This window comes from Alligator mississippiensis, chromosome 2 (genome assembly GCF_030867095.1).
Source record: "Alligator mississippiensis isolate rAllMis1 chromosome 2, rAllMis1, whole genome shotgun sequence".
Lineage (NCBI taxonomy): Eukaryota > Metazoa > Chordata > Crocodylia > Alligatoridae > Alligator > Alligator mississippiensis.
The window spans coordinates 162342388-162911917 of record NC_081825.1 but is presented as its reverse complement, the minus strand read 5'-3'; the positions used below and the strand labels follow the sequence as shown (position 1 = coordinate 162911917).

At 44.5% G+C, this 569530-nt stretch overlaps 1 protein-coding gene and 2 long non-coding RNA genes across 6 annotated transcripts; 2 read left to right on the top strand and 1 right to left on the bottom strand.

Moving 5' to 3' along the window:
• Positions 1-87824: 87824 nt before the first annotated feature.
• BANK1 (B cell scaffold protein with ankyrin repeats 1) lies at positions 87825-460796 on the bottom strand. Of its 4 annotated transcripts, none has more exons than XR_009459945.1 (17): positions 460213-460410; positions 413811-414209; positions 402310-402375; positions 356612-356757; positions 354043-354181; positions 351241-351383; positions 335595-335715; positions 290578-290774; positions 142366-142456; positions 137906-138253; positions 131540-131830; positions 111390-111458; positions 108156-108334; positions 105349-105407; positions 104410-104439; positions 97981-98030; positions 87825-90448 (listed from the first exon to the last, which is right to left on the bottom strand). XR_009459945.1 is itself a non-coding variant. In XM_019488054.2 (17 exons), the coding sequence occupies exons 1-16, from the start codon at positions 460494-460496 to the stop codon at positions 98020-98022; spliced, it is 2310 nt and encodes a 769-aa protein (XP_019343599.1). In that variant the 5' UTR covers positions 460497-460796; the 3' UTR covers positions 87825-90448; positions 97981-98019. The 4 variants fall into 4 exon arrangements, 3 of the variants coding, with proteins under 3 accessions (XP_019343599.1, XP_059578327.1, XP_059578328.1); XM_019488054.2 differs by lacking the exon at positions 460213-460410 and adding an exon at positions 460481-460796 and having other exon boundaries at positions 105344-105407; XM_059722344.1 differs by having other exon boundaries at positions 105344-105407; positions 460213-460408.
• On the top strand, positions 186651-194446 carry LOC132248633 (uncharacterized). Its single transcript, XR_009459946.1, has 3 exons — positions 186651-187269; positions 188568-188723; positions 194043-194446. It is a non-coding gene; the product is annotated as an uncharacterized LOC132248633 (long non-coding RNA).
• A 9563-nt stretch (positions 460797-470359) lies between the features above and the next one.
• LOC102576530 (uncharacterized) lies at positions 470360-472333 on the top strand. The gene is made up of 3 exons (XR_002090463.2): positions 470360-470413; positions 471583-471766; positions 472233-472333. It is a non-coding gene; the product is annotated as an uncharacterized LOC102576530 (long non-coding RNA).
• Positions 472334-569530: the final 97197 nt, after the last annotated feature.

Below are 569530 nucleotides of genomic sequence, written 5' to 3'. Positions count from 1 at the left end.
ACCCATGTTACCACAGCTTTGTGATACAGCAGTGCCCTAGCCAGGATCGTTGTGCTAGACCCTGCTGACACTCTTGGCATGGGGCTGAATGGCAGCACCAGTCAGGGCAGAATTTGCTTGGTCTGAGCCCCAGCTTCACTTCCTTATCATGCATTGTGAGTACATTTCCTTGTTGCTTTGGCTGCATCTTAGAGACCCTTATGTTTGCAGGCCACCTCCTTTCCATGGATCCACACCTTTCATTCCCTTGGTGATATGACAGCAAAGTGCTCAAACTCAAATAACCTGGCGATCAGGACTGAGAGCTGGATCCAGACCTTGTGCCTGGATTTTCTTCACACCTGCCGTGGTGTTTATGCTGGCAGACCTCTACTGACACAGAGGCAGCTGGGGGTTAGACATGAGATAGGAGGCATGAACTGTTGTGTGTTAGTCCTGGTTCTGCCACAAACTCTCTGTGATGTTAAGCCAGTCAAAAACCTCCTCTGAGCCTCAGTTTCCTCATCTGTAAAATGGGTTTACTGCTATTCGACCACCATACAGGGATTTATTTAGGTCAAATTGTTCCAAAGCACTCACCAATTCTGAGGGCCTGACAATTTAAAAGCCTAATTTTTTCACACATGCAGAGAGTCCCCAATGCAGCTGAACTTGAGGGGTGAGGGAGGAGGGTTGGGAAGAAGCTCTGGGTGATCAACCGGCCTGAAAACCAGGGGCACACTGAATGTCCAGAACTGAGACACCTGGGATTACTGGCTGCTTTTGAAAATGTTGCCTTGCTAAGACTGGCTTTCAGCTCTATTCCAACTCTAAAAACAACCCCCCATATTTAGGAATGGTCCAGCATATATTCTGGCTAATTCTGTATAGACGGAAGGGAAAGGGATTAAAATGGTATTGGGAATATAAAAGAAAAACAGCGATCTGATCCAGAATTCAGGGAAAACTTCTCCATCCCAAATGCTCTCATTTCTTTTTATGAGGTCTATAACAGACCAGTTAAAAAAAAGTACAAGACTAAGTTTTCAAAAATGAGTATGGATTTTTGGGTGCCCAGCTTGAGAGGTTTTAAAGAAGCCTGATTTTCAGCATGTGCTGAATATGTGCCCTCTGAAAATTAGGTCTCTCTAAAGTGTCCCAGGTTTTGGGACCCAAAATCACCAACTACTTTTGAAAATATAGGCCACTGCATCTAGAAGACCAGTGGAGGCATAGTGTGTAAGTAATGCATCTCTGAGGAAGACAGACAAACACAGGGGCCAAGATCAGCAAAACTGACTGCACTCCAAAATCTTAGGCAGAGCAAATAAGCCGAGGGACAACTTTGCATTGTGTGTTTGCATGAGGGTAACCACAAGACGGGAGCCAAAAGGCATGGAAACATTTGTCTCTGAGTACTGTTCAGAGACAAATGTTCAGCTTAGAGGCTCGTGCCAGTGTTATTCTTGGTTGATGTGTGGAGTCAGAACCAACTTTTCTGAGCATGTTCACAAGGGATAACTGCCTTTCATGGCTGCAAAGCCTAGGCTGGAGAAATCTCGGAGCCCAGGGAAGTCACCAGAATACACATGGGTGGGGAATTATCTGCCTTCATGCAGACACTCCCAGGCCAGAGTCTATTTTCAGGCTGTTCAGTGATTTCTCTGAGTAACACTCCCTATATAATCTTCCTGTGTTCATCATTATAGGCATGCTTCTGTCAGCAAGAGAAGTTCATTGGCCTCAGCCCTGGCCTAATGCCAATCCAGAGCCAAACCCCTGATCCTCAGTTCATCTCCAGTTAGTTGCCTGTAAGCAAGAACATCTCTAGTCCTTGCTCATTAACCCACTGATACATACCGCATCCCTGCCTGTGACAGCCTTTGACACCTGTGTCAAAGCTGGAAGCCCCTGGGTTGTGGCATGGAGCCTGGATTTTAGTAATAGCTCCTTTGTTCCCCTAAGCTGTCTGACTGCAGAGAGCTCACCACTTCTCCTTCTCAAAAAGGCAGAGTTTTTTTCTACAAACTTGGAGAACATCCTGAAGCGGGAAACTGAAGGCGAGATACCTCCAGACATAGTGTACAATGTCCAGTATAAACAGTACGTAGGGTTTGTGTCTTCCTTGGTGACTTGTTTGAATAGGTTGTGAGACCAATGCTTCCTGAGAAAAAAGGGCTGAGCTAGAAAAGCAGGCTTGGCTGCTAATTGCTGCTTGCTTTACTGCCACCAAAATGGCTGTTTGGAAAAGGACCGAAGCAAAAGAACAGGGTCTTGGAGTTCATCTCAGCTGGAAGGTGACCTTATGTTAAGAAAAGTCATTAAGCTGCTCTGGAGACAAAAGTATGGCCCACCTGACATGGGCAATGGGCTGGGAGCTAGCAGCCTGGGGTTTCAGTCCCAGTCCCAGTCCCTGTTCTGCCACTTGCCCTTCTCTCTGTATCTCAGTTACCTTATTGGTAAAATGCAAATAATACTAGTGACCTGCCTTTAACAAGTGATTTGAGCTACAGAGATGAGGAATGGACTGTAACAAGTAAAACATTGTTTCAGGAGGGGAGACAGCTGGAAAACCTGGGCAAAAACATGATTTCAGCAATATCTAGAAACTTCGCTTCATGAAATTGTGTAGTCCCTTTTCAGCCAATCCTAATGGGCACATATCATCTGCCTGTCAAACCCCAGAAGGGTTTAACAATGTACTCAGGAGGGATGTTTGAGAGCTGGATTTGAACCAGGGCAAATGATTCTACACCAGCTGCATACACAGGGACTTTGCATTATTGTCAGAGTTTTTCTGCAAGCCTGCTTTTTGCTCCCAGAGGACAGCTCATGTTTCTGCCCGCCCTGGAACTGGATATGCCATCCCTTCTTCAGCCCAGAAAGGGAGACTCCCTTGGCCTAACAGAGCTAGCAAAGAACTCCAGGGAAAGTGGTTCTTTGATAAGAAAACTCCTTCAAGGGTCATCTGTTGCTTTCCATAAGCCATGAGAGTCCCAAGGATTCACAGGACCCAAGTATAAAGTATTTCCTTTGCTTGAAATGCATTTTCTCAAGTTAGCTGCCTAGGGCCTTTCCTTGGTGCTGCTGAACATCCTGGGTTGCAGAAATCAGACCCAGGATGGATCCTGCCATTGGCTGAGAGACTCTATTCATTGCTTTATGTCCTGGGTAGGCAGATTGGATCAGAAGCCCAGTAGGAATCCTCTCCAGTGGCTTTTGTGTATCTTGCACAAATGGCAACAACAAATTTCAACATGACAATTTGGGGCAAAATTAGAAACAGGGCATAGGAATCCTGGCTCTTTAGGAAATCTTAGGATTTTAGGATGTTGGCCTGGTGGGATTATAGAGAGACCCCAGGAGGGTGTTGGTTTCTGCTATAAAGCTGTCCTTTCCTGTAAGTGCTCCAAAACAATCTCCTGCCTGCCCATGTTTTGGGATGAGAATCACACACTGCTCCTTTGCTAATGTCATTGCCCCATATGCAGAAAAGCAGCAACCCCTGGGCTCTGAGAACTTGGGTTACATTTCAGGTCTGCCATCCCAAAAGCAGAGGCATACGGAGTTATGAGAGACCTAAAAGCTAGAGACAAATATTCAAAAAGCCTGAGCCTGAATTGATTCAATCTTTGCAGGTTAGTCTAACCTGACTAGGCTGAATTTGTTTGTAATTGCACAGACATCCCCCCTGGACTGAGAAAGTGCAGGCACATGCCTGCAGTGGCTCAGGCTAGAAGCTGGAGGGTGCTAGGGCAGCCCCCCTTCCCTTCCAAAGTGCTGAGCTGAGGGATGTGGCCAGGCCAAGGCAGGATGCTCTGTTTAGGGATGGGTGTCCCAGCTGTGTCCTGGAAAGGTTGCAACCATCCAGTGAGACCTGTGCTTAAGGTCATTGCACGGCTAAAGGAACAATGAGGGTTTTCTGTTTTCTTTTGTTTCAAAAGCACAGACGGTTCAAAAAATGAAATTTATTTGCAGATCAGTCTGAAACAGTTTTTTTTTTTTGGTTTGACTCACTGAAGTGAAAACCGAGAAAATATTTTTTGGTGCAGATGAAAGAATCTCTTTTTCAGGCATTTTAAAAAAGAGAGCTAAAAATTAAATTTGCTAAAATGAATCTGGAAATATTGTACATGAAATGCCAAATTACTTCATTTAAAAATGTGGAAGCAACCTGTTTCTAAAAAGCACTTTACTTGCTGCAAACATTTATTTTCTTTTTTTTTTTTAAACTCTTGGCTTAAGTCAGGACCAATAGCAAAGAGTTTCAGTGTAATGCAACTGCAATTTCTGGTGAATGAAGTATTCAGTTTGAAAAACACTGCCTAGTTCAATACCTTTGCCTCAACAGAGTATGTGAGATACCTATATTTACTGTTGCCTTTGTGTTATTGATGATTTGTAAAGGCAAAAGGCACCACTGTAGGTAGAAGATATAAGCAAAGTTACTGGCTCTCATCAGAATCTGAAAAAAGGACTTTTAAAAGACCCAGAAATTATGTACCAAATGTGCATACTGATTCATTCATAGATGGTTAAAAACCACTTTGAGTCTGGAATCTGGGTCCTGGATTGGCTACTGACTTTGAGGTGAGTCATTTCCTTTCTGTGCCTCAGTTTCTCCATCTGTATAACGGCAGAGGTAGAAATGACACTTCACAGGCACACTGTGAAGCAGAGTGCACTCATGATTATAAAACTCAGTTCTTAAATATTTAGGAACTATATATGGTGGATTGAAAGTATCTGGCGGATTGAAAGCATTCACTGTGTCTTCTCTAGGGTATGTAGAAAAAAAATGGCTTAACAAAACCGAGTGCCAGAACATCTCACAGCCCTTTTGTAACCTCACACGTGAGACAGAAAACTTCATTGAGTAATACTACACCAGAGTGCGGGCCGTGGCGCTGAATGGCTACTCCTTGAACTGGGTCTGCTCCCAGAGATTTAAACCCGAACAGCATAGTAAGTGGCTCTGTGGAATCCATTGACACTTGCAGGCTCTGTCCTGCTGCCATTTGCAGTGATATCAGTGTTGCAAGCTCAGATTTGTCTACAGGAACAAGGCTGCCAGCTTTTCAACCCTGAAGGAGACTGCTGCTGGAGGTGGGGAGAAGGAGGGGCCTGGGAGTATGAGAAGATGCTGGGGCCTGCCCTGAAGTTTCTGGCCAGAGTGATGCTGGAGAAAGGACATTTGTGGCCTGCTCTGAAGGCATAGAGCAGTGGTTCCCAAACTAGAGATCACAGTCCCAAATGAGTCCTGAAATGCTATTGGAAAAATCAGGTTTGTACCACATGGCATGGCTGTAAACCTAGGATTGGGGTTGCATACCCAGAAATTTTGGGAACAAGTGGGAGAGGGGCAATATGAGGGACAACAAAGAAGGGCTTGATTGGAAGCCTACCAGCAGCCAGTGATTGGTCACTGGAGTCTGTGAGATAGCAGAGCTCTTGGTGGTTAGGATCAACAGCCAGACTTATGCTACATGCTTCATGTGCCAAACCCCAGAATGCATCTCTGTCACTATGTGCAGTTTAACCTCGGGCAAGTGCCTCAGTGTCTCCATGTCTCAATTCTCCTTTTCATAAAACTAGGAGAATAATGACTATGTCAAGTTCATGGAGGCATTTGAACACAATGCTTGTGAAGAATACTGAGAGCCTTCCACAAACACACTATAAAAGAGCCACATGATAGCCTTTATTATTAAAATATTCCTTTCACTGAAGCACAACACAGATTAATTTATACTATATCTCAAGGCCATTCACTTGACTTTTGAAGGCTTGCGGTATCAAAGAGCTAATGGAGGCTGCTTTCAAATTATATGGTCATGGGCTGAATGCAACCTCACTGTAACTGGTGGGTGTAATAGCTGCACTTCATTAACCAGAAACATAAAATGCAGTCAACCTCCTTTGTGGGACAGAGCCACAGGCAAGGCTGGTTTAAGAGTTAACTACATGGGCCAAAGTGTGAAAGCCACACTGAGATCTCAAGTCCGTCTGGGATATTTAGATGGTACAACATTTTAGCCAAAAATAGTGATACTCACCAAATAGATGTGCCAGTAACTCATCACCTTCAATCTCATTAAATTACTTTTCCTGCTTTATCGTTTCCAGCTAATATTGGGGCACCAGAGGTGAAGTATATTCCTAATGTTTGATCCATAAAGTTTCTCATTCAGCCTCCCTACACATCACTCAACGATGAAGATGACCACCAGCTAACTGTCCAGGACATCTATAGCCTTGTAAATTCAAACAAGCACTGAACCTCACTAAACTCATCACCAGAAGCCAACTTTCTACAGCCCAAAACACACTGAATGGATCCAGGCCATGCTATGACAAGACACGCAAAACCTGCCAACAATATCTCCAGTATGGAGATATCTTCACAATACAATACATAGTTCCATCAGGGCACTTGGTGCCCTGATGGAAAATATGTGGAGACACCAAGCAATAATTGCACACCAGAATAAGCGCACACGGAAAATCTATCAAAGACAAGAACAGAACACCACCTGTCTCCAATCTCTCAGGCCTGATCCTCAAAGGGAATTTACAAACCATTTTTCATAGACAAGCCTATGAAGTGCACTTCATTAACCTCCTAGGTACAGAAATTCGTGGACTCAATATAGACATTGGAATGCTGACACACTACAACCTGCCAGACATCTGACTCCCCAGGTACCTCTGCACTTTTACCTGTGCTGCTGCATCCCCCCCCTCCCCCCAGCCTGTCTCTCACTCCCATTTTCATTTTCACTGACTGGCTTTTTTGCCTGCATTGCATGCCAGCCTCTGGCTTCTTTACTATTCCTTCCATCCAGGACCAACTGCAGGTGCTTCCTCAGCCTGACAAAGGGTTTCTCAACCCAGAAGCTGGCATCCCAGGCAGCTAAGCTAAACTCATCTGGAGCCTCACAACTCCATTGCAACCAGCAAGCCTCAGGCCTGTCAAAGACGTGACAGGCCTGGGCTTTCCCTAGCCAAGACTGTGTGCGTGTGTGTGGTGGCTGAAGGTTATGGCACCTCCTACCTGCCTTTCACCAGGGGGATCCTCGGTCCTGGCATTTCCAGGGGCTGCCACACTGCCAGCAGTCCCACCAGGCCTCCCAACCTTGGCAGAGTGCAGTTTTAGTGGTCATGCCCAGGACCTGGGGCCTCCTCCTTCCCCATAACCCAGCCCATACCTCCAAGTTTGTCCTGGCACAGAAACTCAGCAGGGACATGTTCTTCCCCTGCTTGCTGGTGATGCAGTGAGTGCCCTCTCCAGCTCTGAGAGTGGGACTTTAAATGGTTTTTGAAAAATGAAAAAAGGAAATAGACTCCGTCTGCACCTGGAGCTTGTGGAACCCCAGCAATGGGAGGTTCACCTTCAGGAACACCAGCTGCTCCATCAAACCAGGATCCAAGCAGGTGTCACTACATCCACAGCAATGCTGAACACCCTCTCATGCAGAATACTGGTTGGTGGACAGGACAGGATCCAGTCACATCTGGCTGCGGCTTGCCCAGTAGGCTAAGGGGTGACACAGCAGCAGCTCCACATCCTCGGCGAGCTAGGCAGCCACAAAGGTGCTACCTGCCTGAAGGTGGAGTCTGGTGCCTCTGGACCTCACCATAGAAGCCATGCCCTTGGCCCACATTGGCAGCACCTGTGGTGGAGGAGGAGACTGGCTGGTGGATGGTGCGCTAGCATGGGACAGTGGATCCCCCTCTTCCATGTCCCCCCGCCTTCACTGTTCTGCTTCCCTGACTCTCTTCACCACTACCTCTGTTCACTGATTCAGACTTTGGCGACTGCATACACTGCCCTTCACCCTTGGATCACACATGGTGGCCAGCACATGGACTGTACTGGACCACAGGGGATCAAGCCATTTCCTGATGCCCTCCTTCAGCTGCCTCACCAGTGCTTGGACATTGGGTGACAGTGGCTTGCCCCAGCCAGGAACATTGATCCCCTGGAAGCTCTCCATTTGACTCTGAAGTTCCCTTACTATAGGGATCACCTGGCTAAGGAAGGCATCGGCAGTGCTGAGGGTCTCGGTGGTCTCGAGCAAGGGCTTGAGGACCACCAAGATCTGGGACATGGCATCCCACTCATCTCTGTTAAGGGGGCCGCTGATCCCAATTTTCCCAAGCAAGGCCATCTCATGGATGGCCTTCTGTTGCTCCACCAGCCTCTCGAGCATCAGGTTTGTGAAGTTCCACCAAGTCTCCACATCCAGCATGATTTTGTGTTGCAGGATATTCAGCTCTGCTTGTTTGTCCTGCAGCACCTTTCCTCCCTTGATGCTCCAGTGGAAGTAGCCTGCCACCTTCCTGCATTTGGAAATGATCTTGCTGGTGGTTCTGGAACCATCACCACCAGCCCTGTCCCCCTCCAAGGTGTCTCTGACAATGAGGTGGAACTTGTGTACCACACAGCAGATGCCAACAAATTCAGCATCACGGATTGCCTTGACCATATTGGCCCCATTGTCGGTGACCATAAACCTATGGGTAAGCTCACCTTGCCCAATGAGTTACCCCTGCACCAAGCAGTTCATGGTCCCCATGATCTCTGTTGCCATGTGGGACTCATTCATCACCTCTGCTTGAAGGAGAGCCCACCAACAGCCTGACTGGTCGCACTAGTGCCCTGTAAGGGAGAGGTAGGCGTGATCTCCACCCCAGCTGCTCCAGATACCCAAGGTGAAATGTAAGGCCACCTGCAGACCTGCCTTGCACAGCTCCTCACTCAAGTACTCCCTGCATGCCTCATACAGGGAGGGCACCATCATCCTGCTGAAGGTGGTGGACGCATAATATGTTGTGAGTTCAGCAACAACACTCTGGACACTCCTGTGTTGAAGTAACAGTTATTTATTATTATAATTCCCTGGAATCAGATCCAGGGTGGATCTTAACAATTGCCCTCAGTGGATGTATGCAGAACTTGTATTTCCTCTGCCTCTGACTTGACCCAGGCTGGTCCTGTGGAGAGAGAGGAAACAAGAATGCCTCTGGCTCCTCAGTGCTGCAAAACTGCCACAAGGTAAACAGAACCCTGCAGTGCTGAACATGAGGGCTTTGGCCTTAAAGGGACAGTACAAGGAAAACACAATAAGACACAACACTGCAGGAACTTGGTATGATGGGGCCAAGAGCACCATGAGCCACTTGAACCCTGTCCGCTCAACTAAGGAGAAGGGCTGTCCTTCCACAGCAAGCATCTCCCCAATGCTCTGGGTGACCTCGCTTGCCCTTGCAACGGACCCCTCTTTCTGTCCACCTTTCCCCCACTGTTCCAGGGTGGCCTGCCTCTGCTTCAGGGGGATTGGGGCTTTGGAACGAGAGGGGGACTTCCCTTTGGGCACACTTCCACTGGTGCCAGACTGAGAAGGAGTGAGGGCAAGGGCGTGGTGCCTGTGGAGATGCGTCAGCATCCCCGTGGTGCTCATGTGTTTTGTTCCCTTGCCTCATCTGGTTTGGGCTCAGCAGTGCAGGCAGATAGCATGTGCGTGATCATCTGCCAGCTCAAAATGATCCCAGATCACACTACCCATTCACTTCTGGTGTGTAGGTGCATGTGCGGATGCTGCAATTTCTTCCTTCTCAGCAGGCAGAGGCACAGCAACAGGAGAAGCAGACTCAACTCAGCTGCTTGCCTCCACACCCTCTACCTCAACCTTCTCCAAAGTGCCTTCTGGGGAGGGAGACCTGGCTGTAGGGAAAACTGGAGGGCTTGGAGCACAAACTCAGATGATTCCCCCTTCTTCCCCAGAATTTCTCTTGCTGTGGCACTTAGATCCAGATCCAGCTCCAGCTCTTCCTCTGGCACTGGAATGCTCAGCATGGGAAATGAAATGGGAGTGGAGGAGACTGTCATGCTGGTGCTGCTACTTGTTGTCATGGTGGTGGTGGGGAGGGGCTATGGCTGGTGCTCTTGGAGGGGATGCAGACTCAGGCACAGGCAGTGGCACTGGCACTGCTCCCCCTTCCTTGCTGTCTGTAGAACTAATAGAAGCCTCATGCCTGCTTGTTGTAGCAAAAATGCTACATCTCTTCCACCCCTCCCTGAAGGCTTGCCAGCTGCCTTTCCAGCATGCTTCATGGTGTGTTTCATAGTGTCTTGTTTTTATAAAAATATATAAATATATATGTTCTTTCCTATATAAACTCTATATTATAATATGCAAAATATAAATGTATAAAATATATAAATGTATGTGCCTTCCTATATAAATTCTATATTATAACATGCAAGAAAGAAAGCAAAAGGTATTGTGGAATCCCACTTGCTAGGCTAGCAAGCAGGAAATCAAATCAATGGTAGTAGTAGTCTTTGTTGTCTAATGCTCCTGAGCTTCTGGAAGATAGTTTGTAGCAGGTAGATCATGCCTGACTAATCTAGTCTCTTTTTATGACCAGGTTACAAAACACCTGGAGGCAGGCATAGGGGTTGACGTCGTTTACTTAGACTTCAGGAAGGCCTTCGATACGGTATCCCACACCATACTGGTGAACAAGTTAAGAGGCTGTGACTTGGATGACTACACAGTCTGGTGGGTGGTGAATTGGCTAGAGGGTTGTACCCAGAGAGTCGTAGTGGATGGGTCGGTATTGACCTGGAAGGGTGTGGGCAGTGGTGTCCCGCAGGGCTCAGTCCTTGGACCGATACTCTTCAATGTCTTCATCAGCGACTTGGACGAGGGAGTGAAGTGTACTCTGTCCAAGTTTGCAGATGACACAAAACTGTGGGGAGAAGTGGACACACCGGAGGGCAGGGAACAACTACAAGCAGACCTGGACAGGTTGGACATATGGGTGGAAAACAACAGAATGCAATTCAACAAGGAGAAATGCAAAGTGCTGCACCTAGGGAGGAAAAATGTCCAGCATACCTACTGCCTAGGAAATGACCTGCTTGGGGGCACGGAAGCAGAAAGGGATCTTGGAGACCTAGTGGACTCCAAGATGAACATGAGTCGGCAGTGTGACAAAGTCATCAGAAAAGCTAACGGCATTTTATCGTGCATCAGCAGATGCATGACGAACAGAACCAAGCAGGTGATACTTCCCCTCTATCGGGCACTGGTCAGACCGCAGTTGGAATACTATGTGCAGTTTTGGGCACCGCACTTCAAGAGGGATGTGGATGACCTGGAGAGGGTCCAGAGAAGGGCCACTCGTATGGTTAAGGGCTTGCAGGCCAAGACCTATGAGGAGAGACTGGGGCACCTGGACCTCTTCAACCTCCACAAGAGAAGGTTGAGAGGCGACCTTGTGGCTGCCTATAAGTTCATCACGGGGGCACAGAAGGGAATTGGTGAGTATTTATTCACCAAGGTGCCCCTGGGGGTTACAAGAAATAATGGCCACAAGCTAGCAGAGAGCAGATTTAGATTGGACATTAGGAAGAACTTCTTCACAGTTAGAGTGGCCAAGGTCTGGAACGGGCTCCCAAGGGAGGTGGTGCTCTCCCCTACCCTGGGGGTCTTCAGGAGGAGGTTAGATAGGCATCCAGCTGGGGTCATCTAAACCCAGCACTCTTTCTTGCCTATGCAGGGGGTCGGACTCGATCTATTGAGGTCCCTTCTGACCCTAACGTCTATGAATCTATGAACTGTTTCTAAGGCAGAAAGCAGGACAGTTCAAATAATGCTGCCTTTTATGATGTTTTTCCTCCCCTAGAGCACTGGGATTGGAAGCGTCCTCAGGAAGGATCACAGTCACTGGCCAGCTACACCTCCAATGTCAGAGCAGTCCTTCCCCCCTCTTCCCCCTCCCTCTTTACTTTCTGTTTCCCTGCAGGCAAACCCAGCTTCAGCTTTGAAACTCGAAACGTTTCAAAACTTTTGAAATGTTTTGACTGCCCTCATTTCATTTCAAGGCTGTTTTGAAGCTCTTTGTTTCATTTCAATGTCATTGTTTCAAGCTCAAAATGAATTGAAACAGCATTGAAACAAAACAGCCGGCAAAATTTTGCACAGCCCTAGTTGGTACCTGCTTATTTAGGCTCAGGAGTCAAAGGTGGCCACATAAAATTCTAGTCATAACCATTTGTTGGATGCTGCTCACTATAGAAACAGAGAAGCAAGCAGTTTCTTCAAAGTGAGGGATATAGATTTTTCAAGACAGCTGCTGGAAGGAAGCAAAGATAAAAACTGTGCCGGATGTGCAGCTGATGGAAACACCTGTCTGCAACTTGTTCTTCTTGTGCTAATAGCACTTTCTGTATATTAAAATGCAGATAACTGTGTTCCTTGAGCTACTTGAAGTGCAGGAATCAAGTCATTTTTTATCTTTCTAGAACAGAAGAAAAGAGCTACAAGGAGAAAGGATGATGCAAATCAGCAATACATATCAACCATTCCAACAAACCAGTAGCTGGGCACAAAATTCAGTTTCCTAACTTCCCTTCCTTTAGACCATTTCTGAAGTTTGGAAGACAGTCCAAGAAAGACCCTTCTCCATTTCTGGAACCAGGGGATTTATTCACTTAAAACATTTATTCCCTTTGAGATATGGCAATCTTCAGCAATAGGATACAGTCCAGTCTACCCAGCCTGTAGTCTTTCTACCCATGCAACTGCCAACAATGTCAAAGGGAACTACACATATATGAATTCTGGTCACTTTAAAAGAGCTAAAGGTACTCTTCTTCAGGGACAAAATGCAGTTTTTCCTTCTATATACAGGAAGGCATTTCCTGAGAAGTAGCTCTTGTCATCAGACACACACTACGTTCTGACTCTGCGATGTTCCTTACTGGCCAGTGCTGAGGATGAGGCACTGCTAGCATTGCAAAGGAAGCTAGAAGAATACTGCCAGCCATACAGTGCCATGGGAATAATAATCTTTACCTCATTTTATAGAACTGGCTCTGGTAAGAGTTATTTCCCACAAATTCATAAAAAAGGTTAGTATTTATTACACTGTTTTGCTTCATTGAACAGGTAGATGGGGGCATGGTGACAGACATAAGGAACAGACAGAAGAACAGTTTCCTGTTGGAACCATAGCATTTTGCAGGAAGTACTATGAGTTGCAACAATCCTCTGAACTCAAAAGTAGTTTGCTGTTGGGTCCAGGAGTTGGGGATTCCAGCTGCTTGCTGCAAGCCTGCAGCCCAGTTTCTGGAGCAACACCACTCCCTCCTCCCAGCTTCTGGCTGTTTTCAGAATGGGAGTGGGGAAAGGGAGCAGGGGGAGCTCATTTTTGGGGTTTCCTAGCTGGCGCTGGAGGGTTGAGGGGGAGGATTGGAGGGAGGGCTCCAATTCACCTGCCAGTGCTGTTCAGTGCTGATGGGGGGGGGGGGGGGGGAGGGGCATTGTCCAGTGCTAATGGGGTAGAAAAAAACCAAACCCAAACCAAACTTCCTCTGCTACCTTCCCCTGCCTCTCATTCTGACAACAGTGATGGGCCGGGAGCTCTGCAGACGCAGGTTACAGAATGTGCTGTGGTTCAGAGTTTGTTCATCTGAATCCTCATGCCACGAGGGTTCAGATTTTTGTGGGATCGGGCCCTTTTAAAGAGGTCTGCAGCTGTGAACTTCTGTTTGGTCATGACTGTAGACTGTTTTCTGGTGCCAGATCAGGCAAAAATTGTCACTACAGAACAGTATTATTATAGCTAGCCAATCTATTGAGGCAAAGGCATCATCAGCCACCTCCAAAAGGACTTGTTCTGTGGTGAAAAATATGCATCAGTAGAGTATGACCACTGACGAAGGGCAAGACAAAATATCCAGTTATAAGATCCAGTGGGAGATTTTATATGAATCAAGTACATTTAATATAGGGAAGTTCCAAAACAGCTTTTATGTAATCACTGAAAAGGCTACAGAAACTGCTGTAAAACCCACTCTTATTTGAATGTATTGGTTAAATGCTGTGCAGTTTCCACTTTCCATCAAGTGTAACAGCCACAAATACAGGAAAGACAAATTTATTCCATATCCAGGTTATTTTATTAAATAAACTCTGTTTAAAAAGGCTGGGTTGGCACAGTGACTTGCATATTTTTATTCTCACTATAACTATAAGATGGATTTCTGTTTCTTGTCATTAAAGCTACCTTTTAAAATATTCTGTTGTTTTTTAGATTAACATGTTTGCACAAGATGCCTAAATATAGCCAATATACTAGAGCAAGGTTGCTCAACTACAGGCCCCCAGCACCACGTCATCTGGTCTGTGGGGCCACAGATTTACAGAAGTTTAGGGCTGGAAGGGGCCTCGTGAGATCATTGGGTCCAGCCCCACTGCTTTGGGCAGGAATAACTGCTGGGGTCAATTAATCCCAGCAAGGTGTGCATCCAGTCTCCTTTTGAAGATCTCTAGGGTATGTGCCTGCACCATCCCAGCTGGGAGTCTATTCCAGAGTCTGCTCACACAAGCCATGAAGAAGCTTTTCCTTATGCAGTCTGAAACCTTCTAGGAATTTATGACCATTGCTCCTGGTTTTCGCTTGAGGTGCTTTGGTGAATATTTGTTCGCCTAGCCCCTGATACTCTCCCCTGATATATTTGTAAGCTACCACCAAATCCCCCCAAAGTCTTCTCTTTTCTAGGCTGAACAGTTCCATATCTGTTAGCCTTTCCTCATATGGCTTACACTTCAGTCCTCTAATCATACGAGTGGCTCTTCTCTGGATTCTCTCAAGCTTTTCTACATTCTTCTTGAAGTGTGGCACCCAGAACTGGATGCAGTACTCCAGCTGTGGCCTCACCAATGCTGAGTAGAGCTGGAGAATAACTTCCTTAGTTTTGCTTGAGATGCATCAGTTAATGCATGCCAGCATATTGTTTGCTCTGCTAACTGTAGCATCACACTGGTTGCTCATATTCATTTTCTGGTCAATTATGACACCCAGGTCCCTTTCAGATGTGGTGCTAGATAGTGTAGCACCACCAAGCCTGTAAGTTTGTTGTGGATTTTTCCTCCCCAGATGGAGCATTTTATACTTCTCAGTGTTGAACAGCATCTGGTTCTGGTTCACTCACCTAACTAATCTGTCTAGGTCCGCCTGGATTGTCAGCCTACCTTGATGCGTGGCTGCCCTTCCCCAAAGTTTAGTGCCATCGGCGAACTTTGCCAGTGTGCTTTTCACCTCCTTATCCAGGTCATTGATGAAGATGTTGAAAAGCACTGGTCCAAGTACTGAACCCTGGAGAAGCCCACTGGCTACCTTCTGCCAGGTTGACATAGATCCATCTAGTCATACTCTCTGGGTCTGACCCTGCAGCTAGTTTCCCACTCATCTGACTGTTGAGATGTTGAGCCCATAGTCCCCTAGTTTTACCTTGAGAGCCTCATGGTACACCAAGTCAAAGGCCTTCCTAAAGTCCAAGTAAATGATGTCGCCCTCTTCTCCCTTATCCAGGTGGTGAGTAACCTGGTTGTAGGAGATGAGGTTAGTCAGACATGACCTACCCATGACAAAAGCATGCTGGCTGTTGTTCAGAATGTTGCTTTCTACTAGCTTATCACATATGGACGGCACTGCGCGGGGGGCTCTGCCATGAGTGCCTAGAGGCCCCAGTTGCCACTGCTGCAGCTGGTGAATGTGGGGCTTTTTTTTTTTTTGTTAAGTGGCTGGAGCTGAGCAGGGCCAGACAAGGCAGCCATGGGGGCTCTCCCGTGGCTCCCCCCAACCTGGGAAGAGGCAGGCACAGCTGGAGGAGCTGCAGGAGAACCTGCAGCTGCCCATCTGTGCCTGCCTCTCCCTAGCCGATCCGAATCACTGAATCCGAATCAACGCCAAATCTTCCGAAGCTGATTTGTCTGAATCGATTCAGGACAGTGATCCAAATCTCTGAATCAAATCACTGTCCTCCAAATCAGCCAAATCTGAATCGAATACTTCTTTATTTGTACAGGGCTACTTACTTGCTTTTGCCTACAGCCACAGCCTGGATCCTTCTGCTGAGGATAAGCATCTACAACTTTTCTTTTAAAGAACTGGGCAGGCCTCACTCTTCTTTCAAAACCTGGCTGGTTATTGAGGCCAATAACTTGTATTTGAAAAAAGCATGACATATGTTTGGCTAGCACATATCTTCTGGAAAAGAATCCAGGCTTGATCTGAAGACATCAAAAGGTAGAAAATGTAGCATTTCCATTGGTGTTTATTCCAATGGTTAATCACCAACAACGTAAAAAAATGGTGCTGTATTTTCAGCCTCAATGTCTATTTGTGGTTTCTAGGTACTGGTTTTTGCTATGCTTCTCTTCACTAACTTAAAGAGGTCCTCTGCACCTATTTTTTCTGCCTGTGAATGTACTTTAGTACTATACCTTGATCACCTTTTTGATAGACTAAACCAACTAATTTCTTTGGATCTCTCCCTGTAAAGCATTTTATCTAGCTCTTGCATCATTGTGACTTTTCTGGATTCTCTTCAGTTCTTAAACACCTTGATAACATGGCATGTATTTCTTGTTCGTAACTTTGACTCGAATGATATTAAAACTTTTTTTTTTTTGAGTAAGCCCATGGTACCAAACAACCCATTTACCTCATCCTTATCATTATTCATCACACTGCCAGTCCTCGTGTCATCTGCAAATTTAACCAGCAGTGGCTTTATATTTGCTTCCAAATTACTGATGAAAATGACTGTGTTGTATCTGAGTTTGTGATGGTACTGTTCTTTGCTATAAAATTATAGCTGATAAGGGCAGACATTTACTGTTCACTGAAAAAACTTGAAGGATTGTGCCTGGGAAATTGGTTTTTATGGTAACTCTGAATTCTGAAATCAAAAGGCCAGCGATGATTATCTATATTTTGGTTTATATTATTATCAGGTTACAGAACATAGTCAATAGTTTCAAGCTTTTTTTCTCCGTTCAAAAGAAAATGGAGAAAAATTACCTGGCATATAATGGGTAAATCTGCCTTTGAACCAATGTTTAGACAGAATAACTTAATATACTTAATTGCACAATGGGCTGCAGGACCATTTTATTAACCCTGTATTAGGAATACCACTGAAAATCAACAAGTCAAGTATTATTGCAACACACTAGCACCACTTTTAAATGTACATGCATGTTAACAGTTGATATTAAATTATTTAAATGAAATGCATTAAACACATAAAAATGAATGCAAGATTTTGTATATACAAAAAGATCCTTTTAGAATAACAATTCTATGGCAACACCCTAAACAACTGTCCTATAAAATGTAATCCCAACAGGAAGTACTGACTTCATCAATTCATCTACTGAAATGGAATTGCTAGGGCTGATTTCTCCAGGTCTAGTGGAAAAGATTCCTTGAATGGCAGGTACAGTTGCTGTCCCATGTTTATCCAGTTCTGGCTGATACATAGAACAGGATTTACCCAGGATTAATTCTGATTCTGTCCAGAATACAAAATAAACCTTTGCATTCGGTTTTTAAATATTTCCAGATAAGATTCCTCTAACCTGGTCCTTGCTGCAACTGCATAAGGGGCTGGTTTTCAAAGTTACCCAGCACTTTCAAAACCAGCTGGACTTAGCAGCACTACTGAGAATCAGAAGCCTTTACTTGTTATCAGGATGCTGTGATAGGGTTTAGGTGCCTGAACAAGTTTGTTAAGCCCACAGTATTGTAGATCAAATGACACAGTTGGAGCTTGTATTTCCAGAGGGAGTTAAAAAAAAAAGACAAAAAGCATTCTTGAGGATGGAGAAGTGGAAGGATATAGTTTGCTTACTGTAGAAATCATAGTGAAATGTTAGAAATTATTTATTTTCCTTTAAAACAAACCAGATGATTTAGCATCACTGGCACCTCCTGCTGAGGGAAGGCCCACCTTCAGCTACATGTCAGTGACATGCTCTGACAAAATCGTTTGAGTCATATGTCTGTCCTACCTGGTAGCTGGCTTAGACCAGTGCAAAGTATCTTTTTACTTTCATATTCATTACATTATTTCATTAAAAATTAAATAGTTATATGATTTGTACTGAATAGATTTAAAAATATATATTATTCTTTTCTTCAGGAAGTTACAAAAATCAATTCCTTTTATTGGAGTAAAAAATCCAAGTGTGATCCAACTAGCTTCTGGTCTCTAATTTCCCCATAATTTTCTATATCCATCTCATAATTCAATGAAATGGGTTTTCTGGGCCATTGTAATGAACTATTGTAGGATAATGCAAATCCTGAGCCTTTTGGTTGTAATATGCAGTACTACTCACAATAAATAAGCATTAATTAAAACTAAATTACAGTGTAATTTGTCTGAAACTCCTATTACATGCACCAGACCAGATGCAAAGAAAGAATCCATCGTGATTAATGTTCTTATACTAAATAAATATCATAATCTGTACCAAAAGAGAAATTGCCCTTCATTCACCAGAGTTTTTGTAATTTTTTACTTCACTTGCACATTAATGAAATCAAAGCTACAGCTGCTATTGAATAGGCAAGTAATTAAATGAGGTGCATTGTATTCCCAGGACACTTGTTTTGTTTTGTTTTATTTTGTTTTAAAGTTAATCCATAAAAAGTGTGCGTCTCTAAAGATATTCTTATTTGTAATCCCTTTGGGACACTGTTATTACTCTTTCAGTGGCTGCATCTCCATGAGATGCTGGCTGTGTAGTAGACCGAGACTTGTGTTGTGTGGCAGAAACTATGATGCGACACTACTGCACAGTAGTCTCAGGCTACTGTACAGTCAGCATCATAAAAAAGCCATTTGTCAGTGCTACTGTGCAGTAACATGGGTTATTGCACAGGCATTTAGTACTTGTTTATACAAGTGCAACAGTACTTATATAAATAAGTACTAAATGACTGCACAGTAATGACTGTGTAGTCAGTATCTCATGTAGATGTGGCCAGTGATAATTAAATCCCTACTTATTTATCACACCATGTTTTTATAATCATTTGGCAGCCCATATATATAGGAAGAAAATAACTTTTTCCATATACTGCCATCATGAAAGGGCCTAAGTTCACCAAAGTACTCAACAGACTCCATCCTTGTGGGCTGCCTCTGCTGGGAGCCTGGAGGCTCCCAGATGAGCAGCTCTTGGGCACTGGACCTAGGTGAACTGTGTGGACAGGGAACCTGAAAGTTCTGAGTTTCCAGCTCTGGGGTAATGAACCCTGGAAATCTGGAGTCCCTGGCCCTAGGGCAGTCTGCTTGGTGGGACTTCAGAGCCACAGCTTTGGGGTAGGGAGCTTAAGAGCCCTGTGCACTTCAGTGGAGTTAGGGCTTTCTGAACTTCCAGGGTCTCTGCTGAGTATCCAAGGCCCAGAGCCTGCAAGTCCTAAGATAGGCACATGTGATCTGTGGCTCCAGGACGGTCTGCATTGCAAGGCTACTGGGAACCACAGATCCTGGGGTCAGTCTTCTACAGTTGCCAGGGTATTGACATAGGAACACTGAGAGAATAGGGCCAGGCACAGATATTACACTTTTACTGTGTAAGTGATTGGAAACAGGTCTATACTCGCAACAGACCAGAATTTTTTTTGGAATTTCTATTTTGTAAGAAATCATGAGCATGTTTGGTCTCAGTCTGATTTAGAACAAAAACAAACTTAGAAAAAACAAAATTTCCCATGAAACAGAAAGCCCTATTTGGGCAGTTCTACCCCCCAAAAATTAGCTTCCTGAACAACAGTTCCAGAGTGTATAACAGATTTACCCTGTTACACATTTGGTTTGATATTCTCAGCAGATCTAAAAGGACAGTTTTGCCCTTATCAGTTGCCATTAGATGTGAAACACTCAGTGAGTGTGTGTGTGTGTGTGTGTGTGTGTGTGTGTGTGTGTGTGAGTAAGGGTTTTGCTTAAAACTGAAGTGACTGAACTTTCTTTTTCTCCCCATCTCTGAAAGAAAACATACAAGGAAACAGACAATATCAGAAATGAAAATCAGGGCAATTTGTTATTTGACAGGGCACACTTAGTAATGTGATTGCACCATGGTAAAAGTAATTATTGTAATTACTTTTATTTACATAAATTTAATTCTGCACTAAATGCTGTAATTAATGTTATGGACACATTGTGATTTGTAGCTTGTGAAACGAGAGATGATTCAAGCAGAGCTTTCCCTTAGCCCTATGAATAGTGACTCTCTTCCTATTGAAGATGAGGAATTTTGTAGTTGTACACTTGAAGCAGCAGTGCTGAAGTTCTTTGTGCTGCAAGACTAAGGACAGATGTACAGCCAGAACATGCTTCTGGAGATATCAGAAATACTATCATGACCTTAATCAGGCAGGTCTTCTGCCCCTCCCCTAACATAATTTATTATTTTTGGGTGCCCAAAAAGTGCCAAATTCTAAGTATAGAGTTGTCTGAGTTCCACTTGTATAACTCAATATATCTGTACAACTCCAATGAGTGTGACCAGGAACCTTTTCAAGGAACATTTGGCAGAGGGAAGGGAAGAAGGAGGTAATCTGCACATGGGTGGCTAGAAAACTTCATACGATAGTGCTGGTAGAGACCTCACAAGGTCATCTACTCCAGCCCCCTGCTCAAGGCAGCTTCAGCTCAACTAAGGGCACTTACACAAGTGACACTGTCGCATGAGTGGGCCCCTGAGAGTACTCTACAGCCACGACATAACACATGTACATGGCTGCAGATCACTTAAAATGGCCGATCTTGTGAAAAATTAACCCTCCTCAAATGAGGTATTAGATAAAAGTGCTCTGAAGCAGAGTGCCTTGGGGAACTTGTGTTCCCTCCAATTTTAACTTTTCACACTTTGTGGAGCTGGTGCTGGTGAGCACCAGTTCAGCCCTGTCCCTGGGGCTGTCAGTGGGGAAAGGAAGTGGGGGAGCATCATAGAGCTGCTGGCTTGGCTTGGCCTGGCAAGAGCTGGAGGTGGGGGGGGGGGGACGGGTCAGGGTGAAATGGAGCCTCTAGACTCACAGGTCACCCCCAGCTACCCCAACTGGGGTGCTGGGGGGAGCCAGGCCAAGCCTGCGAGGTCAGTGGGCTCTTCTCAAGAGGCACAGACAGGGGGTGTGGGAAGAAAGGCTGCCCTTGCCTCATAGGCCTGGTCCAGCTCCCCCCTACACCCCAGCCAGGGTAGCCTGGGGGGTGGGCTGTGAGGTGAGGGGGCTCCCTTCCCCTACACCTTCCCTGCGCTTTTTGATAGTGGCAGCTGCTGGGCTGGCTTCACTTGGCAGGACTTGAGGAGTTGGGGCTGGAATGGAGCCCCCTCATCTCACAGGACCAGCCTGGATCCCCCCAATCCATCCCTGAGGCTGTCAGTGGGGAAAGGAAGTGGGGGAGCATCATGGAGCTGCTGGCTTGGCTTGGCCTGGACAGAGCTGGGGGTGGGGGGGGGGAGGACAGGACAGGGTGAAATGGGGTACTGGGGGGAGCCAGGCCAGGCCTGTGAGGTGAGTGGGCTCCTCTCTGTGTTCCCCTGCTGACAACACTAAGATGTGGGGGGATGTGGGCACGCTAGAAGGGAGGAATAGGCTGCGGTCGGACCTAGACAGGTTACAAGGGTGGGCAGATGAGAACAGGATGGGTTTCAACACTGACAAGTGCAAGGTGCTGCACCTGGGGAGGAAGAACCAGCAGCATACCTACAGGCTGGGGAACTCCCTTCTTGTCAGTGCAGAGGCAGAAAAGGATCTTGGAGTCATTATTGATGCCAAAATGAACGTGGGCCGACAGTGTGGGGACGCGGTCAGGAAACAATACCCCAGCTGGGGTAGCTGGGGGAGGGCCATGAGGCAAGGGGGCTCCAATCCACCCTGCCTCCCCCAAGAGCTCTGGCCAAGCCAAGCTGGCAGCTCCATGCCACTCCCTTCCCCTCCCTCTGTCTCCCCCTCTGACAGCCCCAGACCTGGGGTAGTAGGGGTGGGCAGAGGGGTGGGGAGAGGGGCAATTCGGCAGCCTCTTTAGAGGCTGCTGGAGCACTCCTACTTACTGGCCAGGCAGGTTCAACCCCCCTGACCCAACAGGAGAACATCTGTTGGGTTGGGAAGGAAGGGGGTGGGCTGTAACTCATGACACCATGCGTTAAAGCAGGGCCCCTAAATGTCTGTAGACCCCTAAACCATCCCAGCCAAGTGTCTGTCCAACCTGCTCTTGCACATTTCCAGGAATGGAGATTTCTTAACTTCTCTGGAAAGCCTGCTCCAATGCTTGGTTACTTTCATAGTCAGAAAGTTCCTCCTAATATCTAGCCTAAATTTCACTACTGTAGCTTGACTCCTTTCCTCCTAGTCCTATCCCTTACAGTCACAGAGAAAAGTTCTTCTTCCATCCAGTCTCTAACCACCTTTCAGTTCTTTGAACATTATTATCAAATCCCCCCTCATTCTTATCTTCTCCAGACTAAATAATCCTAGTTTTTCCAGCCTTTCCTCCTAAATCTTGTTTCCCAGGCCTCTAACCATTTTTATTGCTCTCCACTGGACTCTTCCCAATCTGTCCACATTCTTTTTGAAGCATGGTGCCCCACAATGGACAAAGTACCCCAGGTGAGGCTTCAGTACTGAATAGAGAGGAAGAATCAATTATCTTGATTTGTAAATTACACTCCTGTTAATACAACCCATGATGCTGTTGAGTTTGTTTTTGTCAACATGAGCACACTGACTCTTGTGGTCTACTGTAACCCCCAGGCCTTTCTCTGTAGTACTCCAAACAACTTGGCATCATCCTCAAATTTGCTAAGTGTGCACTCAATCCCATTGTCCAAATCATTCATGAAAATGTTGAACAATACTGGACCCAGGACAGAGACCTTGGGAACCACAGTTGATACCTCCTCCAAAGTAGACATTGAGCCATTGATGATTAACCATTGGATTCAAGTTATGGATCCACCTTACAGTACAGATAGTTTTCTCCTTGAAGCATGGAGGGGATCAAAGGAGTAATCACAATTATTTTGCATGGAACTAGGGAAGTCAGGGGGTGGGTTTTGGCAGAGCAAGTAGAGAACTGGATTGAAGGAAACATAGGCCATTCATGAGGGGCAAGGTTGTTGTTGGGAAAAGAAAATCTGGAAGAGGCATTTCTGAGAGAAAGAGAAGAGCTGGAGAGTTTTGGCAACAGCCTGAGAGGCCTTTGGTAGGTATGTTCAAACTAGTATAGATTGAATTGTTGGTGTATATATGACAGACCTGAACTTGTTCCTTTTATACCTCATCTGCTCCTTTCATACCTTATCTGCTCCTTTTCTGCTTATGTCTCTCACTCTGTCCCCTTCACTGGTTCCCTCCCAGACTTATGTGATCTGTGCCTGCCTACTGTCTACCATCCACCTGAACACTACTGATGCTTCTTCCCTAAATGGTCCAGGAAACCCTTTTGTCAGCAAACAGAAAAAGAGAAGCAGGAGGCAGAAAGGCTGCCTAAAACCTGGAGACCAATGGTGCCTGGAAATCAGCACAAGAACTGCAGGTAATATCCATATCTAGCTGGATGTGTGAGGATCCATGGGGCTGTGGGAATCAGTGAAGGGACTGCTAAGTGACTGAATGTCATATAAGATATATGATACTTGGCAACTGCAATAAAAACATGGCAGAGAATAGAAAGGAAGCTGTTTTTAGAACTCAAAGGTTACCCAGCTCTTGGTTGAAGAGCGGAATGATATTTTGCCCCATTGTAACTACTGTGTGAAGCTCTGACATTTTCTCTAGGTGCTTGATAATGGGAATCATTACCCAGTACTTGTAACAGGGTAGCCTTATTCTTTAAGAGACAGGAGGCTTGGGACTAGTTTGTTCAATCAGGCCTACCGGCTACATCTGTTCTTAAGTGGGAGAAAGGATTGCACCTGGAAGAAGAGAAAGACTGCTTCTGTGGGAAGCAAGAAGTTTGAACAAGGCTAGAAAATACCTGCAACCTTCTTGAAACCTGTAGTAGGAAGGGTGTCTTTGGCTGCTTTGAACTTAGGACCCTGTAATGAGGCAGAAAGAAAAGCTGTTGGGATCGGGGTTGAAGTCTGACATTTTGGTTTTGTATGCGGAGCTGCCAGACTGGCTCCCCCATATACAAATCATACTGTCCGTGGTGTGTATGCTAAGTACAATGTGTAGACTACAGTTACTTAAGACTACAGATAAAGAAGAGAGGATTGTATGGATAGAAGAGAGTGTTTGTGTGGGCTGTATTGTGGGGGGGGGAGTACATGTAGTGTGATATTAGAGGGTGTGTGCAGAGGGATGGTAGGGGGTGTGGTGTGAGTATAGGTGGTGGATTGTTGGAGGCAGTGGTTGCTTGCAGAAATGTGGGGTGTGCAGGAAGATATGATGTTCAGTATTAGCATAAGTAAGGGGGCAGCAGTCCAGGGTACCTACTTAGTGGGGGAGGAGCACAAATATAGCAGATATGGGACGGCTGCACTGCCAGCAGCCTACACTGCTGCTGCCTCACGTGCTGCGCTACCCAGAGCACAGAGCTCTCCTGTTATGCCTCTGACAAAGATGTGGGAAGATATCTGTCTTGGAGGATCAGTCTATCCTAGAAACATCTTGAGTGTGGTGCTAGGGAGTGCCCCTCATCCCTACATGGTCTCTTAGCCTGCAGCCTCTTATATGGCTCCCCCCTCAGCTCACATTCACTCAACTTTTTACAAATGTCTTGCTAAGCAGGGAAAGTTGGGTAGGTGCTCCCAGGGTGTTAGGGGCTCAACCCTGTATGGCTATTCCTGGGGTCTGCAGGACCGGGCTCCTCAAACCATGGAAGAATACATTACCCATTGTCCCACAGCATCAACAGGCAGCACAACAGATGATGTGTGTTTTGCCCAATAAAGTGGATCTGTTGTGCTGAGCACATCCTGGCACAGCTGATACACTTCATTTGGCAATGTCAGTTTCTCCCCTGAATGTTGGAATTGTTCTTTCGCACCCTATTTCAGGATGCTTGTGATAGTGGCTGTACAGGCTCAAATAAACAGTGACAAAGTTGGTATACTCAAGGCAGGGCAAATTCAATGAACATGGGGCCTGAGTTCAGCCCAGTGAGTAGTGTTGCCATATGTATAGTAATGGTCATGCTTACACAGTGAGTTCAATCCTTGTGTGATAGATAACAGTGAAAGTAAAGAAAACATACTCAAATCTAAGATAACCCTGAATTTCAGATGACCCCCAACAATTAGATTCTGTACATGGAAAATTTATAAATTTGTTATAATTTTCCAAGTATAGAATCTAATTATTGGAGAATCATCTTTAATTCATGCTCCCCGTTGCTACAAGGGGACAGAAAGTTGTGGGGGGGCAGGTACTGTGGGAAAGTTAAGCAGCTTCCCCCTGCTTGTGGATGCCACCTGCCACCTCTGCCCCATGCCTGCCCCAACCCTGCAGCCATGGGCCCCCTTTCTCCCCTCTGCCTTTACTCCCCTTCATCATAGAGTTGAATAAATACAGTAGCCAAAATGCCTGATAATACAGAAAGGTATCAAGAGTGCTTGCTTTTTGAAGGAAAGTATTCAAATTCAATTTTTTTTTCCATCTTCAGATGACCTTACATTGTCTTTATTTAATTTTCTCATGTATGCAGACTTGCTTGGAGGCATGTTGCATATGTGAGTTTGAATGAGATCTTAAACTTTTAAGAGGTGACAATGGGTGACATGCACATCAGTGTCAGTTTGCTTAATGATCCATCTGTCATTTATGGCAATGTGATCACTTATTAAGGAAGGAGACAGACACCTTTACATTTCCATATAAAATTTTTGCACAATAATTCTGAGGCTCTACTATAACATTTCTGTCCTTTCCCCCTTCCTTAAATCTCTCAACATCACTGATGTGGCTGGAGGTTTCTCTTTCTTTCTCTCATGGTTTTTCTGGACTTGTAGTTAATTGACCCTTCACCAAGAATGCAAGTGAACCAATCTGGGGACCAAAGACACAACCTGGACTATAGAAGTCTTGAGGAAGAGTTTGGGGATGATCAGCTTGCAATGTTGAAAGAGGAAGAGAACATGCTTCAGAATGGTAACTCAGATGCAAGGCATTTCTAATGGAATCCCACAGAAATCTGTACTGTTCTTGTCCAGAGGCTGTTCAGTATCTTGTGTAATGATCCAAAAGACAATATGCAGTCACCAAGGTGGAGCTTGGGGATGAGATAAGTGATGGAGTGGTAAAAAATTGGACTTTGTCACTTCCATGGAGTGATCTAGGTTGCATGATGAACTGGGTTCACTTGATCAACATGCATTTTAATCCAGGGAGAAGTCTGGTATATCCTACATCTAGGAGCCAAAAACACAGGTCATGCTCATATGATGGGGAACTGCTTTTGGGAAAAGAGAGATTCAGGAAATGACTTTGGGATCCTGGCAAGTAACCATTCTGTCTATCATGATATGGTAGATATTTATTCTAGCATTATATTAAAGAACACTTCTAATTAATTACCTCATTCATTGAACATTGGATATATAAGCAGGGGACTATCCAGTAGTAGTAGGTGGTACTACTATTGCATTTGCCATTTGTGAGACCGTTTAGGAAATATTATATCTAGTTATTATGTTGACTAAGACCTACAACAATGAGTTGAGGTGTGGAAAACTTGCCTTGCAGAGAGAGAAAATACATTATTGTCTCTAACAGAATGGCAAGAACTGACTTGTTCCTGGTCTATGTGTATTTATTCAGAGAGAATTTTGGGTAGCAGATGTTTCTTCAATTTATCAAAGGTATAGTACATGGAAACAAGCTACACAAATTATTGAGACTAAAATGGAACATGTAAACATTGAGGATATATGCTTTCTTGTTGGAACAATGTGCCAAGAGACAAGGTTGACTTCCTCAGTGTCTACACCAAGAATAGGCATAGTTTCATAGTTTCATAGAAGCTAGGGTCAGGAGGGACCTGAACAGATCATCTAGCCTGACCCCCTGCCACAGGCAGGAATGAATGCTGGGTTCACAAGACCCCAGACAGGTGATCATCCAACCTCCTCTTGAATTTGCCCAAGGTAGGGGCTAGGACCATTTCCCTGGGAAGTTGGTTCCAGATTTTGGTTACCCTAACTGTAAAATATTCATTACCAGTTTGCCCCTCTACTTTGAGTAGAGTAGAGCAGGCATTTCTTGAGCCTGTACACAAGAGGTTAGGCTAGATAGCAATATCTAGTAATCTCCTTTTGGAGTTTTGCCATGCAACCGTAATGGTTATGTATGGGTTGTGGGGGAGGAGGGGATTGGGGTAATTTGACTGTTTTTAGATATTCTCTTATTAAAATAACAAGAGTTGGCAACACTGCTAGGCTTAGATGAGATGATAGGTAGGACTGTATAATAATGGTGCAGGGGTGGCATCCACACAGGTGTGCATTGGGGTGGGAGAGCAGGGAGGGGGAAGCACCCCCACAGGTGTGTGTGGGGGAGTGCCTGCCCAGCTGTCCAATGCAGAGGCAGAGGAAGGAGTATCCATGCACTGCAGTGGTGTGAGGGGGAACAGTAAGGAACACAGCATCTGGCCCAGAGGCCTGTGGCTTTTCCTAATGTGGCCCATGGGGCATACAGCCTCTACTGATATGGCCTGATCGGTGTGCAGCCCTTGCTTACAAGTTGGATAACCCTGCCTTAAATGATTAGACTTTGTTTCTTTTTAAAGTGTTATTAGTTTGCATGTCTGTAATAAGTCTTAAAGAAATCAGAAATAACTTTCAATATTTGCTGTACGGAGGGGGATGAAATATGTAAATCTTAAAGGGAGAGAAAAGCAAGGGGAAAAGGGGAATGAGAAAACTGGGTTCAATTTGCAGTTCTGTCGGAAGCTTTGACTGGCCCTAAGCAAGCTCATTTCTCTCTTTGCTTCAAGTTCCCTACTAGGAAAATGAAGAAAGATTTCCTACTTCACAGAAATAGCGTGAAGCTAAATTGATAAACATTCAGATGCTAGAATGATGGCTTCTGTAGAGTAGCTCATAAATAATTCTTTAGAATAAATATTCTTAAACCCTTAAAATGTACTTTCTAAGGTTTCCTGGGCAACATCAGGAAAATTAGATATTACCCTTGGTGTGATGCTTAAAAGTGTCTCAACACTGAATTAGAGAGAGGCATACCTTAGTGGACTGAGCCTGGCACTAGGCATTAGGCACAACAGAATTTCCAGCTTGGGCCTGACTGCTGCTGTCATTTTGAGTGGTTCTTTTTCTTTTCAACAAAATGGGAATAACATCTTTCTAACATCTTACTCCACAGAGTGTAGTAAAAGTGGACTGATATTTGTGAAGCACTTTGAAAATGAAAAGCAGTATTAAACAAATGAGAACTGCCATGCCCTTCTTTCTAGGGCAAGTAAAATGCACATCAGTGTCAGTTTGCTTAAACATCCATCTGTGACCCCAGGCCTGACAAAAATGAGATCCATATCGAAGAGGCATTTTTTGACCCAAATGTGTTGTGATCCTGATCAGGAGGCCCTTCATGGGTGTTTGATCGCAAGTTGATGACATTGGTTTAGCACATAACAGGGAAGACCGCCTAAATGATAACTACAGAACTATTTGCTGCCTCTTCTCCAACAATATGAATCAAAGAAAGAAAGTGGTTGGACTTCAGAGTCAAATTCAGAGGTATAACAGGGCAACTCTGTGCCCTGGGAAGTTTCGGTACGTCGGGCAGAGCCAGCTGCTGTGCTGCCAGCAGTGGGGGTGAAGCCTCTCCTCTGCCCCTCTGCCCCCATTCCCACTTCTGCTACTCATCAAACTGCCACATATCATAGCACCCACTTTCATATTCCTTCTGCAGGCAAATCTATGGGAGGCTTGCCAGCATAAGGAGTATGACAAGAAGGAACCAGAATTGTGGATTTGCTTTGGAGGAGACATTCTCAAAAGCATAAATTGGAGGCTGTGGTAATTTGACATAACCAGAGTTATGACTAGTTGCTAAGAAGTTATATAGTTACTATGCTAATAGCTGTGCCAATTAAATCAGCTTCACTAGCTGAAGATCTTGTCCAATGTTTGTGTCCTTTTCATAATCTTTTACTCAAATTAACCTAAAAATGTTGTGCCAACTAAGATGACTTTTAAAATATGCGCATCATATTTCATGGTGTACAAGTTGAGGTTTGAACTCCAAAAATTTACCCTTAAATATGCACCTTGACTTATACACTGTATCTAGGCTCTGGGGAAGGTGGATCGGGCCCCTGGGAGCCTGGGCAGCACCCAGCCTGGGCCCGGGGGGCGGGATGGGGGGGTGCTGCCACCTCAGAGGGAAGGACTGGGCCCCCCGGCATCTCAGGGGCTGCCCGGTCTGCTGGCAGTTTGCCCTCCAGCTGTGGCAGGGACAGACAGACTCTGCCGAAAGCAGGATTGGGTCCCTCACCGCTTCTGCCTTCAGCAGGCTCCTGTGGGTGGCAGGATGTCTGGCGCTGCCCAGGGAAAGGCTGCCTCACCCCATGGGATGTCAGACAGTGGTGGGGGATGGGAAGGCTGGCCCTGCCCAACTCCCGTCCCTGCCTGACACCCCTAGCCTCCCTCCCTGTGCTGCCCATGGGGTGAAGCAGCCCCTTCCTGGGTGGCACCAAGCATCCTGGCAGCTGCAGGAGTCTCCTGAAGGCAGAAGTAGTGAGGGGCCTCATCCTGCTTTTGGCGGAGCCTGCCCACCCACCCCGTGCCCGGGGGGCTATCTGGTGGTGGGCAGGGCAGCCCCTGAGTTGCAGAGGAGCGTGGTCCTTGCCTCTGTGGCAGCGGCACTCCACTGGCCCAGCCGGGAAGGATGCCAGCAGGCCCAGTGCTGCCCAAGCTATCAGGGGCCCAATCCAACTTCCCCAGAGCCTGCCAGCATGTGAGGGCCCGCTCCTTTTTTCGTTTTGATAAAGATCGTTTTATACAGCAGATATATGAAAGACCTAACCTTTTTGATAAAAAAAAATTAGGGTTCATTTATACACTGTATCAACGTAAACACCATGAAATATGTTATGTAAAATTGCAGATGCAAAAACCCCCTCACATTTGGTCTCAATTCACTCCTTAATATCTTGAATTCTGACTGCCATCTTATATGTGCATTTAATATCCCAAACCAATACCATCCTAACGATCCTAGTTGATTCTCTAATGCTTCACAATAACATAACTTTTTCTTTCTCTCTATCCTAAGTAAAGAGAAAAATCAAATGTCATAACCTTACATCTCAAACTTTGCAAGTATAAAAATCAGAACTAAAGATTTTCAACTCTCTAGATCTGTCTCTAGTTTAGTCTTGGAATTAATACTTTTAACCTGGAATCAAATCTTAGTTGCATAGCTTTAATAGTGGTTCTGACCACATGTGAGAAATGGTTTTGACCAACTATGAGAAGATGCATTTGCTTGTCAAGAATTCCCACACAGTTACAATAGAGCATGTAGGAGAAATGGGTGGCTCTTAGGAAAGAATTTCCATGGCTATTCATGGCCCTGGCCTTTGCAAAGGTTTTAATGGCTTATTTTGGAGCCCCTGTGGCAAAATGGAGTTAAACCAGCTCATCAAACAATAACCCTCTTGGAAAGAACCAAAGTTATTTTGCCTTACTTTCCTGAACCAGGGCTGATATCAGTTTAGGACCATAGCAGTAGAGTTGTGACAACAGTTTCTAGTAATATTATTGCACTGAGAGCTTCCTTTTACTTCTGGGGAGGACAGGATCTGGGGGTTGGGGGTGGTGGGAAGCTGCTTCTGGAAAACAGCCCAGTTACATGTGGCACCTTTCACTGGATCTGCTGTTCTGTGAGGCTGCAGTAATTGGGAAGTAGTTTCTGCTACGAAGAGGAAGTGTTGGTGTTTACTTTCTAGCTTCAGCCAAGTGATCAGCTGTTCATCTCCTGTGGTTGAAGCTCCTTCTGATTGTTCAAATGAAAGCCACCTGGCCCTGATGACTTGTGACTTGAATTTTTAGCTAGGCCTGTTTGATACTTCTATTTCTCATGTTCACTATCAGTGGCTGTGTCTACACAAGATGCTGACTGCAGTTGTTACTGTGCAGTAATCTAGTACTTTCACATCCAAGTACTAGCTGACTGTGCAATAACTGGCATTATTGTGCAGTAGCATCTCTGCATGGTTTTGTGATGATGCTGACTGCGCAGTAGCTCATTACTACTGCACAGTAGCTTTGCTTCACGGGTTCATGCCCTGTGATGCTACTGCACAGTAGTAAAGAGCTACTGCACAATGAGCATCTTGTGTAGACAAGGCCAGTAAAGAGCAATTCTTTATAAACATTTTTTCTACCACTAGTATTTCCTCTTTTCCTTCTGCATTTCCTAGCATTTTTACTGTATAGTTTCTGTGTTCTAAGCAGAAAACCCTATGGGAGAGCCTATTTCTAACATGCTTTCTCAGGGAACTTCTTTGCAGATGTTAGTGGCAGCGTACTCTGGCATCAGGCTTTAGGACAACATCATCATTCTGAAATGGCCTATTTATCTTTGAATAGTTTGGGTTTTCTGATACAAAATTTTGCACTATTTTCTTTGCCATCATGTAAGCCATGTCTTAGGAAGGAGGGAGCCAGACCCTCAGCATAATGTAAGTCAGCATAATGTTGTCAGGTTCTATGGAGCTATTTTGATTCAGAGGAACTATGTTGATTTACATTAGCTGAGGATCTGTCCATGGGTGTTGAATGACCCATGTTTTTTTGCGGGGGGCACTAATCTCCAAAAGTGGTAACATGCCAATTGCTAGACACACACACATACACACACACACACAAATGGATTTCCTAAACTCAGGCTTGGAGCTCTGACCAGTTCATGCTGGTACAATCTACTATCCTCTACTAGCTACTGTCATCTCTCTGCCCCCAGCTCAGATGGCTGTCTCCTGGGGACCACAGCCTGACACAGTGGTTAGTCTTCCTTTCCTCACTGGCAAATTTATGAGTATTTGTCTTTTCCTGTCTTCTGAGAGACATTACATAAAGAGAGAAGAATTTCATCTTGTTCAGACCCCACTAGGGAATGAACTTGGGAGGATAATCCATTTTTAGAGATCTCTCTAATTTGCACTGGTTTATGAAATGAAAATCATAACTAACTCTTAAGGGTGGGGAGGGGGAGGATCACTCTGGATTTAGAACATTACCAGTATTCAGCATTGACACCAAATAAATAGGAGGACTTTCATAGCTGGGGTCCTCACAGCTTTCCTGCGTGGAAGAACTCAAGATTAAAGAGAGACACTAATTAGAAGACAGAAAGGTGCTTTCCAAGGCAAAAATAAGGCACTAAATTGTCATACATTTGCTAATGACAGCCAAGTTGTCTCCCGTCCCAGCACAGCTTTACAGCTGAAGCAGAGTCCCAGCTTGTTTATAGCTGAACACAATAAAAATGAAACCTAAGATTAATGTACCACACAATAATAACCAACCAATTTCCTCCAAATGGAGGTTGGGGAAAAAAGAACACCACTTGCCAACCAATACCAATGACACTTGTATTTCAAGGCACTAATAAACCTCTATATTATCAGAGATATAAAGCATAGTCCTCCCAGTTCACTGTACTGCTTCAGAGAGACTGGAGGAAGAACACAGCTGTAAATATGGTCATCTTGTTTGGACTACATTCTCCTAATGTGGCATGTGATACTATTGGCAGCATTCACTTGCAGATGCAGATTGTCCAGACAGATGTGAATGGAGTAAGTGTGTCATGTGAATAAGTGTATAGTTATACGTTAAAATTAGCACGTGCTTAAGTCTAGGGAATGTTAGGTGGTATTAAAGTTAGTACATCCTGTGAGCAGTCATACATTAAGGGTTAACATCCTCTCTAACACATAAAGCTCAGACCTGCTGTTGAGGGCTGGTGAGCAGGGGCATGCTTAGGAGCTGCCAAGTCTATTCCATGCCTACCTGGTTGGCTGGCTCTCTAGTGGCAGCATGGGCTTCAGAACTGGACCCATACCAGCCCCTGTTAGCTCAGACTGGGCCCATACCAGCACCCATCATCCTAGATTTGGTCCCAGGTTGGCCCCACCAGTTCAGATAGCGCATACTTGGCCTACACTGGCCCAGATTGGGTCCTTGTCACCCCCCACTGACCTGGATCTGGGTCACATCAGGTTGGTGCTGCCTTTATCAGCTCCCGCTGGCCCAGATCAGGCCTGTGCCAGCTCTAGCCAGCCTGAATTGGGCCCTTGCTTCCCTGCCTGGGCTCTGTAGATGCCCTGCAGCAACCTGTGCACCCAGATATAGCACTCATGTTGCCCCTGTTGGGTCCACAGCTGCCTGGGAGTTTCCCTTCTACTCCATCGTCTTCCCCCTTTTCTTTCTTCCCTGTCCCCTCTGTCTGTCATCCTCCCCTTTTCTGCTGCCCTTCTCCACCCTCTCATACCCCCTTCACTCCTTCCCCCTGCCACTCACCCATGGCTGTTGACAGCTGTCCCTGGCTGTTAGCCCAGGGCAGTAAAGTTATGAATGGTATGTAGTCCATGTTGGGGGGGTGAGAGTAGTGCCTCCTGGGATACTAGAGGGCTGCAGATTGGTGGTATTAGCCTCATGGAGCAGACTGATATTACTGCAATGCCAACTGTGCAATACTGGTGGGAGATTTAAAAAAATATATATATACACCCCTACTTTAACACCCCTGGCATGTGACTGGTTCAGTTCACCTGACAGTCCCTAATGCATATACATTGTTCCACCATTAACTTCCTGTTACAATAACAGCACCCACATGCCCATTGCCATTTCTTTACCCATTACAATCATGCCACTACCAACGGAAAATAATCCTTGCCTGAAAAGGATCGTCTCTGAGATGCTAGGAGTGTATTTAGCTTGTTGTTTCCTGCCTTAATGTATAGACACTCCCATCTTAGGGACATTTAGTATATTGGAAAGGTAAGGTAACAACACTCTAATTGCTTATGAATGTGGATAAGGGGGCACAGTGTAGGCTTAAGAGCTGTCTTCTCTTGTGCAGAATCGTACTAGGGCTTTATGGTTTGAGACCCTGATTTACCACGGTTGGGCTTTTTGCTCACTTAACACTGCACTCATGGACATCGTACATCTAAAAAGAGAGGCGTATAATGGATAGAGGACTGGAAACACTACTAAGGAAGTGTATACTGCACTGGTCCACACCTGCAGGGAGCGAACTAGGAAAGCCAAGGTTGCAACTGAACTCCATCTGGCTACATGAATCAAGGACAATAAAAAGTCCTTCTTCAGATATGTGGGGAGTCAAAAGAAAGACAAGGGCAACATTGGACCCCAGCTGGGGCAGCTGACTATCAACACCCAGGAAAAAGCCAATTTGCTTAATGATTACTTTGCGTCGGTTTTTCACCAGCCCAAAGGGACCACCCTGCCGAACATGATGCAGGATGACCAGGGCAAACATGAATATATGCCCACCATTGGCATGGATCTTGTGAGGGAGCATCTTGAGAGGCTAGACACCAATAAATCAGCTGGTCTGGATAGGTTGCACCCAAGAGTGCTAAAGGAACTGGCAGATATTATAGCACAGCCACTGGTGAGGCTATTCGAGAACTCGTGGCACTTGGGCGAAATACCTGAAGATTGGAAGAGGGCCAGTGTGGTGCCCATCTTCAAGAAAGGGAGGAAAGAAGACCCAGGAAACTACATGTTAGACCCTGGCTCCATGCAGCGCCCAACGACTAGGGAGACGACGGTCCAATCACTCATGGATCCTGTTACTCATTAGCCAGAGCGAGCAGGGAGCAAACGCTACTTGCACACATTGCTCATAACAGCTTTATTCAGAATGGAGACAGCTTCAGGCAAAGGTCCCCAAAACCCAACAAACTGGGGACCTGCCCTGAACAATAGTTTTTCACACTTTTTATACACTTTCGTTTATGCTCATTATCATTTATTCCACCTTTGCTCCTCCCTTGTTCCACCCATTTCTCCTCCCATCTCAAGCTCCACCTCTGTTTACTATTTATTTCATTAGCATGGAATTGCCTATGCATTTCACTCATTTACATGCCTCTTTGCTATGAGCGCATACATAAGACCGTGAACCTGGCTTCTCCCAGTCAATTGCTGGTTCTTTCTGGTTTCTTGCTGACTCCTTCTTCATCTCCAAGGTCTTGCTTTTGTTGTATCTCCTGACAATAGCTGGTGAGCTTCATCTTGCTCTTCTTACACAAGGAATCATGTATCCTGCACACTATCCCATTGTTAGGAAACTGCTTACTTAAGCATTTGCAAACTTAGTTACTTTTAATATATTGTCCTGCCTTGTGACTAGCAGGTTTCGCTGAGACACAGGAAAAAGTCTTTATTCACCTGCAAATCCAACGCTCCCCAAAATCCAAATACTGTCACCCTAACACTACAAGCCAGTCAGTTTGACCTCAATCCCTGGGAATATTTTGGAAAAAATTATCAAGTAAACCATTCTTGACAGGCTAACAGAAGGCAACATTCAGAGGGATAGCCAGCACAGGTTTGTTGGGGGTAGGTCTTGCTTGACCAATCTCATTTCCTTCAATGACCAGGTGACCATTGCTCCTGGTTTTCCCCTGGGGCACTTTGGTGAATAGTTGTTCACCTAGCCCCTCATGATCTCCCAATATATTTGTAAGCTGCCACCAAATCCCCCAAAGTCTTCTCTTTTCTAGGCTGTTAGCCTTTCCCATATCTGTTAGCCTTTCCTTGTATGGCTTGCTCTTCAGGCCTCTAATCATATGAATGGCTGTTCTCTGAACTCGCTCAAGCTTCTCCACATACTTCTTGAAGTGTGGCACCCAGAAATGGATGCAGTACTGCAGCTGTAGCCTCACCAATGCTGAGCAGAGAGGGAGAATAACTTCCTTAGTTTTGCTTGAGATGCATTGGTTGATGCATGCCAGCATAATGTTTGCTCTGCTAACCGTAGCATCACACTGGTTGCTCATATTCATTTTCTGGTCAATTATGACACCCAGGTTGGATGTGGTGCTAGCTAGCATAGCACCACTGAGGCTGTAAACTTGTTGCGGATTTTTCCTCCCCAGACAGGGCATGTTACACTTCTCAGAGTTGAACAGCATCTAGTTCTGGTCTGCCCATCTAATTAATCTGTCTAGATCAGCCTACCCTGATGTGTGGCTGCACTTCCCCAAAGCTTAGTGACATTGGTGAACTTTGCCAGTGTGCTTTTGACCCCCACATCCAGATCATCGATGAAGATGTTGAAAAGCACTGGTCCAAGTACTGAACCCTGGGGAACCCCACTGACTACCTTCCACCAGGTTGACACAGATCCATCTATTAGTACTTTCTGGCTCTGACCCTGCAGCTAGTTTCCCACACATCCGACTGTTGAGCTGTTGAGCCCATAGTCCCCTAGTTTTACCTTGCGAGCCTCATTAGCAAATCAAAAGCCTTCCTGAAGTCCAAGTTGGCCTCTGGGCTTGCTCTGCTTGTTGTCCATCCTCTTCCCCTGGTGATCTTAGTTTAAAGCCCTGTCCACAAGGTTCGTCATCCTGGACAAGAAAAGAGCCTTCCCCTTGGTGTGAAGTTGGATGCTGTCCCTTCCCAGAAGACCTCTGTCTTGGAATTATGTGCTGTGGTCAGGGAAGCTGAAACCCTCTCGGTAGCACCATTGCCAGACCCTCAGATTGAGGCTAAGATGCCGGTTGTGATCTACAGGAAAGGAAATACATAGACACTTCTAATATTGCCTCACAAGAAACTTTCAAAATATATGTTTCCCTCCTGATGATTGAAACTTTTGGTATTACTTTGCATTTTCAAATGTTCTTCTTCACAATTATGAAGGCTGGAGACTTTAAAAATGAAAGTATGCACAATAGCATGCAGCTCATATCTGGGACTTTAAGAAGAAACAAGACATATTGTAACACAACAAAACAGTGGTGGGTGTGCACATGAATTGCAACTAAAGATGGGTCTGAGCCAAATCATTCAGAATTGGATCTGAATTTCCCTTAAGTTTAGTAGGGTTCCTCTCCTTTCTCCCTAACAGTTACAAATGTTGTACTTAATATTAGGCAGACAAGGTTCTTTGTGGGAATCTGATATCAAGTTCCTCCAAAGAACCTTGTCTGCCTACGTCCTTAGACCAACATGTCTACAACCTACACCCCTGTACTTAATATTTTGTGGACTTCTAAGATGACAGCAGTTCCTTGACAGGGGGATGACAGTGAAAACCTGGACAAGACTTAGTAATGCATTTTTCCATTAGCCTGTAATGGCTCTACAGGACTTCTTACCTACTACGTAAATAGTACCCCATTTTAGAAGGGCCTCAAAGCCATCACATTGCAATACTTAAGTGTAACTCCCACTTACAATAATGGAAAATGGTGCCAAATGAGAATAAAATACAATAGTAAGTACACATATTTGGCCATTTAATGTGAGCAACTCAAACTGTTAAATGAATATTAAGATTGCAAGTCAAGCACTCCAACTAGGAAATGTCAGAATTAAGGCTGATGATGCAACTTTTATTCAGCTGTCTTGAATGAGCACATTTATGACCATTCTTTTTGCATTTTGACCCCTGGTCTATTCAGTGCCCAGGACAGATGGTTCTCACTTAACATTTTATTGTCTTTGCTGTTCAGTGTGGTCCTGTGAGTTGTTTACTGCACACCATGATCTGGATTTATGCTTAATATAATGATTAATAATAATTAATGATTTCCTTATGGGCTCTTCAGTTAGGTAAAGTTCTAAGCAACTGAAAACTGTGTGTTATAATTGGACATAGAGCAAATTTTGTTATAAGTCCTGTTACAAGTTCTGCCTATTTATAATTTGGATATAACTGTATAGTTTCTTTTTCATTCTTTATAAATGCCATAAAATAGCAATAACATTTTTACTTTTGGGATTGAATAATAATTTAAGATAAAGTACAGCACATAAATCTTAGAAGATTTTTGGTCAGCAAACTTAATTTGTGCAAAGAACATAACTTGCTGCTTTTATTTTGTTGTGGTACAGATGTAACAAAATTGCAACTGAGCCTGCAGGTTTTTAATTGTTTTCTAATCCTTTGTTGGAACACGGTTAAAAGAAACAGTAATCACAGATTTAATGAGTATAATCTATCATAAAGAACCTACCAAAACAGCACGTACAATATTATCTTCTAAGTTTACGCTTTAAATATTGCAGCTATATTAAAACGAGCTCAGTGACCCCTGAGAATATACTTGTCCAAGGAAAGCAAAATTAATTTCTGGATAGTTATATAACAAAATGTCTAAATGACACACAGGAGAAAATTTAGGGCCAATTTGATTCTTATTAAAGTAAATAGTAGTCTTAATATGGATTGCAATGGAGAGGGAAGCTTGTTGTATCGAAGCTCACTTTAGCTGTACTCCTGAAGCTACTTGCAAGCCAAGCAGCTAGTGTCCTGATAGATGACCAAGCCTGTCACAGGAAGTGACATGGAGTAGGTGGTATTGTTTGAAGGAAAGATTCTGCCACTACACCCATACATAAGAGAAGTTCACAGTCTCAGAAAGCTGTCGAGGCCAAGATCTTTAAATATGCAGTCCTGTTGAATCCTCTATGTGAGTTTATCCCAAGTTATTATAATATTGACAAACTTGGGAAGAAACATTAAACCTTGGCTTCAGGGCTCAATTATTTTTAGTTCTACCTCTGGCCACGGCAATTCTTTTCTTAGTTCCTCAGCCAGTCCCAGCTCTTTCTTTAGAGAATAAACAAAATGCTTGGTTTTGATACAATACAGATAAAAAGTATTTCCTAGAGAACACTACCAGCTTTTCATTCTCTTCTGAATCCAGTTCTGAATTGCCCTTGCTTGCTTAAAAAAGGTCTGAGGCACTCCAGTAAATACTGGGCTATCCTTCTTGTTTCTTTTGGTTCTAATTTAGGCAATCACTTGAACACATGCTTAATGTAAAATACATGTGTTGTCCCATTGATGATTAAATTCTAATTAGTGTTATGGAATGCACCGAAAAACATGATACAAAGAAGTGTGTGGCAGAGGTATGGGACAGACTTTGCAAACCTCTTGTCCTGCAGATGAAAGACCCAATTACTATACCACCCACATGCCACAAGTCTTGTCTACCTATTCTACAGGAGATAATACTTATTTTCCAAGGTAATGCTCATTTTACACAAGATGTTTACTGCAGAGTAGTCTAATTAGCTCTGCAGTAAATATCTCGGTGTCCACACACATAGGGCAATGAGGCTGGAGTAAACTAATACACTTCACAGCAGGGTAGTACTTGTAAATACTACCTACTACCTTGTATTTACAAGTACTACCCTGCTGTGGAGTTGTTTACTCTGAAGCACTGCGTGTGTAGATACTGACGTGGCTGGTTAAGGCACGAGAGTACTTCAGTGCAGGGGCTGCCTGTTAGCCCTGCACTGGAGCACCCTCATGCCTCAGCCAGCCCCTCTGTAGCACGCTGAGCTGGGTCAGAGTAGTCCTGGACTGGCAGGCTGATGTCCTGGGGTCCCTGCCAGCCAGGGCTGCTCCAACTCAGCTCAACATGCTATGGTCCTGGGTTCACATGTAAACGTGGTTCCTGGGAGCAAATAAACTCTGGTGCAATAAAGGCCAGAGTTTATTGCATCACATTAATATGTACATGTAGATGCATCCTGAGAGAAATAAAGTCTCTTTTTTGGCTCTTTTACAGTGCTGTACCACTTTCAGAAGGGTGGTCAGACACCTCACCTATTGGACCAATGATCTTATTAATACAGAAAAAATGTTCATAACAGCCTGAAGTGATATTTATGGGAGGAACTTGCAGCAGAGAGCAAGAGATGGAAGCACAGAAAAAGGAAAGAACCTTGGAATTTCTTCACTCTTAAGAAAAAATACTTACACAAGTGATAGGTTCATTAATTATACAATTTTATATCATGGTTTAGAAAAACCTGAATATCAAATTATCTAGTAATTACTTATTTAATCAGTTGATATGATTTATTAATTTTAAAATTAGCGTTTGAACAAATTTCAAGCATTTTTAAAGCATTGGCAATTAAACAATTGAATAATTGTCAGTTCCTGAAAGAAGCAATATGTGTGCATATTTAACTTCCAGCATGTAAATAGAGTATTGTGTCTATTCTTGTTTGTGGCTTTGTAAAGTCAAATTAGATAGGGCTGACCCTGCACACCAAAATCGGTTTAATTTTTTAGTACAGGCATCCATTCAACAGAAAAGATGAGATGCCAGCATCTGCAAGAAATGTGAAAAGAGGAAGCTGTTTAGGTTTGAAATTTAATTAACAATTGAAGATATTGACAGGTAAATCATGACATTAGATGGTTTTGAAAACTAGGTGCTGGTAGAACCTGAACTCAGCTGCATTTTACAGAGGATGAATTTAGCCTAGCAAGATCAACCAGAACTATGAGTTTTGTATATGCAGCAGCATTTCCATTCACAAAGTTTCCTGGAAACTATCCAATTCTGAGATGTGCTGTTCCATATAATTGAACAGAGAGAGTACACAACTCCAATTCACTATTGTCGCAGGGCACTTAGGTGCCTTCTAGAAGAGCAGAAACTGTCTGGGGAGAGCCCAAAGAGCCAGACGGGAGCCCAGGTGCAGGTTGCCATGGCAGCTAGCTAATGAGGAAATTAGCTTGCACCTGCACCTGGTCAGCTGGCCAGAAGGGGCAGGGCCCTGGGCCCATATAAACCCCAGGATGGGGACTAGGAGGCAGTTCTCTGCCAGCGGCCAAGGGGGAAGGAGCCCTCTTGGCGTAAATGAAGGGAAGAGGCCTAAGTTGTGCTCCTAGTAATGTAAAGGGGCAGAGCATACCTTATGCAGCTTATGTTATGTTATGGCCCAGGGGCTTATGTTTGGTTGTTGTTTTATAACGCCGGTGGTTTGGGTGAGGCTATTTGGGGAAGGAGGAGGCCTCACTGGGGGCCCACAGCAGCGTGGGGACCCCGACGCCAGTGAGGGCGCGGCATTTGGGGTGCACAGACCCCAGCACCAGTGAGGGCGTGACACTAGGGGCACAGAGACAGAGGCAAGAGGCAGGGAGGTGGATATCCCAGCACCAAGGGGCGCAGAGACAGGGGGGCAGTGAGGACAAGGGGCCAAGTCATAGCAAGGCCTGGGAGAGAGAACAGCAATACCATCTGCGAGGCTTGGGGCATGGTAAAGGGGTGGTTGGAGCCACGCATATAGCCCATAAGGCTGGGGACTCACTGGGTCCAGGGAAGTCCATTGGGACCATGTCTGACCAGACGTGAAGGCATCCTCCGTACATTACTTTTACATCAAGACGTGGCGGGCAAGAAAAGAGGGTGCCCATCGGACCAAATTGACACAGTCAAGGGGCCTTAGGAGATCATGGCCATCCTTAGGGACCCCACCCCATGACAACTATCTAGACATCATACTGTTTAAGGAGAGAAGACGCATAATTGATTAAAAAACCTTAAACATCAGTAGTACCATCCATCACAATGTGTTAGAGCAGGGGAGGCAAAGCTTTGGCCAGAGTGCAGAAAAAGCCACAACGTCTACCTTGTAAGATGCCAGAGTGTCTGCATGCCATAAAACAAAACCAGGGTAGAGGGTAAATGGCAGGACGTGCTGCATATTAATATAGCTAATAATAATAAAATTTGTCCTTTTTTACAGTAAATACCAGGTTTTCTAAAAATTCTAAACCTGGTGACAATAAATAAAACTTCATATAATACCTTTGTTGTTGTGTATGCTTTTTTTGTTAAGCATGTTGAGATGGGAGAGAGAGAAAGAAGAGAAAAGGAGGAGGGAGAAAAAGAGAAAGAAAGACAGAAAAAAGAGGAGGGAGAGAAGAGAGAGAACCAGACACATACACATGCACACGCATGCACGCACACACACACACACACACACACACACACCCACATGTTCATAAACACAGAGAACCAGACACACACACAGACACATGCTCACATACACCCAGAACCAGACGTGTGCATACACAGGCACACGGAGGCAGACCAACACACAGAACCAGATGTGCGCATGCACAGAGCCGGGCTGCTGGGCCACTGGACAAAGTTCAACCCAACAATGCCCTGGGCCCACCATCAGCCAGCTGCAGGGGCAGCATTAGGGGGAGCTTTGGGGAAGCTATAGCCACTCCAAAATTCACCTTAGCTCTCCTGTAGCCACCCCTCCCAGCACCGCCACCACCTACCCACCCTGAACAGCTAAGCCCGCAAAGGTGTGGCACTCCTGGCAGGGGCAGTGCCAGCCTCATCGCGGTGAGGGTCTGGGCTGGGGCTGGGCTTGGAGTGGTTGGGAGTTAGGTGGGCTCAGCTGTGCGGGGCGGGTGGGCAGGAGTGGCAGCACTGGGAGGGGTGGGGCCTCCTGGCCCAGCCCCACCACTGGGAGGCAGCTGGTGCTGCCCTTGCTCTGACCCATTGGCTCCATGCCCGCACACCTCAGAGCAGACAGTGGGGGAGGGCCTGAGACAACCCTGGCCTCTCCCCCTCTCTGCTCAGAGGTGCACATGCATTTACTGCTAGCACAGAGCTGATGATGGGGCTCCAGAGCCCAGCCCAGCTGTTGGTAGCTTGCCTGGGCTCTGGGCAGCTGCAGCAGGCAGCGGGCAGGCTGCAAACAGCTGCACCGGTCTCCAGATCCCCAGCATCAGCCCCATGTTGGCGGTGACTGCATGCACACCCCAGAGTGGACAGTGGGGGTGGGTTGCATTGCCACAGGCCCTATCCTCACCGTCCACTCCGAGGTGCATGTGCACCTGCCAGCAGTACAAAGCTGATGCCGGGGTGCTGGAGCCCGGAGCAGCTCTTTGCAGCCTCCCAGCTGCAGCCAACCCAGGCTCTGGGTAGCTGCTGCCAGCCACGGAGCCTGGGCTGTTCCCAGCAGGGTTTGTAGCATCCCAGCCACCTGCTGGGAGCAGCCCAGGCCCTGTGGCTGGCAGCAGCTGCCTAGAGCCTAGGATGGTGGTAGCATGCTGAGAAAAATGGCCTTGCGTGCCTTGTTCAGCATGTATGCCGGGGGTTGCCAACCCCTGTGTTAGAGCAACACAAGACCCCTGACAAACACTAAATTTATTGAGTAATAAACTGGTTAATTGTACAATAAAATGTATATATGCTATATATGCAAAGTAATTACTGCATGATAAAAATGGCCAACCAAACATAAAAAAAATGAAACCAAACACAAAAGATGTTTCTTGAAAAATATAGAATGTTTTTATAGGTATTTTCTATTAAGCTTTAATTTGAATATGTGGCATGTCATATAATGCATAGCAGGCCTTTTCTGGGTCTTTCCATAGCACTCTGTTTCCTCCTTCACCTCACCAATTACCATGCATGTAGATGGGTGGTCCCAAAGCTGTCTCAGGGCCGGCTGACAATTGGCTCCAAAACCACCCAGCTACACACATGGTTTTTAGACATTCTGGGGCCTCAGAACATCTAAACATGGAGTATTCAGCCTGGCTCCATGCATGCCAGCATTTTAAAGCATCTTGCCCTGCAGTCCCTCCCAGGAAACCTTGTGGCCCCTGGCAGCCCATTTTCGACATCAGGACCAGGGCTGTTGCAGTCCTAATGCTTTGGACAGCCCCAGGTTGTCAGACCCAGCACCAGGCAACCTGGGGTCTCAAATCAGCCCCAAAGACTGCTTGGGGACCAACTAGCAGGATCATTAGGCTCAGGGGGTAGTAAGTAATGGCTCAATGTCTAGATGGCAGCCGGTATCCAGCAGAGTGCCCCAGAGGCCAGTCCTGGGGCCAGTTTTGTTCAATATCTTCAGCAGTGACTTGGAAAGTGGGTTGAACTGTTCCCCCAGCAAGTTTGCAGATGACACCAAGCTGGGGGGGAGTAGTAGATATGCTGGAGGGTAGGGCTAGGATTCAAATAGATCTCAACAAATTAGAGGTTTGGACCAAAAGAAATCTCATGAGGTTCAAATAAGGACAAGTGTAAGGTCCTGATTTAGGATGGAATAATCCCATGCACTGGTACAGGCTGGGGACCAACTGGCTAAGCAGCAGCTCTGCAGAAAAGGACCTGTGGATTACAGTGGACAATAAGCTGGATATGAGACAACAGTGTCCTTGTGAAAAAGGCTAATGGCATACTGGGCTGCATTAGTAGAAGCATTGCCAGCAGATCAAGAGAAGTGATTATTTATTCCCCTTCCATCTGCAGTGGTGAGGCCACAAGTGGACTACTGTGTCCAGTTTTGGGTCCCCTCAGTACAGAAAGGATGTGGCCAAATTGGAGAGAATCCAGTGGAGAGCAACAAAAATGGTTCAGGGGCTGGGGAACATGCCTTATAAGAGGCTGAGGGAACTGGGCTTATCTAGTCTGGAGTAGAGAAGACTGTGGGCCCCTTACATACTCCCCCACATGCCCCCACATGGTGCATAGCCTCTGCTGCCATCAACAGCAGCAGCCAGTGGGCCCTTGGGGCACCCATGGCCCAAGGCAGGCAAAGCCTCCTGGCGGCATGTGGCTCTGGTTGAGTCCCAGGGACTGTACATGGTGGCATGGAGTTGGGCTGGCCCGCTAGCATGCACCTTCAAGCCAGACCCAGCTGGCTTCATGCCAACACGTGGGGCTAACAGTACTGCAGGTGGGTGCTGTATGCCATGAGGCTGAGCCAGGCCAGCTTTGTGCTTCCATGTGGGGCTTCCAGCACTCCAGCAGGGACCTGCACGTGGTGGCACAGAAGCTGCCCAGCCCAATGTTGTGCGACTCCTTGAAGTTCCCAGTTCCCATGCTATTGGGCTGGGTGGGCTCTGTGCCGCCCCATGGGGCTCCCGGTACTGCCACCTGGAGCACATGCCATCGGGCCAGGCCAGGCTGAATGCTGGAAGCCTCAGATGGAATCATGGAGCTTGCCAACCTAATGGCATGTGGCTCCCATCTGCAATGCCAGGAGCTCCACATAGCAGCAAGGTGCCAGCCCAGTCTGGTACAAAGGTGCATGCCAGTGGTCCAGGCTGGCTCTGGGCTGCCATGTGCAGCTCCCGAGACTCAGCTGGAGCTGCATGCCACTGAGTGGCTCTGCCTGGCACAGGCCATGAGCACCTGTAGGGTCTGCTGCTGCCGCAAACTGTGGCCATCTGTGCCCCGCTTTTATTTTCTCCAGCAAGCTGGAGCAGCAGAGGGATACAGCAGCCATAGAAACACTCTGGCCAGCTGCCAGAGTATGTTCTCGGGGGACCCAGCCTCCGGTTGCTTCCAGACACGCTCCAAGAATGCGCCCCACCACACTTTTTTCCAGTGAATTTTTTTATACCAGGTTTCCCTATCACATTTAGAGTCCATACTGCAAATATGCAGCATGGGGAACATTTTCTTATGTGCGGGGTACTTTCTGCAGCATCTCAAACTCCTTTGCGATGCTGCAACACACATGTGCACGCTTGTGTGGATGTGGCCTTTGAGGCTAGCATTTTAAAGCTTAATGCTCTTTTGATCTCAGCCATTGACCCCAAGTTTCCTAGTCATTAGCTTACCTATTGTTTCTCTTGAACTGTTGTTTTCCTTGAAGATAAAACACTTGATCTGAGCCTTCAAGAGGCCCAGAAGTGACTACATGGGCAAGTTGTGTGCTTTTTCCCCCAGTTCCCTTTGGCTGTGTCTACACGAGACACTGACTGCGCGCTAGTCCAATACTACTGTGCAGTAGTGTTGAGTGGCAACAACAAATTACATCCTCTCTTCTTCTATTGCACTATTTACTCCTGCCTGAAACAATAAAAAGAACTATTAAAAAAGTCACTCACTTGCAAAGCAAAATTCACCCAGAAAATAACATTTAAACCTCACAGCCATAACCCCAGACAGGCTATTCATGTTTATTTATAAATAACAATCTTCCAGAAACAAATCTTTAATCCAGATTCTGATCTTACTTACACTAGTGCACGCACGGTTAATTTGATCCATTTATGGTTCATACTGACAGCCAACACAACAGATCTATTTTTATCAGCTATCCCAGGTCCATTAATCTGTTCCAGCTGGGATTTTGCTTACCATCAAAAATCCTCTTCTTCTGATCTGTTGCATACTGCTACCAGACTGCACACAAAGTAACTGTAAATTATGTGTGAAGGCCAGTTTGAGCCAATTTTGGAAGAATACTAAGACTGCCAACACTCAGCATATATGGTTTGAAAACTGATCAGGGAGTTAGCTCTCTTAAAATGTAGTAGTTAGAACTACCCTCTCCCATGCACCAGTATGGGCAGGATCAACTGACCCAGGACCCAATGGCTGAACTCATTATAATAGCAAAATCCGAGGAACCTTTATTGTTGCAACTTCACAGCAGGTCCTTGTATGTATAATGGGGATATTTCTTTGCACCTGATTCAGAAAGGAAAGGCTTCTATCTAATAACTTGTTCCCGTTAACAGCATACTAAATACCTTAGAGATCAAAGTGCTTGCAAAGATGATGGTCTATATTGCAAGACGGAAGTTTTCATCAACTGTTGGATGAATAAGAACCATATATCATACCATGCAGAAATTAGAACAATCTCTTTGCCAACCCAGGGTGGAAAACTTCATCAAAACAAAAACTTTAAGCCAAGTGTTTGTAGAAATAGTGGAGCTAAGACAACGTGGTGCCAAAAACTGTTCCAGGAAAAGTGATGGCTTGTCTGTAATTAAATGCATACTAAGCATTTATTGGTAACCAACCATCAAGATAATTGCTGAGATTTCTGAACAATGTATAAAGAGAAGGCCTTGCTAATGGGCCTTGGCTATGCATATATATGCATTATTCAGGTTTACTCTACACAAACTAAAATCAAGACAGTAAAAACTAAGACTTCCAGAACTTACCAAGGATTTGAAATTAATTTGGAAACAAAGTTCACTCCTATATATGGTGCCTTCCTTAGCTTCTGTCACCCTACCCCATTCTAGTTTCTTAGAGGACTCTGCTTCAGCAGTAGGTATAGAAGAAAATTCATTATTTATACCTGACTTTTAGGCTAGGGACAGACATTACACACAAACTGGTTTAAGTGATCAGAAACTAGTTTTAACCTGTAACAGAACATAAGTTTAGTGCACATGAACCAGTTTCAAAATGGCTAAAACTGGTTTAAGATAAACCTGGTTGAATGTAGTATCAGATTTAACTGATTTGGGTTAAACCTGTTTATGTAATGCCTGTCCCAGACCCTTTCCTGGTTTGACTTAAACCAGATTCCCCCAGCATCCCAGATGCTTTGCAGCCCTAGGCTGGGCTGGGCTGTGCTCTCTGCTCCAGAGAACAGGTTGGCCCCACCCCTCTCCTCCGTAGCCAGAGCTCTGGAGGAGATCAAAGGCACAGCAGGTTATGCCTGGCTTCCCTTGCTGCTCACTGCTCAAGCAGGGATTCCCCCCTCCTTCCCTCTGTCCCCCTCCTACAGCATGGACCCCAGCCCCACCAACCCTAGGAATGTGGTACGCTAGCTAATGCTGAGGGGTGTGTGTGTGTGTGTGTGTGTCTCCAATTTCACTGGCACAGGACAAAGGCAGGCAGGACAAAGACTAACAGAACAGTGTTTGCTTAGGGCTTTTTGGAGCTGATCTACAAGTCAGCTGGTAATGTCCTGCCTTGGAAAAACCTGTTTGAGAAGAACTAGAACTAATGACAGAGGTTTTTGTTTTGCTGATGGGCTGCTAAACACTGCTTTTATCAGCCCCCCCTGCTGGTTTACAGCCCTGTCAGGTTTGCAGACATGGAGAGGGAGATCAAAAAGCTCAGTATGATCAACAGATGCATGCACTGCACTGTGTGCTAGCCTGGGGCTGGGGTCACTCTGGTGACACTCCTGCCCCTTGAGCAGTGAGTGGGAGGTGGAAGGGTGGGAAAGCCTGAGATGGCGTAGGCAGGGAGGGAGGGTTAAACCCCTCCCTAATCAGAGCATCCTGCTGGGGCCTGGCCACACCCCCCCTAGCTCAGCACTATAGAAGGGAAGGGAGGGCTGGTCTAGCACCCCCTGGCTTCTAGCTTGAGCCACTGCAGGCATGTGCCTGATTTTATGGAATTAAAAGGTCTGTCCACCTCCAAATCTGTTCAAGCTTTGCAGGCTAGACTAACCTACAAAGATTGATTTAATTCAGGGTCAGGCTTTTTGAATGTCTGTCCCTAGCCTTAATATATTGAAGACCTAATATTCAGGAATGTTTTTACACAGCTCAAATGCTGAAACTGTCTAGACATTGCATTCTGATTCATAGACCTACAGCACAATCCAGACCTCCAAAACACTTGCTTTCTCCAGTGGCTTTAGTTTCTGGCTGGCTAGCCCACATCTTTTGGAGAAAGGGCAACCTCCATGGCTATCTCTGTACTTTAGTAGTAACAGTAGGGGAAAAAGACCTCTACATGTACTGTCTCCTTAACTCCTGATGTAGAGGAATTCCAGAATGCAGTAAGTTAAAACCATTTATACCATCAACTGATAACAGACTATCTACCCCTTCTGTTTCCAGTTGTAAGGAGTCTACAGATCCTAGGGCTGACCTGTGCCTGATAGATAGTCTGCTTACTTTGATGCACCTGCTGTACATTAAATGGTAGAATCACAAATGATTTTCTGCCAAACTCAGTCGTAAGGCTCCTTCCTAATCTGGCTGACATTCCACAGGGAGATGAAGCACAAATGTGGCTCGTTAAGATAATTTACTACAGGGAAACACTGGAAAATGTGCTGGGCGGGGAGAGGGGGATGGGGGGCGAGGGAAAGGGTAAACAGAGCATCATTTACAAGATGTACAAAATAAAGAAGCTGAGCCTTAATAGTTAACAAGAATTATATTACAACTCTCAGCAAAATAGCTTAACTGCAATAATTAGTTACAGTGTGATAACAAATTGATCTGATTTGCCTCTGGGACAAAACCCAAAAAATTAGATAGCAAAGAAATCACAATGTAGACATCTTTCAGTCCATAAAATAGTGAGTGTACTGGGCAAACAGCCCTTCAAATCTGCAATCTACTTGAAATGAGAATTGCCTGAATGCTTCCTCTGAGTCTTTTTTCCCCCCTTAGGCCTCTTATTAGTTGCTTTATCTTATCCAGAGGGTTAGTAGCCAATTTATTCTCTAAAGGACAGGGGTCTTCTCAATGTAAGTATGTGACTGTCTCAGAGCTCCCTGGGCACAACACCCCAACTCTATGTTCTCATGTCTGCAAAAAGCTTTTTGAAAGAGGCAGGTTCCCACCCCTGCCTTTTCATCACAGAGCAGCACCAGAAGTGGGGGAAGGAGGAAGCCTTGTGGTTGCACTGTACAATATAACCTGCCTCCCCCTGCTTTCACATAGTTATTCCTATCATTAAGGCCTAAGAAAGTAGGCCTGCTTTCAAATGGATTGCCAAAGGGTGCCTGAAAGCATCTCTTTACTGCAGAACTGTAGCCAGGTGTTTGGTGCCTGGTGCAGATCATGTGCAGTGCACCCCATATGCACAATTGCATAATATTACTTTCATTTGATTTGGTGATCCCCCACGCAAGGACACCCAGTGCCAGGGCACTGCTGACATCAATTTGGCTACAGTACCAATTTTCTGTCATGCCTTGCATCATTTCTACATTGTGTCCCTACATGTACTGTGTGAATCAAATGACTTTCCCCTTAGTTTTAAGAAATGAAGTGCCTGAGCACTCTGCTAAAATGTGCTTAAACTCAGAATTCCCTGTTCCTAACACATTCTGGGATACGTTGATCCCAAGATACAGTATGGCCAGGGGTCAGGCATCAGTGGAGAGACCAGTGGAGAATATCTATACAATGTGTGGGGGGTATACAAATGCAACACACATGCATATTTAATTACTGAATTCCAGTGTAATCCTTTTATCCCATTCAGTGTCTAACTGAGTTTTGACTATTGTGTTTGCATTACTTTGCAGCAAGGTACTAATCAACTTCAGTTTTTAAGGACAACTTTAACTCATTCAGTAGTCAGCAATCTTTTCAGGCTGTAGGTCAGAATGAAGCAGAGCCAGAAAGGAAGGAGGCTCCTAGGACCTGGTCTCTGCCACCTTTTCTGTCTGCAGCAGTACAGGAGAAGTTCCATGTCTGGAGGCCAGATCTATGGTTCTGCAGGCCAGATCCAGCCTGTGGACATAGGTTGCTGACCCCTGCTTTACTTCACAGCCAATTCTGCTGACTTCAGTGGGAGTATTTGCAGGTTAAGGGGCCACTCATTCTGATTAAGGTGGCAGAATCTGGGCTTCAGCGAAAAATGCAAATTGTTCCAGTAGTGTAAGCAGTGTTAAACAGAACTAACGATAAGGCATGTATTTGCCTTCCTATGGCTTGAAGAAAGATTATGGCAGTTTCCAAAAAGTCTTTTGAATGTCCCTGGCCAAGGTTGTGGCTGAAATACAGAGGCTGGAGGGTAAAGGGTCCTCTGTGTTCAACTGGACCAATCCTTTTTTTGCCCTAAATTGTTTCCAGTTGCTGAGTGACATGATGTGTTCCGCCCTAGAGAATGCTGTGTTTCTGGGTGGATAAGTAGCTATTGCAACCCATTGAGTTCAGTTCTTAGCCAAGAAAGGCACTCCATGAATGTAAGATGTTTTTGAGTAGCAGCAGGGGAAGCAAGTAATTGGGAGGAAAGTGCTTTTTAGATGTGTAAAGATGGTTAAAGAAATGAGGAGGTTTAAAAGCCATTTATTGTAAACCCCACTACTGCCAGTGATTAACACTCTAAAAGCCCTGCCTTGTGTTAATCTCTGGCTTTAGGCAGACAAAAGAACATTGCATTAACCTTCACTGTGTTTACTCATACTTTTAAAACTGAGATTTCATAAGCTACTCCAGAACACAGAAATCTCTGCAGGTGCAACGTAAATGCATTCATTTCTTCAGACGCCCACAATCCAAGAGGAACATGCTTTGAATTAGTACCTTGCTTTAAACCAAGGGGCTTCTCACTGCATCTGCAGCCAAGAATGAATTAAGGCAGCAAATCAGCAGCTGTGCTAGCAAAATATTTTTACAATTAATCTCATTGTCAGAAACCCCCTCCACTTTCCTCCTCCATGTTTGGGCACCAGTTCTGGAGTTTTGCAAGTCTCCGTTGATTTCATCAGAAAATATTTTGTTTTTCAAGGTCACTCTAATAATTTATTTTAAATACAAACTGGGTGCATCTATGTGTGCTATTAGCAATATTAGCATGGAGCAATAACCAGCCCCATTAGTGTCTACATATGCATTACTGCACGCTAAAGAATGCCAGGATAACAGGAGAGTACTTGTATTTACAAGTACTAACCTGTAGCAGAGTTAGTTTCCTGAGGCCTAACAGGGCCACATGTGTAGACATTGAGACTTTACTGTGGAGATAATTAGGAAGTTCTGCAGCAAATGTCTCATGTAGGTGCTCCCACTATGTCCAAATCAAGGAAAACTCAGGCTTACTCTACAGAACAAATGTAGTATTTTTGGTGCAATGTGGGAGCAAAGGAACAGATATGATAATGTAATAGGGGGCTTCATCACTGAGCTATGTAAAGTCCATAAAGTATTCAGTTGCAGAGGAGTAGAGGGGGTTTGGTTCAGTAACATTTTCTGCATGACAAAACCTCTCTTGCTACTTGTCAACATTAGAAGTGAGAGTATAATTGGCAATGAGTATTTTACCTGACAAGTTTTGGCTCTTTCTGTTTAGTAATTTTCCCTGAGCTGAGAGCCATTTTCTTGAATATACTTTTGTTCACAATCATTTGCAAATTGTTTTTGGTGTGTGGAGCTGGCCTCTCCAACCTATGATTATCCTGACACTGTTAAACCTTGCTAACAAGCTCCACCATTGCCTCATCCTGACATTTTCTTAAGGAAGACAAGTCAGCTCTTCCTTGTGTTCAGTTCTTATGATAGTAGCCAAGTCATAATTCCAAGTTTTTATGGATGACAAAAATTTCTTAATTGTGGAAATATAGAGAGGATTCAAGGAATTCCAGAAAGAACTAATGAAAGTAGGTGAGTGGGCAATATGTTGACAGACTGAGCTCCAGTATAGTACCATCCAAGTCAAATCCAATGCACATTGTTCTCTTTGGTTTAGTTAATCGCAGGTTAAACATAATTCCTCAGAAGGAAGTTGTAGCTGTTGCTTTGAATAGTCTGGTGGGCAGTTGTGGTCAAAGCAGCAAACAAAATGATAGGCTATATATTAATGTTAGGCTGACTATGAAATAGTTGTTACCATTGTACACAGAGGATCAAGTTTTCAACCATGACATCCAATTTAGCATTTGCAAGAGTGTGTGAAATCACAACTCTTGGAGGAGGCTGACTTAAGAGGGGCCCAGAGTGTCAGAATGAAAATAATTCCATTATTTCTCCCTTCACCCATTAAATTCAGGGATTAATTCATTGTTAAATTAATAAAAACTTACTTCCCATTGGGAAGCTTACTTCTTTTCTGCTAATTTTAATTTTACAACCTGCTGTGGTGATGTTGGAACACAAAGCTACAATTATGAAGACATCCTGCTTCCCACATTATTGCAGCTAGAGAGGGGCAGAACGGACCCACTGAACTATGGTGAACCAGGGTGGTCAACATCCAAATCCAGGTCGGGGCTTTGCAGATAAGGCCCATCTGAGACTATAGACTACAGAAAGGGAGAACATAGACAAACATGGAGCTCATGGGCAACAGTAAATTAAATAATAAAAAAATGAAAAACGGTTCAAATACTTGAGGTGAAATCTGATCAATTATTTCACAGTAGGGAAGGGCCTAGGAAATTCCAGTGGACCACCTCAGCTTGGGATTAGCCTTTGATTCTGATACACACTCTGGGTGAGTGCTCTACCCATCAGGCTATTGTATAAAAGGAACCCTCCCCCTGCCCTTTTTGCCTGAAAGTAGCTTTTCTGCAGACCTTGGTCCTGGAGCTGTGCTCAGAACATACCTACTAGGTTAGGCCCTCCAGGGGACACTGGTGGGGGAACAGCTTACTTGTGGAACCCATCTACCAAGCTCTCTAGTCCAGTCAAAACTGAGGTGCTGCTAGATGTGCTCAGAAGAACTTTACAGGTGCTTACATACCTTGTTAGCAGACTTTGGGAGTGTATCAAGCTAAGCAGGAGTTTTGCTGCATAAACTCCACTTGAGGTGCCTAAGTGCAGTGCACAACCCCCCCCCCCCTGCAAACCCCCCAAAAACTTGAGTGATTTTTTTTCTAAGGTCACTGTATTCTATGGCTGAGTCAAGAACTGTACCCACCTGCCTGAGCCTCAGTTGGCTGCCTTAACTATCACTACTATCCTTCCTTTCAGCGGTGTTTGGTGTTGCATGAGCTATTGGATGGTCACCACCTTGGAAATCAGTCCACTTATAAGGTGTTTCTTTATGGATTTAGATGTTTGACTTCAGGCACCCTTGCCTTAATTCTTCTGTTTTAATGCTTTGTCACCTGTTACTACTGTGTCCGCTACAGTCATAATTCCATCTCTCTATTAGAGTGGGATCCAATGATCCATGGGAAACATACACCTACTTAAGAAAGAGGATCAATTTAAAATGCCAATTTCATTTGGTAATATCTGTAAGAGCTGATAACAACTAGACAAAAGGATTTACTGTGGGTCTATGAACATTGTCATAGCAGTCAGTTGAGCACATCATTTGACAAGAGATTAAAGGTTTCTTTCTAAAGAAATTCAGAACTGTCAAATAACATAGCTAAAGTAAGAAAATGATGGTATTCCTTCTACTGTATACAATGTCTGTGTCATATGATCTTTCATTCGCTTCTGTATATATAGTAGCTGGACCCAGTTCTGCTTTCTAGAAGTGGGCTGCTGAGAGCCTGAATGCCTGTTTGGCTGACATCTTAACCAGCATACAGCTCATATGACTAATCAAGTCTGCTGGAGCACTCTAACTAGATGCCCCGGTGTGCCTCATCATCACCTGGATTCAGTGTCCTGTGTTTCAAAATGGCAGCAGGGGCGCTTTAACTAAAACTGATCAAAATATACTTCTCACTGCTGACTTATATAGTCACCCTTGTTCCAGGCTGGCTAAAACATCCCATCTCAGTACCCATCCTAGTCCTCATGCAGGAGAAAGCAGGTAGCAAAGGTAAGGAAGGGAATGAATCTATTAGGCAGTGAGGCAAAGGAGTCCTGTGCAGTATAGGGGAGGGCTCATTTGAAAAGGGAGAAGAGAGGATCCTAGTTCTCCCCCAAAGTTTTGATGCTCTCTGACATGGATCGGCAGTTAGGGAATCCAGAACTTCCACTGTGCAAGTATGCATGCTTTGTTCCTTTTTGGCAAGCAGGGAACATCCAGCCTGTGATAGGCCTGTAAGCAGGTGCAGAGTGAGGCACTATCAGCCCAAATGAGTTGGTCTCAACTGAACTGTGCAATTGGGCAGAACACAGAAGCATCCTGGAGGCCATAGCCCCACGCCCCCTTTGACTCCTTGGACAACCCAAATGTTAAGGTTTGGTCACTACTGATAGTGATTTCACACCTGAATTCACAAACATTTGGCTTGGCAACAAGCTTAGCTCTCAGGGGCTGTTTGGAGCTCCCTAAGATGCCTGGCTTGGCATAGAGCTCTGACTCCTGCAATCTCTAAATGTGCAAGCTGAATTTGTGACTGTCCACTTTGGACAACCTTTAACAGTTTTGTCTCCCTCTGTCTTCTGTTTCCCCCCACCTCTGCCCTTCCACTTTTTAATACCAAGTTAAATCACAAAGGCAGTTACTGTATTAGCTAGCACATATGTGCAGCTGGGCTGTCAGCAAGGAATGTGTGTGGGCGACTGATTGAGGGAACATGAATGAATGATTTTGCACAGAAGTAAATGCAGCAAGGGCTGTAGGTGGAAAGAGGAGGCTCACTACTGGCTCACCCACCAGTTTAATCTTCACACTGACACACATAAATGGAGAGAGGATAAGAGGGGCTTTGCTTCCCCTTTTTCTTCATTTGATTCCTCTTGCCTTGAGGATATTTTTCTTGTTCTCTCTCTCTAGAGAAAGTACCCTGGGCATGCATTCATGGAATAGTCTTAGGAGCACACCGGCCTTTCCTGAATAAAGTTCCTGAATAAAATGCATCTTCTGGTGTTGGCTTCTTGCTCTGCTGTGTGTTGCATGGCAAACTGCCAGGTAGGGAGGACTGGTTATGTGAGCCTGGTTGAATAAAATAATGTGTGAATTTCATGACATTCTAAAAATGCAGTATGTAACCAGTATTTTCTGTGTGGCTCCACAGACCCATCCAGTCCATCAGCCTGTTCATCAAATAATTTGCATTGTACGTTGGGACTTTTTAAAGGAAATATTCTATTTCCCACTTTTCAACCACCTCTCCTGGGCCTGGGTTATAAATGGTCTTATGTGGCTAGGAAGGGCAGTAAAGAGACATAAGACTGCACCATGCACATATGTGCCTGGGTGTGACAGCAGTCTCCACTAGATAAGCAAAAAGGAGCAAGGTGTGGGTGAACGTTTTGAAGAAAGAAAGCCAGCATGCTAGACAGGAGAGCTTTTTCTAGCATGGGTTAGGAGGAAGTGAAGAGGTAAGTACAAACCCTTGGCAGAAATAAAGTCAATTAATTGCATGGAGCAGAAGTAGAGGGGAGAAAGAATAGGACTGTCACTGAGTCTTCTCATGGGGTGGCACAACTGCCCTCTCCCTTACACAGGCTTGAGTGTAAATCCTCAGTTGAGCCCTATCTAATCTAATCTTCACACAGCCTTGATTTTCACTTAATCTAACTTGGTATATTGAAGAGAGAAGTAATACATCTCAAATGTGCCCTGTCAACTGCTTTTTTAATATACTCTTGATTTTATTATTGCTTTCTAGGCCTTGAGATGTTATCTTGGAAACCTAAACTGAAACTGTCGTCTTTCCTGATTTTGTCTCCTCCAGCTGGAAAAGCAATTTGTTGTCTTTTGCCATGGTTTCAGTGATGCAGGAGTGACCACGAATTCTTTCATACTTAATTCAATTCACACACCACATCAGAGATGCCAGTAGGTTTCTTAGCAAAATCTTGCCATGAATAACTGGGGAGGGGGAATCCTTTAAACTGGTGTTGGGAGAGGTGGAATCAGCCACCCAGACTGGCTAGACAGCCATCAATCAAACTCTGCTACGCTCTCAGTGATTTGCACATGTCCTAGGTAGCCCAGAGAAGCCATCCCTGTGAGTCAGGGATTCCTTGCTAATAGAAACATTTTGTTTTTAGAAATATAGAACATGGACTATCGTCGCATAAAAATATGGTGTAGTAATGTGATCATGGCTGTACTTTTCCTGGAACTGGGAAGATATGCTACTGTGTGTGTGGGTTCTTCTTAAGGCAGGGGCAGCCAGGCAAGCTATGAAGGCACATCACTGATTTAGATTGGTTGGAAAGCTAGCCAGAAGGGTTGTCATTCTGAAAACTTGGACATGGGTTACCCTCGGCGCCCTCTGTATTAGCACTCATTCTTCCCCACTGAGAGAAAATACGTTTCTACACAGGGAACTTACTATTTAACTTGGTGGGTCCCTCTGTCCATGCTTGGCACAGTTCAGTGGGAGATTTGCTTTGGTAAAACCAACAACATTTGGGCTCTGAAACTATAATAGTTTAATTTCAAGGTTGTTGTTACTTGCAGGGTTATAGATACTGCAGAACAGAAGGAAATGTAGCTTTATTTAAGACTGCATTGAAAAGCCAATACGAGCTCTGGAAAGCTAGTTTCATTAGAATCCTGAGCCTGAACTTGATTATTGTATTTTTCAGACAGAATATGCATCGGAAATGCCTGCAGCATGGAGTTTTATGCCTTTATTTTACTTTCTGTTATTTTAACACATTTTTGTAAGGCTTATGATTGGACGTGAGTTTGACATCAAATGTGCAAAAGAAAAAAGTACTTATGATCAGCAATCCAGTTGGAATACATAATGGTAGAACTGACATTTAGGCAAAAAAGCATTTAAGCAAATTCTGGTTGGCATGTAATTCATACAATGGTGTATGAATTATGGTATTATCATCCACACTACAGTATGCCATCAAGAAAATTCCAAAGAAGCATAAAGCCAGGAAATCTAACTTTAGGAGGGTAAGTCTATCCTGCAGACTTCAGTGTAGCGACTAGATATTTTCGCTATCTTGGGTATCCGAAGCTGGATAACCGTGGGAAGCCACAGCTCAATACAAGATAATTTACCCTGCTTGGAAGTATTCTGAGTTGTATATTGCCATATGTAGCTTGTCTATGTCTAGACAGCAAGTGTTGTTTCTGGTTGCAGTGCCCTCAAGCATCCTGTGCTGATCCAGGTGAGGGCTGGAGTGCAGTGGGAGCTGCCTTGGATCAGCTGTAGCCTTGGTGTAGCCCTAGGCTAGTGGTTCCCAACCTTTTTTTTACCGCGTCCCAGCAGGAGAGAGACAGGGTACATGGAGCCAGCTGTGACCCTGGAAGGCGCTCACCCAGGCAGACAGATGGGGGTCTGAGTGGGGGCTCGTGCCATGACCTGGTGGTTTCATAGTGCTTAGGGTTGGAAGGGACCTAAACAGATCATCAGGTCCAACCCCCTGCCCTGGGCAGGTTGGGAACCTCTGCCCTAGGCCATTTTTGGTGCCCAAGTTAGCTTGTTTTGAAAGCCAGTTTGGGTATCTTTACACTACACAACAGTTTGCAGTGTAGACGCATCCTTTGGCATTTCAGCAGCTTCCATTGTCTCAGTCTTTGTGCTCACAACACTCCTGTGTGGTAGAGAAGTACTATTCTTTTAATCTTGTGGGCAGGGAAATAAAACACAGAAAGGTCATGTGACTTGCCAGAGAGTGCACAGGATGTCTGTGACAGAGTAGGGACTAGGACTTGGGCCTCCCCAAGCCTTTATGATATAAACAATGTTGTAGAAAAATTAAACTGACAAGAACTTTATTGGTGCTCTGCTGCTTTTTTGGTGAATGTCTTCAGTTTCTGCAGTACCTTCAGTAGTTTCCAGAAGGGCTTGGCAAAGCCTATTGCTTCTTCTTAAACACAAAACCTGCTATTTTCTTTATTTCTTTCCCCCACAAATTCATAGGCATATTGTTAACTAAAGCCTTCCAAGAGACAACTAATTAAATCCACCCTGCTGGTTAAAAATTATATGGCATAAAATTGTAGTTCCTTTCATTCTTGATCAGGATACGGATATTTTCATGAGGATGCTGTTAGGTTGTTCACTCTCCTTGTTTTCTTCCTTTTGTTATTTTTCATGATTGAGTTTTTAATACACTGAATTTGAATATACAAGGTCTAGAGGTATCGACTTAGGTAAGGAGATTTCTGATAGTGGACTGCTATTTATCTAGCAGAACAAGGCATTAAAAGACTAAATGGATGGGAGCTGAACTGAACAAATTCAAGTTAGCAATAACGTGTAAAAGATTAATTGTGAAGGATAACTTGTCAAGGGATATGCTAGATTCTCTATTATTTGAAGTCTTTAGACCCTTGTCTTTAAAAAAAATTCTGTACTTCAACTGTAAGCATAAGGCAAGATTGCAAAGGTGAAATTCTGTTATGCAGGAAGTCAGAGAAAAGGAACCTAATGGTCCCTCCAGCCTTAAAATCCATGAATTTGAATAAAGTCCTGACTAAAATGGAACTTTGTTATATTTTATCTTTATTTCCTTGACCTGTTTACAGTCATGAGTATAGTAGGACTCCTTTTTCACAAGTGACTCCTCCTGTCTGTACTTGCATATTACTGTTAGCAATTGCTCACATAGAAATTTGGTCATGGGTTTCTCAGAAAATGAATATTGTGCATTTCATGATGGGCTGTATCTGCAAGTAACTGCTGCTACAAAGAGACTGGGCACTGACTGGCTACCAGTGAGCCAATGAGATAGCCATAGCTAACACTTCCTGTGACAGCAACAGGGTATGTCTAGGTGACGCAAGCCAGTATTGTGCAGGAATATCCTGAGGTTGTGTGGTACACATTGGTTTTGGAACTAAAAGTAGAATAGCCACATTAACATGATGCTAGCATTGCTGAGAAGCAGGACATAGCACCTCACAAGCAGGGTTATAGTAGACTTCATAGGTTTCATAGATTTTGTAGACATTAGGGCTGGAATGGACCTATCAAGATCATTGGGTCCAGCCCCCTACCCAAGGGGCAGGAAGTCAGCTGGGGTCAGATCACCCCACCAAGATAAGCATCCAAGCATTTCTTAAGGTGTTCAGAGTAGGTACTTGCACCACTTCTGGAGGGAGTCTATTCCAGACTCTGGAGACTTAGATGGTAAATAAGTTTTTCCTTATGTCCAGTCTAAAATGGTCTTCCAGCAGTTTGTAACAGTTAGACCTTGTCTTCCCTTGGGGTGCCCTGGTGAACAGACGTTCTCACAGTTCCTGATGCACATCCCTTATATAGTTATAGGCTGCCACCAAGTAACCCCTGAACCTTCGCTTATCCAAGCTGAAGAGTCCTCTACCTCTCAGTCTCTCCTCACAAGGCCTGTTCTCTTGACTTCTAGTCATGTGTGTGGACTCTCTCAAGCTTCTCCACATCCTTCCTAAAGTGTGGAGCCAGACGCAGGTGGTGAACTCAGATTGGTGGGGTGGGTAGAGCATCACACGGGAGGCAGGAGCGGTTTGTAGCCAGCTGGGAGCAGGGTGGGGTTTGCAGCCAGTCGGAGGGTTGGGGAGGGGATGTGTTTTTGCAGCCTGATGGGCACTCCAGCTGGGAGCGGGGAGGCTGCAAACCTCCCCCACTCCCAGCCGGCTGCAACCCCCCATTCCCTGCTCCTGTGTGCCACTCCACCTGCTCCATCAGTCTGAGTTCACCAGCTGCGCCTGTGCGGAGCCCAGAATTGGATGTAGTACTCCAGCTGCAGCCTCACCAAGGCCAAGTAAAGTGGGAGGATGACTTCTTGGGTCTTGCTTGTGATGCATTGGTAGATGCAAGTAGAGTTTTATTTGCATTGCCGGATGTGGCATCGCATTGGTAGTTCATGTTCATTTTGTGGTCAGTCATGACCCCTGAGCGGCGCGAGATGCATGGGTGAAGGCCCATCATGCCCCCACACCCCAGTGACCCCCAGCAGCTGCAGAGCACTCCCGCCGACCCCCAGCACAGCCAGAGGTAAGCAGGGCCCGTGGAGGGAAGGGCTAGCTTAGTTCAGCTGCGGGGAGGCAGCTGAGAGGAGACAAGGAGGATCTCACCCAGCCCTGGCTCCTACTTCGCTCAGCCCCCCAGGGAGCCACGTGACCGGAGTCTCATGTACAGGCCGCATAAACAGGTGCACTTGTCTGCCAGTGCATGAGTTAGTGTGGGAGTTTGCACAGGAGGGTGTGCAACAGTGCCAGTGAGTCCTAGGAAAGCTAGTCACATCAGTAGCTGGCCTACCAGCAGCATAATGCGGATGGGCACATCCCGCTTCCTGAGGGTCCCCTCGGAGTCTGCGGCCTCCCCCTCTGGTACCCCAGAGGGCTCCACCCAGACGGAATGCATGGTTCTGGGCTCCATGCAGATGAAGCCCCTGCTTCTCGGCTGTGGGGGCTGCCTGGCACGTTTCCAGGCTCATGGGACTGGGAGCATGGCCACCTCCCCTTGTGAGGTTTGCTTTACTTTGGAGTCTCTGAGGAGCCACATTGAGGAGCTCTAGGTCGCAGTCCAGAGACTGCGTGCTGTCAGGGATGGCGAGCAGGAGATAGACTCCTACCACTAGGCCCTTCACCCCCTGGAGATGGAGGGTAGACTAAGGTCACCTTCCAGGGCAAGGGAGGACTCAGGGATCTCCCATACTGTCCAGCCAGGGGGTTGGACCAAGGTGGTCAAGGGCCCCAAGGCCTGCCACACTAAGGTCCCCTCCCCTCTGGGGCTTTGCAACAGGTACAAACCTCTTGCAGCCCCAGCAGAGCCTGCAGAGATGCCAGCTCCTGTAGGTAAGGGAGAATCATCCACCTCTACTCTCCCTAAAATGAAATGCAGAGTGGTCATGGGAGACTCCCTCCTGAGGAGGACTGAGGGGGCAATCTACTGCCCTGACCTCCTAGCCCAGGAGGTCTGCTACTTCCTGAGGCCCTCATCCAGGACATAGCTGAAAGGATCCCAAAGATTATCTGGCCCTCCAACCACTATCCTATGCTCCTTATCCATGTTGGCATGAATGACACAGCTTGGAGAAATCCCAGCTCGGTCATGAGAGACTACAGGGCTCTGGGAGTGGGGTTTAGGGAGCTGGGGGTACAGGTAGTCTTTTCCTCACTCCTCCTGGCTGTGGGTCATGGGCTGAGGAGGGAGTAGTCAACCTGAGACTGCTGTGCTGGTGTCATTGTGTAAGCTTCGGCTTCCATGATCACAGCCCGCTCTTTAGCGAGGGAGGCAGTGAGCTGCTGGGAAGAGATGGCCTCCACCTCACTCTGCTGGGGAGGCTGGCTGGCCTGCTTGACTGGGCTTTAAACTGAGCCTGCCGGGAGTTGTGGGGAGTACTGCCACTGCAAGCCCACTGGCCAGCTTTTGTAAACCCAGCAGGCTAAAGCACTCAAGGGAACCCACCGCAGCCCCAGCCCCAGCCCCAGAGTGGTCTGCATGAAAGGCAAGGGCCCCCAGTGAGACACTTACGTGTCTGTACACCAATGCCAGGAGCTTGGGGAACAAACAGGAGGAACTGGTCCTCCTCCTAAACCAAAAGGATTATGATCTCATAGGGATAACAGAGACCTGGTGGGACTCCACCTATGACTGGGCCACAGGTATAGATGGCTATACCCTGTACAGGAGAGATCATGTAGACAAAAGGGGCGGGGGGTAGCTCTCTATGTCAAGGAAAACTATGCGTCCGTGCAAGCTGACTTTGGCACCCGGGGGGATGATTGGAGACTCTCTGGGTCAAAATCCATGGTGAACAAAGCACAGGGGACACAATGGTGGGAGTCTACTACAGACCTCATGGCCAGGATCAAGAGCTTCACCAGGAATTCTCCAGGGAACTAGCTGAGCCTGCAGGCTCCCGGTGCATGGTTGTCATGGGAGATTTGACCCTGACATCTCATGGGAAGAGCACTCGGCCACATCTGAATTGTCGCAAAGCTTCCTCACGTGCGTGGATGAGCTCTATCTGACTCAAGAAGTCTATGGACTGATGTGAGGCAAAGCGCTGCTCGACCTGGTACTGGCAACTGGGGATGTCTTAATCAGCAACATAACAATAGAAGGGAAGCTGGGAGACAGCGACCATGAGCTGATCACTTTCACTATCTGCCGCCATAAAGCAGGCAAGTCAGTTAGCAAAGCAGAAGTCTTTGACTTCAGGAAGGCTGACTTTGACAAGATCAGGAGGCTTGTTAGCGAGGCCCTGAGGGACCACATCCCAAAGGGGAGGGGAGTTCAAGAAGAGTGGTTGCTCCTTAAGGGAGTGATCCTGAAAGCTCAAGCAATATCTATCCTGTCTTGGAGGAAAGGCAGCAAAAGGGCACAGTGGTCCCCTTGGCTCTGCAGGGAGCTAGTGGACCTCCTGCATCTAAAAAGAAAGACCTATAAAGGATGGAAGGCTGGATCCACCCCAAAGGAGGAGTACTCTGCAGTGGTCCAGACCTGTAGGGAACGAACCAGGTAAGCCAAAGCTGTGATTGAACTCCAGCTGGCTACACATATCAAGGACAATAAAAAGTTCTTTTTTAGATATGTGGGTAGCTGGAGGAAAAGCAAGGGTAATCTTGGACCCCTGCTAAACCATATGGGTAAACTGACAACCGACACCCAGGAAAAAGCCAACCTCATGGGCCAGGGGGTCAGGGCAGCAGATTGCTTTCTCTATCCTTCTCAGGAGGGAGTTGCCCACCACGACCACCTGCGTCTCTTCTTAGGGGAGGCAGCTAGCTCATCCAGAGCTGGTGCTTCTGCTGATGTCTCTACTGGTGGTGTGAGAGGTGTGTACCTGTTGCTCAGTTCCAAGGGAGGAGTGACCCTGGTACTGCGTGTCTCGGGACCCAAGACAACCGTCTTCCAAGCATCCCCTGAGTGCAGCTCCTGCTTGATCTTCCTGTTGTCCATCTTCACGTAGTCAGGCATCCATGCTCTTCTCTCTTCACTCTTCAGAAGAAGAGCCTGACTGTAGCAATCAACAATCTCCTGCTCCTGGGTCCTGATGGCATGAAGTCTGCCTACCTGGTCCTGGAGCTCTGTCCCTTGGGACTCCTTACTAAGGAGCATCCACCACAGGTGGGGGTGACCTTGCTCCCATTTCCAGTTGCTGGCAGCCATGCCAGGCAGCCCCCACAGTCTGGAGCCAGGGGCTCTGTCTGGGTGGAGGCAGAAACATGGGTTCCATCTGGGTGGAGGTCTCAGTGGTTCAAGGGAATATTGCTTCTGGTTCTGGAACCCGAACCATTCCAAGGCAGTGCCATAGCAAGAGACACATTTAGCACCTTCCACCTCAGGCTTCCAAAGAACTCTGGAAGTAAATCAATTTGGTGTTAAGTGCTTATGTGGATAGGAACAGGGGGTATGTCTACAGGAGATGCTTTACTGCACGGTAGAGCAAATTACTGCATAGCGGGTGTGTCTACACATAATAAGACATTGCCATAGCAATGCGCTATGGTGATGTAGCATCAGTGGGCAAAAACCATGATGTCACAGCTATGTTAACATAGCAACAAGCTCCCTTGTTATAGTGCATTGCTATGGTGATGTAGCATCTAAAAATAACCATGCACTGCTGGCACAGTGCAGTATGAGCTGCTCCTGCACCACCATTTAGTACTTCCAAAAGGAAGTACTAAATGATAGCTCAGTAACAACAGCGCTGTAGGGGCCCATGTAGACGCACCCAATAAGCAATCACAATCTATATGTGCAGATGCTTACTGTGCAGTAATTTACTTTAATCACGATTTAATTTGCTACCTGTAAATACAAGTAGCAAATTAACTCTGGAGTAGTTACTGCAAAGTAATACATGAGTAGATGCTGACTAGGAGCAAATTTGGTCCCAGTCAGCTCCACCACCAGGGAGCCACCTGCAGCCCAGCCCAGGGCCATGGGGATGGGAGCTTCTTCAGCCCCAGGGCTGGGGTGGTTCTTTGCCTGCCCTAGCCCCAGGCCCTTAAAAGCCTGTGGGGACACTGGAGCCCTGGGCCTCCTGCAGCCAGCCTCTGGACACTGCATGTTGCAGCAGAGGCCCCAGGCCAGCTGCGGGAGCCTACCCGCAACCTGGCACTGGTCCCCCAGAACTGTGTTGTTGTGCAGCTGCCAGGCCCATGCCATCACACTGTGCCTGATGCTTCAGGCACTTGGCAGGCTTGGCTGCATCCTGGACCACCTGCAGCCAGCCACTGTCCACAGGGTCCTGCTCCAGCTGGCTCTAGGCCAGCCACAGCATCCTGCCTGTCCCATGCCATGCCCCTGTGCTGGGCACTGCACGCAGCTGTCCAGGCCCACCAGCACGGGGACTGCCACGCAGAGGCCCAGCGAGCCATTGAGGCAGCCACACTGGCATCTTCCCTGATGACACATGCCACCTCCCAGGGCTACACTGGTCCAAGGAGGAGACTATGGACCTCATGGCACTGTGGTGTCAGGCTAAGGTCCTCAGCCAGTTTGCATGGAGCAGGCATTCCAATGTGCACATGTATGAGGGCCTGTCAGGCTGTATGCTGAAGCATGGGCACAACTGGTCAGCATGCCAGTGCTGCATAAAGGTCAAGGACTTGTGGGCACAGTGGGTCACTTGTCAACAACCACAACTGCTGGCTGGGGGCTGCCTGCAAGTCCATGCCTCTATGCGACAGCTGGATGATATCCTCGTGCCCTGGGACCCTGACCTGAGTCATGCTGTCTACTCCAACACGGGTGGCCTGCATGAACCTCCATTGCAGGCTGGCACCCAAAGCAATCTGTTCTTCAGGCCACCAGGAGCCTGTCCCACCACTCCCTGCCCCTGGCCTGGTCCATCAGCTCCAGGAGCCTAGTCCAGTGCCTGCCCTGCCAGTTCTGGGTGCACATCCCCAGGAAGCTAGGCAGGCCATGGCACCACTGGCCCTCAGAAGCTCCAGATCCTCCCTGAAGCAGGCCTCTGCTCAGGAAGCCAGACGCCATGCCCCTGCACCTCAGGACAACATCAGGAGCTACACATCCTCACTGCCAGTGGAGACCGACTCAGCCCACCAGGCACACCTGCCACATCTGCCTAGTAAGCCTTGCACTAGGGGGAGGGTCCTCCCTGCCCTTGGCCCTGGCCCTGGCCCAGCTCCCTCTCCCTGCCTGGCCCAGCCATGCTTGCCTGGCCCTGGGTTCCACCCACAACAGCATGCAGGGAGGCAGGAGGGGGTGAAAAACTTTGTTGAGCAGCCTGTGCACCCACAGCTAGGTGGGCATGGGCCTCTCACTCATGGAGGGATGCGTTGATGCCAGCGATGATGTCATCCTCAGCTACGAGGGGCCAGGATGTGTAGTGAAGCCACAGGCAGCCCTCCAAGCAGCAGCAGAGGTCTACACTGTCAAAGCTCAGAGTTCTGTGCCAAGTTCACAGATGCACCTGGGGCAGCATGGCAATCATCAGCAGCATGGCGTAGTGGGTCAGGCATCCCTCGGTCTGTGCAAACAACTCCTCACAGTGTACCTGGGACACTCTTAGCAGGGACACGCTTGGGGTGCAGAGCTGGTGTGGGTGGTGCGGGGCTGGCCCCAGGGAGCCTCCCTGGAGAGGCCCCCTGAGGGCAGGGCAGGGGCACTACCAGCACTCTGCCCCATTTGGCCAGAAGCCCCTCACCCCCTGAGCCCAGGTGCCATGGGCTTGGTAGCAGCACAGGAGACAGGCTGGCCTGCAGAAGTGGAGGGAGTGGCTTTGGAGCTGTGACAGCAGGTGCTGCCAGAAGCCAGGCCTGTCCTGGCCTGGGAAGGGGCCAAGGAAGGCAGGCTGTCTGTGGCCAGCACCCAGTGGCCCATCTGTCCCTACAGAGCAAGCAGGGATAGGGGGGCTTGGCCAGTGCCAGGGCTTGCCTGTCTGACTTGCAGTGCCCTGACCCTTGGTATTGAGCATCTGTTCTCAGCAATGTTACAAACTCTCACAAAAAACCTCTTTCTCTTGGCTCTGTAGGACTTGCAGCTGCATGTGGGGGAGAGGCACCAGTTGGCAGTTGCGATGCACCATGAGGGTCACCACCGGTCTCAGCCAGGACCCTGTGTATGTGCTGGCTCTGGCACTGCAGGACCCAGGACTGGGCCTGGTTGCTGGACCAGTTGGTCATGGTGGCTGAGTGGCTGGTGTAGTCATGGGCCTGGCATGTGGAGGACATTACCTGTGAGTGAGAGAGGGACAGGGAGAGGGACTGAGTGGACCAGGAGTTCAGGGACAGGTTGCTGGCTCTGGTGGAGAGGCACCTGGAGGCCCAAGAGCTGTAGGCTGTTTTGGTGGCCAGGGCAGTGGAGGCCATGGGTCCAGCCCATGCACTGTTTGAAGTGTGCCTGGTCAGGGGTCCAGCTGGCCAGTATAGGGCTTCATGAGCCAAGGGAGGCATGGGTGGGCAGGGTCCCCACTGAAGAAGGGTGGGACTGCTACTGTGCCCAGCTCGGGGTCTGACACCCCTGGCATGAAGTGCTTGCTCTTCACCAGGGCTGGCAGGGTGGAGTTGTGGAACAGGCAGGTATTGTGGGCACTACCCACCCAGCCAGCACTCACACTGGTGAAGGCACCACATTGGTCAATGACGGCCTGGAGCACAACGGAGTGGAAGCCTCACCAATTGTAGTTGGGGCAGTTGCCATGGGGCAGGCAGGTGACAGGCATGTGGGTCCCATCCGGGGCCTCGATGCACTGGGGGGGCATGAACCCCACCACCACTGCCAGGGTGTCATCCACCTGGAGCATGGTGTGCCTCAGCACAACCTGGAGGGCACCACACACCTCCAGGATGGTCTCTCTGGCAGTCACCTTGCCTACGCCAAAGAGATGGCCAACATAATGGAGACTGACAGGTGTGGCCAGCTTGAACAGGGTGATGGCCACCTGGATGCTTGCAGGGAGGGGTGGCCACATGGTGGTGTCCTGCCACTGCAGGTGCAGGCAGAGCTGCTTGAGGAGGTCCTGGAAGGTGGCCTTGGTCATCCAGAATAACTCCAGCCAGTGCTCGTCATCTGAGGTGGTCTAGACAACATGCAGCCACTAGTCCTGGCTGGCCAGGTGGGCTCACAGGCGGTGGGGCTGGAACACAAAGCCATCTTTTTTTTCCTTTTTACTCTCTATTAAACTTGTTCTGTCTATCTGTTCTTCTAATATTGCTTATTTATGGGTGGTTTAGAAACTGCAGTTTGTGGACCTGTAACAGCAAGACTACTTAGTACCTCAATTGTCTGAGGTGGGTTGGAAAATTAAGTACTTTGCTTCTTTCCTAGCTTGTTGGTGGCACGCCTGGAGCCTATTTCTAGAACTATTCACTTCAGCTCTACTGAACAGTAACTTTGAAGTTTGTCAAAGTGAATGTTGGTCACAGTAAATTAAGTGGGTGAGCAGTCAGTCTGTGCGATCGTGACTCTCTCCCACTGATTCTGAATGCCCCCTTGAGGACTGTCGGTAAAACTCATCATCTTGCTATTGTTTCCATCCTGGTAGAAATTTTTTATCAAGACTGAAATGCATCTTCAGGAGCACTGACACTTAAACTGGGCTTACAACCTCACTAATAAAAGAAATACAGCACATTAAATAGACAGCATGGGGGGAATGATTCATGGTGGAAACATTCAGCAATGCAGCCCTTAATTTCATAGTATGGACCTCCCACGAGGGTGCTTCATGCCCCAATGAACTGTGAGTTGTATTTGAGGTTGTACAGGCTCTCTAAATGGAAATACTACCTCAGTACTGGCTATGCTGAGAAAGTGATGGTCTTTTCAGATGGTCAAAGGAGCTGCTCAGATAGCCTTACATGTCATGTTTGAGAATTTTAGAATTTTTACATAAGAAACCACATGAGTCAGAGGTACAGAAAGAAGCCATTCCAGCAGAAGAACTGCTCCGGGGTGAGCGTTTCAGCATGACAAGCTTGGGTTATTGATAATGCTATGATACAACCAGATTCTGGTCTGCCAGGCTTTTTTGTTTCTTTTTTTTTTTTCTTTTTCTGGAAAATGCTGTGTTAACTAGTTTATTATTTTGAAGTGATTTTTCCAAACCAGTATTAATCAAGCATATTTTTGGATCTCTAGCTCTACACAGCCAGTCAAGGGGCACCTTTGAGCTCAAACATGCCGATCATGTAGGCCTTAACCGTAGGCAGCGGAAGGCTGGGGCTAACAGGGCGTAGCCCCCACAAACATGGGGCAGCAGTGGCAGTGTAGAGGGCCACAGAGCAGCCCAGGCATGGGCTCTGGGCAGCTGCAGAGAGGCAGGGAGGGGCACAGACAGACAGACATGCAGCTACAGCCTGCAGCAGCCTGGTGGTTTGTAGAGCACTGCCCACCACAGCAAGTCTGTAGTGGGGAAGAGGTGTGTGTGGGGGGGCAAACTGAGGCCCCCACAGTGAGGGAGGGAGTGGGGCAGAGGCAGGGGCAGGGGATGGGGCAGGGACTGGGATGAATGGGGCCCCAGGGCTCGGGTGGGTTGTGGGATGCTTAGAGCCTGGGCAACTTGTCTGGGGCATGGGGAGGCTCCCACCACTGTGTGCACCCCAGCGGAGGCCCAGGGGCAGGTGCTCCCTGGATCTGAGCATGGGGCAGAGGTGGCTGCCATTGCAGGCTGTGGCTTTGCAGCCTGCTGCCACAGCCCTGGGAGTGGCGCAATGCCATGTGCTTACCATGCACTGATTGCGCCATGGCCCCGGCTCACCCAGCAGTTGCACCACTCCCAAAGCAGCAGTAGCAGGGCACACAACCCAGCCTCCAGCAGCAGCCGCCTCCACCCCACACACAAATCTGGAGGGCATGTGCCCCCTGTGCCTCCACTTGTGTGTGTGCAGCAGAGTGAACCCCCTCCACGCCCCTGGATGTCACCTGGGCTTTGAACATCCCACGACCTGCCCTGGCCCTGGGGTCCCATTCACCCAGCCCCTTCCTCTACCCCACTCCCTCCCTCACTGTGGGGGCATCAATCTTCTCCCCCTCCCCTTCTCCACGACAGACTTACCTGTTGTGGGAGGGTGTGCATGCGCACAAGTGCATGCACACTCAGCCCCCTCCCCCCCAAATAATATTTTCTCCCTCTTCCTATGGCCTCAACCCTACAATATGATGCTTCACCAGCACTGTTGGTAATGTCAGCACTGATGCCAGCATTGTTGGTGATGCCATCCCTGCAATGGTCCTAAGAGATTTCTCAGAGCCAGTCTGTGAGTGAAGAGAAACCCAGAGCGGGTTACTTCTGTTTGAAATGGAGGATGGAGGAGTTTCCTTGTAATGTGGCCAATAGCAGAGAGGCTGTGGAAGTCGCTTCTGTGGGGTAGAATCAGCCTTGTTGCAGGGTAGAAATCATGTATGGGGTTCACATAAAAGCTCTGTCTGCCTCAAAAGTTGTCCTCACCTCATGGGACCTTTCTGAGCATGAAAGAAAGATCTTTCCCTCCCCTGCTGGGAGACTGGTCCCAAATCCCTCCTTGCTCACCTAGCAATGAAAAGCATAGCAGATGTGCACATTGGGGGGGGGGTGTTCCTATAGTGCTTTTTTCCATGTTCTCTGTTTGGCTCCACTTTTACCATAGTTACTTATTGGACTGCAAAGCAATTTTCAGATAGGACTGTACAGCCCAAATTCAGCTGGCCAACACATGGGGTCAGAGAAGAGATGGGGTGCATGGGGTTTTTTAGCTAATGACTGTCCAATATAAAAATGCATAAACAGTGCAGGGAGCTAACAAGAGGTAGTGCATGTCTAGCTCAGACACTCTCCTGAAGGGAGCCGGGGGGAGGTGTGGCTTATAATCTCTGCTGCCAGAACTCTCTGTGCATGTTAGAACAATCAATGGGTAAACCGCAGGAATAACCCTTGCAGCAGGAACTAGAATGCAGTGCTTGCAGGGCAGTGTCCTCCTCACTTGGCCAGAGTGTAATACTCCCACTTGCTCTCTTTCCAGCCCTATGGATCTTACATTCTTGGCTGACTAATGGGCCAGCTTCAACAGGAAGGCTAGCATGCCCCCACATAGCTGAGTTCAGTAGTTTAGTGCTTAACATACTCTTTTGGGAAGTGGAAGATGTGGGAGTGGTTCCCCTGAGAGTGAGGGAAGCCTTAGCATTAAGGTGTCGCTCTTCCTGGGCAAATGCTCACACCACTAAGCTACTTAGGCAAAATATAGAATTGGGGACTTTCATTAGAGTTTATGTCTCCCACCACTGATATAGAACACAACAGAGTTTAAGGGAGGGAGTGACATACCTAGGTGACTAATCTGAAGTCCATTTGAACATGTATGATAGATCAAATCTAGATGCTGAATGCATTTGGGCACCTGGAGTGGCTTGATTTGAATCACACTTTGTGATTTAGGTCCTTAAGTAGAACTGAGGTGACATTTAGGCTTCAACATGAATGATGTGGATCTGGCCCTGTTTATTAAGGAATAAGTGTGCCTGATAAAAGATTAGTTGTGTCACACTGACCCACAATTGAGACGAGAAGTGTATCAAAGCATATATGACATTGGCAGGATATGTCATTCTACATTAATGCAACTGGGGGCAGAGGGACTATTAGACAAATCATATCAAATACTTTTTCAACGGGAGTTTTGGGTGAGAAATGTAGGCATGAATTTGCTTTTCATGGTAAGGCAGGAATGCTGCTCTAGACAGGCACAATATTTCTCAGTGGGCTTGTCTGTACTTGATGCTACATCACTATAGCAACTGCGTTATGGTGACGTAGCATCCGTGGGCATCTATACACGACCAGCAGCTACTTCACCGTAGTGACACAGCAAGTATAGCATGCCACTATGGCGAAGAAGTTGCTAACAATAACCTTGCACCGTGAGTATGGAGTAGTATGGGCTGTTACTGCGCCGTGATTTAGTACTTCCAAAAGTACTCCAAAAATAAATCATCCAAAAGTGATTTAATACCCCAAGTACTAAATCATGGCACAGTAACAACATCACCATAGTGACACATGTAGACATGCCCAGCGAGTCACTAAGGTGCCTACAGCTGTTCAGGCCCCTGTGTTAGCTCATGGCATTTTACACAAAGTGCCATGAGTTACAGACCTAATAGAGGTTCAGGAGGGGGATTGAGCCTGCCCGTACTAGCCCTGGCCAGCAGGCAGGGATACTCCAGCAGTCTGTGAGGAGGCTGCTGAACTGCCCCTTTCCCCAGCCCCTCTCCCCCAGCTCTGGGGCTGACAGTGGGGAGGGAGGGGGAAGGGAGCATCATGGAGCTACCAGCTGGGCTTTGCCTGGTCTAAGCTGGGGGGCTGTGAAACAGACCCCCCTCGCCTTGAAGGTCCATGCCAACTACCCCAGCTGGGATATTGGGGGGAGCTAGGCCAGTCCTGTGAGGTGGAGGGGCTCTGTTCCACCACCCCACCCGGTCAGTCTGGGCAAAGCAGCTGGCAGGTGCTGGTGCTCCTCTCAAGAGGCCTGGTCAGAGCTGGTGGGGAGGCAGGGTGGAACGGAGCCCTCTCACCTCACAGGCCTGTCCCGGCTCCCCCCAGTACCCCATCCAGGGTAGCTGGGGGGGGACATGAGGTATGTTCCACCCCCCTTCCCCCACCCCTGAGCTCAGGCCAGGCAAGCCAGCAGCTCTGTGCTGCTCCCTTTCCCCTCCCTCCCTGCTAACAACCCCAGGGGTGGGGCTGGACTGGTGCTTGTAGCAGCCCAACTCTGCCCTGCGTGAAAAAATTAAACCCTTGAGGGACTCCCTAAGATGCTCTACCTGATTTGATGAGAGTTAATTTTTTATGTGATTGCCCATTTAAAAAAATGTTTTGCAGCCGTGCATGTGTGTTACATCACATCAGTAAAGTGCTTTCAGGAGCCAGTTTAGATGAAAAATGTCATTTCTGTCTGCACCCTAAAATGTAAGTGACTCCTCTGGAGAGCAGCGTGCTGTATTTTGTAGGACAATAAAACTGTGGTGACAGTAGGAAAAATATTGGTGTTCCTCTGACAGAAACAAATTAATCAAAACATGTTTTTCCTGTGCCAAATCATCCACAGCAAGACTTATATTTAAAGGTATTTCAATGACAGTTAAATCTCTTTCAAATATTTACTGTTACTTTAGTAATTCTATTGTGTAACTATGAGACACTGTATCTGTTAAACACTTCATGAGTGTTGTATGAAAGCAAGACTCAAAGAATAAGAATTTTGTCGACAAATTGTTAGGTTAGATAACTGGCTTGGCATTTTTTTCGAAAGTTTTACTGGGCAAATTGTGTTATGAATACTCGTAAGTACTGTATTAACTCAAATATAAAACAATCCCCATTAAATTGATTCTATATATGGAAAATATATATATTTATTATAATTTTCCAAGTATAGAATCTCATTATTGGAGGTTTGCCTTGAATATGTTGCCCTCTCACTGCTACAACAGGGAACATAAAGTGGCAGATGTCAGGTAGCCGCCTTGCCCTCTGCCCCCACAACTTCTTCCCCCTGCGGCCCCTCCTCTCACTCACTTACTGTCAGACTCTGGTTTCCCTGAACACATGGAAGGGAGAAACAAATTTAAAAACACTGACCTTAAAATAAACATACTTGTAGTAACTTGCAAATAGGTAAATTACTATGGGTACTTATAAACTTAGCTCATTCAGGGTTGATTAATGTTACTTTTTTGAGACTGCTGCAAGATTTGGCACAGGTACTGGAGAAACAAACGACTATGTTTTTTTTTTTTAATTTACAAAAATATCCTACTTTCATTAGGTCTTTTTTTTCCCTTTCACCTTCCCCTCCCCTTTGAAAAACAGTTAAGTATGTATGAAAGAACAGGTTAGGGACTATTTAGAAAAGCTGGACATGTAGAAGTCCAGGGGGTCAGATGCAATGCATGAGGGAATTGGTTGATATGCTTCAAGAGCTGCTTATTCATAGATGTTAGGGTCGGAAGGGACCTCAATAGATCATCAAGTCCGAGGTCCCTTCCGACCCTAACATCTATGAATAAGCAGCTGCTGTTATCTTTGAAAACTCATTGCACTCAGGGGAGGTCCCAGACAATTGGAAAGGGGCAAATATAGTGCTTATTTTTGAGAAAGGAAAGGAGGAGGATCCAGGGAACTACAGGCCAGTCAGCCTCACCTTAGTCCCCAGAAAAATCATGGAGCAGGTCCTCAAGAAATCCAGTTCTAAGCACTTGGAAGAGAAGAAATATATCAAGAATAGTCACCATGGATTAACCAAGGGCAAGTCATGCCTCACCAACCTCACTGTCTTCTATCATTACATAACTGGCTTTGTGGATGCAGGGAAAGCAGTGGACTTGATATACCTTGACTTTAGCAAGGCTTTCGTTATTGTCTCCACAACATTCTCTCAAGCAAGCTAAGGAAGTGTGGGTTGGATGGACTGGAAAGTGGATGGAAAGCTTGCTTAATGGGTAGTGTTCAATGGCTCAATGTCTAGATGGCAGCTAGTATCAAGTGGAGTGCCCCAGTGATTGGTCCTGGGGCTGGTTTTGTTCAATATCTTAACAATCTGGAAGATGGAATGGATTGCACCCTAAGCAAGTTTGCAGATGACACGAAGCTAGGGGGAGTAGTAGATATGCTGGAGGGTATGACTGGGATTCAGAGTTACCTAGACCAACTGGAGGATTGGGCTAAAAGAAATCTCATGAGGTTCAACAAGGCCAAGTGCAAAGTCCTGCACTTAGGATGAAGAATCCCATGCACTGCCACAGGCTTGGGACAAAATGGCTTAGCAGCAGCTCTGCAAAAAAGGACATGGGAGTTACAGTGGACAATAAGCTGAATATGAGCCAAGTGTATTCCCTCTATTCTGCACTGGTGAGGCCACATCTGGTGTACTGTGTCCAGTTTTGGGCCCCCCCCATTACAATAAGTATGTGGACAAGTTGGAGAGAGTCCAGTGGAGGGCAACAAAAATGGTTCAGGGGCTGGGGCACATGACTTCTGAAGACAGGCTAAGGGAACTGGGCTTATTTAGTTTGGAGAAGAGAAGACTGAGAGGACATTTAATAGCAGCCTTCAGCTACCTGAAAGGGGTTTCAAAAGAGGATGGAGCTAGACTGTTCTCAGTGATTGCAGATGATAGAATGAGGAGCAATGGTCTCAAGTTGCATCAAAGGATATTAGGAAAAAACTCTTTCACCAGGAGGGTGATGAAACACTGGTTTTTAAGGTCCAGCTTGACAAAACCCTGGTTAGAATGATATAGCTGGGGATGGTCCTGCTTTGAGCAGGGGGTTGGACTAGATGACTCCTGAGGACCCTTCTAACCCTCATTTTCTGATTCTATTCTGTTACTGGAAACACAAACTCTTCTCTGACTTACTCTCTTATTTGTTTTAGGTATTCTACATTTTATATCTTACATGAAACCTTTCCCTATCCCTTGTATTTATACAATATCTTTTCCCCTGCAACTTCCCCCCCACTCCTTTTAGTAGGTTCTATCTATGAACATCAGGACACAATTCACTTTCTCCCAGACTTTGTCGGCTTCGTCCTCCCCTCTCTCTTCCTGGTTCCTCCATAAGTACATTTTCACCCTCCATAGGCCTAACTTTAAGCATTGTTTAACAGACCACTCTACCTTTTTGAAGACCAGAAGTTTCTTACAGTCCACAACACATTTCTGAAACTGATTACCACCTTCTTTCCTCAGCACACAATTTTGTTCTGTTTTGGCGTCTTTCTCCACTGTACCACTTCAGCTGTCAGCTATGAATCATAGAAAATTACAGTTGGAAGGGACATCAGGAGGTCATCTAGTCCAACCCCCTGCTCAAGGCAGGGCCATCCCCAACTAAATCTTCCTAGGCAAAACTTTGTCTAGCCAGGTCTTAAAAAGCCTCCAAGGATGGAGCTTCCACAACCTCTCTGAGTAACCTGTTCCAGTGTTTTACTACCCTCCTAGTACAAAAATTCTTCCTAATATCTAACCTAAACTTCCCTTGATGCAACTTCAGACTGTTGCTCCTTGTTCTATCATCTGCCACTACTTGCTATTAGCTGGTATAATTGCTCTACCCTTTGTGCAAAGGCAGATTTCTGTAGCAAATACTCATGCATTTCTTCACTTGTACACATGTCCTTTTGGGCATTTTGTGGCCCAGCAGAGCCATCAGCAATGTTGCAGCTCATGAACTGGTAGTATTCTGTGTGCTAGTATCAGCTTAGCTCCTGGTGCTCTTTTAGAAAGTATTTTCCACACACCTCCTTCCAGATGACGTCTACTTTCTCTGTGCACAGTCTCCTGATGAGAGCTAGCTCATGCATGCATGTTTTGTTGGATCTTACAATGGTCCTTTATTTCCCCTGGTTCTGTCTGCTTCATCTATCTGATTTTAGCTTCTTTCTTTACATGCTTTCCTCTATCTTATCCTCCTCCTGTGCTCCCTCATTAGCTGTTCTCATATTCTTTGCATTCACAAACCCTTCCGTGTTTGAATCTTCTAGGAACTTGTCCACCCACTCCTCCTGACTGGAAAAGATCTCTTCTGGGTGGTCAGGACTTTGTAGTAGGAAGAAAACTGAGGAGGGGAGACTACTGGCAAAGGTGCTTGGCCAGGGCTCCATTCCTTTCCCCATTATCCTTCATCTCCCTCATTTGGTTTCTCCTCCTTCCTTCTTTGTCTTTCTCTTTCTTTTAAATTCTTGCCATTCCATCTCATTTCCCTCCTTCTCTGACCCTCCTCCTTCCTCAGAGTTGCTCTTTTCTCCTTCTTCCTTTTTTGTGGGTGTGGTCCTCCCTTTCTCTGCATTTTGTTTCTCCTCTTTTGGCCTGCCTTTCAGCTCTTTGAGGAGCTGGACTCTCATCCTCCCCTCCCCTTCTGACTCTTCCTAGATCTCATTATCCTCCTCTCCTGATTCTTTTACCTGCTCCTTAGGCTCTGCAGCCTTTTCTGGAGGTGAAAAAGGACTATGGTAGAAGGAAGAAGGCTCCTGGTAAGCATTTGGACCCTCCCTGACTGCTAGATCAGACCTCTGAAGCTGGATGAGATCTGACTGGATTTCAGCCAGCTAGTGTTGCAGAATACTCTGAAGGTAAACCCTAGAGAACTGGTTGGGCTGGCTGCCTTGCCCAAAGGGCTGGACTGGGACTTTGTTTTCTGGGACCACTGGGGCTTTAAGGATTTCTGGGAGATGTACAGGATGAAGGAAGAGGGCCCAGGGCTTCAGTTCGTTGACTCTGCATGTAGTGAGTGTGAAGATGTTTAATTTGGCAATGAAAGAACAAGACATACAGAGCTGACTCATTTGGTGTTGCAAAATGGTGGGCTAGATAAAAACAGTACAGGACCCCAACCAGGGCTTGGCAGGATCTGGACTGGGGCTTGGCAGGCTCACATGCTGCTATGGGGGGGACTCAGAAAACCCCAGGGGAGTGAGACACCTCCCACCAACCCTAGGGGCAAACAGGGAGTTTGTGATTTACTATGGCCAGCTAAAGCTGTGAAGGAAATATGGTGAAGAAGGGCACTTAGCTTTGGTCAGCCCGTGCACCATATACTCAATATGTAGGAAGAAGGGTCACAAGGCAAAGGGTTGTGAGGAGAAGAGGTGCTGCAATCTTGGGGAAGAAGGGCACATGTTTCACTCCTGCTCCCAGTCCTTTGCAAATCATAAAATCATAGAATTGTAGGACCGGAAGGGACCTGCAAGATCATCAAGTCCAGTCCCCTGCCATGGGCAGGAAGTTAATGGGCACAAACAAGCTCAACAAGGTGCTTCTTCAGCCTCATCTTGAACACCTTCTAGGATGGTGACTGCACCACCTCTGCTGGGAGTGTGTTCAGAGCAAGGCAGCAAAGAAAGGAGGAGAAAAATGAGTAGGAGGAAAGGGAATGAGAAGCACCTGTCTCTTCTTTACCCTGTGCAAGTGCTCTGTCGAAGTGATTTGTCTTCACACCATTTACTTCACCTTTTCCAGTCCCTTCCTCTGTCTTTCTGGCCTTGTCCCAGGCAGGTAAAACTGCATTTGATGTTAGCCAAATGGACTATGCATGATACTAATATGAAATATTCTAATATTATAAAAGACTTAGTCTGTCTGTCTTTCTGTAATGCTTTATTCACACTCCGATTGGCTGACTGAAACAACTAATCAGAGTGCTTCAAGAGCACTTGGACAGGAGTCAGCACGGTGGAGTGCCGCTGTGACAATAGGGACACAGGGAATGGAGTGGGGGTGGGGCCAGACATGGAGAGATGTGGGGGGACATGGAGTTGCCGGGCCCTTACAAAAGCCAGAAGGAAGGGGGAGGGAGGGGAGTGGGGGCATGGTGGCAGTGTCCTGTTGCTGCTACTGCTGCTGCACTTGACAACAGCCCCGAAGTGGGGATGGGGGAGCAGGTCCAGCCCCGAAGCAGCAGGGGGCAAGGGTGGGGAGAGCAGGCCCATTTGTCCCCTCCCCTGATCAGATAAGAAGTGGGGACAGGGCCGCGTGTGGGAGTCCATCTCTGCCCACCACAACAGCCAGGAGTGCACTGCTACTGCTGGGCCCTGACAAAAACTGTCAGGGACAGGGAGGGGAGAGGGGAGCAGGATAGGGGGCATGGTGATAGCACCCTGCCACTGCCAGGCCCTGCTAACAGCCTGGAGGGAGGGGAGCGGGAACAGGCCCAGACTCAGGGCGGGTTGGGGGAAGCAGGGCTAGACCCAAAGCACGGGGGTGGGGAGGAGGCACAGACATGGGCCTGTGTGAAGCCAAAAGGCTCATATCAAGCCAAAAGACCCCAGCAAAGACAACAGCATTTCAAGCTACAATGACTCCATAGCTTAGCACTGCTCAGTATTTATATGTAATCCAGATGTCCCCCCACTAAGGTTCCATGTGCTTATTAGCCCCCTACTCATGACTGGAACCAGGTATTCTTGTCACAAGTTCTGGGATCTTTGAAAAATGTATATGCAGATGAGGTGTGGGTCAACCTAGTCCCACTCTACCTCATGCAGGGCAGGGCCTCAGTAATCACAGGCAACAGGTTGAGTTGGGGGGTGACAGAACGATTCTTGGTCAACTGTTTGGGAACTTCTATGATGATGTTTGCCAGACATTTAAGTCTGGTGAAGTAAAGGGATTCACTGGAAATGGGGAAGAAAGGCGTAGCTCAGCTGTGGGAGTGAAGAGGAAGTTGAAATGTGTTCAACATAGTGGCTCACCATGACTTGTAAAAGATTTGGTACTGAGGGGGACTATGCTCAATGAGCATTAACATATATCTCATTCAGCTGGGCTGCACTAAGTTATTATTGTGATAGGCACCCATCCATATTTTTTAAACATTTATTTCAAGGGCCAAATTGGTTCCAAATTCTATTGGGCAAAGCCTAATAGTCAAGTTCCAAATTTTGACTGAGCAGAGTTCAGTTGTTCAGATCTGTGCAGGTCTACTACTGGGCAAGTATTCTCCTTCCTAGACCCATCAGTCTTGGGTTTCAGATACTCTCCAAATCTGTGGCAGGCACCCTATGTGTAAGTCCAGGACCCAGAGACCCTGGGGTGCAGAGTCTCCCTAGTCCACTATGGGCCATACGTTCTACAGTCATGGTCAGTGTTCACTATATTTAATCAGCTTTATAGCTGTTTTTTCTTGCTTTTGGCAGCAGTTTAATGATAGACAATGTGTTTAATGAGGTTCCTTGTATGCACATTTTTAAAGCAAATATGGTAAGTCAACAACAAGAACTGTATCTTGAACACAAGGTTTAGTTGTATTATTACTTCCTTTTCTACTAGATTCCTGAATCAGGGACTGATTGCTTCTTACAACTTGTTCTTATAAGTCCCATCAACTTCAGAAGGAAGCACTTGCACTTTTTCAGAGCTGAATTTGTTCTTTGTGGCTTTGAACTTTTTGGTGCTGCTTTCTTTAGTCACATTTATTATATAACAAACTATTTTTTTTTCCTCTCCAAGAGCTGACTGTAACAAATAAAGATCTAATATTTCTGAATGTATAAATAAAATGAACTGAATTAAAGAGTGGCCTGTTGAAGTCAATAGAAAAGGCCCCATTAAATTGAATAGGGTTTTGATCCAAGTTTTAGTCATGTGGTAAAAGGAGAAAACTAAGACCCTTAGCTGTTGATAGCCTAAAATCTATGTGGTTAAGAGAGGTATCTCCTGTAGCTCCTTAGTTTCCATATGATTAGGAAGCCAAGATACCCTCCCTACTTCATGGCCTCTAACCACTACCCTGCAGGAATAATGTCTTGGGGCTGTGGTGCTTTCTAAGTTAAAGGTACTGTTATGCACCCATGGTAGTAAAGGATCGCTAAAGCATAATCAACTCAGAGTGAACATGGAATACACCTCACACCATCCAACTTAATTAAAAACTAACTATTAACACATTAAATGTACTAATAATTTCTACAGAGAGAGAGAGAACCCCAGACATAGTTCCCCCCACTTAGAGAACCCCCCACTTAGTTCAATGGTTTCACCCAGTCCCAGATGTTACTTAGCTTCACATAAAAGGTGGCCAATCAGTTTCTGAAAGTAGAGGGTGGCCATCTATGGGTAATGGCTGTTTTTCAGTCTAGATGTTGTTGGACGATGACATAAATCCAACTTCCTTGTTCTCACCCTTTTTCTTTAACTTTATTCTTCTGATAACTCTTCATTTCCAGGTACTGTTGATTGGTTTCCCTGTGATCATCATATTGTTCATGTTTTATCCTGTCAGCATATTTGTTTATTCCAACAAAGCCATCACATGCACACATCTTAATTTGGTCTGTCCCTCAACTCTGGAAATTCCAAGGCCTCTTCAGTTGGACACTGTCCAATTGGTCCCCTCTTATCACCTTTCATTAACATATCTAATCATGTCATCCCTCTGATGTAGTTGGTTAGTGCCAACTTCAGTTAATTCGAGCTAGTAACAAGGCTTACATTATACATGCCTATGTTGATAATGCTGGAACATAAGCTCCCTGTGAAAGTGAGCTCAAGGCTAGCTGATAAGGCAGACACAAGCAAAATGAAAAAAGAAAAGTTCAAACAATAATGAGGCTATATAAAAACTTAAGAAATGTTTAAATAAGGCTGACTATAAAAGAAAAGTTTAATGCTATAATTCACCACTCAAGCAGGTGCAACTAAAGCTAAATGTGACAAGCTACCCTAACAGTACTTGGCATTTTTTTTTCTGTGGCACAAATATCTGCTTGGAACAGATGGCATGGTCCTTGGTCTACAACTGCCAGCACATTATTTTGACTGCAGACCAATAGGGTTTTATTTTACTATTTATGCTAGTCTCTTACCATCGGTATTAATCTATGTGCTTGAGTCTTAATTTTTTCAATATCTGGGGCTTATCTATGACCCCCTCCTAACATGATTCCACAGGGGCTCCTCACTTTCCCCCTGGTAACATGGTCAGGGCAAGGTGATTGTGGCCTCCTGTCACTTGTTGATTGACCTTGTTATTAAGAGCCCTTGATCTCCATAGGAAATTTGAGCAAATACTATAGTTGCCATTTATAGAATTTTCACCTTATTTGCAGGTATTGTTCAGTTTTTACTCTGAGATCTTTAAAACAAGTAGCATGTTGTATAGCACTGTATATAGAATCTACACTTAACAAGTTTCATAGATTTCATAGACATTAGGGCTGGAAGGGACCTCGGAAGATCAAGTCCAGTCTCCTGCCCAAAGGGCAGGAAGTCAGCTGGGGTCATAGGATCCCAGCAAGATAAGCATCCAGTTTGCTCTTGAAGGTGTTCAATGTAGGCGCTTGAACCACCTCCAGTGGCAGGCTGTTCCAGACCTTGGGGGCTTGGACAGTAAAGAAATTCTTCCTTATGTCCAGCCTGAAATGGTCTTGTAGTAGTTTATGACCATTCGACCTAGTCATCATCCCTTGGGGCGCTCTGGTGAACAAACATTCCCCCAGATACTGGTGGTCACCCCTGATAAACTTATAGGTGGCCATCAGATCACCCCTGAGCCTGCGCTTTTCCAGGCTAAAGAGCCCTATCATCGTAGGGTCTGCTTCCCTGACCTCTGATCATGCATGTGGCTCTTCTCTGGACTCTCTCAAGCTTCTCCACATCCTTTTTGAATTGTGGAGCCCAAAACTGGATGCAGTACTCCAGCTGCGGCCTCACCAAGGCCGAGTACAAGGGGAGAATGACGTCCCGGGATTTGCTTGAGAAGCATCTATGGATGCAAGCCAGCATTTTGGTCGCTTTACTAGCTGCAGCATCGCACTGCAGGCTCATGTTCATCTTGTGGTCAGTGATGACCCCCAAGTCTCTTTCTACCTTAGTGCTAGCCAACATAGCACTGCCGAGCCTATAAGGATGCTGCGGGTTTTTCTTCCCAAGGTGGAGAACCTTGCATTTATTGGCGTTGAACACCATCAGATTCTCATTCACCCACTTGCTGAGCCTGTCCAGGTCAGCCTGGATCACCCGCCTGTCATCTGGTGTGGATGCTTTGCCCCAAAGTTTGGTGTCATCGGCGAACTTGGCCAGTCCGCTTCTGACTCCAGTGTCCACATCATTAATGAAGATGTTGAACAGTATGGGTCCAAGGACAGAGCCTTGGGGGACCCCACTGGTCACAGGACACCATGATGAGTGACTTCCATCAATTACTACACTCTGGGTCCAACCACAGAGCCAATTTTCCAGCCAGTGGATCGTGGAGGACCCAAGGCGACAATTTGCCAGTTTCTCCAAGAGGTGATCATGGGAAACCAGATCGAAGGCTTTTTTGAAGTCAAGTAATTGTCGGCAAACAGGATACCATATTTCCTGCCATCTGAGCCTGATGCCTGTGTTCATTCTGAAAAACTTAAGCCAGTATTTTCACATCACCTGGCTGATTCTGGTGATATCGTCATTGGTATGGTAGAAGACAAAAAGCTATGTCTTGATGAAAGATGATGGTGCACTGGTTGATGTGCAGGTGGTGGTCATCTGGCATATAGCAGGTGGTGGTATATACCCAATGGAAGGGAGGGGCCTTCACCAGGGAGGATTATACCTCAATTGCTCGAGATTGTAGAGGGGCTGTTAGGAATACTAAGGCAGATATGGAACTGGGACTATTGACCCAGATCAAAGATAACAAGAAGTCCTTTTTTAAAAACATAGGGGGTAAAAAGAAGGTACCGGGTAACGTGGGGCTTCTGCAGGACACGCTTGGAAATCTGGTGGTTGCACCAGATGACAAAGCTAACTTCTTTAACAAATACTTTGCCTCCATTTTTCTGAGCAGTGACCGGGACATCCCCCCTACTGGGATCCCGGACGAACACAGGGGAGGCATAGCCAGGCCCAGGGTCAGTGAGGACCTAGTAAGGGAACTTTTGGTTGTACTAAACATGTTCAAATCAGCAGGTCCTGATGATCTCTACCCCAGAGTGCTGAGGGAATTGGCAGAGGTCTTTGCGGGACCCCTGGCACAGCTTTATGAGCACTCGTGGTGCTCTGGAAAGGTGCCAGAGGACTGGAAAAGGACCAATGTGGCCCCCATTTTCAAAAAAGGGAGGAAGGAGGACCCAGGAAACTATAGGCCCATCAGTCTTACCTCAGTCCTGGGAAAGCTCTTTGAGAAAATTATCCAGGAGCATATCTGCGAGGGACCAGCAGGAGAGATTATGCTTAGGGGCAATCAACATGGGTTCATGAGAGGCAGGTCCTGTCAGACCAACCTGGTTGCCTTTTATGACCAGGTCACAAAAGCCTTGGATGCAGGTGTCGCAGTGGATATAGTCTTTCGGGACTTTAGGAAGGCCTTTGACACTGTCTTTCACCCCATTCTCATTAAAAAATTAGGCAACTGTGGTGTTGACGCCTACACAGTCACATGGGTCAATTGGCTGGAGGGCCACACTCAGAGAGTGGTGATAGACGGGTCATTTTTGACCTGGAGGGATGTGGGCAGTGGGGTTCCCCAGGGCTTGGTCCTCGGGTCTGCACTGTTGAACATCTTCATCAGCGACTTGGACAAGGGGGTGAAAAGCACCTTGTTCAAATTCGCGGATGACACTAAGATGTGGGGAGAAGTGGGCATGCTAGAAGAGAGGGACAGGCTACAACTAGATGTGGACAGGTTACAGGGGTGGGTGGATGAGAATTGGATGGGTTTCAATACTGACAAGTGCAAGGTACTGCACCTGGGAAGGAAGAACCAACAGCATACTAACAGGTTGGGGAACTCCCTTCTCATAAGCATAGTGACAGAAAGGGATCTTGGAGTCATTACTGATTCCAAAATGAACATGGGCCACCAATGTGAGGACGTGGTCAGGAAGGATAACCGTACCTTGTCATGCATCCACAGATGCATCATGAGCAGGGCCAAGGAGGTGATCCTCCCCTTCTATGCAACACTGGTCAGGCCACAGTTGGAATACTATCTGGTTCTGGACACTGCACTTCAGGAGGGATGTAGCCACCATCAAGAGGGTCCAGAGGAGGGCCATGTGCATGTTCTGGGGACAGTAGGGCAGACCCTACGAGGAGAGGCTACGGGACCTGAACCTGTTCAGCCTTCACAAGAGAAGGCTGAGTGGGGGTCTGGTGGCCATCTATAAACTGGCCAAGGGAGACCAGCAGGCAATGGGAGAGTCCCTGTTCCCCCGAGCACTACCGGGGGTAACAAGGAACAACGGCCATAAGTTGACTGAGAGTAGGTTCAGGCTAGACATCAGGAGGCACTACTTCACTGTCAGGGCGGCTAGGATCTGGAACCAACTTCCAAAGGAAGTGGTGCTCGCTCCTACCCTGGGGGTCTTCAAGAGGAGGCTAGATAATCACTTCGCCGGGGTCATTTGACCCCAGCATTCTTTCCTGCCCATGGCAGGGGGTCAGACTTGATGATCTGCCCAGGTCCCTTCCGACCCTACCAACTATGAAACTATGACTCTTGTATCTGCCAGTTAATGTTGCCTCTACTTTCTTCCTAATGTAAGGGGGCACTATGCCAGATACTGTGTATAGGTTGGGAACAGAGGTGGAGTTTAGGCAGCCTGTTATAATTCTATTATCATTGAGGGTGGTGTCAATATGTTTACTGTGACCTGAGTGTCCCCAGGTGGTGTAGGAATATTCAGCCACAAAGAAACAAAGTGTTAAGGATGGATGTGCTCCCCACTTGGAATTTGCAAGCTTACACAAAATGTTGTTTCATGTGTTGACCTTGGCTTTAGTATTTAATATGTGCTTTTTGTAACTAAGTGCATGGTCCAGTGTTACCCCTATGTAGACTGGGTGTTTCTGATGTTTGAGCTTCTGGTCACCCCTGGTGACATTCAGGTGTTAATCCATATCCTGGTTTCTCAGATGGAAAGCACAGATTTGGGTTTTGCTAGGGTTGTCTTTGAGATAATTATATAGGTAATAATCAGACATCTTGTTCAGTGCCTTCTCCAGGATCTTCTTTTGCATTCTCAAAATTCTTCTGCTGTTTGGTAATGCATAGATTGTCGGCATAGATGAAATGCTAACATTCAGCAGGAAGTGGCTAATTGTTAATGTAGATGTTGAATAAAAGTAGGGTGAGCACACTGCCTTGTGGTTCTTTTGGAAGTGCCATCTACTTTTCTGGCCATTCAGTTCTACATAAAAGTTCCTGTTGTCCAAGAGGCTATGAATGGTCTGGCTTAGATCTAATTTGTCAGTCACAAGGTACAGTTTGTGGATCCTGATGCAGTTTTGGACAGTATTGTATGCAGCAGATTGGTCAACAAATGCTGTGAAACTTCTTTTAGAAATCATCTTCAATATGCCATGTGAGGTTTAGTAGTTGGCATGCATAGGATCAACCTGGTATAAGATATACTTGGTCTCATGTAAGTTTAGAATCTACTAAGGGTGAACTTCATTGCAGGATAAGATGTTTGTAGGTGATGCTGAGGAGGGAGATAAGAATATAACTTTGTGGTGATGAAAGGTCTTTCCCTGGTTTGGGCAGAGCTGTGACTACTCATCATGCATGCATTGAATAGATTAAGGAGCCATTTCTTTGGAAGAGGTCCTAGGTGTTATATCATCTCAGTGAGGATATCATCTACTCCTGCTGCTATCCCATATTTCAGTAGGCCTATGCTGACTGTCATTTTTTTCACAGTAAATGGACAGGTTAGATCTTTAGGTGGTTGCTTGTCAGATGGTGTAATGCAGCAATGGTGTTTTCCAGTGTTTCTTCTATGTGAGCACTTCCCATTGTTGAGCAGTTGTTGTGCAACCTGGTTGGCAGTACCACTTGATATAATCAGAGGTATGATGTTGTTGCCTCCTAGTTTTCTTATAATCGCCCAAGCTTTCTTGCTGTTATGTGTCACATTGGTGTCCTCGATCATCTCTTTCCAGGTGTTAAATCTCTCTATTCCTATGTTGTCTATTAGGATTTCTTTCAGTGTAATAGTGGATTCTGAGAAGGGGTCAAGATGGTGTTCTTTCTCATACATACAGGTCAGATGTTGAGCTTGACATGCCTGGGATATATCTTGTGCAGCAGCCCCTTGGGATGGAGCAGCAGGCAATTCTCTTTACAATACTCAGAAAATTGTTATAATTCTCATAGGTAGCTGTAATATCCCTGATTGATTCCTTCATTGCCTCTGTGAAGGCTGCCCAATTGGATTCTCTTCAGGCTAAAACACCTACGAAAGGGAGTGTTTTGCACTGTTACTGGGGACCCTAGCTTGATGCTTATAGAGTGATGCTCAGTGTGAGGTATGGGCTCCAGAACTGCTTTCTTGCACATATGGCTGATTCCACTGCTCATGAAGCTGATGTCTGGGTTATATCTACTTCTCCACTGGCTATTAAATGATTTGGGTTGTTTAGTGTCATGTACTAGATTCAGGTTACTGGTCTCTGCCCATTGTTCAGCTAGGAGCCATTGTTGCTGTTGTTATCTTATCCCCATACTGTATTGTGGAAGTTAAAGTTGCTAATCACAAAGATGTACTTGTGTGTGCTATTGTCAGGTATGTTGTTCCACTGGAAAGTACTAGATGGTGGTTTGTATATAGCTGTTACAGTGATATTGTTAAGGCTAAGTGTGGTGGTTTTGATGTCATTCTCACTTGTGCAAGTAGGAATTTGCTCAATTTGCAGGTCAGGTCTAGCAAAAATCGCACTGCCCTACTGCCTATGTCTTATTTTAACAATGAGTGTTTTCCCCTGGATGGTCAGGCTAAATTTATTAGGTCCTTTGTGTGTCTGTGATTGGTGATTTTAATTCCCATAATACAGCATGGGGATATGATAACAATGATAGTATCCTAGTTGAACATGCACACAATATCATACTCCTCTGATATTACTGCCAGGATATTAGCTTTAGCTTGTGATGCTAACTGAATGTTAATTGAATGTCCTTCAATGTTAATTGAAAGGATTGACAGCACTGGCTCTCATATGAGCCCGTGTTTATGATGCTGGCTGCATGTTTCTTGGGTAGACATGGTTGTTGAAATGTGTTTGGTGTTTGAGCCTGAGTTTAGCGTGAGCTTAGTATGCCACAACCACATAAAATGTGTTGTGTGGTAGTTGTAAAGCTACCCAGCAACTCTCTGAATAACGGTCATTGGATTTGAAAAAGTTTTTCTGCATATTGGTGAAATACACTTGCTTCAATGTGCCTGATTAAGGGCAGACGAAGAAAATAGGGCCATTAAAACCCTGCAGTACAAACTGGGAGTCACATGAGATGTTTACTGTGCAGCTGACGAATTAAAGCCACTGTAAACATCTCAGCATCTACACATGCCTCTCTTAGGGTGCACAAAACTAATAAAGTCCGTATCAGGGTAGTAATAGTATTACCCGTGCCCTGGCCAGCCACTCCACAGCATGTAGAGCTGCACCAGAGCAGCCCTTGTTCAGCTATGTTTGAGCTGCCTAATCAATTGTAGTTTGCTACGGTGGTGTATTACTCTATAATTTGTTCTTGGGTTTGGATATAACTTTTAATGCCAAGTACACATTTCTATTTGGCTCTCTAGTAAACATTCTCTGAGAGCCATTCTGATTTTAGCATTGCTTGCTTTTAAGTCCTTTCAAGGTCTGGGAAGCAAGTTTACAGCCAACTGAGCCAGTTCCAGCCAAACTCTGTAAGATAGCAGTAGTGCAAATTCTCAACTGAAAGTACTAAATTGGCCACAAACAATAAGGGCTTAGTGGAAGAATCTGTCTTCAACAGGGCCAAAATGGAGTGCTTGATTCAGAGCACTTTACTTCCCTCTTTAGGAACTTGTGTCCCTAATCAGCATGAGTCTGCATGAGCACACCTTTTTGAAAAATCTGCAGTACCGACAATGGGAAACAGTGATATACAGGGAAGTAGTAATAGTCAGAGCAGATACGCCAAAAGAGCATGCTCTGTGGTAACTTAAGAATGGCCAGAATTAAAATCTTCAGTCCAAAATAGAAATGACCATTAAATACTGGGTGCCTCCTTCCTCTTCCTCTTTCCCATCTCATTGGATAAAAATTGTTTTCATTGCAACTTCTGTGGAGAAAATTTTGACATGTTTGACCAGAAACAAGGTTTCAGCACCATAGTTCCTGGGCATAACTAATGTTTTCATGGCTCCCTGGAGGGGTCCCACTTAAGTGTTGGTAATCTATTCATCACTGCATGCAGACAGGAATTCTGGGATTCACTCCCTCGAGGCCCTTAGGCTATAGACCTTGTAATTCAGTGTAGTGACTTCTGCAAGTCTGACTTAAACTCAACAGCTGCTACAGTTGTCTCAGGAGCAATTACAGGGTTATCCAATGAACAGACAGCTTTCTTAAAGCAAAATATAATTTATTTAGAACAAGAGCATTTTGCCAAAGTCCTTATATTTAGACAATGAATGATTTCTGTGCTTGCCTAGCTTACCAGCGGGCCACTCATCTTCCATATGGAGACCCTGGCAAATCTAAAATACTTCAGGCCCTCTTACAGAACCTTCTGCTTCTAATTACAGTCTTGTGCCTCTCAGTTTTTCGATGATGTATCTTCAGAGCAGGCAGCTCTTTTATGCAGTTTTAAGTCCTTTCTTTATGCTTTTTGGGTCAAGACTAAATGCTCTGTTGGTGTACTGGTCAGGGAAGATATCCAGAGAATTATCTGCATTTGTCAGCACTGGGGAATTTAATTTAATTGACCTTATAATTACTGTAAGCATCCCATTTAGCGAAGAATGCAATTAGTAAGAAGGGTGTAAAGATATGGAAGTAATTTATAAAATTAATATTATAGTCTTTGATAATTTCCTGATTTTAGAGCACTACTGGCTCTTCAAATTTTTTACAAAAATTAGAATTTTTCCACATAAAACAGAACCGTTTTCATGCAAAATGTTTAATTTAGTTCAAGCAATCCAATTTTTCATTAAAACAACTCTGACAAACTTCTCAGCTAGCCCTTAGCCTCTGAAAAGTATGCACCTGTGTGGGTGGCAGCTTCAGGAGAACAGTTCACAGGACCATGCTGTTGTCAAATTCAAGCCTGAACTCTATTTTAAACCTAACCCAGATCACAAATAGCTGCTAGCTAAAGCTGTGTAAACAGCAGTTTAAAAAAAGCCTAGCATATACTCCTCTGGATTGTGACTTGACTGGACTTGGCATTGGTGTTTTAAGCTGAGTGCTCAGGGAGAAACACCCATGTTTGGATACTTGTGTATCAGTAATAGCATCTGCATGTGAAGTGCTCCAGTTGGAGCTCTCAGTTGGGGATCAGAAACGACATCATGCAAATGCAGAAATCACATTTAGGTGTGATTATTTAATGTGCATTAACACACACGTAGACGCGCCCTGGCACTAAATTTAGTGCCGGGTCTGCCCTACCTGGCAGGGCTGCAGGGTTTTGGGACTAAGTTCAGTGTCAAGTCCCTGCACAGGTAGACATCTACCAAAAATTGCTTAATGTGCTTTAGCTGAATGCACATTACATTTAATCATGCTTAAATGCACGTGTAGACACGCCTTGTGTGACTTAACAGATCAACCACATGGCCTGACTAGTAAATTCAGGATGTTAAACACTCGATAGGAGGCTTGCTATGAACAGTGTGCAAACAACCCACAGGACTAAACCTAGTGATATAGATGATTGATTCTTAAATACTTTAATTTAAAAAATCAAAACCAAAAACAAAACAATGTCCTCCCCATCCCCTCTTAGAATCTCCAAGATTTGAGGAAACTATATTCTCTGAAAATCCAGTAAATTAATTATTGGCAACAGCTAGTTGTAGTATGGTGGAAGAGCTTCTAAGTTAATAGTTAGCTGCACGTTATGATGCAGGCTATCATAAGCATTGCATATACAAAGCTGTGTATTTCTCTGGTGTGGATGAAACAGGTCATTTTAGCAAGTCTTCAGCAATGCTTATTTAAATCTGAATGTATTGCTAAGTGCGTGCATACTTTGTAATATGAGTGAAATTCTGCTTGGTAATGTCTACTACTCCATGGGCACGTCTACACAAGATGCTTAAAGCGCAGTAGTCTAATAACAGTGAGCAGTAGCGCATCACAGCACAGGCAGTGCTAATACACTACTGTGCAGTATTATTAGGCTACTGTGCAGTAGTGTCACTAAGAAAGGTGTTTGCTGGCACTACTGCGCAGTAACTCTAGTTACTGTACATTTAGTTAGTACTTCATTAATCAAGTACTAAATTAAATGTGCAGTAACTACTGTGAATTAATGAATGTGTAGATATGTCCCGTATGCTTTACTGGGGTTGCATCAGTGTAATAGAGGCTAAAGTTTGGTTCTTGGTTATAGTTTACCCTGGGCACCTTATTAAACACACATACACAAACATAAAACTTTCTTGTAAGCATTACTTTTATAATCATGACAATAGCTGGAGATAATTAGTGCTGATTTATATCCAGACTTATATAGGTTGATAGCTGTTAGAAAGTGCCTCTCATTAGAATATCATTATTTTTTTTCCTACGAAAACAGGCAAGTTGCTGTAAACACTGGAAGTACATTTTTATGTAAAAATGGTTTTAAATGGAAAATAAAACCTGAATCATCAGTTTTATAACTTCACATTCAGCTCTGTTAACATTACATCTCTAGCAGTTATGTAGAATATTTAAACTAATGGTAAAGTCTTAAACAAAACAAGGTATGCTGCATCTTTATTTTTTCTTAATCACTCATTTAGAAGATCAACTGAGATAAAAAGCAAGGAGAAGAGCATAAAATCTAGCACTGACTTGATGAGAAACTTTATTAATGCTAGCTTTAGGGATACTGGACTTTATCAGGATGAAGATGTCAAAACTGTGGTCATGACAGCATAGCTGCTTTCTTAGATGCGTGCTGTGTATCAACCTGCAGTCGGGATGTAGACTGGAGATGTGGAATGTCCTTAGGCAAGCAAATGAAGAACTGAGCTGCAGGAAATAATGGAAAATGCATAGTATTGAATAAACGGTGTTTTAGTGGGTTGGTATATAATCAAAAGCAGTATTTCTCAATATTTAGATAAAATATCAAGAGCAAAATTCTACTCCCTGCCTCACATGCTGACTCTCTTCTCTGCTAGTGTTTTTGCCTACATGCAGATGGATATGGAGGAATGACCACCGCATGTAGGAAGAGCTGAAGATAGCTGCTGGAGACAAACTCTTCCTTGCTTTTGAAGATTTATTTTTGAACACAGCTTCACTCACTAGCATTTTGTTCATCCATATATTATGAGTCACACTCACTCTGCTACCTCTCAGGAAAAGTGCAACAAGAGAAAGTCAGTATAAAATAATAATAATGATGATCACACACCAAACTTGCAAAACAAACTGGCAGGAAAGGGCTAGTTTCTCAGCATGTGTAAATGGGAACATATCCATTAAGTTCATGGAGCTACATATATATCTCAGTTGAGGTTCTGGCCATAGACTTAGAGTGAAATGCTAGGGAGAATAGAATCATTTATCTGCGTTTTAGGTGTGAGCAGCCATGTTTTGCTCCTCTTGACTTGTCTGTGTTTTCCCTGGGTAAATGCTATATTTATCAGTATGTTCAAGGAAGGATAATTTCTTCTTCATTCTTCGATCATTTCTTCTTCTGCCTTTCAAAAACAAGATATGTATCTTATTTGGGAGAGTGTTGTACATAAGAAAATATGGTATTAAGCTGGTTACATTAATACACTGATTTGCCAAAGTTAAAATACTGTTTAGGATTCTTCTCTTTGTGACCAATAGTGTATTTCGACATATTACTTGCATGCAGGACATGCATAGAAGATTTGAGACATGAGACATGAAACACTGATTGTGCAGTTGTTACTGCGTAGTCATTTAGTACTTGTGTATACAAGTACTGGAGTCACTGTGCAGTAGCATCACTGAACAGCTTTTAGGTAATGCTGACCGTGCAGTAGCTTGCTACTGCTGCACAGTAGTGTTGCGTCATGTTTTGTGCCACATGACGCTACTGCTTAGTAGTAATGAGCTACTGCGCAGTCAGTGTCTCATGTAGACTCAGCCAGTAAAAACTTATCCTTTGCAACTCTTCTGTCACTTCTGTTTTAAGGTCACAAACATAGGCTACTACATGCCAAAATCGCATGGAATTATCCTTGTTTCCTACTTTTTACTGCAGAATGTTTTTAGCTTTGCCCTTTGACTGTCTGCAAATAGTTGTTAAAGAAATACTAATGTTCTAGCAACTATAAAGCAAATGAATTTTAATATTAATGCTACAGGCCAGGCTCCTGTAGCATTAATATTAAATAGCTTCCAGTAACCTTCTATGAGCTGGGAACAAAAGGAGGTAAGAGAGCAGTTTACTACATTGCAAGTGAGCTCAGGCACTAGATGACATAGTCCTTTAAGTACTTGGGCCAGGTGGTGACTTGCCTTAATTCAGGAGATAGAATCATGTCACTGGAGATGGCATCAAGTTGTTTCAGTTCTTGACTTGATGGACTTAGGACAGTGATTCTCACCCAGGGTTCAGTGGCACCCTGGGGTGCCTTGAGAGCCTTTTGAAGATACCACAAGTTGCTGCACAATGTTAGCATTGCTAGGTGTGCAAACATGGTTTTCAAGATAAACCCAGAAATTTCAAATAGGAATCCATAGTGTTAAAAACATTTCTCCCCTGTTGTGGTCTTTCTGAGTTCTTTGCAACAGGAGAATTGCTCTATTATTTTTCTGTAGTCAAAAAGAGTGAAAATTAAGTGGGGTACATTACTTTAATGAGGAGTGCCTTGAGTTTAAAAAGGTTGAGAACCACAGGTCTAGGACAACATGTGTTGGATTTGTAAGCACTTGTCTTGCTGGCAGTACAATATCTTCTGGATCTGTACAGGATATATCACCTGGATCATGACCTTGCATCTGCTTGACATGTCTGCAAAGCATCTTGTCATCTGGAGTCTTAGCCTTGTATGACACTGGTCTTGAAGCCTCAAGGACAGTTGCAGGCACCCACTGCACCTGACTGCATAGTTTCAGATGTACGCGGGATTGTTTTGTTTAAATGTCTACATGATGGAGTCCTAGGTATGGGTGAAGCCAATACAAACAAGTCTTCAACAAGAGATTCATCACTAGTTCTTCAGGGCTATGGATGCACGTGGAGTTACATGCTGTTGTAGTAAATATAGATATAGCTATATATATGGTTTTTTATATGCCAAGCCTTTCTTAAAAAACTGCTGTATTTCTTTAGGACATCTTGAATGGTGTCTGTTGCAATGCTGTGCACTCCTGTTAACTTGAATCCTGTGCTATCTCATAGGTCAGGAAAGGGCAGGGAGTCCTCTTGCTCTCAAAAGGGCTTTATTGCAACTCCTAACACACATACAAAGATGGACGATGACTTCTTGTTGATGTCATCATGTCAGTCCTCAGGAGGGGAGTTAACTACTACAATGCCCACTGGCTTAACCCATTCTTTACCTAGCAAGCCTGCTCACTGTCCTCTGGCAATTATGAGGCAAGGGCCCACTTGATCCTTCTCATAATGGATGCTGACATTTTCCCTTCAAGGCAACTGTTTACTGCAGTTGGCAAATCTTGCTTCACATGGAACAACAGGACGACAATTTCAAGGCCATAGCAATTTGTATGTCTTTTCTGAAATTAAGGCAGACTCAGATCTTGAGTCCACTTCATGACACACTGTAATGCAGATCATCTTTTCCTGTAGGGGGTGGTATTTCCACATTGTTAGTGGAACGGTAGCATAGTCATCTGTGGGTTCCACAAGATGAATTTCCATTTAGATCGTCAACAGCTCTTGTGGCCAGAGCTGTACCCTGCCTCTTTCCAGATCATTTGAACTTCTGATGTTAGCTTATATTTTACATGTTTCCCTTTTGGGCAAAACTGTATGGAGGGGAACGAACTAACACAAACTATGGTACTTTGCAGTGTGGAACCGTGAGGCGTGGGAGGAGGTCTGAATGTGTAGGAGGAAAGCCAATGCACCATAGAAAAATGCTCCAAGCTCACAGATTTCAGTCAGCTTCATGAAACCAAAGTCCCCTTTGCATTATCTCTGGCCTCCTGACACATCAGCAATGGCAGCACTACACTGGCTAGTCAGCTCATGGTTGCATTCTGATTTTTCGCAAGTGAGTTCACAGAGCAAGAAGCTTCAAACACTGCTTCAAACAACATTAACTATCAGCAACCTTAAGCATGTAAGATACTTGGATGCATCCTAACAATGCAGATCTCTAATCTTATCCTGTGCCTTCCACACTGAAAAAATGCTAAGAACTTGGTAGACTTATGTTTGGGTCTTGTAGTGATAGAAGTTATATAATGATTTAGAGATGTTCCCTAGAAGGAGAATGAGGGAGTTGGGAATTAGGAGATTACCCCTCAGAGAACTTCTAGCTACCTAGTTAGAGCCAGACCAAGTGTCTGTAGGTTTACCTATTGCTCCACAATAAAGTTCATTTTTTAGTTCTTCTCATTCACATATGCTTGTGTTCACTGAAACCAGTGATCACTACAGGTCTGTCTTAGTAGCCTAGAAAATTAGGGCTTTTAACCTATATGCACCCAGGAGCTGCATGCCATTAGAATTAGAGATGTTATTCTTGTCAGGGGAGAGGCAGTAGTAACACCATCACGGAATAGAAAAGATCTCAGTGTGATAAAGAAATCTTGTCTCAGTAGGAAGATCCACATTCTGGTAATGTCACTCTCCTGTCCCACCTCTGTTCTACCTGCATCTCTCTCCTACTGGTATTCTGTTCCCTCTGCAAATGGTCCGTCTCTCTTTTTCCTTTCCCTGTTCCTTTCCACATTTATATTCCTGCTTTATGTGGCCTAGTGGCAATAGTGGCAGTGCCAGTGAAACTGACTGACAGCCCAACCTTAGATATGCTTGAGTATTGTGCTTCAGTGAGCAGGATATCAGCCAGTGTCCTTCATGTTAATGGGAACCAAGACAAGATCAGCATGGTATTGAGAAAGAGAGCTCTTAATTTACTCTCTCCTTCACTGAAGTGAAGGGGACTTGAATGCCCTGGTGAAGATTATTCTTGTACACTTAAACTAGTTAGTGTCACAATTTAGCATATAGTGGTACTGGTACTCTACACCCCACCATTCCTGTAAACTTAGAAAAGTTTACTCTCTTACCACTGCTAGCCACCTGTTGACTAAAACTGCGTTTAGAGCTACTTCTCCTGAGACAAGACCCAATATTAGTTTCATTGGCAGTGAAAATCATAATGCATATTGCAGAATTCTCCAATGACTGAAAAGTTTACTGATAATAACTGAAAGATCAAATCTCAATGCCCCTGCCATGTAGTTTAGTTAAAAACTGAGTAAATAGAGGGCTACATTTTTCTGCTTCTGAACACACACAGGTACCACTGAAGCCTACAGGAGTTTCGGATGCTCGGCCCTCATAGAAATTGGGCTACAAATACATTGTTAAGGGCTGCACAGAAAGGCTTCTGCATTTCAGGGGAAGATGGTAGATTTCTTGACTCTCAGCCCTGTTCTTTGATGTCAAGACTATCCTTCTTTGCATAAAGCTATATAATGCCGTTGACATGCTTAGGGGAATTATTTCTTTATGGGACTGGCAATAGGATGTAGCAACTTTCACATCTAGATAATTGGTTCAAATGCACCATGTGTCTGAGAGTCTGAAATTAATTGGTGCTTTCGCTTCAGTTCTTGGTGGTTTCTATCTAGCTGTCTTGGTTGCAGCCTCAACTGAAGGGGCAAGGACTGAATTGACATGAAAACAATGAATACAATAAAATGTAATTAAAATAAAGCCCTTTGGGCACAATATGCAACAGACTGGGACTTCATCAGTGCCCAAAGAAAGGAGGTTTGCCATTAGACAAAAACATTGGCAAACTTTGCTGTACCTGGAAGAATCATTAGCAACTACATATAATCAATCCTCTTGCAACTTAAATGACAAATTGCCAAATGACTGTCAGTCTGACAGTGTTTCCTTTTAAACAGCCTCCTGGTACGTACACTTTACATTTTATCACAATGATCTCTGTATTAACCAGTTATTATGCTGGATGTCAAATTAAGTGGTTTTGAATGAAAAAAGAAAGCAAATAATCTCAGTTGATAACTTTCCAGTGACCTCTTCAATCTCTTGTTGCCCAAGAATGTGGAGCCACATGTTAAAATAATGCTGTCTAAATGCATATTGTCTTATGGAAGGGGAATGCTAAGCTTAAGTCTTTAGGTAAGTCCAACAAATCCCAAATAGTCTGGCTCTTTTAGGGACCATTGTCTCAGTCTCAGGTACAGGATACTTTTAGGGATCACTGTCTCAGTCTCAGGTACTTTTAATAATTTTCCCAGTTTTTTGTTCTAACTCTCCTTGTCCCCATCTAAAGTTGGGAGTGGTTGTATACCTCTCACCTCTCAGACACAAGCAAAACAACAGTAGGTCTTGAAATCTGGGCTATCTACAATCATTGTCTGCTTTGCTGTAAATGTGCAATATTACACAGGCCTAAATTAACCCTTTTGTACTATACATAGATATAAAGGAGCTATAGTAAAAGTACAGAGATCTTCCACTGAGATTCACACATTCATAGATTCACAGATGTTCTTTATAGTGCCTGTAAAGGACTTTTGGTTTGGATTGTTCCTTGGGTTTCAGCATCTTTTGATGGCAAATGCAGACTGTGAGCACCTACAACAGGATACAGAGGTACAAGAATCTGATATTACTGTTTTCCCACTAGCAGTACAAACACCTCCTGTACGTGTGCAGAGCTAGTTAAAGGTGGGATGAGTCCAAAACATCTGAAAATGCTCTGTGTCAATGCTTTCTCCAGCTTCCATCACTTGTGGAACCCCAGGTATAGTATAAATTTGCCCTCACTGACTTCAAAATGGAATTTAACTTTGTATTTAGATTGCCACAGAAGCCACGTATTTTGGGTTCTGAATAATAGATGAGTATGATTATTTAATCTCTAAAATACTGGCATGAACTCAGTGGCTCACTCTATCAGTGGTGGCTCTAGGTAAGGTATGCATGCACATGCTTACCCACACTCATATATGTGCCCCCTCCTAAATTAACAGTGGTTAATTCTGAGGGTGCACTTACATGTGCAATTAATGCAAAGCAATACATTTTGGTTCATCTCGCACCAGAGTTTATTTCTCCTGGGCATCGTGTTTACATGTGCACCTGGGACTGCAGCACGTTGAGCCGGGTCAGAGCAGTCCTGACTGGCAGGAGGCTCCAGGAGTCAGCCTGCCAGCCCAAGGATGTTCCAACCTAGCTCAATGTGCTCTGGAGGGGCTTGCTGTGGCATGAGGGTGCTTCAGTGCAGGGCTGGCTGGCAGGCAGCACCCACACTAAAGCACCCTTGAGCCCCAGTCAGCCCCAAGAGCGTCTACACGTGAGCTGTGCTGGAGTAAATAACCCCACTGTAGGATAGTACTTGTGATTACACGTACTAACCTATGGCAGGATTAGTTTACTCTATCCTAATAGCATTGCACATGTATTAAATCCAAGGAGTTTTAGTTTTCTGCCCTATAGCCATGGAGCAAAGCACTGGGCTCCATGCAGCTCAGGGGCTCTGCAGGAAGCCTGTGCAGGCAGCCTGGGAAGGCAGACTCCACCCAAGATCTTTTTTTTTTCCCCCCTGGAGCTTGCCTGCCTGCCTGAGCTGTGTGGGGGCCCGGTCCTTCCCTCCGCGGCTGCAGTGCTCCCCAGATTGGCTGAGCCGAGTGTCTGAGAGCGGGTACTGCTTGGAGGGTGCTGCAGCTGCTGTGGAGGGAAGCACCAGCCCCCTCCTCAGCCCAGGGACCACTCTGCCCGCTGGTAGCTCGCCCTCCCCTCCCTACCACCAGACAGGTAGGTAAGTTTGGGTGTGTGCATGACACAGGGGTTTAAAGGGCCCTAAATTGAAGCAGTATTTTTAAAAACCCACCGCTTCAATTTAGGGCCCCCGTTTCATCTACACATGTCCGTATTTTTATTTATGTGGATGGCTAACATCTGTATTCAGCATAGGGTTTTATTCAATTTCTCTATGATAGTATTTGTATGATCAGTGTACATGACTCTAATTTTCCAAAGATTCCCATCTCATTTTGAAGGTGTAGTTTAATTTTACCTAAAAGTGCACCACTTTCTACACCTAACTTTCTAATAGCTCCTGCAAATCAGTTTGATTTCAAACTGCATGAAAACCTGCTTTTGCACTACTGAGTATGGGTTGAAGACTGGCTAAAAATATGGCTAAAAATCAAGCTATAACGTATATCAGAAATGAGAATGTACCATAGCCCTATGTTCATCTTTATAAACATGAAATGTGGCACTGACACCAGAACTGTGACAAAGGTAGCATTTCCTTTCTGTTGTTATAAGTAAGCATTTGTGTCAGGAAATACTTCATTAAGCAGCCTTTTTAAAACGAATAATATATTTATGCTCTTACCTCAATTAATTAGGCATCTGTCCCTTTTCTGTTGGGGTTCTATTTGGAGACTAAAAAAATGAATGCATAAACATAAGTTAGAACAGCATGGAATAGTTAGGCTTCTTTCAAAACTAATAATTTTATAAGTGGCATAACTAGAGTGAGATTATCTTGATAAAAATATTTTAATCCTTTTTTTTTCTAATTTTTTTTCTTTTTACAATCTCCTTTCTGTGTTTCTGCCAGCTGCTTAAGTAATGCTTTCTTTTCTAGTGTGAAATATAGCAAATGTCATGGGAAGGGAAGGAATTGTGGAGCTTCTTCTACAAAAATGAACTGTTTTTTGTTGGCGGAGGGTCGATGCAAAGGGTTATCATCCTTGGTGCTGACTGCACAAAATTTCCCTCCTGCTTGCTTGGACGTGTGTAGTCATGAGGTCGGGGAGCATGAGAGAGCCAGTGGACCTCTTTGAGAATACCGCAGCCATGAATCTCAGGGCATCCACAGGTCTGGAACATCCATGGGTCTTAGTTATTCTGTGGAAGTTAAATGATGTGTCCCCCATTTCTGTATATGGGTTAATTCATGACAACTCCATTACATTGTGGGCTGTTACATATGGGTTTTATTACAGTTGCATGACTAAGTGTCAACACAGCAAGACCTCTGTACCAGCAGCCTGCATACAGAGCATAATAATAATAAAAAAGCAAAAATAGGCAAATATATCATATACAAGTCTCCATAACAATATTTCCAAAAGAAAGTTTCTTGAGATATATAAACAGTTGAAGAAATGCAATCATGACTGATGCACATATATTTAATATGACAGAAACCAAAAACCATTTCCCTGTGATTGCTGTGGTATTTAATTTCAAGGACCTTAACTTTTTGGCTACCTCACCGGAGGGAAGTGAGATTCACACTTTGAAATATTTAACACTAAATAACAAATGAGTAAAGGGTCTGAAATCCTATAAATGGTTCCAAATTTCATAACCTACATTCTCGTCTCTATCTCTAACTGCACAAATGTGAACAATATGAATTGGTCAATCGAAACAAAATAAAGAGTTGTTTTCATAGCTCATGCCCATCTCTACTTGGTCTCTACTAGATCTTTGAAATTTTACTAAAAACATATTCTCTCCTATCAGAGGGGAGTCAACTGACTAATGAGTGTGTGAGCTTTCTGAGATGCTTGCCAGCAAAGAGATAAAAACAAGGTGCTGATGAGAAATGAAGGGCTCAGGAATGGCAGCCAGGTAATTGGGATAGTGCACCTAATCAATAAGTGAACAGTATATGAAAGAAACTCAGGACTATTCTAAATGCTTTTTGGATGAGGCTGAGAAAGCAATTTGGTCTTTGGCAGGTGGTTAGGGCAAAGTTAATTAAAGCAGATCTATTTTATTGCTATAGTAGACAGCACAATTTTGGGGAAAAAATAGTCCCCATAATCTCAGATTGCTTTACTACAGCAGGTGAACTGGCCTCATTTGATAAATTGTAGGACTGGGAATGTACTAAAACAGTTATAACAATAAGAGGACAGAATGTTTAATATAGCAACATATGGTAAAGACTGGCTGTCTTGTGACTATGAAAAGCTTGTTTCTTTTCAGAGCAATGAACTTCGATCTTTAATATTTTTTAAGAACTACAGTACTAGCTGATGTCATAACAAACTTATGGTTGTTAGATGACCTGTTTAAAATGAGATAGTGACTTCAGTCCAGTTCCAGTAAGAAAAAACTTGGAGGAAAAGAAAAATCAAAATTACCAATGGCTGCCACCCACCTAGAGAGTAAATGGAATGGATCATTTACCATTTTGTTCCCAGGTGTGGCTTCCATATAACATTTTATACAGATGTTTAATAGATTTCATAGATGTTAGGGCTGGAAGGGACCTCAAAAATCATCAAGTCCAGCCCCCTGCTCCAGGGACAGGAAGTCAGCTAGGGTCAAAGGATCCCAGCAAGATAAGCATCCAAGTATTTCTTGAATGAGTCCAGAGTAGGTGCCTGCACCACTTCTGGAGGGAGTCTATTCCAGGCCTTGGGGGCTAGGACAGTAAAGACATTTTTTCTTATGCCTAGCTTAAAATGGTCTTGGAGGAGTTTATGACCGTTGGTCCTTCTTTTTTCTTGGGGCGCTCTGGTGAACAGAAGTTCTCCCAGGTCCTGATGCACACCCCTTATGTACTTACAAGCAGCCACCAGGTCCCCCCTAAGCCTGTGCTTTTCCAGAAGGGCACCACTATGACAGGAGAGCTAGGGACAGATGTTCAAAAAGCCTGAGCTTGAATTGATTCAATCTTTGCAGATTAGTCTAGCCTGCAAATAGACACTCCGTTTTAATTCTAGAAATACTGGCACATGCCTGCTGTGGCACAGGCTAGAAACCAGGGGGTGCTAGAGCAGCCCTCCCTCCCCTTTCATAGTGCTGAACTGAGGGGGGCGTGTGGCCAGGCCCTGGCAGGACATTCTAATTAGGGAGGGGTTTAAACCCCGCCCCCGCTGGCCTGCAACATTTCAGACTTCCCCTCCCTCCCCTCCGCTTGCTGCTCAAGGGGTGGGAGTATTACCAAACCCCAGCCCTGGGCTAGCACTCTGAGGCAAAGTGGTATATGTGCAGTGCATGCATCTGCTGATGCATTTTCAGTCTCCCTCTCCTTGTCTGCAAACCTGTCAGGGCTGCAAACCAGCAGGGGGGCTGATAAAACCACAGCGTTTATCAGCTCATCAGCAAAACAAAAGCCTCTCTCATTAGTTCAAGCTTTTCTTAAACAGCAGTTCCAAGGTGGGACATTACCAGCTGACCTGTTGATTAGCTCCAAAAAGCCCTAAGCAGACACTGTTCTGTTTGCCTTTGTCCTGTTTGCTTTTCTCCTGTCCCAGTGAAATTGGAGACACACACACAGACACATCTCAGCATTAGCTAACATATCACTTTCCTAGGGTCCGTGGGGCTGGGGTCTGTGCTGTGGGAGATGGGAAGGAGGAAGGGGGGAAATCCCTGCTTGAGCAGCTAGGAAAACCAAGTGGATCCTGCTGGGCCTGCAATCTCCCCCAGAGCTCTGGCTATGGAGGAAAGGGGTAGGGCCAGTCAGTTCTTTGGAGCAGAGAGCACAGCCTAGCCTAGCCAAGCCCAGGGCTGCAAAATATCTGGGATACTGGGGGACTCTGGTTTAAGTTAAACCTGTCTATCCCTAGCCTAGGACTACAATCTCCAAAAACTCGTTGGGTATGTGCATGCAGACATTACATTTAGATGGACCTAACTAGGCTTAGGTTGATCTAAATGCCCATACATGCAGACATTTAGGGAATTTAAATCAGGCAAAAAATGATGGCTCTGTTATAAATTAGTTCATCTGAAAAGGTGAATTAACTTAGATTTGGAACAGGTTAGCCCAATCTAGTGAACATCTGCACACATTTGGAGTGCAGCCCTGGGGCTGGGAAAGCCCACCGACTTGCCCCAGCCCTGAGGCTGCACTCTTCCACCCCCCCCCCCCAAACCCTGACCAGGCTATTTTTAGACCCCTGATCCCCCACCTCTAAACAGATTCCCCCCCCCAATGCCCCCTGCAGAGCCACTAACTCCTTTTGCAGACCTACTAGCTCATCCATCCCTCTCCCCTCTCCCCCCACTCTGAGTTACTTATACCAGAGGTATCGGTGAGGTTCCTGATACTGGCAAATATCTGCACATACTACTCCCGATCTATGATCACATGGCTTAAAGTAAGCCATGTGATCACAGACTGGGCGTCTAGGAGTGGCGAACATCTGCATATACCCTTAGTCTGCCATGCTTCTCCATTTGTATGAAATGCTGCAATATGGGGTGATGACTGGGGTGGACAGTGGGAGGGAAAGCTAGATAAACGGCTAGTACTTTTAAACGTAATCTATAAATTCATTTTCAATGTTTTGTGTTTTCCATCTGGCCTTCTCACTGTTTCCATTTTGCAAACAGAGACCATGGAAAAGAGTTCTGTTCATCAAAGCACAATAGAATACTGTTTCAAACACACTCACATTATGCATTCATGGGATAGCATTACTTGCTCACTCAATCCCTGGTGCAATGCTAAAATTGGGGAAGAGGGTGCTAAGATTTTTCCACATCATAAAACTCACCATCAAAATTGGCAGCTTGTCTACTCAAAACTGGGCTAATAACAGTTCATTCCGTAAAGACTGTCAGAACAGCCATTGGAAGGTAACAACTTGTGGACAGTTCAGATCAACATGATTCATATCTAATTTCTTGATTCATTTCACAGTTATTTTTAGAACATGAAAGTGGATAATTTAAGTTATGGGAAGGTATACACAGGGAGTAAAGCAGGCTGTAGTTGGGTGATAGAAGCTAATTTTTTTTCAAAGCAATATAGGCACTTGGGTGCAGATTTCTATAGGTATTCAGATGCCTAAAGATGAAGGTCTCAAAGAGGGATTTCTTTCTTGCCAGTCAGGGTGTAATCATAGGTATGCTCTCAGCATGCCTAATATGTTACTTGCCAATCCACATATCAAGCAGGCCATCCGTAGCTGGAGAGAGATCATGCTTTCACACAAAAGACAATCACTGGCATAGGGAAACACAGAGAAAATGTAAGAGATAACTGAGCCTAAGCTGGAAGTGAGTTGTGGGGGAGGTGTTTGACTATTGCAGCCAAGAAGGTCTAATGGACTGAATACCTTATATGTCTAACCCTAGGAGAGGTTTACAGAGGAAGACAATGTAGTCAGCTGCTTCATATTAACCGTTTAGGCATCTAAGCCTCTCTTTCTATCTGACTTCTTGGCATTTTCCTTTTGGATATCTTGGGGTACAGACAGAAGTGACAAATTTCCCCTAATCTGGCCACAGAAAGCACTTTATGCTATGACCAAACACAAGTGCACAGCTGCAGACAGCTTCAAAAATGGGTGAAAATCTGACCCCTCATTGCATGAGGTATCAGACAAAGGCATTTCAAAATGTAGCCTCTTTTGCAACTTCTGTCTGAGAAGCTCCCAGCCTGTTGCTGTTTTCAGAATGAGAGGGGGGAAAGGGAGAGGAGGGAGTTCAGTCTGGGAGCTTTTCAGCACCCCCTGGAGGGTGGGGTGGGTGTATTGGAGCCCCCCCTGAGGTGAGGTGGTGCTCCAATTCATCCACCCCAATCCTCAGCACCAGCTGGGGAGCCCCAAGAATGAGCTCCCTCTGCTGCCTTTCTCCTCTCCTATTCTGAATACAGGGAGCACTGGCAGAGAGCCCTGGGCATTGCTATGGGAACCTAATGGCAGGCACCCAGACTGCAGCTAGATTCCCCTCCCCCCTTGAACCAAAAGGGAACTTCTATTTGGTCTGGGGTAACATATCTCAAAATGCTTTGAAAATATCATTCTGAGTTACAGCTGGGAGCTGCATTTCTGTCTGCACCCCAGGTGACACCCTATGTGCAGACAGAAATGACAATTTTTGCCTTATCTGGCCCCTGAAAGTGCTCTACAGCTGTGACCAAACACAAGTGCATGACTGAGAGCTTTAAAAGGGCCTGATCCTGCAACAATCCATATCTCTCAAATGAAGACTGTCTAGTCTGCTTTCTTTAGAAACTACAGAAACAGAAGGAATGCTAATCCAAAGAGAGGACTGGAGTGATATAAAAGAGTATAACAGGATATGCATATCTTAAGGCTCAGAGGGGCCATTCTGATCACCTAACGTGGCATCCTAAATAATACAGGCCACAAAATTTCACTTAAGATGTCAAAAGTTCTGCTGACTTTTTGGTGGAAGTATGGTTCATTAACTGGGCCCTGAAAAGAGGGAACAGGAGAACTTTTGAGGGAGACCCTAAACAGAGGCAAAACACAAAAATGAAGTTTAACATGAAGTCTATATCATGTAACTCCTTGTTGAATTAAAAAAAAACAACCCTAGGAAGGAAGTGATTTCTGGATGCTAACTTGGAGTTTGTATGGTCTGTTGTAAAGGGTGTCAGACACTCAATCTGTTCAGAGGGCCCAGTGCTCTCAGCTCCTGTTAAGACTCAAATTTTAAGACTCAGTTTTGAATCCTTTAGGTTCAAAATTGAATCCCCTGGATTTAACTACCTTTCCTCTTAAGTTGAAAGAAGGAACAAGACAAATTCATGGACACTAGATCTATTAATAGCAATTAAACAGAAACAGTGATAGTGGATACCATGTAGGGTGATGGACAGAGGATGGATCACTCTAGATATACTCTCTGTTTAATGCTCTAGCTTTAAAGCATCTACTTCTGCCACTGTCAGAGACAGGACACTGGGCTAGAGGGACCGTTGGTCTGACTCAGTATGCCACTTTGTATGCTCTTAACTGTCTATATGATACTACATTTTTGTCCAGTAGTTTCTACTCTGGGATGTTATTTGTGCTAAGATGTTGCTAGTATTGCTTACCATGTGGGTGATGTTCAATGGTGATCTTATCTGTTGGGAAGAGAAAGCACAGTTAGAATGAATCTGGTTCTGGCTTTAGAGTGAATGTATCTATTTTTCACCCTCTGCATACCTTTTTCAGATTGATTTCAAAAGAAAAATGATTTTCTCAAAATTTGATTCTGTTCCAGAAAGCTATCAGTGTTGAACTCTATCTAAAAAAGATTTTTATCACCAGTTGAGTATTCCACACTAATTGTCACAATTAAATAGCAGGGCAGGTTGAATTATTTTTAATGAGACACCATTAAAAATAATTCCAGTTGAAAATCTGATTGGCATAGTACTTACGTACAGTTTTTAGGTATTTGAGTAACTGTCTTATGAAAGCTACTTATTTTATGCACACTCACTTTTAAAATTCTTCTTGCTAAAAGTGTGTTAGCCTCTGGTCTAGGCTATATAATTATGAATCAGAAGCTATATTGTGTAACATAAAGGACCAATCACACAGCTCAAATAATGAGAACAGATTACTCAAAGGAGCTCTTGAAGACCACATGTATTCATGGCTGACTTGCAAACAAATCAACAGACTGCTTTTATCCAGTGAGCTGTTTCCTGGAAACAGACCATTCATAATCCTGATATTACAATGGGAAATACAATGAATATAGGAAAACTAATCAGTTGAGACCAGTAGAGAAAATCTGGCCCTACAGGAGTTAATGGTAAAACTCTCATTATTGTCAGCAGGTCAGGTGTTACCCTAAAAGATGAAGTCTTGGATTACATCAAAATAATGTGAGATAAACCATAAAATGTTCTTTACAAATCTCAGGTCTGATCTAAAGACCAACTTGGGCTTTGGATCAGGCCTCTAGTACAGACTTGGCATGTTTATCCCAAAGCTCATTTCTTTAGTGTATTGAGATACTACTAAATTGTAGTTTACCGTACAGATTTTCCTTTTCTACTCTTTTCCCGATAATGGAGTCTCGGAGCTGGCGTACTTTTTCCTTAAGTAAGAAACAAACACAAAGACAACAAAAGAAATCAATAACTAGAGTTGATTGTAAAAATAATGAATGAATAGCTGGAACAGGTTGGCTTTTTAGTATTCTGAACAACTAGTTCTTCGAGCAGGAAAATCATTTCAAAGGGCTATGAAAAATGCCTATACTGCTTTGCAGGTGGAACTTTCTACTTTCAGCATTTATATCCAAGCAGCCTTAAGGAGTGTTCCTTCTTTTAGCAGGTTATGCTGTGCCCAGAGCTAGAAGATAATGACACTCTCACATCCACAGTAACATACAGCTTTTCTTCACTTCCTAAAAGACTGTGTGGTTGTGCATATTGTGTTTTTTACCTTGGGATAACTACGCAGCATGAAGTAAAATTACAATGAGACCAAGGCCACTTAAGTTTTACCATGGGCAAAACTGACTAAGGTTGACTTGGCAAGTAAACTCATGCTAAAACAAAGGAGTCTTTTTGGCTTTACTGTTTCTTTACTTTGAATAACTTACACACATTAGTTACCCTGCGGTAAGAGGGAAGCAGCTTATTTTAGCAGTAAGACAAGCCCTTAGGCTGTCTCTCTCTTCAAAGTTTTAAACAGATATAAGCATTTTATGGCCAACCAAGAACTAAGGTGTAGCAGAAAGAACCTTTGGGCCTAATTCTGTCAGCCGGACTTAAAACAGATGCACTGTGAATAATCCCAGTGGCTGCCTACAAGGCACACTGATTCTTTTCTGTTTCAACTAAATGTTTAGGGAACAAACTTTAACCTGTGAATTCATCTCAAAGTAAGGATCAAAAGGATGTTTCAATGGGACTTCAATGGCAGAATCATGGCCTAAAGAATCTGGAGGGTATGATATTCTTCACTTCATGTTGTTGTGCGGGTGATCATTTTTGCAGGGGCTGCTGCCAGCATATAAAAATGGCTGTATTTGGGTGCTGAGTGAAAAGTGATGCATATATGCATATAGTACACATCTGGAGTCTCAAGGAGACTTATTTGCCAAAATGCTTCTTTATGCATCTACGGACAACATTTACGCATGACTGGAATTTGCAAAATCCCTATGTGCGCTTACATAAAAAGGGTTTAAGAAACCGCCCCATTCCCTAATTGCTGAGTAGTTAGAACAGTCCTTTCTCCATCTCAGGAGAGCTGAACTTATACCACTCACCCCCACAAGTGTGCCTAAACATCACCTCCCACAAACTACAGGGTATTCTGCAATGGGTCTTTGCTTTTAAAACATTTTAATTAGTATGCAATATTTAATTTTTGGGCCACAGAGGTGGAGAAGAGAATGAATATAACTCAGTGGTTAGAATATTCTCTTGGGAAGGAGAAGACTGGCTCCAGTGAATATTTAAGTTTTGTTTTTATGAAGTGTAATAGTGTCAACAGGAGCACCCCAAAGCCATTGGATATTATGGGATACATGGTATGAAATGTGGATTCAACTTCCCCTCAGGTGAAGGAGGCTTGTCTCCTGGTCCTAGGCTCAAACATTCCAGGTAAATGCTGTAATGACTGGGCTAGGGGGTAGAAGGGAGGTATTACCATGGCCATCTCCTCAGACCGCTTTTGAAAGACAATATTGCCCCTCCCCTGCCTCCCCTTTCAATTTTGGAGAGAAAGAAATTCACTGTCTTTGAGGGACAGTGTGCTGAGTTCTGAATCTTATCCTGAAGTCCCTAATTCTCCCCATGTAGTATGTAGCGGAGCCTGAATCCTTGACATGGGGTTGTAAATACCATTAGAAGCAAGGTGCCTAAATTTCCATTGTGAATTTGTCCCTTTGACATCTACATAAAACATCATACCAATATAATATGGTAGGTTTGAAACAGATAAACTTTCATTAGTTGGCTCTGTTGACTTTGGAGTTGCCTCCCCTTCTGTACATTCAGTTTTTTTCCAGTTAGAGAAGATTAATGATTTGGGGAAGGATTTGAATACCTAGTTATTATTCTTTGGTGCCAGACAGCTTACTTCAGTGATCAACATACCAAGGCAAAGATTTAAGAGTTCCTAAAGTTGAGGTCCTTAACTGACAGTAAGTTCAGGCAGCTTAGCTTGGTACCTAAGTGCTGAGAAACAACTTACTTTCACTGAAACTATGTAAAAGGTTTTTTACCCTAAAGCAGGGGCCAGCAACCATTACAAGCCACCAGCTGGAACAACCAGCTCTTGTTCAACACAGGCCGTGTGGCTTTGGCAGCATATCAGCAACAGGGGGCTTTGCCTAAACCTGCACTACAGCCATACATAATTGAAAACTGTCTGTGTTGGTGCTGCTTCCTCCAGCACCCTACTCTTTAGATGTGGTGCAGGTGCAACTAACAACTGCACCAGGGCTGGGCAGCTGGAAACGGAGTCCTCAGTGCCACTGCTTCTCCCTGCCACCTCTCCTCTGCCACCTCCTACCTGCGACACAGCTCTCTATCCTCTAGAAGCTGAACCCATGCTTCAGTAAGGGTGCTGGGATTCTGGGGGAAGCAGCAGCTCCGCAGGCTGTAGGCTGCATCCAGTGACTCCATACGCCGACTCCAGCCCGTGGGCTGTATGTTGCTGACCCCTGTCCTAAGCAATACAAGCAAACTGCTGGGTATATAGTGCTTTGAAAATTAGGGCACTTATTTTGATGCCTAAATCTCCACTTAAAAGTCAAACTTTAGACACCTATTTTTGAAATTCTTGATCAAACTCTCCAGAAAACAAAAATAAGCCTTCAGAATTATACCTGCTGAGGGATAGCTGAACTGCTTTTTTCATTCTTCCATTGTTTAAATTTCTCAAGTGCTTCATCCACAGAAATTGTCCCTTGCTTTACTCGTTCTTGCAGAAGGATCAGTTCTTCCTGCCCAGAGGGGATGCAGTGTCTCAATGTGGTATAAGTGGGAGAATCAATTTGACCTCTGTCTATAGGTATCAAGTTAAAAAAAGAGCACAAATTATTATTAAACCATTTCCAAAATGCAAGTGCATTTCTCATTAAGAGCATGGGAGCAGCAATTTTGTAAGCACAAAACAATACACCTTTATTATTTTCTTTCTTTTTTTTTCTTTTTTTCTTTTTTTTTTTGCATTTATGCATTTATAGCCGGCTATATACAAAAATGCAGCATGGCATTTTGCCTGAATTCTTTTGCAGTAATGTGTTCTAGCGAACAAAACATTCAAAATCATTGCCATTTGACTGATTAGTTCACTTTTTTATTAGATTAACTTTATATTGTACTTCCTCTTTGGAGATCGTGCCATACCATTAACTAATTGTAAAATTCAACAGAATCCTAAAGCAAGCCCTGACACATTATAGCAATGGCAATGTTTCAGAGGTATAGACCGTGGCATTACCTGGGAACAGCAATAGACAAATCCCAAAATCCCATTAATGGCCTTTTTCTTTAGGCCTCAAATTCATATTGAGTGTACTCCAGTTACACATATACCAGATAAGTGCATAATTTATTTAGCTTCATAATAAATTGCCAGTTCTACTTTTTTGTTTATTGCTTATAATACAACAAACATTTATTATCCTCATATTAAGTGCACAAATCACTTAGATGCATAAAATTTTTTACCTCTACAGTTTATTTTGCAAAGTAACTGCACCCCAGCTAGCAGCACAGAAATGGGGAAGCAACTACTAAAAAGCTACTTTGTTAAATGCCTTAAAAATGTTGAGAGCTAATTGGTTTCAGGGCTGCTACCTCCTCTTGCTTCCAACATTTCTAATACCAGCCCTGAAAGTATCAGAAGCATTGAGAATGCTGTGTGTGTAATGAGCATTGGTTACATTAAGTCTGAATATATGCATAGGCTGGCGCACACTTTTTTTCAGTCCTGAGGCTATGCACTCAAGTGGAGTATACTGTACCATGCTTCTCAATAGCTGCTGCTATAACTTGGTTAGAATTTGTTTGGGAGTTTCACTTATTTCACGCCATCATAACTGCCAGACAATAAGCAAAAACAAAACAAAAAAGAAGAAATCTATAATTTCTTTGTAGCCTCATAAAACCAGATTCTGAGCAGCTGACAGGGAAAAAAATAAGGTCTCTGCTGCTACCATCACAGCTCAAGGGCACTGGTGATTTGGGGTCTCTAAGCAGATGGAAGTAGGTTGTAACAGACTTGAGGCTGCTTTAATTCATTCTGGGTGCTGAAATAGCCCCCAAATCAGGAAACTGGTGTAAAGCCACTGTTGCTCATGTCATCTCACCTTAGATTCTATATAGAGAACAGAAAGAATTTAAGTGCTTAAACTATCAGTTCTTTATGTAACCTTTTAACATTTTCCTACATATAATGCACCCCAGAATTAAAGCACACACCCTGTTTTGAAAAGATAGCATAAAGATATTAGTTTGAGTAAGTATCTGAGTAGCTAGGGAGCCAAACTAGGAAGTCAAGACTGCTCCTGAGCTGGCTGACAGCCTTGTGCACTAGATGGGGCCCGGAGACTAACAGTGCATGCTGGCCAGATTTAGCATGCTGGGTCTGGGGCTACAGACTGATCTGGCATGGCAGGTCTTAGACCATGTGCTGGGCCCAGTCTGGCGCAGTGAGTCTTAGCTGTATGCTGGCCTGATCCAGAGCACTGGGTTTGGAGCCCTGTGCAGGGCCCAGGGATACGTGTCAGGTCCAGCCACAAACTGACCCTGAACACCACCCCAATCTGTGCCATAATAAGGGTTATCTTCTGCAGGGAGCCACCAGCCTGGAAATTTGACAGTGGGGGTGTGGTGGTAATGTTAATTGCCAGGGTTCCCAGAGCCATGGCAATGAATACTGCCACAAGTCCCTGCTGCCAAGTTTTGGGACTCATAGGGATCCTTATTTCTTTCATATTAAATGCAATGCAATTTCTACCAATTGGTTTGGGGGAAGAAGGTGCAAATTTTATGTGAGAAAATATGGTATATTGATGAAGAAGAAAATATGATTGTGGCCCCTCTACTCCCTTTCAAACATACTCAATATTGGGATTCTTTGAGCCTGAATCTCCCATTTTACATCTGTGGTAATTTTTATGTTTGTACAAAATAAATATAAATGACTACAGCAGATACAAGACAGAAGAAAATCAGATTTTGTTTATTCAAAGTGTATTCACACTTTAGTTAGCAAAAGGGTTGGTATATTTTTCCCCCAGAATTACTTGAACTTTTATGCAAATAGCCTTTGTAGAAGTAAACTAAAAAATGATCCATTACCAAAAGCAATAGCTGTTAATTTCCCAGTAGCTTCCTATATTTTAATAATCTTTTTCAGTAAACTAGTGACATATTAATACCGCTAGAGAGAGCTGTTTATTCACAGAACAGCTCATTACTGTGCATTTACCCCACACTGCTGTAACTAATATTCAGTAACCATGGCCTGGAGAACCTATTTCCTAGAGGAAGAGGTAGGATAATACAGTCTCCATTCCACACTTACTCATTAAATAAAATAAGTTCTAACATAACATACCAAGTGAAGTAACTTATGATAGTGGTTTTGTGGTGTGGCCACTTACAACAGCCACTGGACTCAGACTGGCAACTCATTTTATTTAAGTCATAAAGCAGCCACGAGAACTTCAGATTTCTCACTATTGACATAGGGCAGGTTAGAATGAGGGCAAAATACACCTATTTTCCATTTTAATCACCATAAGGAAAGTTTGATTGGAAAGCATAAAGTTATTTTGTCCATTCATTTCTTTCTGGAAAGCATTTATGAAGCCTCTCTCTGATCTGTTTTGTTGAAAAGGTAACTTTAATTGATCTTTTTTTAAAGCTAAATTAGTACTGGGGATTTGAATAATCATATCTGGATGATTTAACATCGATTTCCCTACTAAAATTAACCCACAGAAAACCTCTCACAGTCTTATTAAACAGCAGACTTTTATTAAGAGACTTATTAAGAGACTTATTAAGAGACTCGAGACTTTTATTAAGAGCAGAATTAGGTTTCATACCTTGCTTCCTGACAGCAGAGTACATCTTCTCATTATCACCATGAGTTCTGGTGGCCTTTTGCTGAAAAACTACAAAAACATTTATCACATTAGGAAGGTGGGCACAAACAGGGACTCAGGAACAAACTCACTGCCTGCCAGAATTGCAAAAGAATTTGAGGCCTTTGAAAGCTGATTGGAAGAGAGACACATCTCAGTATATGTTGGAAACATCTCTTGAACATGTTTATGCAAAAGAAGGATGTACAAAAATGATGCTATGGAAAAATGAATGCCTGATTGACAATGTTGGCATACTCAAGATTCAAGAAAAAACAATTTTGAAGGAATGGTAGGACTCAAGAAGGCAGAAGAATGAATGGAACCATTTACAAAACATTTACAGTGCAAGAGGTGATCCAGCAGCAAACATAAAGCAAAAATAAAACTTCAGTTAGAGCAACTCTGGAAATGTCAGAAACAGAGAGAGAACCAAGAAAAACCATATACCATATTTACTTGAATATAAGATGAAGTCCCCCCTCAATCAGCATGGGGGAAAGAGCCCCTCATCTTATATTCATATACAAAGTGAAGGGGGGTAGGTGCTGTGGCTCTGACTTTGGCCCTGAGCCTGGGACAGGGCCAGAGTCAGACCCACAGCAGCCTCCTGTTCCCTGCCTCCCCCAACTCCACTTAAACCCTTCCCTCCCCCTTAATGTCAGGTACAGCTGAACTCTGGCTGGGGTTGGAGTCTCTCCTGAACTTGCATTACATGGAAACTCCTTTCCCTGCCCCATGAATGCCACGTACCCCTGGAAGCTGGTGGGGAACGGTGAGCCCCCACAGGCAGCGGCAGTGCTGTCAGTGGCAGGAGCATGGCGGCAGTAAGTGGGGAGCTCCCACAGGCAGCTGCAGTGCTGTCAGCAGTTGGGGAGGTGGGGGTGGGGAGTGCTGACCAGTGGTGAACGAGCACCTGCAGATGCCGCCAGCAGTGTTGGTGGTGGCCAGCGGTGATCATGGACCGCCCACAGATGACACTGGCGGTGCCGGCAGTGAGGGATGGGGTGTGGCAAATGGCAACTGCCTGCAGGTGCTGCTGGCAGTGTCAGTGGTGCCTTTTTGCAGGGGGTGCACCACCATGCTCAGGGGGTGCAGGTGCACCCATGTGCACCCTCTATGCGTTGCCAATGTCCTGCTAGGCAAGTCAGCAGTGCTGGCACTACTGCAGGGCCAGGCAAGGGCTAAGCTTCCACAGGCTGTGTTCCAGGGTGAAACAGCATCAGACAGTAAAGGGGAGCAGGGGAAGAGGCAGAGGCTAGGCAGTTGGAGCAGGGAAGGGGCAGAGACTGGGAAGTTTGGGGGAAGAGGCAGAGACTGATGGAAAGGGGGAATGGGCAGAGGCCAAGGAGAACTGGGTTTTGGGGGGGTGCAGCTGGGGCAAGAAGAATGCAGGGGAAAAAAGTGGGCAGAGCAGAGGGCAAAGGGCTACCTGACCACCTCCCCCCAGCCACTGCTTTTCCTGTTATAGCAGTGGGAGGTGGGATTCAAGGCAACCCTCAAATACTTAGATTCTATACCTGAAAAATTATAATGAATCTGTAATTTTTCCAAATATAGAATCTAATTATTGGGGAGTGTCATCATAATCAGGGTCATCTTATATTTCAGTAAATATAGTAGATTACCTTCTGTTTAGGATCATTCAAAGGTAGCAGACAAGAAAACAAGGCTATTCTTTTCAGAGGAAGAAGCTGCACAGAATCAGAATAAAGGAAGTAGTAGTCTGTTTATATTAAAGTGACTCCAGATCATAGCACTGTGCTAGTTTTGAATGCAGACTGCCTGAACACAAATGAGACAGGATCCTTTTGAATGTGACCACAACAAGGAGAGGCCGAGCACTGAAGAAGGTCCACAAGTGTGTAATGAATGATAGTGCTTTTTTATGACAGCAAAACTACAGAGATCTGTCAGACTTGCCTGGAAGAAAGCCAGCCTTTGTACAGCACAAAGGAGAAGTATAAAGACGCATACTCTTTAAGACTGCTGTAATGCTGAAACCTAAGAATCTTTTAGTACCCCTAGTACTTAGTTTGCCACTAGAACTGTTAAGAGTGCACAAGCTGTTACTCACTGCAGCTCTTTTAATAAGAGCTATAAAGTATAGCTGCATGCCTGGACTTGACTTCCACTAGTTAGTAATGCATTGACCACAAAAGTACTCAGATCTTTCATATGAAACTCTAGGGAGGAGAAACTTTTTGCACATGTCTGCATTGGTTGGGCAACTCTTAACAATTTTTTGTAGGTGATATCAACTAGTTTGTCATTTTACTAGCAGTTATTTGCAAAGTTATTGTAGAGAGGGGCATGTTTTTATCCAGCTACAGACTGGACAGACGTGATGGTGAAGGGCATTACAGAAAATAAAATAAGCACACTATCATATTCGCATTTTTGTATGACATTATTTCTAACCAATAGCTAGACATCTGATATCCTTGTGTGAGAGGGAGAAGTATTATACTCTGCTTTATGGCTGGGAAAGCAAAAGCAGAAAACTGAAATGACTTGTGTAACACAATAAATGAGACTACATTCCAGAGACAAAGCTAAGTATATGTTTGCACTGTAGTGGGGAGGCGTGATCAGTGCACAGGCATATCCCAGAAAGCTTTAAGCTAGTTGACATGGTGACGGTACAGTGCTGAAACCTAAGTAGGTCTGCCCAGGACCTTGGGGTCCTGCTAGGATAGTTAACTTAAGTCCATGCCATGGCTTCTTCACTGTTGTTTATATCTGAGCTCTGTAGTTAAGAACAGATTGGGTATGCCTTTGTACACTGCAATCACATCTGACAGCAGTACAGACAGAACCTGTAATTCAGGGTTTCCATGATTTCAGACTGGAGTTCACCTGTCTCCCTCTTATTGGTATCCATGGAGTTCAGTATGTGTACTAGTTTAGCAGTAAAACAAGGAATGAAATTAATTCTTCCTTCATGACAGGCTCTGTACTAATGAGCGAGGCTCTGTGCCATTTGACTAAAGAAAAAATACCAGAGTGTTTTCATGCCTTTGCACCATTCAAATTTGCACTTGTGTTGCAAGCTGTAAATGTATGGGGGAGGGAGGGGGAGAGGGTGACCCCAAGGGGAGTATAGAACTTCACACCAATCCTGCACCAAATATTACGGAAGATGGTGATGAAAGCAAACTAAGGGAATGGCAGCAGCCCCCTTGTTTTTGGAAACGCAACTCCAGTGCACTGCATACATATTCTGCTTCAGCTACGAGAACTATACCAACACATAGGCTGTGCCGACACCCACCCACCTCCCCAGTTTCAGGATGATAGACTTCATGTCTCTCTCTTTCTTTCTCGGCTCTGCAGAGTCCTTACTAGTACAACTGTAATATGTTCTTCTTCATCTCTATGGTTATTGCTGTTTGAAGCCTGCCTGCATGCTTTCCTTCCTTCCTTCCTTAGGATAATGGGCACAGATGGAAGTGACATTTTTCGTGTTATCTGGCCCCTGAAAGCACTCTACATCTGTGACCTGACACATGTGCATGGCTGCAGAGTGCTTCTAAAATGGCTAATCATGAGAAAAATTAACTCTTGCCTAGTCAGGTAACAGATTAAGATGGGAGCGAAGGGTGCAGTAGCAGCTGTGGGCTTGCGATACCTGGCCTGAGCTGGATGGGAGAGGAGGCACGATGGAACAGAGCCTCTTGCCTCTCAGCCCCTGCCAACTACCCTGACTGGGGTATTGGGGGGAGCTGGGATGGGCCCCCAGGTGAGGGGGCTGCATACCACCCTGGCCCCTTCCCACCCCTGCTCAGGCTGGGCTTGCCCACAAGAGGCCCAACTCAACCTGGCGGGCTGGGGGGAGGGTGGAATGGAGTGGAGTCCCCGTGCCTGGGGATGCAACCCAGCTCCCTTCAATACCCCAGCCAGGATAGCTGGTAGTGGGCGAGGGGCTTCATTCCACCCCGCCTCCTCCCCCATCCAGCTCAGGCCAGGCATAGCTACCCCACAGCTGCTGCTACTCACTTCAGTCCCTCTCCACTGGCCAGGAGGGTTAGTGCAGGCAGCCTCAATTCCCCCCACAACCCAATGGGTGAATGACTGTTGGCTTGTGGGGGGATGCTCTAACTCAGGGTGTTTATGTAAAGCACCCTGAGTTAGAGCGGGGCCCTGAATGTCTGTCAGCGTCCAATATAGTAACCAGACTACAGAAGTAATATTTCATAGTTTCATAGTTTCATAGTTGTTAGGGTCAGAAGGGACCTAAGCAGATCATTCAGTCTGACCCCCTGCCATGGGCAGGAAAGGATGCTGGGGTCAAATGACCCCAGCTAGGTGGCTGCCTACCATCCTTTTGAAGACCCCCAGGGTAGGAGCGAGCACCACTTCCCTTGGAAGTTGATTCCAGCTCCTAGCCGCCCCGACAGTGAAGTAGTGCCTCCTGATGTCTAACCTGAATCTACTCTCCGTCAACTTATGGCCTTTATTCCTTGTTACCCCTGGTAGTGCTCGGGGGAACAGAGACACTACCATAGCCTGCTGGTCCCCCTTGGCAAGTTTATAGGCAGCCACCAGATCCCCTTTCAGCCTTCTCTTGTGGAGGTTGAACAGGTTCAGGTCCCTCAGCCTCTTCTCGTAGGGCCTGCCCTGCTGCCCCCTGATCATGCGGGTTGCCCTCCTCTGGACCCTCTCCATGTTGTCCACATCCCTCCTGAAGTGCGGCGCCCAGAACTGGATGCAGTACTCCAACTGTGGCCTGACCAGTGTCTCACAGAGGGGGAGGATCACCTCCTTGGCCCTGCTCGTGATGCATTTATGGATGCATGACAAGGAGCGGTTAGACTTCCTGACTGCATCCCTACATTGGCAGCCTATGTTCATCTTGGAATCAATAATGACTCCGAGATCCTTCTCTGCCTCTGTGCTGATGAGAAGGGAGTTCCCCAGCCTGACAGCAGCAGTTCCACCAAGCTTGGACTCACCATTGCCTTTCATGCGGGATCCTATCCTACACTTCTGGTGGGCACATGTCACACTGTGCAAACAGGCAATGCAAGGCCCATGCACCACTTATAACCTTCCAGATAGGGGCTGAAGAGGTGTTAAGTGGCACCTTAATATGGACAGTTTGTGACTAAAATTGTGTAAAAAAGCACCTGTACTCTATTTTCTGTTTGCCAGTATCAATATTTGAAGGTCTGGGAACTGAGATCATCATTAAGGGAATAAAGTCCAGGGCAGGGCTACACTCAACAATGTCCATGATTGGGAAGTACTTTCAATGATGGGCTTTGCAATTTCTTCTGAGTTTTGCAATGTTGGAGTAATCAGAAATGGAATCACTCTTCCAGCTGTTCCAAGTAAAATTGTTAAAACCACTTTACACTCTGCATCTTTCTGAAATGATTTTAGTTGGCAGTAAACACTTAGTCTGGGTGAAGTAAGTGAAAACAAATTATTCTAATTTTTGGGCCAACTGGAAAGATGCATATGCCTACTGCTGTGCAGTAGTCCTATGTGTAAAGATGAATCTGGCAATATACTTTTCTGTGTTTATGTTACATAATTTCATATGCTGTAAGTAGACTTAATTGCATGACAGAGTGAGATAATGTTGTATGCGAAAATACTTTGTTCTTCCCTCTATAAAGACAAATAAAAAGGTGCTAAAAGTCATCAATAAAACTATTTTTAGACAAGATGTTGCAACCTTTTTTCCTATGAAAGAAGGTTGTCTATCAGTTTTTCCTGGTTTTTATATATGAGTTTGACATCCCTAGTTTAAAATAATTTAGTGTTTGTAATTCTGGATTAGTTTAAACCCCATGTTCTCCCCACAGTGTCATTACAGAACACAGTTAAAGTTGTTTGTCTGACCTACATTTCCATATGTTAACATTTTGAGAGTTTTCTTGGGCGCTTGCTATAATATGAATAATCCTGTTGCGTACGGAGTGGTGGAGAGCAAGGAGCTGCTGGAGGTAAATCCTACAGGGAAGAGGGGTAGGGTTATAGGAAATTGAAGTCCTTGCTGCAGCAAAAATACTGACTTCTGCAACATGCTGGACAAATCAAAAGTGATTGGGTCATGCAGACCTAGGGAATCCACACGGACCTGATTGAGATGGAAAGGGAAGTTCATACCTTACAGAGTTATCATTCTAGGCTTCTGCAGACACAGGCAGACAACATTATATTGTGTTATCCCTGGTGCATATTTTCAAGATTCTCTCTATAAGTCTAAGGAGTAGGAACATATTTTATGAAACCTGAGATTCTGGAGCACAATTCTGGCAAAGCATACACTTCATAGAAAACTTTGCAGCAATATAATTATAGAATACTCAGGGCCCTGATTATTGTATCTGTTTGACCAATGATCACAGACTGAAGAAAAAGTGGAAATTTGATTCTTTAGAATTAGTTTCTGAAGCCTGTAATAAAGGCATGAAACATGGTAAGGAGATCTGCTTGTGCTCTGAGATATCAGAAACTTGCTCAGTAATGACATCTTGAAAACAATAACATCATGATGCAATTAACAGTATAGTCAGGATAGGAGTGATGAATGATGTTAAATACCTGAGTTTATTTTAGACAGAAAAATAAGGTCTGAGATGGGAAAATTCCAGATTTCTTGCATTAGAAACACATAGATGCAGACTATATAGATATAGATACCTCTCTATATAAAATAGCAGCGATGACTATATAATTCTTCAAAAATAATTCATTATTGATATGGATAATATAACTTTTGAAATAATTATTCTGAAAGAGAACATGCCTGAATCAGACAATGCACATAATAGTACCTATCCAATACTTTTGGCATATAGGAATGGAGGAGGTGCTGCAAGGTGAATAAGTATCTATAATCTGGAAACGGCTTCCTCAGGGTTATTTATTTTATTTGATACTGCTGGTGAATTTATGTTCTAAGCAACCTGCCTATAACCAGAACTGCATTGACAAATGCCAATTAGAAATATAATCTATATAGTAATTTAGGGCCAAATTATATGTGAGTTAATTCACCCAGATTATATGCTTACTGTATTTACTTGAATATAAGACGACCCTGATTATAAAATAACCCTGCAATAATTAGATAATTTTCCAGGTATAGAATCTAATTATTGGAAGTTTTCTTGGCATTTGTCCTGCTTTCATTGCTACAGCAGGGAAAATAAATCTGGGGGGTAAGGTAAGCCCTGTATTCTTTGCCTCCCTACAACTTTTTTTCCCTGTGGGCACTTCTCACCTCCTTACTGTCAGACCCTGCTCTCCCTGAATACATGGAAATGAGGAGCAAATTTGAGATAACTGAGCATGTCTATACATGCATATTAATATAATGCAATAAACTCTGGTGCATATTTCATCAGAGTTTATTGCGTGTGGGTGCCACGTTTACACATGCACCTGGGACTGCAGCATGTTGAGCTGGGTTGGAGCAGCCCCTGGAGCAGCCCCAGCTGGCAGGGGGCCTGCGAGGTCATCCTGCCAGCCTGGGGCTGCTCTGCCCCAACACAACATGCTGTGGAGAGGCTGGCCAGGGCACGAGGATGCTTTAGTGTGGGGCTAGCCAGAAGGCACCCCTGTGCCCCAGCCACCCAGGTTTGCGTCTACACATACATTGCTGCACATGAAAAACTCCACAGCAAGATAGTACTTGTATTTACTCAGTAGGCACAATCATATATCTTATTCAGATAGGCTGAGGGAACACCATCGATCACCTGCCCTAGCTTGCTCTGGGGGCCTGTGTCTAAGGGAAAGTAAAACTCAGGGACATCCGAACCCCAAGCCTCTGGGCTTGGGTCTGCAAGTAGGATGCCCACCAAAGGATTTGGAAACATCTGAAGCCCCAGATGTGGGTGGAGGATGTTTGCCAGTAGTAGGGCCACTTATGGTTCTGGACTCTTAGATTTGGAATTAGTTTTGGCTAATTTGGCCTGGGATACAAATTAAAAAACAAAAATAAAACAAACAAACAATGCCTCCCCACTCTCCTGTGGCTCTGCCTCTATGCTAAGGGAGTTTGAGAAAAGGTTAAGTCGGCTCCTGCAAGAAGTGACAGGAGTCAGGCTGATGACAAGGGAGGTGGCACTGTGACACCTGACTAAACATCAGGGGTCCCAGACAACCTGCTTCAACCAGTTTATGTCCTGCGTCAGGAGCACCCTGTGGCAATGCAGGAACCTCCCGTTGTACAGACACACTAAGGTCAAGGAAACAGACTGTTAAAATTTTTCTGAGTGAACTCAGGTCCTAAATCGGTGGGAGAGGATGGAGAAAACACAGCCAACTCCACCTGGTAAAGGGACACGTGGCACAGGCTGTTCAAAGACCCCTGGAGAGGGGAAGTGGAAAAGGAAAACACAGAGGACAGCAATGCAACTGGACCTGGAGACAGCAAGAAGGACAACAGAATCAGCAGCAGCAGAAGTGACAGCGACATCGACAGTGACAAGGACTGTGAATGAACTGAGACTGTAAACCCCAACAGGGGCTTGGACTAAGGAACTGTGATTGGGTTAGGGAAAGGCAGTGAGTGAGTGCATGGGGGCACAGGGGAGTGGGTGTGTTTATTGTAATGGGTGTACAGGTTTCTTAATGCGGTTTGATGTGTGTGATGGAAAGTTCATGACAGAGGATATATATACATAAAGTTATATATATATTTTTTTCTTTTATTTATTTTTTTTCCCATAAAATAAAAAAAATCTGGGGCCACAAAGGCAGTTTTCCTTAAGTGTTCCCAGGGATAACTGTTCTTTTGGCATGGTTTAATACCCACCGAGGTGCTGGGGCTTAAAGCTCACTTTATGGAAAGGGGAGGCTCCTCCCTAGTTGGCTCCTGCGGCCATATGGCTGACAGCAGGCGAAACTTGGGGGCATCTGAACCCCGAGACTCTGGGCTTGGGCCGGCACATATGGCTCTGGACTGACTCATGGATTTGCACTTGATTTGGCTGATTTGGCTTGGAACACAAAAAAATTCTTTAAAATAAAAATCTTTATGGGCTGGAAAGAACAGAGCCTGGGACTTAGTTGGAGAAAAGAGAAAAATGCAGGGGAAGACAATCAGGAAAAAGAAACATGGAAATGAAGGGAATAAGTTGGAATCAGAGCTGGAGTAAAGTTTCACGCTGCTAATGTCCCTAGGCTCTAGCCCAAAGTGGAGCGTGTGAGGGGGGAAATGCTGGGGAAGCAGGAAAGTGGAAGGCTTCCTGGGTGCAAAAGCAATCAAGCAGCTTCCAAAAGCAACCAGCATGCAAGTGGGGGAGGGAGTGTAGTCGAGTAAGCAGCAGCAGTGAATAGCCTTAAAGGGATAGGTGCACTCAGTTAAAGCAAACACAAGAGCACTGATAATAGCACTGGTTCATGTCAGAAGTGTCTTAACAAGGAAACGTTGGGAAAAGAATGAACCAGTTTCTCCTGGTCAGATGACCCCAGCAAGATTATCATTCAAACACTTCTTGAATGTGTCCAGAGTAGGTGCTTGCATCACTTCTGGGGGAATCTATTCAAGGCTCTGGAGACTTGGATAGTAAAGAATTTTTTTCTTATGTCCAGTCTGAAATGGTCTTCCAGCAGTTTGTGACCGTTTGACCTTGTCTTCTCTTGGGGTGCCCTGGTGAACAAACATTTTCCCAGATGTACTTATAGGGTGCCACCAAATGCCCCCTGAGCCTTTGCTTCTCCAGGCTGAAAAGTTCTATGCCTTTCAACATCTCCTCATAAGGTCTGCTTTTCTTGACCTCTGATTATGCACGTGCCTCTTCTCTGGACTCTGTCAAGCTTCTCCACATCCTTTTAAAAGTGTGGAGCCCAGAATTGGATGCAGTACTCCAGCTGCAGCCTCACCAAGGCCATGTAAAGTGCGAGGATAACGTCTTGGGTCTTGTTTGAGATGCACTGGTAGATGAAAGCCAGGGTTTTATTGGCTTTGTTATTGCATTGGTGGCTCATATTCATCTTGTGATCAATCATGACCTCCAAGTCTCTTTCAGTCATGGTGCTAGTGAGTGTAAAGGGAAGTGCATTCTCATTGCTGAGCCTAAGTGCAAAGGGAAGTATGCGTGTTCTTTTGGAAAGTGAAAAGAGCAAGGCTAGCCAGAATGGAACTGTATAAAGCAAGAGAGATGGGGGGATGTGTGATGCCAGACATAGAGTTGTTTGTTTACGCAAACTACATAAATGAAGTGTGTAAAGAGCAACAAAGTGGGCAGGGAAAGCAACATGCTTTAGCCAATTTTTGGCAGGTATGATCTTGAGAAGATGGGGAATGTACGCGGGCTCTTGCAAGAAACCATTGGCATGGCAACCTCATGTTCATTACATAAGGATGGAAAGTTTTATAAGGATGCACAAAATAGGAGAGATGGGGCTGGAGGTCCTGAAAGATTGTAAGAGGATGCCAAATATTGTGTGAGAGAGACAGGATGGCACTGGTGAAGGACCTTGCAGAAGGATAAGTGAAAAAGGTATGGAGGGAGGTGACTGATGAAAGACAGAAAGGGGAGTATGCTGATCTAGTGTGGCTGGTCATACAAAATTATCTTCCCAGTTAGGAAAGTACAACATAGATGGAGCTTGGAGAGAACAGCTAAATGTCCAAGGGAGAGGTGCATGGATGAACAAACAGTGTGATGTGTGTTTTAGGAGTGTACATATGCAAAGGTTGTATGAGAAAGGGTACATTTTTTTGTGTGTCACAAAAATAAGACAGTCTTTAACACAAGAGATGGTACTGTATGAGATTATACTGAAGATGCCTGAGGGTTCAGATGAAGGTGCTCCAAAATGAAGTGCCCTTAGTAACTTCTGTCTGTGCTTGCTGGGACCAGGGCTTAGCTGATGCAGCCCAGCACTACTCCTGGTGCTGTTTTCAGAGTGGGAGAGGGGGAAGGGAGCAGAGGGAGATCATTCTGGGAGTTACCCAGCTGGATCTGGAGGGTAGGGTAGGTGGATTGGAGCCCCTCTGAGGTGGGGGGTGGGGCTCCAATCCACCCACCACTCCAGCGCAGATGGGGAAACTTAGAATGGACCTCCCTCCCCTGCCTTCTCTTCCTCCCATCCTGAGTCAGCACAGGAGCTGTGAGAGAGGGGGCAGAACTAGGGGAAGAGGCCGCAGAGACCCAGCCTCTTTCCCTGGATGGGCTCCATATTGGAGCTCGATCTGCCATCCTCCTGATCCAACAGCTAACATCTGCTGGGTTGGGAAGATTAGTCTAACTCATGGCGCTTTCTGTGAAGCACCATGGGGTAGGCACAGGAGCTGCACTTCAGTCTTCATCTAATATTAATAGCACTGTTAGCAAGTATTAAAACCAGTATATGAAAAGTAAGAAACCTCTGGGCTTCTAAGGGGTTGGCTTTCACTGAAAGAGAGTGCCTGAAGCTGGGGCTGCATGAATTGCAATACTGTATCAATTGGGACAAGAGAAGAGGAGGAGAAATCAAGGAAAAAGGACTGGGCACACTTGTTTCGCTGAACCAACAAAGAGGACTGACGGGAGGGATGGAGAGTTTCAGGTGGTTACTGAGGTAAGAGTTTTTCAGGGAGTTCTGTATAGACAAAAATAAATTTGTAAGGGTTTTTTGTGGGAAGCTGATGTGTGTTGTTTCTGGGTTTAATATATGTAGTTGCATGTTTTTGGTGTGTAGTTTTTTTAGCAACACAAAGTCTTGGTAAAACGAAGGTGCTCAATATGTGAAGCTTTGTAAGAATGTTTTGAATAAAAACTATAAATAAAAAAAAGGTTACCATCAGCATGTTTGCCCAATATGGGCCATGTGTTTTATAGTCATGCTCAGTGTTGGCTGTGTTTTACCAACTTCGTAGTTGTTTTCCATTCCTGAGCACATGCTGCTTTTGGCAGCAGTTTAATGATAGACACTGTATTTACTGAGGTTTCTTTGTATATGAATGTAAAAAAGGGGCTTTTTTCACCCAATGATCGGGGAAAAAAACCTTATCCTCTTAAATGTGATATTGGTAGTCACATCTTAAAAAAGTTATGAGTTAGGATAAACTATTTCACCTTACTGGATATTTTCTTCTGTCATGAAAACATGACATAATTAATTACACTGGTTGTCTATGGTCAGTTGAATGAAATAGTAGTAGTGGACTGCAAGCCAGGCTTGTAGTGAATAGAGGCTTATGTAGGAAGTTATTTCTAGCTTCACCCACCATCATAATTTTACCTTAGGTGTGCATAATAATCAGATAAATAAAACTGACAGATCCCTTATCTTGGTGAGATTAGAATCTTTACTACAAGGTAACACAGCAAGGAACTGCAATAACCAGGGGGTCTGAGAAGAGAGTATGAAAGAATGAGGTTAAGGATGTTTAGGGTCAAAAGCCATGATTGGATTTCAATTAGCATCTTGTTAGACATATCTGTGGTTTTCTCTTGTGTATTTCATTTCTTTTTAATGTTTGGATTATCACCTCAGAAATACACCAAGGGTGGAAATCAGAAGTAGATCACTAACCAAAGAAAAAGTGTTTTTTTTAAAGATTATTCATGAGCGATATGAAAAATAAAATTTTAAAATGACATTTAAAAAAATGTCCCTGGGATTAAAAAAGTGAGATCAACTAGGTAAGTGGAATCATGTGAGTTAGATTTCAACCTGGGTGACAGCCCCATGGACAAAAACCAGGGTTATTCACAGTTCCTATTATAATTTTGCATGGGATACCCAGCCCTTTGTTCCAAATGCACAGAAATAAGGATATGTCTACACTGTGCAGTGCGGTGTAATCCAAATGGTATGTGAGCTAGCTTAGGTGATGGAAACAGTCTAGTTTCAGTAAGACACAATTCTCTGTAGTTTAATGCAGGTGGGTAAGGAGAGGCAGGGCACAGGTTTAGTTCCACTCCCTCAAGAAAATCAGCAAACATAGCTGAATTGGTGCGGAGAATGTAAATTATTGCTGACATGCATTCTGCTTAGTGACAATGTAGGCCAATATGAATATGCCACAAAAATGGATTTAAAAAAATTGAACAGATTATAAATACTGATCTAAGAACCATCAATCACCTCTCAGTTAACAGATTATCAGGAAATTAAACTGCCTCAAAATACTTGCCAATATCATCTGGTAGGAATTTTATATGCCAGCAATGTTTGCAAAGGGCCAATGAGCACTTGCTGAAAAATTCAGACACAATGTCATAATTGTTCCTCACAGTTTACAGAGATTGTTGTCAGCCTTTCTTTCTTTTTACCATGCAATTAATTAGCCAAGAGCACCCTTAGTTTTTCTCTGATCAAAGTAAGAAATAAATAATTGACAATGTGAAAACATTAATCCTGAGATAAATATAGATATGCCAGCAATTCTCTTCCCTATTTGCTAACATATTCTAAATCTGTCAGCTATCAACTGACAAACGTTATAGAATCATGGAAAAGTTGGGCTTGAAGGGATCTGCAGAAGCTATCTAGTCCATTCCCCCTAAATGAGGCAAGATAAATAAAGTACTGGTAATATCAGGAACTCATATAGTAAAACCATATGAGATTTTTTCAGCAGTAAGAGAATACTGGGCAAAATGGGCGGATTAATCTATCAATAGAATATGACATTCATGCCACATGTGCATTTGGTAGACAATGGTATATGCTGCCTTTTGAGGCTGTGGCCAAATGTTAAGTCCTGCCCAACTGCTCCCACTATGGGTACACCAAACTAGGAACTGAAGTGGTAAGCTTTCTCTATGGGGACCCACAACCACTGTTATTAAGATCTGTCTCTGAAGATCTCAAGAGTGGCAGTGGCAAGAGCCCTTCACAATGTGCTCACTACCATATTTCTGGTTATGTGCAGAGCTGTTGGGTGGGCCTGCATTTTGGAGGTAAGTTCAAGAATGGTGTAGAGCAGGGCTACATGTGGCCTACAAGGGCTTCATAGATTTCATAGATTTCATAGACATATGAAAGGTGTAGCCCCTGGCTCCTGCCCAGAAGTCACTCTCTCATTGCTCCAGGCTGCAATAGCAGTCTCCAGCATTCCCTCCTCTCTTCTGCCTTTTGCTGGCTTCCTGTGACCTAGAGCATGTGATGCAGTGTGAGGGGGCATCCACAGTGCAATGGGTGGAGGACATGTGGTACAGTGGTGGGGGTGGGGGGAAATGTGGGCATACACTTCAGTGCTGGTGGGGCACCAGTGCATGGTGCAGCCAGGGGGGATAGAGGTAGATGATGCAGCTGGGGAGGCTTTGGTACAGTGCATGGCCCACACTGGTGCAGGTTGAGGGCATGCAGGCCCCACTGGTGTGGCCCATGTGGCATTTGGCCCTCAGCCACTTGGAAACTAGATAACCCTATTGTAGTCTGGGTAGATATGCTCCCAAAAAGCTTTGGCCCTGAAGCTTTTGCTAATAGTTAAATATTCCATAGAAGCTTAAACTATCCCTTTTTTAGAGATCTTGCTTTGGTTCATTATGGAAATGGAAAAATTATATCTAAAAATTTGATATACACATTTCTGTAGTCCCATTTTTTCTTGTGCAGAGAAAAGTGACATTGAATGAATTTGCTTTGATTGTTTCTTCTATTTATGTCTATGGTTGCTTTTCTACTGACTGAAAAACTAATCTTGCAATAAACACAGTGTACCCAAATCTTATTTCTTGTGCATGTGGAAGTTACATATGGTCTTTTCAAAAAGATATATTGTAAATCCTTTAGCAACATACCTTACTATAGTTGGTTCCACTAGGTTTATATTGTCAGTGGAGATCACTAACAGATTTATCTCACAAATAAGAATTTGTTCTATTTTTGATCCATCTGCAAGAGGAAGGGGTTGTATAATCTGATGTTCACTGAATGCTCATCTCTTTGTGCCACAGAAAGTGTGTGCAGCATTCCAAAAGAAACCATGGTGATGGCAAAATAAATTTAGTATGGGCTTGAACTAAAGCCTGTTGAAAACAAGTGGGAGCATTTCCAATGACTTCACTGGGTTTTCCAAAATTCGGAAGAAGTAAGTGAGAAAAATGGGAAGTGCAGGCAGTTCCCAAGCAGTTTCAAATTACCTGCCATTCTTTTTGCAAATAAAAATATCCCCGATACTCTTGCTTGTGCATGTCTATTTCTGCATGGGGGACAGTTGCATTCATGCAGCCCTTGCAGATGGATCAGTGGGGAAACAAAATTTGTGAGATGGATATTTCACTGATCTCTACCAACAAGATATCTGTCTGATGTTCTGGTCTACATTATGAGCTATTCAGGAATATGATCCAGGGCTCATCTTTTTCACAGCAGTCTTAACATTTTTGGATTTTGGAGCAACCCCTGATGAACACCATTGGCCGCTTCATCTTACTTATTTTCCAGAGGAATGGAGAAACTATAGTGTGTTGTGTCTCAGCTAAACTATCTGTTTAGATTCCTCAGTTTTCAGCCACAACATAGTGCACGGCTATCCATCTGGCAGCCCATGAGCTGCACATGAACCCCAAGGAGTTAATTTGCAGCCCCCAGCCTTCTAGTCTGGGTGTTGCTCCATACCATCACTTTGCTGCTTGGGTCTCTGGGATCCCACTTCCTCTTCCAGTTTCCGCTGCCTGCCCCAACCCATTGGAGTGGGGCAGGATGGCACAGCCCAGGTGCCAAGGCATCCAGCAGCTGGAGGGGTTGGGGAACCCAGGGTGCTGGCACAGTACAGTGGCAGAGCATCCATATGGCCCAGCGGGGGTGGGCATGTGTGGTATGGCATGGCGGTATCAGCACAATGGTGAAGAAGGGAAGAGGCACATGTAGCATGCGTCCTGGGAGGGGGATGTGGCCCCCACCACTGAGAAGTTGGACAGCCCTGGTATCCTAAAATACTTTCTTCCATTGCCCCTTATGAAGTAGATTTGTTAATCCACAAAAGTTTGCAGAGCTTACTTTATCAATCTAGCCAATAAAGCTAGTGTACCTGTTAACAAGCTGGAAAAAAATATCTTCACTGTAACCAGTAAATCCACTAGAGCATTAAACAATACACAATACTTAGCATAATAGAGATCCGTCACTCTGGAGCTAATTGCTATAGTTACAGGAAATCTGCTTGTTAAGTCTCTAAGGCACTGAAAATGAGGAATTTTTACTGCATTCTGGTAAACATTGCCTATTCCTTATATAGACTGTTCCTGCCCCCCCCAACCCCCAAACCCACCCACTGGCTGCTGCTTTTGCTGCAAACTCATGCAGTTTTTATGAGACGTTAGAATGCAGCTTATACTTCTTCTTTTGGAATGTTTTTTTCCAGTGCTCACTCTACCTTGAAATGTGTCCCAGGGACAGCCGCTTTTTGATGGTAAAATATTTCATGTATACACAGGGGAAGTTCAAAGTCTGAGGGATTGTTAATGCAGACTAAAACATGTCATTTAGATGAATCAGTAGCAAAAGGCTTTGCCCTTGGAGGGTTCAAATTTGTTTAGTTCCTGTTCCTGGCAGACAGGTGTCCATATCACGAAAAAACACTGACAACTGTGCTGCCACCCTGGCTGGTTGTTTCAACAAGGAAGTAAAAGGCTGCTTGAGTGGGGATACTAATATTTCCCAGACCTCCCTTGAAAAGACCTCAAAAGGTCAGACTTGACATATGTGGTTGGCACAGTGGGGAAACTTGCACCTGTTCTGAGGACTGTGATCTCTAGGGCAGTCAATTTGGCACCTATAAGTGAGCATTAAAATTTCACTGTAAAATAAAAACAAAACACTTACATACATTTATTTAACAGCTGTTTTGGCAACACATAATAGGAAACACTGAAACAACCTGGACAAGAATATTAAGAACCTAAGGAATGGAAAGGGAGCACACAGAGAACACACATGATCTGGACACAGAGCTATTTGCTGTGAGTTGGCAGCTTCATCTTTGGACAAACACTTCCTATAAAGCAGAGTACTTACAATATCTTAAATTAAACAATAATCATGGGTTCACTCAACCATTCATTAAAGATGTAGTATGCTTAATGGAGTGCCCAATATAATATTTTGCATGTTTGGTTGTCTGGTAAAAAAATTAAATTAAATTAGTAAAACTTATTTAGAACACATAAAACTTTTTTTTAAATGTTGAGGATTATAAAAAGACCCATTAAATTACAGATCTCCTTGCTTTCATCTTCTAGGAAACTCTGGCCCGAATGCTCAACTTGTGTAAACTGCTGCAGCTCAAGGCAAGTTGATATACAAGATAACAATTTACAGCAACTGAACATCTGGCTGCCAGTCTTGAAAATGTGGTCCTACCCTAAAAACCCTGACTGTGTAAATGGCATCATAGGGTCCCTCATTCATATTCTCTAAATTAGCAGCTCTCAATCTGGTCTGTGGAGCGCTTGTGGAGACCTATAGAAAACTTGCTAGTCCTATTGCGCACTCTCCTGCTTGTTTCAGCTGCTCAGAGGTCTTGATGGTTTTTACTGCAAAGCAGCTTCTGAAATTTTCCTGTGGTCTCTCATTCTGCCAGGTGTTACTTTGACCTGAGATAAATTAAAGGTGAATCCCCACAAGAAGTGAGGTAATAGTGCCCACCTTTTCTTACAGTCCAGTTAATTTTTAATACACAAGAAAAAAAAGGAGCATCCCCATCACACACAAATATGTGAACTGAACCACGTTAGTCTGAAGTCAGGCAGAAGGCAAAGAGGGCTGTGCTGCACCTTAGAGATTAAGTGGTTTAAACAGGCATAAGCTGTTGTACGTAACAGGTCATGTTGTCATATGACAAATGTGGGAACTGAGTGAATAGATTACCATAACGCTCCAAGCTTCTGATCTTCCTCTCCCATTCATTATATCATGTATAAAATTGGGAAATGCTGGCCATACAAGGTTTTTTTGGTGACATAGAAATGTAAGTTCTGAAGGACAAAGAATGTTATGGTATGGGAGACCTGGCTAGATTTCTCCCTTACTTATTGTCCTAAAGCTATATGAATATTTCTGGCTTCCCTCCTTTTTAAAGGGGAAGAATTTTTTAAGGAAAAGTTGAGCATCCTATGTTGTGTATTGAGTGTCAGCATGCATTTTTTCCACTCTATCAATAGAGGGCATTGCCCAATTTGCATGTTTCTCCTGTTGTTCTGATTTACCCAAATATTATTAGGAAGTTAGTTGTTAATAAAGATGGTTCCCTTGTTTTTCTTGTGTGGTCTCCCTCATAAAAGAAGCCCACAGATATGCAAAATTGGTAACAAGAATGGGATCCCAGTGAGTAGGAGTACTTCCAGTACTTCAGCATGGGCCGATCTAGGATTTTGAAAAGAAGAGTGCAGGTGGTATGGTACATCATCACACACAACCCAATATATATTTTTCTTCAGTTGAAAAGATTAATGCTTCAATTTTCTTCAGTTAAAAAGAAAATGGAAGCATTAATAATATGCTAGGGGCCTACAGTTATATTATTCAGTTTAAGATTGAAAAAACCCCCAGATATATGTTTATTGGAATGTGCATTAATTTACTATATCATGTATTATATATAAAAATGCAACAAACTAGGAAAAATAATCAAAAGTTGTTGCTTTATTAGTCCTGAAATCATTAGAATTAAATATACACCAGGACTGTGTGAAGCAGCAAGTATTCAATTTGGATTTGGATTCGGCCAATTAAGAGGGGCAATGATTCGATTTGGTGATTTGAATCTCTGTCCTGATCCAATTAGGCCAAATTGGATCTGAAGATTCGGTGCCAATTTAGAGATTTGGCCATAGACTAAACAGGCAGCAATCCTTACCATGCTGGACACAGCTGCCTCCAGCTGGTAAGTCTGTTGTGGTGGGCGGAGGGTGGAGGGAAGGGGAGTGTGATGGGGAGATCAACGCCCCCACAGTGAGGGAGGGATTGGGGCTGGGACAAGCTGCCCAGCTGGGGCAGGGGGGCCTGGGACTTGGGTAGGGAGACTCCCAACACTGCATGCTCCCACGCGTCGCCAATCCGGGAGGGCATGGGAGCAGGAGTGTGCCCCTGGATCTGCACAGGGCAGGCTGGGCCAGACTCTGGATGAGCGGTGCAAGGCACTGGGAGCAGGGGCTCTGCTTTGCTGCCACTTGTCCAGGTGGGGCAGGGGAGTGCAGGATGCAGTTACAGCAGTGCTGGGAGCAGGGGTGGCTGCTCCCAGCCACTGCTACTTGTCCCTGGGGAACACCAAGTGCCACTGCTACTTGTCCCTGGGGAACACCCATGCCATACACTTTCTGGTGTGTGGCAGGTTACCCTGGGTGGAGTAGGGGAGGCTGGGGCCAGCAACCAGCAGTCTTACCTGGTATCCTGGGGACCTCCCAGGGCTGCAGCCACCACAAGAAGCCTGGTTGGCAGTTGAAGTGTGGCTCCGGCCAGCTGGGCTCCTGTTTTGGGCAGCGCGCATTGCTGCCATATGTGCTATCCCACTTTTTTTTGGCGTGGGATTTTTTGACCCTGGGATCTCCAGGAATCAAGCCTGCCCCCTTCCCTCCCCCCACACTGCAAGATAGCAGTGCGGGGAACGTCTGTATGTGTGGTGTGTGGTGCCAAAGAACCGTCTGGACACAGCCCTTAATTCTCAATGAATATAAACTTACAAAATATAGCAATTGCTAAACTTAAATCTTATGCAGTATACAATTTTTTAAAACCTGTGTAACAAATTTAAAAATGATGGGATTTGATATAATAGTTCAGTTGCATTAAAGAAAGCTTTGGAGATGGGGCAGGGAAAAGGAAAGACCTCAACCCCAGCAGTATTTTCCATATTATTTACTTAGACAATATATTTCTTTCTTTGCTAAACCACAAGACACATAAAGCATGATGGATCAGATCCCCCAGCTTATATAGCTCTACTAATTTAAGATAATTGAGGAACTGGCCCAATAATTCATTTTCCATCACACCATGTTGATAATTTAAATGCTTTTGATTACACTGAGATAATTTGCAACAGCTATGGATACTGTTCAATGTGAGAATAGGCTGGCTCAAGTTCACTAAGCCAACGAATGCATTTTAGTTTAAAATAATCTTTAAGGAAACAAATTCTGATCATATACAGACACATATAACTTGAGCTCCTAATACTTAATAGTAAATACCATTACTCAAATATCTACCTTGTACTATGTATGGAGTGTTCTCTTCTTTGATTGGGGAAAACAAGGGACGCGGGGCAGGTGCTGGTGGCCTGTTCATGATAAATGATCTGCGTTCCTTTCTTCTCTCCTCATCAGAAGCAGCCAGTATCATGTCGTACACACCATCCTCCAATGTGGCGAAAGTGTATGGATCCTCCTCATCCTCTTCCCCCTGTGCTTCCTCAGCTATATCTTGTTCTTCTCCATGGTATGCTTCTAGGCGTCCACTGGTGTGTTCCCTTTCCTTTCTGTCTTCCACCAATTTCCTGACTGCAATAGAGAAGTTTTCAGGCTTCCAAATCTCCAGAGCCCAAAATTCCCATATCTAAATTTGGGCACTTAAATTCATGCTTAGGCACCAAAATAAAAGTGGTTTGAGTCTCAGAACATATTAGGAACCCAAAACTATCATCCAGTTCAGTATAGGTAGATTCTAAGGTGATACTTGCAATTTCATTACTTCTTCATAATTTTCTCTAAGATTTTATGAGATGTTGCTGATACTTAGGTTGATATATCGTACTCATAACTCCCCCTCCCCCAAAATTGTCTGCCATAGCTCCCATTAAAGCTTTCTTATTCTTAAAAAAAGGATAACCATTTGGCTTACAGCACTTTTGAAAGCATATTAGATGTTTAAATTTGGCACCAAAGCGCATAGTTGTGCATGTGTGTTTTTTTAACGGCATTTCTTTTCCCTGTGGTTTGCACAAATGATCTGTTTTTGATGGTATATCCAATATAATCTGGTGTTATAGTAACTAAACCACGAGAGAGGTAGTTATGGAGGTTTCTATGTGCAATTCCTGCTCTGAGTGGTTAACAACTCCCCATACATGACATAAAACAACCACCACATACCTACACATACAAAACAAGTCTACTTTCCCCACCTTAATCCATGTAGCATGTTTTCTGGCTAGTCATAACTGAATTCACTTTTAACTTTCCTAATCTATTTAAAAATCGGTTGGGGAAATTAATAATGTCCAAGATACCAGTGTTAGGGCCCTGCCACTTATTCAAATTAAAGCTGAAAGAAACCAGCTATAGCAGAGGTGGGCAATTATTTCGTGTGGAGGGCTGCTTACCAAGTTTTGGCAAACCATCAAGGGCCGTACCCCTTGGGAGGTGTCCCACCCCCTGCTCGCCTCTTGGGACTGGAAGTCCCACCCCCTAACCCCTGACCTTTGCCACCAGAGGTGCCTCCCCTTGCCCTCCAAATTACTCCTTTCAGCAAGGAGTTTTGCCATCTCTGAACTAGCAAAATGCCAAATTATATTCTAAAAATAAAACATGTAGTACAACATTCATTCATTTCATTTCAAAAATATTTTTGTCCTGATTTACATGTGTTTGTGTAGTGTAGTGTGCATAGAGGTGATAGTATGATAGTTTAAAATGAAGGTTTACTCTTATATATTGTGGGAGGGTGTGGGTGGGAGTGTGGGATAGGTTTGTGGGTATGTGGAGGGTGTATATGTGTGTGGGATTTATGGGGGGGTGGATAGGTGGGGCTGTGGGTGGGTATGGGGTTTGTGGGGAGATGTGAGGGTGTGGCGGGAGGATGGCTGGGGAGGGTTGTGGCTTGTGTGGAGGGGGAGGGTTTGCCCACAGCCTGCCCCCACCACGGCAGCAGGCAGAGCCCCCACCAGTGTTTTGCAAGCCTAGCTTCTGCGCTCCTGCCACTCCTGGCCCTGGCGCACTAGCACAAGTCCCATACTGCTGCTCACTGCCACTTGCCCCCTATCTACCACTGCTTCCCTTTTCCTGCCACTTCCCCCTCTCCCCCCACCACTCCAGCACCATGTCCCAGCTGCTCCTGCTGTCCCAGTGCTGCAGCTGGGTACCACATGACACTGCAGTAGGGTGTGCGGGGGGCGAGGATAAGTGGAGAAATGCCTGTGACAGGTGGGGGGAAAGGACAGTGAGTAGGCACGTGGAGTGCAGCAACAGCTGGACAGAAGTGAGGGGCCCATGCAGGTGCCCTAGGGCCAGCTCCGGCAGGGAGCGCAGGGTCTGGGCTGCCAGGGGCTCTATGGAATTGGGCTGTACTGCTTAAGAAAGGAGAGGAGGGAGCCAGCTCGGCTCCATAGAGCCCCTGCCAGCCCAGGCCCCGCGCTCCTGCCGCCCCACTTTGGGCCTCACCAGTGCTGGCCCCGGGGCACTGGTGTGGGTGCCACGCTCCCACCTAGCTGTTGCTGTGCTCTGCGTGCCCGCTTGCTGCCTCTTCCCCCCTCCTGCCACAGCCATTTCCCTGCTCTGTCCACACCACCTGCCTGCCTGCCAGTACCATGTGGTTCCTGGCTGCAGTACCAGGACCGCAGGAGCCAGCCTGGTTGGCCCTGAGGACTGGGGCAATTGCCCATGGTCCTCCCCTGCCTCTCTCCCCCCTCTCCTCCTTATCTGTATTTCCCTTGGCATGGGGAGGCCAGAGTAGTCCCAGGCCAGAAGCCTCGAGAAGTCCCTGCTAAGCAGCGGCTTCTGGCTGGGGCTTGGGCTGGGGAGGCGGGTCTGGGCTGGGCCACACTTGCTGCTGTGGCTGTTTAGTTCTGCCACTGGCTCTCCTGGTTCCTGTTGCCCTTGGCTCCTGCCATCTTTGACAGGCAGTCAGGGGCAGATAAATATTAATGTTCTAAATTTTTAGGGGCCCCGCGGTTTGGATGGAATGGCCCTGCAGGCCGTATTTTGGCCCAACCCTGACCTATAGCATTGTTACACATTTTCAAGTGTTAATTTTGTAGCTGGTTGGCTCTATTTATAGCTGGACAGTCATTCTTATGGAGTGATAATTACTTTGCATTTGTGGCTGGTATTACTTTGCATGTGTGGCTTGGCTAAATTTATTTTGTGATTAACCAGTTAATTGGGTAATCCACGTAACACATAGCAGGGGCCTTAAAAACAATACTCACCCCCCAGCAGATTGTCAAAAGAAGGTCCAGCTGAAGAGAGTGATATGGAAAAAGCAGCAGGTGGACTTCTCATTTTTTAAGCTACTGGGTCTTCTTTTTAATTGGGTAGATGGCATAACTGTACTTAGCAACAGGACAAATGTTTGCCTAGTGCTGTTGTGCTGGTTGCCTACTCTCAAGCAACTGATGCTTATCTTGAAGCTTTCTGTTGTGAATGGATATTCCCTTTATATTGCTATGATTCTCTCCATAAGCATATGTTCATATCTGGTAATAATGTAATTATTACTGCGTTAAACCCTCCTGTTGCTGTTTGGAATAAACTGTTTTATTTATTTTCTCCAGGGGATAACATGAGGAAGTCTTGGTAGTTTTACTATGCCCTTGTACTAGATATATGTGCTGTGATCTCTGGCTTATCTGGAAAAATATATTTAGAAAAATAAAATGTAATTCATAAAAAAAGTCTGTCATGTTTTGTATACAATGAGAAAAGTATTCTACTTTCACATAATTAAAGTGAAAGAGAAGTGAAACATTTCTCTTGATGGGCTTTTTATTCTCAGAACTCCTACAGGGGGCACTCATGTCCCTGTCAAAAGAAACTGTCTCTAGAAAACAACTAGGCTCCAGTATGTCTCTTAGCTATTCCAGAGCAATACCTACAGTAAATAGCTGACTAAAAATATGTAGGAATGAATCATTACAATTTAAAAAAGAAGACATCATCCCAGTTTAGAGAAAGATCCTGATATTTTCTTTCCTCCACCTCCCCTCCACCGCTGAAATGCTGAAATTAAAGTTATTACTTCATGAGAACACCGAATGTTTTAAATTAAGTATTCATATAGAAATAAACTTAGAAGAACTCTACATTATCCTTGTAGTCTCAACCATTTGGATTCTGTAGATTTATATGAACTTAGCTGCCTACTTATATTGTAGACAAGGTTCTTTGGGTGAATCTGATATCTTTTATTAGACCAATTTAAATAGTTGGAAAAAAATTATTAAGCAAGCTTTTGGGTTCAAAAACCCTTCTTAGGCTAAGGAAGTTTCTGCAGTTGTTGTGTGCTCTTCCTGGATGGAATGAAAAGTAAAGAAGCCAGAGGCTGGGCTCGTATGCATACAAGGCAGGCAGTCAGTGAAAATGTAGATTGAGGAGTCAATGGGTGAGAGACAGGCTTGGGGGGAGGGGGTGGGGAGAGAAGGGGGATGAATAGTGGAGAGATACCTGGGGAGTCAGATGTCAGGCAGGTTATAATGTGTCATAAATCCAATGTCTATATTTAGTCCAGGATTTTTAGTGTCCAGGAGGTTGATGAAGTGGAGTTCATAGGCTTGTCTCTGGGAAGTGTTTTGTAATTTTCCTTTGAGGATCAGGACTGAGAGATTGGAGACAGAGTGGTTTTCTTGTGAGAAATGTGCCCCCACAGGTATTGGGTATTCTTGTCTTTGATAGATTTCTGGTGTGCGTTCATTCTGGTGCGCAGTTGTTGTTTGGTCTCTCCTACGTATTTTCCATCAGGGCATTTGGTGCACTGGATGAGATGTATTACATTTCTGGAGGTGCAGCTGTAAGATCCAGGAATGCTGATGGCTCTGTTGTGGGGTGTAGTAATTGTGGGGGTGGTGGAGATGTGTTGGCAGGTTTTGCATTTCTTGTCATGGCACGGTCTGGATCCATTTGGTGTGTTCTGGGCTTGAGGAAGTTTGCTTCTGGTGATGAGGTTAGTGAGTTTCGGTGCTTGTTTGAAGGCTAGGATGACAATTGCAACCCATACTAGAAAGAGACCCTATTCTTAAAAAGATCTTCCCAGAGCCACCCATCCTAGCCTTCAAACAAGCACTGACATACTACACCCCACAACAGAGCCATCAGTATTCCCAGATCTTACAGCTGCACCTCCAGTAATGTAATATATCTCATCCAGTGCACCAAATGCCTTGATGGAAAATATGTAGGAGAGACCAAACAACAACTGCGCACCAGAATGAACGCACACCGGAAATGTATCAAAGACAGGAATACCCAATTACCTGTGGGGGCACATTTCTCACAAGAAAACCACTCTCTCTCCAATCTCTCAGTCCTGATCCTCAAAGGAAAATTACAAAACACTTCCCAGAGACGAGCCTATGAACTCCACTTCATCAGCCTCCTGGACACTAAGAATCCTGGACTAAATATAGACATTGGATTTATGACACATTATAACCTGCCTGACATCTGACTCCCCAGGTATCTCTCCACTATTCATCCCCCTTCTCTCCCCACCCCCTTCCCCCAGCCTCTCTCTCACCCATTGACTCCTCAATCTACATTTTCACTGACTACCTGTCTCGTATGCATACTAGCCCAGCCTCTGGCTTCTTTACTTTTCATTCCATCCAGGAAGAGCACACACCAACTGCTGAAGCTTCCTTAGCCTGACGAAGGGTTTTTGAACCTGAAAGCTTGCTTAATAATTGTTTTCCAACTATTTAAATTGGTCTAATAAAAGATATCAGATTCACCCACAGAACCTTGTCTGCCTATGTCCTTAGACCAACACGGCTACAACCTACACCCCTGTACTTATATTTGTGTTCTTTTTCCATTAGACTAAGATCAAAGCACAATTAAGCATAACTCCAAACTTCCAGCAACAAACCCTTCATGCCAAATCTTTCTCTCTTACTTTTATGCTTATATGAATACTCTGAACAAGTGGTTCTTTAAGAGGAAAGGTTCTTCAACCTTTACAGACACTAAGGTTATCATTTAAAGATGAACCCTTTCCTCTTCTTTCTCCCGTGCCAGGGGGAATTGCCATCTGGCATTTTTGCCTTTATATAAAAGAAAGGCAAACTAGGAAATTTAGTCTTAGATTTTTGTCCCATGAGTCAGGTTTAAATAGAAATAGTCAGTGTGGTAAGTACAGCAACTTATTAAGGCTATGATGTCAGCCATTTACCACAAGTGACGTTCTAGTCTGCAGTAGAACGTATTGCTATATTTCTATCACTGCATTGGCTAAACCTTATACTTAATATTATGTTACTTTCCCCAGTATAACACAAATGCTATTAATTCTACTGGTGGTATTGTAAGTTGTGCCCCGGTAATATTTGATGTCTTAAAAAATAACAATTTATATACAACTCAACTAAAAACTTAACTCAGTATTATGTTTGCAGCCTTTCCCTATAATCCTAAATCTCCCTCATCAGTGTATAATCTCTTGATGTGAAATCTATTGCAGAAACCTTTGCTCTACCACCCCCACAAATCTAGCCACAGCTTCTGGTGAGGTAGGCCTCCACTCAAAGTACTTAAGCATATGGCCTTACTGACCAGCCAACTATCATTAACAATAATTGTATAAAATCTCTACAGCAGCATCTTATCTTCACCATACATAAGAAATGCTTTCTCTCAGGACTATACCTGGTATAAAGGAGTGAAGATCAGTATATATTTGAGTAGCAGCAGGCTCTCGAGGAGGTAGAGGTGGCCTGTCAAAGAGAAAGGAGTCTCTTCTGCCCACTTCATGTTCACCATTATCATCATCAACAACATCATCATCATCATCATGTATGCTGGCATATAAATTGTCAGTGATGTTATCAAACTTGCATGTTGCTTCCTCTAGTTTGTTTTCTTCGGGATCTTTCTCTTTCTCTTCTCTTAAGTTTTCTTGACCTCTCTCGCTGTCTTCTGCCTTCTCATCAGCTTCTTCCCAATGTTTCAGACCAATTTCATGCTGATCTTCTGGGTGCTTCCTAGCTGTTAATGCTAAAAAATGGACGATTTCATTTAAAATTTCCCATTTGGAAGCATTTTTTGTTTCAAAGAATCACATATAAGTAACAGCCCTACTAATAAAACTTTTATGAACTTATACATTTGACAACTTCTCACTGCATAACTTTACCACACAGCTTTTCAAATATTTACCAAATGAACTGTGGACGTTTTCATTATATCTTGCTACCTCAGTACACAACATATTCATGCCAACAATAATATTCAGCTTTTCTAGAGTTATTGTTGGAGAGGAGTTGCATCCACTAGCCTTGTTTCCAATGCAACACAAAGCATAAGTTAGTAAAATAAAGGAACAGCTCATGCAGTTGTATAACTTATTTTTAAAAAAGTATAAGGTGACCACTTATTTAAAATTATTTAAAATGAAATAAATATTTGCCTCTGGAAGATGGTAATTTGCATTGCTAAAAAAAATGGAGCTTTCTGTTTTTAGTGGCCTTTGGACTACAGAACAAACATATAGTGGGGGAATGTAAGGGTAAATTTTCAGCATGACGTATGCACGCAAACACTTTGCTAAAACTGGACAAGCAGATAACTTGTTTCTTCCAAGTCCCTTTAAGTTGTGCCCATTCTCAAATACATAATAAATACTATGAAGGACATAATTTCCAAAATGATGAGCAATTAATCTGCATGTGTCTAATTTCTCTTGCTAGCTCTCTGAATTTTATACTTTTAACCTATGATTTTGGTGTGGATGCTTATATTGTTTAAAAGAGTTGTTTTGTCTAGATCTTCTTGGAAAGCTTTTCTTTCACATTTCTTTCTCAATACGCCCACCTTGATATTTTTCCAGAAGATCCTGGGCCTGGTGGGGAAGAGGGGGAGGGGAATGAGGGGAGGGGCAGTTCTCAGAGTGAACTCTTCCAAAGAGTTCTGTACCTTAAGGCTTTCGGTTCATTTGCTAATGGGACTTTCAACTTTAAATGCCCATCCAGGGGAAAAACACAGTTATAGGTCCCCTCTACACTAGTACACATTAACAGTGGTAGCCAGTCTCCCATCCTTTGCAGTCAAATTGTGGCTGCTTCCTGTCCAGGTTCATTGCGGTAATAGGCTCTTGAAGAGAACCATCTAATGCAGAATAGGAGCCAATCACAACTGTAGGCACTGTGCTTTCTAATTATTGTAATTACTCAAATCCAAGATGAGGTGTTTTCCCCATTTAACATGAGGGGGAAAAGCTCCTCATTTTGGAATCAAGTACAAGTGGGGGGCAAAAGGGGGGAAGGTGGCTGCTGTGACTCCAACTCCAGCCCTCACCTGGGGCTGGAGTTGAAGCCACAGACCCCTGCACCCATCCCCTCCACCACCTGCTGCCACCACTGTCACCTCTGCCTGTCTCTCCCCTCTGCCATTTACCCTTCGTAGCTCCACCTCTGTCCCGTTCTGGCCCATAGCATGGGGCACAGTCTCACTGGCGCCCACTCAGCTTTACAGCAGCAGTAGCAGCAGCTCCAGCCCTAGCTCCAGAATTGGCCATCAGCCCAAGTAGAAACCCCTGCATGGCTGGAGAGCCACGTGCCAGGAAGGGGTGGGGCTTTGGAGCACATAAGCCCAGTCCCTGAGCCCATGCAGGCAATCTGCTCCTGCATGCTGCAGGGTGAAGAGCTCCTGGGAGAGAAGGGCTGCTGGAGACCGACAGATAGACACCCAGGGGAGCTGGGATGAGAGGGTTTTAAGCAGGACCGTCCCTGGCGGGGGGAGGGGAGGGGCAAATTGGGGCGACTGCTCTAGGCCCCATGGAGCTGGGCAGAGCGGCGGTGGCAACTGTGCCATCGCTGCTGGCTTTGCGTCCAGCCGCTTGCTACTCCCCTTCCTCCCTGCTGCCGGCTTTGCATCTGGGGTGCATGGAATCAGGGTGGGGGTGCAGCCCTGCACAGGCTGACCTGCTTGGGTTGGCTCTGGCTTTAAGGGAGTTATGGCTTGTAGGCAACAGTAACCCTAAGTAGGAAAGACTTTTTCTTGTGAAGTGGCTTGTTTGCATTTATGTTATGTTTTGAGGTTGAGACTGGAGGACCATGGAGGGGTGCCCGGTAGGGCACTCTGTGACATGCAGCCTAGCTTGGGGTCAGGGATGCTGAGTGCTGAGACAGTGAGAGCAGCCCATCCTGGGCGTTGGGGACCCCAAAGGCTCAGGGTGTCTGTCTGTTGGTCTCCAGCAGCCCTTCTCTTCCAGGAGCTCCCCGTCCTGCAGCATGCAGGAGCAGATTGCCTGCATGGGCTCAGGGACCGGGCTTATGTGCTGCAAAGTCCCACCCCTTCCTGGCACGTGGCTCTCCAGCCATACCAAGGTTTCTCCTTGGGCTGATGGCAGCCTGCCCTCCTCTGGTGCAGCAGCCATCTGCTTTTCCTTCATAAAGTAACAAGGGCCTTGGCCCCTGTTATACCCTCTTCCTGGTTGCCCCCTGTTCCCCCTCCCCCCAGTGCTGTAGCTTCCCCACGCATGCCTCTACAGGCCACTTGCCCCTCCTTCTGCCTGTGCACTTGCCTCTGCTCCCTTCCTCTATGCCACCACTTATCTTCCATGGCTCCAGCTCCAGCCCTGTTCTGGACCTGGTCACAGAGCACATTTACTCATGGTTTCATAGTTGGTAGGGTTGGAAGGGACCTAAGTAGATCATCAAGTCTGACCCCCTGCCATGGGCAGGAAAGAATGCTGGGGTCAAACAACCCTGGCTAGGTGATTATCTAGCCTCCTTTTGTAGACAGCTACAAAAGATGCCAGCTGGCCAATGTGAACAAGGCCTCACTGGGACCCTGGGGCAGCCTCCTTTAACATTATAATAGTTCCATCAGGCATGGCAAGTAAGGAAAAGGGAGGGTACCCCAGGGAGCCAGAGTGGAGGGTAGGAGCCATGTGGCCATGAGGGGGTGCCATGGCTGTCCCTGGGGCATGGTCCTGGTATAGGAGATATGTGGCATGGGGCAGGTGCCACAGGGGTGCAGGCATGGGGGCAGGTACTAGGGGGGCAAGTACTGGGGCAGGTACTGGGGGTGGGGAGCAGGCAATGCAGTTGGGAGACCAGGAGCCAGGATGCGCAGGTACCAGCAGGGTAGGCAGCGGGGGGCCAAGTGGTCAGGCCACTTAACTCCCTTGACACCCCCACACCTCCTCTCCCCCCCCACATCTGCTTCCCCTGCTTCAGCAGTGGGGGGAAAATTCAAGATGATCTCCCCAATAACTAAATTCTATACATGGAAAATTATAACACATCTTTAAACATCTGTCTAGAATCTAATTATTGGGTGGTTGTCTTAAATTTGAAGCTGTCTTTGGGTAAATATGGTATAAAACTTGCTGCAGAAGAGAGCCTCAAAGAAGTGGAGAAGAAGGGAGCTGTTGGTAAATCAGTAATCATTCCCAATAGCCAGTTGAGGTGGTTAGCTGCAAAGGTGAGGACATGCTGCATGCCTTCATAGATTTCATAGCCTATAAGCATATAAGGGGCGTGCATCAGGAACTAGGAGAACATCTGTTCACTAGGGCATCCCAAGGAAAGACAAGTTCAAATGATAATAAATTGCTGGAAGACCATTTTAGACTGGACATAAGGAAAAACATCTTTACTGTCCGAGTCTCCAGAGTCTGAAATAGACTCCCCCTAGATGTGATGCAAGCACTTACTTTGGACACCTTTAAGAAACACCTGGATGGTTATCTTGCTGAGGTGATCTGACCCCAGCTGAATTCCTGCCCCAGACCTAATGTCTATGAAATCTATGACAGTGTTAATTGCCACTGCTCCCCACTGCCAAATTTCTGGACCTGTAGGAAGCCCCACAGGCCAGGCCTGAGATGACACAGCTCAGCGAGCTGGATTTGGCCTGTAGGCTAGAGGTTGAGCATCACTGCATTGCATCATCATAGGCACACAACTGTGTCCCCTGGTTACACAACTGTGTACTAAAAAACTCCCTGGAAATTAAAGGCTCAATTCTGAGAATGAGAGCATTATAACTCTTCCTTGTTGTTTGTTGACAGTCTCAGAGTTTCTAGGTATCACCATCTACCAGGTACCACAGGCACAATGTGGTACAATGTAACTGAAAACCTTCCATACAGTATTACTTACAAGAGGTAAGTGGAAAATCTGAACGGAGCATGACCACATAAGTGTCATCTTCCTCTGCCTCTTCTTCTTGATCACCATCTGTTGCGTTAATCTGGAAAAAAAATCAAGTATAGAACACTTTTTAGTGGTATAATCCAAGTATATTAGTGCAGCATTATCAAGAAAGCCATTACCCTGGAAAAAAAGCTAGTTCTATGTAAAAATGTTCTCATTTGATATTCTACAGAGGTCTGTTCTCTATCAATATTTGTGCCATGGCTAAATTCCTTAAAATCCTTCTAAGAAGAAACCAGGGACAGAGTGAGCTCTGTTTAGTGCATGCCCATGCATACTGAAAAACAGAGCATCAAGGGTGTGTCTGTAAAGCACAATATAACTTAACCTAACTTAACTCATAGATTCATAGATGTTAGGGTCAGAAGGGACCTCAATAGATCATCGAGTCCGGCCCCCAGATCATCAAGTCCGACCCTCATGCAGAGGTATGGGTGAGGAACACTGGCAAATATCAATGGACCTTTTCTGTCTTAGGCTCTTCTCAGAGTGAAGGAACTCTTATGAAGAGCTCTGTACCTTAAACTCTTCAGTTCATTTGTTAACTGGACCTCCATCTCTACATCCCTATTCCAAGGCAAAGAAATAGTTATAGGTCCCCTCTATAGCAGTAAGCATGTGAGCCAATCATGGCTATATTGCATCTTGTAACCAACTTTGTTTGGGCAACCTAGCTCAGGTATCACTGCACTGCATTTCACTGTGATAGAGTCTAATTGTGACTTATCATAAGTGGGGTAAGGAGAGAAAGAGATGAGCTGAGGATCTGTAAGACGTTCTGAGATAGTCGAAAAGTAGTCAAGATACAACAGTTGATGGAGCTCTCATTACAAATAGTTGCCAATTAAGTCTGGTTATACTGTTAGCTCCCGTGTAATATGTTAAGTGATTTTGTTTTCTCTCTCTGAAAATAAGCATTTAAACTCACAAATCTGCACTTTTCAAATTAACTTCAGTAGAAAGAGGTTCAAACCTACAGGGTGTGTCCAGACGAGTGTGCATGTACAGAGGTGTGCATTTCCTGTGGGGCAAACAGCAGTGGCTCAAATATGTTTGTCCCAGGGCAAATTTGCTCCAGTGCACAGCAAATTGCCCTGGGTGGGGTAGGGGAGGCTGAGGCCAGCACCTGGGCTGGCCCCAGCAGCCTTACTTGGGGCCCTAGGGGCCTCTCAAGGCAGCAGCAGTGTCGAGCTGGTTGCTTGAAGCCTGGCTGGTAGCTAGAGGATGGTTTTGGCTGTCCAGGCTTCATTTCTGGTGGTGCATGCTGTTGCTGCATGTGCTGAGCAGCTTTCTTTAGCAGTGGTTTTTTTTTTTACACCGGGATCTAATTAGCAGCACGGTGAATGGGTACATGTGCACTGCATGCAGTTTGCAGTGCTTCAAACAGGTTTGAGGTGCTGCAAACCACATGTGTGTGCTCATCAGGACATGTCCATAGTATCTTCAGCAACACTTCTTCATTGCTGAGTTTCTGTTAGTGGACCAACCCAGAAGCAACTGTTCACCCACTGTTACATAAAGGGGGTAGGATTATAGTCAATTTTGGTAGGTGTAACAGGAAAAATGTATCCCTATTTTAAGGCCTGACTGTCAAGAAGTTACATATGCAAATGTGTCTATACCACCTGCAGACAGATATGCCTAGTGCATACATACTAGGTATGTTTGCATGTTCATTAATGTCCTTTTGCTATTGTGCATTAAATTTAGTACCTCTAATGTGAGGTACTAACTAAATACGCACTAGGCTGCCCTAAGGAGTATTATTGTGGTTTTTGTTGTGATGCTGTAATGGGCAGTAAAATAGGCTACTGCGCATTAAAGCACATGTGTAGATGTGCCCACTGCTATTTAGTAGGTAGTGCATAAAGTAGATCTGTTAAGAGATATCTCTTTAGAAGCTTCACAGTAGATTCTGTTCCCTGGAAACTGCATTATGAGGTTATGCTTAAAAGGAAATATTGAGTCCTCAGTAATAATGGATCAGTCTTCAATCCTGAAAGGGAGTATTTACTCCTGGGGTTGATTTCTGCCTACAAACCAAAGTCCCTACCAACACAAAAGAAGGAATTTAATGGCATGCCCCATTTATCCTTTAGCTTGTAAGGATTCATGGTCAGCATATTCACAGATTAGAAGGCCAGAAGATCATATAGTCTGATCTTCTATCTAATATAGGCCACAGACTTCCTTGAATTAATCCCTGTTCGAACTACAGCATTTTTTAAAAAGAAAGTTGACTTGTTAAAAATTGTCAGTGGTGGACAATCTATTACAGTACTTGGTATATTGTTTCAATAGTCAAATACTCTTAATGACAAATTGTGTTTTAGTTCTAGTCTGAATGTATGCAGTTTCAATGTTTAACTACTGAAGTTTGTTATATCTTTGTCTAATAGACTGAAAAGCACCCTTTTCAAATCTGATTATAATCTAAAGATACCTGTGTAGCAAACAAGCTAACCTTTTTGCGGTTAAACAGATTGAGCTGCCAGGGTTTCTCGTTATAAACCCTGCTTCCCAAACACATAATAATTCTGGCAGCTCTTCTCTGAACTTTCTCCGCTTTCAAAATTCCCTTGGAGTGTAGATCCAAGACTGGATACTATTCCAGCAGTGATCATACCAGTACCAAATGCTGAAGCATTTAATTTTTAGCCATCAGCAAGTCTGACTGCAGAGGAGGCTTGGCCAGTAATCACTTAGAGCAAGTCAGTGTAGAAGGCTAGGGACAGAAGTTACACATAAACCAATTTAAGTGATCAGAAATTGGTTTACACCTGTAGCAGAACAGAAGTTCAGTGTACATAAACCAGTTTCAAAATGGCTGAAACTGGTTTAAGACAAACCTGGTTGAATGTAGTATCAGACTAAACTGATTTGGGTCAAACCAGTTTATAGAACTTCTGTCCCAGACCCCTTCCTAGTTTAAGTTAAATCAGAGTCCCCCAGAATCCCAGCATGCTGTCTGCTCCAGAGAGCAGAGCTAGCCCTGCCCCTCTGCTCCCAGCCAGGGTGGGGGAATGGCCAGATGCTGGACAGCATGGCCCCCTAAGGCAAAGGGGCAGGGGGGGTTTATTGCCCCCTTTCCCTCTCCCCCCAGAGGACTGCAGCCGGGGTCTGCCTGCCCAGGGCAGAGTAGCCCGTTAGGATCCCCCCTGCCCACTCCAGCGGCAGGGGTGGGGGCATAGCCAGACTCTGGCTGGTATGGCCCTGCCAGCTGCCCGCCTTGCCTGGCGCTGAGTTCATCATGCCTGTGGCTGCCTGGGCTGGCTTGGAGGTGCTGGCGGGCCGGAGCCCAGCAGCCACCTGCTGTGGGGTTTCATTTGCCCTCAGCCTCTGCCACCACTGTTGCTCCACGTCACTGCCTGGCCAGCCACCACCTGTGTGTGCTGGGCTGGGATGTCACAGAGCTGCAGCCGCTTGGGAAGGGGCTGGCTTGGGATAAGCCAGGCTGCAGGGGCAGGGCTCTTCCCAGCCAGCTGTGGCTCTATGACACATATTCAGGCTGTCATATAGCCAAAAAGGTCAGTTTAATTCAGTGGTTGTGTCCAGACCAAGCAGAACTCTCATGTGCCTCTGCCTGTGCCTTTAAGATGGCCCATGGTATAATTTTGAGCTTCTTCCTTTCCCAGCCAAAACAGTAACATAATGCAGAGTTTAAAATACGTATAGCCACTCTATTAACTAAACTAATGGATAATATTCAATTACTCTCAGAGCTACCCTATGTTCCGTAGACCAGAGAATCTCCCCAAGAAAGAATACTACTGCTTTCATAAGGCATTAAGTCCACAAGTTGTGGTTATGTCACATCCTTGAGATCAGCAATCTCAACATGTTCCTAGATTTTTTTTTCTGACTGACAGCATCTTGGGCAAAATGGCTGCCTTGGTGTCCCTTATTTCCCTCCCTTCTCGAATTTGGAGAAGTAACCCTATTTCTCCACAGTATGTTCCATCTGGGGTGACAATCTCAGCTGACTTCAGAGGTACTCTTTTGTCACAACTGAAACTGTTAAGATTGTAGATATACATGGCACCATTTTTATGCAGTGACAGGTCCTGGAACTCCACCTGATTTGGGCTTTTGGTTTATCTTATCCATCTCCTGTCTATCTGCAAGACCCCAAGTGACCAACAGTGCTTTCAGTTCTGCTACGATTAAAGCCCCTTCTCTCACTTTTTAAAAAATTACTGAAAATGTAAAGAAGTTATTTCTGTTTTACAGGATTTAAAACAGACTGATTTCAAGGTGTTTGTTTACTACAATTTGGATGCAAATAATAACGATTTTTATGATTTAATACAAAATATATATTTTTTGCCAATGTTATTATTTACTCTTGTTTTAATTAGATCTTAATAGTACTATTGGGTTCAGCCCAACAGTTTGATTTAAGAGTAACAACACTGGCATTTAAAGAACTCTCAGAAAATGTTTTGGATAACATTTAGTGTTAAGTTAAAACTTCTATGAGATTATGATCAAATCAGAAAAAGACAAGCCATAATACTAATGCATTATCTTAAAAGCATCATTAATCAAGCAGTGAATGATAAGTAGACTCTGACCAAGTCTGAGACACTAGTCTGAAACATGCCCATTTTATACTGTTCCTACCATCATTACTTCAGCCATTCAACCTAGGATATTACACATGCTTATATACACTGTGATAATAGATTAATTTAGTTAAGCAAAAACTTTGCCGTTAATACATTTTTACAATTACCTCTCATCTCTGTTCCATATCAGCTCTGTGCTCATTTCTTAAGGATTTCTCATATCAGTTTGGTACTCTTTGGGTACAATTCTATTTCACTTTCTGTGCCCAATTTAATTACTTATTTTTGTTGATGCATATCCTTCCGTATCCAAATGGCTCAAAGCAGCTATGTGCCAATAGTAATGTTAGCATTTAGGCAGTTTGCAGGTCTCCTCCTAGTGCAGTGTGGATGTGTAAACATCCACACAGCAAGTAAGTAGGCCTGTGCGAAGTGGAAAGCATTCGGTTTGGATTCGGATTCGGCAGGACTGTGATTCGATTCAGTGTTACTTTAAGTCCCATTCTCTTAACAAAACAACCAATCAGCTGTTGAGGCATTTACATCCCTGAATACCTCAGCTCTAGTGGTCATGAGGATACAAGAGGCACAGATATGACCACAGCAAGCAGCACTGCAAAAGAACCAACAACCCCAAACCATCACACGTGAATTTAGAATGGAATTTATATGGATAATGTGACTCAATGAAGTCTATTGACTGTGAACTTCTTTCTAGAGATGGTAACAAATGAAAAACAGACATGAGACCTATCTGACATCCCACACTAAATATAGACCCCAAGTTCGTAAGTGGAACTTATCTCAATAGTGAGTTGAGACAAAAATCCTGATGTACGTTCTGGAACTCTGAAACCCTGAGCTTATGTTTTTTCTATAACACATTTAAGTGCAAGCAGACATCTTATGAGAAGATGCAAAGGAGGTACTTATGCTGTTAAATTAGTCAGTATAAATAAGCAGTAACTCCAGTGACATTAATAAAGTTACACAAGTGTAAAATGTATACACAGAAGAGCAAACTCAAAGCAAATCTGTAAATGCACTGGTAGTCAAGTAATATTTTTTGGCATTTCTATAGCTGTCCAAATTTTACATAGTGGGATTAGATCTTCTAGAACTCAGAGATCTGGTATACAGGCAACCCCCGCTTAGCGCTCTTAATTGGTTCCTGAAAAAACGAGCATTAAGCGAAACAAGTGTTAAGTGAAATCAAAAGTATTTGACAACCCAAGATGGCGACTGCAAGTGTTTTTAATGACTCACGATGGCAGCCGCGGTGTTATAGTGAAACTGGCTGAGCACTAAGTGAAATCAGGTATCAATTTAAAATGAAGGTTATAGTGAAATAGTGCTAAGCAAAATAGTGTTAAGCGTTAAGCAGGGGTTGCTTGTAATTTTGTGAAAATCAATGGCCAGGATGCTCAGCTGATAGAAAACTTACATAGCTCCAGTGAAATCAATGAAGCTATACTGCCTTACATGGATTTTGAATTTGTCTTGTTACTTCCTGTAGTGTAAAAGTAATTAGAAAGAGAAACCAGCTCAAAAAAGTTAAATAACTGGGAAAAATGTGCCCATTTTTAAGGCACACAAAAGATTCCTGAATATCAACACGGGACACTGAAATATGATATTAACAAACAGATTTTTGATTGAAGGACTTAAGAGAATAATGTTGGTCCAGTCACACTAAGTTCTGTGTATTCTTTGGGAAATTGATGAGATTTTATTTTGAAGTCTGAAAATTTGCTATTTTAGTATTTTTGGTATATGCAAAAACCAGACAGCATGCAACAATTTAATTCCATTCAGTGTTATACTGCAATACAGGGCTAAAGGCTTCTCATGAATACAGATTTTCTGTAAGGGTCTGGTGGTATGAGAAATGTTTTTTTCTACTGCCTAGCATAAAATTTATCACTCTTGTTTATATTCATGCCGTGCATTGTATAAATTTCAAAATTTAAGAATAGTGTAGAGAATGGAAAAAAGGTGCATGCAAACTGCCCATAAACAAACAAACAAAAAATCATATTATTTTCAGTACTTCATACACATGGTTTTGTTTGAGTGCAATTAAATTCAAAACTTGAAAAGAATCCAAATATCTTAAGATTTTGTCTTTGTAAGCTTGTTTCAAAGCTTACAAGTGGCAGTTGGCTCAAAAGTGGAGAAGTTTTTTGTTCTATGTTATGGGAGGCCATGTTTTTCTCGACTTCAAGCCAGGGATGCTTTGAATATGTACCCAGCAGTATCAAATGAAAAAACCAAGCATGGTGATAAAGTACTAGGATTGTCACTCTGTACTTGTTGGACATTTCATTTTTCTACCACTGCCATAATCTCATCCAAGCCATAGACAGAGGATCCTCTGCATAAAACCAATAATTTCTCACTAAGACTACCCTCAACAATTATTGGAAAATAAGTATGACCAAGAAGAATTACAAGGCAGCGACTTAGTTTTCATATTTCGTCACAATTCCCTCTCTCACAAAAAAGTAGGGTCAAATTCTGCCGTTACTTACATTCATACATCTCTCACTGGTCATTTGAGACTGAGATGAAAATAAATATTTCCTTAAAAAATGGTCATTTGAAAGATATATTTTTTGTTGTTAGCAGTTCTACAGGAGTTCTTTAAAACGTGTGAAAGCTAATAGTATGAAATACCTGGGGTTTAAATGTTGGGAATATTGAGAGGGGGGATTGCATCTTGAATCACTAGATTGATCTGGAATCCAGTGACAAAGTACTGGCAATGAGCTGGGGAGATTAAAAAATACATAAATACAAGAGAGGTGAAAATGCAGCTAAATGTCAAATTTTCCATTTGAAACCACGACTATTCCAGGATATATTCAACCTGGACTCATCCAACTCACATTTTTTACTTCCATATTTACAGTTAAAACATATTTTTCTACTTACACATGATGCGACTGAAGTGAAGATGGAAAATGAATTTCAATCTGCTACCACTATTTGGCTGTCACAAAGTCACTTCTCATTTTTTTTTGGTTTACAAAAAAATAGAGCTAAAAAACCAAAATTCAAATTCTGTGATACAAACACATTCAGTGCATGGGTTTAGAAATATTTCTACCATTATTATTCCCTATACTTAAAATGGGTAATATCATTAAACTTCTCTCTCTAAAATAACAATATATTTTAAAGTAGACCTGCTATAGTCAGCATCACCTTGAATTTTTGGCATATCCAATATATTATGCCTATTTTAGTACTTAGGCTGCTCAACTTGTGTTGTATAAGAAAGTGCATAACCTCAATAACCATCTCATTGGAAACTAATTTGAAATTCTGCAATCCTCTATAGACATAAGTGCTATGTGCTGTTTCACTGTTACTTCAGTGAGGTACCATATGACAACATATTGGCATAAATGCCAATAAAGACTGTTTGAAATGAGGGTATGCTGAATGGACATTCTGCTTGTTGCTAACTCCTTCAGGATCTTAGCTCAAATTAGTTTAGTTTTAATTCTGAGCACACGGATACACAATTTTTACCCCCGCACCTGTATAGATTTCTCTTTGTTACATAGAGGCATGTTGGGAACAAGATCAAACTTGTTCAGTTTAGTTCAGATCATGGTCTTCTGAAGGGACACGTCTAAACGAGACTCTGACTGCGCAGATGTTACTGCGCAGTCATTTAATAATTGCATACTCAAGTACTAAATGACTGTGTAGTAACTGGAGCTACTGCACAGAAGCATCCCCACATGGCTTTGTGGTGATACTTACTGTGCAATAGCTCATTACTACTGCGCAGTTAGCATCACGTCATGGTTTGTGCCCCGCGACACTACTGTGCAGTAGTAACAAGCTACTGTGCAGTAAGTGTCTTGTGTAGGTGCAGCCAAGCTGTAGGTGAAACAGCAGTAAAGCTGTGTCTGTGACTTTTTTACTCCCATGAAAGTTGTTCTAGTATTTGACTTATCCTTCCATCCTTGGGATAAATGTTTATCAGGGTCTATGGAAACAACTTACATAAAAATCTGACTAAAACATAACCACATCAGTGTCATTTACTTTCACTGCACCTTCTGCGTCACTGACTGCAAAGATACATTTTACCAGGTTTTAAAAACTCATTTAATTTCTTTCATTGTTGTTCACTTACTCTCATTTTGGAATTTAGAACTAGCTGGAGTTTGGCACTCAAAAAGTAAGTCCCCAAGCAACTTGATTGCAATAAGTTAGCTAGCTTCCTTTATGGAGGAAGAAATGCAGCCCTCACTTCTTCAGTAATATACCTAGTACCAGCAGTATTGAATTTAGGGCAAATATAAGCTTCTACATTCATATACCATTAGTGCATTTAGGGGCCTTAATGTATATATATGAGCCTAATCTTAGGGATCTAGTTTTGAAAATGTTAGCCTTGCATTTTATTCAGACTTCCTTTAACCCTTACCTATATTTAGTGCTTCATCAAAATGTAATCCTTTTAAGCACCTGCCATTGTGGGCTTTCAATTCTTCCTTTAGTTTACAAAAGTAAAACTGAGTGCATCTATACATGAAATAAATACAACACAATCAACTCTGGAGCTGTTCACACTGGATTTAACTGCTCCTGGTGCAGCATCTACATGTGTGTTTGGGACTGCAGCAACTAGAGCCATGATGAAGCAGCCCCAGGCTGGCTCTGGGTGGTGGTGGCATTGTGGCAGAGGGGCTGTCTGGGGCATTAGGGTGCAGAACCTGTAGAGCTGTGTGGCTAAGTGACAGGCAGCCCCCACACTTTAGCACCTTTGTGCCCCAGCCAGCCCCTGTTGCCATTTGTGTGTGTGCTTCAGCTCAGTTACTTACTCTGCCATAAGATAGTACTGATGTAGACAGTACTATCTTATGGTGGAGCTAATTAATTTCCATTGCCCAAATACTGGTGCACATGTGGACAGGGGTGCTTTACTGCAGAGCTAATTAGTCAACTCTGCAGTAAAGCACATATGTAGATGCACCCATTGATTGATAGGTATTTTGACCAAATCAAACCCAGCTAGCTGGGCCCAGAGTACTGTGCTCCTGTTAAATTTCTCCACTTCACTGTCCAGTCTTTTCTGATACAGTGGGATATCAATCTGAATAACAACAACAACAACAACGACAACAACACATTTTCCCAACATTTTGGTATATTAAAAACTGTGATCCCTGGGCTACTCCGTGAAGTAGTCATTATGACTTCTTACTGCTTGCCCAAAATGTGTCCCATATTCCATAGTTGCACATTTTTCCTATCCATCTCTTATGAATGACCTTGTAAAAAAATTCACATATATTATGGTAAATTGTAACAGGGAACCCTAGCCCTATTACAAGAAGTCAGGGTGCCCCTTTAATACTCAAGTTTTCAAAGCCCAACCTGCCAGCAGACAGGGTCTATCAGGTTACTGTGAAAGAGCCTAAGGCCAAAACTCTATAAGCTCTGGCCTGAGCAAGCTAGGGTGGGAAGGCAGAGATGGATGGTGAACTCCAGCAAGTTCCTAGCAAATCTACAGCTGTTCTACAAGCAGAAGCATCCAGCAGTGGAGACTTGGAGACAGGGAGCCCATGAAAAGAGAACAAATAAGAAGGCTAACTGCTGTCTTTAACTTTCTGTTATAGCCCAGGGGCTTACTATTTATGTTATAGTTTAAAATCGGTGGTTTGTGGCTGAGGTTGCAGGGGAGGTGGAGACCTCATTAGTGTCCAGAAGGGGCATAGTGTGGAGGGGCCAGAGAGTCACAAGGGGCAGGAGAGCCCAGTGCCAGAAGGGTGCAGCAGACAAGGGCCAGCAGCCCAGTGATAGATACATTATGTAGGGCCACGGGCCCAGAGCACATTAAAGAGCTAGAGTCTCAGAGTTAGGCCCTATCTAGTGGGTCTAGGCTGGTGGGCCTAGCTAGAGAAAAAGGGGTAGAAACCAAGTAGGTTGAAGCCCCGACAGAGACATATGGATAAAACCTCTGAGGCATGGAGCACGTTAAGGGTAGGTTGGAGCGTGCAATTAGCCTTTAAGGCAAAAGCTCCCAATCTTTGTGAGTACAGGCATGGATCCTACCTGGGAAGCCCTTGGGCAGCCTCCTCTTCAAGAGGAGGCAGGCGAGCGAAGGGGCATTTGTTCCCAGAGGAAAGGTGGAATATAAAGGGACTCTGGGCTGCCCTTGCAGGCTTTTCAAACACTGCTGAAATGGCACCTTGTTACATATAACCATTAGATTAATTCAAAATACTAGTTTAATTTTTTCATATGGTTCCTAAAATTTAGAAAGACACAATTTCAGCTATAAGGGCTTACGTTGGTTTCAGCTTACTCATCTCTGCTTATCTAAAATTTACATTATTCTTCTCCTAAACCTTAATTCAGCAAGGTACTCTAGCATGTGCCTAACTTTCAGCTCAGAGATAGGCCCATTGATGTTAGTCTGCTTCAGTTTCCCAGAGGGGAGAACCACAGATCTGTGAAATATCCATCTAGTATGAACAAAGTCTCCTTAAAGATTATGCATATTGAACCAAGTTTAAACCTTATTTTTAAACCTATTATGTTTATTTGCTTCATGCCTGAGTTTGGACAACTGGACTTTAAGAGATGCTTTGTCTTCTGTATATTGACATTTTCTTCAGAAGACTAAGGTAAACCCCATGTGGTCTTGTAATTTACTGAACTTAACTGCATTATATTCAAACTCCAAAGCAAGGAACATTCCTATGGTCATATTTTCATCCCTTGCCTCTCTTTAATCTTCTCTTAATGAAGAGAGAAATAGAGAAATAATTTAGTACAGTTCATGAGATTTTAAAATGATATTGTAGTGGGGAAACCTTGTATTCACATCTTAAACCCATTACTAGGTAGTGACATGTTTTTACCACTCCTATCCCCTTGAGGTTTTTCTCCCATTTTCATAGGGCCACTTGCAGTAGGACTAAGGACACTACAACACATATTCTGTGATGTTGCTTACTAATTAAAGACAGGTACAGATATTCACCTAATTTCCTTAACATGACTACATGATGGAATAGTTAGGCTGTGGCAGCAGCTGGCCATGGATTGCAAGAGTAAGAGGTGGGTTACTAAATTCTTTAAGGATTTAGGCTATGTTTTGGTACTAATTCAGTAGAGGAAGCAGTAAATAGCTCATTTAAGAATGAAAGAATTAGCTTTGTAGACAGTAAATGACTCCATTGTTTGGAAAATTCTAATGTCTGTAAACAGCATGGTACCTCAGATCTCTTCATATTTGAATCGGGAATTCTGTTACTTTAAATAAAAATTAATCCCAGATTGCAAATAAGAAACAATGTGGTTTAACTGCAGCTGCTTGAAGTTAGAACATTCTAGCAGCACCTCTGCCCCCAGCAAGGTACTGCAGCATCTGGCCTCATTTAGCTCTAAACATGTCAAAATCTTCATGGGATTAATTACAGCAGCAGCCATCTAACCCAGCATCATTCTTTGTTATAGCTCTGTTGGAATTCTCATATTGTATTATTTACTGTAAATCTGGAAGAGAGCCTAATGCCTTACAAACCCTTAATGTTTGTTGCATTTCCTATCAAAAATTGCGAATTTGCAAGGATACAGCTTTCAGTAGGACTGAAATAGCATGCCAGCTATGCTAATGGATGAATTGTGGTTTTCATGTATAGAGCACTGGGCAACTCCAGAAATGAATTTCTGAATTTTATAATCTAGCCCTTGTTCTCTTTGCTTTAAATGGGGGTGAGGGAGGAGCAACACTTTGCTCTCCATGAAATCAGCTGTTATGGAGCTGATTTCCCCATTTGGGAATAAAAGGTGGAGTCAAAGCCCCATTCCCTGTGTCTGCAGTAGAATATAACTACCTGGATACATCTGCTTCCAGGGTATGATGTAGACAGCCTGCATGGTAAAATAATGAAGCTTCTTATTTCCTCTTATTCCCTGCACAGTTTTACTGGAAGAAATGCAGCTGTTCCCTTAAAATAGTTTGAAGTTACAAACGCAACTACTTTAAGAAATAGGAAATCCTCTTCCCACTTCTCTAATCCTATCTGTTCTTTCATGGAGAATTACATTATGATAGTCTTTAATTATAATCATGCCAATGGCATGTTTGCTGTGTTGACTTTCAGCTCATTTTCATCCTTCTCTTATCATTGTGGTCCTGAATACTTTTACTGACTTGTTTTTATGACTTCTCTCATCTCTATGGCATGTAATTTAAGAATTTAGTCAGCAGCCAAGTTATATATATTTTTAAATCAGTAGTAAGGTCTTCCTTAAGTATAAATTCAGAGTATGAGGCAGTCAATCACAAAGGTATCTTATCAACAACTTTCAAGTGACTTGGAGCTATAGAAAATGGGAATACTGTATAGAAACAATACTACTTTGTAACCTTAAGTAATGCATCTGGCCTCTGTGCTACCATACATTTTTTTATGGTGGCACAAAGTGACAGCCAATTGACATCTATATCTTTTGCTGTGCCACATCGTGGTGGCATGGGATCCCCAGAGGTGGCCGTGATGCCCCTAGGGGCCTGTGACTGTGCCAGCTCCACCCTGCATGCATCTTTTCCTCTTGCCTGCCACATCTTGTTGAAATAGATAATAAAATAGGGAGGCTGCCCTCAAGTTTCTGCTCAGTCATGGTCCTAATAGACCGCACTATAATCCCGCAGGTTATCTGACCCCTTCCAGGGTCACATGATAAGTAGGTGCTTCAGAGGACACCCTAAGCCTTATGGGCTAGATGCATGGCTCCAATACCATCCCTTTACCATGCCCCATGCCTCGTGGATGGTATATCACTGTTGTCTCTGTAATGAGGTCTTGGGCCTAACTTGGCCTGCCCTTGCCTCTGCACCCCCACTGGCGCTGGGCCGTCTGCAGCTCTTGTCTCCATGCCCCCACTGGCGCTGGGCCCTCTGCAGCCCTTGTCTCCATACCCATACTGGCACCGGGCCCTCTGCAGCCTTTGTCTCCCTACCCCTACTGGCACCAGGCCCTCTGCAGCCTTCGTCTCCACATCCCCCAATGACACCAGGCTCTACACCATAGTGTGCCCCAATGAGGCCTCCTCCTTCCCAATAGCCTCAGCCTGGTCCGCCGGTATAATTAACAACAGAAAACACAAGCCCCTGGGCTACAACAACAACAACAGTAACCATGGGGTACACACTCTATCCCTTTTAAGAAAGCAAGCTTCTCTCTCAGAATAATGTGCCTCCTACCCACGAGTATTTATGAGCTCCTATAGCCCATTAATCCTACCAGCAGCAGAACAGGCAGTCAAGTGTCCCCAAGTAGGTTTTTCTACAAAAGCTCCTTCCCCCTTGGCTGCTGCCAGAGAACTAACTCTGCTACCCCCCATCTGGGGCATGTATGTACCCAGGGCCCTGCTTCCTTTTAGTCAGCTGACTGGGTGCAAGTGTCAGCTAATGCCCCCATTAGCCTGCCTCCCAGGCAACCTGCAGTTATGGAGCTTTGCCTAGTTATCATGGCTCTCTAGCTAAGCTGCTTCTGCCCTTCAAGGAGCAGACACTCTTTAGTGCCCTGTGATGCAGCCACAACAGAAAGTAATAATGATTTGTGCTGCTCTGGCAAATGTCTATTTGTTTTATGGAAGGAAAGCATGGACAGCTGGATTCTCTCCCCCTGCTCTGGGCAGGTGTTCCTTGGGCTTAAGGAACCCAGTCCTGCATGCCCTGGGAATTTCTATATATGATTGGGCCCCTCAAGCCCCAAGAGCAACTGCCTGGCTTTTGCCCTTTACAGAGACATGCCCCAGATATTTCTGGGGGTGTATACATGCAAGTGGGAAACACTGACTGTCCACTGCTTGCAGAGATGAGACCTGGGGGCACCTCTCTGGAAGCAAGGAAAGCTGGGACACTTTGTTGCAGTCCTGGGCTGGGACCACCAAACATCCGATTGGCGACCTCAATCCTGGTACTGCACCAGAGTGTCAAACTTGCTTTGGTGCACCACCAGGGCTGAAACTGCCAATTAGCTAAATAGCAGCCTCATATCAGCACTGGAGTGTTGAACAGATGCAGTCCTGGGGCTGGAGCCACCAATCTGAGACTGGTGGTCTCAGCCTTGGGACCACACCAAAGTGTCCCAGCTTTCCCCTCTTTCAGATAGCCCTAGCATCTCTGGGGTGTGTCTCTGGGTGCAGAAAGTCAGGGTTCCTTCCTTGCAGAGCTGCACTGCTGGAAATCCTGGAGATTTTCAGGAGCATTTCTCTGCAAGTGATTAATGTGTCATCCATTGTCGTGCAAGATCAATGGGCAGGGCAATGAGCAACCTGTGTTTTGCCTGATGAAGTGGATCACTTGTGCCAGGACACATCCTCTGAACTGTTCTATTTCATTGGGTGATGTCTATTTCTAGCCTGAGATAAGCTATGGAAGAGTGATCTTGGTAAAAAAAAAAAAAGATGGAGGGGGAACAGGAATTGCATTTGTATTTAACTTGGTATAGAAGTATTTCACTAATTTGTAGAAGTTGACTGGCATTTCTTCAGGTTGGGAAAACAAAAGGAATCAGCTAAGTCAATATTAAAAGAAATGTCATTTTAAAAATTAAATAACTTCACAATCTGAAGATATAAGGGTGAATTTTCATCTACTGACTCCACAGCAATGAAAAGAGCCGATGATAAAGTAACATATGCTGGCTTACTTCTAAAGGAGCGGAGATGGAAGAGTGTTTCCTCACAGATGTCATTCTTATGAAAAGGTCAACATTGTAAAAAATACAAGGATAGTAAAATAATTTTGATTCCCTTGCAAACACTCTCTTAATAGTTATAGCAATGGCAGAACGGGTTGTCTCAGGAATGAGTCTTTTCCCAAGCTCTTTGAAAAGCAACTCATGGTAAAATAATGCAATTTCATGACCTTTTCCTTCTGACCTCCTGACATAACAGGAACTTTGCTGGTCATCTCTCAGTCTGATTTAGGCAGTGGCTAATAGCATATGTTTACCATTTAGCACAATAATATGTGGCAAACTCAGGACTCAGCTGGTCTTTAAACAATTCTGCTTCTACATGTGCTCTAAGCGATCAGTTAAAATAGGCTGTAGAAGCTTCTGACACATATTTTTAGGTAGCTGCCATGCTTTACATTTTATGTTCTAGGCATGGTGCTTCCAGCTTTCAGCAAAAAAGACCTATGAGAAGATTCCACGCATAGCAGTTTCATTACTGAATCAGTTACTATTTTACTTTAAACTGGCTCATTTGGAAATTCTTTTTTTTATCTAAAACTCAATTGTTACCAAATATTTCTAATTTCTGTACTATTTCTAAGTATTTATTGTCCTTATAAACACTTATAGCTGTGCTGCCCCAGCTTAACATGCTGTGGTCCGGGGCGCACTTGTAACCACTATGCCTGGGAGCAATAAACTCTGGCCCAGTTCGCATCATAGTTTATTTAGCTGCACTAATTTCATGTGTAGATGTGCCTGGATTTTATTTGACTATATCAACTAATCTCCAAAATGTAAGCCCTTTGCTATACATTCAATCTTAGGATATTTGTAAAGTATATACCCACCCTCATGCTTTAATGAGGAATGGTGGTACACAATGACACTAGAATCCTGCTGCCTTATTCTGCTACTGAATATAAAGTGTTAGTATGCTGAGAAGTGGGAGGCTTAATTTCACAAGAAGTTAATTGTTAGGGCAAAATCCAGGGATTTACCACTGAGCAGTGGGCAGGGTGCCCTCGGGAGAGAAAAAAATCCTCTTTATTCTTCTCTTCTGCAAGCTGTGCAGCAGCTTTGGCATTACTTTATGGAGCAACAGGGCTCCTGCACACTTTTCTGTGAGCATATTTTTTAATAGGAACATAGTACTGGACAGTACCTCATGTGCCATGAAGCCAAGTCTCCTGCATTTGCAAGCTATCATTTAATGGATTCCTCAAAACTGTCACTTCAATCCCTTACACACAACTCTAAGGCACACAGCCAAAATTCTAGGAGCAACCTACAACATGTCAGAGAGAAAAACAAGCTACTGTGTATTAGTGTGCCTAGGGCTCCTGTTACTTTAAAACAGAAACTGCAGCAGATGGAGCCCAGGCAGCTCCAAGAGGAAAGGCAGGCTGTTCATCAAGCCCAGAATGAGAACTCTTGTGGGTGGCTGGGAAGGTCACCTGACCAGAAGGAAGTAGGGCTTCGTTGGCATATAAACCAAGGGCCTGAGCCAGGGGATGAAGGCTGGCTCTGGAGACTGCAGAGGAAAGAGCCCCAGAGCAGGATGGATGCAGAGGAGCTTCTGGGCAAAACCTGTGCTACCCTGGGGAATGCAAGTAGGATGCTGTCGGCTTACAGGGGAGTACAAATCAGGATAGGGGAAGCATTGTGATACAACCAAGGAGCTGGTGTTTGTGTTCATGGAATCATAGAAAATTATAGTCGGGAGGGACCTCAGGAGGTCAACTAGTCCAACCCCCTGCTCAAAGCAGGACCACCACCTACTAGATTAAGGGCAGACAATTATTTCAGGCAGAGGGCCACTTACTGAATTTTGGCAAGCCATCAAGGGCCACAAGGGTAGCCCTGCCCCTTGACAGGAGCCCCGTCCCCTAGTTGCCTTCTTGGGACTGGAAGTCCCACCCCTAGCCTCTCACCTTTACCATCAGAAGTCCCTCCCCTTACCCCCCCAGAAGTACTCCTTTCAGCAAGGGTTTGCCATCTCAGAACCAGAAAAATACCAAATTATATTCTAAAAATGAAACATTTACTACAACATTCATTAATTTGATTAAAAAAAAATGTTCTGATTTACATGTGTTTGTGTAGTGTACATAGGGGTGATTGCACAATAGCTTAAAATGGAGTCTTACTCTTGTATATTGTGGAGGGGTTTGGGTGCGTGGGTATAGGTTTGTGGGTGTGTGGGAATGTGGGGGAGGTGTGGGTGTGTTTGTGGATACGTGGTATGGATGGGTATGGGGCTTGTGGGGGGCTGTGAGTGTGTGGGGGGAGGGTTGTGGCATGAGTGGAGGTGTAGGATTTGCCCACAGCATCCCTGCAGCATGCGGAGTCCCTCACAGTGCTCCTGCCAGCCCGGGCTCCATGCTCCTGCTGCTCCTGGCCCCAGGGCACCGGTGCAGCCCCAAGCTCCTGCTTGCAGCCACTTCGCCCTTCTGCCACCATTGCCTTTCTGCCACTTTCCTGTGACCAGATGAGGGGTGGAGGGGAGTGATAGCAATGGTGGGCAAATGGCTGTGACAGGTGGGGGGCAGTGGCAGCCAGCAGATGTGTGGAGCACAGCGACAGCAGGTTGGGAGCATGGGACCCATGTCAGTACACTGGGGCCAGCACCAACAGGGCCCAGAGAGCGGCAGCAGGAGTGTGGGGCAGGGCTCTTTGGAGACTGGCCGGGCTGTGGCAGCAGGGAGAGGGGGACCTGGCCCAGCTCCAGAGCCCCTGCCAGCCCAGCCCCACGCTCCTGCCACCCCACTTTAGGCCCCTGCTGGCCCTGGCCCTGGTGCACTGGCGTGGCTCCCGCACTCCTGCCCAGCTGTCACTGCACTCCATGTGCCCGCTCACTGTCCCTTCCCCCCACCTGCTACCACTTTCACTGCTTCCCTGTCTGTGGCTACCACTGCTCCTCTCCACCCCCCCCCTCCACCCCCACCAGGCGTTCTGGCACCACATGGTTCCTGGCTGCAGCACTGGGACCACAGCAGCCAGCTCGGCCCGACCTTGAGAATAGAGGCAATTGCTCTCAGTCCTCTCTTGCCTCCCCCCACCCGCCTTCTTATCTGAATTTCTCTCTGGGGCAGGAAGGCAGGAACAGCCCCACAGTCCCAGGCCAGAACCCTTTGCTCAGCAGGGGCTTCTGGCTGGGGGTGGAGAAGGGTGGTGCGGGGCAGGGCAGGCCTTGCTTCTGCAGCTGCTTGGCCCTGCCAGTGGCTCCTCCTGGGTCCTACTGCCCTTGGCTCCTCCGAGGTCTTACTGTCCCTGGCTTCTGTCATCTTTGACAGGCAGCCAAGGGCAGATAAATTTTAATTTTCTAAATTTTTAGGGGCACGGTAGGCTGGATAGAATGGCCTAGTGGGCTGGATCCAGCCTGTGGGCTGTATTTGGCCCGTCCCTGAACTAAATCATCCCAGCCAAGGCTTTGTCTATCCAGGTCTTAATAACTTCCAAAGATGGAGATTCAACAACCTCTCTGGGTAATCTGTTCCAGTGTTTTACTACCCTCTGAGTAAGAGCTTTTTCCTAATATCTAACCTAAACTTCCCTTGCTGCAACTTGAGACTATTGCTCCTTATTCTGACCCTAACCGAGATACAGTAAAAGCTGCACTCTTTGGCATCTTACAAGCCAGCATGCTCCACTAATCGGCATGCCAGCTTGTAAGATAAAGTGAAACTGGAAGTGCCCAGTGCAGCACTTCCAGTTTCTCCGAGCCCCCATGGCTTGGGGCAAAGCAGCCTGCGCTGCTGAGCCCCCATGGTCCCGGGGCATAACAGGCTGAGTGGGGCCATGTGGGACCCACCTCTCTGTCCCACAGGGTCTGCAGGGCCTGCAGGGCCTGCAGGAGGGGCGGCGATGAACTAGCATATTTTGTTATCCAGCATCCCACATTCCCAGGGGATGCTGGATATCAGAGCTTTTACTGTACTCTCAACAGGCCTATCTCCTAGTTCATACCGGAGCTCTGAGCAATCATACAGCTCTTTTATATAAGGCACAACTCCTCCTCCCTGGCCTGTCCTACCTGAACAATTTATACCCATCCATGACAGTCACGTGGGCTATCCCATCAAGTCTCTGTTATTCCAATCATACCATAGTTCTGTGACTGCAAGGACTTCCAATTCCTCCTGCTTGTTTCCCAGGTGCTGTGCATTCATGTACAGACACCTGAGATAATTAGCTAATTGCCCTACTTTCTCAGGAAGAATGAGAAGGCCTTCCTTGCTGCCCCCTCCTGCTTGTGCTTCTTCTAGGTCCCCTGCTTTCTCACTTACCTCAGGATCCCTATGGAATTTGTGTTATAGCCAGTGGGCTTATTCCTGTGCTACAGTTATACCCGTAGATTAGATTGGGACTATCAGGGGTAGTGGAGGTCCCAGCTATACTTGAGGGCCACTTGGTTGCTTTGAGTCCTGCTTAAGCTTTTGGCAGGCAGTGACCAGGAAGCAGGGCTGTAGTCTAGGGAGAGGCTGAAGCCTTGCCCAATCAGATTGGAGACCAGGGCCAGGCAGCTCAGTGTCCAAGCAAGGCACGGGCTAGGCAGGTCAGTGCCCGAACAGGGCAGAGACAGAGCCAGCCAGCCTAGTGCCTGAGCAGGGTGGAAATAGGGCCAGGTACCCTGTTGCCCAAGCAGGGCAGAGACAGGGCCAGGTCACCCAGTGCCTGAGCAGGGCTGAGATAGGGGAAGAGGGTCCAGGGCCAAAGTGGATGAGACAAAAGCTGGAGCCATGAAGCCAAGTCTGGCTCAGTGGGCCTGGACTAGAAGGTCAAGTGACAGGTAAGAGGCAGAGGCCAGGAAGGCCAAGGTCCCAACAAGGGAGAGTGACTGTATGGCAACATCTGCAACACATGGGCATGGCTACAGGGGAGGTCAGAGCCACAGAATTAGCCCTTAAGGTGATTAGTGCCCTTGGGGGTTTGGATGGACCAGGAGGGCCTATCTAGCCTGAGGGTAGGATTGAGACCAAAAGAGTCTGCGAAGGATATGCTGGCAAGAAGACGGACCAGGGCTTGCTCTGGGACCCTTGTTCCACCTCCCTTTTTACATTCTAGTAATTCCAACAAAGACATGGCAGGTGAAGAAAGAGGGAGGGTACCACAGAGCTGAAGCAGAACAGAAGCTGTGAGGCCACCATGGGGCATTATGGCCACACCTGGGGCCTGGTACTTGTTACAACTGCTAAAGAACTTGCCCTTGCCATGAAAAAAAAGAAATTGATTACTATAACAAAATACCAAACTGGCTTTGGTGTGGTTATGAAAAGATGCAGTTGATTGGTAACTGCCATGTAACTGTTACATCCTCATGCTTTTGTAGCTGTCCAAAACGAGTGCATCTTTAACCCCATTTCATTCAGGATTAGATTTACCATGATTTATCTCATTTGTATTGGTACAGGAAGGAACAGTTACAGCGAAAGAGATGATGCCTACTTCTGAGCAGCAGTTTTCTCTTCCTATTTGTCCTCCCCCTTCTCTTTACAACAGAGGTGTCAAACATATGGGAGCCATATCATCTGGCCCCTAGTGGTGCCCTTGGGTCTCAGAGTGACCCACAGTCAGCATGTTGGGTATATCGAACAGTTGCAGCATGTTGTGTGCTGCATGGGGCGCCTGTTCCAACTCATGCTCCAAAATCATGCTGCACATGGTGGCTCTGGGGCCATGCTGCACAGCCTCACAATGGCAGTGGCTCTGGTTCCAGGACAGGCCTGTGATGGTGCACAACAGGCCTATGACGGTGGCTCAGAGGCTGTGCAGAACAACCTCATGGCAGTACTGAATCTGGAGCAGTGCTTCATGACACCAGAGTGGCTGGAGCAGGACTGTGACACATGTGGGTGCCCACTCCAGATCTGGAATGCGAGGCTGGGCTTGTCTGTGGACCAGATGCATGCCACTCACCCAGACCCATGCCCTTCTGCTTTATAAGTTACCTGTGTCCAGAGCCAGAGACTATATTTTTTAAAAGTTCATTTATTTCTTAATTTTAAAATATTTTTTCAAACTCTCACGAATAGCAAACTTCTAGATCAAAAGTGTGCAATAATTCTGTACAGAACTTCAAGAGAAGAACAGAAACTCCACTTCAAAAAACACATGGCTGATTGGAGTGTAATGGTTTGGTGTTCTACTGTATGGGTGCTTGAAGATGTAATGCTCCCCCCCCCCCCCCCAAGCCAAATGGCACTACTTTAAACTCAGTGTGTTCCTGCACCAAGCCCTGCACACACCCAGAAGAGGCAGCGTGTTACTTTAGCCTGGCTCTACAGCATCTGTAAAGATCGGGCACTTTAGTGGGGCTTTTTTGGTGCTTCTATTTAATAGCTGATAGAATCATCTTTAGCTAAAACCAAAGACTGCGGCACTGGTGTCATCAGGAAGACTTTGGCTTTCATGACCAGAGCCCACTCTTGGGTGAGAGAGGCAGCGAGCTGCTGGGAAGAGATGGCCTCCACCTCTCTCCCCTAGGGAGGAGGCTTTTCTCAGCCAGACTGGCTGACCTGCTCCACCGGGCTTTAAACTAAGCCCGCTGGGGGACGGGGGGACTACCGCCACTGCTGGCCCGATGAGCAATCCTTGCAAAGCCAGCAGGTCAAGGCACTTAAGGGAGGCCACCCCAGCCCCAGCCCTGGTAAAATCTGTGGGCAAGGAAGGAACCTCCCAGGGGGCACTTGCCTGCCTGTACACTAATGCCAGGAGCTTGGGGAATAAGCAGGAGGAGCTCATCCTCCTGCTCAATGCAAATAATTATGATGTCATAGGGATAACGGAGACCTGGTAGGACTCCACCCATGACTGGACCACGGGTATAGATGGCTATACCCTGTACAGGAGGGATCGTGTAGAGAAAAGGGGTGGGGGTGTAGCTCTCTCTGTTAAGGAAAGCTACACGTCCCTGCAAGCCGATATTGGCGACCAGGGTGGACAACTGGAGACCCTCTGGGTTAAAATCCGTGGGGAACACGGCACAGGGGACACAATGGTGGGAGTCTACTACAGACCTCCCACCCAAAGTCCTGAGCTTGACCAGGAGTTTGCCCGGGAACTGGTTGAGGCTGCGTGCTCCAGGACCATGGTTGGCATGGGTGACTTCAATTACCCGGACATCTCGTGGGAGGATCACTCAGCAAAATCTGAGCGGTCACAAAGCTTCCTCTCTGTCACAACCAAATTAAGTACTGCCCATGCCACAAGCAAGAAATATATTAATCAAAAACAGTTTTAGTTTGCACTAGGTTAACTAAGAGTTAACTAACAAGAAGATAGTAACAGTTTTTTACTGTGCATGTCAAAAAGAAATTTATAACTGCGACACCAACATAAAATAGAACTTAGCCTTCTGTGCTGTACATAAATCATTATAATTGGTCAAAGAAAACAAGAAATAACCCTATGATAAAACCCTAGCAAAGACCGCTAGATAATTGGCGATTCTAATTAAATTTATGACGTGGCGAAAAGCAATTGGCTATTATACAAATAAAACCCGTCCTCACTTCCGTGAAGAATGGGAGACCTCCGCACACACACCTGAAAAAACCTCTGAACGTATGCGTGAGAATAACTGACAAATTGATCACTTGTCAGTTTCCCCCGTCTCGACCCAATTATCAGACGTAAATCAATGACCCGCCGGCCCGACCTTCTGCCTGACCTCCAAACTCTTATGCAGACTGACCTACGACCTACGAACTCTAAGCTGTAACTAACCAAGTATCTTTGACCTCCATCTTTTACCACCTTGACGGCGTGAGTAAATAATCTTGCTTTGCAACCGATAAGCGTCCGCCTAAATAATTCCACTCCAAGCGTCACAAGTACCTGCCTGACAGCCTTCTAAGGCCCCGGACCCTTATCTGCCCAGGTGGGAGTCAGGGAGAGCTGCTGGCCGGCTGCCCTGGGTCCTGACACTCTCGTGCGTGGATGACCTCTATCTGACTCAAGAAGTCTATGGGCCAACGAGAGGCAAAGCGCTGCTCGACCTGGTACTAGCTACTGGGGATGACCTAGTCAGCGACCTAGTGATCGATGGGAAGCTGGGTGACAGCGACCACGAGCTGATCACCTTCACCGTGTGCCGTAAAGCTGGCAAGTCAGTCAGCAACACGGAAGTCCTTGACTTCAGGAAAGCCGACTTTGACAAGCTCAGGAGGCTTGTCAGTGAGGCCCTAAGGGATCATGACCACGGGGAGAGGGGAGTTCAAGAAGAGTGGTTGCTCCTCAAGGGAGCGATCCTCAATGCACAAACTAAATCTATTCCATCTCGGAGGAAAGGCAGCAAGAGGGCACAGCAGCCCCCCCTGGCTCTCCAGGGACCTAGCAGACCTCCTGAGGCTAAAAAGAAAGGCCTACAAAGGATGGAGGATGGAGGTCACCTCCAAGGAGGATTATTCTGCACTTGTCTGGTCCTGTAGGGAGCATACCAGGAAAGCCAAGGCTGCAACTGAACTCCAACTAGCTTTGAGCATCAAGGACAATAAAAAGTCCTTTTTCAGATATGTGGGGAGCCGGAGGAAAAGCAGGGACAACATTGGACCCCTGCTGAACCAGACGGGGCAACTGACAACTGACGCCCATGAAAAAGCCAATCTATTAAATAGGTACTTTGCGTCGGTCATTCATCAGTCCCATGGGACGCCCATGCCCGCTACGGGACAGGGAAGTCCGGGTGAGGGTGATCCCCTGCCCTCCATTGATGCTGACTTCGTGAAGGAACATCTTGAGAAGCTGGATACCTTCAAGTCAGCCGGCCCTGACAATCTTCACCCCAGGGTACTCAAGGAGCTGGCGAGCATCATAGCCCAGCCTCTAGCACGGATCTTTGAAAACTCTTGGCGCTCTGTTGAAGTGCCTGAAGACTGGAAGAAGGCCAGTGTGGTGCCTATCTTCAAGAAAGGGAGGAAAGTGGATCCGGCTAACTATAGGCCCATCAGCCTGACTTCTATCCTGGGGAAGATCTTAGAAAAGTTTATTAAAGAGGTCATCCTTAATGGATTGGCCGATGCCAACATCTTAAGGGATAGCCAGCACGGGTTTGTTGCAGGTAGGTCTTGCTTGACCAATCTCATTTCCTTCTACGACCAGGTTACATATCACCTGGACAAGGGAGAAGAGATTGATGTCATATATCTTGACTTCAAAAAAGCCTTTGATCTGGTTTCCCATGATCACCTCTTGGAGAAATTGGCCAGTTGTTGCCTTGGGTCCTCCACAATCCACTGGCTGGAAAATTGGCTCCATGGTCGGACCCAGAGGGTAGTAATTGATGGAAGTCACTCATCGTGCTGTCCTGTGACCAGTGGGGTCCCCCAGGGCTCTGTCCTTGGACCCATACTGTTCAACATCTTCATTAACGATGTGGACACTGGAGTCAGAAGCGGACTGGCCAAGTTCGCCGATGACACCAAACTTTGGGGCAAAGCATCCACACCAGAAGACAGGCGGGTGATCCAGGCTGACCTGGACAGGCTCAGCAAGTGGGCGGACGAGAATCTGATGGTGTTCAACGCCGATAAATGCAAGGTTCTCCACCTTGGGAAGAAAAACCCACAGCATCCTTATAGGCTCGGCAGTGCTACACTGGCTAGCACTATGGAAGAAAGAGACTTGGGGGTCATCATTGACCACAAGATGAACATGAGCCTGCAGTGCGATGCTGCAGCTAGTAAAGCGACCAAAACGCTGGCTTGCATCTATAGATGCTTCTCAAGCAAATCCCGGGACATCATTCTCCCCTTGTACTCGGCCTTGGTGAGGCCGCAGCTGGAGTACTGCGTCCAGTTTTGGGCTCCACAATTCAAAAAGGATGTGCAGAAGCTTGAGAGAGTCCAGAGAAGAGCCACGCACATGATCAGAGGTCAGGGAAGCAGACCCTACAATGACAGGCTGAGAGCCCTGGGGATCTTTAGCCTGGAAAAGCGCAGGCTCAGGGGTGATCTGATGGCCACCTATAAGTTTATCAGGGGTGATCACCAGTATCTGGGGGAACATTTGTTCACCAGAGCGCCCCAAGGGATGACGACTAGGTCGAATGGTCATAAACTACTACAAGACCATTTCAGGCTGGACATAAGGAAGAATTTCTTTACTGTCTGAGCCCCCAAGGTCTGGAACAGCCTGCCACCAGAGGTGGTTCAAGCGCCTACATTGAACACCTTCAAGAGCAAACTGGATGCTTATCTTGCTGGGATACTATGACCCCAGCTGACTTCCTGCCCTTTGGGCAGGGGGCTGGACTCGATCTTCCGAGGTCTCTTCCAGCCCTAATGTCTATGAAATCTATGAAAAGCATCAAAAAACCTGCTGAAGCGCCTGATCTTTACAGATACTGTGGAGTCAGGTTGAAGTAATGTGCTGTTTCTTCCAGTAAAGCACATGGGTTTTTTTAACATTCGCAAGCAGCCTATAAGCTTAACTGCATCATCTTACCTTATCTTGCCTTGCATGCTGCTATGCAAGTAGTTATTATGTGCTGTGGGTGTGTGTAGCACAGGGATTCCCATCTTCTGCAGAGACCACCAACTGCCAACCATTCCATGTCCCACCTTCTGGAATGACTATCTTGAAGTTCTGCCTTGCTTACAGAGGTGCTCCCATGACCTTTTTGTTAGAGTTCTTAATACTGTATGAACTGCAAGTAGTTTAGTTGGTAAATTCTCTTTCATTCAATACCACCCATGCCTCTGTGTTGTAACCTAGCAACTAGGAACTTTTGTTCTAACGACTGTTCTAACTCTCAACTTTGCATTAATGTTACTAATATTCGTATATTTGTAGCATGCAAAACATTCAGAGTAATGGGAAACGTTTAAGTAGTTAATAATTACTTTCCCCAACCGCCCTGTGCTGTTGGGGTCAAATAATTAATAATTGCTTAAATGTTTCCACTTTTCTGAATAGTTTCCAGGTAACTGATTGAGGCAGCCAGCGCTAAAGACTTATTTGTTATGGATGACTTCAACTACCCCGACATCTGTTGGGAAGACCGTTCAGCCAGCTGCAGCAGGTCAACCAGCTTCTTGGCAGTCACTGATGACCTGTTCTTGACACAGGCTGTGGAAGGGCTGACTAGGGGTAAAGCCACTCTGGACTTAGTGCTGACCAAAGGGGAACACATGGTAGGCGACCTGAAGATTAGAGGTACTCTGGGTGACACTGATCATGATCTGATTAGGTTTACTATCCACCAAAAGAATGGCAATTCAGTCAGTAGAAAAGAAGTTTTTCTAAATGTCAGGAAAAACTTCTTCACAGTAAGGGTGGCCAAAATTTGGAATGGGCTTCCAAGGGAGGTGGGTGCTCTCCCCTACCTTGGGGGTCTTTAAGAGAAGGCTGGATGGGCATCTGGCTGGGGTCACCTGACCCCAGTACTCTTTCCTGCCTAGGCCGGGGATTGGACTCGATGATCTGTTGAGGTCCCTTCTGACCTTAGCATCTATGAATCTATGAAAGTCCCAGACTTCAGAAGGGCAGACTTTCATAAACTCAAGAATCTAGTTAGAGGGGCCCCCTGCAACCAGCAACTGGATGATTTGGGGATTCAGGAACAGTGGTGCTTCCTTAAGGGTTCATTCTCACTGCTCAAAAAGAGGCCATTCCCACGTGGTCAAGAAGTGGGAAAGGGGCCAAGAGACCTGCTTGGCTCAACAGGGATATTAGAGAACTTTTGAAAAAGAAAAAGGAAGCATATAATCAATGGAAAAATGGTTCAGCAGCCAGAGAGGAGTATACTTATATGGCCAGGGTCTGCAGGTATGAGACATGGAAAGCCAAGGCAGGCATGGAGATCAAGCTGGCAACTGAAATAAAGGACAACAAAAAGTCCATCTATAGGTACACAGGGAGCAAGAAAAAATCAAGCTCCATTGTAGGACCCCTACTGAATATGGAGGGGGAGCCCACAGTTGATCCTCATGAAAAGGCAGAGCTCTTAAATGCTTACTTCACATCAGTGTTCCTGTTCCTGAAATCAGACGGGAGCTGTTCACTTGTCCAGAGGCCCAGGGAATATGGGGAAGACAACAGTCCACATAAAATCAGTCCCAAACAGGTGACAGTACTCTTATAATAATTGGACGTTTTCAAGTCTGCTGGGCCAGATGATTTGCATCTGAGAGTCCTGAAAGAACTGTTTGAGCTCATAACAGGGACTCTGGCAAAGCTGTTCAAAGAGTTGTGGAACTTGGGAGTGGTCCTGAATGACTGGAAGAGGGCTAGCATGGTGCCCATCTTTAAGAAAGGGAACGGGGACCACCCTGTAAAGTATAAACTAGTCAGTCTGACCTTGGTCCTGGGAAAAATCTTCGAAAAAATTGTCAAGGAGGTGATCAATCACAAGCTTGTAACTGGTGGGGTATGAAGAAGCAACCAGCACAGCTTTGTCAAGGGTAGGTAGGTCATGCCTGACAAACCTGTTGTCCTTTTATGACCAGGTAACTAACCAGCTAGACAAGGGAAATGGAGTTGACATCGTTTACCTAGACTTCAGCAAGGCCTTTGATTCTGTTTCCCATGAGATTCACTCAGTTAAACTGGAGGGTACTGGCCTAGACCAGTCTACAGTGAAGTGGGTTGGTAACTGGGTCAGAGACTGATTCCAGAACTTGTAATCAATGGGATGGCCTCATCCTGGAGGGCTGTATCCAGTGGTGTACCCCAAGGATCAGTGCTTGGGCCCGTGCTCTTAACATCTTTATCAATGACTTGGAGGAGGGGGTGGAAAGCACAATGATTAAGTTTGGAGATGACACCAAACTGTGGGGAAATGTGGGCACAGCAGAGGATAGGGTAAGGATCCAGGATGACCTTGACAGACTGGTCCTATGTGCTGAACACAATCAGATGTGGTTCAATAAGGGCAAGTACCAGGTCCTTCATCTGGGTAGGAAAAATCATCATCATAACTATACAATGGGTGGTGGTCCACTGGCTGGCACTGCATCTGAAAGGGACCTGGGGGTGACAATCGACCAGAAGATGACTATGAGCCAACAGTGCAATGAAGTCATCAGCTGGGCAAACAGAACTCTGGTGTGCATCAGCCAATGTGTTGCTAATGGATTCAGAGAGGTGCTCCGCCTCCTCTATTTGGCATTGGTGAGGCCACAGCTGGAGTACTGTGTCCAGTTCTGGGCACTGCACTTCAGGAAGGTTGTGGATAAGCTCAAGAGAGTACAGAGAAGGGCCACCCATATGACCAGGGGCCTTGAGGATAGGCCCTATGAGAAGAGACTCCGGGAACTGGGTCCATTTAGTCTGAGTAAGAGAAGACTAGGAGGTGACCTGATAGCTGCCTACAAGTATGTCAAGGGTGAACATCAAGATCTAGGGGAGCAACTCTTCTGAAAGGCACCCCTTGGGAGAATGAGGACCAGTGGGCACAAGCTAATTAAGGAAAAAATTAGGCTGGACATAAGGAAAAACTTATTTTCTATAAAGGTAGCTAGAATCTGTAACACACTCCCAGCAAAGGTGGTACACTTGCCATCCTTGGAGGTATTAAGAGGAGGCTGGACAATTACCTCGTTGAGTTCGCTTGAGCCCAATAACCTCCTGCCCATGGCAGGGGACCGTGCTTGATGATCTTACAGGTCCCTTCAGGTCCTTTGATTCTATGACTCTGTGCGAGTACCTAGATACATGACTGAAGAAATTAGTTTAATAAATTTATATACTCATGAACAGAACGAGCATTGTTGTTCATTAGTATAATAAATTTAAGGTAATTTTCACTGCCCTCTGATCCTGCTCCAATAGCTCACATTACCAAGAGAGCAGATAGCCCACTATGCAGCTTATAATGAGCTCAGTGAAAGTCATTAAATACTGTGTTACAACTAAAGGCAAAATACACCTGGTGATTTATTCTCAGTTTTAAAACCAGAGCTACTTCGGGACGGTGTGGGGGAAAGATGAATTTAGAGAGGTGCAGAGTCATCATACAAGAGATGTCACAGGCATTTTACCTGAAATCACTGAAGCAGAAAGGGTCTGCAAGGAAATTGGGGGAAGCCCTGCAAGGAAGATCCTATTCAAGGACGATCCTCTGAGCACTCTCTCCTGCTGGATGCTAGCATAATACTCCTTTTGAACTAACACACCCTGCTGCACGACCAGGCTAATTAGCTTGGAAATTTCAATACGGTGCTGCATTCACTCAGCACTCAATACAGCACCATGTAGACACTGACCTCTAAACACTGTTGTGCAGCAGTGTTAGGTGTGGTAGTAAGTCACAACAAGTACTAGTGTTCCTGCTGCCTTCTGGCACAGATTTACAAGGAGAAAGAGGAAGGGAGGAGAAATAGTTAGTTCTTCTCTTTCTGCTATTAAGGGTAACTCACATCTGGAATGAAGAGTCAAACCTTACCTCTTGAAAATAAACCAGCAGAGTAAAAGTAGCTCTGATTCCTGGTTTTAAGATGTACCTTTAAGGCTGCTCACATTTACTCAAGGTTTCATCCTGGCCTCTTGGACTCAGAATTGAGAGGTTTAAGAGCAGCGTGCCTGTTCCAAGCACAACTTAGCTGGACCAAGATTTGGGAGTAAAATATTCAGAACAGCTTCCTCTCCCTCACTGGTTTTCAAGATTAGGGAACAGAGTAGGGAGAGTTCTCCCACTTCTTCTTTAGCACTGTTTCTTTGTTTTCCTCTTCCCTTTTTTCCTTCTTCCAATTTCACATCTCTTGTTGAGATCTCTGATTTCAGAGAAAAGGATGCCAACATCCACAATCCATATAACACCAGTTACCCTTGTGAACTAAAAATAACTGTCCTGAAACTGCCAGAAGACTCAGAGGCCAAATGAACTAGTATTTAAGACTAGTAACAGTATTTTTTAATAAAATGGATCATTTTGATTATTCTGGTACATAAGACACTGATGGGAAGCAACTCACTTGCTTCTCACAGCAGACTGTAACCATCGCTTCCTTTAATACTATCTTGTCTTTCTAACTTCTAGTATCTCTGCTTATGCCATATGGCTTTTTATCTGACTGCTGGAGATTAACATGATAACATTGTCACTTTTCAAAAATAAAAAGCATTACCTCAATGGCACATAATTTTATCTTTCAAGTACATACATACTTCTCACATTCAAAGTACATAATTATTCCCATATTCTGATCTTTATTTCTTAAAGTATATGTTCTTTGTATTTATTAATGTATATGGTAGTTTGATTTGCATTAGTCTGTTTGTCTTCTCATTCACTGAGGTATATCAGGAGTTCCTCCACCCTCAAATGAATGAGCTACCATTTATTCATTCTTTGTTAAGCAAAGTCAGTTGGCACAGTGGGATAAGAAAAAGAGGATGATATTGAGACTCACTGCCACTACATGAATGAAACACCTGTGTTCCTGCTGACAGTCAGAGTAGCCTGGAAAATGCTGCCCCACACTCTACACAAAAATACAACTGCTACCATGCATGCCATGATAGAAATAAATAAGTAAATAAATAAACTAAAATAAAGTCTGTTAAAATTGTAATTGGAGTCACAGGAATAATATTGATTAGCCCTGCACACTCCCAAGTGCCACTTGGATCTCTTTTCCTGCCCTGCCTGATTTGGTGCTCTGCTTTCTGCTCCTTGCTCTGTGTTCCTGGCCTCATCTGTTGCTTTGCTGTCCTCCCTGCCTGATGTTCTGTTTCTTTTCTTCTTCCTGCCCTGTGTGCCACTGTGCTGCCTGCCCACTCTCTGCTCTGCTGTGTGCTGCACAGAGGCTGCCCGTGCTACTTGTGGCACCTGTGCTGCAGGTTGGCGGCCCCAGAAATAAGGAAAAAACTGTACACCAAATCCAATGATCTCAATACTAGTTTGAGGAAACGTGGTCATTAAACAAAGCATCATTATGTAACCAGTAACATACACAAAGATTTGGACTCCACCTAATATATTTAAACATGCATAAAAAGGAATCCAGTGTTCAAGGTAAACATGACACAACTATATGAAACATAGGAAGTACCTAGTCATACATAATATTTTACCAAGCTCTGAAGATTAATTAACTCATCTGCATCTCCTTTATGACTGAACTGACTACACCAAAATACCAGTTTAGCAAGTCTGCTCATATTTCTGTATCAATCCCAATTCGTATCACTCCTTTGTGGTTACATGTACTCTATGTACCTGTCTACACCACATAGGGAAATTCCTTGCAACTTCCTGGACTTGCCCTTTCCAAAAAACGCTAACAACCCACAAGCATCCAGCCCTCCTAATAAAATAATTAAAAAAAAATCAAAACTAAACAAACATTGCTTTATTTATTGCTTTATTTCAGTTCAGCTATTTCTATGAGTTATATTACGTATGACATGAAAGACAGCTTTGCATTCTAAATGCTTATTATATGGTACAGCCATTCAAAAACCAACAGACTGGGCTTTTTGTACATCATAACTCTTGGAGCCAGAAAAGATAAGATTGAAACAGTAAACTGAATTTACCATTATACACAGAAATGCCAATATCAAGAGCCTTTTTAATCAAATTTCTCAAGGGTAGGTTCTTCAGTTTTAATTTGAAGAACTTGGCCTCTCTCCTTTTTGGTGTTTAAGCTGTTCTCGAATCCAACCACTGAATGCCAAGGGATTTCTTTTCTGACCAAGCTAAGCATTCAAAACTAAGAATCCTTACATTCATTTTAGATTGTTTCTCCTGTGCCTACAATTCCTCCTTCTTCACATTTCTTTTCACACACCCACACTAAGTTTTCAAAGACTTTCAAATATTTTAGAGCGGTAGGTTTGCTGAACAAAATATCCACTGCTGTTTGACAGACTTGTATAATCACTATAAAACTCCTCTTGCAAACAGGTTAATTTGCCAATCCAATGGTGTAACAAGTTTCCATGCTTCTCTTTAAAATTTTAACTGGGCTGAGAAATAGACACGATGCAGAGCATTTCCCTTTTGCTTTATATTTACAGTGATTTAGCTTTAAGTGCAGTTACTGAACTATGCTAAATTCAACTCCTGCTAACCCAGATCTCTTAGAGATTCTCCACATAAAATAGGTAATAGAGAAAAAGGAGGGAGTCAGTGGTTTAGGGAAGTGTGCTGGAGAGAAGAGGAAATGCAGGAGGTGTGAGCTTGGCGAAGCCATGGCCAAAACCCTCTCTTGCTTGATTCCTCATTCTTCCCCATACAGCCCAATGCTTAATCACATTATGAAACTCTCTTCTGGGCCAAGGACCAGCACAAGTCCTATTTAGCACTTCAGTCTCTTAAAATATATTTTTAGGGTTTAAATGGGACCTGAGCAATGTCTAGGACTTGTGATGTCCCTTCTCATGATGTATTTCACCTCTAAAGCTTTTATGGCTGGGCTAGCCATGGCGTAAATGTGGGCTGAGGAAGCAGATGTCTTCTTCCTTCTTCCCAGTGCAAAGTCCAGGGTTGAGGCTGCTTTCAACTCCATCAGCTGAAACAATCTCGATGGGAGCGTCTTCTATCTGAGGACTGGCAGGACAGAGCATCCTCCAGCCATGCTGCCTTGCCACCATCCAGGGAGTGAAATAAAGAGTATCCCCAGCTGAAGACGAGACAGCAGTTTCCACTTCCTTTACATTGTCTGATTAGTGTGCAAGGAGAAGAGGTTCTGGCTGAACATTTTGCCTCACCTTTTTATAACTTGTTGGTGTGTGCATAAGTCATCTTGTTGTAGCTACCCAAATAGCTCTTAGGCAATTTTTTCCATTGATTCTCTTGCCATCTTATCACTGCTATTGTATAGAAGATGTTTTGTTTAAACAAATATAATTATGGTTTAGGTGACTGTAGATTTAATCAATTAGTGCTGCACTGGGGTATGAATGTTTCTGAGTGCTGCAGGTGTGCAGCAGCTGAACAATGAGAGAAAGGATGTGCTTGAATGGGCACTGATCAGAGGAAGGGCAGGCCTTAGGAAAGCTTTATAGAACATTTGAGGGGCTTGTGCTTAAGTAGGAAAACCAAGATTTTGGGGTTTTAATAGCACAGTTTACCAATGAAAACAGCCATGATCAATCCTCTTGTATGAAATGGTGAGAAACTGGATGGAAGGAGAGTTTCTTGAGTAGCTATATCTTGCCTGTCTACATCCCTAGAATCATGTAATTCCATCTGCCTCACAGGGCAAACACCACTTAGCACTGAGGCTAGGGACAGAAGTTACACATAAGCTAGCAAAAGTGACTGGAAACCCGGTTAGATCTGTAACACAACAGAAGTTCAGTGTATGGAAACTGTTTTCAAAATGGCTGAAGCCGGTTTAAGATAAACTTGGACGGATGTAGTATAAGATTTAAGTGTTTTAGGTTAAATCGGTTTATTGAACTTTTGTCCCAGATCCTCTCCAGATTCAGGTTAATTTATAGTCTCCCAGCATCCCAGGATGCTTTGCACCTCCCCCACAAATCCCCTTTGCAGGGTAGGCAGGTTAGCCTTGGCCCAAGCTGTCTGCTCCAGCCAAGCAAGGAAGCATGCTCTAGTGACCCCTGGCTTCTGGCCTCAGCCACTGCAGGCATGTGGCTGCATTTCCAGAATCAAAATGAATGTCTGTTCACTTGCTTATCAGTTCAATCTACGTAGTTTAGACTAAACTGTGAAGATTGAATCGATTCAGCCTTGGGCTTGTTGACCGTCTGCACTTAGCCTGAATGCCTGTACAAGAAGGCCTTCCTTTTTTGCAGGAAATGTGCTTTTCAAAGCATCAGGGTCCTGATGCTCCCCTGGAATAGAAGACAATTGAGATTTTATATACTGTCATAAATGGGAATGGGATTAGGTCAAGCCCTGATGCTCCCATGGAATAGAAGACAATTGAAGTTTTATATGCTGTCATAAATGGGAATGGGGTCAGGTCAATCCTGAAGTGCTTTATCATCTCTGAAAGGCTTTACAAAAGTATGCTATTAATGGCCAACATTTCTAAACTGGGCATGTATAGTGAATCTCTTAAATACATATTTAAGTTACTAATGACTACATGGTATAAGGAAAAACAATTCCTCATGTTCACATAAGTTGTTTGGGAACATAAATATGATTTGGGGACATAAATACAATTTTGGAACCTAATTTACCCTCTCTGAATGTTTTAGTTATTACTGTATTTGTCCTCAGGCTGTATGTACACAAAACAGTGAAAGTTATGAGAAACATCACTTTTTCTGGCAAAAGGCATATTGATGCAATATGTGCTAAAATTAAACTCTTTTGAAATAAAAGCAGGAAATATTGCTAAACAGAATCCTCCTCTTGCAATATACCTCATGTCAATCAGACAATTATTGCTATACCTCATAAAGCATTTCATTTTCAAAGGCCAAAGGAGGTCCTCTCAGTTTTGCTTAATTCTCAATACACCAGAACTTGGTGTGAATATTTGCTTTCAGATTCAAACATTATGGGACTGAGAATACCCTGAGGCTGAGCTGGCAACATTTTCAACATTGCTTCTTGAGCCTAAACAAATGCATCTTAAAGAAAGCATACAAGATCATCATGGATGGTGCCTTATTTTTCTTTACAACTGTCACCTGAATCAGTGCATACTGAGACTCATATTACATCGAATTGTTTAGATAAAGTTATATTTTCTTTAAAAAAATAAATTCTACATCCTGCATTATTCTCCAAGTTCAGGCACATTGAAGGAAGGATGGTACTGGTGGTGGTCAAGACCAAAGAGGGTGAACCAGGCTTTCCCAGATTTCTTGCCTGATCTTCAGTAGCTTGTACAATCTCTGTGCCTTGGTGTCTCCTTTTTTGTTAAACATGGATACTTTGTGAGATGTGCAAGTCTTTTATTTTGGAACTAAATTTGAATGTAAAATGATCTGAGATCCTTTGATAGAAATACATCCACCTTTAAAATCAACAGGCTCTTCTGATGTATAAAATATTCAAGGTGCATGTTCTTTGCATGGTTATGTTCCTAAAGCTCCTTGCATAGATGAGGGTTTGTGAAGGATCTGGGGCTATACAGAGTTGCAGCAAACAACAGTGCTAGTTCATTGTTGAGCTTCCCAGTGATAAGAGATACAGTGCCCTTATAAGTAAATGTCACAGCAAAAAGACGAGTGGCTTGTTCTTAATTCAGCTCCTTCCTGGGTGTATCTACACATGCATTTACTTTGGCTTAAGTTTACTCTGGTGAAGGCTATTCTGCAAGAAGTGTTTTCAGGAAAGTGTCTATACATGCAGAGATTAGGTATCAGATTTGCTGCTCTTTGCACAAGTTTCCTGCAACCCTGCAATGGGACCCTCCCACCATCAGGGGAAGCTCTAGGCTCCCCCTGGCTGCTAGCCCAGGGTTTGGCATGGAGCACTGGGCCAGGAGACAGCTGTCTCCTGGCCCCAGGACCCTGCCTGTTGCTGGGGCGGGGACAATGTGACCCTGCTCGGCAGCAAGGAGCCCCAGCAGCAGGCAGCCCCCAGGGGCCAAGAGACAGCTGTCTCCTGTGGTTTTTCCTGCCAGCCCCTAAGCTAGCACCCAGGGGGAGCAGGATGCTAGCTACACCACTGGTGGATCAGTGCAGGGGGCTGGGACCTAGCCCACCTCACAGGAGCAGCTCTTTCCACATTCTGTGCCTTGATTACCCGATCAGGGCACAGGTATGGGTCCTGCTCCTGACCAGGACAGTTCCTGGCCAGTGCTGGGCTGTGCAGGGAAGTCTGCATGTGCAGCCTGGAACTGGATGGAGACTGCCTAAAACAGGACAGTCCCCAACCACCCCCAGGCTGTATGTGCTTGTCTGAACAGCCTGGGGCTGGTTGGGAACTATCCCAGTCAGAGGCAGGTCCCAGTCAGCTCCAGGCTGGGTGGGAAAGTATCCCCATGCAGGGAGCTCCCAGCCCCTGCTCTGTGATTGCAGTTGTGATTGTGGAGTGGGGGCTGGGGAGCTTGTTCACAGTCCCCACTGCAGTTGCAGAGTTGGGGCTGGGAACAAACTCCTAACCTGTTCCCAGCATCAGCTCCATGATTGCAGAGTGGGGGCTGGGAACAAGCTCCCAGCCCCAGCTTCACGATTGTGATTGGGGAGTAGGGGCTGGAAGCTCCCTGCTGCTGGGGCAGAGGGACTTTGTCTCCATCCGGGCGTGCAAGATGGGGGCTGGGGAGCTTGTTCCCCACTCAGCTCTGTAAGCATGGAGTTGGGGAGGGGGAAGCTCCCAGCCTGTTCCCCACCCGAGCTCCACACTCGCAGAGCTGAGCAGGGAACAGGATTGTTGGCGACGTGTAGGGGGTGAATGCGGGTGCACGCGCACCCCCTGAAAGAAGTACTGCTGATGCTGCTGGCAGCGCCTGTGGGCGGTTGCTGCTTGCCATCCCCCACTTCACTGCCAACACCACCGGTGGTGTCTGCAGGCAGTTGCTGATCACTGCTGGGCACTGCTGACGCTGCTGGCGGTGTCTGCAGGTATTCACTGACCATTGCTCAGTGCTCGCCCTGACACTGCTGTGGCCGCCTGTGGGAGCTCTCTGCTTGCTGCCACCATGGCCCTCCCCACCACCGCTGCCACTGCCACCTGCAGGTGGTCACTGTACCCCCACAGCCTCTGGGGTCACATGTCATTTATGAATAGGATTCCTGCCCCTGCCAGCAGGGACTCCCAGCTCCAGCTCTGCAGTTGCAGAGCTTGGGCTGAGAGACCCTTATCTCCTAGCCTGAGGTGCACAGTCACGGGGTTCAGGCTGGGAGACCCTTATCAGAGAATAGTGCAAAACCAGACAGTCACTATTTAAAAACATGAAAAAGCATAATCTATAAAATTAAAAATGTAAACGAGAAGAAAGAGAATGTTGAGCTGTAGAGAAAGGGTGCAAAGAGAAAAAAAGTAAACAGTTTGGATTGATTATAATTATATGTTGTACTGAACTGTACCAAATCATATTACTGTATATGCTTTAAAAATACCAGAAACATGACATATGGAATTCCATCCCTTTTGTAGGAACCATAAAATTACTTTGATAGTCTTGTCAGGACTACTTTCAACATGCAGAACAGCCAACTTGCAAGGCAACTAGTACAACAACTGTTCAATGCCCTCAACAACATGACAGGTCTCCAAATACTGAAAGCTAAACAGTAACCTCTAGCAAAGAAGCAATCTCTTTTTTTTGTTCACTGTGGAGTATTCCAGGATCACTAGCCTTTGATAGAAAATGATTTCATTGTTCCATTGTCACACACATTTGCTGAATTCACGGGTTTGCTTTTGTTTTGCCTATTTGGATTGAATTTCAGCCTTTTTAGTAAAATACATTAAAATATTTCACAAGTGTATTAATAAATCAAATTATTGCTAAAAAAGAAATGCAAGGTAGATTTGCACCTTAGAAATGTCAGGGTTTTCATGAGATCACAGAAAGGAAATATTAGCAAAATGTTTTGTGCGCAAGCTAAGTCATAGCACTCTCTCTCATAGCTTAGCAGAGTTCCAGGGGTTATGATGATTGGTGAGCTTTTGTTTAATGTCCTGCAAAACAGCCTCAGAAGTTTTTACCATATAAAAGATATACTGAATAGTACTTTGTTTAAATAAGAATAGCCAGAGCAGAGTCATGTCATATTTTGTTGGAAGCTGATTCTATTGACATATACTGTATTTACTTGAATGTAAGATCAGATCCCCGAATAATTTGATTCTGTATATGGATAAATTATACATTTATTGCTATTTTCCAGGTATAGAATCTAATTATTGGAGGGTTGCCTTGAATTTGTCTCCCTCCCACTGCTAAAACAGGGAAAATAAATCAGGTAGACCCCTTGCCGTCTCCCCAGCTTCTTCCCCTTGCAGCCCCTTCCTCCCCACCCTTATTGTCAGACACTGTTCTCCTTGAGTGCATGGAAGTGAGGAGCAAATCTGAAAACAATAACCTTGAAATTAAACCCAGCTGCACTAATTTGCATATAGTATTCGTACATTTAGTTTATCCAAAATTGATGCATGTTACTTTTTTTTAAACTAAGCTTTAGCACAGGTACCCTATTAACACACTTTTTTACATCTTCACAGACTTCTTATTTACTTTAGCTTCTTTTCTACCTTGGAGAATTCAGAACAGCAGCAGAGTCTCCCAATGTCTGAAGAAGGGTGTTTGTGCCCAAAAGGTTGCAAACAATCTTTTTTCCAGCTATTTAGTTGGTCTAATATAAGATATCACATCTGCTCAAAGAACCTTGCCTACAGACTTGGAAGCAACACTTTTGCACCTAATTATATATAGTACAAACTGGGCAAGTTTACACATGTGATTAATGGACACAAATTAACTCTGGAGCTTCTTGTTCCTGGGCACACCATTTGAATGTGCACCTGGGAGCGAAAAACAGCAGTGCATATTGCTCTGGATTTTATTCGTGCACAGCATGTGAAGCCTAGTCAGAGCAACCCAGGCTGACAGGGGACCCCCGGACAGAGGACCCCCAGGTCCCTGCCAGCCTAGGCTGCTCTGACTCTGACTGGACTCCACGTGCTGTTAAGTGGCTGGCTGAGGCATGAGGGTGCTTCAGCATGGGGGTGGCCTGCCGGCTAGCCCTGCAAAGAAGCACCTTGTGCCCCAGCCAGATGGGGCAGTATCTACACATGTGCGCTGTGTGTGAAAAAAATCTGCAGCTGGGTAGTACTTATATTTACAACTACTACTCTCTTGCAGGGTTGATTAGTTTCATGTGCCCTAATAGGAGCACAAGTGTCGGTGCTGAGACATTTACTGCTCAGTATAGTCAACTGCGCAGTAAATATCTTGAGTAGATGTGGTCACTATGCATGATATTAGTCCAAAGCCAAAAAGCTCATGATTTACCATATAGCTAATTGAGCTGGGCCTCAGCAGTCAACAGCATTTCAAGCCATATGCAACAGGCTGAGAGAGGGAGCGACAGAAGGATTCTGGGTAAATAGTTTAGAGCCCCATTTGGTGATGTTTCCCAGGCATTTAAGGCTGGTAAAGAAACAGGAATAACTGGAAATAGAAAAGAAATGTGTAATGGCTCACCATGACTTGAAAAAGAGTCAGTGCTGAAGGGGACTGCACTCAGTGGGCACTATCACACATCTTATGCAGATGAGCTGAACTAACCTGTCCTTGTGGTAGGTTCCCATTAATATGGTTGCCCATTATGGGCCATGTAGTTTATAGTCATGCCCACTGTCAACTGCATTTAATCTACTTCATAGTTAGTTTCCATTGCTGAGCACATGTTACTTTTGGCAGTAGTTTAATGATAGCAAATGCATTTAGTGAGGTTTCCTTGTATGTAAATGTAAGATGAGGGGCTTTTCCCTCTATGCTAATTGGGGAAAAAAATCTTGTCTTGTATTTGAATAAATATGATACTTTCTAAATAGTCTGGATTTGACCTGAAAATTGATAGATGTTAAACCAAAATTATCACTGGATGCAAACCTAAATGAAACAGAACCTATGGTAGAATAAAATCACAAAGATGGGCTTTTTTTTGTTTGCTTGCTCTATTTAAATAAACAGAACCAAAGTTTTTTAAGAGCACATTAGGCAAACAAGTTGATCTAGTCAGAGCTGTCAGAACCCGAAGTTGTGAGTTTTTGTTTGTGTGCGCTTCGGCAACGCTAAATTATGTTCTCGCTAAAATTACAGCTTCCTTGCACGGTGGAGTTCTCTGCTGCGGGAGAGAACTCCGGTGCAACGGGGAATTTCCTGCCAGATTTGCAGCTTCTTTGCATGGTGCATTTCTTTTGCATCTCAGAGATGCATGGTGCAAAGGAGTTCCTGCCATTTGTATGGGAGTTCGCGCTACATTATTGGCCAATTCTGAATAAAGGCACACGTGGCGGCTAGCTATTGGCTTGCTAGCCGTACAAAAGGCTTGGGTGGTTTCCGCCCAAGCCGGAGAGAGAGGAAACCTGGAGAGAGAGAAAACTCGCCAGGAGGAGGAGGAGACTTCGCGCTGTGTGAAGATCTCTAAGCGATATGGACCCTTACGGACCCAACGCGCCTCTCTTAAGCAGGCAACAGAGGTCTAAATAGACTTTGGCCTCTCCCCGTCGCCGAGCGCAATCCTAGACGTATCCCTATCCTATAAACCCAAGCCGGATCCTCGGAGCCTTAACAACTCCGTGGTAGAGGGAACCGAACCAAGCCCGTGGAGCTTTAATAACTCCGGGGAAGATTAGTGCCGTACGAACCCAGGGAGATTCAGCCACTCCAGAGGGAACCGAACCCACCCACGGAGCCTTAACAAGTCCGGGGGAACTGAATCCACGGAGCCTCGACAACTCTGGGGAAAAGAGCTGACTTGTCGTAATGCTCCAACGGGGATTCAAGCGGAGCTGTGCCTGGAAAGCTGTCCAGCCTACACCACTACCATCTTTGGTGTAAGTAAACAATCTTTTAATCAACCACTATGCGTCCGTAATCAATTCTAGCTCGCCGCGGTCTTCTCCGGCCCCGCGTGCCCGGGCTGCTGGCCACAGCCCGCGTGCGCAAAGACGGGCCCCGGCTCGCTCCCGGTCGGCCCGCACAAGAGCCAATCCTGCCTTGAGCAGGGAATTGAGCTAGACATCCTTCTGAGGTCCCTTTCAGCCTTACTTTTCTATAATTCTATGAGGGTCAATACTGACCTTTTGAGAAAACCAATGAACACTTGTTTTGAACAGTTGATAGTGATGAAACATGTTGAAAGCATAAGGAATCTGAGCCATTTTATTTATTATAATAAGCAATTTGTTGAGCGCTTACATTTCCTCAGCACTATATTAAACATATAAAGACAGCATGGATTTCTGCCCCAAGAAGCTCATTAAAATATATGAATGCTACTTTCTGAAAAACCCAGTGGTGAATTTGCAGTGTTTTGGACTTGACTATCATATCCAGTTCTCAGCAGAAGGTTGAATTTGGGAATATTGCTAATGTTTTATCCTAGAGATGGCAGGAAGGTGGCTGCCATTAAATCAAGAATGAAGCTAGATGAGTGTCTTAAAAGATATGACAAAGGAAGAAAGACCTTTTAGTATTTGATTAGGTAAAGTCAATGGATCAGGGAAAAAAGCTTCTTTCATTAGATACTCATAATTTGGACGTCATATGCCTGAGTTCTGTCTTACTTATAGCACAACAGATCTGAAGTATGACCTTGGTCTTCTTCAGAAGGTACTGAGATATTTGGTAAGTTTCTTTAAGACTGAAATATAATAAGAGAGAGCTCACCATTCCCACGGAACAGGCTATAGAAGCCAGCTGTTTTGAGAGGGCAGTTCTCTTATGATAGATTGCAAGCAAGTAACATAAGCAAGTCAAATTTTGGATCGTTTTATCAAGTGGTGTATTTCTGTGTGTGCAGATCACAGATACAACTTCATATGTTCACTAGTGAATACAAATGTCACATCATACATGTAAAGTGCCATATGCATAGGTGCAAAATATAAATATATTTCCATATGTAAGGGACATCTTACGTTACTAATAAAAAATTGCCTACATTTGGTGTAGTCTGTTATGGGTGTCTTTCACTGATGTAGAAGGATTCATCAGTGTAGGAACAATCAGAGTTGGTGGCTGGGACAAACCCTGGGGGAGAGCTGGGGAAGAGGGCAGGGGGGTGGGTGAGGAATGTAGATTCCAAGAGTGGGAGGAAGCAGCAGTCCTACTTATGTCAGGAACTCTTAAACAGTCCCAGGCTGAGATGCTGCTGCCTCTGCTGTCTGCTCTGGTCACCCCAGCTGTTGCTTCTAAAGCAATAGCAGCTGGGGACTGTTCTGGAGTTCCCAACACAGGCATGCTGCTGGGGCTCAGACTCTGCAGGGGTGGGGGGTGATTCTGCTGCTCCTCCCAACTTGGCATCTGGGGCACATGCCCATCTTGCTCACCTAGCTTGACCACCATGCATTAGTGGGATGGTGTTGTTATAATGGCTCTTATGCCAATCAACTCTGTGCAGCTGGCAGACAGTGCAAGTTGGGGCTTCCTTGCACCCAAATAGCCTATAGCTGTCACCAGATGGGCAGCCTAGAATCAGAAAAGAGTGCTACAGTGGCTTGGATGAGATTTTTGCCATATGGTTAAAGCTCCAGGGAGGAATCTAGGCTGTAAATTCTAGTATTTACATGCACAAAAAAATCAAACATGGTGTGTACCAATTTCTGCATGCACAAGAGTTGAGGCCTGTAAGCACAGCCACTTATGTCTGTGTGTCTTTCACGTTTTCTGATATACTTAAGATGTCAGAGACATCTTAAACATTTAAGCACAGATCAGATCAGTATACATACTCTCGTATGAGCTAATCTTACTGTTTTGGCACATACTTTATAATTTACCCTTTCAAAAAAATAATCAAGGAGAGCAGTTACGGACAAGCTACTCTAAGCATTCTTCCTTTTTTGTTGCTATTGAGATAGATTGATTTCAGGGTAAATTGGCCTCAAGCCTTTTTTTATAGCAAGCTGGTATCTTTACATTGGTCTTTATGTTACTTTAGTGCTTTTTTTTTATAAAACAAACAACCAAACTAAAACCCCTTGAGTATGTTTTACCCATCTTTGAATATAGCTCCACATTATTATCACCACATGGGATCATGTCATTTTAAATCCTGGCCCCAGCTGAAGCCTTGAGGGAGTCAACCCTCTCCTACCATGAGGGCTCCACATTGGTAGCAGCTATGCTCATTCTACCTGACTTGCCAGGTTGCCCCATGGCTTTAGTATCTTCTTCTTTTTGAGCTTCTTCTGGTTACTAACTCTTGAACTGAGGAATTCTGTAACACTAAACTTCTTTGCATTTGTCTCCAGCTACACGCCTTCCTACCCATTCCCAAAACCTCAAACCTCTTTCCTGGAAGCACCCTCTAATATGGGACTAATGAGGGATATAATCACATATCAAAACTGCCTCTGCCATAGTTATGGAGTGCTGCTGTGGAAATACACTGTGTTTATTTGCACCAACTCTGCCAAGTGCCAATAAACTGTAATGTATCTGATGTTTGGCACAAACCCAGATCACATCCAATACCACTCTAACAGAGACTACATTACATTTTTTGGCTTTCAGTATTTGCAGAAAGGGCGCAAGTGGGCAGGATATTTTTCAATGGTGGCGCTCCCTAGCATGGTCCAAGGCATGAATGGCGTGTGCCCCCGGTGGCTGGGGGGGCACGGCTGCGCTGGCACCAGTGGGAGCCTGGCGGTGGTGAGTGGGGAGCTCCCGCAGACGCCACCAGCACTGTCAGTGGCAGGGGGTGGCAAGTGCTGACCACAGGTTGGCGACCACCCACAGGCGCCTCCAGCAGTGATTATGGACCACCTGCAGACGGTGGAGTGGTGAGTGGTGATCGCCCGCAGATGCCACCAACACTGTCGGCAGCACTTTTTTGCAGGGGGTGCACCACCACGTGCAGGGGGTGCACTTGTACCTGCGTGCACCCCCTACACGTCACCCCGGTCCAAGGCAGTATTCATATGTCTCAAGGCTTGATCTCTCTCTTTCATTTGGTTCCATATAGCCTTATATTTCAGTAATTGCATGCTCTGCTGTGTGATTGCTTTCACTGCACATTGGAATCCACATTTCCACAAATGCAAGCTAACATCTATAAGTGCTTTTCTGCTGCAGTCTTCAGAAGGTCACTAAGTTTGAATTTTCTTTTTATCCTTTAAAATCTGGGCTTATGAACTCATACAAAAGAACTGCTGGTGACATTATGAAGACTGAATCTAGTGTGCCATTTACCTTGACTGTGCTTTTGTCACATAGTATTTTGAAAAGTATGTCTATTGTGCTCCATTGTGTTGTACCTTTTAATAGACTTTGGAGGAGGACCCTCTGCTGGTGCAGTTCTGTTTACATGGCTGGGGCCATAGAGTTTAGGAGCTCCAAGGATACCGATTCCTTTAGAAACAAAACAAGCATGTGACTTTCTTACATTCGGGCTGCATCCCTCTCCTCTGAGAGTTACTGTATGTACAAATGAGATTGGATAGCCCAATGGGCCAAGCTCATTACACTCTGTGAGAATGAAGGGGAAAGTTGAATGGGTTTGTTTTGTGTGGATATAGAACAACTCTGATGATGAAGCTACAGCTAGTTCATGTTTGTAAAGCAAATATTTGCTAAAATTCCCCTGTGCTTCCTCGTTTTGAAATACTAATGTAGTGTATGCATTGTGTGCACTGAAAATGTGATGCGAGTATGTAACAGAAGTGGAGCAACCCTGTGAAGTCCTGCTGGCTGTGACCATGGACTACAAATCCCAGAGGCACCTGGAATCAGGAAGAGGCAGTAAGGAGACACCCTGCAGGGTTCTGCTGCTGAACTGCAAATCCCAGAGCTCTTGTGGGGAGCAGGAAGAGGAAGCAAAGGGAGACCCCAGGCTGGCTACTTGCCAGAGGACCGCTCTGGTATGGTGGCTGGGGAAGACTGGAGGAGAGGGAAGCCTCTTCACAACACAGATGAACCACAGACCAACTGCACATGAAGCCTAACCTAGAGACCTGCACAGAGTGACTTTGGACTAAAGGCTGGTTCTTGGGGACACCTCCAGAGGTGGGGAGGGAGCTGTGTGTGCTGAATATATGTACCCCAGCAGTAGTGACCACTACCTGTTTACTTGCCCTCTTAGTGTATGTTGTTATACTTTGAATGCCTATTTACCTGTATTTGTGCCTTCCCATTGGCCTGCGACTCTAATCTCTAGGACAATCTATATAAAATGAATAAACCCCTTGTTGGCTGTGTGATTGTGTCTGACACTGCAGAGGTTTGCTACACTAACTTCCAATTTACACATCCTATTGAAACTGTCCTGTGTCATTTGAAGACAACAACATTTGAAGACAACAACAACATAAGTCTTAAAAAAAATTATCAAGGCTCACATTTGCAAGAGCCTGGCAGGAAAAATTATGCTGAGGGGAAACCAGCACGGGTTCGTAGCAGGTAGATCATGCCTGACTAATCTTGTCTCTTTTTATGACCAGGTTACAAAACACCTGGACGCAGGAGTAGGGTTTGACGTCATTTACTCAGACTTCAGGAAGGCCATGCGGATAACCTGGAGAGGGTCCAGAGAAGGGCCGCTCATATGGTTAAGGGCTTGCAGGCCAAGCCTGATGAGGAGAGACTGGGGCACCTGGACCTCTTCAGCCTCCGCAAGAGAAGGTTGAGAGGCGACCTTGTGGCTGCCTATAAGTTCATCACGGGGGCACAGAAGGGAATTGGTGAGGTTTTATTCACCAAGGCGCCCCCGGGGGTTACAAGAAATAATGGCTACCGGCTAGCAGAGAGCAGATTTAGACTGGACATTAGGAAGAACTTCTTCACAGTTAGAGTGGCCAAGGTCTGGAATGGGCTCCCAAGGGAGGTGGTGCTCTCCCCTACCCTGGGGGTCTTCAAGAGGAGGTTGGATAGGCATCTAGCTGGGGTCGTCTAAACCCAGCACTCTTTCCTGCCTATGCAGGGGGTCAGACTCGATGATCTATTGAGGTCCCTTCCGACCCTAGCATCTATGAATCTATGAAACGTTGTAATGGGCTCTCATTACACATAGGATTTGTAGTTTAGAAAGGCCATATAACTTATAACCATGTTGGAAGCAATTTTCCAACATAGCTGCAATCTAAAACTGTGATAGAATTATTAGCATCCAAGCCTAATACAGTAAAAATAAATACAACCATATTTCAAATACTGTTTGGTATAACTTCTGTCAGATAAGATACTATGCAAAAATATTTATTAAATATGGTTCTCTAAAAACTTGTTGAACACCCTTTTTGAAGACCCTTGTTACTAGCACAGTTTAGACTTGTGTGTTAAAGAAGGTCTTCAACACTGTCTTCCAGGAAGCAATTTTTCTGACCTGGAGAAGAATAGCAGCAGCTGAGAGAGAAAAGAGAAAGAGTAAAATGCAATGGAAAAGAAAGGATGCTACTAAGCAAAATAAAGGGGGAGAGAAAAATAAAACATTGGACATCAAGTACACAGCCCACTACTGCATGGTACTGGTATTTAATATTAATTTTCTGCAGCAATTAGTTTTGTCATTTTTTTTTCCTGCATAGTCAGAATCTGGCAGAATTTTAGTCAGCTTATGCTTGAGGACAGTGGGCCAAATTTTGTATTTGGTAGATACATCTGCATTGAAATGAAACATGCTAATGAATCTGAGATATGATATGTTAGTGCACTGGTTTCTTCTGTGCCCACCCCCCTATTAGTTTTGCAGTCATCCCTGTCAATAATACAACGCCAATGAGCAGAAGAGCCAAGTCAGCAAAAGCGGATCTATACTACTTAGTGCAATATTCCATTCTTTTACTTTGTTCCTGGACTCTGTTATAGCTCAATAGGATATAGAATGATTCTTGTAACACTTTTTTTTTCTCCTCTCACAATAGGATTTGGTAATGTCATCACTGGGCGTATCTACATGTGCATTTACTGCACAGTGAGTTACTCCTAAGTCAGTCCACACAAACTACACAGTAAGGCATCTACACGTGCCTTACTGTGTAGTAACTACTTAGGAGTAAATCTGCTACCTGAATCATGCAGGTAGCAAATTTACTCCTAAGTTCGTGTAAAGTGCCATTGTTACTGTCCGTTAAGATGCACACCTGTACTGGGCAGTAATTTTCAATTACTGTGTAGTAACCTAAGTTACTGTGTAATAATGGTGCATGTGTAAATGCACCCCCTGGATTCCAACCTCCACTCCTCCCAGTAATATGCACGTAGGATAACACCCTTAGAGCAGATCTTCAGGGCCAACTACAGACATTATACTTTTTCTGGTTTAGGTGGTTGGAAACTGGTCTCTACCAGTAACAGAACAGAAGTTTGGAACACACAGACTGGTTTAAAAATGGCGGATCCCAGTCTAAGATAGACCCGGATCGATGTGGTGTTAGATTAAAATAGATTTCATAGATTTCATAGACATTAGGGCTGGAAGGGACCTCGGAAGATCATCGAGTCCAGCCCCCCGCCCAAAGGGCAGGAAGTCAGCTGGGGTCATAGGATCCCAGCAAGATAAGCATCCAGTTTCATCTTGAAGGTGTTCAATGAAGGTGCTTGAACAACCTCTGGTGGCAGGCTGTTCCAGACCTTGGGGGCTCGGACAGTAAAGAAATTCTTCCTTATGTCCAGCCTGAAACGATCTTGTAGTAGTTTGTGATCATTCGACCTTGTCATCCCTTGGGGCGCTCTGGTGAACAAACGTTCCCCCAGATACTGGTGGTCACCCCTGATAAACTTGTAGGTGGCCATCAGATCACCCCTGAGCCTGCGCTTTTTCAGGCTAAAGAGCCCCAGGGCTCTCAGCCTGTCATCGTAGGGTCTGCTTCCCTGACCTCTGATCATGCACGTGGCTCTTCTCTGGACTTTCTCAAGCTTCTCCACATCCTTTTTGAATTGTGGAGCCCAAAACTGGACGCAGTACTCCAGCTGCGGCCTCACTAAGGCCGAGTACAGGGGGAGAATGACATCCCAGGATTTGCTTGAGAAGCATCTATGGATGCAAGCCAGCGTTTTGGTCGCTTTACTAGCCGCAGCATCGCATTGCAGGCTCATGTTCATCTTGTGGTCAATGATGACCCCCAAGTCTCTTTCTTCCATAGTGCTAGCCAACATAGCACTGCCGAGCCTATAAGGATGCTGCGGGTTTTTTTTCCCAAGGTGGAGAACCTTGCATTTATCGGCGTTGAACACCACCAGATTCTCGTCCGCCCACTTGCTGAGCCTGTCCAGGTCAGCCTGGATCATCCGCCTGTCTTCTGGTGTGGATGCTTTGCCCCAAAGTTTGGTGTCATCGGCGAACTTGGCCAGTCCGCTTCTGACTCCAGTGTCCACATCATTAATGAAGATGTTGAACAGTATGGGTCCAAGGACAGAGCCCTGGGGGACCCCACTGGTCACAGGACACCACGATGAGTGACTTCCATCAATTACTACCCTCTGGGTCCGACCCCGGAGCCAATTTTCCAGCCAGTGGATCGTGGAGGACCCAAGGCGACAATTGGCCAGTTTCTCCAAGAGACGATCATGGGACACCAGATCGAAGGCTTTTTTGAAGTCAAGATATATGACATCAATCTCATCTCCCTTGTCCAGGTGATAGGTCACCTGGTCGTAGAAGGAAATGAGATTGGTCAAGCAAGACCTACCCGCAACAAACCCATGCTGGCTATCCGTTAAGATGTTGGCATCGGCCAGTCCATTAAGGATGGCCTCCTTAATAAACTTTTCTAAGATCTTCCCCGGGATAGAAGTCAGGCTGATGGGCCTATAGTTAGCCGGATCTACTTTCCTCCCTTTCTTGAAGATAGGCACCACATTGGCCTTCTTCCAGTCTTCGGGCACTACACCAGAGCACCAAGAGTTTTCAAAGATCCGCGCTAGAGGCTGGGCTATGATGCTCGCCAGCTCCTTGAGTACCCTGGGGTGAAGATTGTCAGGGCTGGCTGACTTGAAGGTATCCAGCTTCTCAAGATGTTCCTTCACGAAGTCAGCATTAATGGAGGGCAGGGGATCACCCTCACCCGGACTTCCTGGCCCAGTAGCGGGCTTGGGCGTCCCATGGGACTGATGAAAGACCAACGCAAAGTACCTATTTAATAGGCTGGCTTTTTCCTGGGCGTCAGTTGTCAGTTGCCCCATCTGGTTCAGCAGGGGTCCAACATTGCCCCTGCTTTTTTTCCGGCTCCCCACATATCTGAAAAAGGACTTTTTATTGTCCTTGATGCTCAAAGCTAGCTGGAGTTCAGTTGCAGCCTTGGCTTTCCTGGTCTGCTCCCTACAGGACCGGACCAGTGCAGAATAATCCTCCTTGGAGGTGACTCCCATCCTCCATCCTTTGTAGGCCTTTCTTTTTAGCCTCAGGAGGTCTGCTAGGTCCCTGGAGAGCCAGGGGGGCTGCTGTGCCCTCTTGCTGCCTTTCCTCCGAGATGGAATAGACTTAGTTTGTGCATTGAGGATCGCTCCCTTGAGGAGCAACCACTCTTCTTGAACTCCCCTCTCCCTGTGGTCACAGTCCCTTAGGGCCTCACTGACAAGCCTCCTGAGCTTGTCAAAGTCGGCTTTCCTGAAGTCAAGGACTTGCGTGTTGCTGACTGACTTGCCAGCTTTTCGGCGGATGGTGAAGGTGATCAGCTCGTGGTCGCTGTCACCCAGCTTCCCATCGATCACTAGGTCGCCAACTAGGTCATCCCCAGTAGCCAGCACCAGGTCGAGCAGCGCTTTGCCTCTCGTTGGCCCATAGACTTCTTGAGTCAGGTAGAGGTCATCCACACACGAGAGGAAGCTCTGCGACCGCTCAGATTTTGCTGAGCGATCCTCCCACGAGATGTCCGGGTAATTGAAGTCACCCATGACAACCATGGTCCTGGAGCAAGCTGCCTCAGCCAGTTCCTGGGCAAACTCCTGGTCTAGCTCAGGACTTTGGGTGGGAGGTCTGTAATAGACTCCCACCATTGTGTCCCGTGTGCCGTGTTCCCCACGGATTTTAACCCAGAGGGTCTCCAGCCGTCCACCCTGGTCAAATGATCAAAGTTAGACCTGTGAATTGAACTGCAGTACCAGGTCTACTTGTGAATCAAGGGAGGTCACTGTCTGCTGGAATCTCAGGCATCTTTGTCCCCCCCTCACAGGGAGCCATATAGGCTGCAGATTCCTGTCACTAACACTGATGGTGGGGAGGGGGATTTGGCCATGCTTGATTCCCTTACACTACACTGCCTCACAGGAGGCATGGGAGTCCTTGGGTGGGTGTGTGGGAGCCCACTGAAAGACACTCATGGCCTTGTGAGCCAGCACAGCAACAGGGAGCCAGACACAGCCAAGTGCCCCTTCCCTCTCCCTTGTCAGCAGTCAGTGTCAATAATAGGCATCTGCAGCCCATGCAGCTCCCTGGCAGTGCACTGGCTCACAGGGCCATGTGGGTCTCTCAGTGGGCTCCCACACACCCATTCAGGGTATAGGGATACACCCTGCAAATCAGCACAGTGCCAGGAAGTCAGGCTCAGCGTCTGAAGCAGCATGTCTGGATCGAAGTGCTGGCTTCGTTAGGCTTTCTGCTTTGATCCAGTCGAAGCGGCTCCCTTGTAGATCTGGCCATAGAGTATAATGGGGAAACAATGAAATATCAATAACTTGGTTGTTTTTTGTCTGATTTGGATGAAATTTGCAGGGGTTGTAGCCTCTGCTGAGAGCATGAAGCCATGAGCACCCTGCTGCGCCTTAACACACACAGTGTCACCCATGTAATGAGTTTTGCTTGTCTGCAGCTTGAGGTGCAGTTCCCCCCCAAACTGCTGCATTCATCTCCTTGCAACTTGGCAGGCTTTGTGGCCTAAGCAGGGGCCATCACCCCTGCAGTTTTCAGGCCGCTGCGCCTTAACACACACAGGGTCATCTATGTCACAAGTTTTGCCTGTCAGCAGCTTGAGGTGCAGTTTCCCCCAAACCCCTGCACCTTTCAGTTTGAAACTTGGCAGGCTTTGTGGCCTCAGCAGGGGCTGCCACCCCTGCAGTTTTCAACCCCCTGTGTTGTAACACGTACATGTGACATGAGTTTTGCTTTCAGAAATTTGGGGTACAGTTCCCCCCAAACCCTTGCACCGATCTTCTTGAAACTTGGCAGGCTTCAAGCTCTCAGCAGAGGCTACCATCCCTGCAAGTTTCATCCAAATCAGATGAAAAAACAACAAAGTTATAGATATTTCTTTGATTTCTCATTATACCCTATGGCCAGATCTCCGAGGCGGCTCCGAAGCTTCAGAGTTGCTTTGGCCAGATCGAAGCAGAAACCTGGTCCGGAGCTCCAGATCAGATCCCTGGCATCTGAATCGGCCAGATCTGAAGCCGGATTGAATAGCTGCCTAGTCGCACAGGCCTACCTGTCACTGACTTGACAGTGTTCAGCAATCTCTGGCAGCCCAGGGAGGCCGCAGGTCATGCTGGGAGGTGTGGTCAAGCAACCCCAACCTGCTGGTCTTGGTCAACATAGGCAGCCTGTGTGTCCCCTTCCCTCCCCTCTCCCACTGAAGGGTGAACTTTCTTCAGGCCCTTTGAATGTCTGTACCTAACCCAAGTGTTGTTATCAGATGCCCAGTGATTTCAGTGATCCTAGAACCATAATTTATGCCACCCGAGGATCAGCCCCCTTTGTCAAAAAAAAATTACCAAGGTAGGAAGAATTTCCAAAATTCCTGGTCTAAAAGAATATAAACTGAGTCTGTAGAGCCTGGACTGTAAAAATAAGATACTTGACAATACTACTATTGCTGCTAATAACTTTAAATTTGATTCATTTGTTACAGCTGACCAGCTATTAAATACACATGTCCTGGCAGGTAGGAGTCACAATTCAAAAGTGAAGACTAGATTGTATGAACCACTGACCACAGAGCTCTTGTATTGTTTTCCAGTGGATCGCTGAATGCCTTGCCAGCTTTCTTATTTCTCCAACTGCTACTATGTGAATTTCCTTTTGTAAAAATCTAATAAAGTGTATAGACTGACACAATTCCTGTGACAGGCAAGCCTTTGATATTCATGTTTCACTGGACAGTCTTACAGTATGTGAAGCTTATATAGTAGATGTGCTAGGAAATTTGTGGACAGTCAAAACTATTTCAAAAATATATCCTTACTACTGGTAGCCGCAGCAGGCTATTTTAGAACACTGAGGGATATATCTGAGCATATTCAAGCAGGGATGGGGAAATACAGAACAGTATAATCAAGTATGTTTTAGTAAACAGGATGAGGTGGGGAAAGATGACGCAAAGATGATAGAAAAGCAGAACTCTGTTGCTTTTAATACTGATATTTCCATTCTAGCAGAGAATGGCAAAGGGGCTTCTGCCCTAATTGCCCTTCCCCCTCTCCCATTCATCCCCCTCCAGCTGCTGGAGGTGTTGCATTGATGTAAGTGAATAGCAGCTTCAGTTCCTCCAGCAGCAGAGCTCAGAAGCAGAGAACTGGGTCACAAGACATCCAGGGATTCTCCTGAAACAAGCTTCTGCAGAATTGGCTGAAATAGTCTCACAAATCTCAAACATAATAGTAAGAGGCCAGGGTGGCCTGTAATCTGTTACAAAATGACTAGCAGTTTTGCTTAGTTATCAGTCCATTCCTAATTAACCAAAAAAGTGACAGATTAATGTATACAACCTATCAGGGCCTGACTCAAAAGGTCCTGGAGACACTTCAACTGACTGCATTACATTTTAGATCAGCCATTAGCTAAGGATCCCACAGAAAGAATGGTCTAGAACAGAAATGGACAGAGTACGAGGTTTAGTTCAATATATCCAGCTTTCATGCATGGAAAACTGGTCAAGACTGCAGTGCACAAAACCTTGAGCAATTATTTGCTGTTTATATTTTATATTGAGGCTGCTGGTTTTATCACACTAGTGTTTTGTGTATTCTTTAAATGCAGTGCCAAGCATTAGAAAGTGATACAACCACTGAGCCACCACTGAGTAATTAATTGACTAATGGCCTTTACACTTACTGCAGAGGACTTATGCAAACTCTACATATCTTCTATAAATGCTTTATTCATGTTAGATGCTATAACAGCATAAACATATAAAATCTTTTTGGCTCCTCTAGCAAGAAATAAGTCTGGCTCTACTTTAAAAAAATTACACTAATCATCTAATATTTTTGCATAAAAGGAAGGGAGGATCAAAGTAGATGCAAGTTTTCTGGCTCTGTCTCCTGTTTCCTTTGTTTGTCCAAGTCTGGTAACACTCACCATGTGCTGCTAAACAAGGAGTCCCAATGGAGCTGGGCTCATGGACCTGTACACATTTCCTTTTACCTAACACAAAGCAAAAAAGAATCCTGTTCCTCTCAAGTGCAGTTCAGCTGTACCATTTTGGAAACCATGGGACCTCTCTAGCCTGGAGAAAAGAATTCCTTAGAATTCCTAAGAAGAGAATGTTTTCCCTAATGTGCCTACAGAAAGGATGGCTTTTCTGTAATGGATGCTATGCTGCACTGCAGAAAGTGCCTTGTAAAACCCAAACATTTTTCATTTACAGTCATTCATGGCCATTCACTTCATAAACAGTTTTGAATCAATTAAATTTTCCTTGTTATTTTTTTATGAAAGGGCTGCTTTCACACTAGAAACTTGGAAAAACCCATAGATTTTACTCAGAAATGTTACCCATGTAGCAGAATGCCACCTTTGTCTCTCCCCAAAAACTCTGCTCTGTGACAATTTGGTTAATATGGGCTCTTTAGGTAACCCTGAGTGGTAACCTAAGTTGGATACATTCTTGAGGGAGGGGGGAAACCTGCTCCTTCTGCCTACGAGACTGGCATCACATACCTGGGTGAGGGGCTTACACTTCCTATTGTTAAGCAATGCCAACCTGATTGGGGGGGGGGGGGTAGAGACTCTGCCAGTCTGCCCAGCAACAAGTGATGCATTTCAAATTGGTTGGCTGGCAGCCAACAGGTGCTGGCCTCCTTTGGACCAGGTGAATGAGGTCATAAGGGCTATATAAGTTAAGGGCTGCCCAGGAGGACGGTCATCTGCCATGATGAAAACTCAGAGAGAGAAGAGCTGGACCATCTGAAACTTGCTCTCTCTCTAGAAACTCATGATTAAGGAGCTGCCTGCCTCCAGAGGGAATCTCCACCTGCCTCTGGATGATACTTGTAAGTAAGTTACCTGAGATCTAACTAGATATATAGCTTGCAATAACTCAGTGTGTGATCAAAGGCTACCCCAGCCACCCTGTTTGCTCTATGGGATTTCTCTGACACTACTCAACTCTGTACCCTATTCCAACCCTACTCCTTGTAACCAATAAAGTTCTCCTTTGTACCTAGCATGGGAGACTTATTGGGAGTGGGTCTAGAGTATGCCTTGGGGTCCCCTTGGTTTGGCTGACTAAGGGAGACCTACTTGTGCTTCTGACTGAGGGAAGCACCCCAAGTTCTTGAAGTGAGTTGAGTACCCTTGAGGGCTACTAGACCTGTGTTTCCCAGGGGGCCCAGCGCCAGGATCAAGCTTGTCCCTGGGTGGTGGCAGTTCTATCCCCAGGTTAGCAGGTGTGCTCCAGGAAGGGGGTTGACCGGACATGAGGCACCACCAGGGAGGGGACTTGGAGCCTGGAAGGAGGTCAGCTGCAATGAGGTGGGTGGCTCAGCGCAGGAGCACTCCCTACTGGCCTGCCACAACCCACACATCTAACTCCTGACATTTTAAGGACAGAATTGTAAAGCTCAGAAAGACCTAGGAGACTGAAAAAACAATATGCTTCGTTATTCCTATAATAAGTGAAATATATTTTATACTTGAGCTCCACTAATCAAGGAGGTAAAAACTAAGGGACTAGAAAGTAGATGATTATATGGTAGGATTGAGGACATTAATTAATGCATATAATATGCATACTTGAATAGCAAAGCCGTGAAATGGAATGACTCTCTAGATGGGAACCTAAAGCAACCTCAACTGTTGTTTTGCTTTTCCAATCGTTCTGCAAGTTACCCCTGAACTCTGGACAGAACCTTTGGTTACATCCAAGAGCCAGACTTGGCTAACTAATAAGTCAATTAAAGGTTTTTTTTAAAAAATATTAGATGTTGAGACTGCATCTCTGGCTGCATGCAAATAGATATTACAACTGTAAGTCGTACTATAAAAATACAACATATCTAGGGCCTTTAAACCCCTACCTAAAAGACCATTGTAATAGGCTGCCCTGCCCTTCTAAGGAGCAGAGATCTTGGAGCAGGCAGTCTGGTTCTTGCATGAGGTCCAGCTTAGAAATGGTCTGGTTCTAAAGTGTTAAGAGAAGCACTAGAAAGCAGCAGGAGGAGCAGTCACTCCTATGATAGACTTTGAAGCAAGAAAATTAAAGAGAACACGCTTCTGAGAAATATCATTCACAAATAAGCAGATATAAATGTTTTGATATGTTTTTACTAAATTTTATGTTGAAGAAAACCATGTCTCAATAGATACTCTGACAAGTGGTCATTTCTGGGCTAAGGAACAGTCCAGTAGCTATGAGGCAATAACAGTCATCCTTCTGAGATAAAAGACAAATGTCTAGAACTTCAAGTTATGAACTGAAGCCCTCTGAAATCAATGGAAAGACTTCCACATGTTTTGAGTCATGGCCTGTGTTATTGCTGTTTCTTTTTGTAATCCAGCTACTACCCCAGCTTCCTTCTTAAAGCTTCATTAGCATAAATTCACTCCTGCAGTCAAGAAAAGTAAAATGTATGAATCTTCTGTAAAGATTCATACATTTGAGAACATCTTGTCTGCTTGAATTGTTACCCAGCTAGTTCACCATTACTTCAACTCCAAAATATAGTTGACATACAATTCTCCTGTTTTGAAGTATATTTCAAGTACAGTGTAACAACTGCAAAATATTCTAAAATACACCTGCTGATTGCCAAAGGGAGTTCAAGAAAGAAAAGTGCCTTGTGAAAAATTACCCACTTGAAACTGAACTTTTTCAAAGTATGAAGAGGATTTAGGGGACACATCAACATAACTCGCCACTTGCAAAAATGGCTGTAGATCAGCTTAAAAAAATGATTTTCCCTTGGTAGCAGCTAGCTCTTTAACTAAGTGTGTTCCATTTAAATGGGTGGCAAAGCTAAATGACCCAGGATTGCTAGCCTAGTGTCAGGTACAAGAATTTCCTTGTTATCTCCTGTAGGTTTCATATCAATATAGACATAAAAGACAATGGAGAAGGCAATCAAGCTCCACATTCAAAAAGATTTGACACAGATATATGTATGCATGTAAGGTCAGGGACAGATTGAAAGGATGTTCAATGGTGCAGCCTAACCACCCTTTTCCAACCATGCCACTGGAGCAGAAGCCAGGGATTTAAGTCCCAAAGAGTGTGTCTATTTGTGAAATTAATGCACAGCAATACATTACTCTTGGGTGCCACATTTACATGTGAGCCTGGGACCATGACATGTTGAGCCAGGTCAGAGCAACCCCAGCTGGCAGGAGGCCTGGGGGGTAAGCCCACCAGCCCAGGGCTGTTCTGACCTGGCTCTGTGCTGTGGAGGGGCTGGCTGGGGCATAAGGGTGCTCCATAATTGGGCTAGCCAGTAGGCAGCCCCCCAAACTGAAGCACACTCGTGCTGTCAGCATCTGCACATGCATAGTACTTGTATTTACAAGTACTATCCTGAAGGGGAGTTAATTCATTTACTCTGTCCTACTGCTCCATAGTAAATATATTGTGTATATGTGCCCAAAGGCGGCAAACATTTCCCCCTTTCTACGCCTCCGTGCTCAAATGCGTGTCTCCTCCCCTCTTCTTCTCCCTCCATTCCCATTCCCCCACTCCCCTGCTTGCCACAGGGAAGCAGGTGATGGGGAGCTCATGTCCACTCCAGCTGGTCTGCCCAGGGGCTGTGCTTAGCCCAGGTACTAGACTCATTCCCAGGACAGCACCTGGCAGTGGCAGGCAGGAGTAGGTGGGGAATGGGAGGGGAAGGAATGGATGGAGGGAATACTTACCTTCCTTAGGACTTAAGTCCTCAGTTGTTGCTTCTGTAGCACTGTCTATCTGCCCAGCTGGGGGAGAAAGGTGGTGGAGGAGGCTGGGAGCAGGGGGTAAGTCCTTTTATATAAAAGCTCATGTTCTGATGGCTGTTTATTCAATTAATCCCATGGCTGTTAAATGCAAAACACAAACATCCCTAGGGACAAAAGAAGGGTTGAACCCAGGGCTCCCTCCCTCTCATGGTAGTGCCCAGATCATTGAGTCACATCATGGAGATAGGGTTCTTTTGGCTTGCTTTCCCCCAGTCCTGCATATCTTCTTCACACTGGTGCCAGGTGGCCCAGCTTAAACAGGAAGGATAGAGTGCTCTTGGCCCTGCCTTGTCAATGGGTAGATGATTAGAGGACTTCTTTGGGAAGACGATACAACTTAAAACCCTCTCAGGGCAATGGGAAGACTGTGTACCAAGGTCTTTAATTCCTGGGCCATTAGGTTATATAAAGGTGGAAGGTCAGTCTATTCTTGCATCAAACATCCATTTTGCTTGAGTTTTTCCAGCTGCAGTTTTGGGGACTTTCATGCAGTTATATGCATATTCAGATGGAATAGGATCACTGTAGAATATATGTAGATATAGTAGATCCCTTCTGAGCATGCTCAAAAGATTGAGTCTAGTTGCACAGATAGAAATGGGACCTGAAATTCATGGATATGCCAAAAATGTTTCTTACTTGTTTACATTTAGAAAAAAAGTAGGATTTGGGCCTAAATTACAAAGAGAATTCACAGGCTATATATTGTTTAAAATGGAATTTTATCGTATGTAATGCAATTGTGTACTCTATAGCTTGGAAATATTTATAAAATGGTTGGAAGTGAAAAAAAATGGATTTTTTACACTTTCAACTGCATTTTGCTACAGGAAGGTCCAGAACTGTATCAATAGCAAGTTACTGAAGCTCAGAACAGCATTTTTGCTTTGCCTTTTGTAGCAAAATTTATATCTACTATAATTTGACTGTACTATGATGCCCCCAGTATTTTTTTCAGACCGCCCTTCCCTTTTTTAACAACATGTGTAGATATAAGGCTTGATTATTTTTTCACAATTCTTATATACCTGGTTTAATCAAGCATAAGTAAATGATGTTAAGCAGAAAAGTCTTCTTCCTGACTGGTGCGAGCAAGCAATTATTATCCTAAACCATTAGATCTGCTTAGCACTAAATCATTGTCTCAGCCTTCAGCAGTTGTTAGTGGTTATAAAATGATCTATTACTTCTAAAAAAATCTACCCAGAGTCTGTTCCTAAATGGCCTCCTGAAGCAATGAATTGCACAAATACAGTACAAAGGAGTACTGTATTTGCCTTGATTTTTTTTTCTACATTCACTGACCTTTGTCAAATGTGGGTGGAAAGAACAGAATCTTGATCCGCTGCATTCTGCCAGTTTATGTTAAAGAGCAGTTGCAGAAATGAAGGCCAGCACAGACTTACTCATTTGTTCAGATTTTTATCTTTTTCCTTAGCTAAGTCAGATATCATTTTCTTGTATCTGTATACAGTAAGACTGAAAATAAAAATAGCAGTGATGGAGATCTAGATTGAATTCCTGACCCCACACAAATCAATGGGAAAACTTATCTTCTTAATTCTTAACTTTTCCCAAAACCATGACACTAGAAAGTGCTCTCCATATTTCTAGAGGGTGAAATAAGGTCAATGGGAAAAATTCCAGCATGTGCCTATCATACTAGTACAGGATTCACTGATATAGATATATTCACTGTGTGATGACCAAGCCAGAGATACCCTTTTTCACATTCAGTGGCACTGTAATCTAACAAGAATCCTACTGATTACAGTGGGACTAGTAGAGCAAAGCTAGGGGTGCACCCATAGAGATTTTTGCAGCCAAACCCTATGGCTGATTTTTTTTAAGGAGGCATATCGGCAGATATCAATCTGATTTATGATACCCAGCCTGGCAGTGTGGAGAGCTGCCTCCAGCTGGTAAGTCTGGTGTGATAGAAAGGGAGGGGGAGGAGAGAGGGAAGGGAGAGGGGGCAGATCAAGGCCCCTGCGGTGAGAGATGTGGGGCTGGGGCAAGTGCTGCCCAGCTGGGGCGGGGTGGGCACGGAATGGTGTCACAGCTCTTCTGGAGGGTGTGGGGAGTGGGGGGGTGGCTTCTACTGCTGTGCACCACTCGGTCAGGAGCCAGTGGTCCAGCAGCTCGTCTGGCACTTGCCTTCTTGTGCAGCAGCTCCCACCACTGCTCCTGCTGCTCATCCAGGTGGGTACGGGGGGGGCGGTACCCATGGATCTGTGCAGGGTGGGTTGGGGCTGGGGCTGCGGCAAGCTCTTCCCAGTGGAGTGGGGCTGCACTAGGAAGGGGCTACAGTGAATTTGTGGCTGCAGCCCCCACCATAGCCCCGTTCCCAGCAGCCCCATCCTGCTGGAAAGAGCTAGTTATGGCCCTGGCCCCAGTCCCACCTGCCTTGCCCCAATCAAGGGGCACCCACCCCTCCTGTGCCCTCCTGGATGAGTGGCAGGAACAGTGGCGGGAGCTGTCACACGAGCAGGTGAACGCTGGATGAGCCACTGGACCAGTGGCTCCTGGCCGAGTGGCGTGCAGTGGCAGGAGCAGTCCCCCACTTCCCTACACCCCCCAGGTGAGCTGTGGTTCTGTCCCATGCCTGCCCCGCCCTGCACCAGCTGGGCAGTGCTTGCCCCAGCCCCACACCTCCCTCACCATGGGGTCCTTGATCTACACCCCCACACCCCTCCCTTCTCCCCGCCCCTTCCACCACACTAGACTTATCAGCTGTAGGCAGCTGTCCATGCCACTGCGCTGTGCTCCTCACTGCCTGTACTGCGCTGCAGCTGCGTGCATGCGTGGGCCATTTATCAGCCAAATTAGCGGCCTGATAAGGCTGATTTCCAATATAGTAAATTTTCTTTATATCAGTCCTGATCTGATATTGGACCAATGTATTGGTGCACCTCTAAATAAAGCACTACTCACGGTATGGCAGGATGTCGCAATATAGCCTCAGATGAAAAAATTCCAAAGGGTAGAGACTCATGAAAGAAAAAATAAATAAGTACTGGATAAGAGCATGAAGTATAGGATGGCTGGGTTTGAAGCAAAAAACAGAGAACAGTTCCAATTTTACTTTCAGGGTGCATGCTTTGCCCTTTTATTACAGTTCTTATTATGTGCTTTCCAGATGTTTCTAGTTTCTCTCCTGTCTTTCATTGTAGCATCTTGTGCTGAAAGCCATATAATTTGTTGTTACTGTCTTTAAAATGCCAGGAGGGCCTTTATTGATGTTTATTGATCATAAAAAAACCAAATTATTCATTAATATTAGAAATCCATGAGCCATAATTCTGTACCATTGTTCATGAACCCATTCTAATCAGTGACAGCAGCATGCAAATATGAGAAGGGAGAATATGGACTATGTTACAGTGGGTAAAATAATATTAACAAGGTACCAATGAGGTTATCATGCTGATCACAATGAATAAGGTTAATGTAATGAAGCAGTTTGGCATATTCTGAGTGGAGGTCTTCATTTTCACTTATATGGTTCAAATTACTCTATAAATTAATCCCTTTACCACTTGTCTAGACATCCTATTATTATGAAAAGAGAGTTCTTGGACTGATCTGAAGACAACAGATCCTACTTACTGAGCTACTTTACCATTTCACAATGGTGAAAGCAAGGCATAATGCTGCTTCAACTTGTGGGTAAGCATCATAGAAGAGTGCTCAAACTAGATTTACTGTAGCGGGTTTTTGTCTTTTTTTTTTTTCTGGTTTGTTATATTAACATTTTTTTTTATTGATCACCAACTGTGATACATCAGGATAATAGTGTCAAATTCTTATTATGTGTTCCTGTTTCCAAGGAGAAAACATGTATTTTCAGTCTGAATGACTTATTTCCTTTTCTATTAAGGAAAACAAAGAGAAAAAAGAAGAAATTGAAAGTCCTTATGAGTAAGCACAATGTGTGTTTCTTCCAGTTTCTTGTGGCAGTTCTTAGAACAAAATGCCTACTGCTGTGCCCAGAGATGTGGTTTTTAGAGAGACACCAAAGATATCACTGATTCATAGATACATTCTTCACAATCACAGTCTTTTTTCTTTGGTCTCCATGTAGAATTTTCCTTCTACATTTCAGCTGTGTAATTCACTGTGTCCTTTTGTCAGAAACGTTATTTCAATGGATTGGGAGAAGAGGACCCATCCACGGTGAAGGATACAGACATGTAAACTGAGAGGCAAAGCTTAAGGCATAAAATGGTATTAAATAGCCACTTAGCAGCTGCATACAAATAAGCAAGCTGTGCATTTGCAAGTGTGATAAATGAACAGGCTCTTCATCCAAAGGCAGAGAGTTGAAAGTGTGAGAATTTCCACCTCAGTTTATCTAGGAGTCAATTTCTCTGTGTTGGAACAAGGCTCAGCAGCTGTTAGGGATTGCATCTCATGTTCATAGCTTTTTTCAATCAGGACATCTTGACTTTCTATGGATTAACCTCTTTGTGGGTCCATGGCCTAAGAGGGGAGGTTACAATTCATCCTTTGCTAATTCCCAAATGTCAGTGAAACTACAACCTTCATCTTCTGCATGAAGGGATAGGCATTTCTAGGTACTGCAAGCTGGGTCAGCCATTGGTTGCTAACTACTATGTAGGGGTGTGCGAAGTGGGCTCTATTTGATTTGGATTCGGCCCGAATCGGGGCAGTTATTTGATTTGTTGAATTGGATTACTGTTCCTGATTTGATTCGGCTGAATCCAAATCTGAATATTCGATGTTGATTCAGAGAATCAGTGATTCGGACATAGACACAGCTTTAAAAGTTTTTTTTTCTACATACCGCAAGGTACCAGCACGGCTTGTGAACACTGCAATGTTGGGGTGGATGGGGTGACCCACAGGAATGCGGGGGTGAGGGGGGCCTCCATGTACTCGGTGGTGAACTCAGAAGTGGACTGGAAATACTTTCGGTCCATTTCCGGGTCCACTGGGGAGCGTACAGGGCCGCCCCCCCCAGCTCAGTGATAGACCGCAGGGGGACCCTGGGTGCCCCTGCCCCTCAGACTCAAGACTTGGGACTCAGGAGACACCAGCTGCTGTGCTGGAGAACCGGGGGGAGGGGGGAGGGGAGCCCTGCGCACTCCCTGGTGGACCTGGAAGTGGACTGGAAGTGCTTCTGGTCAGCTTCTGAATCTGTTGCTGAGCATGCTAGGGAGCCCCCAACACTCCTGTAGGACACTCCATGCACCCCGCAGCATTCATGAGCTGCCTGCTGCCTAGAGATATATAGAAAAAAACATTTGAAGCTGTGTCTATGTCCAAATTGCCAAATCTTTCCAAATCTCTCCGAATTGATTCAGAGAGATTAAAGGGTCCTCTGATTTAATTCGGATTCAGAGATTTGGCCATCGAACTGGGCTGAATCTCTGCTGAATCAAAATAGGGACCAAAGCTTCACACAGCCCTACTACTGAGACTGTTTTGAGCTTCACAGTCAGTATAAGAAGGCCCCTCAAGACATTAACGGTAGTGGGAGAATCATCAAAAAAGAGCTCCTATGCTAGTGCAACAGCATATATGGCATCGTGCGTTTATGCCTGGTATAATAGGTGGTTAAATGGAAAGGTCATACCAGTGTGAAGTTTCAGAACAGCAAGCCTAGATGAGTGAGTGGAGAATTTGAAGGCAGAAGATAATTCTAGATGGCTGAGATTAAGGCATGATAGCAGACATCTGTGCTGAGGAACAGAAGTTATGGAAGTGGCCCAGGGAACCAGAACTTTGTGCAACAGGCTGTATGCTACAGTAACAAAGCTAGCAAAGGCCCTGGGTTGAGGCCTGGTGGTTTTGAGACAGGCCTTTTGTCTCTCCTACTGTCCCAGGTTTCTGAAGGCCTGGGCAAGATGGTTAATCAGTGTTCTATGGAATGATCCATGGACAGGATTCCTAAAAACAGGATCTCAGGGTGTTGCAGTGGTGGAGCACCCTACCTTTCACGGTGGTAGAATAAGGGCTTATAAATCTTGGGAGGAGGGACGTTAACCAGCTTGCAGAAAGACTGAACTGAAGGTGTCAGACCAGCCACACACAAGAAATTGCACTATAGGCTGGAGACCCTTCCTGTGTAGTCAAAAGGACTCACAAGGGTAAGTGAACCTCCTGTTACAGTGTCTTACAGTAAGGTGAAATTGGGAGGGAGGAGGTTTAGGATCTTGGACAGACACCTACAGAGCAGAAATCATCAACTACTTACCATACAAGAACATGAGTTCAAGCCTACTCCTTTACTTTGAAGCTGAGCCAGAAAACTGTCAGACAAAGCTATAAGTCCAGGCTCACCTCATTCCTCACAAAATTCAAGTCAGCTCCACACCTGCTTTGTTCTGCACAAAAGTAAGCTTATGTTTCTTGAGTTGTTGGAAAGCACAGTATTGCAAGTTCACTAAATAACACCCATTTCCATGTATTCTTGCTAAAGGAAACTCTGTGGAGGAAAGACTGTATTGCAGTAGCATATGTTTCTACATATGTATTTGGTGATGGACAGCATGTGTCAGCCCCTGTGGTATGTTATCATCATCTCTGAATAAAATGCTGTATATTTTGAACAATGCTGTCTTGTTAATATATAGTCTGACACAAGATGGTCTGTTTTTTATTTTCCCCATATAAATACAAATCCAAGACTTGACATAAGATCAAAAAACCCCATGCTCTATAAAATAATAGAAAAGCATGGTGCTTATAACAAAAACTGATAGTACAAGTCATTTTTGGCTGTATTAATTATTTTCATGTCATCACCTTATGCACACTGAATAGTGTGCAAAGAAAGAGTACTCATATATATAGCAAGACTAAAAAATATAGGATTAAAATGTCAAATGAGTTTACTGATGTCTGACAGACTTCAGGATAAATAGTGTTCTGCATTCTCAGTTTTTATTTAAAAAAATTAATTCTGGGAATTTTGGGGGGTTTATCTTCAAACATAAAAAAATGGGATAAAATTAGGATAAAAGGAATAAAAGGAAAAAAAATCAGTTTAAATTGGGGGAAAAAAATCGGCGGTGAGAGAGAGAAGGAGTAAAACTGGGACTACGGCAGGGGGAGGGGTTCAGCACAACCTGTTAGCTGCTCCTGGGGCTGCAACAGGGAGCAAAGCAGGGGGGAGCTGTCAGTGGGTGCGGGACAGGGGGGCATGGCACTTGCTGCTATGTGCCCCCCGGGAGGGCTGTGGGCTGGGGAGGCTGTGCTGGGCTCTTCCCAGGGGGCACGTGCCCCCAGATTAGCGGCAGGAAGCACACGGTGCCACACCCTGACTTTCTTCCGTGGCTGCATTTGCACCCCTCCCCCCTGCTGCAGCCGCCTGCTGCTGGGCTGCCCTGGCATTTGGGGGGAGTGCCACGCGGTCAGATGTGCCGTGGTTGGATACCCCCCCTCCACTTCTCGCCCCACCCACGGTCAGAGCCAGGAGCCCCGTGCCCCCAGGCAGTATCTCCAGCCCCATGGGTCCATGCAGAGTGTCTGGGTGCAGTGCCTGGTGCAGGGAATGGGGCCAGGCTCTCCTGCCTGCCCCCGCTGGTGGGGCTCCCAGCACCCAGGGCAGGGCCAAAGTTGGAGCCGCCAGGATGCAGTTTGGACCCACCTGTCCCGGTGAGTGATTCCAGTGGCCCCACCCGGGGTCAAATCCAGGAGCCCTACACCCCCAGGCAGCTTCAGCCACCCTCCCCTGGTCCCCATGCGGCCACCACCAGCCCCTTGCCCCCCGCTCCACATGCGGCGGCATGAGTGGGAAATGGGCCATTCCCCACTCGTGCTGAGTAACAGGTATTTGAACTGAAAAATGGTTGTAAATCAGTAAAAAATGAACAACTTAAAAAGAAAATCAGGGAATTTATCAGTGAAAATAGGTAAAAACTGAGCATGCGGAACACTAAACATAAATTAGCAGATGCAATAGAGCAAATAACAGAAGAGTGTTAAGATGACAGTAGTTCTAGTTGAAATAAGATTTTCTAATGCAAAGAGAATAGTTAATCCTACACAAAATAGCAGATAAAAAGAAATAGTTGCATGGTTATAACAATAATAATGGTTCTATATAACCACTAGTCTTTAAAAAGAAAGATACTTCCATATGTGGAATTTTGCATTAAAGTGCAGGGGTTTTTTGGGGGGTGGTGTGCTTTATTTGTTTGGTTTTTTTGTGGGGTGAGTTGAGTGAGACTAGACAAACGCTAACTTCAGAGGCACCATCTTCTAGCTTTTTTAGGCAGGGAGAAAGAAAAGTCACATATAATTTTAGTATAGGAAGCAAATTAAAACAGTGAAGACTTTTAAGTAGCCACTTCTGTTGAATTAAACACAAAGAAAAATTATGCATATACAATTGTGGTGGTGCTCTATCGAATTCTTTACATAGAAAACTTAGTAAAGGAATATGACTCTAAGGGTGTAAATAGGTGTTGCCTAATTTCTCATTTGTGCTGCCATAAACATTTTTATAGTGGCAGAAATGCAGAACAAATAGATGTTGATACCCTTTGTACCTTTATGAAAGAAAAATCAGCAATGCAACAAAGGTGGCAACAGATTCTGCCACTTTATTGTGGCAGATGTCTATTACCTCTAAGGCAGAAGGGTACAAGCAGTCCTAGAGCACCTGCCTATTTCCCCCACTTATAGAGAGACACACTGGGGAATCTTGGGGGGCCTCTCCATAAGGGGGGAAGTTGGAGTTCCCCGATCAGTCAAACCTGCCCCCCCAACCGTGAAGAAGCAGGTCTGGCTGGGCAGGGAATAACCCTACTTTCCCTGCCTAGTCAGACCCATGCCCCTGGTCTTGCTGTTTGGGGAAGAGCCTCACTTTCCCCACTCAGTAAGAACTGTCCCCAGTGATCACTGGGGCACAGGTCTGGCTGAGTGGGGCAAGTGGGAAGATCATATCAGGGGTGGGACAAAGGGCAACATATGTTTCACCTAGTGAAATGGATCAGCTGTGCTACAACACGTTGCGGCACAGCTGATCCTCTTCATTTGGCAATGTCCATTTCTGGCCTAATGTTCAAACAATGACTGATCACATTAGACCTACTCCTGTTCTCTCTGTGGTATTTGTGTGTGTATATATATGGAGGGTGGGGTGGGTGAAGAGTTGTGTTTTGGGGTAGAGAGGGTTGCATGTATATTTCTTTTTTCCTTTTAATTAGGAGGCTGAGCCTGAGCCAAAAAGTTTTATGTGGTAAAGCTATACAGGCACATTCTGTTCTCAGTAATACTGGCATAAATTAAGAGTAACTCTTGTTTAGTGAGGTTACTTTGAATTTATGCCAATATTCATGGAAGCAGACTTTGGCCCCTAGTTCCTAGCACTGGCTGCTAGGCATGCATAGTTTTGTTTCGTGCTGCTATATCACTAAAAATACCAACCCAAATACAGAGCTGAACTCAGCATTTAGGTTGAGTCTGTTTCAAAGAGGACTGCATAGCTGCACAGCTCTGGGATATCCTCTGGGAAGGGTGGCACCCACTCCCTTTGGAGAAGTGGTGAGGTGCAGAGAAGTTAATTATTTGGCTCCTTAAATGGCTTAAAGTTTCTTAGCCCTTAACACCAGAGCAGTGTCATGCTGAATTAAAGGATCTGCCCTCTTCCTGCCTGAACTAGAATGCACATACTGCTAATGCACCCATACATGTTGCAGAGGCATACTCCCTCTTATTTCCCTACAGGGCCCCACTATGCTGGGTCACAGGCTGGCCAATTATGACTATTTTTAAATTAACATCTCCAAATTACTTTAACTTGAAATAGGCCTAGTACAGTACAAGTTAGATATAGTACCATCTACAGCAGGATTTTTCAACCTTTTTTAACAAGTGTACCCCTTCTGCCTCAAAGTTTCAGCTCATGTACCCCTTTGTATTTTTTTTTCTTGGCTTTAAGGGGAAGGGCGGCAGATTGAGGCCCCCCGTGGTGAGGGAGGGAGTGGGGCAGGGACAGGGGCAGGTGCTGCACAGCCAGGGCAGAGTGTAGGATGGAGCTGCAGGAGGGATTCCTCTGGGAAGCACGGGGAGGGGGTGGGAAGGGCCAGTTCCTGCTGCTGTGCGCAACCCAGTGAAGGTCTGGGGGGAACGTGTCCCCCAGATCTGTGCACGGGGCAGAGGCAGCTGCTGCTGCAGGCTGGACCCTGCACCCTGCTGCCCCAAGAGCTGCATGATGCCATGTGCCTGCTGTGACTGGACAGGCAGGGGACGGAGAGACGCACACACACACACATGCCAGCAGAGACACAAACAGACACACACATGCCAACACAGACACATAGATGCAGGGGGGGAATATGGCCCTTGGACTGGGTGGTCAGGGAGTAGGGAGAAGCAGCAGTGGCAGGCAGGAAAACAGGAAAATGGCAGTGGCAGCAGTGGCAGCTGGGGTGTGTGGCAGTGAGCAGCAACAGCTAGGCAGGAGTGCAGGACCAGAGCTGGTGTCCTGGGGCCAGGGCTGGTGTGGGCCCAGGACAGGGTGGCAGGAGCACGGGGCCCGGGCTGGGCTCTATGGAACTGGGTTGCACCAGCAGGGAGAAGAGCAGAGCTGGCCCAGCTCCATAGAGGCCCTGCCAGCCCAGGCCCCACACTCCTGCCACTCTGCCCTGGACTGCTGCTTTTTGAGGCAGAAACTCTTGCATTTGTGCAGTGTTTTACATGTAGGGGCTATAGCCTTTAGGTACTACTATAGTAAAAGGTATAGAAATAATACACTTCCATCTTTGCTACTGCAAAAAAAGATGTAACACCTGGGGTACTAGTAAATCACTGAACTACTTCTTGGCTGCATAGATGAGTCATGGGTTAAAAAAGGATGAGTCTAAAAAAGGTTATGTCCTTGTCATTGGACACTGACTTCAGTTACAACTTCCTTCTGTAAAGGCCTGACATGATTTCCTTGAACTACTATATCACAGAGAATTGCCATCCTTATTATATATGGACCCATCTCCATATTCTTGGTCCTTAATTGACCGAGATAGTAAGCTTCTATTATTATTTTGAACATTTTGGGAAAAGAAAATCACTGTATACTTTCTGTCCATGCTCATTACTCTTTTGCTACAATATTTTACCAATGATTAATTAAGTGTAATCACAAAATACAGCACTAAATTAAATACTTCATATTACCTACTTTTCAGAAAATTCCTCTTCTATTTTACCACTGTGGCATGGGACAATCCAGAGCAAATATATAACAAACTATTTTCCTATATATCCACAATGCCTACCTAGAATTCATTTCTGTTTCCATGGCAGTGTAGTGGAAGATTCAAACTACAAGCAAGGTGATGTTACCCTATGGCTTAGTACCGGTACTAGTATCTTTGCTGAGGTTTTAATTTTTACTTCAGAAGTCCCCTGGAAAAACTGTGTTCAAGGCTCATTGGCTAGGGACAAGAATTATGCATAACTTAGGACAAGTGATTGGAAACTAGTTCAAGCCTGTAACATAATAGAGGTTCAGTGCACATAAGCTGCTTTCAAAATGGCTGAAACTGGTTTAAGATAAACCTGGATGGAGGCAGCACAGACTTAACTGCTTCAGGTTAAATCGGTTTATTGAACTTCTCTCCCAGATCTAGGGTGGCCATCATAAAGGACAATCTGGTTGTCCTCTGTCCTCTATCGCTATGAAACCGGACACCTTTATGGCCTCTATTTTTCTCCTGAAGAGAAAAATAGAGGACATAAAGGCGACCGGTTTTGTAGCAATAAAAGATAGAAGACAGAGTAGCAGAAAACTGGAATGTTCTCTGTGATGGCCACCCTACCCAGATCCCCTTCAGATTTAAGTTAACTCACAGTCCCCCAGCATCCCAGGATGCTTTGAACCTCCCCAGCAAGCCCCCTCTGGCAGGGTGGGTCAGCTAGCTTTGGCCCAAACTGTCTGCTCCAGCTGAGCAGGGAAGCATGCTCTAGTGCTTCTGGGCTGGGCCACTCCAGGCATGTGACTGCATTTCTGGAATCAAAAGTGAATGTCTGTTTATTTGCTTATTGGTTCAATCTACACAGTTTAGACTAACTGGTGGAGACTGGATCAATTCAGCCTTGGGCTTTTTGACCATCTGTACTTAGCCACTAAGTTCAAGTACTTAACTGGAAAAAAAAGGTGGTTTTCCCATGGTTACATTTGAGCCCAGTTCTCAGTTCTCTTACCCTGGTATAAATCAAGAGCAGGTCCAGTGCAGATAGTGTGTAATGAGGTCATAGCCAGTACCTGGCTTTTTGTTTAGTATAAGCACTAAAATCCAGTGCATGGCACCAGTGCAAGTGTCTGAAAACTGGGCCTTCTAGTTTGCACTAAACTCTACAGCTAGGTACAGATGTGCAAAAAGCCCCCCTGGTGGAAGCGCTCTAACTTATGGAGGTTTACTCAAAGTACAATAAGTTAGAGTGGGAGCCAACTGAACAGATGTTTGCTGTTCTCTGTGGGGAGCTTTCAGCCTGCCTACACTGGCCACAGGGGGGTGCTCCTGCATGCCTCTCCAGAAATCTGCCAAAGTGGCCCCTCTCTCTAGTCCCACCCCACTACCACCTGGTGACTGTCAGCAGCAGCTGGGGTTGGGGGGTGGGAAGAGAGGGGGAATGGAGCCCCACATCATGAGGGTCCCCCCATAACTTGCTGGCTGGGATCGCAGGGGGGCTGGGTTTGTGTGTGTGGGGGCTCCCTTTCCACCCCCAACCTCTTGACAGCTGCAACCAGCAGCTGTCGTATGGTGAGGTCCAGTCTGGGGCTGCTGCAGGGGCATGGACCCCACATCCCTTCCTCCACAGCAGCCCCAGCCATGTATAGAATCATAGAAAATTAGGGTTGGAAGGGACCTCAGAAGGTCATCTACTCCAACTTTCTGCTCAAAGCAGGACCATCCCCAACTAGATCTTCCCAGCTAAGGCTTTGTCTAGCCGGGTAGCAGCATGCCACATGGGACATAGAGCCCTTTCCCTGCAGTGCCCCTATACCACCCCCAGCCAAGCAGCGGGGTACCACTGCCTGGTTGGGGTGGCTACCAGAAGAGAGACCCCAGACTCCTCCCCTTCCCCCTCCTCCCCCCGCAGCCAGGCTGTAGCACCCTGCAGGGCCAGGGCAGCCTTGGGGACAGAAACCCTCCTTCCCCCACCCCACCCCCACACCAGGCTGCATGTGAGGCCAGAATCAGAGGTTAAAATTGATTTGGGCCAGTGACAGCTGTGGGGGGGCTTGCCCAGAGCTTGGGCAGAGCAAGCAAGCTCTGCCTGAGGCTAGAGTGCAGCCCTGTGCAATGCCACCCGGGATGGTGGTGATTGCACTTTAAGTTAACCCCTGATAGGATCTGGCACAGATATTTGATAAAGTGCTCTAACAGAAAGCACTTTAAGTTAGTACACATCCATCCAGGGTTAACTTAGAGTGGGATCCACCATTTTAAAGGGGTTTATGTGCCATGAATATCTGTCCTGTTACAGCTGTAAAGTGCTTTCTGCATGCTTAAAGTGCTTTAAGTTTATCATGTGTACCTAGCCAAGATATTCAAGCACTCAGGTTCGTTCCTGTTTTTAAAAAAGAATGTTTGATTATTCTGATCTCAGTAATGTAATTAGAAGGACCTCTATTAAAGGAGTCACACACTGGTGGGAAATCAGCTATCCCACTCATCTTACAGTGACTGAAGTGAGCAAATACAATATTTTGTTGGTAAGCAAAGCTCACATTCTACAGCATATCCTTAGTTCTCCAAACTTCTTTGGAAAGCCCTCACTGAAAAAAACATTTGATACATGGTAGCACATAATGCACTTAATATTACATGTATTAGATACAGTAGAGAATAATTTGCTACCGAATACCAATAGTTATAAGCTACTGTATTAAACATCAGTAGAGCTATAGTATAGTATTAAAGTTTAAAAGAGACAGGTATACAATACCAACAGTTACAAGCTACAGTACTGTATCAAAATTAAGGTTAGAGATGCAGCACTGTATTAAATAAACCTTAAAAGCAGAGTGTTGTTATACAATACCAACCGTTACAAGTTAGTGCAACAAAGTCACTGTTGGGATACTTGAGGATGTACATTTTTTCTATTCCTCTAGCTGCTGGTCAATCCCTTGTTTTTTGTGGCTGTAAGACCTACTGCTACACCTTATAGATTGCCAACCTGCTCCATTATTAATATAAACAGAAGACAACATGAAGCTTGTCTAGAATTTTTCTTTCAACTCTTGCTCTTGAAACTTTAAACAGCAATAGGTTTCTTTCTAACAACAGAAATTCTTGCGTTTAGTTAATGTCCACTATGAAATTCTACCTGGAAAAGATGAACTAAACTTCTAACATTCTGGCCTCTGATATTAGGATAATCAGCAAATAGATTCCCTGGCTAGGAGTTCCTTGAAGCCAGAAACTAGGAAGCCCCAACTGTTTGGCAACATACCAAGAACTATGGCACAGAAATACCAATAAAATCAAAGAAAAGAAACACATTAGCTTCAATGGACTTTAGCTTAGGCCATGTTTTAGGTCCATAGTGCTTCCACTCCTCCCTGACCCTCATGATGGGAGGGAGACAGAGCAGAGCCCTATGGGATGCTGGAAGAATCTTGTTGCATCCTGAAGCATACATATATAACAGAAAGCACTTAATTTCAAGCTGTTCTAAATGGTACTTTTCCCCTGTAAGGATTATTTTTAGAACATTTAAGCCACTTTTGCAGTATTTAAAAAGGCAAGTATGTCTGCCTATCTGTCTTGCTTTCTGAAGCCCTTCAAACGTTAAATCTGTCCACTCCCTAGTATTGTTTGCAACTAATGACATTCTCCTAAGTTCAATATCTGAGGGCTTATACGGTTATCAGCAGGCGCATGGTACTTTAGTCATGACTTCTCTCTAAAATAAGACTTATTCTATGTTTTCAGCATAAATAATGCACAAAGAGTTAATAAAATACTATATTAATTTAATTTTTCTTTGTGCCATTCATTGCAATGGATAATTCTATAAACCTGATTCTGCTTCCATTGACTTTTATGGCAAAATGCTTATGGATTTCAGTGACCTAAGATCAAGTTTTGTATTCTAGAGCACACAGCATTACCAAAATAGAGAGCCAAATCCTTATTTTAAGAAAAAAATACCATTCAATCTTTTATCTAATCTTTTATTTCTGTGTAAGTTAGGCAGGTTCTCTGAAAGCTGCATACAGCAAAGTACATGAGAATTCATCCTTCCTCAGAAAAATGACTGTCACAATTTTTCAAAAGCAGGGATTCAGGGAAACCAGAGTGCTTCCAATCATATTGAATGGCTTCAAGAAGCCTGCCAATTTCAATTTTTTTCCCATAAAAAATTCAGTCTTTGAAAGAACCAAGGATCTCCTTAAGAATGAAAAGCCTAATATACCAAGAGATGTGAAAATATTGATGCTTTGTGCTCTTATACTTTAAAAGTGGTGGCAATGTGTGAATTAAAATCTTAGCAGTTTCTCTAACAAAAAAAAATTGCACCATAAAATGCATACTCCAAAAACAAACCTTACCCCATAGCAATTCCTTTCACAATGTAAAATCTGTTAAAATTTGGGAATGGGTTGAATACTGAGCAGACAGTATAGGTTGAAGGATTGTTACATGCTAGAGGAACTGACTAACTAAAGCAGGGATTTCAACCTTTTAAAATAAGTGTCCCCCTGGCAGCCCCTTTTTAGTAAGTGTAGGTGAGTAGCTGGACACTGAGCGAGGGGGTGTGTGGCAAGCAGGCAGATGCTGAGTGGGGGGCAGGGGGGATGAGCGGCCAGATGCCGAGTCGAGGGGTGAGGGGGAAGAGTGGATGGACACCAAGTTGGCAGGGGGGGAGATAAATGGCAGGACACCGTGTGTGTGGGGGGGGGGGGGAAGGGTGGCAATGAGCCAGATGCAGAGCAGCGGCGTGGCAAGTAATGGAGTGGCAGCAGTGCAGTGTCTGTGCAGCCTCTCTCTCACCCCGCCCCAGCCCTGCTCCTGTGAGGCAGTGGGGTGGGGTGGGGTAAGGTGGCAGTGCTCCATCCCCACCTGCCCCTGTGTACCCCCTGGGTGCTTTCATAGCACCCCCCGTTGACAACCCCTGGACTAAAGTATTTTGGAGAACAGAGAAAATGACCCTTTCCCCTATTCTTTCCTCTCCTTTGTAGTCAATTTACTTTATTCCTTCCTATATAGTATCACTGCTGTCTGAAAATCTATTCCTAGTACCTGATAAAGTAGGTTGTCTCCTACAAAAGCTTACGCCTCTTTCTACGAGTTAATCCTTAAGGTGCTGCATTTTGCTCTGCCTTCATTACTTGGAGTTTTACAGGCTATAACAAGATAGAGATTTTTAAGAGAAACTCCTGTCCAAACTTTTCCTGGGGTTTACTGAACCTGATACAGTGGACAATCAGAAATTTCACTTTGTGACCATGTCTTGATTTTTAAAGTAATCTGAGGAGTATAAGTAATGGAATGAGAATGACTTTGGTGTGCCATGTTTTTCCAACTAAATCAATGAGGGTTCCTAAACTGCCACATTTTACCTGAATCTTCAAATTGAAAATGACTGTCCCAATAATTCGATTCTATAAATGGAAAACAATAAATGTATTTTCATTTTCCATGTATAAAATCTAATTAGTGAAAGAGTGTCTTAAATTCCATCCCCCACACACAACCCTTGCCCCTAACTGCTGTGGCAGAGAAAGCAGTGGAGGAGGGCTCCCCAGTCCCCCTGCCTGCTCCCTTACCTCTTGTCCCCCTGTAGCTGTGCCTGTCCTCCATGTGTCTGCCCTACCCTGCTGCATGCTCCCTCATCATGCACCCCCCCAGTTATCTACCTGTCTATGCCTGTGCCAGCTACCTATCCCTTGCCCCTCATGCCTACTCTCCCATCCCAGCCCCCATGCCTGTACCTCCAATTCCTGCCTCCCACATCCTCTGCTTCTCCTACAACCTGGCCCCCACCCTCTGTTCCCTTACCCCTGCTTCCTGTATAGGCATGGGGGGACACAAGTGGTAGGGAGGCAGGCTGTAGTTCTCCCCCACCAGTCATGCTCCCTCTCCCTTGCCAAATGAGATCCTGGCCTTATGAACATTGCAGCACCATTTACCAAGCAATTATATAGCAAAGAAGCAGCCAAGAACTCTAGGTGATCTTTTATCTACTGCTGCCATTGATACCTGCAGCAGTTCATTGCGTGGTGAAAAATCATTCATGCCACTGACATGGCATAGATTAAAAAACAAAAAGAAGGTATAATTCATACATGGCCATCTCTGTATTAAGTCAGCATCACTTCTGTAATGGAGGTTTTCATTACAGTACTCCTTAAGATGTACAGTACTTCTCTGCTCTAAGGACAATCTACAGGTCACGGTCATCAGGAACATCTGCAATACAGAGTGCTGATGTCACCATACTGCTCATCAATAAAGGAAATATACTGTAGAGATCACAGAACACTTCAACAACATCCTCAATCAACAATCATCTATTAGTGAGGAGACAATTGATCAGCTGCCCCATGTAGACATTAACATATTTCTTGTGGATCCTCCAACACTAACTGAGACTGTGAATTAATCTGTTGCCAAATGTTAAAGCACCTGGAACAGATTCTATACTAGCAGGTGTCTACAAGGCCAGAGGCTCTCACATGGCTTTCAAACTGACTGAACTGTTCCAGTCAATGTGGACTCAAGGTAGTATACCCCAAGAGCACAAGGATGCATACATCATCCACTTGTACAAGCGGAAAGGCAATAGACAATCCTGTGACAACCATCAAGGCATCTCCTTGCTGTTAATAGCTGGTAAAATCCTTGCCAGAATTCTCTTGAATCACCTTGTGCAACACATTAAAAAAGGGCTTATGCCTGAGAGTCAGTGTGGTTTCAGAAAAGGATGTGGGACTACAGACATGGTGTTTGCAGCTTGTCAACTTCGGAGAAAAGCCAGGAACAGAACTCCAACCTGTACATGACTTTCACTGACATGACAAAAGCATTTGATATAGTCAGCCAGCGGGGGCCTTTGGAAGATCATGGCAAAATTTAGTTGCCCGGAGAAATTCATCACAATGGTTTGGCAATTCCATGATGCCGTGTTTGTTCGTGTTGTAGATGATGGTGAGTCATCTGAACCATTCCCAGTCACCAATGAGTCAAGCAGGGCTCTGTGTTGGCGCTAACCCTTTTCAGTATGATGTTGTCTGCCATGCTTACAGATGGCTTTCATGACTGTGACACTGGGATTGACATCAGTTACTGAATTGAGGCTAAACTCTTCAATTTGAGGACCATTTCTCTTCAGCTTGTGACAACTTTGGTCTCACAATCAACACTAAGAAGACAGAAGTGATGCTCCAGCCTACACCAGGATAACCTTACGTAGAGCTTACCATCACAGTTGATGGCCAAACCCTTTAGGATGTGGACAAGTTCACCTATCTCGGCAGTACACTGTCACATGCAGTTCACATTGATTAAACCAATGCCAGAATTGCTAAAGGAAGTGTGGCCTTCAGCAGACTATGTGCAAATGTGTGGGAACACAGAGACCTCAGTCAACAAACAGAACTGAATGTCTACAAAAGCCATTGTGTTGCGAATCTTGATGTATGCATCTAAAATTTGGATGGTGTATAGCTGCCATGCCGTGAAGCTGAACCACGTTCACATGGGTTGTCTGAGGAAACTGATGAGGATAAGATAGGAAGATAAGGTCCCAGACAGTGAAATTCTTATACAGGCAGGCATTCCAAGTATCCACACTCTGTTAATGAAATCACAGATGAAATGGGCAGGCCATGTCACCAGTATATCAGATGAGCAACTGCTAAACAAGAACTTTTACAGTGAACTAAAGGAGGAAAAGTGCTCTCAGGAAGCCCAGAAGAAATGCTTCAAGGACTCCCTCAAGCCATCCTTGAAAGATTTCAACATTGACCCAAAGCCTTGGAAAGATCTTGCCCATGATTGTTCCACCCGGTGAGGCTGCATCCATACTGGAGCTACCATCTATGAGTGGAAAAGACCTGCTGAGGTAGAGGAGAAGCGGAAACAACGTAAATTTTACAACAGCAGCACATCCACTGTTGATCAAGCAACCCAATGTGGCATTTCTTTCTCATTGTGTCATAGACAGTTCAAAGCACAAATTGGCCTGCTCATCCGTTCACAGAAACCAAACCAATCAGTAATGTCATGATCATCTTTTAAATCTGAAGGATAAACAACTCCTTAAAACAGTTTTTCCTTTTCATTTGAGCTTATACTGGCAGTCTGAGCTGGCCCTTCTTTTCTCCAAGATGCTGTACATTTGTGCATGTGAAGTATGCATACTGCCATGATCAGAGTGTACTCTGCTTAGGCAGTCAGCCTTGGGACTAAGAAAAAGTTCTGCACTTACACAGAGTATATGCTTTTCCAAAGTTAACATAAAAATTGTGCTGTTAAGACCACAGCACAAGGAGGGCTATGTATTTTGTTACCCTGAAATGGAATCGTACCTTTCATTTCCAAGGTCTTTAATAGCAGTCAAGACAGCGACTAGTAGAAATTTTGGAAATCAGGGAGGCAAGGCAGTTTGGGGGCTGTAAGTAATTAAGTACACAGTACTGCGGTATGCACAGCCCTGAAAATGACTAGTTCGCTTCATTTTCACAGTGTTTATGGTTATTGTCTGGGATGCTATCAGAAGCCTTGAAAATGAGGGGATATGGCAGCCAGGAAGCTGACTAGCTCTCATCATTTTCCAAGCTTCTAATAGTAGGCCTTTGACAGCTGCTTCCCCTTCAGTGTTTCTGGCACAAGTAAGAAAGTACAAGTAGACAAAATAACAGTAACTGTCTAATGTTGGCATGCAGTTAACAAGAATACAATTAAGCTGAAGTAGATCATGGCTGTCCAAATTCTAAGTGGCTGGGGGTCACACGAGCAGAAATCATACAACCCATAGGCCACACTAGGGTGAACCATGGACCTCTAGGTCACCTGCCATGCAGACGTTCCCCCCTGCCTCAGTATTCACATGGGTGCTCCTCACTCTCAAATGTTGTCCCATATGCTCAGGCAGGCACTCCCTTCCTCCCACCCCCCACAGCTGAACCACACCCAGGCACTCTCCCCCTGCCCCAACTGCACTATACACCAACATAGTCCCAGCCTCACCCTTAGCTCACAGTGCCATGCTGCACTTTCCTGCTCTGTCGGGCAGGCACAGAAAGCAGAAGCCAGAGATTCCAGCTAGCTGGAATGATGTGGGAAGTGGTGGTGAAGCACAAGCCTGGAGGCCACAACTTAATCCCTTATAGGCTGCTTGCAGCTTGTGAACCACCAGTTGGACAGGCCTGAAGTAAACAGTGGGTGCATCTACATGACATGCCTTACTGCACAGGAGACTCATTTGCTGCACAATAAAACATAACTGTCTACACGTACACAGTAAATAGGGCACACACAGGAGATTAATTTACTGTGCTACTGGATAATCCTGTCAGATACATGTAGTATCTGGCAGCACAGTAAATGACTGCACTTAAAAGCATATGTAGATGGTGATGTCAGGATTAGTTTTCTCCTGCTGATATTAGGTCAGAGTATATTCAGTCACATTAATTGCATGGGTAGATGCGTCCAGTGGGCTTAATATGCTATGCACTTGACCAATATGCAGATAAATGGATTTTGTTAAAATATAGGCAACAGACAACAAATTGTGTGGCATTATCCTATGCAGTTAAATGAATTATGCACAAATCTGTTATGAATCAATGGAGCACACTGCACTAGTTTTAGTAGGAATAAAAGTTTGGAAGACCAGTTCAGCATACTTGATTCTGACTTTAAAAGACCATATCTGTGACATAAAGTATACATTGCCAATACTGGTTGATGTGCTGTAGGAATGTGAATACAAGCAAGATCAGAATATAACTTCACATAATCCTATTCATAGTTAATGTGTTTATAGTTTTAAAATCCTATAAAATTAGCTCATTCACATGTGTTTCTCTCGGAAGGAGAAATACGTAAAAAAAATCACACTATCAGGAATATAAATCACTATTGTATCATTTTCTGTCATTCTTTAAAAATACAAGACAAACTCATTCAATTCTATGGAAAAGAGAAAACTCTTACTAAGCCATTGTAAAAGAGGGATGACGCCCAGTGACGTCACCGGCATATTTCATGGTTCGGAGCCTGTCAACCAGAATAGGTGGGTGGAGAGTGCTCAGCAATGTTCCAAGCTGAGCATGCCACCACCATGATGTTGGATGCCCTAATCAGTAATATGTGCCAGCAGATTACTTGATACTTATTACTAGATTATATGTTTAGATGATGATGATTATGATTATCTGGTACAGACTACTAGGGTACTTATTCTTAACATATTTAGACTTTAAAAGGTATGTGCCCCTAATTATATATACAGAATCTACAATTTTGAACAGGTTCATTTCAATTTGTAGTTTTAATTTTAGCCAACAAGTCTACTGTTTTTGCAAGGTAGATATTAAATAGTTTATATGGTCATTAAATAAGTTTATATAATGTCTCCCAAGGACTGAGTCTTGTCACATGAGCTCCAAGATGGCAATGCATTTATTCCTTTATACATCTTTAAGCATATGACATGAGAGACCAGTTCTACTAAAAACAAAGAAACTGCTTGTGCTGCATGTGCTCAAGGGAATTTTTTTTTCAATTTTTTTTTTTCCAAAAGCATATCTGAAAATCTATCTATAACTAGCACAAAAGATCTACTGGATCAGGTTCTTACATCAATGGCTACATACATACATTCAAATGATCTGGGAGACTACTCTCAGATTTGTTTTCCTGGTAGAAAACTTATCTGGAGACCCCTGAACAGCTAGGGACAGAGGGCTTGAAGTACTGCTGTTCCCCAGTCAGGGGGCCCCTGTGCACACATCTCAGTGTACTCTTCAGGCTCCCAAATATGCCTGCAGACAGGTGGCAGCACTGCACAGAGCAGCCCTGATTGGGTAATCCATATTGATCAGAGTCGGCCTGTCTCCCTGCAGCACAGTGTGGGGATTGTGAAGGGGGTGTGCTCAGCTAGAGCAGTGTAGTTCAGCATGAGTGACACTACATCTCCCTGGGGTGGAGAAGGGGGTACAGGAGCAAAACACCCTGGGATTCTGGAGGATGTGCCACAGCCTCTTTCACAAGCAAAAGTATACAAACATCTGCTTTCCCAGGAGAAACTGTCCTGGGAGTGATTTAACCCTAGTTGTTCCTAGGTTATTTTTCTCCTGGAGTAGATATTTTTTTTCTAGGAGAAAAATCTCAAACCTCAGTATACTTGTGATTTCTACTGAGAAAGCAGTGACTCACCCAGTAGAAACTATAAGTCCTTTACATAGCCAATGTAAGATCCAATCTAATCATACTAATTTTAAAAGAGTTCTAATTTACACTAGGATAAGTAAAAGAGAAATCAGGCTTTATGATGCTTGTGGAGTTGTGGTAATTTGTTTTCCACATAATCAATATAAACATGATCTGGATCTATTCTTAAACAGTCTTAAAATGATGAAATCTATTGTTTACCAAAAATAGAGACGTAGAAGCCTAAACTAAGATATTCATTATTAAGCTGGTAGCATATGATAGTTCCTCCAAGGGGGTTCTAAGAAATCTGTAGGTCAGTGGGATCCTTCTGTCATAATAGTGTGACTCACTGTGATATAAGCATACAAGTACTGACATAACTACTAATCTGACAAAAGAAATCTTTTGTTTTTGTTACCCTCTTAATAAGCATGCTTACCTGTCATGTCAAATTACTACTAAGTAAAAAGTATCTTCTATCTACTGTATACACAAATGAAAAATCACAGTGGCAGTCAAGTTACAAATTTAGAAGCATCTTCTCTTCCTCTGTGCACAGATCTTCTATTGATATAAAGTATAAATTAGCATGTGCAAGGGGAATTACTTATATATGACAGGAGTCCCCAGTCACATGGGTCTATGGTCCATCAGATGTGCCTGAACTGCTATGTATTGCTAAAGGGGCATATCTCCAGATTTCCTTATTTTCTGAGAGGGGTTGTATTTAATTTGAATTCCTAGATAGGTACTAGAAAAATCTATGTGAATTAAATAAAAAGGAGTAATGGAAAGAGAGAGGTTTAACTATAATTTCACACATTAATATGTTTCTCTTTATTTCATAGAATAGAAAACAGGGAAAGAAAAGACCTCAAAAGATCATCTAGACCATCGCCTCTGCTTCAAGATTAAGGAGCTTAACTGTTCCTGACAGATATTTACATTAAAAAAACTCCATTGGTAGAGATTCTACAGCCTTCCTAGGTAATCTATTCCAGTTAGAAAGACTTCCTAATATCTAATTTAAATCTCTTTTGTTGCAAATTAAGCTCATTACTTTTTGTCCTGTTCTCAGACAGCAGGAGAACAATTCATTAAGCTTCCTCTTTGCCATGACCTTTAACATATCTGAAGGCTGTTACCATGTCCCTAGAATTGTCTTGTGTTTCATTTTTTCTCAAATAAACTCAGTTGTTTCCATTTTTTCTCGAAAGGTCACGTTTCCTAGGGCTCTGGTCATTTTGCTGCAAATCTGTACTCTTACAGGCAGCATATTAACATATGTGTGTGTGTGTGTGTGTGTGTGTGTGTGTGTGTATATGTATGTTAATATGCTGCCTGTAAGAGTACAGATTTGCAGCAAAATGACCAGAGCTCTAGGAAAAGTGACCTTTTGAAGAAAAAAATGGAAACCGCTGCCTTAGATGGTTCAAGGAGGTAGCTTGTGAGGCTGAGTTAAGTTTAGATTGGCATTCAGGTTTGAGGGTAAATCAAGAGTTGTATTTAGAGTCAGACTCAATGACAGAACTTGAAACCTGGTCTCAAAAGGGAAGAAATCTAACAGCTTAGTTGTTCAAATGGAGTTTCAGCCACGTCTATAATATAATCTAACATCTGCATATATGCTTTTTTATGATTCTAGTTTAGATGTGGATGAAACTCCATTTGAACAACTAAGCTGTTAGATTTCCTCCCTTTTGAGACCAGGTTACAAGTTCTGTCATTGAGTCTGACTCTAAATACAACTCTTGATTTACCCTCAAACCTGAATGCCAATCTAAACTTAACTCAGCCTCACAAGCTACCTCCTTGAACCATCTAAGGCAGTGGCTTCCCAGCCTTTTTTTCCACACCCTGCTACTGGGAGGGGAGTGTAGCAGCAGCAGCAGCAGCAGCAGCAGCAGCAGCCTGGGGGCAGAGGTGGGAGAGCTCCCGGCATGTGGTGCAGCTCATCTTTCCTGTGTGGTGCTGCTGGCATTGCCCCCACTACCCTCATTTGGGTCATGACCTGGGGTTGGGTACTGCTGATCTAAGGCATTAAGTGGTGCCCTAATGACAGAGTAAGCCACTACCAGTGATACGTAGCATTACTTTGTAGTTAGAGTTAAGTTCAAGATTTTCACACCTAGATCCTGAAAATCAGTGGCCTAAATATACAGGTGGCACATAAATAAAAATGCCCTAGTTTTAAAAAAATGTAGAGTGCTTGCCATTCCCAATGAAGCCAACAGGAAACAAGGAAACTCATCATCTCTGAAAAATGAGTCCATTTACTCAGATATGCTTTCTGTGCTAAGCTAATGATTAGACACGAATTCTGGGGTTAACTTTAGGCATCCATCTAAACTTGAAAATATTCTCATAAGTCTCCTGTTTACAAAACTCTTGACAGCCCAGTCAACAAAAGACTACCCAGGGTAGAGAACTGAAGATGGAGTTGCACAGCAGTACACTCATTTAGTATTAAGTTTAGGAAGAACTGTATTTGATAGCTAGTGACTGGCTCAATAGAAAACCTCAATTTGCAGCAGTTCTGAATACTCACTTCAAAAAGAAGAGGTGACCTAATACTGTTCATCAGTGCCTGAGGTTGGTCATTTTCTGCATTCTCAGTTACTGCTCTCTCCTGCACGTGCTGTAGAAACCACCCTAATTGTTCAACATTTAAACTGGGTTTTGGTGGAAATTACTTCAAATCAGATATAGAGCATACATAAAAAAAAAAAAGTTCTGTAATTTCAAACTAAGTTATTTAAACCAAAATAAGCAAACATGAAATAAATATATGCAACACCCACACACACATCGGTTGTGTATGGCAAAGTATGTGCTTTTGGTTGTTGTGTATTGTGGTTTTTTCTGTGTGTTTCTTTTTTTAGGTGAGCAAGATGGCCCCTGTTGTTCTGGCCATGTGCTCTGCACATGGGAAGCTGGGGCCTTGTATCTGGGAAAAATATGTAAAATCCTCTGGCCTGGTTGGCCAGCGGGAGCAACGACTTTTCAGGCAGATTGGTTAAGAGAGAGACTGGAATGTGGCACTCCCTGACTGGACAAGGCTAGGGTGATATCATGCAGAGGGATATAAGGTCAGCTAGGCTGGTTTGAGGAGGAAGAGAAGCTACTATGGTAGGGCCAGGGAAAATACAGCCTGCGGGCCAGATCTGGCCTGCCAGGCAATTCCCCCCAACCGAGGGGCCCTTCTGTAAACCCTCTAAGTCTTGGCCCTTGCTACCCCTCTGCAAGCCGGTGCCACTATGCAGGAGATGCATCTCTGGTTGCTAAGCAGCCCCCCCACCCTAGCCTGGCCTGACCCACCCCAGCCCCAAGCCAGGAGGTGCTAGAGGCAAGAAGCCCCTGCCTGGCAGAGCTTGTGCCTGACCACTCTGAGGCTATTCCCAGCCTCCCTGCCTGTGAACCTGGAAATGCAGGTATGGGCACCACTGGCCTGGGGCCAGATACTCCCACTGGGGGAAAGGGAGTGGGCATGGGCATGGACATGTAGGGAAGTGTGCACTATGGGGCCAGGAGTGCAGGAGCTCTGCGCTGTGGGGCCAGGCGGAGCTGGCCCCACATGCTGCCACCACATATGGCCAGGGACTGGGGTGGGAGCACTATTGGGCCAGGTGAGGCTGGCCCTGCATGCTGCCGACATGTACAGCCATGGACTTGGGTGGCAGCTGCATGTTATGGGGCTGGGTGGGGTTGGCCCTGAATACTGTTGCCACCTGCAGTTGGGGACTAGGGTAGGAGTGCAGGGAACTGCATGTTATGGGGCTGGATGGAACTGGCCCCATACCCTGGTATCACATGCAGCCAGGGAGTTGGGTGGGAGTTGCGTGTTACAGTGCTAGCTGGGGTTGGCCTTGCAAGCTGCGGCCACGGACTGGGTTGGGAGCGTGGGAGCTGCACACTATTGGGCTGGGTGGACCTGGCCCGACACCCTGCCATCACATGCAGCTGGGGACTCAGGCAGGAGAGCTATTGGGTTGGGTGGGGTTGGCTCTGCGTGCTGCTGCCACCTGTGGCCAGAGACTGGGGTGGGAGCATGGAGAGCCACGCACTATGGGGCCAGGCAACTCTGGCCCCACTAACTGCCACCACATGGAGTACGTGGAGTGTGCAAATCCCTGGACTGCAAGGACCCCCCCCCCAACACATACCAACACCCTCCCACACACCCTATCCCCCACCATACAGCCGACACATACTCACACACTCCCACAGCCCCCCCTCACATACTCCCACAGCCCCCACCAAAACCCTACACACACTCACACCTTCCCACAGCCCCCCCCACACTCCCAGCCCTCCACCTCCCACCATACCCACTCTCCCACACACTCCCACAGCCCCCACAAACACTTTCACCTCCCTCCTCACCCCCCACCATACCGACACACCCTCCCACCCCCCCGACCCCAACGACATACCCCGCAGCCACATCCCTCCACACCCTCTCCCACACCCCACATAAACACCCCCTACACCCCACCAAACACAATATACAAGAGAGAGACTATATTTTAAGCTATTATGCAGTTGCCTCTAGATAGACTATGCAAATGCACACAAATCAGGACAAAATTGTTTTAAATAAATTAAAATAAGTTATAGTAGATGTTTGATTTTTTTAGTATATGATTTTGTGGGGGGGTGGGGGTCAAGTTGGCAACCACTTCCCCCGTCCCAAAAGGAGTACTTCCAGGGCAAGGGGAGGGCTGTTCTTGTGGCCCTCAACAGCACACCAAAACTTGTTAAATGGCCCTCCAGCTGAAATAATTTCCCACCCCTGTACTAGGGGCTACTGAAGAGCTAAATCTCCTTGAAGCGGAGAAGGAATCTGCAGATAGCAAAAGAGGAAACTCAGGTAGAGGAGAAAGGGAGGGAGAATTGTCCCAGGGTCTGGGAAGCCCTCTCTCCTCCTTTTCTTTCCCTTTTCTGAGGTTTTAAGGGATTAATACTGGAGAGGAGGGTATTGATTCCTTGGGTTGGCTAGCCAGTTTTAAACAGGGTTGAAACCTGTGAGTTTCTAATCCTGCCAGCTCTGAGCTGGGGTTGAGGTTTGCAACCTTTTGCTCCAAGTGGAGCTGTGTGACTTAGACTACCTACAGCCCAGGCCTAGAGTATAGGCCTGGCTTTCCCCTTTTTTTCTTCTGATGGTCCTTTGCTCCAGCCAAGCTGTGTGGTTGGACCAGCTGTAGCTAGTAATCAACCTGGCTCCCTTTTGACTTTTTCCTGCAGTTTCCATTTCAGCAGACCATATAATTCAGCCCAGGATTTTGGGGTGAGTGTAGGCTGACTGGAGCCACAGTCACCTCCCCCCCCCCCCCACAGTCTCTCTGGGGGAACAAAGATTGGCACTCTCTATCATTTCTCCGAGAGCAATGGAGCCCCTTGCAATGCAGAAGGACCCATGCTCTCAAGCAGCTCCCTGTGGCACAGTGAACCTAAGGAGCAGCTCATAGGACTTTTCAGTATGGACTCTTTCCAGCCCATTGCTGAATAGCAGGTAGAGAAGTACAGACCCCTGGAACTACCCTTGGGGAGCCCAAGTGCCAGACTGCCTGGGCATGGCTAAAGCCTCCCCAGGAGGGTGCCACCTATAGACTTTGCCTTGCAGTTAATAGTGGTTTAAAATTACATATAATAGTTTCTTTTGGGTTTTTTGTCTTTATTTTCTGTAATAAATTTGTGGTTTTGTGTTTTATACTGCTTGCAAGGAGGGAGTTTTGTTTATAAGGGATGCCTCAGCATATTTAAGTACCCCCAGTATTCTGGATGGGGGTTCAAGCCACTGGTACAATTCATTTGGTACCCCAAAATGTGAATCCAGCCCTTCTTGCTGCTGACTGGTGTCTGCAGAAGGGTTGCATATATAATACACCAAAATAAATCAGGTAGGAGAGGAAAATAAACTGTGTATTGGGTAGCAAGCAGCCTGTAGTCCCAATGTCACTTTCAGTTTTTACAATCTTTATAGCAATTTGTGTCGGGTGAACTAATGCAAACAATACAGACTAAATAGTCGAGAGGAAATTTTGAAAGCAGCATGCTAATAACTACTTAAATCACTTCAAGCACACTCAACCCTGCATGTAGAACTATAGCATATTGACTGGTTGTTGGTCAGTGTTCAAGAACAGCTAGAAATATTCATCTGCTAGCAGCCTGCTCATTGTTTAGGACCTCTAGTTAAGTGCACTGCACAAAGTATCTTGAAAATCAAAAACCTTCTGAGGTATGGGAAAGAAAATTAAAGATAAGCCTGACAGATTGAAATCCCAATGGTATCTAAATGAAATGAATTATGTTAAAATCTGACTCGTGCTCTTCTCATTTTATTAACATTATACTGCCATATTTTAACATATTGAAACTAATCACTATGAAGTTTCATAAACACAATAAAAACTGTAAGTAACATATTGTTGTCTCTTTGCCAAGTAGCAACAGACTTAGGGCTTTTTAGGGGGTTAGCTGGAACAGAAACTGGTGGCAAAGACTTGGAGATTATTGTTAATTGTTTATATTTAAAAATGTGTGGGGTGTCCTGTTGATGCTGAGCAGAAAGGGATGAAACAACTACAAAAACACAAATAGACTCTTCCATTTGCAGAAAAAAAACTAAGACAGGTTGTGTCCAGCCATATGGCCAAAAGTAGTTTTTGGTTTTTTTTCAGAAGTTTTATCTCAGATTTGCTCCTGTGAACTGTTTGTTCCCCTGTCCTGTTTTTTCCTTTGGAATTCTATCTGTGAAACTCCTTAGTCTAAAAATAGGTAGTGCTATGGTGCATGAAATTCAATGTCCTCAATTCTAAGCTTAGCATAGATCAGTTAGGTGTATGTATTTCTCATCCTTTTGTTTCAGTTGTTTTACGTGACAGGGGAGACATCAGTCAACCTAGCATCTCCATGCAGAAAGAGAAACCCACTTAGCTCTGGTTCAGGTGCAATTGCTAGAGCTGGTACTTATGGAGTCCTGGAGGCAAAAATCTCTGTATTTTACTCTTTCTAATGAGAGTTTCTTATTGAGTCCTTATCTCAATAATTAACAGTAAGCATTTGCTAAAACAATATCATATTGGTGCTGGAATTAGCTAATTAAGTTTTTGATTCAGTTTAAGCAGTACTGTACTTCTCTGAGAATGGCAGAGAGCCCAAAAATGATTTCTTATTTTACATTAATTTGCTAATAAGCAGTAACAGTTTGGTTTAATGCATGTAAGACTCCCTCTACTGGTGCATGTGTTAAACCAAAACCAAGATACTAGAGCTGCTTCCCCGCTGGTTGTTTCCTCACCTGCTAACACCTTTAAGGTCTTGATTCTCATTTTTATTTTTAAATATGAAAAAGCCATTTGAAGTTTAGTGAAATCTACTTTTCTCCTCAAACTTTGTTTAATATATCTGAAAAACAGTTATAAGCAGAAAGAAACAATTCTGGACTATTTTATGTGTAGGAAATAACAGTCTCAAATTTAAAATGTGAGCATAATTTATTCACTAGGGACAGAAATCACCCATAAACTGGTATAAGTGGCTGGAAACCACTTTAAATTTGTAACACAACAGAAGTTCAGTGCGTATAAACCACTTCCAAAATGGCTGAAACCAGTTTAAGATAAACTTGGATGGATGTAGTATCAGACTCAACCAATTTAGGTTAAATTGGCTTATTGAACTTCTGTCCTAGATCCCCTCCAGATTCAAGTTAACTCCCAGTCCCCTAGCTTCCCAAGCTGCTCTGCATCTCCCCTGCAAAACCCTCCTCTCAGGGTGGATGGGCTAGTTTTAGCTGTATGTTCCAGTTGGGCAGGGAGGTGTGTTGTAGTACCCCCTGGCTTTTGGCCTGAGCCTCTGCAGGCATGTGGCTGCATTTCTGGAATCAAAATTGAATGTCTGTTCACTTGCTTATTGGTTCAATCTATGCAGTTTAGACTAACCGGCAAAGATTGAATCAATTTAACCTTGAGTTTTTTTGGCTGTCTGTATTTAGTCCCAGTGAAATTTACAGAGGTAGGAGAAAATGTTTGTTTGTTTATTTTTTTACATCACAGCATGATTTAACAGTGAGACTTCTATTAAAACCAATGGGAGGAAAAGCAGTACAACTATTTGTATAGTGCCTAGGAGCTCTCATCATGGACCAGCACCTGGTAACACTAGATGCTGAAAAACAAAAAGTTCACCTCCACCCCCGAACTCATATAGCCCTGTCATTTGGTGTTATAGCATTTTCTGACTCATACACTGTACGTACATCTTTAGGAATAAGAGTATGTTTTTTTAGTTCAAAGGAAAGAGGATATAATTACAGCATCCTGGTGTAGTTCTGTTTGCATTCTATTAAAGCATTCCTATTTTCAGTCATTCTTTCTGGGATGAAAGCAAAATGTCTGCTCTCAAATGAAAGGGTTTATCCTTTTCCTCTCCACCCCCCCCCCCCAATCTTGTTTGGTGTTAGTGAATTTATTGCTCATGAAAGATCCTGTTGGCTCATGACCTTTGTCTACTCATATAACATACTCAGAAACAGCAGACCTTCCACAGTAGTCTGCCAATAATTTCAGTTGTTACTTAGATATTCTTGGATATCTCTTGGATCATTCCCCATGCTCATTCTCTTCCTGGCTTCTCTGAAATATCCAGCAAAGTTACTAATTAATGGTGGTTGTTCTGCTCTGTATGTTTTTCTACTAAACATGGGCTGAGTTACTAATTTGTTGCATACATGCCACTGAACAGCTATCAGACAGAAACAACTTTTTGCCATGACTACTTCAGGACAGATTGGTTACCCAAGACAGTCAACATTATGGATAGGAAAAATCAGACTTCCAAATAGCAAAGTTTTTAAAAAGAAATTCCATCTAATCTACTGATCTACTAAGATACTTATAAAAGTATCAGGGTACATTTACATGAACAATTAATGTGATGAAATAAACTCTGGTGCAGTTTGCACTGGAGTCAGCTGGTCTTCCTGGGCACAGCATTTACATGTACACCTGGGACTGCAGCAGTTAGAGCAGGGGTCTTTCACTAATTAGTCTGCTTGAGGGGGTCAGCCCCAGGATTTGTGTGGCAGCGTTGAGTGGTAGAGGGGCTTGCTGGAGCATGAGGGTGCTAAAGTGCAGAGCTAGCTGGCAGGCAGCTCCTGCACTTAGCACCCTCATGCCCCAGCCACCCCATCAGTCTACACGCGTGTTTGACTGCACATACGCATTCTGCTATAAGATAGTACTGTCCCTGAATGTGACGCTTTACTGCAGAGCTAATTAGCTTACTCTGCAGTAAAGTGCACATGTAGATGCACCTGCTCAGTAAAGAATCAGTACACAGACTGTGCACAGGGCACTACTTTTCCTACCAGCTTAATTAGACAGGAAGGTGCAATACTTGAATGTATTTAATGTAGATATGATTATTCATTCTCATACATTAGGGGGCAGGGGTAGCTTGAACCTGATGGACTTTCAGAGTTGGTTATACCTTTGGCTTATTACACAGCCAATTCTTATTAAAGTATGAGAATCAGATAATTTCCACAACAGCACAAATAGTTCCCATGCTTGGTAAGCTAAATCCTTGCTATCAATATACATGCTACTCTAGTAATCATTTGTCATTCCCCATGTATGCTGCTGTCAGCAGTGCTAACAAGTGCCCCTAAGACTTCCCTGCATGGTTCAGCTAATATGAGTTTTTGAGCTGCCACTTTCCATCATATCCTCCTCCAGCTTCCAGTGGAAGAGGAAAAGAAGTTTCCTAGCAGCTTCTATCCCTTAATTTAAGGGGAAAAGAGGGCTGAAAATACCCTAAACCAAACAGCTGTGATCCCTCCTATCCCTTTAACCCTGATTTTTCTCTCCCTAGATTTCAGAGAATTCATACACCTTCCAAGCCAGGACTTACTTAGTCCTTCATTCTTTGGGTCTCATGATGGAGGAGACGGAAATAAATTTTTCCTCAAATATCCCATGATTTCGCCTTCTACACTTATTTTATTCTGTTGCTCAAACTCACCAGAGTCCACAGGATTTAATAAAATTAAATGTTTCAAGTACTTCCTCTGGCCTTCTTGGGCCATCTCAGCTCCAGAACAGAAGGGCCAGCATAGAGGCAGAAGGAAAAGAGGTTTGCTTAGTCCCACTTATGCAAGAGGAACAGAAAATAAAGGCTTGTAAAACCAACTCTTTTTGCTGTGTCAGTAGTGTATGAACCTACAGTGTATAGTTATAGCAACATAAACCTCTTCAATGTGAACTTAAGGAGCAACTCCCTTAGCTGCCCTGCACCCATGCCCTCTGTAGATCAGTAAAGGAGAGAATTCTTTTTTAATGTGGGTTGAATATGCTTCCCTATTGATTGCCCCTGTAGGTTGTGTCCAGACGATCACACACGTGCCTCTTGCCCCGTCTCAAACCCCTTTCAGGTGGGACAAGAGGCACGACTGGAAATGAAAAAAGGTTCCCTGCACTGCAAATGTGTAGCGTGGGGAGAAAACAACTGCTCCACAGAAGAGCAGAGCAAGGCATGGTCCCAGACTATGATAGGAGGTCAGTCCTCTAAAAGAGATGCTCTGGTGTCAGCTTTTGTTCTCCTGCTGCCTTGGCCCCCAGCACTTTCCAAGGTAAGTGGTGGGGGGTGGTTCATGGGTGGGTGGGTGAGGGGGGGAAGTGGGATGTGGAGGGGTTTGGGGAGTGGCAGGGGGGATGTCCCTGGGGCTGCAGGGGGTATGGACCCAGTCCAGCCCCATCTAGCTCACTAGTCCATCTTTGCACCGGAGTGATTCGCAAGGCTCCGGGAGGCATGGGTCCTGTGTGCCTCCTGGAGCCCTGCGAACTGCTCTGATACAAAGCTGGATTAGCAAGCTACACGGGGCTGGCCCAGGTCCCACCACGTGCAACCCCCCTGCAAGCACAGCAGGGCAGAGGCAGGACCTGGCACAGTGCGCGGGGACCACACACTGCGCCCAGCGGGGTCCTGCTGGCCCTGGGGTTCTTCTAACACCTGGCTGGGCCAGGCCCTTGGTGTCAGGACCCGGTGCAGCTCATGGGGACCATGTGCCAGGCCCAGCTGGGTCCTGCCATACCTGGGGCCCCTGTGCTGTCTGGCCGGGCCTGGTCCTGCTGCCATGGGCCTGGCCCAGCCAGGCAGCAGAAGGGCCCTGAGGGTGGCAGAACCCAGCTAGGCCCGGCACATGGGGATCGTGTACTGCACTGGGTCCTGACGCCATGGGCCTGGCCCGGTCGGGCAGCAGAGGGGCCCCGAGAGCAGAAGGTCCTGCCACCAAGAGCCTGGCCTGGCCGGGCAGCAGAGAGGCCCCAGGACCCGGCTGGGCCTGGCATGTGGTCCCCATGTGTCATGCTAGGTCATGCCACCAAAGGCCCGGCCTGCCCAGGCAGCAGACGGTCCCCAGGGCTGGCAGGACCCAGCTGGGCCTGGAGCACAATCCCTGCATGCTGCGCTGGGTCCTGCCACCATGGCTCAGAGTGCCCCACTGCCACTGCTGCTAAAGGTAATTTATGGGCCCGGGGGGGGCAGGGGCTCTCTAGGGTGTCTGGGAACCCTGGGCAGGGGGGCTGTGTCCCTCCAGGGGGGAGCTGGGTCCCTGGGCAGCGTGGCTGGGGCCCTGTGGGGGATAGGGCCTGTGGCCCTCCAGGGAGGAGTTGGGGCCCGGGGGGCATTCCATGTGCTGTGGGGGGGGCTGCACCCTGTGGGGGCCAGGGGACCCATCCCTCCTGAGCAGTCCCCCCACAAGGTCCCCCACACCCACAGTCCCCCCAGCAATCACCCCACACCTACCCACACACCAACCTATATCCCTCCACACACACCCACCTTCCCCCACACCTCTTCCCACAAACACCACATCCCCCCATCACACACCCATCATGTGTGAAGAAAACCAAAAGCACACATCAACACATATAGGTATTTATAATTTATTTTTTCATGATGATAGAGACACTGGTAGGCTTCCACATTGCTTTAACATTGTAAATATACCAATAAAGCATTGCCCAACTGATTGCTCTCTCTCTCTCTCGTGTGTGTGTGTGTGTGTGTGTGTGTGTGTGTGTGTGTGTGTATAGAGTGGTCTTCTGTGTTAACTGTGGAAAAACATGGATTTTGGGGGTATTTTTAAAAATGGATTTGGGATGCTGCTGCAGCAGTCCAGCTGGCACAAGGGGTAGTGTCCCCAGGTACCAAGTGGCTGGGCCCCAGAAGCTCCTGAGAGCGAGTAGCCCAGAGCAGCTTGTCAGGGCATCTTTTTGTATGGACGGGGCCAGGACAGGGCAGCTTTTTATACTGCTGGGGACAGCACAGGTGCTGGACCCAGGCTCTAGTTCTCCCTGGCTGCAAATCTGGGAGGAGCCAGGCAGGGTTATTTTGCCCCAAGTGGCACAACTTGCTTCACAACAAAGTGCATGTCCGAGCATGTGCGCTGAGGCAAAAAGCCCCAGCCCAAATTTGCACCACTTCTATTTGAGCTGCTGCAAGCGCACGTGCTTGCATGTGTGGACGTGCCCGTAAGGTTTTTGAGGAGCAACCAAATTTGCTGACCTTCTTGCAGCAGGGCATCAGCTGGAAACCCATGAAGACAGTTGAGGTGAGAAACAGGTAGCCATCCCCTGAACATGTTTGGAGAGAACAGATTTAAAAAAATCACCTCTGAGTAGATGGTTCAGGGTAAGTGACTAGATAACCACTTTATTTTGCATGCTATCTGTAGGCTGCTTAACAGGTGGACAATATAATTTTGTTCTGTATTTACTATAATGTATTCTGGTGATGTTATGGTTGAAGGAATTAAATCTGATTTCCCAGATGCTAGGTTCTTGATCCAAATATCATCCAGTGTCCACTCTCTAGTTCAGTAGTGCTTAACTCATCCAGTCCCATGGGCAGCAATAATTGCCATGTCTCCCAGAACTGTGGCAATTAACATTGCCACTGCTCCCCTGCTGTCCAATTTCTGGACCTGGGAGGAGCCCCATGGGCTAGATGACATGGCTCCACAGGCTGAATCCAGCCTGTGAGACATACTTTGGTAACCTCTGCTCTCTTTCATATATCTGTTAAAAGGCTTGGACCTGTCAGTCTAAGGTCTAGCGGACTTCTGAAAACATTAATCATTAATTTTTCCATTTATTGATTGTAGAAGAGAGTTTTATTGGGGGTGGGGTGGGGAGGGAGGGAAAGAGATTACATATCCATTTTAAAATAGACATCTTATAAAATTCCCAGTAAAAGACATGGTACATGCATAATTGCACATAAATAATAGTGGGCAATGGAATTTACGGTAAAAAAAGCACAAAGTTCCTGGAATGAAGGGACACGCTAGTGTGAATGTGCTTGGATTCACTGTTACTTATATCTATTCACTGTTACAAATGTGTTGCATGGTTACATATAAACAGATATATGTTGTGTTTGCAATAATATTTATGATCTAACTGATAGCAGCATTCAGTGGGAATGACAGAACAAGAGAGTTACAAAAGATAAAATTATGTTATGTTACAGGCGTAGTTTGGTAGTTTGTGCTGTTAAGAACTACAGTAAAATCTTGATTTTAAAAGTAGTGTAGAAAAACAAAAAGAAAGTTGAAGGAAATAAAATAAAACACTGTAACACATTCAGCAGTGTCCAGTATTGTCCTGACCCAGCAAGATGATCAATATTATATCAAATAGTTTAGGGCATATGTACAACTAGAGCAAACCTACTGAGCATAACGGGACCATACAGATAAATGAAGTTAATGGTGTAAGCAAGTATTTGCTGAAGCAGGGACAGCATTTCAAATGTTTATTTTTTGTCAGAATGTACTAAATTCAGTGGTTCTCAACTTTTTAGATTCAAGGCACTTCTCAGAAAATGCCAGCTCTTAATTTTCACTTATTTTTGTCTATGGAAAAAATAATAGTGTAATTCTGTTGCAAAGCACTCCAAAATACCACAACGTTGCAGAAACCATGATGCAATGCTACTGCACAGTAGTCTTGGGCTACTGCGCAGTCAGTGTCACAAAAAAGCCATTCACCGATGCTACTGTGCAGTAACTCAGGTTACTGCATAGTAATTTAGTACTTGTTTATACAAGCACTAAATGACTGCATAGTAAGGGCTGCACAGTCAGCGTCTCATGTAGACGTGGCCATGGATTCCTAATTTTAAATTTCTGGATTAATCTTGTGAATTATGTGCAGGTGTCTGCATACTTAACGGTGCTAATATAATGTGGCAACTGGCAGCACTCTTAAAAGGATCTTGTGGCACTTTAGGGTGCTACAGCACCCTAGCTGAGAATCACTGTTTGTTGGATCTGTACTATATGCTTGTTTTCCAATGCAGCAGCTAAACCAATCACATTTTATATCTGCTAATGATGAAAAGTAATGTTTCCTGTAATGTTATAATGTCTTGAAGCATTTCATACCACCAGTGTTATTTTGGAACGTATAAGCATAGTGTTATGCTTCTGAACAGCATTAATAGGGAAAACTGACCTCTAGTTTGACATTTTGGCATATAAAATCTCATCCTCTTGTAGGAAAACAAAGAATTTTAGATTTTTGGACACACTTGCTTGTGACAAGAGCTTTCAGAATTTTAGAGTTACAGTAAGTTACAGAAAACGAGGCAATCTTTATTAAATTATTAAAGTTATCAAAGATAAATGGCTCATTTTATTTATTTTTAATGCTACCCTGTAATAAGGGAACAAGAGTTCACTTGAACCATCAACAAGGACAAATTTAAAACAAACTAAAGAGAAATACTTATGTCTTAAGTGTTGTAGCCTAAATCCCATGCAGGGGAGAATTAAATGACCAGTTAGTTTAGCTTTCTGTGTTCTCCTAGTGTCACGAATGTGCTGGAAAGAATAAAGTCCTACCCTACATCCTTCTCCAACCATACCATCACTAGAATATACTAGCAAATACAGAACAAACGTAGCCCACCTATTAAGCCTTGTACAGATAGGATGTATAATAAAGTAGTACATAGCGTGTATGCACACTTTTGTAGTAGAACAAGAAGATCTGGTTTAATATAAGGCATGAATACTAAGCTAAAATTCTACCTACATTTCATTACTGCATTACATATTTACCAGGATTCTGAGAGAGATTTTTCCTATTACAACCCATGAAAAGTTAAAAGGAAATGAACTTATTACTCATATAGTTCCTGATCAGCACTTCCTCATCTGCAAATGAAAACTATCTTGAGACACTGTCAGCTATTTCTTTCATTTTATTTCTAAAAATAGGACTAGTGTTTTATTTAGAATAATAAAAAAAAAGAATGCAAAAATGGTAATATGCCAGTGAGGCTGCTGGGATATACTACATTAGCAACATTTGATCCCATAACTTAGGATCAGACTAATTAACACTTGATCTGCAAACTGTAGGTTACTTTTCAATAAAATAATGCTTGCCATAATAAAAATGCAAGAAAGAAAACAATAAAAAGCATAGCTCACAAAGGCTAAGTCATGGAGGTTGCAAACAACATTTTCTTGCTAGAAAATTGTTAACTTATATACCTTGCCTACATTGTATGATTTTTAAAAAATAGGTGAAGGGGGGAAGTGATAAAACAACAGATGACAGATGTCTTCTGCCACATGTCAAGTCAAATTAAATCCATGCTCTAAAATATATTTTAGCCATGAATGATGATGGCTAAATGGTGACCTGCTGCCATCCATATCTTTAGAACAATCTTGCCTGAGACATTCTGACAAAACTACTTCCCACATACATATGTCATCAGAACATATTTGTACTAGTGCAGTCTGTCCCACTGAATCTGAGAACAAAAATATTATAAAAATAGGAAACAGCTGCTTAGAAAACATCAATTAGATTGGGCAAATCAGATATTGTCCTATTGAATTATTTTGATATTCAGCATCAAAACATATTTAGTTTGGATGGTGCACAAAAAGGTAACTAGCATAGAAGCCTGCACAAATGCACACAAGATAGTCATTAATAATTGTATAGTACATATTAAGGATATATTTTCAAATGTGCCAAGTGGCTTAAGAGCACTAGTGTGAACCTCGCACAAACAATTATATCTTTATTTGTACTATTGAGTTTTTGTAGCCCTTTTTATCCTGCTTTGCTTGAAGCTTAAACTAAGTAATGTGCAAGGATTGAAAATGGAGTTTATACAGGACAACAGCAGCAATAACAACAAAACAAGCTATATGCTAAAATCAAAGGGCATTTTTACATGTGCTCTGGGACGCGATGCCAGGTACTTTTACTCAGTGTGGCTCTCTAATTAAAGTGCCTGGCGCATCACATGTATCAGTGTCCCCACACTGAAAAATACAGTGGTGGGTGCTTTGAACTAAAGCTCAATGAAAGTTGTTTATTTCAAGTGCCCCACTGCCATTTTTTCAGTGTGGGGATGCATGGGGATGCTGAGACAGGTGATGCAGAAGGCTGCCACAGCACATCAGTTTCCATGCTCCTGACGTGCTAGAAATCTAGATGTCTGTAGGAGCACAAAGTTTTGACAACCACGAAGAACAGGCCTTTAATTAGGTGATATTCGCAGTAGCCATGTTTACTGTAGTTGTGATTGGGTACAAGCGTCAGTACTAGGGCCTCCTATGAAAATTCAAGGTGCTGTCGGCTGTAACCATAATTCAAAAAAGGGTGTTCTATTCTCTGAAGGCCTGATTCTGCCCGAATCAGATTCTCACTATCTCTGCCAATAAACTACTCATGTAAAGCAGAAACTAACTGATACCCTGTGCAGTAGAACACCAATGGGGTGCTCGCTACTTAAGGGATGTTGCAGGCTGTGAGGGAGCCTGCTTTGTGAGCAGCAGGGAAAGCCTTCCCCAGGAACCATTTTAAGGGGGAAGGTGGGTGGCAGAGCACTTTTGTTGTCTGCCACTTTAAGGAGCAGAGCAGACAGCAGACAGGTGCAGACCAGCCCTGATGATGTGGCTATTTTAAGATCCTGGTTCTCAGATCCCGGGAGCAGTTTGCTGCCAGTAGCTGAGGCAACAATAACACCCAGCTGCGCTGCTGCTTAAGGAACATCTTGGAGGTAAGGGCAGGAGCTATTACAGATGGCAGGAGGCTCCTGGTCCTGGATATGATTGAAAACTGCACGCTGCTGGGGAAGGGTGGCCTGGTGAGACTGGCCGTGGTGGGACAGTCCCCCAGAAATGCCAGGCCAGTTACCTTCCTGGTGAAAGGTGAGGAGGGGTAACTTAAAACCCCAGCTCTCACCATTTGGTGGGTTAACAACATCGGAGGACAGTAGGGCCAGGCACGCCCAGGGAGGGGCACCTGAGCCCATAGAGGTAGAAGACCCTGGAGAGTAGTGGGGCCAGGCACGCTCAAGTAGAGGTACCTGAGCCCAATGGGAATAGTGGGGCCAGGCACGCCCTGAGCCCGTAGACATGGAAGACCCCGAAGCCCCAGCAGAGGGGGCAAGTGGGTTAAGGCCTTATGAGACAGGGGCAGAGAGGTCCAGTTCAGCCTTTGGGTGCCTGAGGCCACAAGAGGGCCTGAGACCAAGAGGTGCAGCATGGAGAGAGCTGCAAGTGAAAGAGTGAAACTGGCCCAATTAGGGAACCGGTGGGCTGTTATCCGGTGAGGGGCCAGAAGCGGAGTTAGCCCAGTGTTTGGCTAATTGCCTGGCCACTGCACAGATGAGAGTCATGGGAGAGGCCCAAAAGGCTGCACCAGGACTGGCCAAGGAGTGCTGAGACAAGCCTGATGGTCTTGTGGTTGCTGAAGGTAGCAGGGCAGAGTGAATATGGCCTGGTAAATGACATGAGTGCAAGAGGCCTGGTGAGAGCAGGAGGAGTGGTAGAGGTCCCAGTGAGAGAGGGGTGGTATGGGCGAGGCCCTGAATAGGGCAGCGTGAGAGAGGCCTAACACTGTGCTGACTTAGGCCCAGCCTCAGGCTGGAGCGTAGCACAACTCATGGAAAATATCTGCAAGACATGGGACACGATATGGGAAGGTCTGAGTCATGTGCGTACCACTCTTTGACATCAGGGCACTCGAAGGGCAGCCTCCTGCCTAACTACCATTGTAATTATTTAACAACAAGGCATGGCAGGAAAGTAAGGTGGGCGGCTTGGTCAAAGACAGGTGTGCAAGCCAGCACTGTGACCGGGCCTGGGAGTTTGCCCCCTGTCACTCCAGAAATAAGAAAATGGTTAAAAGATTACAATCGTTATCCACAGATTGTGTGCATGTATGCACGTCTGTGTGTGTTACTTATCTAGCAGTATTAGGGAAAGAATGGCTCCAGGTTACCGGATGTAATGTTTTAGGTGCCTTAAAATTTCCAAGTCAGTGAGAGGAGAGTTTTATCTAAGACTTCCAGAAAAAAAAAAAGTCAAGGTTACTAAGAAATTTGTAAAAACAGCTTTAAGAGAAGTGAAACTCCCACACCCCATGGGCATAAGGGAAGTCAGTCTGGGAGGAAGACTGCCAAATTCTGAAGAAATATACTAGGGATTAATCAGGTGAATGCTGTTTTGTCCTTCTGTTCTCCTCTCAGTCACCAGCATTCATGTCAGTGCATAAATAAACATGCATGCATTCGATATGGGGCTACGTTAGTTAAAATCATTGCAAGCTAAAAACTAAAAACGTAAAAGAGTTCTTACTGACAGATTAAAAACACCACATTTGTAAGGGTTTCCTTTTTTAAAAAAATCTATTGCTTCCCCAAACCTAGCCTCCATGCTCATTACTCTAAGACAAACAGAACAGCATTTTTATTATGGTCTTAGAAAAAGCTGGGTTTGAGATGGGCAATATGTTTGTGCTTGTCATTTCAAATGCTTCTACAGTCCTTTTTGTGCAACTCAGCTCTACTTCTGGTTCCACACGACTCTAATAGACTCACAAACAGAATGTTTCAAAAGGAAACTATCTGTGTTTAATAGTGAGTTTGAATGACCCTGAAACTCAAGGGCAGGTGCACAAAGGCTGAAAAATCACAAGAACTGGAACTGACAAAAGTATCTGCATCAAACTTTGCAAACTGAAAACAGGAAACTCCTTGTAAGTTTCCTTACAGTGTCCTTAACATGTCTGCCATGTGTTTCAGTCAACAATTTTTACAAAACTTACAGCATCTAGGACTAAATTATAGCTTGGGCTATACAGGTTAGGGGGCTTAAGTGAGACTCTTGCTCTCCCTTCTTACGTGAGCCACACAGACCTTGGATCTGGGCTCACAGGAGCACTGAATTGCTGCTACAATCCTGGGCTGGCTGAAGAGTGACAAGAGTCTTGCCGATGCTTCCACTTAGCATGGACAGGCAGCAAATTAATTCCGTCATCCTCAGAGTACAGAAGGAGCAGGAACAAGAGACAATCTTCCATTCACAGGACCTGTGACAAAACCACAATCTTGCCCAGAAAAGAAATGAAGGCCTAAGTTATGACAGTCAGCAGGCCCAGTGGCATTAACAAGTGCTGAGGATTGCATGATTGAAACCCATATGAGTTGCAAGTCTCCTATAAAGAGAGATCACAGAATGAGAGTCCCTTCCAAATTTCATTTAACAGTTTTGGAACAAATGTGTAAATGCTACAGTAACAGCTACTGAAACAGCTGTGGTTGAATCATCAGCTACAGTGAATAACATTTTGAAATGTTCCTGATTGAAACAACTCTTTGCTGCAGAAAGGATTTCAAGTTCTCTCCTTGACTGGAACCAGAGCACCAGACTCTGCCTACCTTTAGTACTGGGGAGGTCAGGGTCAGTAAGTGACCCCACCTCCTTACTTATCCTGCATACAAGCATGGAGACTTTCTACCTCTGTAAGACCTGTCTTTGTGAGGGCCAGTTATCACTCCCTTTCAGGTAAAGAGAGGCATATTCAGATAAGATCAGTTGCAGTACAAAGCTTCTGCCTCAGAACATTTCCTGTGAACCAGGAAGTCTGGGGAATGGTTGTGACTCCTGATGCACACTCCTCTCTGCACTTTTGTCCTCTCAGTGTATAAGTGGCACTATCAAGCCCATTGACCTTTTCACTTTATTTTAACAGTGGCCAAACATTCCAACTACAGAAAGGAAATGCAAGGGGTGCTAGATACAGCTTTCAAATTAGGTTAGGATGTGATTCACTGATTACAGAAAGCATTGACTTTTCACAACTTAAAGAGTTCAGTAACCACATTTTTACAAAGTCATGGCAGCAGAAAAATAAACAGCATAGTCAGTGAAGCCATTTGATTTCACAGCATATCAAGCACAGCTTCTAAGCTTAAATGAAATTTCGTCCTCTTTTTTTCCTCATTGTTTAAAGAAGGCAAGCTATCCTAAATCTACATGTATTTTGCTATTCCATGAAGTATTGTCAGTCATAGGCACCATTTTTAAGCGTTCCTCAGAGGCATTGGGTTTTGGCTGCAGCCAAGGCTGGGGATTTTGGCTAGGGACAGATGTTCAAAAAGCCTGAGCCTGAATTGATTCAATCTTTGCAGGTTAGTCTAACCTGGCTACAGTGAATTGCTTTGTAACTGCACAGACATCCCAGACATGGGCAGGGGCACGACAAGTCTCTCACTGGGGTTGTAGAGAGGCAGCAGCAAGGCGCCAGACTTCCATACGTAGATCTTGAGGTGGTGCAGAGTCACTTGGAAGAACTGGATGCCTTTAAGTCGGCAGGCCCGGATGAGCTCCATCCAAGGGTGCTGAAGGCACTGGCCGACATCATTGCAGAGCCACTGGCGGGAATATTCGAACGCTCGTGGCGCACGGGCCAAGTCCTGGAGGACTGGAAAAGGGCTAACGTGGTCCCCATTTTCAAAAAGGGGAGGAAGGAGGACCTGGGCAACTATAGGCCAGTCAGTCTCACCTCCATCCTTGGTAAAGTCTTTGAAAAAATTATCAAGGCTTACATTTCTGAGAGCCCGGCAGGGCAAATTATGCTGAGGGGAAACCAGCACGGGTTTGTGGCGAGCAGATTGTGCCTGACCAATCTAGTCTCTTTCTATGACCAGGTTACGAAACGCCTGGACACAGGAGGAGGGGTGGATGTCGTCTACTTAGACTTCAGGAAGGCCTTCGATACGGTATCCCACCCCATACTGGTGAACAAGTTAAGAGGCTGTGATGTGGATGACTACACAGTCCGGTGGGTGGCGAATTGGCTAGAGGGTCACACCCAGAAAGTCGTGGTGGATGGGTCGGTCTCGACCTGGAAGGGTGTGGGCAGTGGGGTCCCGCAGGGCTCGGTCTTTGGACCGATACTCTTTAATGTCTTCATCAGTGACTTGGACGAGGGAGTGAAATGTACTCTGTCCAAGTTTGCAGATGACACAAAGCTATGGGGAGAAGTGGACACGCCGGAGGGCAGGGAACAGCTGCAGGCAGACCTGGATAGGTTGGACAAGTGGGCAGAAAACAACAGGATGCAGTTCAACAAGGAGAAATGCAAAGTGCTGCACCTAGGGAGGAAAAATGTCCAGCACACCTACAGCCTAGGGAATGACCTGCTGGACAGAGGTGGAAAGGGATCTTGGAGTCCTAGTGGACTCCAAGATGAACATGAGCCGGCAGTGTGACGAAGCCATCAGAAAAGCCAATGGCACTTTATCGTGCATCAGCAGATGCATGACGAATAGGTCCAAGGAGGTGATACTTCCCCTCTATAGGGCGCTGGTCAGACCGCAGTTGGAGTACTGCGTGCAATTCTGGGCACCACACTTCAAGAAGGATGCGGATAACCTGGAGAGGGTACAGCAAAGGGCAACTCGTATGGTCAAGGGCCTGCAGACCAAGCCCTACGAGGAGAGACTAGAGAAACTGGACCTTTTCAGCCTCCGCAAGAGAAGGTTGAGAGGCGACCTTGTGACTGCCTTTAAGTTCATCACGGGGGCACAGAAGGGAATTGGTGAGTATTTATTCACCAAGGCACCCCCAGGGGTTACAAGAAACAATGGCCACAAGCTAGCAGAGAGCAGATTTAGATTGGACATTAGGAAGAACTTCTTCACAGTTCGAGTGGCCAAGGTCTGGAACGGGCTCCCAAGGGAGGTGGTGCTCTCCCCTACCCTGGGGGTCTTCAAGAGGAGGTTAGATGAGTATCTAGCTGGGGTCATCTAGACCCAGCACTCTTTCCTGCTTATGCAGGGGGTCGGACTCGATGATCTATTGAGGTCCCTTCCGACCCTAACATCTATGAATCTATTCCTGCAGTAGCTCAGGCTAGAAGCTGCGGAGCGCTAGAGCAGCCCTCCATTCTCTTCTGTGAGCTGAGGGGGGTATGGCCAGACCCTTTCAGAATGCTCTGATTAGCCAGGTAAGGAATTGATAAAAGTGTTTCTTGCCCCCTAACTTAGTGTTTATCATCCCATTAAGAAAGCAACAGAGGGACATTACCAGCTACCTGTTGATTCAGGACAGACCATAGCCAGCATGTGGTCTGCTAGCTAATACACAGACATCTCTCCACAAGGCAGCAGGGAAGGGGGAATTTTTGCTTAGCAGGGACTGGTGAGGGGGAGAGGAGAAGCAGCCTCCAGTCTCTGGAGCTGCAGCCAGGGAGCAGAAGGGAGGGGCCAGCCTTGCTGTGTAGCAGAGAGCCCTGCCCAGCCCAGAGAGCATGCTGGGATGCTGTGGGTATCTGATTTATCTTAAACCAGCAAAGGGTCTGGGGAAGACATTGCATAAACCGGTTTGGCCCCAATCAGTTAAGTCTGATACTACATTCAAGCAGTTTTATTTCAAAGTGGTCTCAGCCATTTTCAGACTGGTATATGTGCACTGAAGGTTTGTTCTGTTACAGGTTTAAGCCAGTTTCTGATCACTTAAACTACTTTATGTGTAATGTCTGTCCTTAGTCTTTGAGTGGGATGTGCCAAGACTCCTGCTGGGACTTAAACCCAGAGGTTCCTGGTTAGAAGGTCTTGCACCTTTGCTCAGGGTCAGAGGTCACCCTATTTGGGGTCAGGAAAGAATTTAACTCCATGCTCAGAATGGTATGGACTATGGGGGGTTTCTTCCTTCCTGTGTAGAGCGAGTGTGTCCCTCTTCCTGGGGTCTCTGGAACATATATTAACAACCTCTACAGCAGTAGAACATTAGCTGCTTTAGTCCCCCAGCTTTACTGGTGGCAAGTTAGAGTGTTATCTCCTGGGTTTTGTGTAAGGGTTGACTGAAATTTTGCTGAGAGGTTAGACAATGGACTATAGGATGGTTTGGATAAAAATGATCCTGCCTCAGGGACAGTGTTGGACTAGAAGACCTCTGGAGGTCCCTTCCAGCCCTGCTTATCTATGATTCTAAATACAAAGCACCAAACAGATATCTCTCTTACAATAAACCATACTTGTTTCCTCCATACATCTGTAAATTCTGTTACTGATATAAATTACACTGTAAAAATTCTCAGGAAAGGCATGCTTACTTCATTTAACTCTGCCTTCCTCCCCACCTCCCCCCACAAATAAATGTCTAGGACATTTGTCAAGTGCAGCAGTCTGACAAGATCCTTCCTAGATTGTGAAACAGCTCCACAGCTTAAGTTTGGAACAGCAAATATTCTGTTCCTATTTTGCAACAGCATCTATCCATAAACATTTTTTAAACACCATCAAATCATAACTTTCATGTGGTCTCCTCCAAGACATCAGGATTTTTATTTCTCATAGAAATTCCAAGAATTCAATAGTTTTTGGTTTTAATTTTTAAATCATTTAATCAAAAAATCTGATGCCATGTATTACAAACACTGATTATATAACTGTAAAATTATTCACAACAAAATGATCCAAGACATTTCAAAGTGCACCCTTAAATGTTTCTGGATTTTACATTTTTGCTACTTAATGACACACTTTCTGTTTATTCTTTTAGGCCTGATTCATCCATGCACATATTCAAACTAAGCAAAGCTAGGTGAACGCTTATCTTGAAACATATTCTCAGATGCCCCACTGAAGTCAATAGGAACTGAACACAAATTTAATGTTAAGTATCTGCTTAAGTGATTTGCTGAACTGGCAACGTAATTTGGTTAAATCTGAGGATTCACTCTATCCTTCTAGTAGCTGCTGTTGTCTATTTGTAAACAATATGAATGAACAATATTTTAATCAAATGATGAACAATTCACTGTGAGAAATCTATTGATTGCCTAAAGCAGGAGTTTTCAACTTTTTTGGATCAGTGTACCCCTGGTGGCCGGACGCAGAGCAGCATACCCCTGGCAGCCTGACACGGGGGCAGAGGGGGAGAAAGGGGCAGCGTGCAGCCAAATGTGGAGCGGCGGCAGCTGCCACGTGCAAGCTTCCCCTACCTCCCACATCCAACCGGGTGGGTGGCACCTGTGCAGCAGCGTGGGATGGTGTGTGGTGGTGCTCCACCCCCACCCACATGTGCCTCCCAAGGTCTTCTCAAGTACCCCCGGGGTTACGCATATCCCCGGTTGACAACCCCTGGGATAAAGGTTATATTTTAAAAAAGGATGAAAGATTCACAACATAATTTAAAGCCTGAAGTGAATTTGAATGCAGCCAACTATATCCAGGAACAAAGAATTTCACCCATAGCTGCAGAATGTTTCACAACAACCTAGAAAGCAGTTATTTTGACAAGTGATTTAGCGATCTAGTCAAAACGCAACTCAACATGTGAGTTCCCAGTGCAATGCTGTGGCAAACAGGGCTAATGCAAGCCTAGTTTTATAAACAAAGTAGTAGTAAGTAGGAGCAAGGAAAAGATGTTACTTCTGTAATGGCATTTATGAAACCAACACTGAAATAATCTTTGCGTTATAATCTATACTAGCCAACTGCCTGTCAAAAATGACGGGGGGGGGGAGGTGTGGCCAGGGACATTGGCCTGCATCTGGCCTGGCCCCCCCTTCAGAGCTGGGCCCACTCCCCCTCTTGCTCCACACCACTTTGGAGCTGGCCTGCCTCCCCTTGTCTGCTGGCCCCATCCCACTGTCCACTCCATCACCACCACCTGCAGGGCCAGGGGCTTGTGGCCAGTGGTGCTGACCTTGCCCCCCTGTGTTCTCTGTTTTTGCATCCTGCAGGGGAGATGGGGCCAGCACTGATGTCTCTGCCGCACCATCTGCTCTGTTGCTGCCACCTGCAGGGTTGGGGGGCCAGGGCCAGTGGTGCTGGCTTTGCTGCAGGGGGGCCGTGCCAATGCCGCTGGCCCATCTGCTCCGTCGCCTGCAGGGGGGTGGTGGGGACAGAGGCCTGGGGCCAGGCTCACTCCCCCCACCCTCACCCCCATTGCTTGAAGGCCAGGGTTGCTCCCCTCACTCCCACCCAAGGGGCTGGCAGGGACAGAGCCCAGCATATAGCCCTGTGTCCTCACTCCCCTCGTCCAGCCCCGCCCCCCTAATTTGACCTTGACCCTGTTCCCCCGCCTCCCCACCACTGCTTCAGGCCCAACCCTGTTCCCCCTGGAAGTTTGGGTGTGGGGCTGCTCCCACTGTCACCCCCTTGCTGTGGCAGCCCCAACCCCATTCCCCCACCTCGTGCCACCGCTGTTACCTCCTCCATGGAGCAGGGGGGGGCACTCCCTCTTTCCCCCACTCTGTCATGGGGCCAAACCTGGCTCCCCCACCCTCTGCTGCCATTGTGGGGCCCAGTGTGCCCCCCCATACTGTCTGTTTTGGGGCCAGGCCGGGCTTGGCGTGTCCCCCCCCCCCACCCTCCCTGCCCCTGCTGCCATCTCCAAGCTGGGGCCCTGCTTGTCCCCCCATTCCATCTGTTCTGTTGCCACCACCACCTCCAGGGAGTGGTGGAGGGAGGGGAGGCCAACTGTGCTGGCCTCGACCCCCCCCACTCCATTCCCTGTGTCCCCACCATTATGGTGGCACTCCGCTGCACCGCCATCTCCTGTCCAAATGCTGCATTCACACTCTGATTGGCTGTTTCTGTCAGCCAATCAGAGTGAAAATAAAGCATGATGGACAGACAGACAGATTACAGCTCTGATAATATTAGAATCTTTAAAAAGAATTGAGATCTGGAGAGAGTGCAGATCAAAGCTATAAAATGATTCATGTGCTGAAGAAGATGCCTGTGTGTAAAAGCCTAAAAGACCTTATTCTATTTATCGCATCAAAAAGAAGATGAAGAGGAGACTTGATTTCAGCATATGTATCTTCATAAGAAAAACATACTGGAGTGCTAAAGGGCTTTCTAAATTAGTAAAGAAAGGCATAATGAAAATCAATTGCTGGAAGGTAATGGTAAAAAAAATAAACAAACCAATTTGAAGTAAGGCACAGATTTTTAGTACAAACAATGAAGGTGAGAGTTGGATTCTTTCTTTCACACTGAGACTGGATGCCTTTCCAGGCAGTGGAGTCAATAGGAATTGGAACGTAATTGACTTTGCCACTGTTGTAATGTGAGTCAGGAAAGAAACTATTTAACTTTCAAAACTATACTTGTTCTGCAGTTAAATTAAGCATACATGAGTTTGAATATGACGAGGAAGAAATCTGCTGAGTAAAAAAAAGGACAGGGATATTTTTACCATAAACACTTCCACATAAAATTTTTTCACAGTAAAACAAGTTTTACTAAGAATTAGTTCCGAATGAGTGCTCAGCCATTCTCTCTCTCTTTTTCCCCCCCCAAGTATTTTCATATGCCAAACCTTAGACCAAGCAACTTTATTAAAGCAGGCTGAGCATTTTCCCTTTTTTCTATGTAAACTGCTGTATAACATTCACACCTTGAGTGAATGAAATTTGCCACTCAAATCCACAATCCCTCTGTTTGGTCTCAAGATTCTTCTTGTCTTTTCTAGAGTAGCTGACACTATGAAGAATTAGTTCTCTCTCCAGAAGAGAAAGCATGACATGCATCATCTGCAGATGATGTCTCTTCTTTAGATACATAATCTCAGTTGCATCATTGGCAGCTGCTTTTAGACAGTAGCTTGGGCTGTATCCTCTCTACTCGACAGACTCCCAAAACCTGACTGCTGATTTTTCTACAAAAACTAGACTGATATTCTACTGCAGATATTCTGATATTCACGGTAGCCTATTAGTGAAAATACCAGAACAAGATCACAGAGTTATACTGGTGATCATCTCGCTGCTTACACAATGCATCTTTGTCAGGCCCCTGATTTAGGCATACTTGGTCTTTCTTTTGCCTGTGTGCACATAAGCAGGATAAGTAGAATCAAATCTGCTAATGCCTAATTAAACAATTCAACACTAGAAAGGCAGACTTCTCAAAATTTTTTTCCAGGCACGGAAGCTATTACAGGGATAAATAAGCTCCTTCATCTCATGAAGTAAATAAGAGGTGTGTTACAATAACTGAAAGTATGAATGGCAAGAGGAGCAGCAGTCAAGTAGAACAAATTCAATAAATATCTTTGTAGTTGGATGAAATATTTCTGCTTACCGAATGGGACACAATGCTTAACACCACCACTGTATAACACTCCTGACATATTGACAAGAGCCCTAGCAGAGACACTTATTTGAAAGTAGACAAGGATATGGTTGTAAACTTCTTAACTTGGACTGCATATCCAAATATTGCATGCAGTGACACTCTGGATGCATCTACACGTGTGCATTTACTGTGCAGTAACCAGAATGACCGTGCAGTATGAGTGCATGCCTACACATGCATGTTCGCACTGTCTCCCATCCCCTCTGATCTTCATTGCCACACATTTGCATTTTCACAGACCTGCATTTTAAATATTGGCTTCTTTTCCACCCAGGAGAGCACACGAACACCAGCAAACTCTCCCTATGCATGAAGAAGAGTGTTTGTACCTGAAAGCTTGCAAAGAACAATTTTTCCAATTATTTAGTTGATTCATAGATTGTAAGGCTGGAAGGGACCTCAGAAGATCTTCAGGTCCATCCAAGCAGGAAAGATAACTGGGGGTCAGGTGACCCCAGCAAGGTGATCATCTAGTCTCCTCTTCAACATTTCCAGGGTAGGTGATTGCACCACCTCTGGAGGGAGCTTACTCCACAGTCTGGACACCCTGACTGTGAAAAAGTTTTTTCTAGTGTTGAGCCTGAATAGATCTTCCAGGAGTTTGTGGCCATTACTCCTGATTTTCCCCTCAGGTGCCCTGGTGAACACTTGCTCACTGAGCCCTTGATGTACTCCCCCAGTGTAGCAGTAAGCTATTACCAGGTCCCAGGTCCCCTCTCAGCCTTCTTTTCCTCAGGCTGAAGATGTTCCACATCCCTCAGCCTTTCCTCATATGGCTTGCCTTTTAAGACTCTGATCATATGGGTGGCTCTTCTTTGGACTCTTTTAAGCTTGTCCATGTCCTTGTTAAAGTGTTGTGCACAGAACTGGACGTAGTTCTCCAGCTGTGGTCTCACCAGTGCTGAGCAGAGTGGAGGAATCACCTCCTTGGCTTTGCTGGAGATGCATCAATTGATGCATGCCAGAGTATTATTTGCCTTACTGGCTACAGCATCGCACTGCCGGGTCATATTCATACTGTGGTCTATTATTACACCCAGGTCCCTTTCATTCCTGGTGCTAGTCAGTTTGGTGCTGCCAAGCCTGTAGGTGTGTTGGGGGTTGCTTGTCCTGAGGTGGAGCACTTTACATTTCTTGATGATGAATTAATCAGGTTCTAATCTGCCCAACTTGCTAGCCTGTCTAGGTCCACCTGTAACTGTAGCCTATCTTCAAGCGTGACCACGCTTCCCCGTAACTTGGTGTCATCCGTGAGCTTGGCCAGTAAGCTCTTCACCCCCACATCCAAATCATTAATAAAGATGTTGAAAAGTACCAGACCAAGCACCAACACCTGCGGGACACTGCTGCCCACTTCTCACCAGGATGACACAGATCCATTCACTATGATTCTGTGGGTCCTATCCTGCAGCCAGTTTCCCACCCACTTGACTGTCTCGTAGTTAAGCCCACAATCCTCCAATTTTCTTGTGAGGACATTGTGGGATACTAGGTCAAAGGCCTTTTAGAAGTCTAGGTATACAGTATCAACCTGCTCTCTCGTGTCCAGGTGGTGAGTTATCTGGTCATAGAAGGAGATGAGGTTGGTAAGGCAAGACTGCCTGCAGAATCTTATCTTCTGTAAGCTTATTGCAGATAGACTCCTTAATGAACTTTTCTAGGATTTTCCCTAGGATGGAAGTTAGGTTGATTGATCTAATAAAAGGTATTGCATTTACCCAAATAACCTTGTCTAACTTCGTCAAATTAGCTCTATGAGTTAATATAATATGGGAAATCAGTAAACAAAAGCATTAGTATCCCTCACGCACCGCAGCTAGAACTTTGAAAAATAATGGGAGACATGGATTGAGAGTTTGTGAATTACTAAAGGTTAATATAGTGTATCTTCAACATAAATCATTACTTTCTAATGAAAACTGTCTGCATTTTTTAGATTTGTGTAGGGTAATGGTTCTCTGAAAAGTTGGAATTTAAGTTAGTCACTGGTGGTTGTATCTACACAAAATTCTTTACTGTGCATTACACTAAGGCACAGCAAAGCATCACCATCTCTGTGTGTGCAGCAATTACTGCATAGTAGATTAGTCTACTACACTGTTTTCTAGTACCTGTAGGTACAGGTACTAGAAACTGGTGCATTAAAATAATGTGCCAAAGCACATGTGTAGATGCTGACCAAGAGCAAATTGCTCCCAGTCAGCCTACTCAACAGGGGGCCACAGGGAGCAGGAAGAGCTGTCCCAGCTTGGTGGGACACTGCCTCCCAGCCACGTGGAGATCAGGACCCATCCCGATCTCCACAGGGCTGGGAAAGTTGCCCCAGCTGCCGAACACCTGCCTCCCAGTCCTGCAGAGCTTGGGATGGGTCTTGATTTGCATGGGGCTGGCAGGCAGCTGCCCACTGAGCTGGGACAGCTCCCCCTGATCCTTGGGGCCAGATCTGAATTCCCTGTGGCTGGCAAGGAGCTATCTGCTGAGCCAGAACAGCTCCCCGACAGAGCCGGGACAGCTAGGGGCTGGAACTTGGGGGATCCTGGAGCTCACCTTGGCTGTTGGATGGGGGCAAAGCAGGACAGGAGCAGCCCTGGACTGGGATGCTCCTGTTAGGTACAATTTGCTTCTGACACAGGTGCATGTGTAGACATGTGCCCTGAAGTGCTTTAATGAGCCTGAATTTTCTGCGGAGAAAATTCAGGTGCATTAATTGCACATATAGACGCCCACTGATACCTCTATCCAGTATTGTCATAGAAATGCTATTCTCATGCGTTAGGGGTCTTACCTAAAAAAGTAACAAAATATAACGTTGCAAAATTGAAAATTATAAGCTTTCAGAGATAAGTAACAAGTTTACCGGAACATACCAAATACCTTCAGCAACAATGTGCTCTTCTATTCTTGAGGGCACCTTTAATACAGGGCATATACAGTATAATTTAAATAGCATTGTTAGCACATTTTCAAACTGCTTACCCTATAGAAAATTTAGCAAAAGTTTTATCTGATTAATAAAACTGCAGCACTAGGTAGATAAGCTTTCTGTGCTTCAATTATCTGAAAGCAGGTTAGAGAATTATTTGAAGACACAAAAACTGGCAAAACATATTAAATCCTCTTTAAATGAAAATTCTTGCCATATGTTAGAAATAAAATTTGTTATGTGATGCCACAATTGGAAACAAAACCGTGAACTTTTGTGTTATTAAATATTATGTTTTCTAACTTTCCACATTTTTTTCATTACTGTACCTTGTTTGGAGTACCAATATAATATAAAAAGCTGGGAGGTAGATTGACAACAGTGTCAGGTGCTTCCAAATATTTTCTCTAATTCCAGTAGCAGATTTTTTAGTTATCCATTTCATGTAATACATTGTTATCCTTTATTCAGGCTCTGCTTATGTATCCACCCATTCACTGGAATGCTTATCTCTTTAGTAAGACCAGCAGCTATAAACTCTGCTTAACCATTTAAAGGGTGTTTTGCAGTTGTTTTGTGTCATTAGGGTTGTGTATTGAATCTGGAGCATACCTGCAAATCAGCCTCAATGGTTTCAATGAGTTCAGTACCAGGCACTAGATAAAAAAACTGGAGTTGTAAAGAGGAAATCACTTATATTCCAGAAGAGTACTTTTCTAGGTTCCTAATGTGTGTTTCTGCATCCAATTAGAAAATCATTTTCAGTGGGTCAGATTCAGGCAGGTTTTTTTGTCAGTTCCTATTCCAAGCTAGAACTAACAAACTCTGCCGCCAACACTGAGTTTACATTCTTCTCATGTATTCAAAGTGAGTTCTGTAGCTACAAGCACCAAATACTTTCTTAAATGAAAACTGAGATTCTGAAATACTCTGCCCCTACCCTGAGGACCTGAACACAATTCTCACCGTAATGTCTGCTCTGCTTCCACGGGCTGCGTGTACAGGTCATGAAAAGGTAGCTAGCTGTGTTTGTCTGAAGTCAGGCATAAGGCAGGACAGTGTCACCACAGAGACTAGTTCAGGGAGGCATAAGCTTTTGTAAACAACAACTTAGATTGTTGGATGCTATGAATAGATGAAGAATACATTAAGAACTGGTAGGTACATTGTAGGAACTGCTTCCCACAATAGTTGACTAACACCCTAATACACGGCACATTTGAATCTTTAGAAGTACAGTGTTAATAAAGAGAATTATTTGATGAACCTGACATTTGGCCATCTGCTACATCTGGTACATATCAGCTGCATTTACATGACATGCTTACTGAACAGTAACTTGTTTTTACTATGCAGTAGCTCATTATTACTGTGCAGTAGTGTGCTGGGCACAAACTGTGACGCAAAGCTACTGTGCAGTAGTAACGAGCTATTGTGTAGTAGTAATGAACTACTGCGCAGTAAACATCACTAGGCAACCTGGTTATGCAAGTACTAAATGACTGTGCAGTATCAACTGTACAGTGGGTATCTCATGTAGATGTGCCCATCTAAAACCAGTTAACTAATTACATGGAAATCAAGCAGAACTTTCTTGCTGTCTCTTTCTCCTCTTTCCTCATTTTTTCTCCTTGCATCATTTTTGGCACTTCCTTCATATATCATTGCTTGTGTAGCACATAGTCTGTGCCACAACTTAACTGCTTGCCATTATTAACAATAACTATTTCCAGAAATACAAGTCTGACAGCAGCATGAATAGGCCTTGAGCAGGCTTCCAATCAAGTCAGTGGGAGATTCTGCACAAATTATCTGTATCAGATACAAGCTTAGCAGAGAATGTTTAGGGAAAATGGTATCTCCAACATAAGAAGAAAATGCACCTGAAAATCAGAATAGCTAGAGATGCAAAACAGATGTTTCAGAACAAAGAAGAAAAAAGTGTTATGCACAAAATATATAACGGCATTGTATAATTAAGAAGATACATATTGATGTTAATGGGAGTCTGTGACCTTACAGGATGTTGAGTCATCCTGAACTCAAAGCTTTTGCTTGTTGTGCGTAACTCACAGAATTTCAGTGAAATGTAAACCTATGGAACTGAATAGGGAAGTGGGCATGTATTACAAAGAAGAATCAATAAGCACAAACCTTCCTGGTTTTCCATTGTTATTTCTATGTTTCTTTTAATTTCTATTTAGGTTACTGTTTTCTGGCCCCTCAGCAGTGATATTACCTAGACTAGTAATTGTCAACCAGGGTGCCAGGTCACCCTGGGGTGCCATGAGACCCTTTAAGGTGTGAAGAGACAAGCAGATAAGTGCAGATCAGGCTGGTCTCTGCCTGGCTGCTCCCCTGCTGCCATTGCCCCATATCTCTGTAAGGAGGTAAGCACTGTAATATATAAATTAGTTTTTGAAAAGGGGTGCTGCCTAGTTCCTAGAAGCTATGGAGGAGTGTCTTGAGTCTCAGAAGGGGTGCCTTGAGTCTAAAAAAGTTGAAAACCACTGACCTTTCATTTTTTCATTCATCTGTTGCCCAATAAACACTCTAATATGAATATTATTTTTTATCTATTCCACTTATCTATTCAGTCTTTAATCCTTTTGTGGCACAGAGGGAAATAATGGGACAGGTCATTTTTCTGAATGAATCCTGAAGGACTTGCCCCAATTTTCCCCTCTCTTTTCCCATAAAAGCTTGACTGCAATGTGCAACTAAACCTGTAAAGCTTTGGGGGGCCCAATTTTCTGAACATTCTCAACACCCGATTATATCAATGACAGCTGAGGGCATTCAGGGCAATCCACTATTTAACCATCTTCCTGCATATGAAATGTTGATACTTGTAGTTTAAAGAAGTAGCTACTGCAGAACAGAGCAGCCTGAGATATCAAAGAATGTCTATGATATGCGGCATAAGGAAAAGCTTGAGTTTCTAGAAAAAGACGCAATCAGGCTCTTAGCAACATTATAATACTCAACATAATGCAGCTATAGTTCTCCATTCCTACTTTCTAGTATTCTCTTTCTGGAAGTCTCACAGGTTTTTGTTTTTTTCTTATATGGAGTAATTTTCTTGCCTGGGAGTGAGAGCAAAGGAGGCTGTCTTTTTCCCCAACTTTTTAAAGCCTTCATTATTGTTCTTAGAAATACTATTGTCTCTTAGCATCTCTTTTTCAAAGAAAAGATGGTTTCCATTTGCAGGTTTATATTGCTTCCATCACTTTAGAATTCAGGCACCTTATAAACATCATTGAATTAATGTATATAACAACATCCTGTAAAGTCAGCAAATGTCATGCCTATTTTACAGTTTCAGATTTGTAACACTGAGGCCAAAAATCTGATTCCCTTATACTTAACACAAAATGTCCCATATTATTCAGAATGAATGAATGGATTTGGGTTCAAGAGGTTAAGAAACTTGTATCCAGAAATGGCATTTAAGGCTTGAATCCCAGGCTAATACCTTAAAGCTATTCTTTCATTCTTTCAATTAGGGCTGTGTGAAACAGCATCATTCTGCTTCATCATCCATTTTGACGGAAGTGTTTCATTTTGAGTTTTGTTTAATTTCAAAAGCACTGTTCCGTTTTGTTTTATTGAACCTGTTTTGTTGTTTTAATGCTGTTTCAACATTTCAGCCATCCAGCGCCAGAAAGATCGGTGCTGCCGCTGGTTACAGATGCCAGCACCAGCCTCCTGTCATCCAGCAGGCAGACCAAGGTCCACACCCCCGGGAGGAGTCTGGCACAACCCCCACAGCCCTCCCAGGGGTGCAGGTGAGCTCCCGATCTGCCTGACAGATGACAGGAGGCTGGTGCCATCAGCTGGGGCCAGTGGCAGAACCGATCTTCCCAGCACGGGCTGTGTCCAGCCGGCAGCACCAGCCTCCTGTCATCCAGCAGGTAGATCGGGGCCCCCGTACCCCCGGAAGGAGTTGGCTGAGCCCCGCAGCGCTCCCGGGAGTGCGGGGAGCCCTGATCGGCCTGCTAGATCACAGGAGACTGCTCCTGCTGCCTGGGATGGTGTTTTGAGTACCCTTGTTTCATGTCAAAGCTGTTTCAAAGGCTTTCATTTCGATTTCACTGTTTCGAGCTTGAAATGCATTGAAACGAAACACCAGGCAAGATTTCGCACAGCCCTTCTTTCAATCCTTTTTTAACTTTCTTTGGCCACCTAAAATAAATGCAAAATCATATATGTCCTGACTCAGGAAATAGGATCCATAACTCCAAAAAAGACACAATAAAAACTTGGAAATTATCAAGGTTTTATAGGCTTTTTGTTGTTGTTGCATTCCTTGCAATAATTTCTGGAGAGTGCTTTTCCTAAGCCACATAATTTTCAAGATCAGCATGAGTTGTTAATCCAACATTTTTATTATCAGAAATGGGCATAAAGGTTAGAATGGGATCTTAGCTTTCCTCCAGTTCAGATTCAGGATTCTGGTCTATCTGCCCAAGAAGAGTATAGACATTAAGTTCAGAATTTGGATCCAGAGTAAAAAAGATGCCCCAAACTCAGGAAAGTCCAGAATTAAATGTTAAATGTAATTAAATTATTGCTAGAGTACCTATATTTGATTGATCTGAAGAAAAAAAATTACACTAATGTTGAATCAGGTAACTTATCCTCCCACCCCACATTGCTGAACATTTTTCCACTATCCAGAAAAATAAGAGATATTGGTAGATAAGCACCAAAAATACTGTAGACAAACTCAAAGTCAAAAGAAAGGATTAATAAAAAAAATTGTTTCTGAAAGGCAGCTGATCCTGTTATAAATCAGTGAAGCTAGTAAAAAGGAAGGACAGAATACATATCTTGAATGCTGTGTAAGTATATTAAAAAGCAACATAAATTAAACAACTTAAAACACTGCCTTCTTGAAAGATGTGCATCTCCACAACACAGACGTACCTCTACCAATTCCAGGACATTTTAAGTGGAGGCTGTACCTTGCTAATTATTTAATGAAAACCAATACAGATAACATTATGAGATTTACATAATTAAGTATACACCTAGCTACTAGTCATTAGGCCTGTGCGAAGCTTTGGTCCCTGATTTGATTCGGTGGAGATTCAGCCCAATTCAGTGGCTGAATCTCTGAATTGAATCAGAGGACACTTTAATCTCTCCAAATCGAATCGGAACCCTCCGAATCAATTCGGAGAAATTCAGAGATTTGAACGTAAAGATTGCTTTAAATGTTTTTTTCTACATACCTCTAGGTAGTAGGGGCTTATGAGTGCTGTGATGATGAGGTGCCTGGAGCATCCCACAGAAGCATGGGGGGCTCCCCAGCGAGCTTGGCAACAGACCTGGAAGTGGAGCAGAAGCACTTCTGGTCCACTTCTGGGTCCGCCAGGGAGTGCACTGGAGGCCCACCCACTTCCGCGCCCACTCCAGCTCAGAAACTGGTGCCTCCTGGGTCTGGGGGGGGCACTTGGGGTCCCCCTGTGGCCAGTCTCCAAGCTGCAGAGGTGCGGGGGGGGTGGGGAGAGGGAGCCCCCAGCATGCTCCCTGGCAGACCTGGAAGTGGACTGGAAGTACTTCCATCCACCCCAGCATTGCAGAGATCACAAGCCACACCTACTACCTCAAGGTATGTAGAAAAAATTTTTAAAGCTGTGTCTATGTCCAAATTGCTGATTCTCCAAATCAGCATCGAATCTTCAGATTCGGCCAAACTGAATCAGGGACAGTGATCCAAATCAATTAATCAAATCACTGTCCCTGGTTTGGGCCAAATCTGAATCGAATAGGGTCCACTTTGCACACCCCTAATAGTCATAACATGCTTTACCAAAGATTTATTTTGTGCATTTGAACCCTAGAAAAGATCACTTGATAATTTTACATGTAAGATATACTATTATGGATATATTTTTTCTCTTGGTAAACCTAAAATAATAAACTAGAACAAGCAGAGGTTGTTTCTAGTCCACAAAAAAAAATCTATGCCTATTTGCTTCAGAGGGACAACTCTTCCTATGCCACTAATAGTAAGCTCTTTCACTATGCATTATCTGTATTACTGGCATAGGCAACAAGCCTCAGCAGCTTCCCCAAAGTTGCTTTTACTTTGAGGTCACTGTAAAACATCTCTGGTTTTTCAGTCTCTCAAGTCTTCTCATCTTTAACATTTTTTGCTTTAATAGCCTAATAATCACCACCTTGTTGACTTTAAACAAAGTCCCATCTAACAAGGAGAGCCCGCACATTATATTGATAACAAAGGTTGAGAATATAGGGTGCCTATACTCATGCTTGGGGTTGGGGAGGTTAATTAGTGCAATTTCCAGAGAGCCGCTCTAATTAAAACACTGCAATGTCATGTGTATTAAGCCCCTGCGCATTTAAAAATGGCTGCGAGATGCTTTAACTAAAGCACATTCAATGAGCTCTAGTTAAACTGCCCTAGTGGTCATTTTTAAACACTCAGGGGCTTATACATGAGATGCTGCAGCAATGCTAGAGTGTTTTCATTATAGTTTCATAGTAGGCAGGGTCAGAAGGGACCTGAGCAGATCATCAAGTCTGACCCCCTGCCATAGCAGGAAAGAGTATTGGGGTCAAACGACCCCAGCAAGGTGTTCATCTAGCCTCCTCTTAAAGACCCCCAGGGTAGGAGCCAGCACCACTTCGCTTGGAAGTTGGTTCCAGATCCTAGACACCGTGACAGTGAAGTAGCGCCTCCTGATGTCTAGTCTGAATCTACCCTCTGTCAGCTTGTGGCTGTTATTTCTAGTCACTCCTGTTACTGCTCAGGGGAACAGGGACTCCCCCGATGCCTGCTGGTCCCCCCTGACTAGTTTGTAAACAGCCACTAGATCCCCCTCAGCCTTCTCTTGTGGAGGCTGAACAGGTTCAGGTCCCTTAGCTTCTCCTCGTTGGGCCTGCCCTGCTGTCCCCTGATCATGCGGGTGGCCCTCCTTTGGACCCTCTACATGTTGTCCACACCCCTCCTGAAGTGCGGTGCCCAGAACTGGATGCGGTACTCCAACTGCGGCCTGACCAGTGTCGCATCACCTCCTTGGATCTGCTTGAGATGCAGCTGTGGATGTATAACAAGGTACGGTTGGCCTTCCTGACCACGTCCCCACACTGTCGGCTCATGTTCATTTTGGCATCAATAATGACACCAAGATCCTTTTTGCCTCTGCGCTGACAAGAAGGGAGTTCCCCAGCCTGTAGGTATGCTGCTGGTTCTTCCCCCGCAGGTGCAGTACCTTGCACTTATTAGTGTTGAAACCCATCCTGTTCTTATCCGCCCACTCCTGTAACCTGTCTAAGTCCAATTGCAGCCTATTCCTCCCTTCTAGCATGCCCACTTCTCCCCACATCTTAGTGTTGTCTGCGAATTTTAACAGTGTGTTTTTTACTCCCTTGTCCAAGTCACTGATGAAGATGTTGAACAGTGCAGGCCTGAGGACCGAGCCCTGTGGTACCCCACTGCCCACATCCCTCCAGGTTGAATAAGACCTGTCCACCACCACTCTCTGGGTGTGGCCCTCCAGCCAGTTAGTGACCCATTTGACTGTGTAGGTGTCGACACCACAGTCCCCTAGTTTTTTAATGAGAATGGGGTGAGAGACAGTGTTGAGGCCTTCCTGAAGTCTAGAAAGACTATATCCACTGCTACCCCTGTGTCTAAGGATTTTGTGACCTGGTCATAGAAGGCCACGAGGTTGGTCTGACAGGACCTGCCTCTAATGAACGTGTGTTGATTGCCCCTAAGCATAATCTCCCCTGCGGGCACCTCATGGACATGCGCCAGGATAATTGACCCAGGATCGAGGTAAGACTAACTGGCCTAGTTTCCTGGGTTCTCCTTCCTCTCTTTTTTGAAAGTGGGAACCACATTGGCCCTTTTCCAGTCCTCTGGCACCGCACCAGAGCACCACGAGTGCTCATAAAGCCATGCCAAGGGTCCCGCAATGACCTCTGCTAATTCCCTCAGCACTCTGGGGTGGAGGTCGTCAGGACTAGATGATTTAAATATGTCCAGTCCCTCCAGAAGTTCCCTGACTAGATCCTCACTGACCCTAGTCCTGTGTGCGCCTCCCCTGGGGCCTACGAGGGTCCCGGTGAGGGGTGGGGGGGCGACCCGATCCCTGCTCAGGAAAATGGAGGCAAAGAAATTGTTAAATAGGTTAGCTTTGTCATCTGGTGCGATGACCAGATTTCCTAGCATGTCTTGCAGCGGCCCCACATTACCCAGTACCTTCTTTTTACCCTCTATGTATTTAAAAAAGGATTTCTTGTTATCCTTGATCCAGGTAGCTAGAATGCGGAGCAGACTCAAGTCTACTCTGATGTGTTCTAATTAGACCATGTTGGAGCACGTGTATAGGCACCCATAGTGGCCAGCAGCTCTGAATATTTCCTAATCTGTTTGTTGCTTCTGGTCATGCTCTTCAACTGTATTTTTTCTTCCTGGTACCTATTAGAGTGAACACCTGTCTGCAGTTCCTCAGCATTTCTGCAGAGTTTTATCAGACACTTGATTTAAAGATGAGGTACCCTTCCCCTAATTTAATGCAAGGAAAAAGGTCCTAGTCTTGCAGCTTAGTATGAGACAGCATGGGGCAAGCAGCCACTGTGGCTCCTGTCCTAACTCTGAGTTAGGGCTGGAGGCACAGTTGTTGCTTGCACCCCAGCCTGGCCCCAGAACCCCTTGCTGCTCCTCCCCTGTAGCTTCTGCCCCACCCCCACCCCGTCTTCCCCCTGCACTGCTTCTCCCCTTACCTTTCCTCTGGTGCTGGCAGGCTCTGTTTCCGCTGCCACCCGGAGTATGGAGCACAGCCCCTGCCCAGCAGCAACGCCGGCTCCTCACTACTGCTACAGGACCAGGCTGGAGCCATGCTCTGTGCCCCAGGCTGCAGTGGGGACAGAGCCTGCTGGCACCAGAGCAAAGTCAAGGGGGAGGTGGAGGGGCAGGCAGAGGGGAAAACAGGAGGGTGGGGACCCAAGGTTATGGGGGGTAGAAGTGGTATGGAGGGGGTAGAGGGGTGGGGCCTGAGGCTGCATGGGACAGACAAGCTGCCTGCTTGTCCCCTTTCTGAATCCTCCACTGTTCCCCCAGTGCCTGCCCCATTACTACCCTCCACCACCTGCCCTACTGTGTACTCCCCCTGCCTCCCTCACTGTCTATCCCCCACCACCTGCCCCATTACTGCCCCCCTCATCATCTACCCCCTCCATGCCTGCCAGTGGGAGGTACACAGTAGGGCAGGTTATGAGCAACATATGTATAGATGTTTCTATATTCTCTGGTCAATATCGTAAATTTCTAGGAGCAGAGACTTCCTATGCCTGAAGAAGGGTGATTGGGCCTGAAAGCTTGCAAAGAACTTTTTCCCAACTACTCAGTTGGTCTAATAAAAGATATCACATCTACCCAAGGAACGTTGCCTAACAGTTTCTGTGTCATACTTCTACTCAGAGTAATGTCTTAGCTTGTTTTACTCCATGTGTTTGTTATTCAGTAATCAGTCAGAGCAGAGAAGTTTGCCTCATTCACTTCAATTCTAATCTATTTATTTTGTATAACATAGGCTTCTGTATTGGATTGTAATGCCTCACAGTTACCTATAGACATCTGCTCTTGCCCCAAGTCCACTGACTAAAAAAAACTGCAGTAAAGATCTTGAACAAACACTTTAATAACAATATTTCATAAGCAAGTTTGATTCTACATTGAATAAAGAATGCTAACAGTGTAATGTGAACCATTCCATTAATAAAAATATTTAAGATAGAGCGCAAGAGACATATGCCCACCAATCTGGCTCGACAGCATTTATGTTAAAAATAATTCTGATATGATCTTTTTTGATTCTGCCGATGTGTAGTTAAGTTGGGGATATACCTACTTAATTCTGATTTTACTTCCTCACACAAGATAGACTCTATATAAATCATTAATTTTCTCTGTTCTAAGTTTCCTGGTGGTGCTGCTGGTGACAGCAGGAATCTATAACAAGCGAGCCAAAATTAGTTAGTGGTTCTGACTTACTACACAAGTAATAAACCTGTGTCCAATTTTGTCTCTTTTAACCTTTTCTGCAGACAACACTGGACTTTAATAAATGTAAAAAGCACCAAGGAGATATATCTGCTCTGCACAGAAACTTTTGGTGCTTTTACGTAAGTTGATATGTTGTCCATTGACAGATTTTCTCACAGACTTCACAACATAGATCCAGAAGGTCAGGCTTTAGGACATCAAGTGCAGAATCACAGTTTTAAAAGTTTTTTTATAGATTTGATAGAGATTCAATATATTGCAAAGCACATAAGTAAAGAGACCTTATTAAAAGAGTTCCTCACATATGGTGAGAAACATCTCTGCTTGCTTTAATCTTCACAACTTACACACTGTCGTTTTAATAGCAGATTTATTAAAAACTGGAATTCAGCAGACACTGACAGAAATAATGCATGATTTAGCCTGCAATAGATAGTAAACTTAAATTAGAAAATAATATACTTCACGACCCTAAAGCAAACTGAGCATGCTGGATTTCTTCATGACAGTGCACATGCATGTCACTCTGCCACAGCCTTCCTCCATCCTCTGCTCTCTTTGAACTAGCCAGAGTATTGAGAAGTGCAAGAATCTATTTTTCAAGTTGTACAAATGTGAGGAAGTCAAATGATTATTACTAGACACTGCAGGAACTTTGTAAGAGAAATTGAATCATTTACTGTGAAACCATACACCAACAAGGAGGAGAAGGGAAAAAAGAAAAGCGACAGAAACATCTGTCAGTTGGAATTATAAATGGAGACCATGCTTGGGTATGTTAAACAAAACTAACACTATGCAGGGCAGAAATGGATTTTTTTAAAGCAGTTACATATAATGGGCTTGGTAGCTTTGAAAAATGTCTTTTCCTAATGGTCATTCTATTGATATAAAGCCTAAGGACAATTTTCCTAATTAAGCAATAAATCACAGTTGTTAGAGAAGTCTGGTAAATCACTACTAGAGATATTCAGAGCTACAGTTTGGTGAAGTGGTGGTGAAGCTTCTATATGACTTGTGGATTATTCTGCTACCAGTTCCTCTTCAAATGTTTAGTCCAAAGAACCTCCAAAATCTTGAAACATGACCGTTTGGGCTAGGTTGTGTTTCACAAGGATCACACAAAAGACAGTAATAAGCTCTCTCTTCTCTTCTCAGGAGAAGCCAATGGGCACATTCTATACACCACAGGTATTCACGGAAGTAAGAAAAATAAGCTCGCTCCTTATCATCACTACAATGTCTTCAAAAAGCTTGACTGATTGGCAGCAAGCAGAACCCACTGAACAGTTCTAGATTTGCCTGCTGCTTTTCATATTTTCCAATTAAGGTACTTTTGAGGGAGTTACATCTTCACAGGGAGGGAATAAGTAGGAAGCCTGCTCACCTGAAAAATAGGTATATAGAAATTGCCTGAGTAGATCAGACTCGTGGTTTGTCCAGTCCAGTATCCTTTTTCTCTGACAGTGATTTCTCTAGTGCCAGGTGCTTCAGAGGAAGGTACAAGATTCAACTGTACCATACCAATGAGAGTCAAAGCTATGTTAGATCTCATTTTGGTAAGCAGCAAGGACTTCAGAGAAAAACTGACTGTAGAAAATAATTTTTGATTAAGAGACCATAAATTGGTACATTTAAGTCTAAATGACAAGGGGTGCATCTACACATGTGCTTTACTGTGGAGTTTACCAATAAGTTCTGCAGTAAAGCGTCATTGTTTACAGAAGTGTTGGTATTAAGTTTCAGTAAGTTAATTAACTCCACACTAAGATACTAGTGTCAGGGACAGTACTATCTTACAGCAGAGTCATTTACTGCACTGCAATGCATGTGTGAATAGTGATCAGGACAGCAGCAATTTGAGTCAGGACACAGCAGCCTCAGACTGGCAGCAGGTTTGGGGGTTGGGGTGGGGGTCAGCTCTGCAATTTTAGCACTCTTGTGCCCCAGAGCCCCTCAGCCATCTGACGCCATCGCCCAGGGCCTGGGCCTGACTCCCTGTGCCATCTGCCAGCCCAGGGCTGCTCTGCCCTGGCTCAAAGTATTGTAGTCTTGGGTACATGTCTAGATGCTGTACCCAGGAGCGGTGTACTCTGGCGCAAAATTCTCTGGACAGTAACATGTCACATTAATTGCATGTGTAAATGTACCCAGGATGGACAAGACTAGGTCTGTGATTTTAGAAAGGAGAACTTGGGAAACTAAGGCAATGAGTTAAGGGGGTTGAAAACTCAAGAGCCGTAGGAGTCTGATGTACAAGCAGCATGTGTGATGGGCCAGTAGGGGGCACTCATGCTCTGAGCCACCCACCTCACTGTGACCGACCAGCTACCAAGCTCTGAGTGCCTCCCTGGGGGTGCCTCGCATCCAGCTGACCCACTTCCTGGAACACACCCGCAAGCCTGGGGTAGTGCTGCCACCACCCAGGGGTGTTGGTCTGTATTCGGGCCCTGTGCTCCCTGGGGTACACAGGCCTTGTAGGCCTTGAGGGTGCTTGACCACCCTGCAAGAACTTGGGGTGCTTCCTTTAGTCTGAAGCACAGAAAGTAGCCTCCCTTAGTTAACGAAGCCTAAGGAACTCACAGGCATGCCCCAATCCCTCTCCCTGCAAGTTCACCACACTTGTAATAGTGGAGAGCTTTACTGGTTAAAGAGGGTAGGCTTGGGGAAGGGTACATGATAGGGAAGTATCACAGAATAACCTTAATGCAAACACTCTCAGCATAGTAGCTGGTTGATACACTTCTACAGTACAGTAAGCTATATATCTAGATAAGTTTCAGGTAGTTTACTCACTTCAACATCTAGAGAGAGAGAGAGAGAGCACGCTGCAGATGTCTCAGTTGCTGTATGACCTGTAAAATGGCTGCTCTCCCTACCCCTAGGCAGTCTTAGGTTTATATAGGCCTTTTGACATCATCCCTGAGACCCAATTACAGCCAGGTGTTGTGGGTGGCCAACCAATCAATTTAAAAAGCATCACTGCTCACCTCTGAGAGTGACAGGAGTTTGAGCCCCTTCTCCCATGCCATGAGGTCAGTGCTAACCCAATGGAGAGCTAGGTCCACCCCCTCTCACCTGGACTAGGTCATGAAGGCAAAATTTTGGTTGCTCAGGAACCAGCTGACAGACAAGTGAGAAGACAATGGCAAGGAAAAACCTAATAGAAGAGTTTGGGAAGAGACTGGGATGGCATTCTTCCACAGCATGTAAATTATTTTATGGCGACAGTAAAAATAATTTTCAGAACCCTACATCCACAGAAAGAGGAAAAAATTGGTATAGAAGAGCTACAAACCTGCATGAATGGAGAAGCACTTCAAATGGCCAATTAAGAATAAGTACAGGATTTACAAGCAATGGAAAAACAGACTGATCATTAAGGTTGGAGATCTTCCTGTCTTAAAAAAGCACTAGCAGTTGTACCAAAAAGTCCAAACCAAAAGGCTTACATTTGTTGCCCACTCTAGGATCAGGTTTTCCTAATATTGCTTTACAAAATCTTGTGTCAGTGAATCCAGCCTGAGATTCTGACTTAATTCCAGAATATTTGTGAATATCCAGCCCCTGGAAGACATCTAAAAACACCTTATCATTTCATTCGTTGTCAATGTCATAGCTCCCAGCATATTTTAGAATGTATGTAACCATCAGCAGTTCTGAACACTGAAATACTGCTGAAAGAATAACATCCCAGCAGGCTTTGCAAAGTAATTGCCAGTGAATAAGTGGTAGAAATCAGATAGATTATCTTCTTTTTCACACAGACTCCCAGCCCGTTGAAACTAAAAAGCAGTGACCAAAGTGTTATTATAGCAGCACTTAAAGTAATTAAACAAATATTGTTAGCAATCAAATTCATTGCATTTAGGATTCTTTAAATAAGTTATACATAAATTCCTCTTCATCTTCCTGAATGTATTATCTTACAGCAGTAAACAGTAATACATGAAGAAATTATGTCATGACTGAAGAAGAAACACATTCATACTGGGGAATGAGTGGAAAATGGAATGAATACAAATAGACATGCCCAAGGCTGAGCTACATCATAATGCCATCACTAGGAAAATAAACCCAAGCTGACTATTGATTTTCACAAGCTTAATGGCACTGTACCAAATCATTAGGATACATACAGGACTGCAACTTTGCCTCCTATCATTTGCAGTTAGGTAGCAATAGTGCTAGGTGAAGTTTTTTTGGCTGAATCTTTTTTTGCAATAAAAATGCAGAACCAACCCCAAATTCTGGTCTGTTGTATCAATATTATTTAAAATAAAAAACTGCTTTAAATTACAATGAAACACTTCATTTGGGGTCAAATGATTTTTTTTTTTTTTTTTTTACTCAAAGTGAATTGCTTGCTTTATTGAAAAAATCATTTTGGTTCAACCCAAATTTCCCTCCAAGTTTTTCTAAACTGCCAGTGAACTTTAGTCCTAGGCAGCAAATCCTTCTATTTGTTCAAACTATGGTAGTTCTAAGAATTCTGGAAAATTGTCTTTAATTTTTCTTCTTCAGGGTTGGAGAAGGGAAGAGATGGTGAAAGGATCAGGATCAACCACCATGTTTGTGGCTTGTTGATACCTTTATTGTTTAGAATGCCATATATAAATAAGTAAATAATGCTATATATTTAAATATTAGCAAATTGCCCATCAAGAATGACAGGCGGGGACAGAGGCCTGCGTCTGCCTCCCCCACCCCAGCTGGGGCCGGGGCCGGGGCCATTCCCTGGCTCCCCCCAGCCGCTTTGGGCCAGGTTTGGGTCTGGGGCTGCTCCTCCCTTCCCCCCCACCATTTTGAGCCAGGGCAGGGGGCATAGCCGGGGATGGTCCCATCCTCCCCTCTGCCGCTTCAGTCTGGGGCCAGGGCGAGTCCGCCACTCCCCCACTCCCTTCTGCCACTTTGGGCCGAGGCCAGAGCTGGGTCCCCACCCTTTGCTCCCCTCCACTGCTTTGGGCTGGGCTGGGGCTGTGCCCGCTCTTTTCCTCCCCGCCATGCCACTTCGGGCCAGAGCCAGGGCCTCGCCCCCCTCCACTCTATCACCACTGTCATGCTCCTGTCCAAACAGTCACATAACCAATCAGAGTGTGAATAAAGCATTACAGACAGACAGACAAAGGCTTTTATAATGTTAGAATTTAATATTTAAATATAAAGAATGCCATATATAAATAAGTAAATATATCAGTCATGAAATGGAGAGAAAGGAAAAGAAACCATACACAATTTCGGGTATTTTCGGGAGCTGGACCGGGAATTTTCAGGCCAGTTTGCAGAGGCACTTAAGGCAAGGGATGTAGTTGTCATGGGTGATCTAAATTACCCGGACATCTGCTGGGAGGAGCAGTCAGCCAGGTCGGACCATTCTAGGAGGTTTCTGGCCGAGACACAGGACCTCCACTTAACCCAGTAGGTGCACAGTCCCACCAGAGGAAATGCCCTGTTGGACCTGGTCCTAACCACAGGAAATGAACTGGTAAGGGGGCTCCAGGTCCTTGACCACCTAGGTGATAGCGATCATCGCTTGCTGGAATTCATCATCCAGCGCAGGGTGACAAGGGCCTGCAGCAAGGCGGTAGCCCTAGACTTCAAGAGGGCCAACTTCAACGAGTTGAGGAGATTGGTGGGAGAGGCGCTGGGGTTCTCAAGGGCAGGGGAACTCAGTGCCCAAGATGAGTGGTCGTTCCTTAAGGAGACAATACTTAGGTCCCAAGGGGTGATGATCCCAACAAGAAGCAAGGGGGGCAAGAGTGCCCAAAAGCCTCCCTGGCTCACCAAGGATGTCTGGGAATGCCTGGTTGCCAAAAAGGCGGTGTACACCCAGTGGAAGCGGGGGACTATCTCCAAAGAGGAGAATACCTCCACTGCTCGGGCCTGTAGTGGGGCTGTTAGGAAAGCTAAGGTGGACATAGAGCTAGAACTAGCGTCCAAGATCAAAGATAATAAAAAGTCCTTTTTCAAATATATAGGGAGGATGAAGAAGGCACCGGGAAATGTGGGGCCCCTGCAAGATACGCTGGGCAATCTGGTGGTTGCGCCAGAGGAGAAGGCAGACCTCTTTAACAAATTCTTCACCTCCATTTTCTTGTGCAGGAACCGGGACTCCCCCACCGTGATTCAAGACGGACTTGAGGGGAACGCCTCAAGACCTAAGGTTGAGGAGGACCAGGTTAGAGTGCTTCTGGAGGGGTGGGACATGTTCATATCAGCAGGTCCAGATGTTCTCCACCCCAGGGTGTTGAGGGAGCTAGCAGGGGTTATTGCAGGGCCCTTGGCATGGCTTTACAAGTGCTTGTGGTGCTCGGGCCAGGTGCCAGATGACTGGAAGATAGCCAATGTGGTCCCCATCTTTAAAAAAGGGAGGAGGGAGGACCCGGGCAACTATAGGCCCGTCAGTCTTACCTTAATCCTGGGGAAACTCTTTGAGAAGATCATCAAGGAGAACATCTGTGATGGGCCAGCATCGGGGATGATGCTCAAGGGCAACCAGCACGGTTTCATTAGGGGCAGGTCAAGTCAGACCAACCTGATTGCCTTCTACGATCAGGTCACAAAAGCATTGGATGCAGGTGTTGCCATGAATGTAGTCTTTCTGGACTTCAGCAAGGCCTTTGACACTGTCGACCACCCCATCCTCTGGATGGATTACAAATTGGCTGAAGGGTCGAACTCAGAGAGTGGTGGTGGACGGGTCATATTCGACCTGGGGGGAAGTGGGCAGCAAAGTCCCCCAGGGCTTGGTCCTTGGGCCCGCACTGTTCAATTTCTTTATCAGCGATTTGGACAATGGGGTGAAAAGCAACCTGTTCAAATTTGCTGATGATACAAAAATTTGGGGTGAGGTGGGCATGTTAGTAGGGAGGGAAAGACTGCAGAATGACCTGGATAGGTTGCAAGGGTGGTCTAACAAAAACAGGATGCGTTTCAGTACTGACAAGTGCAGGGTGCTGCACTTGGGCAGCAGTAACCGGCAGCACACTTAAAAGATGGGAAACTCCCTTCTTGAGAGCACGGAGACAGAAAGGGATCTTGGAGTAATCACTGACTCCAAGATGAATATCGGCCGACAATGCGAGGTCACGGTCGGCAGGGCTAACCGGACCTTATCGTGCATCCACAGGTGCATCTCAAGTAGGTCCAAGGAGGTGATCCTCGCCCTCTATGCAACATTGGTCAGGCCACAGCTGGAGTACTGTGTCCAGTTCTGGGCACTGCACTTCAAGGGGTGGACAACATTGATGATGATGGACAACATTGGTGATGTGGACAACATTGAGAGGGTCCGGGGGGGGCCACCCACATGATCCAAGGACAGCAGGGCAGACCCTACAGTGAGAGGCTACGGGACCTGAACCTGTTCAGCCTTCACAAGAGAAGGCTGAGGGGGGACCTGGTGACTGTCTATAAACTCACCAGGGAGGACCAGAAGGGTTTGGGGGACACCTTGTTTCCCCTAGCGCCCCCCGGGATAACAAGGAATAACGGCCACAAGTTGTTGGAGAGTAGGTTTAGATTAGACATCCATAAGAACTACTTCACAGTAAGGGTGGCTAGGATCTGGAACCAACTTCCAAGGGAAGTGGTGCTGGCTCCTACCCTGGGGATCTTTAAGAAGCGGCTTGATGCCTACCTGGCTGGGGCCATTTGAGCCCAGTTTTCCTCCTGCCCAGGCAGGGGTCGGACTTGAAGATCTACAAGGTCCCTTCTGACCCTACTTCTATGATTCTATGAATTTAACCACAGAATGCTGGTAAAACATGTCCATTAGTACTCAAGTGTTCTCACAAACTACTATTAGGGGTTCTTGTACATCTTGCCTTACCCAGGCTGCTAATTGGAAGTGGTATCCCAGCTAGATCTTGACAATGTGGGGCAGGGGAGGTTGAGAACCACTACACTTGTTTCAGAGAGCCATACAATAAGACCCCTTCTATCCTTCATCTTGGTAACAATTGTTATTAAGTAATTTACATGTTTCGGGACTGCAGGGTGTGTAAGTGACAGAAGTCTGTAGGGAATGCTTTTTCTGACCACAAGCAGCGGGACAGGGTCATCCCAGTCACCACAGATTACATCCCCAAATGCACAAGCTCATATTAGCTAGCTAGTATTAAGTCTTTCATGCTTCTGCTCAGAAGGAAAGCAAGGGCTCACTAAATCTTTGAGCGAAACTATAGTGTCCAGACAGATTGGGTTATTGTAGTACAACAAAGCTCTCCAACTGGTGGCCTGTGGTCTACATGGCGCCCATGAAGGGCGAAACACTGGCCCCAGGCTCTCACCTAGCCACTGCTTCCCCCACTGCACAAGCTGCAGCAGCATTCAGAGACACTAGGCTCCCCTCTGCCAGCTTCTCCTTTCCGCCTCTGCCCCTGCCATAGTGGGCAGGGTGGTGCAGTGCCAGGGAGCTTGCAGCCCCAGCAGTCAGTGGGAGCTTGCTGCCAGGGACCTAAGGGTGAGTCATGATCCTCAGGTGGGTGGAGCAGCAATGGGGAGGCATACATGAGGGCTGGGGTACATGGGAGGGTGTAGTGCAGCAGTGGGGTGCAGAGAGCAGAAGCAGGAGGGGGAGGTGTGGCAGGAAGCTGGTGTATGGAGAGCAGCAGCAGGGCACCCAGGCACTCCATGCATCTGGGCGGGGGGGGATGTAGCCTCCAGGGCCCATGGCCCCTGCTGGTGCAGCCCAAGTCCCCGTAGAAAATTGACAGAATTGCAGTACAGGACTACATCTCTGCTTCTTGTACCTGCACCATATAGGACAGTATGAAAGGTTGAGGTTCAAAATTTTTCTCTTGGATGACCAAGAATGGTTCCCAGTGAATGAAAATGGAAACAGGATAAAGAATGCAGGGATAGACTTTTTCTGAAGCTGATCTTGATCATACTACCTTCCTTACACTAACAGAAGCCTCATCAACGTCAGTGGAGCTCAGTACCAAGAGCTTCATTTTGGAAACCACACTCACCCATTACATGAACAGTTCAAATTAAGTTGCCATTGCTGCATAGCTGAGTCCCAAAGGAGCTGGGCTGACACCATGCAATTCTGGACTCGACTATTTCAAAGACCTTATCTTGTGTGGTCTGAATAGATGATAACTGGTGGAGATGATAACCGGTGGAGAGCTGCATAAAGCCTACAGAGGAAAATTTTCAGTGTTGCACATGGTAGATTAAGCATACAAGCACTGGTAATAATAAAGGGAGCTGAGCATTTAATCAACCCTGCATGGTGCTGAAAATGTATGCTATTTTGTTCTGAAAAATAAGCCTTCTAATGTGGCACACTGGGACTGTGCAGTTTCTCAACATTTAAAATCTAATGAAAGGAGGAGAATTTACTGTTTAAAAAACACCACCAAGGACTTCAAACATTAAGGGAAACTTTTTCTAAATAAAAAATATGCCAAGTAAAAGATTAGGATGTTTGCTGTGAAAAGCCCTGTGTTAAAAGGGTGGGTATGGATTTAAGAGATGGCACATACAAAGCAAATGAAGAGAAAGACAGCAGGTGGCAATGGATGGCAGAACTTATTTAGCAATTCCTTTCACTATGCTGTCCCTTCTTTTGAGTATTCCCCTCTTTTATCACTTCCACTATATTTTCTAATTTTCTCTTCTCAATCTCTTCTCTAACTATACTTTCACTTACTGATCTAGAAATTTGTCTACCACACGACCTTCAGTCTGGCCTCACTCACTTCTTTCTCACGTACGGATTCTTCTTTCTTAGTTTCAATTTTTTCTTCTCCAACCTGAAGGCTTCTCATTCTCTAGGAAAGGTTTGTGGAAAATATCCACTCTAAGAGGCAGAGTTATTCCCAGGGATGTAGCTGGGCAGCTCCACCCCCTGGGCAGCTATGCATTGCTAGGGCAGCCCAGGCTACCACAGTGCCAATTATAGCAATATGATTAGCGGCTGCTGCAATCACAGCTATTTTTGCACCCCCTCCCAAATGGCAGGACCTAGGCTGCTGTCCTTGTTGCTCCCCCTCCTCCTCCAGTTATGCTGTTGGTCATTCCAGCCACCAGAGAAAGGACTGCGTGTAGAAGGGGAGTGGGATGGAAATGATTCCCTCTACCCCTAAGGCATGGGAAGTATTTGGACTCACTGGTAGCGTCTACACATTCATTACTGCATAGTAGTTACACAGTAACTGCTACAGTCTGCACAGTAGTTACTGCACATTTAGTTTAGTACTTGCTTAATGAAGTGCTAATGAAATGCATAGCATTACTACTCAGTAGCACCGGTGCACTTTTTTGTGATGCTTATTGTGCAGTAGCCTAATAACACTGCACAGTAGCATATTAGTAAGGGTTTTGACCAGCATGCTACTGCACGGTGTTATTAGGCTGCTGCACAGTAAGCGCCTTGTGTAGATGTGCCCACTATCTAGGAGTAGATGGTGAGTACCTGAGCAGGACACCTGGGAAGGGTGGGGTTGCCCAGACTAAAGGTAGGAAGGGAGAGGGAGACAGGACCCAGTCTAATACTGACAGCTTTAATGAAAGGATTTTTGTACTACCTTTGTTTGTACTAACTGGTAAGGGGGCTTCTCTGTATTTGCCAAACTCTCTTACATTTACAGCCACTTCTGGTTAATGATTTAAAGAAATACATCTCTTAGCTTCAGTGAGGAGAGAGAAACAGAAACAAAAACCAAACAAACTTATCCGTTTAGATCTTTTTTCCCCTAGGTACTTAAAAATACAAAAACAAACAAACAAAAAAACCCATATATGTTCTCCTCCAGGAAACAATCAGATAAAGATGCTGAAACACAAGTGTGTTTCCAATGCCTACACATTTATCAGGGAAAGTAGGAAGTGGCTAATATCTGCAACCATAGCAATTGGCAACAATATTCTGGATCCCAACATGTTTTCTCATGACTGAACACAGGTAGAGGAATTATCATGACAACCTAGTTGAAGAGATATAGGATATGATAACAGACAATTTGACACCAGTTCAATTAAGGTCTGAACCTAGTCTCACTTAAATGAAAAGGAATTTAAACAATAGGTTCACATTCAGTAATCTATTGTTTCAGGAATTAGATCAGCTCACTGGCATGTACTTATGCATACATACCAATACTGGTATGTAAACTCCATCTTGCATGATTCATTAAGCAGAGAGACACAGGGCATGTCTACATGTGAAAATGCTGTGGGGTGGGTTTACTCTAGAGTAGACTAAGGTTAGCCAGGAACTCTACAGTAAACTGGAAAGTAAACCCACCCTGTGCTGGCGTCTACAGCTGTGGGGATTCGGGAGCAGATTTACTGCTCGTAGCAGCAATCTTCTCCTGCCCCCTCCAGCCCTGCACTGGCTCCCTACAGTAGCCAGGGTGAGCTCTAGGCTCCCTCTGGGAACATGGGGCCAGGATACTGTTGTCTCCTGTTTGGGACTGGGAGATTATTCCTGCCCTCAGGAGCTATCAGCTGGTAGGGCAGGCTCCGGTGGCAAAGCCCAGGCAGGGACAATGTCCCCCTGCCCTGGCAGAGGGCTTGGAAAAAGCAGCAAGGGAGGAGCAGGTCCCAGCCTCCTGCCCCAGTTTGTCAGTTGTGCTGCTAGTAGTGAGTCCCTGGATGGGTAGGGATTCCCTGCTCTGCAGTGGCTTGCTGCTAGCTGCTTTGCTGGCAGTTCAAGGCAGGGGGCTGGGACCTGCCCCACCCCCGCAGCTCTTTCCGAGCCTTGTGCCTCCATCACTTGATTGGGACATGGGGCTAGGAAAAATCTGTGAGGCTAGGATCATCCCTTGATTGAGAGAGTTCCTGACTGCTCCTGGGCTGGGCAGGGAAGACTGCACATGCAGACTGGAGCTGGCTAGGGACTGCCCAAAATGGGATAGTCCCCAACCACCTCCATGTTGGGGATAGAGACTTCTCTGTGCAGCCTGGGGCTGGCCAGGGACTGTCCCAGTCAGAGGCAGGTTCCAGTCAGCTCCAGGCTGGGTTGGGAACTCTCCCCATGCAGGGAGCTCTCAGCCCCTGCTCCATGATTGTAATTATGGAGCAGGGGATGGGAGATTGCTCCCAGCCCCAGCTCCATAAATGCGGCGCTGGGGCTGGGAACAATCTTCCAGCCCCTGCTCTGTGATTGCAGAGTGGAGGATGGGAGCTCCCTGCTGCCAGGGCAGGGGGACACCCAGGCTCCAGTGGTGGAGGCAGCTCCCAGGGGCAGGGAGCAATGCCTGGCTGACTGGGAGAAAATTTGTTCCCAGTTGACCAGCTACACATGCCATACTACATTAATTACTCGGCAGTTAATTTGCTACTTGCATTTTCAGGTAGCAAATTTACTGCCAAAATCAAAAGCAAAATGCTGCACAGTAAGGGTAAGCATGTGTAGATGGTGATGCTTACTACACAGTAATTAGCTCTATTGTGCAGTAAAACATCTTGTGTAGACATGGCCACAGACAATTATATTTGCAGACAGGAGAAATCCAGAATATTTTCTATAGTCCTTTATTCTGAATGGAACTTGGATGGATTGAAAAAGCTCAATTAACCTGTTTTTTTATTCATCAGAATTAGGCAGCCAACTCTCAAATGTTGAAAAAGCATTTGAAAAATTAAAATGACTTTGCCACCCCAGTCTAGATGTTGCAAGACAAAATGATTGTTTCAATTATTGGATTTAAATGGCACTTATGTCACCCTGAGGAACCCACTTTAAAGGCTAAAGCCAACAATCAGTAAAGCTACTTGTGTTAAGCGACCAACAGTCTTTCAATTGTGGTTTTCTTAGAATTTGCTAAATATATTAGAAGAGGTGTATAGGTCATTTCCTGAATATGACCTATAAAGGTAGTTGTATTAATACAGGAACAAACAAATTCTGGCATTCTAGAACTTCTGGTGTATTGGACAGAACAACAGCAGCGTGCTTAGTGCTGGAGAAAGGAATTATGTCCTTAAAGAAGGCATAATGGACTACATTGACTTTCAGTCAGAATTCAGTAATACTTAAAGTCATTTTAGAAAATAGAACTTGGACTCCTGAGTTAATTGAGCCATTGACAATTCTAGCTCTTTTCTAGTTGTTGGTCTTTATTTGTACATTGAAAAGGAATAACTTTATTCGGTGACTGTCTTAATTCCTGGCAGACAGAGTCAGTGTGTAGGCCACACACTTTGCCTAAGTATAGACAGTCAGAAAGCCCAAGGCGGAATTGATTCAATCTTTGCAGGTTAGTCTAAGCTGCATAGATTGAACCAATAAGCAAGTGAAGAATCATTCACTTTTGATCCTGGAAATTCAGCCACATGCCTGCAGTGGCTCAGGTCAACACTGGGGGTTGCTAGAGCATGACTTGCTGTTTGGCTGGAGCAGACAGCTTGGGCCAAGGCTAGCCTGTCCACTCAGTGAGGCCAGGTTTGAGGGAGAAGTGCAAAGCATCCTGGGATGCTGGGGGACTGTGCATTAACTTAAATCTGGAGGGGAACTGGGACAGAAGTTCAATAAACCAATTTAACCTAAATCAGTTAAGTCTGATACTGTATCCATCCAGGTTCATCCTAAACTGGTTTTGGCCAGTTTGAAAGCAGTTTATATGCATTTAACTTCTGTTATGTTAGAGATTTGAATTGGTTTCTGCTCAATTATACTGGTCCAAAGTCCTAATGACAGGGAGGTGATGGTGAAAACAATCTTCATATTTCTCATTATGTCTGAAGACAAATAGCCTAACCTATCAGCGTGTTACTGAAGCTAAAATCCTAAAAGAGCCAGAGTGAAGATGGCAAGCATCACTGCAGGCAGCACATTGGGTGCTTTTAGGGTAAAATTGTGGCACTGTAGAATTAAAGGGAGCCTCTCATTCTTCTTCACTTCCATGAGAACTGAATTTCACCTGTTGCTTTTGCTGAGAGGGGCACTTTGTTAGTAAAGTTGTCTCAAACAGGATTATTAATTGTTTCCTTCTGAACTCTGCTGCCCAATTCCACTGATTCATCTGAAGAACAATTTAAGGGATCTCCTCTGAAATTTTGGTTTTTCTCTTTTTGTGTGTGTGTGCTAGGTTCTGTAGAGAAATAAAATCAAAGGACAGGGTGACACTGCAATACATGAGAGAGACCCTTATGTGATAGCTTGATTTTATGCTGTTCAATAGAAAATTTCTTCATTGAAATTATGGGGAAAACTGCAGGGATGGTATGTGAACCTTTACTCTTGTGGTTTTGTTTAACATTACTTAAAAATGAAACAGAATTTAGAGGTATTTGGTAAACTATTGGAATACTGGGGACTACACTACAGTACAATCCTTTCAGGTTGTTAAAAAAATCCTGTATAAGGACAATTCCTTTGTCCACTTAAGAAACACATATTTTAAAATCCTAGCAAAATAAATCTGTATTTGTTAAACTACCTTCAAGATACTTTAATTGTATAGTTAATACACTGAAGGACAAATCATCCAGTTTCCATCTGTTTTCACAAAATGATACTGGATTAGAAAATGCATGCTACGTCCATTGTATTTGATGGAGTCATTTTATTTTTGTTGAAGGTTTGTAACCTATTTAGCTTTATTCTGGTTAACTCACAAAACTATATTACATGCTATTTAATCTTTCCCAATATCTTCTTCTTATGCAAACCAGGAGATGAATGCAGAACACACAAAGAAAAGGTTCTTGATTTAACTTTTGTATTTGTGTGCCTAGTCCTATGAAATGTGTTCAATACCAAATGGTCTACCTTAATTATGGTCATATAAGTAAGGACCATGACATGAACTCTATACGAAGTGGTCAGCGTGGCAGAACAGCTAGAATGAGTGCTGTTGAGGTCAGGTAGGTCAAACAGAGTTGTATGGGAGGCTCTGGGTTTTCATGTCTGTTTCCCCTTAATATTGTTTCTATGCTTTCCCCAGTGAATTCTGCACATCTGTGTTCACCACCCAGCATTAAGCCAGAGGGAAAATTTTAAAAAAATGACACTGGTTTCTGGCTGAAAACTGTAATTCAGCAGATATTTTAATGAACTCATTTTTCTAAGCACTACTCATTAAGACACAAGTGATAAATTTCTGTTTGAATGTTTTGGGATTTTTTCTGAAGGGAAAGCCAAAACATAGATACTGATTTTAAAACACCAACGTATATGCCAAGAACAAAACTACTCATATTGTGATAATGAACAACACTAAAACTCTCCCCCTCTAATGGAGAGTTCCTGGAAGCTGGTTAAACTAAATTATATTTGGCTCAAGGCTACTCATAAATATTTCTCTTCTATATTCCTATCCATTACTAAAATACAGTAAAAGCAAAGTGTTTTTGTTCTTAATGCACTGATATAAAGTCATAAATAAGCCATTTTTCTTCAGCAGGTTGAATGTAATATTTCTAAAATTTCACATTAAACTTGCTTGAAGTGCTAGTCTGGTATTTATTTAACTGAGAGGGGTTAACGCCCTGAAGCATTTAGATGCACTGAAAGTGGACAGCAGAACAACAAAACTTGACCAACCCACTGATTTTTATGCTGTGAGATGCTTGTAAAGCTGTTGCTTTTCCATACTCTGCTGGTAAAAGCATATACTCTCGGGAGCTGCACAATGGCATTCCCAGAATCATCATGTGCTGATAAATAATAAAATTGTCAATTGACTACTGCAGATGCACACTTACACAAGATATATATGATGAAGGAATTGCAACAGAGAAAAATTACATAATGTTGCTGACTACAAATAGGGTCCTCCGTATTTTGGGGTTCATCACTTACCACAGAAATATGCACCAAAATCTCAATTTGTATAAAAAAATAGCATGCAAGCACACATACACATACACACATCAACTTCTATACCTCTATCACCCTACAGATTTCAGAAAGAAGCTTTAAAATATGAACTGATAGTCATATTTTCTTGAGTTCACAAACAGCCTTACCACCGGAGAGATGCCAATGACCCAGCTCATGTTAATAAATTGTTACCTCTCAAACCTAGAGAGGGCAATTTGTTACATATTGCAAACTATGAGGATTGAATAAAAAGCACTGAACTTCATATCATAATATAAAATGGGATACTATGCCAATCATTTAATTTTTCCTTCTTATTAAAAGTCTCCTTTTTAACTTACCATGTTTACTTGCATACCACACTCACCGGTTCCCCCAAAATCAACCCCCCCAAAATTGGAGTGGGTGCATTATGTGGGGATGCTGATTTTCTTCTTCTTCTTTTATATGGTGTCAGATATCAACTTTGAAATCTCTGAGCCAGTGTCTGGTAGTATCACTCAATGTACAGATTCCATCTACCCGGTCAGGGTGTTCGTAAAGATTGCAGCTTTCGATTAAGCACTGTGCTGTTTGCTGGACACTGCATTCACACAGGGGGCTGTCCACGATGTTCATCTTGTAAAGGTGCAGTTTTGAAGCAACCATATCCAGATCTAGGTCTGTTCAGCCTGACCCACATTTATTTGTCAAGGTCGTTGCCAGTGGGGCACTCATTTGGTGTTGGTATAAAGTGCCGTAGGAATAGGTCTGACCTTTCCCAGCAGTCAACCCACCCTGTTGCTGCCCATCAGTTTGATTCAGTATCCCCCATCTTTTCCAGGAGCTTGTGGGCTTCATGTATAAATGATTTACAACTTTTCAGCCTTTTAAACCTTCATCTGTTCAGGTCTTCAGCTAACAGTTTAGGGAGCAGGTGATTTTTGTCACTTCTTGCCTGTACTGCCAGTAATGATGTTAGGGTCTGTCTTCTTATATCACTTGGTCTAATGCCTAAGAGTACAAGGAGCACATCTGTGGGTGTGTAGTTGTGTAGCTTTTTATGAGTCTCAGTGCACTGTTAAGTACAGTGTTGAGCTTTTTAGTGTGACAACTTCTGCCATGGGCGACTGGTGCCTCCCGAGTCTGGGGGCCCACCAGCAGGGCATGACTGGTGGGGGAGTCGCCAGGAGCCAGCCGGTGACCGGGACATTTCTTAGGGCAATTTTGCTGTCTGCTAGTTGTTCTGTTCTCTCTTCTCCTGTTATAGAGCCCTGGAGACTCTTCAGCATTTTACAGAAGTGTAGATTTACCCATGGAGACTAGTCTTCAGCAGCAGCTAGGGTTTCAGCTTTTAGTTAAGCATGAAAGGGAGAGCGAGTCAGTTGAAGATTAGGTGCTCTCTCTGTTCTGTGCAGCCATAAGTCTTGAAAAATCATTTTTTCTTCATTCTGCCTTCCCATAAACAAGGTGGATATCTTATTTGGTGGTGTATTGTATGCAAGAAAATACAGAGAGCTTGCTGAAGATCCAAGATCCTGCCTGCTGTGTAGTACATGAAGTCTCAGGTGACTGTACCTTGCAAAAATCTAGGTGTCAGGAAACACTTAACACTAAAGAGTGGGGAAGTTATCAACTTTTCTCTTTGCTTTATTTTTCATCAAACGTTTCATACTCAACCCCTAGCCTATGGGCCAGATCCACTGCTGAATTTCTGGATCCATGAGGAGCCCTGTGACCTGGATAGTGTGGCCCTGCACACTAGATCAGGAACAAAAGGTGGCTGAGGGCCCAATTCTGGTGTGCGAGGCTGGGCTGGGACAGTATGGGGCCCCAGGGCCTGATTCTGGTGGTCGGGGCAGTGCTGGGCCCCAGGGCCCAATCCTGGCACAAGGGATCAGGAGAGGACAGCACAGGACACAATTTAACCCAAAAACCTAGCCCTGTGCCACTCATTTGGCCTGTAGGGCCAGAAGACTGAACACCCTTGGCTTAGTTCTCCTGAACAGGTTAACTCTGCTCAGTATAAGAATATATCTGAAATATTTTTTCAGTTGTGCTAAGAAGAAAGATGTCTGGGGCCGCCATACCATCCATGAAAAAGACAAGGTTACGGTCCCTTTAACAGTGCCTTGCCTAAAGCAGTAGAACAGATTCTTTCAAAATATGATAAATGATGTAGAAGAAATGAAGGAAAAATGTTTTGAAGGAGTGTCTCTAGCAATAGGCTTTATGGCTATATATCTTTAAACAGCGAAAAAATTAGCCAAGAAAGCAAAATTCTGTGCCCAGCATATTCAAAATGTTCAAGAATCATACATATAAAAATTAACAGTAGATTTGTTATAGTTTCAAGTTTTTATCTAATTTCAGAAATGTATACAAAACCAGTAAAGTGTACTTCTAAGCCTTTCTCTTTCCTTTCTTAGTTTGGAAAAGGCAAACTAAGAAAGGAAAGTGCTATCTTATTTCTGAAGGTGCTATCTTATATTGGACCAACTGCATAGTAATGATGAAGTTAAACAAGCTTTCAATTGAAACACATTCTTCCTCAGTTGTGATCAAACATTTTTACTGATGCAAGCATTGTGGCGCTGGGCACTTTTCAAAGTGTCCAGTGCTACATCACTTGCAGTTGTATAAGTGGCGAAATGCGTGTCAGTATGCAGAAAATGGTGGTGGTCTGCTTTTGAACTAGCACACATAAAAGGTGTTTTAGTTCAAAAGTGCACCACCACCATTTTCTCCATGCTGACATGCATTTTGCTGCTTATTTGACTGCAAGTGACAGAGCTGTGCGCATCAGCTTGCGTGTGGAACAGACTCAATTAAACAAGATCTCCAGCATGTCTGGGCACAAAAATGTATGTGTATAAATGCCCAAGGATCCAGGCACAGCAAAACTCATCAAGCTTTATCCCAACTACATAGTTGGTCCAATAAAAGCTATCACCCTAAGAAACCCTTGCCTCTCACATAATTTCTGGACTATCACAGTTACATCACTTACACTTTTCTATTTTGACATTTTCAGGTCTACTTAAGGATATTTTTTTTTTTACTTGTTCATCAACCGTTAGGCAACAGAGGTGCTTTTACACATGCCCTGGGGGTAAGGGTGGAGTGGCGCTTTAATCAGAGCAGCTCTGAAAGTCTCTCTAATTAAAGCATTGCTATGTCTTGTGAATCAGTGTCTTTGCACTTCAAAATGGTGGTGGTGGCACTTGAACTAAAGCTCGTTGGAGAAATAGTAGCAGCACAAATCTGTGCCACTACTTTGTGCTGTAGTGCACACCCCTACTCATGCAGTTTGCAGTGGGACATGTTGTCCCACTGCTCCATGTGCTGCTGGGGTGGGGCTGGGGCACAGGGTGTCTCAGTGCAGGGCTAGCTGGCAGGCAATCTCCACACACAGGCACCCTGTGCCCCAGCCAGCTGTGGAGCGGCACTTGGAAAGTGGGGGAGTAGGTAGCCTGAGCTTACTCCCCTGTCTTTGCATGCTGCAGAGCCCCCATCTAGAGGCATCCTATGTCCCAGCCAGTCAGTCCCTGGCTCGGGCACATGGTGCCTCGAGATGGGGGAGCAGGCAGCCCTCCATTGCAGAGCTCCTGCATTGAAACATGTTGAGGCACACTGCATGGGGCACAACATTTCTAAAGCGGGAGGGCTTCACGTGCTTCAGCGTGAGGGCTCTGAAGCGCAGCCCCTGTGCTGAGGCATGCAGAGGCAGGGGAGCAGACAGCCCAGGGCAATCTCGAGGCATGCTGCATCCCAGGCAGCTGGGGAGTGGCTGGCAGCAGCACAGCATGCCTCGAGATGGGAGCTCCACATGCCTAAGCACAGGGGCTCTGCAGCCCAGGGCTGCCTGCTCTCCCATCTTGAGGTACGCTGTGCCCCAGCCAGCCAGGGAGCGGCTGACTAGGGCAAAGGGTGCCTTGAGAAGCGGGTTCTTCAGCATGTGGGAACAGGGGCTGCCTGCTTCCTGCCTCTTCTCCACGTGCTGCTCCCTGGCTGGTTGGGGCACAGGGTGCCTCAGCGCAGGGGCTCAGCAACGTGCAGAGACGGGAGAACCAACAGTCCTGGGCTGCCTGCTGCCCTGTCTCTGTTTGTCCTAGCACATGGCACTTTGGCGTGCTTTGTGCTGACTTTTTTTTTTTTTTTTGGGGGGGGGGGAGGGAGGGAGGTTGAGGGGGTTGGCTACAGGAAAATACTGGTAGCACATTTTGCCCCAGCTCTGCAAATTAGCATTATGGGGCATGGCTTAATGTGCAACACATGCGGTTTGTGGCACCACAAAGAGGTTTGTGATGTCACAAACCACACATGCCTGCACAGCTAGATCCAGCCACAAATGCCACCACAGGTGCTATCTTACAGTGACATTATTTATTGCACTGCAGTGCACATGTAGAGGCTGACAGGGTTGGCTGGGGAACGACGGTGCTTCAGTGTGGGGGCTACCTCCTGGCTAGCCCTGCACTGAAGCACCCTCGTGCCCCAGCCAGCCCCTCCACAGCACACTGAGCCAGGTCGGAGTAGCCCCAGGCTGGCAGGCTGATCCCCCCAGGCCCTTTGCAAGCCAGTGCTGCTCCAACCTGGCTCAATGTGCTGCAGTCCCAGGCACACATGTAAATGTGGCAATAAATTGCATCACACTAATTGCATGTAGCCCCCTTTCACTTAAATGCTGAAAGACTCCAAATATGTTTGGCACAAGTCAGGGTAGGATTTATGTTCATAGCTATGACACAGCCATTCATCACAAATTCTGGCTGAGCTCCCCTTTTTGGACATTTTCTAAGCTGCTGAGTTTGCAACCTAATGCTGCATCCATATACTTCTAAACTCTCCTGTTGCTACTCAAGCTGCAGGCATTCTTTTTTTTTACTTGTGTGAAAGCTGGATAGGAAGTAGTTTTTCCAGACCATGAAAAATTTTAGATTTTAAAATATGTTCCAAATTTTGTATTGGGACAAAGAGCTCTTTCAAAAAAATGTAATGAAAAGCCACCAGAATAGCTCAATGGCTTGGACATTCACTTGGGGACATGGGAGAATGTGATTGCCAGTTCACAACTGCTATTGATCATAGAAGAGACTTGAAATTGATTCTCCTTTATACAGGGTAATTGCCTTGACCAGAAGTGTTTCAGTTTATTCTCTGGGCAGTCTTTCTCAGCATCTCATACAGAAACTTATCCACTTTGTATAAATAATTAAAAGTATTTATTGGAGAAGGGACTTGGTCTAGAGGGTCAGTTTCAACCTCTCTATATTAATAATTAGTCAGTAGGCCAAGTGGAACAGCTCCCACAGGAAAGATTGAGACAGAGAAATTTTAGGGGGAGTTTTGCCAGCCTAAGATCATTCTGCAGGGAAGGTTTATAGAGTTCGTAGACTGCTAGTACTGTAGTTAATATTTATTTGTTGTCATATGCTACTAATTGTGGACGAGGACTTTTTGATCCTGAGCACTGCTATTCTAGACATCAACTCAAAAATTATGAAAGTACAAAATATCTGCCATATGATTTTCTATGCTTACACATTATTTCTTGTTTATTTGGATGTTCCTTGTTTCAGTTCTGTCTTAATTTTAAAAAATAAAATTAAGTCACATGACAGAAGAATGCACATGCTAGTCTGTTTGGTCACAGCTAAAAGGAAAAAGTTCATGCAATTTTTGTAAGAGATAGTCAATCTTTGGCCCAGACCCCTTTGTACCATTTCAGCAATGCATAACAAATGGAAAACCAGCTTAAATAGCCAGGGGGGATTCCACCAACACTAAACAAAAGAGATGATAGTTTAGCTGCCCCAGGATTACAGTGTAAGGTTAAAAAGTGATTAAAAAAAAGAAAAAAAAATGCGTCTTTATGCTCAGATGCATCCAGTGCTCCCCTGACACTCCTAAGATCCTAGCCCATTGGCTTTTAGAGGAATCCATTCTGCTTTTTGCAGTTATTTGGTGCTATCACTATGGATTTAAGCTCTCTGGCCACATCCACATGAGCATACATGTGTGTTTCATGGCACTTCAAAAACATTTAAGGAGCTGCAAAATGCATCCCGTGCATATAATTTGGTTCTTTGCACTGCATATTTGCAGCACAGAGCCAGATGTAGATAAGGGGAAATCCTGATATAAAAAAATAACTGTGGAAAAAAAACAGGATGGCACACATGGCAGCAGTGTGTGCTGCCTGAAACCAGAGCCTGGCCAGCCAGAGCCACACTTCAGGTGCCGGCCAGGCTCCATGAGCCCAGAGTGCCACCACTGGAGCCCCAGGAGGCCTGCAGGAGTCCAGGTAAGGCTTCCAGGGATAGCCCATTGCTCCACCTGGAGCAATTTTCTCTGTACTAACCATGTGTGCAGGGGTGTGCGCTGGGGCAAAAAGCAGTGGCATGAATTTGTGCACGCCCCTGGTCATGGGGACACAGCGTTTGTGGGTGCAGCTACACAAGATATTTACTGTATAGCTATCTAATTAGCTTTTCAGGAAAGTCTTTGCATCTACAAATGTGGCCCTATATAGGTGGCAGTAAACTGATGAACACTGCTGTAGGTTAGTACTGGTAAATACAAGTACTATTCTGTGGTGGCATTTTTTAGTGTGCAGCAACGCAAATGTGGATGCTAACAGGGCTGGCTGGGGCACAAGGGTGTTCAGTGTGGGGGCTACCTGCTAGCTAGCCCCACAGTGAAGTACCCTCATGCCCCAGCCAGCGCCTCCCCAGCACACTGAGTGGGGTCGGAGCAGTCTTGTGTTGGCAGGCTGAACCCCCAAGCCCTCTGCCAGCTGGTGCTGCTCCAACCTGGCTCAACATGCTGCAGTCCTGGACATATGTGAAGACACGGTGCTTGGGAGCAATAAACTCTTGTGCAATATGAGCCACAGTTTATTGCTCCATGCTAAAATAGCACATGTAGATGCACCCTGTATCACTCAGTCTGATACTCATCTCTCCAACCTGTGTGACATGCAGCTATTTCCTCCTCCTTGTATCCTTTCCCTCTGTATTTATTATAATGCACTGGTTTTCTTTTAATCTGGAGCAAATTTATTTTCACCAATTATATCCTACATTTTATATTCTGTTTATTCTTAACAGCAGCAATGTAGCTGTCATAGTATACACTTGGATTCATGCTAGAAGATAGATTTGGACTCTAGTACAATGAAGATTGCCTCTCCTGGCAGATAACAGGCATAATTTCTATGGAAGAGCATGCTATCAGTGTGCATGCATGCTGGGGTTGGTGCTGCATAACAGTTCTAGTTAAGACCTGTATTTTTGGATTGCCCTATCAGCTGAAAAACTACGACAATTGTTAAGACAACCAAAAAGAAGGAGTTAATCCCAGTGAAGTATCTTGGACAGGCAATTTGATAACTGAATAGTGATCTACAGCAACCTCCTGAATGCCGTACTATGGATTACTGAGGGAAACACAATCTAGTAGGATGTAAACACACTGATATATAAGACGGATATCCAGCACCCATACCTAAAACTTGTAAATTGTATCCATAGCCTATTTCTCCCCCACTAATATTTTTCACTACTGAGCCAGGCTGAATCTGAACTAATGTATAACATATGATAATTACTTTAGTCCTCTGAGTTGCCCAGTCCTACTCTGAGTATATAATGCAGCACTTTGTCAAGGTTCCAGGAGTGTACATGGCTTTATCCCATTAGACACTTTAGTTAAATAAAAAGGATCGTATAATGTAAATGGTTTCTATTGCTTACTAATCAGGTTCCTTGCTGGTTTTTGAGTCATTTACAGCAAATATGAAATCAAGTGAAATGTGCAGTTACCAATTACATATGGCTTACTCCTATAGCTATAACTTATTACTAGCACAATAAAATACAGCAGTGTCCTCCCCCACTCATGATTGCCTTCTTAGAGAAAGAGCCGGGATATTGTGAAGAAACTGAAGCCAGCATTCATTTATGTTCTGTCAAGTTTCACTAATTTAACTGTGATTTTTTTTTTGCTCCATACTGATTTGTATGATCTCCATACTAGATATAAGCAGAAATATTATAAATGCATGACCCATCACTAGTAAAAAGTATTTAAAAGCCCAAAAACTCAAATTCACATATATTATGAATTCTTAAATTCTACCTTTTCCCCAATCTGTTGGTTCCCAAAAGAATACTACTGAAACAGTGCTAATCACAGCTGCAGTACTTAAAATGATAGGCCAGATCCACACCTGATGTAAATAGGTGCAGCTTCTTTAATTTAAAAAAACAGAGTAAATTATACCAGCTAAGAATTGGTTCCTATAAATTAATGAAGGCAGTTGTTAACCTAATTTCCCTAACAAGTTCCAGAGAAGGATTTTTCTAAGAACCATACTAATTAAACAGAACTAGCAGATAACACATTTGACAACTAATATTAGTAATTTTCCCCAAACATTTAAAAGTATAGGAAAGTAAGGATGGAAGACAGTGACAGAGAAAAGCCCATCTCTATCCTCTTCATAACTGTCCTTTATGTACTTGAAAACTGTTATCAAATCCCCACTTAGGGTGAGATTACAGATTAGAGTTAGCAGGCGCTAATTCTAAGGAATATTAGTCTGTGTTAAGGTTAAAAAGTGCTAGTGATCAGTTACATGTTCAGGGTTAATACCCTCTAAATGTGCACTGCTCCTATCTACTGCTAGGGGGCTGGTGAGCAGGGTATGGCTAGGGGCTGCAAGTCTGCCCCATTCCTGCCCTACTCACTGGCTCTCTAGCCACGGTACAGTCTGGACTGGGGGGGAAGTAAGGGGTTCCCCATGCCACTTGGTTTGCCCCCTCTTACCAAATCACTCCACTGCCCCCTATCTCCCCCAGATCTCTGGTGGGGCTTGGATCTAAGCATGCACGGTCAGCACAGTCTGCATGGACTCTAGCAGCAGGCAGGGAAGGGGAACACACCTACTGATGCCTCCAGTGCTCTTGGATGGATCAGGGTGCCAGGACAGTGATCCATTGGTGGAGAGGCTGATGGGGCAGCAGAGGGGCAATTTGGGAGGCAGAGTTCAGTCCTGCTATATGGAGGGAGGGAGGGGATGGTGCCAGGTCCCCGAAGCCCAATTCTCAGGGTCTGATCCTAGCATGCAAGGTACCACTGAGCCCACAGACTGGCCCTGGGTCACTCACCTGGCCTACAGAGCCAAAAGGTTGAGGACCGCTGCTCTAGAGGATAGCATTAGACTCCAGAATGACCTGAATAGACTGAAGAAATTCTCCAAATTAAATCAAACGAAATTCAGTGAGAACAAGTGCAAAGTCCTGCACTTGGAAGAAAGCAATTACATGCAGTGTGTGAAATGACTAGGTAGGTTACAATACTGCAGAGAAGGGCCTGGGGTTACGGTGGATCACAAGATGAATGTGAGCCAACAGTGTGTGCTTTTATGGGGGGAAAAAGTCAACAACCTACTGGGCTGTATTAACAGGGGCATAACTTGCAAGTTAAGAGATATTATTTCTCTACTGTATTCGGCCGTAATGACTATCGCAAGCTAAAAATACTAAAGAATCACTAAGTATAGCCAAACATGAAGGTAACCCCTGGGAGATACCCCTGACTGACAACTTTGTGGCTGCCTCTATCTGTGGTCTACTTCAACACAAACTACAGAATGACCATAGAAATAGAGAACTTTTAACTTTCCAAATAATTCTTACATATGCAAAACTTGTGAATTTAGTAATTAAATTTAACATTAGTTCACTTACTCTTGTAGCATCATACAAACATTAACTGTTAAAATTATATGATTAAGCGCTCAAAACTGTGGCAAATTCTAGGTTGTAAATATAACCTTAATCTTGCCCCCAGTGGGCACATATTTCAATTACATGGTCACATATTATTTCTCAAATACCACCAAACAAATATTTTCTCTATAACCTTTGATACACCTTGAACTTTTTAAAATTCCATTTTCCTGTTGCTAATTTCATTGTCATAATGCCCAATATATCTTTATTGACAGACTTGTTATACAAGACAATTTCAATGGTACATATTTTAATTCTTTAGTCAGAACACATGTACTATAAATCTCCTTTTCAACTAAGAGTAGTGAGATGGATTCAAATGACAACCAAGGAAAAATGACTTCTGAGGAAAGCCTGAAAGAACTAGAATGATTTAGTCTGAGGAAGAGAAGTCTGCATGCAGATTTGATAACCATCTTTCAAATACCTGAACAGTGGTTATATGGAGGATGGAAATAATTTATTTGCTGTGACTGCAAGGGAACAAGGGGACAAGGAACACTGATTTAAATTGCAGCAAGGGAAATTCAGGTTGGATATTAGGAAGTACTTCCTCACTGTGAGAATGGTTAAGCATTGAAACTGGTTACTCAAAGAGGCTATGGAAACTCCATCCTTGGAAGTTTTAAAAGCAGCTTAGATGAAGTGTCTGGGTTGGTTTAGACTGAGATGATCCTGTCCTGAGCACAGGATTGGCTCATATGACCTCCTGGAGGTCCCTGCCAGCCCTACTTTTCTATGATGCTAAGATATTAATTAAACCAGTCAGAACTTCTAATGCTTTTAGGATCTGCTCCATTGCCCACTGAAATAAAGGAAAGATTCTCTGTGGAATCAAAAGGTATGAGGTACCATTAAACTAGAAGCTTCCTTTAAAGACTTAATTTCAGAAAAATATATGTTTGGCAACCATGAATCCTTCCAGATCATGGTGTGTACATGAGAGGTCACCCAGACCTTCGAAGCATATGGCTAGGCAGAAATTTGGAGGAGTGGAGGCTTCCCAGACCTTCCATCCCCACTTTAGACCACTGAGAGGGAATCCAAAGGCCAGACTTAGTCCAGACATTTGGCACCTCCAAAGCTGTAGTTGTACAAGCAACCAGGAATACAAACCCAGGTCTCCTGCGTGACAGACAAGGATTCTACCATTGAAACACAGGGGACTCCTAGAAAAATATAAACATCTGGAAAAAAGATATTTTACTCAAAACTTATTTTAAAATGCTTACACTAGTAATGGCTTCATATAAATACCAAAGAACTGAAACCAAAATAAAATAATGTACTGTCATGGAAGCATCTCATTCTTTCTTTGCATCTGAACCAATGCAAATCATCATTCTTGGCATTAACACCAGCAACTTTGCTCTCCTTATGTGTGTTCAGAAAGCTGCTACTTATATGATCATTCTGGGTTAAAACTCTGTATGCATTACACCCCTCTGAGTCTCTCTCTCTCTCTCTTCAGCCCATTTCTCTCACTCTCCTTCACCTCCACATCAAATGCAAGCCTTTCTTTTAAGCCTCTTCATAGCTTAGCCAGACCTACCTACTTGATATAGTAATTTATAATGATCTCAAACCCTGTCCTCACCCTGTCATTATTTAGTCAGTCACCTTCTCCCTTAATCACCTTCATGCTTCTCCCATGCTGCTCCTTATGCATGCAAAAAAACTCCCCAGTCTAATCCATGGAGTGATTACTTCATCTTTCTTCAAATCCAACCTTTAGATTCACCTCTGCTGTGATGCTTACAAAACATAGTCTGTTGATGGCTAGACAGTTGATGAGCTGTAACTGACCCTTTTCCTCTTCTTATGTCTCCATACAACCATTTCCCAATTTTGGTAATGTATAAGCTAAAATCTACCCCCGCCAGAACAAAACAATGACATGGTACTAGCAAAACTGCAAATTCTTCAATGTTCCTTGACTTGTTACAGCTTCATGTTCTAACTCCCTGCCCCACATACCCAACTGCTTTATTCTTTATCAGCTTTGGCTTTTAGGTTGTAATAGTATTACCTATATTTGTACAGTGCTTATTATTGTGGGCCCTCAAAGCAGATTAAGACATTCAGACACTACCATTACATATTGACAATAACTACACTGATATCAATTATCTTATTAAATATAGTTAGTGATGTCTTGAGACAGAAAGCAAGAAAGGTATCTGTGGACCATATTCTACATTACTAACATTGAATAGGATCTTATTGGCAAGAAGCCCCTTTGTATATACCAAGCAGAATAAAAGAATTGTCAGATTAATAAGGGGTAATAGAATCATACCACCATTTATTTTTTGCCTTTGTAAAAGCCACACTTATCAGGTCTACAGTTAGAGTAATGGCTGAGAGCTGAGACATCGTACTTTCAGTGGCCAAAGATGCTGGTAGAAGAGATTAGATGCAGTTTATCCACTTTAGAGAAGTTTACCTCCTTTTTAGAGAAGCAGCATAGGTTGCTCTTCGTTCTAAATCCTATTGTTCTGCTGTGCTATGGGGAGCACAGACTCAGCCATGCCACCTGGAACACTTCTTCTGCTAGAAGGTCTCTACCACTACTGCCTCTTCTATGTTCATGCTTAGAAAAATACTGGAATTCTGGTTGATTATTATGTAAGAAAAGAAGGAGTTGGGGAGCCATTTTTATCCTCCTCCACCTCTCATGTACCCTTCTCAGGCAGACAGAATTCAGCACATAATTTTTAAAAAGAAGGGCAATAATTTATTAGACTTTGACAGACATCAGGACGTCTTTCAAAGAAGATTCTGACCTCAAATACTAGTGTGACTTCTGAAGCAGGTAGTTATACATATACACGCTTTGTGAAAAAGTAGATAAACTTACTGACAATTCTTGGATGAGTTTTTGAAGTTCACTGTGACCATGCTTTCCAGCAATACATGCTGGGTTTTCTCCATATTTGTTGGTTGTTCTGCAAACCTCAGTTGCCTTGGGGCACTGAAGCAGAAAACTAGTAAGGTTCTTTAATCCAAATTTAGCTGCACAGTGGAGAAGAGTAGGAAGCTCTTCCAAGTTTAAATCTGTATATGAAAATAAGTAAAAAATATATTAATAAAATGATAGTGGCTTATATATAACACATATCATCCTCTATTACAAAAACTTCCAGGGTTCAGTGATAACATTGCTATTAGCATCCAACTGTCCTTGTAGAATTGGTACTCAAACAGCAAATTCTTATAACTAGAAGTTTTATAATTCAAGTAGTTATCATGCATTTCAGTAACGGTGCCTTTTCTTGCTTTGCCATGACTGAGAAGTCCCATTTTCTCTGTCAGATGAAATTGCAAAAGCAGTTTAATTATTTCTACAGAAAAAAAGAATGAGAGCTGGACACAGCCCCAGGGAAGAAAATGCTACAGTATAGGTATGTATTACTAAAATACTTGAGATATTTTTGCCCTCCGTTGCTGAATTGAACATGACATTTATAGATGATTGCACTCCTGTATTCACTCCTGTATTCACACTAATATCACCTCTTTGCACACTCACATAGCAAGATGGCATCTGCAAATATTTGCCCATCAACTTAATGAAAAATCCAGCATATTTTGTTTTTTATTTTTAAAATATATGTATTTGGGGATGAGATACTGACATATTGGGACTGTAGTTTTTCTTGTCTCCTTATTTCTCTTTTGGCAAGGTAAGTGAGAAAGTTAAGCTGCAGTTATGTACTGTGAGTATTCAGAATTATCATGGTAGCAGAATGGCAAAATCCCAGCAAAAGATGGATTGGGAAGCTCTTGCAATAAGGGAAAAAGTACAAACTCCAAAAGAGAATCTTATGCTAGCTACTTAAATAATTGGTTCATTTAAAACAAGGAAACAAGAATAAGGAAACTCAGAAGTATTTGCCCTATAGCATACTGAGTGCAGAAATATCTGATAGCACACTTTGTATTGTTGACTATATCAACAAAGAAAATATGTTTAAGTCCTAGCCAAAAACTTCAAAGACAATGTCTAAATCTGACTTCCAAAATCCATATTTAGATAACTAATTATAAAGTGGATTGACTTTCATGCATGTTAAACAACTATAAATCAAACTGAACACAATGGGAAATGTAGGGCCAACCACCTTCAAAAAATCAAGTCACTTATATTTAAAAAATAAGCAGATTCAGGCACCTAATTACAGACATCCTGCTTGAAAGATTTGCACTTCTGTTGACAGGATGCTTATTATTATTAGCTATAAGTAATTAGCAGAAAAAATCCCTACAGAGACAAACATAAACTTTAGGAGATTAACAGCTTAAGCGTACACAAAGAATGAGAGGGCTGGACAAAAACATTGAAGATAGATCTAATTCTGTGCATTACACAGGGTTCTCTTACAAGAAAAGGAAAAGGTTTAAACAATAGTGGATATTTCAAAAACATCTACAAATTCTTCCAAACATTGTCTATTTTAACTTCTTTCTCCACAGGTTTCCCTCAACAAACTAAATAGAGTGAGGTAATCAGCCACATCAGTCTGAAGTCAGGTAGAAGGCAACATCTGACAAAGTAGGCTATCATCTATGGAAGTTTATGTCTCCTGAACCTGCTAGTCTCTAAAAAGAAATCAATAGTGAGAAAAGTTTACGGTAATTTTGGAGAGGAGCTACTAATAAAAAATTACCTCCAGCCTGTGTCATGCTAGCATACTCTAAGAAGTTAAATATTTTAGGCAAAGAGACCTTTGATAACATGTTGTGACATGCTCCAAGAAGAATTCTATTCCTTTCATTTAAGCCTGAAATAACTGGCCACAAATATAAGACAGGCACTGACTGTATCTTATAAATTCCATTCAAACACATTACATAACATGGATATCACAGCTGGTTAGTTTCCTCACTAGCTCATAAAAATCCAATGTTTCTCTCAAGTCCTTTGAGACCAACCACTCAAAACACAACTTTCATTTACTTAAACACCTGAATTGTTGCAAAGCAACAAAATAAGCTATTCCCTTGATCAAAAACTGTTAGCATAAACCTTTACCTTTGTGTCTGTTTGCTCCAAACCCTGCCACAGGAGCATACTTCTTGCTACAATTTCCTCCCTAATGAGTTCTCTCAACTTTTATAGGAATTGTTTTAACTTCTTTCCAGCAGGTCTGAATATCAAGCAGTATAGTCAAGTGAAAAAATTCAGCTCTCACCGGCAATCATGCATTTGTGATCATGAACCAGAATTTGGTGCTTCCACTTTGCTCTACGTACCTGTCTGTGTCCCTACACTGCTCAGTAATTTTAAGAAACTTCACTAACTTATACACTCATTGGATGTAATTATTGAATAGATAAGTCTAACAACTTCTCATTATGAACTCAACTCTGAACACAAAATGATGGAACCAAGATATTACATGAAGGTACCTACTGAATGAAGCCATTATGATATTCGAGATAACAAACTCAACCAATCATTACCCTTTCTCCCCAGAATTGCTTTCTGCAGTTATGTTGGTTGAAATGAGACAGTGACATGAGGGATACTGAACTCATATAACAAATATTCACCAACTGATTACTTAGCTTCCTATTGTCACAGGGCTGACTCCAATTTTGGTGGTATTAAACTCTTCTGCTACGTACAAAGGAACTTAAAGACTAGTTGAACAGCATGCTCCAGACATTTTCCCTGTACTAGTTATGCTAAATAGCCAAGACTTTAAAAAGTTAAAATATTGTAAAAAAAATTAAAGTTGCTATGCATCAGTGATACTATTTGATATCCTCAGATCACTAATGGTCTCTCTGGGTAGCTTCCCTAATTTTTAAAAATGAAAAAATATTAACATTGGCAAAACAAAATTAAGTGACCTTCCAGACAAAATACATCACATTAAGCTGGACAGTATTTACACACACACACACACACACAAACACACGGGTTGTTTGAAAAACTATTGAGACTGATGCTGTAGGAAACAAAATAATTTATTTACGGGGTCTTGGCATAATCTCCTCCCAAGTATGCTCCTTCTGCAGCCACACACTTCTCCCAAAGTTCCTGCCATTGTTGGAAGCACCTCTGATATGCAATTTGTGGAATTGCTAAGAGCTGCTCAGTCGTATTTGTTTTATGGTTTCTATATCAAAAAACCTTCTTCCTTTCAAGATTTTCTTTAGTTGAGGGAAGAGAAAGAAGTCACATGGGGCCATATCAGATGAATATGGAGGCTGCAGAACTTGTGGGCTACAGTGTTTGGCTAAAATTTGGCCAAAAATTGCTTCACAAGCTATGCTGAGTGGGCAGGCACATTGTTGTGGTGAAGCATCCAAGAGTCGGAAACCTACTTTTCTGGTCATTTTTCTGTTTGTTTCATTCCCAAATCACTGGTTAGAAGTGAATGACATGAACCAATATTCGTTCCATCTAGGAAGAGCACACACCAACTGCAGAGACTTCCTCAGCCTGTCAAAGGGCTTTTAAATCCGAAAGCTTGCTAAAATTTTTTTCCAACTATTTAAGTTGTTCTAATAAAAGATATCAGATTCACCCAAAGAACTTTGTCTGCCTATGAACCAACAGAAATTCCAACTTCTGCTATCTCTCAGGCAGTCAGTCGCCTATCATTTCGAACCAAACTGCGAACTGTTGCCACATTTCCATCATTTTGTGATGTTGAAGGGCGTCCAGAACACACTTCACTTTCGACTGATGATCGTCCTTCTTTAAACCGACGATACCATTCAAAAACTCTTGCACAGCTCATAGTGTCATCACCAAATGCTATTTTAAGTAATTCAAATCTTTCACTTGCTGTTTTTCTGATTTTCAAGCAAAATTTTATGCGCACATATTGTTCTGGACACTCTGACATAACGAAAGGGGACGTGAGACACAAACGATCTTACTTCAACTGCTGGCCACAGAAAACTGGGGAAACACATGAGCTGCAAACCTGTCCAGAGGAATCCTAACATGCCCGGACATGTTCAGCAAAGTCATGCCCCCCACCCAATACTTTGTACCACAAGTACAAGTTCAGTCTCATACTTTTTGAACAGACCTTGTATGTATATATATATCAGTAGTTTAAGAGTGAGGGGGGTGGGAGATGGGAAGGAATAATCATAAACAACCCAGGAAACACACAGTTGAAGTTAAGCTTAAAAAATCCAAGCAAGGCCCCTGACAGACAGTACACTTAAGACTTGATTAACTGGTTAATCACATTGTGAACGGGTTATGGATCCTGACTCTGTCTCCCTCTGAACTTGCCTGCCATGACTTAGGTGGGAAAGATAATAAGAGGGATTCAGTGGTGTTTCCCCACGCAGAGTTAGTAGTATCACCCAGGTGTTAATTTCTCACAACAAAGCTTTATTATCCCTGCAGGGCTTTGGAGAACTACCAGAACCTTGCTAATTACTCCATTAGCGAGGGAAGTCTGGATTGCAAATAAGGTACCTCGGCTCCGGATACATCATAGATATATTGTATTCTCTACAGTCCTTGCCGCTAATTGCCTCGTTATAGTGGCGCGTTCCCTGCATCTTCTACTTATGCCATGTGCCGGGACTGGCACCGGCTTCCCCCTTGCTGTCCGTGCTGCCACACTTGGCGTCATTGCTTGTCCCGTCGGGTTGGGGCTAAGCCTAGCTCTCCTTGCCCGCCTTGACCCGGAGACCTTCTCTTTCTCTCCCAGCTTCCTGCCTAACTGCTTCGCGGAACCCCGACTCTTCACCGGACTCACCAGAGCACCTGTAGTTCCCCCGTAAGTACTTAGCTCTGTGGCCAACCTGCCACCATCCCAGATCCTGGCGTCCTGTGGAGTCACATGCCCGACTCCCAGTACTTCTCTTTTCTGGGGTCTGGGTTACCCCATGTCTCCTCCAGTGCCCCAAGGCAACAAGTATGTGCCCCATCACTGGATATATTGGTAGTGGCAAGCTAATCACCCTACTCTGCCCCCAGTGCATGATTCCCTCCACCTGGCCGGGTGTATCATTGGGTCAATCTTGCCCGATCCTGCCTTAGTAACAGGGCTCCCACATGAGTCCCTATTACACACATCTTAAGTAAGGACCTGGCCAAGCAGTCAATTAATTAATGGTGTGATAAAATAAGGAATAAGCCACAATGTTATTATACAAAATATGTGTATAACTTTGTGGATGGTTTTTGTCATGCCTTTAATTGAATGCGTGGCCAGTGCCCAGCTTCTGGAGCACACAGGAGCCTATCAAGACACTTGTGTGCTCCAGAGGCTAGGAGGCCCCTCAGTTGATTGGAGCTCCCAGCCAGGGACCACACCATGTGTTCCAATGGGTGGGAGCCCAGGTTAGCTGACTGAGTCCCAATCAGGTGACTCTCAGTTAGGGGAACTCCTTGACCAGGCTGGGAACTCTAGGCAGCTGCTTGGGCTCCCAGCTGCAGGAGCGCACATGTCCTCCTGTGACTGGGAGCCAAACTTGCTACTTGCCAGTGCAGGGGGAGCCCAGGATCAGGCTCCCCCTCCCCCAACAATATGGCACAATGGAATCCTGCATCAGACCCCAGGAAGTGCAATTACTGGGATCCCACATCAGATCCCTACATGTCTTGACTTTAATGCCTGTCAGGGGCCCAAGATAATGAAGTGGATAGTTAAATCTTTTGTTCCTCATGTAATGACACCATAGGAGGGTGGGGGTGGGGAATGAGTTCCATCTAATTTAGAATCACTGGAGAATTTCCATGTCAAACATCACAGCAAATGTTGGAATAGCCAAACTTTTCAAGTTTTGCTATCAATATAGTTTCTTAGACCAATGTTCTCACTAAACCTTAGTTTTTCTCACATGGCCCAATCATCTTTACTACTCAAAATATTTTTTTTGAAAATGTACTACATAGTAATTTTATATACTGAAGCTTTGTTCTTTATTTTTGTTATGTTCCTCGTTATGTCCCTCATAAACTCTACTATAATATCATACTTCAAAAACCACACATTGGGGCTACAGTTAAGTAGTTTACATATACCAAAACTTACTCCACAGATATATCTTAAATATTTTATTACTTCATATATTTTAAATATAGAGAATTCTCTCTCTCTTTCAAAAACGGCAATGAAATAAACCTTGAACAGTCTCTCTCTCTCAACCCCCGACCCACACACACACACACAGTCTTTCTCACTAAAATAAGTAAAAGAAATGATTAAGTGCAGAAAGGAACTGATGTCAACACCTCAAGAATGGTTAGGTAGAATGACAAGTTACTTGCAGAAGACTAGGGGTCTGAGTGCTGCCATTGAAATGAATGGCAGGTTCTCATTGACTTCAGTGAGGCAAGATGGGGTCTGTTAAACCTTATGTTATTTCTACATTCTAGACTTGAACTTTCTGAACAACTGTGGAATGATTCCTTTAATCTATTTACTATAGATTAAAGTAAATAGTAAAACTATACTACTGGGATTGTAGAGAGGCAGCAGCAGGATGCCAGACTACCAAGCGTAGACCCTGAGATGGTGCAGGGTCACTTGGAGGAACTGGATGCCTTTAAGTCGGCAGGCCCGGATGAGCTCCATCCGAGGGTACTGAAGGCACTGGCTGACGTCATTGCACAACCACTGGCGGTAATATTTGAGCAGTCGTGGCGCATGGGCCAGGTCCCGGAGGACTGGAAAAGGGCCAGTGTGGTCCCCATTTTCAAGAAGGGGAGGAAGGAGGACCCAGGCAACTATAGGCCAGTCAGTCTCACCTCCATCCTAGGCAAAGTCTTTGAAAAAATGATCAAGGCTCACATTTGCAAGAGCCCGGCAGGACAAATTATGCTGAGGAGAAACCAGCACAGGTTCATAGCAGGTAGATCATCTGACTAATCTAGTCTCTTTTTATGACCAGGCTACAAAATGCCTGGATGCAGGAGTAGGGGTTGATGTCATATACTTAGACTTCAGGAAGGCCTTCGATACGGTATCCCACACCATACTGGTAAACAAGTTAAGACGCTGTGACTTAGATGACTACACAGTCCGATGGGTGGTGAATTTGCTAGAGGGTCACACCCAGAGAGTCGTAGTGGATGCGTCGGTATTGACCTGGAAGGGTGTGAGCAGTGGGGTCCCGCAGGGCTCGGTCCTTGGACCGATACTCTTCAATATCTTCATCAGCGACTTGGACGGGGGAGTGAAGTGTACTCTGTCCGAGTTTGTGGATGACACAAAACTGTGGGGAGAAGTGGACATGCTGGAGGGCAGGGAACAACTACAAGCAGACCTGGACAGGTTGGACATATGGGCAGAAAACAACTGAATGCAATTCAACAAGGAGAAATGCAAAGTGCTGCACCTAGGGAGGAAAAATGTCCAGCATACCTACTGCCTAGGAAATGACCTGCTTGGTGGAACGGAAGCGGAAAGGGATCTTGGAGTCCTAGTGGATTCCAAGATGAACGTGAGTCGGCAGTGTGACGAAGCCACCAGAAAAGCTAATGGCACTTTATCGTGCATCAGCAGATGCATGACGAACAGATCCAAGGAGGTGATACTTCCCCTCTATCGGGCGCTGGTCAGACCACAGTTGGAGTACTGCGTGCAATTCTGGGTGCCGCACTTCAAGAGGGATGTGGATAACCTGGAGAGGGTCCAGAGAAGGGCCACTCGTATGGTTAAGGGCTTGCAGGCCAAGCCCTATGAGGAGAGACTGGGGCACCTGGACCTCTTCAGCCTCCGCAAGAGAAGGTTGAGAGGCGACCTTGTGGCTGCCTATAAGTTCATCACGGGGGCACAGAAGGGAATTGGTGAGGTTTGGAATGGGCTGGAATGTGCTCCCAAGGGAGGTGGGTGCTCTCCCGTACCCTGGGGGTCTTCAAGAGAAGGTTAGATAAGCATCTAGCTGGGGTCATCTGAACCCAGCACTCTTTCCTGCCTATGCAGGGGGTCGGACTCGATGATCTATTGAGGTCCCTTCCGACCCTAGCATCTATGAATCTATATTTTGCTCTCAATAATGTAGGAACTCCATTTCTGTAATGGTAAATCTATCATTTGTCTTAATTGGTTCTCTTTTTTCCTGTTTTCAAGATTCACTTGTAACAGTCTGATTCATAATCTTGCCATTTTACATAATTTAAAACAGTTTACTTAAAACAATTTATAAAAGAGAATATGATTGTAAAGGAAAATATTAAAAAATATTCCTAAAATCTCATGCTAAAAGGATCCCTACTTTTATTTTCATCTAACAAATCAAGACAGGCGACATATATTTTAGAATGCTTACAGCTAGGCTGACCTGGAACAGAAGTATCAAAATAAGTAGGGATAACTTTCTGTTGAATTCTCCTATCATTAATACTAATTTTCAGTCTTACCATCTGTCAAATTCCTGCTGTGTGAAGTGGGTAAATATACTCAGGTGTGCTGAAAATGTACCATACCTACTCAAAGACAAGACAAGGTCTTTTACACCAATCAGCATGAGGGGAAAAGCCCCTCATCTTATATTTGCATATAAGGAAACCTCATTAAATACATGATCTCTCATTAAACTGCTGCCAAAAGTAGTATGTGCTCAGTAATGGAAACCAGCTATGATGCTGATTAAAAATAAATACAGCCAACACTGAGTTTGATGATAAAACACATGGCCTATACTAGGCAAACATAATGATAGGCACCTACCGCACAGACTTGAACTGGCAAGTATCCCACCAGGTACTTCCTGCGCAAGCACTGAGACATGGAGGGTGCATCTATACGAGATGCTTTACTGCACAATAGAATAGTTTACTGAGCAGTAAGCGTGCATGTCTATATGTGCACATGCTTACTGCCCAGTGAATGATGCTACTCACAAGTAAATTTGCTACCTGCAATGAAAGTAACAAATTTACATGTGAGTAGTTACTGCACAGTAACACATGTGTGGACACCACCCAGGAGGAGATTTGCTCCCAGTCAGCCCTGCCACTAGCAGGCCAGCATGTGGCTAGCCTTAGGGCTCTGGGCCTGGAAGCCTCTCCTGCCCTAGGGCTGGGCTGGCTCTATGGCAGCCCCAGCCTCAGGCCCTTAAAAGTCTGCAGGCATTTTGAGTCCTGGGGCACATGTACAGGGAGCCTGAAGCCACTCCAGGCCCCTGTGTCCACCTGAGCAGGCTGCAAGCTAACTGCACCAGCCTGCCTGCACCTTGGCACCACAGTGCCATGTGCCTGCCAGGCCTGCATGTTGTTTCAGGTTCCTTCCAGGTCTGTCAGCACCCAGACCCAGCTGCAGGCAGCTCCTGGCTACCAGGGTGAGCTCCAGCCACCCACAACCCACCTCCAGTAGCCTGCCTAGAGCCTGCAGGTACTGTGGGGCATGGCCTCACTGTGTGGCTCCCAGTCCCATGCTGTGCCCTTGCACTGGGTGCTACAGGAAGATGCCCAGGCCCAGCAGCACAGGGACAGTCACCTGGATGCCTGGAGAGCTGGTGCAGGACTGCTAATTGCCTTTTCATCCCCCACACCAGTGCCCACCACTCAGTGCCCCATCTGGTCCATGGAGGAGACTGGCTAGATCATAGCACTGTGGGGCAAGCAGAGGTACAGCACCAGTTTGTGTGGGGCAGGTGCTCCAACACCCATGTGTATGAAAGGCTGTCAGGCTAAATGCAGGAATGCAGGCACAACCAGTTGGTATGGCAGTGTCGCATAAAGGTCAAGGCCTAACAGGCACAGTGGTTGCATGCTGCTGGCCAGGGAGGTGGCTGGCCAGGGAGCAGAGAGTGGAGCTAGCTTTTCAAGATGGCTGCCAGCTGCTGGCAGCTACAGCTGGAGCCTCCAGCTCCCTGTTGGTGAAAGGGGCTCTTTGCAGGGCTGCAGGAAGTGGCCGCAGTTTGCTGCTAAGAGCAGCAAATCTGTTGCCATGTCCCTGCACATGTAGATGCCTCCCCAGGAGCATTTACTCGCAAGTAGTTTACTTGCAGGTAAACTGATCTCAGATAAAATGTACGTGTAGACGCACCCAGAGAGAGGCAGAGAGGCTCTCTGACTGTCCCAGGTAAATCTGCTGGTGGAAGGAGAAGACAATCAAACACCTCCTTTAGAACTGCCTGTACACCAGGGAGGTGTGGAGGAGAGTACTTTTACTCCTCGTGATGGTGACAGGGGTCAAGATCCTGAACAGAAAGGCAGTGCTGTTTGGATACCTAACCAAGCAGCAAGAGACTCTGACAACCCGCTTTGACCAGTTTGGTTTCTGCTTCAGAAATGTCCTGTGGAAGGCCAGGAACCTGTACAGGGACATGAGCCTATCAGTAAATGACTACAATAAAACGAGAATGAGTGAGCTGCAGGGGTACTACAGGAAGATGGCAGAAGATGAGGAGGAAGAGATGGTGGAGATCATATGGAAGAGAAGAGACTGGCACAGACTTTTCAGAAGTGGGGCCCCAAGAGAAGATGATGAGGAGGAAGAAGGCAATGATGACAGTGACAAAGAGGGGGTGAATAGCAAGGATGACAGGAAAGAAGACAGCAACAAAGACAACACGGACTGAGAACTGGGATGGAAAACAGAAACATTTTGGGATGGATGTGGGTGGGAGAGGGAAAAGAGGGAGAGGGAACAGAGGTGTACTTTGTGTGACAGTGACAGGTAAAAGGCAATGGTGACTCTCACATGGGTGTGTGGGGTCAGTTATTGTAATGGGATGATGATAATGGTTAATGTTTAATGCACTGCTCAGTGAACTGCATCAGTCAGAAATCATAGAAAGTTAGGGTTGAAACGGACTGCAGGAGGGGGTCATGTAATCCAACCTCCTGCTCAAAGCAGGACCATGCCCAACTAGATCATCCCAGCCAAAGCTTTGTCCAGCCGGGTTTTGAAAACCTCTAAGGATGAAGCTTCCACCACCTCTCTGGGAAACCTGTTCCAGTGTTTTACTACCCTCCTGGTGAGAAAATTCTTCCTAATATCTAACCTAAACTTCCCTTGCTACAACTTGAGACCATTGCTCTATGTTCTGTTATCTGCCACCACTAAGAACAGTCAAGCTCCATCCTCTTCTGAACCCCCCTTCAGGTAGTTGAAGGCTTCTATTAAATCCCCCCCTCAGCTTTCTCTTTTCTAGACTAAATAAACCCAATTTCCTCAGTCTTTCCTTACAGGTCATGTCCCCCAGCCCCCTCACAATTTTTGTTGTCCTCTGCTGGACTCTCTCCAATTTGTCCACAAAAAAGAGAGCTCCATGAAATCGAGCTATAAGGGTATATTATATATATAATTATTTTTATATATGGACATACATATAGTTTGGCACCTACCACAAGTCTAAATTAGTGCAGCCCATCTGAATAAGATATATGGTAGTGCCCATTGTGCACAGTCCCCCTCCGTGCTGACTTTTTAAAGTCATGGTAAGCCACTACATTGAATACATTTCCTTTCTCTTCACTCCCACAGCAAACTGCACCTTTCTTTCCCATTTCCAATTATTCCTACTTCTTCACCAGACTTAAATAACTGGAAAATATCACCAGATAAGGCCCCAAACAGTTCATCCAGAAGCCCTCTGTTGCCTCCTGTCTTGGCCTGTTGCATATGATTAGTGTGGCCTTGCCCTCCAAGATGTGGAGCCAGACTAGATCACTGTGCACCTCATTAGCTTATACATTTTTGGAGGTTCCCAGGACTCATGACAAGAACACCTGGTTCCAGTCATGAAGTGGGCTGGGGAAGCTAATTAGCACATGGCTCCTTTGGCAGAGGTGTATCTGGAGTACACACAAATACTGGGCACTGCTGAGTTGTGGGGTCACCATGGCTTGAAATGCTGTTGACTCTTCTGGGGCCTAGCCCAATGAGCTATATGGTAAGTAATGAGCCTTTTGGCTTTGAATTAGTATTATGCATGCTTATCTAGCAGGGGAGATACCATGATCAACAAGGTGTTTTTTGGACAAGGGAAACCGAGGAGGCAGGTAAGAGCTCCAGCTCAGACATGGAGGCCCAGGGAGGCTCAGGAGAAACCCACAGAACACCCTTAAGACAGGCCAAGACAGCTGGATACTACAGCAGAAGCACAAAGGGTCCCCAGGGTTCTCCAACACCATCCAGAAAAAGGGGTTGACCACCCAGGGGGGAACCCACAAGCAGGCAAAAAGCCTACAACTGAGCGGGAACAAAGACTCTAAAAAAACAAACAGAAATTAAAAAAAGAAGGTGACCAATAAACATAGAGATCCTTTTCATCTCATTAAATGTGAGAATCTTGCTGAAGAAAGAAATGTGGGATATGATAAAACAGTACTTAGAACAGATATAAGTAGACATCTTTTGCCTCCAGGAGGGTGGCTGGCCCAGCTCTAAAAATCTGTCATTGTTTGAGAGATGCTGATTGCATGGCCTGGCAATGTGGAGTAGATCAAATGACAATAGGACCACAGGTGTCAAAATTCTCCTGAAAAGAGACATGGTGAGCCTCCTGTAGCACAGAGAAATTACTGCAAGAAGACTTTTACAAGCCACCCTGGAAACAGGAGGGAAATTTGACCTCCTAAAATGTACATGCACTGACAAATAGAAAAGTAAGGATTACCTTCCTAGAAAACACAATTGTGGCAACGCACAGCACCCAGCCAGTGGTGATTGCAGGAGACTTCAACTGCATCATCAATGAGAGAGACTGATAAAGGGAGGCCAAAAGAAGGGACTGGGCAGATCCTCCAGGCTACTGCGACCATGGGTGACTGGTGTCTCCTGAGATTGGGGAGGCACAATTTGTAGGCAGCAGTGTTGGCGGTGGGGTGGTGAGTGGTGACTGCCAACAGAAGCCGGTGGTGGTGGCGGAGGGGAGAGGGGGTGCTGATGAGCAGCAACTGGTGGCAGCAGCAGCAGCCTATTTCAGGTTGGGACATGTGCCTCCCTGTACCCCCCTACCAGTCACCTATGGCTGCAACCATAGCCTGATGGATGTAGGCAAGGAAGCCCAAGGGTCTGGGAGGAACTTCACCTCGGTAGACCCCTCTGGTCAGACAAAATCATGCACAGACTTCATCCTCCTCCCCAAGAGGTGGATGGTAGCTAAAGCCAAATCCACACCGGTCTGCCTCTCAAACAACTGCCTCCTGACAGTGAAAGCAGAAATGGGGGACCAGCTGGAGAGAGGTACGGTGTGTGGAAACTGAATGTGAGCCCTCTGGAGGATGAAATGTTGCAATGGGAACTCAAGCAGTGCTACACAGGGAGGAAAACCCTCAGACCCAGGTATCAGAATCACATGTGCTGGTGGGCCAACATGAAAGAGAGAATGAGGGACTTCTTCCAGCGTGCCAGCAGGAGGCAAGCCTGGCTTTAGAGAAAGCAACATGAATGCCTATATCTCAAGTTGTACAGCCTGCATAAGCAGGTGGCTTGGGATTGGGATGTAAGAGAAGCCATGTGGGAGGTGAAGACCCAAATTGGGGCTTGGTATAGGGAATGGGCCAGGAAGATCTTCCTTGACTGGGCCCCTGGCAGTAAGAGGAGGAAGAGCGGTCTACTTATTTTGGCAGGTTAAAGAAGACCAAGAAGGAAACCATGACCAGTCTGATAGAATGAGGGAATGCTGGACATGGTGGTGGTCTTCTACTGGGAGCTCCACGCTGCCTGAGGATCTGGTGGCCATGCAAGAATGCCTGCAGGAGCTCACTTAGGTCCTCCAGGAGGACAAGAATCAGAACTCTTGGCGCTCTGATGTAGTGCCCGAAGACTGGAAGAAGGCCAATGTGGTGCCTATCTTCAAGGAAGGGAGGAAAGTAGATCCGGCTAACTATAGGCCCATCAGCCTGACTTCTATCCCGGGGAAGATCTTAGAAAAGTTTATTAAAGAGGCCATCCTTAATGGATTGGCCGACGCCAACATCTTAAGGGATAGCCAGCACGGGTTTGTTGCAGGTAGGTCTTGCTTGACCAATCTCATTTCCTTCTACGACCAGGTGACCTATCACCTGGACAAGGGAGAAGAGATTGATGTCATATATCTTGACTTCAAAAAAGCCTTTAATCTGGTTTCCCATGATCACCTCTTGGAGAAAGTGGCCAATTGTCACCTTGGGTCCTCCATGATCCACTGGCTGGAAAATTGGCTCCGGGGTCGGACCCAGAGGGTAGTAATTGATGGAAGTCACTCATCGTGGTGTCCTGTGACCAGTGGGGTCCCCAAAGGCTCTGTCCTTGGACCCATACTGTTCAACATCTTCATTAACGATGTGGACACTGGAGTCAGAAGCGGACTGGCCAAGTTCGCCGATGACACCAAACTTTGGGGAAAAGCATCCACACCAGAAGACAGGCGAGTGATCCAGGCTGACCTGAACAGGCTCAGCAAGTGGGCGGATGAGAATCTGATGGTGTTCAACGCCGATAAATGCAAGGTTCTCCACCTTGGGAAGAAAAACCTGCAGCATCCTTATAGGCTCGGCACTGCTATGTTCATAGATTCATAGATGTTAGGATCGGAAGGGACCTCAATAGATCATCGAGTCCGACCCCCTGCATAAGCAGGAAAGAATGCTGGGTCTAGATGACCCCAGCTAGGTGCTCATCTAACCTCCTCTTGAAGACCCCTAGGGTAGGAGAGAGCACCACCTCCCTTGGGAGCCCGTTGGCTAGCACTATGGAAGAAAGAGACTTGGGGGTCATCATTGACCACAAGATGAACATGAGCCTGCAGTGCGATGCTGTGGCTAGTAAAGCGACCAAAACACTGGCTTGCATCCATAGATGCTTCTCAAGCAAATCCCGGGACGTCATTCTCCCCTTGTACTCGGCCTTAGTGAGGCCGCAGCTGGAGTACTGAGTCCAGTTTTGGGCTCCACAATTCAAAAAGGATGTGGAGAAGCTTGAGAGAGTCCAGAGAAGAGCCACGCGCATGATCAGAGGTCAGGGAAGCAGACCCTACGATGACAGGCTGAGAGCCCTGGGGCTCTTTAGCCTAGAAAAGCGCAGGCTCAGGGGTGATGCCACCAGTAAGCACCACCTATAAGTTTATCAGGGGTGACCACCAGTATCTGGGGGAACGTTTGTTCACCAGAGCACCCCAAGGGATGACAACTAGGTCGAATGGTCATAAACTACTACAAGACCGTTTCAGGTTGGACATAAGGAAGAATTTCTTTACTGTCCGAGCCCCCAAGGTCTGGAACAGCCTGCCACCAGAGGTGGTTCACGCGCCTACATTGAACACCTTCAAGAGCAAACTGGATGCTTATCTTGCTGGGATCCTATGACCCCAGCTGACTTCCTGCCCTTTGGGCAGGGGGCTGGACTTGATGATCTTCCGAGGTCCCTTCCAGCCCTAATGTCTATGAAATCTATGAAATCTATGAAAATGGTGGAGTAGTGGATGCTGAATGATATCAACAAAACTCCACCATTTTAAGAATGGTGGGGCAGATGGCCTGCCCAAGGAGCTCTATGTGGCTTTCTGGGACAGGTGAGCCCTGACCTGCTAGAAATGGATAGAGAACAGATGCAGGAGGGCCATATGGGGGTGGGGATGGATCAGGGCCTCATAGCTCTTCTCTACAAGAAGAGGGGAGAGGAGGGATTTGAAGAATTGGTGACCAATAAAGCTCCTGAACTAGGACTATAAACTGACGGCCAAAGTCTTGCCAATTGTTTTAAGTCTATTATAAGTGCAGTGATCTATGAGGACAAGTCATGTGCGGTGCCAGGGTGACAGATCCACAGAAGCCTGATGCAGCTATGAGACATACTACAGTACCAATGAGGGAGGGGGCTGAAAACAACTGTACTGAACCTCAACCTGGAGAAAGCATATGTATGACTGTCTCATTAGTTCCTGTTCGAGACAATGAAGAAGATGGGGGTCCCCCTGCCCTTCATCGCCTGGACAAAGACACTGTACAACAGAGAGGAGCAGAGAAGCCCACCAAACTGCCGTAGGCAAACCTGCCAGTGGAAGGCGGAAACAATCGACCACCTCCTCTGGTACTGCCCATACACCAGGGAGGTGTGAAGAAGGTGACAGGAATCAAGACCCTGACCAGAGAGGCGGTGCTGTTTGTTCACTTGAACACACAGAAAGGGACCCCGATAGCCTGCAGTTCATCTCCTGCTTCAGGAACACCCTGTGGAAAACCAGGAATTTGCTCATATACATAGGCATAAACCTCTCAGTCGAGGACTGTGTCAAATGGGACTGAGTGAGATGAAGAAAGACACATTACAGAAAGATGGTAACAGAAGGAGACAGCAGAGATCATATGAAAGAAAAAAGACTGGCAGAGACTGTTCAGAGGCACGGCCATCAGACAGACTGATGATGATGACAACAATGATGCTGAATACAATGACAGTGATGACAAAGATTATGACAACAAATGAAAACATTGGGGAAACAAACTGGGGATTTGAGAGAGGGGTGGGGAGAGTGGGGAGAGGAGGGGGGCACTAATGCACTTCTTCGCATGATTGTGACAGTTAAAGGTGATGGTGATAGGCACCTGGACATTCAGAAGTATGGGTGCATGGGTGAATGACGTGGTTATTGTAATGGGGTGGAGAATGGTATATCTGTAAAGGTGTAGTTTGGACTGTCATGTGAACAATATTGGTCATGGGACAGATTTGCAGAGATAAATCTTTCTCTCTCTGTCTCTGCAAATGTCTCATGACCAATATTGTTCACCTGATGGTGAAACAAATATTTTTGCAAAAAAAAATGCATAGCTTGTAATATATATTGGCATTTATACACGTGCCTCAGAACTGGGTGGGGTCCACTTTAATTAGAGTGGCTCCAAGAGCTGCTCTAATTAAAACACCCAGAGCATCTCATGTATTAGTGTCCCTGCACTTAAAAACAAATGAGCTTTAGTTAAAGTGCCCCCGCTGTCATTTTTAAGTGCAGGGACACTGCTACACAAGATGCTGGAGTCTGCTGGAGCGTGGTTACTGCCATGCTCCAGCACACTTGATTAATCGAGTCTGTTCCAACATGCTTGTAATTACAGCACATTGGAACAGCCTTGTTGCTTATGTATAGGTGCCCTGTAAGTACAAAAATGTTGCTTAAAAGTGTGTTTATGGAATACCTGTACTAAAACTTGCAGCAGTTTCAAAAAAGGTAAATACATCAGCTCATGGTGAACTAAGTCTATGGGTACTTTTTGTAAATTAAGACAGGTATGTTTATTTCAAGGTTAGTATTTTCAAATTTGCCTCTCACTTCCATGGGCTCAGGGACAGCAGCGTCTGATAGCAAGGGGAGGGAGCTTCAGGAGGAAAAAGTTGGGTGGGGGAAGAGGACAAGGGGGCTATTTTACCTCCCACTTTTATTTTTCCTACTGTAGCAGTGGGAAGGAGACAAATTTGAGGCAAACCTCCAATAATTAGATTCTATGGGTGTGTCTACACTTTGCCGTGCTTTAGCACTTCCTTTTGGAAGTACTAAAGCATGGTCCAGTAACAGGCGGTTACTACACCATGCGCACATTGCATGGTTAGATTTTGCCGCTACATTGCCGGCACACTGTACATAATGGCACACTGTATCAGGGGAGTGCATCACTATGGCGACATAGCTGCCAATCATATGTAGACTCACATGATCACTACATCACTGCAGCATGCTGTACAGCGAGGTAGAGCATCGCTATGTAAATGTAGGGTGATGTGTAGATGTATCCTATATCTGGAAAATTATAATAAATTTTGGGGGGCTCATCTTATATTCAAGGCATCTTATATTCAAGTAAATACAGTAATTCAGTTATTAGACATTTTTATTCCCCGGCACGTACACATGTGCATAACTAGTTATGACATGTAGATGAAGATAGGCTCAAAAATATGAAACCAGTGAAATTTAGGAAGACCTAACTTTTGTAGCTAAAATATGTTCCTATTTCTAAAATAATCAGATCACAAGCTTTTGGATGTCTATCCAGCTTTATGGATTGAGCATTAAAAGTCTGTATTACATTCAAGATCAAAATATAAAGAGCAGAGCAGAAACCATAATGATTTCTATAACCCCAAATGGAAAATGATCAAGCCGCCTACTAGCAGTCATTAGATTTGGAAAAGGATCATCATTGTTGATTGTTTTACATAAATCACAAAATGTTGCCTTTAAGATGCCCTGAAATGTATGATGACCAATGGGAAATATATTATTTCTAATTGTTATTCTCAGGGGGGTACACTGTAAGTCTAAAAGTCTTGGCATTATAGAAAAGTTAAGGTAACCTAACTTTAAGACAGATATTTAATACCTGCGTTGAAGTCATGCTAGTATATTCAAATTTTTCACTGCTTTCACCCTAGGGAGAAAGTACAAAAATCTGTTCCTCTAATGCATGGCCATTTTCCTTCTCTGAAACTGTTGCAATTAAAATTCTTATGAAAAATTCAGGACAGAAAATCTTAAAGACCAAAGACATTAAATTAACCATTAAGCTGAACTGTAATTATTCTTTCTCTCTCTCAAGAAGCAAGTTGAACTCAATGTTGAATAGGAAGCTTGTTATTAAAAAAAAAAAAATCTTTTTGTTCCCTCAGCAAATCTGAATCCTATTAGTTCACTTCTTCACATCTGGGGGCTCATTTACACATTCACTGCATAACCCACAGTTTTGGGTGTTAAAGTAGTAGAGGCACTATGGATGAATCATAGGTTCACTGAAGTCAAGTTTTGCCATAGATTCTAACATGGTCAGGCTTTCACTCCAGTTTTGAATATCAGGAATCCTCTCTTCAGTTTCTCTGACTGCAAAGCCTGCCAAGAGTGCAGGAGCCCTGCATAAATCAATAATAATAAAAAAAAATGGTTCTTCCCTATCCATTTAGGCAATCCAGGAGAAACAAAGCAAAAATTCCTAAACTCCAATTACTATATCAGTGCCTCAGATCCTTTAGTTTCTCTTCAAGGGAGTGGGATTTTGTTTTCATGTGCCAAAATACCATTCAGTATATTACAAGAAATACAGGAGTATGCATTTTATTAATCAGCTGTCATGACCTGAAAAGGCATGTGGTGGTGGTGGGGTGGGAGTAACCAATCTAATTTCCAATAATGTACACATCTTAAAAGGATATAGTACTTTGTAAGAGAACTATGAGTTGTAAAAAATCTCCAGGTCACCTATCAAATTATCAGCACATATTTAAGTCATTACACCTGATGAACAAATCATATCTTAACTTTTCTGAAGGATTATAAGAAATCAGTACTGGAATGAAAGTTTAAAAGCATCTTAATTTGAGCCACACCCACATACATATTCCACCAGCACCAGACAGCAGTGAAAAGTAGGATGTTAAAACATGGTGCTTTGGCAGAGCCCTGATGATTTATGTTCTAAAAAGAAAGAAGTGAATTCAAATGATATTAGTGTTTAGCTAGCTTAAAAGTATATACCTACAAGATAGGAATGTGGAACCAGAGAGAATTTTTAAAAGCCCTGCATCTTGTGGCTCTTCATTCCAGCAAAATTTATTAATTTTTAAAAGTCTCCTTTTTTAGGACTTTAGAATTAACATTATATGTTGGATAAAAGTCATGCTTCCTTATGTACTCTGTATGTCAACATGTTACCTGTATCATGAAATTATCAGGTTAATTGCACAACTAATTTAGACTGGCTACACCTGCAAATTGACTGTTATCCTATAAAAGAGCCAACCAGCTATAAAGTTATTGCTGGAAGAGGTGTACTAACTTTGCAGCTGGTTGCTATCCAGCTTTAATTTGCATGTGTAGCAGGGTCTGCCCCTGCACCAGTCAGCCCCAGGGAGGCCCATCGGCAGACTGGGCTTCCAGTGGTTGGGGTGCACCATGCGCAGCTGGGGCTAGGAGTTCAATAGTTAAACGGTTCTCTCCGCCCCAGCAGTGCCTAGCAGTTGTAGACTCTAAATCCTGGCAGTGCCCTGAGGTTGCCAGGGCCCAGAGTCCCACAGCTGCAGATTCTGGGTTCTGGCAGCCACAAGGAACTACTGGGCTCTCCCAGCCCCTGTAGCTGGGAGCTCCATCAGCCGAGGTGGGTCCCAGCTATGGGAGACTAAATGGAGAGGAAAGAACTGGGCTCCCCCTGCACCAGCAATATAGTGCAATCGGATCTAATGTGTGATCCCATAATCAGGCCTCCTGCCATGTGTGTGTGGCATGGCAGGAGGAGCAATTGTGTCAATCGAGCATTAGATGCTATTGTGCCTTGACCTGAACATGTAGAGGGGCCCTTATCGTCATCAGATAAATTTATCATCATGTGTTTGTAGTCAAGCAGTATCTATTACATGAAGGTGTGGCAGGACACTTGATCTGCCTGCCACTCTAAGACATCAGGCAGTCTGCTGAGCCACCGGCTGGTGGGGTCAGGCCTAATTGGAGAGTCAGCTAACCCAGGGGCTGGCAAGTGAGGCTAGACTGGATCAAGGGAGTCACCCAATTGCAAGGGAGACACCTCATTGGAGGAGGGCTGGGTGTGGACAGGGTATAAACCCAGATGCTGAGAACAGGGCTGGTAGTAACATGTTGGGAGCTGGTGAAGGAACATCACCCAGCAGCAAGGAGAAGAGCATCTGGAGGTTTGGGTAGGAACTAAGGGGATGGAAGAGGTTCCTGGGGACCCAGTGAGGGGTCCAGAGCCCTGAGAAGGAGACTGAGTGCCTGGAGCCTAGTGAGAGGTCAGGCAAGCCCAGACATAGGGGCTGAGAGCTTGTGGACTTGTTGAGGGGCTAGGCGAACCCTGAAAGAATGGCCAAAGGTGTGAAAGAACTAGGGAAGGGCCTGGGTGAACTCAGTGAGTGTGGCAGAGCATGGGGGCCTACTGAGGGGCCCAGATGAGCCCAGAGAAGGAAAGGGGGCTTCAATAAGAAAGATCTATAGATCTATGAGTTCTGGGTGATCCCAGAGAGAGAGGGAATGATCTATGGAGGGCCCAAGAGGGCAGACACACAGAGTAGAGAGGGCTGGCTGCTTGGGGACCCTGGAAACCCTGACTGGTCCAAGCTGGGCCAGGGCCCAAGAAGGGTCGAAGGGTGAGCTAGCCCACAAGAGGCTGCCAGAAATGGGAGTCTGGAGTCTCAACTGGCCTGGAAGTGGGGTCAGGGCCTAGGATAGGCCACATACCCCTGGGGGGGGGGGGCAGGGCAGGGTACAGCTGAAAGGGAGGGGTCAAGTGGTGGGCAGCCCAGGATGACTATGGCTGTTATTAGGCAGTCTGAGGAGGAGAAATCAAGGACAGAGGTCTGAGAGTGAGCCTTGGGTTCAGAGATGGAGATAAAGCCAGGGCGAGGAGGCCTTGTGATTTACAGCCTAGGAGGGGTGTAGGCCATCTAGGGAGAGCCCAGAAAGGGACAGGTCAGATCAGGTAGGCCTGAAGACTAATCCTGGGTGAGACCTGAAACTGCACCCTACTGGAGTTGGTTAACATGGTGAGGCTGCCTGTGCGGGGGCAGCCTCCATGAAATGCTACCCATGGGCCACTCCAGGGAAAGGTGAGGAAGGGGCGCTGGAAAGCCTCAGCCTCCACTGCCCTGTGGGTGACCCCATGGAGGGGAAAGGCTAGGGGATCACACCCTGACAGAAAAGCACTGGCAAGGAATACCATGTGGACCATGGTGGGGGGGGGGAGAGGGTCCAGCAGCCTAGTGAGGGGCCAGGACAGATTGGAACCATGTGGGTCCAGAGGCCCAGCAAGAGGTCTGAGTGGCCTAGTATGTACTGTGAGACCAGAGGGGCCTGGGTGGCTCAGCAAGGGCCAGGAATAGAGGTCTGTATGGGTCTGAGGGCCTGAAAAGTGTTTGGGAAGGTGAAGAACGTAATGGGTCCAGGACAAAGGACCAGATGAGGGGCTGGCAGCCTGGGCCAACAGCAAATGACCAAGAGGCCTGGTAGCCCAAGGAGTAGTTGCATGAGACCAAGGGGTCTGAGGGGCCAAAGGAGAGGCCAAAGGGTCTGGCAGCCTGTCAGGGCAAAGAGAGAGGTTGAGGGGTTGGAAGGCCTGGAGAGGGGAGCAACTGGTAGAACATCTGTAAGGATGCCATCTATGAGGCATGGGACATGGTATAGAGAAGATATGGAGCCATGTGATTGGCCCATAAGGCCATGGCCACAATTCAGGAAGTCATTATAATAAGATCAAGGCTGTCTCCTGCACTATATATATCTATTAACATCGAGGCACAGCAGATGAGAGCAGGACAGACTGCCCCTAGACCGGGATATTTAAAAAAAAAATGTGGGTACCTTGGGACAGGAAGTCAGTCTTCAAAGATTCCAACATAAGCATTAACAAGCTTGTCAGAGGGATATATATTGGTACTAGTCATCTAATAACTCACTTATTAAAAGCATATAGTTCCTGAACTTGTTCTTTCAAAATCAGGCCTATACTAGCAATATACCACAGGATAACTGGTCAGTTACCATAAAAACTTGAATATAAGATGACCCTGGTTATAAGACAATCCCCCAGTACTTAGATTCTATAGATGGAACATTTATAAATACAGTTTTCCCAGTATAGAATCTAATTATTGGAGGCTTGCCTTGAACTTGCCACTGCTACATCAAGGAAAATAAATCTGGGGGGTCATATGGCCCCTCTGCTTCCCACCAGCTTCTTCCCCCTGCAGCTTTTTCCCACCTTCCATTGTCAAACACTGCTCTCTCTGAGCATATGGAAATTAAGAGAAAACTAGAAAACACTGACAGATGAATTGATGGAGTTTTTTTTTATACTGATGCAATTTTTAGCACAGATATGCCACAAACATTAAGCAACACTTTTGTATCTCTTTATGTATGGTACAAGCTGGGCATATTAATGTGCCTGAATAAACTCTCCAGCTTACTGCCCCAAGAGTATATTGCTCCCGGGTACATGTCTTCACGAGCATCTGGGACTGCAGCATGTTGAGCCAAGGCAGAGTAGCCCCAGATGGCAAGGCACCTGGGGCTGTTCCCCCCCTGGCTCAAGGTGCTGTGTGGCAGCTGGCCAGGGCTGGGTGTTCTTGTCATGAGTCCTGGGATCCTCTAAAAACTTCAGGGTAACCCCAGGGTGACCTGGTCTGGCTTTACCTCATGAGGGGCAGGGCAACGTTAATTATATGCAACAGGCTGAGAGAAGGGTCAACAGAGGGATTCTGGGTGAAGTATCTGGACCCCTGTTTGGTAATGTTTCCCAGACTTTTAACGTTGATGTAGAAACAGAAATCATTGGAAATGGGAAAGAAGGGTGCAGCTTACCTCTGGGAGTAAAGAGGAAGTTGAAATGTATTCTATGTAGTGACTCACCATGACTGAGAGTCAGTGCTGAGGGGGACTGTGCACCAGGAACAATACTACATATTTTATTCAGAAGGGTGCACTAACTTAGCCTTGATTAGTACCCATCAGTATATTTTTCCAATATAGGCCATGTGTTTTATAGTCACACTCAGTGTTGGCTATATTTTAACCAGGTTCATAGTAGATTTTCATTACAAAGCACATACAGCTTTTGGCAGCAGTTTAGTGGTAGGTAATTTATTTAATGAGGTTTCCTTGTATGTGATTATAAGATGAACTTCTTTTCCTATGCTGATTGGCAAGAAGAACCTCATCTTATATTTGAGTAAATATGGTACCTGCTTATGCTATCAGTTGAATTGTGCCATGTTTGCACAACTGAGATAGAAACATACAATGCATTCCCAAGTTAGTGCAATTTTTTCTTCTAGTCTTGTCAGTTTTCAAATCCCATGTCCTGTCTTATAAGCATTACACCATTGATTTCATAGATTTCATAGACATTAGGGCTGGAAGGGACCTCGGAAGATCATCGAGTCCAGCCCCCCGCCCAAAGGGCAGGACGTCAGCTGGGGTCATAGGATCCCAGCAAGATAAGCATCCAGTTTCATCTTGAAGGTGTTCAATGAAGGCGCTTGAACAACCTCCGGCGGCAGGCTGTTCCAGACCTTGGGGGCTCGGACAGTAAAGAAATTCTTCCTTATGTCCAGCCTGAAACGATCTTGTAGTAGTTTGTGACCATTCGTCCTCGTCATCCCTTGGGGCGCTCTGGTGAACAAACGTTCCCCTAGATACTGGTGATCACCCCTGATAAACTTGTAGGTGGCCATCAGATCACCCCTGAGCCTGCGCTTTTCCAGGCTAAAGAGCCCCAGGGCTCTCAGCCTGTCATCGTAGGGTCTGCTTCCCTGACCCCATGCGCGTGGCTCTTCTCTGGACTCTCTCAAGCTTCTCCACATCCTTTTTGAATTGTGGAGCCCAAAACTGGACGCAGTACTCCAGCTGCGGCCTCACTAAGGCTGAGTACAGGGGGAGAATGACATCCCGGGATTTGCTTGAGAAGCATCTATGGATGCAAGCCAGCGTTTTGGTCGCTTTACTAGCCGCAGCATCGCATTGCAGGCTCATGTTCATCTTGTGGTCAATGATGACCCCCAAGTCTCTTTCTTCCATAGTGCTAACCAACATAGCACTGCCGAGCCTATAAGGATGCTGCAGGTTTTTCTTCCCAAGGTGGAGAACCTTGCATTTATCGGCGTTGAACACCATCAGATTCTCATCCGCCCACTTGCTGAGCCTGTCCAGGTCAGCCTGGATCACCCGCCTGTCTTCTGGCGTGGATGCTTTGCCCCAAAGTTTGGTGTCATCGGCGAACTTGGCCAGTCCGCTTCTGACTCCAGTGTCCACATCGTTAATGAAGATGTTGAACAGTATGGGTCCAAGGACAGAGCCCTGGGGGACCCCACTGGTCACAGGACACCACGATGAGTGACTTCCATCAATTACTACCCTCTGGGTCTGACCCCGGAGCCAATTTTAATTTTTAATTAATTAAGGTCTTGCATTGTGTACAAGTACTTTAAAGAATGCACTCTGTTTTCTTTCACCTGGTATTTCAAAATCAATACATGTATTTTACTTATTAAAGAGATGGTACATGAGATTGCCTATTCTCTTATTGTTATCACTTACTGAATGGGCAGTATTTATGTTCTTTTTCCAGAAGCCAACACTATGATTATAGATAATTACTGCTATTGACCTTGTAAACCAACATCTTCTGTGTCACTAGAGAGAAAGTGAACACATATGCACCAATTATCTGAACATACACAATTCAGCATGATGCAAAGTACTCATGTGACTTAATTCCTCAGCTCTCAGAAGCTCAGAATGAGAAGTTTGCAATATACAACTCAGCAGAAATCACAGACAATCATATTAACTCTTGTTCTCTTCCCCACCCCCAACTCAGTCTCCCACTGACTTTAGTCAGGTCAGAGCCAAGCTGCATTCTGACAAATTTCCTATAGTTCAAAATACACTCTTCTTTTCCTCATCATAACTATTTCACTGGAGTGCTATTCTTCTCTGATCTGCTTCTCCCCTTTTCTCCTGGAAAAAGCCCCTCTCATCTCTTCTACCCTCCTCCCATTTCCTCCAGGCACAATCTTGCTACCTCTCCATTCATACGTAAAGGTCTTGCATTAAACTTGGGAGCTCAAGAAAGCGTTTTGGCCAATATCAGAGAAACAGAAGTAACAGGCAGCCATGGGCAAGTCCACTGCCTTCTCTTTAGGGGAATCTACATTAAATTTTGATACGTGAGGAGTGGCTTCATCTGCTTAATGCAACATTTCAATTGTACTCTGAAGAGTTATTGTAGTAGTTACAAATCTCTATACAACCTTAACTATGGAACCACACATAGGACTCTTCTATAATTCCATCTGATCAAGTTTTTCTTAGCACCTCGGAAGATGAAACGTTTACTTATAAAGAGGCTCTTCTTTTGTGCTGTGCATTTTAGCTTTACCTATAGCAAAGGTATAACACACATGAGTAACGTCTTTATTTCCTGCCTCCAGTCACATAAACTCATACACGGTTATAAAAGACTATAGTTGCAGTCAGGATCCAGTTTCTCCAGTAGCTATGATCTTTCCCAGCTGAAGGTTAATTGCTACTGAACATTCCCTCATATTCCCAGGTGCTGCTTACATTCATAGAATCATAGAAAATTAGGGTTGGAAAGGGCCTCAGGAGGGCCTCTAGTCCAATGCCCTGTTCAAAGCAAGACCATCCCCAACTACATCATTCTAGCCAGGGCTTTGTCGAGCCAGGCCGTAAAAACCTCCAAGGATAGAAATTCCATCACCGGTCTAGGTAACCTGTTCCAATGCTTCACCACCCTCTTAGTAAGAAAATTTTCCTAATATCCAGCAGAAACTACTCTTACTGAAACTTGAGACCATTGCTCCTTGTTCTGTCATGTGTCACCACTGAGAACAGTGAGATCCATCCTCTTTGCAACCACCCTTCAGGCAGTTGAAGGCTGCACTTAAATCCCCCCTCAGTATTCTCTTCTCTAGACTAAATAAGCCCATTTCCCTCAGCGTCTCCTCAGAAGTCACGTGCCTCATCCCTCAATCCATTTTTCTTGCCCGTTGTTGGATTCTCTTCAACTTGTCCATATCCTTTTGGGGGGGTGGGGGGGGGGTGCAAAACTGGACACAGTACTCCAGATGTAGCCTCACTAGTACAGATTACAGCAGAATAATTACTTTCCTCGATCTGCTGGCAATGCTCCTACTAATGCAGCCCAGTATGCTCTTAGCCTTCCTGGCAACAAGGGCACACTGATGACTCATATCCAACTTATTGTCCACTGTAACCCCCACGTCCTTTTCTCCACAGCTGCTGCTTAGCCAGTCAGTCCCCAGGCTGTACTGGTGCATGGGATTCTTCTGTCCTAAGTCTTTGCACTTGTCCTCAATGAACCTCATGACAATTCTTTTGGCTCAATCCTCCAATTGGTCTAGGTCACTCTGAGTCCTAGCCCTACCCTCCACTTTATCTACTACATACCCCCCAGCTTTGTGTCATTCATAAACTTGCTGAGTGCACTCCATCCTAACTTCCAGATCATAAATGAAGATATTGAACAAACCCAACCCCAGGACCAATGCCTGGGACACTCCACTTGATACTGGCTGCCAGCTAGACATTAAGCCATTAATGACTACCCATTGAGCCCAACAATCCAGCTAGTTTTCTATCTGCTTTACAGTCCATTCATCCAACCATACTTCCTTAAGTTGTTTGTAAGAATGCTGTGGGAGACAGTATCAAAAGTCTTGCTAAAGTCAAGGTATATTACGTCCACTGCTTTTCCCACATCCACAGAGCCAGTCATCTTATCATAGAAGGCAATCAGGTTGGTCAAGCATAACTTGCCCTTGGTAAATCCATGCTGATTGTTCCTAATCACCTTCTTCTCCTCCAAGTGTTTAGAAATGAAATGTTTGAGGACCTGCTGTATGATTTTTCTGGGGACTGAGGTGATGCTGATTGGTCTGTAGCTCCCTGCATCCTCCTCCTTCCCTTCCTTAAAGATGCACACTGTATTTGCCCTTTTCCAATAGTCCAGGGCCTTCCCTGATCACCATGAGTTTTCAAAGATAATGGCCAGAAGCTCTGCAGTCACATCAGCCTACTCCCTTAGCACCCTCAGATTCTTTGCATCCAGCCCCATGGATTTATATATGTCCAGCTTTTCTAAATAGTCCCTAACTTGGTCTTTCACCACTATTGGCTGCTTACCTTCTCCTGACACTATGCTGCCCCAGTGCAGTGGCCTGGGAGCTGACTTCCTGTGAAGACCGAAGTAAGAAAAGCATTTAGTACGTCAGCCTTTTCCTCATCATGTCTCATTAGGTTTCCTCCCTCATTCAGTAGGGGACCCACACTTTCCATGACCTTCTTCTTGTTGCTAACATACTTGTAGAAGCCCTTCTTATTACTCTTCATGTCCCTTGCTAGCTTCAACTCCAATTGTGCTTTGGCCTTCCTGACTTCATACCTGCATGCCCAAGAAATATTCTTATACTCCTCCCAAATTGTTGTCCAGTTTCCACTTCTTGTAAGCTTTCTTTCTGTGTTTAAGCTCACCAAAGAGTTCTCTCCTAAGTCAAGCTGGGCACTTGCCACATTTGCTATTCTTCTTGTACATCAGGATAGTTTGTTCCTGTGCTCTCAGTAAGAAATACAACCAGTTTTCCTGGACTCCCTTTACCTTCAGACTGGCCTCCCAGGGGATCCCGCCCATCAGTTACCTGAGGGAGTCAAAGTCTGCTTTTCTGAAGTCCAGGGTCCATACTCTGCTGCTCTCCTTTCTTCTTTGTCAGAATCCTGAGTTCAATCATCTCCTGGTCACTACAGCCCAACTTATCTTCTACTTCTAAATCCCCCACCAATTCTTCCCTATTTGTGAGCAGTAGGTCAAGAAGAGCATGGCCCCTAGTTGGTCTCTCTAGCACTTGCCCCATGAAGTTATCTCCAATGCTCATCGAAAACTGCCTGGATTGTCTGTGCACTACTGTATTGTCCTCCCAACAGATGTCAGGGTGATTGAATTCCCCCACAAGAACCAGGGCCTGTGATCTGGAAACTTCTGCCAGCTCTCTGAAGAAAGCCTCATCTATCTTATCCTCCTAGTCTGGTGGTCTATAGCAGACACCCAACACAACATCACTTTTGCTGCTCGTCCCTCTAACCTTAACCCAAAGACTTTCAATAGGCCTATCTCCAGTTTCATATTGGAGCTCAGAGCAATCATACGGCTCTTTTACATACACCACAACTCCTCTTCTCTCCTACCTGTGCTTCTTGAAAAGTTTGTACCCATCCATGACAGTGCTCCAGCCATGCAAGTTATCACACCAAGTCTGTTATTCCAATTACATCATCGAACCTTGACTATGCAAGGACTTCCAATTCTTTCTGCTTGTTTCCTAGGCTCTGTGCACTCATTTACAGACACCTGAGGTAACTAGCCAATTGCCTTACTTTCTCAGGAAGAATTAGGCCTCCCCTGTTGCCCTCTCCTGCTTGTGCTTTCTCCAGGTTCCCTGCTTTTCCACTTACCTCAGGGCTTTGGTCTTCATCTCCCAGTGAACATAGCTTAAAGCCCTCCTCAATTCATCAAGTGGATCCTGTCTCTTCTACCAATCCTTCTTCTTGGAACAAAATCCTATGGTTGAATAAGCCGACTGCCTGCTGCTGACATTACTTGTGCAACCATGCATTGATCTGCATCCATTCCTGCCACAGCCCTTCCCCTTGACCAAAAGGATTGAGAAGAAAACCACCTGTGTCTTCATCCCTTCACCCTTGCACCCAGAGCCCTGTAGTTACTTTTGATCTGCTCAGGGTCACCCCTGGCAGTATCATTGGTGCCCACATGGATGAGCAGCATGGGGTAGCAGTCAGAGGGTCAGATGAGTCTCAGTAATCCTTCCACGACATCTTGGATGTGGGCTCCAGGCAAGCAGCAGACCTCCCAGAACAACACATCAGGCTGGCAGATGCATTCCTCCATCCCCTGCAGAAGGAAGTCTCCAACCACCACCACCCGTTGCTTCCTCTTTGTGTCAGTGATCTCTATCCTTCCCACCTTGGGGATTCCTGGCCTCTTCCACCAATGGAATGTGCTTCTCCTCTTCTGTTGCCAGGGCTCCATGTCTGTTCTCCAGGCAAACCACTGCACATGGGGATGACAATGACTTCTTGCTGCTAGAAGACACCAGCTTCCATTTTCCTGGGAGTCCATGCCCTCTTCCTCTTTTAGCACCACCTCTAGCAGTCCTTCCTCCACAGTCCTAGAGGTTTCCTCCAGCATGAAATCAATGAAGTCCTCACAGAGAAGGATGCTTCAGAGCTTTGCTACCTCCTCTTGTAGCTCTCTTGCATTCTCCCTGAGGGATACCATCAGAAGGCACCACTCACATTGAAGGCACTCCCCCACCTGACTGACACTGGAAGGAATCTGCAAGCTGCAGTCTGCACAGCGCCCAACCAGGATCTGGGTGGAAGCCTTAATGGTGTGTGGCCCTGCCTATTCTTCTTAAAGAGGGTGCCTATCCTAGTTTTGAAGCCCAGTTCCATCTCCTTGTTCTCCCCAAAGTGTATTGACTTCTCCAGGTGTGTTGCCCTCTGGTAGCCACTCCTTGGGTTCTATTGGCAGGACCTGAGAGAACTGCTCTAGTGTCCTACCCCACACAGCCACTATGATTTTTTGAGGGAAACTTTGCACTCTGAGCAGAGATGTTGCACAGCAAGGAAAGGAGTGTCAGCCTTATCTGCCCTAGAGATTCACTGACCCCAACTGCTGTTACTGCTGTAGTGGTGGTGATGGCAGCAATAGCATAATGTCCTGGCACTCAGGTTGCTGCTACTATTGCATAGACTGTCTGGGACTTCCATGCTAGTGCCCCCTCTACATTTGCACTCAGGGCTGGTGCCCTACTCACCCACCCCTACTTATGGTATTGATTATCAAATTAGATAACAGTGTGCTTTTGGATTCCAACTGTCAAAGGCACTTGCTTTCAGCTCTCCAAAGTCATTTGCCAAGAGCCCATTCATAGTGCAATAGGCAACCCAGGCTTTCCCTGAAAAATAGAGTGCAACCTTAATGGCCCACACTATTCAAGTCTCAGGAGCAGGGATAAGCATCTACCACCTGCATAAATATCTTTAAGAAGGCTTTAGAGTCAATTCTCTGCCCTGTCTTAGTGAAAAATTTTCACCTACCCCAAAGCAGTGACAGCATCACACCGACAACCTTCAACTTCCAGCCATCCTGATCCATTAGTCTCAGCTTTCCTGATGTTTCTGTTGAAATTACTATTGCTACAGTTGCTAAAGTGCCAAGAGTTATTGCAGCTGCTTTTGTCCCCTCAGTCACTTCAGAAATAATCCACGATCAAATTTCTATCTTCACCTGTAGCAATGACCCACCACATGCAAGCTAGTGAGCTTCCTCACCTGCCCAGGAAAAATACATTGCCATGAGCAAGTCTCTCAGGCTCTTCCCCAGAGCACATCTTATTAATTGAACTGCATTATACGTTTCTTCCCTTCACTAGGCTGCTTGAGCCCCAACTTCTGCTTCAGTTGTTCTTCCCCTGAAAAAATAAATAAATAAAAAAGACCACTCCCCCTCCTTTAACAGCTTGCTGAATCACGTGCCATAGAGGCAGCCTGTAACCTTCCCATGGAGAATCTACCTTGCCACGGTCACAGAAAACTAAAGCTACTATTGTCAAATTAAATGAGTAAGGGTAATGTCTTGCAAAATATATTTGGCTTGTTGTAATTAATTGTAATTGTTCACTCAATTGTTGGTCCACAGAATTCAGTAAATTGTAAAGGATTTTCCTGTTGTTAGCTTAAAGATGGCCTATTGTGAAGAGCTGTGCTACTGTACTATACTTTAATTTTAAAAGACGAGCAATTTTATGTTCTATATGCTTTCAAAATATAGTAATTATTTAAAAATGCAAATACATTAGAAGGTAAATAACTAGACCTGCACTTACAATTTGTCACACTGAAATTATAAATAGGAAATATATTTGAACCCTTCATTATCTGTAGAGCTAGTATGAACTAAACTACTGAACCCACTAGTGACCTATGCACAGTTATCAGATAGAAACAATATTCAGGCACTACCAGTTTAGGCCTCTTTTTATTACCCTTAGTCCCTTGACAGAGAGGGTTAAAAGCAACAGTCAGAGAGTAAAGCTACTACAGCTGTGGTGATTAATGGGCATTTAACTAGGAAGCTGGAGATTATGAGCAAAGAATATAATGGACATAAGGGCAGTAAGCCAGAAACAGATTTTTGAAAAATGTTTAGGTACCAACCTGTTTCTTCTAGTGACCAAAAACTCTTTGCAAAAACAATGATTAGTGCTTTCTCATAGTTAAAAAATAGCAGAAATGGGGCAGCCTAAATGTGAGTTGTGGTGTTTTCTTGTTTATCATAGTTATGCCACTACCACTTTTCCATTTTGTAATTTTTTATTGTAGAGTATTTTAGACTACTTTGATTATGAGAGCACAAAACCTAATACTGTATTGTGACACTGCCTTAGCCTGAAGACATTTTCATAAAAATTTCAGCAAAGAGAGCAACACACAGTCTGATTTATCTACAGGTTTTCTTCAGCACCTGTCTCCATTTTCCAAAATTATTAATACAGAATATTTTCTCTCAGAAAAAAATGACTCATTTTAAATTATATTTAACATCAGTTCTGTAGTATCTGCTAGCTACCAATTAAACAAAAGAGGAAAGGCAAGATGTTTAAAAAATCTAGGCAGTATTTCCTCTTGTTGTCATGTGAGCAGCAGCTGAAAACCTAAGCTATATCCTTTGGGTTTGATACTTCAGCTTGTAAGAAAGAAGCAGGAAAATCAAAATAGGATTTGTAATGCTGCTGGCAGTGTCATGAGACATCAACCGCAGTACATCTTTTTTTTTTCCCCAATGAAGCAGAGGGTTTCTTTTTCATAAGCCCTATAATATTTGAGTTATCAAAACAATGTTGGTAGGCATCTTTTCAAAAAGAGAAATACACTAATACAGGAAGACGCTGCAGTATCCTTCCAGCCAAAATTCCCAATACGAGGATTGAAAGTTCTGATGTGGAAATGCAGTTTCCAAATTATCAGTGTGTTTCCAAATAATCAGGGTGACCTATTTGAGATAGGTCTAAGTATCTCTTCAGATATGGGGCTCAGAATCTGTTTTGATTCAGGCTTATCACCAAAATAAGTTGGAGAACTGACCCAGTTAATTAAAAACTCACTATACAATTTTCAGAAGAGTTGAACTTTGCCCGCCCCCTCTATTAAATACTTTCCCCAGAGAAAATGCATTTTCCCATTCCCATCATCACCATTAAACATCTCAGACATACCAGCTCATTAACTCTTTTAGCCAGCAAAGTGTTGCTAACTACAGTGTATTTTCCAGTGTTTCTGTTCAGTCAGCTTAGTTCTATCTAGTGATAGGGCTTGATGTACTTCTACTGGGAGATTATTCTGGAGTCTCTTTATACTTTACTTATTATTAAAATATTTTTCTTGATGATCAATGTGTGAAAACCTCTTTATTGTCTGAATTTCCTTTGCTAAAATTATAGTCTTGCTTAAATCTAGCTATGTTTGCAGCCTCCAAACATACAGTTATATACTCTTCCTGTTAGCTGTTGTTCAGCTATGCTGAGCATCTTACCTCATAAAACAAAACCTATGAGTAACTAATAAAGTAATGGTTATCAAAGAAAGGCACACATCAAATGTTATTAATTTTGTGATGAGCCTATGTATACACATGACCCCTACCAAAAGTTTATAAAAGCAGACTCCTATTTTAAATACTAAAATAAACCCTACGTCAAATGTGAGCAACTAAAACCACTCATCCGCAACACACTAAAATGTGCCCCTCCCTGGTAATCATATGATATAGAAAAAAAATGTGACAAAATGAGATGCCTGAAACCAAAGGCATAAACCTTGAAGAATACTTAAATGTTTATGAAATCAACCTGAGTTCATTTACAGTTTTATGAACACTTTCAATATTCACTCATTAAAAAAACACTTACAAATAAATGTAGTTATTACCAATTATTGTTACACTGATTATGTTAACAGGGAATCAACCAGTGCATAGTCTCATCTGTGGTTCTACTTCTATGAATACATAAGGATCCCATCTTAGTAGACCAATCTATCTGTTTGATCAATTTATCCATCTGAGTAGACCCATTGAAGTCAGTCAGATTACACATGAGTAGTGCTACAGGCACACGTGTGGGAAACAGTGAGGTTGAATGGGCTTTGGACATGGCCATACCTTGCTTGTAAAAGACAGACAGAAGAGACTAAAGCCACTGTTAGCATGGGTTAATCATGCCTCCCTTCAGTTTGTGATTGTCCAGCCCCTAGCTCAAGAAATCATTATGCGATGCCAACTCCTCAGCTGTTACTGTCCTGTTTCCAACCTCCCACTTTTGAGGAAGGTCATTGAATGGGTTGTTACCTGACAACTCCAGGTGCATGTGGATGCCTATTGGCTTCCTGTCAGTCTGGCTTTAGTCCTGAGTTCATGGTCTTGGTCAATGTTTTTGACTGATGTTGGAGACAGACAGGGGAAGCTACCCTGCTGATCTTACATAATCTTTCAGCAGCTTTTGATACACTTGTCCATTAGGTGCTGATAAAGTGTTTATATGACCTAGTGAGTATTCATGGGACAGTTCTAAATTGGTTCTGCTTTTTCCAAGCTGGGAGATCTCAGACAGTGGTGAGCTTGTCATCCCCTCAGGACCTTTCCTGTGGAGATCCCTTGGGGTCCATCCTGTCACCCCTCCTGTTCAATTTATATAGAAGGCCACTGTGAGAGATTGTGCAGAGATTGGGAATGAGGGTACCCTGAGCCTTTTTCAGTGATTGACTAAAGTTAGGGACTGGATTCAGGTGAACCAACTGAAACTGAATCCAGACAAGGCAAAGGTGATGATGGTGAAGGGCTGGGGGGAATTGTGACACCTATCATTGATGGGATTCAGCCTCCCCTTGTCACTCAAATTCAGTCTTGGGGTGCTCCTGGATCTACTGCTGCACTTGGCTCTCCAGGTGGTAGTGGTAGCCAGGAGCATTTTTCACCAGTTCGTTTGGTAAGAAGGCTGTGACCTTTTCTTTCAGATCTGGATCTGGCCACTACCATCCATGCCTTTGTAAACTCAAAGCTACATTACTGCAATGATTTCATTACTGCAAGATGCCAGGCTGATCCTGAAAGCTGTCCAAAAGTTGCAGCTGGTGCAGAACCTGGTATCCTGCCTTCTGACAAGGGTGGGTCACCTGGAGCATATAAGTCCAATGCTCCAGTCTGCACTGGCTCCCAATAGTTTTTCAGGCACAATTCAAGGTGCTGGTTTTGACCTACAAGTCCCTAAATGATCTGAGCCTTACTTACCTAAGGCACTGCCTTGTCCCTTATACCCCATCATGATCCCTAAGGTCAGCCAGAAACAACCTCTTGCAGATACCCTCACTACACTATCTCTACTTGGTGAAAATGAGTGGAAGGCTGCTCTTGACACATGCTCCTTGGCTCTGAAACACCCCTTCTTTTGAGGCCCACCACAGCCCAAGTCTGGATTTCTTTGAACGCAACATAAAACCCTCCTATTTGGGCAGGCATTTAGCAAATAAAGCTAGGCTGAGATATTGTTTAGAGGGGCTCTGTTTTATGGCCACCGTATACTCTTTCCCTTTTAAGTTGTTTTGTTCTCTTATCATCCTTCTGTTTTATAAGTTATTCTGTCATGTTATTGCAAGCTGCCCTGAGCCCTTATTGGGAAAGATGGCTTGTAAATCAAATTAAAAAGTAAATAAATAAATAAATGTATAGATATTTGCAAAATCAGAGCCCTAGGTCTGGAGGTCTATGCAACTCTCCTTGTAAAAATCAAAAGCTTACTTTGCACAAACTTATATATAGAGACTATAATGTATATTTTATGATATTTGATGAAAGACTGTTTATGAAGCCATTACATACAGTGATACAGCTGAGTTAGGTGGATGCCGGTCATTAGCTAAGCTGTGATCCTACGGTTAATTTAACACAATTCACCCAAATACTCTGGGTAAAATCCTAACCCTAATACATTCCTGAAGCTAGAATTTCATCTTATTATGTGGGCGTGTGTATGGTTTATAGATTTGCAATCATAAACAAACACTCAAACACAGATAGGACTATAGTTGCAAGCTGACGTCTGTTTATACAGTTATGTATTTTATGGAAATTCAGACTGGATAATTAAATAAGAGAAGAGAAAGGAAGAAGGATGGGATTGAAGCTAACATTAAATAGGAAAATAAAATAGTCCAAACATAGTGCCTGTTTCTACGGGGTTGCAAACACCTCTTGTGAGGTGCTGAAATACTTCACCTGCCATGGGAGCTGAAAAGCACCAGTAGACGGTACCTCATAAGACACAGGCAGGCAATTATTTTGGCTGGAGGGCCACTTAGTGAGTTTTGGCAAGCTGTCGAGGGCTACATGGGTAGCTCTGCCCCTTAGCAGGTGCCTTGCCCCTGGTCACCATCTTGGGTCCAGAAGTCCCGCCCCCTAACCCCCAACCTTTGCCACCGGAAGTCCCTCTCCTTGCCCCTGGAAATATTCCTTTCAGCAACGGGTTTTGCCATCTCAGAACCAGAAAAATACCAAATTATATTCTAAAAATTGACCATCTACAACATTCATTAATTTGATTTCAAAAAATATTTTTGTCCTGATTTACATGTATTTGTATAGTGTACACCAGGGCTAGGCAATGTTTTTTGGCCAGAGTGCCAAAAACCCCACAATGACTACCTTAGAAGGTGCCAGAGCACCGACATGCCAGAGCCCAGAGCAGCTGTTTGCAGCTTCCCAGCTAAAGCTGGCCCAGGGAGCCTGGTCTGCTTGCAGCAGAGCTTGCAGCCTCCCAGCTGCCTGTTGGGAGCAGCCTGGTCTCTGTGGCTGGCAGCAGTGCCTTAGAGCCCAGGCTGGTGGTGGTGTGCCGAGGAAAATGGCCTTGCGTGCCATACTCAGCACAGGTGCTGGGGGTTGCTGACCCCTGGTGTACACAGAGGTGACTGCACACTAGCTTAAAATTAAATCTTACTCTTGTATACTGTGGAGGGGTGGGGGCAAGTGTGTGGGGGTTCTGTGGGGGGGTGGATTGAGGGAGCATGTGGGTGTGTGTGTGGATATGTGGGGTGTAGGTGGGTATGGGGTTTGTGGGGGTTGTGTATGTGGGGGAGGATGTCTGGGTTGCGTGACGGGATGTGGGGGACTGCATGTATGGCAGTGCAAGGAGGGGTGTGGGTGCATCTGTATGGTGGGGTGTGTGTGTGGGACTCACCCTATGAACACACACACACACACACACACACACACACACACACACACTGTCACTCCCTCATTGCTCTGTCTTTCTCTCCCCCTCCCTCCCTCATTGCACAGACACGCACACGCATGCACACATACCCCCACCCACTTCTGCTCCTGGCCCTGGTGTACCAGTGCAGGCCTTTGCTCTGCTGATGCAGCCAGAAGCCACGTGGTGCTGGAGGAGCTGTTGAACAGGAAAAGTGTGGAAATGGCAGCTACGGGCTGTGGGGAGTGGCAGTGGGTGGGTGTGCAAAAGTGCAGCAACAGCTGGGTGAGAGCACGGAGCCCACACTGGTGTCCCAGAGCCAGCACTGGTGGGGCCCAGAGCGGGGGGGGCAGGAGCATGGGGCTGGGCTGGCAGGGACTCTATGGAGCTGGGCCAGCTCCCCACTCTCCTTGCTGGCACAGCCCAGCCCAGCTCCATACAGCCCTGCCAGCCCATGCCCATGCTTCTGCTGCCCTTCTCTGGGCCCCTGCTGGTCTTGGCCCGGGGCACTGACACAGGCCTTGTGCTCCTGCCTGTGTGCCCCACGCTCCTGCCCACATGCCTGCTTGCTGCTGCTCACCTCTGCCTGCCGCCGTTTTCACCGCATTCCTGCCAGCTGCCATGGTGCTCCGGCACCACGTGGTTCCTGACTGCATGGCCATGACTGCAGGACTCAGAAGGAGCCAGCCCAGCCCTGAGGACTGGGGCAATCACCCACGGTCCTCCCCTGAAGCCTCTGGTAGGCACAGGCTTCTGGTTGGGGGTTAGGGCTGGGGGACAGGGCTGGGCCAGTCTTGCTGCTGGGTTCTGCCACCAGCTTCCCCTGGGTCCTACTGTTGTCCTACTGTCATCTTTGACAGGCAGCCAGGGGCAAATAAATATTAATTTTCTAAATTTTTTAGAAAAAAATTCTGAAATCTGAGGGTCAGATAGAATGGCCTGGCAGGCTGGATCCAGCTTGCAGGCTATATTTTGCCCACCCCTGTCATAAGGGTTGATCACAAAGTTTACAAATTAGAAATACTGTCAAAAACTGGTAGTCAAAGATCCTCCAAAACCTAAGAGCCCATTGGGTTAGTGTAGTTAAGGCACACCAGTTTCTGTAGCCAATGGGTATAAAGCAGTGTAGGACCAACATTACATAGCTAACTTTGTCTCCCTATCCTGAAGGACCAGGTATTAATTTAGAACTCAGTCAACCAAGGACAGGTAGCCTTTGAAATGAGTCCAGGGAAAGGCTTGAGTTCACACTTCCAGAGTAAAATATCTTAACTGCTCCATCACCCACTTCTGAAATACTATAAATTTAATTATATATAGACATAATGGAGAATCTATAGATAACATGATTCATAGTGATATAATTTATATATTTTAATTTTTATTCCCAAAAAGACAGGGGATGCTGGTTAATCAAATGTGCACCGTCTGGTGTACTCCCTGGTGTCAGTGTGCCAGCGGACAGGGAGAAGGGCCCCGTGCAGGCTGATTTGCCCCACACAGGCTGCTTTGCTCTGGGCCATGGGCTGAACAAGTGAAGAAGAAGAACTCAGCTTGCGGTGGCAAAACTGGAAGTGGGACTTCCGGTTTTGCTTTTGCTGCGTCCCTCGAATGCCAGTTAGTGGAGCTTTCTGTTTGATAAAGTGCCGGATAACACAGCTTTTGCTATAGTTGTTTCCCCCATGGGGATTCTGAGTCCAGAATAAGAAATAATTCTTTAGTTGCAAGGTGATACACAATTTAATCTTCAGTGCACAGTTAAGTGAAGAAGTTCTAGCTAGGAGGATTAATCAAGATATGTTTGTAATAGACACAGAATAAAGAAATGTTAGAATTAATCTTTTAGCATCCATCTTAGTATTGGCAGTGCCTTACATGAAATAGAACAGATACTTATAAACAAAATATTACTTAACTATAATTTACCAAAATAGTATGCACATTTGGAGGAATGGGCTTTACATACGTCTGGTGATTTTCCAGTCTGAGTCTATTAATAATATATTTTGAATAACAAACACTCAAAAAATATCCTTTCCTGTCAGTTATATTTTATATTTCCTTTTATTCACCTCTAAGTTTTTTCAGTATTCAAGTAGTTGGAAAGCTGGTAAAATAACATTCACCAAATAAACTATTTGTAGTTTTCAAGCAATCTTCCAAAAAATTATTTACTATAAAGCATATAACTTTTTTCATTATTTCTTCAGTTTTACTTTGAATGCTATTAGCAAACATATCCTCTACTATAAATTATATTATATATTAATTACATTGATGTACTTGCTGTCTGAGCAGCTTCCACTCCTCCAAACTCTTACCTAGGCATATGCATTGAAGGTCTCAGTTATCTCTCATGCGCACACCATGATCCGGAAGGATCAATGGTTGCCAAAACCTCTGTAGCTGTTGATACAACTAACAAGAATTGGCAAAACATAGAGCCAAATTGTAAATAGCCTTTTTCGCAAAGGAAGATCTAAATTTTCATGGCACTTATCCTCTCCCGTCATGCTAATGTTGGGGACCCCAGAACAATTTCAGAAGGTTCAATTAAAGATTATTTGTATTTTCTGCATACTAAGATACATTTGGACAATTTCTTCTGTCTTTTTTGGAGACAAAGTAAAGAATATGGCTATCAAATTGCACAGACTAGACAGTCAAGTATGACTGACCAAATATTTTGTGCAGAATGCAGATATTAAAGCTGAGCTCGAGATAAAATTAGTTAAACCAAAGATTTGAGTATTCAAAGTCTATCGGAGCTAAGGACTTGAGATGAAGTTCATTTAAATCAGTGAGAGCCTTTCCATTGACTTCAATAGACTTTGATCAGGATTTAAGAAACCAAGATTAAAAGTGGTTGATAACTAGGCGAGAGCAGATACTGGAATCATGAGCATGCAAATAACTGATTTTTCAGTTTGCCAAATTGCAATATGGAAAAAGGGAATTTGGATCATAACAAAATAAAATTTCAGGTTGGGTTTTTTTTTCCTTGCTAAAATGAAAACATGACAAAATTGAAGCCGGGGTTAAAAAGAATGCTTCATTTGATATGAAAAGGAATATTAGTTTTCGTGCAATTGTGACAAATACCAGGACAACAAAAAGCTAGATTCAAAAAGTGCTATGTGAAGTTGTAGTAGTGTTGGGGTGATATTGTAGCCATGATAGTCCAGGAAAAATGGGAGAAGCAAGGATTTGTGTAAGTGATATCTTTTACTGGGCCAACTCTATGGTTGGGAGGGACACAGGTAAGTTTTCAGGTCACATTGTACCCTTTGCCAGGTCTCACTGGAAGAGGTGGTGCTATTTTCGTTATACCTCCAGTACACCTATAGCATGTTTGTGAGAACACCCTTGTGAAAGGTGGAAGTTATGTCTTCCAATCCTCAGTGAAGTGGAGAAGGCAATAAGTAGGGGTCTTCCACACCCAAGGTGAGTACTTTATAAAAGTATAGCGAAGCGCCAGACTTCCATACGTAGATCCTGAGGTGGTGCAGAGTCACTTGGAAGAACTGGATGACTTTAAGTCGGCAGGCCCAGATGAGCTCCATCCGAGGGTGCTGAAGGCACTGGCCGACACCATTGCAGAGCCACTGGCGGGAATATTCGAACACTCGTGGCGCACGGGCCAAGTCCCGGAGGACTGGAAAAGGGCTAACGTGGTCCCCATTTTCAAAAAGGGGAGGAAGGAGGACCCAGGCAACTATAGGCCAGTCAGTCTCACCTCCATCCTTGGTAAAGTCTTTGAAAAAATTATCAAGGCTCACATTTGTGAGAGCCCGGCAGGGCAAATTATGCTGAGAGGAAACCAGCATGGGTTTGTGGCGGGCAGATCGTGCCTGACCAATCTAGTCTCTTTCTATGACCAGGTTACGAAACGCCTGGACACAGGAGGAGGGGTGGATGTCATATACTTAGACTTCAGGAAGGCCTTTGATACGGTATCCCACCCCATACTGGTGAATAAGCTAAGAGGCTGTGATGTGGATGACTACACAGTCCGGTGGGTGGCGAATTGGCTAGAGGGTCGCACCCAAAGAGTCGTGCTGGATGGGTCGGTCTCAACCTGGAAGGGTGTGGGCAGTGGGGTCCCGCAGGGCTCGGTCCTTGGACCGATACTCTTTAATGTCTTCATCAGCGACTTGGACGAGGGAGTGAAATGTACTCTGTCCAAGTTTGCAGATGACACAAAGCTATGGGGAGAAGTGGACACGCCGGAGGGCAGGGAACAGCTGCAGGCAGACCTGGATAGGTTGGACAAGTGGGCAGAAAACAACAGGATGCAGTTCAACAAGGAGAAATGCAAAGTGCTGCACCTAGGGAGGAAAAATGTCCAGCACACCTATAGCCTAGGGAATGACCTGCTGGGTGGCACAGAGGTGGAAAGGGATCTTGGAGTCGTAGTGGACTCCAAGATGAACACGAGCCGGCAGTGTGACGAAGCCATCAGAAAAGCCAATGGCACTTTATCGTGCATCAGCAGATGCATAACGAATAGGTCCAAGGAGGTGATACTTCCCCTCTATAGGGTGCTGGTCAGACCGCAGTTGGAATACTGCGTGCAATTCTGGGCGCCACACTTCAAGAAGGATGCGGATAACCTGGAGAGGGTCCAGAGACGGGCAACTCGTATGGTCAAGGGCCTGCAGACCAAGCCCTACGAGGAGAGACTAGAGAAACTGGACCTTTTCAGCCTCCGCAAGAGAAGGTTGAGAGGCGACCTTGTGGCTGCCTTTAAGTTCATCACGGGGGCACAGAAGGGAATTGGTGAGTATTTATTCACCAAGGCGCCCCCGGGGGTTACAAGAAACAATGGCCACAAGCTAGCAGACAGCAGATTTAGACTGGACATTAGGAAGAACTTCTTCACAGTTCGAGTGGCCAAGGTCTGGAACGGGCTCCCAAGGGAGGTGGTGCTCTCCTCTACCCTGGGGGTCTTCAAGAGGAGGTTAGATGAGTATCTAGCTGGGGTCATCTAGACCCAGCACTCTTTCCTGCTTATGCAGGGGGTCGGACTCGATGATCTATTGAGGTCCCTTCCAACCCTAACATCTATGAATCTATGAATCTATAAACACTGACTTCAGATAAAAGAAGGCACCAATACCACCATTTTCTCCTCTAGTAACACTCCCTGGTTGAGTGTCCTATTCATGAGACCACAAAGTTTGGATCCCTCTTGTTAGTTCTAGCCCAATGATTTTCATTTGCTCAGTAGCCTTTGACAGGAAGGCTATCCTATAACTCGGGGTGGGCAATTATTTCAGTTGAAAAGCCACTCAACAAGTTTTGGTGAGCTGTTGAGGGCCGTGCACATAAAATCTTTCAAAAGATATAATTTTAACAAACTCTTGATTAAAAACAAATCAGATATTAAAAATCAAACATCTACTATAACTTTTTAATTTTATTTCAAAAAATATTTTTCCTGATTTATGGTTTTTTGAATAGTGTATATAAAGGCAATTGCATAATAAGTCAAAATACAGTCTTATTCTTGTACAGGCAACCCCCGCTTAGCGCTCTTAATTGATTCCTGGAAAACCGAGCATTAAGCGAAATGAACGTTAAAGGAAACTGAAAGTATCTGATGACCCAAGATGGCGACCACAATTGTTTTTAATGACCTAAGATGGCAACCGTGAGTGTTATAATGAAACTCGCTGAATGCTAAATGAAATCAGGTATCAATTCTAAATGAACGTTATAGTGAAATAGCACTAAGCCAAAGAGCATTAAGCGGGGGTTGCCTGTATACAGGTGTCCCTTGAATTATGTGGTACCTGCATTCCTGGATATGTTCCCAAAGCAGTGAAGGAGGGATAGATGAATGCTGGGGCTAGGGAAGGGGTGAGGGAAGGGTGTGGCGCAGCCTGCTGGCCACTCGCAGGGCTGCAGCAGGGAGCAAAGCAGAGGAAACTGTAAGTGGGTGCAGGGTGGGGATGCGGCTCTTGCTGCTACACACCCCCCGGGAGGGCTGCGGGCTGGGGGGCTGCTCTGGGCTCTTCCCAGGGGGCATGTGCCCCTGGATCTGCGTGCAAGATGATAGCAGGCTGCTACTGCAGGTTGCGGCCGGAGGTGGCACTGGGCTCATCCTTGTGCATGAGGCAGGTGGCGGTGCTGGGAGGGGGGTTGCTGCCACCCCACAATTTGCTGTAGCCCCTCCAACCTGCTCTTCCAGCACCACCGTCTGCCCCAAGCACTGGGAAGAGCCTGGTGCCACTGCGAGCCCCAGCCTGCAACAGCAGCCTGCTCTGGTCCTGCACACAGATCCGGGAATGCACATCCCCCAGGAAGAGCCTAGCACAGCACCACAGCCCTCCCAGGGTGTGCGTAGCAGCAGGAACCATGCCGCCCTGCCCTCCGCCCTGCACCCACTTGCAGTTCCCTCAGCTTTGCTCCCTGCTGCAACCACGCATCTCTGCTTCTCCCCACCCACCCCAGCCCCTGCTGCAATGGCCCCAGGAGCAGCTGATGCCAGCTGCCTGCAGCCACTGGGCTGCACAGTGCCCCAAACCCTCTGGGGCTCCGCTTGTTTCCACTCACCCCACCTCTGGCTGCAGCATACCTGGGAGCAGCTGACACCACCTTCCTGCACCATGGCACAGCACGGCCCAGGAGCTGGGGTGAGTGGGGACAAGTGGAGCCCTGGGGGGTTTGGGGCACAGTGCAGCCCAGTGCCTGCAGGCAGCTGGCGTTTGGCCACTCCCAGAGCAGCTGCAGCAGGGCCCTGGCCCCATGGCCCTTTCCCCTCCCCCCACAGACTTAGCTGCTTGGGGTGGAGCGCCTATGCCAATCGCATAAGAGTGAATTACCTCGCGTGTAACAAATTTTGGTTATAAAAAGGGCCACTGCATAAGAGCATATACAGAATCCACATAAATCAAGGGAAACCTGTATTGTGTGTGGAGGTTGGAGGGGTGTATGTGTGGGTGTGTGGGGTGTGTGCAGGGAGGCATGGGGGAGATGTGTGTATTTGTGCAGTGGGATGTGGGGAGGTGAGTATATGTTGGGGGGTGCTTGTGTGGTGGGATATGGGGGGATAAGAGTGTGTGTTGGGGATGGGTGTAGCAGGGGGATGCCTGCATGCTTAGTCCCAGGAGCCAGCTGGGTGTAGGGAGAAGAAGAGGCTGCTGGAGGTGGGGAAGCCAAGCAATACCCAGGCAGGTGCAGACACACTGGGAAGCTATGTGTAGTGGATGGGCCTGTAGCTGTTGGCTGGAATGCAGTGCAGGCTGCCACAGGTAGGAGCAGGCTCAGCCCCACACGAAGTGCTGCAGGGGCAGCTGTGGGCTGGATACAATCAGTTGGCAGGTGCCTGCCCAAAGGCAGGCCAGATCCAATTCGTTGGTGGGCCACATCCAGCCCACAAGTCCTATTTTGCCCACCTCTGCTATAACCCAATGGATATAGCATACTTCTGGGAAATGTGGGTTTACATGCCCTCAGACTGAGAGAGGCTTAGAACCCTGGTTTCTCTGGTTCTGGGTGAGTGCTCTGACCCCTGAACCATTATACAAGAGACTAGCGTTACTAGCACAGTCAGGTATTGGCATTCAGAAAATGATTTCTGAATTCTACATGTCAAAAAGGGCAGAGTTCAAACACACACCCATGTTTAGTGTTTCTTATTGGCTAGCTCTAGGCAGCTGCCTGTTCACTCCTTGGATTGACCTTCAGAGGTACGAAACACTCACCATTGACAGCAAAGGGAATATAGGTACTCATCAACTATCTTTCTTTGAATCACTTTCCTGGAACCAGGCACCTAAGTTTAGACATGATGAAAATTTTAGACATGTAAATAGAAACACCTGAGGAACCAATCTGGATTTTACCCTCTATCTTTTTTGGATTTTGTACTGTCACAGCTGAACACTCACCGAGAAATGCAATTAAAAGTTGGATTGTTGGTCAATAAGGCTAATATATGACAGCAGTGTCACATTGGTTCACAAATAATTTTACATGTTCCTGGTTATTTTGCATTTCAATAACTGCCACAGTATGAATATTTACAGTGGTCTTTAACATGTATAGGCAAGCACTACAAACAGTATTATAGAAACATATATGAAAATGTACTCACTAGCTTGTTCATGGTGCATATCTTCACTCTGAAAAACATTGCATTCATAAGCAGACACCTCGCTTTTCAATAGGAAGGTCAGAATATTGTCAAGCTTTTCTACAGAAGAAAACTTGAAAGCCTGTTCAGAAGAAAGATATGGGAAAAAATCAGTGTGTGTTTACTACCCACATTTAATTAACCTCATCCTTGGAGCAACATAAATCAAAGGATTTAAACTGAATAAATACAAACTCAGTCTCACTAAAGTTTGTTTATTTTTTTGAGAGACCACAAAAAGAAGCTTGACTGTACACTGTATACTAACATGGGAAGACTAAGATAATTTAACCAAACTAAGGAAAAGTGGATATTTTGGCCCTAAGTATTAGCCATGGCTTTGGTCCTAAATCTCAGCGATAGTTAAAAACTCATGGGGGGACAGAACGGGGGGGAAGGAAGGTGGGGAGAAGGACCAATAAGGTAGTTCCTCTGTTCTTGGTTTAGCCATGCACTGCTCTATGTGTAGTAGCCTCAAGCCTATTCTAAGGTATGCCAGGTGGCAAGAGGCCATTTGGGGATCACCTGGGGACAGAAGAGCCCCAACTCTTCTCCCTAGTCCTGCTGAAGTGAGAAGAGTGGCACAAGTGACAGCACTGAGGGCACTTTTACACGTGCACTGACACGTTCTGAATAGAACGTGTCAGCTGGAGAATTCTAACCAGAAAGCTCCACCATGCTGCAGCATCTCATGTATTCAGCATCCCCACATTTCAAAATGGCAACAGTCACTTTAACTAAAGCTTATTGAAGGCCCCACTCCCGAGTACATGCATAGGTGCTCTTTAAGTGTTCAACAGCTGAGGAAGCCCCCCTTACTTCGCTGCAACAGTTAGCATGAATTACTCCACTTAAGTTAGCTCTCGAGTTGAGGTCTCAAGAGCTGAAAAACAACACTTGACAGATGCAGACTGATTTAAGTAGCAGTAGTCTGACTGCATTAGCCTCTCTCAGTTTGACGCAATTTAAGCTGCCATATCCACAATGCAGCGTACTAGCCTGAATGGGCATCGACACCACTAGTCCTATAACTCAAAGGCACTCTACCACCTTCCTGCTAAGCCTGGGAGCACTGCTGGAATCAAGCTTTGTGAATGCTTTCCCACATTATGCACACCACATCAGCAATTAGGCAGAATGGGCAGGTTGGAAGGACCCTGAGTGAACACACTCACCAGTTTTTTTTGGTTTTTTTTGTTTTTTGGGGGGGGGGGGTTCATTTGGAAACCCATATTTAAATACTGCTTTTCAGAATTTTTGTTTTCAAAGCACAATTTTTTTTTAATTTTTTTTTTTTTGCCAAATCCCCCAAAACTGTACTTAAAATTATTTCATTTCCAAGAGCGGATCCAGAGGGCATGTGGTGGCAAGTAAGCCCTTGGGGATGGGTCTGCCCAGAGCCTGTGAGATGAGTGCTGCCATTGATGCTCACCCCCCTTTTCTCTGTTGATGAATTCAGCAGGGAGGGGGTGGGAGTAGAAGGAAAACAGCAGTCCTATGTTCACCTCTTGGGCTCCAGAGCCATGTGAAAGCAGGGGCTCTGGCCAGATTCCACCCTGATCAACTGGTGAGCTCAGAGGTCACTGCTCATGCAGAGTTCTGGCAGAAGCTTATGCTGACCACACAATAAACTCAGAGCTCACTGTACATGCATGGCAGAGTCAAAGTGGGGCTCTGTCCTATTCCTAGATCTACTACTGTTGGTTTCTGATTTTTCTTTATAAACAAAATAAAGGAGGAATTTTTGATTCTGATGAAAATTTTGCAGAAAAAGCATAGAGTTATATTCATATAGCTTTAGTGTGGACTCTTAGCACCATGCATATGGAGTTCTTTTTTCTATATAAAGAAGTAGAATTAGTTAACCCTGTATTTTATGAAACATTCCTGTTAAAATTAGCTTTCTTCACCTGGTTATTGTGTATGTTACACTGAAGCACAACATATTAGACAGGCCACTAAAAAAAAAAATATATATATATATATATTTTAGTGGCCTGTATATATATATATATCAGCATGATTATATTTTTATTACAGAAGCACCTGTTATATTCTAGGCACTCTACAGATGCGCAAGAAAACTTGTCTCGGCCCTGAAGAGTTTACCATCCAAGAGATGAGCCAGCAGACAGAGTAAGTGGGAAAAAGTGCAATTTATAAATAAAAGGGCCAAGGTGAGGAGACCAAGGGATGCCATCATTCTGTCACTTGATATTTTTTAATCAAATTTGGATAGCAACTGTCTTCCCCACTGTGAGTGTGTTTACATGTATGATTAATGTGCACGAACAAACTCCAAAACTTACTGCTTCACAGTTTATTCATGTGCAGTACATGGAGCCCTGTTAGATAAGCTCAGGCTGGAGCCCTGTTGGAGCAGCCTGGGCTGAGGCACACTCATGCCTCAGCCTGCCAGCTTAGGGTTGGTCTGATGTGCTGCAGAGTGTGTGACTGAGTCACCCATGGTGCTTCAGCACAGGGATAGCCAGCAGGCAGACCTCATGCTGAAGCACCCTCATGCCCCAGCTCTGTAGCATGAGGAGCCTGATTGGACCAGCCAGACCAAGGGCTGCTTCGACTGGGCTCCACATGGTGCAGAGTGGCTGGCTTGGGCATGAGGGTGCTTCAGTGTGGGGGCTGCCTGTAGGATAGGCCCACATTGAAGCACCCTGTGCCCCAGGCAGCTGGGACAGTGTCTACACGTGCGCTGCTGTGCATGAAAACCTCTACTAGAGGGGCATGTGCAGATGCTGAGACATTTACTGCACAGTTAATTAGTCAACTGCACAGAAAACATTTCAGGGAGACACGCCCAGTGACTTCTAGCTCATTATTGCTGCATTTTTCTAGAGTAGTGAGGCACCAGCTTCAAGCTGCTAACATGAAGTCTTTTTCAGCAGTTTCTTACCATCTACACATTCCTCTAGAGTAGGGTGCGAAACAAAAACAGACCAAAAATTTGGCCTACAAAGTATTCCTATTGCTTGTCAATATCACCATTGTTACCTAGCAAATTTCTTGCAAGTTTGACCACAGCAGTGAGACAGGAGGAATCTGAATACACAAGGGACACACAAAGCCATGCATATTAACTGAGGAAAGGTTTTCCATGAGTAAGGAATGATAAGGAGTAAGGGCAAGGGCAGAAATGGATAACCAGGTTGCTAAGCTAATATAACCAGCAAAATGGATGGGTTGACATGGCAACATGATAAGCAGGGATCTTGGTTTTCTCTGATTAAAACTACCCCCAAATTTTCTGATTTAAAAAAGTAACGCACAAAAATACGAGAAAATGCTGCACATGATAAATATCTGGGGCAGTATTTTTTCACTATCCTTTAGGAGCCAGACAATAGTCCTTGCACAAGCCTGAGCACAAAATAATTATAGCATGCCTTAGAGTGAGCCATGCCAAATTTCATAAAGGTTCCTTTTGTGCTCTCCAACTACCACTATTCTTCTAAGAATAGGCCTGTAACTTTTATTATGCAGCACATGCAGTACATTATGGAACATATGACATAAAAAACTGGAGAGTGACTGTATGAGATCCAAGAAGGGGGAATGCCAGAAATACTACAAAAACCTGAAGACCCCCCCTAAAAATTAGAAAACAAAACACAGGGAAAAAACCCAAAACAAAGAAACCAAAGAAAAAAAAACAAAAACAAAACCACAAGATCTTCAAGCTAACCTAGCCGATAATGCTCCTAAGGCCAGATCCAAAACCAAGTGCCTAATTCAAAGAATTAAAGGTGGACCACAAGCATCAGATGATCCAACAACTGCACAGATTCACTGTTCCTTCAAGCAACCCAGAGAGATGCCTATACAGTCTCTTCTTGAAAACCTCCAATTAAGGAGATTCCACAACTTCCCTAGTAGATAGTTCTACTGTCCTACTGCTCTTACAGTTTGGTAGTTTTTTCCTGATATTTGATCTAGATCTTCTGTACTGCTGCTTAAATCAACTGCCACCTGTTCTGCCCTCCATAATAAGGGAAAATATTTTTCCTCCATCTTCTTTATGATACCTTTCAAATGTTTGAAAATTGCTATCAAGTCCCTCCTTAACCTATTTTCCTCCAGGCTAACCATACTTTATTCTTTCATCATTTCCTTATACAGCTTGGTTCCCAAATCACATCTTTGTTGCTGACCTCAGACCTTTTTAGTTTCTTTACATCCCTCTCAAAATTATAGCATTTAATCTTAGATATAATTGTCTATTTGAACCCTAACCAGCACTGAGTAGAGTGGTACTAGCATCTCATGAATACTGCTTAGAATGCTTTTATTAATGCAACCCCAAATTGGATTTGCTTATATTATGACAAATTCATTTATGCTGAGTTTTTGATCCAGCATACCTTCTAGCACTGGACCCAGAAAAGAGCTTTGTAGAACATCCAAAAGTGATCTCTTGCTGTTATTCAACCAATTACATATCATATCCACCTAACAGAAATTCTACCTAGCCTACATTCCTACAGCGTGCTTATGAGAATGTAATTTAAGACCATGTTGAAAGCTGTACTAATGTCTACCACATTCCCTTCATCTGGTTACCCTACCAAAGAAGGAAATCAAGTTTGTTTGACATAATTAATTCTTATAAGTTCATGTTGGCTGCTAGTGATCTGGAGAATGACCTTTATTTTTCAATTATTACAAATTGACTATTTTATTATTTGCTCTAGTAACTTCCTGGGCATTGAAGTCAAGCTGACTGATCTATAGTTCCCCACAACCTCTTTTTCTCCCTTTTTAAAAAAGGGTGCTACGTTGGATCTTCTCCGTGCCTTTGGGACCATGCCTGTTATCCAAAAACATACAAATAGTATTGCCAGCAGCAGAGATGTAAGGAGCAGGGTTTGCACCCTGGGCAAAACCTGGGGGAGAGTATGGAGGTGCCAGTGAGAGCCAGGGGGAAGGAATTCCAAGAGCGTGTTGTGGGGGAGAGGTGCATGGGAATCTTACCTATGCTGGGGACTCAAAAAGAGTTCCCAGCTGTTGCTGCTGCTACAGCAACCACAGCATAATCTAACCATGCATTTGCAAGAGCAACACTGTGGGGTTGTTGCTGCTGCTAGGGCATGGATTCTGTGGTGTGAGGGTGTAATGCTGGCATCCCTACTATGTTGGTGTCTGGGACAGGTACCCCTGCTCTCCCACCCCAATTTACACTACTGGTCATCAGAAATCTGAGATTTCTTCAGCTGGTTGCTTCACCACCTGGGAGTGAATTTCATCAGGACATAATAACATAAATGCATTTACATTTGTCAAAAGCCCTTGCATTTTCTCTTTCCTTATCAAGATCTGTAGCCTTTCTTCTTTTTTTTTCAAATTAATTTTGCTAACTCTCCAGTCACATCTTTTTGCTGTTGTGAAGACTGAAGTAAGATAAGTGACGAGCAACTATACTTCTTTTTTAATAGTTCAGTTCTTGCACTGAGCAGCAGACACACAGTTTTTTTCCTTTTTTTTTCTTTTCTTTTCATCACATTTGTAGAACTCCTTCTTGTCTCTAACATTTCTTGCCAGTTGTAACTTACTTTGGTCTTTGCTTTTCTTATTTTTGTCCCTATGTTTTCATGATGTTCCTTTGTATATTCCTTAGCAACACACCCTTATTTGGGAGGAATGTAGCATCTTATTCTACATAAGCAAAATTACAAAAACAATTCAGGGAAGCCTTGCTTCCCTGGATAGCTGTCAGCCAGTCCCTGAAGATAAAACAGTCTTTTAAACAAACAAAACAAGTAACAAAATCCTGCTGTCCTATCCTGGACATTGAGAAGGGAATCCCTTTGGCTCTGGCTCCCAGCACAGTATCCTGCCCCGCCCCATGCAACAAGAGGTTCAGCCCACAGCTTGTTGTCTCCTACTCTTCACACTGTTTCTTCACAATCTGTCCCTGCTCTCCTCTCCAGGGTTTCTTAAGCTTCCAGTAAGTCAGTCTCTTATTAGCAGCTTCCCCAAAGCTGGTTGCCACCTCTTAATAGGATAGGCCACCTTTTCCCTTTGCCTAAATCCCTTTGAAGATGCAAGCCCTAGTTCTTTCAATACTCTAGGAGTCAGGCACATTTCTTTCTTTCAGCCACAGGTTGGGGGAGAAACTGCTTAACAAAGTCAATAACCAACAAACTGACAAGTCAGAAAAACAGAATCTCTAGGTTCCAAGTAAGGCTAATATCTGGAGTCAGAGAAGCCTGGTATACCCACTGTAACAGGATGCATGGCTCAGGGGCTAGAGCCCAGCTGCAGGGGCTTAGGAGGGTACAGTCTGTCAACCTAGGAGCCCTGGGCCAGCTGACAGGGACGATTGGCTAGCCCCAGAGGAAGTTAAAAGCTCCCAAGGAGGGTAGTTGGAAGACAGGAGGCTGGTATGCTGAGGGGGAAAGCACAGAGCTTAGGTGGCCTCTCTCTAGGTCTGAGGAAAGACCTGACCTTTACTTTTGTTTGTTATTTGTACATGTGTTATGTTGTTGTATGCTTTGTTTGCCATGGGGATAAGTTTTTTGTATGTAAAAATAAACAGATGGGAAATGGGACCTAAGTGTGGCTTAGCTTTTATGAGGATGTTGGCTCCTGGGCCCAGCTAACAGAGGGCCACCCCACTACATCCAAATAAATCCAGCTCCAAACACCCACCCACCATCCATCTACAATGCCTCCTCTTTTTCAGTTTACTTATAGAGTCCAACCCCAGATAAGGATTCTATACTACACCCAGATGCCCATGTCTGTAAAATCCAAACTGTTCCTTAAAGGGCTTCGGCTGGAGAGGGGGCATGAGGGGAGGGAAGAGGTAGGGGGGCATTCTTTCTTGGCAGAAACCCTCCTGGAACTCTGCAGTACACAGCAAAGAGGTAAGTGCACCAAGGGCTGGAGCCCTGCCAGAGCCCCAGGAGGGTTCCAGCCCTGGGAAAATGCTTCCCCCAATCATCCTACCAGTCACCTGAGGGTTCCCACCATGGGCACAGTGGCATCCTGCCCTGGATGAGTACAGGGAATGGGGGGAATTTTCCTGCCACAGGAACCTTCCCTGAGCCCCAGAAGGGTTCCTGCCATGGACACAGCAGCCTTCTGCCTGTAGACTCCTCCAGGTTGAACCAGAGGAGTGCACAGGGAGGGAGCTATTCTCCAATGAAATGGGAAACAGACAGTTCCAGCCTCTTGGTCATTGTGGTTCATAACAAGCAGGAGCATTGTCAAGTGACTACTGCCACTTGACAGCCTGCTCCCTTCCCCAATAGAGAAGAATGTAGGCTATTAATGGGCTCACCTAAGGGCAGGGTGACCCAAGAAGCAGAAGCAGCTCTGTAGAGTCCCCTGGCTAAAGAGCTTGCTTGTTTAGCTCTCCAGGCAGGAGGCCTAAACACCTGTATACTCTAACTCCTGACCAATTTTCCTAGAGGTAACAATTTCAGAGACATTCTTAACACTAGAAATGAATACTTGTCCATGGCCCAAAATACCAACAGGTTACTACAGCTTCCCCTAATACACAGCAAATTGTCCAGAGAGACCACCACATTTTATTATGATAGCAAGGTAGTGTAGTCATCTTCTCTGTTATTTATTTTTATAAAATTAAATAGATTTCTGTTTCAGATTGGAAAGCCTATATACAATACTGAATAAAAGCAATTTAATTATCTAAACATAAAGATATTTTTAATTTCCAGGCTACTTCCCCATTTGAATTACTTGGCAAATTCAGCTGCATCTTCATACCGGTTAACCATTTTAATAACAATCAGAGATGTAAGACAAAACCAGAATGTGGCAGAAAAACAAAACAAAACCAGATAGCAAGACAGGCAATGGGACATTCAAGTCCCACTAAATTCTAGAAACGTAGAATCTGCTCACCCATAAAAAGTACTAATTTGCACTATCAGGTAACTTCTATTTTTAGAAATAAGTTAAAAAAAAACACCCCATCATATCTAAATACACTGCTTTAACCAGAATACAATCTGCAAATACTACTGATTATAGGACTGCTAGCACTATAGTTTGTGCTATACTAGAAATAAAATACGGTTCCAAAGCCAGCTGGACCCACCTAGTCACAGAAAAGGTTATCTTCCAATGGCAAAGATTCAGAGCAAGGGCTTTTATAGTACATCCTCTGTCTGCTGCCAATTAAACTTTGAATAGCTTGTTTTTTACCTCCCTTTGTTTGGAGCCTCCTGACATACGCTGTTTGGGTGAGAGGGTCATCCACCCTGGGCACCAAGTCAGGAGGGGCACCAGAATTACTCCCCATTCCCATGGCACACCCCTTTCCCATGTCAGGATCTCCAAACAAGTCCCAGCTACTGCTGCTTTTAGAGGAATAACCTGGGCAGGCAGAACATATGCACCAGCAGCAGCTCAGCTAGGAGCATGGAGTTTCTGGTTAGGAGTGCTCCCCCTCCTCAGAATCTCAAGAAAGCAATTGTTAAGCAGGTATTTGATTCACAAGCTAGGTCTTGTTGAAGTCAAAAGGAATTAAGTACATACTTAAAGCTAAGTGTGCACTTAGGTATTTTCTTGAATCAAAGACTATTAGTAATATGTATGAACAGGATTGGATGCTTCATTTCTCCAATCAGTACTTACTTATTAAGTAGGCATCTTTTTCAGAGCCTTTTGCAGCATTACAAAGGTCATATTTTTATTCAGATCAACCATACTTGAACAGCTTCTATGTACTTTCTATCATTGGCTCCTGATTGCCTAAGTCACTTTTGACAAATGGAATTTGAGTACATAAATCACGATGCTACTGAAAAATTTACCTATTATCCATAAAGGTCTTTGGAATTTCCAGGCAGATTCCATGGTAGGAAGAAAAGAAGAAGATATTTTAAAATGGCAGCTCCTTAAGTTATTTAAGGAGTCAAATTGAAAATTAATCTTAAATTATATAGATTAGTGGATGGAGTACAGGTGGTACTATACAAGTCATCACATAGAGAATGTCACTAAATATGTCATATAATTATTTCATATCACCTTCTATAGAAAAAGCAGGAGCTGATTTTTGTATGTTCAGGGACAGACAGACAACCCAACCTAGTATCTAAATAATTAGATCAATATTTGTATGTGGTACAAATTAATAAGGGAAAAAATCAATACGGCGTATACTTTCAAAAAATGTTGAAATGATAAATAAATAAAAAATATACAAAGAAATATAAACAGAACTTTAATTGTGAAGCACAACAACCATATGATCGCGTCTCTACATCAGGAATCAGTATAACAAGATGTGTTCCCCTGGAAAGTTTCTCTGATGCAGTATTGTATGGAAGTGAGAGAACACAAAATTAATGAGTATATCCTTAGCATATGTTGCCACCTGTGTGCTTTGATACCAGGTCTTTTCAGCACGCACTACCATGCCACAGCCTAAAGCTACTGGGGATACCCAAGAATGAAAACCTATTTTTATATATGTGTTCAAAATTTCAAAGGTTTTTTTTGTTTGTTTTAAAGTGTTCTAAATGGATCCCCGATTAACATTTCTCAGTTTTCTCCTCTTGCAGTTTTTTACCCTATATGCTATCAATGTCATTTTTATGTTTCCATAAATTCTTAAAAATATGGAAATGGGTTTCGTATTTTTGCCCAACAGAAAACCACCTTGCAAGAATACCATTTTTTCATTATATGTTTTAATTTCTAAAAAAAGATCTTAAAACTTAAAAAAAAAAAAATATTTACCAGATCCAATTTTAAACCTCTGGCTTGTGATCCCAATCAAAAGAGGTAAATGAAATGTGTGGAATGGTGCAGCACTGTAGTAGCTTCTCACCTCTGGAGACCTAGATATAAATCTTGATTTGTCCATCAGTCATTAACTTGAATCCTATGTTTAGTGGGCCGCGACCTAAAAATCTCTGTCATCCAATAATAATGTGAAAGGTCAGCAAGAGAGGATACTGTTCCATAAAACTGTACTGCCCAAACACAATATAAGTGGACTAATTTACTTCCATTAAGAGATTTAGTAGGAGCTACTCCTCAAATTGGAAAAATTCATGAGACACTTTAACTTTTCTTTAACTCACACAATGTTGTTGCTTTGATCAATAATTGCTGTAAGCTTTTGTACTTTTTTTTTACATTTTATTTGCTATTGTGTTTAATTGTTACTCTGCATAGATAACCTGCTATTGCCCCAGGATGCCTTTGTAAATAAGATGCTAGTCTCCAAGGTTTTAATTATCCTGGTTAAATAAAAGTTACTAATACTGTTGCTACTTGATGGGAATTTGAGTTGTTTTGGCTTTATTTATGTGAATATATTTATAAGACTAGTGTAGATCATGTTCTCTAAATTGCACCTTTATAACCTATTCTGCTACCATTCAATCATTGCTACATAAGAGGTTAAAGGAACTTGAAAGACTGAGGTAAGTAGTTCAGGTATTTATCTAGTGCAGTTACATTGCTTTACAGTCCATTGTGCATGATTAAAACAATGATAACAAAAAACAGATTTTGCATTATCACTTTTACCGCAGAACAGTCTTGAAATCATGTGTGGATAGTACCATGTAATTGATTAGGGAAAATCTCCTGGCAATAATCTTTATGTTTCCAACACTAACCCTGAGCAAACAAAATTCAGAGACAATATGCAGTGGCTACAAATTTATAACCCCGCTTATTATTCAGGTGAATAAAGGTTAAGAGCTCATTTTAAAAAAAAGTGGTCATTCACAACACTATGAATACCAGGTATTTCCTGGTGCATGTACTGCTCTGCAAGGAATAATTGTGTAGTTTGTTTTGTATTTGCCAGCGTCCCAATCTGGATCTGTATATAAACTGTTTCTGCCTCCATGCCCACTCTGAGATTTCCAAACCTCCCCTCCCCAACCTTTAATGATATAGTCTTAATCTTGTGCAAGTGAGAGCCATGCTCAGCCTTAAAAATAACCTGGACATTATCATACAACATGCTGATAAGGGGCGTGCCACTGCTGTCATGGACAAAACAGAGTATATACAGGAAGCCAAGAGACAACTTTCCAATACAGAATTTTACCAGCTCCTGACAGAACACCCCATAGCACAATATCAGGAGGAACCAGATAAACTCTTAAAGAAGCTGCCTGTGGAAATGCAGGAAAACACTACCATTTCCATTTCCTGGGAATGTAGGCCAGGCAACCTTTGTTTATTACCCAAGAGTCATAAACCTGGCAACTCAGGATGCCCCACTGTCTTTGGTATTTACACCATCATGGAGGAAGTTTCTGGATATGCTGACCCTATCCTATTCCCTTATGCCACTGGAACTGCCAGCTATTTGAAAGACACCACAGATTTCTTACAGAAACTGGGCTCCATTGACAAACTTCCAGAAAATGACATATTAGCTGTCATGAATCTCATGTCTCTATACACCAACATTCCTAATAAGGATGGAATACAAGCCATAAAGAACAAGAAAATTGCTTCTGCTTCTTTTCAGTTCTCCCACTTGGTCCTTGCAAGCAACTATTTCAGGTTTGGGGACTCCCTATACCTACAAACAAATGGCATTGCCATGGGCACACATTATGGTTCCCTAGTATGCCAACATATAGGCTGGGGAGCACCCCTCTTGTCAAAAGAGTAGCAGAATGGGATCTTGGAGTTATGGTTGACTCCAGGATGAACATGAGCCGCAAATGCAAGGAAACAGTCAGTAAGGCTAACCACACCTTGTCGTGCATCTACAGATGCATTGCAAGCAGGTCCAGGGAAGTGATCCTTCCCCTCTATTCAGCATTGGTCAGGCCACAGTTGGAGTACTGAGTCCAGTTCTGGGCTCCGCACTTCAAGAGGGATGTGGCTAGCATTGAGAGGGTCCAGAAGAGGGCCACTCACATGGTCAGGGGGCAGCAGGCCAGGCCCTACGAAGAGAGGCTAAAGGGCCTGAATCTATTCAGCTTCCACAAGAGAAGGCTGAAAGGGGATCTGGTGGCCGTTTACAAACTCACCAGTGGGGGGAGGCTCTGTTCCCCCGGGCACCACTGGGGGTTACTAGGAATAACGGCCACAAATTGTTAGAGACAAAGTTCAGGCTGGACATCAGGAGATATTACTTTACAGTTAGGGCTGCCCGGCTCTGGAATGGACCTGATGATCTCTTTATGTCCCTTCTGACCCTAAGCACTATGAAACTATATTTATGACAGAACTTGAAGTTCGCTTCCTTCACAGCTGCCCTGTCATCCCCCTTGTATACCTCAAGTATACTGATGACGTCTTCATAATATGGACACATGGAAAGGAATCTCTAGATGCATGACGAATAGATCCAAGGAGGTGATACTTCCCCTCTATCGGGTGCTGGTCAGACCGCAGTTGGAGTACTGAGTGCAATTCTGGGCACCGCACTTCAAGAGGGATGTGGATAACCTGGAGAGAGTCCAGAGAAGGGCCACTCGTATGGTTAAGGGCTTGCAGACCAAGCCCTATGAGGAGAGACTAGAGAACCTGGACCTTTTCAGCCTCCGCAAGAGAAGGTTGAGAGGCGACCTTGTGGCTGCCTATAAGTTCATCATGGGGGCACAGAAGGGAATTGGTGAGGTTTTATTCACCAAGGCGCCCCCGGGGGTTACAAGAAACAATGGCCACAAGCTAGCAGACAGCAGATTTAGACTGGACATTAGGAAGAACTTCTTCACAGTTAGAGTGGCCAGGGTCTGGAACGGGCTCCCAAGGGAGGTGGTGCTCTTCCCTACCCTGGGGGTCTTCAAGAGGAGGTTAGATGAGCATCTAGCTGGGGTCATCTAGACCCAGCACTCTTTCCTGCCTATGCAGGGGGTCGGACTCGATGATCTATTGAGGTTCCTTCCGACTCTAACATCTATGAATCTATGAATCTACACCAGCCTGGTGCTAAGGGCTCCACTAACCTGCTCTCACTAGGGGACGAAAAATAGACAAACCCTAAAAGGGAATACGATCAACACCCTCACCACAAACCCCTCACCCTAAGGTGGCCTGGCGTGAAACAAAATCAAGAAGCTAATAACACAATGGGCAGGGGAGCACAACAAAAAGGGAAAAACAAGAGGGGAACACTCATGGGAGGGAATCCCACACCCTCCTGGCCTCTAATGCCCCTGATGCCCTAGGCTAATGCGCCCTCGGGGTTGGGATCCACACCTTCACCCTGGCTGGGGTCCCTCTCCCCTTCTCTCCAGGATCCGCCTCCACCTTGGAGCCACGGCACCCATTGCCTTTGACAAGGGCTCCCACACTGGCTATCACTGCGATCACTGCCACCCTCCTCGGTGGTCCTGTTGGTCCCCCAACGGTCCCTTCCACCGTGGGGACTCCTCGCAGCTCCTGCCACCTCAGCCTCAGCCGGCCTCTCTGCTGGCTCTCCTGATCCCTGTCGAGCTTCTGATCCCGGCCAGGCTTCATTTGCGGCTCTGATTGCTGCCGTTGCCACTCCTGCTGCTGCCACTGCCACTTCTGCCACTGAAGCTGATGCTGCCATTGCTGGCAGCTGCAGCGGCTGGACGCTCTCCACCCCACAGTCTCCCACGTCTCCTCTGCTCCTCGGCATCACCCCTGTACCTTCAGGGCCGCTTTTTATTTCTACCAGGTGGTGTCTCCTTTTGACGTCACCTGGTCCCAGCTGGATATATGCACGGATGATGAACTACGCAGGCAGTTTCCCGCTGTGAGTTTTCTCGCTCTTCCCTGCCCCTACAACAGGTACGTTGTCGTTTTCTTTTCTTTTTACTTGAGATTTGCCTCTGAACGAGGCTTCCCCCTTTCCTGGACCTGTGTCCCTGGGACAATCCCCTTTGTTCCTATGGATTTACTGCTCATTTGCTTTTCTCTTCCAGCACTGCACTCTTCCTGTCATCTCTCTCTCTGCCCTACCCCACCTCATTTTTTGCGTTCTAATTTCTCTCTCCTTCTTATATTCTGCTTTCTGCACATCCTTTCACAGCATCTGATGAAGTGAACTTGGGTTCACAAAGGCTTGTGCTCTATATATATGTCTTATTTAGTTAGTTTATAAAACTGCTTATCTACTCTACCTTGTAAATGTGATATGTCAAACATAATTGTAGTCATGTTGGATCAGTGAGGAGGTTAAAATAATAAATAATAGAAACTAATCTCCTACAGATGTCTAAGAAAGACATGGTATACTCGGGTCTCTCTTTATGTGAGGGTTGTATTCCAAAAAAACCTTGCATGTACTGTACATGCACATGGCGCCCTGTCTCACCACTTTCCTTCCGCTTCCTCCCAGCTCCCTGCAGGCTGGAACTCTGCCAGTCTGCAGGAAGCTCATTGCTGGCCGACTTCACATAAGATCAGATTTTTCTCGCACAGAGCAAATTTCTGGTATAAATAAGGCCGTCACATATAAGCAGATTCGCACAAAACAAATTCACATAAAGAGACCTGAGTGTATTTCTGGGATGCTATCTTTTCAAAAATCAATATGAAACCCTCTCTTTTAAACATATAATTGTATGTCAAATCCACATCAAGCTCACTGTATATACCCTTTAATATACAGCTGTAAGAATGATAGATATGACAAAGATTTTAAGTGATGCACTTCCATTCTAAGCTATACTTTATTTCCATTGTACAGCAAGTCTTTTTTCTAGGTACAAAGTACATTGTATTTGGAAAGAACATACCACTGTGCTTAACAGAATGCTAATAATGCAATACATCAGTTTTTATTAATCCTTTTGTTATGAGTGTAATGTCTTAGGGGGTAGATAAGGTAACTTTGTCACAGGAAAATGAGAATGTCTACAAACACAGACTATTATTTTTGTTCTTGCTTTGCAATTACAATATAGACATCATGTCAAGTGTGCTTGGGCTACCCACTATTGGATAAATGATCTTTCAATTTCTGTCCTTTCCTCTTTGTATTGTTTTATTCATGTTGTCGGTAAAGCAGGTACTGCAGAGGCTTCAGATTGCCATCTGTTGGGCTGAGTAGAGCCCAGATTCAAATCCTGAATTCTACACACGTGCAAAGATCTGCTTGGCAACTAGCAGGCCTCATGGATGTTCTGTATGGTATATGAATGGCAAGCTGGAGTTTTCCATATATACTAAGCTTAAATTTTTCAATACCAGCCCAAGAGATATCCTGTTTTCTGAAGGGATAATATTTTGGGGACCAGATCTTATTCTTAAATCCCCTCACCAATTCCCAGACACTGTGATTTAAGAGTATTTCTTCTGTTTCTGGAATAAACTCAGCAGTTACACTTTTGCAACAGACAGGAATTGTTTAATTATTATTTATTATTATTTTTATCATCTGTGAGCCAGGACATAGTTCTTTGGGTCTGTAAAGCATCATGTACATTGATGTTACTGCATAAATATAATAGCAGCTAAATAGAGACGCTTTGTTTTACTTGTCTGATTTAGTTACCATTAGATTTCTCAAAGACTGACTTCTTTTCCTCTATTGCTTATTGATCCATTGCCCATTATTATGCAATCAACATGCAGTCTTTATAGCATACTGTAAATTCACTTATTGCATATTGCAATGTTTGTGGGGGTTTTTTGTAACTTAATACAGAGGTCAACTTACTTGACAAGCAAAAGCTATCGGGTCAGCCACTTTCTTAAGTATGCATTCAATCTCCCCTATTGCTGTGTAGTATTCAATCTGCATCACAGCCTTAATGACTCCCTCACAGTAGACATTTACATTTACAAGGCCAGCAGGAAAATCTGATAAAAACACAAACAAAAATAGTAGGTCAAAAGACATTATGATCTCAGACTGCAGGTCTCAGGCTGCAAGTAAAGAAACATAGAAATAACCCCCCCCCCCCCCCCCCAGAGAGAAGGCCACCATCAAGATTTGCATTTTACAGATGTCTCAATGCTATAATTTTTAATCCGCATCTTTCAATTTAACATAAAGATACAAAAGAAAATGCACATCTAAAAATCTTATACAATATAGCAATGTACAGTTTCAAATTAGAAAAGTGCTGAAAACATTATGCTTTAGATTTCAACCTTTTCTCTGATGGATTGATGACCTGTAATTAGCTTCCTTATGCCTACAAATTAAGCAAAATTTCAGTCTTTTATTTCAAGTTACAGATTTCCTATTCATCATTTTTCTTAATTGCAGACAACCCTCTCAAAATTGGGTTTCAACTAGATTGTGGAAATTACAGTTTAATTACTTCCATCCCGGTTGTTTACCTAGGGAAAGCTAAGGAAGGAGGCATTTGTATGGTCTGTTACTTAAGTACAACTTGCTTCATGCATGCATGCAGCATGAGCCCTCTTAATAAGCACATTTATAACTGAGTAGCATTCATTGTGCCATGAATCCTGCTGTACCATACCAGCAGTAGCACAGTTTACTTAAAATCCTAGCTCTCTCCACAAAACAACAATAAAATGGACAAACATGAAAAACAAAGCAGCAGTAGAGAATCAAAGAAAATAAAATGAATAGAAAAGTGTCTTACTTCACTAAAATGACAACCACCCCAAATCTATTCTACTTCCTTTTTTAAAATGGAATCAGCTGGACATGTAATAAAAACAGCCATTTCTGAACTTCACTCATTTTAGGTTTTTCCACATTAAACTATGGCTATAAGGCTTCAGCAGGATGCCACACATTTTTTAGTAGCTTCAATAAGTGCAAAGCTAGCTTTTTTTTGGAAGTAGGGAGGGAGAAGAAATTCTGATCTTATCAATTTTGCTCCGTGTTTTGTATCTACTGACCTTCCTCGTTAACCCAATGATACTTGCAGAAGAGTCCTCCAGGAGAGTCACCAGGACTTACAGCACAGGTACCCTGAAAGATCCCACCCTCACCAAGATTCCCTTCTGGCTGAGAAATGGTAGTTCAGAACACTTCCCACATCCTCATTAGGCAGGAGCGGACCAAGGGTTTTGAAAAGAGGGTGTGGGGGAGCGGCCAAAACCAGAGTTTTCAGTGGTAGACAGTTCACTGTGTACGCACTACACAGTTCAATGGTGGGTGCAACTGCACATCCTTGATCTGCACCATCACTGGGCTGTGACAGTATTGGAGACCTTTCAAGGCATCTGAATAAATCAGGCAACTTTCAAACTCATTTAAATTCCTCATTGTCAGGAATGTATTTCACAGAATGAAGGCAGCCGGGAGCTGTTGTTGCTGATCGGCCATGTCTCCCAGAGCAAATAATTTAACTTCCTTCTTTCAGTTCCCAATGTGTAACATGGACATAACAATACTTACTTATTTGTCTCAAAATTTTGTCATATTATGATCCCAGACGTTGTCCATGTAGCACTTTAATAAGATTATCAAAACATCTATGGTCTCCAGTAAGAGGGGAAAGGAATAGTGTCTCCTTTATAGTAATAGGAATTAAGTCACTAATTGCAGAGATCAAAGCTCCTGCAGGAGCTGATCTGAGAACCCTATAGCAAAAAGAAGCTGCTTGTGCATCTCCACTGGGAGTGAGAAGAAACTGTCATGTATCCCATATGCCTAGAAGGGAATCATGGGATTTACCAGTATGCAACATGAAAAACCAGGCTGCATACTTAAGCTGAACTCTGGGCGGTCAAGTTGGAAAACCACAGTCTAAATGATTATCCTTCTCTTGTCTGATGTGATGCTGCAATAGTTTTAAAATATTATATAATTCCCTTTGGGAATTTACATCATGCAATGGAGAGGTAAGCCAAGCTCTGAATACCTAGCTGAAAATTTGCAAGGCAATGTTTTAGCTGGCAGCTCTAGTCCAATAATTGGGTGTAGGTGTGGCCATTACCTGTGCATTCTGGAGCTGTTAAAAGTAAAATGTTGTTTTATTGTTTATCATTCTCCAGGAAAAGTAAGAAAACAGAATTGCTAAACCTATGGATAAAGTGATTGGGAAAAACATAGAAACCAGCAGAGAGTGAAATATACAGAGATGGGATAAAACATGATAAACCAGCAAAAAAGGATAATGTTTTTAGATATCACTAAGAATTATAGATAGGCATATGATCATCAAAAAAGAAACAAATGCACCACATAAACATCGTGTTAAGCCTAATACAGGAATAAGAAAAGAATATTAGCTCTGCATTTTCTAGAAAAAAATTATTAAGACTTTTAACAATCAATGATATTTTGAAGACTGCCACCTGCCATTCTACGACATAAAAACAACCTAATGAAATCCAGTTTCCTATAAATCACAAGCATTTGTGTCTGTATATTAATACAAAAATAATACTTGGTATGCAAAACATATACACAGGAAACACCTACAAAATAATAATAGTCTCTGATGGGAAGTGAAACTACTTATCATTAAAAAGTGAAGAGAGTCCACAAACAGTTTTCTATTTATTTAAAGCTACAGAATTTTCCTCTTACCTAGAGCTTTCATGTACCTGACCTTCGCATTCCATTGGTCTGGCTGTATTCTGATTCGTTTGTTGTCTGTTATGAATTCAATTTCTACAGTCTCATCAGCTATTTCATCTCTCAATAGAATGAATATTTCACCAGGGTTCTATAAAGTTAAAATACACCCTCATTAGGCCTTCACCAAAACTATAAAATGTAAATTAAATGCTTTAATGTAAGTTGTGAGAAAAGTTATTTTACCAATAGTTTTGTAACCTGGAATACTGGTATATATAAACTGCAGTTATTTCATGCATTTATCCTTTAGTGTTGCACTAAGTAAAAATGACAGGATTATTGTAATATTTTGAACCCAGTTTACCAAAATAATATATAATGCTAAGATCATATGAACATTCATTTCCAGTCTGTAAAGTGTGACTTTTGCCTTTTGTAGATCTCTAAACTACTTAGTTTCCACTTAAGCCCTCCTAATTGCCCTCACAGGTAACTGGGACAGAAGTGATGCAAGAGTCTTGTGCTGGTCCTCTAATCACAGGTATATCTGGTCTGCAGAGAACTTCAGTGATCTGTAGGTCAGAATAAGTCATATTTAAAAGCTGCCTCATCTATATCTCAAAAATCCAGTGTAAATATTAGTAAATAGAAATAAATTAAATACTATGGGCAGGGTTGTAGAAGAAAAACAACAAAAATAGAATGCATAAGATATAGTCTAACATTAATTTACCTACTGGCTTTTTATACCTTCCTCTTACTTGTTTTTCATACTACAACCTCATCCTTCAGCCTTCTCTGCATTCAAGTGATATAAGCTTATACTTACTTATACAGGCATGTACGAACATATAGACCTGTAATTTTGTACTATATGCTACCTTTGATTTTGGCCTACTAATATGTGGCAAATTTCTAGATTTTCAGCAGGAAAATTCCCTAAACGAGTGGGCAACAAGAATTTTTTTAAGAATAGAAAAAAGCCTAAGTTTACCTGAAAGATCATTCACTATGAACTCTTCTGTAATTGTTATTCTTCAGGTCAGCTAATTTAATCTCACCTTTAATTCTGTTACTGGTCTCTTAAAACATTAAAAAGCATGTAACCTATCACACCAGTGTATTTCTTTCTATTTTCATGTGGTGATCCAGGCTACTCAACAATTGGTGGGGGAGAAGAGAATCTAGCCTGTTTTTTCTTACCTCTTTTAATCAGAAATTTTAATCAAAAGGGAATATTTGTGTTTCAATAGAGCAGTGATTCTTAACCAGGGTGCCTTGAGACCCTTTTAGGGGTGCCTTGTGGTCCTACACAATTTTAGCACTTTTAAGTGTACAAACATGAGTCACATAATAAACCCAGAGATTTTAAATAGGAATCCATAGTGTTAAAAACATTCTGCCCTGTTATAGTCTTCCTGAGTTCTTTGCAACAGAAGAATTTTTATTATTTTTCTGTAGCCAAACAACAAGTGAAAACTAAAAGCCAGAATTTTCCCTGGAATGTCTTGAGTCTATCTAGGAGTGCTTTCAGCCTAGAAAAGTTGAGAACTACTTATTTAGAGAAGCAGTTTAATACTTCTAGAATTTTTCCCTGCAAAATAATTATCCTATTTTCATTCTTAGGAGACTCCAACAAAATTTACATTCAATGACAGACTTTCTAAAGAATTTCTGAATCTACAGATAATTCTGTAGAAAGGATACATCTATTATAAATCCATTGTTTTGGTTACAATCCAATAGCACAGTAATTTATACTACAATATTCTCAATCTCCCAAGGGATTGGTAACATAGGGTACCTATACACATGCTCGGGAGGGGTGGGGGAGGAAAATGTTTTAATGAGAGCAGTTCTTGACCTGAGCTGGGTTGTTCTGGCCCACGGCTGCAAAACATTGTCAAATGCTGCCCTAATGGCCATTCCATTGGAAATAATATCTTCAAATATATACTTTTGAAAAGTGGCCAACTGTAATCTTCTTCAAGAGAACAGGAATTAGTTTTAGAGTAATAGATGTAGAATCAAACTGGTTTCAGGAGTACTGAATATTACTAGATTTTTTCCATAAGAGAAAAATAACGTGTTCCTTTACTTTTTATGACTATGAGCAGGCTTTTAACCTTATTTTTAGCTATAGTAGATCACACAGGATTGGCTTTACCCTAATTTACCTGCCGAACAGCAACCAAAAGCATGCATGTGTGTTCCTACAAACTAAGCCTGGTTCTTACTGAGAGGTGTGTCATATCTCATTACAGAAGTCCTTAAACTGCCATGAAGCATATTAAGGCAGAAATATAGCCAACCAAATATTTTTAAAAGAAGTAAAATCCTGCAGGGATTGTCCCAAAATCCATATTATTTGAAAATCTATTGACTGCACAATCTAGTTACTACAGAGTACTTACGATACATAGGCAGCACAAATCCCACTGCAACCAAGATACGCTATCATTTGTACTCCTTTTCTGTGATCTACCCCACAGAATTGATGTCTGTGAAAGTGCTTATAGCAGTGGGAGGGGCAGAAACTGCCATTTATCTGTAAGCGTTTGTTATTTAAAGGTCTTACCTCACATGGTATTCTTGTTGGTAACACAAGTACTGATGGTCTGTTAATTTCCACTGTTTCAGAAGCCACATCAGTTTCCAAATTCACATTTTTTTGTCCTAATGCTATTACATCCAAAGTGTTAGTATAAGAATTATCTTGATAATCTGCAAAAGATCAAATTGAATACAACATATTGTTAATCATCTTACAGAAGTGAAATGGGATGGCCTACAGTCTGCTAGATGCCAATGATTTATAAAATGCTGTTGATTACATGGCATTTCGCAGCCGAATAAAGGACACTGAGTGATATCTGGGCTCAAGTGAAATCAATGGCAAAATTCCCATTGACTTCAAGTAGATCAGTAATGCATCCACTAAAGAGCCTACAGGCTAAAGGCCTGATTCTGCAGCAGTTATCTATATCAGGTAGAAGGCAGTGTAGAGATGTATTTTACAGACTAACTAAATCTGAGATTCATAAACTTTCATGAGCCTGAGCTCACTTAATTAGATGCTCTGAAAGGACAGGCACAGAGCAGTCGATCAAATACAGTGATCTGAATGGAAAAGACAGAGGGTGAGGGAGGTAAGGCAGAAGGGGAGGGGAGGAGAAAGGACAGTGCTGGGGGAAGCAAACAAGTAATATAAACAAATAATAAATATATAAAATAAAAACAAAGCAAACAAAAGCGTATGCATTTCTGATTTAGTCTATAACATACATCTCTACCCTACTGCATGTGGCACAGGAGGTCTGGGGCATGGGCTGCATGCACTGCCCCAAACTGACTCCCTGTGCTGCCAGCATCATGTGTGGCACCAGGTCCAGCCCATGCGTCATGGGCAGCACATGGGGCCACTGTCAGTGCATGAGATTAGTCTATCAACCTATAAGATGGTTCATGTGCTTTCATGAGGCAGATTTGGCCTGCAGACCATATGTTGGACACCTCTACTCTAAAGTCAAAGGTATGTGATTCAGTTTAAAATCAGGATTTACTCTGAATTTAACTACTGAAGGTCAGGCATCAGTTTAGCTCCAATAACGCAAGTCTCTCATGTGCAAATAGCATAAGATCTATTGTATTAACTCAAATCTGAGTCAACCCTAAATTTAAGAGAACCCCCCAAAAATTAGATTCTATATATGGAAAATGTATAGATTCATTATAATTTTCCAGATATAGGATCTAATTATTGGACAGCTGTCTTGAATTTATCATCTTCCCACCCCTACCCTGACTACAGAAAAGAAAGCAGTGGCTGGGATGGTCAGGTCCCCCCTTGCCCTCTTCTCCCCCCAACTTATTCCCCTTCCTGTCCCCCCCCACCTTCCTGTCCCCCCCCCACTGCCTTCCTGCCCCCCTCATTTCTCACAGCTTCTACCCCTCCCCACTACTCCCCACAATCTCTGTCCTGTTTCCCAAGTCCCTAGTCTCTGCCTCTGCCCCACTCTGCACTTACCATCAGAGGCAGTGGGCTCAGTTCCCTCCTGGAGTACAGCACATGGAAGCACAGCCCCTGCCGGCCATGCAGCAGTATCAGCTCTGCTGACTGGCCAGGTAGGGGACAGTTTCCATGTACTCTGCGCTCAGACTCAAGCCAAGTTGCACGTGACAGTAAGGGGGGAGGAGGGGGGTGGGATGCGCAGGAGGCAGAATCTGTACAGGGCAAGCAGTGAGGGCAGGCAGCTGCTATGGGTCTGATTGGCTCAGGGCCAGAGTCAGAGACACAGCAGCCATTTGCTCCCCCTGGTTTGTATGTGAATCTAAGACAAGGGGCTTTACCTCAGTGCTAGCTGGGGGGAAACTCCTCATCTGAGATTCTAGTAAATACAGTAAAAAACTGTGGTTTTCACTACTGCAGCTTTTCCTTATTTCAAGCAATGCTGAATTATACTATTGCAAATTGCAGCTCTACTTGGATGTACTCAGGGCCAATCCCTGCCAAAGACAGAGGCTTCATCTTACTCCCTCCCTTAGACACGTAACAGAAATAATGAGGAATGGAACAAATGTTCTGTGATTTTGTCATTCACATGCAAAAAGCTAAGCTCTTAGCATCTTATTCATGTATTTTATCTGTACAAAAGAATATTTTGAGTTAAATATAAGATGCCAGCCAATTTAATTTGCTATATAATTAACAGTTCTTGGTTTCTTCTCTATTTCACCATACCAGTATAGACTCAACAACCGTAGCATGAGCCACTCACCAAATCACAGACTTTTAAATAAGAAAATAGAATAGAATAGAATTGGCAACTGCATCTGCAGAACTATGATTGAAGCTGTGTTTTCAAGAAAGCTATTCTTCACACCTGCTACACCTCAGCTTTATCAATGGTAAAGCTGCCTCTGCTACTCCACTGACCCTGCACACTCCACTGACTAGGTCTTACATTGTAAAAATCACCAAACAAAACATTCTCTCCACCCCATCTCAGAATTCTAGCATCGCCTCATCATGCAGAATTACCCAATATTCTGCAGTCACCCAGTTAAATTAACAATATCATCTTAGGAAGCTCACAGACTGCTTGAAGAATACTGCCTGGGTGAGGAGGGAAAAATCATAGGAGGTAGTAACAGCATCTTGTATTACTGTAAATTACGGAACACTCACAGTCAATTACATTCAAGGACACAGTCAAGTTTCAGGCACATCTTTTCCTCTAAAATGTATGTCACCTTCTGATGTAGAATATTGGTGTAAATTACTGATGGGCAGAACACAATGCTATGTCACCAAAATGACCTGTTATTGCTATATAAATACTGATGTCATTTACGGGAAGTAAATTTTGAGGGAAACAAATAATAACTTTAAAAGTTGAGACAGTGGCTCAATAACCGCAATGTAATTATTTTTATTATTTCAAATGACTAATACATATTGAATCATTCTCTTACAATAAGCGTCTTTATGATACTCAATTTGAGCATAATCTCCCCATAGTCCTCATATACAGACTGAAACCCCAGGCCTGAATCAAGAGACTTCCTTGTGGAAGTTTTCCCTAAGCCAACACACTGCAGATATTACAAAACTGAGGGCACTGAAGCTCCTTTAGCTGCTGCATCCCTATTCTATAAAAAGTGACTCTTCTAAAAGGAGAAGACTGACATAAATGTGGATCCATGAGCCCAATCCCTGAGCCTCTCACACCCATTTCTTTTCCTAGTCCTCACAATGTGCCATGGCACGCACTAGTTAAGGGACCCCCATAATCAAAACCAGCAAACTTCTGCACAATTAATACATTTCACACAAGCCTCTGGCTAGAGGAAAAAGTGTAGGATTTTGAGCGTACTGTCACAGATCCAAAGCATGCCGGATGACACAAAGAACAGCAACTAAGAAACTGCTTATTCATACATGCTAAAGTTTGATAACTGGAGGGTGTATGTTTATATTAACTTATATTGCAGCTAACTGATTCTTGTGCTAGTATGAAAGTGGACTTCTATAATCCAATACCTAATGAAAGTAGTCCTCTGAAGAGAGGAGACACCAGGCAAGCTGCTTATGCTAAGGCTACAAATGTTGTTGACTGATGAGGGAGATTATTGGAAAATCTTCCTAAATTAAAAATGTCATAGAGAGATACTCGGAGAACTTCCAGAAACAAGACCCAGTTATGAGGAGACTTGGAAAGTTGGCTATCATTGGACAATACAAATCACGCCATAGCAATATAGACCAGTATGTATTACCACTATCACTAGGGTCTTAGCTACACAGCGAGTAGAGGGGCTGACATATAGCATCTTCTACAGCAGGAGTATCAAACTCATTCAACCCCACGGGCTGGATGAGTAGAGTATGACTACCCATGGACCAGATGAATAGCACAGAGATGGTCCACAGGTCAAATCCAGAGCACAGAGCCATGTCATCTGGTCCAAGGGGATACCTATTGGGGTCAGAAATTTGGCAGTGCAGTAAATGGTGGCAGCACGGACTGCTGTGACTCCCTGAGTCCCAGTGCTTAGGGAGATCCTCAGGTTGGCTGAACCAGCTTGCCTTCACCCAACATGTACCAGAAGTCTGCATGCAACAATTGCAGGCCAAAAAGCAATCCCCCAGTCCCAGGCAGCATATACCACCACAAGAATACCCAGCACTGGTATGAGGAGGCACAATGGCTGTGGGAGGAGGCTGCTGCATTCCAGCCCTATCCAGTGGAGTTCTGTGCCCCTCTCCCATTACCCAAAAGGTACAGTGGGGATCAGTAGCACTTCAGGGGACTTCTTATTCAATGCTGTCTGCTGTTCCCAGCTGAACATGAAACCTACTCCAGGACCAAGCCAAGATGACCTCCTCATAAGTCTCCTGGCAAGGGATGAATTGAGCTTTCTTGATGGTGGTGCATGACAGCCCAGTCCTCCAAGAGGAGGCCATTTCTTCAAGAATTCTTGATGTCTGATGACACTCACCAGGCCCGGGCAGTGGAAGTTAAGGAACTTTTGCAAGGGGCAGGGTACTGCTGTCACCTATACATCTCTTTTCCACTACTCCAGCAGACACCCACCTCTACTAATTCCAGTGGGCACTGGGAGAAGAAGCAAATATGAACTGGCACAAATGTAACTGCTGTCAGGGTTTGATGCCTTCATGGTCCTGGCAGTTCAAACTAACTATTATCTCCAGGAATGGAGGGAGGAAAAAAGTTGTGCCCACTGACCCATGAAAAGAAAAAGGGACACAAGCCACCCTCAGCCTAATAAGGTGGGGGAGGGGAGTGGCTTGGGATCAATGCAAACTCCCTTCACCCTTCCAATAATGGAAACCTGGAGTAAACCTGACCCTCAGAACCCTCAGATATATGTCTAGCTTCTAGTCCCAGGTCAAATCCATCTTCTTCCAGTCCTGGTTGCCCTACTGGACTTTGGGGTAGTGGTCATTTCACCAGTGAGATTGTGGACTGTGCCCTCTGAATTCCATTACAGCAGCAGCCCAGGCCAAAGATACTTGAGATTACAAATAGCTCACTCTCTTCCATCCACCCTTCCAGACTGGGACACCACTACCCTAAAGGAGAATATCAATGGCCACCCTGAGATGCCATGCTTTCGGGCAATCCATTGTCCACATTATCCCTTGATTCTGGGGCTTCCTTGGCTCATTTGCTATAACCCCCTAGTCAAGTGGAAAACCTGGGAGGTTTGCTTTGATTCCAGTTACTGCCATGAGCACTGCTGGAAACCTGAGATGGTTGCCTGCCCTATGATCCAAGCAGGGGATCCAAGCAGAGGTCCCCCTCCCCAGGGGACTCAACCTCCTAAAGCCATACACAGCCTTCCCAGAAATACCAGGATTATGTTGACATATCTGAGAAAAAGAATGTGGAAGTCCTCCTCCCACACCAGGATTGTGACTGCCCCATTGATCTATAGTCTGGGGGAAAGATCCCAGTGGAGCACATTTATGCCATGTCAGAAGCAGAATGTACTGCACTCTGGAATAACTGCAGTAAAACCTGGCTTGAGGATTCATAAGATAGTACACCTCACCTACTGGGCCTTCCATCTTATTTGTCAAGAAAAATGGGAGCCTGCACCTCTGTGTAAACTATCAAGCCCTGAACCAGGTCACCATCTGAAAAGAATATCCTTCATCCCAGAGCTGCTTGATCTACTAAAAACCAACTGCATATTCACCAAGCTCGATCTCTGGGGAGAATATAACTTGGCACAAATCAGAGCTGGTGACAAATGGTAGGGGTGCACCAACAGAGATTTCTGGGGCTGATACCGATAGCCAATATTTAAAGAGGCATATCGGCCGGTACTGATGTGATGTCCAATACAGCTGCCTCCAGCTGGTAACTCCAGTGTGGTGGAATGGGAGGGGGGAGAGAAGGGGTGGAGGGAAGGCAGATCAATGCCCCCAGGCCTCAAGAACCCACCTCCACTCATGCTCCAGGAGGAGCCAGGGTTGTACTGGGCGGCTGATGGCAGCAGTGGGAGCAGAGCGGTGGTGAAATTTGGGATGGATGCAGCAATCTCCCAGTGCCGCCAGCACCCGCTCCAAGCCCAGCCCCCAACAAGAAGAGCCCCATGCAGCCCGGGCTGCAGCCCGGCCCACCCCACCCCACCCCACAAAGATGTGGGGGGCACATGCCCTCCACCCCATGCCGTCCCAGGGTGCAATCAGTGGCAGGAGCTGCCCCCCAAGAGCTGCAGCTCTGTTCCTCCCGCCCCACCTGTGCAGCACCTGCCCCTGAGCCTGCCCCTACCCCTTCCCTCAAGGGGGGGGGGGGGCATTGATCTGCTCTATCCACACCCTTTCACTCCCCTTCCATCACATCAGACTTACCAGCCGGATGCAGCTCTCCACGCTACAAGCTGTGCTCCTCGCTGCCTGAGTGCTGTGCTGTGCTGTGGCTGTGCGCAGCACAGGCATTTAATGCCAACATAGCTTTTTAGCTAAGTTGGAAAAATGCACCTTTGACCAAATACACCTCTATCAAGTTTCTTGGTTTTATTTTATCCCCAGAGAGCTTAAAAATGGATCCCCCAAAAGTGCAGGCCATCCAAGTGGCAGGTACCCCAGAATGTTATATAGCTCCAGAGATTCTTGGGGTTTGCTAATTTCTATTGCCAGCTTTGCCCAGATGGTAGCCCCTCTCACCACACAGCTATGTAAAAATGCCCTGTTTTACAGATCTGCACAAGCCCCAACCTTTGAGAACCTGAAGCAAGCCTTCACTTCCACCCCTGCATTAGTCCATTCAGATACAACTTTGCCATTTTTAGTGGAAAAATGTTTCCACCAGGGGCTGAGCCAGCACTGTAAGACCTTCCTATTTCAGCAGGCATTTAGCAAGCAAGGCTAAGCTGGGGTACTATCGCTGGGGGAGGGATGATTGTTTTATTTTTTATTTTAATACTTCACTTGCTGCTATAAATTATTTAATTCTCATGCTCATTCTCCTGTTTTATACATTATTTTATTCTCTTAATGTAAACCACCCTGAGGGAAAAGCAGCATAAAAATCTAATAAATACATACATAAATACAATTCACCTTCTGATTTGAATGGAGACATGCCAATAACCATTCCATTAAACCAGGGCAAAAAAAATCAGGTTATGTTAACTATGTACAACTGTTTTTGCCTAATTTTTTATTTAAAAGATTGTTTGTTTACACAATAAAACAAGCAAATAAAAGCCACATAACTGACTGTTTATTAAGGAATGAACCAAAGATGATGCCAATTTCAGTAGGACAATTCTTGTTAATAATCTGATTCCTAATGTGCAACACGTTTCCTTGAGAACACCTGAAATGACCTGATTTTTCATGTCAGTAGTCAAATTTATGAACCCGTCCCCTCTCCATCCCCACTTCAGCTACATAATATGGTTCAAGACATTGCTATAATAAGTAGAATTCCCTCTGAATTTGCCAAAAATAAGCAATCTGATGATATGAGCACTCAAGTGGAATGAGCACTGTTTGGAGTAAGCACAAACCACGTTAATGGCACATGCATGGTGTTTCATAATAAATTTATTAAAAACAGTAAGTTACTAGAAACAATCTGTTTTTGAATAATGTGCACAAATCATCATTAAGTCAAAAACTGGAAACTAGAAGTAGAAACCAGGACATTTTTTAAAGTGTACTTTTGTCTTTGAGTATTTCACAACCCCAAGTGCTACTACAAACTTGGCTGTCTTTATTTTGAAAATACAGTCTCCCTAAAAACCATCTTAATTAGAAATGGCTGTCAGTCAGTCAGTCATATGTCTCATGTAGCAAAAAAGATTATAAAAAGAGGATGAGTACACATAAGCACATACAAAATAGAGAAATAAGTAAATTTAAAGACAATTTTGGAAATTTTTTAATGCTTTTAATCAATTCACTGTTATGGAGCAGACCTCTTCATAATTTTTCCTATTCCTTCCAAAAATAGTAATTAGCTCAATTATAAGGTGATGGCAATCACCCTGTACAAGTGAACACCCTCTCAGTCATCTGAAAAAAAGGAAAGTGAAAGAACTTAATACTTCTGAAAATCTTGTGTTCAGTTTTTTTTAAAGCAAGAGAGACCCATTCAAGACAAATGTGGTAACATATAGGTTATGAATGGTTCCTAAAGATGCAGAATATAAAATTAAACAAACAGTGGAAAAACACTAAAAAGGAATATCAAGAACATAACAATGTCTTTCTATTCCATTTTAATATTCTTTAAATTGGGGAACAAAAAATAGTATTTGTTGTAAGTTTTTAGACTTTGTTTGGTATGGGTATGTTGAAATATCTTTTCAAAAGACCAAGAGTATCTTGTTAAAACTTTTGCCTTGGAAGAATTTGAAGAGCAGAAATAAGCTCTTGGTACATGACCAAGTCCATGGACAGGTGTTATATTTATGCTAGGAAAAAAGCCTTGCTCTTGGCACAAAAAAGAGCATGCAGCCATTCAAGGAATTTCTTGAGGAAGAAAACTAGCTCTTCTATAAGAAAGTTAGACCAATTCTTACCAGGAAGATCTCTCTCCTCCCACACTAGTCTGCATAGCTATACGCTTCACTCAGGTATTGAAGACAGACAGTACCCACAGTCCTCTTCTGTCCCTCTCTTTCTTCAAGAGGCAAGTCCTCTACACTCCCTCATCCAGCGGCAAGCTATCCAAGAGTCCCGCAGAGGCCCTAAGTTGGAAAATTCATGTACCACCTGCAAATCAGCCAGAGGAGGTTTGCCATGTGCCCCCAGAGGCTGGGGGGCGGGGAGCACAGCAAGCTCCCACAAGTGGCAGCGACAGCGCTGTCAGTAGTAACGTGGCGGTGGCAAGAGGGGAGCTCCAGTGCTATGTGTGTGGGGGGAGGTGGGAGTGACAAGCACTTACCAGCAGTCGGCAACCACACACAGATGCTGCTGGCAGCATTTGCGGCAGCCAGGAGTGATTGTGGACTACCCACAGATGCCGCCAGTGGTGTCAGCGGCGAGGGGAGGGGGCTTGCGAGCAGCGACCACCTGCAGGCACTGCCAGCAGTGTTAGCAGTGCCTTTTTGCAGGGGGTGCACCACCATGATCAGGGGGTGCATGTGCACCTACACATCTCCAATGAGGGTTGCCATAATGCAGAATAGCTCCAGGTCAGCTCAGCGGGTTATGGGATCCGGGGAAGGGGAAGAGGAAGCTGTGGCAACACAGCAATGCTCCCACAGGCTCCAGTTGTCTTGTTGCCACAGGAGAGGCTCCCAGCCCCTTCCCCCTACCCCCACATACACACGTCTCTGGGGACTACTACTCTCCTATGGTGGGAACTGGAAGGGCCTACTAATCAGCAGATTGGAAGAATAGTGGGAGGGGCATTATTCAGAGGCTGGAACCCTCCCTGTCTGCCTATTGACAGCTTGGCCCCCTTCCCAAGCTAGGGAGAGGGCAAGCTGTCAGTCAATAGGCTTATGATTAATCCTGGGACATGAGTCCTAGGATTAATCATATGCAGATGCTGAAGGTAGAAATGGAGGGAAGGGATTGTGGAAAGAAATGTGTGGTTGTTATAAAATGAAAAGATATGTTGAGTGTACACAGGACATTATGAGGGCTCCTGAATGCTGAAGAAATATTTCAGGAGTACCAGAGGATGGTGGATGATGGTGAAGAAAAGTAGTCAGCTCCCAGGGTACTGCTCCTTGCATCACAGTTTGGGGAGGATGTAAGCAGCCAACAGTAATGAACAAACAGTTTAGGGACTAATCACAAAAGCTGGACATGTAGAAATTCATGTGATGTGGATGTGATGCACCAGAGGGTGCTGAGGGAGTTAGCTGAAATGATTGCAGAGCTGCTGGCCATTACCTTTGAAAAACTCATGGCAATCAGGAAAGGTGCCACAAGATTGTAAAAGGGAAAATATAGTGCCCATCTTTAAGGAAAAGGAAGGAGGATCCAGAAAACTACAGACCCACCAGTCTCACCTCAGTCCCTGGAAAAGTCATGGTCCTCAAGAAATCCATTTCTAAGCACTTGGAAGAGAAGAAGGTGAGTAGGAACAGTCACCACAGATTCACTAAGGGCAAGTCATGCCTGACCAACTCGATTGCCTTCTATGACGAGAAGACTGGCTCTGTGGATGCAATAAGAACAGTGGACATGGCATATGTTGACTTTAGCAAGGCTTGTGATATGGTCTCCCACAACATTCTCGCAAGCAAGCCGAGGAAGTATGGGTTGGATGAATGGACTATAAGGTGGAGAGAAAACTGGCTGGATCACTGGGCTCAAAGGGTTGTAATCAATGGTTCAATGTCTAATTGGCAGTTGGTATCAAGTGGAGTGCCCCAAGGGTCTGTCCTGGGGATGGTTTTGTTCAATATCTTTATTCATGACATGGAAGATGAGATGGAGGGCACCCTCAGCAAGTTCCCAGGTGATACAAAACTGGGGAGAGTAGTGGATACACTTGATGGTAGGGCTAGTATTCAGAGACACCATGACAAATTGGAGGATTGGACCAAAAGAAATCTCACTGAGGTTCAATAAGGACAAGATAAAGATTTTCTGAAACATGTTGTGATTTTACTCTTCAAGAAGGGGGATGAAGGAACTCCTGAAAAACTGGATACCCATTACACTCTTTAACATGGACTGTAAGTTAATGGCCAAGATGCTGGCTTGGAGGAGAAGGAAAAACCTCCTGAAGATAATACCTGAAGACCAAGTATGTGCAGTATCAGATACAATAATCTTTGAAGCAATAAGAGTAATTAGAGATATACTGTTCCACATCCAGGAAAGGAAAACTAAGTTAATAGCAAACCTAGATTTAGAAAAAGCATATAACAGAGTGGATCACAAGTACATATATGAGGTGCTAGGAAAAATGGGGTTCCTAGAGAAATTTATGTTGGATAAAGTTATTGTATACAGAAGTAGAGAGTCAAGTCCAAATTAATGGACACCTACACCAGGCCTTTAAAATCCATACAGGGGTGAGGCAAGGGTGTCTCCTGTCACCACTACTATTTGTGTGGGGCATGGAACCATTAGCACAAAGAAGAAGAAAAGACATGGCTGTAAGCAGAGTAAAGATATCAGGAGGGGGAGAGGTAAAATTCATACTATACATGGATGATATAAATGTAGTAGTTAGAGATAGATTTTCAATGCAAAGGTTGCTAAAGCATACAACAGAGTATGGGGAAGCAACAGGGGCTAAACTAAATAGCTCAAAATGCACCATAATGGGAATGGGAACTGGAGGGACTTGGAGAAGTTGGGCCTTCAGATAAGAGAGAGAAAAATCAAAGTGCTAGGGATCCCCATGGATGCCAAAGGAAAAGGTAATACTGCATGGGAAAAGGTGATGGTAAGCCTATGGCAAATACTGGTCATGGTCCGGAAGGACACTGTCCTTTGCCAGAAAAGTGGTGGCATTCAAGGCTGTGCTATTGCCAATTATTCTATATATTGGAATTGTATTTCTACTGACATGGTAGCAGATAGCAAAAGTACAGAGGGAAATGTATGTTCTTCTAGAATGCCAAAAGAGAAAGGTTGACTAGAGCTAAACTGTATAAAGCAAATGAGATGGGGTGATAGAGACTGCCAGATTTGGGATTATTCATCTATGTGAAATATATAAGCGTGATATGGAACGCAGTAATGGAGGGAAAGGGAAAAGCAGCATGTATCACCAGATTTCACACAGCTCAGTTTTGGGGAAATGGGCAGTATATCAGACCTCTTTGAAGAGGTCATAGGTATGGCGACCACTGATTCATTATATCAGGATGGAAGGATTCATGCAGAGGTATAAAACAGGGAAGGTAGGGCTGGAAGTCCCAAAGGATCATAAGAAATTGATGAAAGCAATAAGAGAGAGAGTCAGGATGGCACCTGTGAGAAATTTCACAGAAGGACAAGTGAAGAAGGTGTCGTGAACAGTGGCAACTAAACAAGTATAAGGCAAACATGTTGACCTAGCGTGGATGACTGTAAGAAATATCTTGCTGATGAGAGAAGTGCAACATTGATGGGGCTTGATGAGCTAGCTTATCAAGGTGCCCAAGGGAGAGGTGCGGGGAAGAAGACACAGTGGGACTTGAATTTTGGGAGTGTATGTATGCAAAGTGGGTGTGGGAAAGGGTCCGCTGCTTTCTGAGTGTCACCAAAAAAAACCTGCCATTTGCGTGGGAGATGGTTCTATATGGACTCATAATAAGTGGATTGGAGGAAATGTTATTAAGGACTTTATTAGTATGTGTTACAACTAGTTTATGAAAAGTAAGAAACCTCTGGGTGTTTAAGGGGTTGGCTTTCACTGAAAGAAAGTGCCTGAAGCATGGGCTGCATGAACTGAAATACTAGATCTATTGGGACAAGGAAGAGATCGAAGAAGAAGAGGCAGAGAAGAAGCGGAGGAAAACGGACTGGACACACTTGTTGCACTAAACCAACAGAGAGGACTGATAGAAGAGATGAAGAGTTTCATGTGGTTACTGAGGTAGCAGTTTTTTCATGGAGTTTTGTATGAAGAAAAACATTTCCGTAAGGGGTTGTTTTTGAGGGAAGCTGATGTATGTTGTTTAATATATGTAGTTATATGTTTCTGATACATAGTTGTTTCTGTGCTATGACATCTTGGTAAAACAAGGATACTCAATATGTTTAGGGTGATAAGCGAGTTTCTAATAAAATTTGCAAAAAAAAAAAAAAAAAGAAGGTCCGATCAGTATCTTGGCTAAGACCAAACATAGCATTTTTGGCACTAGGGGGAAGGTGTCAGGGCTAGCTTTGGCCCTCCTGCTACTGGGCTGGTATTGCAGTATCCCCAATCCCTTTGCCAGTTCCCTGCAAAGGAAACACCCACCCCTTTTTCTAAGGGCCACAAAAAGGGTTCTCATCAGCACCATGTTTGCCGAATATGCGTCATGTGTTTTATAGTCATGATTAGTGTTGACTGTCTTTAATCAGCTTCATAGTTGGTTTCTGTTACTGAATATATGCTGCTTTTGGCAGCAGTTTAATGATAGACAATGTATTTAATGATGTTTCCTTGTATGCAACTATAAGACAAGGGGCTTTTTCCCAGATACTGATGTACCTCATCTTGTATTTGAGTAAATACAGTAAGTAAATATCTATATAGTACAGAAACTTATTTGGAGAACTGGGATTGGCCATGTTGCATGAAAAGGTTCATGGGACTTGTATTTTGTTTGCTGAAAAAACGACTAAAAAAAAGGATGTTTTTTTCTATGCTAGGGTAAAATTCTGATCCATCACCCTTCCCCACCGCCCTCCACCCCCAACATGCAAAGTCTTTGCTTAATGGTTGGACAAAGTATCGGGGAAAAATGTATCAATCCCCATTTGACAGGTTTATACATAGCAGCTGCACACCTCTGCTGCTATTACAGCCTTTCATTTGTAGAAGTAGCTGCTACCACCTTTCAGCTCTTGTGATAAAGGGTAGGTGTTTAGAACCATAAAAATGGCACTTCCCATGCTGACTTTTAGGCATACACAGGGATGTGCAAAAAAAAACTTTAGTTAACTAACGTTAGTTAATTAACGTTAGTTAATCTGCATTAACTAAAGTTGTGAATTTAAAGTGAATTAAACTATGTTAACTGCCTCTTTTGATACAATCATTCAGAACTAAAGTGACCTTAATATAATTTACCAAATTAGCTAAAATGAATTTAGGTCACCTTAACCCAGAATGAAAATGTCCAAGCAGAGGTTTAAGTATGGTTTAAAAAAACACTTTCAAAAGTAACTTTAATTAAGTAATGCATTAATTAAAATGCAATTAAAATGCATTACTTTTCTTTAGTTCATTCCTATAGACAAGCCCTTACTCTGTAAATATATTCATATAAGATTAGTTCTGATTATGGAAGATGATAAATCATCTTGTAATGTCTCTAATGTCTCTTTATCACCTAGTGATGTAGTCTGTGTTAGCCCCCTCTTCACATTACACGTATTGTGCAATTAACTGGTAAAACGCAGTTATCTTGAGACCAGTTATATATGCAAAGTGGCTATCACACAATCAAAATCTTCAATCAGGTATACATTAGACTTTGAAAATGTGTATTAACTTAAAGTTGGTTGCTATCAAGCTTTATTTGCATATGTAGCAGGGTCTCCCCTGGGCTCCCAGCTGCAGGGGTGCAGCTGGGGATTCCAGCACCAGTCTGCAGGCTGCAGGAAACCCCCAGGATTGAACCATTGCTGCAGGGGTGATCCCCCCACCCCAGGGGTATGGAGAAATCCCCAGGGCTGGAGGATTGCCATGGGGCAAACCCTCCACCCCAGGGGTACAGAGAAAACACTGGCCCCAGAGGATCACCACAGAGGCATGGGGTGACTGGAAGTCCCTCAACTATGGTGTGTGGGCCTCCTAGTTGCAGGAGCTTGCTTCTTGCTGATGCAAGGGTGGGGGGTGGGGGCTGGGATCAGGCTCCCCCTACATTGGCAATAAGGCGCGTTGGAATCTAATGCCTGATCCCACAATTGCTCCTCCTGCCATGCATGTGTGGCATGGTAGGAGGTGTGAATGTGTGAACTGGACATTAGATCCTATCACACCCTTACCTGTCCATGTAGAGGGGGCCTTAGAGCCAAGAGACTGACTGATTTTACTATAAAGTTTAATTCTCATATTATTGTTTTAATTAATTTATTTTATAGTTCAATAGCATCCAGAGGTATTGAGTTAAGATTTTGTACTTAATTTTATAAGGTTCTGTCCTGGCCTCCCAAACCTTAATACAGATTTTTCTCCTGAAAACAAATAAAAGTGTAGCTTTGAAGCACAGCTGAAGTCTAACAGGTGAAATTTCCCCTGATAAATGTCAGAGCACTATAATATGTGTATAAGTAAAAAAGATACAGGTGTTCTGTAAATCCTAGGACAACAGTGGCTTCTAGCATCATCATCCATTTAATCATGACCCTCCCTTCTAATCAAAACCTAAATACATAGTTCCCTGCATCCAAACTCACAGCATCAATACCAATATTATGGAATCTAACTTATCATAGGGTATGAAACAACACTGTCGGAGCATCTACACAGGTACTTTACTGCAGAGTCTACTAGTTAGCTCCACAGTAAAGTCTGAATGTCTATATAAGCGGTGCTATTAGGCCAGAGTAAACTAATTAACTGCCGTAGGATAGTACTGCCAGACACAAATACTATTGTACAGTAGAGTCATTTACTCCACTGCAACTCACGTGTAGACAGTGACCATGGCTGGCTGGGGTATGAGGATGCTCCCATGCAGGGCTGCCTGCCAGTTAGCCCTACACTGGAGCCCCCTCATGCCCCAGCCAGCCTCTCTACAGCATGTTAAGCCAGGGCAGAACAGTCCCAGGCTGGAAGGAGGACCCATGGGACTTTCTGTCAGTTGGGGCTGTGCTGCCCCAGCTCAACATGCTGCAGTCCCAGGCGCACATGTAAACACTACACTTGGGAGCAATAGAGTCTGGTGCAAATTGCACATGTAGATGTGCCCTGAAAGATGTTACCTGTGTCTGCTGAACAATCATCCTACTTGTTTCATAAGGATGGATAATAAGGGCTGGATTCAGTAACATCCTGTTGTAGAGATGGCTGTTACATAATGTGTTGTGTGAGGGACTGACTTCATAATATTCTCAAATGGAGGAAATTTCTCTCACAAAAACAGGTATGTGTGGATAAAGTGATGCACTACATTGCTGCGAGTTTTCTACTATAGTCATGCTATATTTGGGGATTAAGTGTTGTTTACCATGTGGATCTTTAGAGACATGGATTTTAGAGGCTTTAACTGAGATTCCCATTTGCTAAAATGGTCATGCCCCTACCAGGAAAGCCACAGTTACAAAGTCAGTTAATCTGCAAGGCTTTCAAGAGCTTAATGTTCTTCAGCAAGAATTCACAAACAGAGATGCATAGTGACTTGTAAATGTCATAACAGCACAATATGGCATGACACTCAGAGCTCTCCTGGAGAAATATAAAAACAAATCCAGGGTATCGGAAGTCCATGTTTAGGAGAATTTCCTTTCCTGTTCATGGTTCAGAAATTCACTGAAATCTTCAGCATAAACACTTCTTTAAGAGATGTCACCAAATAGTTCATTCTGTTTGCCTCTATTTAAATAAGGACCATGAAAAATAATTCCATCTAGCTGGCCAAGGGAGAAGGGTTTTTTAAAGTATTTATTGTTGCTCTCACACAGAAATGTTTTATTTTGCACTGATCTGTTTATGCATTGTAGGAGTGGAGGCTTAAGTAATGGGTTCACATGAAGGGCCCTTTCTTGTAGGATCTAAATATTAGAAATCATTAGCAGTATCTGTGTTATAAGCAGACTGTGTTATAAGCAGGAAGCAAAAAAGAAGGGAAAATCTATGATCGTCTTTCCTCAGGTATTTAAGATACCCTGTTGAGAAATATAGGCCATTACAGAGAGCAATGCTGTATCTCACAGGCTGCTCTCTTTGGCATGCTTTTGACCAATATCTATTCCTCACATTTAAAGGATTAATCTTAAGTTTAACTTCATATCTCAGTAATCAAGTATTACATACATTTACTGTAACAGTTATTCATTTAATTAGATATGGTGCTGATGCTTTTAATTTTATTTCAGTCTCTCTTCTTAATTCATATTACACAATATATTAGCTCAATATATTTTATGCAAAACCTCTTGGAATGCATTGTAGCTTTCAATTCTACATTTTCAACTGAATTTATGAAACAACTTTGAAACTGCATTATTCTGCATAAACACAGTTTGTAATGAAGGTATATGGGCTTCCGCTGATTCAGGAATGAATGCCTTACTGTTGCTCCTGAACAGCCTACACTTGATATCCAACCTCTTCACAAAAAATGGATTCTAACTTTCAGATGTACTGTTTTAGAAATTACCTATTTCAAGCTACACAAAGATTAGAAATTGCCCGTATGCCTTAATTATTTGGTGCTTGTTATATGTTTTGAGGCAGCGATGCATGTAACAGTATGGGGGTTTTAAAAATAGCACAAAACATAAACTTAATGAAATATTTATATATTTTCTAAGGTTACCATGGTAAAAGGCTCAGGCCAAATCCTATCCAGCCCTTACTCACTCTGCATGGAGGCAGAAGCCCATTTATTTCAGCAGCACTCAGTGGAAAACTGAAGTTGGTATAGAAGGGCTGAGATGTATGTTCCACTAGTGAAGATTTCTGTACTCTCTCACAATATATAGCAATAGAAGGAATCAGAAATGCTTTAAAAGAGGGAATTACACTAGGAAGGTAATGCAGAGTGGAAAGGTGACTATGCAGTACATTTCCTTTATGCAGTACATGTCCTGCATTGCATAGCCAAAATTAGCCCCGCAGCTCCAGGACTATGATTCAGCAGAACATTTCAGCAGATGTGTACCTTTAAGGACAAGTGGAACCACTTATAAGCTTAAAGGTAAGCATGTGCATGAGTTGTCCCCATGGGTTCATTGAGATCACTTGTGTGCTTTAAGACAGGCAGGTGCTCTTCAAAATAAACGTATGTTGACTACTTAAGTACCTAAAATTAAGGGCATGAGTGCTTAGCGGGATTGGAGACTTAATCCAACTGACTGGAGCTATATGGTGAAAACAAGACAGCCTGTTGGACTAAGAATGAATCACCAATCTCCTTGGAGATCTCAGAACAGCAGAGACTCCCTATGCCTGAAGAAGGTTTCTTGTGCCTGAAAGCTTGCAAAGAACTTTTTCCAACTCATCAGTTGGTCTAATAAAATGTATCACATCTACCCAAAGAAGCTTGCCTACTTCAGCAATCTCCTAGTTTCCTAGATGTTAAGGGCTGGAAGGGACCTTACAGATCATCAGGTCCAGCCCCCTACACTTGGGCAGGAAAGACCACTGGGATCAGATGACCCCAGCAAAGTGGGCGTCAAGACACTTTTTGAAGATTGCCAGGGTCGGTGACTGTACCACCTCTGGGGGGAATCTGTTCTATGAACTTCATGTTCCCCTGTAATCCCGTACAAGTATATGCCACAAAAATATGCATGTTAAGTCTGGTTGGGGAAGGACTAACTAATTCCAAGTTCTTTCTGAAGACCTCATAGGGTGAGTCTAGACAAGCGCGCATGTGCCTCTTGCCCTGCCTCAAACCCCTTTGAGGAGAGGCAAGAGGCACATGCAGAAATGAAAAAATGCTCCCTGCACTGCAAACTTGCAGTGCAGGGAAGGGGTCTAAACAAACCACTCCGCAATACAGTGGAGCAAGGCATGGTTCCAGACCGTGTCCAGAGCCAGCAGGGAGTCGGTCCTCCAAAAGAGACACTCTGGTTTCAGCCAGAGCATCTTTTTGGTGCTCCTGCTGCCCCTGGCACTGTCCAAGGTAAGTGGGGGTTGGGGGACGGGAGTTTCATGGGTGTGGGTGAGTGAGGGGTGGCAAGGAGATGAGGGGTGGTTTGGGGAGTGGGGGGGATGTCCCCAGGGCTACAGGGAGTGAGGACCTGGCCCAGATCCGTGTGGCTCACTAGTCTGGCTTTGCACTAGAGAGAGTCGCATGGCTCTGGAAGGCGCGCACAGGAGACATACCTCTTGGAGCCATGTGACCCGCTCCATGCAAAGCCAGACTAGAGAGCCACATGGGGCTGGGTCAGGTCCTCACCCCCCCCCCCCCCTGCAGGCACAGTGGGTCAGAGGCAGGAGCCAGCCCTGGGGCCCATCTGCTGCCCAGCCGGACTGGGTGACAGGACCTGGCTGGGCCCTGCCTGTGAGGACTGCATGCCATGCTGGGTCTCATTGCTATGGGCCTGGCCCATCCGGGCAGCAGAGGGGCCCCAGGACCCAGCTGTGCCCAGCACGTGGTACCCACATGCTGCGCTGGGTCTTGTTGCCATGGGCCCAGCTGGGCAGCAGAGGGGCCCCAGGACCCAACTGGGCCTGGCATGCAGTCCCCACGTGTCATGCCATGTCCTATCACCATAGGCCCAGCCCGGCCGGGCAGCAGAGCAGCCCCAAGGGTGGCAGGACCCGGCTGGGTCCGGCACGTGGTCCCCACATGCCATGCTGGGTCCTGCTATCACAAGACCAGCTCAGCTGGGTGGCAGGAGTAGCTCCAGGGCTGGCAGGACCTGGCTAGGCTCAGTGCACAGTCCCCCTGCTGCTGCTGTGAAAGGTTAGTTATGGACCCTGGGTGGGGGGGCTGGGGCCCTCCAGGATGCCTGGGACCTTTGGCAGGGGGCTGGGGATCTGTGGGGCATAGAGGCTGTGACCCTTCATGGGGGAGCTGGGGCCCTATGGGGAGGGGCATTCCATGTGTGGGGGGGGGCTGCACCCTGTGGGGGCCAGGAGACTCACCCTTCCTGAGCAGCCCCCCATAAGGTCCCTCACACCCACAGTCCCCCCAGCAATTGCCCCACACCTATCCACAGATCAACCCACATCCCTCCACACACCCACCTGTCTTCCCCCACACCCCTTCTCAGCCCCTTCCTGCAAACACCACATCCCCCCATCACACACCCATCATGTGTGAAGAAAACCAAAAGCACACGTCAACAACATAGATATTTAGAATTTTTTTTCATGATGATAGAGACACTGGTAGGCTTCCAAATTGCCTTAACATTGTAAATATACCAATAAAGCATTACCCAACTGATCGCTGTCTCTCTACCTCTCTCTCTATAGATAGGTGTGCGAGTGGTTTTTTGTTTTAACTGTGGAAGAACATGGATTTTGGGGTATTTTTAAAAATGGATTTCAGATGCTGCTGCAGCAGTCCAGCTGGCATGAAGGGTAGTGTCCCCAAGTACCAAGTGGCCAGGCCCCAGAAGCTCCTGTCTATTTGTATCCTTCAAGTATCGTAGGCTCTAAGGCCTACCTGGCTAACTAATAGCCCCTACTGTGTGGGGCCAATGTGTGAAAGATACAACAGAATTCTTGTGACAAAAAAGGCAAAAAACAGGATAGGAGTGTCGTGTGGGTCAAAGGGTAAAAACGTGAAAATAAATGCACCTGAGGGGGACACTGAGCAGAGCCCCCCGGGCCACACCCACTGGTCCTCAAACGCATCCAAGGAGCTGGTGGATGGTGCTGATGCTTTTAATTTTATTTCAGTCTCTCTTCTTAATTCATATTACACAATATATTAGCTCAATATATTTTATGCAAAACCTCTTGGAATGCATTGTAGCTTTCAATTCTACATTTTCAACTGAATTTATGAAACAACTTTGAAACTGCATTATTCTGCATAAACACAGTTTGTAATGAAGGTATATGGGCTTCCGCTGATTCAGGAATGAATGCCTTACTGTTGCTCCTGAACAGCCTACACTTGATATCCAACCTCTTCACAAAAAATGGATTCTAACTTTCAGATGTACTGTTTTAGAAATTACCTATTTCAAGCTACACAAAGATTAGAAATTGCCCGTATGCCTTAATTATTTGGTGCTTGTTATATGTTTTGAGGCAGCGATGCATGTAACAGTATGGGGGTTTTAAAAATAGCACAAAACATAAACTTAATGAAATATTTATATATTTTCTAAGGTTACCATGGTAAAAGGCTCAGGCCAAATCCTATCCAGCCCTTACTCACTCTGCATGGAGGCAGAAGCCCATTTATTTCAGCAGCACTCAGTGGAAAACTGAAGTTGGTATAGAAGGGCTGAGATGTATGTTCCACTAGTGAAGATTTCTGTACTCTCTCACAATATATAGCAATAGAAGGAATCAGAAATGCTTTAAAAGAGGGAATTACACTAGGAAGGTAATGCAGAGTGGAAAGGTGACTATGCAGTACATTTCCTTTATGCAGTACATGTCCTGCATTGCATAGCCAAAATTAGCCCCGCAGCTCCAGGACTATGATTCAGCAGAACATTTCAGCAGATGTGTACCTTTAAGGACAAGTGGAACCACTTATAAGCTTAAAGGTAAGCATGTGCATGAGTTGTCCCCATGGGTTCATTGAGATCACTTGTGTGCTTTAAGACAGGCAGGTGCTCTTCAAAATAAACGTATGTTGACTACTTAAGTACCTAAAATTAAGGGCATGAGTGCTTAGCGGGATTGGAGACTTAATCCAACTGACTGGAGCTATATGGTGAAAACAAGACAGCCTGTTGGACTAAGAATGAATCACCAATCTCCTTGGAGATCTCAGAACAGCAGAGACTCCCTATGCCTGAAGAAGGTTTCTTGTGCCTGAAAGCTTGCAAAGAACTTTTTCCAACTCATCAGTTGGTCTAATAAAATGTATCACATCTACCCAAAGAAGCTTGCCTACTTCAGCAATCTCCTAGTTTCCTAGATGTTAAGGGCTGGAAGGGACCTTACAGATCATCAGGTCCAGCCCCCTACACTTGGGCAGGAAAGACCACTGGGATCAGATGACCCCAGCAAAGTGGGCGTCAAGACACTTTTTGAAGATTGCCAGGGTCGGTGACTGTACCACCTCTGGGGGGAATCTGTTCTATGAACTTCATGTTCCCCTGTAATCCCGTACAAGTATATGCCACAAAAATATGCATGTTAAGTCTGGTTGGGGAAGGACTAACTAATTCCAAGTTCTTTCTGAAGACCTCATAGGGTGAGTCTAGACAAGCGCGCATGTGCCTCTTGCCCTGCCTCAAACCCCTTTGAGGAGAGGCAAGAGGCACATGCAGAAATGAAAAAATGCTCCCTGCACTGCAAACTTGCAGTGCAGGGAAGGGGTCTAAACAAACCACTCCGCAATACAGTGGAGCAAGGCATGGTTCCAGACCGTGTCCAGAGCCAGCAGGGAGTCGGTCCTCCAAAAGAGACACTCTGGTTTCAGCCAGAGCATCTTTTTGGTGCTCCTGCTGCCCCTGGCACTGTCCAAGGTAAGTGGGGGTTGGGGGACGGGAGTTTCATGGGTGTGGGTGAGTGAGGGGTGGCAAGGAGATGAGGGGTGGTTTGGGGAGTGGGGGGGATGTCCCCAGGGCTACAGGGAGTGAGGACCTGGCCCAGATCCGTGTGGCTCACTAGTCTGGCTTTGCACTAGAGAGAGTCGCATGGCTCTGGAAGGCGCGCACAGGAGACATACCTCTTGGAGCCATGTGACCCGCTCCATGCAAAGCCAGACTAGAGAGCCACATGGGGCTGGGTCAGGTCCTCACCCCCCCCCCCCCCTGCAGGCACAGTGGGTCAGAGGCAGGAGCCAGCCCTGGGGCCCATCTGCTGCCCAGCCGGACTGGGTGACAGGACCTGGCTGGGCCCTGCCTGTGAGGACTGCATGCCATGCTGGGTCTCATTGCTATGGGCCTGGCCCATCCGGGCAGCAGAGGGGCCCCAGGACCCAGCTGTGCCCAGCACGTGGTACCCACATGCTGCGCTGGGTCTTGTTGCCATGGGCCCAGCTGGGCAGCAGAGGGGCCCCAGGACCCAACTGGGCCTGGCATGCAGTCCCCACGTGTCATGCCATGTCCTATCACCATAGGCCCAGCCCGGCCGGGCAGCAGAGCAGCCCCAAGGGTGGCAGGACCCGGCTGGGTCCGGCACGTGGTCCCCACATGCCATGCTGGGTCCTGCTATCACAAGACCAGCTCAGCTGGGTGGCAGGAGTAGCTCCAGGGCTGGCAGGACCTGGCTAGGCTCAGTGCACAGTCCCCCTGCTGCTGCTGTGAAAGGTTAGTTATGGACCCTGGGTGGGGGGGCTGGGGCCCTCCAGGATGCCTGGGACCTTTGGCAGGGGGCTGGGGATCTGTGGGGCATAGAGGCTGTGACCCTTCATGGGGGAGCTGGGGCCCTATGGGGAGGGGCATTCCATGTGTGGGGGGGGGCTGCACCCTGTGGGGGCCAGGAGACTCACCCTTCCTGAGCAGCCCCCCATAAGGTCCCTCACACCCACAGTCCCCCCAGCAATTGCCCCACACCTATCCACAGATCAACCCACATCCCTCCACACACCCACCTGTCTTCCCCCACACCCCTTCTCAGCCCCTTCCTGCAAACACCACATCCCCCCATCACACACCCATCATGTGTGAAGAAAACCAAAAGCACACGTCAACAACATAGATATTTAGAATTTTTTTTCATGATGATAGAGACACTGGTAGGCTTCCAAATTGCCTTAACATTGTAAATATACCAATAAAGCATTACCCAACTGATCGCTGTCTCTCTACCTCTCTCTCTATAGATAGGTGTGCGAGTGGTTTTTTGTTTTAACTGTGGAAGAACATGGATTTTGGGGTATTTTTAAAAATGGATTTCAGATGCTGCTGCAGCAGTCCAGCTGGCATGAAGGGTAGTGTCCCCAAGTACCAAGTGGCCAGGCCCCAGAAGCTCCTGTCTATTTGTATCCTTCAAGTATCGTAGGCTCTAAGGCCTACCTGGCTAACTAATAGCCCCTACTGTGTGGGGCCAATGTGTGAAAGATACAACAGAATTCTTGTGACAAAAAAGGCAAAAAACAGGATAGGAGTGTCGTGTGGGTCAAAGGGTAAAAACGTGAAAATAAATGCACCTGAGGGGGACACTGAGCAGAGCCCCCCGGGCCACACCCACTGGTCCTCAAACGCATCCAAGGAGCTGGTGGACACTGCTCACTGGTGCTCCGCCCAGAGACGTGCATGGACAAGTGAGAGGAAAGTGGCCCCACAGTCTCTGGGCACTTTCCCGGCCAGAGCCTCCTTCCTGGTCAAATACAGGGCCCACTTGGCCAGGGCCAGGAGGAGTTTGACCAGGAGGTCCCGGCACTTAGCGGGGCCATGGATGGGGGTGACCAAAAACAAAAAGGTGGGGGATGAAATTCAACCAGAACCTCAACAGGAGGCTCTAGAGGTGGAGGGGATTCAGCCTGGTGCACTCGAGGGTCATGTGCACCAAGGTCTCCCTCTGCCTGCAGAAGGGGCCAGAGACCAGGGTGTTTGTGAAGCTCACCACATACACACCTATGGCAACAGCTCCATGGAGGAGACACCAGCTGAGGTCCCCAGTGGCTCATGGGATGAGGGTAGAATACAGACTCAGCCACTGGGTGCCCCGGCCATGCCCTCGCTGAGCAGGTCCCGCCACTTGGTGTCTGGGTGGGACACGAGGGCAGCATGATGGACAGTGCAGCGCACAAGTGTGTAGAGGTGACGGTGATGGACGGTGGAAAAGTGGACTGGTCTGGTGTCCTCCAGCTAGCTCTGGTGGTGAAGCAGGCAGTGTCGTGAAGCCGGGCAAGGTGCCAGCCCCATGACAAATTCTGGTGGGCTGGAGGACGCGGGAGGGTGGGGACCGCCATTGCGCAGGACCTGGTCGAAAAAGGCAAGGGCATTGGAAGGTAGGGCAGATTTCACCTCCTGGACCAGACAGCAGCTTGCACATGTCATGGGTAGACCCATGCACTGGGCCAGTTCAGAGGGGTCCACCCACTCCTGCCTATCTTAGTCCAGGAGATCTCCAATATGGGTGACACCAACCAGGATCAACCTCTGTCACAACTGGGGTGCCTCTGCCGTTGGCACCTCCAGCTGGGGGTTCCAGAGGAGGGGCTCGACAAGCAGGTTGTCACCCTGGGTGACTGTTGCGGGGGACCTGGAGGCAGAGACCAGCCTCCAGGCCTGGAGGAGATCCTGGTAGAAATCTAGCAGTCCTCGCAGGTCCTGAAGGGAGAAGCCCTGCAGGCTGAGGAGCTGCCAGTCGTATCTGAGCCCCCAGAAGTGGCAGAGAAAGTGCACCCCTCTGCAGTGACCCAGTGCCATCCCAGCCAGAAAAACTCCAGCACCCATTTCTGGAGTCCCGCCAGGACCTCAGCAGATCCAAGCATTGCAGCTTTTGGGCCCCTTGCCTTCCCTTGCTTTCCCCCGCCAGCATCCTCGCAGCAACGAGGATGCTATCAAAATCTCCCCAGCAGTCCAAGGCTAGCTGTACCTTGCTGAAGACCGGCGGGTGTAGTCATTGTCAAGAAATGCAAGTAGCTCATCCCTGGGGACCGCTGGGACCAAGAGGTATGCAGGTTCCATGGAGCCTGCTGGTTCTTGGGCATCCTCCTCCCAGTCCTGGAGCTCAGAGGGCTCTTCCGGCACCATCTGAACCCCTCGGTCCGCTAAGACCCCGGACTCTGGTTGGGATTGGGAGAGCTCTGCAGCCCGCTGGGACAGGGATGGGGGTAAGGGTGGGGGTGGGGCTCCTTCACAAAATGGTGGGGTAGAGCTGGAGCCCTGGGGGGTCTGTGCAGGGTCCCTGATGAGATCAGCCCATTGATTAAGGGACCCCACCATGACCCCCTTTGGTGTGGGACTATGGGGTAGGCTGCAGGTGAGGTTTTTCTGGGAGGGGGAGGGAAGAGACCCACTAGACACCGGGGTGGCTCTGCTTTCTGCCTTGGGGTCCTGGGAAAGGGGACCTCCTCTCTCAGAACTCACCGGGGTAAACCCAGGGCCTCTGTATCCCCTAAATCAGAGGGAGGAGGCTCTGCCACCAGACCTTCCTTTGGGCAGGCCTCACCCTTGGCACCTGTAATTTCAGGGGGTAGGACTTGGTCAGCAGAATGAAGGGCTTCCCCCATGGGCTCCTGTTCGGGACTATCTAGCAGCCCCGAAACCTCCTCCATGGGGATGACCTGTTTGATCTTTCCTGGGGGTGGGGTGTCAGGCACAGCTGGGGAGGCCCCTGGAGGCTGGACTGCTCCTTCTCCCTGTGTGGTGATCTTGAGAGGGGGAGAGAAGTCCTCCATGTCAGAGGGCTCCAGCTGTGCCCGGACTTTCCTCTTGCCTTTACGCCTGGTGGGGATCTGCACCCACTCAGCCATGGGGTGGTCCTCCGGTGGACAGACTCCAGCAAGAGAAGGTGAGGGTTGGGAGGGGCAGCCACAATGAAGGTATGACTAAGGGCAGGGGGGCCCTGCTCCCTCTCTCCCCCCAGTTGCTGGTGACCTCCCTGGGACTCTACTAGACTTGGTTTGGGGGCGGGGTCCCTCGAGCTCACAGGTGGGCTTGTAGTTATAGCTGGGGTGCCAGGGGGGCCTGAAGGGGGTGGGGCACAGGTGGTAGGGGCACCCCTTTTTCCAGTGAGACCCACAGATGCCCTCACTGCCTGGCCCATGGGGCACTCATGATGCAAGTACCCGGGGCATGGCACCGGAAGCACTTCAGGTCTCCCAGTATATAGAAAATCCTCACCAGGGCCCCCTGATAAGGAATTACCAGGCACCCCTCAGCCTCCAGCCATGCTTCTGCTGCCAGCTGGATCATGACCTGGCGATGGAAAGAGGACACGTGGCGGAGGCCAGGGTCTCGGCACTCTAGTGAGAGGGCCACCACGGGGGAGATAACTCTCCCTAGGGTTTGGAGCTGGGGAAGCAGGGCCCAACTGGGGATATAGGGAGGGATGGAGCTGAGGAACACCCTGTTCCCCAGCTCTCCTAGAGGCTTGAGGGGGCCATACTCGCCCTCCACCATGAGCCCCCTCTCCACCGCCTTTTGTGCTGTGGCCTCCAAGGCAAGGAAAAAGACCCCCTTGTCCATGCCAGGAGGTTGCCACGATCTTGGGGGCCCCCACTACCCAAGCCAGGACCTGCAACCAGGTCTTAAAGTGCAGATTCTCCCGCTTGGGCAGCTGGCACTTCACCACATACCTGTGGGTGAGTGCCAGAAAGGGGGCCCTGCTGCCCGATCTGGAAGGGCCAGCGGTGGAGGGTCTAGGCCCCCCAGCTTTGGGTCTCCCCACAGCTGCCTCTGCATAGCTGCGGTTCCTCCCCTGGGGGGCCATGTTGGTGGGGCCTGAGCTAGGGCCAGGGACAAGCTGAATGGGTGTGTTGGCTGGTGTAGTGCACCTGGGCCTCTCAGGCACTGGTGGTCTAAGCTTTGGGGCAGGGACCTTGCCCTTCCCACCCCCAGCTGTGCAGGAGGCTATAGAGGAGCCTTTCCCACTGCCCTTGCCCTTGGTCCCTGATGATGGGAGAGGGGGCTTGGAAACCCCTCGGGGGGGGGGATGCCCTCTTGGCTCCCTACCAGAGTCCCACCTGCCCCTGCAGCAGAGGTTGCAGGCTTCTCCACCCCTGGAAGAGGTTGGTTGGACTCTGCCTGAGGGGTGAAGGCTGCAGGGGCATGCATCCCCTTGGGGACTTGGCTGGGATCCACCCCCATAGTGGAGGCTGCAGGAAGCTCTGTGGGGGCATCTACTATGGGCACATCCACACATGCAATCATGTGTGCTTGCAGCAGCTCAAATAGAAGCGGTGCAAATTTGAGCTGGGGCTTTTTGCCTCAGCGCATGTGCTAAAACATGCACTTTGTTTTGGAGCAAATTGTGCCACTTGGGGCAAAATAACCCTGCCTGCCTCCTCCCAGATCTGCAACCAGGGGGAGCTAGAGTCTGGGGCCAGCACCTGTGCTGTCCCCAGCAGTATAAAAAGCTGCCCTGTCCTGGCCCCATCCATACAAAAAGCAGCCCTGGTAAGCAGCTCTGGGCTACTAGCTCTCAGGAGCTTCTGGGGCCCAGCCACTTGGTACCTGGGGACACTACCCCTTGTACCACCTGGACTGCTGCAGCAGCATCCCAAATCCATTTTTAAAAATACCCCCAAATCCATGTTTTTCCACAATTAAAACAAAAGATGACTCTACGCGTGTGCACACACACACATATGTATATCTAGAGAGAGAGAGAGAGAGAGCAATCAGTTGGGCAATGCTTATTGGTATATTTACAAAATTAAAGTTATGTGGAAGCCTACCAGTGTCTCTATCATCATGATAAAATAAATTCTAAATACCTATATGTGTTGATGTGTTCTTTTGGTTTTCTTCCCACATAATGGGTGTGTGATGGGGGGATGTGATATTTGCAGGAAGTGGCTGAGAAGGGGTTTGTGAGAAGGCACGTGGGTGTGTGTGGAGGGATGTAGGTTGGTCTGTGGGTTGGTGTGGGGCGACTGCTGGGGGGACTGTGGGTGTGGGGGAACTTGTGGGGGGCTGCTCAGGAATGGTGGGTCCCCTGGCCCCCACAGGGTGCAGCTCCCCCACAGAGCACATGGAATGCCCCCCCCCACAGGGCCCCAGCTCCCCAGCTCCCCCCTGGAGGGCCACAGCCCCTATCTCCCACAGGGCCTCACCCCCCTGCCTAGGGTTCCAGCTCCCCCTGGAGGGCCACAGCCCCCCTGGCCAGGGTCCCAGGCACCCTGGAGGGCCACTGCCCCCTTCCAGGGTCCCAGGCACCCTGGAGGGCCCCAACCTCCCCACCCAGGGCCCCAAACTTACCTTTAGCAGCAGCAGTGGGAGTGGGACACTCTGAGCCATGGTGGCAGGACCCAGCACAGCATGCAGGAACCGCGCGCTGGGCCCAGCCGGGTCTTACCGGCCCTGGGGCCTCTCTGCCACCCGGCCAGGCTGAGTCATGGCAGCAGGACCCAGCACGGTGCGCAAGGACTGCACACCATGCCCAGATGGGTCCTGCCGGCCCTGGGACAGGGGGGCCCTCCAGGGTGCCTGGGACCCTGGGCAGGGGGGCTGGGGCCCTGTGGGGTGAGGGGTATTCCATGTGAGGGGGTTGAGACAGGGCAAGAGGCTCATACACGATCGTCTGGACGTGCCCATAATGGGCATGCTGTTTGGCTGGAAATCACTGACAACATGGCAATTTTACAGTCAAATTTGCTGGTTATGTGATAGGACTGAGAGGTACGTGAAGGCAAAGGTTTCTTATATTGGGCCTCATGACTGAGAGATTAATTTTATTTTATCATAACTCTCTTTATTTGCTGTGACTTTAGGTGTTTTAAAGTGTAGAAATTTTCAGGGCCTCTACAACCATTTATAAAATATCTAAGGTCACAACAAAAATGTCTTAAGCAAAACCAAACCCTTCTGCTTTTTAAGAAGAAATATTTTCAGTTTTGTAAGTATAATTCTTCATGATTTACATATCAGAAATACTAATTTATTTTTTAAGTAGCCCTGATGTCTGGGAGAGCTGGCCATTCCATCAGCATTTTGCATCAGATACAAACAAAAGAGATTATATAGGAATACCTGGAATCTTTACACATGGGCATATATTCATATATAAAAAAAACCTGACTTTAGTCATCACTTGTTTCATACGTTTCTTAACTGATACAAGTTTCTGACCTAGGAATTCATCATTTAACAACTGTTTAATAAAGTTCTATTTTGACATATCTTTTGCATGTATGTTGACAAGAACGTTTGGTTTTCTGAACATCATTTTGAATTCCATTTTCTACCTCCAGGGTTAAACACTTCTTTCAGAACTGTTATCTGTGAGCTGGCCAGTATTGTCTGTGACTCCAGCATGGTTCTGTTACTTTGGTTATAGTAAGCAATTTTTTTCCTTTTCTGTCAGACTGACAGTTTCTTTAAATTACCATCAAAAACAGGCTTCCTTTTCTAGGTATCTGGAATTGTTCAGGATGTCATCATGTAGGCATCTCTCATTCACGTTTCTGACACCTTACTACACTGTTAGATCTTCCTTGGGACACTTTTTGTTTTTTTAATATTCAAGCAGTCAGCAGGGCATTTGTGCCTGCATGCGACTAGATATTTTTCATCTATCTACCACCTTTTTACCATCTGTCCTTCCATTCATCTGGCAGACTGCAAGTTTGTCTTCCTAACAGTCATCATGAAAATATGTACGTACAGTGTACATAAATAAAATGGCGTCTTATGTATTTCAGAATTGGCTCTTAGGATATAATGTTTATAACATTGACAATGTGTTTGTTTTATTTTAATGTGTTACCCTCTTGTCACATAGTCTTACTATATGTCTTTTTCTTTTAATTGTTAGCCACACATTCATCCTAGATAATCCATGGATATAACTTCAATATCTGGGAAGCTACTACAGCAAATAAAAAAAAAGTCAAGTTGTAAACTTCAGGAGCAGGAAAGGGTAATCATAAAGTAGCTAGTTGGGGGGGATGAAGACAATGTTGTGGACACACTATACTGTATTTACTAGAATCTAAGATGACCCTGAATTTAAGATGACCCCCCCAATACTCTAAGGAAAATTTATAAATGTGTTACAATTGTCCATGTATAGAATCTAATTACTGGAGGGCTGTCTTTAATTCATGCCCCCACTACTGCAGTGAGGGAAGCAGTGGGGTGGTAGGTGGTGTGGGGAGGTCAAGGAGGTTCTTGTGTCTGCTCCCCAACTACCTCTACCCCCTGTCTGCTCCCCTTGCAGCCTCAGGTCCCCCATGTCCCCCTAGCTACTGCTCCTCCCTCCCCATGAGCCTCTGCTCCCCACTTCCCACCCAGCCTCTGCTCCCTGCTTCCCCCTGCCAGTCTCTGCTCTGTGCCTGTAGGCTGTCTCTCCAGTCTAGCTTGGAACACTGAACATGTTCCCAGCCCAGACCCTGTAGCAGCCATGCAGACTACATGAAACTCTTACAGGCCTGGGCCAGGGAAGTGTTTAGTGCCCCAGACTGCAACATGCCTGTGGGTGCAGAGCAAGGGTAAGGGGAGGAAGGGAGAGGGACAGACGGGAAAGCAGAGGCTGTGTGGGAGGAAGATGGGGAAAAGAGGATGCGGTAGGGAGATGGTGGGGTGCAGAGCCAACAGGAGGAGGAGGGAGGCAGGCAGCAGCTGCAGATATGGTCCTAACCCTAGGAAGGGGTTGGAGCCCAAGCCACAGCAGCCACCTGCCCTTCTACAACCCTTGTACTTAAATTCTAAGATGAGGGGCTTCTACCCTACATTAAATAGGAAAGAAAACTCATCTTAGAATTAAGTAAATACAGTACTTGGACTTTAGTAAGACTTTGGGTGGTGAGGTAGGGGTCTTCTGGATTCTCAAGTGAGTGCCCTAGCCACTTGGCTTCTGGGAGAAAAGATGGAATGTTTCTCTTCTCCCTTTCTCCATTCTCCACTTCCATGTCTAACTCCAGTAGTCATGGATACGCTATTTTCTGGTGTGTAAGGCTGAAAGAATCCACAATGGGCATGAGGACATGTCCTGGTGGCTACTGTGCATGCCTGATCTGCACATATACAGAGTTGCCTAAGTGTCCAGGAACAGAATTTGTCTAGGTATGTACATGTTAAAAATGCTATGTAGTTGAAGAAAAAATGGCCACTTAGATGACTAGAAAGGAATAAAATGCTATCTCTCGTCTTAAACTCAGGTGGAGGCTCTAAATACTAATTTAGTACTAATAATGTGCCCACTAGTGCTGGGCACTAGACCAATACATAGCAAAAAGGAGCCCCTATCCCAAAGACCTTCTGAATGAAACAGAAGCACAGAAAGTACAGTGATTACTTGTCCAAGATTATAGAGGTCTAGGGCAGGATTTGGCATACAGCTTGGGTCTCCTGATTACCAGAGTCTGCTGCCTCCTATCCATGCAAGGAGACAACTTAGAGCTGGGACTGAAATCTGTTCCAAGAGTCACATTCCACCAACTCAGGTGAAGTAATTTGTGCCCACTATTAAGTTCTAATATTATATTAAGAAACTACAAGCTAGCAGCATTAGAGTCACTGCAGTTTTATGTGAGTAAGGACTTCAGATTTGGAATCTTAGTGTTGTTGATAAGTGTTAGGGATGGAGGTAATTAAATCATGGGAAAAAGATTTAAGAAAATTTCCCCCTCCCCCCAGTAAAAATGTGCATTCTGACTCATCATTAAAATTAGTGGAAATTGCATTAAAAATCCAATGAGGAAAAAGTTTAATACATAACAGTAATATTTTAAAGTAAAAGACAATGGGCATGTCTACACGAGGCGCTTAACTTCGCATTAGCATAGTTTACTGTGAAGTAAGTATGTGCTCATCTCCCAGCCCCCATTCCATCATTATGATTGGGAAGCTGGGGGCTGAAAGATCCTTATCTGCCAGCCCAGGCTCTGCAGTTGAGGGGCTCAAGTTGGAAGATTCTTATCTTCTAGCCTGAGCATTCTGGCCATGATTCTTAGGCTGGGAGACCCTTATATCTCCCAGCCCTGGCTCCATGTTCATGGGGCTTGGGCTGGGAGACCTTTACCTCCCAGCCTGAGCCATGTGACCATGAAGCCTAGGCTGGGAGCTCCCTTCTGATGGAGGCAGGGAAGCCCCCACCAGAAGGGAGCCATTCTATGATTGCAGTTGTGATTGCAGAGCAGGGGCTGGAAGCTCTCTGCATGGGGACAGTTCCCCACCCAGCCTGGAGCTGGCTGGGACCTGTCCCTGACCAGGACAGTTCCCAGCCAGGCACAGGCTGCACAAGCAAGCACATGCAGCCTGGAGGTAGCTTAGGACTGTCCTGTTTCAGGCAGTCCCCAGCCAGCTCCTGGGTGTACATGCAGACTTCCCTGTGCAGCCCAGGGCTGATTGGGAACTGTCCCGGTCAGGGTCTGGTCCCAGGTCCATGCTCCAATTGGGTGATCGAGGCACAGGGCTTTGAAAGAGCAGCAGGGGTGGGATAGGTCCCAGCCCCCTGCCCTGATCCACTGGTGGGGCAGCTAACAGCAAGCTAGCTGCTCCACTGATGGATTGGGACAGGGGGTTGGGACCTGCCCCTTCTCTGTAGCTCTTTTCAAGCCCCATGCCTTTGATTGGGGAGCCAGAGCCAGGATCTCCCTGCCCTGGGGTAAGGGACATTTTCCCCCCTGAGGAGCAGGCAGTCTCCCAGGGCCAGAAGACAGCTTTCTCCTGGCCCGGTGCACTCTGCCAGCCCCTGGGCTAACCCCCAGGGGAGTATGGAGCCCCAGTGATGGCAGGGGCCCATTGCAGGGGTGCAGGGAACTAGGTGCAAATCTGCTACCTAATCTGCATGTGTAGATGCCTACCCCAAACCCCTTACTCCACAGTAAATTTACACCAGAGTAAATCTGAGTCAGAGTAAATGAATGTGGAGACACGCCCAATGCATATCAGAATTGATTCTGTACAGAAACTAGTAACTGATCCATCCACTTTTCTGGGAAAAGAAAGAAAAAAGATGAGGGTGAAATCCTAGCCCCACAGAAGTCCATTGTAAAATTCCCATTGACTTCCACAGGTATGACATTTCACTCAGAGTATAAAGACAGCACCACTTTACAACATAGAGTAGTGCAATGAAATATTTTGAATAGCTTGAAATATTTGTGTATCTCTGAAATTCTTCAGATTAAGCAGTTCCACAGATTCCAACATCTGCATTTGTAGAAAGAGTTTGATTCTTAGATCTTTCTGGAAATGCCATCAAACCAAGTCCATCACACTTATGAGGTCGACTGTCTTCTAAGTAGGGCTGCCTGGCCCCAGAGTAAGTAGCACCTTGTATGAACACCAAACTGATTAGCTGCAGAGCCATTTGGGCTGAGTATATAAGCCCAGGCCCTTCATTTGGGCTCTGGCTGCTTAATACCTTGTATCAGGTAGCAGCTTAGTCCTGTTCCTGTCTCACTTCAGCCATGTTCCTACCTTTCTTCAGTCCTTGCTCCTACCTCATTTCTGCCTATCCTGTTTTGCACCCGGACTCCCTAAACTCCTAGCCTTCAGCCTGAGCTAGACTATGGACATAGTTATGATTTTGGATTATATATATGACTGTGACCACCTAAGCTTTGACCACTTTGCACAGCTTTGACCATGGACCTCAATACTCCCAGGCTCAGGTAGTTGTCTAACTCTACACTCCACAAAACTGTTCATGCCCCCATCCTTACAATCACCCAAATGGAAAAGAGTGTCCTAACTGAATAACAGGAAATAGTGACTGGACAACAGGAAATAATTTTACAACTGCTAGCTCTGTGCTGCTCATTTTGTTTATACATTTGCTTAACTTATTGTTTCTGTTGCTGCACACCTATTTCTTTGTGGTTTCCTTACAGGATACCAAGCTCTTGCACTGGAGGAAGAAGGGGAAGTTTTCTGTTCATGAATAAACTACAACTAAATGTTTGCTTACAATACAACAGAAATACAAAGAACTGTGAATATCAAAGCACTATTAAAGGAGGATTCTCCATGTAGAAGTGAGGTAAAATTATCCCAGTTCAAAACCTACAGATATAGTTAAATTGTGACTGGAAGCTGAGACATGCCACAAGCATGGCAGTGTGGCACAGCTGCTTCTACTACCATATAGACAAGGCAGACAAAGAGAATCAGGAGCCAGGTCTCCCCTCAGAAAAGAAATCTAATTTACAGTAATGGAAATCACAAATTAAGGAAATAAACAACACCAGCAAGACAAGTCATAATTCTAATATTATTTACTGTCTTCAGGACTTTCATCCAATCACTACTTCCTGATAGTGATGGTCAGGGCAGATGCCTCTTGTCCATGGGAGGACCTGGGTTCTGGACAAATGTATCTTTAACTACTTTAAAAATGGAGGGGAAGCTGCTGTTACTCAGGAGCTTGCAGCAGATGTTATGCCATAACAGTGATGCCTGCATGAGCCTCTAGCCATAGAAGTGCACTAAATCACCCCAACTTTAACCTTGAATGAAGCTGGTTTAAAGAAGGAGCAGGTTTGCTACACTTACATTGCAAAAGAATCATGATGTAACCAGAGCCAGATCCAGGGAAGGGGTGCAGAGGTGCAATTGCACCTCCCTTTGATTTCTGCTCCACCCAAACTTTAAAACCAACTGCCCAGGAGAGGCAGCAGCATTTCTATTCTGGCAATGCTGAAAGAGTCAACTGACCTCATGGTTCATTATCTTCTCCCTGATTCACGCTAATCTCTTTACAGGTGTTAATGACCCTCTACCCTTTTTAATGGTCTTGATGTTCCACTACTCAAATTATTCTTTCTTCTACAATTTTACTGTCTGCTAGCCACTTCTGGTAACCTCTCTCTCCTATTTCAAAGCCCTGTGGATTGTTTTCAGCTTTAGTCCAAAACCTTAATTTAGGTGTAGTATTATTAACTCAGGTGTAGACAAAACTGACAATGAAGTATTGGGGGCACTGTCAAGATGGTCAAGGAGGCTATATTTTGTTTTATGAATCCAAATAAGAAATGTACATATAGCTATACTGACTGCAGAACTATATCTTTTAACTATGCTGGCTACTTTTTACCTAGTTTGTTGTGTTTTTTTAAATGTCATATATAATTTAGCAAACCAGTGCATACTGCAAAGGTTATATTTGTTTTTGCTTTGATCTTAAACTGAATAATTCTATACCCCTAGCATATTAGTAAAGCATCTAGTTTCTCTTTAACTGTAGAAAAATGTGTTATCTTATATGTGATGATGTGACACAACGTATGCACCCCATTTTTCAAAATCCTAGATCTGCCCATGGATGTAACAAAGATAACAGTTCGTATTGATATCCTTTGGTAGTGATATAGTTGTAAAGGTCTGTCTCTAACCTTGGTTTGATGGGGTTTCCAGCAGGCCCTAAGAAAATATTGCTCCTTCATCAGTAACTTCTAACCATTCTCTTTTTAACTCCACAGCATAAAGATCAAGTGTCCATGCTGATTGTTTGATCTCCCACCTGTCTCTTACACTGATAATTATGAAACGCTAGGGACCTGCTAGGAAACTGTGCAAGAAATGCATGGAGCTTTCCTGTAGTTGCTTTTTTTCTTATGTTTCAGAGAAATCTCAGAGGGAAATTTTGGACAACTCTTTTTACCCAAAAGGCTCTTTCCATACCTTTAAGCAGGGTCTCAGCTCAGCCCCAGCCTTCTTTAATACATACATACAACTTCTGAGTAGGTTAATGAAGAGACACATCATGCCATTTACATTATGCTAGTGACATACAAATCTGTTTCTGTTGTTAAGGACTCTCAGCCTGGTAATGATAACCATGCTTCCCTTTCTCATATTGCAGGTACAGCAGGAGGGAGGAGAGGGGAGAGGATGTTTCCAGCAGTGATCTCAGTAGAGAAAAGGGAGGATCATGGTATGAAAATGGGTGAGAACCATAGGTCTGCCAGGAACTGTGGTAAAAACAGCATATCTAATCCTTTAACTAGAGCATGTACTCCACTCTGCTACTAAAGTTTTCAGTCTACATGTTGTGTTAGATAAATTCTCCATGCCCGGTCTTTCGTAACACATGATATATATTACTAACACAGTCAATGCCTTTGTTGCTACCAGAGCAGATTATTACAATATGCTCCACGTTGTAGTATACGTTAAATCAACCTGGAAACTGAAGCTGGTACAGAATGTGGCAGCCCATTTATCAAGAAGTACATCTTGCTCTATGACAACAGTGCTCCAAGATTGCATCGTCTGCTTATCAGTTCCTGGATTAAATTTACAGTATTGCTTTTGACCTATAGAGCTCTAAATTACCTGGGACCTGCCTACTTAAGAGACAAACTCTACCCCCATGCCACATTACCACAGCTACTGTCAGCAGAGGGGCTCAAGAGAGACACTTGAAATTAAAAAGAAAAAAAAAAGTGAGTTGTTAGCAGGGCATTCTGGTGAGGGGGCAGTCTATCTTGAAATTCACTCTCACCTTTGGAAATAGCTAAATCCTGTTGACCTTTTGGGCATGCTGCAAGGCACATCATTTTCTCAGAAAAAAACAATAAGAACTGCTAATAGAACATGATTTCTGTTTGGTTTCATTTCTTGTTGATTTATTTTCATATTTTCCAGTTTTGTGGTGAAAATAAACTGCAGTCTTTATCTTTTAATTCAGTATACTCTTAACCATGTCAGCAATGCCTAGAATCTAGAATAGACACATTCTATTAAAATCTGACTATAAATCAAAACATGTAAAGGACAGACAGAAGGAAATTCAGGATAGATTAAGGGTATTTTGCTCATAAGTGGACTAGAAACTCTTCTGCCTATACTCCAAAAGATATGGCATCTATTTTTTTTTCCCGGAGCTCTAGCCTCTGTCCAGCTAGCCACAGTATAGTGAAGTTCAGGCTGTATATGTAAAGATATGCTGAAGCATCAGCCTTCTGAACAGAGCCAGAAAAATAGAGAGAGCTAAACAATCAGGTGGCCAGTTAGTAAGCATCAAACTCGTATTGTGGAGCCCAACTTTTCCCTATCTCTTCACATATTTCAGACTGGTGTTCTAGTATTAATTAAGTGAAGGTGAACAGTAAAGAGGCAAAGTATAACATGGAGATGGAACAGTCTCTAGCTAATAATACTGCATATATATTTTAATTTTAGGCTACTTGTAACTTTTAGAAAATGAATGAATCAAAGTAAATTCATCAATTAGTCCTGCACATCTTTATCCATATGGTTTATAAGGTTATTAAAGATGTATAGCTGTTCACTCTTCCAACCCATTTTACAAAATACTATAATGATTACCTGTGAAGGATGGTAAGAATTTGAATGTTTTCTGCAGAACAAGAAGAAGAATTGTTTTCCAAAAATGTAACTAGGCCTGTTTTCTTATGTGGAAAGATAAATATTGAGCTGAAATAAAGTTACAAGTAACTAAAAGTTACAAGCAACTAAAACATCAACTTTGACTTGTTCAGATGATTCTTTCCTCACATACAGGAATGAACCCTCAACACATTCACATCATCATGATTAACATTCCACTACTGGATCTTTTCCATCACTCACAGGTACTACCAAATCAATTGTTTTCACATCTGCTTGTAGCCCATATTTCCCCAAAGGATCTCAGAGATCATATTGTTTTTCCATTTTCCAATGTATGCTCTTACTTTTTCCCTGAGAGCTTTGCACAATTCACTTTAGTCAATCACTTCTTATTGATTGTTAGCACTCACTCATTCCCCATCTATCTTTGCTTTATTGGATATATTGTTTGCTTTCTTTCCATTTGTCATGTCAGCTGCTTGCTGTTCTTTCCACCACAGTTCCCTCTTGTTTCTCATTTAAGCTTTGTACTTTTGATCTGTGCAGTTTTCATTGATGCTCAAGCCTAAATTCAGTCATCTTTTTTCACTCTTAACCTTTGCTTTTTTATGCAATTCCTGTGTCCTTAAAATAGATACCAGCTTCTAGGATGTCAAACAGCCTTCTTTGAGTCCTTCCCTAAAACAAAGTTCTTTCATGAAGCTTGCCCAGGTTTATCTTATCACAGAAGTTCACATTTATTTGCATTTGAACTGGTAACCTAGGTATCATATTTGTCTGAGTTGAACTGCAAACTTTTTGCACCTATGTTGTCCATATTTTGTACTTTCCACCTTTTTATTGGAGGTAAGCAAATTTACTGGATTCACTTTGCCCACTAATCCAGGGTTATTGCTGGAACAATTCATGCTGATGAGATTCACCTACTTTTTCCAAGAGCACCAGGAACTGCCTCTTCATGCCTTACCTTTGCTAGTTTGAGAAATAGACATGGTCTGGTCTAATGCTACCTATCCTCATTCTTCTTGAGCCAGTTTCTACATCCATGGGTATTCAGGGATCTGAGAGAGCTGCTCCCTGTTGCATCACTAGGAGAAAATGCTGACTCTACAAACCTTCAAAGGTGTTCAATAAGCAGGAAGCAGCCTGCTCTGCACAGGGGAAGAGAGGAGGGTTTTTTGTTGCCATCAGCTTATAATGGCTTTTCGAGTACTGTGACAGGTGAAACACCTGGGATACTCCAAGTGCCATGCATTAGGAATTACAAGGCTTTCCTAAGGGCCAACAAAATAAAGAGAAAAAGCAGTTTTTGCACAGCTGCTCAGGAAATGCAAGGAGTATATTAGGCTAACCACTAATATGGCCCTGGACTTTCCAAACTGGACAGAATGATGCCAGATAAAAACAAGGCTGGAGTGGAAGTTGGAAATGTAGAATCATAGAAAATGAGAAAATTAGGGTTGGGAGGGACCTCAAGAGGTCATCTAGTCCAACCCTCTGCTCAAAGTAGGACCATCCCCAATTATATTATCCCAGCCAAAGCTTTGTTTACCAGGCTCTTAAAAGCCTCCAAGGATGGAAATTCAACAACCTCTTTGGGTAACCTGTTCCAGTGCTCTACTACCCTCCTAGTAAGAAAGTTCTTCATAATACCTAAACTAAACTTCCCTTGCTGCAACTTGAGGTCATTGGTCCTTGTTCTGTCATCTGCCACCACTGAGAACAGTCTAGCTCTATTCTCTTTGGCACCACCCTTTAGATAGTTGAAGGTTGTTATTAAATCCTGCCCATTTCCCTTAGCCTCTCCTCATAAACCATGTGCCCAGCCCCCTAATCAGTTTTGTTGCCCTCTGCTGCACTCTCTCCAATTTCTCTACATCCTTTCTATAGTAGGAGGCCCAAATTGGACATTGTACTCTAGATGTAGCCTCACCAGTGCCACACAGAAGAGAATAATCACTGCCCTTGATCTACTGGCAATGCTCCTACTAATGAAGCCCAGTCAGTATACTGTTAGCCTCCTTTGCAACAAGCGCACACTGTTGGCTCATATACGTATAGCTTATTGCCCACTGTAACCCCTACATCCTCTTCTGCAGAGCTCTGCTTAGCCCATCAGTCCCCAGTCTGTACTGGTAGTTGGTACTGTTCCATCCTAAGTGCAGGACTTTCCACTTCTCCTTACTGAACTTCATGAGATTTCTTATGGCCCAATCCTCCAATTTATCTAGGTCCTCCAGAATCCTAGCCTTACTCTCCAACATCTCAACTGCTCCACCTAGTTTGTTGTTGTAACCCTGGGCAGTACTCCAAGAGGTACCCCCTCTCCAATTAAAGGGAGCAGAGCAGGTGCACAAACGCTGTGGGAGGTGTAAGGACTCTTCTCCCCCTATAGAGCAGAGCCAGATAACTAATGGGGACTTAACCATATACCTTTTAATGAGAGAACAGTACTGGGAACATCACCAGTATAAACCAGGTAGATAGGGGACACTACAACGCCCTGAGGGGGCAGGATTCAATAAAGGTTAGACACTGACAATCACAGACATATTCATCCAGTTGACAAAAGACAGGGTTAATAAAATATAAAACACAAACAGCAGAACAACAATACTGGTGAGCAAAATATAAAACGCACAAAATACAAAACGTCAAATAACAAGGAATATTGGGCCTAGGTACCTGGAGGGGGAGGGGGGGGGGGAGAGAAGGAAAACACAATGACCCCTTTCCACTGCAACAAGAATTTCTCTTTGTCACTTCACTCACCCCAATTCATCCCAGCTGGGACTTGAACTCAGATCCCCCATATAGTAGGCAGAAACTGTACCATACAACCACCAGCGCTGGTGCTACTGCAAGCTGCTAGGGGTCTTGACCTTCCCAGAGCCCCTGCCTCACCTTGAGCTGCCAGGCCTCTTATTGGAGGAGCTGGAAGCAGAGCTGGGAACCTCTCAGGTCACTGCTCAGATTCTTGCTGGGGCTGGGGAGCCTCTCCTGCTGGCCACAGCTTCTCTTAGGCAATCCTGGAGCCCAGCAGGGAGCCTCTCCTGAAGGCCACATGCCATGCAGCTGAGGGTCCAACTGCTGCCTGCAGGTCCCACTCCTTCAGGTGCTTCTGGGGCAACTGCTCCTGCTCTGCTGGCCCAGCTCTTGCCAGCTCTTTGAAACTCCTTCCTTGTGCTCCCTCACTGGTCTCTCCTGAGTCATGGAGGGTGAGTCTCTGGGGCCTGATTGGTGAGGAAAGGGAATCCCAAGTCCTCCAATCATCTTTTACCCTTTCAAAACCCCTGGGCTAAATCACTACCAGCTAGCCCATCACATCATCATCTGTAAACTTGCTGAGGGCACACTCCATCTCATCTTCTAGATCACTGGTGATGATATTGAACAAAACCTGTCCTAGGACTGACCCTTGGGGCACTCCACTTGATACCAGCTCCTAGATATCAAACTATTGATTACTGAGCCCAGTAATCCAGTTAGTTTTCTATCCATCTTATAGTCCCCAACCCATAGTTCCTTAGCTTGCTTATTCACGGTACTGAATATTCACTGATATACTCACAACCCTTAATGTTAAATCCTTTGGCTTAAGCTAGGGGTGCTCAACCTCCAGGCCTCAGGCCAAATGCAGTTCATGGAGCCATCTCAACTGGCCCACTGGGATCCCCAAGATGCCAGAAATTTGGAGGTGGTGGAGCAGTGGCCACTAATATGGCCACGCCCTCCCCCCCATTCAAATTGGTGAGCCCCAAGCCCCGAGTGCATTTCCTTCCCTCATCGGACCAATCCATTACCCGTCTTTCCCCCACTTGTGGCTTGGGGCTGGGCCACACTGCCTTCCCCCCACCATGGGGCTGGGTTGGAACTGGGGCCACACCCCCTTCCCACACAGGTGGTCAAGCTCCTTTCCCCTATAGGGCCACGTTGAGGTCAGCCCCCTGCATCCTCCATGTGATCAGAGGGTACCTACTGCACCCACCCAGGGGTTTGGACCAGGGCCGCTAGCTGGATTTGGCCCACTGGACAAAAGGGCTGGGCACCACTGGCTTAGGCAATACCATCAACATGATAAGTGATGGTCAGTAAAGGGGTTTGTGGTCCAAAAAGTAACTCATGCAACAGCTTTGAGTCAAATAGCTTTATCCAGAGGAAAGGCCTTGATTAATTCTTTGTTCACAGAAGCTGCTGAGTGGCTGAAAAAACTGGACACTGATGTCTAATTTTGCTTTTCAAGTTGCCACATGAAGGTAGAAGGAAGATGTAGGGCTATAATAGAGTCAAGAATAAAAGTAAGGGAGAGAACAAGAGACTGGATTTCCCTTTTTTCTTGGAGTTACAGGCAGGTTGAGTCACACAGAGCTTTTCTTCTTCTAGTGCCCCATGTTCTCGCATCAAAGCCAAAAAACTACTTCAGAAAAGTCAGCCAGTCAACATGACCTCAGAAAGGAACCTCAGGCTTTCCTTTGTCTTGACATAATTTCTGTGGGCTATGCAGCCTAAGACATTCCAATATTACTGAATCCTGAACCTTTAACATCACACTAGTAAGCTTGAGACGATAAGCTAGTAACATCACAGATACCTGTGTCTTGACATCAGCCCAGTGTCATGCTGAACTAAATACCGCATAAATGTGAATCTTGAATTCCACCCAGCTGCTAAAGCTAGTGAAAGCATCTCATACTCTAACAAAAGTCGGGCCCAGATGCCAAAAAAGGCACATGTGTGCAGCAGCACATGTGAGCCCTTGGCTCCCCCCAACCCCAAAGTGGTGGGACCAGAGGGAGAGGAGCCAGCAGCAGCAGCAAAAAGGTAAGCCAGGCAAGGTGGGGGAAGGGCGAGGAGGAGCCGGGCCAGCTGCAGGGAAGGGTTTTTTTTCCCCTCCTGTCCTTATTTAGCTGTGCTGGGCGGGAGCCGCACTCCTGAGCCGCATGAACAGATTCCGCAAACAGGCACGTTCTTCAAGAGTGTGCTGGAGTTTGTGTGGGAGTGGGCACAGGGAGGGGAGCAGGAGGAGTCTGAACTCTGCGTGTCCACATCACTGACTTCAGACAGAGTCTTCAGAGTACGCAGCTGAGTGCACATAAAGGAGTCTTAATGGGGGTGGTGCCTCGGATCGCAGCCAGGGACCCTTCCAACCCTAGCATTTATGAATCTACGAACCATGCCAGCAAAGCAGAGTTGCCAAGTGCAGCAAGGGATCTCAACCCCTGCTACTGAGTGGAAGCTTAGCTGTAAGGGCAGCAGGGGTGAACAATTTGGAAAGGGCCACAGTGATCAGTCTGTAGGCTGACCTAAGTAGCAGTACTTACACCCTATTGCCAGAAGTGCTAGGTTAGGTGACCAGGAGGGGAGGAGAAAAGGGCCATATAGACATGAGCACAGGACTCAAGGACTGACCTGGCTCTAACACTGCAAAAGGAAGGAGCTCTGTTGGACTCTGTGGAGAGCCAAGTTTTGAGTTATGTAGCTGTCTTCTTTTAGAGTCATGCGTTAACCAGCAAACCAGGTTGTGGCTATGGGTGAGGCTTGGAGGCCACACAGCAGGGTGCCAAGGGAGTGCTCTACATTAAGCCCTGTATAGGGCCAGCACGCAGTGAGGCTGGGGCCCAGAAGCCAAAGCCTGAGACAGTGAGCCAAGCCTGAGGACCTCAGCAAGATAAAAGGAGCCAAAGCCAAAGAAGGTCAAGACTTGGGCAAAAGGATTAGTGCCCCAGGGGCAGTTAAGTGAGTGTGGCCAGGATTAGGGAAATCCCACAAAAAATAATGGAGTGACATCTCCAAGGCATCAAGGTGTAGCAAGCAGGACAGTGAGGAAGTCACCCTGAATAGTTGAGGAAAACATGTCGTTTGGCCACTAGGATGCATTACAACCACCCTTAGGGGCTTGTTCTCTCACACCATGCCAATAACCTCAGCAAGACTTCTACTTTGCCACAAGATGAAAGTAGTAAGACAGGAATTTCTAAAAATAATTAGTAACTTCATCAATCCTTTTTCATCAGTCAATAAATTGGTGGTGCTGACCCAATGACTTCAGAGAAGCATGTTATCTGATATCTGTTTAGTAATAGAGCTGATGAAGGGCAGTTTCTGTAAGGGATGGGAAAGGGAGATGGGAAAGGGGGACATGCTATGTAGGGCTGTGCAAAATTTCACCGGCTGTTTTCTTTCGACACTGTTTCGACTTGTTTTGAGCTTGAAACAGTGAAACTGAAATGAAACAGAGGGCTTTGAAACAGACCTTGAAATGAAATGAGACCAGTTTAAATGTTTCAAAAGTTTCAAAACATTTTGAGTTTTGAATCATCAGCTAGGTGGTGGGAGGCTGGGGGGAGCTAAGGCTGCGCTCCACAGCCCCATGTAGCTCAGCCCAGCAGAGAGCGCAGCCCTGGCTCTCCCTGCCTCCCACTGCCATGCTGCACTCTGATGGGCTCCACCAGCCCCATGGAGCTCAGCCTGGTAGCAGGAGGCAGGCAGAGCTGGGGCTGTGCTTTGCCTCCCACCACCAGGCTGAGTTCCACAGGGCTGCAAACCACTGGGACCCTAGCCCAGTGCAGGGGGCAGAGTGCAGCCCCGGGCCTGCGTCCCACCCCCCACACTGGGCTGCAAGCTGCTGGGACCTCCTCCAGCCAGCTTCCGTACGGGGCCAGGATAGATCAGTTGGTGCGGAGACCTACCGCCCTGTAGGAGGGTCCTACACCAGCTGATCTGCCCTGGGCCCTGCACCCTCCTCCAGCTGGATGCAGTATGAGGCCAGGGATGATCAGTTGGTGCAGGGACCCTCCACACTCCAGACCGGTACTCCTGCCCCCCCCCCCCCCCCCGGCCCGCTCCCCGTGGTGCCAGCTGGGAGTTCCAGCAGCTTGCAGCTCCATGCAGGGGGTGGGGTGCACCCCTGGGGCTGCACTCTGCCCCTCCACACCGGGCTTGGGTCCCAGCAGCTTGCAGCCCAGTGTGGGGGGCAGGGCACAAGCCCAGGGCTGTGCTCTGCCCCCCCCACACTGGGCTCAGGTCCCAGGGGCTTGCAGCCTGGTGCGGGAGGCAGGGTGCAGGCCTGGGACTGTACCCTGCCCCCCTACACCAGGCTTGGGTCCCAGTGGCTTGCTGGCAACACAAAGAGTGGGCAGGGGGGTAGGCATGCCAATTCAGGGCAGGGTGGGTCCCCACATGAACTGATCTGCCCCAGCTCTGTACTGGAGCCAGCTAGAGGAGGGTGCGGGGCCCAGGCCAGATCAGCTGGTGCAGAGACTCTCCCCCACTCCAGGATCGGAGCAGTGGGTCCCCGCACCAGCTGATCTGGCCCAGCCCCATGCCGCTGGCCCCAGGTAGCAGCACACATCTCCTGTCAGCTGGCAGGCAGATCAGGGGCCTGTCAGCACCCCCAGGAAGGCTGTGTGGATTGTGCTGGAGTCTTCCCAGGGCTGCAAGCCCCTGATCTGCCTACCAGGTGACAGAAGCCTGGTGCTGCTGCCAGGGACCAGCAGCAGCACGGATCTTCCTGGCGCTGGTCCCAGGTGGTGGCATCTGGCTTCTTTCATCTGTCAGGAAGATCGGGGGCTTGCACCCCTAGGAGAACTCCAGCACAGCCCCTGCAGCCCTCCTGGTGGTGCCGGCAAATCCCTGATCTGCCTGTCTGCTGCATTTTATGTTTCCCCATAATAACTATGGGTCAAACGTTAAAACAGCATTGAAACAGAAAAACAGTTCTGACGGAATGGAACAGTGGTTTTGAAACAAAACAAAACTAAAAATGAAACACCATTCTGTAGAACTGGCACAACTGAAGCCGAATCAGAACAGTGCTGTTTCACACAGCCCTAATACTATGTAGGAAGACCCACTCTTCACTAAAAGCACAGATGAAGTTCCTTCCTTTTTCTTCGCTCCTGGGCTTGGGGAACCTCCCTCTCCTCTGAGTTCATTACTGCCTACTTTAGTGCGCATTTACAAGGCTAGTAAAGCGGAACTGAAAGCTGGTGCTTGATTGAGGTGTTTACTGACCTCCAAATCTTGCTGTCAGTAAAATAAAATAGTACTGGCAAATAATGAAAGAATGGTTAGAGATGGAAATCTCACAGCAGCCTTCAACTCTCACTTAGTTTCCTCTACCCTATCGAAGATCTTTTCCTCATCACCAATTTGATCAGAGAAGGAAATTTCCCCATCTCTTCCTATCCCCTGCCTAAGTTGGAATCAAAGAAAGAAAATGGTTCTGTCAGCTCCATTTCCCCCTTCTGGAACTCCATACAGGGATGTGTGGGCTGTAGATGTGTGGGTAGATATTTGAGAACAAGGCATGTTCCTCAGTGTAGCTGAAACCTAAGGAAAGGTTAGTTCACTGCCTTTCAGGTCTGACAAGATGCAAGAAAACAAATGCTCTTAACTCAGTCTGCTGAAGAGTATTTTGCTCTATTTAAGTGAAGTTTAGGGAATTTCAAGCTCACCGTTTGCAAGAACTTCTGCATAGGTATAAGACAGCGATTCTTCTAATTCTTCGTTCTGTGGGTCACCTAAGGAAAAAAAAAATCCTTCAATGAACATTTCCCTAGAAACATCCTTAAATGGATATCTCCCTGGCTACTTTCCTGCTGCCTCTTTCCCAAATGGTCTAATTCTTTTCTTAATAAGAAGTATTCTGACAATCATTTGTGGGATGAAAAATACTTTAGAAAAAAATTATTCTAGGATAGCTAACTAACTGCAAGACAATGCCAAAATATAATAAAGAGAACTTAATTTCATTTGAAAGTGTTAAGAAGAAATACATGTTTTCCCAGGGTGCTAAAGCTACATTAGAGATTAAAATATTAAAACGTGCTATTCAAAGATTGGCAGTAGGCATTTATGAGATGTTATTTAGTAATTTATTAGATATTGTATGGAATATACTTTGTTTTTAACATTAACTGCATGTCCTCTGGCCCCAAGGTCTACTCTAGGATTAGAAAAGGAGATGTTATCCCAAGAGAACCTTTTATATCTTTTGTGGACCAGTCTGTTTACTTTCAACTTGGACCCCGTATTTCTTTCTTTTCTTGTCTGATAGAGCTGTATTTCAGTTATTTGAGCTTTGCTCCCTTAACATGTGCCTTTACAGATTGTTATTACTACTGCAGCATTGTATTTCTATTCTATTCTAATTACTGCAGCATGGTGTTTCCTAACTATTTTCTAAGTACTATGCAGAGAATATCATGAACACTATATTCATGTTATCTACTTGCAAGGACAACATGGTAAAGGATTTAATGATAACTTGAATCAATTTGACTGAAAAAAATCATTAAGTTTTGTGCTGGAAGTTATTAATGACTGCTATAAGGTAACTTGGTGCTGACTGGAAAAAAATCACCAAGGTGGCTGTGCCCCTTCCAGCTAAAGGGAAAGAGCAATTCCTATATTTTCTTATATACAACACATACCTTTTCCCCTAAAATCAGCATCCCAAAATTGGGGTGTGTGTATTAAATGGGGAAGGTGATTTTCTGCCTGGAATACAAACACCCTGCTTTGATTCCTACTCTATGCTGCAGTAGCTGTTACACTACTATTCAGGAAGCTAAGGGAAACATAGATTTAATGACTCCTTGTTTTTAACTCTAGAGGTGTTAATGGTTCTCTCTCCTTTTTAATGGTCTTGATGTTCCACTAAACAAGCTTACTTTTCTTATGCCATTTTTGCTGGGGGGTGGCTGCTTCTGGTCTCTCTCCTCCTATTTCCTAGCCCTCGAATCTCTTTAGGTCTTTTCAAAATAAATCCACCCACAGAGACCAGCCTTCAGCAGCAGATAAGGTTACAACCTTAATTAAGAAAGAATGAGAGGGTGAATCAGCTGAAAATAAGACATACAGACATACATCTGGAAAAAAAAGTCTTCATTCTGCCTTTCAAACATGAGGTGTGTATTATATTTTGGGGTGTGTTGAAAGAAAATATGCTAAGTTCTTTTCATTTACTAGGATAGGCAGAAAAAACAGAAGCCACCACCCCAGGATATTGGCTGTGTGGTAAGACCTAAGCAAAAACAAAACAAAACAAAACAAAACAAAACAAAACAAAACAAACTTACCTAGGTAGATTAAAAGAGTTTCCATGATTGCAAAAATCAGGTGAGTTAGTTAGTGTGTCTATGTCTGGTACACAGAAAGTCAAGTAGAAGCAGAAAGAAACAGAAGAACATAAGCCTAAGTAGAAGTAGAAAGACAGTTTCTTGGCCATGGAAATTATTAGAGAGAGAAGCTTGAGGATAAACAAGTAAATGGCTCATTTCTTTGTTCATTTCTACCATGTTAGGGGGAAACAGAATTCACAAGTGTCCATCTTGGAATCCCTGGATCTGAGCTGCGGAAGTGCCGAGCTCTCACAGCAGCACAAAGTCAAGGTAGCTGTGCTTGATTAATTTTAAATGTTGTGTAGCGCTATTTACAGAGAAAGTCAAACTCTAGACATCTCAAATGAACATAAAAATTAACAGAAACTTTTGACACTAATATTGCTTTGCTTAAGCTGCCTATCTTTAAAATGGTGATAATTCTACTCTCTCACCACATGGGGACATGAATATAAATTAGCTAGTGTTTGGGGGAAAAAAAATCAGATATTCTTGTGATGAGCTCTATACAAAAGCCCATCAGAAAATTAATAATTCTACCTTCAGAACAGGGCTTGAATATTGTGCAGTACATAAGACATGGGGAGATACATGGAACAATGACCATGCAACAAAATACTGAATAGCTCCTCATTAAGTTATATTCATCCCAGGCACTGAATGAGGCCACGGTTCTGTGGAAAAAATGGTATGTGATCATGTAAATAAAGGCTATATCATAATACACATGCACAAAGGGGCCTAATTAAGGTCTCACAGGCAACCATAACTGGCATTTCCTGACTTTCAAGTCTCTGTATTGGTAACCTTAATAATCCTGTTTTGTGTATAAAAATTACACTAAAGTCTAGCCAAACTCTGCTTTCATTTGCACCAGAGTAATCTTAGAATGACCCTGCTAAAAATAAAAATTATCCCTATATATAAACTATTTTAATATTCTACATGTTCACTTCCTTTCATATTAACTTAAATATCTATCAGTTCTTCCATGCAATAAAACACAATGACATTTACTTTTCCATATCTTCTTAAGATGATGAAATAAAGTTAATAGAAAATCTAGCACAAATGAACTGTAAATGACATTTATGTTATAGTCATAACGGTCTGCCAAAAAGTATATGAATGTATTTCAAAAAACTTTTTCTTTTGAGTTACACCTCATAATAACCCTTGGAAAAACTTTATGAAAATGCTTGATGCATAAGACAGACATGTCAGGCATGTCTTTCATGGAGGGATTGTACAGCTGATGACCCTCACAACCATTTTGTAGACCTATATTAGATAACCTCCAAAATGCCTGGTGTAAGCATCACTTATTTATTAGAGTTAAAAACAACCTCAGAACTGCAACTAAATGCTGACTGCTGAGCTTTACATTTTTTTTCTAAATGTAAACAAGACATAAACTTGGAAGGTGTTCACTTATGCACTTTAAAGAAGGAGATCATAACAAAACAATTAATTAAAAAAAGAAATGCCATAAAAACAAAGTAAATTAAAATGAAGAATGTTTAACTTTTTATTCTTTTAACTTGTATCACCAGTAAGACTTTATACATTTGTTCTAAATTAAAAAAAATCATTTTGAGATGTCAGTGGCCAGTTATAAGTAGTTTTTAATGCAATTTATGTCTGAAGCAAGAGAAAAAACACTGCATATGCTATGTATACTTCAATATCCATGGGCACAGGTCATTACAAGTGGTTAGTGTCACAACCCAGTGATTTTGGTGTCTCGGCACAATGGAATTTTCCCGCCACATGAGAGCCTCTTGCACAGCAAAGGTTTTTGTTGCAACAGAAAAACCTTGGTGCAAGAGAGTTCCCACCATTTGAATGCAAATTTGTGTCCCGCTATTGGCCAGTTCTAAATTATTCCTACGTGGCGGCTAGTAATTGGCTTGCTAGCCGTTTAAAATTTCGTGCGACTTCCGCCCAAGTCAGAGAACTTTGAGCACGCTGCAGAGTGCCTCTAAAGAGATCTGACTTGCGGCTGAGCTGATCGATAGACTGATCACCTATCAATTCTTCTCCCCGTCGCCGAGCGCAATCCTCAACGTACCCTTTCCCTGCCGGCTTAATTTGTGGACAGATTAGCTGGCCTGAGCCCTGCCAGCTGGAGCAACTCACATAGTTGTTTAAGTGACCGGACCACCTGTGTCACGGCTACAAGCGGCATAAGTAAAGTTTTTGCAACCAATAAGCTGTGTCTGTCTCTCCATTCACCAGCCCGCCCAAACGACCGAGTGATTTCTGAATCATCTCGAGTCGGCTCCGGCCGTCCGAGACAGTTAGATGCATCAAAACACAAACTGCCAAGAAATCTGATTATGTCATCATGAATAAGACTTCTCAGATTTTTGCAGGATTAAGAAAAAAGGACCAGAAAAGTTAAGAATAATTAATGATGGACCAATGATCCTCACTTATTGGCTATAGAGATTTTCAACTTCCATGGCTCCAGCTTAGTTTCTTGTTCTGGTTTAAAGTGGTCATATGTTCCATATAAAACAAATCAATTCTAGCAACTGAGTTCCTACGGTGTGTGTAGACTAAATGAGGAGCATGTGAGCACAACACTTTAAAGCAGGTTAAATGCTTTTGCACCACTTAAATGGTACTGATGTTTGCATACGTTGACAGCATACTGAGCATTAATTCCAGCCGCTCTAGCACATTCGGCGGCATAATGCACCTTAAATGATTTTGGGGCACAGCAAACTAAAACACCTCCAAGGCAGCCCATGCAGGCAGCTTGGCAGCAGCTTGAGAAGGCAGGCTCCAAAGAAGAAGAAGAAAAAAAAAAAAAAAAAAAAAGCGGCATGCCTGATCTTTTTTTTTCCGCCTCGCTGGAGCCTGCCTGCCTGCATGAGCTGTGTGGGGACCCGGTGGGTGGGGCGCCACTGCCGCGGAGGGAAGCATCAGCCCCCACCAGCAGCCCAGGGACCGCTCTGCCCACTGGCAGCTCACCCTCCCCCTGCCAATGGAGAGAGGCAGGTCAGACATGAGTGTACACAACACAGAGGTTTATTTCACTTTTTAAAAACCCACTGCTTCTATGTAGGGCCCCTGTTTCATCTATACACACCCTTAATGAACAACGGTTCTTACCACAAATCATGTGCTGTCATTACAATGGCACCATTGTAATTAATGAATAGAGAAACTGAAAAATAATTCATCTTATAAAATGCTAAACCAGAAACTGGGTTGGAGTGTTGTTGTAGCTGTGGCGGTCCAGGAAACGTCCAAGAGGCATAGATTTTTTTGTGATATCTTTAACTAGACCAACTGCATAGTTGAGAGAGCTGCTGGACAAGCCTTTAGACATAAGTTCCCTTTTTCAAGTCAACCTGAAGGACACAGTATGGAAAGTCTAGTCCAGCAGATCTCCCAACTATAGAGTTGATTCAATAAAACACATCACAAAAAAAAATAAAACCTTGCCAAACAGGAAAGAAAACAGACCCTCCAGAAATATTCTATGTGAAAGCAAAGGAATGTACTGTCTTGTTCTGTAATTAAAGTTCTCCATACCTGTTTTCACAAATAATACATTCTCACTGGTAAGTTTTACTAAGTAGGAAAATGAAGGGTACAATTTTTAACCAATTGCAAAGTACTGTATTTATTTCACATTTAGGCACCCTTATGCAAGTGTAAATTTATACATTGGAATTTGGGCATCATAACTTAGCTGTCCAATAGTAAAGAAGTTCAATTCCTCTATAATACAAGAAAAGGATCCAATTTTTCTTTTGGAACAGGGTTATAAGAGAAGTGAAGAGGACTCTATATTTCTTTGTGTAAATATAATCAGATAAAATAGTCACTGAAAAAAGTTTTGGATATGAAGACCCCCAACTTAAGCTGAAACATGAGAGCTAGTTAGCCGAGTTAGTCTGAAGACAGGGTAGATTTGCACCTTACAGACTAACTAAAGTACAATGAAACCCCACAGGCCTATGAAAAAAAATCTTATGAACTTACTTTACAAATACTGTCACAGAAAGACATCTATATCAGGTAAAGGATTCAAGATTTACCCTCCTTTCTTGCACGTGTAATGTGAGAGTACAAATCACTATGGGAGCAATTTTAGACATTTAAATATCTAAGTAGCTGCAAATCACTTAATTAAACATCTAAATAGTCTAAATTGTACTTTACAAGTGACGGCAGAAATAAGACTGAAAAACAGCCCCACAAATTAATGTAGATCAGACTAAATTTGTGGGAGAAGACTTGTCTATCCTTGTGGCTGTCTACAATATCAGGTTGTCAGCCACACAAAAATGATGATACGTAGAACAGAAAAGAGAGGAGGGAAAATAATTTAATTAAAAATGCACCCCTGACCTATAGACTTAGCAGTATTAAGAAAAGAGAAGCAAAGAAAAGCCAAAATACTAAATTACTAGAGTCACTTTGCATTACAATTAAACTCAGAGATGTAGAGGGAAAAAGATTCTTCAGTCTTATTGTGGAAAAATACAACCTCAGAAGACTTAGCTTTGGTGTACAGTTCTATTTTTTTTAACAACAAACAAGCATCAGTATGGTTCAGAAACTATTTTAACTATTTGAAACACATTTGAATTTAGCTGCTTCAGAGAACATCACTGTAAAAATGTTTTTACAAGAACTCTTGCTGTGGGCATCTCTCGACACCGGCAAAAATATTTGCATTCTTTCTCGTACTGAATGTGAATATAGTAAAATTTGCCACCACCCAGGAAACACATGTTACAAAGCATAATTTCCAAGTTTCAGTACTGCATTTTCTCCTCCTATTAATTCTCTCAACTACAGGCAACAAGCCTTCCTGACTTTCTCTGAATCATGCTTAATGGTATATTAGACCTTTTATTTAGTAAATTATCTAAATATTGTTTAATACCTTCATTTAAAATGTAGTTAATATTATTAATTTCACTAATATAATCATTTATGTCACTATCGCAGCATGTGTGCAAACCATCTCATAACTGAAGGGAAATGCTAGCATGTAAAATATTCTCCGCCACACAAGGCTGAAGTTGTCACAATCTGGTAGGTTAAAGGTTTTTCAAGAACAATAAAAGATGTAAAATTTGATTTGTTGGTTCATTGTGTCCTCTACATTGCTCAAACAGAGCAAAGAGAACAGAGTCCAGCTGGAAATAGTCAGTAAAGAGTTCATCTTGTATCAAGAAACTCCCTACTGGCATTAAGACAGCACACCTTGCTTTGGGATCAGTCACCCACTTTATTGTAGGGACAGGTCAGTAGCAAAGCATTGCTCAGATCCTGAGCATCTCTGACTGACCTCTTGTGCTACATGCGGCACTCACAGCACTGGGTCCAGCCTCCTTATGCCACATGCAGCACACACCAGACTAGATCCATCCACAAACAGTGCACCAGGTCAGTCCAAAACCCAAAGGTCGGATCATAGGGCTACACAGGTGCTTCCAGGCCATATCTTAGCTATCCTTGAGTTATAGCAAGTCCTCAATGTTCTCTGTAATGCCATGACCAGACCAGCACTGAACTGTGCATCTAGAACAGTGGTTCTCAACTTTCTTAAACTCCAGGCACTCCTCAGAAAATGCCAGCTACTACCTTTCATTAGTTTCTTTATTACAGAAAAATAACAGACCAACTCTTCTGCTGCAAGGACCTCAGAAAGACCACAACAGGCAAGAATGTTTTTGAAACTATATATTCCAGCTTGAAATCTCTGGGTTTACCTTGTGAATCGTGTACGTGTTTGCACACCTACACAGTGTGTAGCAAGCCTGGGGTTCCCCCTGGAGTCTGATGTTCCTGGCAGTCAGATCTGCCTTCTGTGATCCCCAGCCTCCATAGCATTCTACCTGCCATGCCTTTGATATTAAATGTTCTGATGATTTTTGGGAGATTTCCTCCAGAGGCCAGAATATCCTTTTTAGGAGCTTCCACTCTTGGCACTGTCTCTCCAGGCCTCACTACCTTCAACACCATCTCTCTCGGGCTTATGGGCCCTCCACATAGCAGGCTGGAGAGCAAAGAAAGCTATCTCCATCTCTGAGGCTCTGGCCTCCAACCACAGTCTCTGGGCTTCTGGTACCTGCCTGTCTCTATCTCAGGACCTCTGGCAGCCTACTTTCACTGCCTTGGGGCTTCTAATTGTGGCCTCCAGTGTCTCCCATAGCCACACCCATGCCTCATGGACTTAATCAGCAGCATAAACGGAACGTGAATATTTAATTACTTATTGACCAAGCAGCCCCTTGAAGAATCTCCTTTAAACCAGATCTTCAGGGCTTTCTTCCCTTCAGATCGTGTGAGCCCCTGCCCTCCAAGTTCTGTGCAGCTTCTTCTTCTCAGAGCATGCAGAATCCTATTCCAACCCAAGCAAGATCCAGACTCCAGCTCCTACTCCTGGGCCTGGCTTATATGCATCTCTGCTCCTCCTCTTCTTGTTCATGTGACTTGGAGCTCCTTTAAGAGGGAACAGTAGGTTCCTATTATCCTAACTGGTTCAATTAGCAGGCTACCCTGACTACCCTCTGCTGCAGTCCTGCTTCCCTCAATCAACTGCCTGTGGCCATGCTCCAGCAGCCTGCTATTCACATTCTATAGGCTTCAGCTCTTTTAGCCCCACTGTTTGGTGCCACACTCTCTAGCAAGCTTCAGGCAGTACCCCTCATGGCACTAAGGGGTCTGGCAGCCACTCCCCCTAGTGCTCTGGACCTGGCAGTGGCATGGCCCCTCTGCATTCCAAAGCCTAGTCTATATTCACAAGGGGGCTTTCTCAAAGATACTGTGACCCTCTGGCTTTCCTCTTCTCAGTAATGGGTAGGGGCCCTGTTACACAGTGTTATTATTGTGCAGTACTCTGAAACACCCTTAAAAGGATCTATAGATGATATGGTTTAACATACTATGGACCCCTGACTAGGAATCACGGATCTAGAATAACCACCATGACGGTGGTTGCAAAAAACAAAACTCAGCTCCAATGGAGAACTGATGCTATGGCACCAGTTAGCTATTCTAAATTAAATAGGTCATGGAAAAGGGGAGTTTTAAGGAAAAAAGTGAGAACTCCATAAACTTTGAGGAGGCATGAGTTGAGGGGATGCAAGGTAGTACAAATGTGAGAAGTGAGCAAATGAGCAGTAATGAATAATGTTCATGAGCAAAGAAAAAGAATAGGATTTAAAAATACAGTGCTGTGTTCTGCTTGTGACCTTATCTCAAAAAGAAGAAAGAAAGAAAAGATCAGAGACAGGCAAAAAAAGCAATTAATAAGGCATGGGAAGACTGAAAATGTTCAGAGTGTTTAATTTAGAAAAAAAATGATGGGGAGGGAGCATGATCGAGGACAGCAGGAGAAAAGAAAGTCAAACACACTTCTTGGTCCTTTCATACAGAAACAAATTTTAAAATGATAAATTAAATAAATCGTTTCTACAATGCCTACATAAACAGGGAAAATCCCTGTGAAATCAAGATATTCAGCAAAGTGTCTGGCAAGATTCTAAAAAAGATTAACTTGTAGATGCATTTTGCAAACTTGTGCAATTACATTAATAAGAAACATTATAAGTATTGCATGTCCTTCTGCTTCAGGGTAGAACAGCCCCCCTTCACTTGCCCATACACACACAATGAAACCTGCACTGTGACCATGAGATCCCACAAATAAAGCACTAATCACAGCAGTCTGCACTTTTCTCTGAAGTCACTGACACTGGCCAATGTCAAAAGTAAAATATTTTGGCCCTCCTGAACACTTATAATAGTATTCTGCAAGCACAGTCAGTAAACAACTGCTTTATGAAAGAATACACCAAAATGAGGAAATACTTTTCTTCTAAGAAACTAGATTTGGTTTTCAGAAATTGTAGTTTTCATATCAGCCTTCACTGGAATGAAACAACCTCTGCTCATAGCTTTACTGGTGCCACCCCACACCTTCACCAGATCAGTGTCAAGCTGTAGCAGCACGCTATACAGCCACCCCCACTCTCCCACCCCCACTTCCTTTTGGTAGCCAAATTGGGTAGTCACATTGCAAAACACAGAAAGCAATAGGACACATAGGGCATGTCCAGATGGGTGAGAACATGCGTTTCCCCAGGGACAAGTAGCAGCGGCACACCTTGTGCCACTCCTACTTGTCCCCTGGGAACGCCTGTGTCGCATGCTCTCTGGCTCACAGCAGGTTACCCCAGGTGGGGTAGGGGAGGCTGGAACCATCAACTGTGCTGGCTCCCCGCTTACCTGGGGTCGTGGAGGCCTCCAGGAGCTGCAGCCACAGTGGTCCTGCAGCAGGAAGCCTGGCTGGTAGCTGGAGTGTGGCTCTAGTCAGCCGGGCTCCAGTTTTGGGTGGCATACACTGGCACCCTGTACACCACCCCACATTATTTTGGCATGGGGTTTTTTTTGACCATGCGAGATCCCAGGGTCAACCCGCACCTCTCCCCCGTGCTGCAAAATAGCAGTGCAGGGGGATGCTTGCATGTGCAATACGTGACACCGCAGATGGGTTTACAGCGTGGAATATTGCACGTCCACCCTTGTCTGGACATGCCTGTAGAGGTAAGAGACAGGTTCAGGGAAAGGCAGGAGTTCCCATATGGAGAAGTATTAAATCAGCAGGAAATGCTGAGTGGCAAGAAGGCAATCCTGCCTGTTCACTTGAGCCCAAGGATGACACTTTTTGTTACACAAATACAGTTTCTGAGTAAAACCTTGAGAACACTGGACATTTTCAATTAACCTGTATATGTATTCTGCAAACACACACAATTACATCAGACAGTAAGGAATGTTACAAGAGTTGCAAGTCCTTCTATTTTGGGACAAAACAACACTCCCCTCTCCCCCTCCCCCGCAGTGAAACCACTGTGACCATATAATCCAACAAGTGCTAACTTCAGCCCTATTTGCACCTTCATCAGAAGTCACTGCTACCAGCCATTGGCAGCAGCAAAGATTTTGGTCCTCTTTATTATAGTAGTACTTTTCAAGCAGATTCAGTAAACAGACGTTTTGTGAAAGCATAAACCAAAATGAAGAAATACCCATTTCACTTATGCTGCACAATGCTACCTGCATACTGAATAAATATCCTGCAGCAGTAACAGTACCATATTTACTCAAATATAAGATGACCCTGATTATATGACAACCCCCACCCCCCCACACCAATAATTAGATTGTACATATGGAACATTTATCAATTTAATATAATTTTCCATGTAGAGAATCTAATTATTGGAGGTTTGTCTTGAATTTGTCCTCCTCCTCCCACTGCTTCAACAGGGAAAATAAATCGGGGGGGGGGGGGGGCAGATAACCCCCTTACCCTCTATAATTTAGTGGTTCTCAGCCCAGGATGCTGAAAGAACCTGCTATGGATACCCACCCCTCCTTATCTTAGCCCCCAGCACTCCCAACATGCTGCATGTGCACCCCAGCACCTTGTTCCTGCAGGCTGGGCATCCTGGACTCTCCCTTATAGCACAAGGTATCAATATTAACAGCATGTTAATTAATACTAGATTATAAGGCTTATATTACAGTATTCATCAGTTATTTATATTAGCTTTTTAATGGGCGCCATTCAATTCCGAAAAGTTTTGAAGGGGTGCCTTAAGTCTAACAAGGTTGAGAACTGCTATCACCAGGCTTAAATGACAAACATATGAGCAAGATGAAGATCCTGGGCCAAAATGAAGAGCTGCTATTCCAAAGTATTTTAATTATTATCTTTTCCAATTAGCATTAACACTATTAGAAGATTTTTATTAAAATAACCATAATAGAAGAGATTTTGTTTCTTAAATTACCTTGTTGAATAATACTGGTCACAATGGAGAGGTATTCCTCAGGATCTTGATCAGTAGAGATCTCCCAGGTACTTTGGTCTAAGGTCAGTATTTCATAGAGAATGTCTGAATTGTGCACCCCACAAAGCAGAATCACAACCTTATCTGGTGGTTCAAGAACCTGGTCCAGGAAATGGCTTCTTGTCTGATTGAGACATTTTAGAAGTCCATTGGATAATATCAGCAGTTTGCATTTATAACAGGATAAACAGCACAATTCAATATGTTCAAGAGATGAAACTTCTAAATTGTAAAGTAAGATTCCTTCTTCCTTTACTATGTGTTTGAAAAGAGATTTTAAATACAGAGCCCATTCTTCTGCCTCTTCTTCATAAATCACGAGAATGTCCTTTGCATTTTCTGTAGGAAAGAAAATATTTTTTAGTATTATACTCCAATATCAGCAGCAGGTATGTCAGACATACTAACATGCTAGATGTAAGAATCATGCGCTCCTTTTCATTATAATCAGAGGGTTTTTCAGGAAAAAGGCCCAATAGTTATCCCTGGACAACAATATCTTCTGTTCATTAGGTACAACAATATTGTTAACAAGGGTGCTTATTTGGAGGTCATTTCATAAAAGGTATCAAACATCTCACTAGATAGTCCCTTCTTATGGTCTCTAATAACATATGATATTCTCCAGTAATAAAAGCAACAGCTATCAGAATGACTGCAAATGACATTACAGAATAAATGTCAATACATTCACATATTTTACTCACTAGTGTATTTTTGGTTAAGAAGAATAGGATTTTTGATGGATTGGAATATTTGACATTCCACATTTGAATTTCTTTAAAAATAATAAAATATTATTACGAAGCTAATAGTTCAGTATCTTTGGAGTTTTGCTACAGTTTAAGAAGCAAAGTGTAATCCTAAATCACACAGAAAACGACATTGCCATACTTCTGCTGGGATTATTACAAATGGCAGGATGCTATAACAACACTGATTTATTGATCAGTAAGAACTAGTATAACTAGGGGTAGGTGAGTAGGACACCAGCACCAGGCACTGATTTGCAGGGAAGATGCCACGGGGCCTGGTACCACCTCTCCTTGTCCTGCACACTGAGATTGGACCCCAGGGGCCTAGTGCTGCCCCTTCCTGCCCCTCCACACTGGGGATAGGCCCTGGGATCTGGTGCCACCCTGTCAGGCCCTGTCCACTAGGATCAGGTACCCATCCAGCACACAGGGCGCAGGACTCCCCATGGGTCTGGAAATCTGGCATCAGGAGAACACTGCCACTGCTCCCTTTCTGCCAAATTTCTGGACCTATAAGGAGCCTTGCAAGCTGGATGACAAGCCACCATGGGCTAGATTTGGCCTACAGACCGAAAGTTGAGTGCTCCTACTGCAGACTGTTATAAAGACTGCCCTAAGAGTAAGTGTCACAAAGGTCATCACAGCTAGATTCAAGGAACAGCAAGAGGTTGCACACTTTTAGCTTTGTAACATATGATTGCATACGAGGGATTACGTTCCGCTCTTCACTGGAACGGTGTAAATCTGAAGTAACAACATTGACTTTAATGACTTTTGCTCTTCCTTTGCACCATTTTTGTGTGATCAAACCGTGCTTCAATCAATTCAATACATTATATTCGTTTAAAGATTTCAGTCTTGGATTTCTCTTAACAAACTTATGCAAACTTATTTGTTTCTGAATTGTAAAATAAACAAAGCATAGACATTTTGCATTCTTTATACTTATATGATAGTTCCTGCATAACAGGACACACCAGTAATACATAATAATCACTAAGTATAGAACCCAGAAGCCATAAATGAAACACTCTCTATCATATCCATACAGTGAAAAAATTAAATTAAGCATTGTATATGTTCTTTCCAATCCATTATGTGATAAAGATTATTTAGAGTTCATTGGGTAAAAAATTCCAATGTTTATCTTACTGACCAGTTACTAACGTAACAGCACCTCACAATCATAAAGAGAATGGCAAATTAAGAGATTGTATACTATGGCTGTGTGAAATGGCTGTGTTTTGATTTGGTTTCAGATTCGGCCATTTCAGAGGACAGCAATTCATTTTGGTGTTTTGGATCACTGTCCTGTTTCATTCTGGCTGAATGTTTCAGAGCCGAATCTCCTCCGAATCTGTTTCAAACAGGCTGCAAAGGAAGCTTTGCACAGCCGTACTGCCCAGCTGGGCGGGGCTTGGGGCTGCAGGGCCCCAGCGAGGAGCAGGATGGGTCTGGGGGTGGCTCATCCAGGGGAGGGCCGCTGACCTCCACACAGGCAAGGAGATCCCCATGCAGATCTCCAGTCCCTGTCATGCCGGGTCGCGGGGGAGGGAAGCAGCACAGAGCAGCAAGCAAGCCTGCTGGTCTCTGCTGGGTGACTTGGTCCATGCTCCGGGTCTCCTCACCACCGCTGCCTGCTCCACACTGCTCCGCCAACGTGGGGCTGCACAGGGCAGGCAGTGGTAGCGAGGAGGCCCTGGCATGGATCTCTGCTCCCTGCGGAGCCAGGTCGTGCAGCAGGGATTCCCCAGCTCCCAGTTCGATTTCCCCAGCTCGTCCTGGAGGGCATGGGCCCCCCAATCTGAGCGGTGGGTTTCAGTAGTCTTCTGCTACAGGCTGGGGCCAGCAGCAGCACTGCAGTCTTCGTAGCGCTCAATGCAGGCTCCACCAAGCGGCTGCCACTGGCCACAGCCTGCAGCAGCAGCCTGCTGAAACCCCGTGCGCAGATCAGGAGCCTGTGCCCCCGAGGAAGAGCTGGGGAAATGAGGGCTGAGGGAAGCAATCAGGGAGCTGGGAAACTGAACCAGGAACTAGATATCAATATCAGAGCAGTCCTTCCCCCACTCTTTCCCCTCCCTCTTAGTTTTTGTTTTCCTGTAAGCCCACTCTGAAACACCTCTCTGCAGTGTACAACTGATCAGTGGTTTTTGGAAATCAAGCCACCTGGAAATTCACATCATCCTTTAAAACATGTTCTGCCGTTTGGAAACCTACAGTTCTGCACTATACAGCCACTACAGAATTCTAAGTTGAACAACACTGGACTGCTACTCTCTCCCACTATAAACCAAAGGATTTAAATTTGCCAAAATATATGTGAAAAAGTTCCTATTTTTACCATGGTAAAAACATTAAATCAACTTTATATAAGATGGCTGCCTTCACCAATATTTTAAAATACAACTGTACACAGTTTTCTTGCTGTTGTCAACTCTGAATTCATTTTATTTTTATAACATTGTGGTAAGCAAAATGGCTGCAGTTTTCTAATATCATATTTACTCAAACCCAAGGGCCTTGTTACATATCAATGTTAGGCGGTCCTGGAGCTCTTAACCCCTGGATTGTCATTAACACCTGAAATTAATTTTAAGCTCACTTTAGGTGGCTTAAAGTTATGCCACTCCAGAGCAGGTTTTTCTCTGATCTGTGTTACCCAACTCATGTTCCATTAATGTGTGGCCACACTCCACAGATGAGCCACACAAGTTACAGTTCTCCAGCATCCCAGGATTCAATTTCTCTTCCCCACCCTCCTGTTCTGTGCGGACAAAATTTCCACCCCCTGAACTCTACTGCCCAGGGAGCACTTCTGACACCTAGCCAACTCTCCCTCCTGCTCCCAGGGGTCTGACCTTCCCACTCCCACCCCCAACCCCTGGGGTGCGCCACCATGCAAACAGCTTGCAGAGTACATGCCAGCTAGCCAGCAAACAGGGCATGGATGGGTCCAGGAGTAGGATCTAGGGAGTGGGAGAGAACAAGGTAGGGGGCTGGCTCCGGTCCCTATAAACTGACGCTTCCTTCCTGGGCCAGGGTCAGTAGCTCCCCCAAAAGCACCTCCCCTCACTGCTCCTACCTCCCAGCCACCCCAGGAAGAAAGACCAGCATCCTCCCAAACCTCAATCTCAATCCCAGTTTATTAAAACACAAGAACTTCTTTAAATTTACTTCTTTATTTCTTTTCAAATTCTTCTTTTTTTTTTTCACTTTTATTTTATCTTTCAGTGACTGACTTCCTTCATTTCACCACCCTTCCTCCACCCACATTTCTTTTCTACCTCCCATTTCATTACCCACCCCCATTCTGTTAACTCATAGTGGCAACTTACAGCTGTAGCTCCTAGTCAGGTCCCTGCTTGCCAGAGCTCTGTAGTGGCAAGTCATAGCTGTGCAGGTAGGGGACAGTCAGAGGTTTTTAGCTTTAAGGTATGACTGCTTCAAACTTGAGCTAGCACTAACGCTGACAACATTTGAGCAGCTCAAAGTGCAACATGTAACAAAGCCCCAAGACAAGGTTTCTTTCCTCAATCAGCACGGGAATAAAAAAGCCTCTTCTTGGATTTGAGTGCCAACCTGGGGCAGGTGGTGGCTCTGCTCCAGCTTTGGCCCTGGACTCAAGACTGAAGCTGAGCTACTACCTGCCCCAGGCCAGAATGGCCCTAACCCCTTGACCCTGGTGCCTGTGCTTGCCCTTCCACCTCCTGCCTCCCTCATCCCCTATTCCTGTCCTCCAAGCTAACTCCTCCCCTCCTTACCGTCTGCTCTAGCTCTGGTCTTTCCAGTCACTCACCCCTGATGCAAATTTCTCCACCACAGCAGTAGAAGGGACAAATTTAAGAAAACCTTCCACTAATTTTCCATTATAGAATCTACCTGTTGCTACAACAGCATCTTAAATTTGAAGTCATCTTGGATTCAGGTAAATATGATAGCATGCTATCATTTACAGAGCATTGTCTCAATTTTTTAAAGTTGGACAAAGGAAATATGGAGAAAATAATGTCAGGAGGCAGTTTCCTCCAAGTTCCAGAAGACAAACTGAAACCAATTAATAGATTTTTAAGTTCAGATGTATCAATTATGATCAGTTACTCCAACAGCTCCTGAATTAAACACTACGGAATAATTTCTGTATTAAGCCAGTAACTTCTGTATCAGCCACATTATATCTTTTAGGAAGCCAGCCACTCTTGATTTGAAGACTTCATGTGACAGAAATTATATAAATTATTCCACTGGTTATTTATTTTCACCATTAAGAACCTACCACCCCTTTGCTTTTTTCCCCCTCAATTTGTTAAGCTCTAGCTATGAGATCTTATTCTGCCTTTTTTTTTCCTGCATGTTTAAGGAGCCTTTTATAGTCAGAAATCTCTACCCCATCTTGCTGCTTATAGCCTTCCCTTATGTAAAAGGATTCTCAGGAAAAGCGTAGGTACAGGGGGGACCTGGTGGCTGCCTATAAGTATATAAGGGATGTACATCAGGATCTGGGGGAACACCTGTTCACCAGAGCGCCCCAAGGGATAACAAGATCAAACAGTCACAAACTCCTCCAAGATGATCTCATAGGGATATCGAGACCTGGTGGGACTCCACCTATGACTGGGCCACAGGTATAGATGGCTATACCATTTACAGGAGAGATTGTGTAGCTAAAAGGGGTGGGGGTGTAGCTCTCTATGTAAGGAAAACTACACATCCCCGCAAATTGACACTGGCACCCAGGGAGGATGACTGGAGTGCCTCTGGGTTAAAATATATGGGGAACGTGGCACAGGGGACACCATGGGAGGAGTCTACTACAGACCTCCTAACCAGAAACAATAGCTGGACCAGGAATTCACCAAGGACCTGCCTGAGACTGCACACTCTTGGTGCATGGTTGACATGGGAAACTAACTACCCGGACATGTCATGGGAAGGGCACTCAGCCAAACCCAATCAGTCGCAAAGCTTCCTCATGTGCATGGACGAGCTCTACCTAACTCAAGAAGTCTATGGCTGACAAGAGGTAAAGCGTTACTGGACTTGGTACTGACCAAGGAGGATGATGTAGTCAGAGACCTAGGAATCAATGGAAAGCTGGGTGATAGTGACCATGAGCTGATCACCTTCACTATCCATTGCAAAACTGGGAAGTCAGTCAGCAATGCTGAAGTCCTCAACTTCAGGAAAGCTGACCCTGACAACCTCAGGAAGCTCACTGTTGAGGCCCTAAAGGACCACGACTCACCAGGAAGAGGTGTCTATGAGGAGTGGTTGCTCCTCAAGGGAGCGATTCTGACAGCACAAGGACTGTCCATCCCAACTCAGAGAAAAGGTAGCAAAAGGGCACAGCAACATCCTTGGCTTAGCAGGGAACCCGAGGACCTCCTATGCCTAAAAAGTGAGACTTATAAAGGATAGAAGGCTGGAATCACCACCAAGAGTACTCAGCACTGGTCCGTGCCTGCAGGGAGCGGACCAGGAAAGCCAAGGCTGTAAACGAACTCCATCTGGCCTCACATATCAAAGAAAATAAAAAGTCCTTTTTTAGATTTGTAGGGAGTCAGAAAAAAACAAGGGTAACATTGGACCCCTGCTGAACCAAATGGGACAGCTGATAACTGACACCCAGGAAAAAGCCAATCTGCTTAATGGGTACTTCACATCAGTCTTTCAACTGCCCAAAGGGACCGCCCTGCCTAGCATGATGTGGGACAGCCAGGGTGAGGGTGTATTTATACCCAGCATCAGTGTAGACCTTGTAAAGGAACACCTTGAGAGGCTGGACACCTTCAAGTCAGCTGACCCTGACGGATGACACCCTAGAGTACTCAAGGAGCTGGCAGGTGTCATAGCCCAGTCACTAGCAAAAATATTAAAAAACTCGTGGTGCTCAGGTGAAGTACCTGAAGACTGGAAGAAGGCCAATGTGGTACCCATCTTCAAGAAAGGACAAAAAGTAGATCCCAGGAATTACAGGTGAATCAGCTTGACCTCAGTAAAATTCTGCAGAAAATGATCAGAGACCCTTCTTGATAAGCTGAGGGCAACATCCTGAGGGACAGCCAGCATGGGTTTTGTCACAGGTAGGGCTTGCCTGACCAATCTCATCTTTCTATGACCGGGTGACATATCACCTGGACAAGGGAGAAGAGATTAACATCATATCTGGACTTTAAAAAAGCCTTCAATCTGGTGTCCCATGATCTCCTCATGGAAAAATTGGCCAACTGTGGCTTTGGCTACACCACAGTCTGATGGCTGGGAAATTGGCTCCAAGGTAGGACCCAGAGAGTAGATGGAAGCAAATCATTATGGTGCTCCGTGACCAGTGGTGTCCCCCAAGGCTCTGTCCTTGGACTGTTTTCTTTAACATCTTTATCAACGAGGTGGACACTGGTGTCAGAAGCACACTGGCCAAGTTCACCAATGACACTAAATTTTGGGGCACAGTGTCCACACCTGAGGATAGGCTAGTGATCCAGGCTGACTTGGATAAGCTTAGTAAGTGGGTAGATACAAACCTGATGATATTCAATACTGATAAATGCAAGGTACTCCACCTTGGGGGAAAAAAATTTTATAGGCTCAGCAGTGCTACACTTGCTAGCACCACAGCTGAAAGAGACTTGGGGGTCATGACTGACTACAAGATGAACATGAGCCACCAATATGATGTCGCAGCAAACAAAACTCTGACTAGCATCTACAGATGTTTCTCAAGTAAATCTCAGGATGTTATCCACCCTCTGTACTCAGCCTTGGTGAGGCCACAGCTGGAGTACTGCCTCCAATTCTGGGCTCCACAATTCAAGAAGGATGTCAAGAAGCTTGAGAGAGTCCAGAGGAGAGCCATGCACGTGATCAGAGGACAAGAGAATAGGCCTTACGAAGAGAGGCTGAGAGCCACTAGACTCTTCAGCCCGGAGAAACGCAGGCTCAGGGGGGACCTGGTGCCTACCTATAAGTACATAAGGGGTGTGCATCAGGATCTGGGGGAAGGTCTGTTCACCAGAGCACCCCGATGGTTAACAAGGACTAATGGCCATAAACGCCCCTAAGACCGGTTTAGGCTGGACATAAGGAAAAACTTCTTTACTGTCTGAGCCCCCAAGGCCAGGAATAGATTCCCTCCAGAAGAGGTGTAGGCACTGACTCTGGACTCATTCAAGAAATGTTTGGATGCTTATCTAGCTGGGATCCTTTCACCCTAGCTGACTTCCTGCCCCTGGGGCATGGGGCTGGATCTTCCGTGGTCCCTTCCAGCCCTAATGTCTACGAAATCTATGAAAAAATACAGCTTGAGCTTCTTAGGTCTCCCATAGTGAAGCATGATTGCCAGAACTCAACTAATTCTTGTAACTCTTCTCACCCTTTCCAGGTTTTCAACATAAGGTTCTGATGCTTACAAAAAAGTACTGTATTTACTCAAATCCAAGCCAAGGTTTTCTTTTCCTCCATTCAACATGTTAAAAAAAGCCCTTATCTCAGATTCAAAGGGGTGAGAGGTTGCTGTGGCTCTGACTCCGGCCCCAACCCAGAAGCAGCCACCTGCTCACCCCCCTTTCCATCTGCCCCTCCACCTGTTTTCCTCCTTGCCACCACCTCTGCTCCCTCCCCAATGTCTTTACTTCCCCCCAATTCCCACCACTTACCCTCCTCAGTTCCAGCCCTGCACTGGAGCATGGAACACATGGTTGCTTCAACCCCCACCCATCCAGGTAGCAGCGGCTCTGGCCCTGGGGTCAAAGTAAAGTCTGTATCTCATAAACTAAAATTTAGTACAACAGAAATATTTCATTTTTCTTCCCTCCCTGATACATTTTTAGGAGAGATTCATATTGAAGTAGTACTTTTTTGCTGCAGTTTGGTGAAAAGTGTATTATTTTGAATAAGAAGATTAGTGCTATTAAATTACCTGTATCCAGCTTTGATTTAGAGGTGGGAGGAGACTGAATGGGTTTGCTTTGATATATACATTTTTCTTTTTTTATATTTGTGCCATTCATCTGTTGCTTCCTAATATATCCTTTTCATTCCTGAATTAGTATTTTGTTAAGAGTAAATATGAGAGATACATTTGTTTCTAACATCTAACAATGTTGGCAGCAACCACAATTAAAAACAAACTGGGTGTGTGTCTACATGAGACACTCTACTGCGTACTAGACTAATCTAATGCACAGTAAAAGTGTCACTGTCTACATGTGCGCAGCAATTACTGTGCATTAGATTAGTTTAATGTGCTATTTGCTAGTACCAATATATACAAGTACATACTAGAAAAAAGGCACATTAGCTAATACGCAAAAGCACATGTATAGATAGTGGACTGGGAGCAAATTGCTCCCAATCATCCCAGGCAGCAGGGGCCAGGGGAGCTGTCCTGTCTCCCAGGCAGCTGCCTCACAGCCCTGCACCCCAATCTGTATGGGCTGGGAAACTGTTCCATCTCCTGGACAGCTGCTAGAAATCTTTCCCAGCCCCCACCCTATGCAGATTGAGGCATGGGTCTGAGAGGCAGCTGCCCAGGAGCCGAGACAGGTCCCCACCCCTTCCTTGTGCAGACTAGGCCACAAGACTGGGAGGCAGCTGCCCTGGAGGTGGGACAGCTCCCCCCTGCCTGCCCCTGATGACCCATGCCAGCTTGAAGCTGGCACCCAGGGGAGCCTAGAGCTCCCCTTGGCTATCGTAGGGGAGCAGTACAGGGCAGGAGCAGCCCTGCACTGAACAATTAATTCTTTTTGGGAGCAAATTTGCTCCCAATGGGCGTACTTGTAGATGCATTCCCGGTCAAAGCTTAATGTGCCTGAATTTACTGTGCAGTAACATTTAGGCGCATTAATTGCACATATAGACACACCCACAAGTGATCAAATGGATAGCTAACTTCTACTTAGAGTCATTCAAATGTAGCCAGAATAGTTTCATTAAAATTGCAATTGTCTGTATAACTGTGAACAAATTTTTGACTATAGACAAAGGATCCTACAGGAACCTGATAAGGTAAAATAGCTTTTCTAACTATAGTGAGATTTAGCTCCCACTCAGTACAAAAGGAGACTGTTTGATAAATCACATGGTGAAATCTGGCTCCAGTGATGTTAATGGGAGTTTTGTCATTTAGTTAAGCAAATCCAGAATTTCATCTATAACACTGATCTGATACAATACATTTGTAGTTTCTTTTTACTCAGGTTGAGTCTATTTCTCAGTTATGAGAGGTTCTAATCTCTTCACCAGTTTCAGAAGCCATCCAGGCACAAGATCAATTTGTCGGGACCCAGGGCAGCCGGCCAGCAGCTCTCCCTGACTCCCACCCGGGCAGATAAGGGTCCGGGGCCTTAGAAGGCCGTCAGGCGGGTACTTGTGATGCTTGGAGTGGAATTAATTAGGCGGACGCTTATCGGTTGCAAAGCAAGATTATTTACTCACGCTGTCAAGGTGGTGAAAGACGGAGGTCAAAGATATTTGGTTAGTTACAGCTTAAGGTTTGTAGGTCGGTCTGCATAAGAGTTTGGTGGTCGGGCAGAAGGTCGGGCCCGCAGGTCGTCGATTTACGTCTGAGAATTGGGTCGAGACGGGGGAAACTGACAAGTGATCAATTTGCCAGTTACTCTCACACATACATTCAGAGGTTTTTTAGGTGTGTGCGCGGAGGTCTCCCACTTCACGGAAGTGAAGACGGGTTTTATTTGTGTAATAGCCAATTGGTTTTTGCCACGTCATAAATATAATTAGAATCGCCAATTATCTAGCGGTCTTCACTAGGGTGTTATCATAGGGTTACTCCTTGTTTTCTTTGACCAATTATAATGATTTATGTACAGCACAGAAGGCTAAGTTCTATCTCTGTTAGTGGTGCAGCAATAAATTTCTTTTTGACATGCGCAGCAAAAAAGCGGTTACTGGCAAAAACTTTTGTTAACCCTCAGTTAACTTAGTGCAGAAAAAAACTGTTTTGAATGGTTTTACTTGCTTGTGACATGGGCACTGCTTAATTTGGTTGTGACATGCCCCCTTGCCCATGGCACAGCAAGTTACATCATGTTTATGTACAGACCATTTTCGTCATCATTGTTAGTGTTTGGCAAGCGGGTGTATACAAAAGCAAAAAGAGTGGTTAACTTCATTTTGAGATATTGTAAAATCTAACAACTAAAACACACAAATATAACAATGGCTATTATGATTAATGGTAAACGCAAGATAATCAAAGACGCCGACACTTGAATTAACTTAAACGTAGTAAACTGTAACCCTTGATTTCATGCAATCTTCTCTAATTCGATTTTTTAAGGTAACTGAGAGTGAGGTATCAAGATTAATGCCCCCTATATGGAGGGTTTTTAAAATTGTGGCTTATTATACTTGAGTTAAATCATAGCTCTGAAAACACTATTTTCCGTGCCGTTATTAGCGGCCTTTCTTCATTTCTTCTCCTGTTATCTCTCTTCCCAATCATTCCTTTTCCTCTTCTTTGAATGTACAGGTTCCTTTAGAACCTTGACTACTTGCCCCCTTCCATCATCATCTCCCTCATCTCTTTTCTCACGTTCTCTCAATCAATGTTTCTGTTCACATCCGACCTTTCTGCGACATCCCCCAAACCTTCAGACTACCAATGCTGTTCTCTTCTCAATAATTCAGAGCTTTTCACTCAAAACATTATGACTTGGCTTCACTGCGTAAAGCCTCGAACAGGCTTCAAAAAAAAACAAGTATGTACAAGATCATTAACAGGAAAAAGAAAAACCATAAAATGAGTCGTTAGTTATGTCTTTGGCCTAAAATGACAGAAGGTTTAGGACTGCGTTGGAGGTTTTGAAGTCAGCTCCGTTTGCCAAGGAACCTGTTGGTAATAGCAGGAATAGAGCGATGACCCTGCTTGTGACATATGAGAAGGCGGCCATTGTGGCGTCGACCCGGGTGTGCTGTAGGTTGGTGCTCGGTGATTCTCGCGATCAGGCAGTTACAGATTGCCGCTTCGTCACCGCTGGGCTTGTAAGGGGATAAAACAAATGAACAGACAAACAAACAAAGAAAATTAAAAGCAATAAAATTGTTTTTGTATATCTACGAGCATAATGTCATAGAGGTTGGAATAGTTCATAGATGCCCCCTTCGAGTAGTTGCTTGTTGGGGCAGGCTGCGGTGTTATCTGGAGTGCGCTGCTAGGCGTGGGTGCCTCCGGGGCCCAGACTGGTTGGCGGGATCGGTCGAGGTTGGTAGCCTAGTATATATGCCAGTTGTCGTTGTCCCACATCTCCTAGGACGTGTAGCCGTTGCTTGGTAAGCGTGAAGTAGTTTAGGAGGAACTCAAATATGGCTCTTTCCTCCAGCGTCCTCTGGAGTGGCAGTCTTGATTCTTTTCGTGAGTTGAATTGGGAATGTCTTGGCCCTTGTTGCCCGACCAGGTATGCAGTAAGGTGGCTTGGGGCGACAGCTGAGTTTGCGGTTGCTGATTTTATAAGGGCTTGTAGTCGTGGAAGTTGACTTAAAAGATTTTCTGTTCGCTGAGTAACAAGCAGGTTGAGGAGAAGGTGAAGGGTGATGGTGTCCTCTTCTCCATAAATCTCTATGCATGCTTCGATGACGTCAAGGGTGGTGGTGGTGGTTGCACCCTCTGGGTTGGTTACTTGCTTGGTTATTGTTACAGGATGAGCGGCAGCTGTAGTTGTTACTGTGTCTGATGGGAGGATCGGATTTCTCGCTCGTTGCCCCCTCCCTGTGGTACGGAGGTGGGGCCGTTGGGAGCGACGTCATCTCATGGGGCGGGGTAGCTGGGTGGAGTCTCGCCTGTTCTTCTGTGGCTCCGCCCTTCTTTTCCAGGTCCTCCGGGCAGCTCATATTTTTCTCGGTGCCATTTTCTGGTGGCAACGGAGGGTTTTGGCATGTTGCCATCTCCGCAGCAGCTTTGCTGACTGTAGCTGTCCCAGGGACAACGGGACTAGGGGGAGTACCCGGCCCAGGGCCAGGGGAAACACTTACGTATGCTCTGCAGGAGAGGGGAGCAGCGGCGGCGTGCAGGCCGGGGAACCACCCGCACGGCTTGTTAGCCGCGCTTTCATACGGCTGAGGCGGAGCGACATCAGCGAGAGGCGCCGCTCAGCGGAAATAAAAGGCAGCCCCGAGGAGAGAGGGGGCGCACGGCGGGAGGACGCGGAGCCCGGGAGGAAGCCCGGGAGTGTAACCGGGCCCCCGCAAGGGGCTTTGACCGTGGGCCGAACAGGCTGCAGCTGCGCCAGGAACAATGGAGGCGGGGAGAGCCGCGCCGCCGGAGAAGAGCGGCGAAACTGACGAGGGAGCCGGCAGAAGCCCCGAGGAGGAGCCCAGAGAGAGGGCCAGCTGGATCCACCGGTGAGGTAACGGGGGATGAGCTGGCAGAGGCTCCGGGGAGCCGGCGGGAGACTCCGGTGAAGGAACCGGATTGGAGCCGGTGGGAGTTCCGGTGAGGGAACCGGGATAGAGCCGGAGGGAACCCCGGTGAGGGAACCAGGGAAGACCGGGCAGAGGCCCCGGCGGGGGTCGGGGAAGAGAGCCGCCAAGGGCGGAGAGGGCCCTCGACGCCCAGTCCTCGTCCAGGGACGAGGGACGAAAGGTCCACGACGCAAGGTGGCGTTGGCAGGGGTGTAGGGGAGGTCGGAGCCCCGTGTGAGCCCGCCCAGGGGCGCTTCAGCGCTGGAGGCCGCAGCAGGGGGGACACCCCTGCGACAGGCCCAGCCGCGACCACGGTCGGCGAGTTCCAGGGACGCCCCAGCAAGAGCAGGGCAGGCCCGGTCAGCCGCCCACTCAAGAGTTGCCCGGGAGCACCTCCTGGAACAGAGGCGGGCACAACGTGGTGGAAGCAGTGGGATCATGGAGAACCCCGACCTGGTGACTTACGCCGACATGCAGGCCCCGGCTATAGGCCCCATTGATATGCACGGGCAGAACTTGCAACTGCTGACCCAGATTCTGGGCTCCCAGCAACAGATGTTGGACCAGCAACAAGAATGGCGCCAGCACAGCCTGGCATCCTTTAAGATGCCCAAGATGACCAAAGAGGATGACCCGGAGGCGTATATTGAGGCCTTTGAACGGCATGCCCTCGTGATAGGGTTGGATAAGAGATACTGGGCCAGCCAGCTGGGGGCCTTAGTAGTGGGCAAGGCCCAAGCCGCGTATCGGGCCCTGTCGAGGGAGGATGCCCTGGACTACGAGTCCGTGAAGGAAGCCATCTTACATCGCTTAGAGATCAACCCCGAGCACTACCGGCGACGATTCAGAGCTAAGAAGGGCCCCGAAATAAGACAGCCGAGAGTGTTATTACAACAGTTGCATGACTTGCTGGATAAGTGGGTGAGCCCAGCGGGGCAGGACCGGGAGGCACTCGCCGACCAGATCGTCCTGGAGCAGTTCCAGAACGACTTAGAGGAGCGGACGCAACGATGGGTCCGGCAGCACACCCCCCAGAATTGTGAGGAAGCTCTGAGGTTGGCCGAAGCTTTCTCTGCCTCAGAGGCATATTACCCCGGGGAGAGAAGGAGCCAGGGACCCTCGGTGGTGGCCCCATGAGAACCGGAACGCAGACGTCCACCCGACCGAGGGACTCCCAGGGATACGGTGTGCTTCCGGTGAGGGCAGAAGGGCCATTTTTCCAGAGAATGCCTGTGGCAGGCCACGGAACGGTGGGCCCTGGATAACCAAACAAGAGCCCCAGCGGAGCGGTGGTGAGGCCAAAACCTCGGCGAGCCTATGGACTGCAGTTATGTGGGCAGCGGAGGGAACGCGGCTTGGAAGCGCCCAGTTGTCACAGCGTGGGTGGAAGGCCACCCTGTGCAAGCTACCTTGGATTTAGGATGTGCTCAATCCCTCATCAGGGAGGATTTGATGCCACCGCACGGTCGGAGGACAGCGGCCCCCATGAGAATTGCCTGCCTCCATGGGGATGCGAAGCAGACCGAGCACCAATGGGTCCGCCTACGGGTAATGGAACATCAGGGAGAACTCCTGGTGGGCGCGGTGCCCCAGTTAGCCTGTGAAATGCTCCTGGGGCGCGACTGGGCACCAATATATGACGTCCTGGACAGGGTAAGGGACGCAGAAGCAGCCCGGAAAAGGATCCAGAACCAAGAGGGCTGGTTGGGCGAGCTGGAAGAAGACGAAGGGCCAACCGATGAAACGAATATGTTGGACCTCGACAATCTCACAAGTAGTCTCCTGTTCCGTGACGCCCAGGAAAAGGATCCGGAGATTGGGGCGCTCCGAGAGCAGGCCCAGGGTACCCAGAGGGCCCCTACGTCGGCACTAGAAGGACGAGCCCACTTCGAGGTAAGGGATCGACTCCTGTACTGCCTACAGGGGGGAGGAGGTCGAGGGCCCGCAGCTAGTGGTGCCCGCCCAATTCTGCCAGGCTATCTGGCAGTTGGCGCATGTGAGCCCCGTAGGGGGGCATCTAGGCTGAGACAAAACCCTCGCGAAGGTGAGCAGATGGTTTTTTTGGCTGGGGATGAGGGAGGAAGTAGCCCGCCGGTGTGCGGCCTGCCCCATTTGTCAAAAGACAAGAACCAAACGCCCTCCTTGGGCCCCCCTCCAGTCCATGCCTATTATTACCACCCCGTTCGCGAAAATCGCATTAGACGTCGTGGGCCCTGTGCCCCGCAGTAGCTCGGGTCACCGATATATTCTAGTTATCGTGGATTATGCCACCCGATACCCGGAGGCAATCCCCCTGCGAACGGTGATGGCACCGCATATCGCGGAGGAGCTAATAAATTGGATAACCCAAGTGGGGATCCCACAAGAAATCCTGACAGACCAGGGGAAGAATTTCATGTCGGGGTTTTTAAGATCGGTATGCCGGACCCTTCAGATAAAGCAGCTCCGCACCTCGGTCTACCATCCCCAGACCAACGGGCTGGTAGAACGCCTTAACAGAACCATAAAGCGGGCATTGCGCCGGTGCATACAGGGGGATCCCCGGAAATGGAACCTCCTCCTCCCCCTAATACTATTCACTCTCAGGGACACCCCCCAAGAATCCACAAAGTTTTCACCGTTCGAGCTGGTATTGGGGCATCGCCCGCGGAGCCTATTACAGGTCCTAAGAGAAGGATGGGAGCGAGGAGAAGGACCCTCCCAGGAGCCGAGGACCTACCAGCAGACGTTTCAACAGAGGATCAGATTGGCCCAGGACCTGGCCCATGAGAACCTCAGGGAAGCCCAAGCCCGCCAAAAGGGCCAGTATGATCACCGGGCCAAGGAGCGAGAATTCAAACCGGGGCAGAGGGTCCTGGTATTGCTCCCTACATCCACCAGTAAGCTCCTAACGCAGTGGCAAGGGCCGTTTGAGATCCTCCGCCGGGTGGGGCCTGTAGATTATGAGGTTCACAGACCCGGACACCTCCGGGAGAAGCAGATCTACCACGTGAAACTCCTGCGGGAATGGCAGGATCCCGAGGGATGGGCAGCCTTTTCCGAGGCTGAGGACGAAGAACTAGGCCCCCAAGGGCCACAGAGAGGGATGGAGCCTGCTCCAGAAAGTACCCCAGTCAGGCTGGGGGAGGAATTAACTCTGGCACAACAGCGAGAGGCCCGAACCCTGATAGATGAATTCAGAGGGGTCTTTCGTAAAGAGCCCGGCTGGGTTCAGAATGCGTGCCACACCATAAAAACACCCCCTGGGGCAATAGTGAGGGAGAGATGGCGACCCATTCCCCACCATCTCCTGGAAACAATCCGCAAAGAGGTTGAGTCCATGTTGCAGCTAGGAGTTATCCGGCCTTCCAGAAGTCCCTGGACAAGCCCCTTGGTACCTGTGCGTAAGCCGGACGGATCATTAAGACTGTGCGTGGACTACCGGCGCTTGAACGCCTTGGCGGTCTTTGATGCATTCCCCATGCCCCACGTGGCAGAGCTGGTGGAAAGGATAGGAGATGCACAGTATATATTGACCCTTGACATGGCCAAGGGATATTGGCAGATTCCAGTAGCCAAGAGAGACCAGCAGAAAACGGCGTTCGGCACCCCGTGGGGGCTGTACAAATTTGTTAGGATGCCTTTTGGATTGCACGGCGCCGCCGCAACATTCCAACAGTTGATGGATCAAATCCTGGTGCCCCACACCGAATATGCGGCCGCGTATATAGATGACATCATCATATACACCCGGACGTGGGAACAACACAAGGGAGCCCTTCGGGCCATCCTCACAGGGTTGAGACGCGTCGGCCTAACCGCAAATCCTCGGAGGTGCGCTTTTGCGCAGAAAGAAACAAAATATTTAGGGTTCTTGGTCGGCAGGGGCACAATTAAACCTTTGGCCGACAAAGTAGAAATTATCCGAAACTTCACGGCCCCACAAGATTGTCGCCAGTTATGGTCCTTCCTGGGACTAACCAACTATTATAGGCGGTTCGTACCCCATTTCACAGAGTTAGCAGCACCCCTGTCGGGGGCCCTCAAAGGGTGGAAAACGGGAGTAGTCAGGTGGTCGGAGGAGATGATACAAAGTTTTGAAAAGTTGAAGAGGGCATTATGCGAAGACGTCATAATTCATACCCCTGACTTTCAAAAACCCTTTATCTTGCAGACAGACACCTCGGAGACGGCGGTGGGCGCAGTCCTCACCCAAGAAGTGGGGGGGAGGCGAAAGACCTGTGGCATATGCGAGCCGCAAGCTACTGCCGGCAGAAAAAAGGTACGCCACTATTGAGCGCGAGTGCCTAGCAATTCGGTGGGCGGTGGATTACTTCAGGTACTACCTGATGGGCCGAGAATTCACCCTAGTGACGGACCACACCCCACTGAAGTGGCTAAGTACGGCCAAGTCCGATAATGCGCGGATCACCCGGTGGGCGTTAGCGCTCCAACCGTATAAGTTCCGCGTCACATACCGACCTGGGAAAACCAACACCGTGGCAGACCTCTTGTCTAGGTGTGGAAATGAAGACCAGGCCGGGGACCAAAAGGATCCAGGAAAAGGGTGGACCGATCCTACAGGTACGACCCGCAGGGGAAACAAAGCAGCGCCCCAAGGCAGTAGCTAACTGGTTTTTTAAGTTTGCATTTTCACACAGTAGGAATGACACTACGTTAATCATCTTTCCTTTGTCCCACTCAGAGCTTGCCGACTCCTTTTCGACTCCCTCCTCTCCTTCCAGCGAGAAGTAGCCACTGACGCACCCTGTCTCCGCTCCGCTTGCTTGGTGATAAGCGATGTGGACCCATAATTCATCCGTGTTATCTATGCGGCACCCCCCACTACACCAGGGGCAGTTCTTAATTAATTCCACCTCCATCACATTTTCCCTGTATTCTGTTCGTGACGCCATGTTGGGACCCAGGGCAGCCGGCCAGCAGCTCTCCCTGACTCCCACCCGGGCAGATAAGGGTCCGGGGCCTTAGAAGGCCGTCAGGCGGGTACTTGTGACGCTTGGAGTGGAATTAATTAGGTGGACGCTTATCGGTTGCAAAGCAAGATTATTTACTCACGCTGTCAAGGTGGTGAAAGACGGAGGTCAAAGATATTTGGTTAGTTACAGCTTAAGGTTCGTAGGTCGGTCTGCATAAGAGTTTGGTGGTCGGGCAGAAGGTCAGGCCCGCAGGTCGTCGATTTACGTCTGAGAATTGGGTCGAGATGGGGGAAACTGACAAGTGATCAATTTGTCAGTTACTCTCACGCATACATTCAGAGGTTTTTTAGGTGTGTGTGCGGAGGTCTCCCACTTCACGGAAGTGAAAACGGGTTTTATTTGTGTAATAGCCAATTGGTTTTTGCCACGTCATAAATTTAATTAGAATCGCCAATTATCTAGCAGTCTTCGCTAGGGTGTTATCATAGGGTTACTCCTTGTTTTCTTTGACCAATTATAATGATTTATGTACAGCACAGAAGGCTAAGTTCTATCTCTGTTAGTGGAGCAGCAATAAATTTCTTTTTGACATGCGCAGCAAAAAAGCGGTTACTGGCAAAAACCTTTGTTAACCCTTAGTTAACTTAGTGCAGAAAAAAACTGTTTTGAATGGTTTTACTTGCTTGTGATATGGGCACTGCTTAATTTGGTTGTGACACAATTAAACATTACGAGGACTGCTTACTACAACCCATTCAGTGGAAACCATAGACTCATTCTCTTAGGGAATGTTCTTCCTTTAAAAAAAAATCCTCTTTAATATACATAGATGGAGTCCTTCCAGCAGACTTACTTGAAAATTGTACTATGCCCAAATCTCTGCCTCTACCTTCAAACTCAAAATAAAATCACAGAAAAACAACAGCTAAAGTCTAGCTATAATGCATCGTAACCCAAAATTGATTATTCTGTAATTGATATTTCACTTTCCAACTAGTTTTTCCTTTCCCTGTTTTTAGCTCTTCTTTAAAGTTATTACACACTGTGTATAATGTAGGTTGAGAAGAATTTTGTTCCTATGAAAGCTAATGTAACAGAAGCTATCATATCCTGTCAAAATTAAGCTATGCTTCAAATCTTTCTATTTGAAAGCTAAGTTAAAGCTAGAAATAAAATGTATTATTAGTCCTAAAATGAGAAGCAATAGGAGAATTTATGGAGGCATACAGAACAGGAAAAGACTTTTCTGACAAGCCAAACTATTCTGTAGTTTACTGATGCGTGGCCATCCATAAAAGCATAATATAGCAGTACCACAAAATGTGCCATCTAAACCATTGTTCAAAAAGAAATGTTGATCTTGTGTGTTTCAGGAATAAAATGAGTCTTCTTCCTTTCTTTTTTAATACAGTATTAGTGGAGGGGAAATCAGGAACACATAGGAGACAAAATAATTTTTTAATGTAAGAATTAGGTTTTATGCAGAAAAATAAAATAAGAGTAGGAAATTATCCAAAATCTAAAGAGAAAATTACTTTTAGAGAAGTGTGTGGAATACCAAACATATTTACAGTGCAGGAGAAAGCTATCTAAAAGGTTTTGGTGGCTTTAGCTACCCTTAAACATGTAGTTTAGATAATCAGTTTCTCTATGAATCTGATGTATAAAAAGCTGCTGCTGCTTTTTTTCTTTTCAAGTAAAGCAAGAACTACTCAGGGAAACTAAACCTTCATATTATCAAATGGTGGAAGCATAAAAGCTTGGCCTTTGCAAAGGTTTTGGTATATGATTTGCAGTATAAATTGTTATTTAACAAGATAGTAAAACAGGGTTAGCTCCACTCCCCAACTGAACAAGATTTTCTGACAACTTGTAAAACTACATAGTTTTCTTTGGAACTGGGTTTTAATACGGCTCTTTCTGAAAAAAGGACTAACCCAGTTTCTTTGCTCAGTGTAGACAGGATCTAACTAGGCTAGGCTATAAAATGGTTTGAGACAGTTCTGTTGTCCCAAGAATAAAATTAGGGTTTAGACTGCTCTGGGTCACCTACTATCCCCACCACTCTGCACAGCAGTGGCCCACCATAGTACTGTACTCATATCTAAATACTTCTCCCTCCCAGATGCTTTTCATATAATCTCTCACCAGGAAGGTACATAAGGCGAGTCCTGCTGAAAAAAGGACAAATAACTGTAAAGTGCACTGTAGAAATCAGCAATCAAATAATCTCTGAAATTTCACACTGAAAACAAAAGGAGGCTTTTTACTTCCACATTAATTAGAGTCCCTGGAATAATTAACTCCCCTTTCAGTCAGAAATGGATTGCAGTCAAAGTACCTGTCACACATCCAGTAAACGTACCTCAATATGCATCTCTAGCTCTCAGCTGCTGGACCTCCATGAGGCAAATCTCTTGAAGCAAGCCAAAATGGATTCAGTGTGGGAGAGACAGCAGAAAGCACTTTAGAGTTACTCTTGGATAATGGAAAATGTTTTCAAGTAAGTCAGGTTGCTTCTCAGAGATCTGCCACTAATGGAAATGAAAATTATAAATGGCTGCTTGTAAATTTGCATGTGAGATCATGAAGTACTTAAAATGTTGCAGAAGAGTGGCACACCTGTTTCAGTTAAAGCCATTATCTAAGAGGTGGGGATTCTCACCATTACCATATGAGCTAGTTCAGTGCTCTGTATTTGTATTCCCAGATACCCATTGATCATTTTCAATATGATCATTTTCTACACGTTCTTTGCCTTTCATTTTCATTGCTAACTGTTAATTTGTAAGTAAATTATTTCTTTTACTGTATAAATGAACATTAACCTCTTCACCATTTGATTTAGTGAGGTCTTGAGTGGGCAAGTTCAATTAACTAGGTTAATTTTTCAGTGAATGGGACAATAGGTGATCAGGCAAGCATTCTCTACATTAACTTACATGTCAGGTAGTTTTCTTTAAAGACCATACCAAGCTCAGAAACTAATGGCATAGCTCAAGAACCCTTTGGTCTATTGTTGAGAGTGGATCTGCCTTCATCTCCAAGACTGCTGCAAGAGGGAGGGAATTATCTACCAAAGTACTACCACCACCTCCATCAGAATGACTGAAAGGAGAAATTAGGGGGCTGAACGGGAGAATGTGATTCCCTAAAGTCCCAGAACTGAGAAGTTAATTTCTGAGCTCTAGAAAATTAAGTTAGCTCTTTGCATACAAAGTAAGTAGAGCATGGATGACAGTAGGACCATCATCCCCAAAATGCCACAGAAACATGCTGCAAACGTGAAGAGACAGAACACCCTCTAAAGGCTACTACAGCATAGCCCTATAGCCACATCTATACAACTTTTGACTTCTCTGCTAAGAATACTAACAAAGTGGCAATAACCACCATTCTATTTTTTTGTGTGAACAGCTGAATTGGGACCAGTAGCTCATTTTCCACAGGCCATTGGACAGATATCATATGGTATAGATCTTTAATTTCTAACATTCCAGAAAAAAACCTAAAACACGTGATATAGAAGTCAGAGGTCCAATTTTCTATAATGTGGTATGCACGGGAACACCAGTCCCCCACACATGGAAGATTTCCTTCTAGTCAATTGTATTATCACTGTATTTTAACATTACATAAGGAGTCAGAATATTTCAGAAACATTTTAGATACTGATAAATGTAGGAAATAAAATGCAGAGTAATGACATTTTAATAAATTATAATACTCTGTAAAGTGCTTTGGAGGTAGTGAGAGCAGTGTACAAAAGGTCAGATGTAAAGTCTCAACAAACTGCCTCCAATAATTTTAATTGTTGTTCTTAAACATTAAGTGTCCAAGTCCATGCATTTGACTATCACAATAAATCTAGTTATTACAAGGTTTATCAGTGAATACTGTAAATTATTCCATCCCTGACTATTATTTTGTAATAAACTTACATAGAAAAGGTTTAAAACAGTTTTAAAGTTTCATAGTTAAGAAAGGTGAAAAGGCATAGAGAAAATAACCGTGTCTGTTTTTTCATTGATAGTTGGACGAGGAAATAAATGCACAATGATTAAAGAATATATGTTATTGACTCTCTCTCTAATCCTCTCTCTTTCTCTCTCATCTTTAACCACTCTGGCTCCTTTACAGCTTAAGCTTGTATGTCCCATCCTGGGCAAGTTACTTGTCTCAGTGCTTTTCTATCTCTCCCCCTCAGCAATATCCTAGACCATGCTGACTGTTTGCATTACTTTGACTTTATATTTTTACTGTAGGGCTCACAAAATGGGATGCACTCAAGAAGACAAGTTCCACCTCTACCACCTCCCAATCTGAGGCAGACATCCAGACAGAAGCTAATGAAGAAAGAGACAGACAAATTATAAACAACTGTAATAGCTCAACAGAAATCATTCTGTAAGACTGAAATGTGAACAAGGTAAAGTCTCTGCAGATAATAGGGCAGGGGGTGCAGGGCTGGGAGTAGGAAGCAGAGCAGTAGGTTGGTGGAGAAAGTGACTGGAGTGGCACTTCAGGGTGTGAAGCTAATTTGTGGTATGTCTGCCCAAAAGATTGGCTCCTATTGATCTCAGCCAATGTTCTCCTTGCTCCCCATTCCACATAACACTGTTCTCTCTTCCAAAACACCTCTGACAATGGTCACCCACCTACCACATCTTCCTTGTCAACTCAAAGAAATACTTCTATGTTGCCATCCTTCTGCTGAATTTGACACCACTACTGTATTTACTCAAAGCCAAGATGAGTTCCCTTCCCATTTAAGATGCGGAAAAAAGATCCTTGCCTTGGAATCAAGTATGAGGCAGGTGATGGGGCAGGCAGCTGCTATGGCTCCAGCTCTGGCCCAGACCCATGCTCCATGCCCCAGACTGGAGTGGAGACAGAGCTTGCCAGTACCAGAGCAAGGGTAAGTGGTAGAGGGGGGATCAGCTGCGGCAGGAGACAGATGGCAGGGCAAAGCAGTGAGAGAGGCAGGAACGGGGGGGGCAAGTGGTAGGAACAAAGGTAGCAAGGGGCAAGGTGTGTGGGGGGTGGAAGGGCAGGGGTCAAGCTACTTGACTCCCTCCAACTGCTGCACCTCCCACTGGCTCCCCCACCAATTTCCCCCACAACTGCCTCCTCCACCATCTGCCCTCTACTATCTCCCCCATAACCTGCTCATCCCATCCCCCTACCACCCGCCCCACCAATGCTGCACTACCTGGGGGGCAAATTTAAGACAACCCTCTCATAATTAGATTGTATACATGGAAAATTATAATAAATGTGTAAATTGTCCATATATAGAATCTAGTTACTGGGGGGTCATATTAAATTCAGGGTTGTCTTGGATTCAGGTAAATACGGTAATTACTCTCTTCTTTTACAGTCTGTTTTCTCCCTGTATTTGTACCTGTGTAGTCTTTTGGTTCTCTTCCTTCAGTTATCACCACTCCTCTAGCATTCTCTTTATTATTTCATCCATCTTTTATCTGATGTCTGTTGGCACTCAAACCTATATCTGGTCCTTTCCTCTTTTTACCCTCCATATGCCCTCCTCCCAAGCTTAGTCATTGCCATTGTTTCAGTCACCATCCTTCTCATATGTTCCAAATCTATTACCAATTTCTCATACTTCTTTTTGGGGGATTTGCCATCAACATAAACTCTACTTCTATTAAATTGAAATTATATTCTTTTTCATCTTAATCTCACTCTAACATTTTTAATAGCTTTACTGTCTTTCCTGTCTCCAGGTTTGCAACTTCATTTCCATCTTTCATTTGTTTCTTTTCTCTTTTCCCCACACCATGTCCAGTTTCTTGCTAAGTCTGTTAGCTCTGGATTTAGGACCCAGAGACCATGTTCTGGGCAGGGCACCCATCTTTAGACCGACTGTGACTTTTCCATTCAATAATAGGCAAATTTATTGATACACAGTGATAACAGAAAATAAGCAATACAAACAATCAAGCAATTCTATATATCTACCAAATCCTAGGGCTGTCATCAGAGTCAAAGTACAGTTCAGCCAGAGCTTATGTTGCTGAAAGTCCCCTGGTGATCAACGACTATCTGCAGGACCACTGAGTGGAACCTCCAGTGGTTATGGTAGGCTGGTCTCTGTGGGGAGGGCAGGTCACCGGGATGTGCGTCACGTCCAGGGACCCAGTACACTGGGGGAACCCCAGTGCACAGAAACTGTGACCACTGCCCAGGGGTCATGGACACGGAAGACAGTGTCTGCCAGCACATCCTGGAGGGTGCCACACAACTCCAGGATGGCCTCCCCAATGGTTGCCTTGCCCACCCCAAACACATACCCCACCTACGTCAGGCTAGCATGAGTGGCCAACTTGAGCAGTGCCAGGGCCAAGCAGGTGTCAGTGGGGAGGGCTGGGTGCATGCCAGTGTCCTGGTACTCCAGGTGGGGGTGGCGCAGCATGTCAGAAAAGGTGGCCTGGGTCATTCCAAAGGCATTGAATCACTGCTTGAGACCAGTCTCAGTTGTGTTGTACCAGGCACTGCCACCAGTCCTAGCTGGCACAGCGGGCCCAGTAGCAGTGGGCCTAGAGGCCCAGGAGGACAAAGGGGGCCAAAAGCGGTGGCCTTGAGCCCATCATCAACATGGCTGGCAGCAGCAGCTGCACAGTGGCGGGGACCCTGGAAGGGTGCACAGTGGGTGAGTGGGCTGTCACTACATGTGGGGGAGCCTGGCAAAGTGAGATGGCTGCGGGCCAGGCAACGGTTACTGCGGCAGCCGAGCAAGGCGATCAGCAGGATTGGGGCACCTTGTCCCTCACTGCCAGGGCCAGGGGCTGGGGCAGCCATAGCTCAGGAACACAGAGGTGGCATGAACAGAGCTGCCACATGCTGCCACTGTGCTTACCATGCTGCTCAGCTGAGCACTGGAACTGGCTGATCAGAGATTACAGTGCAGGGCTGTGTTTTAAAAATGACTGCCAAACGCTGGCTGCTGGGGCCAGAGGCTGGAGCTCCCCCCAGAGGCCACAGGGATACATAGCAGAGGTGGAGGGACCTGGCACTAAATTTAGTGCCAGGTCCCTGCACTTGTAGACACCTGCCCAAAATCACTTACTGCACATTAAACTAATTCACAGTAAATCTAGTCATGGCTAATTGCACATGTAAATGTGCCCACAGTGGAGCTATGCTGACATCATACTAACTATGAAACACAAGGAAAGAAAGAAAGAAAAGTACCACAGTGATAACTATTAGAGGGGAAAAAAAAATCAACATAAACTTTAAACATTACATTGATGGGGCTGACAGTCTGAAAATCAAGTTAAGCAATACTTTGATTAGTTTTTCAAACAGTTCTAACAGGAAACTTATTTTTCTGCATGAAAGCCCAAATTAATACCATCCACATATAACAATCCAAGACAGAAGATTCTGGACTCTATCCATATAATAAACTAGATACTTCTTTTATTATGGCCCATTAGTCAGCAAGAAATAAAAAATGAAGCACCTTACAGCACTATACATTAAGGCAATTCAAGCACTGTTTTGCAACATCAACCAAAATACTCAAGTAATATTAAAACTTATGTTTTTTTTCTGACAATCAACTCAGAGAAGGAGAAAAGCAGAACATATTCTTGTTATTTAATCTAAGATTCTCTGACTTCCCAATGCGGTTAACTTGCTTGGGGACAGAAGACTAATGTGATTTTTTTTCTTTCACACTACAGAATCTCTCATTTTAGCTTTAGGCCCAGCTCCTACAAAAGGATTCACATGATAAAAGCCTTTGGGTAACCCACATTAAAGATTGTGACTCTTTGTCCTCTCCTAGTGGCTAGATCATGCCTAGAAGTGTATGCATCTACACCTGTCTTTGAGCAAGCAGAAGCTCAAGCTGAAGCAATAGAAGCTCAAGCTTGTCAATTGCAGTGTGTCCTGATCCTATGCCAATTCATTTTGGAAGATATGACCCTGAAAAATTTTACCTGTTTATCAAAAAAGTCTGACCTGGTTTAGAATGAATACTTATTCCAGGTATGATCTTACTTAAGGACATGAGCTAATCAAATCTGTGTTGGTTGCTTAGCTTATTAGGACCCTATTAAGGTGTCTGGAGAAACAAGACTCTTTTCTATCATTGTCTGATAGTTTTTCTTCTGGACTTATTAGTGCAACTAGCAAGAAGATCTGAACAACACTCAGGGTCTCCCCAGCCTAAATAAAAGAATTTATCAATTCTCAAAGTTTTATAAAGTTGAGAAAAGAACTTTTCTATTTCTCAGCATAGACTTTCTAACCTTTTTTGTAGACATATACAGCTTGATCATTTGCAAGTAAGACTACATTTTGATTTTCTCAAATCCTTTCTTGTGTATTTCACTTCCTGATGGTAACTTTACCTTTCTTCTTTGACACTACCCTCTAAGTCTGTCCTACTGTCTGAAACCTTTTGGTCCACTTTTTTTCCCAAAGACTGCTCTTGATGTTTGTTTTCTTTATTGTTTTTTTCTCCAGTGAAGAATTGGAACAAAAAAGGAATACATTTATCCATATATAAGTGTCTGGACTTTCCATGGTATTCACTGGGAATGCCTTTTTCTCTCTAAAAAGAATTTCACTTAAAACAGGGGTTCCCAAAGTTTTTATGCAGCTGTCCAGCAAACCATGGCCTAGAAGTGGCCATAGCCTGGCAAAAAATGGCTCAGCAGTCACAACTGACCACAGCCAGAATTTCCAGCAGGAAGACAGGAAAGGATACCCCACCCTGGGGCAGGGGTGGGGGGGGGGGGGGGCAAACCCTGTGCTGCCACAGGCCCTGCAGAAGGAGCTGCGGCCTCTCTGCCTGGCTCTGGGGGGCCACTTGCAGTCCAGCAACCAACCGTGCTGCAGACCCGCAGCTGACCATCTGCAGCCCAGCACCAGGCCACGGCCTGGGGATTGAGAATCCCTGACTTAGACTATTTCTTGGTTTTGCTTTCATTGCTCCCTTGCAAATACAGGTACAGCAATTAAATTAATAGAGCTAAACATTACAAGAAGTCTTACTTTGCCACAAATGTTTCACATTTTTAGAGGCAGTAAATATTAAGTTTTAAGGGTCAAGTACTCAAATAATTTTTTCTTCTTCAATAAAGAAGAAGAAAAAATGCAGTCAACTCTACAAACCTTCCAGGGCAAACAATAGTAAAGGAAGGGAAAAATAAAAAATATTCTTGGAATCCAAACACAGAAGTCTCCAGGTCCCAGAGGGACAGTTAGCTCATTTGCATACATAAATCTGTTGCATACATGGTGAGGTAAATACTACACATATGATAAAATGGGATTAGATTTTCAAACAATAAAGAACACTGAAGAATGTACAGTCTCCAGGACAATGTCCTCATGTTTTCCCCTGGTATTCCTCAACACTTTTGCAAGGGCCTTACCTAGCTTCTACCAAAATAAGAGGGAGTTCTTCCAATGACTTTAGAGATGGTTGAATTGACTCTCAGGGCTGAATTTTACACATATTACTTTACCTTTCTTTGGTTTTGGTTTTATAATTTTTTAATCATACAGATTTAATTATCTAAGAAGTGTATCTCACATATACTTCTTTTTCCACGAACACAGGCTTACAAGCATACTACATGCAGGAGTATCGTCAGCAGTCCCCTGTAGCAGGGGAGTCCCCAAGAAATGCCAGGCCAATCACCTTCCCAGTGGAAGGAGAGTGTGGGGCACCTTATAACCCCAGCCCTCACATCCCTGGTGAGTTCAACTGGTACAGGGGAGCCCAGGCTCATGGGAACCCTTAGGCAGGGCCTAGGTTGCCGGAGGGACCTGGAGCAGCGCCCAGGCTCTTCATGAGTCCTGTGGCTGCAGGGACCCTGAGAGAGGGCCAGGTAGGCTATGGCCACCTGAGCCTTCCAGGGTGTAATACTGCAAGGCAGAGGGCCATGCAGGGCTATGGCCACCTGAGCCAGATGGGGTGGCAGACCCCAGTGAGCCCCAGTGGAGGGGCAGTGTGCAGAGCCCCAGAGAAGGAGTGGTGTGCAGTGCCCCAGTGAAGGGACAGTGTGGGGGTGTAGGACCCTACGGCCAGGCAGGACCCCTAGGTTACCTGAGCTCCAAGGGGTGGAAGACCCCAGTGTGGAGCCCCAGTGTGGGGGCCAAGGGCTTGGAGCCCAGTATGTCTGCTCATCTGTTTGTGCGTATGTTTTATGAAAGACCCAGTGCAAATCAGTGGTGAATGCCATCTGCGAGGCTTGGGCCGCAAGCAGTCGATATCCCCCTAAACATCGGGGTACAAAATGGGCAGTCTCCCACCTGATTAACATCCTAAGACTATTACATCAAGGCATGGCAGGTGAGTGAGGTGGATGGCTGCCCCATAGACAGGAGGCAGGTCAGTGCTTGCACTAAGCAAGAAATCTTGCCCCGTCACAGCATCATGCCACCATTTAAAAATAATAATTTTAATGAATTTTAATTTAATTTTTACAAGAGTGAAAATTAAAACAACATAGTCTTCAGGGTTTTCTGCTAGTACAAAATTAATCTAGGCTCCACAGCCTTTTTCAACCAGTTAGCTGAGCCTCTGAGATACTGGGTATCAACCCTTCCTGCTAAAGTCACTGGGGGTGTGCATCTACATGTGAAATTAATGCAATGCGATAAATTCTGGAGCAGTTCGCACTGAAGTCAACTACTGCTGGGCACTGCGTCTACATGGGTGCTTGAGACAATACTGATTTGAGCCAGGACAGAGCAGGTCCCCGGCTGGCTGGGCTGACCAGGAGCAATGAATGACTGCAGTAAGCACCTATACGTGTGTTTTTGCGCAGTAAAGTACTCCACCATAAGACAGTACTGTCCCTGACAGTACTATCCTATGGTGGAGTTAATTAGTTTACTGTGCCATAATACCAGTCTGTGTAGACTGTGATGCTTTACTGCAAAGCTAATTAGTCAACTCCACAGTAAAGCACACGTGCAGACACATTGTGGGACTAGAGGCCATTCAGGATTTCATAGCAGGGGATCAAACCCTTTCACTAGCTATCAAAACAAGCTTATAATCTCATTTCTCCTTGGGTGGCCAGCAAATTAAAAATAAAGATGACACAGGTAACCTGAGACTGCCAAAGATCTACTACTGTCTTGTACTTTGTAATTAAACATTTTATTAACTTCTTCCCACCATATAACATATTACCATCGCTGTAGTAAAGTAGGTCTTCAAGTGTCATTTATGCAACCTTATTATTTTCAATTAATTCACACTTATAACTGATTGGAACTTAGTCAATAATTCTACCAGTGAGGTATATAACAGAGAAAATAATCCATAAATGCTCCATTTGGTTGGGTTACCCAGAGAGTGAAGCAAAAAATAGATCAATGGCTCAGTCCCAGAAGGAAAGATAGTATCAAGTAGGGATCCCTAGAAGTTGTCTTGAGTCCTTTATTGTTCAGTATCATTATTAATGACTTGGAGGATGGACTTGAGTACATGCTTAAGTAAACATACTTAATTTGTGAATGAAACAAAGCAAGATGGAATATCAGATACTTTGGATGACACAGTTAGGATTCAAAATTACCTGGATAAATGAGAAAAATGGCCTGAAATTAGCTAGATAAAATTTAATAGAAAAGGTACAAAGTACTGTGTTTGGGACAGAATAATTAAATGCTCGAATACCAAATGGGGGATGACTGGCTGGTTGGCTACAACACTGCAGAAGAGGGCCTAAAGATTATATTATACAATACGCTTTGAGTACAAATCACCCACATGAGCTGTATTGACAGGAATGTTGCATGCAAGTTTTGTTCAGCCCTGTGAGGCATTGCCTAAAGTATTGCACATAGTTTTCAGCATTGTACTTCAAGACAGACATGGATAAATTTCAAAGAATCCAGGGACAGCAGGAAATATTATTAGAGGCTTAGACAATATGATTGGATTGGACTTGTGAAATTGAATAACAGCAGTCTTCAAATACAAAAAGGACTGTTACAAAGAACATGGCAAGCTATTGTTCTCTAGTATGTCCATAGATGATGAGACAAGAAGTCATTAGCTAAAATTGCAGAAATGGGGACTTAGGTTGGATATTAAGAATGACTTTTGAACTATGAAGTTTGTAAAATTTTGGAACAGATCACCTGGAGAGGTTGTGGAATCTCCATCACTGAAAGCTTTTAAGTGAAGATTAGACAAGCATTTGTCTGGGGACATGGAAAGGGATTCATTTTTTGTGCCAAGAATTTCTGTAAAATTCTAGAGAGGGATGGATCCAGCTGCAGGAAATGTTCCTATCCTGGTCCAGACCAGTTGCCAGTCTGGGCAGGGGTGGGAGGCAGATGCCCAGGACTGTTTCCAGCCTGGGGGAATGGCCCCCTGTTGCACAGACGTGGGATGGCCCCAATCTTTTCAGTGGCTGCAGACACTGGCACTCACAGCATGGTCCCCACATGGCTCTCTGATAGCTCACCCTAGGCAGACTATCAGGGAGCCAATGCTCTCTCTCCCTCTTTCTGCCTTTGAGGGAGTAAGGGAGAGCAGAGGACTGTGGGATAGTGAATGGTTTCAACACCTGAAAGAAGTGTACAGCTATTCAATTTAGTGCAGGAGGGGAGAGATCTTCCTGGTTGGAAGAAAGAGAACTTTCCTGCAGAAGAACCGGTTCTTTTCCACAAGAAACTCCTTGTACAGCTGTACACTCTTTCTGGCCCAGTACAAAATCATTTCTTCTGGCACAAATGTAACACCTGTCTATCGTTTGGAATGATTAAAACACAGATGAACCTGCTTGAGCAGGCAGCTGGGCTACAAGCCTGCTTGAGTCCCCTTCCAGACCTATTTTTAAATTATCCTATTACTCACTTTGTCATTAAATTCAACATATTAATTTCTAAAGAAACTCAGGGACAAAGCTGTTCAGGTAAAAGGCTGCTTGGCCTACATAGTCATTTTTGGAAAAGAACCATATTTGGCAAATAAATAAATAAATACAAGGAAACTTCTCTGGTTTGTTAAACAAAATAAACGGATTAATTTTATTTGGTAGGCAACTTATACAAATAAAACCATGGACCAAAAATCTTCTAATTGAGTTCCAAAGTTAAGGTGTCTATACCCACACAGAAGCATCTAGATATGTAGGAATCTAAACATGGATTCAAAAGTCTAACTATAATTTATTCAATTAATTATTTTATGCGTGATATATTTTTACTAAACACACGTGAAAAATTGCTCTCGTCTTTTGACTGGAAATGTCATAGGCAAAACATAGATTTTCTTTTTTTAGAAGATGTTAAGTTTTGTATCACTCACCTTTAACATAATTATGGTTTAAAGGAATGACAAGATTCTTCTTTAGAAAAATCTCAATTATTCTCAATATTCACCTATTGGTTCCTGACAAAAATTACCAGCCTTGTACAAAAATAATAGAAAATCAGGAACCAATTTATCAAAGGTTTCACTTTCTGTAAAACCAGTGAAAATGTACTCTGGACTTTCACTTTTACATTTTATTTACAGCCCTAGTCCTCACAGTTAGTACTGAAATGGAGATACGAGAAACAGTTTCTCATCAACCTATTTTATTTGAAAGACGTGCTGTAACCTAAATTCAAACAACACACTAAATTTTGGCTCAAGTCACTGTTTCTCTAATCAATGGCTGTCTAAAGGTTCCAATATTTCAAACATTATGAATGCTCTGGTCAGAATACAAAATATAGTTAACAATGAGCATATTTTTGCCTTTTTAGGCATGTGATTTATTGTACAATTTAGAGCAGAGGTTGTATGTTAGAAACCCTATAATGATTATACATGTGGCTCACAATGAACAGCAGGGGCCTAGTGTCATGTGGGAGTATAAAATTTATGGGACAGACAACCCACTTGCAAAGGTAAAATGCTAGAATATAGATTGCCATTTTAATGAACCGTATAAACTTCTCAGGTGCTGAAAAATAGGCTAAGAGTTTGCCAGTGAAACAGTTGTTTTAAACTAGCAGAAAACTAGGTAACAATAATTTGGCAGGAGCTCTGCTAGCAAATTAAAATGACACTGTCCACAATGTACTGTGTTAGCAGAAAAGAATTCTGCTTCTAAATTGATAAATATAGAAGCTGCCTCAGAAGTTTCTGCAGAATTTTTTTTCTCCAATTCAATCACTACAGTGGAGTGATGCATTCAGGTCCAAATTAGATTTGGTCTCTTCTAAACTGTTAAATCTTGAACAGTAAATAGAATGAATTGAAAAAAAAGAGATGGCAAATTTTTGCTGATAAGATTACTGAATTACAAAGAGAATGCAAGTATGAAAACTAAGTGGAATTGTGATTAAAGATAGTGGACCAGATGCCTATTTGGTACAGCTTCATTGACTTAAATAGAGCTATGCTGATTTACACCCCTTTAGGAATTGACCTGGTGATTCTGCATGCAGGCAAAAATCAAAGCAATGGGCAATACTGTGAAATCCTAGAACAAGAGAAATATTGTAAACCCTGAAAAACAGAGGCGGCTTTGAGTTTCCTGCATTACTGAATAGTCAAGGCCTGGATCTACTCTCCACATCCTCTGTGCAAAATGAAGTTTCTTTTCTACCTAAGAGGACTTTTACAATCTTTGATTCCTCCTCAGCCTAAAGAAGGGTGTTTGTGCTCAAAAGCTTGCAAAGAAAGGATTTTTTTTGCTAGTATTTAGTTGGTCTAATAGAAGATATAACCTCTGAATCAAGAGCTTTATGTATCTCTTTTTTCTCAGACCAACAAGGTTACAACGTGGATCCCTGAAGCATGGAAGATATCGTATTTTAGCCATTTTGGAAAAGTAAACTTCATTGCTAAATAAGAAAAGGATTTTTGACCTACTTGTCTGCCTCTAACATCAGACACAGCCAGGGAAAATGACAGCCTAATCTATACATCAAAGAGCAATGTTCTGACAAAAGGACTGAGATACCCAGGGGACAGACTTCCACTCCCTACATCCCCTGAGCAAAATGAAGTTTCTTTTCTACATAAGAGGACTTTTACAATCTTTGATTCCTCCTCTGTCTGGAGAAGGGCGTTTGTGCCAAAAAGCTTGCAAAGAAAGGAGCTCCAGCCTCCCACATCCACACCCCCAACACCTCATACATACACGTGCACACACACACCCCCACAGCCCCTGACAAACCGCATGCCCACCCACGCATACCCACTGTATCCCTCCATACTCCCACAATATACAAGAGTAAGATTTCATTTTGAGCTATTATGCAATCACCTCTATATACATGATGCAAACACATACAAGTCCAAACAAAAAAATCTTTAAAACAAACTTAAAATACATTATTGTGAATGTTTGATTTTTAGTATATAATTTGGGGTGGAGGGGGGGGTGGTTCCAGTTCCAAGATGGCAAACTCCCTTCCAAAATGGAGTACTTCCAAGGCAAGGAGAGGGACTTCCAGCTGCAAAAGCCATGGGTTAGGGGGCGGAACTTCCGGTCCCAAGAAGGCGACCAGGGGGTGGGGCACCTGTCAAGGGGCAGGGCTACCCTTGTGGCCCTCGACAGCTCACCAAAACTCATTAAACGGCCCTCCAGCTGAAATAATAGCCTGCCCCTGCTCTACATCCCCTGAGCAAAATGAAGTTTCTTCTCTAGCTAAGAAGTCTTTTACAATCAGGGAGCTGGCAGGGGTCATCGCGGAGCCTTTGGCCTGGCTGTATGAGCATTCGTGGTCATCTGGCCAGGTGCCGGGGGACTGGAAACTGGCTAATGTGGTTCCTATTTTTAAGAAGGGGAGGAAGGAGGACCCAAGTAATTATAGGCCTGTAAGCCTCACCTTGGTGCTCGGGAAGCTCTTGGATTCCATCAAGGAGCATATCTGTGGGGGGCCTGCAGGGGAGATCATGCCCAGGGGCAATCAGCATGGCTTCACCAAAGGCAGGTCCTGCCAGACCAACCTGATTGCCTTTTACAACCAAGTAACTAAATCCTTGGATGATGGTGTCACTGTGGACATAGGCCTTCTTAAAGTCTAGAAAGACTTCAACACTGTCTGTCACCCCATCCTCATCAATGAATTAAGTGACTGCAGCATTGATGCCTGCACAGTTGGATGGGTTAAAAATTGGCTGATGGGGCACACCCAGAGAGTAGTGGTGGACGAGTTGTACTCAACCTGGTGAGATGCGAGCGGTGGGGTACCCCAGGGCTCAGTCCTCAGGCCCACACTGTTTAACATCTTCATCAGCGACTTGGACGAGGAGGTGGAAAGCACACTGTCCAAGTTTGCTGATGACACTAAGACGTGGGGAGAGGTGGACACACTTGAAGGGAGAGAGAGGCTGCAACTAGATTTAGACAGACTACAGAAGTGGGCAGACGAGAATAGGATTGGGTTCAATGTAGACAAATGCAGGGTGCTGCACCTTGGGAGAAGGAATCCACAGCATACATACAGGCTTGGGAGTTCCCCTCTTGAAAACACAGAGGCGGAAAGGGATCTCGGAATCATTATTGACTCCAAAATGAACATGAGCCGCCAATGCCAGACCGCAGCCAGCAAGGCCAGCCATACCTTGTCACGTGTCCAAAGGTGCATCTCAAGCCGGTCCAGAGAGGTGATACTCCACCTCTATGCGACTTGGGTCAGGCCACAGTTGGAGTACTGAGTCCAGTACTGGGCGCTGCACTTCAAAAGGGATGTGGCCAGCCTGGAGAGGGTTCAGAGGAGGGCCACCCGCTTGGTGAGAGGGCAGCAGGACAGGCCCTATGAGGAGAGATTGAAGGACCTGAACCTGTTCAGCCTCAGCAAGAGGAGGCTGAGGGGGGACCTGGTGGCTGCCTACAAGCTCATCAGGGGGGGATCAACAGCAAATAGGCACAGCTCTTTTCTCCACAGCACCACCTGGGGTGACGAAGAACAATGGTCATAAGCTGATGGAGAATAGGTTTGGGTTGGAGATCAGAAGGCAATATTTTACAGTTAGGGTGGCCAAAATCTGGAACCAGCTTCCCAGGGAGGTGGTCCTCACCCCTACCTTGGGCATATTCAAGAGGAGTTTGGACCATCACCTGTCTGGGGTCTTGTGAACCCAGCATTCATTCCTGCCTGTGGCATGGGGTCAGGCTAGATGATCTGTTCAGGTCCCTCCTGACCCTAGCTACTATGAAACTATGAAACTATGAATCTTTGATTTCTTCTCCATCTGAAGCAGGGTGTTTGTGCCTGAAAGCTTGTAAAGAAAGGATTTTTTTTTTTTGCTACTATTTAGTTGGTCTAATAAGAGATATCACCTCTGAACCAACAGCTTTGTGCATCTCTTTTTTCCCTCAGACCAACACAGCTACAACATAGATCCCTGCCTTAAGCAGGTACTTGGACTAGATCAGAGATGCTCAACTTCCGAGCCATGGGCCAAATGCAGCCTGTGCAGCCATGGCATCCAGCCTGCAGGGCACGCCATGAGTCAGAAAATTTTACTGCAGGGGAACAGTGGCGGTTAATACTGTCACTGCTCCTCTGCTGCCAAACCCCACATGGCTGAGCCAGGTCACATGCTCTACTTCCCCACACAGCTGGATGGGGCTCTACTCTGACTGCCTCAGGTGCTAGATTGGGACCATCAGCCAGATCTATTAAAATCTTCATCAAATTCCTCAGTAATATTTCCCTATTTTTTGCTAAAATGTTACTTGGTATTTCAATTAATATAGGAATGTGAAAAAGCTCTGATTATGATACCTCAAAAGATGGTGGTCCATCTGGTAGTTGTTTGGGATCTAACATCCACCTAAGTAAAAAAGAAGTTTTTCTATTGACTTCAATGTGCTTTGGATCTAACCATATAAGAATACAATTCTTCCAATCATATTCTTATGAGGAGGAACATAAGAATACTGTATTTCTGAATTTAAACTAACAATTACAAAAAATGATGATCAATCAGCTGTCCATTGTAAAAATAATACGGGTTTAATTAAAAAGGCACCTGTTTAAGGACTTGGCTTTACTGAGACCAACATGAGGATGAGGATGTTCTAGATACTTCCAAACTTTTTTATTTGAGCATCGGTCCTCTTTCTTTCATAATACTTACTACTGTATAAATACATACATGTGTGTGCACTCCTAATTAATACTGGGTGCACCTCAGACCTAACTGAGGATCAGTCTCATTACTATTTTGATGCTACTGAAAACACTTGAGGGAAAAAATGATAATGATCTCATGTGTAAAAAATGACTGATACTGTCTTCATATCAGCTTCAGAAGGAAATATCTCTGGTAAATAACATCAAAATGTACTGAGTACTGATAATAATGTCTTCAAATAGGGCTTGTAAATATGCATATATCCAGAGGGACTGAAGAATAGTGCATATTTACTCATTTTATTTCATGTATACTGCATTTTAGAAAGGAAATCAAACAGAACCAGCAGTTCTACTGCATACCTATGGTTAGCTAGCTCAATGCGTAGTTCATCACTTAAGCATATTACGGCTTCTTTAACAATAAGTGAACAACTGTAACTGATTCTGAATTAACACAAAACTCAGTAAAACTTAGAAGCCACATCATGCATTTTCTGATAGAAGTGCTTTTTGCTTTTACTGCTTGCGATTATTTTAGTATTAAACCAATTTGAATCCTCTGCTCTTCTTAGCTTTCTGTTTTACAGAGGAAACTAATGTTATTTAAAGGTTTGAGCTTTTGCATTTAGACCTCAGATAGCTATACAAAAGCTATGTGTTGCACTTGTTCCGGGCATATTGTTACATCTTTCCCCTTCAATTATCCTAGTACAAAATGTTTCATGGGTAAATCAAAATAATAAGTAACAATAAAAGGATACACATGTAAGTATCTGCAGGATCTAAATAGGCAAAGAAAATCTTTGCCTGAGTCATGATGAGTTTTTCTGCCTGAATACATCTTTGTTTATTTATTTTTTATTTCAATACAAGTGTTAGCTGTCTTGGTTCCCAGTTTGTTTACAAAACTGTTTACTTCATAGTTATGAGAAACTGGTTTAACAGCACAATGGGATACAAGTTTGTTAAGCCATATAACTGGACTTCAGGGGTGTAACAAGGTGGATTCAGTATACAGTCTTAGTTTCTCTCCTCATACATTGCTACAACTCTTGTGCTAGGTGGCTCCAGTTCTTCACAAAACAAGGGAGGAATAGGGAGCTAGTAAATGACATTGGGGGGGGGGGGGGGGGAGGCAGAGCAGACAAAGTTTTTCTTATAAACTAAAGGAAGTGAGAAAGGTATAAAATGACCCAGACAGGCTTGAAATAAAGGGGAAGATTCTCTTGTAGCATCAATCAATTGTCAACACAGGATTCTCAGTAAATATAAAGTAACTCATCTACCAAACTAGGCTTCAAAGGGCATGTCTAGTATGCAATTAATGCACATGAATACACTCCGGGGCTTATTGCTCTGGATTATTTTGCTCCCGAGCACACTGTTTGAATGTGCACCAGAGATCAAAGAACTCTGGAGCACATTGCTCCAGAGCGCATTTATGTGCAGCATGTGGAACCTGATTGGAGCAGCTTGGGAAGGGAGGAGACCCCAGGGGTCAGCCTGCCAGTCCAGGGCTGCTCCGAAGGGGCTCCACATGCTGCTGAGTGGCTGGCTAAGCCATGAGGGTGCTTCAGCACAGGGGCTGCCTGCCAGCTAGCCCTGTGCTGAAGCACCCTGTGCCCCAGGGAGCTGAGACAGCATCTACAAGTACACTGCTGCGCATGGAAAACTCTATAGCAGGGTAATATTTGTATTGACAGTTGTAATCTGCTATGGAGCTTATAAATTTCATGCACCCTAATAGGGGCACATGTGTAGATGCCAAGCCATTTACAGTTAGTTACTCAACTGTGCAGTAAACATCTCATGTATATGCACCCAAAGAGGTCTAAACCAAGGCTGTCAAATTCATCTATGCCGTGCCCCAGCCTCTCTGGGAGCCCCACAAGCCAGTTCCACATCCATATCCAAAAATGCCATATGTTTATCTAAACTATAAATTTCACACCAGCAGTTTCATCTGGCCCTGCAAATTTGGTTCTATTGTTTAAGAAAAAAAGAAAAAATATGTTCCTATCCTTTTTTTCCTCAGATTATACTAGACACATAAGTACAAACATACATCCCAGTAGATTGCATTGATTATATGCTGTGGTATATGTTTAATAAATTGACGAATGGTCAATGATCTAGGTTGGGGGGGGGATTTTTTTCTTTTTTAGTTTTCCTTTAGAATAAAATTTGTCAATAACAAATTCCAACCATGGACCCCTGGAGGACTACAGCCACTGATTTATCCTTGAAGGAGGTACAATTGTCTCCTCTTTTGCAGGGACATTTTCATAATATTCCTCTTCCTAGACCTTCTGAGGATGGTTTTCTAAAGCGCTTTAAACATTATACATTTGTATTGTGCTTACTGCTAGCAAGAGTAAGAATGCTCTCTTGTTTAAAACACTGTAATTCAGCTTTTGTGTTCTGGATCCTCTTCTTAACTTTACCCCGAGCTGCGAGATCCTGGAAAAAAAACACTTTCATAAAATAAGCGTGGTGTCTCTACTCATGCAAATTCATCATGGTCACCTCTTCAAAGCACAATGCAGTGCTGTGCAGAGATATCAGAGTTAGTTCAGGTACTGGAAGCAATGTACCTATGTTAGCATGTTACTCCACTTAGACTAATATGCTCTGCTTCTAAACAGGGTAGATTGGCTCAGACTGAGCTATACTCACACAGCTATATTGCTCCTTCACAGTTAACTTGGATGCCTCTGCAGAGCAGTGCATGCTGTGGTCAGCACTCCTGATGAACAAGACCAAGCTTCTCTAAGGCAAGGCTTGTAAACAAAGTCACACAAAACAAGGAGGCATTTTTTTTTAAATACTGACCAAATTGCTTTAGCCCAAGTTTTTAAAAGAACTCAGCACCTAAGAACTATGACAATATACACTAGGCAGGTTAACACAAGATGTTTAATAGGAAGTAGACTAATTAGCTGCACAGTAAACATCTTGGCATCTACACATGTGGCCCTGTTAGGCTGGAATAAACCAACTTACTGCACAACAGGATAGTACTTGTAAACACAAGCACAATCCTACTGCGGAGTAAAAATCTGAACTCTTGCCGGCCAGGGCTGTCCTAATCCGATTGAAAATGCTGCAATCCCAGGCACACATGCAGACCCACACCCAGCAGCAATGTTTCAGACCAGAAAGCTCCAGAGCTAACAGGCACATGCAGACATACCCTACATCATGTAATTTAATATTACATCACTTTGAATCCATATTTGCATCATGTACTGATCTTGTATATTATTACTGCATGATGAAAGCAGCAAAATTATTACTGAGCATCTATATTTAAAGGTGATTATATTCAGAAGATAACTTTGTAGAAGTTTATATAGCTATGTTGTAAGCTATCTTTTTACAATCAAGGTGATTTTTAGATGCCACTTTTTTTGTTTTTACAAGTTTTTAAACTTTGGTTCTTCTTTAATAGTCTTCATCATTTGGCTGACAGTAAGAAGCCACAATTTGATATTTGGTCATATAACAAAAATTGGCTAGCCATAATATCCCAACCTACAAGAAGCAGAAAATCAAACCCACAAGCCACTGCTATTAATAAGTACTTGTATAAAGTTTCAAGTCAGTTACAGCTGCTAAGCATGTGATCTGAGCAGAAAAAGGACTGCTTTCCAAACTGAGCTATTCAATTGCTTGAGCTATACCCACATGTCAAAACATCCATATTAAGTAGTGTCTTGACTTTTTAAAATCAGACACATAGTCTCAGAGAAACATTGCAAAACTGCATAATGATGTGGTTGTTTAAAATTAGCTTGCTTTAAATGTCAGAATCAATGAAAGTGTAAATCAGGCTTTATGAATAATTACAAAGTTTTGCTTCAGTTTTAAAGATGGAGGTATCAGATAATATATAAAGGTAGATATAGTTTCAAGGTATGCCACACATATTCATACTATTTTCATATCTTGATATTCATTATTTCTTTCCTCACTTTATGGGGATTGAGAGCGTTCATTTGTTTTAAAGATCCCTAGATGGAGAAGGTCACTTTTAAGTAGTCCTGTACATGTTAAAAAAAATTATCTAGCAATTATAATCATTTTTATAACTGATGCAAAATTGACAGCTTCATTTCAGAAATTGTTTTGGAACTGAATGGATCTCCTGTACATATCTAAATTTTGAACTAGTGCAGTCATTCAGACTGTAACGCTATGTTTATCATTGATCAACAAGGTCTTAATATATAGGTGACTTTAAAACAAATATTCAAGCTAAATCTTTATCCTTCACGTGTTAATATGGGAGTATGTAAACTGACCGGGTGTTGAGTGGCCAGCAGCCAGAGATACAGTGACAAGAGAGCAAAAGAACTCAGCTCACATTGTGATCCCCATTCCCTGGGACACACATGCTTCTTCTTCTTCTAGAAACTGAGACTATTGCCCTTTCTTCTGCTCTGCTGTAACTTCAGTGAGATAGTTCTTCAGTGCCAATGAAAAAACAAATGTGTGCAATCAACTGATTATATTTAAGTTCAGTGATCATCTGAGATGACCTGACAATGACTGATTGAAGTATGTGATAAGAGAGTTCAAAGAAGGCCAAGAAAGTGCTATCGGAATTGACCTCAACTAAAGAGCATTTTCATGTTTTCGGCTGCAAGTTTTCTTCCAAGACAGATTTTCTAACAGTAGTTCGAGTCCTATGTCCCACTGGTTTTCCATGAAAACTAAGCCCTTCTTATTTGTCTTTCCCTTTTCTTTCCCCCCAAATGTATAACTTCAGAAATGTATAATTTAAAACGTATAATTAAAAGGGATACATGAACTGTACATTAAAATGTATAATTTTAATTTTTTATTAACTTAAAATATTGTTACCTGTGATCGACATAAAACAAAAATCATATGTATTCATGCCTTTTTCTCCACCTCACTATTATCTTAACACAAACATTCTATTTTAATGACTACTACCGTTGTTATGTATCAACTTGCAGTCCCCAAAACAGTGTGAAACAAGAAATATACATTGTGTAAATAAAATATATATAATGGTTGATCTCTGTTATGATCACACAACCATAGAGTCATTATAGAAAGTTAGCAGAAGGTCATCTAGTCCAGCTCTCAGCTCAAAGCAGGACCATTCCCAACTAGATCATTGCAGCCAGGGCTTTGTCAAGCCGGGCCTTAAAAACCTCCAAGGAGAGTCCACCACTTCTCTTGGTAAGTTGTTCCAGTGCTTCACCACCCTCCTAGCAAGAATGTTTTTCCTAATATCCAACCTAAACCTCCCTTGCTGCAACTTGAGACCATTGCTGCTTTTTATGTCACCAGTGAGAACAGTTTAGCTCCATCCTCTTTGGAACCGCCCTTCAGGTCATGAGCTTTATCTTCCTGTACGTGTTGAGAAGTAATAACTCAAATATGACCTAACCATTAGCAAACTATTCTATCACTGCCTCACAAGTAAAGAGAGAAATCATAAAAAATGGTGCACAACCTTTTGGCACAGTAAACCAAATGAGGGATGTGGGGCTAGTCCACAGACCAGATTGGAACCTATGAGCCAGGAACCGTGGTGCCTCCACCCAGTTTTACACATTAGGATTGAGGTCCAGAGGCCCTGCACTGATCCTGCATGCTGATATTGGGCCCCGTGCTGTGCTACACACCTGACTTCATGCAGAGGGCCACAGACCACTGGACTCCCCATGGATCTGTTGAGAGCCCCACAGGCCAGATGACAAGGTACCGGGGGCCAGACCTGGCCCACAGGCCATGGATTAAGCACTCCGGTCATAAAAGATCAGCCCTTATGTATGCTGAGTTGGAACAGTATCTTTGATAGAATTTATATGAGAAGTCTATCTAGGGCTTCCTATGAAACGCTGACCAGTAATGAGACTGACACTAACTGTTGTTTTCCTCATACTTCTCAAAAAGTGTTTGCGCTTAGCTAGACTTTGGGCAACCAAAAAACAAAATCAGCCTTATAACTAATATTACCACATTTACTCAAATAGAAGACAACCCTGATTATAAGATGACTGCCCATTAATTAGATTCTATATATGGAAAATTTATAAATGTTACAGTTTTCCAGGTATAGAATCTAATTATTGAAGATCTGTTTACAGGAGGGAAAATAAGTCTATGTCCTGAAACATAGGATTAATACAATACAGGACAGTAAATTATGTATTTTATATTTTAAGCAAGAAAGAACACAGAAACAGTGATTGCAACTACCCAACCAAACATTTCTTACATGGACATGCAAAACTCTAGAATTCCCTAGGATCTAAATTAAAATACAATCTAAACATTCAAACACATACTTAATTCAAGAATCCCAAGATATTACAAGCCTTTCACCCCAATGCAAAACTACTATTTTTAGGGGTCTACTCAACTCAACCCAACTCAAGGAGTCAGCCTGCCAATTTCACAGGGAGACTGCACTGTCAGGCACCATTTTCATGGACTGAATGCAGCAGGCACGCCCCCACCCACACACCCCTCTGATTGGCCAAGGGGGCCCAGTGGCCCTCCCCCTCACCACTGATTGGTTGCGAGGGCTGTCTGTCATACAGCCTGGCCCATTGTCACTGATTAGTTATGAGGGCTGTCCATCATGCAGCCACACCTGTTGTTGCAGATTGATGGAGAGGGGTGGGGCCACACAACAGGCAGCTCTCTTAGCCAATCAGCAGTGAAGGGCAGGGGTGGCAGCCATCTTGGACCCCCTTCATGCTGGCAGCCCCATACCAGTTTCCGCTGGTGGGTTGAGCAGCCAGGTTAATGCCATGACGACTGCTGCATTCATTTACACTAAGGTTTTTTTTCCTGTGGATTTCATAGGCATGGCCTGATTTTGCGGGCAATGCTGGATTTCGTGATTTCCATGAAATCTGCAAAATTGTGACTTCAGTGAGTCCCTACCTATAATGCCTGACCTCCACATAACACTGAGAAGCTGTCTCACATTGAGATAGAAACTTAAGCTAAAAGAAGCAATTTCCAAATCCTGCCTTCCCAGTAAGCGAAGTCAGGAGACTCCGGACCACCAAAACATCTGCCACACCTGCCAGCTGAATGCATAATAGTTCTGATCATATGTGCACATATGGAAGTGTCACTAAACATATATTTTTTCTCAAGCAAAGCCTCTACTTTTTCTAGAAGTGCTACAGATGAAAACTATTTGGACTATCCCCACTAATGGGTATAATATATGCCAATGTGTATATATTAATAAGGGAACTTTATTCATTGTACAGCCAGATGTAACAGGGAGCGAGAGGCTCCTGTGAGGGGAGAGTGAAGTAGGCTGGACTTGCTGTGTGGGCAGGCAGCTGAACAAAGGCCAGCTGCTAGAAAGCAAGTAAACCAGAAACAGAGATAAGAGCGACCACCAAGAGTAACTGTCCTAGAACTAGCTGCACTACAATAAACTACAAAGAATCAGAAGTCCAGGCAGCCAGGGAGTAAAGCCTGCAAGCAGCTGGGTTTGGCTGCAACAAGAGAGTAGGCTGGCCATTAAACAGAAGGAAAACAGCTGAGTGTGACTGAGAAGCCACACAAACAGAAAGCAGGGTGAATGGGGCACGGAAGTCCAGAACTTGTGGTGAACTAGGCAATCTAGCTTTGCACCTTGCAAGAAGGGGAGAGGAATGTCTGAGAAGGGAGGCTGTAGGAAATAGGCGCACAGGCACCTGAGCTATTCCAAAGAGCTGAAAGGAGACAGCTAAGGTGGAAGAATGACTTGCTTTGGGGTTTGGGTTGTGGCTATGAGGGTGGCTTGGAGGCCACAGCTGGGGGTGCCTGTGGGTGGTATCCCATGCACAAAGCCCTATATGAGTCAGGGGCCCAGGGCCTGTAACAAAGAGAAGCACCAGCCTGGCCTGGGTCAGGGACCCAGTGGGGAGGGGCTGGAGGCCGTGTTATGGCCCCTAAGATGAATTGTGCCCTGAAGCATGGATTATGCCCCAATTTAGCGCTCAAAGGGCTAAAATGAGCACTAAAGACAACTGGTCATGAGTAGTACTAGCTAGCTGAGGTGAACTAAAACTCATTCTAGGACCCTGGCGCAGCCTTCCTAAGTACTATAATATCGATCAAGGTGAGGGTGGAAAAAGGAAGGTAACCGGAGGAACCAGAATGGGGCAGTAGTAATTTGCCCACTAGGAGTCTTGGCAAGTCCTGCCAGGCCATGGTTGCAAGTCAAAAGAAATCCTCAGCTTTGCTCCTCATTCTACAGCTGGCTGACACTCAAGCAAGTCACTTAGTCTTTCTGTCCCATTTATCAAGTGTCAAATGAGAATAATAAGTAGAAATTGCTTGTGGTGAGAACAGCTCACAGTTCTGTATTAATTAAATAATGTCCATACAATGCTTTGAACATATAAAGTACTACAAAATGCTAAGTACTCTGGAAAAATCAATCCTTGGTATTTCAAGCTGAACCCTTGTGGCACCTAAACAAGCAGCCACTTCTGCAAATGTTGGCTCTCATATCTCTGTTTCTCAGTTCCTCAAGTGTAAAACCAAATAAAAAAAAAAACAAAACTATTTTCCTGACTCTCAGAAAGGTTGTGCAGAAAAATCCCTGCCCCCCTGCTGCAAATGTATTACCTGATGGTGAGCATGTTGTAAAAACTGAACTCTGGGTTTATCGTCAGTCATCACAGGTTCTCACTTTCACTTTATTCTTTAGGGCCTGGTTTTCAGAGGTGTTGTTGATCACTCAACTGCACTAGAAGCCACTGGAGTGTAATGTGCAGTACTTCATTTGTACAGCAGTATAGGCTAGAGCAATAAGCACAAGGCTGAAAACTCAGGGGCCCTGAAGCTTAATCCAAACTCTGCCACTGATTCACCATGTGGTCTCAGGCAAGTCACTTTCAGACTGCACACAACATTAATTCTGGCATTTCCTAACTACCAAGTACTTGACTTTGCATCCTTAAATAACTTACTTTTAACGTGGTCTGTTGGTATGTTATAATACAGAGATTAAACATGGAACAAGCCCTGTGTTCATGAGTATTCATGTGGAGAAGACTTACACAGAACTGTGGAAATGGCTTGTGGTGTTGAACAAAAAAAGAATAATGGCAGCTCTCTTCAATAAACCGTTGGGTAAAATTTACCTTATGCTATATAAACCATCAAAGAGATGACAGTAACCAATTCTAATGTCTGGAAGAAAACCTCTCCTAACATATTCATGGGAAGCAAGGGAAGATAAACCAGCAAGAAAGCTTTTACTGTGGTCCAGGTTTACTAGGAATTTGTGGGCGATAAACCTTACACATTTCACTTCAGTGCAACCACTTTGAGACATATCATTAGGATCCCAATTAGGACACACAAATGCATTTCCAACCCATAAGTATAACAGCATTTCTCTAGAGAATTTTAAGTTACAATCGCACTACTGATCTCCCTTTAATGCATACCGGCTGTATTCACTTTGTTGGGAAAGAAAAAAACACCAGAAAACAGAACAACTTATTTATCCCCTTAGCCAACATCCTCTTTAATGGTGCAGCTTTCAAATATCTCATGCTATAAAGCCCTTTTAATAACACTTGCCTGCTGTTTTCAGTTTCCAAAATGAAATAAACTCTTGATCTACCCAACTATTCCTATGCAAGGCATGATAATGCAGCTCCAAAGCTATGAGTTTTCACTCTGAAGTGAGCTTCAGCTCACAAAAACTGGTGCTATATTCTATACACATGAACGTGCATTCAGCCAAGAGCCCTTCAAAAAGTCCAGCAAAGTCACCTCAAAGAAGTCCTTGTAAATCAATATGATTGCTACTTACATTAATGAAGCTATATTACTCGCCCCTAACTGAGTACAAAATTTTGGGGTAGTTTTTGGTGAAAATAGGAAATGGGGCCTTGCTCCAGGAACCAATCCCCCATTTAGAACATTGTTTCCTATGGGGAAATCGGTTCCGAGTTACGTTTCGACTTAAGATGTGGCTTTCAGGAGCCAATCTGTCGCAAGCCAGAGGGCTGCCTGTACACACACACACAGGATATCTACACACACGCAGATAGAGACACCTATATCCTGTGGGACGTGTCTGCACACACCTGCCTCTACTTTGGTTAGTCCACAGGGCACCAGTCTACCCCGAGTTCACACAGATGCAACTACCTGCATCTCCTTCCACTCGCCCAGCACCACTCCTGTCCCCTGGTGCTTCCCGCCTGTACTGTTGTCTCCTCATCACTTCTCAGCCTCTGGACCAAACCTGGCTCTCTTAAGAGCGTCTGGTGCAAGCTGGAAGGGGAGCGGGTCCCTCTCGTCCCTTCCTGCCTGGCAGCCTCCTTCCTCACACCGAGCGGGAGGCTGCAGCCGGGCGCTCCGAGGCAGCCCAGCAGCCTCCCTCTGCCCCGCGGCCGCCTCCCAGCCCGGCACCCACCTGCGGGGCTCGTCATGCCCCCGGCTCCGTGGCCGCGGGAGGGCGCGCAGCTGCCCGCCAGCCCAGCGGCTCCTGGCTCGGCGGCGGCTCGTGCGGAAGCGCGGAGCCCGCCTGGCCCCCGCACCCCGGGGGAACCTGGCCTCCTGCTCGCGCTGCAGAAGTGAAACTGCCCGCGCAGCCAGGGGGTGCGGGGAGGGATGGCCGCGCCTCTGAGCGCCAGCAGGCCCCGGGGAGCCCGCACCTCGCCGGCGGGGGAGGAGGGGAGCAGGGCGAGAGCACCCCTGGGAACAAAGAAAGGCCTCTTGCCGCTGCGCAAGTTAAACAAGCGGTCCCGACCTGCAGCAAGCAATGCGCCCCTCCAGAACGCTTGGCACCTTTTATGAGACCAAACTGAGACGTGGCAAACAAACAAACAAGCTTTCTTTGCGGGCTGCCGGGCACGTGCTCTTCAGGCTGAGGGAAAAGGTAAAGATGGCAAAAGCCGAATCCTAGCCGATTTGGGGTTTTACACTTCACTGCCGAACAGCAAGGAAGATTTTTTACCTCCCTGCCCGCATCTGACACCTCCAGGGAAGGAGCCCTGCCTGATGGAAGAGCTACTCTGAACAGCTCCCAAAGACACTCGCATGGCCCCAGAGGGACAGCTTTCCATCTTCAGCTCCCACTGTGCAAAAATGAAGTTTATTTCCTACCTCTGTCCTACCTTGGGACAGATATTTGGCTGGGGTGCTATGACCCTGGCATCTGTTCGTGCCCGGGACCTGATGATCTGTTTAGGTCCCTTCCGACCCCAAGTACTATGATACTGTGATATTATGAGGACTTTTTACCATCTGGTACCATCTACACTTTTCCCATACTTTGAATCCCAAAAGTTTGCAGGAAAAGACAGTTTTCTTGCAATTTCCTAGTTCAGCTAGTAAAAGGTATCATTTTGGACCCAAGAGTTCTAGTTTTTTGTATGTCTATAGGTAGAAAATAAACTTTGTTTTGCACAAATGAAGCTGAAGGTGGGATGTCTGTTCCTCTGGGTCTGGATGCGTGGACACTTGGGTATTGCAGCACTCCTTCATCCTGTTCCATTATTGAAAGCATTCAAAGAATGCAAAGAATGACTGGGCCCTCAGAAATGTTTCCTTTCAGACCAAGATCTTTATTATTGCAGTACAATCAAAGTGCCCTGCCAGGAAGGGGTTCACAATCATAATAGCCCCCGCGCTATTGCACCTCATATTGATTTTTGACGTTGCACAGAGGAGAGCTTGAAAAATGTGAGAGGGATCAGCCCATAAGAAGAAACTGCAAAAATGACTTCTCAGAGCTGGGCTGTCCTTTCAGCTTATGCAGCCCCCAGTCCAGCTTCCCGTTCCCTTTAAGTTTCCATCAGTTTCAATGGGAGATGGACCAGACCTAAAGAGCTAATCAAAATAAAAGCTTGTAGGTTCAGGACTGGAAAATTAAAGATAGCCCTTGAAAGAAAATGTGGGTAAAAAACATTTTTGACTGCTCTTTGCATACTATAAGGAGCACATCCAGCTCTAGGATCACATCCAAGGAAGGTTTAAGTTGGATATTAGGAAAAATGCTCTCACTAGGAGGGTGGAGGTTGGATAAGGTCCTGGATGACTGGAAAAGGGCAGATATAGTGCTGACCTTTTAGAGAAGTAGAACCCAGGAACCTACAGACCAGTGAGTCTGACCTCTATACCTGGAAAGCTAGGTCCTCAAGAAATCCACTGTGAAATACCTAGAGAAAAACAAGGTGATCAGGTACAACCAGCATGGATTTAACAAGAGCAAGCCAAGCTAGCACAACCTGATTTCTTTCTGTGACAAAGTGACTGGCTCTGTGACAGGGGGAGAGCAGTGGATGTGATATACCTTGATTTTAGCAGGGCTTTTGACACTGTCTCTCATGACATTCTCATTAACAGGCTTAGGAAATACACAGCAGATGAAAGTACTGTAAGGTGGATATATAACTGGTTGGGTCATTGTACAGTACTCAATGAATGGTCATCAATAGCTTAATGTCTAGTTGGGAGGAGGTATCCAGTGGGATTACCCAGGGCTTTGTCCTGGGTCCAGTATTGTTTAATATTTTCTTTAATAATTTAGATGATGGGATTGATTGTAGGCTTAGCAAATTTATGAAGGACACCAAGTTGGATGGAGTTGCAGATATTCTGGAGAGAAGGGCTAGGATCCAGAATGACTTGGACAGATTCAAGAAACAGTCCTCAATCAGTCAGATGCAATTCAACAAGGACAAGGGTGAAGTCCTACACTTGTGATAGAATAATTGCATTAACAAATACAGAGTGGAGAATGAGTAGCTGGGCTGCAGTACTGCACAGAAAGACCTGGGGCTTACAGTGTTCTGAAAACTGAATATGACCCAAGAGTGTGCTCTTGTTGCAAAAAAAAAAGCCAACAGTGTACTGAGTTATATCAACAAGACTGTCACTTGCAAATTAAGGAAAATTATTTTTCCACTCTATTCAGCACTGGTGAGGCCTCACCTGGAGTATTATATTCAGTTTTGAGCCCCACACTTCAAGAAGGATGTAGACAGTTTGGAAAGAGTCCAGAGCAAAGCAAAAACAAAATGATTAGAGGCCTGGGAGACAGAATTTATGAGAAATGACTGAAAGAACTAAGGTTACATAGTATGAAAAAGAGAAGACTGGGGGATTTAATAACAGCTTTCAAATACCTGAGGGGCAATCATAGAGAGGATGGGCATGGGCTGTTCTCTGTGGTTGTAGGGGACTGGATTAGGAGCAATGGCCTGAAGCTTCAGCAGGGGAAATTTAGATTGGAGATTAGGAGGAACTTTCTGACTCTGAAAGTCATGGGCAACTGGTGCTTCCCAAGTCTGGGGGCATACCAGATTGCCGGGGGGGCAAAACCAGCGAAACCAGACGTGCATTTCTGCCGGCACTTTTGGTTTTGCAGCTAGTGCTTCCAGGGGGTGCACCCCCTACGTGTCACCAATGATAAAAGTGGTTCAGCATTGGACTATCTAGAGGAACTATAGTATCTCCATCCTTGGAAGTTTTAAAGGGTGGGTCAGACAGATGCTTGGCTGAGATGGTTTAGTCAGGGATGCGATGCTCCTGCCTTGACCAGGGAACTGTACTAGATGATTGTGTGAGGTCCCTTCCAGCCCTATGATCCTAAGTCTTGAATGACCATTTTACACCATCTTACAGGTATTATACTGTAATATCCAGGATAGCAATAGAACAATTAAATGTAATCAAGTAAGTAATCTAGAGTGACTAGAATCATTACCAGGAAAGATGAAGTGACACTACCCTCCCCTTAAGGAGGGGGAAGAACAAGTTAGTGATAAGAGAAGTGCAAGTTCTTCAGTCAGAAACCAGGGGTAGTGCTTCCTTTACTTTGTATACCCTTGAATAAAAAAGTTGAATTTTCTAGTTACTGCTTCCTTTTCAGCTGTTCATATCATCCATTTCACAAGTTCAGCCCCCACACATGAAAACTCTCTCAGGAAGCAGGTTGGCTAGTTATTAGTACAGGCGGTTCTCGGACTTATGACACAATTGGTTCCTGAAAACTACATCTTAAGTCAAAACGTTGTAACTTGGAACCAATTTTCTCATAAGAAACAGGGTTATAAATGGGGGATTGGTTCCTGGACCAAGGCCCGATACCCTATTTTCACCAAATACACCCCAGAATTTTGTACTCGATCAATTATAGATGAGTAATATAGCTACATTAATGTATTTATATTGTAAATAGCAATCAGATTGATTTGGAAGGACTTATTTGAGTATTGTGACTTGCTTTATGTATTAAGAATTTTAGAGTTAAGTTTAGAGTTAAGTTTAGAGTCAGAATACTTCAAAGTAATTTACAGTTACATTTACAGGTATATCAAACAATCTTAACTCTAGTGATGTCATAAAGAGAGAATATGAATGAAAAGAGAGAGAATATGAATGAAATCTAATATATCAGTTTAATGCAGGGGTTAAATATATCAGTTTAATGCAGGGAAGTATTGTACTTTGATTTACAAATGTTTCTGTATACTCTGTTTCATTTTTGTCACATATATTGCATACATTTTATATCTTTCTACTACATCTTGCATCTTGATACAGAGATTTTTGAATGTCAATATTGTGCTTGACATTACAAACCTAGAACAAGACACAGTACTTGTCTCAAAGAACTTTCATTGTAAGTCATGCAGACAGTACAGTTCAAATTACTAATGCTTAGTAGGAAGGAGTAAATTTTAATTTGTGCAGTTTTGATTTAATTTTTAGATGCATACAGCAGTCACAATTAACATTACATTTGCCCATTGCTACTTCATAATGATACTAGATACCACAGTATTTCATGTGCTGAAATAGAAATCAAATGCAGTACTTCTATGTGTTCATTCTTTTTGGATTTAGTGGAGATAGAGGAAAACTTATATATAGGTGATTAATTTCTAGATTTTGTTCTTGTTTAATGTAAAGATAAAAGAACAGAAGAAATACTAAAGGACTATAGAAGCACTGATGAATTAATATAACAGCTTTTAGAAAGAAGAAAATTAATGCTTGTAAAATTATCCTGTTAATTTGATGTCTTGCCTGCTAAAATAATGAAACAAATATTTAAGTAAAGCAATCTGCAAGCACAAAGGGGACAATAACACCACAATCAATAAGCAACGTAAGTTTATGAAAAATAAATCATACATTCAAACCTAATTTCTTCAGTGCAGTTACAATAAAATTAGATGATGGAATCCAATATAGAATAGCTGGACTGTAACATAAGGAACTTTGCCAGCATGGCACAAAAAGTGGTTGCATTGGGCTTCTGTTTCATTTTTCCAAGAAAGATCTGTTCAGTTCCTCTATGTTACAACCTGCAGAACCTTAATCACAACTAAAATGAGTCAGATGTTTTCAGTCCCTTAACAGGGATGATGGAAAGCCCCTTCCTTTCTATTTTTCAATTCCAGCTTTCCTTTTCCAAGGGCCATCATTTAATATACAGTTGTATGTAACTGTGAATCAACTTTTACTATACTTCAGTATGTGTAACATTAAGCAGTCAAACTTTATCTAACATAGATCCTCAACAGTTGTGAAATCTAAGCATTCATTAGGAAAGAGAAATAAATAAAAGATACAAACTAACAAGTGTCATTAGATAAATATGCAAATACAGTTGTCACAAAAAGTTAACAAGTACCACAATGTGATGTGATATAATAAAGTATTCATATTTTTATATTACAGCTACTAATGCAAGAAATATCAACTTGTAATGGTTGCTACCATAGTTGCTTTATGCAATTATTTGATGCAATTAAAATCTGTATCAGAGAGCTACTACACTAATAAATCACTTGATGCAATGCCAACAGGATGTTTTTAGAAAAATTAGATTGAATTGATTTGGACACAAATCCTATTAAGTAGATCAAGGAGTGGCTGATGGATTATAACTAAGAAATGGTTATAAATGAACTGATGTGCTGTCTTACCTTCCTCCCACGCAGAGACCCAAAGAAGAGGACAAAGGGTTGTTTTTCCTCAGTTGAGGCTCAAGTTAGTGGCACTCTTTACTTGTTTTTCTGATGATTTACTTCACATGATAGAGAATGTATAGGTGTAATTTTTCTTAGACTTAAACTACTATATTTACATGTGGTAGGTACTTGTCTTGTGACTGTAAGAGTATCCCCATTTACTTTAGTCCAAGTCTATATGTTTAATTTCCCTGTTATTTGTGTTTATTATTATTGTGTATCACATAATAGGTTAACATGCTCATAAAAATTATATAAATATATGGCAATTTATGTGATCAAGGTTAAGTCCCAGGGGCCCCGTTGCTGCATCTTTTATTTCCAGGTATTCAAAAATGATTTGGAGGCAAAGGTAGATTTTGTTTGTACTTATAAGAAAATAGTAAATGAGGGCTGCCAGCAAAAAAGGACGGACCTGAGAGAATGTAGTTGAAGTACAAGAGGCAGAAATAAACAACAATAAGATGGGATCAGCTGAGTGGCAAAATGAGAGCTAACCAAAACTGTAATTAAATATAACCGTTTTAGCCAGGGGTCAGAGATGCTGGACAGGGTTTATGAATTCATGCAAATCAATCAACTCACTCTTTACCTTTAAGACAGTGCATCCACAGACTACATAATACACATGGTAATCTCAGTCTCCGCCCACATTTTCAAATTCTCATTATATTGAACCCCTAGATATTGCCTGTTCTTCTTTAGATAGATAAATAAATATGCAGTTATCCTGGAATAAACATTATTGCTCAAACATATCTTGCCCTTTTTATTTGTATAATTTGGGGGATACAGGAAGACCTACATAGAACAAAATCTGCGTGCCTTTAAGACTTTGTGCCTGATTATTCATTGTCCAGTTATCAAAAAGAAATGTCTTTTAATGAAAAGATATACATGTATTATAGGTACACTGATACATCAGTCCCATATCAGATCAGCACAATTTTGGGGTGGCTGCAGCCCCCTCCAAGTGCCACTGCTGAGCGTAGCCTGGCCCAGCCCCCTGGGAGGGAAATGTCACCTCATTTGAGAGTGGGGGGTTGCACTAAGTCACCAAAAACCCACCAGATTTCAGTGGCAAAAGGAGGTGCCATCTCTCCCACAAGCAGCAAACCTCTGACAACTGCTCCTGTGTTGCTGCTGCTGTTCTGCCCTCCATGCTGCTGGAAACAGACCTTTGAAGAGAAAGTATTGAGAAAGGGGAGGACAGGGATAGAAAGAGCATTGCTACCTTTTGCAACACCTGTCAACAACTATCAGTTAGTAGGTACAGCAGCTACAACTTGTGAAAGAAAAATATGCTACAAATTAGACTGAATGTGCACTCTAATAACAAAATGCTAATAATATGTCTCAATTTCAAGAAATTTCAACGGAGGAATAATTATACATCTGTGTAGGTGTGTGTGTGCTTACATATACACACAGGTGGAGAAACTGAAGTACAGGCAGGTGATGAGGTTTGTCCAGGGTTGCTCATTAATTTAATGGCAGTGTTAGATAAATCATTAGACAAGCTTACAGGCACAAAATGTCTTTCCTCAGGGCTTGTTGTTTATTTTGTTGTTTACTTGAATTACCGTAGTGCCTACAATCCCCAGTCAGGGACCAGGTTTTTCTGGACTAGACCCCATACAAAGAGAATGAAAAGCCAGTCCCTGCTCAAGAATGATTCCAAACTAAGGGATGCAGACAAGCCAGGTAGCACAGTACTGGTCAGCAGGCTAAGCAATGGTATAGGCAGCACATACTGAACTAACCACAGTCACCTAACAGGAAAGGAAATTTTTAAGGAAGAATTTGATGAATGATAATGAAGTTGCTTTTCAGATACTTACAGGGACCTTTTCCCAAGTATAGAAGAAAGCATGAATGTGCATATTAAAAAATATAATGAGTGGGTGATTGAGAGCTGTATAGTGATTGTATAGTGAAGTGGAGTTATAGAGAGGAATCACATAATCAAAACCACCATGGAAAATGCTTTTTGAAGCAGTATCCTGGAGGGATATTAGTGAGGCAAGATTGGGTTTTTCAAGGCCATAGAGAAGGAACATGAGGTGATAACTAAACATCCATGAGAAGGCAGCACAACGACATGCTGACATTTTAGTTTGGATAGAAGGAAACACATCTAGAGTGATTAAATATATTAATCAGCATCAGAATGGTAAATGAACTTCTGTTGGCAGAAGAGAATACCCACAGTAAAGGCATAAATGGAGAAGAGAAGTATACCAAGAAAGCTGCAGGGGGGAGCAGAAGAGATGTTACAAAATACATGCTGAAGGATCAGTTAGAGATAAGAATCCCAGTGATGGGATAACAGAAGCCATGAGAGGACAAGAGGACTTGAGAGAGGTGATAGATCTGTGGTGTAGTGTTTAGACTAGCGTGCAGGGAAGTTGGAGATATATAAGTTCAAACCCTCTTCTAGTGAGAGGAGCCTAGAACCTGGTTCTCTGGCTTCCTAAGAGAATGTCCTAGGCTCTCAGCTACAGGGGCTCAAATATCGGAGCTTCCCTGTTTTCTTCTCTCACTCTGTTATTTTTCTGGGATTTACACACAGATATGTGCGCACACAGCCAGGGATGCACCTTGTCAGCGCCTAACCCAACTGTGCATGCTCAGTCAGTGCATGCATACTTACATATCTACCATGTGAAACAAGAGCCAAAAAAAACCAGGTAGATTACTAGAAAACTTTCACTTAGGCTCATAATGGAAAATAGAATTCCATGCAGCAGCATAGGGATGTGACCAGGTGCCCAGGGGCAGCAGTGACTTCTGGTTCAAAGCAGCAGCTGCTTTTTATTGCCCCCCCCCCCAAATTCAGCACCCATGGGGGTGCAAGGGCATTCTGTTCTTGGCACTCTGTTCTGATGCAAGCAATGCTGGCACTGCCTTTGCTACAGTACTACTTAGATACATGTCATGTGATATGGAACTAAAGCCCTAATTGAGGGAAGCATGTAAGAATCTGCTTCTTTTAATACATGACCACTGAATTTTTTACATACTTGTATAATTTGCCTATACAGGGTCTAAAACAGAGTGCTTTTCTTTTTTCCAAACTTAGGAACAGATTAATCAATAAGCAAAATATTTGATCCACAAAAAAGGCTTGATTTGATAAATACAAATAAAATATATAATCAGGAGCAAGTTGACATACCTGAGTAAAAACTGTAATAAATAAAATTAAGCATGGTAAGAATAATTTTAATCTGTGTTTTAAGACTAACAGCAGTAATATAATGGGGAAAAGTATACAATAACAGAATTTTACCAATACAAAAGACTACTTGTAGTTCACAGCAAAGAAAAAGAGAAGATAAAAAAACTGAAATAAGTCCTGAGTAACCTCACCTCAACATTATCCACTCATAAAAGAAATCAAATGTACGTTTTAAAATATACTGTATTCAGTATGGCATGATTAAGATCTCAGTTGTCCTTGTTACTCTGAGAGACATATGTTTGTTGAAAGTAGAAGATTCTGTTTTGGATCTATCAAGCGTGGCAACCTCAAAAATATCATATGATGTTTGATACTATAAACATAGTATGTGGGTAAAGTCTCTTTTAGCGTAGGATTTTATGCCATTTAAATTTTCACAAGCCAAACTATGATCCAGGAAGTTGCCTGTGTCATGCCCTAACTTTGCACAGAAGAATGGAGTATAAAATAAACAGCTTTCTTCAACCCCCTGTAACTTCTATGTAGGAGACCAGCAAAGTTAGAGTCTTTGCTGGTAAGCAGAATAAGTGAAAGCCTGACCTCACTAAAGTTAATAGTAATTTTGCCACTAACTTCACTAGGCCAGGATTTCACCAAGATTTCTACAAGACTAGAACCAAACAGCAAAAAGGGAAGGGATGAGGTCCCTGCAACAGCCAGTAGCTATGCCCTGGGTAGTGGCTGAAAGCTGAAGGGATTGTAGTTAAAGGGAAGACAGCTGGCAGGAATGAGACTAATGAGCAACCCCTGTGCTCCAGCTAGACAATAGGTTGGGCTGACTGGAAGGGGAAGGGCTTAAGGGAGTAAACAGGCTGGCCCTTGGGTTAGGGCAGCATATGCTAACCCTGGCTGGAGATGAGGCAGGACTCCCAGGTGGACCACGGTAGTGTCCAAAAGCAATAAGGGGAAACCTGGTGGGTAAGGACTGAGATGGTCTTTTTTCTCATTTTTCCCTACCACAGGCCCAAGAGGGGATAAGGATTTAAGGTTATGTTTGCTTTATTTGCAAGTCCCTGGAGGGGTGGTATTTTAGTTTGAAGCAACTGTTGGCATTTCTGTTTCAGTTTACCCAGAGGATGAGGAGCAGCTATGAGGGGAAGTGGAAGCTGCATTGCAGGTACCTTAAAGTGCCCTACAAGTTTAGCACCTACAAGGCAAGAGGGCCATGCACATTTGGGGGGGGGGGGGGGATTTAACCCCTTCAAGGCTGGAGGAACAGGAAGGGGCCCAGAGCCCAACTGTGGGGCTTAATCCCCAGCCATGCTGCTGCTTCCAAGGACCTGAAGCTAGAATAAGTGCATCAAGGGCTGAAGGTAGCAGCTGAAGTAGACCCAGACCAAGAGAGTTTGGGTCTGAACAAGTATAAAAGAGTGGATCGAAGTGTCCTACAGGATAGCACCACTCCAAGGCTCAGGACGCATCCTACATAACTTTGTCCCACCAAGGCATGGCATGAGAGACATTGGGCAGCAGTTCGGAAGAGCTAGAGTAGAGGCAAGCTAGCCAGCCATAGGGTGTTACTTACTAGTGCATAGCAGGGCTGGTCCTGCCACATCCTGGAGCAGCCATTTGTACTCCGTGAGAAAAATCCTGAACATCTGTATGGTCATGGCTCTTCCTGGGAGAGCAGTGACTCTCCCAGGAGAAACTGAATATCTGTGCATGGTCTTCACCCCTCCTGGGATGGCACAAGGCCAGACTCGCTCCAGGAACAAGTTAAAGCTACTAGCTCCTTCTAACCTTGGCTTCCAGCTGTACCCCAGTCCCACTGGCACTGGAGGCAGAGGAAAAGAAAGTCAGCTGCCCATTGCCCAGCACTTGGGAATCCTAAACTAACTTTTGTGGAAAGGAGGCACAAAGATAAATTATCAAGGATTGAGCATTTGGGCCAAAGTGTGGTTATTTGTCATGTTAGGGTCTGGAATTAAGAGGAGAATAAAGACAGGGTTTCAAAATCTTTTAATACAAGTAACTCATTTTCAGAAGTTATAATATGCAAGCATCTGGAGCATTATGGGAAAAGACTCAAAAACGGATAGACATTTTGAAAAGAGAATACCATGCTAGGAATTACTTTTTGCATTCAACATTCCACGGAGCATAATTTATATGTACACTTTGCACAAATTTGTGCTTAAACATTGTATTTGTTTCTTTTATTTCTCCTAAGAACTAGGTGATAGACTTCCTGATTAGTTTTCAAAATACAGTTGAGAAACCTCCAAGGTAAATAATGCCATTCCATTAAAAAAAATAAAATAAAATTTTTTTTCAAATTATTTTTAGATCCAGCAATAAATTAAGGCATATCAAGGCAGGCTGTCATCACTTTTAAGAACCTATCAAGAGAGAAAGAAGTCTCTGTCAATGTTCCTTCTTCACATTTAGTTGATTTTAACAATCAGTATGCAATGCAAACCATCATCTCTGAGACCATGACACCCAGGACAGCACCGGTCGATGTTATGGGGTACACTAATATGTTTTTCTTATTTAAAAAATAACTTAAAATGAAAGAGATAATTTTCTGTCTGAATATGTAGTGTATGAATGACTACTTTTGAGACACTGATACATAAATTATAAATAGCCTTTCAGATTCTGCAGCTATGTATTATTAATTAAAAACTAAAATTTCATATACATTCAGATATCTAGTTTGCTAGATTATATGCTATAATAATAGAAATTAAATGGCAGGATACAATGCAATGAAACTTTATTTTAGTTGTCACTACTAACAGGATTTTTAGCACCTCTCTCTATGGTAAGAGGAGAATTGAATAATGGTGAAGGTATCTTAACCTGTTTACCAAAGGGTAAAAATAGAAATATTTGTAATATGTCTTCCTTAGATTACATAATTTTCTAAATGGTATATGCTATTCTAAGAACTCTCTCTCTTTCTCTCTATCTTTTTTTCTTCTTTCCAACAGATTTTAGTACAGTTTGATGGGTTCTGTGGCAGCTTATTAGATCCTTTCCCACTTTGAGGGCAACTGATGAAGACAATCAAAATCATCTGATATTCTTAATAGTGAGCATCTGAAGTAAAATCAAAGAGATGCATAACAAAGAATGCAATCCCTGCAAGATACAGTCAGCTACAATTCCCTTTTATGTTAAGATGTCAACAGCTTTTCATAGATAACTAAAATGTTGGTTAGTGATTACTGAGCACTATTAAAGTATGCAATAAGGGAATGCCTGCTGCCAGTGGGATTTCTTGTAAGCAGAGAAGGATGTGCTATAATCACCAAAATGACATCAAATTAGTTGTGTAAGGCAAGATATAATTAAAGCAAACATCAGGCACATTTTTATAAACATCAGTGCAACAATGTGACTAATTTCATTTCTGCAAAGTGTATTTACATATACAAATTTTACTCTTGTTTCATATTAAGAAAGTGGCACAGAGGTTACCATATATAATATGTATTAATTATAAGACCTGTAATAACATTATTTCTATCTGTATAGCAAGGTTTTTTAACTTTCTTTCTATTGGAAAATTTTAATGCCATGCATATTTTGTAAATGGGGTATGAACCACATGAAAAACAATGAACCTATCAATAAAGGCAAACTACAAGATAACATGATTCTTTGAGGTGTTGAACACCCTCAAGAGTTATCCAAATTCAGTGGAAATGTAGAGTGCTCAGTGTCTTAGAGGAATGAAGACAGAATTCTGCTTACAATTAGGAAAGTTTATTTTACAGTTTACTTGTGGTTCAGAAAGAATCTCCCACCACTTTCCTTACTCAGACAAAGTTCTCTCACTAATTCCACTAGGAGCTTTGACAGAGGAAGTGCTGGAGGGCTGAGTCCATTATATGCCAGGTTGCTATATTACAGCTAATATATGAGAAGAAGAATGATTTAGACAGGAAATTGTTCTTTTTGTGAAGGAAAAGTTTACAGTATCTTAATCAAAATTTGCCTTTAAAGGATTTTGCTACATTCTAGAAATGTTCAGCTTTACTTGAAGCCAGTGGTTTCCAGTGTGTGGTTTGTGGGAAGTATGTTGCTTAAAAGTTCTTCCAATATTGCTTACAAGAAACAAAAAAAGTTAAAAATGTAGTTGGTGGAGGAACAAAGTGTAGTGTTACCCATAGTGCATTACTTGATTAGTACTGTGGCCACTAAAGGTGAAGAAGCACTGCTCTAAACTTTGTGTAAAATTTACTGTTAATATACAGATGAGGGAATAAATTCCATCCAATCTAGACTTTCTGTAGGCTAGGTCGAGACGATGAAGGTTCTCAAAAATGGATGGCAAGTAAAATATTAAGTATTTATTAGCCAAGAGAGTCAAAGGACATGTCAATCATTATCTTACAGCACGGAGGACAGTAGATCTATACACTTAGCAATATCTTGACCCTTTTAAAATATGTAATTCTGTGAATTCTACCTTCAGAAAATGTAACTGATCACCATTAATTTTTTTTATGAATGGTGGGAAGGTAAAATGAGAGCGCTCTCTTTTTTTGGTAAACTGTACTTTTATCCTTCATGGACAAAGACAACTGCATCCAGCAGGAGGAAGGGAGGGAAGAAGAGAGGAAAGACATGGGAAGGAGAAAAGAGAAAAGGAGAAAGAAGGGGGGCGGAAACTAGGTCACGTGAGTACGTAGGTGACTTATAAGTCTGATCTTTGCTTTGAACAGTCTGCTGCAGCAGGGGCAGGAGAGCAATGAGGACTGGATACAGGAGGTTTTTGTTTTCCTGGCCATGCGTTTCTTCATTGCTTCTGCCATGTGTTGCTGTTCAAAGGCCAATGCTCCATTCTGGATTTGGGACCTCTATGGTGGATGGTCACAATCATTTGCTCCCATGACTCTGGGTCAATGCCAAAACTCTTTAGGGACACCTTTAGGGTGTCCTTGTACCGCTTCTTTGGTGGGCCGCAAAAGCGTTCTCCATTTGACAGTTTGCCATAGAAGACTTTCTTTGGCAGGCAAGTGTCAGGCATTCTTGAGAGGTGGCCAGCCCATCTTAGGTGTGCCAGTTTCAGCAGGGTGTGAATACTGGGGAGAGTTGATCTTCTAAGCACGCCTCAGTGTCCGGAATCTTGTCTTGCCACTTGACTTTTAATATCTTTCGCAGGCAGCACAAGTGGAAGTGGTTTAGTTTCTTGGTAGGATGCTGATAAATGGTCCAGGTTTCACAGGCATAAAGGAGGGTCGGAAGGATGATGGCTTTGTAAACTTTCAGTTTTGTCAACATTCTAATGCCTCTGTGGTCCCAGACTGACTTACGGAGTCTGCCAAAGGCCACCCTAGCTTTCACTAATCTTGCGTTGACTTCATCATCAATGTGGACAGCATGGGAGAGCGTGCTGCCTAGACCGGCAAACTTGTCAACCATCAACAGTTGTTGGCCTTTAACTGAGATGTGTGGTTCCTGGAGTTTTGTGCCAGGTGCAAGTTGAAACTGAAGATTTTAAAAATAACCTTTGAAGCATGATGGAGAATAACATGAAAGTTCAAATAACCAAGAAAAGAAATGTTGTGCTGTATAGGGGCTTTCTGGCCTAGAAGCACGTGTCTTATTGAATCGCTTCTGATATGCAAACACATTTGCTCCAGTATTTATATGATGGTCACCATATGAATAGTCCAACTAATCTTTTCTTAACTGAATAAGCCTATCAAGACTTCTTGAAAACAACATGAAGAAAAAATGGCTCATTTAATGTATCAGAGAATGCTGGGATGACTGCTAAGGGTGTGAAACTGCTAAACATTTTTTTTTTTTCTTAGAAAAACCTGATTTACTGATGGGCAGGAATCCAGGTTTTCCAATTGCTGTGGAAAAATGCTCATTTTTAAAGGAGAAAAACACGGGGAGCTGCTGGTTTCCTCTTGTAGGCTGGCAGAATTACATCATGCACACGGCCAGCAATACATTCAGGCAGTGGTGGAGAGCAGGTCTCCCAGCTGCTAGCAGGTAAGACTGAGGGGGGAGGGAAGGGGCATAGGTGATGGGGGGCAGGCACAGATTAAGGCAGTCATGGTGAGGGAGGGAGTGGGTCAGGGTTGGCATCTGGGGCTGGGGACACTGGCCAGCTGGGCTGGTGCCCAGGGCCAGGGTAGGAATGTGTGGCCACACAGCTCACCCAGTGGGCTTTTGGGGGGCTGCCTCCCTGCCACTGCACACACTCCTGGGGAGGGGTTGGGCACTACAGGTGACATGGGAGGGGGGGTATGGGAGGGCATGCATCCCCACCAGACTTGTGTGTGGGGCAGGGTAGGATGCAGGTTGCCTGTTGCAGGCCTTGGGGCTCCCCATCCTGCCCTCCCCCCCCCCCCAGCAGCCTCCACAATCCAGTGAGTAGGATCCAGCATGGGATGCTGGAGTAGAATAGTGAGACACTCACTGTTGCTGCCACCACCACTAGGAGTCCTGTACTGCCAAGGCAAGGCACTCCCTGCCACCTGGCAGCAGTGGGAGTGGTGGTGGAGGTGCAGAGTTGTGCCCCTTTGCTGCTGATGGGTAGGCAGGGGGTGCCTTACCTTGGCAGTGAAGCTAGCGTGGGCCTTCCAGGGGCAGTGGTGGTAGCAGCAGCACCATGCCTCCTCACTCTCTGTCTCCAAATCCCACCCTCAGGGCTGTGGAGGCCCCTAGAGGGAAGGCAAATGCATGAGGAACCCTGAGCCCTACAGTAGGCAGCCCACATTCAGCTCCACCCCGCACAGGCTTTGCTCAGCTCCACTCCAGCTGTGTTGCTGGGGTGGGAGGGAATCAGACTCCACAGTCCCTCCAGCTGCAGCAGCTGCCATCTCCTGTGTGGTAGCTGGGGTTCAGGTGCTGCTGGCAGTGGGGGGCCCCTCCAACAGGACTGAGGGGCATCAGCAGGACCAGGGGGCTGTGGGTTGGGAGTAAGGGGCACTGATGGCTGGGGAGGCTGTGGCTTGGGAGTGAGGAGCACTGATAAATCAGGGCAACTCAACACCACTGAGCAGCAGTGGGGACAGCCACAGCTGGACCCTCATCCTGATGAGAGAAGCAGGTAGGAGGCACTCTGATTTTTCCAAGATAAACCAAAATCAAATGCCAAAATATATAGGTATTTAGAATTTTTATTATAATGACTGAGGCACTCTTAGTCTTCAAAGTTGCTTTAAAATTGTAAATATATCAGTAAAACATTGTGTTTAACTGATACCTATAAATATATAGTGGCGTTTCATTTGAATCATGGAAAAGCATGGATATTGGGGTTTTTTAAGTAGAGAATTTGGGATTTTTAAACGGAGAAAACCAAGATCCCTGGTGATAGCTAAAACTGTTGCCTTGCCATTCCAGGGAGGGGGCAGCATGTAGAGAGGGCCTGAATTCCACAACCACGTAAAAGGGGATGTAAACGTATTAACATTAGACTTGTAACCTAATATTGTGCCAGAGTAGTTTAACCCTGTCCTGTATGAATTTGTCATATAGAGTCTGCCAATAAAAATGCCAATCAATATCAATTATAGTAATGGTTTCTTTGATGGGATACCTCAGTTAGGAATCTGACTGAGACAACCAGCATATTTCACACACTGTAGAATACAGCAACATATTTTTTTGCCTACCTGTTCCATAAATGATAATCTTGGCCCCATTGAATGGCAACAGAAAAAGCACATCTTTTTATCAAAATGAACAGATTTCAAATGTGGAGCTGGCATAAGGGAGCAACCCTTAGTTCATCCAATCTGATACTTCATAGAAGTACAAGCTGTTTTTCCATCTAAGTATAAAAGATGTGGTCAAGGAAGTGCTTAGGGATCTTGTCCTATAAGAGAAAATCTCTGTTTAAAAAAATCATTTTAGTCATGGTTTTCTCTGCTCAGATTCATGATTTTTTAAAAACGTCTATCCCACTTATGGGTCAACATTTCAGAACAAGACTGGGAAAGCCTCACAGATGTATCTTCATCCTAAGTGGCCCTAGGCCTTAAAGATGTAATAGTGAGAGATGCCATATCTAAGGCTTTCCCTCTTTAACCCTAGTAGTCCCACTGTAAAATGAGCCATACTTCTATAGGCAGACAGTCATCAGAAAACTAGATGAGAGAAAATACTAAACACCAAAGATTATCAGTGAAAGTGGATTTAGTTGCATCTGAAAACCCTACATGGCTAAGACCAAAATACTTAGTATATAAAAGTTAATTTATTTCTTTAATTGTTTTCAGAACATATAAATAGAAGTGCAAACAGCACAGTTTTGATGAAGGGACACACTGCTTTTTTAAAATCCCATAGGGTGCCTATATAGGAGCAGGGAGGCTGCTCTGATGTGCTGGAATTTAAACTCGATTAATGTAGTCTGCTGGACACAGGCGACTGGTGCCTCCTGAATCAGGGGCAGGGGAGGGGGCACCCGATAGCTGAAGGGGGGAAGAGGGGGTCCCTCAGCAGCCAATCGCTGAGCCCAGAAGCACCAGCAGCAAAACTGGAAGTGCTGCCAGCAAAACCAGAAGTGCCACCAGGGGACTGACCCTTTGCCCCACCTGTCGGTACGCCACTGCAGGGGGGGCATGCTGAGCACCCAGTGTTGGTGGCGGGGTCAGCCCTGTCGGGGGGAGGGCACGTGCCCCCCCTACACGTCTCCTGTGCTGCTGGAGCATGGCAATTACCATGCTCCAGCAGCCTCCCACAACTTGTGTATCAGCATCTCCACAGTTCAAAATGGTGGCAGGGGTGCTTTTTCTAAAGCTTGTTTGATGACCTGTAGATAAAGCACCCCCACTGCTATTTTGAAGTTCAGGGACACTGATACATGAGATACTCTAGGCACTTCAATCAGAGTGGCTCTCTCCCCCCCCAGCACTCCTGGACCATGTGTATAAACACCCATATATGCTAAACAAAAGTCTATATCTTTAGTATCTGATGCCATGGCCTTTTTTGTGGTAAGATGCCTATTTGACCTCATCTGTGTGCTTCTCTGCTTGCTTACCATAATGTGCCTTTATCCAAATACTGCACCAGACTACTACAGTGTTGGCTCCCAGTTTTCCCTCCACACGAAACATAAGTGAAGCTCTGTTGCTAATTTACATTTGGAAGCCTACTTGCTTTCCAGCTGTTTTGATAAGGCAATGCGATCTATTTAAATAAAAAGCAACACCTTTAAGTAGAAAAAATAGTAAGAAGTTAATTGAAAAACTTATTAACTCAGACCTTCAATTTAATATTCTTTGGCACTTGCCATATTTATATAATCAGATTACTTCTTGGGGCTTTTAGAATTTTCACATTACAAATTGTACTGGCAGCTTGGAATTCAAGATGAAATTTCTAACTTTAGTAAAATAAACCCTAAGCAGCACTAGTGGCCCAAAAAATTCAATCTGTTACTACATTTTAATCTCATATTTTCTTTGCATGAATTTATATTTATACAAGAATGGTCTACAGAGATGCAACATGTCATTTACAGGAACATCTGTTTGGGTACCATTAAAACATGCTGAGAAAAGCAATGTGCATGTTGTATTTAAAAGATGTATCTCTTTTTTACTACCTAATTTGGATGGAAGAAATATTGTATTCTCAATGAGCATTAAGCAAATAAATTAACAAAGAAGATGTGTACCAGAAAAATAGCATAATTATGCCATGTAAAGCCCTGGCTATTTGGTCAGCTCAAAAGTGCCAGCTCTGGCTGTGGGTTGATACAAACTATTCCTATATGCCTGCATATGAATATCTAGTTAAATATAATCATTTACCATATACTTTGTTATAGCTATTCAAGCTCACCCTTCTTTATAGGATGCAACACAGAAGCACATTAAATGAGATCAGATGTATGAAAAATATCTTGCAGTAAGCATATGCATATTTCCATCAATTTAGTATGAATGCATAGATGAATGACATGCAAAACTCTAGAACTCTTGGTTCAGAGATGATGCCTTTTAATAAACCAACTAAGAAATCTCAGAAAAATTATCTTTCTATACAAGCTTTCAGGCACACGTGCCCTTCTTCGAGCTGAGGACAAATCCAGGATTGTAAAAATCCTCTTAGGTAGAAAATAAACTTCATTTTGCACAGGGGAATTTTGAGACTGGATATCTGTTCCCCTGGGTCCCTGAGAGTCCTTTGTGTGACTTGCTCCTTGATGTGCAGATAAGGCTGTTCTCATCCCTGGAGGTGTCATATGTCAGAAAGGCAGGGAGGCTCAAACAAAATCTTTCCTTCTTGTTCAGCAGTGAAGTTTATATTTCCAAAATTGGCCAAAATATGGCATCTTCCATGTTTCAGGGATGAATGACACATGTATGAATACATATATGTAACTTCTGCCAGGCACCAGATGTCAGCAACAAAGGCTGAGTTCTTTTACACAAATCAGTTATCTTGCCTCGAGTCCCCAAAAACCCAGGAAAATAATTTCTGCCTGGGTGTCCCAATGTAAACAAATTCCCCACTCACAAGCAATACCAGACTATAATAGAGTTTATTAATGTGGGGAAGGGAGATGGGATGACAGATTTAAGAACCAGTAACCCACCTCAATCCACTATTAGCAGTTCAGCACAGTCATTAGGTTCAGAGTTCTTGCTTAGTCCCACACAGGATGAACAATGTAGTCAGTAGAGGTAGTCCTTTCAATGGACTGAGACCTTGTAGTGGTGGGGAGGCTTGTGTATCCCAGTGACCCTCAGAGGTATGTCACTCAGAGTCTCACATTCCTGGCAGGGTTATCCAAGGCGAACAGGCCTGGGAGGAGGTTCCAAACACACCAGAGTCCAGGATGTCAGGATCTCAATAATGGTAAAGACGGATGAAGGGAACAGCAAGATGGAGGTACCCTGTTGTGTGGGTTCTCCCCTGCCACTGGGCTCAGATGTCCAACTTGTCAAGACTGTATGATAGCTTTTTCTGTGCACCAGCTTCCATGTGTTAAACAGTCATGCTCAGGCTTCTCGTGTACCAACCTCCAAAAGCCCTATGACAATGGATCAGTGGTGATGGAGACAGGACTAGTGAACCTATTGATCTCCAGCCACAAATCTGCATGCAGCAGGCAGTAACTTGATGGTCTCCTTGCACCTGGATTGAGACACAAGTGCAGTTCAGCAGCTGCTACTGTGGCTGAGCAGTCCTATTCAGGATCCTCTCTGCCCACCCCACATGGGAAAGCGGCTAGAAAAGATGCCCTAAACCTAAGCTGTCTCATGTGCTCCTGGCTGGATAACTGCATCCAGCAGGATCACTCTGTCTGTGGTTGAAAACATCACAAGAAGAGAGTGATTTTTGCAACATGGAAGATTTGCACATTGATGGATAACAAACACAATGGATGACCAGAAAGAAGGACTGGCATTGTCTCCAGGGAATTAGTGAGATACAACATCAATATTGCAGCTTTGAGTGAAACAAGGTGACTGGATGATGGTCTGCTGAGAGAAGAAGATGGAAGCTACACCTTTTTCTGGAAGGGGAAACCAGTCAAGGACAAACGGGTTCACAGTATTGGCTTCCCCATTGAGAATCAGCTTGTCAGTCACCTTGCAAAATTCCCTGTGGGTATGAACAAATGTGTTAGTACTCTATCTTAAGATCAGCAACAACCACTATGCTACCATTATCAGCACATACATATGTCCACAGCTGTCCCTAGGGGTGTGTGGGACCCAGGGCATATCAGCCTGTGTGGGGCAAGGCGGGCAGTTGATGAGCAGCAGCAGTGAAGTGTGGGGGGGAAGCGAGCAGATGAGCCAGTGGCACTCAGTGGTGTGTGGCAGCTGCAGCAGGGCCATAGGTCAAGGAGGAAAAAAAAATGGGGGGGGGGGGGGGGGCTGAGCGCATGTGCACAGGCACACCCCACCCCAGGAGGAGAGTCTGCAGGGGAAGGGGTGGGGGGAAGGGAAAGGGCCGAGGGTGCAGGGCTGCAGCAGCAAGGTGTGGACACAGGGAGCAGAGACTGAACCCAGCTACAGCCCACCCCTGCCCTTTGCAAAGATCAGGGGCCCACATACATCTCCCCCGGCTCTCCGGTGCCACACCAGCTCTGGAGGAGGCACCGGGTTTGGGGCCTGCTGTGGCCACAAGGCTGCCCCTTCCCCAGCATCTGGGATCATTGCCTGGCACTAGTGAACCCTACAAACCACCACCCCACACCAGGGTCAGCCCCACACCACCTGGTGGGGCCTGGACTGGGGCCAACCTCAGCTGCACCACTGGGCCGGAGAGAACAGAGCCCCCAGGACCTGTCCACCCCCCCCGAGTCATCTCCAGGAAGAACCCAGTGCAGCCTGGTGGCTCCTCCAGGGGCACAGGCAGCTAGCTCCCTCTGCCGCATGCACCACGGGGGAGCCGGGGAGGGTGGGCATGTCCTCCCCATCTTGTCTGCCTCACACTATGCCCCTGGACAAGCCACTGGGCACCATGACCTCGCCCAGTGAGGGCCCCATTCACAGCGAATCAGGCCCCGGCTGGGCTGGGTTGTGGGGTAATCGGAGCCTGGTGGCTCCTCCAGAGCCAATGCTGCGACGGGGAGTGGAGTGGGGGGCACATGGGTCCCCAATCTTTGCACAGGGCAGGAGTGGGCCTCAGCTGGGCTCAGCCTCTGTTCCCTTCACCCATGCCTTGCTGCCACTACTGCTTTGAAAGTGGTGTGGCAACATGTGCATCCTGCCGCTAGGCAGGCCTGGCAGCAAGGCACATGGCGCTGCACCGTGCCACCTTCAAAGCAGCAGTGGCAGCATGGCGTGGGTGCAGAGAACAGAGTCTGAGCCCAGCTGCAGCCTGCCCCTGCCCTAGGCAAAGATCAGGGACACTTGTGCCCCCCACCTTGCTCCCTGGCATCGCACTGGCTCTGGAGGAGCCACCAGGCTCCAACTGCCCCATGACCTGGCCTGGCCGGGGCCCGATTCACTGTGAAAAGGGCCCCAGCTGGGCTGGGTCATGGGGAAATCATCACAGTGCAGGAGGGAGCGGGGCAGGATGGATGATTCACCCAGCCCCTACCTCACTCTCGATCTTCCCCCACCCCCAAGCCTAATTAAAAGGAACTTACCTGCCTCCAGCTGGGCCCACTGCAATCCTGGTTGCAACTGTGCAGGTATCTGTGTGCGCTCATGCCCCTCCCCCTGCGGCAGGGCTGCCCTCCAGCTATATCTTCTGTCCTGTGTTTGGGGGGGCTGAGCCCCATTAGCCCACCCTTCCACCACCCATGGGCGGGGCCTGAATGGCAGTAACTGCAGGGCCCCCCAAAGTGCAGGGTCTGGGGTGGTCACCCTGACACCCCCCACCCCCCGGGATGGCCATGCATGTGCCCCAATGCTTTATGCTGATGTCAAAGAACAGTTCTACTCCAACCTTGACCACATTCTGACTAACACTCATAAGTTGGACAAGATCATTCTCTTTGGTGACTCCAGTGCCAGTCAGACATGACCTGGAACTCTGGAGTGACACCACTGGAAGAAAGGAGTCGGAAAAGCCAACTCCAACAGCATCCTTCTGAGCAAATGTGCAGAGTACTGTCTTGTCATTGTAACAGGGAGCCACTGGCCCTGTTACAGAGCAAGCCAGAAAGCTAAGGACTCACAGACTGGCAGTGGGCAGTCTGAGAAACTTGCTAATTGCTAATTAAGGACTCAGACTGGCAATGGAGCTGAACGGAAACTTGTTAATTGTTAATTAAGGACTTTGTATAAAAGAACCAGGTCTCACGGTCATCACAAACACTATCTTCAGACAGTGTGACAAATACAAGAATACATGGAGACACCTAAGTACTGGCACTTCCCCAACTATGTAATTGTTAGAGCACATGATCAAATAGATGTCCATATCACTCAGGCCATGTGAGAAACTGATGACTGCTGGATAGATCGCTGTTTTGTCAGATCCATTATAAATATCTGGCTTGCTTTGAAACTTCAAAAACAGTCAAAACCAATACAAAGGACCCTCAACACCAAATTTCTTTAAGACCTGAAGATCTATAAGCATTTCCAACAGTATCTCCATGGAAAGGCCTCTGCCCTTTCCACAAATGAAAGCAACATTGAGGAACTCTGGAAGAGGTGTAAAACTGCTATCCATATAGCCTCTGCTGAATCCATTGGCTATACCACCCATTGACACAAAGGCTGGTTTGATGATAGTGTTGCTGACCCAAAGAAAAGGGCTCATTCTGTTTGGCAAGATGATACCTCATCTCAGCAGAAGGAAATCTACCAGCTTCTTGTGATCTCAGGATGACTCAACACTCCTCACAGACAATGAATCTATCCAAGCTAGATGGAAAGAGCACTCTGAGGCACTCCTGAACTGTGAGTCAACTGTGGGGGAGACTACCATCAAGTCTATACCCCAGCACCCTGACAGGGGATCCCTCACCAATCCTCCTATCCTAAAAGATGTCCGGTGTGCCATCAAGGAAACCAAGAACAAGGCTACTAGGCCAGATGGCCTACATACTGAAATCTACAAGGCTGGAAGCCAGGAACTGGTATTAAGACTCCACAAATTTACTTTATGAATTTGAAACAATGAAGAGACCCCTGGGGACCTGAGGAATATCAATATCATGACTATCTTCAAGAAAGGAGATAAGTCTGCATGTGAGGACTATTGAGGTACCGCTCACCTCTCCACAGCAGCGAAAATCGTTGCCCACATCCTCCTGAACTGTCTTCTACCTCTTGCTGAGGAAGTCCTGCTGGAATCTCAGAGTGGTTTCAGAGCACCTGAGGAGCAACTGACATGATCTTTGTTGACCGCCACGTCCAAGAAAAGGATCGGGAACAACATCACGACCTCTATATGGCCTTCATTGAGCTCACTAACACCTTTGATTCCATCAATCACAAAGCCTTGTGGAAAGTACTGGTCAGATAGGGACTTCTGATAACAGAGATCTAGTGTAGCTCTAAGCCAAGGTTTCCCTTGCCTCACCACTGCTGGATCGCTGCTCCTAACTGCTGCTGGGAGGTACTGCTCTCCATTTTTCCTTGCTGCTGCTGGGGGGCACTGCTCCTCGCTGCTGCTGGGGCATGTGGGTGCTACTCATCATCATCACCACTGCTTGGGAGCGCTGCTTGTCTTCTCACAAAGGGAACCTGGCTCTTTTAGATGTAATTTCAGCTCTGCAGGATTTGGAAGTATAAGACTTTTACCTGATAGTACCCTAAGAATTTCAGCTCTTTACAGCCAAGTGGGTAACAAAGCTCAGATGCAAGCCAGTAAAGGGATTTGTATATCACTAGCACTTATCTCTTTACAGTTGAACAGTGAGATGCAATGCCATCCCCCACCAGAAGAGCTGCAATCTAGAGCCTCTCCATTCTCCCTTTGTGATTCCTGAGCTGGGGGTCCCTTCACCTTATAATTCCATACAAGTCATGGTGAGCACTGGCATCTCAATTAGATTTCTTTACTAAACTTTCTCTTACAGTATCAGTCTCCTTAGGAACTTTACAATTTTAGAAGGCAGGACCAGTGCACAAGCCTGATTTCCCTGGTCTCTAATAGTGAACATATTAAAAGCATTTAAAAGATGTTATTACAGTCAAAACAAGCACAAAAGAGTTTTTCACTCCCTCACCCATGCACACCAGTGGAAGATCTGCAGAAAAGAAACACAGTCTCCATAATCTGACTTTGCATACCAATGGCAATATGCATATAAGCACCACAAAGAGGTTGTCACACCACCACAGTAGCAACAGGGTTGCATACACATGTTCACACACATGCTGTGCACACCCCCAGGGGAGGTATGGGGGACATGTGCCCCCCAGATTTGTGTGTATGTTGAGGTAGGGCTGCCTACTGTAGGCTCAGGGCCGGGGGCTGTACCGGCCTCTTCCTCACATTGGGGCTGGGCTGGGGCTGCACTTGGAGCTGGTGGGGGTGGGGCAGGCTCAGCTGTGTGGGGTATGTGGCAATGGCGGTGCTTGGAGGGATGGTCACAGGGAATCATGTGGAGAATTTTGAGGTGTCTATAGCCCCCCCAAACCTGCCTAGTGCCACTGTCAGTGCTGCCTGCCCCATGCAGGTGAGTCCACCCTATCCCCATGTGCCCTTAGTGGAACCCTGGCCCACCAAGAAGAGGCTGGCAGTGCCCTGAGCCTGCAGTAGGCAGCTTGCCCTTGCCATGAGCACAAATCTGGGCGGCACATGCCCCCTATGTCTCTCCAGGAGGGGTATGCACTGGTGGGGAGTTATCCCCCACCCCCACATGTCACCTGGATGAGCCACTCACAGCTCTGTCCTGCGCCCCGCCCTGGGGTTGCATTCACTGCCTTGGCTGGGTAGTGCCTGCTCCTGCCCCAGCCCTACTTCCTCCCTCACTGTGGGGGCCTCAATCTGCACCCCACCCCACACTCTCCTTCCCTCTCATGCCCTTCCCCCCCACAGACTTACCAGCAGAAGGCTGTTCTCCAAGCTGCCAGGCTGTGTTCCTGGCTGTGTGCATGCTGTGACTGTGGGTATGCATGTGGCATTTATCAGTGACTTTATCAACCAAAAAAACTGATTGCCAATAACGTTAATTTTCCTGTTACCTGTGCCAGTCTGATATGCAACTGATATATCAATGCACCTCTACATTTTGCTCATTAAAACCATATCAGTTACTTATACTGTAGAAATCATTACATATAATTATCAGTAAAACACTAGATGACATGTATAACATACGTGCATTTTACTAAACTTTAATAAAATTAAAATAAACTATTTTTTTTAAATTGGAAAAGATTTACTTATGCTTCTTTATTTTGCATTCTTTTGGCTCAAGAGAGAGATATTTGAGTTACTAAGAAGCCAAGGATCTGTTCTAAAGTTTAAATTAGAGCCTTTCCATTCATTTTAATGGGCATGGTTAGCTGTATTAGCTTTAAAAATTAGAATTATTAAAATTCTATAAACCTCCAGAAATGGACAACAATGTCTATTCTGTATGCAATAATGTCATAATTTTTAAGTCTACTATCTTTGATTTTTAGGTCTTCTGCTTTTCAGAGGTAGAAGCAGTGTATATCCTTAAAAAGGTTGGAACCTTCCATTTCTAATTGCATTAGGTAACTGATAGCTGATGTACATTAAGAAGAAACTTCCCCTTGCGGCAAGGCATTCCATTACAATTTTTCTTACAACTTCCTTTGAAGCAGCTGAAATTAGCCATTGTCAGAGAAAAGGTATTGGCCAAAACTGACTGTTGGTCTGGTGGTCTATAAAGGTAATTCACAACTGGTTACAAACAGCCCATTTGTAGCCTTGATGCTTTCACAAGGCATCCATTGTCATTCAGCTGTCCAGTTGTGGTGAGGGTGGGGTTAGAGGAATAACAAGGGAGGACTTTCTCTGTCAGAGCTTTCATTAATTAGGATTGCTAGCTGTTTAAAGTTGCCTGGAGTGTTAGCATATTAAATCCTGGTGGAGAAAGATTAGAGTCAGAATGCTAGTGGCATGTTTGAGGTACATGAAAAATGCAACTCACTGGGTGTCTGTGCGGTTTTTTATCTGGCTATTCCTTCAACATTTGTGGAATTTAACTATTTTCTTTCTACAGATGTGTGCACATACCACATATATAGTCAGAACATACATGGAAGAAGGTCTTTTGTGTCCTTTGCATAAACTGTAGAAAAAAGGTGATTGAATGCATTTGCTTTGCAGCCTTTATAATAACAATTTTATTATGACCAGCAAACTGTTACTGATCTTGAATGCTTCTGGTGTTCCATTTCAGTATTAATTATTCCAATGTATTTTTAAAAGACAATTTCTGGTGACCTGCAATGTGCTAATTTGTTGTGAGACCTCAAAAGAGAGTAATGCAGAATTTATTCAGAAACATAAGAACACATTTAAAATAAGTATCGTCTTATGCCTACGCCATCTGATTACATATCTGCGCATAAAGTAAAAAAGTCTGAGCATGGTACCAAGAATACAATAATTTACTTACCAAGGGAATAATGCAGCAGGTGAACAAGGTTTCAAGAAGAAAAGAATAGAGTTATAGTTCCACCTCTGTTGCTTCATGGCTCTCGCATGTAAACCCATGTAAAAAACAGTAGCAACTTATTATTCCTACCATGAAACACGGCAAAAGAAGTAGAGGGATATAAAACATTCCATTCTGGATCAGATCTGTGGTCTGTCTACTTGGGTAATAAACAGATGTAATAAATCCCTGCCTGTCATAAAATATCATCAATGTCATAATCATCATAATTAATGAATGTGCAAAATGATGGCAACCTAATATAGGTCACACAGAGGAAGTGATAGAGCTGAAGACAGAATTCCAGTCTTCTAGCACTCAGGCATCAGCCCTGTCCATCAGATGATAGAGGCACTGTTTCTAAATGTGTTGTTTGTGGTCAGACTGGGAAATGGATGTTGCAGCGGGGTGCATCCCATTGCAGCCTAGCCTGATGGGAGTGGTTGCGGGCTGGCTCACCTGAGAGCCCAGAGTGGGAATACCAGACAGGATAGAGGAAGTGCTTCTCCTATCTCTGCACTTCCTGGCAGGCAAAGGGTACCCCATGAGCTTCACGCATTGAGGCAAAGGTGGGGGTGGGGGGCTGGTCTCCCTTGTGTGGCAAAAGGAGGGGTTTCTTCTGCCCGCATCCGCAGAGGATGCTGCTAAATTCAGACGAGTGAAGCGGCTGAGAGCCACTGCTCAAAAGATAGTGATACACATCCATATGTCTCAGACTGGAAGCAATATCCAAACTGCTGGGAGATCTAATTCTCTTTCAGACTGTGTTGAAGTATTCATTTCTCAGATTGTTCTCTTCTGTGGACAAAAACAAAGAAATCTGTCTCGTTCCAGGGCAGTACAGGGGAGAAATGAAGAGATTGCTTCCTCCAGTAAAAGCACCACAAACTAGGAGGTTCTTTTGAGATCCACAGGAGATCACAGCTATGTGCATAGAGGGCCTCTGCAGTGGCCCCAGGTGTCATCCAGCTCCCTGGTAGCATGCCTCCATTGGAATAGTATTATCAGGGGCTTCTTTTGACTGCAGCACCTGCCAAGAATGGGTTCCCCCCTTCCCCTCATTGTACCAGCATGAACCAAACTTCACACACACTGAGGGTGTATTGTTGTGGCCTGTCAGTGGGGAGAGAATCTAAGATGGCAGGTGAAGTCATTGGAGTTGATGGCACACCTCAAAAAACTTCTTATATTCACAGATTACCTGACAGGCCTTGGAAAGGAATGGTATAAACCCTGCATGACAAATGGCCATGTTTGTGTATCAAAGATGCATCTGTGATGCCAGAGATATCTCATGCACCTTGTTCAGCTATCAAATATACAAGGGTCCTTAGCAGTTTTTTGGAGTCCATGGGATGCAGAGATTGAATCCCAATTCCCCTTTCTCCATCCTGATTTTGGCATTTACTTTGTTCCCAGGTTTTAGATGAAGGTCTGCAGTTACCACAATAACACAATATAAGTTTGTATAATTAGAGAGATGTTTCTTTGATATTTTTCTAATAAAGTCATCATAGGAAATTTATAATTTGTTCTGAAGGGGAATTTCATAAATCTTAGCCAGTTTCATAAACTTCAATTTGACATTTCACAAACCTGTTAGTAGTATTTATATCAAGAAGAAATCAATGAATGCATTCAAAACACTACAACTAAAAATGTAACATTTCATAAGGGACAATGATCTTTTTCAAAGAAAAAAAGTCCAACAAATACCTCTGTGTGAGTTATTCATTTGACCTGAAGGCTTGTTTAAATTTTGTTCCTCAGAATATTCAGGATTATTATGTTCATGTTTAAAAGTGCTTGTTGGTGCATATTAGAAATTTGTGGAGAAAAGATGAATGAAGAAGTCTTTTGTTTTTTTAAACAATACAGTTTCTTTTCCCAAAGTTTCTTTTCCCAAAGATTTTGCAACCTAAGCATCTGATTTAACTCCTGTGACAGCCAGCAGGAATTAATGGACAAAATAGGGAAAGGTGTAGTGGAAATGAATCATTATAGGATTTTATGTCATTATTTTCCTCTTTAGTCATGTTTTACATTATCCCTGACTAGTCATTTCATTATTGTAGCTTTCTTTGTTGCCTTCATACACCTAACCTTTACATTTCTTCTTATCTCTTCGATGTTGAAGCTCTAAGAGAAACATCAAATTAAGTCTGATTTTCATGAGATTTCACATAAAATCTTCTTGTGAAAGGAAAGGCACTTTGCTTATAATCTTTAGTGCATTCATAAATATTTTGATAAGTTTTCTTTTGTCAATATTATGGTCTTTCTGAAATTGATGAGGTTGCATGGGCTCCCTCTGGTGGCTAACCTCAAGGCTTGACTGACTGCTAGGACTTTTGCGGAGAGGTAGAACTTAGTAAGAAGTCATTTCTTATTTATCTGTGTCTGATTAAAATATACCCTTTGTTAGATATGATTGAATGTACTAGTGGATTCAAGCCAGGCACAATTTCTTCCATTCAAAGGTTTTAAGGCCAGAAGGAACCATTATGAGCATCCAGGACTAGAAGTTGGTAAAATAACAAAGATCTCCTGACTTGCATATTGGTTCTTTCTCCATTGGACTATACAGCCATATGCTATTCTGACCTCTTCTCTTCATATCACTTTAAGAACAGCATTTTGTGAAGCTGTACAACTGTGTGTATACTCCCTCCATCATCTTTTCCCTTTTCCTTTCTCCCAACTTCTGCTTTTCCTCTTTTATTCCCAGTGAAGAAAGCAATCAATCCTCTGTGACTAACCCTCTTGTCTGCTAGATAAAGACAAAATACATTCCAAATATCCACAAGTATGAGATAGCAAATCTCTCACATGATGTTAAAGATAAAGTCAGAGTAGGAGTCAGAAAATGCATGTTCCACTTTCAGCTTTACCCCTTACTATTTTCTTATGTCACTGGAAAACTAATGAGTAACAATGCCTTTGTGCACAATCTATGGAAAAGTGATAATGGCACTTTCCTCCCTTAGAAGGGGTATTTGAGGATTAACTCATTTATCACTGAGGTGCTCAGATACGATAGCAATGGGGCAATATGGTGGCCCCATTTCTTTATCATTTCTATACAATACTCTATAGAAAGATATTGGCTGTCTGGGGAAAGACTGCAGCAGGAGCATGGGCATGCCCTTCAAAGCACATAGCCTGTTATTTCACAAAGGGATCTATTTCCTTTTTGGCGTATCATGAAACACTTTGATCATACTTGTCAGTTACACCTTTCCCTACCATCAACTCCACTCTTACAGATTTAGTTCTAGATATTGCAAATGATCCTTGCTTTCACAGGGTTTAAAATAAAACCTGAGGAATGAACTACCCTATGGGAACTTCAGTATCAAGCATCCTCATTGGAACTTTGTAGCTTGGATAGAAAGCATTCCAAAAAGTAAAAGTGAATGCCTGGCATTTTGAGTCAAAACCATTTATCACAGCTACAAGATATTCAGGCCAAGCAAATAATGGAACCTTTCTTTGCACTTTTCTTTTAAAGTATGTATTCAAATTTAGATCAATAGTTTTTAAGAAGGGAGCATTATGATTGTCTAGTCTGACCTCCTGCATGAAACAGTTCAAAGGACTCACCCAAATGTTTCTGAAACAGGTAATAACTTCCGTTTGAGCTAGTGCACATCTTTCTAAAAGACATCAGGTCTTGATCTAAAGACTGTACAACACAGACTCCACTGAATCAGTAAGTGTCATTTCAATGTTTAATTACACTCACTGTTTCATAGTTTCTAGGGTCAGAAGGGACCTATACAGATCATCAAGTCCGACCCCCTGCCCTGGGTAGGAACTAGTCCTGGGATCATAATGACCCAGCCAGATATCTATCCAACCTCCTCTTGAAGACCCCCAAGGTAGGGGAGAGCACCACCTTCCTTGGGAGCCTATTCAAGAGCCTGGCAGCCCTAACCATAAAGTAATGCTTCCTGATATCAAGCCTGAAACTGCTGTCAATCAATTAGTGGCCGTTATTCCTTGTTATCCCAAGTGGTGCCTGGGGGAAGAGAGCCTCACCTATTTTCCGCTGGTCCCCTCTGGTGAGTTTATAGATGGCCACCAGATCCCCTCTCAATCTTCTCTTGTGGAGGCTGAATAGATTCAGGCCCTTTAGCCTCTCTTCATAGGGCCTGGCCTGCTGCCCCCAACCATGGAAGTGAACCTCCTCTGGACCTTCTCAATGCTAGCCACATCCTTCTTGAAGTACGGCGCCCAGAACTTGACGTAATACTCCAACTGCGACCTGACCAGTACCACATAGAGGGGAAGGATCACCTCCCTGGACCTCCTTGTGATGCATCTGTAGATGCATGACAAGGTGCGGTTAGCCTTACTGACCACTTCCTTGCATTGGCAACTCGTGTCCATCCTAGAGTCTACAATGACTCCAAGATTTCTTTCAGCCACTGCGTTGATGAGAAGGGTGTTCCCCAGCCTATAGGTGTGTTGCAGGTTCCTTCTCCCTAGATGCAGCACCCTGCACTTGTCTGTGTTGAATTCCGTCCTATTCTCATCTGCCCATCTCTGTAACCTGTCTAAATCTAGTTGGATTTTGTCCCTCCCCTCCAGTGTGCACACTTCTCCCCACATCTTCGTGTCATCAGCGAATTTGGACAGCGTGCTTTCCATGCCCACCTCCATGTCGCTGATAAAGATGTTGAATAGCACAGGCCCGAGGACCGAGCCCTAGGGAACTCCACAGACCACATCCCTCCAGGTTGAAAATGACCTGTCCACCACCACTCTCTGGGTGCAACCATCGAGCCAATTTGCTATCCAGCTGACTGTGTAGGCATCAATGCCGCAGTTGTCTAGTTTATTTACAAGCATGGGGTGAGAAACAGTGTCAAAGGCCTTCATGAAGTCCAGGTAAACAACATCTACCTCAATGCCCGCATCCAAAAACTTTGGGACCTGGTCATAAAAGGAAACAAGTTTAGTTAGGCAGGATCAGCCGTCAATGAACCCGTGTTGGTTGCCCCTGAGCATTACCTCCCATGCTGGCCCCCCGCAGATGTGCTCCTGATTATTTTCTCAAAGATCTTCCCAAGGACCGAGGTGAGACTGTTAAAAATGTTCACCTTATTTCTTATAATTATATATTTACCAAAGCATTTAAACATAAAATAATTAGGGTCTTCCATTCAGAATATGTATGTCTGCTACTTTTAAAACCCAGGGCTTGCTAAGAGAAATTAATCCTTTCATCTTTCTGTTTAAAACTTTATGAGTGTGGCTGTGAAGAATATACCATGTATTAGAAAATTAGCTTCTGCAGTTACTGTAGATCACATACCTTTATGCCAATTCCAAATACATGTAGCAGTATGTATTTTAGTAACCTTCCCATATAAACGTTTATTTCTGAGCAAAATCTAGCAAGCCTTATTAGTGCCAAACATCTGCTGATTACAGTAGTTATTCTCTGTTTATATGAATTAATTAATAAATAGATGCAATACCTAAGTCATATATAGTTCACAGTTGTCCAAGCACTTCACAAATGATGTCAACATGTTAGGCACCATTTTTAGTTGGAGAAAACTGAGACAGAAAAAGGAAGGTAACTTGCCTGAAAATCCTGCAACTGTAAACAGACAGCACCCTGCTGGTCAGTTCCTTCAGCACCACAGCCCTCCAGAAAGACCCTCTCTGTATGGAAGATAATGTAGTTCTAAACATGTCTTGACTGTGACTTTTCCCTTTTTTGCATAATATTACAACTTGTAATTCATTTTCTCATATATCCATTCATGGATTTGGCAACAGTGCTCAGTATATGGATCGTTATACCAGGTATTAGGAGACCTGGGTTCTTTTAATGCATCTATTATAGACCTGCTGTATAGGCGAAGCAAATCATTTCTCTTCTGTCTCAGTATCCTTTTAAGACAAATTCAACTCATTCTGTTTTTATTGTATTTGGAAACCTAGAGGTGAGAGATGCTTTATGAGTGTTAACTCTTTCAGCCATTTGTTTTCCTGAGATTAAAATGTCTAAATTCATTTTATTGGCAATTAAACTTTATTATAAAAAGGGAGCCTTGGATGTTGCTTATATCTTTACAATAAATTTTCTATTTCTAGTGTTTTATTCTTCATCTCTCATACTTGATAACTTTTAAAAACACAATTCATCAAGGACTTAATGCAGAGCATGAATCATTTTTTGTGTTATTCTTTTTAGGTTAATCCAGTGCCTACTTAAGTCAATAGAAGCCTTTCACTGACTTCAGGGGAAGCTGGATCACATTCTTATTTTACTTACATTCAGTAAAATGAGGTCATCCCCCTGTTATTACAGTTCCAAAATGGTAATGCGTTTCTTATGCCATTTTTTTAAATTTGCTATATATAAGTGATGGGGCAGAAGCCAATCATTTTAGGTCCAGTTTCATACTTAAAGAATGAAACCTAGCAAAGGATGCCTATTAATAACCATAAATACTGGGTTGACTGGTATAAAAGAAAGAATATTTGGTCTTAATAGTAAAAATGTATGTAACTTCTAGTACATGCCAAAAATTGCACAGAGTTCCAGAAAAGCAATATAAATGGGATAAGCCATCTTGTTTTTTTTCCTACCTGCAGAACTGATGATGTATAAGGGCCTTATCAAGCATATAATCTCTATAACAGATGGGGAAAACTGTCTCTGTGTGTTTAGGGATAGAGTGTTGTAGCCATTAAGGTCCAGAAAATGTAGGGGGAGGAAGGATTTTTTGTGATTGTATTGTACCAACTGTATAATGGGGAGGGTTGTTGGACAAGCTTTTGGGCATCAAGTGCCCCTTCTCAGATCTAAGAAGCATGTCCAGTAGGGCTGTGCGAAATTTCACCGGCAGTTTCATTTCTATGTTGTTTCGACTTGTTTCAAGCTCGAAACAGTGAAATTGAAATGAAACAGAGAGCTTTGAAACAGCCTTGAAAACAATGAGGCAAGTCAAAACATTTCAAAATTTTCAAAATATTTCAAAGCTCAAGCTTGCCTGCAGGGAAACAGAAACTAAAGTAAGGAGAGGGTGGGGGAAGAGGGGGGAAGGGGAGGAAGGAGTACTCTCATTGTTGACTGTGTAGCTGGCCAGTGACTGTTATCCTTCCCTGAGGTCCCTTCCAATCCCAGTGCTCTGGGGGAGGGATGGAAGAACTGCATAAAAGGCACCATTGTTTGAACTGCCCTGCTTTCTGCCTTGGGATCAGTTGAGTGAGGGAGCCCTACACACGCAGTGCCACCCACCTATGTCACGAATTTTGCCTGTCAGGAGCTAGAGGTGTAGGGCCCAGAATCCAGACTCCCCCCACACCTATGTCCTTGACAGCTGGCAGGCTTCGTGGCCACAGCAGGGTCTAGCAGGCCTGCAGCTGTCACCCTGTGCCCCAAGACAGACACAGTTGCACAAGCACCCATGTCACAAGTTTTGTCTGTCAGCAGCCAGAGGTGCAGGGCCCCAGAAGTCCCTATACCTATCTCCTTGACAGCTGGCAGGCTTCGTGGCCTCAGCAGGGGCTAGCATCCTTGCAACTTTCACCCTGCTGCACCCTAACACAGACAGTGTTGCCCATGTCACGAGTTTTGCTTGTCTGCAACTTGAGGTGCAATTTCCCCAAAACCCCCTGCACCTAGCTCCTTGAAATTTGGCAGACTTCATGCCCTCAGAAGGGGCTACCATTCCAGCACTGTTCATCCAAATCAGGCTAGAAATGACAAAGTTATAGGCTGTTTTGGGCTTCCGCATTATAGCCTCTGGGTGAAAAGTCGAAACAGCAAAACTGTTTCAACAAAACGAAATGGAACAGCTGTTTTGAATCTAAACAAAATTCAAAATGAAACGCTGTTCCATTGAAACATTGAAACACAAGTCAAAACAGAACGGTGCCATTTCACACAGCCCTAATGTCCAAGACCTGAAGAAAGGCACCTGCCTTACATATTTTCAGTTTGTAATCTACACAACCTGTGGAATGCCATGTAGACTAGCTTTGCAGCCTGATAACTAGTGCACAAGTTCTGCTTACCATAGATAGCTAAAAGCCAAGTATTTGAAAGAGTTGTAAAGCTGCTTTTGGGTAGCTGTCACATGAAGAAACTGAATAATTCAGCTCAGGTCTTCTGAAGGGCCTAAATATTATAACTATAATATTTTGCTGCTGACAGATGATGGCCCTGTGTACAGCATCACACCTAAAGAGTCACATACTCCTTTGAGGAGCAGCCTTCGAGACTCCTAGGCAGGTGCATTATACTCTCAAGGTATGGTCTTCTGTTATTCCATGGCAGCAGTCCATGCCATTGAGCTTTTGAGCTATCTTTCTAGCATATGTTTAGCATTACAATCCCTGCTTTTCTGCTGCTCCACAAACTAAAGGGGTGGTTCAGGAGAAAGATGATGAGCAACAGCAGACTGTCAGGAGGAGAGGGCAAAATTGCCTCTTTGGCCACTCCACATCCTGTTCCTTTCCTCTGAAGGTACAGAGAAGGTCTCCAGGCAGTGGGCACAAGAACCAATGTGTGTCTTTGGAAGGGGAGGAGTGATGAGGGAATAGGCTGAGGCTTTTTCATACAAAGTGTGGAAACCATGAAGAAGTCCTTGAAGTTCTGGGCTCTTTACAAACTGGGAAGCTCCAGTTGCCTATGTCAAAAGTAGAGCAGCCCTGCCTGCTCCCAACAGCCTTCTCTCATGGAAAACACTATCTGCACCTGAGCAGTGGGCTCCCTCTGCTCCATAGAGGAACAGGGATACAAAGAAGTAGCAGCATGGAATGGCCATTTGGAAACAGCGGCAGTATCTGGGGGAACGTTTGTTCACCAGAGCGCCCCAAGGGATGACAACTAGGTCGAATGGTCATAAACTACTGCAAGACCGTTTCAGGCTGGACATAAGGAAGAATTTCTTTACTGTCCAAGCCCCCAAGGTCTGGAACAGCCTGCCACCGGAGGTGGTTCAAGCGCCTACATTGAACACCTTCAAGAGCAAACTGGATGCTTATCTTGCTGGGATCCTATGACCCCAGCTGACTTCCTGCCCTTTGGGCAGGGGGCTGGACTCGATGATCTCCCGAGGTCCCTTCCAGCCCTAAAGTCTATGAAATCTATGAATCCTGCTAAACTAATTGTATGGGTACCAGGCAGATGGGGAGGGCTGTCTTAATTCCACTAGGGATTTGAGAAGACTAGATTAGCTGTACGACAAGCACTAATCTGACAATCTCACAACAAAAGTCCTGGCAAATGCTGCCCTCTAAGGAGTCCAGACATGGATGATCTTGACAACAGCCTAGTTCTAAAGTAACTTTCTTTTCTAGTTTATATATCTTCAGTTTCTCATTTCCTTAAAATTAAGATAGAAACACGGACAATGATTTTGAAATGTAATAATCTCTTTGGGGTGACCAGCTATATATGCACATGCCACACACGGTATAAGTTGATAAAATAAATGAGAAGACTGAATTCAATAGGCTGTAGATCTGATCTATAGCTCTTTCAGTGGGGTCTTCAATGCCACAACATAAGCCTATTAAATGTCATGCCAAAATTAAAATTGAAAGGAAAAATCTCAGACACACAGCTTTCAGAAGGGCAAAGAAAAATAGTTCTGAACTCTAAAAAAAAAAAAAAAGAGAAAGAGAGACTAAACTTTCAGTCAGCTGTAGTTTTGTTCTCAGTTTTTAGGTGCAGGTTTTTAGGATGTGGAGTTGCCAAGAAGTTTCTCCAACAGGAAGACAAGTCAATTTGCCACATTCAAAACTAGTCAATCTCTGTCAAGAAGTCTAACTGCTCTAAATTGACGTTTTCAGTAAACTTTCAAAACTCTTCCTTTTATAACAGAAAAATATCTTTATTGTGAAGGATTGAATCTAATTCATATTGTTTGTGAGAGGAAATGCTATCAACTCCAACTCAACCAAAAATAATATCTCATTTTACTGCACTTGTGACCTAAATCAAATTCAAACCGGAGTCTCCAAGTACACTGGGCATGACATCTTTGGTAATCTAATATAAAACAAATTATCAGCGGAGATTAGAAACCTGTATAGATATTATACAGCTAGAAAGCTATCTTCCTATCTGGATCATGTAAAACTATTTTTTTTTAAAGGCAATGCTGTGTATGTCCGTAACTTGTCACTCTTGAGAGCAAAAGTGTAGAAAGAAGGAAGGGAATTTCATCAAAAGCATTAGGATCAGCAGGAGAACTGAACCAATTTTGAAACTTCTTGAATATATTCATTTACTTTTTAATTGCTTTGATCTTTTGAAAAGTCTATGTTATCACTGAAAAAGCTTGATGATAGCACCTACAGTGTCATATATAATTTGTGGACATAATGGAAATAGAATATATAAATATATTTATTTGTCTGAAAACTGACGGTTTTATTTTAATTTTTTTGGAATCTGTAGTTTATGCTGCTTTGCAAAGAATGTAATTCCAGACTATGTGACCCTTTTTCTGGGGCTGAGACAGTGGTCTAGGTATAGGGAAAGTATGGAAGAAAAGTATGAGGGACAGGCCCGGCAGCAGCTTCCCAGCACCATACCATAGAGCAGTGGCTCTCAACCTTTCTGGACTCAAAGCACACTTCATTGGATTCAAGATACTCCTCCATAACATTTGTGAATTGACTGGCACCCAATTTAAAAAAACTACTGCATTTATAACAGTGCTTACCTCCTTGCAGAGGTGCCAGGCAAAGACAAGTCTTAGTTTATCTATTTATCTCTTATGCCTCACACCTCATGGCACCCTTCAAAAGATCACACGACATCCTAATATACAATATCACTCTGGTTGAGAATCAATGCTGTAGGGACATCAGAACCAGGGTATTATTGCTAATCAGCGGACTTCCTTGCTGGTGTAACCTAGATGCCTGAATTACATAAAGAAGCACATTAGTGCAGTGATACTACCCCTACAGTCAGTGCAAAAACAATTTGTCAGACAATTCCATGGTGTTCCATTCCACCTCCAACTGGTTGGAGGTGGTAGAGTTTATATGGAGAGAGCAGGTTGATCTCTGAAATTCACAGTGATATGCTGTATTAATGCTAGGTAAAGGAATAGAAAGTAGAGTTGATACAGAAGAGAGAAAAAAACCCAAGTAACTTACCAGTATAGCAGATCAGGACCCCACAATCACTTTTTCTGGGGAAAAACAACAACATCCCAAGGGAGTACAGGTTTTATGGTCTGCAGGAAATTTTTAAATGCCAACTACAAATAAGTGTAGGTTATTTGGAATCAATCTAGCTGTGCTTATTGTTATCAAGCACTGCATAGCACAAAGGCACCACCACTCAGTCTTTTATTTTTTTAAAGAATTAAAGAAGTAGTAGCCATCTCTGATCCTAGTGGCAGGCATAGTCTGAAAATACTGCTGGAATCAATCCTCTGAAGAAGACTTTGGTGGAAGTATACCCAGTTTCTAGAGCCCCTTACAAGGCTTAAATGTGAGCTAAGCATCGAGCTATTTGGCTATAGTGAAACCGGTGTGCTTCTTTTAATTCAGGCATCCAGGCAATGTTCAGGTCACAAACTCCAGCACCTATGGAGCTAGGCACTCCAAGGTTAGCTGGCAACTGAGTGGGGGGTTTCTAGCTACGTTGCATATTAAGCCCCTAGTCCTTTTATTGAATGAGGTAATTTGTCATTTGAAAATGGAAAGTGCTCTGATAGGACAGTGATGAGGTCATATGAGTATCCAGATAGAGACTTAACAAGCTCTGTAAGTCTTAGTTTTAGTAAACATCTTCTGGTTAAGAGACAGCTATATGGCATAGAGCAAGTTACTTAATTTTGTGAACTGCATGCCTTCAAAGACATCATCATGAACACTTTTTTAGAGAGTTACCAGCATCTGGGACTTTTGAGCATTTTCTTTGAATAAGTGTAACAGAGTACCCTTTCATCTTCATTACAAAGAAGGAGAAAGGCCCTTTAAAAGGGATAAAACAGAATGAGAGGCCCCACCCTTAGAGGGATATGAGAGAAGGGCCTCAGAATTGCTCCAATAGCAGAGAAAAATAAAGCTACTGTCAGTGAAGGCTGGACCAAATCTGACACCATGAGTTAAATTGTCCTGTTTACAGACCATGATGCAGAGGAGGCAGGGCTCCACTGTTTCTTTAACTGCAGCATAAGAAGGAGGTGATGTGGTCAGCAACACACTTCATGCACCTTTTACCTCATGATGGCTCATGGTCCCCATTGGATAAGATGCTGGATGGGCCCTCAGGGTACAGTGGAACTGAAAATATCAAGTGGGACCCTATTACCCCCACCTGGATTCAAACCTAGGCTAGTCTTCTTTGGAGCCAGTCACCCTATTAACTGAGTTATACAGTTGCTGAAATCATGAGTAGGTGTGGGGAAAGACCAGAAAAAGCCCAAACCTGACTTAACCCAAGTAGGCCAGAACGAAATCTGGGACTTGTCTGGGATTGTCAAAGGATTAAAGAAAGGCTTAGGAAAAGACTGATGCTGAGAAGGACCAGGCAGTAGCTAAAAGGATATGACTGGTGTGAATGAGTCCTGTAAGGATGGGTAACAAGACCTAAAGGACATTGCAAATGGTAGGACCAACTGTTAAAAAGATGTAAGAGACTACATGCCAGGAAACCCTGAGGCATCTCGGGCATGAGAGGTAGAATAATTAAGAAGTAGTGATGGAAGTGGGCTTGAATACCCTCTCTGGCACAGGAGTCAGGCTTAAAGAGCCCTGGGCTCCACCCCTTTCTGGTCATAGAATGTCTCCTAGCTCTCTTAACTAGGTGTAAGGGTTTCTCATGAGTCCAGTAGCTCTGTTACTGGCGCTACTTACCTAGTTACCTGCAGTTCAGCACTTATCTTTTGGGGTCCTGGTTTTCCCTGATGAAAAAAAAAGAAGCAAATTCTCTGATAAAAAATAGCAAAATCTGTGATTAAAATTAAAGGCCCCCCACAGTCCCCTCAGCCCTACTGGTGCCCCTCACTCCCCATCAACAGCCCCCTGGCCCTGCTCATGCCTCTCACTCCCCTCCCCACAGCCTTGCTGATGCCCCTCACCCCCAACCCACATCCCCTGCTCTCCCAGCCCTGCCAGGGATATGGACCCAGGTCCACAGCCCCCTGCCCTCTCCCCTCCGTGGGCTTTGGTGGGAGGGGTGGGAGCTGACTTCCCACCGTGCCACGCACTCCTGGGGGGAACAGGAGGAACCCGTGCCCACCAGATCTGTGCACAGGGTGGCTGCAAGCTCGGGCTACCACCCTGCTGCCCTCCCCTGGGGCCGCCTCAGTCCTGCAGGCATGACCCAGCATGGCAAGGAACAGTGGGCTGCACAGAGAAGCTGCCTACCAGTGCAAGCTCCACACTGCCCTGGCGACACATCCCCTGCACACAGCTGCTTTGAGGGTCACAACCCCGCGCTGCTGCCCTCACTGCAGCCGCAGGGGCAGGGGGCGCATTGCCAAGGCAGTGCATAGCTTGCAGTGTCAGGCAAGCTCTGCATTCTGTATGGCTCCATTGCTCCCCGCCATGCCAGGTCACACCCGCTGGGCTGCAGAGGCCCTGGGGGAGGGCAGAGGGCAGGAAAGTGTGTCTGTAAAAGGCAGCCCACGCCTGCCCCAAGCACAGATTTGGGGGGGGGGGGTGAGGTCCACCCCAGGTCCCCTTGGAAGTACACACTGCAGCAGGGAGCCAGCCTCATTTCCTTGCCCCCAGATAAGACACCTGCGGCCCTGTCCCACTCCCCACTGGGCCCCTGCAGCTGTGCATTGCAGCCCTGGGCCCCAAGCATCACCCACCTGAGCAGCAGCCCCAGCCCTGCCCAGTAGGGCTGTGCGAGGCTTCAGACAGAGCTTCAGATCTGGAGAAGCTTTGGATGCTTCAGGGTCTGAAGCAGTACATCCAGGTCGAAGCGCTAGCATCATTCGGCTTCCTGAAGCGGTTCGGAGCCGCCTTGGAGATCCGGCCATAGGGTATAATGGAGAAACAATAAAATATCTATAACTTTGCTGGTTTTTGTCCAATTTGGATGACATTTTCAGGAGTGGTAGACTCTGAAGAGAGGATGAAGTCTACCAAGCCTCAAGAAGATCGGTGCAGGAGTTTGGGGGGCATAGTATCCCAAATTCTTGAAAGCAAAAATCATGTCACATCTAGGTGTTACAACATAGCAGGGTGAAAACTGCAGGGATGGTAGCTCTTACAGAGTCCACAAAGCCTGCCAAGTTTCAAGAAGATCGGTGCAGGGTTTTGGGGGGAACTGCCCCTCAAGCTGTGGACAAGCAAAACTCGTGCCATGGGTGCTTGTGGGACTGACTGTCTGCCTTGGGGCAGAAAGGGGAGAGACTGCTGCAGGCCTGGCTGCTAAGCTACTGTGTTACCAGTTACCAATCAATCATGATTCACTCAGGGACCAGGGACTCAATACACTGGACCTAGCTACTACATTAACAACTTAACGAGCATCAATTAGCACCTACAAAACCAGGCTAAGGAGAGGAAAGAATCAATACAGACAATCAACTGCCCCAAGACAGAGACAGTCTTGGCATGAGTTTTATCCATCAGCAGCTAGGGGTGCAGGGCCCCAGAACCCCCCTGCACCGATCTCCTCAACAACTGGCAGGCATCGTGGCCTCAGCAGGGGCCACCATCCCTGCAGCTGTCACCACGCTGCACCTTAACACATGCAGTGTCACAGTTTTCTTGTCCACAGCTTGAGGTGCAGTTCTCCCCAAACCCCTACACCCATCTCCTTGAAACTTGGCAGGTTTTGTGGCCTCAGTCAGAGCTACCACCCCTCCAGTTTTGACCCCCCTGTGTTGTAACACACAGTCATGACAGGAGTTTGGCTTTCAAGAATTTGGGGTACAGTTGCCCCCAAATCCCTGCACCACTCTTCGTGAAACTTGTCAGGCTTCATGCTCTCAGCTAGAGCTCTGCCAGCCTGCAGGGAGCAAAATCTATGGGTCTTCTCCAATAAAATGAGAAATCTGGGTTTGCCTCTGGTAAAAAGGTAAAACCCGTTGTTTACTCCATTTTTCTGTGGGAAACAGAAAACCTGTATCCCTGCTTATCTTTTTGCTGCCTCCCTCAGATAAGTGGCTTGCAATTTGTTACTGCCTTAAAGCTGTGGCTCCTAACTCCCTTCAGCTGCTTGCCTGTTTGCAGCTGGCACCAATTCAGCTGCCAACACTCCTGCAAGCCACACAATGAGGCCTTCCCTCACTCTTTAAGTGACAGGGGTTAGAGGTCTCCTGTTACACTGAACTAAATGACTGCATGAGATCCCTTCCATATGCTGGCTCACATTCAGCTTATGGTCCACAGTAACACCTGGGTCATTCTCCATACTACTGCAATCATTCTACTACCAATCATTCCCCAGTCTGTATTTATGCATGCAACTATTCTTTCCCAAGTGCAGAACTCTGTACTTACCCTTGTTGGATTTCTTCTGATTGATTTAGGACTATTTTTCCTGTCCTCCTCCATATCGGCAAGGCCCTCTACCCCAGGAACACTAATATAACATGAAGGTACAGCAAATGAATTCAGTGTTGATACTGAGAGTGAAAGGAAGACCTGGTTCATATGGGGACTGTGAGGACTTCATTGCACCTGAAGAAGGAGTTGGCAGTCACTGTAAGTAGTAGGCCTGCAGTATTTTATCAGAACATGCTGATATTATCCTTATAGTACATTTATTAATGAATTACAAAATACTGTTAAAAATGTTTATCCTGTTGAATTAATTTGGAAATAGCCAATACCAAATAGAAGCTCATAATTTCAGGTAGCAAACAAAACACCATGGTCATCCAAATTGATTTTTTGCTGTTGTTTTTCTAGTGAATAAGAACCACAGCTGATGTATCACATGGATTTCTTACTTGGAACACAGTTAACTTCATATAATTTGCCTGAATACCATTTCCTGGGCAAAGTTGTGAGTTTGTGACAGTGTTAAGCAAATGGAAAGGTCTATGTATTTCAGTTTACTCTCCTCTCACCTCCCCCTTTTTTTCTGGTGGAAACAGATTGACTGACCTGAGCAAACAACTTCTAAATCAGCATGTCACAAGGTAGCTGGTTGTTTAAAGAGAATTAGACTCAGTCCCATCTGCCTCCCTGTTGATGCTTTAATTGCTTCCTCAGATGGCATGCATTCCAACCTTTCCATCATCTTCATTGCCTGCCTCTGGATCCTGTCCAGTTTCTCTGCATCCTCCTTTAAATGTGGAGCCCAGAAGAACACAAAATATTCCAGCTCAGGCCTAACAGTACTGAACAGAATGAGTCTATCATAAGTTTTGCATACAATACTTCTGTTAATACAGCACAAAATTTACTGTTTCCCTGATTTGCAGAACTGGAAGCAGATTAGAATATGTCTCCTTAAGAGGGCAGGAAATGGAGCTGGAGGTTCTCATGTCTGGTGCAATGAAGGGTTAACTATGACAGTAACCACTGGATAAGAGGGTTCTCAGACCAGGTTGGGAAAGAGAGTAACAGGAATGAGGGCAGCCTTGGTGCTAATGGCATGAAGCATAGACAGTTCACCTACATTTCTCAAAATATTACTAATACCTTCCCAGATATTTAAATTAATCAGGTTAGCCTACTTCAGTGTTTCCCAAACTCTGTAAGTTTACATCCCTCTGTAGCACTATCAGAAACTCTCATGGTTGCTCCCTGCTCCCCACCCCTCTTCAGTTCCTGCCTACTGATAGGCACTGGTGAGGGAAATTGGTGGTGAGGGGAATAGGCCCCCATTTCTAGCTCATGCCAATTCGGGGTTAGGCAGCAGCAATTGGTAGCCTTGATTACAACACCACCCTCTTAAAGAAGCATGTCTTGCATTTTGGGGAAAGAACTGGCCTTGTAAAAATATTTCTTTTGTCTTCCTGTAGCCTCTGGAACAATATCATTCAGAAGGATACCTTACTAGCAATAATCCATTGTAAGCAAGCCCCTAAATTGTTTTTAGTGATAGTGGGGAACACCTTGAATGGCTGAAGGCACTGAGCCTTCAATGTCATAATTCACAATACTTCCGAGGTGTGCCATGAGAGACTGCTAATATGCAGCCCCATTGTGGCTTGTTTCTATAGTCTTGCCATGCACTTAAAACAAACGTATATTATCTACAAGCTCTTAAAATGTTTCACAAATACAAATGTATTCAGAGTTGGGTCTTGAGTGAGAATATAAAAAAGGGATAATTCATTATATACAATAAGAGTATCTTTTAATGCCCCAGTTTATATTCTGCACAAACCAGAAAATCAAGAAATGGAATACTTGCTTATTCTTTAGCCATAAAATATTAAATTAAATGGGAGAGAGCTTTCTCATATTTCAATAATAAAAGGGAAGGATTAAGAAACATTTTTGTACAAAATGATAAAATGGCATGGTATTTTACTATTTATTACTAGTCTGAAAAACCTTTTTTATTATAATAAACTTCCTGGACAGTCCTAGTGGAATTCTGCCATTATTTTAATTAACAAAACCCTTGTATGTTTTAGTCATTAATGACTCCTCTATGTATTGGAAAAGCAGATTTCATATCTAGTTGTATAACTGATGGTGTTTTCATGTAATTATTTGTATTTAATACAAATAGGTAGTAGCTACAGTCTCATTACTGTAAATCAAATTATTTCAGTTTGTACCCTTTTACTGTTTCTGTTAAAGTCTGTTTAGGATATTATTTCCAAAAAAAGTATTTCAAATACAAAGAGTAAACTAAGGCCCCAAACCTTAAAGACTTAGCCAGCTGCTTATATTTAAAAGGCAGTGGGGGTGGGAAAGTAGCCTCATTGAACTCAAGGGGATTACTCATGTACCTAAAACTAAGGACTTCTATTGTCCGTTTGCAAGACTGGGGCAATAATTCTTAAGTATGTTCTTAATGTCCAAGTCCTCTCTTTTCTTTACAGTCATGTCTGCTGACAGAAGCCATTCAGAACCTGCTATATTAGTAGTAGCATCACTGTTTGTGTGCCATTGCTCTTAAATACTCATTAAAAATAACTATACCAGTACTTGTGAAATATTACCGAAATAAAAATTATTTCAAATAATATGCCAGATTGCCTCAAGATAAAATGAATCATCAGAAGCCAGGGAATGCTAGATACAGTCCTGAGGCTGCAAAGAATTCCATATAGACACATGAATCACTTTCTAAGAACTACTCAGCATTTGTCTAGTTTTGCTGCCACTGAGGTTGCCTAAGCTTTTTTGGCAAATTTAGGGCTGCCTGTGGAATAAGCAGGAGTCCAGAACTAGTGCTAGGTTACTTCTGTTCTCACCTCTGATATGTCCCACACCTGAACTACTTTTTAAGGGTTCCCTAAACCTTCTGTCAGTCCTAGACAGCTTCTGAGGCAAGGGTATTATTCACTTTTAGTTTTTTACTGTCCCTTTGTGGCCCATGTGTGCAGCCAGACCAGAGCAGCATGAAGTGCTCATGGTGGAGGAGAGAGCAAAGGAGCTTTACTAATTTAGGATTAGAACTTGATTTATACAAATAAGAGAATGGAAAGTTTTAACTATGACTTCATCTATAACTCCCTGTTCATCAGTGTTTATGACCTTAACGCCATAAAAAGAGTGCATGCTGTAAATATATATGCCTTAAACATTCATTGCCTAAGTTTTATAGGGTGTTCCCAGATCTGAGTGATTTTCTATAATATAGTATTAGCTGCCTGGCTGAGCTGTAAATGTGGAAAGTTCAAAGAAAAGTTTGAGCCATAACTCCACATTTTTGTTGGCTTGAAGAGACATTGCTAGGTAAAATATGGAGTATTTTGTAAAATAAAGGCTGACAGAAATATGTACATGCAGCTTACACTGAACTAGTGGCAGCTTAGCAAATCTCCAGCTTCCCTTCCTTCTGAGGGTTAGTTTCTAGGCCACTCTAGTTATATCTGCCTCCTACCTGCTAGCTCTGCATCTAGACTATTCTGGACCTTAAAAATACAGCATCCATGCACATGATACAACTTCCATTTAAGTCTTCAAATACCAAGTGACATAAGTGGTAAAAATAAAGTTTAGCCCCAGCAGTTCTCTGGGGCTCTGTATGTGGAGGGGCCTCCATATTCAGACCTGCCTTTGCCTGTTTAGACTGTCATCAGTTCTCTAACAAATTTTTCACATTCACACAAAGTGAGGGAAAGGGCACAGAGTGTGGGAGGCAGCTGTTAAACATACTGTCATATTTCCCTACAACCTAGCAGGGAATCTGTTAAAGAAGGGGTGTCAGATTCGTCTCAGATTCTGTGGCAGGCCACTCCCCTCAACTTCTGGTGGCCAGCTGGTAGGCCAAAAGGCTGGGTACAGCAGCTCAGCAGGCTGAATCTGTCTTGCAGGCTGTATATATGACACCCTTATGTTAACAAAATAATATAGTCTTGTACTGCATTAAACAGAGAGATTGCTGGAGTGACTGTATTTGACTCCAGCAATGAAAAGCTACCAGAGATTAAGGGGAAGTGGGGGCGGGGAGGGGGGGACAGCAGTGGTTAGAGTATGGCTTCTGACAGGGTTTCAAAGATCCTCCCCTTAACATTTCTTACTAGGAATGGGTTATATTTTTAAGATATGTTTCAATTTAGTGGTATATGGTAGTGTTAGTGACAGAGAAGAAAACTATGGAAGTCTTGACAATTGCTGCCATGTTTTAGACCCTTTTTAAAAAGAAAGATGTATTTCTAAGGTGACCTTGTTGGGAGGTATCTATACCAGCCCCATATGCAAGGGAGAAGAGGTACTACAGACACTCTTACAGGTCAAATCAAGTTTTGTATCTTTGCCCATTTTAAGATGGTGTTATCTTTCCAAACTATTACTATTCCTATGGATGCATCTTGGAATGACCATCTTTCTGCTTGATAGAAACAACACACGATTTGTAAAAATAAAAAAATAAGGAGGGGTCCCCAAAACCAACAGCATGTATTCAGTTGCTTTGAGAATTAATCTGAAGAATCTGGCTCTGGAATTCACTTAGTTTACCAGGATGTTAATATTGGCCTGAGTTTACCCTTAAAAAAAGGAGAGGGGGAAGGGCTGCCATGTTGATGGTGCGGCATGTGTATGTGCTTTCCTTTATGTTTTGTAGATTATTTTGCACTACAGTACTCAAATTTTACTTGGTCTTACTAACAGCTCAATTCTGCATCACCTTCCATAGACCTATGAGTTTAACTTCAGGGATTATGTGCCATGCAGACTCCTCTTATAATTTTTTTAATTGCTAGAGAAAAAATCAGAGCACAGCTCACTCCTGGTATGAAACTGTCTGGCTGTAATGACATTATATTTTAGTGTTATGGGGTATGACTGTAGCATGTGTATAATCACAAATAAGTGTGAGGAGATGAAGATAGTTACAAAATAAATATCAATACTAGTTTATTCTGAAAAACCAGGCAGCTTCTTTGGACATGCAAGGCAAGTGCATGGTTCCATTATACATATATCCTAGGCAAATTGACTAGTGTATGATTATAATTTTTTTTTAATTTCACCTAAAGTGGTAATAAAGTAATGAACACAGAGAGAAGATGGTTACCTTAGCAACAATGTCTCATAAAATGTTTCAAATTGTTCACTTGCTTGGGTGTTTTACTATAAGTATCTAGATAATATCATGCTTGGAAGCAGATACAGAGCATAGTGATCTAGAGATTTATTTCAATGGACAACTGTAACTTTATGCATAGACAGGGGTATAACTGTATCTATATCAAAGGTTACAAAGGAGTTCAGCAGGCATGTCCATTTTCCTTCAACAGTCCAGTGGTTAGAAAGCTTGCCTAGGAAGTAGGTGACCTCTTTGCCTTCCTCAGGACCATTTCAATGTGATTTGCATAAGCAACACTGGGAGAAGGGAATTGCCCTCATCCCTGGTCTGGAGGCTCTCTTACTTGATTTCTCTCTCTTTCTTGGAACAAAAATATCATGCATTCCTTTTAATGCATTCAACAGAAGTCATGGAGAGTGCCCTCATTCTCTTTTCTTCTAGTCTGGTGGTTAGGCACTTGTCTGGGAGGTGGGAGTTGTGGGTTTGAACAATGGAAAGCACAGAGGCCATACCTTCAACTTGTTTAGGTAAGTGTTCTAACTACTAGGCTATTATATGCAAGATGGGGATCACTTCCACTATGTCCTTCTCCTTTGGCCTATTGTAAAACAAGAAATAGTCAGTTTTCTGTATCAGAAGGGAAGGGTAAGCACTAGGTAAAGAAATGGGTTTGAGGCTGTGAGTGCCAGATACCCATGTCCAACTATGAATTAAGTTTCATCTCTTTCTCAGACATCTAAGACGTAGCCCTGTCTTGGGTTCGTGTAAGATGGCTCAGGCAACCCTTTCTCTTCAATATGCTGATTGCTGCCTGTGACTCCCATTTCTCTCCCATACCTTTCCTAATTCCATGTACTGGGGACTTAGGTACTCAACATAGATTTGTGAGTTCTATTCAGAAGCCCAGGGCTTAATTTTCAGGGATGGAGATGTAAATCATTTGTATGTCAACTCTCATTGTAGACCTGGGCCCTAATATCTGGTGATGCCACATCTGGAGTATTGTGTCCTGTTTTGGGCCCCCCACTACAGAAAGCATGTGACAGTCCACCAGAGGACAATACAAATGGTTAGGGGCCTGGGACACATTACTTCTGAGGAGAGGCTGAAGGAACTGGGCTCGTTTAGTCTGCAGAAGTGAAGACTGAGAGGGGATTTAATAACAGCCTTCAACTTCCTGAAGGGGGGTTCCAAAGAGGATGGAGCTTGACTGTTCTCAGTGGTGGCAGATGACAGAACAAGAAGCAGTGTCCTTAAGCTGAGCAAGGGAAGTTTAAATTAGGTATTAGGAAAAACTCTCTCAATAGGAGGATAGTAAAGCTCTAGAACAGACTACCCAGAGAGGTTGTGGAATCTCTATCCCTGGAGATTTTTAAGACCCGGGTAAACAAAATTTTGGGTGGGATGAGATAGTTGAGAATGGTCCTTCTTTGATCAGGGGGTTTGGACTGGATGACTTCCTGAGGTCCCCTCTAATCCTAATTTTCTATGATACTATGTGTGATGACTGCAAGCTCACTAGGGGTAAAATACCAAATACACTGAGGGCAGGTCATTTTGTTTGATTAGCATGTTTATCAGATGCATCAGAATTGTTCACTTTCAAAGGATGTATCACAATTCACATCCTTGCTGCTTTTGCATATCTAAAGGCAAGCCACAGGGGAAAATACTGTCTTATGCTAACTAAGGGTTTATCCTTTATGCTGTCACATATAATTTTGGTCAACCTGATTCAGCATACTTAATCTCCATGCTCACATGAATGATCTCCGATTGTATGAATGGTTTCCTAACAACGAAACCTGCAGCTTCTTAGAAACACCACTTTTTAAAGCATGCTGTGGACTCTTGCTTACCATTATGGGCACATCACTCTGGTGCTCTGATAGATACCCAGGCTGCACAAAGCTTAAAGTATTGCTCCAAATCTTTGAAACCTGGGTAGATCTAATAAAGCCTCTCCCTCTGTAACCTCAGGAGCAATGGGACTCTAAGAGCAGAAACAGATGTCACCTTTCATCAGCTTTGTGCAGCTATAAAAGTAATTATGACAGTACAGAGTAAAATTCCATACTCTTTGTTGCTTCACAAAGATTATGGCCACAACAAAAGGTAGTCGAGCAAGGCTGCCCATGCTCTCCAACCACCCTGGGCATGGGGGCCCTGTTCTGAGCACCCTTGGAATTCAGCCCCCTCAAAGCTTGGGAGGGCCTGCCTGCTTGGCTTCTTCGCTTACCCAAGCAACTCCCCAGAGACCCCACAGGTCCCTCTGGGTAAGCAGGGGAACCCCAGGTTGCTAAGACAAATCCCCAGAGATCCCAGGAACATGTGTCTGTAAGTGGGGAAAGCCTGGCAGGTGCTTCCAAGGTTTAAGGGTCCTGATCCTGCTGAAGAATTCCATGGGGTGTGCAGGACCAGGCCCCCCAAGCCCCAAGAGAACATGTCACCCATCATCCTGCAACATTAACTGGCAGAAACGTGTATGACGTGTTTTGCTCGAGGGACACATGCAGCACAGCTGATCAATGTCATTTGGCAATGTGTATTTCCAGCCTAAGGGACAAGGTAACACAGAGTAGTCTCCCAGGGTGCCTGTACATGAGCATAGAGGCTGCTCTGATGCACTGCAATTACAGTGGCCCTCCCTCCCAGCATTGGAGCAAACTCAATTAATAGAGTCCGCTAGAGTGTGGTAATTACCATGTTCCAGTAGCCTTCCATGTCTCATGTATCAGCATCCCTGCTCTCCAAAATGGTGGTGGGGGTACTTGAACTAAAGTTCATCAAAGCCACTTTAATTAAAGTGCCGCCACCCCAGTGCAAAATTTGAGAATAGTCATTTACCTTATAGCCTTCTTTGCCCCATTTTCCCTTGGCAACAAAATATAATGAAGATGGCAGAAAAGGAGAAAGTGACATACTTTTTGAAGGAAATATTTCAACCCCCTTTGTAAGATCACTTGTCCTTCTGTATCACAGACAGGGCTCCATGTATACAGCAGTATTCTGGTGTAGCAGACTGGGAATAGCATGGCCAGTGTGTGCACATTGAAGGTATGTGTCCGTAATGCGAAGATAGTGCCATGCAGAAATACCCCATGCTGGCAATGGAATCAGAACCAGAATAGCTGTTCATTAGCCCACGCACAGTCATGCTGCTGACAAGCAGGGGATCTTTATGGCAGTGCAGACAGACCACAGAAGTCTGAGAATGGTACTGAATTTAGCTTGCAAGTGACCAAAACAATCAGCACAGTGTCCCTAGAGGTACTGACTTGGATACATTTTTATGCCCCCAATTCATTGCAAAAGGTGTACTGACAATGCAAAACTTTATTGTAGAAGTTGTGAAAGGAAAGTTGGATATTTGGAAATTATAATAACCTCCCCTAACATTAGGTTTCTGAGTTCACTCATCATCAGGGATCCTGGTTTTCCCCAATTAAAAAATAAATATTAATAAAAAAAACCTACTCTGATAAAAACCCCAACGTCCATGATTAAATTGAAAGGCTGCTATGTATATAGATATCAGTTGAACACAATGTTTTATTGATCTATTTACAGTTTTAAAGCAATTTGGAAGCCTACTAGTACTTCAGTCACTATAATAAAATACATTCTAAATACCTATACCTTTTTAATGTTTGATTTTGGGTTTTTCATCATGGAAAAATCAGAGCTTTTGCCATCCCCCCTCACTTACCAGGACACAGATCCAGCTGCAGTTGGCCCCCACACTGCTTTGGGGTGCTGAGCAGCCCTGATATGTCATTGTACTTCACTCCCAAGCCACAGTCTCCCCCAGCCCTGCTGGTGCCCCTCACTCCCTGCCTACCTCCCACTCAATCCCTCCCTCCCAGCAGCAGCTCCCCCCACACACTAGGACGCATATCCAACTGTGGCTGTCCCCACAGCTGTGCAGGTCCAAATGTGGCTGCTCTACCATGACTCCTGGGATTTTCTCTGATTTTGCAATTTCTATCACCCTTTTTCATTCCTTTAGTCTATATGGTTAACAGAGAATGGAGTTAAATGTACATAAACAGCTGTAAATAAATACTTCCACTTTGCCTGCCTGACATTCGGACTCCACCTGGATCCCTTTTCCTCAGGGAGTCTAATCTCTGCCCTCATTCTAGGCTGCAAAACTCCCTATGTCCTTTTTTCTCTTGGCAGTGGCCCTTTGTGGGACCTTTGGCTACACAGGCCCTGGCTTTGCCTCTAGGCCAGCCAGAACCCCAGGCATCTAGCCTCTGGCCATCGCTTGTGGTAGATGCTCTGGCCCTTCATCTGGTATGGTCCTGGCCCCAGCATGGGCCAGCGAGGTTATTTTGGGTAGGTTTACTGAGCCACTCGCCCTCACTCCCATACAGGTCCACCTTCTTGAGCCCCTACAAAAACACAGCTTTCTTTCTACTTAGGCCGGCCTACGTGCAGTCCTTCAGGCCTGCCATATGGACACTACTCTGTGTAGCCCAATCACTCTTCCATGCACCATCACTGGGGCCAATACTCCATCCCTCTCACTAGGGCTACTACACTGCCCCCTCACTAGGGCTCTTGGGCCTCCTGCCCCTTGGGTCTCAGGTCTGATGATGTGCCTGGACCCCTCACCTGTCCCCTCTGTGGAGTACCCACTGGGTCGTGGGGGATGAGGCTATACAGCATGCCATACTGACCTTTCACTAGGGAGGCACTGGTGTGGCATGTCCTGGGGACCACCCTGCCACAGGCTGCCCCACCACACCATCCGACTTTAGCAGGGTGTAGATTTAGGTCATTCCTCAGGACCAAGAACCTCCTCCAGCCCCATAGTTCCTGCCCTGAGCCTCCAGGTATTCTGAGAGCAACAGCTCCAGCTGGGCAATATTGTGTCTCTGGCTTCCTACCACAACTGCCAGCTCAGCTTTGAGGGCCTGGGTTTATACTGAGGCTGCCCAGCCACATCCTCCAATCCAGGAGCCCTCTTGTGGTCATGTGACTGCCTCGTTAAGCCACACCTCACCTGCTGGCTGCTCCACAGCCTATTTCAACCTCTTGAAGTGGCAGGCACCAAAGGTTCCCCTAACATAGGGTGAATGAATGAGCTTTAGTTAAAGTGACCTAGCTGCTATTTTTCAGTGCGGAGATCCTGATACACATGACGCTGGAGTCTACTGGAGTGTGATTAACCGAGTCAGCTCCAACACACTGTAATTACAGCATGTTGGAGCAGCCTCCCTGCAAGTGTATAAGCACCCATAGAAAGAAGGATGCATGATGGGCAAGGGGCCAGGGCAGTGCAACCCTGGTCCCTCCCCTGCCATCCACCTGGAGGTGTGCAAGCACTGCCAACAATGTGATCTGGGCCCCTCGCATCTCCCCACCATCTGCCCCCGGCATGACAATTCAAGGCATGGGTTGAGGTTGGGGTGTTTTTGGCGCTCTGGCCTAAAATATTGCCGACCCCTGCTTTAGAATACTGGCATGAACTGTAGTAAAGGACATTGTGTTTTGGCAGGAGGTTGCTTTTCAGTTAAGTGTAAATTAAGATGGGCGTCATCTGTTGTATTTGCTGGTTTTGTTGGTCACAGCCTTAACATTATTATTGACATTTGGGGGTCTAAATGCCTGGCCTCTGTCCAGTTAACATCTAGATGTCCATTTTTCTGTTCCCTCACTGAGGCTTTAACAAAATTAGTTATTTATATCTGAATGAATCCATCTCCTTTCAAGTTAAATGTGACTAATATTACATGAAGGAGCTGATTAACATCACCAAAGCAGGGTGGGGGGAAAGAAATTCAGCTATTTAATAGAATTACTCAGTACTATGCTGAAATTTAAGACAAGCCCCTTCAATCAACTTATGGCTGAAGAGTGGGTTTTTTTCTCCTCAGTACTGTAGATGAGCTTTTTGGAATATAACCACATTTATTTTACCCCACATTAAAGAACTAATTACAAGAAAGCAAATATATACTCTTAACTGGCTCACTGAGCTTTATTATGATGTGTCTGAGTGACTTTTAAGCATAGGGCAGTACAACACAGTCAGCTGAGTTCTGTTCAATGAACTTGCATGCACATCTCTTGAAACCTGAACATAAATCCCTGTGGCACTAATGGCTATTATGTCATTCATATCAAGGAAAAAGCAGAGAGGCATTATATCAATCTATTTTTTTCACTTATTGGGTTCTGCAGGAATGATTGAGGGAAATTAACAGCTGTGAAATAAATTCTCAAATATCTGCAGGCAGGTCATTTTTGCTCAGAGACTATTAAAAATGGACGTATGGAGAATTGCTCTAACTCTGAAGATTGTGCTAGTTATACCAACAGTTCTAGAGATAGCAACACAGTGCGTGCCTAGGAATACAGTCTCTTCTGCATGTACTCATTAATGCATTGCAAGCTTGTTTTTCAGATGGTCTTGCCAAAGTAACCAGATGTATAGGATTTGTCATATCTGTGAGGCATTCTTTTAATGGAGGTGCTGCTTTATCTGGGGCCCCCATTTTGCCAAGCAAGTGAGGGCAGTACTTGCCCAGGATAACTATAATTTAACGTGTTTGAAAGTTTTAGGGAGTCCCCATCCCTGAAACAACAAGTCCCCTTCTCCCCCCTCAAAAAAATCATTGATGATAGTAGTAGGTAAGTGCAGCCAGACCAGTGCCTGCTCCAGTGGGGATAGGGGTATTCTCCTAATGTTCTACTCCAGCAGGTAATGCTGAAAGGTATAAACCACTCTGGTGTTCCCTGAGACCCACAATGTCTTGCTGCAAACAAGGTAATATTTAGATCCTAGCCTTTCTTCAAAGAAGCCAGTCAATAATGTTAAAGTGCTACAGGAAAAAAGGATCAGTTTACATATTTACATTATGAACCTCAATCTAATCTAGCACCTCCAAGGACAAACTACAGTGCAGTGTTAAGGAGGCAATATCCTGGTGATTGAATTAATAAAAAATTGCTATTCAGAACATCTCTAAATTGCTTTTCTCTTTTGAGTTTATGGCTATTTTAAAAAATAGATGGAATTTTTTAACTATAAAGGGGGAAAATGGTTTCTGTGGGCACCTATACACATGATGGGCCTCTGCTCCGCTGCATGCTAATTAGCACATATCAGAGCTGGCTCAATTAACTGAGTCTGCCATGAGTCTGCTGCAGTGTGCTCCAGCAACCTCCGCCATCATGTGTATTCAGCATCCCTGCATTTCAAAATGGCGCTGGGGGTGCTTTAACTAAAGCTCATTGAACGAGCTTTAGTTAAGTGCCCCGTCACCATTTTGAAGCGTGGGATGCTGAATACACATGATGCTGTGGGCACTTTAATTAGAGCGGCTCTCTGAGCTGCTCTAATTAAAGTGCCCTGGCTTCACCCCAGGAAATGTGTATAGATGCCCTGTAAATCAGACTTTAGAAGTATCCTTTATATCAGTCACAAAATTCCATGATCCTGTTCTAAATATACTTCTGAGAAATATTTTTGAAAGATCATAAAAGCAATGATCATTCCTTTGAACTCATCTTGCCTTAATATTGTTAGACTGAGTAGGTTTCTTTTATTACAGTTTTGTTTCTGGGCTCATGATTTACCTTAATCATTTGCTGACAGTTACAGTAAACTCTCACAAATTCCCACTGCAAAGTATGCTTGTTTAAGGTGTGACATGGGAATGTGGCTACTCACAGTTTAGGGCCAGACTACATTTTTTCCAGTGGCCTAAGTAGAAGTGGTTCAATGTCCTACTATCCTGGCAAAAATACAGCCTACTGTATGGTTGTTGTTCAGGGACCAAGATCTGAAGAGCATGTCCCCCTTTCTTTGTCATCTTTTTTTGGGAAAATTCGTAGCATCCATTGTTTACTGTGTGTTACACCTCATCTTCTAGTAGCTGGTATACATTCAAGGATAAAAGTCTACGGTTGCAAGCTAGAAGAGTTAATTATGTGGCCTAAGTGGTAAAGATTTATAATACTGAAGGACTTAAGTCCATTTCCTATGGGTGACCAAACCAAGCTGAGGGACAGGAATCATTGCATTTGTACTTTGTGTGTGGCACTGGAAGGACTACAGTTATGACTGGCCTCTCAGTGGAGCTGTGAAAAAGGGAAAGCTTCTTTTACAGCAGCGGTTCTCAACCTTTTCCAGAATCAAGGAAATCCCACTCCCCTTACCCCAACTTTGTGAATTGAGCAGCACCCCATTTCAAAATCTAATTTATTTATTACAGTGCTTACTTCCCTGAAGAGGGATCAGGCAGGAAGAACCTGAACCTCCTCTTATCTGCTCATCTTCTTGCTTTTCCTGTGGCATCTTTGAAAGGATTTCATGGCACCCTAGGGTGGTCTGGCACCTGGTCTGAAATCACTATTTTAAGGGGTTTGAAATAATAACCTCCTCTTCTTTTTTGTTGTTGTTATAAACAATTTTTTATGCAAGCCCAACATTTCTGGCATGTGACTTTCAGCCAAGATGTTTGGAATTTCTAACAACAATTTAGATAATTTTCATGATTATATGGTCATTTTGTGCTACTTTGTCTCTTCTGTTATGTATTCTCTTCCCACCTTCTCATGAATCAGAAGATAAATATACTATTATGGGTTTCTTCCTTCACATTCTGAATTGATTTTGCAATCATATGATGGTACAGACAGCCTAGCAAAGAAAACAAAGCTATTCATACAAGCTGTTTATAAAAAAAAAAGTTATTAGTCCACAGCTGCAAGGAAATGAAATGGTCAAATATAGTATTACATAGGCAGTTTAACAGATATTTGTAAAAGTGTGCATATCTAGAGCAATCACTTAAATATATTTATTTTCTAGGAGCTTAATATAATGCTGGGCTAATTAATTTATAAGCTAATGACTAGTTAGTATAGTTACTAGTAGAGTCCTTAAGCAATAAACAATTTGTAGTAATATTCTATTCAGTTGCTAAATGCATATAATTTAATTTTAAAGGAAAGACTCAGGAAATTAACTGACACATTATTAATTGCATTGGAATCAATTTGGAGTGTATTATTGTAATTTAACCATCTGTGTGCTTTAGGGCAATTAAGTATCATGAAACATACCACCCTGTGGGTGACACAGTTAGAATACAATAATGTATCTTCCTCATCTTCTCTGTCATATTCTCTCTTCCCCTAAAACATACAAAGCATTTCCTTGTAAAAAGGAATTCAGTTTTTTCTGCATATCAAAACACACAGATCTTGTCCTATATATTAAGTTTAGGTTTTTATTAACTATATCAGGGATGCTCAAACCCTGATCCATGGAACAATGTGCACATCTACACATATTTAATGCACATTAAAGCATTACTAAAAACTGTGCTATTTAATTAATCCACATTCAAACTAGAATGTCAATATGCTTTAAGCATCACTTAAAACCGTGCTCTTTAATTAATGCATATTGACATGCTAATGAACATCTATTTTCCTAGTACCTCACAATGGAGGTACTAGATTTAATGTGCATTAACTAAAGCACATTAATGCACATGTACATGCTTTCATTTTTGTCACCCAGCCTGAGAGGCTCCCCACAGATTTGAAATATATCAGTGAGGGAGAGGTGGCAGTATTAATTGCCACTGCCATGCTCCCAAATTTCCAGACCTGTGGACTGGTTAAATGGCCCTGCATGCAAGATCACACCAGCCTGTATCCAGATCCAGGTTAGCAGAGTCAGGCCTGTGTGCAGCTGAATCAGCACACACAGGATTGAGCTGGCACACTGGACTGGGTTAGCATGCAGACAGAACTAGATGCACAGGGTTGAGCTGGTACACAGCCAGATCTGGGTATGCGGGGTGGGTTCATGTACTGGATTGCATCTCTGTTTTTTGAGGTATCTGACATCAAGACTTAAGAAGAGCTGGCTACTGACTGACTCCAGTGATGCCACAACTTCAACCAAGTCACTGCCAAAAGGTACACAAGCCCAGGAAAGGGCTTGGTGTGGTAGCAGGGGGACCAAGAGCCCAGAGAGAAGGGCTGAGAGGGGACCCAAGGCTTCAGGAGCCCAGAGAGGAGCTGCATAGGCAACCACAGGAACCAGGAGCCTGAAAAGGGGCTGCATAAGTGACCACAGGGTCCAGTGGTCCAGAGAGGGGCAGTATAGGCAACCAGAAGACCCAGGAGCTCAGAGAAGGGCTATACAGATGACCAGAGGGTCCCAGAGCCCAAAGAGGAGCTGGGATTATTGAGGAGCACAGAAAGGGGCTGAGTGGAATGAACGTAAGGTGACATCAGTGAGCGATAACACCCACAAGGCATGGGGTATGGTGTAGGGAAGGATGGTGCCATGCAATGAGCCCTTAAGGCTTGTTACGCCTCAGCTCTGTATTCTTGGGCAACCCTGGCACAGGATGCAGTCTGTCTGACTCACAAAGGACTCACCCCACCTTCCTCCCCTCCTCTACATAAACAAAACTGATTAAGATGCAGTGAGAGATGCACCTAAGACCCTCACCAGATAAGGCTGATAAGAGTGAAACAACTGCCCTAGGTGTCATTTGCATCTGAGATGGAACCAGATGACCATTCATTTACATGAGAGATGGAAAACAGAAAGCCTGAAGCAGAGACTGCAGTGAATTCTGGGACCAGAGAAGCAGGAGAGCACTGCATGATGGGGAATCTGTGCTTCCAATGTTAATCAACCCATGTTCACACACACCCAGCTCAGCATTTATCAGACCAGTTCTAATCTGGATTTGCTAAGGACTTTTCCCCCCCAGACACACACACACAGCTCTAAGTTTAATAGGCATCTCGGGCCGTACATTCCCCGGTCCCACTATGGGAGGCCTATTTTAACTTGATTGACTAAAACTCGGTTGCTGGGTTAGGGAATGCTGAGGCAAGAGACCGAGTCCAAGGGGGTATGGGCAACATTTGAACAATGGTTAAGGGTTCATCACAGCATCCAGCCTGCTGGAGCCCTAATCCCAGGTGTTGCCATATCTTTCCCAAGACGACTGGTGGGAGTCCTCTCCACAAAAGATTATGAGCACCCCAATAATTGCTTTAAGTCTGTTAAAAGACTATAGTAAGATCTGGAAAAGCCATGCTAAGCTGAGGCTTGTGCACAACAAGTAAAAATCCAAAATCCTGATGCTGCAAGCTATCTATTGTTCCTGAAGAAACCATGAGATATCCCATCAGTATATCTGCCATCCATAGGAATTTCAAGCTGGCTCTCAAGTATTTGGGTTACTCCCTAATCTTAAGTGTTTCCTGATTATCAATCAGTTTCCTGAGATGGTCCAAACCAGATAACCCCTTGTCAATAGAAAAGACAATGATTTACACTACTGAGGGTGCTTCGAAGCAGCTGAACTGAGGGTATAAAAACCTGTAAGTGTGTGTGCTGCAAAAAAAAAAAGAAGAAGCAGGAGGAAAGGAGAAGGAGAGGAAAAGGAAAGAAGAAGAAAACTCCTGTGCTGACACCATCCCCTGTCGTTCTTGGGACGCTGGAAGAACAGATCGTCTCTCTCTTCAAGGATTGTGCTATGGACTATGCCTGTCAGCTTTGCAGCCTGAGTACCATGGACTAGGTGAGATCCCAGCGTTCTCTCTTCTTTCTAGGCATAAACTTCTGAACCTGAACTGTATCAGTTAAGCTTGAGCTAATTTTCCCCAAATACTTAGTGAAACCAGGGTAGTATTGTCATTGTTTGTGTTTGTTTTTCTTTTGCATGTCTATTACTACTAGTACTGTTATATATTTCATATGCTTAGCAATAAATAACTTTTATAGTCAAACTGGTAGTAATTGGGTATATTTTTTCTTCTCTGCTTCTTTTTCCTCCCGTGCTCTGCAGCAATGCTTCTTTTACCTATGCTAAAGATCCCTGTGAAGCCCAAATTATTGTGGGGTCTGCTCATCAAGAGGCCAAAGATTGGGACGTGCTGAGTTTGAAACACATAAGGGGATCAGCTTGTACAGGCTGATTGACCCAGTTTGACTCAGACGTGCCCTTATGAACTGAATGCTGGCCCATGAGGGTGTCAGCTGGACACCCAGCTGGATTCAGAGGGATTCTGTTCACCTGTGTGCTCGTGTCTGACTGCATTTTATTGTTGTTCTTATGAACTGATTCTTGGCATATGAGGGTGTCAGCCTGTCCATGCTGATCAGCCCGGCCAGGTCAGGTGTGTCACGATAATTTGTGTGTGTTTGTGTGTATGACTGATTTGGTGACTGGAGGAACCCAGTCCCATTGAGACTGAGTCCTGCAAGATAGCTCCACTGGGGGTGAGGACTTGCAGAAGGGAGATATACAGCTCCATATAGTAACACAAGCAGCACGTTGACAGAATCACCAAGACCCTAGAAACTATCCCTAATAAATGAGCACACCCCAAAGTAATGGGCAAATTTGGTAACAGGCTGCAGAGAGTTGGACAGGGTGGTGGCCTATTAAGCCTGAGGGCTGAACTGAGACTAGGAGGGTCCAGGAGAGGCAGGATAGTGATTTGCACAGGCTCACTCTAAAGCCCATGGGCAGCCTCCTTTACATAACCTTCAATAAGAACAAAGAGTGGTGGGCGAGCAATCAGGGGAGGGCTATACTAGAGCCAGGCAGGAGCTGCATGGCCACCAGGGGGCATGACAGCTGCCCCTGTGGCCTGGTTCTGTCACACTAACCTTCACTAACTCGAACAAGATCTTACTATATAAGGCTGTGGTAATCCCATCTCTTCTCTATGGCTATGAAGCTTGGGTGACCTATGAGGACGACCTTAAAAGTCTGGAACACCATCACCAGCACTACCTCCATGAGATCCTTGGCATAATGGCATAAAGTGGGAGGACTGTCACACAACTGCTAGTACCCTCACCAACACTAACACCACCAGTGGAAGCATTGGTTATTCAACATCAACAGAGGTAGACAGGGTACCATGTGAGCATGCCTGATGCATGTTTACCAAAATAACTGCTATAGCCCCAACTCAGCCAAGGAGAAAGGACATGTAGGGTCCAAAAGAAATGCTTCAAGGACACCTTCAAGGTGAACATTAAGACGTGTGGCATTGACACCACAAACTGGGAAAAACTAACCTGGATAGGGCTACATGGTGATGCCTTGTGCAAGAGGGTACATCTTACTTTGAGAAAAACCATCTTGCCCTGGAGGCAGAAAAATGACAAAAAGGAAAGGAAAGGAAACAAGACCGAGAAATGTGTGGTCCAACCTTCCCTTTAATCATCAACTGTGGGATTTGCCAGAGTCTGCAGCTCTAGGATCAGCCTTCTTAGACATCAACAGACTCATTTACAACCCTTTACTTGACCCATGGGAGTGATCATTCTCAATTGTGAGAGATTGCTACCATGACCTCCAACTAAATCTGTGGAATGTTAAGCAGTGTAAAAGTTAGAATGTGCTGTGAGCAGTCACACATTAAGGGTAAATACCATTTTTGACTGCGCAGCTCTGGCTTGCCACTAGAGAGCCAGTGAGCAAGGGTATAGCTAGGAGCCAGGACACATAGACTCTATCCTTCCTTTGGGGAAGAGTGCTGAGAGCGGTGTATCCTGGGATGCTGAAGGATGGTTCATTTTATCTTGATGGAACAGATTAAAGTTGCCCTAACATAAGCTAGATATCACAGCTCAAAGTTAACACTTTCCTGAAGTGGTGTAACTTTGAGATGCTCAGAGGGCACTTAACATGAGTGAATGAGCATTCCCCTGTAGACACTCACTCATGTTTGGTGTTCCAATCAGAAGAGATGCAGGCTGAGTAACTATTACAGCTAAGCAGCTACACTTAAATACTTAAACACTTTGCGTACAGACAGAAGTGACAATTTTTGGCCAATCTAGCCACAGAAAGCAGCTTATAGCTGTGACCAAACAGAAGTACATGACTGCAAACAATTAAAAAAGTGGCCAACAAGGTGAAAATCTGACCCCTCATTGCATGAATCAGATAAAGACATTTCAAAATATAACATCTTTTGTAACTTGTGCCTGCCCTGTCACAGTTTTCAGAATGGGATGGGGGAGAGGGAGCAGAAGGAGTTCAGTCTGGGGATTTTTCATGCCCCCACCCCACCCCAGAGGGAAGGACAGGTGTATTCCCCCCCCCCCCGCCCCCACCCAAAGTGGAGGGCTCCAATTCACCCACCCCACCCTTCAGCACCAGCTGGGGGGCCCCAAGAATGAGCTCCCTCTGCTGCCTTTCCCCCCTCCTATTCTGAAAACAGTGACCAATGGCAGAAAGCCCTGGCCATTGCTATGGGAACCTGGCTGCAGGCTCCCAGATCACAGCTAGATTCCCCTCCCTCCTGGAACCAACAATGAACTTCTGTTTGGTCTGGGGTAACATTGTAACTCAGAACAATTTGCAGAAGCCCTTCTGAGTTATAGCTGGGAGCTGCACTTTTGTCTGAACACTTTAAGTTATGAGGAAACTTCTTTTTTCCCTTTTTTCCCTTTCTGTTTTATGTTTTATACCTCCGCATTTGTAATGGAAAAACTGTAGATCAAGTTATACTACTTAACGAAGTATTGTAAAATATAATGTATCACAGAATAAAGACGTTTTAAAAGGTATCAGTAAATATGTAAGCAGTTACTTTGGAAAATAGAAGCTGTCTAAAGGCATTTTATAGCAGAAACCTTCAGTTTGAGGAAGCTTTGTTGCCTAGGCAACCTGATTACAAAGTGTAGCAAATCTTGTAAACCACGCTGTCTACTTTAAATAGAAACATGATCAAAAAGATAAACTAAGATATATAAAGATATCTGTTTTGCATTAAACAGGATGATTGATTCATAGACTCATAGATTTTAAGGGGCTGGAAGAGACCTCGCAAGATCATCGGGTCCAGCCCCCTGCACTAGGCAGGAAAGACAACTGGGGTCAGGTGACTCCAGCGAGGTGACCATCCAGTCTCCCCTTGAAGATCTCCAGGGTAGGTGATTGCACTACCTCTGGGAGGAGTTTATTCCAAAGTCTAGACACCCTTACTGTGAAGAAGATTTTCCTAGTGTTAACCCTGAAAGGAGAGCCACGCGCATGATCAGAGGGCAAGAGAACAGGCCTTATGAAGAGAGGCTGAGAGCCATGGGACTCTTCAGTCTGGAAAAGCGCAGTCTCAGGGGGGACCTGGTGGCTACTTATAAGTACACCAGGGGTGTACATCAGGATCTGGGAGAACATCTTTTCACCAGAGTGCCCCAAGGAAAAACAAGAACCAACTGTCATAAACTCCTACAAGACCGTTTTAGGCTGGACATAAGAAAAAATTTCTTTATGGTCCAAGCCCCCAAGACCTGGAATAGACTCCCTCCATAAGTGGTGCAGGCACCTACTCTGGACTCATTCAAGAAACACTTGGATGCTTATCTTGCTGGGATCCTTTGACCCTAGCTGACTTCCTGCCCCCGGGGCAGGGAGCTGGACTTGATGATCTTTGAGGTCCCTTCCAGCCCTAACATCTATGAAATAGTCTTTCAGGAGTTTGTGGCCATTACTCCTGGTTTTCCCCGAGGTTGCCCTAGGGAACAGTTGTTCACTGACCCCTTGATGTATTCCCCTGATGTAGTGGTAAGCTGCTACCGAGTCCCCTCTTAGTCTTCTCTTTTTTAGGCTGAAGAGACCCAAGTCCCTCAGCCTTTCCTCATATGGCTTGCCTTTGAAGTCTCTGATGGGTGGCTCTTCTATGGACTCTCTCAAGCTCTTCCACATCCTTGTTGAAGTGCAGTGCCCAGAACTGGATGCAGTACTCCAGCTGCAGTCTCGCCAATGCTAAGTAAAGCAGAAGAATCACTTTTTTGGTTTTGCTTGAGATGCATCAGTTGACGCATGCCAGAGTATTGTTTGCCTTGCTGGCTACAACATCCCACTGACAGCTCATGTTCATAGTATCATCTATTATTACCCCATAAGTCCCTTCCAGGCCTGGTGCTAGTCAGTTTGGTGCCACCAAGACTGTAAGTATGTTGGGGATTGTTCATCCCCAGATGGAGCACTTTACACTTCCTAACATTGAACTTCATCTGGTTCTGATCCGCCCAACTTGCCAGCCTATCCAGGTCCATCTGTATCTGTAGCATATCTTCACGCATGACCACGCTCCCCCATAACTTGGTCTTGGTCTGTAAACTTGGCCAGTGAGTTATTCACCCCTATAACCAAATCACTGATAAAGATGTTGAAAAACACTAGACTAAGCCTGGACTCCTGAGGGACACCACTGGCCACTTCTTACCAAGACAACACAGATCCATTCATTAGAACTCTCTGGGTCCTACCCTGCAGCCAGCTTTCTACCCACCTGACTGTTGAGCAGTTAAACCTGCAATCCTCCAATTTTCCCATGAGAACATTGTGGGATACCAGACCAAAAGCCTTTTGGAAGTCTAGGTAGACAATGTTGATCTGCTGTGTATTATCCAGGTGGCGAGTTACCTGGTCATAGAAGGAGATGAGATTGGTAAAACAAGACCTGCCTATGATGAAGCTGTCCTGGCTGTCATTCAGAATTCTACTTTCTGCAAGCATATTGCACATAGACACGAGGTAGACACATGAGCTGAGTGTGTGCAGTAACTTATGCACTGACTAAAGAAAGTCCTTCCATGTTGTAGCTTCAGTACCAAGAGGTTAGGGCATTCACCCAGAAAGCCAGATGTGTAAGATCCATGCTCCTCTTACTTAAAGGACATTTGAATCTATCTGAATTTTTAGGACAGTGCTATAAGTACCACGGTATACCATTTTGTCCATTCACTGGCCACATGTAACAGGGTGGTCTGTTTTCTTGCGAAGGAACAGTCAACCCCATTAAGAAAGCCCAGCTACAGGACATTTGCATAAGCTGGAATGTCCCCCACTGGGAGCTTTAAAAGCTCCTAAAAGAGTGAGCAGAGGAGAGGAGGAAGCAAGCTGTGAGTGGAACAGTGTGCTGCTAGGAGGGGCCAGGCCACTGTGCTATGGCTTGAGCAAAAGAGGTTCACCTCCTCATGTCTGGGACAGGGCAGAAGTATTTTTGTTGTTTGTTTGTTTAAAAGAGTGTGGCTCAGAGGCCTACTTAGCTACCAAAATCATAGAGTCAACAATCCTGGAGTATTTGCAACGGATATTTCTGGTGGGAGTGGACTTGCCAACATTGGGTTGACAGAAAAAGGCAAAAAACAGATTATTTTGACCCAGGGTTTACCAGGATGTTAAAGACATGGTTGATTGCCTTTCTTGTTGTCTGCACCAGCTTCCCCCCTCTTCAGATTCCCTTGCAGCCTACTAGCAGGAGCTGTCCCCCGCTTCCCCACAGGGGGCAGGGAACTTGGTGTCTGGCTGGCATGACTGGCTGGAATGCAGACAGGCAGTGCTGTGAGTAATCAGGGGCCTCAGGGTGCCAGAACAAACCTCCTCCACCCCCACCAGGAGGGAACTGTGAATGGGTTCATCAGCCCTTGCTTGCAGCCCCCCCACCAGACCTATGCCAACCCCCTGCTGGACAACTCCCCCTGAGGTCTATTCTGGCCTCCCCCCAGCCTCAAGCAAAAGGGGCTGGCTGCACTGGGGGCTTGGGCTGCCCTCTCCCACCACCCACAATTTATTGAAAGAAGTAAGAATCTAGAGTCTTTATTTTTTAATTTCTTTTATTTAACTTTAGTCAGATAAAAATGCTTTAACCTTTATATAACGCACCGCCCCCCCTGCCCATGTCCCAGGTCCATGTTTTTTTCACTTCCTGACATGCTGCTCCATGTTTCTCTGCCTCCAGGCACACTGCTCCCTGTCCCACCCCCAGCAGGGAGAGCCCTGGACACGCACCTACTCTCCGGCCCTCAACTGGCAAGTCTAAGCAGTGCACATTAGAGAGGGTGTTAACTCTTAACATGACACAGTTCATTAGCTCTTAATTAATAAGCTTAATACCAACTAACGTTCCTCACAATTAGCAAACTCGAACATGTAATTGCACCCTAAGAAGCCCTCCCTTCCAGAACTGTTGTTTTCACAAGGATATAAGTCCATTCTAATTGTCACCTTCCAAGGCCATTGAAAAACTGGTTCAGTTCAGTTCCCAAAGTCTCATTGAAAAAAAAGAATACATAAACCAATCAGAGAATATTTGTTAAAATAAACCATGTGTAAATATAGGGCATAGCCTCAAGGGAAAATTGGAGAACTGCAAATTCAATAATCCTCCCCTCTCCTGAGTCTTCTTAGCCAGTAAGAAGCTACATTGCCAGAAAAGATGCAAATAAGTGCTTATTGCTGTGCTTTGGGGTGTAAGCAATAAAAAGTCAGGCTGTAGGCCTATCTTTTGCATTGTTTATCAGTAACCAACCAACCAGTTTAGCTGTAATCCAGGTAACACCTTTAAAAAATCACTTCAGTCACTTCACTGTTCAGAAATCACAGACTAAGTGACCTTTTCAATTCATATCATGGGGGAAAAAAGTTGATCATGCCTGACTAGAAAATTATGCATGCAGTTTCTGAGTAGTGTAGTGCAGAAAATGACAATTCCCCCAAAAATGTTATCTAAAAGTTCCAGGTAAAGCTCCATGTAACAGAATACAGCATTTCTATTATCAAGTCTTGGGATTCCCCCTAGGCTAAGTACAGACATTCAGAAAGCCCAAGGTGGAATCGATCTAAGTTACATGGTTTTCTGTAAGTGGCCTAGGTTAGTATACATGTTCACTCTTTGGTGGGGCGGGGAGGAGGCATGCAGGCTGCCTGCATTGGCTGAGGCCTGCAGGCTGGGGGTGCACCTGCACACCTCCCAGCATGCACCACGTGCTCCCCAGCTACTGGAGACTTCTGAGCACAGCTGAGTGCCCAGGCCATTCATGAATGACTGCTTGGGCATGGCCAAGCATACCCCAACATCCCCTCTCCCCCAGTACTCTGCGACCTTGTAGCTGCAGGCCAAAAAAGCCTTGCAGCACCCTCGGTGCCCATGGCCTGGGTACCTACCAGCAATGGTTAAGCTACAGAGGTCACAGGGTTACCTCAGTGCAGGCCCAGTCCCAATGTTCTGCCCTCTGCCACTCCAAAATACCAGAGGCAAGCTTCCCGCACCAGCTCCTGCACGGGCAGTGGGGGTCCATGCTGGGGTCTTGGTGGAAGGGTGCCTAGCTCTGGCCACTGAGATCTGTGTGGGAGCCAGGGTTGGACTCCATGGGGCTGTGCCTAGCCATGAGGGCATGGGATCCCTGGCTGGGTGTGTGGGAACCAGAGTCAGGCTCCACGGGGCTGTGCCTGAGCCTGGGGGCATGGGGGTCCCTGGTTGGGTGTGCGAGTGAGGAGTGTGGGGGGTTGCGAAGGAGGCTGTTGTGCCAGAGGACAGCAATCTAACTTGAATCAATAGGTGATCTGGTACAGAAGTTCAAGTCACCAGTCTAACCTAAATCAATTTTTAGACTGGTCTATGTGTGCCAAACTTCTTTATGGTTTTGGGTTTAGATTGATTTCCGATCACTTAGACCAGTTTATATGTAATGTCTGTACCTGGCCCTGGGCTCTAAGTTTTTATAATTATAAAGTAACTCAGAAAACATCATAATTTGCAATGAGTGGCTCTGTAAAATAGCTTGCCAATAAAGTTAGCTTTGTTACTGAGCAGAGCCTTTCAGTTTCTTCTTGCTTCTAAACCACTAATGAATCCACTCTAAGTAGGGAGAAAGAGCAAACATTGTCCTTATTCATACTGCTGGCATTTTCAAATATATGAGTGTCAACACTGTCAGGTTCTAGATTGAATCAGTTGCCTATAAATCTGGCAAAGAGACAAACATTTTAAAATCCTGTGCAATCCACAGAACTTGGGAAGGCTTGCTAGTTTTAGGCATGAATGAAGCACTTTCTTTAGCCAGGTGTTGGGGAACTAAAATGTTTCACTAAATTTACTGACATAATCCATAAGAACACTGCTGCAAATAGTCTCCATTTCCTCTAAGTCTGTAAGGTGCTACTCCCAAAGTGTAAACGAACAGTGATTCATTAGCAGAATGACATAGAAAAACAGATGACCTTGCAAATCATGAATGGGTTATTCTTTTGCTTTGAGTTTTGGTAATGAATCATTTCCCTTTTGCTCTCCTCCCTTCTTTTCTACTTGGACAAATTTCCTATTACTTACTGTTCCCTTCTTGAAGGAATTAGCATTGCTGAAACAAGTCTCTTTCTAACAGAAAACAGTGGAGGAGTGGTCACCCATGAATACATTTGTAAGTTTTGACTACCTCTCTTTCACTACTTTATGTTTGGCTATAGCCCCTTGTTACTATTTTCTTTGCTGATGGAGTAAATGCTGCATAAGGGTCTGGCCAAAGGAGTTCTAAAAATAGTTCAAGGATACATATTTTGATAGAAATTGCCTGCAGCAAAAATTCTGTAGCTTTTCATTTTCCAGGCCACTTCAAAACAGAAAAGTCTTCTAGACCCCTCCTTTGCCAACATCACAGGCCCCCCACTTAGTTTTCAAAATGCTTCATTCCAGCATACCCCTAGGGAGGACAGTGTGGACTGCAGTGTGGACTGCAGCTTGAGAATCTTTGCTTTGCTTGGACACTAGGAGTGTCCGAAGCGGGCCCTATTTGATCTGGATTTGGATTCGGCCCAAATCGGGGACAGTGATTCGATTCGATGATTCTGATCACTGCCCCTGATTAAATTTGGCCGAATCCAAATCTGAAGATTCGATGCTGATTCGGAGAATCAGTGATTCAGACACAGACACAGCTTTAAAAGTTTTTTTCTACATACCCTGAGGTAGCAGGCACGGCTTGTGATCACTGCAATGCTGGGGCACATGGAGTGTCCCACAGGAGTGCAGGGGGCCCTCCACGTGCTCAGCGGCAAACCCAGATATAGACTAGAAGCACTTCTGGTCCACTTCCAGGTCTGCCAGGGAGTGCGCTCCCCCCCCCTCCCCCCATCCCTGGCTTGGCAATAGGCCATGGGGGGACCCTGGGTGCCCCCTAGACCCAGGAGGCACTAGTCACCGAGCCAGGGGGACATGGCGGGGTGGGGCAGTGTGCTCCCTGGCAGACCCAGAAGTGGACTGGAACTGCTTCTGGTCCATTTCTGGGTCTGCTGCTGAGAGCACTGGGAAGCCCTCTGCAGTTCTGTGGGACACTCCATGCACCCCAGCATTGCAGCACTCATGAGCCCCTGCTACCTAGAGGTATGTAGAAAAAACATTTAAAGCTGTGCCTGTGTCTGAATCTCTGAATCTTTCCAAATCTTCCAATTCAATTCAGAGAAATTAAGGGGTCCTCTGATTCAATTAAGATTCAGAAATTCGGCCACCGAATTGGGCCAAATCGCTGCCGAATTGAATCAGGGACCAAAGCTTCACACAGCCCTACTGGACACCCATTCTGCTTTCACATACCTTATAGTCATACTATCATATTTAAACATTCCTTTTGGCACCTTGTCTTCTCTGGCAGCATGCTGCTGCTGGATCAGTGACATTTTGGTTAAAATATAAGCTGGTATCACCGCACAAAATATGGCTTTAATCAACTACTTTCTGTTGCTGGGAAGGGACTGCTTGCATTGATGGCTGTTCCTAAAAGCACAAGCTCTCTAGCTGCATTGGACTGGTGCGGAGCATCTTTTCATTCACATCTACATGCAACAATAGCCACTGGATACAGACACCTACAATCTGATAGAGTCTGACCCTATCATAAGGATGTAATCGTCTATCATAAGGATATAATTTTATAGCCATCACTTATATGTTTGGGGCCTGAAGCTCTGAAGCTTGGGGCCTGAAGCTTAGGGCCTGAAGTATGCCATGCCTCTCCTACTATGCCTTCTATAGGGATGTTAAGGGATACTTTCCATGCTAATCATCTTGAGCTCTTATATTCTGGGAGGCCTGGGATAAAAAATAAGTTTGGCCCATCCATAACTGTGCAAGAGGTTAAAAGTCTCCTTGAGGAGCTCCCATTTTGCATCCACGTCCACTTGGGATTAGAGACATTGAGCTCAATTCACCATTGTCCTGCCTTATGCAGTGTTTTACACTGATGCAAAGTGGGTGCAAAATGTTACCAATCTTAAGGGTAGCAGATTCTTTCTACACAGTGGTGCAAATAGCAATAAAAGGGAAGGAATAACAGTGCACCAGGTCCAGTCACTCCAACTGCTTCCCACATGAGAGGGGATCCCTTATGTGCAAAATATTGGAGGAAAAAGATGTCATGTTAATTTTCTATATTTTCTTCCTTTTTAAAATGTCTTTGGCAGCTTCACTGCATTCTATTGAGCTCATGGCTTTTCCTCAGAAGTCTTAAAATTGTACAGGCAAATTGTAAACCCAAAGATGGTTGGTGAATTTTTTTACCTTTATCTTATTGTAATTCTAGTGTTCATCTGAATGTTGCCTAAAGCAAAATATTTAATAAATATGTCACATAGTGGAATAACATTGCAACACTCCCACATAGCATCTGCAAATATTAGTTACCTGGCTACATAAACTTTTGGCTTGGTATATTTCTTGCTTGAATTACAATGTTCTCCAGGGTTTTGAAGGCAGAAAAATGGCTCTTGCATGGTCATAAGTGCAATTTCTCCCAACATCTGGGTATGACCAGTTCTTGCCAATCTATTTTTAGACCAGAGTTTTGATAACTTCACAAAGGGCTAACTCCAACTCTCCGAACCATTTGGACTTTGATATATTTTGATACCTTTGATACAGGGTTGTTTGTTATTTGAGGCAACGTCTTCATAGACTGAGATCGACATAGTTTAGGACCCAAAGCCGTGGGTTCCTTAGCAGTTCCAAAAGGCACAGAGCATCTTCAACTACCATTAAAAAACACCAGAAATTAAGACCATTCAAGATGAAGCTGTCACAAACCTGTTTATGGGATGCCTGCAAGTTTCTCCCTGCTGTCTCACTGCTTGTCCCAAGGAACTGACTGTGGTTGCCCTAGGATAACTTTATGAAGTTATCCCACAAGTCCCAGCTCCCCGCAAGTCCCAGCTCCACTGCCTTACACTGGACCTCTCAAGGGAATCTTTGCCATGACTTCCCCTTTGGGTTGTAAAAGAAATGTTAGCTCCCCCTTTCCTTAAAATGGGCTAGCCTGGAATATCACTCACCCAGGTATTACTCTTAACATAGGCAATCAAAAAGGAGACAAAGCAACAAGGATTTATTATGTAGGAGAAAAGAAGCAAAAAATGACCATAAGTTTGGAGATGGAACAAAAAAGAGCAGTCAAGTTTCTTACCTTCCCATCTGGCTATAACCTGCCAGTGTTTTTAGAGATCCACCTTCCTGCTGACTCTACCAGGGGCCTTGTACAGTGGCACTAATAATTCCCTGTCTCTGCCAAAAAATGCATTGATCAATACATTCTAGAATCATGTTTCTTTTTTTCCCAGTCATACCACACTGGTAGCTCATAGTCACCTTATGATCAATTAGTGCACACAGATATTTCCCTTCCTCTTTTATTACAAACCGGTGTTCAGTTTACAGAATAAATTCTCCTTACTAGTCCTGCAGTACATGGCCTTACATTTGCATCCTATTTTTATGACTGTGTTCTCAAGGTCAACCAGTTCTTTCGGTATTATATGCTAATCCTCCTCTGCATTGATAATGACTCCTCACTTGGTTTCATCAGCAAATTTCATCAATACACTTCTATTTTTCTGCAAAATATTTGGTTTTGTGTTTGAAATGTTAGACAAGATGGGTCCTGTCACAACCCAAAGTTGTGGTTTTTGTTTGTGTGTGCTTTGGCACTGCTAAATTATTTTCCCGCTGATTGTAGCTTTCTTTGCACGGTAGAGTTCTCTGCTGCGGGAGAGAACTCTAGTGCAATGGGGGATTTCCTGCCAAATTACAGCTTCTTTGCTGGGTGCATTTCTTTTGCATACTGGTAATGCACGTTGCAAAAGAGTTCCCGCCATTTGTATTTGGATTTGCACCACATTATTGGTCAGTTCCAAATGTAGGCACACGTGGCGGCTAGCTATTGGCTTGCTAGCCGTACAAAAGGCTTGGGTAGTTTCCACCCAAGTCGGAGAGGGAGAGGGAGAGAGAGAGAGAAAACTGGAGAGAGACAGAACTCGCCAGGAGGAGGAGACTTTGTGCTGTGTGAAGATCTCCAAGCGCTGCGGACCCTTGTGGATCCAACGCGCCTCTCTCAAGCTTAATAACTGAACCCACGGAGCTTTCGCTTCTAGCCTCTCCCCGTCGCCGATCGCAATCCAAGACGTATCCCTTTCCTGTAAACCCAATTTTCGAACCAACGGAGCCTAAACAATTCCAGGGGACCAGGGAACCGAACCGAACCCGCTGAGCCTAAACAACTCTGTGGGAGCAACCGAATTCGTCGTAGTCCTCTAGCGAGGATTTAAGCAGAGCTGCGCCTGGAAACCTGTCCAGCCTACACCACTACCATCTTTGGGTGTAAGTAAACAATCTTTTCAATCAACCACTACACGTTTGTGACTAATTCTAGCTCGCCACCGGTTTTCTCTGACCCCGCGTGCCCGGGCTGCTGGCCACAGCCCGCGTGCGCAAAAGACGGGCCGTGGATCGCCCCCCCCCGACTCGCACTTGGCGGCGGGATTGGGGCCTGGCCCGCACAGGTCCCAAAAACAGTCCTCAAGGAACTCTGCTAGTAAATTTCCCATAATATGACCATAATGACCCCCAAAAATGACCATAAGTTTGGAGATGGAACAAAAAGGAGCAGTCAGGTTTCTTACCCTCCCATCTGGCTATACCCTGCCAGTGTTTTTAGAGATCCACCTTCCTGCTGACTCTACCAGTCCTGGCTTCTGGGGCTTTGGGCCGTTCTCCTGCCTGAGGAAAATGCCTCTCTGCATATGACCCCCTTGAACATTACCTGTTGGAGTTTTGACTTTCAGACAGTTCTTTTCCAGTGTTACAGTACTTCAGCTAATTTCCATCTTCTCCAGATCAACTAATAATTTCCCATGTTTCCCATATGTAATAATTTACTGAAGTCTAGACAATTGAGATCTATTACATTTCCTTTGTGTAGAAAATCTGTAATCAGAGAAAAATATTGAGTTAGTCTGGTACCCCAACCCAGTAAACCCAGGTTTCATTATATTCTGTTTACCTCCATGTTTTAATACCTCTTTTCTTCAGAATTTGTTGTGAGTTCTACACTCTGTTGAAGTCAGACTAAAGGGAGCTTATCTCACTCTTATATGCTTCCTATGTTTTTGCTATTCTCCAAGATGACATGTCCCTAACTTACCAAAATCATGTCTAAACAGATAGATCTGTTAAACATACCTGCACTAATCCTAAATGTCATGTACCCATTATCCAGTCCCCCTTCAACTGAAGCACATTAAGAAATTTGAATTTTGCTTTCTTCTAAATAGAGGTAATTTCCCATTTCATGACCTTCATTTCAATTAGCTACCTGCTTTTGTACTATATTCAACATCATACTCTTTACTGAAAAATGAGGAAAAGTAGTAATTTAGGGTGTGGTCCATACATGTATTTACTCTAATTTTTACTCCATATTCACTGTGTAGTGGTCCCATTTCGATTCCCATTCTTTTTATTTACATGGCTGAAGAGCCTTTCTTGATGTGCTTTGCAAGACCTAACTCAGTTTTATGTTTTGCAATTCTCATTTTATCCCTAAACATTTTGACATGTAAGACATGGCTTTCTTTGCTCTCATTTGCAGTCCTTATATAGAGAACTCAGTTAAAAATCAATGGGCACATCCAAACAAGCATGCACATGTCTCTTGCAGCCTGTCAAAGCAGTTTGAGATGTTGCAAGAGGCATGCTGGGAACAAAAAAATGTTCCCTGTGCTGCATATTTGCAGCGCAGGCTCTAAATTTGATACCTGGAAATACAGGTATATATAAAAAAAACCCCGCAGAAAAAAGCGGGACAAGGCGTGGTCCAGGACTGTGCCCAAGGCAACCTGGAGGCAGGTCCTCCAGAAAAATGCTCTAGTATCTGGCCAGAGTGTCTCTATGGTGTTTCTGCTGCCCCAGGAGATGGGGTATGCACCCTTAGCGTACCAGGGTAAGCAGAAGTGGGGTAAGGCTGTGGTGTGACCGGGACCTGGGTGCTGTCCCAGGTAAATTAGGGACATGGGGGTGTGAGAGTTTATGGGTGTGGGTGGGGGGTGGTTAAGGGAGCTTGAGTGGGGGCTGCCGCACACCTTTTCTCCCACAAACCCCACATCCCGCCACACCCCCCACACCCAGTGCTAGCAGCCAGCTGGGCTGCACCTGCTGAAGTGCTGCCTCACCTATGGTCTGTGTACAGAGATCAGGCCCAGTCCAGCCTGGCTCGCTACTGTGCCTTTGGACAGGACCAGGACCAGGACCAGGACCAGGACCAGGACCAGGACCAGGACCAGGACCAGGATGGCTCCTGCCACCACCCATGGCTCTTGTCCAAAGGCATGCACTGGTGGGTGTGTGGCGTCCCCCCCCAACCCCACATTCCCCTTCACACCCACCCACACTCCCCACATCTCCCCACCCCCCTCCTGCAATCCCCCCATCACACACCCAGCAAGCCCAGCTGCCAGACAGGGCAGGAGCTGTGGCTGCAGGGGCAGCTGTCCCCACATCCTGGTTAGTGAAGGGGTCAGGGGGAATTCTAATTTTTCTATGATAAGAAAGCCAAAGCAAACATCAAAGCATATAGATATTTAGAATTTATTTGATGATAGATGCACTGGTAGGGCTTCCAAATTGTTTTAAAATTGTAAATATATCGATAAAACATTGCCCAACTGATTTCTCTCTCTCTCTAGTTGTCTTTTGCTTTAATTGTGGAAAAACATGGAATCTGGAGTAATGTAAATAGTGAACTGGGGATTTTATATTAGACAATTTGCACTTTTTAAATAGGGACCATCAGGATTCCTGCTAATGTGGCAAGTGGCAGGACCCAGGAAGAGGAGCCTGCTCAGAGCTGGCACCCAGGACCCAGCTGGAGGGCAAATGGGGTGGCTGACCTTCTGGCCATTTGAAGCCAGGAGGACATACTTTGATAGTTCAAAGCAGGCCACCACACTGAGCACATCTTCCAGGCGATAGCTGCCCAGATGGCAGGGCAGAGGCACACGTGGCAGCAGTGTTGCAGAAAGGCCAATTGTGCAGCCATGGTCCACCGGCAGCTGGTCCAGAGATGCCGATGGCTCTGCTGCAGTGCCTATGCTATAGCCCAGGCACTGCAGATCCCCATCCAGGTCTGGCAGGTGTGTAGACATGGGGTTGTTGGTCCAAGAGCGCAGATGCTGTTGTAGGTGGCAGCAGGTCACAGCCAGGCAGCAGCCCCCACTGCCAGACTGCTACAATGGGTAGAGGGTACAGGGGCCACTGTAGGTAAGGGCTGCTGCAACAGTCCAGCTGGCACAGGGGGGAGGAGGGGAGCAAGTGTCCCCATATGTCAACTAGCTGGACCTCAGAAGCTCCTGAGAGCAAGTAGCCCTGAGCTGCTCGCCAGGGCAGGTTTTTATATTGCTGCAGATCCAGGAGGAGTTGAGCAGGGTCAGCTGGCCCCAAGTGGCAAAATTTGCCCCACACCAAAGTGCATGTTCAGGCACATGCGCTAAGGCAAAAATCTCCAGCAAAAATTTGTGCCTCTCCTATTTGAGCTGCTGCAAGCCCATGTGCCTGCATGTGTGGATGCACCCAGTAGGGTTAGCTGCAACATTCAGATGCCATGGTGATGAGTTCTTTAAGAACCTGAGTAGCATAGAATAAGTAAAGATACTCATATAAGCAAGAGTTTTTAGGATCAATCCTAAATTCACTTCTGTAATGGTTTGATATGTGGATAACCTGGAGGTAGCAGCTGTACAGGGAGAAACCAAGACAGGACAGACTTTTTGATAATAGAAGAGCTGCACAACATTAACAATAAGCAGTTCTTTAACAAATAAGTGCTTACACATTCAGGTACACAAAATGAACAAGTCATGTCATGATGATCAACAAAGTTACAGCCCTTGATCCTGCCATTCATTTTTTGTGCTTTTTGAAGGAAAAGAAATTGATGGAGAAAGTTAAAGGCATGATTGAAAATTGTAGATAAAATGTTTGCAACACAACTACTTTCTGCTAGATCATGTTCCCAGTATTTGAGGAAATGAATCAATGTAAAAGAGAGTGTTGTGATAATAATAGTAAGTACTACTAAAATAGTATAAAGTTAGGCAGGGCAATACAGATTTTCTAAAAGTATTAAGAGAATTTATTCAGAGCCCAAATTCTGCCCTTGCTTAAATCTTGTGCAATCTTATTGATTTTTATACAACACTTAGGTATGGTAAGTTTGTTCTTAGAAAAGGAATTCATCTCAGCAAGAACATCAGTCATTTATAACACTATATAAATGTGCAACAAAACATAAAATTTTTTAAAGATGCCCTACTTGTGCCTTCTTCTATAGCTGGTGTAATGGAATGTGTTATAACCAGGGATCCTTGAAATCTGTTTCCCATGGAAACCTGCAGAAAACTGCAAAGTTTGTTCCATACCTCCCCTCTGATCAATGAGAAGCAAAAAGCATGTTTCTTTTTCTTGCTGTTAGGTGACCCCTGTGAATATAAAAATGTCCAGGATACTGAGTGCTTATAAAGACTAGTGATTAAAACATCATACTTAAATTAGACTCATTTAAGAAACCTGGTTGCTATTTCCTGTTACTTCTGTAACAGAAAATAGGAGGTTATATCTCCAATAGGATGTTATGCATCCAACTTTTGCATTCATGTCCCTAATTATAAAGGTGATGTCTTTGCTTGCTTGTTCTTTTAATACATGTATCTTCATGACATTCATAGAACTCATCAAGGCATAATTGTCAGCTGCTATTGTATTACTATATTTACTCAAATCTAAGATGACCCTGAATTTAAGACAACCTCCACAATAAATAGATGTGATACATGGAAAATGAATAAATTTGTTATAATTTTCTATGTGTAGAATCTATTAGAGAGTCATCTTTAATTCATCCCTCCTACTGCTACAGGGGGCAGGCAGGGGGGATGCAGGTAGTGAGGGGGAGGTCAAGCACCTTGTCCCCAACTTGTGCCTGCCCTCCTTCCACCTCTGCCCCCTGCCATGCCCCATCCACAGCCTCAGCTCCCCACTTCTTTCTGCAGCCTCTGCTTCTTCCTTTCCCCCCAGCCTCTGCTCTCCCTCCACCCCCCAGCCTCTGGGCTGGCAGGCTCTTTCCCTGTTCTAGCCTGGGGCACTGAGCATGGCCCCAGCCCAGTCCCACAGCAGCTGTGTAGGCTACATGATACTGCTATAAGCCTGGGCTGGGGCAGTGCTCCATAGGCCAGGCTGCAACATGCAGAGCTTGCCATCATGGAGCAAGGAGAAGCAGAGGGGGAGGACGGGGACAGGGGAGCAGAGGCTGTGTGTGTTGGGGGGAGACGGGGAGAAAAAGCTTCAGGGGGAGATAGCAAGGTACGGGGGGGGGGGGAGAGGGAGGGGTGACAGGCAGCAGCTACAGCCCTAACCTCAAGTAAAGCCTGGAGCCCAAACCACAGTGGCTGCCTGCCTCCTCCTCCCCCCATACTTAATTCTAAGATGAGGGGTTTTGTTTCCTCATGTTAAATTGAGGGGTGGGGAGGCTTGTTTTAGAATTGAGTAAATGTGGTAGTAAAAATCTACCCATCTCCACAAGCGGATTACTTGACATGGTATAATTAGATGTGCTGAAGTGTACTTCTTGTCTGGTGGGGCCTCCTTAACAATCAATAAATATTCTTGGTGCCTATGTCTGTGCCTGTGCCTGAGTGGTGTCTTCCGTTCCTGCCCGCCACAACTTAGATTGTACGTATTTTGAGTGGAAGCTTCCCATGGGTTAAAATGTTCAGGCAAGACTGATGACTGTCTTCTTGGGGCTCCTACCTCCCCTTATACTCCACCTTTCACCAACCATTACTCAAAAATAAACCTAAAGTCACTTTATAAGGTTCAGTGTTAATAATCATAATTGATCAGTCTAATTTCATAATAGTCTTATCACAACTTATAAATGAAACCATGTCATTATTAGTCTCACAGTTAGATGCTGTCCTCAGTCTGGGGTCCTGCTCTAGTGCCCCTCTTGCCGGACACTCCTTTGATTGACCACACTTGTATTGCTTTTCTTCTGTCCCCTCTCTGCTGCAGGTTTCTTGTATCTAGCCAACCTTGCCCTCTCTGAAAGCTACTTCCAATTTGCTGGCTCTCAGTCAGTTGTTGGCTAACTCTGGCATTCTGGTTCTTCCTAGTGATCAGGCTAAGTTGTTGGTGTCAGTCATCCCTGCTGTGCCGGCTTTCCTGCTGATGCCAGTGTTCCCCAGTGTGCAGGCTCTCCTGCCAGTGCCAGTCTTCCCCAGCATGCCTGCTCCCTTGCTGGTGCTGGTCTTCCCTGGCATGCAGGCTCTCCTGCCAGTGCTAGTCTTCCTGGTGTGCAGGCTCTCAGCTGGCTGCCGGCTTTCTTTTGAACCCAGCTTGGTACATCTGGCCAAACCAGAAGCAGCTGGCTGCCTCACCATGTGCACCCAGCACACACTTTTAAAGCATGTCTCAGGGTGTGGGGTCCATCCACTGATTTCTCAATGCTGCCAGGAGTCTCGCCTTCAGGTAAGCAGCTCCAGTGGCCCTTCTTGGGCCCTCTACTCTCATCTCAGGGTCCAGCAGTTTTCCCTTTCCTGATCCCCATCCCATGTTCTTTGGGAGCATGGGAGACATGCTCCAACACCATCTTAGTGTGTTTTTGTGTTTCTTTCCCTCTGGCTTGTGGATGCTGTTGGTTAAATTCATTATTTAACTTTTTTGCCTTTTGATGACATTTCTCTCTTGGGTTCCATTACTTTCTTCAGATATTCATCCACCTGAAGGTTTTGGCACTTCTTGACACTTCCCAAATTAACTGAACAGTATTCAACATAAAGCATTGGTCAATTACAAGTTGTACTGGTTTCCCCCATGTTGAAAGGTATATCTTCAACAACATCAGTGAGTATGCCACCAACAGGAATATTTACAGAAGTTTTTTGTATTGTATCACCCCAGAATGCATAGGTGATATTGGAAGGCAGTGTCATTAATATAAGTATACAATATATACCTCTCTACAATTCGTTTCCCCTTAAGATTTGTGTGTTTTCTGTGGTTTTTGAAATAATGCTATGTATTCTTGGGAGGTGGTATATGAAGTCATAAAGTATTTAACTTTGGTATAGATGAATCTTCTGCAAATGTAGGTCTTTGAAATCATGTTATTCTATACTTTGTGCCTCGCTGGTTTCACAGACTTCTTATATTGCTCACGTATATATTTCTGAGTCATACCTGCAGTAATTGAAAACTAGTCTTGCTTTGTTGTAGTCACCTGCTTTTTCGTCAACTTATTTGATGAAAAAACACCAAGCAGATTGAAATGCAGCACTCTTTGTCTTTACTGCTGTTATGGCCACACTTTGAACAATAACCATACCGTTTTCATTACAATTCACTATATTTGCTAGCATGCACTTTCTGTGGATGGATTATTTTAGAGGGAGAGGGAAGTTTCTTATATGACTTTCCAGGAGATCTCCATCTGCAACCAATAGTTTGCAAAACATCACAAAGGGCTCATGAGAACCACAAAGATTCCCCCACTAAGTACTCATCGCTTCCCATGGCACCTATAAACTTTTCAGACTACACATCTATAAATAAGCCCATCATGTTCCTCTAGAAAAAAACTGTCTTAGTTTTGACTATTGTTAACAGCTTTGAAAGCTTAGGCTGTAAAACTGTAATATCTCACCTTAGGTTTTTTTATGTTAACATTTAATTCTCCCTAGTCCCCCCCTCTCCCATTTAATTCCTCACTGTAACAGGGTGCCATCCCCAGGGTTATTTGAGAATGCCTGGAAGCCCCCAAAGTCCCTTTTTATTTGCAGTAGCTTCTGGAAACAGACTTCCCTTCACTCTCCTGCCATGTCTTGATGTTTTTGGGTTCTCAAAAGAGAGGCTGCCTCGGGGCTTCGCAGATCCGGTCTTTGCTCTCAAACACCTGGAGGTGAGGAGCTTCTGCCCCTAAGGGCTATTTGCATGGCTCCATACTTCCCCTTTACCATGCCCCATGCCTCACAGGTGTTATCTGCATCTTTTGTCCACTCTGTTGGGGTCCCAGCCAATGCGGCTTCTGCCCCTTTTTATGTAGCTAAGTTGTCCAGCTTAGATCCACTGTATTGGGCCCAGCTTTGAGGCACCAGCTTCACTCAATTTTCTCTGGGCCCCTGGCCCTGTATAGCTGTGCCTCCTGTGGCACTGGGCTCTCTGGATCCTGTAGCTATGCCCCTGTGGGCACTTATGAGGCCTCCACCTCCACACACCTCAGCCTCAGCCAAGGTGTGGTTGTGTGGAGCCTCAGCCACAAATCACCGGATTAAATTACAACATAAACACTAAGCCTCTGGGCTATAACAAAACAAAATAAAACAAAACAAAACAAAAATAATAGAGGCAGTTAGCCTGCTTACCCATGGCTCCATGTCTCTAGGTCACTCAGCCTGATGCTCTCACTGGCAGGGCTGCTTCACAGTTTCTTGGAGCCTTCAGGAACCCACACTCTGCCACAGCCTGAGCTGCCCACTCAGCTGGCCCAGCCCAGGGCTTATATAGCTCTGGCCTGAGCTCTCACACAGTCATGTGATCACTCCAGTCAGCTAACTGGACTGCATAGATACCCTTTAACCCCTGCTCTGCTGGCAGGCCATGCTCTGAAGACTCTGGTCTTAAAGGGGCCACTCTGCTTCCTAGTAACAGGGCTAGGGTTCCCTGTTACACTTACAAAAAACTAAATAATTTTCCTAGTATGCTCGTAAGGAATTAAAACAACAAAGAAAAAGTCTTTGCCATTAGACTCCGATCTATTTGGGATCCCAGGAAACTTCATTTCTAAATATATTGTTTCTAATCTAGTTTAGATCAGTATTCTTTTCATGCACATGATGCTAGGCAGAAATCTTAGGATCTACACTCTAGTTTCAAATTTTACACTGAGCTAACAACAGACATTGGTGAGAGAAGGCTTCATAGTCTCCTATGCCTGATACAGGAAATAAAGGCTAATTTACTATCCTCTGGAGATCCCACCTAGATATTTTTTCAGGCTGTGATACTACTGTCATCTTCAGACTGAGCTTGTTGCCATTTAGTTTCTCTATACATGCATCTACATGTTGCTACAGTGCTGTGCTTTAATATTTCCTTTTGGAAGTACTCAAGCATGGTGCAGTAACCACCTGTATTGCGTTGTGTGACTCGCGCACTGTTAGATTTTGCTGCTACATCATCATAGCAACGTGCTATACCAGGGAAGTGCACTGCTACAGCGACGTAGCTGCCAATCACATGTAGACCCACGTGATCACTACATCTCTATAGCATCTGTATGGAGATGTAGCGCATTGCTATATCACCATACGGAGACATGTAGACATGCCCTATTTGCATTTTAGTTGCCTAGATCTATTCTTATTATGATAAATACAGAGTAAAGCAAAACAAAAAAGGTTACTTTTGACGAGTGGCTCAAATATACAAATGGCAACCTGGGTTTTATCCAAAAGACTTTATCCCTCACCCTGACATGTACCTTCTTCTTGTTGCTGCAATGATTGATTAGTAGAGCACCAACCAATCCACGTAATTATTCACCAACTGCAGACCATCTGGAGAGAGGAATTTGCAGTCTCTTTCTAGAAATGTGTCTTCACTGAGTTTGTGTGTCTCATGAGCCTAGTACTTAATCACCACATGTGGGAGGTGTTAACTAGGGAATTGCCTTTCAAGTCTAACTACATTATTATTTATATAGTGCTGTAAATATACATAGCACTTGACAATACATTACAAAGGTAAAAAATGCCATGCAAACAAGAACCTATTGCCCCAAAGAGCATGTAGTTTAAATGCACAAGTGGGTACAATAAAAATGGCAAAGGCAGAGGGTAGAGTGCCTGCTATGAGAAGAAGAGAACAGATGTCAGAAGTTTTTTGAAAGAGGAGGAGGAGGAGGGACGCTGTTCAAACGTGAAAGATGATCTAAAATTGGGAGTGGGCGAAAGAAACAATTTGGAGTTTCATACAGTTATGTCTGCTGTCCTATCAAGAAGTACTTGTGCTTTTAAAAGTGTAGTGGAATTTGACAGGAAAAATGGAATCTCTGTTATGGAGTATGCTTTAAAGTTAAAAATAAGAGCTGTTTTGTATTCCAGATATGCTATTATAAAAATAGTCTCTGTCCCCAATACAGCATCAGATCAATTGCTCTAAAATCAAAGACCTTCTAAAAATCTTCTAGCTCAAAACCAAATGGCCACTCTTAAGCAAACCTCTGTCCTCCATATGCCTTTGTCCTCTGCCCCAGAGTTCTGCCGGTAGAACGGGGCATGGAGTAGGACCTAACAGTCACCAGATCCAGGATCTAGGGAAATGTCCAGAAATGACAGTCAAGGATAACTCGGTGTAAAACCATGATCTCCATCCCCCTCATGATTAAACCAGAAGGATTGTGCAATCCACACCTACACAGTGGCTACATCTACACGAGATGCTACTGCACAGTCATGATGACTGTTCAGTAGCATCAGAAAAACTGGAGGACACTACTGCGCAGTAACAGTGGTTACTGCACAGTTATTTAGTACTTGGTTATATATTTAGTACTTGGTTATGTACTTGGTTAAAAACTGCACAGTCTGCCACTCGTGTAGACGTGGCCAGTTTGGCACTGATTGGTTCTTGGGTTATATGTACAAACTGAGGAACTTGTTCAGCCATAGTTAATAGAGCTGGGAAAGGCTTATGCTTTAAATTCTAGAAGGGGAAGAGTTATCCCTTGTTGCCAGTGATCCACCCAGGAGTATTCTGTTACAAATAGTAGCTCAGAGGAGGAGTACTAATGGATGGACCTGTGAAGTTTGGGAAGATTTTTCCTGGCTGGGGCACTGTGAAACCCACTGCCCCAGCCAGCTAATCTCCATTGTTGTGGTACCACATATGGATCCAGGCAATCTCTAAGCTAAACAAGTCCCAGCTCACTTAGTTATTTGTTCCACAACATCTGAACTTTTTCTGAAATCAATCACAATCTTTGTTATTATTTCTTATTACTGTGATCACTGTTAATTTTTAAAAAGAAAAGAAATGTATGGATTCACTTCACATACAATCACCCAATAAAAATACCACACACAAATACAGTAACACAGCACTTGAGGATGTGTAACAAAAAGGGAGCAACCCCAACACATAACTGTAGGGGAGGGGCAAGCCCAGAAACAGGTCCGGAGAAAGTCTTGCAGGTGGCAGTAGTACAGGCCTTGTGTGCTCTAATGGCTTATGCTCTCCCTCTTGCTGATGTACAGGATCTCAGTTTGGGTTATTTGCCAACAAATGTACATTTTTAAAGTAAAATTTTAAAAGTAAAATATTTAATACTGGACTACTTGCAGCCTTATTTACAAAGTATTCATTGTCTTATCTGCTGTATCTCCCTGATGCTTCTCTGTGATAGTGCTGCCTAACCAATATTTTTTTCCTTTCTACATGTTTGTCCTGAATTACTTCTTGCTATTTGAATGTTAGCCATTACTAAATTTCAGTCTATTGATTGCATCTGATTTCAGCCTGTTTCTCCCATTCATAAAGATTGTATTGCATTTTAATCTTATTCCCAGATAGTTTGTGATCCCCTCTAGCTTGATAACATCTTTGATTTGATTAGCATAATCTCCACTCCATCTTAAATTAATTAAAAATATTCATTTTTATTAATCCTAGAATAGAAACCTGTGGGATCTAACTTGACATTCAACTACTGGTAATTACTCCCTGTGTTTGATTGTGTACAATGAATGGGGAGAAAGAAATCTGAAGAAAGTATACCTTTCCCAGAGCAGGTATAATTTAGAAAGGATAGAAAGAAAATAGGCATCATTAGAGTTCTCATATAAATTTAATGACATTTTCTAATGTATTCCACTTATTTCAATTCTATTTCCCGGAAGAGGCAGTTGCTAGATTTTTCTATAATAGATAATGCTTGATAACAGAAGCAAAATATTTTGATCTAGAGACTACAGTGCATAACCCATGGGCTTCTCATGGATCAAATGATCACTAAGCATAGGATGAATGTATGAAAAAGTAAGTGTATTCATGGAGTCATGGCCTTATTCAAGTCAAAGTGAGTTTTGCTATTGATTTTAATGGGCCCAGCATTTTAACTTCAGTATTCAAAATTCTATCTAATAAATAAAGGAAGATGCAGAAGGTTGCATTCCTTGCACATTTTAATATGTGCATCAACATAATACTCACAAAGGATGCCCATTGACATTCCTCCAAGCCCCCATTTCTGCCAATGTGCTTCAAAGCTCTTTTCAAAAGATCTTTAGTAGTTCAACATTTTTACCTATTCAGTCTTTGGCAATCCAGCAGAAATCAGTTTGTTTCATAAGCATATTGATAGGAATAGTTGTACTGGACATGGTAGGAGGAAACCTAAAACAACAGGAAGATTATTTAACCTGGGTTATAACTTTTATTGAGTAACACATCTGGCAACTATCTGGTAATAACTTGTCCAGGATGGTCGTCCTTGCTTTGTAATCCATGGTACAGAGAGCTGCCATCAGCCTCTCCTTCCATTAACAGCATCACTGCTGTGACGCTTTACTCAGTACCAAGGTTAAAGGATTGCTGTCCCCTTAGGAGTCCTAATCCCACTATGTCCTTTCTTGAGGAGATTCCTTCCTTAATCTGTTTACAATTCCAATTTCCCATGGAAATTGACCTCTTATTAAGCCTGTAATGGCCACTGCCACCTTGCAACAAAATGAATACCCACTGGGAGGAAGTTTAAAAAAAAAATCCATTCTTTCAATCTCATAGCAAGGGGAAAATTCCTTCCTGTTCTCAAAAAACAATTTAATAGGGCCCCAAAACTTCTTCCACTTTATCCCAAGAGAAAGAAGGCAGGGCAGGGCGGCACCAGAAACTAACTGCTTTAGAGATGCAGAAGCTTTCATAGATGACAGCTTGCTTCATCAATGCTATGAAATCTCTAGAAAAGAATTTCTTCTTCCCAGCATAGAATGGTGCCCCTGGAAGGGGAAAGGTTCTATAAAAACTTCTTTTGTGTCCATAAAAAATTAGTAGATTTATGTTACTCCCATCTGTTCAACCAGTTAGCAATGGAGCCCTACTCCTCGAACCTGGGGGAAAGCTCAAAAACTAGGAAAGTGCGTGTGTATGTGTGCGCGTGCGCACATGCGCATGCATATCCTATATTGGATCTGGGGCAATTTTAATGGATGTTTTGGGATGAAGACACTTTCCTGCTAGGAATTTGGCTAAAGGCTGCTATTATCACATTTCATAGAGGCTAACAGATGTCAGCAATCTTGAGGTCCTGCCAGACTAAACCGAGTTCATGCCATTGACCTAGAGGTGAAAGGTTCTATATCTCATTACCAAACCTCTTAGCCATCAAGTTTCCAGATACCTGAAGTTTTACAGGAATGTCATAAAATGTGCTGTAGTCATGGCATACAGTATACTTAAAATGTTAATAACCTTTCTAGCTGTGTCTTAAATGTCTTTGAGCTACTGTAATTAGATGGCAGAGAAAATTTTTAGCTGTTTTCCTGGAGCAAGTTATGCACTGTTTCCATTACATGTCATTCATCAAAGACAACATCTGAAATATATATCTGCAGTATAGCATTTGAGCACTGTTTAGCTTACTTCAGGCTTGAGTGCAGTAGTTTTTCTTGAATTTAATAAGGCTGCATTAGTATGAGCAGTGCTTGTGGTAAGCTGAGTCAATGAAAATCAATTTACTTTAGTCCATAGGAGAGGCATGCTGTGTCATTTTTCCTCCTGTAACTTAAATGAGAATCATTCTTATATATTGGCTGAATAAATTCTAAGACAACACATTTACAGAGATCTACATAAAATCCTGTTTCAGTTTGGGGTATTATTACAAGTATTGGGTCACTTTGCGCCTAGTCCCAATATGGAGGTAAGCTAAGTAAGAATGTATACACTTCTAGAAATATACATTGAGAATTCCATTAACACAATAGATTCATCTGGAAATCTACATAATTCAAATTAAAATGAAAGAAGAATTGCTTTGAAAAGGTATAAATACGTACCTAATTATTTTGGGTTTTTTATTATTTGTGATCCAGAAGCACCCACCATACACCAAAAAGTTTACAAGCAAAGACTTTCACATTTCCACATTGGATTTACATAAAATCTACAAAGTTCTTTGTGCGCTTTCCCAGTGACATGTTTCAGGTTGCTTGCCCCCAAATACAAAATGTACACATGCAAATACAGTACTTAATAGTGAAAGGTGTCTCATAGCACCCTTATCTTCTCCATTGTCTTCAAAGGCCATTTTATGCCCGTAATCTGAAAATTGCAATTTGCACAGACAGTCACACAACAGAGTTTCCTCCCTCAGAAACCAGGAAACTCTGGAAGAGCTTCTATATCCAGTAATGCAATGCAGAGGTGTCAAATATATGGTCTACAGGCCAGATCTGACCAGTGGTGCCGTCCCATCTAACTGGCTGGGCTATTGGCAAGCTACTGGAAGTTGGCTAGGGTGGAATAGCTTGCTGCAGAATTTGGAGCCCCTGAGCCCCACTAGACATGGCCCTCAGCAGCAAGGAGCAAGCAACGGTAGGAAAGGGAAAAGGATGAGAAGCCAGACACCAGATTGTATCCTGGGAAGGTAAGTGATCCAGAGCTGCCTGTGTGTTTGGCTTGCTGAGTGTTTGTTTGGTGGGCTGCATGTGTTTTGAGTGTATGCTCTGAGAAGCTGGTAGTGTTACTAGCTGAGTGACTGCTGGGTGCTTGCTGCCTGTGCCTGACAAAAGTGCCACCGATGGGGAGGAGCACAGCAGGGTATAAAAGGAGACTCCCTGAGTGACCAGGGAGCAAGCAAACAGGGGCAGCAGTTTGTTGATCAGTTTGCTGCCTCTCTCTTTGAGAGGAGCCTTTAAGCTTGGTGAAAAGAAGCAGGGAAAAAGGAACCTTTCAGGAGCAAGGAGCAGTACAGGCCAGCTTACAGGTAAGTTTGCTAGGGAAGGTCTGCAGCAAGAGAAGGGCAGGAAGAAAGAGGCAACAGATTAAGAGACCCAGGGAAATGTCTATAGGATGTTGCAATGCCAAAGCCACTGCCTCTGCTTGTACCTGTGAGGTGTCTGTCGAAGGAGGACTGCTCACTGTCAAGGCTTCCACCCAGGTCCAGGTTTGGCACTGTGGAGACTGTAGCTTGCAGGTTCCTTCCAGTGATGGCCAGGCGGGAGAGTGCCTGTGATGTGAGGAGTTCCTCCTGGTGGTATCCCTCAGGGAGCAGGCAAGAGAGGTACAGGAGGAGCAGGTAAGACTTTGAGGCATCCTGCACCATGAGGGCTCCATTGATTTAATGTTGAAGAAGACCTCTAGGACTGGGCAGGAAGGACCGGCAAAGGCAGTGCTAGAGAAGGGAGAGGATATAGACTCCCAGGAAGGTGGAAGCTGGAAACTTGTGATCTCTGGCAACAAGCTGAAATCTTCATGGAACTCTTCAGTAAAATAAATCACAAAAAGGAGGCTTATAAAAAGTTGAAACTTGGACAAACAACTAGGCAGGAGTATAAGAGTATTGCTCAGGCATGCAGGGATGAAGTCAGGAAGGCCAAAGCGCAATTGGAGTTGTAGCTAGTATGCTAGCAACCAGAGGAAGGTCAGGGAAAGTGTGGGTTCCTTACGGAATGGAGAAGGCAACCCAGTGACAGAGGATGCGGAAAAGGCTGTGATGCCTTTTTCACCTCAGTCTTCTCACACTCAATGCCTTTTTCACCCAAGTCTTCACATGCAAGGACAGCTCCCAGACTACTCCAACAAGCAGCACAGTTTGGAGAGGAGGTGAGCAGCCAACAGTGGAGAAAGAACAGGTTGGGGACTATTTAGGAAAGCTGGACATATACAACTTGGGGGCTGGATGGGATGCACCTGAGGATGCTGAGGGAGTTGGCTGATGTGATTGCAGAGCTGCTGGCCATCATCTTTGAAAACTCATGGTGATTGGGAGAGGTCCCAGATGATTGGAAAAGGTCAAATATAGTACCCATAATTAATAAAGGGAAAAAAGAAGATCCAGGGAACTACAGACTGTCACCTCAGTCCCCAGAAAAATCATGGAGCAGTTCCTCAAGGAACCCATTTCTAAGCACTTGGAGAAGAAGCAGCTGATTAGGAACAGTCAGCATGGATTCACCAAGGGCAAGGGCTAGTCATACCTGACAAACCTGATTGCCTTCTATGATGAGATGACTATCTCTATGGATGCAGGGAGACTAGTGGATGTGGTATACCTTTATTTTAGCAAGGCTTTTGATATGGTCTCCCACAGCATACTCACAGGGAAGCTAAGGAAGTACGCCCTGCTGCTCCAAATCCCACTACCTCCCCCTCCTGCAGGCCCAGCCCACAGCACCCAGGCCCAGAGGGCATGGGTCTCCCAGATGACTGGGATAAGGAGCTGTCTGCACCCCGACCCTCCCTGAAGGGGTCTTCTGTGTGGAGGCACACAAGGGCAGTCCCCACCCCACGCCAGCGCTGTGCCGTAAGCATGCCCCTGCTGCATATGTTGTGGGTGCTGCAAGAAGAGCTATTTATGTGGACTGAGGGGCACACTCGATGCCCTGGCCCCCACTGGCAATTGTGTGGCTCTCCTGGCATCTCAACTGGGGGATGGCTGCTGCTTTCACTGCTGCTGCAGGTGGTGCTTCTGCTTCCAGACGCCCTCTGCCCACCATGCCTCCTCTAACCAAACCTTGCAGAAGAGCTCCCCCCAGGCCTTGCAGATGTTATGCAGCACACAGGCTGCAACAATGACACAGGGGAAGTTGTCCTTGGCAAACCTGAGGTGGGTGGTGAGGCTGCACCAGAGTACCTTGAGGCAGCTGAAGGTGCACTCCACCAGGGTTTGGGTCCAGCCCAGGCACTGGCTAAAGTGGGCCTTGAGGTGGTTCAGATGGCTGGTGTAGGGCTGTATAAACCAGGGCAGGAGAGGGTAGGCAGGATCCCAGATGAGGAGGGGGAGGACCACCATAATGCCCAGCTGCAGGTCCAGCACTCCCAGCATGAAGCAGCCACTCTGCATCAGGCCTGTCAGGGTGGAGTCCCTGAAGACGTGGGCATCATGGGTGCTGCCCGCCCAGATGGCAGTCACATGCATGAAGGCCCTGCGGTGGTCCATGATGGCCTGGAGCACCATGGAGTGAAAGCCCCCCAGCTGTAGTAGGTCGTCACCATGAGGTGGGCAGATGACTGGGATGTGAGTCTTGTCCAGGGCACTGATGCACTGGAACAATCTCAGGTCATGGCACACCACCCCCACCAACAGTGGGTCATGCACGCAGAGCATCATGTTCCCCAGCACATCCTGGAGGGCTCCACACACCTCCAGGATGGTCTCCATGGCAGTGGCCTTGCCCACTCCAAAGAGATGGCCGACATACTGCAAGATGGCGGGTGTGGCCATATTCAGCAGGGTGAGGGCCAAGTGGGTGTCTGCGGGGAGGGACAGCCACATGCCAGTGTCCTGCCACTCCAGGTGTGGCCAGGGCTGCTCCAAGAGATGCTGGAAGGTGGCCCGGGTCATCCGGAATGCCTTCAGCCACTGCTTGTCATCCCAGACATCCTGGATGATGTGCACCTACCAGTCCTAGCTGGCCTGGTGGGCCCAGAGGCAGTGGAGCTGGAGGCCTAGGAGGGTGGCCACAGCAATGGTGTCCAGCAGCATGTTGTGGATGACTCTGCTGGGGTCCGGCTAGCTGCATGGGGTCCAGGTGTCAGGTGTGCAGTGGTAGTAGCCCTGGGACAGTACACAGTGGCTGGGCAGGCGGTCATTGTGTGTGGTGGATCTGGGAGCGCCCAGACAGTCATGGGCAAGCCGGTGGTTAGTGTGGCAGACCAGCAGGGCCAGAGCAGTGGCCAGCAGGAGCTCAGGGCACTGGTTGTCACTGCCAGGGGCAGAGGCAGGGGCAGCCATGTTGTGGAGAAGCACAGATGGTGAGGAGAGCACCAGGTGCAGCTGGTGAACTCAGACTGGTGGGGCAGTGGAACATCCCACGGGAGTGGGAGAAGGTGGGGCTTGCAGCTGGCCAGGATGGTGTTTGCAGCGAGCTGGGAGGTTGCGGCGGGGGGCGGCTTGCAGCCAGCAGGACACTCCAGCCAGTAGCAGGGAGGCTGCAAACCCTGCCCCCCCACTCCCAGCCGGCTGGAACCCCTCCCCCCCAACACACACTTCCATGGGACGCTCCACCGCCCCACCAGTCTGAGTTCACCAGCTGCATCTGGAGAGCACTGCTGCATGCTGCCCCTGTGATGCACACGTTGCTTCTGGCCAGCAAAGTGCCTGGCCAGGGAGCAGCAAGCAGGGCTGGCTTTTATAAAGATGCAGCCGGAGTCTGGAGCTCCCTTTGGTGGTAGCAGGGGCCTGTTGCAAGGCTGCAGGACTTCACAGCAGTTTGGTACTCAGAGCAGCAAATCTGCTGCCACATCTCTGCATGTGTAGATGTGGTCCTGTATCAAATGCATGTGTTGACATGCCCAGAGAGTATGCTATTATTGGTAGTGTATCTTTTATTTTATCCCAGTGATTTTAAAAAGTGCCTTCTAATTTTTTGTAGTGGTCTGTATTGCACAGAGTGTGGTTATATGTCATTGTACAAGGTTATGCAATATTGCTCAGTTCAGTTTTTCACAACACTATAATAAAGCTCATATACGCAAACAATCTCTTGCCACAAAATGTAGGGGTTACTATAGTTTGATCTCTTTAGATTATAAACAGAGATGCAAGTGTATATTATGTTTGATCATGTTAAGGAATGCCACCATGCAAACATGCCCATTTGTTCCTGCTTATTGTGCACCAATGCCAAAAAATGGAATGTACTGCTACTGTTTGGCATGTGTGCATGGCATGCCTAGAAGCACTTTCAAGTTTCTCAGGCTCAGGTGAACTCAGAGGGGTAACTGGCTAGTACTGAGTCCACGGCAGTGTGGGGATGGTGATACATGTGACACTGGAGTCTGCTGGAGCACGGTAATTGCCATACTCCAGCAGACTCGATTAATTGAGTCTACTCTGACAGGCTGTAATTACAGTGTGTCAAAGCAGTCCTGCTGCACATCTATAGGCACCCTCTGTGATTCGTTGTAAGAATGAATTAATACCAAAAATAAAAGGTTACACTTAATCTCTGTAACACCAATTTCATTTCTATGCCTAATGAACTGAATTTGGGTTTGAGGCAGAGAAGAAGAGGATGAACAGGCTTAATTAGGATGTTTCAATAAAGTGTAATAAAGGTCAAGAGAAAACTGAGATGTATTCAAACAGATGTCCACTCATTTCCTACACAAAGTCATCAGGGAAAAATTAAATCGTAAGTACATTTATTCAGTGTTTGCTCCTTACAAATTATACCAGGGATCAAAATATTAAATATGTTTTAATAAATTATTATATAATTACAGATGTGTTTCACACCTGCACATATTTTGTCTATATAATACACAGTGTGGGGAATACTTCTGCTATCCTGAATTGTTACTGAAAAAAGTAAATTGGAAATTTTGAAGACATGTATACTCACTCAGATGTTTCCAGACTTTTTAGTAGATGTGCTGGTTTGATTCTCTAGTCCTTTTTGCAATTCAGAGAGAGATGGGAAACAGAAAAACTTTATTTATTTATTTATTCATTTATTCTTTAGGTTTATATCCCACCCTTCCCAAGAAAGGCTCAGTGCAGTTTATAGTAAGAGATAGAAACAAAATATAAAGGCAAATGGAACAGAATATGACACAAAAGCTCCTTAAACAATGTCTCAGTCTAGCCTGGCTTGCTCAATGCCTGCATAAATAGGAAGGTTTTACACCATTTCTGAAAGATGTCCTGGCTTGGGCTCTGGAGGGCCTCAAGGGGGAGGGGATCCTAAAGCTGAGGAGTGATTACCAAGAATGACTTCCCACACGTTTTCACCAAACAAAGTAGTAAACTGATGGTACAAGTAAGAGGTTGCTGTCAGCTGATCTTCGGGATTGTGATGGGGCAGAACAAAGAAGAGAGAATTTTGTGTCACATATGGAAAAATGTATCTAATTTATATTAGCAATGATGCACTAGTATACAGTCAAATACAGAGACATAGAAGAGCAATAGGCAGCAATATTCAGGCCTAGCACTCAAGGATCTGGTGATTACAGTGGACAATAAACTGAAAATGAGCCAGCAGTATGCCTTTCTTTCCAAGAAGTCTAATGACATCCTGGGAGGCATTGGTAGGTGTGTTGCCAGGAGATCAAGGGAAGTGATTATTCCTCTCTATTCAGCACTGGTGAGACCACATATGGAGTATGTCCAGTTTTGGGCCCTCCACTACAGAAAGGATGTGGACAAATTGGAGAAGGTCCAGTGGAGGGCAACAAAAATGGTGAGAGGACTGGGGGACATGACTGAGGGAACTGGGCTTATTTAGTCTAGAGAAGAGAACACTGAGAGGGGATTTAACAGCAGCTTTCAACTACCTGAAGGGGGGCTCAAAAAAGGATGGACGTAGACTGTTGTCAGTGGTGGCAGATGACAGGACAAGGGGCAATGGTCTCAAGTTGCAGCAAGGGAAGTTTAGGTTAGATATTAGGAAGGATTTTCTCACCAGGAGGGTAATAAAACACTGGAACAGGTTACCCAGAGAAGTGGTGGAATCTCCATCCTTGGAGGTTTTCAAGACCTGGCTAGACAAAGCTTTGGCCAGGAAGATCTAGTTGGAGATGGTCCTGCTTGAGCAGGTGGTTGGACTAGATGACCTCCTGAGGTCCCTTCCAACCCTTTCTATGATTCGATGATTCTATGATATAAATATTTCAATAGGTGCTATGGTCATGAACAGGTGGTAGTCAGAGTCATTACTGGCCAGTATAGCATTCAGGGCTTTGTTAGTTTCCTTAAAATTTTAATTTATCTCTCTTTTAAAAAAAAATCATTTTTAGTCTATATGGTTTAAAGAATTTCCAAACTGATGTGGTCTTGATTTGATACCATATTGTTTTACAGCACTTGTCTGGTTATAGCTGCTGTGAAGGAGGCATAAACATCACCACTAAGTTTCAAAACCCAATGCTGGCAATTGTTATTTAATTGATGGTCTATTAGCAGCTCTTCTGGGAATTCTGGTGGAATTCTAATCCAGCTCCTTATCTGAAAGAAGGATTTCATAGCCTAAGCCAGTCATCACAAAGCAGCTGATGTCCAACTTGTACTAGAGTGAAGTTAGAACAATATATGCTATGTTATCAGTGTTGAAAAGTCCTGAGGTATGCAGGTTTGGCAGCACTGTCTGAAGCAGCTATAATGTCACAGTTCAGTAGGTGCTCCAATTATTAATTACTGTGAACTTGAGGGCACACACAAAACATTTACACAGGCTTGATAAGATTTTACACCAGTGTAAGAAAGTGAAGAAAGTATAGACATATGATGCATGGCCCAATGCTCCAGCTTACTTCAGTCTGGAGTAGAACTATCCCAGGAAAACAATCAAGGATAAAACATCACCACAATAAGTTACACCAGCATGCATGTTATGTACCTGAAGCTTATTTTGAGATAGAAATTTGCTAGATGCAAACAGGCTATCTGCTCCCCTGCTATAGCAGGGCAAGACACTGCAATAACCGTCTATGAGCAGCTAACCTAGAAATTGCTTGTTTTGTCTGCTCCAGATACTAGCATAATTTACACTGGTGAAGAAACCCAATGTAAGTTATACTGGTGTAAATGTGGTATCCATTCCTTGAATAACACAATCACCAGGCAGCTCTTTGTAATGTGTCTTAAATATATTTCTTAATTTACAGCATGATATATGTTTGCTTAACATTTGTCATCACATGCCTCTGCATTATTTTATGTGCTCCTATTAGGACTACAGTTTTTTCTGGACTGGTGGTCTATGTTCATATTGAGTATCTGTTTGTGACACAAGTTGGAATGGCCTAGCTTTGGTGCTAGACCTGTTAATCCACCCTGGTTGCCAATTGTCCCCTCTTTGGTAAGCAGATGATGTCCTGTTGTTGAGTTTCACCAGGAATCAGTCAGGTTTACAGAATGAATTTCAACAACTCCATTTGCTATTTATCAACAGCCGTAACTGCAGATTCCATCTTGCTCTGCTTAGAGTAGTGCAAGTGTATCTTTCTTTGAAATAGGCCATCCTTCATCCTAAGGACTGTATAGAGTAGATGGCAGCATAGGCCATCCAAATGATGAAATTGCATCTGTGGCACACAAACTAGTGTAGATAAGCTGTTATTGTGCAGAAGTACCTCAGACATGTCTCTGTCAGTACAGACTCTTTGCATGAGTTGGTTTGGCTTTTTCAGTGTCTTGCTGTGGACCTCTGAGTTTTCTGTAGCTGCCTTAGGTATGAAATCACCAAGAATAACATTTTCCATGTTCATGGCTTGCTTAGGAGATAAAAATCAAGAAGTGTTCCCATATCTTCTTGCATGCCACACATCCTCAAATAAGACATGCACCTTGTTTTTGGGAACACAGAATGAAGCAAAAACTGTGGCTGCATAGAGCAGGGATAAAGCCTGATCTTCAACTAACTCACCCCTCCCTTTCCTGCTCAAGAAACAGCTACAGTTTTAGCCTGATTAATGGAACTTCAAGACTGTTAAAAAAGAACAGAGAGTCATTAGCACCTAAAGAGCAATTGGTAGGAATCAGGTAGATTATAATGAGCCATGAAATCAGTTGACTCTCAGCACTGCCTGAATAAAAATGCCACTGCTGCAGCTGGTTTGAAACTTCTCATGAAGCAGAAAATCCAGCCAGGGTGTGATCTGCACCACAGATGGTTCTGCCCCTCCTGGACTCCACCCCTCCCTTCCCTTTTCTGGAGAGAAGGGACAGAAACAGCAGTCATTTTACAGCCTCTCAATGTTTTTTTTCTGGGCAGACAATGGCCATCCCTGCTTAAAATGCACCCCAATTCTGGAATTCTAATTTTTGGGGAAAAGGTGTGTGGTATGTAAGTAAATATAGTACTTTCTGAATGGTCCTCATATTCTTAAACTATGCATTTTTTGTTTTATATATGGGGAGTGATCAGTACTTACGCAAGGAAGAATACAAGCTTTGGTAAATGTGAATGTCTAACTGAATAAACAATACAACATGGTCAGTTTTAGAAGATCCTGTTTTCTTTTTATATATGCTGCGCGTGCATCTACAAGTGAAATTAGTGCAACAGAATAAACTCAGGTGTCGATCACATTGGAGTTTATTGCTCCTGGGCACAACATTTACACGCGCTCCAAGCATCACAGCATGTTAAGCCAGGCTGGGTGTGGCACAAGGGTGCTACAATATGGGGCTAGCCAGCAGGCAGCCCCTGCAGTATAGCACCCTCATGCCTCAGCCAGCCCTGGTCACCATCTTTATGTGCATTGCAGTGGAATAAACAACTCCTCCGTAGGACAGTACTTGTGTCGGGCAGTAGTAAACTATGTTTATTAACTAGTTAATTACTATACTCCAACCTAATACCTCCACACGTGTAGACAGTGACACTTTACTGTGGAGCTAATTAGGCAACTCCACCATAAGCATCTTGTGTAAATGCCCTATTATGTTGCAAAATTGAAGGAATATTATAGAGATGGCTGTCAGAAATAACACTGCTCACTGTATAAAATAATATATAATCTTTTCAGGACCTCTCTATTTTTTACAATAATCTACAGCTAGCTTTTATTTTTAAATTCATCTTCCTGTCTTCACTAGAACAGCCCATATGCTTAGTGGAAATTTCTCAAGGGATAGAAAGCATTCCCAAGCAATAGGAAAACTACTAGGATACCTTTTCAATAGATTCTCACCCAAAATTCCCTTTGGTGGCTAATATTTTACAGAAGAACATATCAAGGAGTGGAAAAATACTATATCATGGGCTTTTAGAGCTGCACTTTATTCTTTCAGCGTTAGTAGACAATTTAAATAAAGCAGAGGTACAATAGGGATAAGTAAGGTAGAATATGTGCCAAATATCTGTGTTCTGCTTCTGCTTTATAAGAAAATCTGTAACAACTGATCAATAACAGAGAAGTATTATAAAAATTCAATAACTAAGGTGGAAAAGGCAACATGGTAAATTACCTTGTAAGTCATGACTGAGACTCATTTAACCAGGTTGCATTTTTAATAAGTACTTTACTCTGCATGTTTATACCATGGGAGCAACTTCACAATACTTTTCACTTTCCTGGTACTGAGTGCTCTCTTTCAGATTCAGGGATATTGCACTTACATATATAAATATAACTGATTAGGCTCTGATGCCTAATGAAAACTTGTGTTCAGAATAGCTACTATTCCTGTCATCTGGAATTTCCTATAGAGTAGTTTCTCATGTAGTAGTTTGAGCTCCCCAAGCCAAATTCCAGTGGTAATTTCCAGGAGTCTATACTACTTCTGTTATACTCAAATTTGGTTCTCTTCTGGTCAGAGGACATTTCCGTCACAGAAAAAAAAAAAAAAAAAAAAAAAAAGCTCCTAGGAGCAGATACGGCTTTGTTTCACAAGCCATGATGCTCCCAACCAGGACCTATGGCGTAAGGTATGTATGATTGCAGTAGGATCATTCTACTTCCTTTTCTTTTCCAAATATTTTTAGCGAACCTTTCCTCCCATGGTTCAAGGACCCACTTTCACAAGGACCCTCTGGGACACAAATTGATGTCAGTCTGCACCCTATTCAGAAATAAACATGTGCATGCTAAAAATATACACCCTTCAGGACCCTTCCTTTCCTCAGTTGGCTCAAGCAACAGCCTATGTCACTGTCACTGTCAGCCTGTCAACTTATGTCACTGTTAGAAATATCTAAACAAAATTTACCCCAAGATGGTGGTTGAACTCCATCTTGACTGAAGTGCCGCTCCCAATTTAACCATAGTGCCATATGTCCAAGGAAATGGTAGAGAGCTCTAGTTACCCCTATGAAACCATGGAATATAGGGTTGTAGGGGGCTTTGAGACTTCATCCAAACAATTCCTTAGCCCCGAGGAAAGATCAACTATGCTTAAACTATCCCCAGCAGTTATTTGATTCTAGAACTTCTGTAGGTAGTCTGTTCTAATGCTAAACTCCTTGTAGTTCGAAAGTTCTTAATAATGTATCCCTTAAATCTCCCACACTGCAATTTAAGCCTATTATTTCCAATCCTATTCCCAAAGAACATGCAGAATACTATATAAATGTCCCCTGTAATCTTTTATGTATTTGGATACTGTTATCATTAGGGCTGTCAATTAATCACAGTTAACGTGCACAATTAATTCATTAATTGGTTCTTGCATTAATTTTTTTGCAGAGGACTGCAGGGCAGCACAGGCACAGGTTCCGGGCAGTTGCAGCAGGGGGGGTCAGGCACGTGCAGAGACACAGGCTCAGACACACAGGGGCAGCCGCAGCCTGTACACTGTGTGTAGAGCAGTGCTGCACTGGTAAATCTGTGGAGGGGGAGGGGCAGGGGGAGAAAGAAGGGGTTGGGGGTGAGATTGAGGGCCCTGTGATGAGGGAGGGAGTGGGGTAGTAGCAGGGCCTAGGGTGAACGGGGCCCAGGGACCGGGGTGGGTCATGGAATGGCCTAGGAAGGCATAGGGGGGCATATGCCCCCCCCCAGATTTGTGCATGGGGCAGAGGCAAGCTGCCTGCTGTGGGCTGGGACTCTGTGCCCTGCTGTCTTGGCCCAGAAGCTGCGTGATGCTATGTTGTGCCTCCCATCGCTGGGTAGGCAGGGTATGCGCAGCGTGGCCATTGCGCAGCTCCCAGGGCAAAGGCAGCAGGACATAGAGCCCCAACCCACAGTGGGCAGCCTGCTTCTGTCCTGTGCAAGCCTGGGGGGCACCTGCCCCCCATGCCTCTCCCAGGGTTGTGCGCAGTGGCAGGGAGCTGCACCTCCCCACTGCATCTCTGGATAAGCCACCCACAGCTCCATCCCATGACCTGGCCCAGCCCTGGGGCCCCATTTACCCCTCTCCTTCCACCCCTCTCCCTCCACAGACTTACCTGCTGGGCGGTGTCTGTATCTCTTTCTGTGTGCCTCTGTCAGTACATGTGTCTGTCTCTCACTCCCAAGCCAAAGCACCCCCAGCCCTGCTGCTGCCCCTAACTTCTGTCCCACAGTACCCCACATCCTGCCAGGGCATGCAGGGACCACCCCACCCCAGGCTTCAAACCCCATATACACCCATAGCCCCCCACACCTTCACAAATCCCCACACACACAGCCCACACACACCCTCAACCATATAAAGTACCTGCATAATTCTGCATAATTTTGAGTTTTTAGCTGTGCAATTAAAATTGTGATTAATTGCAACTAACTTTTTTAATTGCACAACTAACTGCATTTTTAAAAAATCATTTGACAGACCTTATCATGTTTCTTTAGAAACTTATGTTTCTTTAGAGAGTTATCCTGTTTCTTTAGAGACTCAGCCCCTCCATGTTCTCTACACCTTTGTGGAAGCATTATGAAAAGTTATTTTGAGCTATAGGGGCATTTTCTTACACCTTAAACTTTGTGCTCCCATTTCTAATAGTACACTTGTGATATTGTTAGTGCCTAGATTCATAGATTGTAAGGGGCTGGAAGAGACCTCACAAGATCATCAGGTCCAGTCCCCCCTGCACTAGGCAGGAAAGACAACTGGGGTCAGGTGACCCCAGCTAGGTAACCATTTAATTTCCTCTTGAAGATTTCCAGGGTAGGTGATTGCACCCACTCTGGAGGGAGTTTATTTCGCAGTTTGGACATCCTGACCGTGAAGACATTTTTCCTAGTGTTAAGCCTGAAACAGTCTTCTAGGAGTTTGTGGCCATTACTCCTGGTTTTCCCCAAGGGTTCCCTAGGGAACAGTTGTTTGCTGAGCCCTTGATATATTCCCCTGATGTAGTGGGAAGCTGCTACCAAGTCCCCTCTCAGTCTTCTCTTTTTTAGGCTGAAGAGACCGAAGTCCTTCTGCCTTTCCCTGTATGGCTTGCCTTTGAAGTCTCTGTTCATACTCTGTTCAGCTTACGTTCATACTATAGTCTATTATTACCCCAGGTCCCTTTCAGTCCTAGTGCTAATCAGTTTGGTGCCACCGAGCCTGTAAGTATGTTGGGGACTGTTTGTCCCCAGATGGAGTACTTTATACTTCTCAATGTTGAACTTCACCTGGTTCCAATCTTCCCAACGTGCCAGCCTGTCAAGGTCCACCTGTATTTTCTACAGCCTATTTTCAAGTGAGACCATGCTCCCTCATAACTTGGTGTCATCCACAAACTTGGCCAGTGAGCTCTTCATCCCCACATCCAAATCATTGATAATAGGTCTGAAAAGCACTGGGCCAAGTACGGACCCCTGAGGGACACCACTGACCACTTCTTGCCAAGATGACACAGATCCATTCATTAGAACTCTCTGGGTCCTATGCTGCAGCCAGCTTCCTACCCACCTAACTGTTGAGCCATTAAGCCTGCCATTAATGGCATTAAGGCCTTTTGAAAGTCTAGGTATACAGTATCAACCTCCTCTCTCTTAACCAGGTGGCGAGTTACCGGGCCATAGAAGAAGATGGGATTGGTAAGACAAGACCTACCCGTGATGAAGCCATGCTGGCTGTCATTCAGAATCCTGCCTCCTGCAAGTATATCACACAGACTCCTACATGAATTTTTCCAGGATTTTCCCTGGGACAGAAATCAGACTAATTGGCTGATAGTTACCTGGGTCCTCTCTCCTCCCCTTCCTGAAGATGGGCACAACATAGGCCATGGGCGGGCAATTATTTTGGGTGGAGGGCAGCTTACTGAGTTTTGGCAAGGGCTGCATGACAGGCAGCTGGAGCAGATAAATATTAATTTTGTAAATTTGTTAGGGGCACCACAGATCGGATAAAATGCCCTGGTGGGTCGCATCTGACCCGTGGGCTGCATTTTGCCAACCCCTGACATAGACCCTCTTCTAGTCTTCAGGGACCTCCCCTGAGTGCCACGATTTTTGGAAGAGTTTCACCAAAGGTCCTGTGGTGACTTTGGCCAGCTCCTTCAGCACTCTCAGATGAAGTCCATCCAGTCCTAAATGATGGTTATAAATGTCTAACATTTCTAACTGATCACGCACCAGCTCAACATCAACAGTATGAAGGCAGTCATTCCCACCATGCCCACTCTGAACCTTATCTAGTATCATTTTCTCCTTAGTCTCGTGAACTACCAAAGCAAAGTAGTCATTCAGGAGTTCAGTTTTCTCCTGAGTGTTGGTAACCAGCTGTCCTGAGTTGTTAAGCAACGGCCCCACGCTTCCATTTGTTTTCCTCCTGTTCCTTACATACCTAAAGAAGGACTCCTTATTGTCCTTGATTTCTGTTGCTAGTTTAAATTCAGTCACCACCTTAGCCTTTCTAATCTGCTCCCTACAAGTGCAGTCCAATATTGTAGGACTGTCCTCCTTGGGGACTGTCCCAAGCTTCCATTGTTTGTATGCCTCTTTTTTCTTTTCAAGAGGACCATGATATCCCTATTAAGCCAAGAGGCTTACCAGCCCTTCTGCTACCTTTTCTTCACATGGGAGTGGACTTCTTTTGTGTTTCGAGGATCATGTCCTTGAGGAACAACCACTCTTCGTGTACTCTTTTCACCTTCAGTCTCTGGTCCCACAGCATTTCGCCTACTATTGCCCTGAGTCTGTTGAAACCTACTGAGGAAAATTATTCCCAAAATAGATAGCTATACTGTTAGTTGAATGATTTATTATGAAATTTTTCCAATTTAAAAAAATACTGGATTAGAAAATCATTTGCAAACCGATTCCTTCTAATATATTTGTTTATTTGTAAGTACTCAGGTAGTTTAAATGAATGTTTTTAGCCAGTCATTTGTTTGTGACTGTTAGTTTTGCATATTCATTATTTGGGATGTGTATTTAGGTCACGAGGTTTTAAAAAAAATCTAGCAGCTTTGATAGATCAAAAATTACTCTGTCTGTTCCACACATCACTAGTAGTAAGTAGTGATGTGTGGTATATATATGATGTTCAGTAGAACATATATGATGTTCAGTAGAACATCATATATTCTATATTGGTGAAGAAGCAAAAACCATTGATAAGGAGCTTGCCTGAGTCCTGGTTCTTCAGCCCTTTAGCAAGCCTCCCAATCACATAACTCAGGCATCAATATTATAATTTCATGCAAGACCTACAGAAAGGATTCAGCATCAGGGTTTATAGGGCCAGAGTTTGAGGATATAAACAACCTGAAGACAGAAAAAAAAATTCAAGCATTTAGTTTCTAATCATCTACTATTAGAGAAAGATGGTGGCAGAGGGAAGTCTGTGAGAAAATTAAAAACATAGTTATGTAGTTCTCTGTTTTGCCCTGAGGTAACTAGAATAAAGTTAATTTGGCATTCTGGTCAGAGCTGGCTCTGTAGCCAAACCAATTATCCCAAATACAACCCCCTTGGGGGATGGTAAGAAATTGTTAAATTATTAACTCTCTTTTGACAACTCTATTTGGAGAATTAGAGATTTACTTATAGCTACTAATTGGGATTTCTCTTTATCCTGTGCTGGTTTGATCTGCTATTATTATAATAGAATTCTCTCTCCTAAAAACCCATGAATTCTGGATGAAGAGAATCTAAGAAGTATGAATTTCTTCTCTTTAGAGAACTGAAAGACAAATAGATAAAAAATCCTATTCTCTTTTCTTAGGTCACGGATTAGTAACACCCAATATTTGTGATTCCTGTTTCTTAGAAAAATACTTTGGAACATTTATGTATGCAAGTATACTTTTAGAAACCCTCTGTATTAAGAGTCCTGGAAAGCCATATGATCCATATACTTAGAGCCAATTCCTGCATGTATGTGTAAGGCAAAGGTTTAGGTATCCTTAAATTTAGTAAGAGGAACAGCTGTATCTACAAGAAAAGTGACATCTCCACAATGTTATCTGCAGAGCAGTTGATTTGCAGATGGGACTTTACATACGTCATTATACACCCTAAAATGTGGGCAATTCAACTGGCAGATTGAAGTGTGATATACCATACCACTTGAGCAATAAGATGTTATTATATCCTGATGTATAAGAACAGATTATCTTTTAACAACAGCTTATCCATTGTTTGAGAGAAGGGTGACAACACTGCTGCCGCTCCCCCCCCCCCCCAAACACACAACAGAATTCTAGGGAAATACAGCATTTCTTTTTTCTCTCATTTTATGATCTATGTACATTGTGAAAGTACTCAAATTTACTCAAATATAAGATGACCCTGAATATAAGATGACCAGGCAATGGTTAGATTCTGCATATGGAAACATTTTTATATAATTTTCCAGGTATAGAATCTAATTATCAGAGGATTGTCTTGAATTTGTTCCCCTCCCACTGCTACAGCAGGGAAAATAGTGGCTGGGGAAAGTCAGATGCCCCCTTGCCCTCTGTCCTCCTGCTCCCTACTTCTTCCCCCTGCAGCCTTCTTGCCCCTCCCCACCCCCCTTGATGTCAGACCATGCTCAGGCTATGTTTCCTCCCCAAGCACAATGTGGAAGGAGGTGAGCTATAGGTGACAGTCAGCAGTGGGGGAAGGGACAGGGGCAAGGACAGAAGCTGCAGAAGGGAATAGGAGATTGCTGTAGATCTGACTGTGGCCCTGACCTAGACTCAGAACTGTAGCAGTTACCTACTCTCTGCATCCTCCCTTGTGAAATTTGAAATGCAAGGGTCTTCACAATAAACATGCCCACAGTAACTTGCATATATGCAAATTACTGTGCATTTTAACTTAATGGAAACTGCAGCAAGTTGCAGCACAGGTATTCCATAAACACTTTTAAACAGCACTTGTGTACCTACCTATACAGAGTACAAACTATGCAAGTTATTAGTACAGAGCCAAAAGGCTCATGATTTATCATATAATTCACTGTGCTGGACCCCAGCAAAGTCAACAGCAATTCAAGCCCCACAGCCCAGCACTGCGCAGTATGTGTCTGTATTCCAGATGCCCCCACAAAAGATCCATGTGATAATAAGGCTCCCACTTGCAACTGGAACTGGGTGTTCTTGTCACAAGTCTTGGGACCCTCCTAAAATGTATATGATGAGGTGCGGGGCTACTTGGTCTGTCTCTACCCCATAGAGGGCAGGGCCACACTAATCACATGTGACAGGCTGAGAGAGAGGGTGACAGAGCTCTCTGAGCTACATAGAAGTTTGGTGATATTTTTCAGATTGTTAAGACTTGTAAAAAACTAGGAATCATTGGAAATGGAAAAGAAAGGCACTGCTCAGGTGTGGGACTAAAGGGGAAGGCCAAATGTATTTTTTGTAGTGGTGCACCATGACTTGAAAATGGCTTGGAACGGAAAAGGACTGAGGACAATGGGTACTATATTTTATTCAGATGGGGTGCACTAGCCTATCCTTGTGATAGGTTCCCATCAGCATTGAAAGCCTCATCTGTGCCTTAAAGACAGAGAAGGGATCAACAGAGCATTGGAGTGTAAGGAGCAGGGGAGGGAGGGCTGAAACACAAAACCATGGCAGTGGTGGCAAATAAGTATGAGGTGGAAAAAGAGTTGAAGAGTGGAAATGAAGATCTGGAGACAGATGGAGAGTGGACGAAGGTGAAGAAGAAAGGAAGAAAGAAGGTGACAGTGGGAACAATGGCAGCGATGAAAGTGATGAAGCAGGGAAAGATTTTACAAGAGGTGTTGCAATCTTATTCTTTTAAAAAGGGGGAGAAAGCACTCCTGAAAAACTGGAGACTGACTACTTCCCTTAATATGGACTATAAGTTAATGGCCAAGATGCTGGTTTTGAGGATGATGAAAAACCTCCAGAAGGTAATACATGAAGACTAAGTATACACAGTACCAGGTAAAATGCTCTCCAAAGCTATCAGAGTAATCAGAGGTACACTGTTCCACATCCACAAAAGGAAAACAAACAGTCATAGCAAACCTAGATTTAGAGAAAGCATATGACAGGGTGGGTCATATACTTTCTCTAAATGTATATTATGTGTAATATACATTTAGAGAAGTATATGTAATATAATTACAGACATACATTTAGAGAACTATATGTAAAATGACTTACATGTATATTATATGTAATATACATTTGGAGAATTACATACAGCAAAAGCTTTGTTATCTGACACCCATGGAGAATGTGGGGTGCCAGATAACCAAATATGCCGGTTACCTGAGAGGCCTGAACAGGAGTCTTTGCCTGTTCGGGCTGCTGCCTCTCCCACTGCGTCTGCCATGTCGCCGCCCTTCCTGCCACGTCACCACCTCTCCTGCTGCGTCACTGCCCCTCCTGCTGTGTCAGTGGCTCAGCAAAACCAGAAGTGCCACGGTGGGCACTTCCAGTTTCGCTTTTGCCTTACAAGCCAGGATGCCGGTAAATAAAACATGCCAGTTTGTAAGGTGCCAGATCATGTGGCTTTTACTGTATTTGAGATGCTAGGAAAAATGGGGTTCCCAGAGAAATTTACATGTTGAATAAAGTTATTGTATAGAGAAGCAGAGAGTCAAGTCCAAATTAATGGGCACCTGAGTGGGGCCTTTAAAATCCATACAGGGGACACTCTGTGTGTGTGGCATGGAACCATTAGCATAAAGCATAAGAAAAGACAAGGTCATAAGCAAAGTAAAGATACCAGGAGGGTGTGAGGTAAAATGCATACTATACATGAATGATATAAATTTAGTAGAGATAAACTTTTCATGGAAAGTTTGTTAAAGTATACATCAGAGTATGGGGAAACAACAGGAGCCGAACTAAATAGATTGCAAAGCACCATAACAGGAGTGGGGAACTGGAGGGACTTGGAGAAGTTGGGCCTTCAAATGAGAGAGAGAGAGAGAGAAAAAAAGTGCTAGGGACCCCGATGGACACTGAAGGGAAAAGTAATACAGCATGGGAAAAGGTGATGGCAAGGCTATGGCAAATACTTTGGTTATGGTCCAGAAAGACCCTGTCCTTCGCTGGAAAACTGGTAGCATTTAAGGCTGTGCTACTGCCGATGTGAGAGAAGTACAACATGGATGGGGCTTGATAAACTTACCAAGGTGCCCAAGAGAGAGGAGTGAGGAAGAGGAGACAGTGGGAAGTGGGTTTGGCAGCGTACATATGGAAAAAGGATGTGGGAAAGGGTCTGCTGCTTTCTGGGTATCACCAAAATTAACCTGTCATTAGTGCAGGAGATGGTACTATATGGTACACATATTAAGTGTGCTTTACATAACATTTTTTTTCTTTTAAACAAAGGTTCCCTTCAGAACTTTTGGCACCAGGGGAGGGTGTTAGACCTTGCTCTGGCCAATCCAAGTGCTGGTCTGATATTGCAGTACCTACAGGCCTGGTGCTTGTTCTTCCCTGGAGAGCAACTGCCCATTTTTTTAGAGGGCCACAAAAAAAAAGTTTCCCCATCAGGGTGCTTGTGCAATGTAGGCCAGGTATTTTATGGGCATGCTCTGCATGGCCTATATTCAGTCAACTTCATGGTTGGTTCCCATGACTGAGCACATGCTGCTTCTAGCATCAGTTTAAAGATAGATACTGTGTTTTACTGGGGCGGTGGCCATTGCTGCTGTGCAAATATAAGATGAGGGGCTTTTTCCCCATGCTGATGGCGGGGGGAAGGGGGAACCTCATCTTGCATTTGAGTAAATATGGTACTTCTTCTTGTTATCTGTTGGAAGGGAGGACACTGTAACAAAACTATTTGTGAGAGACCTCCAGAAGCCTGAGTTTCTCCCCACTGTGCTGCTAATTGCCCCAAGAAACAGACTGAGGTTGCCCTTGGATAAATTCTTACTCCAGCAAACTTCAGCTCTACTGGCCTTAAAATGAATTCCACTGCTGCAGTCAGGGAATCTTTGCCAGCCCTAGACAGCCTTCCCTTTGGGTTGTACAAGAAAGTATAGGTCCCCCTTTCTGTAGAAAGGTAGTATCTATCTTTATTCTTAACTGGACTGTCACTCACCTGGAAATCACTCCTTCCACTGGTAGTCAGTAAGGAGACAAAACAGTAAAAGAATGTATTATATAGGAGAACATATTATATCGGAGAAAAGAATTATACAAGCAAAACTGATCACAGATTCGGAAACAGAAATGAAGAGACAAGAAAAGTTTCTTACCTTCTCATCTGGCTATAACCTAGCTCTCCTTAGAGTCCTGCTACAGCTTTTTTAGAGATCAGCCTACCCGGATAAAGCATAGATAAAGCATATCCGATAGCCATCCAAAGATAAAGCATATCCCATAGCCAACTTTCTAAATCACTTCCAACCTGCTCCTCACCCCACACCATCATTCTAATTGCTCGTGAATCACCAGAATCTTTTTGAAATTTCCAGTCTGCTTGAAGTACTTGGAGCCTCTCTGGCTAAAGGGCCATTTCCCCCTGTTCGCTTTTCTATAAGGGAGTCTATTTTCCCCATTACAGGCAGACATGCTAAATACTTCACTTGATTATCTTCTAGTTACATTACACTTGAAAAGTATATTTATATCAGATATTATGCTGCATACAGAAAATGACAAAACTGACCCCAACTTCTTACTAGTTATAAATAGATACTAAACACCATAGGAATAAATTTAATTTAGGAGAATATCCGTGTATGCTGTGCAGTGAACCCCAAAGGTAGCTTGGTTTTGGGGTGAATTTGTGACAAACACAACAGAGAGAAGAGACAAAACCAAGCCAGTAAAATATACAAAGGGTGGCCTCTGTTATAAACTAGAGTGAGTTAAAAAAAAACACCTGGTACCTATTCTGGATTATCTAGACTTTGGGGATTTGTGTTTGCATTCTTGGGATTTGTTTTCCATGGGTTTTTATGACATGTATTTTAAACCCTCTATATTCAGAGATATTAAAGTTCCCTGTTAAACAGGTGCCTTTCCATGTCATTTGTCTATGGTTCAAAATTGGCAGGGCTCTGTGGTAGCTTATTGATACATGGGGGGAGTTGTGGGCTTTTTTATATGAAGATCTCAGAGCTATACCTGTCACTGATTTATAGACATGGACCAAAACCAGAAGAGTGAAAAAGTAACATTGATCTCAAATAAACAGAACTACTTTTTCTTAACATCCAAGCTAATCTGTGTTTGTTACTTTTAAAGTCTCCCTTTAGTGCCCACATCCAGACGAGCATGGCCATATAGCATGTGGCGCTGCAGACACGTCTGCCAAACCACATATTGCAAGTTCAGCTGTGCTCAACGCTGCAAGGAAGCAGCGCAGTGGGGAGGGGACTGACCCCTGGATACTCAGGGGTCAAAAGAACCTGTGCAAAAAAAAAGGTGGAGTGGTGCACGCAGGAGCGGCGTGTACTGCTCATAACTAGATCCTGGCTGGCCAGAGCTGTGCTCCAGCTGTCAGCCAGGATCTGAGCAGCAGGATTGCCACTGCTGCAGCCCCAGGAGGCCCCCAGGACCCCAGCTAAGGCTGCTGGGGCTGGGTAACTTGCCACGTTTCAGAGGGCACATGGCACAGCCGTTCCCTGGGGATAGCTAGCAGTGGCACAAGGTGTGCTGATGTTAATTGTCTCCAGGGAACCAAACGTCCATTTTTGTGTGGACATGGCCTGCGTGTTCAATGTCTGATTGAATTTTATTCTAGTTACCCACTGTACAGGCATTTTTAAGTCCATACATTCAGACTGACTCCTCCCTGGTCTGGGAAACTGCAGTTTATGAATAAAAATGAAGTTCCCAAATGAAGAAGCTGATTAGCAGCAAAGAACACAAGTAAATTACAGCTGGTCGTGTCACAGCATATAGGTGTTGAAACTTTGAAGATTTCCTATAAACACAACATCATTTAGAGAGTCTGTATGTTTTCTGCATTTTCTGCATGAATGCATAATAATCTCTGTTATTAGCCCAGTATAAAGTGAAGCTTTCACAGAAGCAGGTACAGAGACAAATGTATGAGCACAAGGGTGTAAGCATGGAGCGTTCCCTGACATGGCCTAGTGGTAAAAGCTAGCATGTCTGTAAGATATGTCGTGCACATATGTACATGATCTGAATCTCTCTTAAAAAGGTCACTTATATTGAGGTATGTATACAGATGGACAGAAGCATCTGTGGAAAATGTGGTTAACTCTAAGAACGAGGTAACTGATGACCTAGGGAAAGGCTGATAGTGAGTTATCAGCATTTTTTAAATTTAAGTAACATTTTAAAATTATACATGCTCACACATACCACTTGTCCCACCCCAGTTATACATTAGTAATTATCCGTGCTGCTCTGAGAGGGTTCAGTTGCGACATTGCAATGACAGTTCACTCAGTCTCAGAGAAGAATATGGTGTATTATTTGTAATATTGTAACACCTAGGGACCTAGTCATGGACCAGGACGGTGGCAACATGTAGGGGAAGCATGGGGGTGCACCCCCTGAGGTCTCTGGTGCACCCCTTGACAGACCGCGCTCCCCGCTTAGGTGACGGGCAGGGGGGGTAGGTGGGAGCACTGGTGCCTCCCCTGTGAGCGCTGGCTGGGGAGTGGGAGTGCCACAGCCACTTCCGGGAGTGCTGCATCCACTTGAAAGTTAACCTTCAGTCATTTCCTCCTTCAGGGAGAGGGGGCTACATTACTGCATTTTACATGTCCTTTACTGTGAGACAAGAGCCATGCCACCAGTTATTATCAGGGAGCAGCTGATACACAGAAACCCAAACCCATTTTCACCTTATGGTAACTCATTCTTGGGCACCTCTAAAGGTTATTTGGTGTCTGCAGATATCTGGTATAAGCAGGCCCACATTATCAATTAATTGCCAGAGGTTCTCTATTGTTTCCTACTGGGAGAGGAGCTGTTTGCACATTGCTGTAGTAAAAACCCTAGAAGATGAACCAGTCCATTCTAAAGAAAAAGAACACAAAACTGAAATCTTTCAGTTTTCAGTAAGTTCAATTGGGATCTGGCATTGCTTCAAACTGTCTTTGTAAAATGACCTCAAACTTGAACCACCTTGAATGTTTGGATCTATACTCTGCAGCTGATGTTCATTTCCAGCTCCTTGCAAACTTGCATTTCCCATCTCTCTCTCCAGAGCAGTGTCAGATACGAAGCAAAACTCATCACCAAGCAAGCCAATAAACCTCTTCTTGACAGCATGCCGTGGAAGCAGGGTTCCAGCTTTTTCTTCTGACTGAATGGAACCAATACTTGCCACTACTTTCTTTTAGCTTTCATCGCCCTTTTGTTCAAACGCCTTCTTTTTGTAACAAGGCTATTACAGCAGTTCAAATTTTAAAAAAATAACAAAAGGGCCCACCAGTAATGAGCAGTCTTCAAACTTCCAGTGTTCTGGTGTCATTATAAGGACAACAGTGACCAATATATTCAAAGACTATTCTCAGATAATGTTATATT

Excerpts from the sequence above, each read along its gene's own strand:
- BANK1 (XM_059722344.1), bottom strand. The coding sequence starts at position 460,285 with ATGAGGAGACAACAGTACAGGCGGGAAGCACCAGGGGACAGGAGTGGT. Across the intron at positions 354,182-356,611 it reads CAACAAGAATACCATGTGAG|AACCCTGGTGAAATATTCAT; the intron begins GTAAGACCTTTA and ends TTAACTTTATAG. Across the intron at positions 108,335-111,389 it reads CTCTGCTGTCAGGAAGCAAG|ACAGAGGTCAAATTGATTCT; the intron begins GTATGAAACCTA and ends TGATACCTATAG.